Below are 573,852 nucleotides of genomic sequence, written 5' to 3'. Positions count from 1 at the left end.
GGCTGACACTGAGCGGCAGAACCTGGAGTACCGGCAGCTCATGGACATCAAGTCGCGGCTGGAGCAGGAGATCGCCACCTACCGCAGCCTGCTCGAGGGCCAGGAGGCCTATTACAACAACCTGCCCACCACCAAGACCGCCTGAATCCAGCAGCCTCCTGGGCTTCCTGCCGTTCAGCAGAGGGTTGCCCCTGGGTAGGGGCATGAGAGGGGAGGGACCCTTATCTCTGGCTCTTCCCCTAACCTGCCAATAAAACTTAGGCCCAAGGCACGAAGGACATCGAGTTTGTTATTTCAGCCCATGGAAATGGGCCAGGCCTTGGCCCTGTTTAGGTTTTATTTGGACCAGCGTCCACCCTGTCCTAGGAAAGTGAAGGGATGGTACCCACAAACTGTTACAGTAATTCCTCCTTGCAGAAGCCTTCATTTATCTAAATTGTTCCTTAAAACAAGTTTATGAAATAAGCATTGCTCCCATTTACATGGAGTAAACTAAAGCTTGGAAAGGTGAAGTGGTTTGTTGTATATATAACTGTTCTAATATGGTAGAGGTGGGATTTGAAACTGGTTTTTGCTTTCAGATTAGTTTTCTTTCCACTGTATTCCTGCAAGGGTTGGTGTTTGTTTGTATGAAATTAATGTTTACAGTGTATCTATTATGTGCCATTTAATCAAAACAACCTAACAGGTAGTTAAGTACGAGAGCAGGAAATAGGCTCAGAGAGGTTAAGTAATTGTCCAAGGCCACACAGCAACTACATGGCAGAGTCAGGACCAGAATCTAGCTTTCCTGATTCTTAGCCCACAGTGCCAATCCTGCACCCCATCTTCTAGGATTGACACCACGGTCACCTGCACCCCATCTCCTAGGATTGAGCACCACTGTGCTCAATACCTTTTAGTCTTGCTCCATGTGAAGACCTAGGACTGGGATCCCCTGACACATTTCTCCACTTGACAGAAGGAGAAACGGGAGCTCTGGGGTCAGAGCCTGAGTAATGGGGGCAGGCATCCTGCTCAAAGCAAGGCTGGAGAGGGTGCAGGCACTAACATGCAGGTACTAACACGTTCATCCATTCCACATAAATCCCTTATGCCCACCAGCCCATGTTTGGGCGCAGAGCCTGGAATAGGACCCAGGTGTGACCCAGACCTCCCGCACATCCCTCAACCTGGCTTGCCTGCGGCCGGTCTCCTGCCAGCTAAGGAAGCAAGTCCTAGCTTCCTGGTACAACTCTGCCCTTGGGGGGGTATGGTCCTGCCCCTGTGGTTTACAGCTTAGCTGCCAAGAACTGAAGCCAATTAAAGGTAAAAAAGTCCTACTTCATCCTGGCTGAGAGGTTCAGGCTGAGTGGATCTGGTCAGGCCCCAGGGATCTGTGACATCAGGCTGACTGTGAGGGAGAGGGTCAGGCAAGAGAGGAACATGACCCCATCCACCTCCAGAAGGTCTAGAGGGGAATGGAATGTTTGTCGCTGCTCTCAGGACCCAGCTAAGGAGGCTTGTGACCCTGTCATTCCTCTTAGTAATCCTGAGGAGGTGCTCTTCCCTCCATTTGCCCCTGCTCAGCCCTGGAGAGGTTCATTTTCTTGCTCCAAATCATGACTGGTGACCCCAGAGCCCCACTCTTCCCCCTCTCACCTGCTGTAGCCCTGGCCAGGAGCCTCTTCTGCCACCACCCCAGCTGTTCTCCTGTCTGTTCTCCAGCACCCCTGGTCTCCCTCCCAATTTTCATGAGGCCTTGGAACTACAGGCCAGAAACCTGGCTGCACCCCCAGACTGGGACTGCCCAGAGATATTTGTCCTGTGCTCATGAAAGCCTCTGTTGTCACAGCTGAAACCTTCCCCCATGCCCTAGAGGCCCTTGGAATGTGGCTGGGGGGTGGGGTCTGGGCCCACACAGGTGCAGCAGGTGACTGGGTCACAGGTCTGGGTGTCAGGAATGAAGCTGTCCTTTGTGTGCGCGGGGTGGATGGGGGAGGGCAAGGGCGGGGACAGTCTGGGAGCTGAAACTAGGGCTACTCTTGACTGAAGCAACTTTGATAGAGGAAAAGGAGGGTGGGGGTGGATTTGAGAGGGGCGAGGTCTTTCCATCCCTGCTGGTCAGATGACCACTTAAGTTTGCAAAAAGCATGTCCTGTTAGCCATATTGCTCCAACCCTGAGTAAGACTGGGCAGGGATTATTTCCATTTTCTGGATTGGTAGACTGAGGCTCAGAGAGAACAATTACCCAAAGCCACATACCCAATAAATGAGAAAGGAGGAATTTGAAGGTAGGTCTCTAGGTCCCAGGTCATGCACTCTGTCTCTAGCATCTCTCTGGGGCGGCGGTGGTGAGTGGATTCTAACATTTGTGGAGACCCCTCTCCCATGTGCCATCAAATGCTCACTGTGGTCTTGTAGCTGGGGAATGTGTAAAAGCCCAACTCTTTCTTTTTTTTTTTATTGTGGTAAAATACACATAACGTACATTTTACCATCTTAACAACTTCTAAGCGTACAGGTCTGTGGTATTAAATATATCGACATTGTGCAACCGTCACCACCATCCATCCTCATAACCCTTTCCTTGTAGTCCTGTAAAACTGAAACTCTACACCTGTTAAACAATAACTTCCCATTCTCCCCTCCCCGCCAGCCCCTGGCAACCACCATTACACTTTCTGTCTTCATGATTTTGACTACTCTGAGTACCTCACATAAATGGAAAAATGGCCCAAATTTAAGTCAGGAATCCAGCTCAGAGAGGCTGAGTCACACCCAGAGGTGGAGTCCAGCCCAGGCTCTTTCCACTGGGCTGCACCGCCTGATCCCAAGGAGGAAAGGCTGGCTCTAGGGACAGCCTGTCTGTCTGCAGTGGACAAAGTTCTGAAACTGGCACAGCATCCTGGGCAGGCTGCTTGGGGCAGGGCCCAGGGATGCAGCTGGGGCCGGGGCCAAACGAAGGCTAATCTCAGCCCTGGCCAGTCATCCCCACATGGTGCTAATATGCAGGCCCCAGAGCCCCACCTGGACCTTACGCTTATAGGAGCTGTTAGGACTGAACTAGGCATTTGCAACTGAAGCAGCTGCCGCCCCTTTGGGCCTGGAAGTGGAGGGAAAGCCACCTTGAGGGGCTGCTGGAGGGGAGTCAGGGTGCACAAGAGGGGCTGGCTCGGGTCCAGGCCTCCCTCGCCCCGGGGTGATGGTGCGTAATTTTTCCCCTGTTAATTGCTGGGGCCATAATGTCTGCAGAAGCTTTAATGAGCTACGGCTGATCTGACTTTGATTATTTTTCTTTTGGAGGAAGACAATATCCTCCCACCTATGAGACAATACCGCACTGTCTGGGACCAGCGCGGGGAGGCCCAGCTCACTGTGAAGCTGGGTGAGGAGGAGCCCACGCCCACCCACTCAGGCCTGCGGTCCCCCTCCCACCACCCCAACTCAGATGCAGGAATGTGTGGGAGGGACCCTCTTTTCCTGTCTCCTGTTTGATTGCTGGTGAGAGGGTTCAGAGGACCCTTCTGAGCCCCTTAATAGCTGCGCCACCTTGCATACCTCGCTTCCCCTCTCTGAGCCCCAATTTCATTCCTTCTGAAACAGGATCAGGGATCATCTATGAACTGAGGATTAGAGGAGGCGTTGGATACCAAGCATGTTATAAAGCATGATGTGTGCAGTACAAGTACAGGATTACTGTTACAACAGCAATAGTGACAGTGGCCAGCATCGTCCCACGGGCACTGGCTATGGAAGAACATGGAAGAGCACAGCTGCTCATAGGACATGATCTGATGTCTAAGGACAAAAGTCCCTCCTGGTGCGGGTATTCGTGAGTCCCAGGTGATGGACCTGTACCCCACTATCTAACCGTTCAGAAGATGGGGAGCCAGGAGCAGGCAGGAGGGAGGCTCTCGGGCCTCAGGGCTTCCCTGTAAGTGGGACTGAAAGTGCCCCTTGTCACAGGGAAACTGAGATTTAAAGATAACATGTCTAAGATTTCACAGGCGGTGATGGATAGAGGCAGGATATGAACTTTTGGTTTAGGGACCTCAGTGCCCTGTCTGCCACACTGTGCTGCAGCCCTGGGCCAGGGACCCTCCTGACTCTCCAGCTCAGTCTAGCTCACTTCCCCAACCCCTGTTCTCCCTAAGCCCGGGAGCCAAGGTCATGCCTCCAAGTGGCACTCCCCACAGGTATCCCTGGAAAGCCGAGCCCTGAGCTGGTGTCAGAGCAAAGGGCTCCTCTCTCTGGCCTCAGCATCTTGCTCTGTGAAGTGGTGCTTCTGCCACGAAGCACCTATCTCCCTATCTCCTCCCTCCCCCAGCTCAGGCACACAGAGCCCTCCGTGTACGGTCCTTCCCCAGCCTTGCAGCTTCACAGGACAAACAGGGTTAACCTGGCCCTGGTATGCAGGGACATGTCTCTCCCCGGAGAAGGCAGGGGCTTCCTGAAACTTGCCCCAGTTTTATCTGCAGAGGTTTGCCCCAACGTGTCCTAGGAGCAAGCAAAGTTTCAGTGACATGTTGGCAGGTGGTGGGATTATCAATCAGCCCCTTGTCAGCCCCAAGCCTGCTGGCTTTTGTGAGAGTGCCAGGGCAGTGGGGGTGGGGTGGGGGTGGGGTGGGGGAGGGGAGGGGTAGAGGAGGAAAGTCCATTTGTACCGTTAGGGAAGAGATAGATGCTGGCCCTCTGGTCACTTTCGCTGGAACTTGACTTGAGACCCGGGTCCCTGTCCTCAGCCTGTCCCCGTGGGCCCTTCATCCTTCCAGGTGCCATTGCCCACTGATCCCCAGAGGCCATGTTCTCACCCCTACCCCAGCCTTGTAGGCACACACGGGATCTGTGAGGGGGCCAACACAGAGCAGGATGGGAACTGGGAGCAGGTAGCTGGCTGCCTAGGGGTGAGGGTCCCGGCTGTCAGCAGCAGAGAAGTCTACCTGAGGGCAGAGCTGGCCTGAGCTGCTCTAACAGTGCTGTGGTGTGATGGGACTTTGCTCCCTGCCTGTTCTCCTGAGGTGCAGAGATGAACCTGAAATGCAAGCGTTAAAACCATGGCCCGGGGCAAAGCACCGTTCATTCTGAATCATCTCTTTTGTTGCATTAAAAAAAAAAAAGAAAGAAAAGAAAAACTCCACACCAGCCACACAGAGGTGTGCAGGCAACTCTGTCAGGAATGCAGGAGTTGGCCTCCGTTTGGGGGAGGAGACGCTAACCTACAACACCCTCCAAGGGGTATATAAGAAGCCCCAAGCTGGGGGGTGACAGGCGCAGTGCTCTGGTTTCAGGGTAGCCTGCACCTCTTCCCAGTGTCTCTTGTCCTTGCCGAGAACTCACCGGCTGCTGCCTGGCCATGAGCACTGCATTTCTGCAGACTTCTTCCTCCCCCTTTGGGGGTAGCTCTACCCGGGGGGGTTCCCTCTGGGCTGGGGGAGGTGGCTTTGGTGGGGGGAATTTCTATGGGGGAGGTGGAAACCGGAGTATCTCAGCTTCTTCTGCCAGGTTTGTCTCCTCTGGGTCGGGAGGGGGCTATGGGAGCGGCATAAGCTGTGGCTTTGGTGGAGGGGCTGGTAGTGGTTTCAGTGGAGGCTTTGGAGGTGGCTTTGGTGACTTCGGTGGTGGCGAGGGCGGCCTCCTCTCTGGCAATGAGAAGATCACCATGCAGAACCTCAACGACCGCCTGGCCTCCTACCTGGACAAGGTGCGTGCCCTGGAGGAGGCCAACACCGAGCTGGAGGTGAAGATCCGTGACTGGTACCAAAGGCAGAGCCCGGCCAGCCCGGAGCGCGATTACAGCCACTACTACAAGACCATCGAGGAGCTGCGGGACAAGGTGAGTCCTCAGGGATCAAAGAGAGGGGGGCAGGGGGCTGCTTCCCTGCTCTCCTCTCTAATGACAGTGTTCCTGCTGCCTCGAGGAAATCCTTTCCTGCCCAGGCAATGATTGTTGGTGTGTAACCTTGGCAAACTTGGAATGTGGGGAATACTTTCCAGGTGTGAATGTTGGCATATATCTGCTCAACCTGGCAGTGCAGGGCAGATCCTGGGAATCTGGTCAGGGCCAGCGGGGGCCCAGGTGGGTGCAATTAGCGAGCAACTGGGCTCTGCATATGTGTCCCTTTGCTTCTTTTGCAAGAATGATGAGTGTAGCTTCAGGAATCCTGAGTGCCAGGGCCTCCTGTCTCACCCGCTGAAGATGTCTTTGGTGCCAAAAGCACTACTGGGACTTAGGAGACCTGAAAATCATTATGGGCTCTGCCACCCACTCACTCTGTCACTCCCCTGGACCAGTTTCCTCAGCTGTAAGATGCCTTCCTCAGCTGTCCTCCAGGTTTTCACTGGCTGGCATGTTCTGTAGATATCTGGCTGTGTCAAGGTGTGCAGGAGGCCAGCAACCCCGAGCTGTCCAAGGCGAAGCTGGTGGAGTATTCCCCAGAGGGCTGTTGTCAGAGCCCCCACCCCACTCCGGGACATTTAATTCCTACAGGGGGTGCCAGGCAATTCTGGCTCCTTGGTCTTTCCTGCCCTGGAGAAAGGGGCAGACCAAGTAGTGGACACCCGAGATAAAGCTGGACTCTGCCCGGGAACCCTACAGGCTCTTGTTGGTGGTGGCAGAGGAGAGGTTGTTGGTGGGGAGCCAGCCTGGGGTGCAGGGTGGGGACAGCAGCAGGGAAGAGGGAGGGATTTTCTTGACACCAACTCCCTGTCTCCTGCAGATCCTGGCGGGCACCATTGACAACTCCCGGGTCATCCTGGAGATTGACAACGCCAGGCTGGCTGCGGACGACTTCAGACTCAAGTGCGCTCCTGGCTCCCTCTGCCTTTCTGCGTTGCCCCCTTTTTTTGACCTCTCTCCCTCCCCCAACTCAAGCAGCCCAGACCCCTCACCCTTCCTTACTTTGGGTTCCCTTTCTCTTCCCAGGTATGAGAACGAGCTGGCCCTGCGCCAGAGCATGGAGGCCGACATCAACGGCCTGCGCAGGGTGCTGGACGAGCTGACCCTGGCCAAGGCCGACCTGGAGATGCAGATCGAGAGCCTGAATGAGGAGCTGGCCTACCTGAAGAAGAACCACGAGGAGGTGGGGGTGGTGGGAGCAGAGTGGGGCCTCTAGTGCCCTCTCATAGTTGGCTGAAGGGCTTAGAGATTCAGAAATGCACCCCCCCACACACATACCAAAACAGGGGTCTCCCTGGAGAGGAGGGGGCACTGTTCTCTGGTGACCCAGACTCCTTCCCTTCTCTGGTCCTTAGCAGGCCAGGTGACCAGTGGGAACTGCTGTCCTGATTTGCTTCATGATTTCATGCAGGGCCTTTACTGTTTTGAGGTCCTCCCTTGGAAGCACCTAGAGAGGAAGGGAGACCCTCCGAGCTGAGGGGCCCATGCAATCAAACCTCTTCCTGAACAGTGGGAAACAGAGGCTGGGTGGGTACGGGGAGAGCCAAGGTCACCTAGTGAGTTAGGGACGCAGCCAGGATAGGCATGAGGGGACCCAGATTCTCCATCCTCTCTTCTGCCCTCCATCTCTAAATGGGCCCCACGCCTCCTGCAGGAGATGAGGGAGTTCGGTAGCCAGGTGGCCGGTCAGGTCAACGTGGAGATGGACGCAGCCCCAGGTGTGGACCTGACGCGTGTGCTGGCGGAGATGCGGGAACAGTACGAGGCCATTGCGGAGAAGAACCGCCGCGACGCCGAGGCCTGGTTCTTCAGCAAGGTGAGCCTGACGTGCCAGCCAGCCCCAGCTCCCCAGGTCTCCCAGGAGGCCCGTGGGCTCACTTCTTTGTGTGTGACCTGTAGACAGAGGAGCTGAACAAGGAGGTGGCCTCCAACACAGAGATGATTCAGACCAGCAAGACGGAGATCACAGACCTGAGGCGCACCTTGCAGGGGCTGGAGATCGAGCTGCAGTCCCAGCTCAGCATGGTAGGGCCACCCCACCCCACCCCAGTCTCTCCCATTCTTTGTGGCTGGTTAAGCCTTGGTGTTCCCAAGCCCCCAAAGAGGGAGTTCCCTGCGTCCATTCAACGCCTCTCCCCTGGCCCCCGGTGGCTTCCTTCTAGCCTGACATGGTGTCTGTTTATCTGTTGCCCCACCAGAAAGCCGGGCTGGAGAGCTCTCTGGCAGAGACGGAGTGCCGCTATGCCACGCAGCTGGCACAGATCCAGGGGCTCATCAGTGGCCTGGAGGCCCAGCTGAGTGAGCTTCGCTGCGAGATGGAGTCTCAGAACCAGGAGTACAAAATCCTGCTGGACATCAAGACGCGGCTGGAGCAGGAGATCGCCACTTACCGCAGCCTGCTGGAGGGCCAGGATGCCAGGTGCAGGGCGCAGAGGGAGGAACGAGGGAGGGGCCCTTTCCTTTGTGGTTGGGGTGGAGAGTATCTTAGGGGTCGGCACTGGTGCACTGAAAGAGAACTGGGTGAGGAGGAAGGGCTCTGGATTCTGCACTCAGCTCTTAGGTTGTTACCTTGGGCACCTCTCTGGACCTGTGTGTCTTCTGTAAATGACAGCCGTTGGGCTAATGCTGGTTCCATTCCATGCATGAAACAGATTGGGTGTTATTGTAGACCAGAGTCTGTCTGCTTGCGGGTGGCAGGTCTGGACAGGCTCTCAGCTTCTAGTGAAGTCAGATGTGGGGATGGTGATGGTATGGAGGCTGGGGAGGACCACTGGGCCGGCCACCAGGGCCTCCCTTAGGAAGATCTGAGCTGCCTTTGCTTACATCTGCTTCTCCCTCTTTCAGGATGGCTGGCATTGGCACCAGAGAAGGTAAGAAGGCTTAGAGCTTCTTGAGTGGGGAGCTGTTGAAGCCATCGTTCCCCTTGGAATGGGGGGGAAGGAGAAAGAGGGCAATCATCCTAGTAGGGCGAGGACACGCCAAATGGAAGGGGCGTGTCCTTCTGTCCAGTGGGACCTTCTGTCAGCCCCAGGAGAGTTGGGGTTGAAGATTTATTGAGAGCCTTCCAGGTTGAACAGCTCTGCCCAGGGCATAGCACCCCCAGGCCCCACCTTCATGGACTTGTGCCCATGAGGACTCCCTGTTCACGTGCAGTTAAAAACCCTGACATTCTTGCTCCCTGTGGGACATACCTGCCGCAGCCACCACCCACCTCTATGATGAGTAATTCAACACCAGCCCTTCTGGCAGCTCTGGAAGGATTGGCCAACAGACATTCTCAAGGGTGCTGTCCAATTCTCCCGGAGCTCAGCCAAGGTCCTGGCCCCTTTGGGAATGGGGGAAGGTCCCCGACTCTAAAGCTTGCTCCTTCTTCCTACAGCCTCCCTGGGAAGTGGTGGCAGCAGTGGCAAAGTCCGTATCAACGTCGAGGAGTCCGTGGATGGAAAGGTGGTGTCTTCCCACAAGAGAGAAATCTAAGAGCTCAGTGCTGGAGAGACGCCCCTCGCCACACCCACCCTCCCCAGGCTGAGCAGAAGACTAGCTAGAGGGGCCGGAAAAGCAAATTCGTTTCTGCCTTCAGAAGGTCCAGCTCAAGAGGGCCCCTTGTCTCTTAGTTTGGAGCTTTCCATGTTCTCCTTCGCACTGCCCTCTAGCTCTCCCTGCCTCCTTTAGAGCAAGAAGGTGCGAGAAGCAGCTGTATTGTACAAGTTCATTTGTACTGTATCTGCCCATGCAATAAAGAATCGCTTTTCCTTTTGCAAATATCTCTTGGTAGTGTGTCCAGTTTTTCTTGCTGGGGACTCCGAGGAGTCCCAGGGTCCACATGCTGATATCTCCCCTGACTTTGGCTTCTTCCCTGCATGCTCATAATTCATTCTTTGGGGTTCCCAGGGTGCCTGGGTTATACCCAGGCTGCTCAGGCGACTTGCTGTTATGGCTTACGCCATTTGGTGATCGTGGAAGCAGGAGATGGGGGTGGGGTGGTTCCTTAAAGCAGTTTTGTGCACTTAGCGCAGAACTTGACACATCAGCTAATAATTTACCGAATAACTGACTGCATGGATGGCATTGGTTCACCACCATATGGTCGGCACTGTGCTAGGTACACCCCCCACGGGTCTCATTTAATACTCTAACTGTGGGTGGTCAGGATTGATTACTCTCATCTTAGAGATGAGGAAACTTAGACATGAGATGAGATTGGAAACTTACAGATGAGGAAGGTGGGGAGATGTGTGACTTGCCCAGTGTCCTCATGGCCCGGTAAGCACCAGGGCTGGGAGTGGGCCCTGCATTTGTATGACTCCAAGACCAGGGCTTGTTCTGGGACCCTGGCTCCAGCCTTTTACAGCGCATTGCCAGGATACTACTCCTTGCTTCTGGCTCTAACCACATGTGTTATTTGAACCTCCCCTCCTTTCAAGCCAGGCACACCGGACCTCCAGGGTGGCCAAGCCAGTTCCCATCTCTGCTCCCCTGCAAAGTTGGCCCTTATCCCCCTGAAGCTGCCGTCTCCTCTGAACAAGACACTTAAAGTGCCCAGATGGAAAGACACCACCTCCAGGAAGCCTAAATCCAAAGCAACACCAATCCCTACTGCCCTCCTCAGTCCAAATATCACTCTTGTTTCCCTGTTCCCAGCGTCTTCACCCTCGAGCCCATCAGAGTAGCTGCATCCACATACCCTGATTTGTTGCCTCTGGTTTGGGCCTGACAGCTCTGGGATTTTTAGCCCTGGAGAGAGGGCAGGAATATAAGGAAGTGGAGAACTGCGGGTGTTGTGGCTGGGCTGGGCTTAGATTGACGGGAGAGGAAGAACTGGTTTCTTAGTCTTGCTGGGAAGAGCAGGTTGGGGGCACCTCTGTTATCCTGAGAATCAGATCATTTGGGAGGACAGCCAAGCCCTCCGGGTCTCTGGGTAGAACTTCTTGCCCAGCAACCCTGGTTGGAGAGAAGGTGGCACCTGTGCTTTCTGGGGGAGATTTAATCTAGAATGTGTCTCTTGAGTACACACTTTGAGGCCAGGCTTCCCTGGGGCTGGAGGAAGGAAACAGAATTTATTTTCTACATTGTTCCAGGCCCTGGGCAGGACATTCAATGGATGGCATCTCATTTACTCTCACACCAGTTTTGTGAAGGCGGGGTCAGCTTTTAGCGTCAGTTTTCAGAAGAAACTGAGGCACAGGGAAGTTAAGTAACTTGAATAAAGTCACAAATTGGGAAATAGTAAAACTATTGGGACTGATCTTTCTGCTTCTAGACCCTTGCTTTTTGCTTGACGGCATGAAGATGACAGAAGAAGGCCACACCTTTCTTACGAGGGTGTACTAACCTGAAACTCGCTTCTTAATCTCTGTGGGCAGCCTGTTCAAGTGCCATATAGCCATTATGGTCAGAAAGACTGTTCCCTCATCGAACCTTGGTCTCTCATGCTATGGTTTAAGCTCATGCATGTCCCTAGCTCACTGGGAACAGCCAGGCTGCTCCTGAGACTCTCAGACCCAAGGGCCTGGCTGCGGCCCCTGCCTCACAGACCTCTGGGCCTCTGTCGTGAGAAAGCTCAGGCCCTCTAAACAGCTAGCAAGGGTTTTCTCAGCCTTCCGTTTGCAAGAATAACCACCTCTGCAAAGGTGCAAACAGGCAAGGTGGGACTTGGCCCTTATCCAGCTGGTCTTCTCTCAGGGCCAGACCCTGAGATGGGGGAGAGGGCAGCTGTTTCTCCCTGGAGCGCCCGTTCCTGCTCTCCTGGGATTCTAGGAGGGCTGTCATTGAAGTCCTTGAACTTGCCAAGTCCCGTCCCCTCCCTGACCCCTGAGTAAGAGGTCCGCTCCCAGGGGTAGTTCATGGCCAGCCGAGCCCTTAAATAGTTTGCGGCAGAGACGGCCCGCCTTCTGCCTGCCCCAGGGCTGAGGTCGGGCTTGGATTCCAGCCAATCTGGGAAATAGGCAGCCAACTTCCCTTTTCCCTCAGAGAGAGAGGGAGGCTTTGAGACTAGGGATTAGGGGCTTGGGCGTGTCCTCTGTTCCAGCTGAGCTGCTAAGAGCAGGCATGGAGCATGGCCACCACTGCCTCCCTGAGGACTTTGGCTGGTCCCTGTCCCTCCCCGAGTCTCAGCTTCCCCATCTTAAAATTGAGGGGTCTGGCTGGACACAATGATCTCGAAGGTCTCTGTGAGTTGATCTGTATCCTGGGACCTCAGAGGGGAATCTGTACCGTGAGATCTGTGACTGCACGGCCATGTGCACTCTATGCACTGTTGTGCCCTCAGAGGGGGTGCCAAATAAATACTTGTGGAACTAATTCATGCACTTGCGTTTCCTTTGCTTTTTCTTACCTTAGACATGGCTCTGGATGTTCACTGTATCTTGGGCATGTGCCCATCTCGTGGTCACCTGTCCCTTCAGTTAGTGGTACAGGGAGAGATGAGACGCTGGCAGCTTTTCCCATGAGATTTGGAGCTGGAGCGACTCCACTGGATGCCACTCCTGTTTGCCATTCCTTCTCAGCCAAAGCCTGAAACAGCTTCTCAGGCATTTATGGACAGCTTCCTTTTTCCAAGAGCAGTATGTGGAGGTTTATTAGACAAAGACCTTGTCCTCAGGGAATGTAAGACTGAGTGGGGAAATAGGGTAGGGATGCCATCAACTGTCACTTGTCTGGTTGCTGTGGGTGCCATGCTGGTTGCAGGGACCAGTGAGGGAGGCAAAGCAATGTGTTGACACAGGATGGAGGCCCCAAAGAATTCTCAGACCCGTCATCCACCAACTATGAGCTGGCGTTTCCTCATTTATAAAAAGGAGGTAATAGCAGCCTTCTGCCTGATGAGCTTCCTATGTCAGGTGTTTCTCAAATACTAACTCAGATAATGCCTGTTTTTTAGGCATTTTCAATGCCACTGAGGCACTGAAAGGTTGAGTAACTTTTCCAAGGTCACATAGCTAGTCGATGGCAGATGGAGGGTTGAAACTCAGGCCCACCTAATTCGAAGCCATTGCCGACCTTGCTGGGTTTCTGGGAAGCCCTGGGGACGTAAAAAGGATATTAGAAAGCTAGGGACTATTGAAACATCGGGGTCTGAGGCATTGAGGCTAGTCTGGAGAAGGCTCCTGGGTACTGCTCTGCTAAGCAGGCATTTGTGAGGGCAGGGAGCTGCCCAGAGGGCCCGAGTCTGTTTTTTAGGAGAGGCCCTCCCCGCCCCTGGGGTGGAGCCTTGAGACGCTTTGGGAGGTGGGTCAGCTGTCCTGGGCTCCAGGCCCCTTGTTGTCCAGGGAGAGACTAAAGGAGGGAGAAACCTGATCTAAAGTGTAAGCAAGGAACCCTGGATTAGGAGGTTGGGGACAGGATATAAGCCTCCACTCTGCAGATGAACTATCTGGTGATTATGGACAAACTTTTGAGAACCGGACACTCAGAAAGGAAATTGCTGAAGCCAACTTCGAAGTCATTTCAATGGAATGAGTTGGTGGTAGAGCTGGAAATCCCGGCATTTCTCTTTATTTCCCACTGCCGTGGCCTTGGCATTCTGGACCTCAGCTTTCCCACATGTGAAACGAATGGGTTGGATGGGAAAGTTCCCTAGACAATTCTGGCTCTGAAATTCTGTGTTGAGTGAGTAACCTCACAAGTCCCGAGCTTTGGTGCTCATCCCAGGAACAGATAACAGACAGGCTGACCCATCTGGCCATCAGCTGCGCAGGCCCAGCCACTGTGGGAAGCAGGACCATTCACCAGCCAGGCCTGGAGTGACGGGGGTCTGAGAATGGAGAAGGCTTGGCTAAGATGACACTCATACTGGCCTGAAAGGGATTTACCAGGCAGTGGTGAAGGGCTCAGACCCTGAAACCAGAGGTTTAAATCTTGGCTCTGACACAGTCGAGTTTAGGCAATGTATTTAACCTCTCTGGGCCCGTTTCCTTCATCTGAAAAAGGGTACGATGAAAATAGTAGAGTTGTTTTGAGGACCAAATGAGATCATGCACGTAGAGTGTTTAACATAGTGTTCAAGAAAGGATAGCTAGTGCTATTTTATTATCTTTTAACACATGTAGAATGGAACACCCATACATCATACACTGAGTTCACAGCAAGGCTCCAAGACAACATCAAATGGGGTAGAGAGAGCCAGAGGCCAGGTTTAAATCTGGACTTTACGGTGCCCTTCGCCAAATGACTAGTTCTCCCTGGACCTCAGCTGCCTCATCTATAAAATGGGTCAATAATAAACCCTCTCCCATTGCTTTGTGGACTCAATGACCATGTGTTAAGCGAAGCATGGTTGCAGGGGGTGCTCAAGAATGCAACTTTCCTTCTCTTTTCCTGGAAACGTTACAGGGGAGGGCACTGAATTTGGTTTGATTTTGTCCGAAAGGAAAGAAGAAAGCTCCAGACAAGGGAGCATTGCTTTAGCCCAGCACTCTGTCCTGCCCCATGAGAACTGGAACTGGGAGAGGGGAAACTGGGTCCCAAGGATGAGCCTCTGCTCAACCTCCTCCAGGAGGGCCTGTCATGTGTCCCCCAGCCCCGTGGGCCCTGGGGTTCATCATAGGTCAGAGGAAGGCATTCCTGTGTCCATCCAGGCAGCACAAGTCCCTGCTGGGGAGGGGAAGGGAGGGGAAGGGAAGGGAGGGGAGGGACTGAACCCTGACCTTGTGAGGGGAAGCATGCCATGGCCACCCCATGTTTGTACTGCTGGGGTTTTGCAGGATCTGCGGTATTGTTCCTTTGAGAGGCGTTGGCTAGAACCTGCTCAGCAGCCCTGGGAGGATTGTCACTCTAGGCCTGGCAGGTTCCATTAATCACCTTCTTGTCAATTTTGATCCTCTACTGAAAGAGAGAGAGCTCCTGCTTTGGGCTGAATCACACCTTTTCAGAGAGAGAGCTGAGCCATCAGTTTGGGGCATAAGGGCCGGGCCAGGTCAGGGGTCAGCCCGAATCCCTGGGCTCATGTAGGTCCTTGAGTGCCCCACACACCCTGAGTCTCTCCCTGGTGCTGATACCCACTGGGTAAAGCACAGGCCCTCTTCTCTACCTGCAGAAAACCAAGGGCAAGAAAGCCCTGACTCAGAGCCCTCTTTCCTGGTCTTGCTGAGTCAGCCAAGGGGTTTCCAGGATAACCTCAAGCCTGTGCCACTTCACCCCAGCCCCTGGCCTTGTCCCACCAGACCTTCTGGCTGCTGTGGGTCAGAAGCCTCCCGAGAGGCCATTCACAGGAGCCCTGGCCCCCTGATGAATTGGGCTGGGAGCCCGAGACGAAGGTCCTTCAATCTCAGCCCTGGAAACTTCTCCTACCCTGGACTCAGAGGCCACCTCAAGGCCACTTTCTTGCGGAGTGGCAAGGCCCCCTCTGGCAGGGTTACTAAGCAGTGCCTCAATGTCAGCCACGTCCCAGGTTTCTGGGCAAAGACCCTGGCTCCAGGCCCTGGGTCACATCCTCCTCAGTGGCCTCTTGGTCAAACACTCACAAACTGAGGCAGGTGTCATGTGGTTGGGGGAGCTAGAAAGGTATGGTAAGACCTTCTTTCCTGGCTTGGCTGTGCCTCTAAGACAGCTGGTATGATGGAGTGATCAAACTCATAGACCTGGCGGATCCAGGCTTTCTCAACCTTGACAATATTGACCCTTCAAGTCAGAGGATTCTTTATTGTGGGGCTTTCCTGTGTGTGGTAGGATGTCTAGCAGAATCCCTAGTCTCTATCCTCCAGATTCTATGAGTAGCCCCCTGTTGTGACAACCAAAATATTTCCAGACATTGTCAAATGTCACCCAGGGAGCAAAACGGCCCTGGGCTGAGAACCTCTGACTTGATCTATGGTGACAGACGTTGGAATGTGGTTGTCTTATGGGTGTGGGGTGCGGGTAATTGATGGGGGAAAGGCACAAAGAGCACCCCTGCTAAAAATGTTCTGGGTGGTGGTTACACGGGCGAATACAGGCTGAAAACTTCATACATACGTAAAAGTGCCTTAAGCCGGACACGTGATCTGTACATTTTATTATACGAAAAATATTCCTAAAAAAATGAGCCTTAGTGTCAGACAGAACCAGACTCCTGGCTCTGCCCTTAAGGCTCAGTCTTCTCATGTATAAAATTGGGCTAAGAGTGGATGCACCTCACTGGGCTGCTGCAAAGATTAAATGAGACAGTGAATATAAAGTTCTTAGCCCAGTGCCTGCACGTGGTGAAGGACCTGAGAGTATAAGCTATTATAATATGTACAATTAGCTATTATAATGAGCTATTATAATAGTATTATTAGCTCTTTCTGTGCCTCAGTTTTCCCAGCCATGTTGGATAGTCCCTAAGGTCCCTTGTCACTGTGACTTTATCTGCTGGTCTTGGAGCCATTTTTTTTTCTCAGCTTAAACACTTTCAAGGTAGTTGATTTTACAGGACCAAGCAAAGTTTGCTATGAGAATTGCTGGGGGCACTGGAGTAGATGAAACACTAAGGAGGATGCAGAACATTCCAGGTAGAAGTTTTAGAAATAGAAAGAAGGGAGGCCAAGGGTTGCAGTGACCTTGCAAAAATACCAGGCCACTTTGCAGCCACCGCTCCCTTCACAGAGGCTCCCCGAGAAGCCGCCGTTGCAGCTCAGTCCCCATTCTAATATTGGGTGGGGCTGAGAGCCTATGGGAGTGAGTTCCTTAAGTGGAGAGGTGAAACAGAATTCAGTTGTCAAAAGGTAGTCTCAAGAAGAACAGAGTTCCCTCTGAATCATCCCTTTTGTTAAGGATTAAAAACAAAAGCTACCCCCCCCCCCCAATGGCACAACCCACCCTAGAGAGCAGAGGTAACTGGGTTTGTGGGAAACAGACATGCAGCTGGCACCAGTCAGAGGGTGGGGAAGGGAGGAGAGAATATGGGGCGATTGTCCAACCCCTATGGAGAGTGTATAAAAGGCGTCCACTGAAGGAAGAGCCACAGTCCTCGGCCCAGGCCAAGCCAAGCTCCTGTTCACACCTGCTCTCCATCTTGCTCTCACCATGAGTACTCGTTTGCAGACTTCCTCTGCCAGCTATGGAGGTGGCTTTGGGGGTGGCTCTTGTCAGCTGGGAGGAGGCCGCAATTTCTCTAACTGTTCAAGCCGGGTTGTCTCTGGTGGGTCAGCTGGGTGCTATGGGGGCGGCATGAGCAGCGGCTTTGGTGGAGGGGCCGGTAGTGGTTTTGGGGGTGGCTTCTGTGGTGGCTTTGGAGGTGGCTTTGGTGGGGGTTTTGGCAGTGGCTTTGGTGACTGCAGTGGCGAGGGTGGCCTCCTCTCTGGCAACGAGAAGATCACCATGCAGAACCTCAACGACCGCCTGGCCTCCTACCTGGAGAAGGTGCGCGCCCTGGAGACGGCCAACACTGACCTGGAAGTGAAAATCCGTGACTGGCACCTGAAGCAGAGCCCGGCCAGCCCGGAGCGCGACTACAGCCACTACTACAAGACCATCGAGGAGCTGCGGGACAAGGTGAGCCCCAGGATATTCCAGAGGGCACCTCTGTGAGGGCAGAGACTAGAAGGATAGGAAACGCAGTGCCCCAGGGGACCAGAAGATGCAGTGTGCATGGGGGGAGCTGGGGAAATGCCAGTCTTTTACTATCAAGTGTCTGCTCCTGATGGGCTTTCTCATGCCACAACTCTCCAAATGCATTTTCTCTCATTCATCATTTTTATTGTAGTTATTACTCGTGCCAACATTTTGACTGTTTTCCAAACAGTTATGTCGTTAGTGACTCAGTTCCTATAGTCCTAACTCACTGAGTTATTTGGAAACCCTGACAGTTTTAAAAGCCATGAAGAATGACTAAACTCAACAGAGAACGGCGTACAAGTTCATTCACAGGTCTGGGAATACTAGTTGATTTTATTAGGGGCCCGTTTAAACTCTTCTCAATTGGCTGAGACCAGGTGGGGGAGATGGAGGCAGAGGCTTAGGCAGTGCTAAGCCAAGATTCACTCCAAGGCTTGTTGTCATGTTGTGATGCCAGCTCGTTGGAACAGAAACCCACCTGCCTGGGCTGAGCCCCAGCCATGAGATGTGGATTTTGAGTGCTTTGGAATACAAAAGTTTAGACAACGAATTCAAAGGGTGGGTATGTTTGTTGGGTTTTTCCTCTGCGCAGCTGGGAGGCCAGCTCCGTTGCAGTTATTATGAACTGCGTGCAGCAGGTCGACTCCGTCCTGAACTTAAGGAGGGGGCTCTCAACACAGTGGCTTAGACAGGTTACTAGTCTGAGGCTGTGGACACGTGACCCACCAAAGATGTTCTTGGCTGGGTCGTTGCTGCGAAATGAACATTCTGGTCTTCTCCATCACGACCAGACAGAATGCTAGAGCGTCAGAACAAATTGAAGGGTCCCGGCCTGCCCCTCGCTTTACGGCACAGGAACTGAGGCCCAGTTCACATGGAAAAGTCTGATGACAACCAGTCCTGCCCATGTTTTCTTAGTCCTCCTTCCCAAGCTCGTGGAACCTCCAGGGGTTACCTTCTGTATTTTGCAGATCCTGGCGGCCACCATCGACAACAACCGGGTCATCCTGGAGATTGACAATGCCCGGCTGGCTGCGGATGACTTCAGGCTCAAGTGAGTTTATTTCTCTCACTCACCTTTCCCAGCAGTCTCTTGTTTTAGATAAATGCTCATCTGAACAATGAAATTGGAGCTTCCCAAGAGTGAAGGTCTGGCGAAAATATTAAGAGCAGAGCCCAGTGCAGGGGCAGGGGGAGTGTCTAATGTCACGTACGTATTGCTTTTTCAATGAAAAAAAATCACCCCTTAGGTATGAGAACGAGCTGGCCCTGCGCCAGAGCGTGGAGGCCGACATCAACGGCCTGCGCAGGGTGCTGGACGAGCTGACCCTGGCCAAGGCCGACCTGGAGATGCAGATCGAGAGCCTGAAGGAAGAGCTGGCCTACATGAAGAAGAACCATGAAGAGGTGAGAGGGGTCACGGGCCTGCCATCGCTGCGTCACCTCCACTGAGAAAGGGGAGCCCTCTGCTGCAGCCAGACTGAGCCTTCTACTGTGGGACCTGGAAGGACTTTCCAGAATACTCCAGTAGCATCCAGAGCCAAGGAGCGGGAAGATGAGGCGCTTCATACCGCTTCCTTTCCCATCCCCACAGGAGATGAAGGAGTTCAGCAACCAGGTGGTAGGCCAGGTCAACGTGGAGATGGACGCTACCCCGGGCATTGACCTGACCCGTGTGCTGGCAGAGATGAGGGAGCAGTACGAGGCCATGGCGGAAAAGAACCGCCGCGACGCTGAAGAATGGTTCCACAGCAAGGTGCCGGCCCTCTTACCCCATGGAGCCAGGGGGAGCCAGTGCCTTCCAGCGGGGCTCCTCCGTCACCTCCTTCCTACTTGCATTTCAGAGTGCAGAGCTGAATAAGGAGGTGTCTACCAGCACTGAAATGATCCAGACCAGCAAGACGGAGATCACGGAGCTCAGGCGGACGCTCCAGGGCCTGGAGATCGAGCTGCAGTCCCAGCTCAGCATGGTACACCTGCTGTCCCCTGCCCATTGGCCCCCACCTCCAGGCTTCCCTTGGGCCTGGCTCCCCTCATAACTTCTTTTCTGTTGCCCCTCCAGAAAGCTGGGCTGGAGAGCACCGTGGCGGAGACGGAGTGCCGCTATGCCACGCAGCTGGCACAGATCCAGGCTCTGATCAGCAGTATGGAGGCCCAGCTGAGTGATGTGAGGGCCGACACTGAGCGGCAGAACCTGGAGTACCGGCAGCTCATGGACATCAAGTCGCGGCTGGAGCAGGAGATCGCCACCTACCGCAGCCTGCTTGAGGGCCAGGATGCCAAGTAGGTCCTCGTTAGCCTGTCTCGTGGGAAGGTGACTGCAGGACCGTTGGATGTCAGAGGAGTCAGGGTGTTAGGGATCAGGCCCTCATGTCCTAGATGAGAAGGGACCTGTCTGAGTTTAAACAGCCAGGACAAAGATATAAGAGAAGAGCTCCCCTATCCTCTTGAATTGGACCGTGGGGGCATTCCCTCAGCAGGCTTTAGGGTCAATACCTTTAAACGTTCTAATGTGGGCCTCTGCATTAGACCAGCAGGAATAGGGACCATGGAGAGAATATCTCCTATTTGAAAAATATTAGCTTGGATTCAGGTCAGCCCCAAAACTATTAAAATGGCGATGTCACTGCCTTCAGACCATTTGCAGGGACCGGGCCATCCTTGTGGGCACAGAGAAGGAGTGGGGCTTGAGGGCTGAGTGAACCCTCAGGACAAAGCTTCCAGCAAATGCTCTGCGTCTTGGGGCCAGTAATATCTCCTCCTGAAGCTTCAGACAGACAGGTCTTGCAGGCCCCTGCGGCTGCTGCCCCCTGTGCTGGGGGCAAAGCAGGGTAACATATCCCAGTGATGGTCTGAGTTATCTCACCTGAAGACAGGAAGCATCTGTCTTCAGTTAACTTCTGCTCATGGATTCCTCTCTTCTCTCTCCCAGGATGTCTGGCTTCACCTCCACAGGAGGTAAGGAAATACTGGATGGGAGAGGCCCTGTTCATACCCTGGGGTGTGGGGAAGGAGGCAGTGCTGGGCTTCCCCGTGGAGGGAGGGAGGGAGCTGTGGTGGAAGCGGTCATTTGCTCATTTGTTTTCCTTTCAATATAGATAGCTCTGTCCCACAGAGCTACTGGGTTTTCTTGGAGGGAGCCAGCTTTGGGGACAATAATACAGTTCCCATCAACTAACCCCCCACCTGACCAATGAGGGCGTTTAGGGCCCTCTTGGGGGCCCTGATTTGGCCTGAGGTGTGCCTTCTCCAGTCTGAGTGTCTCTTGCCTCCTTGTGTCCTAGGAACCATCAGCAATAGCAGCACTGCTACTGCAGGCTCCAATTCCGGCCGCCGCGTTTCGGAAACCCGTAGGCCTTAAATCTGCCTGGCATCCCCTCCCTCTGCCTTCAGCACCCAGAGGGAGAGTGAGATGAAGGTTCCTGTAGGAGAGAGGGAGGGACTGGGGGACACTCAGTCACTCTGCTCCCAGGCTCCTGGCCCCCACTCTCCGAGGGTGGATGCTCTGTGCTCTTTTCTCTGGGTCGGCTTCCTTTTCTCCCTGACATGGCTAATCTGATTTCTCAGCTCCTCTACTGAAAAGAAAATTCAATAAAGTTTCCTGCCTTTTTGCAAATGTATATTTGATTCTGCCTGGTTTCTGAGAATGGCACCTGCCAAGACTCCGATTTGGGGCTACGAGAGAGTGGGTCACCCCGACAAGCCCGGGTCTGGGAACTCACAGTGGGGAAGGACACAGGCACCTGGGCCAGCCACCAGTCCACAGGTGCAACAGTGACAGACAGGGGGCACGGGTGAGGACGCCCAGCAGACGTGGTCACCTGTTGTAAGCTGGAGACATGTGGGGGCATGTGAACCCATTCAACACTCTACAGGGTGTCCAGTAAGAAGGCAGAATGGATTCTAGTCTAGTCAGGTGATAGGGAGCTGTTGGGGAGAGGTACGGAGCGAGGGCAGCTTTATCAGTCCTGCTGGGTGGATACTGCCCCTCCCAGGGGTAGCCAGGTGCCCATGGCCGCTGCAGGCTCATACCCCTGCTTCCTGGGGCTGCAGCTACGAGGAAGCAGCCCACCTTGTTGGTGTCTGACTAACCTGTATGCCAATGATTGTTTGTGAACGGGCACATTAACATTGTATGTTAATGCAAAGGATACAAACTGGAAGGCGATAAGGAAGGGAACAGAAATGAGCCTAGCACTCACTCTGTACGAGCTCCTTTCCTTCTTTATTTCGTCTTTACAACAATTCCATGAGTTGGTGCCGTCGTGCCCATTGTAGGCAAATGAAGGCTGAAGCTCCGACTGGGTAAATGACTTACCCACTGTGAGAGCTGAGGTCTGTGTCCCAATGTGTTTTCCAAGACGGTGGCCGGCCCTTTGTCAGAGTTGAGTGTTCAGCTCTGGGAATCTGGGGGAGAAATGAAGCTCTCTCCTATGCCACCAACGCTTACGGGACAAAGATATTAACCACAGAACGTACTCGTGGCGTCCCAGGGCCTCAGAGGTCCAGAGGGAAAAGCTTCCACATGGCAGGTGCGGCACAAAGGTGGCTAATTGCTGTGCTGCCTGTGTGACTCCTGGCTGCTTCAGTCACCCTCCTCCTCACCGTCAGCAAAAGGCGTCTCCCTCTCCCTAAGGCTCCGCCTGGATGGAGGGGCCAGTGTACTTCTGCCCTCCTCATGGGGTTGTGTGTCCTGCCTGGGTCCTGCAGGGGGCAGGCTCACTCCAGAAAGCAGGTAGTGTTTGTATAGGCCACCTGTTGATACACAAATTGAAGGGACAGGGCTCTAGACCTGGTCTTACCCTGGTCTGATCCCAACATGAGGCCTTGTCCAGTCCCCAGTCTGTGTTGGGCAGCTGGGCACTGGGGCCAGCAGGGCATGGCTGAGGACAGGGCTGCGGCCCAAGGACCCCTTGGATGCCTGTTGGCCCCCTGTTCGGGATGGCAGCCTTGGGGGTCCACAGAAGACCCAGAGTATGAGATAAGGGTGTTCAGGCCTGGCAAGGGGAATCTCGCTGTTCCTCCGCAAGGGAAGCCTGGGGAAGAGAAGGAAGAGATGGCACAGGAGGACTGGAGTCAGTGGAGTGTGTTGCCTCACTGCTCCAGCTTTCTCACGTCAGCTGCTGGTGTCTTCAGCCCTCCCTTCCCGAGTCAGTGCATCTCAGGGTCTGCTGGGGACTTGCTCCCTGTTGGATGGTGTTTCTGGGGCTTTTGGTGGCTGGAGTGGAGAAGTGTGTGTGGGTTGCTTCCCTTTCAGCTCCTCTGGGAGCTGCAGAGTTTGGGAGGAATCAGGTGGGTGGGCGGGTGCTGCTGTTGGGTGTGGAGATTTGGGGGAGTTGGCCCAGAGCTGGTATTCACTCTTCTGGCCCATTTTTATAGACAGCCATAATAACTGTGGCTTCTTTCATCCAAGGATCTCAGACCAGGTTGAAAGTAGAATCCACAGAGTAAAGCATGGTTAATTACAACTTGGAGCCCATAGTCTGGTTTGCAGACATGTTGTCATTAGTAGGAAGATTGTGAGATCCACTGCACCCCAGCCCCTGTAAATGCAGATAATGGGACCCAATCAAATGGGGAAATTTGCTTTGTGGTTCAGTTAAGTGGTACTTGAATCAAGGGGATGCAGGAGACTGAGGTACCAGCTTCTTTCTCCAAGTGGGTCTGGCTGTATGTCTCCCATAAACCACAGGTTCTCTAAGCATATTTGGGATTGCAGTGACAGCTCTGGAATTCTCTATAAAAGCTGGGTGGGAGAATTAGGGACTGAATGGATATGAGCAGGAGGCCCTGGACTCTTCCAGATGGGAGCTGCCAGCCAGCACAACTGTGAAGGAAGAGTTGTCCCATAGGTGAGATGGCAGAGCTTGGTGTCATTCAGTCACAGAGGTATGGCTTCCGGTTGGGATCTGGGTGGCTCTCTGGGCCTTCCGCACGGTAAGAGCAGTTTGGAGCAGAATCCAAAACCATACCCTGAGGGAGAGAAAATACTTTTGTATTTTGGGGGAGATGAGAGCTCCAGAGCAATTCTGGGCCTGGTAAAGGGAGAGTTTTGAGGCCTCATCAGGGCAAGGTCAAGGCCCAGTGGGGAGTCAGGACCATACATGGGGCTGCCTATTGGGAAGCTGGGTGCCAGGGAGCTTTGCAGACGCCTAGAGCCTCTGGAGGAGCCACTGCTTAGGGCCCTGTAGAGGGGCAGCCAGGGAACGGGGTCACTCTTTGGTCACTTAGTGTGTGTCCAGACTGTCCTGAGCCTGGTGAGGCCTGGTGTCAGCAGAGGTTAGGTGGAGGTTTGGGGCGCAGGCTGGGGGAGTAAGAAATGGAGCAGAGAGGGACTTGCCAAATCTTGCCTAGGAAGGTCTGAGTCACCCTGCTCAAGGCAGCTGCCATTAGGGTGGAATGTCACTGCGGTGGCCAGGGTGATACAGAGGACAACTCAGCACTGTACTTCCGAGTCCTGCTCACTGGGCCTGTGAGAGCAAAAATGGCAGCCACTGACAACAGGGCAGAAAGGACAGAAAGACATGATTTTCCAAGGGAAGCGGGATATACCTGTCCCTGAGACCAGCCAGTCATGGGGACAGGCCACAGAGGGAGGAGGCAAGGAACGGTTGTGTCTCGTTTGGCCAGGCCTCTCAGCCAGTGATACTTTCTTACCGAGGATTGCCTGATAAAATGCAAGACACCCAGTTAAATCGGAATTGCAGATAGACAAGGAATAAGTTTTGTATAAGTATGTCCCAGACATTGCCTGTATTTTGATTTGCTAAATCTGGCAACCCTAGCCTCTTAGTCTGTGAACAGCCCTTAGTCTTCCACCATCACAACTGAATAAGTGAGACCTTCCTCCACTTCACCGGACAAATTAAACTGCTGGCTAGAAATGTCTTAATTGAAAATGCTTTTTCCTTCCATAATGCTGCCTTCCACTTGGTGTACCTGTTACTGCATGCCTGTACTAGAACCTAACATCAAACTGGCAGCAGTTTTGGTACAAGCTTTTGATGTGTTTATTTGTGGTTGCTTCACCAGGAGGAGCCAGGAATCCCAGGTGCTTTGTCGCTCGAACAAATTTTTGTTACGAGGAAAACGCAGTTGTGTGGGGGGAATGACCTCAGTGTGGGTCGCACCGTTTCTGGGTGGGTGCTGGGTTGGGTTTAAACAGTTAAGACAGGGGATCAGCTTGTCTTAGCTACCTGTTATGGTGGGAAATTCTGCAGGACCTGTGTGTATGGACATTAAAGGTGGAACTGGCACAGGAGACAACTAGCAAGATGAAGAGCAAGACAGCAGGACTCTAAGAGAGGCAGCCATGGGCTTCTTGAATGGTCTTATTCTCTTGGTGCCCAGTTGTAGGTGACCTGGCTGCCTCATGGTCCACTGGCTGCTTCCTCCGATGCCTTTGGAACACGGTGGCGTGGTGGTGGCTGGCACACTCTGACCACAGCCCAGAGGAGCAGGGAAAGAGGGACCCTGCTTGGAGAATCCATTTCCTCATTGGCTGGTGCCTTCTGCACTGGAAGGGACTGCTCAGAGCTGGGCAGAAGGAGACTCAGGCTTGATTTCTTGGATCTATGCCCATGGAGAACCTTGGCTTTCAGATGGAAGCTCATTGGAGGGTGGAGACTTCTTTTTAGCAAAGAAGGAGCCACAAACTCAATGGTTGACTTTGAACTTGGTCAACTTCCACGATGAGCTTGGGAAAAGTGTTTTCTGTTCCTGCAGCAGCATCTCTCCTCCTCCCTCTGCCCTTGAAGCTGGGGCCATGGTAGGCAGAGAGCATCCTGTCAGTTGTGTAGCCCTAAAACCAGCACATGTGCCAAAATTGGGGAGGGGAGTTTTTGGAAGATTCTAGAATAAAGGCAGAGGCCAGACAGAGAGTCCTGGCTGATGGGGTCCCTACAGCTCTAGACACAGTCCCAGCCACCACCTCTTGGAGCAGCTGTATTTCCTTGAACAGCTTGGTCAGGCCTCTGAGTTAGTATCTCATGAAAACAGGTTGAGTGGTTTGTGTGCTGGAAATAGAATTGGGCTTAAACTACATGGGCTTTAAGAACAGTTTTGAATTCATAAATCTGTGAAATGAAGTTCCTGTTTATCAAATATGGTTCAATGCAGTTCCTACAATCCTGTGAATGTGGTGTTATGATCTCCTTTCACCTCTTGGGAAAACAGGCTCACAGGGACGGAGTAGCTTGAACTGAGGTCTGGCTGAGTCCAGGTCCTGGGCCCCTGCTGTCTGAGCTCCTTCTGCAAAGCCAAGTTGATGGCTTAGTTGGCCAGAGATGTTATTTCAACTTGGATATGCTGGGATGCCTGTTCAATGTCCTGGTAACACTGCACCTCCGATTGGGCCTTCTGGGGAACAGCCTTGGGAGGGGGGTTCATGTTTCCTTTGTAGGAAGAAGTCCAAGCCATTGCTTTCCCCTGGTGTGTAGGCCTGGAGGCCAAGGGAGACCTGAGATCCATGGGGGGTTTGCAAAGAACAGAAAACCCCTCATGTCATGGGCTGAAATCTGCATAATTCCTCTTTATTCTGGGGGTCAGGGCAGAGAAGGAACAGCAGCTGTGGGGGCTGGTGAGTGAGTCACAGACACGTCCAGGTGACTCCTGGCCATCTCCATGGGAAGTGCTTGGGCCTCAAATCCTATAATGTCTGACATGGAAGGAGCTCAAGCCCATCTTGTCTAGGCCCTTTCTGTTCAGATTGGGGCTCTGGGGCCCAGAGTGGACGGGGCTCACACAGGGAATTTGGGGCAGAGCTCGGCCTGGAGTTCAGCCCCCCTGAGCCTTAGCCCAGTGTATTTTTGATTAATGTTAGAAAAAATGGGATGCTATTTTGAAATAAAACCTGATGAATGGGCAGCCCTGATTTACTTAACATCGAACAGGTGGATTTTCTCTATGGCTGGGTCACCATGGGAGGGAAGATGGGTGGTTGCTTGGAGCTGCCCCAGAAGACGAGCATCTCTGTGGGTCTCTTCTCTTCTCTATACAGGCAGAGCATCTCTTCCCTCTGGGCTGCACACCATTCCATGATGGTCCAGGCTTCTGGGTAGAAGAGAACAGAGGAATTCCTCCCATGAGGCCCCCTCCACACTTGCCTCCAAGAGGTGGCCTGGAAGTCTACGACATGGAGAAAGGCAGGGGACGGAGGGTGGCTGACAGTCCTTCTCCTTTGGCCAGCTTGTGACCTGTTCCAGGAGAGGCTGAGGTGACTCCTCAGCCCTGAAGTCACCTGCCTGGACTCTGGCCCATGGTGACTCTCCTGAAGCACAGCCTGAGACCAGAGCAGCAGACACCTGCTTATTCAGTTGCCCTGAGACAAGCTTAGAATTGGCTTTGGGTATGGATTGCACAGGGGAGGGAGGAAAAAAAAAAAGAAAAAGAAAATGAGAACATAAACTTCAACAAGAGGCTCCAAACAAAGAAGAGCCATGCCAGGGGCTCAGTAATGGCTGCCCACAGGACGAGGACCCTGTGTCTCAAATGAGGTAAATTGAGGCATGTGTATATTGTGGACTTGCCTGAGTGGGCCCCCCAGTGACTGCCAGCCAGACTCTGCACTCGTTGTCTTAGAAAACAAAGGGGGTGCTTGTAGGAGATCTGGTCAGAGCTGCAGCCCCTGTCCTGATCGTCCAGTGGGTCTCACCTGGGGACGGTTTTGTTCCCCACGGGACACTTGGCAAGGTCTGACGACATTTTTGGTTGTTACAGCTTGGGGAGGGGATAGTTATTGGCACCTGGTGGTAGAATCCAGGGTTGCAGCTAACATTTTACAATGCCCAGAAAACTCCGACAATCAAGAATTTTGTAGTCTGCTATGTCAGCAGTGCTGAGGTTGAGAAAGGCTGCGACAGCCCCATCCTAAGCTTTGCCAGGAGAGCAGGGAAGATGGGCCACTGTAAGGAACCACTGCTGAGGCAGCCTGGGCTCTGGCGGCCTGCTGCCCACATTCTCCCTCCCAGGCTGGGCTGCACGGCCACGCGCCCCAGGGAGCCCAACAGGCTGTTCTCAGGCATCCTGTCGAGGTGTCCACTGTACTGGGCGAGGTGTTGTGCACCACAGCCAACCCTCCTGAGTAATTTCAGATAGAAGCTTATAAAGTGTTTTAAGAGGTTGGTAAATTACAACTCCAGAAGCACATAAATGCTTCCATAAATGCCGGCTTTGCAAACCAAGCCTGTGTGGCAGAAGAGCGAGCAGGTTGCCCACGCCTTGGGAAAGCCCACGTAGTGAGGCAGAAGACCTCATTTACCTTTATTCCTTAATTTTCAGGGTCTCCTCCTGGCTTGCTGAACTATCTGGCCGTGCTCTTCGTTTGTTCTTTTGATTCCTTCCCTGTAAAGAGTCTGCATTGACTATCTCTGTACCCGGTTTAGGTACCGGGGTGGGGTGGGGGTCAGAGCAGGCTGTCCCGGGGTTCTGAGTCTACCCCCTTAAATTTGGAGAACTGGGGGCCACCAAGCACACTGACCTCCAAAGCAGCCCCATTTGTGGGCTCATCCCATGATCCTTTGCTGGCTGCAGCCATAAACCACCATCAAAGACTGTCCTCTTAGCCTAACCAAAATCTCTACAGCACCGACGGTTTTCAAGACACTTTTACTTCTGACTTTTGATCTCCCTCATATCTGTGTGAAGCAGGCACGGCAGGCTGGTGATCTCTGCTGTCCTGATGGGGACACTGAGGACGCCAGAGAGGGGGGTGACGAGCTTAGCATCACAGGGCAGATCAGTGGCAGAGCCAGGTTTCCTTTTTGTTTTCTTTTTCCTTTTTTTCCCTTTTGTTTCCCTTTATTTGGTGATAGGTTTTTTTAAAATTATTTTTTAAATTTATTGGGGTGACAATTGTTAGTAGGGGGGTGGGGGGTGGGAGATGAGGGTAAGGGGGATCAAATATATGGTGATGGAAGGAGAACTGACTCTGGGTGGTGAACATACAATGGGATTTATAGATGATGTGATACAGAATTGTACTCCTTTTGGTTTTAAAGAATGAGTAGCTAGATGTGCATTTATTTTTGTGTTTAATTGATTGATGAAATTCCTGGGAAAGCATAGGATTATGAAAGAAAAAAAATTTTAAAGGCAAGCATAACATGATTTTTAGAAAGATAATGCTATGATAGATATAAATAGCTATTGCTGTACAAAGCAGTAAAGTTATAGTAGATACAACAAGAACTGATATACGTTAGAAATAGTGGCTATTTGGGTCAGAAATGATGAATGTCTAAAAGTATCCTACCTTGTATAGCTTTCATTTACTCACAGAACCTATTATTTTATGGATTATGATTAAAAAGCTACATTTCCAGAAAAGACTTTAAATTATAATTATATTCACATAATTGCTATAATTTGGAGCCTTAGTTCTGCCAGATTTTCATTAGCTGGCAGAGCAAGGATTTACATTTAGGTCTCCCATCCCTAAATTCTGGGTGCCTGCACTTGACCTTGGTTGTGTCGGGGAAGCAGTGGAACAAAGGCATGGAATTTGGGGGCCGAGAGTCCTGGTTTCAAATTTAAGCTCTTTACTCACTGCCTGTTCACCTTGAGCAAGCTTTTTAAAAATCATTTTGAGCCTCAGTTTCCACACTGGTAAAGTGCAGATAATATTGGCTACCTCCTAGGCCTACTGTGAGGTGTAAATGAAATAACTATACACTGGAAAATAATAGTTACCCCATGAGTTTTAGTTCTCTTTGCTCCCTTTTCACCATCCCAGTGGCCCAGGCACAGGGGAGCAGCTATGAGGGGTGGAGGTAGTGGATGGAGGTAGTGACAACTGGACAGACTTGGCTCCTCAGGGGAAGGCACTCAGACTGGGCAGGAACCAAATGTCATTTGTGAGGCCACTCCCGATTTATGGGATTTGGTACAAAGACTTTGAAGAGGCAATAAAATTCATATTCTGCTAGGAAGTCACAACAGCTGAGAGTCCTGCTTAGCAAACCAAATTCAAATTCAACTTTTTTTTTTTTTTTTTACAAGACAAGGAATTCTGGATGGGTGCAAATATCACAGTCTAATGAGATTAGCTTTCTGGAATAAGAGTAGGCTTTCCCAAGAGTAACACGCCAACACCCCATGAAGAGGGTATATAAAAGCCCCAGAGAGGCCTTGAGAGCCCAGAACCCCAGCTCCTTGCTGATCTGTGACCTTCCTCTGCTAGCATCATGACCACCCAATTCTGCTCCCCAATGTTCTCTTCTGGGTCTGTCAAGGGTCTCTGTGGCACCGCAGGTGGCATCTCTCGGATGTCCTCCATCCGCTCTGTGGGCTCCTGCAGGATCCCTACTCTTTCTGGTGCTATGGGGTCTGCCTCCTCCAGCAGGCTGGGCTTCTCTAGCCTTGGGAGCTGCTTGCCGGCCTCCTGCCTGTCCTCTGGCTGCCACCCCTCTGGCTTTGTTGGGAGCGGGGGTTGGTTCTGCGAGAGCTCCTTCAACGGCAGCGAGAAGGAGACCATGCAATTCCTGAACGACCGCCTGGCCAACTACCTGGAGAAGGTGCGCCAGCTGGAGCGGGACAACGCGGAGCTGGAGTGCCGCATCCGGGAGTGGTATGAGTCTCAGAGCCCGTACATCTGCCCAGATTACCAGTCCTACTTCAAGACCATCGAGGATCTTCAGCAGAAGGTAACGGGGACGTGGCCCCTGTCCTGCTGGGCAGAGCTGGCCTCTCTCCAGCTGGACAGCCCAGCCCCTGGTGGGGGGGGGGGTTCTGTGTCTCATACCAAGGAACTACAGATGGGACTGTAGCTCTGAGGGGTCCTCCTGTCAAGGCAAGCTTTCCTTTCTAGGGTCTTGGTTTCTTGGTGGACCCGGACACCTCTGCCACTTGTAACCTGTTGCCGGCCATTCCTGCCCTTCCTCGCTGTTGCTGCTATAGGAAGGGCAGTAACATGTGCCAAGGCGCTACTGGACACAGGCACCGTGCCTGACATGTTCCTCTCCATGGCTTACTTATTCCTCATCTTGGAGAGATGGGTATTATTGGACCCATTCAACAGATGTGGAAGTTGAATTTTAGGGAGGTTCTGAAACTTGCCCAAGATCACACAGCCTGTTAGTGTTGGATGCAGAGCCTGACTCCAGGTCAGCCTGGTTCTCTCCACTCACCGTAGTGCATCCTACTGTGCCACTGGGGGCTACAGACGCCAGGACTGACGGCCACTGACATTCTTATGATGTCCCTCCTAGGACTGACACTCCGTTCACACCTGGACCCAGGGCTCAGGGCTAGAAATACTGCAGGTGCTGGTGGCACTTAAAAGCATGGTCTCTGTGAGCTGGCTTTCCCCCTCCCACCTGCCCCCACCCTACTGGGCCTTCCCCAGCTCATGGTACGCCCCTTGTTCCCCAGATCCTGCTGACAAAGGCTGAGAATACCAGGCTGGTTCTGCAAATTGACAATGCCAAGTTGGCTGCCGATGACTTCCGGACCAAGTAAGCAGGCCTGATCAGGGGAGGTTTCTGTGCTGTTCCCTTTCCTCTGTCCCTTGCCTTTGGGAGCTGGTTAGGTGGGAGAGAGGCCAGATGGAGCTGTAAGTGGAAATGCAGCATTGGCCCTGGGATCCCTTCCGGGTCAAGGGAAAGGACCACCGTGCTGCTGACCCCAAATCAGCTACTGCAGTGGGACAGCAGAGCAGGGGCCCTCCCTGTGTGTGGCTCCTTTGCCACAGACTTGGCAGGGTTCCTTCTGTGCAGGTACGAGACGGAACTGGGCTTGAGGCAGCTGGTGGAGGCCGACACCAGCAGCCTGCGTAGGATGCTGGATGAGCTGACCCTGTGCAAGGCTGACCTGGAGATGCAGGTGGAGTCCCTGAAGGAGGAGCTGCTCTGTCTCAAGAAGAACCACGAGGAGGTGAGGCTGGTGCTACATGACCTCCTAATATTTCCCATCCAGCGGGCAGCCACTATCAACCCTTGGGTGTAGCAACTGTGACAACCACTTCTGCAGCAACACCAGCTGACATTTGTTGATGGCACACTTACTATGTACCAAGAACTATACAGAACAGTTTGCATTTCCTTTTCATTTCATTTCATCCTCACAATAATCTCAGGAGGGATATACTATTACAAGCTCCATTTTACAGATGAGAAAACTGAGGCACAGAGTGGTTAAGTCTCTTGCCTGAGGCCACACAGATCCTGCACTCCTGCCCGTGACTCCAAATCCCCCTTTGGACTGTAGTGCATGATAATTCTTTTTGCTTGGTGCTTGCATCATTTCACTTTACTCTCCCAAATCCCTTGAGGAGGTAAGTATAAGTCCATGAGGCGACAGAGGATCAGAGAGGTTAAGTATCTTGTTTAATGTCACATAGCTGGCAATTGAGAGAGGAGGTTTGAACCCAGGTCAGTTGAACCCCCTCATCCAGCATCCTTTTCACCACCTTATGCCGTTTTTCCTCCTCTGCAGGAAGTCAATGCTCTCCGTTGCCAGATCGGGGACCGATTGAATGTGGAAGTAGATGCTGCCCCACCAGTGGATCTCAACAAGATCCTGGATGATATGAGATGCCAGTATGAGGCCCTGGTGGAGAATAACCGTAGAGATGTGGAGACCTGGTTCAACACCCAGGTGGGGCTGGGGGCAGCCCAGGACCATCAGTTCCTGGGGTGGGGTTACCCTTGACAGTAACTTCACGTGGTCTAACCATACTCTGGGCTTCCTCATGTTTCTCAGACTGAGGAGTTGAACCAGCAAGTGGTGTCCAGCTCGGAGCAGCTGCAGTGCTGCCAGACGGAGATCATTGAGCTGAGACGCACAGTCAATGCCCTGGAGATCGAGCTGCAGGCCCAGCACAGCATGGTGAGTGACCCCTGCCTGAGACTCTCCACCCTCAGCATGTGAGTTATCATGGGGTGTGATCACAGGGACACGCAGAATCCCAGGGCTGTGGGTGTCTGGGTGGGATTCCCTTCTGTTAACAGTTCTCCCTCTCTCCTGCTGCAGCGGAACTCCCTGGAGTCCACCCTGGCAGAGACGGAGGCCCGCTACAGCTCCCAGCTGGCCCAGATGCAGTGCCTGATCAGCAACGTGGAGGCCCAGCTGGCCGAGATCCGCTGCGACCTGGAGCGGCAGAATCACGAGTACCAGGCCCTGCTGGACGTCAAGGCCCGGCTGGAGTCAGAGATTGCTACCTACCGCCGGCTGCTGGAGGGAGAAGACTGCAGGTGAATGGCTGTGGGCCCAGTGGAGCCAGGGCTGGGGAAAGGGCTCACCTCGACCCACCCTCGGTGACTGCATCTGTCCCAGAAGTGGTCATTGCGCAGATGAAGGGGGACTTCAAAAGCCTCTTGAAAGAGATTCCTTCCAGCCCCAGGCTTTGGTCATTCACTGGGGAACAAGCTGGCCCTATACGCAGCACTTCTCTAACCATTACTTTTGCCTGGGATTTTCTAGTCTCGATCCCTGCAGCCCTTGGGGATTTCAGAGGCATTGTCTGAAGCTGTCGTTGTTGTCACCCACCTATCTTACTTGATTCCCTAAATCTGTTTAACCTGGATGTCAGTGCAATGCCCTGATGCCACACGCTCCCTGATGTGATTTCATTTCCCCAGGCTGCCTGCTCACCCTTGTGCCACAGAATGCAAGCCCGCCACAAGAGTGCCTTACGGCTCGAGCATGCCCTGCACGCTGGCTCCCCAGGTCAGCACCCAGGTCCGCACCATCACCGAGGAGATCAGAGATAGGAAAGTCATTTCCTCCAGGGAGCACATGCAGCCTTGCCCGTTGTAACCGGCCACCCCGCCCACTGGGGCCAGCTCTGGCCCACAGGAAGGAGGACACCCCTGTGGCTCCCAGCTCTACATGACCCCCCTTCCCTAGACGGGCTCCCCGCTCAGCAGGTTTTTCTACCAAAATACTTCTTATATCATGTTCCTGGACTTAACTGCTTTTATGCGTGCAAAACTAGGTTTCCCTGGAAATTTACCCAATAAAGTGTGTTCTCTTGGCATAGCAAACTCGACTCTGTCTATTCTCATGTGGTTAGTTAGTGGGGGGGGTGTGATCAGGGGTTGCAATGAAGTTCTGGGTTTTGGCTTCAGGTCTGTCTTCTCTGGCTCTGAGTGGTAGGAAGTGACAGGGTGATGAAAAATATTTAATAACGGGGATACCTCAGGCTCTAGTCCACGAGAACAGACACTGACCCAGTTGGGATGGGTGCTGGTCATAACCCACAGAATTCTTGGCCCTGCCCATGGGTACCCCCCTGGGTTGACCCCAGAAGAGGCAAAGGCTCCTAGGCCAGTCCTCCTTATAGACCTGCCTAGATCTGGTTGTCCTCTCTTCCCTTCAGCTTCTCTCTTGTCGAGCTTCAATTAACCTGCTCACCTACCCCCAGGCCTGACACTGGAGACAGTCCAGGAGAATGGGTTCCAGGACCAACCAGCGAGAGGCAAACTCCAGGCCACCAGCCTGGGCTAACTACCCCAGGGAGAGGAATTGGGGTGAGCGGGGAGATGAAGGTGGGAGGTGAATCCGTGTCCCTGACACGGGATCCAGAGCTGAAGTGAAGGGCAGGGACCGTGAAGGGTGTGGAGAGATCAGACATGGAGCAGTGGGGAGAGGACCTTGAGGAGTGGCAGACTTCAGAGCGCCCCGGACGCTACCGGCTGAGCTGTGCCTACCTGGGCATTGAACCTGACTGTGCCAGGCCCTGCACCCCTCTGGTCAGAGGAGTATGGCCTGTGAGTATTCTGAGGGCCTCACACCTTTGTCTCTTGCCTCGTTCTTCAGTTGAGAACACAGGCCCAGAGAGGGCAGTGACTTGCCCCAGGCCACACAGTGGCGAGTGTTAGCGATAAGGCTGTTGCTCAGCTATTGGAACTCTGATTCTGGTGCTTCTCCCAGCACACAGGTTCTCACCTCTCTCTGTGTGTCTGTGTCTGTGTGTGTCTCTTCTTTTCTGCCTCTGGGCTCTTCCTTGAGCCCAAGACCTCCATGGGAAAGACCTGGCCCTGCTTTACGTCACCAGGAATGTGGTGCTTAACCAGAGGTGTAGCAAACACATCTCAGACCTCAGGGGAAGACGTGCGTGGGCAGACTTGGAGCATCCCGAGCTGAGCCTGGCTCTGCACTTGGCGGTGGGCAGCCAGTCACGTCATGTGACCTCTCTGGTCTTGGCTGGCTCATCTGTGAAATGGGGCTGCAGGAGGCTCAATGGGACAACATGTGTACAGTACTCAGGAGGTGGCAGGTACAAGTGTCGGTGTTAAATGAAGAGTCCCTGGGCTGAGAGTGGGGAATGGGAACCCCCGGGTGGGCCCGAGCTCTTTGCTTCTTTACATGGACACTGGCGGGGCCCATGCTTTTGGCCAGCGACACCCTGGGAGCTGTACAGTGAGCCTGGAGGCCCTGGCCTCAGAGGACCTGCTTGGCTTTTGGGCAAGAGGCCAGGCAGGAGGGCCCTTTCACATGGTCTCACCCTCACCCTGCCCTGCTGCTCTCTGTGCTCTGCTCTCCTGCTCTGGGGCTTGCAGTCTGCAATTCCTGGCTCATGTCTGAGGCTCAGGAGATGAGAGGTGGGCAGCCAGGAGTGCAGAGCGCAACACCCCAGTTTGCTGGTACATGGAAACAATCAGGGGTCGGGGAATGGACTGAGCCTTCCATTCTGGCCACAGCTGGAGCTGCCTGGCTACTGTGTCGGAGCAGGCAGACAGGCCACACAGGCTTGTGACCTGACAAATAGTCACACTGTGATCTCCTTGAACCACGCAGTACATTCCTTTTTTATGCACACTCTACAGTTTACAGAGTGCCTTCATAGGCTCATCGCATGTACTCACACAGCACCAGGCAAGTGTGGGTGTGGCTAGGCCGCCAGGTTCTTCCTGGGGTCACCAGGGAAGGCTTAGGGGAGATGAGAACTGATGGGTAGAAGCAGCAGGAGGGAGGGCAAAGGGTGCTTAAGCACATGGCCAGGTATAACCGGGTCTTGTTCTGGGACCAGCACAGACCCCACCTGAGCAGACTGCAAAGGTCCTGCAGGGAAAGTTATTAGGCTACTTGCTAAACAACAGCAGTTCTTGCTGACAAGCGTTTCTAGGTAATTATTTATTCTATTCAAAAGAATTCTTCTTAGAATGGAAATAGACCAGAACAATTTATATGCTACTTCATAGCTTTGAAACTACTTACATGTTTTATAAAATTATCTGAAAAAAAAATCTTATGAATGTTTAGCCACACCTTTCAGACCGAGTTGGTTTATGGGCCTGTCTCTCGTTGGGCAGAATGGCTTTTGGCCGAGAGAACACTTTGTTCTCTGCCAAAGGGGCCAGTTATTCTGGGCAGGTGCTGCTCACCTATACACAGGTGCCTAAGTCTTTCCATCGCTGAGCCTCAGTTTCCCCATCCGCAAGAGGAGGGATAGGAAGACTGACTTTGGAAGGATATTTTCCTCCCAGCTCCCTACATACAATTTCTGTCCTTCCTTCCTCACTCCCTCCCTTTCTGTGCTCCCTTTCTCTCAAAGTCCTTTCTTTCCTAGCACCATTCACCATGGGCAAAACATTCTTTCATTCATTCATTCACTCATTCACTCATTCCTTCATTCTGAGACATCTAGAAGCCCAGCTCTGTGCTTGACACTATTAGATTTCGAAAGAAGTACGAGGTTAGTCCTTGTTCCCAAGACTTTACAGTCTCCCTGGGAAGATAGGGCTGAAACACGAGATAATTTGAGGACATCAGTGAACGGAGGGCCAATGGGTCAACCATAAGTCACTGCCACAGGCGTTCAGAGCTGGGAGGGTACAGGAGGGCTGGAGCAGGGGACTGGCTCCTGAAACATTCCATGCCTCAGTTTACTCATCTACTTAATGGGGATATTAGCGATGCCAATCTCATGAGGTTGTTGTGAGGAGTAAATGAGAGAATGCCTGGAGAGAGCTCAGCATAGGGCCTGGCAGGTGCTAAGTGCTCAGTGAATGACGGCTCTTATCATTAGCCTCGTTATTAATAGGGCTGTGTAGGGGAGAGAAACCCCTTTCAGGTAGCACAGGTGTGGATCACTGCCTGGGAACACATGTGACCCCTGGGGCTGTATAAACAGCATGGGGCTTCCTGGCCTCCATTGCTGTGGCTTCTATGAGCTGCAGGGCGGCCCTTGTTGCGTGCAGAGCACATCCCAGGCCGCGGTTTAGCAGGGTTTCGGTTGAGCCCTGTACTCACCTGAGTGGGAAGAAGAAACACCTAAGGAGCTACAGCCAGGCTCTCAGTTCAGCTGTGTCCTTGCACCAGGGTATGGTTTTCCAGGAGGAGAAGCCGAGGCAGCTGATTGCACTGGGTGGGTGCCAGTCACACCAGGCCCACAGGGTGTGGGAAGGGCACAGTGACTCACAGGAGCTCTGCATCTGAGGGCCCCAAACACATGCACCTGGCCCGTGGGATGGTGGCCTGTGTGCTCAGAGCCCGTCCACACTGCCTAGTGACAGCTGCTAAGCATCGCCAGTGTGAGTACAATAAGATCCACCCACGTGGGGACTGGCAAGCATAGCAGTTGCTTTTACTGAGCACTCAGCATGAGCAGGTGCTATGCTAGAGGCTTCACACTCACATAGTCCTCAGAGCGGCCCTAGGAAGCAGGTACTGTTATCATCTTCCCAGTTTGCAGAGGAGGAAACTGATGGATGGAGAGAAGTTAAGTCACGTCGTCGGTGTGTGGCGAGGCTGGGATTTGAACCTACAAGTTCTTATGTAACCTCGATATTGTATTGTTTCTCTTGGGACATCAGAGGCTGTTGGCCATCCCCTTGTGGAGCCTACGTTATTTTGTCCTTTCCATTCTCCACAAAGCCCGAGCACATCCGGCAGCCCGGGGCAGGGTTCTGGAGCAGCAGTGGAGGCAGGTGGCGTAGTGGAGAGGGCCAGGCCAGATTCGGGTTGGCATCTTGGTTCTACTGGCAAGCTCTTATCATCCCGGAGTATTGGTTTCCTCAGCTTCTAGGTGGGGATAATGAGCTCGGGCTCAAAGGGCAACATGAGGATTAAGCGAGACCACGCTCTGGAAAGCACTGAGCGCCCTGCCTGGAAGGCTGCTCAGCTCACAGCTGTTCTCCTGACGGGAAGATACTATATGCCTCCTACAACAGTAAACATGACCCCAGACCGCAGGGCAGAGCAGAAGGCAAGTCGCACCTGCCCTCTCGCTCAGCTCCCAGCTTCACCTGCCCCTTTGCTCAGCCCCCAGCCCCTCTTGCAGGCCCACCTGCTTGGCAGATTGGGTTTGCTGGGGAAATAATCCACCCTTGTCAAATGGTCCAGACAATTCCTGTAGCAGAGGTAAAACTCTGAGGTCAGGTTCTTTGTGCTTTCTCAGGAGGCTTGTTAGTCAAGGCCACTCTCTCTGTCCCCAAGAGGTGTCATCACGGGCAGGGGCCCAGTTAGCTGACCTCTAGTTGTTTTGGTTTGAGCTGAGGCTGCACAACCAGAATAGACTTCCTGGCAAGGGAGGGAGTGGGGATGTGTCCACGGAGGCTCTGCTGTGTCTGGAATGACCAACTGAACTATTTTTCCTGGGACTGAGGGGTTCCCGGAGATATAAGGCTTTCAGCACTAAAACTGGAACAATCCTGGGGAAAATGTGATAGTTGGTTACCATGGCCATATTTCCTAGGTCGTTCTAGAGACTTCTGTGTCTCCTTGAACTTGAGGCTCCTGTCTTCTTACAGCAATCAGGCTTGTTTTCCCAATGCCGGGGAGCCAAACTGAGGCCTCCTCTGGTCCCATAGGCCCATAAAAGGAGACAATGCTGGAGAAAGTCAAGAATGTGGCTAGACTCCCACACTTCTTAACGAGGAGGCTGAAGTCTGGGCTCTGATGACGGGCCCCTTTGAAGAACTGACAAGACTTGGTCTCCCAGCGACATGGGCTGGTGGAGATGAGTCTCGACGTAGCCACCAGGCCAACGGGGCTCCTTTTTTACGAGGCAGGGGAATGTTCACGGGAAGCTAAATAACAGGTTAATGAGGGGTTCTGATAGAAAGTGGTATTAACTTTAACAAGGAGAGAATACTTTGTAAAGGCCAACGCCCACTGGGGCAGAGATATAAACCTGGGTGAGGAGCTGTGTCTCTGCATAGGGGGTGTCCGGCCTGGAAGATCCGTCACTTGTGCCCGGGCTGCTGAGGCTATGGCTTCCAAATGCCTCAAGGCCGGCTTCTCTTCAGGGTCTCTCAAGGGCCTGGGAGGTGCCCATGGGGGCTCTCCTCGCGTGTCCACAATGTACTCCAGCAGCTCTTGCAAGCTCCCAAGCCTTTCCCGAAGTTTCTCTTCATGCTCAGTTGGGCTGGGCAGGAACAGCTGCAGAGCCGCCAGCTGCCTCCCTGTTCTCTGCCTCCCGTCTGGAGGCTTTGCCACCAGCTACAACATGGGTGGGGGCTGGTTTGGGGAGGGCATCCTCACTGGCAGTGAGAAGGAGACCATGCAGTTCCTGAATGACCGCCTGGCCAGCTACCTGGAGAAGGTGCGCCAGCTGGAGCAGGAGAACGCCAGCCTGGAGAGCCGCATCCGCGAGTGGTGTGAACAACAGGTGCCCTACCTGTGTCCCAACTACCAGTCCTACTTCCAGACCATTGAGGAGCTCCAGAAGAAGGTAAGAGGTTCAGAGTGGCTTTGGCTGCTCAGGAGCCTCGTGCCACCAGCAGTGGACTGGGAGCCAGAACACCAGTGGTGGTAGCCCTGTTTCCATGGGGGCACTTCAGAGGTTACAGAGCATGTTCACACTGTGGCCTCATTTGCTCCTCCCAGTAATCTTATGGGAGGGATCATCAGCCCATTTAACAGATGAGAACACCGAGGTTCACGGTGGTTAGGTGACTTATTCAAAGTGGTCCAGTTGGCAGTTGATGGAACCAGAGCTTGAACACAGTTTGTGTGACTTTGGTACCACAGCTCTTTTCTCTGAGTTTTGATTTCTCCTTCTTCCCCTTCTCTTTCTCTTTCTTCATAAGGGGATTAAATTTGATGTGTTTAGTGCAGATCAGGTTTCCTATAACTAGGGGAAAGAAAAGCCTGTCAGAAGTTTCCTTCTTGCCCACATCCCCTGTAAGTCGCAGCTATTTCCTAAGGACAATTTATGACCAAGGAATCAGAGTAAGCTGTTGGTAATGACCTGCCCAGAGCCCCTAGTAGCCGGGGACATAGAAAGACAATAGGTAGCCACCATGCCAGGTCTTTCCTGAAGCATTTCCATGCCTCCCTCTCTCTATCCCAGGTCACAGACACACTGCATTGGAAGGGACCTTAGACGTTTCCTACTCTAATCCCTAGAGTATGCCCATAAGCCTTTATGGAGCCTCAGCCACCAACAGTCTGGATATGGGTGCCACCCTCCCTTCAAAGGCAGCTTGAGCCAGCTTTGGGGCCCTCCAGCTCGCAGAATGTCCTTTCTTGTACTGAAGTCACTAATTTATTTCCCCAGACCCTGTGCACCAAGGCGGAGAACGCCAGGCTGGTGGTGCAGATTGACAACGCCAAGCTGGCCGCGGACGACTTCAGGACCAAGTGAGTTGTCCTGCTTGCCCCTGGTTTGTGGGCTGGTAGAACTGGACATAGGTGACACCTGGACTCAGGGTTTTGGCCACAGTTAGTCACTAAGGTGGCATTAAGGTGGGCACACAGCATCAGGCCAGTCTGGGGTGGGATCTGACTTGGATATAAAACGGAAGTGCAGCTTCTGGTGCCCTGTCATGTGCCTGCCAGGTATGAGATGGAGGTGTCCATGCGGCAGCTGGTGGAGTCCGACATGAACGGTCTGCGCAGGATCCTGGACGACCTGACCCTGTGCAAGTCGGACCTGGAGGCCCAGGTGGAGTCCCTGAAGGAGGAGCTGCTCTGCCTCAGGAAGAACCATGAGGAGGTGAGCATGGGGAGCAGGAGAGCATGGGGAGCTGGTGGGCATGGGGAGCAGGTGGGCATGGAGGGAGCTGGTGGGCACGGAGGGAGAAGGTTAAGAGAGGCCACCAGCTGGGAAGGTTAGTGCTGATCCTGGTCTGTGCCACAGGAAGTGAACTCACTGCGCTGCCAGCTTGGTGACCGGCTCAACATTGAGGTGGATGCTGCCCCACCTGTTGACTTGAACCGTGTTCTGGATGAAATGAGGTGCCAGTATGAGACCCTGGTGGAAAACAACCGCCGGGATGCTGAAGACTGGTTCAACACTCAGGTAGGTACTTGGAAACAGTCAATGCAACAGAGACACACGGTGGGTTGCACAGAGGTGACCTTGGGGCTCTGAATCAAGAAACCCAAGTTTGAGTTCCTGCACTGTTTTGACTTCATTACGTATCTTGCGCAGGTTGCTGTCCTCTAAGCAAGAATGTCCTCAAGTGTGAAATAAATGGTTTGGGTTGGGTAATCTGGAAGGTCATTCTTGGCTCATGATTCGAAGTGGCCTCTGAGGACCTCTGTAGCTGAGTCCCCAGTGATGCTGACCAGGTTCTGCGTGTGCATGTTTCAGACTCAGGAGCTGAACCAGCAGGTGGTGTCCAGCTCGGAGCAGCTGCAGACCTGCCAGGCGGAGATCATCGAGCTGAGACGCACAGTCAACGCCCTGGAGATCGAGCTGCAGGCCCAGCACAGCATGGTGAGTCCTGAGGCTGCTGGGGACCAAGCTTAGCTGCGCACGCGCTCCCCTGACTCTCCTGCTCTGACCACACAGGCAGCCCCCGGGGCTTCAAGTTCTCAAGCATCAGAGATTTTCTGTGCAGGAAGAGGGAGTGAGGGCCCAGTCCCCAGTCACAAATGCCCCAGAGGTTAAAGACAGGAGGCCTGTGGTGCCTGAACATGTTCAGGCAGCAGCTCCTGTACTTGTGTAAGCAGATTCTTTCTGAGTAATTATCAGTTACTCAGAGATATCATTTATAGGGTTAAATGCTCTAGACCAAGCAGGCTACAGGGACTAATTGACTCATCTCAAGTGAGATGTCTGATTGTGGTTCATCCTGGCTCAAAGGGATTCTCTGAGTTTCCATTCTTGGATGCTGAGGCCTCACTGAGACCCAGATTGATTAAGTACTACTTCCTTGCTCCTTCTCTGACCTCCAATCTTCTTCCTCCCTATACAATCCTTGCTCCTACAGAGAGATGCTTTGGAGTCCACCCTGGCAGAGACGGAGGCCCGCTACAGCTCCCAGCTGGCCCAGATGCAGTGCCTGATCAGCAACGTGGAGGCCCAGCTGGCCGAGATCAGGGGCGACCTGGAGCGACAGAACCAGGAGTACCAGGTGCTGCTGGACGTGCGGGCGCGGCTGGAGGGCGAGATCAACACATACCGGGGCCTGCTGGAGAGCGAGGACTGCAAGTGAGTATCACTGCCTGCTCCCACATTTTCTGAATGCAGTCTACAAAGTTCTGGGGAGACAGCACAGTGTCTGGGAAGAGCCCAGCATTTGGAGTCAGGAGCCCTGGGTTTTAGTTTTGGTCTTATTACAAATTTATCACGTGACCCTGGCAAGTCCCTTTTCTCCCCGGGCCTGTTTCCCTTTTGGTAAAACGAGGGGGCAGGACTAGGTGATTTTTAAGGTGCTCTGAGTCATTGAAAACAGTAACTGGAAAATCATAGTAATCTGAACTTTTTCTTTTTCCTAGGCTCCCCCGTAACCCGTGTACCCCTGACCCCTCGCCCTCCAGATCATGCCTCCCCAGTCTTCCTGTGGCCTCCTGTGGTCCTGGCACAGCCCGTACAACCTGCAGCCCCCGCCCCATTTGTGTCCCCTGTCCGGGGGGCCGGTTCTGAGAGTGATCAGCCCAGGAAACCAAGGCCATTGTCTGCAGGGCTTGGACTTGGCCTCTACTCAATCTTACCCCTACAGCCGAGTTCCTTCTCTTCACGCAGACCCTCAGCCTGACTCTGAGAGGTCTCACTGCACATACGCACCATAAAGTTTCTCATAGCCTGTCACTAAGGCTGGCTGCTACTGAAAGACTCAATTCCTTATCATTTCAACGGCTGCCAGGGCCTCTCTTCTAAGGCTGCCTCCTGGGTCAGGATTTTCTTCTTGGGTGCTGTTTCAGTGGGTTCTGAAATGCAATCGAGGGCTTCTGTTGGTGGAAAAATAAAGCTCATTTGCTCTGGCTCTCGAGGCCTAAGGAGCACCATTCTGGATTGTTGGTTTGTGTCTCTGCTCATGAAGAAGGGTGGTTCTTGGGTAGATTAATGGGGGATGTTTGACCACATACGATGCTGGGGATGATGGGGTACCTGAGCCTCCATTTGGAGTGGGTAGAGGGCTCTAGTGGGGTTTTTGGTTCAGCTTTCCTGATGAAGACCTTTCTCCAAGAGTAGTGTGGTGGCAGGTGTTACCAGACCACTCCTACTACCCTCTTAGTACACACCGTCACTGTGGGATCCCAGAGAAGGATGGGCAGAGCTGGGACCTGTTCATGGGGAAGCATCTTAGGCCACTTTATGAGCTTCATGTCCGTGGTCCTCATGAGAACAGCAATACAAAGTCCCACTCCAGGGTGCTTTTAGCAGTGTTTACATCAAACCCTCTCTTTCCTTGCAGCCCTGTCATGCAGCCCTTCCAGTTCAGCAACCCCTCTAAAAACCCATACCCCACCAAAAGCAGATGATGAGAGAGTGAGCTGGCCATTGTGACTTAAATCCGTAAATTCAGAGATTCTCGTCTTTAAGAGACTCATCATGTTCTTGTGTGCCCTTGGCATCTGAGGAGGCACAAGTGACTTTGGGTACAAAAGCATGTCCGTGTGGAAGTAGGAGCTCCTAGCACCTTGACCCAAAGGCTCTCACTTGTGTCCAGAAGGTCCTCCCCCAACAGACAAGGCAAATACCAAGTTCCATCAATCCCACTGGGAAACGGAGAAGGACGAAGGCAAAATTTTGAGGTAGAAAGGAAGGCGGGTTGTCCCCAGATGGCCACGTGCTCTTTATAAGATGCCAAGAGCACATGCTGAGGAACTTCAGTGATATGAAGAGAGTTGTAATAACACCCAAGGTGGAGAACAGATGGGGGAAAGATGCTGACTAAAGAGGGCCTGAGACCCTCCACCTCTTACGGGTACCCAGGATAGTTCACCCTGATTCAGGTTAAGAATCCTCCCTTTTCCAGCCTCTGTAAAGGAAGGTATGGGGCTTGATTCATGCCAGCCAATCACTCAAGGCATCCTGTACCACCTCAGCTTTGGTTTTCTTAGAACACCTTGACTGGTTTTGCTGAGGAGGATGGTCTCAGGATCATTCAGTTCGTTCAACAAAGCCTTACTGAGCGCTTCCCTGGGCAAGGTAGTGTGCTGGGTGCCAGTGGCAGGACTGCCCTGCACTGGAGAGAGGCCTTGGGATAGGACAGGAAGGAACCCACTCACTGCCTCTTTTCCTACCTACCTCAGTGGTGGGAGGAGGCCAGCTAAAAGGGGCCATGGATTAGTGCGATGAACATGGGCTCCAAACATGAGTCAGACCGACCTGAGTTCAAATCTCAGCCCCGCCACTTACTGCCTGTGAGAGCTTTTAGCAGATGATAGTCCCTTCCTAAGTCTCAGTTTCATCATCAATAAAAGAACACATGACACTTACTGTGCTGTAAGGTCTTTAATGCTTTGCCGAGCATATGCCGAGCATCTGAAAACTGGTCAATATCGTGGATTCTATTCTAGCTGGATGCCTGGATTGTTCTGACAGTGGTCATCCACCTTTCCCCTGCCTGGGGTTTCATTTCTGAGGTTTTCTTCCAAGCAGCGATACCCAGGGTAAACCAGGCCAGCCAAAATGGATATGAAGTTACATGACTTACTAGCTAATTCTGACTCAGAGCAAAGTCAGTGGGGGAAGCCACAGTCAGTGAGAAGTAGATGCACGCTCTCTTGTACACATGGGCTCGTGTACAAGCCCCTGCCAAACCTACCCTAACTCCCTCCAAGACGGAGCTAACCCAATCCTGTGTAGCCCTGCCTGGAATCACTATTTACTTCATTTACTTGTGCTTTTAAATTATAACGCTGTTTCCATTTGGCCAGTTTCTCAGCCTTGGCTACACATTGGAATGACCTGGAGAGCTTTAAAAAATATGTATGCCTGGTCTGACCCCCAGAAATCCTGACTTCATTGGTCTGGGATATGGCCCGGTGTTGGGGTTTTCAAAAGCCCTCCAAGGAATCCCCACATGCAGCCAGGGTTGAGAGCTCGTTCACTAGGTGGAAGTCCTTTTGGCCAGGCAGCTGGGAGTTCAGGGGGCTCAGGCAGCTCTGATGTAGACCTTAGTGCTATCTGATCCCCAGGTTACCCTTTTGGCTTTTCCTTAGTTCTGGCTTTTTTCTCTCCTTAAATTTCAAACATCTGAACTAAATTTTTAATTTCAGTTATCATGTACTTAATTCCAAAGAGCAATTTTTTATTCTTTGTTCCTCTTTTATAACATCCAGCTCTTATTTCAAGGAGAAACTATCTCCGAGGTTATAAAAAATACACACAGGTATATATATATATATATATATATATATATATATATATATATATATATATATATATATATAAAATCTTAATAGATGGTTTTAGAGTCTGCGTTGTTTTTGTTTTTCCCCAACTTCCTCTCACTGTTTTGTTTGTTTGGTTGTGTAGTCTTTGTTTTTAATGTTGGAAAATTTTCTCAAATGTCTGGTGATCCTTCTGCTCATATTTAGTGATAAGACACTAAAGAACCGATAGAAGTTGCTATGTGTACAGGTAGGTTGGTACACTGGCTTTTTGGATGATAGAACTACCTAAACTCAGTTTTTGTAGGTCTTGTATCAGTTTCTCTGGGGTCGTCCTGTTTTTTCAAAGAGTGGAGGGAAGGAGACAGTCCTGGGCCAGGCCCCAACATGGATCCTATGTGCCCTTTATTTATTTAAATAGATCTCCATCCTTGACCTATTTAGCCCCAAACTCTCACCAGTATTTCTTCCTTGTTTTGTCTCACTTTCTTGGCTTTCCGTGCATTGCTTTCCCTGCTCTCCCTCCCTGTTTAATATTTGTCCAACAGGTTGCTTTAGCCTTAGAGAGCCAGGGTACAAGGAAAGGCTTTGGATTCAGAGAGACCTGGGTTTGAAAACCGACTGCATAGCCTCTCACGCTGGAGCTACCTTTCCCTGTCCCCGCTTCTTCACCTGTGAAGCGTACACCAGGTCTGGCACCTTGGCTGGAAACCTGGTCTGCTGTGGCTTTGAATACTCCGCTCTCCTTTATTACATCTATTGAATATAGTGGACTTTGCTGCAGATCTCCTGGGGACCATGGGGAGGGACAGCATCTAGTGCACAGCCTCTCACCACCCTCCTGGTGCCTCTCCCTCTAGCTCCTGCCTCTCTCTCCTCTCACCCTTTCCTGACATGAGTGTCCGGGGAACGTCAAATTCTTCTCCTCTTTCTCCCTCTGTTGCCTTGCCAGCGAACATCAAGGCACTTGGGATCCCACCTTTTACCCTAAGAACTTCTTAATAGATTTTTTCAAGTAAAGACAGTTATGTTTCTGCAAGAGGAATTGTGGTGGCAGGTTGTGGGGGCAGAGCCCCAGAAAGAAGTTTCCAGGCTCTCGGCCTCACATAGAAAGGTGTTGGCTCAGGTAGTAAATGGCCAACTGTGATTGCATGGCCATCAGCTGTGGCTAGTTGGCCGTCAGCTGTAACCAGTGAGCCATTGGCCACTAATATAACTGCTGTGGCTATGCTAGGAGAGAGGGAGAGGAGAAGAGAAGAGAAAATGGGGGCTAGCAAGAAGATGGCGGCTGGGCTGGCGAGTGTGGATGGCGGTTTGCGGACAGTGTGGATCCAGCCTCCAGTGAGAGTATAGTGCCGCCAGAGAGAATATAGTGGTATGACTCCCCTACCTATGGCTCCGTGGGTGTTCCTTTTTGGCCTCACCATGTCCTGCGTTATGTGGGGAGCGGGACCAGAGACCCCATAGGCCGTCCCGCACGACAAATGGTGCAGCAAGCAGGGTCTCCCGCACGACACATGGCGCAGCGAGCAGGGTATGGTGCCAGCCAAAGCTCTCCAAAGGACGGTGGAGCAGTCTGTGTGTATGAACACTGAGTCTCTGGAAGACCAGGAGGAGCAGCTGCCAGAGAGCTGGACCCCCGTGGAGGGGTGGGAGGACGTGGACAGTTCTCCCACCAGCACAGGAAAAGCCATGCAGCTGCTGGAGAGATGGAGCCCCGTGGAGAGGTGGAAAGATGTGGACGGTTCCCCAACCAGCACAGGCCGGAGAAAGCGAAGGTCGTTGCAGCCCTGTGGGCCGGGAAGTTCCTGCTCAGGCAGCCCGGATGCAGGACTTGTAGTCCCAGGAGGTAACGCTTGCTGAGTCCTCCGTGGGAGATGAGGGTGAGGTCAAGGTCGTCCCTCACCCCCAGGACAGCCCTGGTGAATGACTATGGACTATGGGGAATTGCCTTCCATCCCTAATTTAATGGACCGCTTGACTGTTTGTTTGGGAATTGTTGTTAGTGGAACTGGGGGATATTTGCTTTTGTCTCTTGACTGGCCGCCATTGAGAATATGTAAGCACCTTGATTGTGAGTCGCTGTTGTTCCAGCAGGGTACCCTGAGAGGCACAGAGAGAGTGGCAGTGCCCTGAGAGCCCTGGCTGTGTCCAGGAAGTCTGGCTGTGCCCTGAAGATGCCCTGGCTGTGCCCAGGAAGTCGGGCTGTATCCCAGAGAGAGTGGCAGTGCCCTGAGAGCCCTGGCTGAGTCCAGGAAGTCTGGCTGAGCCCTGAAGGTACCCTGGCTGTGCCCAGGAAGTCGGGCTGTTCCCAGAGAGAGTGGCAGTGCCCTGAGAGCCCTGGCTGTGTCCAGGAAGTGTGGCTGTGCCCACAGAGAGTGGCAGTGCCCTGAAAGCCCTGGCTGTGTCCAGGAAGTGTGGCTGTTCCCAGAGAAAGTGGCAGTGCCCTGAGAAATCCTAGCTGTGCCCGGGGAAACTAGTGGTACCCTAAGAAGTCCAGGAAGTCTGGCTGTGCCCAGGAGTACTGGTGGTGCCCTGAGAAACCCTGGCTGTGTCCGGGAAGACAGGTGGTACCCTAAGAAGTCCAGGAAGTCTGGCAGTGCCCAGGAGTACTGGTGGTGCCCTGAGAAACCCTGGCTGTGTCCGGGAAGACAGGTGGTACCCTAAGAAGTCCAGGAAGTCTGGCCGTGCCCAGAAGCACTGGTGGTGCCCTGAGAAACCCTGGCTGTGCCCAGAGAGCCTGGCTGTGTCCAGGATATTGCATTCACCCCCAGGCTCCTCGCACAGGTTCCCTCGCGGAAGACGCTTGTCGCGTAGATTGTGAGGCGAGAGCCTGTAGGGGTGGAGTGTGGGGGCAGAGCCCCAGAAAGAAGTTTCCAGGCTCTCGGCCTCACATAGAAAGGTGTTGGCTCAGGTAGTAAATGGCCAACTGTGATTGCATGGCCATCAGCTGTGGCTAGTTGGCCGTCAGCTGTAACCAGTGAGCCATTGGCCACTAATATAACTGCTGTGGCTACGCTAGCAGAGAAGAGAGAAAGTGTGGCCTAGCAAGAAGATGGCGGCTGGGCTGGCAAGCGTGGGTGGCGGTTTGTGGACAGTGTGGATCCAGCCTCCAGTGAGAGTATAGTGCCGCCAGAGAGAATATAGTGGTATGACTCCCCTACCTATGGCTCCGTGGGTGTTCCTTTTTGGCCTCACCATATCCTGCGTTATGTGGGGAGCGGGAGCAGAGACCCCGCAGGCCGTCCCGCACGACAAATGGTGCAGCAAGCAGGGTCTCCCGCACGACACAGGTGCTCTTATAACCTCAGGGGTTCTCAAACCTGCCTGGAGGACCTGTTACATACGGATGCCTGGACCCCGCCCTCAGAGCTCTGATTCAGTTGGTCAGGGGTACACCTGAGAAATTGCATTTCTAACACGTTCCTGAGCGATGCTGATGGTGCTGCTCTGGGGGCCATACTACGAGAACCACCGCCACACCTTGTTACAATACTAATTACCTCATAGTTTTCTAAAGTGAGGATAAGATGTGCAAATGAATGCCAAGGACTCAGCGTAGTGCCTGGCACTTGTATGCTTTCAATAAGTGCTGGTTATGATTTTGAAGAGTGGTCCAAAGAGTCTTATTGCATGTAGCTGGCATTGCCACCACACTTCTTTCCCTCTGATGCCACTGTCTTCTCTAAATAGTTAATCCAGACAAAGGAACTGGAATTTATGGTTGTTGTAGGAAATCAAACTGAGAGATGATTTAATCTAACCTTTTCAATTTGCATGAGGAAACGGAGGCCCAGAGAGGTCAAGTGACTTTCCCAAGGTCACACAACAAATTAGAAGGTAGCGCCTCTACCTTTGTTTAAACAGTGAAGTTCAGGGAGTAGGGCTGGGTAGGGCTTTCTCTTTCCTGCCCCTTCACCAACACTTCTAGAAATGTAGTCAAAAACAAGACAAGTGCTTATACGCCAATATTACGTTGAGAAGATGAGTGAATGAAGGGTGGCTATGTAACACACACGTATTAAACGTGAAGCACGTGAGCTGGCGAGTATTGCAGGCAAGACCTGAAAACCGCTGGTCTTGCCTGTTGCTTTCTTAAGGAATGCCCAAGGCTTCTCTAATTGGAGAGACCTGCTCCTAATCTCCTGGCTTATAGCTCATCCCAGGGTTGCAAAGTGTCACTTCTCAAGGAAGCTGATTCAAACCGCTTCCCAGCTCGGAGATCCTGAAATGAACCCTCCCTGTTCACCATTGCAGAAAGTGAAAGTAGAGCCTATTCCAGCTTGTCCAACCTCAGCCTATTCAACAAACAATAATCGAACTTGACAGCTCTGTACGTGGAACAGTGAGAACCGAAGGGGAGGATCCAGAAAGGGTCCCGATACAGCATCTGCCTCGTGGAGATGTTCATGACATTGATCTCCTTTTCCAAGAATGGGGTCCTTACATTTCTCTTTCGCAACAGTGTCCAGCTGCAAAGATGTCCCTGAGCTTGACGCTTTCGGTCTGTGTCTTGAGTTTGTTCTCTCTTCCCCGATATTATTTCTTCCCCTGAGTAGGAAGATGATTCATGCTTAGAAGCCTCAGAGGTTCTTCTTCCTATCTCCCTGGATTTATACCACAGCCAGTATCAGTGCAGCTTCTGTCACCCACACATTTTCTGCTTCAGGGGCCAGGCCTCTTCCCACATGGAATTGTCTCATTGAAAGGAGCGGCTAATAACCACAGAACTGCAGGCTTTCTCAGGGCTGGGGCAGGTGGGAGTGCAGTGGGCAAGGCCGCTGGTGGCATAGGGCCAGGAGGCTGATGTGGTCTCCTGGCAGCTCCGCCCTGGTAATGAGGGCCCAGGCATGGAGTTGATCCTTTGAAGATGTGTCCGGAAGCTCTCCCCTGGTGATCAATGACAGGAGCCCAGAGTCCTGCTTTAGCCAAATGACAAGCTTGGCCTCTTTTATGAGGAAAGGAACTCCTTATTGGATAGCAAATTACAAATTAATCAGCAGCTTCCTCTGAGGCTGAGGATAAACATCGTTACCACCCATGACGACTTTCAAGTGTGAGCCCCCTCACTCCAAGGGTATAAAAGGGCCTGCGCAGGATGGGGTCTGTAGAGGTTGGTGATCCAGGTAGCTTCACCTGGGGAGAAGGGGCTTCCCCAACATGACATCCAGCTGCTCACCGACCTCCATCAAGAGTTGCCCCCGGCCCTCCTCTGTCTGCTCCAGCAGCATGAGCTGCCGGCCTGAGCTGTGCCTGGGTTATGTCTGCCAGCCCATGACCTGCGTGCCTTCCATCTGCCTGCCCACTACCTGTCGGCCGGCCAGCTGCCTCTCCAAGACCTACCTATCCAGCTCCTGCCGGCCCAGCAGCTGCCGGCCTACCAGTGGCATCCCCAGTTCCATGGGTACCTGCGGCTGGTACTGTGAAGGAACCCTCAATGGCAGTGAGAAGGAGACCATGCAGTTCCTGAACGACCGGCTAGCCAACTACCTGGAGAAGGTGCGCCAGCTGGAGCGGGAGAATGCCAACCTGGAGAGCAAGATCCAAGAGGCCTGCCAGTCTCAAGGGCCCACCATGTGTCCTGACTACCAGTGTTATTTCAGGACCATTGAGGAACTCCAGCAGAAGGTGAGGGCAGGAGCTGAACAGTCTCCCTGGGAAGGTGACCGGAATGGCTGGCATTCCAGATTTGAATCTCATTAATTTATTAAGCTATGTTCAGGGAAAAGAGACTTCCCTAGGGCATAGAATTATCTCATAATTTGAGCACTCAGCTAGAGCCCTTAATGTGCAAAGAGGCCTGGGATAGAGTCTCAGCTCTACCATTGATTCATTGCATGCTTTTGGGAGATCCTTTCCCTTTCCTAGGCCTCAGTTTACTCATCTGTAGAATGGGGATAATAATGGTGCTTTCCTAATGGGGCAGTCAAGAGGATTCCATGAGTTGATATAGGTAAAGTACTGCCCCTGGAACATGGTGTGTTTTTAGTAAATGTTAGTGCTTATTTAGGACCCTTCTAACTGTCACACGAATGACTTCAGACTTAACGAGATTCTTTCCTTTCATACTGCTCACTGCATCCAAAATGGGGCATTTGGATTTATAAAAACCCAGGTGCTTAAAAAATAAGTCTCACATCTCCAAGGACTGGCAGTTCACTAAGTATCCCCAGCGCTCCAGGGAAGAGAGGCTTCTGCAGGGATGGCTGCGAGGCTGCTGAGCCCCGACAGGCACCTCACGTGGGGTCTTTATCCTTCTTGCCCTGGCCTGACCCTGCTCTGCGTGTCTTGGCCCCCAGGTCCTGTGCACCAAGGCAGAGAACGCCAGGATGGTCGTGCACATTGATAATGCCAAGCTGGCTGCCGATGACTTCCGGACCAAGTGAGTTTGGCCAGGCCATGGGGCGCCCCTCTTCCTGCACATACTTGGGCAGCTTTGCATTCATTTTAGAGAGAGTTAGAAAAGTGACAGCAGTTCAGAGTCTCCCCTGAGTTCTGTATTCAGTTTCACCCCTCATTGCTGTCCCTGTCCGTATGTGCAGGTACGAGACGGAGCTGGCTCTGCGGCAGCTGGTGGAGGCCGACACCAACAGCCTGCGCAGGATCCTGGACGAGCTGACCCTGTGCAAGGCTGACCTGGAGGCCCAGGTGGAGTCCCTGAAGGAGGAGCTGCTCTGCCTCAAGAAGAACCATGAGGAGGTGAGCCCCGAAGTCAAGCTGAGGTGACCCTGGGAAGCAGAGTGCAGAGAACGGGGTGGGGTGGGCGGGTTTGTGTTGGAGAGCCGTGGGTTGAGATTCCCAGGCCTGCCATGTATTGTTTCTGTGACTTCGCCCAATTTATTGAAGCTTTCTGAGCCTCCTCATTTGTAAGATGGGGACAACATTATCAGACGGGGTAGCTGTGAGAATTGAGTGAGCTCGGGGGTATGAAACACAGGGCCCTTGGTCGGTGCTCAGAAATGCTAGCAACCCTCCCTCTGCATTTCCTGGACTTTGCCACTGCATTTGTTTCTCTCAGGAAAGCCAAATTCCAGGGCTAGAGTGATGTGCTAGAGCCACAGGGAGCTTGTTCCGGAACTCGCATGGGACTGTCTGTCCATCTCTGCTGGGCTAGACTGCTGGGGTGACCTCCATGTCTTCTAAGGGAGAGTGCAACTACAGTGGTTTTCTTTTTTTCTGTCTCATCCTCGTTTCCCTTCATCTCTTCTGTTTGCATATAATACGCTTTAATCCAAAAGCCACAAGTCAACCCTTTACTTTTTGACTTTTCCTCCTCTCCTGCAGGTCCTTGGAGGGAAATCCCTCCACTCTACAGGTATCTGTGTGTTGCTACGTCCACCAGCGCTCTGGGTTTTTCCCCTCCTTCTCTGGGTTGACCCTCAGCCTCTTGACTTGGGATTTGAAAGAACAAGTGCCTCTGAATCCTGGCTGGGTTCCCTTAGGCTTAAGTGTAAAGTAACAATCAGTCGCCACATATTCGCCAAGCACCCTAAGGCACCTGACTCATCCCACTTAAACCAGAGAACTGGGAACCTCACCAAGAAGCCACTAATGAGGCGTTATCGCACACTCGGGGAGCCTCAGTGACAACTTTCTCTCTTTGGCAGCCACGCCTGTGGAGGCGCCTGCTCTGACTTGGGCCTTGAACGGAGTGAAGCCAGGCTCATACTGCCCTCCTTCCCAGATGAGCACAGGTGGGGAGGGGGGCAGGGGTCTCCCATCTTAGCCCAAACAGATCAAACGAACCCTGACTCTGTTCTTGGCTTCGCCAAAGTGACAGGAAGTGTTTACCTGGAGTGCATCTCCCATCATGGGGGTGTCCAGCTGGAACTGGAAAACAGTTGGGATACCACAGAGTGGTGTGCAGTCAAACGGCCCCTCTAACGCAGACATCTTTAGCGTCTTTTGTTCCATCTTTTCACGTCTCCCTGGGAGGTGAGTCCAGATTGTGCGACGTCACACTAGCCTAGGGCTCTTGTGCCTTTTCAGGAAGTCAGTGCCCTCCGGTGCCAGCTTGGGGACCGCCTTAACATTGAGGTGGACACCATGCCCCCCGTGGACCTGCACAGGATGCTGGAAGAGATGAGGTGTCAGTATGAGATGGTGGTGGAGACCAACCACAGAGACTTGGAGGAATGGTTCAACACGCAGGTGGGCCTCTCGCAGGTGGGCCGGCCTCCCAGTGTCCCTGAGAAGGTGCTCCCAGCCTCTCCTGTCTCTCCCACTGCAGATGGAGGAGCTCGACCAGCAGGTGGCCACGAGCTCTGAGCAGCTTCAGAACTACCAGTCGGATATCATTGATCTGAGACGAACAGTCAACACGCTGGAGATTGAGCTGCAGGCCCAGCACAGCCTGGTGAGTGCCACTGAGTGGGCACCTCTCCCCCAGTTCTGGCTCCCACATGGCACTGAGCGTAGGTTTAGGCATCCAGGAAAGAGGAGGAGGAGGTGGCCTGGATGCAGCCACCACAGATACGCTGCCAGTTGACCTCTCCTGGAGGGAGGTTTCTCCCACGACCCAGCTCAGAGATAAAATGGGCGTGTCTTAAATCTGACGTGGATTAGGTGCCACTATCAAACATGACTCCCCAAGAATGCTGGCTCTTTGCTTAGCCTTCCCTTCTAAACCGATGCTTCTCCTCCCCACCTGTGGAGATTTAAAAAACCCTAAGCCCAGGTTCCTCCCCAAAATAATGAAATCAGAGTCTCTGGAGGTGGGGCCTGGGCCTGCATGTGTTTTTAAAGGTTCCCCTGGGAGTCTAACGTGCAGCCTGGGTTGAAGACCCCTGTTCTAAATGATGCTGTAGGGAAGAGTCCTGGTTAATCTCAGATCCAAAGCCTGAAGCCAGACTCAGGTTGAAGAAGGAGTAATGGATTTAGGATCATATGGGTCTGTGTCCAAATCCTGGTCTGTCACTTACCAGCTGCTTAACCTTGAACAAGTCACTCGACTTTTCGGGGCTTTAGTTTCTGCAGTGACTTAGGTAGGGAGGGGTCATTCCCAACCCCAAAGACAGACTTGGCTCTTTCTGGGTCTTTCTGAACAAGGCCATGGAAAATAGATGTGTTCCTCATAGTTATTTTGTCTTTCCTTTTGTCTTAGAGAAACTCTCTGGAGAACACGCTGACGGAGACGGAGGCCCGTTACAGCTCCCAGCTGGCCCAGGTGCAGTGCATGATCACCAACGTGGAGGCCCAGCTGGCCGAGATCAGGGGCGACCTGGAGCGACAGAACCAGGAGTACCAGGTGCTGCTGGACGTGCGGGCGCGGCTGGAGTGTGAGATCAACACATACCGGAACCTTCTGGACAGCGAGGACTGCAAGTACGTGGGCCCAACTGAGGCTGTACAGGGAGCTGTGACAGCTGAGTTACTCTTTATCCTGAGTACAAATGGGAGCCGCTGAAGGCACAATTCCATTTGTGTTTGTAGAAAATCACCCTGGCTACCAAGTTGATGGTTAGGAGGGGCAAGAGTGGGGTGGGGAGACCAGTTAGGAGGCCACTGGGGTCGCACAGGTGAAGACGGTGGAGGTTGGGAGTAGGGGAGTGAGTGGAGAAGTTGCACAGTAGGTGAATTTGGGAGGTATCGGGGATAGAACTGGCTGAACTTGTCACCCGCTCAGGCATCTTTCTAATCCCCCCTCATGCCTTTCCTCTGCAGGTTGCCCTGTAACCCGTGTTCCACTCCCTCGTGTACCCCCTGTGCGCCCTCCCCCAGCGTGCCCCACACCGTCTGCGTGCCCCACACCGTCTGCGTGCCATGCATACCCTGTCCCCCAGGCCGCTACTGAAGTCCCTCAGCTCTGCTGGATCCTGAGAGACCGGAGCTGGGCAGCTGGTTCCTCCTCAAGCCGAGGGTGACCACAGTCCAGTGGCCACCAAGACAGTGGGACCAGCGGTGGCTAGCAAGGAAGACTGTGAGCAGTGCCAGGAGGTGAGCCATCTGTCCACAAGGTGCTCCGATATTGCCAGGGGCGCCCTAGCCCTCATCTCTGAGAAACGGCCTCTCTCACATCCCTGGGCTAATTGCTAATTGCTCTCTTTGCTGATGTTCCTCATTCTCTGCTGCCTCAAGAGCCTATGTTCTTAGTCCACTGGCAAATAAAGCCTCATTCAGTGGCCCTGCAAACATGTCTTTCTCTATTTGTCACTTACGATGTTGTATCCACCAGCCAATCCTACTACTCAGTTGGTGTCAAGAGGAATGTGGCTAAATTCTGTATTTGTTTTAATGCCCCTTCTGCTTCCATAGAGGCTTGAGAGGCATTCGCCAAAAAGGCCCACATGCCAGAAACCAGTTTAAACCAGGCAATCGGTTCAGAGCCAAGTAATAAAAGCATAAAGAGAGGAGGGAGATAATTATGCTGGAAACCTAGGCCAAATAACTGTAAATGAGAATAATACTGTGATAACCCCACCCCTAAACCTCATTACAGCTGGTACAATGGGATCATTCATTCATAAAGTCTTCACTGATTGCCTGGGAGGTGTAGGGTCTACCTCGTGGGCTGGTTAATTCAGGTGAGAGTCCCCCAGACCCCTTGTTACTGCCCCATTCAATCCTTGCAATGATTATGATAAAAGTACCATTGTTTTCTCTACTTTAAAAATGAGGAAACTGAGACCCAGAGAGGTTAAGAGACTTCTCAGGATCACACAGTTAGTAAGTGGTGGATCCAGGACTCAAATATAGGCTTTTGGGTTCCAGAAATCAATCAATTCATATTCTGAGTCTTCACTATTTGCAAACTACAGCTGGGTGCAGGGGATACCAAAAATGCAAGGGATTCCTGGCATCCAGACACTTCTAATTAGAGAGGGAGCTAAGACCAGCGTGTGTGTGTAAGGCCTCAGTGCTTCCTCAGTAAGCACCTAATAATAAAATAATAATAATAATAATAACCATGACGACCACTTACTGAGCACTTGTGATGCATATGGTACTGTGTTGAGCTCATGACATAAATTAAGTTACACAGTTTTCATGACCACCTTGTAAGGTAAGAATCATGCCCATCTTAGAGGTGGAAAACTGAGGTGCAGAGAATGGTTTAGTCAGTTGCCCAGTTACATGCCAGGACAAAGATTTGGACCCAAGTCTAGCTGCTTCCACTACAGAATTATTCTAACCACTGTGCTATACTGCCAAATTCCTACCTACAAAGAGTACACACCGACACAGATTGGGAGAAAGTACTAGCATGGGGACAGCAGAAAAGGTTTCATGTAGCCCCTGGCGTTTGAGATGGACCTGGAAGGTGGCATAGGATGTCTACAGAGCAAATGAGAGGTATAGGTGTGTGGGGTCTGCAAGAAGACAGAAGTCAGGTCTAGGGGACCTCGAGTGGCCCTGCTGGCTGGAGCAGCAGGTTCCTGTGAAAGACTGGTTGGTGGGAGTAAAGCTGAGATGGTAGGAAGGTGTCAGGTCATGGGGGGCCTTGTTTACCCCACGGAGAGCCTGGACTTCATCCTGAAGACAGTGGGAGGGCTGTTGCAGGATTTGAGCCAAGGGTGACACGACTGGGGTGGTATTTTAGAAAGTTTCACAAAGGAGTGTAAACAGGATGGCTGAGAGGCAGGGAGAAAGCTGACGAATAGTGTGTGGAAGAAGTGAAAGGGTCTCAACTAAGGTAATGACAGTAAGAATGGAAAACTAAGGGATCAATCTGAGGACACAGTGAAGGACCCAGCTTAGCAATGTTTGCCATGGCAACTGAAGAAGAGCGAGCTAGGAACAGGAATACACCTATTGAACATCTTTCTGAACCTCACCCTCCAAACATATAGTTCTGCCTTAATGAGCTGAGGTGATGTTTCTATTACGGATCTGCCCTCTGGACTTGCCAAGAAATGATGAGAAATGGATTGGATCCTGAAGCTGTTCTCTGGACATGATCCCACATGCCGGGCAGACAGGGTCAGGAGCCTGACGGGAGCTATAAACACTGCTTAGCCAGCTGTGGTTCCTGGTTGGGGGCGGGGGAGGGGGTATACAATTTCAATGAGCTGGAATGCAAAGATGGGGGTTGGGGGGGACCTCCGGCTAACTAGATGTTCTAGTAACTGAGTGCAAACTAGCAGACCGTCTTAATTTCAATCCCTGTGCAAGATTTGTCTGGAATGTGCTTAGCTCGATAAACACAATAGACTGAACAGAACGAAATCTTTGCTTGTGGAATCCTAGGCCTGTTCTGTCCAATATGGCAGCCACTAACTACATGGGGCTATTTAATTTGTAATTAAGTACAATGAGACAAAATAAAAATTCAGTTCCTCAGTTGCACTCACCACATTTCAAGTGCTCACTACTTACACGGGGTTAGTGCTACGATATGGACAGTGCACACGGGGAGTATTTCCATTATTGTAGAAAGTTCTATTGGATGGCATGGTCCTAAACTGTCAGCATCACAAGGAGCCTTACAGATGATCTGGCCCAGCCTTGTCCATTTACAGACGAGGCTGATGGAAAGATGTGCTCACAGACACACAACCAACAGGTGGGAACTGAAGCCAAGTGTTCTGACGCCAAGCCTAGCGGGTTTCTCTGAGCTTGTTATGCGTTCTCTTCGCACCAAGGTTTATTATTCTTTCAAGTTAATAAATATTTCCTCTTTCCCTTTCTCTCATGTCCCTTGGAGATATTTTTTTCTGAGATGCTGAAACTCTTCCCTGGGAATATAGTTCCCCTTTAAATAACAACTAGCCCCCAACGCAGAATCTCCTCATCCTTTGAGCATTTGGCTCAGTAAAAGCACAGACCTCAGGCTGTGGCCAGCGCTACAGTGGAAGAAATTACACAGGAGTTGCTGGCCAGGACTGCAGGCCCCTGCACCCTAGGGAGGCTTGTGCAGGCTCCTTTTCCCCAAGTACATATGGTCCAGTCCACCCTGCGTTCCCACACTGATGTGTCACTCCAACTTGCCAAGACCTGTCTCATCACTCAAATGCCCGTTAAAGCTTTTTATGTGAAACCAAGCCCCACAGCCCAGGGCCAGGAGTGTCGTCCCCTACTGGACACAGATGGCCACCATCTTCTGGTTTTGGGTGGTACTTCCAAGCTAGAGACCTTGCAAGCTGTCCTGCTCAGCCCATCTCTCTTACGTGATGAATGAGGAAGCTGTGGCTATAGACGTTGGGAAATATTTATGCCCACCAGCACCAGGCCCTCCTGGAAACTGGACCCAGTGCTACACAAATGGGGTTTCTCCGAGGAACTGTGTCCTCATATCAAAGCATTTGTCTTTAATTAACTCTGGTTTATAGGAAAATTGAGGCAGAGCTATGTGGTAAAGTAATAAAACCTCTGGAATATTTGATGCTTGAAAGAAACTCCCACAGGTAGCAGGATCCTTCCTGAGTGGGAAAGGGAGAGAAAAGACTTATGTTTCAAAGATGCAACTTTCCCTGAGGCCATTAAAGAGCCTGGGACTCGAGTTCACCCCTCACGGCTGGAGAATGAGGCCTCCTTCTGGCCAGGGAGTGAGGACCCACTGGGGCCTCCATGAAGCCGGGTCAGAAGGCAAAGGTTCCTGGAGAGAAACATCCAGGAGTCTGATACAGTGACTGGAGACAGGTGGATTGTGGACTGAATTACACTGAACGAATCTTTCCCTCCCAACTATATTGGGACCACTTTTACAATATGATCAAAAAAGGGTTATGGCAGGTGATAACTGGGGGAATCATTAACAATAAAACAATTCTCTTTTTGGGTTTCATAAATTTTAGCCCACGAGTGCCATGATCTCAATTTTGCTAAATAAAATTTCCTAAGATCATTTGATGTTTTGTCTGTTTGCACAATTGGTCAAGATAAGTTTATTGCTAAATAGTCCTCTCCCTTCACCATAAATAAGTAACCAAACGTACCAACGAGCATCTTGCCATAATGGAAACCATCAGTGGCGTTGGCTTTAAAAAAACCCGTGCTAGAATCCCAATTCTACTACAACATGCTGTGTGATTTTGGCAGATGCCCTAACCTCTGTGCATCTCAGTCTCCTTCTCCCCTTTGGAAATGGGGATAATTCTACCTCTTTCCTAGAGTCTTTGGGATAGAACACATCTAATATGCCTATCGTGCTGCCAGCATGTTGTAAGTGCTCAATTAATGTTGGTTAAGGAAAATCTGTTTTGGTAACAAGTCCTCACATCTTCTGATTTTCCCCAATGACTATGGCAGCTGATTCATTTTTCTGAGCCATTTGAAGCTCAACTTTCAGAGACAACAGCAGCAGCAGCAGCAACGACAACAATAACAACACAATATCGCATGAGCAGCTTTGCTTTGCTCCAAGGTTATAGAACATCTGGTCAGACTTCCGGTCTAAACGCCTCAGTAAAGTGGAGCATCCAGCGTCTGAGGCCCAAAGTCTGGCTCTGGAGTCTACCTGGGTGCTTCCCTTCCTCTGCCCCAGCCCTCTGGCTCCACAGCTGACTAAATCTCTCTTCTCGTGCTCTGGGGGATCCAATTTTTAGGTCTCATTCATCATGCTGCGTAGAGTGGCAGTCAGCAATCTACTGCTCCCGGGTCAAATCCAGCTGCTGCCTGTTTTGGTACATACATTTTATTGGAACACGGCCACATCCATTCCCTTCCATATTCCCTTCCTGCGCCACAAGGGCAGAGTGGGGCAACTGTAGAGCAGAGAGACTATGTGGTTTGCAGAGACTATGTGGTTTGCAGAGCCTACGATAGCTACCATTTGGCTTTTTAATAGAAAACGTTTAATGTAGAGGAAAGAGGACGTGCTGCAGTCAGGAGTGTGGGGTCCCAGTCCTGGCCATGTGGCTGACTTGCTCTGTGTCCCTGAGGAGCTCGCAGCCCCTCTCTTGTCTCCAACTGAAACAGGAAGGGGTTGACTTAGCTCTTTAAGTTTACTTCTAACACCTTAGCACCCCTTCATTCTATGCCCAGTCTCTGTGGGACTCCTTCCCTGAGACCTGCGGCCCCTACGCTCAGTGAATTCTACCTCTTGGAGAGGACTGCAGCATTTTAAAGACCATGCCACTCCAGAAAGACGCCATCGAGAAGAGGTGGTGTCTTTACCAAGATAACACGAAACATCCCTTTTAGAAAGAGAAGGTAGTAACGAGGAGTCCGAGGACAGTTACCTCTCTCTTTTATGAGGTGAGTAGCTACTAGTGGAGACTGAATAACTGACTACGGGTTGTTCTGAGGGCAGTGGGCATGAGGACGTGAAAATTCCCAGCCCAGCCTTGACATCGAGAAGAATCAAGGGTGACCTCAGAAATATCGTCACCACTGTTGGCAGCAATCGAAAAGGAGAATGGTGGAAACAACCACACAAGAGAGACTGGTGCATCCCAGCTAAATATCAGCACTGAATAGAAAATGCTCAATAAATATGATTAATTTTTTTCTCAAATGAAGCTAGGTATTTCACCCTGCTCACCACCTTGTACAGAATAGGGACTCCAAAGAACAGAAAGGTGAAAATGCCATAAGAGACGTCTAAATGTGGGGTTAGGGGCTGTTCAAAGGTGGATGAGACTCCCCCCCATGGGGTTAGCCTCTAGAAAGGCTTCCGGGAGGTGGTGGCTTCTCACCTGGGTTATGAAGCCCAGCTAGAATTTGGACATGCAAAGATGAGAAAGAAAACATTACACCTGTGAGCAAATGTTTTTGGGGTGGCAGAGCAGTTTGTCAGAAGCACAGGATGTGTGAATTAGATCAGAGAGAGGTGAATTACAAAAAGAAGCAAGGAACAGAACGTGGCAGTCTCGAATGCCAAGCTAGAGAGGTGTCAGTCGCTCTGCAGGCAGTATCGGCTCCACAGCATCTAGTGCCGTCAGCTGATGCTCACTCACCAGTGACTGAATGGAGGCCAGTCCTTCAATAGAGCAGATCTGGATTATGAAGAAGTAAAACCCCACTTGTGGCTCTAGGATTAGAACCTGTACTTTGCAGGATAGTGGGTTGATCTGGGTCTGAGAACCAGGCTGACTCTGTGGGATGTGGCCGAGTGACTCTGTGGGATATTTTTTTAAATACCTTTTTCTTTTTTTTCAAAGATTTTTTTTGGGGGTGGGGAAGGGGAACAGGACTTTATTGGGGAACAGTGTGCACTTCCAGGACTTTTTTTTTCCAAGTCAAGTTGTTGTCCTTTCAGTCTTAGTTGTGGAGGGCACAGCTCAGCTCCAGGTCCAGTTGCCATTGCTAGTTGCAGGGGGCACAACCCACCATCCCTTGCGGGAGTCGAGGAGTTGAACTGGCAACCTTGTGGTTGAGAGCCCACTGGCCCATGTGGGAATCGAACTGGCAGCCTTCGGAGTTAGGAACATGGAGCTCTAACTGCCTGAGCCACTGGGCTGGCCCCTCTTTCATGCACTTTTGATGCCAATGTTACAAGCACCTTTTGTTTTCTCTCTGCAGGCTTCCCTGCAACCTGTGCACAACCCCAGCCTCCAGCCCCTGAAGCCTCTGCCTCCTGCACTTCCTGCCTTTCCAGGCCTCTGTGGGCCTCCTATGGGCCCTGCTCATCACCTTGATGCTGACATATCCCTTGGCTGGAGATGCTGGAAGATGGGAAATGTCACGGCTCCTTTGACTCCACCAGACCTGCCATCTGAGACTTACTTCCTCAGCCAGCTCCGGGAGACTGACGCCAGGCGGTGCTTCTCTGCCGGTGGGCTTTCTGGTCCAGCAGTTCAGCTCTGGTCCCTCCTTTCCTCTCTTCTGTTTTCTCTCTTCCATTGCCTCCTGGTCTCTCTGAGATGTGGCAGGTAACCTTGTTTTTATTTTACTAATAAACTTCACTTCTGCAGCATAAGTTGCCCAATGCCTGCTGGTCTCAGTTTCTCCATCCTATGCTAAGAGCGTAGCTGGGAGCTCCTTGAGCCAGCCGTTCCATAGAAGCAGGGTTGTGGGTCACTCACCAGAGTGGTTCTGGGAGGTGGTAAAGCCAGTGACAACCAGGGTTAAAATGGGACTGCAGCAAATGGCACAGATGAGAGATATGTGGCTCTCGACCTGATGGAGCCTATTTAGAGCTAGATTCACAGAGCTTGTAAAATATAGACACTAAATAAATCCCCCTTTTATCTGGATAAAACCGCTTCCTAGAATACCCTACACAAAGTCAGCTTTTGTGATCCTTGCCCATTATGAGCAAGGCCCTGTGCTAGGCTTTGCCGACTTTGCGACCAGGGTCCCTCAGAAACCCCGCAAAGAGGGAGCGGTTGTTATTATTCTCAGCTGGTGGCTGAGTCAAGACTTCGACCTCAGTCTCATTGAGCTGGATCTAAAGCCCATACTTTGGAAGCTTTGAAGGGGGAAAAAATTAAACACGAGAAGGTTTAGGGTGGTGGTTCTTAAAGTGTGGCCCTCCAACCAGTAGCACAGGTAGTACCTGGGAATTTGTTGAAAAGTCAGATTCTTGGGCCCCACCTCAGACTTTCTGAATCAGTAGTCTGGTTTATCGAGCTTTCCAGATGATTCTATGCACTCTCAAGTGTGAGAACCCCTGGGTTACGGGGTTTATTTGGGGACTGAGTCCCTGACTGGCCAGACACTCTACAGAAGGGATTGGTTTTGCCTTCCTGATTGGTCCCATGGGTGAGGAATCATTCTCAGATCATCAGAAAAGCAACATTGCAACTGGCCCAAGACTAGAAGGAGTGAGTTCCCCATCACTGGAGACATTCAAGCAGGGCCTTTGTGGTGGAGGTGTTTGGGCACAGGTAACACACCCCTGAGGCACTTACCCAAAAGCAGGTCCGAATAAGAAAGAGCAATGTTGATTAGTCTTAATTTAGCACCTGACCCAAACACCTTCACCTCCTGCGTTGTACTTAAATAGACCCTTTCATTCAACAAGTTCCAAGTTGTCTAAAAAACTAAACCCACTTCTTCTTGCACTGTGACAGAGTAGGCAAGCATTGTTCTCATTTAAGGAGAGGGAGAGAAGGTGAGTCATTCAGCGGTTGAGGGATTCGTCTGGTGACATTAAATGAGTCAGTGGGGCCTCAGGGTGATTGACCTGTATTTCTTAAGTTCACATCCAATGCCCTGTCATTTCTAATTAAAAGATTAGCTTTGATGAGACATTGTTTGTGTATGTGTGTCTGTGTGTCTGTGTGTGTGTGAGGTGGTTTGGGTTCCTGAGAAGAAATGCTGGGTAGAGGGCATCATTATGCGGGGGGAGGTATGAAGAGCTTCCCTGGAAACCAAACAGCCCATCATCGCTGTCATTTCCACGGCCACAACCATTGTTTACATCATCATCACCATCATCATCATCACCACCACCACCACCATCACGTACCTTCATTATCATCATTGTAATGGAAGCTCACATTCACTGAGCTCACATAAGCCAGGCACAGGTCTAAATTATAGATAAGCTTATATACCTAATCTCATTTAATCCTTGCAGCAATTCTATGAAGCCAATGCTTCTGTTATGAGGGACCAAGGCTCAGAGAGGTGAAGAAACACACCCAAGATCACACAGCTACTAGGTAGCGAAGCCAGGATTCAGAGCCAGTCAGTTAGTCTGCCTCCAGCAAGTGTGCTCTTAACCTCTGCGCTTTCCAGAGGCCAAGTCTCAGATTGTATCAGCAAGATGACAGAACCTTAATTACCACAATATTTTGATTCTGTTTCCTTGAAGCAAATAAGAAAATGTTTATGCAAAAGGAACCATTTCTGAGACTATGCCACAAGGGAGTGCAAGGAATGAAAAGTTCTCAAAATAGCTTGAGGACTGTAGCAGTTTTAATGTCTGGGAATCACCAAAGAAGTACCCATTTCCTGCCGTTAAAACCACTTTGGCTATGGAGGGAGAGGAGGAGAGAGAAACAGTCAGAATTCCTTACATATATTCATCTTTTTACCATTTACAAAACACTTTCATATGTGCTATCTAATTGGAGCCCCCTACCTCCCCCCGCAAAAAAAAAACCAAAAACAAAAACACCAAGAGATACAGAACAGGTTTCACCACCCCCATTTTGCAATGCGAGAAGTGGAGGGTCAGGGAAGTGAAATGATCCCCCCGCCGCCCTACGCCAAGGTCTCACAGCTGGTCTCATTCAAGCCCTAGTCTTATTCCCGGTTCATGACCCTTTCCTTGCACGGAACCATTAAGGCTTTTGCTGGAGGTATGTCTGGATAACACTTCCCATTCAGACCCACTTTCAATACTGGGGAAGAGTGGCTGAGATGGATTTACATGGCAAGGGATATCAGGTCCTGCTACGTACCCCAAGGCTCATGCTCCGGGTGCTTTCTCCCACGCTGCAAGGTTCTCTCCACCCAACCACACTCCGACTGAGCTTCTGGCCTTTGATGGTCTCCTGGCCTCCCTCAGCTGAGGCTCTGCCTTTATGTTGTTTTTTGTCCCCAAATCTCCCTTGCCTCCCTCTTGCCTTCTTCCTCCCTGGTTGTCAGACATCCTCACACGTGCCTCAGGCATTCACATGGGCCTCCCAGGCCCTCCACCCTGCAGTAGGGCTGTGATCCTGAGGGTGGCAGAATTGTGTCTGCTCACCAGCGGGCGTCCCCTCCATTTCCCTCTACTGATCTCATTCCCTTTTATGTTTCCTCTCTCGCTTGATTGAGCAGCGCCTTCGTTCCTTCTTCTGCCCCACACCATGTCCCTGGGAGGCTCTCCCACCTGCGTGGAAGCTCATCTCAGTGCTCGCGGATCCTATAGGGAGGCCGCAGGCTTTAAGTGATGAGCAGTTACCACCACCACTGGGTCTCCCAAACAACAGGAACCAAATATCAAAATAACAAATTACGAGGCCTGGTTGAAGCAAAGATTCTTGAAGGATCAGGATTCTAATGAGATCAGTTGTTTAAATCCTACCTCTGAGTCACCTAGAAAGTGGGGTCACCAATAAATCTCCTTCAGGATACAGGTAAATCAGCTGAAACGACCTCATCCCTCATCCCCTGGCTGAGAATCATGAACTAGGTTGAAATGCCCTGACTGGGGTTTGGGGCAGGAATAGGCATGGGAAGAAGTGGGAGGGGGGAGGAAGAAACTTTTGGGGGGTGAAGGGCCCAATTATATGACCTTATGTTAGAGTTAGTTGTGGACCTGTCTGTCTGCTCAGCAGGACTGGAAGCTCATGGAGGGAGGGGAGTTTCATCTCCCCACCGTCCCGTCCCTACGTTCCCCCGTCCCCACCCTTGGGACTGTACCAGGCACTTGGTAAATGTTCTACAAATGACTGCTGCCCTTAATGTCATATATGCGGTCTTCTAATTACATTAAACACAAACATTTCCAAATATCCACCTCATGCCTTTTAAATATCTCACCTCCTAATCTTTTTGTTATTTCTCAAATATTTTAGGGACCCATATTAGCCTGAATTGCTCATAAAAAGGTAATTCTCTACCAGAACTATGATTCTTCTGTTTCATTTTCATTCCATGCTCAGCGTGGAGAAGCTGCTCAATAAATGGATTTTGAATAAAATTGAACTAAAAAAGAAAGTGGGTTTGTTAGTCCACAACCTGCTCAATTTCTCTCTGAATGAATAAAATTTGCAGCTATTTCCATTAGGGAAGCAGGAGTGTACATGCACTCTACTAACGTGTGAGAGGTCAGGGAGACCTTATAATGCCGAAGACTCATCTTTCCTATTAATTCAAGAAACAAATTCACTCAAGTCTATTGCTATTTTGAAAACCCTGCAAGAAAGAGGCTAGATTTACAAGGGATGGCAGCATCATTTTTACTCACCAGCCTGTCCACCTGCCGTCTCCATCCTGAATTCTTGTGGCCATTTTGCCATCTGCAGGGATAAAGGGAATCCCCAGGTAACAGAGGGAACCGATTTTTTCCTGCATCTTCTGTGTGGCTGTGATTGGCCGTGACCTGAAACCGGTGCAGGTCTGACTCCCTTTGCTCTTTTCTTCCTTTGTGCTCTCCACACTCCTTATTCGTTCAGGAACAGGCAGCCTTGCCCCCTTTTTTTTGACTTTACGCTGCCTGGATGTAGAGAACAGTGTATTTTTCCACCACAAACAAATCTCAGACTGGATCATGGAGGTGAAACTCCGGTCTGGACACCTTGGAACAATGCCACTTCTTTCAGGGGCCTCAGAAGCTGTGGTCCCAAGTCCGTAGATGTTTTCCGAGTCATCTCCACTCACAGCTCACAGGACGCTCTTCAGGGTGGGCCACCCTTCCATCCATCAGTTTACGTTGTCTTGGCTGCTTCTCAGCTTTGCATCCTCCAGGTTCACTCATGTGACGATGAGCTCGCTTTGTCTGGTCCGCGTGGCCCCGTGTGGTTCTGAGGATTCTTTCCAGGTTTCCTCCTCAGGTCTTCTTCACAGTCTTCTCTCTCTTATTAAACACACCTTTCCCTGTTTCCACCTCTCTCCATTTCTCTGATCTCTCTGCCTTGTGCACCATTTCTATTTTGGCTTATTGGTCAACCCAGGCGTTGAATCTTCTCATACTTAGAACCCGAACATTCTCCTGTAACTAAAACCTCCATGAGGCTACACTGGCCAGTCAGTAGATAAGACCAAAGAGCTTGAAGGATGCTGCTGGCATTTAGTCTGTGTTCAGGGGAAGACCTCCCTGAGTGGCGAGGAAGGCACGATTGAGGAAACAGCTGCTTGCTGGAAAGCCAATGCTTTGGAGCAGGCTGACAAGAGTCAGGAAGCAGGAGGCCCCTGCTGTTCCCTAAAAGCGAATGCTCATGAATCCGATTCACAGGACTTTCCATTCGTCCCAAGCCCAAATGAAGTGAGACAGAAGCTTCCTCTTGCCTGCCGTCTTCTAGCCTTGCATCTTTCCTCTGGAGAGTTTCTGTGATGCCTGCCTCAGGACCCACCTATTTCTCCCCTTTTAATTGCCTTGGAGGAAACAAAGAAATTTTGATTTTATAACTCTGGGGTTTCTTTGTAGCACAGTGGGACATCTACAAGGGGAGCGCCCCATGAATATTAAGAAAGCTTGATGGGGACTCCAGTAAGTTGTCAATGAAACTGCTGCTCTGGCTGGCAGCCAAAGCCACAGTAGAGGTTGGGGTGCCTCTACTAAAGATGTAAGTGGTACCCAGTGATGGCTGTAATTACACAACTTATATAAATAGTCAGAACTTTGGCCACTGCTTCCTCAGACCTTTCAGTGCCTTCCTCCATCTCTCAGATCAACCCCATATACTCCAAGCTTGCTTCGCTAAGTCTCCTGCGTATGCTGTATCTCAGCAGTTTCTTTCCCAGTGCCCAGGGCCTTGGATCTAGTTACGTGACTCCAGAACCCTCCGTTGTATCCTTTTACTTTCGGTTCTTAAACCAGGTTATGTGTAACCCAGTAAAGCTGGGAATGGGAAGCCAAGAATAGGACTGGTACACGGCCCTGGTGTATCAATTTCACTTTCAGAGTTGGGTAAAATGGTAGACAGTTCAACCGGAAATTTTGGAACCCTTTTTTATGTTTAAGTCAATATGGAACATTATGGAATACACAGTCAATTCACATGAAGCTTTAAGATCACCTTCAAAGGTTTTCATGCTTGTGGAGGCCCCTTTGGGCTATCTTCTGACTTTTTCAGTTACCTACTCACTCCATTCTAATGCTATGATACCCTTGTGGACAAGTCCCACAAGCACTTCCTTTTTTCTCTCTGTCTCACCTGCCTCCAGATCCTTTCTCTAGGTAATTTAAATGCATTTATATGGATCTCTCAGCTTTCCCTTTTTTTTTTTTTTTAACTCTTTTTCTAAGTGATCTCTTCCTCCAGAACCTTTCTTGTTCCCAAACTAATTATCAAAGCCTCTATCTTTAAAATCCCTCTACAATTCTTTTAAGTCATACAGAGGAGGTGTTACACAAACAGCTGTCCATCCTTCCAGTCATGGCCCAAACCAGTCCTGATTCACCTCAAGGTTCCCAGAGCTTGGGGTGCTACAGCAGTGAAGGATTCTCCTCTTAAAGCAGATAGAAAGGGAGTCCACTGCTGCCATTTCATACATCTTCCTTGACTCAGTCCCAGTCCCTCCCTGGAAATACCAGGTGAGCCAGGAGATGAGCCTGATTATGGGTTTACAGAATCACGTGACATAAAAGAATGTCATTGGATGGACCAACTCCCAATTAATAAGGGCATTTACTTGGGCTAGACTGTGTGGCCTCTTTGAAGGTCTACCACAAACTCTGATTTCATGGGTGTATTGCCTTAAGAGGAGTCCTGACTTAGCAGGAAGCCCAAGTAAAAAATTTTATGGGACAAGAGACTCTTCTGAGGAAGGCAAATAACAGACTGATGTGAAGGGCATTTGAAAAGCAGTGAAGATGTAAAAAGAAAAAAGACATTATATACTATGCCCACACCCTCTGCAGAGGGGATATAAATGCTCCCCAGAAGAAGGAGACCTACAAGGGAACTGGGACTCTGTCTTCAGCTGGCACCACGCTCCCTCCCAGCACCATGCCTTACAACTGCTGCCTGCCCAACCTGAGCTGCCGCTCCAGCTGCCCCTCCCGGCCCTGCGTGGCCCCCAGCTGCCATAACATCCCCCTGCCCGGGGCCTGTAACATCCCCGCCAATGTGGGCAACTGTGGCTGGTTCTGCGAGGGCTCCTTCAATGGCAGCGAGAAGGAGACCATGCAATTCCTGAATGAACGTCTGGCCAGCTACCTGGAGAAGGTGCGCCAGCTGGAGCGGGACAACGCGGAGCTGGAGTGCCGCATCCAGGAGCGGTGCCAGCAGCAGGAGCCCTTGATGTGCCCCAGTTACCAGTCCTACTTCCGGACCATCGAGGAGCTCCAGCAGAAGGTGAGGGGCCTTGACGTCATCTGGAAGCAAGGGAGTTTGCTCTGCTTCTCAGTCTGAGGTAGAGAAGTGTATTTCTTGCTTCTATGCCAGCATGACTCTTGCTTCCCCCTTTCACCTTCAGAATGGCTTTTTAAACCATTTTGAAGAAGTCGATGGTTTTATATTTATTTTCAATCTGCACTAAGCAACCTGTTATTCCCCAGACGCTGTGCACCAAGGCGGAGAACGCCAGGCTGGTGGTGCAGATTGACAACGCCAAGCTGGCCGCAGACGACTTCAGGACCAAGTGAGTTGGTCAGAACGTGCACTGATGTCCACGCCTTTTATTGAATCTCCAGTTAAAGAAAAGGGATTTCCAGAGCTTTCCTGAACAACAGTTTGATCCGCTGGTTGTAAAGGATTTGTCAGAGATGGAGGGGAACTCAGCAAAGGGATCACAAAAATAGATAAGGGCTCAAATCACTCTGTTTACTTTGGAATCAATAGTGGGTCTTGACTGAGCCCCCAGAACTCTCTGCTTCCTGGTTTTACTCATCATGGAAAGTGGGAAGAAAGGGGAATGGGGTATTCAAGATCATCCCTGTGAGTCTTGAAGGTCTCCAGGTACAGGTTTGACCCCATGCTTGTGCAGGTACGAGACGGAGCTGGGCTTGCGGCAGCTGGTGGAGTCGGACATGAACGGCCTGCGCAGGATCCTGGACGAGCTGACCCTGTGCAAGTCGGACCTGGAGGCCCAGGTGGAGTCCCTGAAGGAGGAGCTGCTCTGCCTCAAGAGCAATCACGAGCAGGTGAGACTGGAAAAGAGAACTAAAGAAACCTGATTCAGCCTCAGGCTGAGGGTAGCTTTGAGTGATTTGGAGTGGCTGAATCAGAACTACAAGGCTGAGGGTGACTATTTCCTTTAAAAACACCAACACTCAAAAAAACCAAAACAAAAACAAAAACAAACAAACAAACAAAAAAAACGAAAAAAACCCCACCAACACGTCATGATGAAAGTAAAAATGGAGAGATGAAACCGATTTATGTTCCCAGATAAGGTGTCTCTTTCACACAAAACTGGCGCATCATTTGGGTTTCCCAGCGCGCCCCCATCAGCTTGTGATTGGTTTCTGACGTGTAGAATGAGCCCCTGCATTGTTCTGTTTATGGTGTGCAAGGTCACTTCCTTCCTTCAAAGGCCAGAAAAAGCAATCTTGGTTAATCGGAGCCTCTACTCTTTCAAAGTTTCCGTGACAAATAACTTGGGACTTCTTCTATCTCCTGGGAGGGTCCACGGCATGATTTTCTTACTTGATGGCAAGAATTATTTGATATACAATCTAAAATTGTACAGCGAATTCTTTATACTATTAAGTCATCTGTAGCCAGTTTGCAAACTGGGAAAGTTGGGCGTTAGTTCGTCCTGCAATGGTACCCAAGCAAATCCTTGGGAATTTTTCCTGAACCCAAATGTGGTGGCACAGTCCTGGTGAGAAGGGAGCTGGTCTGCGTGGAGCACAGATCAATTTACCTTGAACGGTCACAGACGGCTCCACTGTAGTTTCTTTCCCAAGGGAATAGACTAACAGGGCTTCAACAAGCTATGTCATTTCTTAGAGTCCATCCCTCGTTGAGGATACTCACTCTTGCGTTTTCTGCATCCACAGGAAGTCAACACCCTGCGCTGCCAGATTGGGGACCGCCTCAATGTGGAGGTGGACGCTGCCCCCACAGTGGACCTGAACCGTGTGCTCAATGAGACCAGGTGTCAGTACGAGGCCCTGGTGGAGACCAACCGCAGGGACGTGGAGGAATGGTACAACACCCAGGTGGGCACCTCAGCACCTCAGCACACGGTCATTCAGGACCCAAGGCCACTCGGGGCCCCTAAGGCAGGGTCTGATCCTGTCTCTCCCCTTTGGTGTTTCAGACTCAGGAGCTGAACAAGCAGGTGGTGTCCAGCTCGGAGCAGCTGCAGACCTGCCAGGCAGAGATCATCGAGCTGAGACGCACGGTCAACGCCCTGGAGATTGAGCTGCAGGCCCAGCACAACCTGGTGGGTGTGGTTCAGACCTCCTGGTGAGAGATGTGAGGTCGGGGGATCCGAGTCCCTGGGATGCTCTGTGGGCCATGCTCTCCCTAACTCTTGAAGCTTGGACTTCTCTGGAACCCTATGGAGAATCCCGGTAAAGGAGCTGCCCTGACATCCTATATCTTCCCCACACAGAGGGACTCTCTGGAGAACACGCTGACAGAGACAGAGGCCCGCTACAGCTCCCAGCTGGCCCAGGTGCAGTGCATGATCACCAACGTGGAGTCCCAGCTGGCCGAGATCAGGGGCGACCTGGAGCGACAGAACCAGGAGTACCAGGTGCTGCTGGACGTGCGGGCGCGGCTGGAGTGTGAGATCAACACGTACCGGGGCCTGCTGGAGAGCGAGGACTGCAAGTGAGTATCTGGCTGGAGGTGTTTGGTGAAGCCATGCACACACAGAAGTGTATTTCTCAGCTGGACTCCACACAAAGATATTGCATACCTTGGAGAGGGAAATTATGCCTTCACAGCAGACATGCTCAAACAGAACTCAGAAGAACTCATATGGCCATCATTAAAAACATAAAATGACAAGGATTATTTGATGTACAAACTGAAATTGTACAGCCAATTTTTTGCATTCTACTATGGTAATATTGATATGCAATCAGTGATATTTCTCAAGTTTCATAACACTGTATTTTGTAGAGGGAGCATTTTCATACACTATCTCATTTGGCCTCACAGTTAAGACCAGGCAGGCTGGATCAGTATTCGCTCCACTCTGTAGGTGAAGTAACTAGGGCTTAGAGAAGTTAAGGGACTTTCTCGAGGTCACCAGCTAAGAATGGAGTGTTAGGAGTCAAAGCCAGAGTTTTAGAGTTTCTGTCTAGAACTTTTGGCGCTATATGACAGGAAGACCATGAGCAATTTCACCGTGAGCTTTGTAGCAGGTGAGCCTGTGACCTTCTTGGTTAAAGGTCAGGCCAAAGGACAGGCATTCCACTTTTGGGGTCTCTCTGGTACATATTACAAGCCTCCCTCAACTCACTTTTCCACATCATTCTTTTTCTTCAGGTTACCCTGCAACCCCTGCGCCACCACCAACGCATGCGGCAAGCCCATTGGGCCCTGCGTCACCAATCCCTGTGTCCCCTGCACACCCTGTGCTCCCCCTGCCCCCTGCACACCTTGTGCTCCCCGCCCCCGCTGTGGGCCCTGCTCCTTCGTGCGCTAGAGTCCAGGGGCTGCCAGAGGAACAGGAGGCAGGGCCCAGGGCTCTAGGGCTTTGACCTGGCCCTGGTTCATTTGACACAAGGGCCTGAACACACAATTTGCATGTCTGGAGTCGTCTCGGTGGGCCAGCCAAGAAACGCACCCACCCTTTGCTTCGTAGGGGTCTGTTCCTTCTTTGCTAATCCACAGAACCCTCCCAAGTGCCAGCAGCCTTCCCTTGGAACCCTCCTAATAAACTTGATTTTCCTGGTGAAGCAGATGTCTTTCTCATTGGTATTCATTTGTTTCGCCACGCCCATTACTTGAACACTCTATAAAAACCCACTTGAAAGTCAGGCTATATAATGCCTGACTCGGATACAGGAGCCATTCCATGCCTGGTGGACAGAGGGTTGGCCCGGCACCCTGGACCCATGGGTGAGGCAGAGTGGCTGGAGGGAGAGCAGGGCAGCTGCAGGGCTGTGGCCCCGCTCTCCCTTTGACCATTCCTGGGTTTTTCCCACTCTCCCCTCTTGGCCTGGACATCTGCTAGAGATGATTATATCCAAATCTGAAGGGAGGAGGCATGAGCTCGGGTCTGGAAAAGAGGCTCTGGAAAGCTCATTTTTTCTAAGCAGGAAGTTTTAGGTCCAGCACTATATTATCTGGGTTACCGGTGGTCCCAGCAGCCTCAGGAGCACCCAGCAAAGGGACCCTCTGGCTTGCCTGCTGTGGACCGTTATCAACCTGCGCTCCAGCGGCTTGCGTTCCTCCCAGCTCTGGGGCTTAGAGACCCTCTTGACTCTTCACCCGATACTCCTGCCTTTCTCAATTCAGTCCAACAAGTGCGTGTTGAATACCTACTCTGTGCAGACTCTGGAGGGTGGGGAGGAGAGAGACATAAAGACAGACACAGTCTTGGCTGCAAGTTACTTATAATTTATTAAAAGGAATAAAACTCGTCCCCAAATCGTGCTAATATAAGGCATAGTCCCTGCACTACAAACACAGGCTGGCGAGGCAAGCCAGTCTCTGAGGACTGAAAGGGACAGCAGCGTTCACCAGATTGGGTATATTTCTTTAACTGTAATGAAGAGCCATGGAAGTAATAAGTATTTTCTTGCTGAAACCTCAGAGGAGCATTTTGACAGAAAGGGGTCAGCGGCCACTCAGTTCTCTACTTTTCCCCACTAACCGACCCATCACACCAGGCTTCCCGAGGCTGGTGTTGGATCTCACTTTGGTGAAACACAGGCTCGTGTACTGAAATAATAAAATGAATTAAAATTATATATGGATATAATTATTTTTACATATATTATATATATGGTGCCAAAAAATGTACACACGTTTTAAGAAAGGGAAACTGCATTCAAATTGTAATACTCAATATATACCGATAACAAAAGATGAATACAAGTCACGTGTGACTTCTGCAATTACAAGAGGTGCTCAAAGTGGTTTCCATCAGCTTCCAGACAGTTCTGATTACAGTGAACTACTGCTTGAGCAACGTTGACCAGAGTGTCCACTTGTATACATTTTTTGGGCACCCTCTGTATATATATTTAATCATAGTTGACATTCAGTATTATTCTACTTTAGCTTCATGTGTATAGAGCAGTGGTCAGGCATTTATACAGTCTATGAAGTGATCCCCTGATATGTCCAGTGCCCATCTGACCCCTACATAATCTTTATAACATTATTGATTATATTCCCCATACTGTATTTGCTATCCCCGTGACTATATTGTGACTCTGAATTTGTACTTTTTAATCCCTTCACCTTCTCCCCCATCCCCACTCCCTCCCATCTAGAAACCATCAGGATTTTTTCCCCCAATGTCTCTGAGTCTATTTCTGTTTTGTTTGTTTGTTTATTCTGTTCTTTAGATTCCACATATAAGTGAGATCATATGGTATTTGTCTTTCTCAGTCTGACTTATTTCACTTAACATAATATTCTCTAGGTCCATCCATGTTGTTGCAAATAACTTCACTCTTTTCTATGGCTGAGCAATACTCCATTGTATAAATGTACCACAGTTTCTTCATCCAGTTGTCTATCAATGGGCATTTTGGTTGTTTCCATATCTTGGCTATTGTGAATAGTACTGCAATAAATATAGGAGTGGATATATTTTTTTGAATTAGTGTCTTGGATTTCTTTGCATAGATACCCCGGAGTAGAATTGCTGGGTCATAAGGTAGTTCCATTTTCAATTTTTTGAGGTAGCTCCATACTGTTTTCCATAGTGGCTGCACCAATTTGCTTCTCTCCACATCCTCACCAACACTTGTTGTTTGTCGATTTATTGATGATGCTATTCTGACAGGATTATTAACCATTTTGATTATTGCTGACTTCACACATAGTCTAGCTTCTTAAGAATAAAGAAGTATGGTCATCTCTAAAATTTCTTTTTGGTTTCATGCCCAATAGTAGAATTTATATATTGTCCTGCTGTTTTTCACGTCACCATTTCTCTCTTCTTTAAATCTCCAACTCAGCTCCATACCAGGTGTATATGTTCTATTCAGCATGATTTGATACTCTTGGCCCCAGGCCCATCTTCCTCATTATCTTCTCCTTCTCCTTCCTTTTCTTCTCTTCCTTCTTCTTCTCCTTCTTTTTCTCTTTCTCCTCCTCCTCCTTCTTCTTTTTAAAACTTTTATTTATTTAAGTGTGTTTTTCCAGGACCCATCAGCTCCAAGTCAAGTAGTTGTTTCAATACAGTTGTGGAGGGCGCAGCTCACAGTGGCCCATGTGGGGATCGAACCAGCAACCTTGTTGTTAAGGGCACCGCGCTCTAACCAACTGAGCCAACCGGCCGCCCTCCCAGGCCCATCTTCTGTAAAGAAAAACTAATGAGCATAACTTGGTCTTAGTTTAGAAAGGTACCAGAGACAGGCCCCAGGTCCCTTCTCAGTTGGCATGTCCAATGCTCTTTGGTGACCGGTTTTATTGAGTCCTGGGCTGTTCTGGTCTGAACTCTTAGCACATTGGGCATATCACTCTCAGATGTTTCATTTTCCCCCTGGGCTTACATCCTAACTATTTTTGCTGATTCTTTTCCTTTCTGTTTTCCTGCACTTTTTATATTTGGTGTGAGGTAGAGCTAAGGAACTTTTTTTCAGTGCTTATCTGGGGTCAAAGGCACTGTTTAAGTTTTTCTGAGTCCTGAGGCTGCTTTGAGCATCTACAGGAAGAGCAAGCCTGTCCAAGAGTCTCAACATTTTCCTCTATAAAAGCCCATTTCATTATTCCCAGGAGTCACGCCTCGTCACAAGCTTGTGGGATTTGTCACTGTAACCCTCATTTTACTGAGGAGCAAAGCAATATTCAGGAAACCTAGGGGTGTCTTTCTGTCTGTACTTATAGTTGGCATTGAAATTCATGATCTTGTTTCCATGTTTTCTCCCAGTTCCTTTGTTTCAACACGCACTGATCTAGGCAGTGTCTCATCTCTCCAATTCACAATGAGGTGTGATGGGCCAGGCAGACTTGAGTTTACTTACTTGTGTCATTTGGACAAGTTAAATTTCTTCCCAGTGTCTCACATTCTTCATCTCTGACACATGGTGACAATAATGGAATCCAAACACTTTGGAAAGAGAATGGAACACTATGTGTGAAGGGTCCTAGTAAGCTATCTGACTAGAAAAGGATCTATTGTTTTACATTTCCTGGGCCTCAGTTTTCTCTTCTGTAAATTCAAGTCCTTCTAACTATAGAGTTCTTTGATTCTTGGAAATAGAACTTACTTCTGAAGTGAACTTTTACAGGGCTAAAAGTTTAGGACTAGGCAGGTAGATTTTCTCCCAGATTCTAAATCACCCTAGGTCATGCCACTGTGCATTTTCATTTGCTTAGATGCTAAAAAATTGCAATCTAATTTCCGATCTGGACATATCAACCAATTAAGAAAAAGGATGGCTATGTCCCTGTAAAGAAAAACTAATGAGCATAACTTGGTCTTAGTTTAGAAAGGTACCAGAGACAGTAGCTAGTGAGAGGATTGATTGGGCAGAGAGGTCTTTGAAGGAATGATGGGGTAAGGAGGGGGTGGGGAACAGGGCCCCGGTGGGAACCAGAAGAAAAACTATAACAGGAGGGACAATGGGCAGAAATTAATCTAAGATCCTTCCCCTAACAAAATGATAGAAGCTTCTGTGCCAAATATTTTGCACTGTGTTTAGGTATTCAGGCTCAGGAGTTAGACACCTGAGTTATTTAAATCCTAGGTCTACCACTTATTGGCTGTGTTTTAGGAAGATTCTGAGCCTTTCTCAATCTGTGTCTTTACCGATAAAATGACAATTATTTTATAGGCCAAACTAACAAGGTTATTAGAAAGATGAGCTGAGAAATGTGCTATAGCACTCAGCACCTTGCTTAGCACATTATAAGTATTCATGAAGTGGTACCATCATCATCATCACCGCCATCATTATTATGAATGCTTGCTCATAAACGTAAGGCTGGAGGATTCCCAGAGGATGAGTAGAGCCCATTTCAATGCCAGGACAAGAGGAGGCTTTGGTGGCAATATAACCCCATCTAGAGAATTCATCCTTCTCAAGAACCACCCCAAATAAGACAACCAAACCCACAAGATCAGAAATTTAGCAGAGAAGGTAGGGACCATGGGCCATCTGCCAACTTCCTAGTCCAGTTACCAAGTTAACGTTAAACTTTTGCATTTTGTTTATTAATTCATAAATATAGTTTTGTGCCCCTAGTGCTTGCAAGTGAGGTTAAGTGAATGAGGTTTGATCACCACTGAGTAAGTTGGCATGGGCAGCGTGTCTGCTCCACAAAATTGAATTTTCACAAAATTCTTTACCTGCGCTATCTGGGCCAACAATAGGAAGAGGGAAGGTTATAGAAATAACCATCACCTCCCACCCCCACCCCCAGCCATACTCACACACAATACCTAACCTTACTTTCAAACAAAGCTCCGAGGTGGTCAGCATTATTATTATTACTTCCATTTAAGAGATGAAGAAAACAAAAGCCAAACAAGGAACTCACTTCTCTGAGCTCATATCATCAGTGAGGATGTGAACACAGGTCATTTAGCTTCAAATGTGTGCTTTTCTGTTCCTTCCACACTGCCTTTGAAATCTGGACACATCCTTCTTAAATGACTTAATTGTGTTCTACAAATAATCTTTTGGGACTTCTTCCTGAACCACGGATTTGTTTCTGTACAGAACAAAGGACAGAGAGAGTGACAGGGAATAGGAGGTGTGATGGGAAGGGCTACTTTGTTAAGACTCATTATTGGGCAAGAGGGAGACTCCCAAGTGTTTGGAGGTGTCAAAGGGTATCTGATTCCAGAGGTGATGGAAAGTAAGGGGGGAGGGGGTGGGAGATGAAGGTAAGGGGGATCAAATATATGGTCATGGAAGGAGAACTGACTCTGGGTGATGAACACACAATGGGATTTATAGATGATGTAATACAGAATTGTACACCTGAAATCTATGTAATTTTACTAACAATTGTCACCCCAATAAATTTAATAAAAAAAAAGTAAAAAAAAAAAAAAAGAAAGCTGCATATTCATCATAAATAGTATCCACTTCTCAGGACGACAGAGGCAAGCTGCATTCTCATGGGTGCTGTGACTTGTTCTGGGAGCATCTCACACTGCAGAGTCTTACTCTAGGGATGATCAGTGCTCTCAGAAAAAGGATCAATCTAGGAAAAAGGCAAGAGAAATTTCTAGGGACTTTGAGATAAGATCACCATGGACACAAAGGTAGGTCTGAGCACCTCATTCTGGTTTTGTTTTCTAGTTGAGTCTGAAGTATTATGCTTCACATTTATGTGTCAAAATTGCCACTTGAATTCTCACTCTGTGGACTATTCCCAGCATACGTTTCCTTCTGTATGTATCTTTTCTTTCTCGTCTTTGAGGAGATTATTGCTTCAATGAAGGTTGGTAAACTTTTTTTGTAAAGGGCAAGACAGTAAATATTTTAGGTTTTGCAGGCTATCTGGTCTTTGTTGTAGCTACTCAACTCTGCCATTGTAGAACATACGCAGCCATAGACAATACCTAAGTGAATGAACATGACTGTGAGCCAATAAAACTTTATTTATAAAAAAGAACAGCAGGCCGAACTTGGCCTATGGGCCATAGTTTGCCCATTTTGCTGGTTTCATTTCCCAACCATGAACACTCAGTTATTTTCAATCTCTCCATTACTGACAAATTCCCTAAGCCCCAACTAATACTCTCACTGAGTGAGGCTCCGGATCCTTGCAGCTAATACAAGGATGAGTTTCTGCTATAAAGACAAATTGAACTGAATGTTGAAATGTGGGTACATTTGGGAGAAAAAATCCACCAGAAGACTGTTCACTTCAAACTCTCTTTCTAGGGAGTCCAGGAACAGAACCCCACAGGTGAGAAGTCCCAAACAACCCCACCCCATGTCCCTGGCTGACTTCCCTTCTGAGTAATGGGGAGAGCCATTTGGGGCTCTGTGATGATTCTACCTCCTTTGAAGTCATCTGATGAAACTCTGATTTCACCAACCACCAGCACCCAGGAGGATCCTGGTGTGACACAAGCTGAATGGAATAATTTTATAGGATGAGGGAAGACTCTATGGAGGCATCTAACTAGCATATTTTGGTGAAAAAAAATTACCTGAAGCATTAGGAAAGGAAACTATGTTGTATGCCAAGCCCCCGCCCACAATTAAGGGTATAAAAGGATCACAGAGGAAAGAGAGACTTCAAACCTCACCCAAATCCACTACCATCAGCTTGTTTGCTCTTCCATCATCCCTCCCAGCACCATGCCTTACAACTGCTGCCTGTCCAACCTGAGCTGCCATTCCGGTTGCCCTTCCCGGCCCTGTGTGGCCCCCAGCTGCCATAACATCCCCCTGCCCGGCGCCTGCAACATCCCCGCCAATGTGGGCAACTGTGGCTGGTTCTGCGAGGGCTCCTTCAATGGCAGCGAGAAGGAGACCATGCAGTTCCTGAATGAACGTCTGGCCAGCTACCTGGAGAAGGTGCGCCAGCTGGAGCGGGACAACGCGGAGCTGGAGTGCCGCATCCAGGAGCGGTGCCAGCAGCAGGAGCCCTTGATGTGCCCCAGTTACCAGTCCTACTTCCGGACCATCGAGGAGCTCCAGCAGAAGGTGAGCGGGTGGGGCTTGTGGGGGCAGAACAACAGCTGGTTGTCTTTGAACAATAAGACATTCTCAAGTTAAAGTGGTCCTCACAGTGGAATTCTGTTTTCAGATTCTCTGTGCCAAGTCTGAGAACTCCAGGATGGTGGTGAAGATTGACAATGCCAAGCTGGCCTCTGATGACTTCAGAACCAAGTATGTGGAGAATTTTCAGCCAGGTGACCTCCATGGTCCTTACGGCTCTTTCATGTTCCTGTGGGCCTAACATGACCGGGGAGAGGAAGCTATTTCTCCCTTTTTATTTCTCCTCTATGGTTGATTATCTAAATTAGCTTCAAACAGAGATCCAGACTCAAAACCCTTATGCTGTCTGCTCTTCAGTCCATACTGGACTTTCTGGAATGCCTTCTTAAACACCCACATTCAGAGACTGAAATAAATTCTCGGAGAATGGACTGCTTTGGGGGAATATTAACCAACAACTTTGAGAGGAGAGAGAGACGCCATCTCAGGAGTCCCCATGGGCGCCTTCCGGTGTTAGCATGAGTCAGTTCCTCTCTAGCCTATCCACGCAGAGCTTGAGGGGAACATGAAGAGGAAGGGACAGAAAACTGTCAGTTCAAAGATAGGCTGATCCCATCGAAACAGGACATGGGGCAGGAAGATGGGCTTCCTTCCTGGTTCTCCCTCCCACTCCCATCTGTGTGCAGGTATGAGATGGAGCGGTCCTCACGGCAGCTGGTGGAGTCGGACATCAACAGTCTGCGCAGGATCCTGGACGAGCTGACCCTGTGCAAGGCCGACCTGGAGGCCCAGGTGGAGTCTCTGAGGGAGGAGCTGCTCTGCCTCAAGAAGAACCATGAGGAGGTGAGAGGAAAAGAAAAGAAAAAAAAGGCTTCAGCACTAAGCCTTTAGCATCAGGAATCAGGAGGCAATTGCCGTAGGATCCCTGGGCAGCACCCTTCTCTGAAGAACTCAAGGTCAGCTCAGGGAATGATGACGCTATAGCCATAACATGGAGGGAGGTGAGCTGGGAGGGTTGGCCAGGTGCTGGAAATGCTGAGGAAGGACATCTATGCTCTCTGCTGGTCGCTGTTAGGGCCTGAATTTAATGGTAGAGACAGAGGGAAAAAAAGAAATAAGACATGGCCCCTTTCTTCAAAGAGCTCACAGTCTAGTCTCTAGTCTGGAGAGACAGCCATGTAAAAACATGGTGCTATAATAGGGACAGAGGAAAACAGTAAGTACTATATGGGACGTAGGAACAGCCCACTCAGGGAACAACTTAGTCTGCCTGAAAGGAGATAAGGAGGAAACTCTTCTCAAGAGGTATGTCATGGGAAAGAGGAAGATTTTAATACTGGCTGTTGCCATCTGTGGGAAGAGACTGAGCAAAGACATAGAGGTGGCAGAGTGAGCAAGGTATATTTGGAATGGCCCATGGATGGGCATGTGGTACCTACAGGAATGTGATGGGAAATTTGCAGATACCAAGGAGCTGGGACTTAGTCTTATAGGAAAAGTGAACTTGTTTCAGTTTTCTGGGAAAACAATCAAAATGACCCCTCTTCAAGTATATTCCTACAAAACATCTGTGTCAGTCTTTGGGAATATTCAGGATAGTCTTTAACAGTGAATTTTCAGGTAGGCTTGTGTTCACTTTCCTACCGCAGGAAGATAGAAAGTCTATTTCTGTGTCTTCATTTCTTCCCCTTTCTCCACCAGGAAGTCAACACCCTGCGCTGCCAGATTGGGGACCGCCTCAACGTGGAGGTGGACGCTGCCCCCACAGTGGACCTGAACCGTGTGCTCAATGAGACCAGGTGTCAGTACGAGGCCCTGGTGGAGACCAACCGCAGGGACGTGGAGGAATGGTACAACAACCAGGTGGGAACCTCAGCACCTCAGCACACAGTCACTCAGGACCCAAGGCCACTCGGGGCCCCTAAGGCAGGGTCTGATCCTGTCTCTCCCCTTTGGTGTTTCAGACTCAGGAGCTGAACAAACAGGTGGTGTCCAGCTCGGAGCAGCTGCAGACCTGCCAGGCAGAGATCATCGAGCTGAGACGCACGGTCAACGCCCTGGAGATCGAGCTGCAGGCCCAGCACAACCTGGTGGGTGTGGTTCAGACCTCCGGGTGAGAGATGTGAGGTCGGTGGATCCGAGTCCCTGGGATGCTCTGTGGGCCATGCTCTCCTTAACTCTTGAAGCTTGGACTTCTCTGGAACCCTATGGAGAAACCTCCATAGGGTAAAGGAGCTGCCCTGACATCCTATATCTCCCCTACACAGAGGGACTCTCTGGAGAACACGCTGACAGAGACGGAGGCCCGCTACAGCTCCCAGCTGTCCCAGGTGCAGTGCATGATCACCAACGTGGAGTCCCAGCTGGCTGAGATCAGGGGTGACCTGGAGCGACAGAACCAGGAGTACCAGGTGCTGCTGGATGTGCGGGCGCGGCTGGAATGTGAGATCAACACGTACCGGAACCTTCTGGAGAGTGAGGACTGCAAGTGAGTATGAGGCGAAGGATTTCTGGGAAAACGAGTGTGGTGGGACTATGACATGGTATTCACACGTTGGCCATATTTTCAATTCACCAAATAACACACATTAGTCAAGTGTCTACTATGTGATAGTTAAATGTTTATGAAAGGTCAAAGGTGAAGGTCATACCATCCCTGCCTCAGGGGGCTAACAATGGAGAGGTGGTGATAGAGAGAGTTTTACTCACAACAATAACTATCGCACATGGCAGAGTGTGTTAAATTCCTGAGTGTCAAGAGCATGAAATAATTTTTTCAAAAGGACAATTTTCCACTTCTGCACATGGCATTCCGGGGAAGGGAGAAAGATTTAGTAACAATCACATTTGATTCCAACTAACTCTACCCACTGAGAATTCATAGATTGTTTCATTAAGCACCTTGGGGGTTTCTCTATCACTCTTCCCAAACTATTCTAAACCTCTGTGTTCTCCTAGGCTGCCCTGCAACCCATGCGCCACCACCAATGCTTGTGGAAAGTCCTGCGGGCCCTGTGGCAGCTGTTAATTTAAATACGCACATCTTCTTCGAAGACGACAATGAAGCCATTTAGATCAAGCATAGAAAAGGTCCCCAGGTCCTGACTTTGCTGGAGCTCAGTTGCCTTTAGAAATCTTGTCATACCAGCTATGATATTTCTAGACATGGAAATGCTTTCCAGATCCAACAAGCAAAGGCACACATCATCAAGTTCCAATGTCTGGTAAACTCCCTCCCATGGAAGATTAAGTCTCTCTGTGTCTGAAGAAGTCCAGCTCCTTGTAGTCTGAGCTCCAGGTATTAATTCAGGGCGTTTCCTACACGTATTGTGTTTCCTGCTTTCCTGGCTTCTTTGCTATTCTCTGGAATGCAAGGAGGCCACTTCATTTACTTCCCAATAAACTTTATTTCTCTGGCATTGTAAATGTGTTTCTAATTCATCGTCATGCATTGTAAAGTACTTCTCATGGCTGTTTCATAAAAACACCCCTTCATTAGGAGGATGAAATGGGTTGAATGAACACAGCCATCTTCTTCCACTGGTAAATGCTGATGGTGAGGGAGGGCTGTCCTCCTGGGAGGCTCCCACCAAGGGAAGACCATGCAGAAGACCTGGCCTTCAACACTCATGCCCATCTTGCCTTGGCTGCAGGGTCCTTGGCAATTCTGAGAATCCTCTCCCAACCTCACTGCTATCTCCCACTGTCACCCTCATCACTGTGCAATTCTTTGCTTCTTTTTCTCCTACACTGTGCAGACCAGCTTCTGTAGAAACCGCTCAAAGAGCAGCTACCCTCTCCTCTCAACAATTAGGCTGCATCTGCACCACCAATAGAGATATCTACCCTTCCCTCAAAATGTACCTCCGATGATTTCCATAGCCCTGCACACTCTGGGTCCTCTTTTTCCATCTCCGACCACCCATCCTCTGTTTCCTGATTAGCCTCTCTTCCCCTTTCTGTCCCAAATGGAGGAAATGCCTAGGTCCTTGACTCTTTGTTTTTTTCTTTCCACATCCCTGTTCAGGGAGAACTAGCACCTCTATGCTGATGACACCCAAATCTCACTCTTATCTCAGTTCAAGTTCCAGGTCTTTGTTTGCCCATAGGACAGTTTCATTTGGTATCAGGCCATCACAATTGATTGGACTAAAACTTATCTTTGCCAAACTGGTTCATCTTGTACCCACTTATTATGCCCAATACTTTGTAATGTAAAGACCCTTAAAATGCAGGCAGGCAGATCTCCTTACCGCCTTCTCTTCAAATTTACTCTTTCCTCTAGGCCTTTGTTCATATCTATAATGTTCTTCTATAACCTCTTTATCATTTTATTTCCTATAATTCCCAAAAAGGCCAATATTCATGATCTCATCCAACAAACATTGATCTTACCTTACCTCCCACTTGTCTTATCTCTGAATTATTAAATCTGTCAAGTCCAACAGCCACTACTTTAGTTCTCCTTTCAGTTTGGTGCGATCTGAGTGCCACAACCATAATCGATCATCTATTGTGTGTGCCAGTACTGTGTGCAGTGCTGAGAATACACAAATAGGTCAGCCCCAGTCCTGGCCCACAGCATGTTTACAGTCTAGAGTGGATAAGACAAAGAAATAACCACATACACACAAACATCAATGTAGCTCAAGAAAGGTACAAGTAAACAAAGGTGAATTTCCAAGATGCGAGAAAGTGATAAGAAAAGGCTCCAATTTTCTGGACAAGATGGTGAAGTAGGTAAATGCTGTGCTCAACTCCTCTCAGGACCACATCAATCACAACTTTAATCAACTATTAATATATAATATTAGCATAATTCTGAAATAAAGTTTGATGGGATATGTTTAGACAGAAGAATGTGTGAAGATTTGAGAAGAGGGAAATATGTTGCAAGCATGAACTTTACCTGGTAAGGAGATGAGGAAGCAGGAGGTGTATTTAGAGCCTGACAGACCAGTTTTTAGTGTGGAGCAGAGGATACATGTGGTAGTGGGAGCTGAAAGTGCCAAGGAGTGAGGTAGGACCATATCTGGCAGTGCTTTGAATCTGTGAGATTTGCTTGTAAGGAAGGATGGCATATGATATATCAGGCAGCTATGTATAAACTGGTTTGTGATAGGTCCTAGATGGGCCCAATTGGCCCCACAAGTGATGGATTGGGTGGGAAAGAAAAAAGATCAATCAGGAGGCTGGTGAGAGAAAACAAGGACTGAGATGGGTGGAGGTGGGGGAGTGGATGGGCAAAGGGTGAGGTGGATTTCAGAGGAACAGCCTGAGGTATGGAAGCTAATTGGAGATAGAACATTTTCTATGGTAAAAATCTAACACTCACTTTGGAAAAAAATTGGAAACTACCTAGGAAAGTTGAAGATATTCTTATCCTATGGCCAAAATTTCTACCTGTAGAGAAACTGCTTATGTGACCAAGATACAGATACCAGAATATTCATAGAAATATTGTTTGTTTCTGCCCAAAATGGAAAAATTCAAACTCCACCAGTGATCATTTAAACAGCTGAATTGTGTGGTGTACCTATACAATGAAATGCTCTAAGACAGGATTGACATTTCAGGCCAGAATTTTTAAAAATTTTCTTGCTATTCTTTGAACATGCAATTAAGTCTTGCCCAACCAAGGCCTTTGTACCTATTCTCTCTGACTGAGTGTTCTCTCTCACTTCCTTGAGGCATCTACTCACATGTCAAGTTTTCCAGACCACCCTGGGTGATACAGCAACCAACCCTCGCCTGGCATTTCCTATCCCCATCTTAGTTTGTATAATAGAATACCATTGACTGGGTGACTTATAAACAACAGACGTTTATTTCTCACTTCTGGAGGCTGGAAAGTCCAAGATGAAGGCCAACAAATTTGGTATCTGGTGAGAGCCTGCTTTCTGGTTCCTAGATGGCTAACTTCCTGTGTTCTCACATGGCAAAGAGGTGAGAGAGCTCTCTGGGATCTTTCATAAAGTCACTAATCCCATTCCCGCACCCCCTCCCCCCAAAGGCCTTGCCTGCAAAATGGAAAGAGAAGGAAGGAAACTAGTACTGGTTGAATACCTACTATGGGTCAATATGAGTGAAGTTTCTGGGCCTGAGAAAATAAAACAACAGTGTGTCTCCAATGGAAAAAGCTGAAAATAAATGACTAGATTTGGGAGAGATGTTGGCGAGTCACCTCATAAAGATCACAGAGCTGGAGAGATCCAAGATGGCTGAGTAGATAAACACTACGCCTGTGTTCCTTCCATGAACACATTGAAACTATGACTGAATTATAGAACAATCAACCTGGAAAACCATCTGAAGTCTAGCTAAACAGAAGTCTTATAACTAAAAATATAAAGAAGAAGCCACGTCAAAACTGGTAGGAGGGGCAGAGATGTGGAACAGGCCCCAAACCTCCCTTTGGCAGTTGAGATTCAAAAGGAACATCTCAGCCGTGGTGGTTTCCCCCATAAGAGCGAGAAACCCCAGCACCCCACACCAGGCTCCCCCGTCCGGAGTACTGATGCTGGGAAGAGGAGTCCCCACAACATTTTGCTGTGAACAACAGTGGCGATTCCGACCATTTGGGTGAGACAGAAGGCTGCAGGAAACCCAGACATCCTCTTAAACAGCCCACGCACAGATTCACTCGCTCGCAGGCACTCACCTGGGGCTCCAGCGGAGGTACGGTGGCTCACGGGGCCCCAGAGACATATGGGGGGCTGACTGAGCTGTGTGGCTGTGGAAGGAAGACTGGAGGACTGTCGGCACGTTCCTGGTGAGGGCTCCTCCTTTCGTGCAGCCGGGTGTGGACGCCATCTTTCCTACGTTGAGCCCGCCCCCCACAGGCCAAATCTGAAACTGATTGGCCTGGTGAGCTCTGAGCTCTGCCTGCTGCCTCAGCTGGGACCCCGCTCCACCCAACGCAAGCACAGCTGGAGGCACTTTCTCCCCGAGCAGCCATTCCCTTCCACATTGCACTCTTTCTTGAAAAACTATCAGAGCCCATGGGCCCCAAGCAAGTGATGACTGGACTTGGTGCGCTCTGAGCCTTTTGCTGAGTAGCTCCAGGCTCAGCTCTGGCACCAAACTACAGTCTACATTAACCTGGTGACCACAACACTGCCCACTATAGTGGGAAAGGGGAAGGGGAATAAGAGGTTCAAATTCCCAGGTATAAAACAAATAAGCCATGGGGATGTATTGTACAGCATGGGGAATATAGTCAATAATATTGTGATAACGTTGTAGTGTCAGGTGGTTGCTGGACTTTCCATGGTGATCACTTCTTTAAGTATATAAATATTGAATAACTATGGTGTACACCTAAAACTAATATAATAGTGTATGTCAGCTATATTTTAAATAAAAATCGTTTTAAAAAGATCATAGAATGATAGTTGTTAACACTGTGAAGGGGAAGATGTTAGAAGAACCTTGGGGACCACTGATAAAAATGACAGAGTGGGCCTGTGGCTCTCCAAAGTCCCTGACATGAGGTTCTGCCATGGTTTAGCCAGATCTCTGAAGATACAGATGACACCTGGTTAAAAACAGTTGGAAAGGGAAGTGGAGAATAGCTGCAGTGACACAGAAGTCAAAAGAATTCAGAGTTTCAACGAGAAGATGGTCAAAAGCATCCAGGTCAAAAAGATGAGAATTCAGACAAATCTAACTGGAAATAACAATGGGGAGATCCCTGGGAACTGTAAAGAGCAGGGTCTGTGGAGTACTAGGGGAAGAAGCCATATTTCAGTGGCTCTTTCAAATCTGTCTCAAAGCACCAACTTGACAGTGAACTTAATGCAAAAGTTCAACACAACGCATTCATACTAAACATGAAGTCTACTTTGCTTTTTCCTCTGTGTACTACAAAAATGTTTTAGCATTTGCTGTTCCCCTTGATCTGAAAAGCAGTCACCTAAACCAGTTCTCTTTCCATCTTTGAGTGGTTCCTGAATCCAGCTTTCCCAGAAGACTAGGACAATTAATTAAGGTAACATTGTTTTGGATCATTTCATGTTCTTCTTGGCTTCCTTATTCTAGACTGGGTAGAGTTAAAAATCATACTGATGAACTTTGCATTTTTCTGACTCGGTTTATAAGACCCCCACTGGGACGCCACTCCCATTGGGAGTCCAAGACTGAGTGTATGAGACACAATGGTGGCTCTGGAGAGGGTTTGTGGAATGGGCCCATGGGTTCCCATTTTGAGGTGTCTGTTCCTCTCTTTGCTTGGTCCATCTTACTACTGGCCTGGCTCATTCTCCAGGTCCTCTCCTGCTTGTCCCTCATTGGAAACCCTGTTTAAGCATCATCTCATATTTTAGTTCCTCAATTACCATCACAATTTCTCCCCTCAATGTAGTCAGGGTGGGCAACTGGTAAATTGGCAAAAGTCGCCTTTATGGAATAGTCTATGGAAGCCCTATACCCTAGTCTTATAAGCAGCTCTAACTGGGGTTGGCTCAACATCATGGGCTGGTGTTGGTACTGAACAGTGTTTCTGCTTTTCTAATTCCCCAATGGGTGACTTTTCATCTGTCTGGCATGTTAATCCTCTTGCTCTATGTGTGCCTATTGATTCTACTGCTGTCTTCTCCTTGCCATTTGTACACATTAAAACACAAGTGATTGACAAGTGATCCAATATATTACTTTTTATTTCCCAAAGAATACATTTTACATTTCTCCTTGTGAGAATTTTAAGTACCAGGTATCTGGCCATGAGAGAAGATAGTTTTGGGAGGAGAAGGGTGGCCTTCTAATGCCTTTAAAGTCTTGCCACAGGGAGGATGGGCTCAGCAGGAGATCTGCCCTGACTCCACTCCCTGGCTAACTACCACTGATGAGTTTATGTGTGATCTTTCCCACAAAAATAGTCTTGGCTTCTATAATAAATAGTATCCTTAAATCTTAACTGTAATTTGCTTACATCTGGAAACCAGAAGCCTTATGACAGCGTCTGCCACAATTACATGGGCAGGCATAAAACCTCTCTGTTTGTTAGGATTTGATTTGCTCATCATGTTTATTGAAGGGTCACTGATGAGAGACAATGTCATTGCTTATGTAAAGGCAAGAATTCGTAGTATGGAGTGGAATAAGTAAAAAGCAATTGCCTTCCAGAATTCCTGGAAAGCGAATTGAAACTTGGCTCTTTTCTCAATAGACCCAAGTCTTCTCAACCATCATTATCTAATGACCACATAGTGATGCAACAATCATGGTTACTTCTACTCAAGTTGTATTTCCTCTTGTTTAAAAAGTGCCATTGTCTAGATTTTTCTCTTGAAGCTTGGGCCACAGAAGAAGGGGAAAGACAGAGAAGAGCCTATGAATCCAGCTCAATGTTTGAAGGATATTGTTCATCCAATAGAGCTTCAATCAGTTTGGTACCAATTTTAAACCCACACGCCCATCCCACTTCTCTCTAAAGGTAGAGATTCAGGCAAGAGGAGCAAAGAGTTGTAGGTTGTAAATGTGTGTGAGGATGTTAGTAGCTTCAAATCCTGCACATTTTCTCCCAAACTGCTGTCTTTTATGAAAGTGTATTTGAAGCTCCACCTTGGAAATGACTTTTAGAATCACCCAAGAAAACATATATTGCTATTTTTATAGTCACAATGTGTTTCTGACCCGTTAAAGATACTGCTCAGTTTAGTTGTTTATCCAACTCCTCACTAGGCTTGGTTTAAAATGATATCTCACTAGTTTCAAAAATAAACACACCCTCAGAAGATGAAGATTTGCCTTCAATGAGGATAAACAAATGTCCCAGGCTATGAGGGCAAGTTGGAAGAAGGGCTGATCTGAGAAACGGCCATATGGGAGAAATTAGCATGGAGATTCCAAAAGGAATTACTTTAAGAAGTATCTTTCATATTTTAAGCATAGATAGTTGAAATATAAAATCTTCATAGTTCTTGATGATCACAAGATGCCATTAAACACATAACGAAGTGGTGGCTTTTCAGGGTCACATCCGTTGGAGAACTGGGCTCAGGTGTCTATGTCAAAGCAACCAATGGTTTCTTTCTTTCCAGCTTTCAGTGTTTGTTACACTTTCTTACTCAGTAGACCTCCTTCCCTCAGAATGGAAAATGACCTTTGCTTCTTTGATAGGGAACAAGCTTTCACTTCTTGGCCCGTTTTAATTTAGGAGGGTATGTGGTCTAGTAGTGGTCAAGTCCCATTGAATTCAATTCATTCGTGTATCACTGCTTTTCAGTAGTGAGAAGATTGGAAGAGAGAGACAGTGTAATGGAGAGAGCATGGTTGTTGGAATCAGAAATCTGGGTTTGGATTCCGGTTCCACCATGTAGGAGTTCTGAGGATGGTCAACCTCTCAGAGGCTTGGTGTGCTCATCTACAAACCCTGCAGGGTTTTGTGAGGACTGAAAGCGATAACGCACGTGAACTGCTTAGCACAGTGGGTGCTCAGCAAGCAGGAGCCATTCCAATAACAGTCATAGTGTGTAAGCACATGGTGCAGTCCTCACGCTGAGTAGGTGCTCCTAAGATGCTAGTTTTCTTACTGTGAACATTGAGTAGTAGCAGAGATGGAGCCTGAGGCGCTTCCTGAAGACCCCACTAGGAAGAGGCTGGAATTCCCTCAATCTGGTTTGGATGGAATGGCTAAGGGACACTGAACTGCATGGCCTCGTTAGTCCTTTTTAATCTCAGCTTCCAGGATTCCCTACCCAACAGTTTAGTTTCTAGGTGGGCTACTTTAGATGGTTTTTCTCACAGAGTCCTTACTGAGTACGAGCTGGATGAGGCATAGACCCTTCTTTGTTTAGGACAAAGAGGCACAGAAGGGCCCCCAACTTTGGAGGACAGGGTACAGTTGTCACTCTACCTCAACACCCTGTGAGTAAGCACTGCTCTTGGCAAGGTTAAGAGTTGGTCACTTTGAAGCTCTTACTTAACCAACCAGCATGATTGGTGAGGAGTCCCGACTGAGCAAGAAGCCAGAGTAAAACATTTATGAGGTAAAGGACTTGTGTGAGGTGGCTACAAAACAAATGGAAACATTGGTAAACAGAGTAAAAGGGGGTAATGCAGTCCGTGGTTGCCACACCCACCGCTGACAGAATATAAAGCCCTGGGAGAGGACCAATGCTCACACCACAGGAAAGGAATCAGCTTTGAAACTGACCTTCAGAGCTCCGCTCCCTCCCAGCACCATGCCTTACAACTGCTGCCTGTCCAACCTGAGCTGCCGCTCCAGCTGCCCTTCCCGGCCCTGTGTGGCCCCCAGCTGCCATAACATCCCCCTGCCCGGGGCCTGTAACATCCCCGCCAATGTGGGCAACTGTGGCTGGTTCTGCGAGGGCTCCTTCAATGGCAGCGAGAAGGAGACCATGCAGTTCTTGAACGACCGCCTGGCCAGCTACCTGGAGAAGGTGCGCCAGCTGGAGCGGGACAACGCGGAGCTGGAGTGCCTCATCCAGCAACGGTGCCAACAGCAGGAGCCCTTGATGTGCCCCAGTTACCAGTCCTACTTCCGGACCATCGAGGAGCTCCAGCAGAAGGTGAGTGGCGGGGGAGCACCACACTGCCGATTTAGTGAACTATTCACCGAAACTTAACATACCTACTTCTGAATGGATCTAAGACTGTTCAAGGCCAGTGTTGAGAATGATAAAGACATAGACTTCACCAGCTTCAGGACAAATCATCCAGTACTCTTAGAAAATCTATTTGGGAAGCCCCAAAAGGAAAGGATACAGACTGGTGAGAGGGCAAGCCATTAGGCCAAAATTTGTCAGAGCAATCTTATATTGCTTCTTACCTAAAGAAGGAGGCTTTAGAATATCTGATTCTTTAGTTCTCTTGTGATATCCTGGTCTTGTTTTCAGAGCCTACAGCATTAAACAACAACAACAAAAAAATGTATGCACCTGAATTGTTTCTCAGAGCAAGGAATTCCCTTAGTGAGTTCTCAAATATTTAAAGCCTTTCAAAGTTGTAGCAAGAGACTGTGTAAAAAAAAGCAAAAGAACCATTGACTCCAGAAGCCTCACTCTTAGGCACAGATACTATACTGTCCAGTAGAGCGTGAACACAACTGAGAATTCAGGGCCAGAAATATAGGAGTAGAAGCGGGGATAAGTAAAGAGTCAGCATAGAGGTGGGACTTAATACATGGTATAAATCAGGGAGGGCTTCCCAGAAGAGGCGCCATCTCTGCAGGATTTGAAGGATGAGCAGGAATTTATGTCAATTGCACAAGCCCTTGACTGCCAGAGGGAACTGTGTTCACTGTTCCATAGTTCTGGCAGAGTGAATGCCCAAAAAGGGCCACGTGATTTGAAGAGCATGTATTCATTTCCCCACACTCAGTGAGTACTAGGCACAATGTTGGAGCAAGGGATGAAATACTGAGTAAGACAGTCTCTTTCCTTCAGGAGGTCACAGTGTAATGGGGAGAGAGATGTGGAAATGAATGACCACGGGGAAGGTGATGAGAAGTAACTGTCTAAGGGCAAAGTACTATGAGCGTGCTTTGAAGAAGTGACCCCCTGCAGGAGCTGGGCTAAGCAAGGGGTCTTTCTAGGTGGGTGAGGGCATCCCAGGGCAATCCAGGCAGAGGGAGAAGCTTTGTGCAAAAGCCTTGTCTAGGGCAAAAGGCCGGAGAATGGAGTGAGGTCATCAGGGCTGGAATAAATGCATATGAGTATAGGATAACCAACTTGGCCTGGTTTGTCTGAGATTTTTCTGGGTTTAGTATTCTAGGAACCCCCTAGTCCTAAGCAAAGTGGGGCACTGGTCCCCCTAACTGAGGCTTGGCACCCAGTATACGCAGTTCCTGGGTGAAGCCAGAGACAGACCAAGAAGAGAAGAATTCATGACAGCGGGCACATTTCCCTTGACTGTTTTAGTTTTGAAACGATCAGTTCTATTAATCCTTTTTTTATCCCCAAACTAACATCTGAGAAGACTCAAAGCAATTGGGAAGAAATGTGGCTGAAAGAAAATAGCTTTCCACGGTAAGGCATAAGACACTCCATCTCATTTCACAATTAATCCTGGCTCCAGATCCTGTGCACCAAGGCGGAGAACGGCAGGCAGGTGGTGCAGATTGACAATGCCAAGCTGGCCGCGGATGACTTCAGAACCAAGTAAGACTTTTCTAACGATCAGAGCTCTCTAGTAAGGGACAGGCTGAATATGAAAGTGATGGGCCCTGTCCTGGGAGCTCGCAAGCAGAAGCTGCCTGGATGGTATTGGAAGGACTCTTGGCTTGAGTTAGTTAGGTTACTTGTCAGTTAAAGTCTCCTCACTCGATGTTAAGAGTCTACATTTTGGAGGAGTGCAAGAAACCACCCTTTCTTTCTCTTTTTCAACTTAATGTCTGGAGCAAGTTGAAAAGTAAATTTCACACCAGTTTCTTAGTAGAGATTAGTCACTATCAGCTCATCGGAAAAAAATGATTAAACCTCAAAAATAGGAGGCCAAATCCATTTCAGAGAATCAATCGATTTTTCTAGGTGTGACCATTACAATCATAAGAATCCTTGGCATTTTGATGGGACCTCACAGTTGACAGTGTAGTCTTACCTTTGCCATTTCTTCATCTTCAGTCCAAGCTGAGGAAGTGTTAGCGTGCTTCGCATGTTATAAATGAGGACATCAAGCCTCAGAGAGATTAAGGAACTTACCCAAGGTCACATTCGCAAGGCTGAATCTGACTTCTAAGTCAGTGCTTTTCTTACCACACTGGATCACCTCTCAGGGTGGCTGGAAAGAAGGGCAAGATAATACAAACAGCAGGCTTACGAAGTTTACTGACTCAGGAAGGCAAGATGACAGGACTCAGTTGACAGTAACCTGTGAATGGACTTCTTAGAACAAATGCATTACTATTAGATTAGAACTGGGCATAGACACCCCACCAAAACCTTCTCTGAGGGCTTCAGGGAAGAAAGTAGCTCTTTTTACTTAGCCTGGTGATACATTTCTTTCCCCTTTCATAAACTTTGAAAAAATTCAAAATATAATGAATCTGACTAGGTCAGCTAAGTAGAGCCTGGGAAAAATTCTTCCGCTTTGACCTCCTTTGACCTTTGGCTATGTGTGCAGGTACGAGACGGAGCTGGGCTTGCGGCAGCTGGTGGAGTCAGACATCAACAGCCTGCGCAGGATCCTGGACGAGCTGACCCTGTGCAAGTCCGACCTGGAGGCCCAGGTGGAGTCCCTGAAGGAGGAGCTGCTCTGCCTCAAGCAGAACCACGAACAGGTGAGGGAGTCCCAGCCCTCAACACCCCAATACTGAGAGCTCCATAACTCCCCTGATCAGGGTAAGGTAGGTCTTTGCTAAGCAACCTAGAACTAACACAACATTTTGCTCGTTGCTCAAAATACACTTGAGAATTGTTGGGGCATGAGTTACAGAACTCCATTTTTTTTTAAAACCTAAAAGAGTGTAGTCAGCTGACCTATTTCCATTTGGAGTCAGACCTGAGCTTAAAAGTCCACACAAAGATGTTTAAAGTACTTTCTACTGTTTGATAAGATCTGTTATTTTGTCAATAGATGCCAATTATAAATCAGTTATCATGCCAGGCTTACATTGAGCAAAGAGAAAGAAATGATAGAATCTTGGAGTGGAAAGAAGCATTAGTATCATTTAATTAAGCAGCCTCATGATACCGATGAGGAGAGACTCAGACAGGAGGCGTGAATCACAACAGTTAACTCAGCTGGGTTGTACATTAACTAGGTTTCAACTAATGAATCCTAAATTTCAGTGCAATCTTCTCACCACACTGGACTCATCCAAAGAGATCTTATTTACAGACTCTTTCTGTGTCTTCATTTCTTCCCCTTCCCCCATCAGGAAGTCAACACCCTGCGCTGCCAGATTGGGGACCGCCTCAACGTGGAGGTGGACGCTGCCCCCACAGTGGACCTGAACCGTGTGCTCAATGAGACCAGGTGTCAGTACGAGGCCCTGGTGGAGACCAACCGCAGGGACGTGGAGGAATGGTACAACAACCAGGTGGGAACCTCAGCACCTCAGCACACGGTCACTCAGGACCCAAGGCCACTCGGGGCCCCTAAGGCAGGGTCTGATCCTGTCTTTCCCCTTTGGTGCTTCAGACTCAGGAGCTGAACAAGCAGGTGGTGTCCAGCTCGGAGCAGCTGCAGACCTGCCAGGCAGAGATCATCGAGCTGAGACGCACGGTCAACGCCCTGGAGATCGAGCTGCAGGCCCAGCACAACCTGGTGGGTGTGGCTCAGACCTCCGGGTGAGAGATGTGAGGTCGGGGGATCCGAGTCCCTGGGATGCTCTGTGGGCCATGCTCTCCTTAACTCTTGAAGCTTGGACTTCTCTGGAACCCTATGGAGAAACCCGGTAAAGGAGCTGCTCTGACATCCTGTATCTTCCCCGCACAGAGGGACTCTCTGGAGAACACGCTGACGGAGACGGAGGCCCGCTACAGCTCCCAGCTGTCCCAGGTGCAGTGCATGATCACCAACGTGGAGTCCCAGCTGGCCGAGATCAGGGGTGACTTGGAGCGACAGAACCAGGAGTACCAGGTGCTGCTGGACGTGCGGGCGCGGCTGGAGTGTGAGATCAACACGTACCGGGGCCTGCTGGAGAGCGAGGACTGCAAGTGAGTACCCAGCAGGCGGCATTCCTGCAAAGCACATGCACTGAAGGATAAACAGGGACCTTGCAGGTCAAATTTCAGATGCCAATATGTCTGTAGAGACCGAAGTTTTATATTACAGCAGTGGGAAATGGAGGGTATTTGTTGCTACCATTGCCTGGCCTAAAGGTATTTTCTGGTCCAAAAGATACTTGAGAGACTTGACTATTTTCCCCACTGGTATGCTTTTGGATGCTGATGGGTAAATAAAGCTTTGTACCTTCAGGGTTGGCTGTCACAGCAAAAGTGAAAAGAAGACTGTAACGACCATCATATATATTGAATAGTGCGTTCGGATTTAACCTAAACACTCAAATCCACTGTTTCATGGATCTTAGTTGGACCCATATGAGGCAGGTAGAGTGGGGGTCAGTATAACCATCGTATAGATGAGCATTTGAACATCAAAAGGGAAGATGACGCAATAACTCACAGGGTCCAGCGTTTGCCACCTAACACAGTATTTTCATGAACAGTCTTGTGGACGTTCCACAGTTCTGCATGGTAGGACTTACTGATCCTGTCTTATGGGGCGAAGCCAAAGCTGAGAGGGATGAAGAGACTGCCCCAGGACGCCAGGGTTACAGAGTGAGGGCTGTGATTGCACCTCGAGTCATTGCTCTTTCCCTCCACTGTCTGACTTCGTAGGAGCGATCGGAACAGGCTTGGCTTCCTGACACATCTGAGAATGGATTCTGCTTGTTCCCACATCTCCTTGGGTTGAGTCCCCTCCTTTATTTTTTTATTATTCTTCTCATGCTGACAAGCTAATGATTCTGTGTCCTAGGCTGCCCTGCAACCCCTGTGCCACGACCAACGCATGTGACAAGCCCATTGGGCCCTGCGTCATCAATCCCTGTGCCCCTTGTGGGCCCCGTACCCGTTGTGGGCCCTGCAGCTCCTTTGGGTGCTAGACCTCCTGGGGCCAGCAAGAGGACAGCACGAAGACAGAAGGACCACTGATGGACCAGCCCTGCTTCTCTGACATCACCACGGGACCCTACCCCAGCATCACCATAAAACATGGTTTGGAAGAACAACAAACACTCAGGCTGGGCTCTAAGCCCAGGCCTGTCTGAACCTCTTCATTCAACGTCACTCTCCTGTACTTATTCTGTGACATGATGGTCTGACAGGTCTGGGCCATGAACGTGTCATCTGAGGTGTCTTGTGTTTCTCTCTGTTGCTTTGTTTGATTTTTCTTGCAGGTCCCCAAATCCCTTTGCGCATCTCCTAATAAACTTTCCTTTTGCAAAACAAAGATGATTTGTATTCATTCTTTTCCAAGTGTTTGCTCTATGTGTAGATGCTCCTTAAAAACCCACTTGAAAGCATAGGTGGACTGTGTAGTTTAATCTTCTAAAAGGTCTTTGTCACCATTAATTAACATTCATTAAGTACAATTAGCCCCAGCATCCACTCAGACCAGCAGGGAACCAATGGGACCACTAAAGGCAAGAGGTCTCATCTGAAAATGATAAACACATTTGTTATGGGAACTTAGTAAAATACAATGGTTACTACTTCTAGAAAGTTCCACTTTTTCTTTCCCAAGTGCCTACAAGAAGAGGGACAGGAGCTAACATTTCCTGAACAGCAACCAAGCCCAGGAACTGCATGATTAATTTTTTTCTTACTTGCATAAGTAGCAACCTTGGGACTGAATCCAGCACTCCCCGAATGTCAGTTCCATGTGAGATGTGACTTTGAGAGAATAAAACTGATTTCAAACACACACCCAGAGCTTATGTAGCCTTCAAAATTGTCACCTGGGGAGAGATGATGCCAATAGTACTCCAAATGTCTCTGAAATTTTCCTCTGGTAAATACTGAAGAACTCCTAAGAGTAGAAAGGACCATCACTTGCATTTGAGTAATATCCGACAGAGTTTTAAAGTGTTTCTCTCCTCATTTGAATTTTTTCACCACGGGGACTAAATTTGGATTTTGGGACCCCTCCCTCACCAGAAAGCTCTTTAGAATCAAACTAGAGTATTAAGGCTTTGCCAATGCTCAAAGCTACGCTGATGCCCTGCTCCAACTGGTGCCCACTGCTGTCGGGCCACGAATACTGGCTCCCACAGCTGTGCCTGCTGAGGTCGGTGCAGAGTCATTGCCCAAGTCTTTGGCCAAACTGCTGGCTATGTTTTCTTTCCTTGAGATGAAGGTGACACTATCTACCCCTGCTGTGACGATGCCTGCTCCAGTGCTGGTCTTAAACTGTTGTCTTCTTTGCATGTTTACTCCATTATTGTTGATGTCGTTGGAGCTCCCTTAGCCAGACCTCAGGCATGAGACCCTGGAAGTGACACTCCATGCTGTGCCCAGAATGTCCTAGACCCGGTTGGTGCAGTCCAGCCTCTCTTCCTTGAGGGCAAGTTCACCCCCAGGAACCACTTCCCTCCATGCCTTGTACAAACACCCTCATCCAATCCATCTCATCAGTTTTCCATATGCGTTGGGACCACTGTCCACTAATAGTTACCTGCAGCTGCCTTTATCAGGGACAGGTGCCTCCCAGACACCATTGCCTTTTGGGTGTTATTGTCAATGCTAAAGAGCCTATTGCCAGTCTAACTGTGGTTCATTCTACTGTTGGTGATCCTCCCCTCACCCCAACATTTGTTTCTAAGATGCTCTCTTTGTCTCTAGTGTTGTGTAGCTTCGCTGCATTATATATAGGGGTTGGGTCTGGTTTGCGTTTTCCTGTTTAGGACTGAGGTGCTTCTAGAACTGATTCATGGTTTTCAACACCTATAGAAAACTCTCATTGTATTTTTTGAATATTGCTTCTGTCCTATTTTCTCCTGATTTTTAAAAAATAGCTTTATCGAGGTATAATTCATACCATAATATATAATTTATATACCATAAAATTCACCTATGTGAAGCATATAGTTCAATGATTTTAAGTCTATTGATAGAGTTATGTAAACTTTACTGCAATTTTAGAACATTTCATCATCCTCAAAAAGAAATCTTGTACCCAGTTAGTAGTCACTCCCACTGCCTCCCACCTGCCAGGCGTAGGCAACCACTGTTGTCTCTTCTGGACGTTGCATATGAATGGAATCATACAGTACATGGTATTTTGTGACTGGCTTCTTTTACATAGTATAATGTTTTAAATTTAGAGCCCAGTAAAACACAGTTCAACTTTTTCTTTTTTTAAAAAAATCTTCCTGTGACAATGAGCATACATTTTTTTTCCAGTTCATCTTTTCATTAAAGGTACAGTGTTTTGAGAGATGTGGCTTTTTTTCAGGGATCCGAGTTCCCACTCTCTCATAAAGACCAAAGGCCTTACCCCGCGTCCCTCATTTCTCTAGTCTAATTTACTCTTTTCCAATTTAGACACTTTCACAAACACTCCGTGTGAGCTTGGGCAAGTCACTTCCCTCTGTCAACCTTTCTCCATTTGCAGAATAAAAGAATTGGGGGAGATGGCTGCCTAGATCATTGGGCGCTCCAATAGCCTAAGATTCTAGACTTCATCTGACTGAGACACTATTTCCAGGAAATAAATTTAATCACCGCCTATGTGTGTGAAGAATCCACCCTACGGATGTGGCTCAGTGAGGTGACCCTAACAGCCAGTCTCTGGGATGGTAAGCTGGCTATCACCTTGCAGAACATTCTCCGAGGCTTGCTTCCCTTGCCAGTCTCTTCACCTGAAGCTCAGACCCACACATCAGTCAATTCATGAGCTACAGGTTGTTTGATCCCTTAGGAAGCTTGGTTTTCCTTCATCACTTACTAATAGAGCCCCTCTGGAATGGGCAAACTCAGCAGTTATCAAAAGGGTGTGAATGCTAATTATCACAAAGGCAGAGTAACAAGTGCAATGTAATGATTATGTTGGAATAGGAATCTAACCTGAGTCCTTGTACAATTCTTTAAGTCTTTAGAAGACCTGTAAGAATTTCCTTTTGTAATTTTTAATGTCAATTTTATTCCTTTTTCTTGTGCAGAATATATATGTTTTCAAAAAATTGAGAGAAGACAAAAAAGTATACAGAAGTGAAAAAAAAAAAGCATTCATAATTCTACCATTTAAAAGCATCCAGTTGTACTGTGGTTGTTTCTTATCTCTCAATTGTCCTCATTATTAAAATCATATTACTTTTAATTCTGTTATGACTATATTTGTGTACTCTATTTTGGGTAAGTGTATTGCTCTTGAGTAGAGTGCCACCATTTGAACAGTGGTGGTTCTAAGATCTCCAACTCATGGGATACAATTCCATATTTGATGGTATAGAGTTGCATCTAAGCTGCTTCAAAGTGTTACGATATAACTGTATCATCAATGTAGAAACAGCAATTGAAATCAGGGAGTCCAAACGACCTCTGTATTGCTGAAATCTATCATTATTGCCACATGCACCCTTCATTCTCCTTCAACAGAGCGTATCTATGGATAATAACATTTTGTTTCTTTTTTTTTTTCTCATTGCCTTTGGTTTCTGCTCTTAGCTTGTGGCAGATCAGATGGGTTTTGAAATTATTCAACATTTCTGCCGCATGGTGAGGGGGGCTGGGACTGCAGTGGGAATCAGCAGATGTGGGTTCAAACTATGAGACCCTTAGCGAGCTGTTTCCCCATTCTGAGCCTCAGTTTCCCCAGGTGTAAAATGAGAGAGCTGGATGAGGTGACCATTAAGATTCCTGACATCACTCTTGTTCCAAGATCTTCCCTCTCTCTTTGGACTGCTTTGGCATTTGGGACCTACTGGAAGAGGTGGACGGGAGGAAAGGAAGGGCCCAGTGCAAAGCAGCCTGGTTTTCGATCTGCAGCTGTCGCCGAGGGCCTTGGACTCTGCTATGAGTCCTTCTCCGAGTTCTGCTCTGTCCTCTGCTAGGAAGACAGTAAGGAGCCCTTCCCTGTCCTGGGCAATGTATCTAGGCACCCAACTGAATTCTTTCTTCATTGCCGCTCTTTAGGACACCAAATAAGTCTCATCGTATGCCTTACGACAAAGCAGAAATAGAGTTGTATGTATCGACAGCCGAGTGTTTATGCTTCTTGGGTAATTGTTCCTAAGTCATCGACTATTAGGAATTGTCAGATCGAAACAAGCTTGACATCTTTAAACTGCTTAAAGCACACTCTAATCACTGCAAGAAAGTGTTGGTAAGCTCAAAGCTTCCAGGCTTTATAATCAGGTCTACAAATGGAGGGCGGCAGGAGTTCTCTAAACAGCAAACATCTCAGCTCGGTGTTTCAAGTCTCAGTTGACCAAAATGCAGTGTGTTACTTTAAGAGCACAGGTGCTGTATACAGCAGAAACACCTTTGTGATCCTGGAAGGGTCCTGGCAACTTCCTGGTCAATATATTCAACACCCTTTCTATGATTCTGACCTTACGGGGGCCCTTTGCCACACTTGACAGTTTTGACCTTCACATCTGCTTTGAAACTCTCCCCCCCTGATCTGTCATACCAGAACTGGCTCTCTTCATTTTCTCTCGCCATTTCTCCGTTTATCTCTGACTCCTTTTTCTTTCTCCTGCTCTATGGTTGGGGAATTTTCCAAAATTAGGTCCTCGGCCCCTTCTTGCTCTTCTCTTTGTGTACTCTCCCTTGGCTCATCTCTCCCACTCTCACATCTGCACTGGGATTATTTCTGTCATGAATTCTAGTCAACTCCAAGGACCTGCTGACCATGTCCCTGTTTCTTCAAACACAGCTTATCAAGAATGAAACTACGTCACCCCTTTTCTTAGAACTTTCAATGGCTCCTCATTCCCCTTAAGATAGAGCCTAAACTCAAGGAGATGTACCTGGTCCTTCATGCCTTCAGGGAACTCAACGAGAGAGAGATGGGCACATAAGTCATGACAATGCCATGATCAAGGTGAAACGAGAGCTCAGAGAGGAGGAAGAGATGATCTGTCAGAAGTTAGGAAAAGAGGTAGGTCATTTATATCTAAGCAGCATGGAATGATGGAAATAATCTGCTTCTCCTCCACCCTCATCTGTCACTCTCTGGCTCACACCGTCCTAACTGAGCTTCTTCCAATTCCTCTAATACAGAATTTCCCAACTTACTGAGGTCTGAAGAAGTTAGGGAATGAGGTATGATGGAAAGAACAGAGATCTGTGTTGGAATCCTGGCTTCACAACATATCATCTCCTAGCCTCTATGCCTCAGTTTGCCAATCTGTAAAATGGGAATAACACCATTTACCTTGAAGGGTCACGGTGAGGAGTGAAGGAGGTCATGTTCATGAAATGTGTATAGCACCACCTTGGGCCTGTGCAGGTGCTCAGCAAATGCCAGCTCCATCTGACCATAGCCCTGGTCCACCTTCCATTCCTCAGTGCCCTGTACAAACTGGAACCCTGATGACTATCTGTTATTTGGTTGATTGACATTATCATGGAGATCAATAGTGCTTGCCATATCAGGAAACAGGGCCACTGGGAACTAGGCTATTTTAATGGTTCTAGAAAGATCTATTGCTCTTTCTGAGAACCATGAGTTTGGAATTTGGAAACTTGACCTAGCAAAAGACACACAGGCAAAAGCTAAGCTTTGCTTTCTCAGCGAGAAGAGCCAGAGGTTTGCCAAGGAGTCAAGGCTGTTAAGCCAGGAAGCAACAGTATCCCCGGATCCGCCACACCCCACTAATAAAGCCCAGGGCGTTCATGAGGCCAGCTCTTTGAAGCCACACCATGAAGCTCTTACTTGACTGACACACAGCCTGGAAGAGGAGTCCCAAGTTAGGGAGAAGCCCGAGTAAAGTATTTTATGAGGTGAGGGACTCTTCTGAGGAAACACAACAAATGGAGGGGAAGGGCTTTTGACAATCACCAAATAAGAAAGAACAAAAGGGGTGCCTTCCATGTCCACACCCTCTGCAGAAGGGATATAAAAGCTCCCCAGAAGGAGACCTACAAGGTCCTTGGAGAACTGGGACTCTGTCTTCAGCTGGCACCACGCTCCCTCCCAGCACCATGCCTTACAACTGCTGCCTGCCCAACCTGAGCTGCCGCTCCAGCTGCCCCTCCCGGCCCTGTGTGGCCCCCAGCTGCCATAACATCCCCCTGCCCGGGGCCTGTAACATCCCCGCCAATGTGGGCAACTGTGGCTGGTTCTGCGAGGGCTCCTTCAATGGCAGCGAGAAGGAGACCATGCAGTTCCTGAACGACCGCCTGGCCAGCTACCTGGAGAAGGTGCGCCAGCTGGAGCGGGACAACGCGGAGCTGGAGTGCCGCATCCAGGAGCGGTGCCAGCAGCAGGAGCCCTTGATGTGCCCCAGCTACCAGTCCTACTTCCGGACCATCGAGGAGCTCCAGCAGAAGGTGAGTGGCGGGGGAGGACCACACTGCGTCCAGCAGGAAGTTGTAGGGAGGAAATCTTGAGATACGATTTAGAAACAAGATGAGCTCTTGGGGTGATTGAAATGCAGGGGTCGAAGTCTGGCTCTTTGTTTTCTTGAGTTTCCATCTTATTCTAGACCCAGGACTGTTAGGTGTGAGTGTTTGCATAACGTTAGTCTATGTGGAGGTAGCAGCACTTTGCACAAATAAGCTGTAATTAAAATCTGCCTCCAAATGTTTCCATGCATTTGCCAAGCTCCAGAATTATCACCCTGCGGTGAGAGAAAAGACTGAGCCCCAGGTGGGAGCTGAGGAAGTGGAACCTTTTGTAAAGATTGGACCATTTTCTCTCCCTCACCTGGACTTCTGACTGCTCTGAACTCTTGCTGCCGTCCTCTTGTGGGTACCTAATCATCCTGACTTTACTGTCCTGATCTAGATGCTTCTGGGCTTCCCCGGGTGTGCATTTGTCCAGCGAGGGCATAAAATGGTTGGTTGAAACCAGAAACAGTGGAAACTACCTACTGGGACATAGTGCGAAACCATCCTGGATGGCTGGGGTGATGTGGCTGCTTTCCTGGCCCAGCCCCCACCCCTCACAACTACTAGTTTATGTTTTGATTTTCCCCATTGGATTGGAAGTTTCTTGAGGACAGGATCCATTGCTCACTCATTTTTGTATCCTCAGCTCTTAGAACCATGCCAGGTATACAGTCAGTTTTTAAAAAATGAATGTTAGCTATCAGCTTCTCAGTATTGCTTATTAGGAAAGAAAAAGAAAGATTATTTAGTTACTGATATTTTGCTTCCATATTTTAGTGTTCTTTTTTTTCAAATTTAATTTCTCAAAATATTTAGTGAGCACATGGACTGTATTTAATAATCTTATATAAGAGCCACAGTATTTTTTTTCATTCTATTCTTTCCATATAAGTGAATCAGCAGGGATTACTGTTGGCTGAAAATAACTAAGCTCATTCTAGAATGTTTTGGGTCCTCTAGACCCTGTGCAGCAAGTCTGAGAACGCCAGGCTGGTGGTGCAGATTGACAACGCCAAGCTGGCCGCGGACGACTTCAGGACCAAGTGAGTGGGCAAGGGGGGTGTTGCCTTCTCTCTGTTCTCTCCTTCCCCTTGGCCTGTCTTCAGCACTGACAAACATCAACAGAGCTTTTCTCTAGATGTTTCCCCAAGATCCGCACAGCCATTGCTCATCAGAGCCCAGAGAGCCCTTTTCCAGAATCAGATTCTTCTACTCATGTTTAGTAAAATGACATCCCCCAATCTAATGCAGAAGTCGGGTCCCCGGATGCTCTGCTATGAACAGAATTCAATAAGGAGAATATGGGAAGTGTATTCATTTTGGAAACCTCACAGCTTATGGACTTTTATCCCCTTAAGTCCACTGGCTCTTTATTTATTATAATGCAAGTAGTTACCAGTGGATTTTCCTCTAGGAGCGACTGCTTGGTGTTGAAAACCTAAATGAAGGCGATGGCTGTAAAAAACACAAGCCCCAACTCCCAGATGTCTGACATGCAAACCAGAGTCAAGGCCAGGCCTGTCCCTGATGCTCCTGTCTGTATCCCAGGTACGAGACGGAGCTGGGCTTGCGGCAGCTGGTGGAGTCGGACATCAACGGCCTGCGCAGGATCCTGGACGAGCTGACCCTGTGCAAGGCCGACCTGGAGGCCCAGGTGGAGTCCCTGAAGGAGGAGCTGCTCTGCCTCAAGCAGAACCACGAACAGGTGAGGTCCCCAAGGAGCAATAGGATCAAACTTGCCAAGGCCTGTTTCCAACCCCACAGGGTGCGGGAGAGTGTTCTAGCTGGGGAATGTGTTCTCCAAACAAAAAAGGATTTGTTGAGAATGAGTCAGCTAAAAATCCCTGATAGGAGATTAGGACATTTCTGCCAGAGGCAGAAATGAGAGTGAAGGATGCTGGCGAGCCCAGTAACGAGGCAAGGTCAGCAACCAGGCAGCCTCTTCTCCATTTTCTCGTCCAGAGCTCTTCTTGCTATTCAGAGTTGCCTGAAGGAAACACTGAGAAAATGCTCACTATCAATTACACAATAAAGAAGACTGATATTTTGTATAAACCTTATACCCCAGAATAATGCAAATAGTTAATATTAATCAAGGGCATATTGTGTGTCAAACGTTGTGCTCCATACTTTAGAACACCAGAGGTAGTTATAGGTGTCATAGATGAAGACATTGAGGCTTCTAGAAACTTCTAGAAGCCATATTATAGGTGGTAGAGATGAGACCCAATTCGAATCTGTCTGACGTCCACGTAAGCCCGAGCACCACACTATGCTGGTGCTATGAAATTAGCAGTGAAATGAGCAGACAGTATTTCCTTCAGCAAAATCTACACTGGTGGAACCAACAAATCAATGGTTAAGTCTCTTCTATTCCAGGATGGTGGATTTTGAAGTAAGCATTCTTTAACTCCTCTTTAGCCAGACTTCATCCTTTTTTACGACCCATGGTTAAGAGTCAAACATGAGAGGTTACGTGATACACCAGCAAAAACACTGAACTTGGTGTTTGGGGCTCGCAGTGTAAATTGTGGTCAGTTAGTCTCCACTCTCTAAGTGAGGAGTGGCACAGGGCATACGAGGGCAGAAAGAGGTCATGGACTTCAAAGCTCTGTACGTGGACTCCACAGGTTAGTCATGCGCACAGAACACAGTTAATGAGATGATCGGAGGGACGTGAGCTGTTGTTGAAAGCTTCAGCATGATGACAAGTTGAATTGCATTCTTAGAGGAGAGCATGAGGAGCCTTTGTATTACTTTAAATTTTTAAATCTTTAAAATTTAAAAAACACAGTTGAAATATTTTAAATCTTCCATTAGGAAGTCAACACCCTGCGCTGCCAGATTGGGGACCGCCTCAACGTGGAGGTGGACGCTGCCCCCACAGTGGACCTGAACCGTGTACTCAATGAGACCAGGTGTCAGTACGAGGCCCTGGTGGAGACCAACCGCAGGGACGTGGAGGAATGGTACAACAACCAGGTGGGAACCTCAGCACCTCAGCACACAGTCACTCAGGACCCAAGGCCACTCGGGGCCCCTAAGGCAGGGTCTGATCCTGTCTCTCCCCTTTGGTGCTTCAGACTCAGGAGCTGAACAAGCAGGTGGTGTCCAGCTCGGAGCAGCTGCAGACCTGCCAGGCAGAGATCATCGAGCTGAGACGCACGGTCAACGCCTTGGAGATCGAGCTGCAGGCCCAGCACAACCTGGTGGGTGTGGTTCAGACCTCCTGGTGAGAGATGTGAGGTCGGGGGATCCGAGTCCCTGGGATGCTCTGTGGGCCATGCTCTCCTTAACTCTTGAAGCTTGGACTTCTCTGGAACCCTATGGAGAAACCCAGTAAAGGAGCTGCGCTGACATCCTGTATCTTCCCCACACAGAGGGACTCTCTGGAGAACACGTTGACAGAGACGGAGGCCCGCTACAGCTCCCAGCTGTCCCAGGTGCAGTGCATGATCACCAACGTGGAGTCCCAGCTGGCCGAGATCAGGGGTGACCTGGAGAGACAGAACCAGGAGTACCAGGTGTTGCTGGACGTGCGGGCGCGGCTGGAGTGTGAGATCAATACGTACCGGGGCCTGCTGGAGAGCGAGGACTGCAAGTGAGTGTGAAGCTGGTCATATTTTCTCTGGGGGCACATGAGGTTGTTGTGGGGGATGAAAAGTTTTCTTGATGAAAATAAATGTATAATTCAAGTGTTTGGTTGGCAGCAAAGGACGAGAGATATAAACAAAGTGTGTTTAGTGTCTTCCTATTTCTTCAGCTCATTTTACCCTAACTTGAGCCAATGGTTTTCTGTCTCCAGACTCCCCTGCAATCCATGTGCCACAACCAATGCATGTGACAAGCCCATCGGACCCTGCGTCTCCAATCCTTGTGCCCCACGTGCTCGGTGCGGGCCTTGCAATACCTTTGTGCACTAGAGGCCGTGGTGCCAGGAGGGGGAGAAGGGCTCCAAAGTCACATCTCAACTCTACTTCATCCAGATATCTCCAGCAGTGAGCACTCTGGACAAAGGAAGAAACTTCTAGCAGCACCCGCTTCCAGAAAGCACCTCTAGCCTTCCGCTGAATTCCCTAGCCTGATTGATCCTTTAGCACAAGAGATGGCAGTATCTCCTTACTGGCTCAGTCTGTTTTCTGAGTTACATAGGGAAACCTACAACCTGTGTCAACCTATATCAAATAGTATCTGTTAGAACAATGCCACATTTGCATAACGTATTATGCTTTAACAGGTACCTATCTAGATGTGATTTAAACACAATTACATTAAATGTGATATTACTGATGGGCACGCTATGGAAGTGAATGTAATTGGAAGAAAATCTTCCTTGTCACTCTTTTGGTCTTTGGAGATGCAATAAAAGATCCCTTGCTAGCCTCCTAATAAATTCTTATTCTGGCACAAAAGTGATAATTGTCCTTTTCATTCATTAGTTTCAAAATTGGGTGTCTTGTATAAACAAAAAGGGACCAGCGTTCTTCTATCAGATGAAGGGGTCATTCACCCCAATCTATGGTCTGTGAGTTCTCTGAAAGGAAGTCTCCACTACACAGCACCCACCTATTGAAGTGGATGTGGTGTTTGGGAAGAAGGTGGTGGGAAAGGAACAGCAAATTCACATGAGGGTCTCTGCAAACATTTTCTGTCAAGCTCTTCAGGGGGAGTACGAGAGAGAATCACAGGAGGAGGACAGCATCAGGAGGAAGTGAATCTCGAGAGAAAGGCTGTGCCTCTTGCCAACATGAAAATATTATAACCTAGGAAGAACTGGGAAAAATATACTTAGCCAACAATTATCTTCCTCCAACCTGATCTCTGCATATTGGATTTTCTTTTTCACAGCCATTTGTTGACCATTAGGTGGTCAACAAATAGTTAATACGCTACCTGCCTGAAATGAATAACCTATGTGGGGCAGATGAAGAAATGAATCCTAGAGAGGTTGCTGGCATAATGTCACAAAGCAAATACACTTTTGCTAAACAGAGGAGATGCACTTGGGTGACTATGAGAACAGGAAACATGTGGGCACACGATTGCCTTTTTCTAATGAGAACTGAGTATTTCTCCTTCTCTTAACCTTGGCATTGTGTTCTTTGAAGGCAATAAGTCATTCGGACATGAACAGCTATGAGACTCACAGGACGACACAAAACTTCACTGTGAAGGAATTTTGGGACAAGCACGGGATTTGAAGTGCAACTTTTGAATGAAGCCCAATTTAAAACAGAAAGTAAGTGAAGAACTAAAGTGGTGTGACTACACAAAGATTGAATTCATGCCGCCAGTTTTTCAGTTTTTCTTGGAGGCACTTAAGCATAGACCCAGAAAGGTGCCCGTCATGGCCACGTCCAAGTGCTGCCCAGGGGCCCAGCCCTTGTCGCTAGACATAAAGCCGACCAAAGGTGACACAGTAAGGTATGTATTCCAGAAAGTTTGGGGTTTTAACTGAGACTCGGAGTGTGTCTAAAAAATCTTTTTTCCCCCTCTCTAGTTAAGCTGTGACTGATAACAAATAAAGACCTGGTGAAAAAGGAGTTCTTTCAAACTCACAAATTGCATAGCCAATGAAATAGGTTGATTGAAAAATGTTAGTTAATGTGTATGCCTATATTTGAAAAAATCGTGGATTTGTATATACATTTATAAATACATAAAATGCTAGGAAGATATACATATTAAATTCATGATTGTGTTTGTCCCTGGGAAGAAGGGATGGGAATGTAAACATGAATGAAAGTCAAAGAAGTTCTCTATCTTATCATAAATGCTTTTTTTAAAAACCAAAAAAAAACATTTACTTGATTTTTAACACATTTAGAGCAAAGATGAAAAAATATTGACAGCCACTAATCCTGAGTATGGTAGCACAGGTTTTAAAATATATTTTTTCTGTTCTTTGGTTGCTTTGTTTTAATGCCTGTTTTTTGTTTCAAGAAAGTATTTTATCGCTATCAAAACAAAATACAACAAAAGGATTGGGTGGAAAAGCAAGCTAATCTGTTTATTTCAGCCATTGATGGCTGTGGTAATCCTGGGTATGAGACGTTGGAATCTTAATGGCATAGCTGTTTACCTGACGGAAACTATGGTGCTTAGAATAGGCTGAGTAACCAGAAGGACAGACAACCAGGACAGCCACAGACAGCCACAAAGTGACGGCAAATGACATCTGTCCAGATCCTTGCAATAAGGTAGTCACGAAAAGGGATTTGTGATTTTCATACTTATTATGATAAGGAGAAAGGAAGACAAGTGCATCAAAGGGCACTTTATAAAAAAATCTAACTGCTTTATTACAAGCAGTCTGGGGTTCTCTTGGAAGCACCGTATAAGATTTACACAAAATAAGTATTTCCCTCTTTATGACGGGTTGGGAAGCACCATGTCCAAAGACAAATATGAAAATGCTCTCAACCAGAGAAGAATCAATAAAATAAGTGTATGGTTATCACGGGTGCCTACCTGTGGGTATGCAAGTTTCTGACATCTGTTTAGTAGATTCATGGTCTTAGGAAACTTTCCTGCTCAGGACGGAGTTTCCTTTTTCAAATACAAATCCTTGACTTTTATTAAGAATATCTTTCTGTGGCATCCTTCTTGGTCAGAAATTTTACAATAGAAGTAGACAGAAAAACAGGGGTTTTGGAGGTGATTAATTTTATCTGTCGACCCAGCTAAGGGATGCCCAGATAGCTGGTAGACATTATTTCTGGGTGTATCTGTGGGGATGTTTCTGGAAGAGATTAGCATTTGAATCAGTAGACTAAGAAGTTCAATAGCCTTTACCAGTGGGTGGGGGGCATCATCCAATCACTGAGGGCCTGGACAGAACAAAAAAGCAGTGAATTTGCTCCCTTTGTTGGAGCCGAGACATTCATCCTCTCCTGCCCTTGGACACCGAGGCTCCTGGTTCTCTGGCCTTCAGACTCAGAATGAGTGCAGTTGTCTGTCTTGTAGGTGGCAGATCGTGGAACTTCTTAGCCTCCATAATCACATGAGCCAATTCCCATAATAAATGTATATATCTATATATGTCCTATTAGTTCCGTGTCTCTGGAAAACCCTGACTAATACAAGGAAAGAGAGTGCCAAGATGGCAGGCAATGCAGTTTGTGGTGGCATGTGTGTCCTGAACATAAAATACAGGCCTGGGAAGAGTCCTATGGGGACAGGAGACTGGGGAATGGAGAGGAGTGTGCATTCAACATGGACCATCTTTTCTGGTTCTCACACTTCCCTGAGTTCAATGAACCTGGAGGTATTAAATTAAATTTGCCTTCAGGGTCAAGTGAGAGGGCTTCTTTCCTTCATTCAGCTTCCTTCAACTAATCCCCCTAGTTTCTTGTTTATGGGGGGGGGGGGGAGAGAGAGAGAGAGAGAGAGAGAGAGAGAGAGAGAGAGAGAGAGAGAGCGCAAAACATAGAGTGAGCATGTAATGTATGGTTCAGTTAAAGGGTTATTAGCAAACCTCGGGAAATGGTTGATACCAGACACTTTTTGTTGTTGGGGGAAAGGACAGGGAAGAGGCAGAGGACAGTGACTATAGGCCATCAGCATCCCACAGGTTAGGGAAAGGATTACCTGGGAGAAGAGAGAGACTGTATGAAAAAAGGACTGCACAACAATGTCTCCTATGCCAATGTTGTTCTTACAAAAGCTAGCCCTCTGGTTGACATAGACCCTCCCCTCAATTTGTGACTGCAGTGGAAGGAACCTTATGGGGTTTCTGAAGATAGTTCATAAAAGGAATGGCAGCTTCCACCTAGGTTCCCCGGGTGGCTTGGAACCCAGGCACTGGGCTATGAGGAAGCCCAAGTAGCCTTCAAGTAGCCCCCAGCCTACAAGTCTTTCCCGATGATGTTCCAGGCATCACAGAGCAGAGATCAGCTATCCTGCTGTGCCTTTTCTGAATTCCTGACACAGAATCCATGAGCATAAGAAAGTGTTTGTTGATTTACAGCATTATATTTGGGGCATTTGTTATGCAGCTGTAGGAACCAGAACAAGGATTTTCTCTGGGGCCTCTGGTTTGTCTTTACCTTGGGAACCAAATGAAAGTATCAGACAATTACATCTTGACTTCCCAGCATCCATAAAATTCTAAGGGGGTCTAAAGAGGGCTGACTTTCTTTTGTCAACTGTATTTCCAAAGACCACACCTGCAGATACTTCTAGGTTGTCTTTTATTCCTTTAAAGATAGCAACATAGCTCATGATACTGGGTGTTGGATAATTCCAGTATCGGGAGTCTTTGTGGTCTGCTTATGCTTTGCTGTTTCTACAGGTTCTCTCTCATGGTGCCTCGCTTCCTTGTGGGCTTAGTGTGAGTTGTTCATTGTATCAGCCAGAGGAGGCTAAGTTACAGTTACTGTAGTAACAATCAACTCCCACATTTCCCAAATCTGATCACAAGAGCGTATGTCTTGCTTATGCGCTAAGTCTAGCATAAGCCATTAGGAGGCTCCACTCATCATATCTATTAAAAACCAGGCCTGACAGTGGCATCAGCTCTAGATATACTTCCACAGATCTGCTTGGGAGGGTGAAGAAAAAGTGGCAAATTCTGCAATGATACACAAAGCTTCAGTCTAGAAGTGATGTGTGACACACATCACTTCCATTCATATGTTATTAGCCAAGGCAAGTCACTTGGCCATAGCCAACTTCAAAGGAGGCAGAGACGTGCACTCCTGACATATTTCTGAAAGGCAGAGAGACAGAAATATTTGGTGAATAATGCACTAATGATTACCACCCTCATTTTCCTTTGGATATTATATGTGAGACTTTGTTGAGGTAGGATGTTGGTGTGTTCCTCCAGAAAGGACTGCCATTTGTTCCTGCCAGTGCACTGGGGCGCTACCAGTCTGAGGCCACTTTAAATCCATAGCCTGAAGTTTTTGGAATCACCCAGGTAATGTGCAAGACCAGTGCCCTGGTGGTAGGTGTGGGTGGGCTGAAATAACGTCTGGGCCACCATCACACCAAGCATGTGGTCCTTTGGGGTCCCAGCTTTATGGAGGGGTGGATCTGCTAGAGGATGGATCCTGGTGGTGGGTCCTGGACTTTATTTTCTGTTTTTATCTCCCTGAGAGGTCACAAAAACTACAATTTAAGTTTGCCAAATTCAACAGATCCCTTTGAAGGAAAAGCAGTTTCAGTGCTCAGTTCACCTTTCTGAATACCTGCCAATTACTCAGTTCTTTGATAATTTTTTGGCAATTTGTGTGATTTGTCAGCTCTTCAATGCTTTTAAGATGATTCAAATTTTTAAAAAGGAAAACCAGCATACTTAGTTGTTTTTATGATGCAGGTTAATCCAAATAACCTGGCCTGCCATACCATCTGACACAGAATCTCTGCAGCTGTACTGTCCTATACAGAAGCCACTGGCCACATGAGGCTAATTCAATATAAATGTATTAACATTAAGCAAAATTATAATTTCTGTTTCTCCATCACGTTAGCTACATTTCAACACTGCTTCCAGACCTGATTGGGTAAAGCAGTTACTGATAACAATGAAGGATGAGTGAGGAACAGCAGCAGAAACTCCATTCTCTTCTAGTTGATACTTTTGACTGTATTGCACTATATGGGGTCATCTCATCCATTTATGATTTTATTTATTCATTTATTTAACAAGTATTTGTTGAATACCTACCATACAATAGCCACTGGATGTAAATTGGTGAATAAAACAGCTATGGTCATAGCTGTGAAACTTACTACTTGAAGATATTCTTACCCTAAGATTTACATTAAGAGAAAGAGGCAATTTTCTGTGGTTTCCTCAAGAAAACCTGACATAGAGGATGGAGGATGGGCTTCAGAAGCAGACAGATACGGGTTCAAATCCAATCCCCACATATTCTAGTTAAAGTAATTGACCTCCATGAGCCTCAGTTTCCTCATGTACAAAATTAAAAAAAAAATACTGCATATAGTTATCTTGGGTACTAACCAAGAAAACATGTAAAGTGCTTAGTGCAGTAGCTGGCACAATTGGAGGGGCTGATAATGTATTCCCTTTGCCAAGAGATGGTTAATTGGACACACGATTTAAATCAGTACCATGTAATATAATAAGCTTCTCACATCAAACCTAGTTTTTGTTGAGTTGCTTCTGGTGAAGCCAGAATCAGGGCTTATTTTGTGATTGTCTCTAAAAGAAACACCAGAAGCTGCATGTGTAATGTCAACTGATGAACACTAGAGGCCGCCAGAACAGATGCCATGCCTTGATTTTTATTTTTTTAATGACTCCTGCTCTACCTCCCCATCTTGTTCTTTCTTGCACATTGAGCATACATTTAATATGCACTCAAGTCCCCCAGTTAGGAAAACCAGGACATTTTTGTAAAGCAGTATCTGCCACACCTCAAAATACATTCCTGATGGATAACAGCAGTAAATGTAAAAAATGCAACTATATAAACTAAATTAAAGTTAATAGTTGTCTTTTTGGGGATGGTGAATAAGTTTCAAAGCATAAAAGCAGCAGCAAGAAAAATATAGGTAGGATTTCCTATATAAAAAGAAAATTATATGCATAAAAATACCATAGACAAATTAAAGGGGAATGATACACTGGGACACATTTTGCAACATGCGTGATTGACAGAAAGGAAAGTTAATATGCTTAGCATAAAATAAGCTCTTATAAATAAATTAGGAAAGATGAGTAGCTTAACCAAAAAATTGGCACAAGCAGATAATTCCCAAAGAAGAAATAAAGTGGCCTATAAAAAATGCACTACTAATGAAATAAATACAAATAAATACTACAATGAGATTTCATGATTGGACTATCAATTATGACAAATCTCTTGACAAAGAGATTAAAAAAAAACTGGTATTGGTGAAGGCACTGTGAAATGGGTGCAAATGGGAACAATTTTTCTGGAGGATGATTTTTTTCAACATTTATTCATAACCTTAAAATTATTAACATGCTGAAGATTCAGTAATTACATTTCTAGGAATTTACTTTAGGGCAATAAGAAAGATGCATAAAGATTCACATTTAAGGAAGTTCATATTAGAAAACTGGAAACAACTTAGATACCCAATAAAAGGGGAGATTTACATCAATTTGAAAACACAAATTCTCAAATTTTCATAATATTTAATAGTCAACATATTCACGAGCATATTCTCAGGTTAAGCACAATATTCAGTGTATAAACCAATTTACAAGTATGATTTTTAAAAAACTTTTATTTTATTTTAAGTGTGTTTTTCCAGGACCCATCAGTTCCAAGTCAAGTAGTTCTTTCAATCTAGCTTGGAGGGTGCAGCTCACAGTGGCCCATGTGGAGAATTGAACCAGCCCCACTCTAACCAACTGAGCTAACCGGCTGCCCCCTGCACAGTATGATTTTGATTTTGTCAAACTACGTGTCAGGATGAAACCTTGAAATATGCACTGGTCTTGTCTTATTTTCTGCAACTTTTTTTTTTTTTTTTTTTAACCACAGCTCTTTCCTCATGACTCAGACATCAGTGGGGTCTTTCTATATTCACTTCATCTAGGGTAGGGTTATGACTGTAGAAATGCAGAGAGAATGACTCAAATCAATGCTTAGCTTATGTAATTCAAAATAGACTTTTGTGGTGGAGGAAAGTGGCAGAGAAGACCTTGGGCCTCCTAGATGGGGTGATGGAAGGATGCAGAAATTGTGGAGAGTAAAGAGAACTCAGATATCTCAGCTGGTGCCATAAGAGAGAGCATCGTGGTCAGGAATAAGACAGGACCATGTACATTTCAGTGAATGCCCACCATGAACCAGTGGCCACTCACTTTAATACTATGATACTATCTAAGTTCCCCCCACCCATCCCAAAACAGATGAAGGATGGGAGGGAGAAATCCTGAATGATTTCTGAGTTTCTACAAAACTGACTTTTCTTCCCCCACAATCTCAAATGAACATTTGAAATAGGGTTAAGCAGACTTAGAGAAAAATAGTTATATATTTTTAACATACCTTGGAACACAGATTTAGAATTTTGTACCTGATATATATATTTACATACGTATCAATATTTATATGCAAATCTTTAGAAAAAAACACTAAAAGGGAAACCAGAATATTAGAAGCAAATATCATTGTTGTGGGATTTCTGGTTGAGATGGTAAACACCGTGATCACCTCCTCTCAGGACCACATCAATTATAACTAAACCACAGAAAAACCATCACTGAGAATTGCCTGAAGTCTAGCTGAGCAAAAGCCCTACAACTATGGACATACAGAAGAAGCCACCTCCAGACTAGTAGGAGGGGCTGAGACACAAACAGGCTGGTCCCACACCTATGTGTGACCATTAAAAATCGGGAGAAATATCTTGGCTGTGGAGGTCCTCCCCAAGGACTGAGAGGTCCTAACCCCTCCCCAGCCCAAGAGTTTCAGTGCTGGGGACAGAAGTCCCCATAATTTCTGACTGTGAAAACCAGCAGAGATTGTGGACGAGTGAGACCCACGGCAGCTACACTCCCAAGCACTCCTTTTAAAGGGACCACACACAGCTTTATTTGCTGATGGACTCACCTGCTATGAGCTCCAGCACTGGGGCAGCAGCTTGAAAAGTGCAAGGGGACATATGGGGAAGAACTAAATAGTCTAGCCTCAAGGTGAGGGCTGGAGGGGCAGCTATCTCCGAGATGGAGGAGCAGGTGGAAGGCATTGTTTCTTTGTTGAACCCTACCCCTCCCAGCATGCAGACTTAGGCAGACGTCATATCTGAGTATCCATCAAACTGGCTATCACCTTTCATCTGCCTGGCCCTAGCGATTCCCTGAGACCACACCCCACCCAACTTGCCAGCACACCCATACCACTTCTAATAGCTTTTCCATATAAGTGGTCTGCCTTGGCTCATGCTGCAGACATTCCTAAAATTTCTCAAAGGTTCACAAAACCCAAACAAGCAGCATCTGGCATCAACACGTCCTGTACCTCTGGCTGAACAGCCCTAAGGCTGACCTAGCAATAGCCAGGCTTGATTCATGGCTTGGCCTCTCAAGGCACCTCCAAGCACAGCACAAGTAGCGGCCATTTCTGGATTGCTTTGTGGCTCATGCCAGATGGCCCCAGGCAGAGCACAGACTGCAGTTGAACTTGGCCTGCAGTGGGTCTCCTCCCAGGAGGCCCCAGGGTTGGCAGGCCAAGCAGCCAGATTTGGACTGGGTTGGAGCATCACCCGGCCACCTCCAAGGACGACACACCCAAATGGCAGACTGTGCAGGCACCAGAGCCCTGCTAAAGCAAACCCTGCTCTGTAGGGTCAGCCCCTGCACAACAGCTCCTCCACTGTATTCACAGCTAGTCCTCACAACCAATCAGTCTGAGGGTTAATCTGCCCACTGACATGCAAACAACAATCAATCTCAACTACAACAAGAGGGCACATACAACACACACAAGGGAAACATTTGGAGCACCCAGCTCTGGTGATCAGGGAGACTGCACCCCTGGACCCATAGGACACCTACTACATAATGCAACTTACTAAGATCAGGAAGCATAGTAGTCCTACAAAGAAATAAACACAGGGATGCAGCCAAAATGGGGAAACAAAGAAACATTTCCCAAATAAAAGAACAGAACAAAGCTCCAGAAAAAAAAAAAAAAAAAGGTTAAACAAAACGGAGACAAGCAATCTACTAGATGCAGAATTCCAAACACTGCTTATAAGGATGCTCAATAATCTCAGGGAGAACTTCAACAAAGAGACAGAGAACATAAAAATAAAGATAGAAAACATAAGAAAGAACCATTCAGAAATAAAGACACAACAACTGAAATGAAGAATACATTAGAGGGAATTGAGAGTAGATTAGCTGAAGCAGAGGATCGAATCAGTGATTTAGAAGATAAGGTAGCAGAACACACCCAATCAGAACAGCAAAAAGAAAAAAGAATAAAAAAAAAATGAGGACAATTTCAGGGGCCTCTAGGACATCAAGCGTACCAACATTTGTGTCATAGGGATACTAGAAGAAAAAGAGAGACAGCAAGGTATTGAAAACCTATTTGAGGAAATAATGACTGAAAACTTCCCTAACCTGATGAAGGAAATAGAAATACATGCCCAGGAAAGTGCAGAGATTCTCAAACAAGATGAACCCAAAGAGGCCAATACCAAAACACATCATAATTAAAGTGCCAAAGGTTAAAGACACAGAGAGAATCTTAAAAGCAGCAAGAGAAAAGCAGTTAGTTACCTACAAGGGAGCTCCCGTAAGACTGTCAGCTGATTTTTCAACATAAACTTTGCAGGCCAGAAAGGATTGGCACAAAATATTCAAAGTGATGAAAAGCAAGGACCTACAACCAAGATTACTCTGCCCAGCAAAGCTATCATTTAGAATTGAAGGACAGATAAAGAGCTTTTCAAACAGGAAAAAGCTAAACCTCCACCACCAAACCAGTATTATAAGGAGTGTTATTAGAGGAAATTCTTTAAGACAAAAAAATAAAAGGTCAAAAATATGAATAATAAAATGGCAATGACTAACATGCATCAATAATTACTTTAAATGTAAATGGATTAATTGCTGCAATCAAAAGATAGGGTGGCTGAATGGATAAGACAACAAGACCCTTACATATGCTGCCTACAAGAGACTCACTTCAGATCAAAGGATACACACAGACTGAGATCAAAGGATACACACAGACTGAAAGTAAAGGGATGGGGAAAAGATATTTCGTGAAAAATGGAAACAAACAAAAAAAGCCGTGATAGCAATACTTATACCAGACAAAATAGACAAAGGCTATAACAAAGGCTAGAACAAGTGACAAAGAAGGACCCAGTAATCCCACCTCTGGGTAATTATCCTAAGAAACCCAAAATGCTACTTTGAGGAGACATGTGCATCTATATGTTCATTACAGCATTTTTTACAATGGCCAAGATGTGGAGGCAGCCTAGTGTCCGATGATGGACGAATGGATAAAGAGTAGGTGGTGCACACATACAATGGCATATTGCTCAGCCATGGAAGGGAATGGATTCTCACCACCTGTGGTGGCACGGATGGACCTGAAGGGTATTGTGCTGAGTGGAGTCTGTCAGACAAAGAAAGACAGATGCAATGTGATTTTGCTTATATGTGGAATTTAAAGAATAAAATAAACAAACAAACAAAACAGTAACAAACTCATAGACACAGAGAAGATTTTGATGGTGGCCAGACAGGATGGGGGCTGAGAATGGGTGAAAAAGCAGAAGGGATTAAAGTACAAATTGGTTGTTACCCAGTAGTCACGTGGGTGTAAAGTGGAATGCCAGGTGGGTACTAGACTAGTCAGGGGGATCACTTCTTAAATTATACAAATGTCTAATCACTATGCTGTACACCTGAAATTAATATAAAATAATACTGAATGCCAACTGTAATTGAAAAATTAAAAAAGTGTGTGTGTGTGTGTGTGTGGGGAAAGGTGAAGGGGAATAGGAAGTTTAAATTTCCAGGTAAAAAACAAATAAGTCATGGGAATGTAATGTACAGCATGGGGAATATAGTCAATAATATTGTGATAGCGTGGTACAGTGTCAGATGGTTGCATGGTGATCACTTCTTTAGATATAAAAATGTTGAATAACTATGGTGTATACCTGAAACTAATATAATATTGTATGCTACCTATATTTTAATAAAAATCTTTAAAAAAAAGGGAAGAGGCTCCAAGAAGGAGGTAGCACTTGATCAGAGCTTTGAAAACCCAAATATTTTGTTCATATAAAATTTGTCTGCCTGTCTTGTTAACTATAAGCCCTTCAGGAGAGACAGTATCTTTACCTCATCAAAACCTAGCGCAAACCATAACATACTGTAAGTGGAATAAATCGGGAACAGTAACACTAATGAGGATTCATGAGAAGGATATTGAAACTTTATGTACTTCTAATAGCTCCAACTTTAATCAACTATTAATGTGTAATATTAGCATAATTCTGAAATAAAAGTTTGATGGGATATGTTTGGACAGAAGAGTGTGTACAGGTCTGAGAAGAGGGAAAGTTTTTCCAAGCATGACCTTTACCTGGTGAGGAGATGAGGAAGCAGGAGGTGTGTTTAGAGCCTGACAGACCAGCTTTTGGTGTGGAGCAGAGGATAAATGTGGTAGTGGGAGCTGAAAGTGCCAAGGAGTGAGGTAGGACCATATCTGGCAGTGCTTTGAATGGTTATCTGTGAGATTTGCTTGTAAGGAAGGATGGCATGTGATGTATCAGGCAGCTACCATGTTTCCCCGAAAATAAGACCTAGCCGGACAATCAGCTCTAATGTGTCTTTTGGAGCAAAAACTAATATAAGACCAGGTATAATATAATATAATATAATATAATATAATATAATATAATATAATAAATATAATATACCGGGTCTTATATTAATTTTTGCTCCAAAAGACACATTAAAGGTGATTGTCTGGCTAGGTCTTATTTTCGAGGAAACAGGGTATGTATAGGCTGGTTTGTGATAGGTCCTAGATGGGCCCAATTGGCCCCACAAGTGGTGGATTGGGTGGGAAAGAAGAAAGATCAATCAGGAGGCTGGTGAGAGAAAACAAGGACTGAGATGGGTGGAGGTGGGGGAGTGGACGGGCAAAGGGTGGGGTGGATTTCAGAGGAACAGCCTGAGGTATGGAAGCTAATTGGAGGTAGAAGAACAATGGAAAGAGAAGGAAGGAAACTAGTACTGGTTGAATACCTACTATGGTTTAACATGAGTGAAGTTTCTGGGCCTGAGGAAACAAAACAACAGTTGGTCTGCAATGGAAAGAGCTGAAAATAGATGACTAGATTTGGGAGAGATGTTGGAAAGTCACCTAATAAAGATCACAGAGCTGGCGAGATCCAAGATGGCTGAGTAGATAAACACTACGCCTGTGTTCCTTCCATGAACACATTGAAACTACGACTGAATTATAGAACAATCAACCTGGAAAACCATCTGAAGTCTAGCTAAACAGAAGTCTTATAACTAAAAATATAAAGAAGAAGCCATGTCAAGACTGGTAAGAGGGGCGGAGACGCAGAACAGGCCGTAAACCTTCCTGTGGCGGTTGAGAATCAGGAGGAGTATGTTGGCCGCAGGGGTTCCCCCCAAAAGCTGTGAGGGACCCTAGCCCTCCACACCAGGCTCCCCAGTCCAGAGTCTTTGTGCCGGGAAGAGGAGCCCCCACAACATCTGGCTGTGAACAACAGTGGCGATTCCGACCATTTGGGTAGGACAGAAGGCTGCTGGGAAACCCAGACATCCTCTTAAACGGCCCGTGCACAGACTCACTCGCTCGCAGGCACTCACCTGGGGCTCCAGCGGAGGTATGGTGACTCAGGGGGCCTCAGAGACATATGGGGGGCTGACTGAGCTGTGTGGCGATGGGAGGCAGACTGCAGGACAGTCAGCATTTTCCCAGTGAGAGGTCTTCCTTCCATGCAGCCTTTCCTATGTTGAGCCCGCCCCCACAGGCCAAATCTGAATCTGATTGGCCTGGTGAGCTCAGATGCTCTACCCTTCTGACTCACTGAGACCCTGCCCCATTCAACTTGCACACAGCTGGAGGCGCTTTCTCCTTGAGCAGCCAGCCCCTTCTGCATTGCACTCTTTTTCGAAAAACTTATCAGAGACCACAGGACCCAGGCAGGCGGCAGCTGGCCTCAGTTTGCTCTGAGACTTTTGCTGAGTCACTCTAGGCTCAGCATTGGCACAAAACCAGAGTCTACATTAACCTGTTGACCACAATTCTTCCTATTCTAGTGACTACTTGAGACCCTGTCTCACAAAACTCCTGTACTCCACGAGGCTTTATCAGGGGCTGAATCTCTTAGGAGCTGGCATGTGGCAGCAGGCCCTGGGGTGTCCTGGTCTTTTGTGGAGCTACCCCAGGCCCAGCACTGGTAGCAGCGGTCCTCAGTTCACAGCAAGGCATCTCCCACACACCTCCTGGGTTAGCACAGGCAGTGAGCAACCGTGAATTGCTTTGTAGCTCCTACCAGGTAGCCCCTGACTGGTCACAGGCACAGGCACCAGAGGGCTCAACAGGCACCAGAGCCCACTGGGGCGAATCCCACTTAGTGGGGTAAGCTCCCTCCCCTCACCCCGCACAGTAGCCTATAAGCTGTGGACGTGGCCAAAGGCTACTTGGCCACGTTGAGAAACCCAAAGCTACTTCGAGGGGCCATGTTCATCCATATGTTCATTGCAGCATTGTTTACAATGGCCAAGATGTCGAGGCAGCCTGGGTGTCTGTCTATAGAAGAATAAAGAGGAGGTGGTATATATACAATGAAAGATTGCTCGGCCAGGGAAGGGAATGGTTTCTTCCCATCTGCGGCGGCATGGATGGGCCTGGAGGATGCTGTGCTGAGTGGAGTATAAGATGGAGAAAGATGATGCAATGTGATTTTACTCATAGGTGGAATCTAAAGAACAAAATAAACAAACAAAACAGAAACAAACTCATAGACACAGAGAACATATTGATGGTTGCCAGATGGAAGGGGGTTTGGGGGAGAGTGAAAAAGGGGAAAGGATTAAGAAGTACAAATTTGTTGTTAAACAGTAGTCATGAGGATGTAGGGTATAGCATAAGGAATATAGTCAATAATATTGCAATAACTATGTATGGTGTCAGATGGGTACCAGATTTGTTGGGGTGATAGTTGGTAGGGCATTGGAGGCAGGGTGATAAAGTAAAGGGATTAAGAAGTACAAACCGGTAGTTACATAATTTACATGGGAGTGTAAAGCAAAGAATAGGGAATATAGTCAATAATATGGTAATAACTATGTATAGTGCCAGGTGGGTACTAGACTAGTCAGGGGAATAATTTCTTAAATTATATAAATGTCTAACCACTATGCTGTACTCCTGAAATTAATACAAAATAATATTGAATGTCAACAGTAATTGAAAAATTTTAAAAGGGGAGGAAAAGGTGAAGGGGAATAAGAGATCCAAATTTCCAGGTATAAAACAATTAAGTCATGGGGATGTAATATACAGCACAGGGAAAATAGTGAATAATATTCTGATAGCGTGGTACAGTGTCAGATGGTTGCTGGACTTATCATGGTGATCACTTCTTTAGGTCTATAAATGTTGAATAACTATGGTGTACACCTGAAACTAATATAATATTGTATGTTAGCTATATATTTATTTATTTATTTATTTATTTATTTTATTAAATTTATTGGGGTGACAATTGTTAGTAAAATTACATAGATTTCAGGTGTACAATTCTGTATTACATCATCTATAAATCCCATTGTGTGTTCATCACCCAGAGTCAGTTCTCCTTCCATCACCATATATTCGATCCCCCTTACCCTCATCTCCCACCCCCCACCCCCCATGTTAGCTATATTTTAATAAAAATCTTAAAAAATAAAGTGACTGTTCCTAGATTTTTATTATTAGGTATCATATTGAGAGAAAAAATTTGTATCAGTTTAAGAAAGAAGGTACCATTTATATTCTGGTGCTACTTATCAGGTGCTTTTTTTTTTCAAAATGGATGTTGCATTTTTTCAAAATAATTTTGGCGTACTTTGGGATAATCACTTTATTTTTCTTCTACAACATATTGATGTGCAAACCTATATTAATGAATTCCCAGTATTGAATTATCTTTTCACTCTTGAAAGAAAATCTGCTGTTTTCACTATTTCATAAACAGCTGGATACATTTAGTATTGCATTTTAGATTTTGCCATCTAAATGTAAATATTTGAGATTATTTTGTGTTCTCTTTTGTGTTAGTTTTATATGTTTTCGATAGAATTTGGCAAGTATTTGCATTGGGATATTTTTCCATATATTTTAATGTCCCTGAAGAGTTAAGGAGTCAGAAAATTATTTGTTCTTTGAAATTTGAAATAACTTTTCTTTAAATCCTCTGATCAGGTAAGTGTTTACATTGTTTTTCAAGTACTTCTTAAGAATTTTTCTGTTTCTTCAGCAGTTAATATTCAGATATTTGATATGAATGATTCACTATATGAAGATTGTCAAATATTTTTGTGTCTAAGATGACACCTCCTTTCTTATCCCTCATTTTTTTCTTGTCTCTTATTTTTTCCTTGATTAGAATAGAGGTTTGTATATTTTTAAAAAATGAATGAAAAGAATGTATGTGTCGTGAACTTTGCTGTCTTATACTTACCCACAGGTGTCCATCCGTGGACGTGGAGTGGTGGGAGGACACTGGACCAGGAAAAGAGAACATTCACGGTCCAGTCTATCATGAGTGTGTCCTCTCTGGGTCTTGCTATCATCTGTATTAAAAAAAAGTGCTTGTGGTTGATGGTCATGCAGCGTTAAATTGTATCAGTGTTTCTCCTAACCTATTTGATAGCCTGAGTCACCTGGAAAACTTTCAAATATGATACAGCTTCTCAAGCTCCCATGAGTGCACATTCTGATTTAATAGGACTGGGGTGCAAGTTGGAGATCTGTGTTTTTCAAAAGCTCCCACCCTAGACAATTCTGACGTAAAATCGGGTTAAGAAATCCTGGACCACATGATCTTTGGGGGGTCACTCCCGGTTCTACAATTCCACCTTCTGTGAAGCGCTGAGCGTCATATCAGATCCAAGTCACCCATTCCTTCTCCCTGTCTCCGCTCCCCTCAACGTCTGGTTCTCCATCCTTCTAGCCCTTCCTAGAGGCTGCTTTACCTCCAGGCCCATCTAAAACGGAAAGGGAAATTGAAAAGGATGTACTGTGTCCCTTGATCCAGATGTCTACATCTTGCCACCCGCCATCCTCACCTCCCACTCTCGGTACTGCTCCCCAGAGGGCTGAGCCTGTAGCCTTCAAAGGTGCCATTATCATTCCAAGAGGATGACCAGGTACTAAAGCCCAAAACGGAGACAGGAAACTTGACCCACCTCAGAATTTACACATGGACCAGAATCCTCTGGGGATTCTTGTCTTCTTCCAGAGGCATTTTATTGCCCAGATGATACTCTGGGTATATTGTACGCTTCTCCCTCATTGTGCCAGATGGTGTTTTAAAAAAGGTGCAGAACATTCCCATTTTGATGCAGTGTTTGGATGTTCAATGATCTCCCTCCCTTCCTTCTTCCTTTCTGTTCTTCATCTCCTCCTCTCCCTCCTCTATAAAGAAAAGGCCTGGGGCTGGGTGTTGCACATTCTAACCACTGCTGTTCCGGCCCATTTAGAGAGAGGGGTGTGTGTCCAGTTCACCATGCAGCCCAGGGAAACGTGGTTCCCCCGCCTCTTGCAGTTTTATGATGAGTCGCTCCATTTCTCAGGGCAGTTATTACTCATGATTGATGCTCATTGACCAACCCCAAACAAATGTGCGGCACACTCTGCATACCACACATACACACAAATATTTGCCTTGCTCACATGGGCCGAATAAAGATGCTACTTCCACCTGGGAGGAACCACACGACCAGCCCTCCTACAGCTGCAGCCGCCTTGCCTTCCGTGGAAGGCTCAGATCATGCAGCTTTTACCATTCTGGTTTTCCAGCACTAGCATCCATGACAAAAGGGCTCGGCTGCCCACTCGCCATCGGAGATGTGGAAGAGGAGCAGCCATGCCAGAGCCGGAATCTGTGGCTGGCTTGTCCTTCCTCTTTCCCACTGGGGCTAATGATGGTTGGTCCATGTTTGGCCATGATGACAGGTCTTTCGGAAGGTGTATTTTTACCCTCTGGACAAATAGCAGTTGGGAGGAGTGGGGCTTTTTTTTATGAGTTGAGGTACTCAGGGCTGGAAAATAAACAGGCAGCTAATGAGACGTTCTATGGAAATTGGCATAAATAATAACAAAGAAAACACTTGTCCCTTGTGCCAACACCCTTTGGGGAGGGGATATAAAAGCTGCTGTCCAGCCGGTGACTGTCACATTTGGGGAACTCCGGCTGCGCTCCTGACCTGCACCCTGACCAGCCGGGATCATGGGGTGCTGCCCAGGAGGGGACTGCTTCACCTGCTGCCCTCAAGACCAAGACTGCTGTGAAATGTGCTGCTGCCAACCCTCCTGCTGCGGCTGCTGCGGGTCTTGCTGCGGGTCTTGCTGCGGCTGCGGAGGCTCAGGCTGCGGAGGCTCGGGCTGTGGGGGCAGCTGCTGCGGGTCTTCCTGTTGTGGATCTGGTTGTGGGGGCGGTGGATCCGGCTGCGGGGGCGGTGGATCCGGCTGCGGGGGCGGCTGCTGTGGGAGCTGCTGTGGATCCGGCTGCTGTGGCTCCAGCGGGTGCTGCGGCCCTGTTTGCTGCCAGCCCTCGCCTGTCTGCGACTCCAAGTGAAGAGCTTGCCCCTCTACTGAGGCAGTCACAGGGAAAGCCTCCATCTGCTCCAGGGGGAGACCCCTGGTCTCCAGGACCCGCCGCACCCCCCAAGACAGTGTCCTGCCTCTCGTGTTATTTGCAGAGGAGGGTTGTTCTCCAACGCCTGCCTGCCCTGGAGTTTTAAGGCCTTGAGAACGAGAGCCATGTGCTGGTGAGGAATTAAAACTGGGTGCTACCCAAAGTGATCCCGGAAACTCAAACGGTGACTCTCCATGGCTTGATTTTCATGAAGTTACATGTCTTGGCACTATAAGGCATTCTCTTACTCAAGATGTCTTTGGGACTGACCCCTCTTCCTCAGTTTTCTGCTGCTTTTGAGATGCAAAAGTTCCTCTTTGTTAACTTCTTAATAAATTCGAGCACGCTGGCATAACCAAATTAGTTCTGCGGCCTCTTCCTTTGCCCCCTCTTGGGCACTGGGCCAGGAAAACTGCCATCTGCCATCCAGGACAGGGGTTTTGAAATGTAGTTTGTGGATCAGCTGCATGAGACTCATCTGAGGGTGGTTAAAATTGGGGTCCTGGAGGCCTCCCTGAGACAGGCAGAGTCAGAACCCACAGGGGCAGCCTGGCAATCTGTTTCTAACAAGAACCCCAGATAACTCTTAGGCACTGACGTTTGAGAACCATACATGTAGACTGAAGCGTCCACACACTGCACGAGATTCACTTGGGGAAGCTTTTGAAAATACAGGTCCTGGGGCTTTGCTGCTAGCGATTCCATCCAGGAGTTCCCTGGGACGTGCATTGTGAAAAAGTCCTGGGTAAATGCTGATGTTGCCCAAGTTTAACTTTGAGCAAGGGCACGGCTTCCTCCTGCACATAGGTCTAGAATGGTTCTGCTGGAGGGCTGCAGGGGTAGTCAGAACTTTCCGGCAAAATTACAGGAGAAGGCTTTGGTATAACAAGCTTGGTTCTGAATGGAAGGGGTTCTGGAAGCAAAACTTTGAGAACACACCGGTTCTAAGGATGTTCTGGGAAGTCCAGGTCCTTCCTCCAGCTTCATGCTTTGGTGAAATCTCCCTTTTCTGGGTTAGGTTTTCTTCTCCTGGAACCAGCTGTGTTTCTTCTGCTTGAGGCCCAGTGATGAGAAAGGTGAGTGTCCATATGCCAGGTGGGGCCTGATGCAGGTATGTATGGATCCAGCTGGAAGGTTAAAATTCAAGAGATAGTTGATTCAACCTCTTGCTGAATGTGACCTTGAGTTACATGTGGAATACAACTAATTCTGCTCTTGCCCTGGGAGAACAATATTTATTTTTTATTCCTACAAAGCAATGTTTTATTCAACAAACAAATAAAAAATATTTTTCTGATTATAAGCATAGCAATGATCCCTAAAAATATGGAAAAAAAATATAGGAAAATACAAAGAAGACATAATAGCCACCTGAATTTTCACCACTTGGGGTTTATTACTGACATATATCTTTCCAGGGTCCTTTCTAAGCATATTTATGCTGCTTTTACTTTTTTGCCTTTTCAAAATTTTCTGTTTCATTTTTTTGTAAGCTAACTTTATTGAGACATAATTTAGATATAATAAAGTATTCCCATTTTTAGTGTATAGTCTGAAGAGATTTGACAATTATATACCATGTTTCCCCGAAAATAAGACCTAGCCGGACAATCAGCTCTAAGGCATCTTTTAGAGCAAAAATTAATATAAGACCCGGTCTTATTTTATTATAATATAAGACCAGGTCATATATAACATAATATAAGATCCGGTCTTATATTAATTTTTGCTCCAAAAGACGCATTAGAGCTGATTATCTGGCTAGGTCTTATTTTGGGGGAAACAAGGTATATTTAACCACTACTGCACTCAAGATATAGAACTTCACCCCCCCCTCCCCCCGCCGCGTCAACTCCCTGGGGCCTTTTGCAGGCAATCCCCCCATCTGACCTGCCTCAGAAAACCACTGGTCTGCTTTGTGTCACTATAAATCTCACCATTTCTAGAATTTCATATACATGAAATAACACAGCGTGACCTTCTAAAATAGTCATTCATGTTGTTGCAGTTATCAACAGTTCATTCCTTTTTATTGAATAGTATTATTGTATGAATAAACTACATTAAAATATTCATCTACTGATGGACATTTGGGTTGTTTCCAGTTTTTTGCTATTATGAATAAAGCTGTTGTGAATATTTATGTACAAATTTTTGTGTGGACATTATGTTTTCATTTCTTTTGGATAAATAACTAGGTGTCGGATTGCTGGGTAAATAGTAAGTGGATAATGGTTCACTTTATAAGAACCTAACCAACTGTTTTGCAAAGTGGCTGTACCATTTTGTATTCCCACCAGCAACATCTAGGAGTTCCAGTTGCTCCGTGTCCTTGCTAACACTTGATATTGTCAGTCTTTTTATTTTCAGCCATTCTAGCAAGCTGTCTAGTGACAGCTCATTGTGTTTTCATTTTTTTGTTGCATTAAGAATCCCAGCAGTATTAGAGGGTCTTGCTTTGGGAGAGAATTCGAGATTTGACTCTGCTCTGGTTCAGTTTTAGACTCTACTATTTAGGTCATTTTTACTCTGGCTGGAATTGGCCCATTAAGAACTGGCTCTTTAACCCCCAGGTCAAAGCTACAGTCAGAGCAGGAGCATGCCAAGGGGACAAAGTTGCCAAGAGGTCAGTTGGTCTTCACTGAGTAGTTGTGATTCAGAGCAGTTCATTCTTCAATTACTCATGACCATGATCTCCTGGATGGGTGAGCGGAAGGTAGCAATTTCTTTGACCTACTGACAGAGAATTGCCCTTCTTAGCTGTCCACAGAGGTCCTCATTCATTCACTCAACAAATATTAACAGTGAACTCCCTAGGTATCAAACACTGCTCTGGGTGCTGGGTATACATCAGTGAATAAACAAAATCCTTGTCCTCCTGGTGCTTATATAATGTCAAGGGGGACAAGAACTACAGAAAAAGAATAAAGTGGGAACGGGCTAGTCATTTAAAAGAGCAGCTTATTCCACTTAGTAGGGAAGGATTCTTTGAGGAGATGACATTCTAGCATAAGAGATGGTGCTATGTAAGTTTCTCAGCTGAGAGCGTTTATGAGGGACTTTCTGGGAGGAGGGTCATCTCCATCTGGAATTTCATTGCTGGTTTAGTCAGGAAGAGAAGGTGGATAGAGATGAGAGGAACTGGAAAGTTGGGGATCAGGGTCTTGGGAGCTTCTTCCCTGCCTTACCTTCTGCAAAGCTGTCTAAAAGTCCTCTGTCTCCATTGCTGAGTCACGTCTCAAAGGATGGCACTTCCTGTTCCTAATCTTCCACTTTGAACCACTAAGTCCTATAGATTTTGCCTCTTTACAACATCTCAGATCACTCCAGTCCCAAGGCACTGCCCAGTTCAGGTTGTCACCATGAAGTTTTTGGGTAATTGCCCCAGACCCCTAATGGTCTGCCCACCTCTAGACTTGCCTTCCTTCTCCAATCCCTCCTCTATAGCCAGAGAGACAGCGCAAAACTTATTATGTTACTCCCCTGCTTAACACTCCCAGGTGTCAGTATAAAAATCCAAATTATCATGGCCGATGGGCCTTTCATGATTGAGTGCCTAACAACCCCTCTAGTCTCATCACTGTCCCTTCTCGTCCCCTTGCACTTTTCATCCAGGCTATAGGACCATTTGCTGCTCCCTAAATGTATTATGCTTTTGAGAAGCCTTCCCTAACTTCCCAAAACCATAGTGATGTTTTTCCTGGGTGCCCCCAAAGCATGCTGCTCATCCATGAGCACTTGTGTGTGTACTGTACCACAATTGCTTATATTTGTATCTGTCTCTCTTCTAAACTTGGGCTCTTGATGGCTGGAGTGGCAACTCATTCATTTTGTAGCCATCACACAGAACCCAATGTTGGCTGGGCTGAATGGATGAAGAGAAAAGAGTGAATGATTATACAAATTAATGAAGAGAAGGATGGTGAATAGATGACAAAATAGATCAGCTTTTCCAAGGGACAGCTTGCCTTTTACATTGATGTTGAAAGTACATAGTTGAGGTAAGGTAAGGCCTTGGTGAACAAGGATGTCAGGGCTTGGTGTATAGAAGCCTAGGGTTCGTGTCTCATTTCATGTCTGTCTCAAGCAATAGCATTGACATAATGCTTTGAGAAAGTATTTGTGTTCTTTGCTTTGTTCCCAATGTCTTTGTGAAAGACCGCTTGTCTTTCCTTTTTACCCTTTGGGTCTTGGATGTATCTTTCTTTTAGGAGCTGTTAAAATCATCAAAGGATGATAGAGTATACAGATGTCATATTATAAAGTTGTACACCTGAAATTTTTATGTCATTAACCAATGTTATCCCAATAAATTGAATTTAAAAAGATCGTCAAAGGTAAGAAGGACTTTGGAGGTCTACTGAATGCTTGAGGTGGGGGTGAGTGGAAAGAGGGAAGAGAAGCAGAAAGGCAGGTCAAGTGTTTTCCAGGCACAGGTAGAGCCAACGGTCTGGGGCAGGGTCGATCACAGAACAGAATGGAGGACAGCATTGTGGGCTGAGCCTGTGGTATGTGGCTTTGACAAGGGCCTCTGAGAAAGGTCTGTCCAGACAAGATGGTGAGAAGGAAGAAAAGCAGTCCTAGATTAGGGGGAGAGCTGTGTGGGATCTTTAGCAAGTAACAAGCTTTTCGATTCTAACCCCCTTTTCCTTTCTTTACCTGAATGGGGTAAGGGGAATCCTATCTCATGGGATTGCTGATGGTTTTAAATAAGATCACTGTGGTAAGTGGAGTCATTTACAATCTAACCCAGATGCCCCCTCTTCCACCGAGCTCATCACTGCTCCCCTTACTAATCCCTGCATGTCTAGTGTTGAGTTTATCATTGCAGTGCAATGAGTTTGCCTGCGTGCTTGTCTGCCCACCAGAGAGTGACATCCATGAGAACGAGTGAGTAGGTCTTACTCATGGGCATCCCCTGAGCCCAGCCCAGGGCCTGCTGCAGAGGCCTAGAAGATGGATAAATTATAAGTTCCTTTCTTCTTCTCCTGTTCGTGATGCTTAGAAACACAGGTCATTTAGCTTGGAGGTGATGATGCTTATTGCAAGATGACCTATAGCTTGAAGGGGTCCAAATTTAGCAAGTCAATAAACAAACATCTTCTTTATGGGTAGGTAAACAACTTCAGGTCAACAGACCTGGGCATAATAAGATGTTCCTCTGAAAACTGGCCCAAACAGCAATGAGGAAAAGACGCAGGAGCTCAAAACAGCATGTTCCAGTGACGGGGTATAAAAGTGAAGGCCTCCGAGAGCTGTCCCAGTCAGGTAGCAACCTCGTAGCACTTACAAGGGAGCAGAGACATCTCCATCATGTCTGGAAACTGCTGTTCTAGGAAATGCCCCTCCGTGCCAGCCATCTCTCTCTGCTCCACTGAGGTGAGCTGCGGAGGGCCTGTCTGCTTGCCCAGTTCCTGCCGGAGCCAGACGTGGCAACTGGTGACTTGTCAAGATAGCTGCAGATCATCGAGCTGTGGCTCACAATGCTGTCAGCCCTCCTGTCCCGTGAGCAGCTGTACCCAACCTGTGTGCTGCCAGGCCACCATTTGTCAGCCCTCCTGTCCTGTGAGCAGCTGTGCCCAACCTGTGTGCTGCCAGGCCACCATTTGTGAGCCCTCCTGTCCCGTGAGCAGCTGTGCCCAACCTGTGTGCTGTGAGACCACCATTTGTGAGCCCTCCTGTCCCGTGAGCAGCTGTGCCGAACCTGTGTGCTGTGAGGCTACCATTTGTCAGCCTTCTGGCTCCGTGAGCAGTTGCTGCCAACCTGTGTGCTGCGAGGCTGCTTCCTGCCAACCAGTCCTCTGTGTGCCCACTTCATGTCAGCCCATCGTCTGTGAACCCAGCTGCTGCCAGCCAGTCATCTGTGAGCCCAGCTGCTGTCCAGCTGTCTGCACTGTGCCGAGTTCCTGCCAACCAGTGGTCTGTGAGCCCACCTGCTGTCAGCCGGCGTGCCCCACGCCGAGCTGCTGTCCCTCCGTCTGCTCTGTGGCTGACAGCTGTCAGGCTGTTTGCTGTGATCCCAGCCCTTGTGAGCCATCTTGCCCAGGGCCCAGCCTCTGCCAGCCTACCTGTGTGACTCTGGTCTGCCAGCCTGTCTGCTTTCGCCCTGTCTGCTGCCTTCCGAGCCCTTGTGAACCACCCTGTGTCTCCAGCACTTGCCAGGAGCCCTCTTGTTGTGTCTCCAGCATCTACCAACCCATCTGCTCAGAGCCCAGACCCTGCTCACCAAGTGTCTGTGTGCCCCGTCCATGCCAACCTTCCTGCTACCTACTCAAGCGCTGTCGATCTGTCTGCTGTGAGCCTGTTTCCTGCCCATCTGCCTCCTGCCAACCTCTCTGCTACCGCCCGGGGTCTTCTGCATCTGCTGTCTGCCAACCAATTTGCTCTCGGACTTTCTACATACCCAGCTCCTGCAAACAGCCTTGCGCGACTTCGGTTTCCTACCGCCCCATTTGCCGCCCAATCTACTCTGGACCCCTCACCTACAGGCAGCCATACGTGACGTCCATCTCCTACCGTCCTCCCTGCTACCGCCCCTGTTACTCCATCCTGCGCCGGCCGGGCTGTCTCACTTCTGTCTCCTTCCGCCCGGCGTGCACCCGCTTGTCTTGTTCTGACTCCTGTAAACAGGATTGCAAAAAGTCCACTTCCAGCCAACCGGACTGTGCTGACTCCACGCCCTGCGTGGTGGAAGTTTCAAAGGCCAGTTCCTGCCAGCCCACTGAGGCCAAAGCCACCACATCAACTACCTGTGAGGCCAGAGCCAGCCAGCCTGATGCCACCAAGACTGCCAACCGCTGAACGACCTCAGCCCACCAATTCCTGCAAAGCAAACCTCCGACGAGAGATAAAATTGGATTGTGCCCCCCAAAGCTCATCATGACTTAGCTGCAATCTTTTTCTTTCTGTACCATCACTTGCCATCTGTTTATGCTTCAGAGAACTTACCAGAAATGTCAGTATCCTAATGGCCCAATGGGAGACCTCCTGGGCACCGAGAGGGGGACATTCTGAGTCCCTGTCTGCTGCTGCCATCAAGCTGAGAAGAGCTGCTTTGCCACATCATCTCAAACCCCTTTCCTGGCATAAATGTTTTCTGCCCTCATACATCTGCTCCCTTGCTGTGTGCTCGTGTCCCTTGGGGATGTCTTTCATGAGATAAAGATATTTAACTGTCCAATAAACGTGGCTAGGTTGAAGTGACACACTGTTTTCATTGCTCTCTCATTAGTGCCATATTCTCATCAGCGGACTTGCTTTATCTTTGAAAGCAGCTTCTTTCATCCATCCATCCATCCAACAAGCTTTTTAGGTAGCTGTTCGGTGCCAGGGACTGCTCTGGGCAATAGGAATGAGAAGCTGAAAGTCTCAGTCCCTATTCTCAAAGGAGCTCCCTTTCCGGTGGGGAGACAGACAGACAGAGAGACAATTAACTATACATTCCATTGTGCTAAGTACTGAGAATGAGGTAAGCACACAGCATGGTGAACTCCACAGGGCATGGGGGCAACCAGGGAAGGATGCCTGGGGGCTGTGATACTGAAGCCTTGTCTTTTAGCAAAAGTGGAAATTAAACAGTTAGAAACTGGGAAGGAAGAGCTTTCCAAGCAGAGGCAACATGTACAAATGAATGGAGCTTGTGAGCACACTGTTCACTAGGTGAAGCCTGGGCAGAGGGCTGCTTAGGGAGGTGAGCTCCGAGGTCAGATAAGCAGACAGTGACCTGCCCTTGTCAGGCCTTATATGCTGGACAGAGGCATTTGGCTTTGGTGCAGGGCTGACAGGAAGCCATTGAAGGGCTATATGCGGGGCAGGGGTGTGAAGAGCACTGAGTTTTGGAACGTCCCTCTGGCCTTGGTGTGGAGAACTGCATGGAGGAGCATGCTCTTGGATATATGCAGACTGGAGAGGAAGCCAGTGGCTTTGAGGTCCACAGTGGGATGAAAACAAGTGTGTGGGGGTCATAGTTACAATAAGAGAGGTGACCTGGATTTCTTGTGCAAGAGCTTTGTTTATGTTCTCCTAGTCCATAGAAGATACATTCTTTGTATACACTCCATACACATCCTCTTATAATCTCTAAGGATGGAGTCTCTTCAAAGTGGTCCCTGCTTACACTTAGTGCACAGAATGAAGGGCTATCCCTTGTCCTCAAGGTGCAGACAGGGCTATCCAGCACAGGAGAGGGTAGACCAGAGTTTCTCAACTTTGGCATACGGACATTTTGGGCTGGCTCATTCTTTGTTGTGGGGCCATCCTGTACATTATAGGATGCTAAGAAGCATCCCTGGCTTCTACGCACTAGAAGCCAGTAGCATCCCTTGATTGTGACAAAAAATGTCTCCAGACATTGCCAAACATCCCGTGTGTGTGTGTATGTGTATGTGCAAAACCCACCCCTGTTTGAGAACCACTGGGTTAGACAACGGCAGAGGGAGAAAATTAAAATTGAAACTTATCCTGCCACTAGTACTGGAGTTACTGTCTCATCAGGCTATTGGGGTTTAGCTCCGTCTCCTTCCAGAGTCAAGAGAGGCATTGGCCAGGGTCATAAATCTCTATGCCAAGCATGGACTCAGTCTTTCATGTAAATCACAGCAATCTGTGAGGTAAGATTTCTTTCCTTCTATTTATAGATGAAGAATATGAAGGCCAAACAATCCAAGTGCTCATTAACAGAGATAAGAAAACTGTGGCATGTTCATGCAATAAGATACTATGCTGCAGTGAAAAACTGCTGGACAGTGGCTATACTCAACAGGAGTGAACCTTACCAGTGTAATGTGGATTGATATAAACAAGCTTCAGAGAACACATATGTATCTAAAGTTCAAAACAACATACATACACATACATTCACATATGTATCAGTATATATGTATGTATGCATAATACAAACATACACATTACATTATATATACTACATATAGTTTATACACATATTCACAACGAAATGATAAACACAAAATTCAGATAGTCACAGCTGGTGTGACTATCATACAAATGACTAAAACCCAGTTCTGTCCAAAGCCTGTGTTTTTTACGTTATCACCATATTTCTTGCTATGATCACAACAGCACTTGGTGACACACAAGATGTTCTTAGTGCCTTGAACCACAGAAAAATGAAAGTTCTCTCTATTGAGGTTTCCTTTTTTTCAGCTTTATTGAGGTATAACTGACAAATAAAATTGTAAGATATTAAAAGTGTACATTGTGATGATTTGATACACATATATATTATGAAAGGATTTCTCCCATCTAATTAATCAACACATCCATCACCTCATATATTTATCTTTTTTTTTTGGTGAGAACATTTAAGTTCTTTTAGCAAATTTCAATGATACAATACAGTATAATCAACTATAGTCACCATGTTATCCATTAGCTCTTTGGACCTTATTCATCTTATAGCTGAAAGTTTGTGCCCTTTTACCAACCTCTTGAGAAGTTTCTTTAAGAGGAAGGGAGGCAAGAGAAGAATTAGGAAAAAAATGGATTGCTTTGAAACAATAAAGGTGGTACCTATGGGTTTCGGATATTGGTATCCTTTTCAGATTGAAGTTGACATGGTTTTTCAAATATAACCAAGTTCCATTTTGATTGACCTATTTGGTAAGACCAGAATTATTTCCTCTTGGAGATGAAAGCTTTGGGGTGTAGATGTTCAGGAAGAAAACACAGTGCATAGGTTCCTGTAGTTTGCAAGATGCCGAAATGAATAGTGATGAGATGAAGGGCAAAAGAACTTACTGATGCTGTGACATGAAAAGCAACGGTACAGGAAAGCCATTTTAAGTATAAGGGGGATGGCTTTCCAGGCACCATTCAATCAGAAAAATTTCTCTTGTCTTTAAAATGAGGGCGAGGAGGATATAAGGAAATGGCATTTTGTAGCTGGTACTTTGAAATGTACCTTCTGGAATTTCCAGCATTTTCAGTAATTATGAGGCAGACAGCAAGAATAACCCGAGCAACATCAATGCAGTGATGAATTCTGGGTACTCTGAACACCTGGGTCATGAGCTAAGAGGGCCCACAGAGTGAGTTAGTAGCAGATCCAGAAATCGAGACCAGCCCTATTGTGGTCTTTGCTCCATCGTGTACCTCTAGCGTAAACCAGGCCAGGACGTGGACTGGTGTGGGAGGCGGAAGTTTGCTGGCGAGGCAGAACCAGGACAAGCCCAGGGGAAGAGCAGAGGAATCAGGAGAGCCCCTCACAAATTCCTCCTGGAAGAGGTTGATTTAACACTAAAACCACTTTGCAATGATGTCCTCCCATCACTTCTGGTTGTTGCATTTTTGTATTTACAGAATTCACATGTTGTTGGCATCATAGTGTGAGTTTCATCTTTCTTGACGAAACATCTGGCAGTTTTTAATTTCCAGATTAAAAGATCGTCTTGGGTGCATTGGTAAGTGTATCGATCACATCAGTTTGAGCTAGCTGAAGATTACCATCACTGGACTGGGCAGATGACCCCCCGTGAGCCAGAGTGCTGCTGTACAAATGTCAGCCTTCAGTCACTATATTAGAATCTCCCCCGACCTCCTCTAAAGTCGGGAGGTCTAATAGGTGGTTAATTTCAGAGGTTTCTGGGTCACCCCAACCTAGGTTTGAATCTTATTTCTACCCTTTATTACTTGCAAAATTTTGGGAACATGATTCAAATTCTCTGAGCTAGTTATATTACCTCTAACATGGTGACAATTACTCTTATTAACCAGGGTCATTGCAAAGATTCCATGAAAAATGCAGTCAAAAGCTTGGTATGTAGTAAGTAGGTGAAAAATAGCAGCCATTAGTAGTGTTATTAGTACTAGCAAAGTTGAGCCTCAGGAAAGCCAGACGGGAAGGTTCGAGAAAGGGGTGAAGACACTGAATGGCCTTGGGATGCACAGCCTGGTTTTTTGTTCACCGTCTCGGATGTTGGCCTCCCTTAACTGGGTCAAGGCTTCATTTCCTGATTGAATGGTGTGGAGCTGCATTCCTGGTAGAAGAATGGGCTGCTTTGGCGAGGCTGTGGCCTCCTGATGAGAGGTTAATGCTGGGAAAGGCCTGCTTCAGGGAGGCTGGAGAACAACCTGTAAAAGAGACAGCTCATCCCAGAGCAGGAGATGCATCAAGGAACCCAAACTTAGCAAAGGAAACTCCCAACTCAACAGATGAGTTTTAAAAGTGGGGACAACGTCTTCCAGGCTCCTGAAGCCTGCTAATCAGATGTTTGTATGCAAATGAGTAGAAACAATAACAAGGAAAGATGCTCTCTGTCATGCTAACACCCCCAGTGAAGGACTATAAAAGCCCCTGTGCATTAGTTGTCTTTCAAACTCAGGGGTACCGAGTTTGCAACTTTCCAGCAAAGGTAGCACCAGCACCATGGTGGACAGCTGTTGTCCTGGAAACGCCATAGCCATTCCAGCTGTGCCCGCCATCTCCATATGCCCAAATGGTGGCAACTTCCGAAATGGTGTCTGTTTGCCTAATTCCTGGCGGAGTAGAATGTGGCAACTTGTCACATGCCAAGAAAACTGTCAGTCAGCCGGCAGTGGCCCCCATGGCTGTGAACCTGCTCCTTGCCAATCTACCTGCCTTCCAGCAACTTCCTGCATGGGTTTTGTTTGTCAACCCACTTGCTCCTGTATAGCCTGCTATGAATCGGGCACCGGTCAGTCTCCTTGTCTGGTTAGCTCTTGCCAGCCCTCCTGCTTGGAATCCACTGGTGGTCAGGCAAAGTGCTGTGATGCCAGCCACTGTCAACAAAGCTCCCGCTGGGAACCTGTGTTCGTGTCCAGACCGTGCCAGGCAGCTTGTGGCCAATCAGTCTGCTGTGATACTAGGTCCTGCCAGCCATCCTGCTCTGAGGTAACTTCCTGTCTTGAAACATCTTGCCCACCAACCGTCTGTGCAGCTAGGCCGTGCCAGTCAACTCGCTGCCAAGCAGGGTCATGTCAACCCATTAGTGGTGAAGACCAGCCCTGTAAATCAACTTATTACCAACCCATCTGCTACATTTTCAAGACTTGCCAATCATTTCCCCACGTGCCTGTTCCCTGCCAGCCGCCAACTTGTGCATTCAGCTCTTGCAATCCTACTTGCTGTGTGTCCTCCCCTTGCCAGGCACTGCACTGCCAACCAGCTTCTTCCATGTCCTTCACCTGCCAACCAGTGGCTAACTGCCAGCCCTCTTGTTCTGTAAAGAACCCTTGCAAACCAGCTTCCTGTGGCACCGTGCTTTCTGGCCAACCAACTTGTGGCGGACCCACTTCCTGCAACCAAAGTGGCTGCAAATCCCCTTCCTACCAACCAGCCTGCTGTGTGACAGGTTTAGGCAGATCGTCCGGTGGTGGCTCTGACTGCTTGCGAGCCACGCCCCCGCAGCTCTGCAAAGTCAGCACCTACTTGCCGACTTCCTGCCAACCCAGCTGCGCACCAGTTGTCCAGATTCTGTAAGGCAACATGTGGTGGATGGAGCACTTGTCACACCTCCTCTGAGATCTGCGGTGTCTGCAAGTGCAGAGCCGCCTGGGGACATGCCTCTGGCCAAGCACAGATGCTGTGTGCCTGCTAACATTACTGAGCCTGGCCCCATATGCTGTCCGGGTGCTGACGAGGAAACCTGTCGGGCCACTGGGAGATGCTTCTTAACTGAGGAGAACCTCTCAGCATGATCCACACGATAGCTTGCATTTCCTGATGTCCATTCATTTCACTTTAGCAAAGCCTTCTTCCCAGTTTTTCTTTTCATGCTGCCCAGTCTTTAAAAAGACTCCTTTGCTGGCAACTGCTAATTAAAATGTGACTGGTTAAGCATGATGAGTGTTTTCCTTCCTTTCAATACACCCCTTCGTAGATTTCCTTCAGGTCACATTTGAACATGAGGACCTTGGGTCTGCATTTGTCTGCAAGAGCAGCTCGTGTCTAGGATTATAGGTGCTCAAGCTGGCTTCCAACTTTTATGCCACCAAGAATTCTTCTGAGTTGAGTGGCCTCAGTTTCCCCACAGTGAATAGACTTAAGAAATCAAAGGCACAAATGGTCCAAGGAAGCCATAGGTTAAAACAAACATGAGCTTTCAGCCATGGAAAATACTTCAGGATTAATCCACTTAAAACTGGTTTAAATGATCAATTCACCTAATGGCCAATTGAAATAAAATTAAAAACTCTTTAGGAAAATTTGGCAGTTGTTTGTTTACTATGTTTTTGACTTTTTAGGAAACAGTTTTAAAAGCAATTAGTCTAAGGGACTTCTGATCAAGTTCTATATTTCTAGTGTGTAACTACCGAATCTAAACATTTCAAAAATGACTGGGTTGGTGGAAGATTGACAGTGTGTACTTGTAGCAATGTTGCACAGCCCTTCTTCAAGAGGCTCTGGAATCCCCCTGTATCAAGGGTCTCTGGGTCTGTAAAATGATGTAGGTCTGAAACCCCAACAATTCTCACACAGGTTAATAGGGGGACACATATGAAGATGTTTACGGTGGCATTTCTGTGATGACAAAGCTTTAAAGGAAGTCTGTTGTCCACTACTAGGAGAACAGGTGGGTAACAAGTGGTGATTCCTTCCATGAGGTATTATACGAAGATCGGACAATTAAGTTTGTGAACTTGTTGCAACAATGTTGCTAACCCTTTTTTGATATCAGAGGGATTACTCATTATGAATTTGTACCAAATGCACAGTTAACCAAGTTTACTATTTGGAAGTGCTGAAAAGGCTGCGTGAAAAAGTTAGACGACCTGAACTTTTCGCCAACAATTCATGGCTCTTGCATCACGACAACGCACCAGCTCACTGGTCTATGGCACTGTCTGTGAGGGAGTTTTTAGCCAGTAAACAAATAACTGTATTAGAATACCCTCCCTACTCACCTGATCTGGTCCCCAATGACTCTTTCTTTACCCGAAGATAAAGGAAATATTGAAAGGAAGACATTTTGATGACATTCAGGACATCAAGTGTCATACAACGACAGCTCTGATGGCTATTCCAGAAAGAGTTCCAAAATTGCTTTGAAGGGTGGACTAGGCACTGGTGTTGGTGTATAGCTTCCTAAGGGGAGTCCTTCAAAGGTGACCATAGTGATATTCAGCAATGAGGTATGTAGCACTTTTTCTAGGATGAGTTTGGGAACTTAATTGTCTGACCTTGTATTTGTCTGGTTCTCCAGAGAAACAGAGCAAACAGAATGTGTTTGTATGTATATGTGTGTGTATCTATATCTATACCTATAACTATACCTTGCAGATGAAGTCTGCAGGCTCTTTGCTGGAGAATGTGCATTAAACGAAATAAAAACAGCTTCCTGTAAGAGGAGAATGGGACAGAAGGAAAACAGGAATTAAATCAATTCATACGTAAGTACATAAATAAAAAAAATAAAAAATATAAGAGAGGGAACTTTCAAGGACCAAAAATGATGTGTCACCTAAGGAATATAATTGACTCAATTAATTACAACTGAAGTCTAAAGTCCAAAAAGAAAATTAAAAAGAGAAGGAAAGGGAAAGAGGGACTTTGGTATCACAAAAGAATTTCCATGGATGAAATGTCTTCCAGAAGTGACATTTTGATGGGTACCCTATTAAAATTCTCGCTCCTACGTCTTACATGGACATTTCAGTCATGTTAGAGGAAGGATGAGGCTTTGGGAAGTGGGATGCATCTTACCTCAGGCCTGAACAGAATTTCCAGCAACGTTCCTTACATTATACGTTTAAGGAGTTATCTTTCCTTAAGTAATTCGCTTATTGATACCAGAATTCTTGACATACTTTGCAATAGTTTTTCGACCCACCTAAGTCTATCCTATTCTTTTTATTGTTCCAATTATGGATTTCTCTGTTGTACTGGCAAATGCTGTCACTGGCCATCTGCCAACATGCAAGCTGCACATTTTAAACACATTAGGTGTAAAAGGTGTGTTAGGAAGCCTTGTATCTTTCCTATGCTTGGCAACAGTTTAAATAAGAGAGCATTTATTGGCTGATTTTAGGTTTGCTAGGACTTGTCCATAAAACATCTGAACCTCCCATTATAAACAATGTTCTGCCGAGCCCGAACATGCTCATAATTAAATCTCTATTTACACTTATGTCTTGCAAATCTTTACTTACACTTATGTCTTGCAAATCAGTTGGTCAAATGACCCAATTTATTTGCATCCTCATTCTGTGACATCCTTATTATTTTTATTTGAGCCTATGCTTGACCATCTCCAGAGAAGGAGCCACTCCACCTCCACAGGAAACACTGCTTCTCTGGATAGCTCCAGAGAAGAGTTTGCACTTATTTTTGCCAAAATTACTATCTACAGCTCCCATGACTGGTCTTGTTTCTTGACCCTATAAGACCACACAAGATACATCTACTCAACCTTCTGCAGACAGATATTCCCATATTTTGAGACATTGGGGCATTTCCTTCCCACAAAGGTTTTCTTTTCTCTTGGATAATTACTACCAGATACCTCCATTCTTCATTATGTGATTTGAATTCCAATTCCACTCTCAGGAGTATTGCTCTCTTCAAAGCACTTTCCAGTTATTCAATATTCCTTTAAAAGGAACATGATCAGAGGTTAACTCAAGATCTAGCTATTTTCCAAGCAGCCCAGGACATGGAGTAGTCATCCTTTTCTTATGAGTATAGCCCATATTTCTCCCGGTCATGTCTGCCTGATGATGTAATTAAGTACTATTCTTTAAGTTAGATATCGCAGCCCTACTAGGAGATTTGCTGGGATTTGAATGATTAGGTCCCTATTTAGTGAGGTGGCATCTGTCCTCCAATAGGGAACACTTGTGTCATTCTTCAAATGGTTTTCTGGTTCCTGTGTTGATATTCTCTGCTCCTGCCTTTGCACGCCTGTTAAGTTCACGTCCCTACGCCAGTCATACTGATGTCCTTACTGTCATCGTATGGAAGAAAGAGTTCTTCAGGTTTAGATTTAACATCAAGTATATGGTTCTTTAATTTGAGTTCAAGTTAGCCATAGAGCTTCTTTCCTAGCAAACTCCAGATGCTTTGAGTATCTGCAGAAAAGACTATCCAGTGTCTCTGCCTCAAGCTGTCTAAATTTCTCTATCTGCAGATTACCCTTCATTTTCCTTGAATAATGTCTATATTTGTTTATCGAAGTGGGAATCATTATAATTATATTTCTATTTTTTTTAGCTTTTTTTAAATTTAAATTTAAATTTAAATTTTTTAAATTTATTGGGGTGACAATTGTTAGCTTTCTTTAAAATTAAAGTTCATTGGGATAACAATGGTGAGGGTAAATGGGATCAAATATACGGTGACAGAAGAACTGACTCTGGGTGGTGAACACACAATGTAGTGTATAGATGATGTATTACAGAATTGTACACTTGAAACCTACTGTGTTTTCTTGAAAATAAGACCTCGCTGGACATCAGCTCTAATGCGTCTTTTGGAGCAAAAATTAATATAAGACCCGGTATTATATTATATTATATTATATTATATTATATTATATTATATTATATTATACCGGGTCTTATATTAATATAAGACCGGGTCTTATATTAATTTTTGCTCCAAAAGACACATTAGAGCTTATGATTCGGCTAGGTCTTATTTTCGGGGAAACACGGTATGTAACTTTACTAACCATCTTATTTCTGATTCTGAATCCTGTATTTTCTACATAAGTTAGTTCAGAGCCTGTAAGATTCCTATTTCTTTTGTGACTAATTTGACTTTGAAATTGCTTCTTTTGTTGTCATTTCTAAAAGTTCTCTCTCCTTAGTTAAATGAAATCTATTTCAGAGTTTGGGCTTGGAATCTAACATTCTTTCTTGTTTCAAGCATATACATAAGAAAAATCCCAAGGTGCAATTTCTGAACCACGAACTATGGGAGACATTCCAAGAAGCTTTCCAGTGATGAAAGAGCTGAGCTTTCTCCAGTTTGAATGGACAAAACGAAGACCAAGACTGGTTTTCCGACATGAACCCCTATTCTTTCCCTAACAGTATTACATTCACTGAAGTGCCTAACCTAGAGATTGACATTCATGTTTGATCCAAATCATAAGAAAAATATAACTCATGGGAGGGAGGGAAGGAATATGATGAGTGTGAACAAAAACAACAACCAAAAAATAAGAGTCCATGCAACATTCTCATGACACTACATCACTGAGGATTCTTTTTTTGGGGGGGCTGGGGGGAAGAGAAGAGAAAGGTAAATAAATCCAGTCATCCCAAAATACAGTTATGGTAGAGATGAACTAAAATGCAAATTTCCTCATGGATGTTCACGTACAGTCATACAAGGGAGGATGCACGACAAGTGGGGGCTCCAGGAAGATACCACCCAACACTCGGACTATACATTAAAAAGGGCCAAAACCAAATCATGTGAAGTCACCTTAAAAAGAAGGATATCTTCAAAGTCTGAGGAATTGATTCAGATCTGATTGAAGACATAAGCAATGTGCAACTTAGCTGAGGGTGTTGGTGTCACAGAAAGTCAGAGTTAAGACAGCACTGAAAGAAATGCTGGCACTGCCCAGCCACGCACTGCTTGGGGGAGAGGGAGACTTAGTTGCAGGACTGCTGTCAAGTTCCACGGGCGAGAACTACTGTGAAATAAATGCATCCAATGCCATTTAGTGTCTTTAACTTCCTGTACTGTTTCCTTGCTCATGTGGTCGCTGAGAAGTTCCTGTTAGAGTTAATTCTCCTGTAAGGAAGTTCGTAAGTAGGCGTCCTCGTTTTATGGGCTTGGCTAACTCATGGTGAGTCTGCTCCAAGAAGAGGCTTCACCCTCGGTGTGTGAACAAAATCAGGTCCAGAGTCTGCCAAGCTCAGGGCAGATCCTTGATAACTTAATGGAGGCTGTGAATTCCGCCCCGAATGCCTTTTGGAAGACAGCTTTTCTTTTTTCCTCTTCAAGGGAATGCCTATTATGGCAATGTGTATGTTTTCTTTAAAGCATTGTGTATTTGGATGCTTATGAACTTCAGAGAATGATAACATGTCAGTAAGCAATCAATTAAATAATGATGGGGCCAGGCAGAGTGTTTAGGGATCTCAAAGACTCTCAGGCATGGAAGGAATCCTGACACACTTCCTGCCTCTGGTCGTCAGTTCCAATGCTTGGATGTCCAGTAATAAAAAATTCCTACATCCAGGTCCACTCCATCCTTGGGTAGCTCTTTTAAAGAGTTTCTCCACATTTCAGGTTATACTCATTCTAGGTGCCCTGAACTTTTTCTCCATCAGAAGCATCTGTGTCTGTACAATCAGAATGGCATTTCTGAGCACTTCTCTACCCATATTAGCTCTGCTCTCTATTTCACTGCCCTTTGCCAGGGAGTCACATTCCTTTTCCTCTAGATGTGGCAATTATCTTCCTGCTCTGTAGAACGCAGCTCCAGTCAAGAAAGCATTTCCCTGACTGGTTAGCACACATCTTAAGAGAGTTGCAGAGACTTAAGAGAACAGTCCGAAGAATCTGCTTTTTAAGATTCTTAGAGGGAAAAGGGGAACACTTTTCCAAGGCTGAGATCGTGATTTTATTGCCAGAGAGAGGCAGCAGAGCAGCAGCTGGTACACTGATCTACAGGAAATAAGGAAGAAAAAAAAAATCAAAGTGAAGCAGGCTCCACTCCACTGAGAAGCCTCACAATAATTAACAGGATGTTTGGTTGTGAACAAAGCTGGCGGAGTAAGATTATTGTCACGTCTATCATTGACAGGTCTATCATTTAGGAGAAAATTCCAGTTTGTTTCCCAACATGGCTGTACAAATTTATACCACCCTCCACCCGCTTCCAACATGCAAGAGATTCTGTGGATTCACATCTTACCTAAATTATTAATATTGTCAGACTTTTAAATTGTTTTTCAACATGGTGGTGTAAGTTGGACTCTTGTTGAGGTTTTGATTTGTATTTTCTTCATTACTTCCCATTTTGAGTATTTTTTCACATGTGTATGGGCTATATGTTTCCTCTAATGTAAAATTCCTAACCATATCTTTTACCCAATTTTCTATTGAGTTGTTCATGATTACTGGTTTGTGGGAGTTGTTTCCTTGTTCTGGAGACCAATCCTTCACCTCTGTGTATATTGTGTGGGACAAAAGAACTGGGCAGTCAGCTCATGAAAAATAGTAAATACCTGTTCTTTAGTAATAAATAGTTACAGCAACAAATAATTAATATAATTTAAAAATCTGTTTTATCCATATTTCATACCCAACTTTTATTTCATGATATTATTGAATTTTGTCTTGTATCATTTTAGCTGATCAAACTTCCCAGAGTTTTACCTATTTTGTTCACTTCTTTAAAGACAAAACTTTTGGCTTTGTTGAAATCACTACTTCTTCTTTGTTTTCTGTTTTATTAATTTCCACCTTTTTTTTTAAGTATTCATTTTCTTCTATGTTGGGGCCAATGCTATACTTTTCACCTAATTTCTTAAGTGAAGCATTTAATTCATTAATTTTGAGATTTTCTTCTCTCCTAATATAAAGAGAGAAACATATAAATTATCCTCAAAACATTGCTTGGTCTGCATCCCATGAGTTTTGATGTCACATTTTATTATCCAATTCTATACATTTAGACAATTCCTCTATTGATTTTATTCTTGTGTTTTTAACATTTATCCATTTTCCGCACCTATCTTGGTTCTGTATGACACAAGTAGGAAGGGGTGCTACTGGCATCTAGTGGGTGGAAGCCAGGATGCTGCTAAACATCCCTTGACGGTCATGACAGGGCACGTCTACCCCATCAACAAAGCAGTATCTGGCCCAAAATGTCAATAATGCCAAGGCTGAGGAACACTGATTTAGACCAATATCTAAATAAAATCAACAAATATTACTACCTCAACTTATCTTCTTCCCCTGTTATGAACTAGGCAGTCTCCTCAGAGAATACCAGGTACGTCTGGGCTTGATGCGTGCTTCAGCTTCTGAGCTCACAAAACTCAGAATGGTGTTTTGTAGAGTCTGTGGAATGGCTCAAAGGTAAAGCTTTCATGATGTGCTTAGCTCAGATTCCCAGGACCGTGTCCATACTTCATTTCCGTGACAATGTTCTGGTTAAGAGAAAAAAATGGACTGAAAATTTAGGGTTACATGAAATACGGCCGAGGGCATGTGTTTTACTCGATCCCTTTTTTATACTCCACACTCTATGTGGTGCAATGAAAGAGACCATCCCAGAATGCCAACCCCTGTCATCAAAGAACAGGTGTCTTTAGCTAAGCCTCTGGCTTATGTGCTAGCACAGCACCAGGAATACAACGGATCTTAAACATGGAGGGTGGCTCTTAAAGCCAACCTACTGGGCTACACATGCGTGGTCACACTGTTAACTGGAGGGCTGACTTGAGGTTTTGGGACTAGGTGGAAGAACTCACGTGTAAGAGAAAAATGATCTGCATATGGAAAGGTTTACTTTCAAAGGTACACAGACAACGAAAGCCCACATCTCCCCAGTATTCAGACCTCTGTTTTCTTTGTGCTTGTAGTAAGCTGTAAATGTAAGATCTCAGAGCTAGAATCAGAGACCCTAGCCCTTGACCAAACTCTGTCCATAACTAGCCAAGTGACCTTTATTCATCTGTAAGAGGGAGGTGATCATCTTGGCTCTGCTCATTTAGGGGTCACTGTCAGGCTCAGAATAGATAATCCTTGTGAAATGAAATAGGAGTGTAAGGCCTTGAAAGTAAATGCTGTACAAAAAGCAAACTTACAGCATAGGCTGGAAGATAGCAAAGACTTTATAGGGAAGGAACCAGAGAAGCTTCCCACAGCTGGGAAGACAATGCAAAGGGATCATAGAAAGAGTGAAATAAGACAGAAGAATAATGAGTGCATTAGAAAAAAAATGACTATAAAAAACTAGTACATATGGAAGAAACCTAAGAAGCCTACATAATGATTTGTGCTTTAGGTTACTTAGAGGGAAAGCGGTGATCATGCTTGCAAAGCAGACACAATGCCTGTAGGCCAAGGAGACCTGAGACCTGCAGCTATCACAGACATCAGGCGCAAGTAAAGACGAACAAACTCAGACAGAAGTGGACTGCATCTTACCACACTTACTCACAGAACCTTTTAAATAAGCATATGACTGACAGAAAGATGGTGGCTGCATGCTGGATTTTGGTAAAGCCTGGGGATGGAGCTTGTGGCAGTAACTCAAGAGGGGACAGGCTGTTTGTCAGGTTAGTCTGTGTCACAAGATTCCCTGGTGGAAGGATCCTTAGCAGGAAGGCTGGCAGCAGCTGGACACACAACAGCTGGATCCACAGCAGGTGGGCTGGCGGCAAGGGGAGCAGCACGAGTCATGGTACCAGGGATGGAACCTGGACTCCTGTTCAGTGGTGAGCTTTTCAGAACCTGATGATTCCTTCTGTTCTGGGACTTTTATACATGGTACCTCCCAAAGTCTGGACCAATAAGCAGGACTTTCCCTGTTGTTTTTTATATTGTTTTCCGTATTCATTGGGGGAGTTAGGAAGCTGGTCCCTAAGTGCTATGAATCTTCAGAAAACAAGTATTTAATGTGTTTTGTAATTGAGAATAATTCATAGAAACGTTTTCAGATAAAAGGAAGGTGCTCACGTCCTCTGCAATGTTCTCCTTTGCTCACACTCTGGTCGTATGAGATGGTCCCTGATGCCTCATGAGGGTCAGTGCACGTGTCCTCCCCAGTTTCATTTCTCCAGCTGGCTTAGATGGGAAGTGTCCCCGTGGTGACGGGCATGGTGCTGATATGTTCACGGTGACAGCTGAATCCATGCTGAGTCCAAGTCTGTTTCCCCACAAAAGCCTGACTGACTCTCGACCTCTACAGGGATCTCTCTGGGGGAACCTGCCCCACCTGTGTGGCCCAGTTCTGTCACGGGCACCTGGGTAGAGGATGTTTAGCACAATCTCTTCCATATTTAGCACAGCAGAACTGACGCAGGGGGGTAGAGGCAGAAGCAGTACCCTGAGACTCTTTTTCTTTTTCTTTCTTTCCTTCCTTTCTTCCTTTTTCTTCCTTCCTCTCTCCTTCCCTGCTTCCCTCCTCTTCTTGCTCCTCTCCTCCCTCCTCCTCTGCGGCCACTTTCTTGTTCTTCTTCCTTTCCTCTTCCTCCCTTTCTTTCCTCTTCTTCTAGCAGCTGTGTTTGTCCACCACACTGAAGAACCCAATAATGGATTTGAGTGGAGAACATCATAGGAGGTAAATGAGGTTTTGAACACCCCATCCACATATGTTGAATCCTAGTGTGTTCAGGCCAATTTCTAGCAGCCAGATCTGCATCTTTATGCCTAAGGGCTCTTTTCTTGCAACAGCAGAAAGTCATGGTACCTGTGCTGTCACACTGAGTAAAACACTCAACCAGTGCGTCCGGAGGGTTGCTTTATACGGACTCAGCTTCCTCCCTGCTCAATGAGGGTAATCCTAAAGGGTGTGTTTTACAGCGTTTCTAATATGTTCCCGTAGGTATACGCTTCAGCTGTCCATTGTGATACTGGCTTAACAGTGTCTCTTTCCTGTATCACCTCCACACTCTCCAACCAGTGCGACCTGCATGCTCCAGATAAACTACATTCACTTGAATCTTTCCTTCAAAGTAACTTCTGGGAGAAACCACACTGTGACATTACTTTACTGCCTTAGTATGACATTACTTACTTCCCATCTCTAACATGGGAACATTCATGCCAGCCTTGAACATTTCTTCAAGAGTGAAAGATATGTACATAAAGCATTTAGTGAATACCTAACAAATAGTAGGCCACCCCAAGCACATTTGTTAGTCACCCAGCAAGGAACAGTAGTCAGCAGAGTTGGTCTTGGCGACCTCTTAGCGCATCCCAGATACACGGTCTCAGGAGGTGGTGCGTTAGTTCATCAGAGGTACCGCTACCACTTCCAAGGAGGTGACTCCAGTCCCAAACTCTTCTATTTCTCTCAAAGCCTGTATCAAGCCTTACCTCAATGAATGCCTGGGCAGCACTGTTAGTTCTGGACCCAAATCACCAGCCTGCTGTTTACCGTGACCACTATGAATGCACAAGCTCTTCCACTTTTCTTCTTTCTCACATTCTTCCGATTTCCCCTGAAACACAAATTTTTATTTCTCTCAAATGCTTCATAGTGGACTCACAAAAACACAGGAGATTGTTCTGTTTCCTTGGAAGGTTGAGATATTATGGATTACCAAAGTCATACATACCCATGCAGAGTTTTTCAGTTCTTACTAAATTTTCTTAATACTATTTTGATCAGAGTGACAAACTGCCTCAAAGTTGGGGAACATAGAATGTTTTGCAGGAAATTACTTAATCCCTTTGTAGTCTAGTCAATAGGTACTCAGGAGAAGGAGGCCGCACAAGAACTTGATTTGCATGATAGCAGAGAACAGATCTCTTTCGCGGAGGCTCTTCCTTGTGAGGACACACTGGATGCTCACAAATCTAGGACGCAGATGAAAGCAAGCATGAGTGGCTGGACAGCGCCTGAGACAGGAGAGGATCCTGTACCCACGAGAACTCCACAACGCAGTCCCTGCTGCCCTAACATGTCGCTGAAGGTGCTGAGGTGTGGGACACGGACTTTGGGGGAACATTGTAAACAGGCGTTACCTGCTTACACATACAAGAGAATATCACTTCCATTGTTAAAGAAGAAACACAAATGAACATCTTTTTTTTTTTTTTTTTTTTTTTTTTTTTTAAGATTTTATTGGGGAAGGGGAATGGACTTTATTGGGGAACAGTGTGTACTTCCAGGACTTTTTTTTTCCAAGTCAAGTTGTCCTTTCAGTCTTAGCTGTGGAGGGCACAGCTCAGCTCAAGGTCCAGTTGCCATTTCTAGTTGCAGGGGGCACAGCCCACCACCCCTTGCAGGAGTCGAGGAATCAAACTGGCAACCTTGTGGTTGAGAGGACATGCTCCAACCAACTGAGCCATCCGGGAGCTCAGCGGCAGCTCAGCTCAAGGTGCCGTGTTCAATCTTAGTTGCAGGGGGCGCAGCCCACCATCCCTTGTGGGACTTGGAGGAGTTCAACTGGCAACCTTGAGGTTGAGAGCCCACTGGCCCATGTGGGAATGGAACCGGCAGCCTTCAGAGTTAGAAACATGGAGCTCTAACCGCCTGAGCCACGGGGCCAGCCCTCAAATGAACATCTTGCTGGTTTTCAGCCGCAGGGTTCTTCTAACTGTTTTGAGATAGGAATGTAAGTGCCATTGAGCAGGAACAGAAGACACAGCCTTGGGTGTGAGTCTGTCCGTCAGCTGTGTGACATTACCCCGTGAAATGTTCTCGTAGGAAGAATGGAGAAGATTATTTGTGGGAGACTGTATGAGGCTCAGAACGCGTAACGCATGAGCCACGCAACATGTGCATGAACGCTTACATCGGGAATGCTGTACAATGAAACAACACAACAGGGATGCATGACGGTACAGGATTTACTGAGAAATATAGATAAGACTCCTGCATCTAGGGAACCGATGCAAGGTGATCATGAAAAGAAGACAGCAGGATACGAGAATCATGAGTACCTTGAAAAAGAAAAATGATTGTGAAGATTATCAACAGTTGCAGAAAACCTATGGAACAGTTACAAAGATTTGTTTTTCTAAGTTACATTGTGAGAAACGGTAAAGATCCTGACTTCAGAGTCAAAGCCAGACCGTAACTCCGTACTGAGGATGCACGAAGCTGGCACATGACCACATACACGGGACGAAGAGAAGTGGGGAGTCCTCTGCTCTCAGCAAGCCGATTCAGAGGCTTCTATCAGGCAGATGAGTCACAGAAATTGTGGCAGAGAAGCTAGTTTTCAACGAAGTCTTGGAAGTGAATTTGTTTCCAAAATGGCAAGTCAGTTAACAGAAGGAGTTGTGTGCAGTGGTTGTTCTTCGGTGAGGTTATCAGCAGGAACAAGGCTGGCAGCAGCTGGACACACAGCAAGGGCGACAGCAGGTGGTCCTGCAGCAGGTGGTCTGGCAGCAGCTGGGGCGGCAGCAGGGCTGGCAGCAGCTGCTCACACAACAAGGCTGGCAGCAGCTGCTCACACAACAAGGGCGGCAGCAAGGCTGACAGCAGCTGGACCCACAGCAGCTGGGCTGGCAGCAGCTGCTCACACAGCAGGGACGGCAGCAGGTGGTCCTACAGCAGGTGGTCTGGCAGCAGGTGGGGCGGCAGCAGGGCTGGCAGCAGCTGCTCACACAGCAGGGACGGCAGCAGGGCTGACAGCAGCTGCTCACACAGCAGGGACGGCAGCAGGGCTGGCAGCAGCTGCTCACACAGCAGGGACGGCAGCAGGGACGGCAGCAGGTGGTCCTACAGCAGGTGGTCTGGCAGCAGGTGGGGCTGCAGCAGGGCTGGCAGCAGCCTGACCCACAACAGCTGGACTCACAGCAGGTGGGCTGGCAGCAAGGGGAGCAGCACATGGTGTCAGGGGTGGAGGGTGAGTTTCTGTTCAGAGGTGAGTTTCTCAGATTCTGATGAGCCCTTCTGTTCTGGGGCTTTTATACCCTGGACCCCAATGTTGGGACCAATAAGCAGGACTTTCCTTGTTGTTTATGTTGTTTTTGTGTCACTGGGAAATTATCACGGAGGAAGTTGTTCCCTTTGTGTTTTGAGGCTTCTGTAAATTTCTGTTTGATCTTCTTCTTAATTGGGAATACTACTTAAGGACCGTTTCCAGAAATGAGACAGTGAGGAATCATCCCCAGCAACATTTCTGGTCATGTGACGCCATCTGGTCATGTGATAGTGCCCGCTGGTTGGAGGAAGGTCAGGAGAGTTGTTCTTTCTCAGCTTTGCTCCTTTGGCCGTGTTTAGATTGGGAAGTGCCCTGAGAGGTCAGCACCTGACGGGTCTGTGGGAATGAAGCCCTGCGTGAGTCCAAGTCTGATACCTCCGAAAGTCTGGTTCAAGGCTCTAGCATGTGTCTCTCTGTGGTGATCTGCTCAAAATGTGTTTCCCAGGTCTATCAGAGACCTTGGGCAGAGGACAGTTGGCAAATCAGCACCAAAACAGGAGGATGGAGGCAGAAGCCGTACACTGGGTTTCAGAGCATCAGTCCATTAATGTTCCGTCTCTAGTTCTAGGTGGGTCAGTATCTCAGGTGAGACATTCCAACTTGCACATAACTTGGTTTTATAAATTGTGGCAAACAGATGCGATGAGATGACAGCCAAGGTATATTTGAATTTGTGAATCGATACGAGAATATTTCAACAAATGTGGAAAATTGTCAAGCATAAATTCTTAAATGTTTATTCTTCCTAAGTCTCTCTCTTTTCTGGCTACATATGTAGGAGTGAGATTGCTGTATGACAGGGAAAGCATATAGTCAATAGTGGTAGAAAGAAGGAACAGTGTTTCAGGCTCCACTTCCAGTAGTGTCACCTGCTCTTTCTGGTATTCTGAGCCTCCTGAATTCTGCTGGTGTATATCGTTGCTGGTTTGTTTTTTTAATTGAGGTGTAATTGACATATAAAGTTATATTAGTTTCAGTTGTAGAACATAATGATTTGATATTTGTATAATTTTCAAAATGATCACCACAGTAAGTCTAGTTAACATCTGTCATTATCTATAATTGTAATTTTTTTCTAGTGATGAGAACTTTTAAGATCTACTGTCTTAGCAACTTTCACTATGCAACACAGTATTATTAATCATAGTCCCCTTTTGTACATTACATTCTCATGATTAATTTATTGCATCACTGGAAGTTTGTATCTTTTGGCCCCCTTTACCCATTTTGCCCACCCCCACACACTCCACCACTGGCTACCACCAGTGTGTTCTCTGTATTGATAAAATCAGTATTTTTGTTTACATTCCAGAGATAAGTGAGGTCATTTAATATTTGTCTTTCTCTGTCTGGCTTATTTCACTAAGCGTAATGCCCTCTAGGTCCATGTTGTAGTAGATGAAAAGATGTTTGTTTTTGGTTTTTTTCATGGCTGAATAATATTCCTGTGTGTGTGTGTGTGTGTGTGTGTGTGTGTGTGTGTGTGTGTACAGAGACACGGGTACAGGGTGGTTGGTGCATATATATCCATTGATGTATGCGTACAGAGAAAAGGGATCTTGTGGGTCCATACAAATTTTAAGATTTTTTCTATTTCTATTTGTGCTTCTGACTGTGCACAGCATTTCCCTATTGACTGCATGAATTTTGTGAGGCTCATTTTTCTTCAAGGACCCTGTCACTGGCCTTGGAAACTGTACCTTTATTTTTAAGATGAAGCTCAGAGTCAAAATATTGTAGATGTTACCAGATTCTGGTTTAATGGAATGAAATATCCTTGAAATATGCGGCCATATTTTATCATTCTTATTATTTGTGTCTGTGCCGATTTGTAAGATGCTTCTAGTTTGCGTCATCCATTAACTGTACTAGGTTTCAACAAAGATTGTGCAGCTGTTTATCTCTGATTTTATGTTCAGCCATAAGTTTTCTGTTGTGAAAGCAGAAGACATTATATTTTTGCGACGAGAGTTAAAATATTATGGAATTGTACTCAAATCCCTGTTGTGGCCCTCATCAGCTGTGTGTGTGGGAAAATGTAGACTATACTTACACCAACTATGAATTCATTTCTCACATACGCTGTGTTATCATCCCTTACAATTAAGTATTTATCCGCTATCATCTTATGTATTATGTCCACTTAGGATTCCTCTGGAAGTGTTTTCTTTCCCTTTCTTTCCTTCTTTTACTGGTCTACAGCCAGTCCACAGTCAGATACTTTGTTAAGAGACCACAATTCTTATTTTTTCAATGATGTGCCAGAAACAATATACTCATCACTCTTGTTAATTAATAGAGAAGAGTTTCTTTTCCTTTTCTTTTCATCGATAATCCAAGATACTGTCTTTCATTTATCTTCAGATCCCAGGTTTAATACAAACTAACCTCAATTTATAAATTGTAAACATCAAAACCAAGGTATTCACGAGAGTCACAGCACTTCTAGAATCACGGACATGGAGCTGGTGTGTGGGCAGAAAGTGCTTCCTCTTTGCCCCACATCATGCCCCCCAGAGAGGATCCACCCCGTAGGACGCACTAGCAGCCAGGAGTTCGGGATAACTCGTCCCGTCTCCCTTCTCAGGTGCCCCGGGCCTGCACAGAGAGTGTGAACAAAGTGGCCACGGTGGCAGGGAACAGGCTGTGTGTGCACCCACAGCACCGGCTCCCTCCCCACAGCGGCCTCTGCTGCATGTGCTCTTGTCAGAATCTGAGAATGGTGTCGAGCCCTAGTCGGTAATATCACTCATGACAATCTACCACCCCACGTGGTGCCAAGTGTCCTCCAAGGGGCCACTTCCACGTGGAAGACAGCAGTTCTCCTTACTAGGATGGCTCGTGCGGCGAGTGGCAGCGGCGTCCCTGTCTGCAGTACTATCCACAGCTTGCAGTGTCATTGCCATCAGGTCCTGGGGACCATCACTTCGGACCAAGGGGCCCATCTCTGATGAGCAAGGTCAGCAATAGGCACGTGACCGTGGGTCTACTTCTCCTGCCATACATCACACGACAGAGAAATTGGTGGCCAGATAAAACATGGGAATGGTCTGTTAGAGGTGCTGCAAAGACACCAACATAGAGGTGACAATAGTGACTGATTATGCTCTTCTGCATGTGGACCACACCTTAATCCAATGGCCACTATATATGGTGGACTCACATGTAGGACCCCATCTATCCACATGGGTTCAGAAAGGGATGTGTAGAAGTAGGAGGGACTCTCACGTTAACCCCCAGTGACATACGTGGGTCTCTGTGCTTCCTGTCCCACCGAGTCTGTAGGTCTCCTGGATTGAAGCTTTTACTCCTATGAAAGGCACACTTTTGTCAGGAGACATAATCCATTTTACAACTACCATGGGGCCAGTTGGGACTCCTCACATCAGTAGACGAGCAGGCAGAGGAAACAGTTACTATTTGGTGAGGGGTGATTATCATGAGGAGGGAGAGAGCAGGGAGAATGACCCTGGGTTGTAGGACGTCACTGGAGTGTCCCCTGGTGTGTCCATGCCCAGTGACAGCCTGACCTGAGAGTGACAGCACCACAGCTCACCAAGGGCCTCGTTACCCGAAGCTCAGGCCTCTACTTCTTTGGGATGGAAATGTCAGTGCCTGGAACAGGAACAGAAGACCGCGTCCTGGGTCTGAGTCTGTTCGTTGTTCGCTAGGTGACATTGCACAGGAAATGGATTTCTTTCTGGAAAATGGAGATAGTAATTGTGGGGGCTCTTCTGCTGCTCAGCATGGATGGTACGTATAGTGTGTAATATGTATGTAAATCCCTGTATCGGGAATGCTGTACAATAACTCAAACACAATCTGGATGAATTATGATGTAGAATTTATTAAGAAACACATAGGGGAGACTCCTGCATCTACAAAGACAATTCAAAGTGATCCTAAAAGAAGAAAGCCTGAAACAAGGACCATGAGTACGTTGATGAAGAAAATATGATGATGAAGATTATTGATCAGTTATGCACCTTTCAAAAAGTTATGAGAATTGTTTTCCCAAGTGACTTAGAGGAATCCAGTGACCCTGGCTCAGAGTCAAAGCCAGACCGTAACTCCATACTGAGGATGCACGAAGCTGGCACGTGACCCACATACACGGGAGGAAGAGAATGGGGAGTCCTCTGCACTCCAGCAAGCCGATTCAGAAGCTTCTATCAGGCAGATGAGTCACAGAAATTGTGGCAGAGGAAGCTAGTTTTCAACGAAATCTAGGAAGTGAATTTGTTTCCAAAATGGCAAGTCAGTTAACAGAAGGAGTTGTGTGCAGTGGTTGTTCTTCGGTGAGGTTATCAGCAGGAACAAGGCTGGCAGCAGCTGGACACACAGCAAGGGCGACAGCAGGTGGTCCTGCAGCAGGTGGTCTGGCAGCAGGTGGGGTGGCAGCAGGGCTGGCAGCAGCTGCTCACACAGCAGGGACGGCAGCAGGGCTGGCAGCAGCTGGACACACAGCAGGGACGGCAGCAGGGCTGGCAGCAGCTGGACACACAGCAGGGACGGCAGCAGGGCTGGCAGCAGCTGGACACACAGCAGGGACGGCAGCAGGGCTGGCAGCAGCTGGACACACAGCAGGGCTGGCAGCAGCTACTCACACAGCAGGGGCGGCAGCAGGGCTGGCAGCAGCTGGACCCACAGCAGCTGGGCTGGCAGCAGCTGCTCACACAGCAGGGACGGCAGCAGGGACGGCAGCAGGTGGTCCTACAGCAGGTGGTCTGGCAGCAGGTGGGGCGGCAGCAGGGCTGGCAGCAGCCTGACCCACAACAGCTGGACCCACAGCAGGTGGGCTGGCAGCAAGGGGAGCAGCACATGGTGTCAGGGGTGGAGGGTGAGTGTCTGTTCAGAGTAAGTTTCTTAGATTCTGATGTCTCCTTCTGTTCTGGGGCTTTTATACCCTGGACCGCAATGTTGGGACCAATAAGCAGGACTTTCCTTGTTGTTTATGTTGTTTTCCATAGCCACTGGGGTGTTGCCAAGGAGGAAGTTTCTCTCTCTTTAAATATTATGAATCTTTAGAAAATAAGTGTTGAATGTGTTTCTTAATTGAATAACTCATAGGAACTTTTCAGACATAAGGAAGAGGGTCACACTGACAGCATCGTTCCTGCTTTGTGCAGAATCTGGTCACATGATGGAGCTCCTCATTGGGGTCCGTACACTCTCACTCTTCAGTGTTGTTTCTTTGGCTATTCTTTGATTGGGACTTATTTCTGGGGTGATGGGCATGATACTGGTATGTTTAGAGCAACAAATTGAATCCATGCCTGAGTCCAAGTCGTGTCAGGGAGGAAACACTGCACCTCTACCCTTCTAGGTTCTTCAGGCTGGTCTAAGAATTAACTTGACAACAATTATTAACAGGGGGAAACTAAACAACAGTTTAATAACGTGTATAGCTGCTGTACACACGGGAGAGACTCAGGCACTGAGTTACTCCCCGAGACGGCAGATACTATAAGGGGGAAATTCAGTAAATCAGTAACGCAGTTAGACTTAGCTAGTTTGCAGTTTGACTCAATGCATAGACCCCTATCTCGCCACCTGTAATTAAACCTAGCTAGTTCGCAGTTAGATCCACCCTGATATTCAGCTATTTTCTCTTTGTTTCTCCCCTTACTGATTAACTGAAGAACTCTGTTTTGTTCCCTTTCTCAAGACTACCCATACCTGGTCAGTCCATTTAATTAACAACATCCTAACCTGGAAAGAGCAATTTCTTAATCCTCAGACTCCCGGACACCGGAACACACATAAAGCCTCAAGCTGCAGTGGTCCAATCGTCTGGAGTCCAGAGATAACAGACCCCAGGAAGGATGTCAGCCCTTAGACCTGCCTGCCTGACTCCCTGTTTCCTTTGTTCTTCTTGTGTATCTATAAAACCATCTGCCTGTTCTAGAAATGGAGAGACGGTCTTTGGACGGGACTCCGCCATCCTCCTGGGATGCCGGCATTGGGAATAAACCTGCTTTTCTTTCCACCAACCATGTCTCTTGATTTTTAACCTTTGCAAGCGGCAGGCAGCCAGACCTTAGCACAGTATCAATACCTTCACCTTAAATGCCATCTTTAGCTAAAGTCAAAAGATGTTGGGGGTGGGGAGTCAGTTAGGGGAGGTTGCCAGGAAAAGCACAATAAACAAGGGTAAGGCTGGTGTGCGGAGTTAAGTCCCACCTTTTCCTTTGATAAGAGTGTCTAGAAATTGAATCATCTCCATCTTCTTGGGACAGAGAGGGAGATACATTTACAAATGGAGGTTTTTCTTATACATGGAAATGTCTCTTACAAAAGGGTAACTTCTACTTGGTTTTCAGAGCTTCTCCTTTGTCCACTGTATCCTAAAATATGCCTTACACCAAAGAGAAATATTTTGGGGTGGCAAATTCTGTTCCCCTACAGTCCTGCCTTTGAAAGTTCCCCAAGGAGTTTCACAATCCAGAAGCTAATTTGATCGATTCCTTTATATCTCATTGAACCAGTCTCTCAGTCCTGAGAATAGGTCGGTTCAGTTAAACAGTTGTGTCTTATTTCAGGAGGTGGGTGATGCAGCTGGGCTTCCTAAGTTAGGCCTACATCATGTGAGAAATCAGGTATATGATAAAGCATTTCTATGGAAAGAAAAGAAAAATGAAGTTTAATGTCTAGAGCGGACTATAAACCCATCCTGAGTCCGGAGGGCAGCCTTTTGAGGGAAGAGATTTCTAGATGAAGCCGTCAAAGTATCTTTTGCTGTTTGAATGTCTCAGATGGTGTCATCAGGTGTTCGGGTAAACTTTCTGAGTGGCCCACGTAGCAAATGGCACGAAGAAAATTGTCTAAACATGAGCTTTCATGGCAATTTCTCTGAAGTTTATATCAAGTGCAGGGCTTTGGGGGAAAGGAAAGTTTTAGTTTTCAATGATTACAAATCATAAATGATTGGAGAAAATTGGGAACATTAGTTCAGAGTGTCGCAGCCAGACATGGGGAAACTAGAATAATTTTGGAAAACAAAATCTGAAAAGACAATGAATAGCACTAGAAGGTAATCTCTACAAGTGTGTATTATAGTTTCTACTGAAACATAATTTTTCTCTTTACATTCACTTCCATTTTTACCAAAAATAATTATAGTAAAACTAATTTATTCTCATAACAAGTCTAGTCTTATTAAATTTGGCCTGCTTATTTATATAAGAGAGGCAAGAATAGCAATGGATCATATGTGTTCTTTTTAAATCTGTGTTACTGAAACTTTTCATAAGGAATCTTCAGCTTGAACTTCTAACAGCCTTTCAAGGGTAAGAAGCAAGCCAGATACTTGCCATTAGGCTTTGCCTGCAATACCTATAGATTTGGGGAAATTTCTCTCTTCTTGGGGTCCTCAAAATATCCTGAGGTTCTCCTTATAGCAAACTAGGACAAATTTCTTTCTCCTTCTTCACCTTTTCATGAATAGAAGATCCATTCGTACTGCAGATCTTAGCAACCTGAGCATACATTTTTTTCTTTTCTTCTTAAGTCAAGAACTTCCGCTTTTTCATGTAAAGGAACCACTTTACAGCTTCTCTTTGTCATATCTGAGTTGCCCGCATCACTGCTCTTCCACTTGGAGGCCATTATTACACTTAAGAGTGCCTTGAACACAGTCAATGCCACAACAGCTGATCTGAGAACTGAGATGCCTGCTAAGTGACTAACTGGCCAGTAGTGTACACAGCATGGATACTCTGGACAAAGGTATGATTTACATCCCCGGCAGGATGGAGTGAGAAGACGCGAGATTCATCACGCTACTCAAAATGGAGTGCAATTTTAAAACTTATGAATTGTTTATTTCTGGAACTTTCCATTTACTATTTTTGGACCATGGTGGACCACAGGGAACTGAAACCACAGAAAGCAAAACAGCAGATATAGGGGGACTACTGAAAAGTATATAAAATACACATGAATAATATAATAAATAATTACGAAGCAAATATCAATATACCCAACGCCCAAGTCAAGAAATAGAGCGTTGCTGTCACCAAGAGGGCCCTTGATGTGTCCTCTCTTGACCACATCTCCCTCCTCCCACCCTACAGATAACCACTATCCTGATTTTTAAAGTAATCTTTTCATTGATTTTCTTTATAGTTTTATCACCTAGGTACGCATCCTAAGCAATATAGTTTAGTTTTACATGTTTTGAATTTTGTATAAATGAGTCTTCCTATTTATATTATGTGTTTTATTCTTTCACTCAGTATTATGTAAGGGGGTGGTAGGCAGCCTCTAAGATGGCCCAGTGATTTCTACCTCTCGGTTTCATGGTTTTACAGAATTCTCTCCCCATGAGTAACTTGCTTCTCACCAACAGTATATGGCAGCCTCAAGTGATTAAGTTACAAAAGATTGTAACTTCCATCTTGCTAGCCAACTTTCTCTCTCACCGGCTTTGATGAAGAGAGCTGCTGTGTGGGAGAGATCTGTGCTGGAAAGCACTGAGCACAGTCTCCATTCAACAACCAGCAAGGAACTGAGGCTCTCACTCCGATGGCCCTCGAGGAATTGAATCCTGTAACAACCATGTAGTAGTTTGGAAGTGGATTTTTCCCAAGTCAAGACTTTAGATAAGACACTAGCTAACACCTTGACTGCAGCTTTATAAAATATTACAAAATAGAGGGCCAGATGAGCTGTACTTGGATTCCTGATCGACAAAAACTGTGAGACAGTAAATATGTGCCATTTTAAGCTGCTAGATTTTGAGGTGATATTACACAACACTAGATAACTGGTACAGATTGATCTAGTACCACACAGCACAGAGATGAGGATGAAGGGATCAAAGGGTCCAGAGAAGTGGATATGATAGAATAGTTCTAGTCATAAGACCAGAAAACCCAGCCGGCGATGTTCCCTAGGAGCGGTCAGGGGGTACAGTATGTACTAAGGTAATAAGGAATGAACAGGAGGTCAGCAGCATCATTCAGCAATACAGTCGTGTCTGTTCTCTAAAGTCAGAGCTTGCGGTAGGGAGTGCTGCACAGAACCGAGCTCCCTAGCAGTAATGGGGATGGTAAAATCCCTGACTAGCAGAGGCCTGATGGCAGCATTGAACTATAAGAAGTGGGTATAATTATGTGATGGGCAGCAAGTCTGGAAAGACAACTGGGCAGAATGATGTGTGACTTACGGGGATCTATCAACATGGACAATAGAGCACAGTGTCCCTCAGAATAGGATATGTGGGTGACCAGTAAGACAGCCGTGTGTGTGTGTGTGTGTGTGTGTGTGTGTGTGTGTGTGACAATGCTTGAGAATAAATGAGCAAAAGACTGAGGTGAGTGATCCTAATGGAAAATCATGACCCCTCACCCAGTTTTCAGAACTAGGCTGGTTCTCTGACTTACAACACATTGATCCATGGAAGGAGAGGCCAGTCGTCATCCAGGACAAGGAACCACAGCAAGTATATATACTAGTGATTGCTCCAGTCCTGTCCCAAAGGCATCTACAGCCATTTCCTCAGGGGAAACTGGGATACCCCTATATTTGGATGATGTTTGTTACTGGATCTGAGTTGACACGGACAGTTGGCTACCATTCATAATATATGAAAAATGTTTTGAAGGGCACTGGTGATGAGAGTTGGAACACTGGTGTCTGAGATAGGGTGCCCTCAGGAACAGACCCTAAAACAGGGGCTTGAGATCAAGTAGTTTACTTGCGAGAGGATTCGAAGAATGCTGTTGGTAACCCTGAAAGTGATCTGGGCAAGGGATAGAAGCCAGTATTGAATGGTTTGATGAGCAGGTTCCTCTTATAAGCAGATGGGGTTCAATCCACTGAGGAGCTCTGGAGACTGGTACAACTCGCCCCTGCTTGAGAGGAAAGAAGCTAGAGCATTCACCACCAACTCCCAACTATTGCCCCTAGTGATGTTAACTCTCGACTACTGGCCGGAACGTGCTCCTTCATCGGGAGAAAGACCTCAGGCAGAGTTCCAGATGCTCGTTGTACAAACTATCTTTCTATATTACCATAGCATAAGGATGCAGAGGAAATAGAGGTGGAAATCCTGAAATCACCTGCTATACTCTGATCTCCGCAGAGAACAAAGGAACATTTGACAGCTAAGGATGGCAAGTCAAGAAGGAAAAATAATAAGACATGATGCTCTCATATTTGTGTGCCTGGAAAATTAAGATTTATTCAAGATTTGGGAACATCTCTATGTGAGAAAATCTGGCAGAGAACAAATGCATCAATTGGGGTGATGTGTTGGGTGACAGATTTCAGAGAAAATTCATGCTTTCTATCCATTTGGGAGATTGATAGTAACATGGGGGGGGGGGACAGTAAATTTAAAGGCCAAAGTCAGTTGAAAAATCAGTTGGAAGTGAAGTGTTACAGTCGGCCTCTCCTGACTCAGTTCACTGGGACCACATCAGGGAGGTGGGTTGACGAAAACCAGGTGAGTGCAGGTCAGGGCCATCAGCAGCAAGAACCACTAGAGCAGACTGGGCGGCAGCAGGTGGTCTGGCAGCAGCTGGGGCGACAGCAGCTGGAGATGCAGCAGGTGGGCCTGCAGCAGCTGGAGCCATAGCAGGAGGGGCGGCAGCAACTAGAAATGCAGCAGGTGGGGCGACAGCAGGTCTGGCAGCAGCTGGGGCGGCAGCAGCTAGAAATGCAGCAGGTGGGGCGACAGCAGCTGGAGATGCAGCAGGTGGGGCGGCAACAGCTGGACACACAGCAGCTGGGGCGGCAGCAGCTAGAGCCACAGCAGCTGGGGCGGCAGCAGCTGGACACACAGCAGCTGGGGCGGCAGCAGCTGGAGCCACAGCAACTAGGACGGCAGCAGGTGGTCTGGCAGCAGCTGGGGCGGCAGCAGCTAGAGATGCAGCAGGTGGGCCTACAGCAGGTGGTCTGGCAGCAGCTGGGGCGGCAGCAGGTCTCCTGGCAGCAGCCTTGGCCACAGCCCTGGTCAGAGCAGACGGAGCCACAACAGGAGTTGACCATGGTGTCAGAGGGTGGAGGGTCTGGGTGGGTTTTCAGGAAGGTGGGTTTGGAAGGTTTGGAGGTTTGCTTGCCCCCGGTCCCCTTTTATACCCTGCTGAGGGGCTGCTGTCATCAGATGCAGTGCTCTTTCCTTGTTACTGTTTGTCCTAATAAACTGGTGATTATCAAATTAGTCAAGTTTGTTTTCCTTGTTAACCCTTTCAAGATGAATGGAAAACAGTTTCCTTGTCCTGCGGTGTTAGGATTCATCCCTTCAGCTCTTCCTGAATCACTCCTTCTGGGTCTCTCTTGAGTTAGCTTCCTCAAAGGAAGCAGTCACGTGATTTCTGCCTCGAGATGGTGTATGTGTTTGCACAGCACAGCATGTGTCCCCTTGGGTGATAAAGATTCTAATAGACACACATTCCTTTTGGTGATTTGGGAGGATAAAACTGATGGTTCATTCATTGTGGGTCAGGTGAGCAGAGAAGTTTTGAGTGTGAAACAGGGCATCACTGGCATGAGAATAAGAAGACTTTTAGGACCTTTCCCCCTCTTTCCTCTGAGTCATGACCCATCTAGACTTCCTGATGGTAAACCAATAACTATCCTAAGGAGGAAAACCAAGTCATGAAATTTTGATGTTTCTTCTTTGCCCTCGACTTTACTGAGGTATACTTAATACACACACAAAAATAACTCATGTCTAATGTATACATGTTGATGAAATTGGACTTATGCATACACCGTATAACCATCACACCACAATTAAGGCAATAAACATATCCATCACCTACAAAAGATTTTTGTGTGACCGCCTTTTTTGTGGTAAGAACATTCACATAAGACTTACCTTCGTAAGTTTTTAAGTCCACTATATCGTCTTGTAAATTATAGGTACAATGTTGTATAGCAGACCTGGGAACTTACTCATCTGCTATGATTGTAACTTTATACCCATTGAACAACAACTACCCGTTTCCTACTCCCCACAGTCCCTGGAAACCAACATTTTATTATATGCCTGCTGAGTTTATTGAATAGCTTGTGTAAGTGGAATCATGCAGTATTTGTCCTTTTGTGACTGACTTATTTCACTCAGCATAATGTCTTCCAGGTCCATTCATGTTGTTGGCATGGGCCAGATTTCCTGTTCTTTTTTTTAAAAATGCTCAATAATATTCACTTTCATTAAGGTATTAGTGTTGGCATTCAGGGTGTAATTCAGGGTTTAATAGCAGGAACTGGTTGGCAGTAAGTGTGGACTTATACTGAGGTTAATATGTGAAACACCTGTCTTTTTCATTACAAATGTCTTCAACCTTTGTTACAGATACGCAGTGCATAACTATAGACCAGCAGTTCTCAGTCTCTTCTACCTGATACCAGGAGTCACATGGCTCATTTTAATGATGTTATACCTGGGGAAGAGGTGCTAAGAGGGAATGCAACTTTGGGGTATGTGGGTGGCTCAAATCAGTTCTCCCACGAAGTTTAGATATAATCACTCCTCGCCAGTGCCTGCGTCATGTTGCATTAATAACTACTTGTCTAGATCTAAGAAAGACTGACATTTCATCTTGTTAGATTTAGTCTCTTGTGTAAGGATGTCTAAAGTATTTAAACCATGATTCTCTCATTCAACATATTCAATTTTTCCTAACTTCATGGCCTCCAAATATTTTGATGAAAAGACTCATATTTTATTACTCACTTTCATATTTTATGACAAGACTCTCAACCAAATTGGGATGTCCTTGGTGCTTTTCTCAGGATGACTAGTCCGAGACAGGAATGGCTACTATACCCGAACCATCCTACAGTTGAAACTGATACCTATTTGGAATAACAGTACAAAAACAGAATTTTACAGGAAGTGTCCTTTTTTTCTCCCAGGTTGTCTTGACTTCCAAGCAGAAAAATGTATACAAACATTTCAGCTAGTGGTGCCCCTCATTTTTTGAAACACTAGTCAGCTAGTCATATGGTTGCTGCATGTGAGAGATTGACTTGCCCCAAATTACTATAATGGATGATAATTGATAAGTGGGTATCTCCTAAAGAGAAAAAAAAATTAACCAACCATGGTGAGGGTGTTTAATGGAATGGCTGTCTCTATAGATAGTCATGGAGGGTTTAGTGTCAGCTTGTTGTAGAGGAAGCATCAAGAACCAGATGGAGGAGATTGGATGAAATGGGTTGGTGGATACCTTTCTACCTTAAGTGACTTATAAGTCTAATAAACCAAACTCCTTATGATGCTTTTTTATTCCTGGTCATTTTCTATTTCTGCGCTGGCCCTGGTTTCCGGGCTGACATAACCAGGAGGATAACAGCCTATACTCCTGATTGAAGCTCTACTTCCCAGCAGGTCTGGCTGGTTCTGAGTCTACAGCTCTGGGCTGAGCCCACATACGGCATTTTATTAGAAAGGTCCTGAGCTGCTTCTTTTGTCACAGTAAGATGAGGGAACAAAAGCAGATTTCAAGTTGTTGTGGGGTCAAGGCCCTAGAAAGAGCCATTATGAAGTCTGAAAACAACTTTAAGAATTTCATAAGCCCTTATATTTTAGTAAAAGAATGTCCCCTAGGAGCCCTTATGATGGGGGTCTGCCTATGATAGGGGACTCTATAGAGATAATTTTTATTTATATTAATTGTCTATATATCTTTTCTTCATGGTGTGTGTGTGTGTGTGTGTGTGTGTGTGTGTGTGTGTATTTCTGTGTGTTACTTAGGGTGAGCTTAAGATTATGTTTGAAAATTTCTCGTAATTTCTTCTAGTACTTTAACAGCTTTATGTTTATCTTGACTTTCATACAAATGAAATTTACTATGGTTAAATGAATGAAGTAGTATGTCTCTTTCTTTTCCTTTCCTTTCCTTCTTTCTTTATCCAGAAGTTAACTAGCTGTCCTATACCATTTTTATAATAGTCCCTATTTTCATAGTGATTAAACTGCCGCCTTTATTCGGCACTTAATTCCTATAGGTTTTTAGGTCTATTTCTGGACTCCATTCAGTGGTACATCTTACTGAAAATCATTGGGTTGGAGGGTCTCTAATGTGACTTTCAGTTCTACAAATCCATGGATGTAGGACTATTTAAAAAATTCCGTTTTACTTGACTACTCATTGTTTTCCTATCTATGTTTCTTTTTATATTTTAAAATTTATAACTGTTCTCAGATTTTGTCATGTAAAAACACAATGTTAACAGTACTTACTCTTATAGGATATAGTCAATGTTCCATTGTGCTCACTCAAAACAAAATACCCTGCCATACATGCCCTAGTGAGAATCTTGCTGAGATACATTATGACTTAGGAAAGAGATATAGAACTTTGGGAAAATTATTTTCCTTTACAGCTCTATTTCTTGGTTAGTGTTGAATCCACCAACGTCCCCTAAAAGTTGAGCATAACTAAGTAGGCCACAGAGATAAAATATGACCTGTATTTCTACTCTTCTAGCAACATATTTTACCTGCTTCATGCCTGTCTGCCTTTCAAAATTTAACTGAGACATAAACTGCATGATTATCAAAAAAAGTGACACTTGGATTCCCAGAAGGAGAGAGTAATTTTCTTGTAGGTAAGACTAAATATTGGAACCCTTTAGTCCAAAAAGAAAATAGATGGGTTTATGATGCAACTTTAAAAAGCCATAAGGAATAAGGGATGAAGAAAATAGATACAAACTTACTAAACTGAAGAGTATTCAAGTTAGACAGTATGTCTTGCAACTACAAAGTGTTCCCCTCAAGTAGCAAACCTCAATAATTATTTCAAAATACTAACTACTCACTCACTCACTCACTCCCTCTGAACTTGAAATAACCCAGACGTCCTTCACAGGTGAATGGCTGAACACATCAAACTGTAATACATTCATGCTGTGGAATACTGCTCAGCAATGAAAAGGAAGCGCTATTGATATACTGAACAACTTGCAGGATCTCAAGGGAATGATGCCAAGTGTAAAAAGCCAATGGCCAAAGGTTACACACTGTAAGACTCCATTTGTAGAACATACTTGAAAGAAAACTACAGAGATGGAGAACAGAGCAGTGGTGGCCAGCGGTAATGGATGAGTGGGAGGGAGTGGACGTGGCTACAAAGGAGGACCCTTAGGGAGACTGAACAGTTTTGTATCTTGATTGCCAAGGTGGTTACAGAAATCTATAGAGAACACATGATAATACTGCATAGAACTACACACACACACACACACACACACACACACACACACACACACGAGTACATGTAATACTGGTAAAATCTGACCCAGTCCTGTGGATTGCACTAATGTCAGTTTTTGAGTTTTGATATGTACTATAATTACATACGATGTGACAATTGAAGGAAATGGGATGTAGTATACATGGGACTTTGCTGTAGTTTTTTTCCCCCAAGTTACTGTGTATATATAGTTATTTCAAGATAAAATGTAAAATGAGGCTAATTGGAGGTTAAAAGGGAGCAAGGCCTTATTTGTCGACCAGGTACCTTCATCTCATTGTGTCTTTATGACAACTTTATCTTATCTAGCATCACACCACACACAGATGAAGAGAGATCAAAAGAGCAGAGAAGTGGATATGCCATAATAGTTCTAATCATAAGGAGAGAAAACCCAAGTGATTGCCACTGTTCCCTAGGAGGGCTCAGGGGGTACAGCATGTACTAAGGTAATAAGGAATGAACAGGAGGTCAGCAGCATCATTCAGCAATACAGTCGTGTCTGTTCTCTAAAGTCAGAGCTTGCGGTAGGGAGTGCTGCACAGAACCGAGCTCCCTAGCAGCAATGGGGATGGTAAAATCCCTGACTAGCAGAGGCCTGATGGCAGCATTGAACTATAAGAGGTGGGTATAATTATGTGATGGGCAGCAAGTTTGGAAAGACAACTGGGCAGAATGATGTGTGACCCACGGGGATCTATCAACATGGACAATAGAGCACGGTGTCCCTCAGAATAGGATATGTGGGTGACCAGTAAGACAGCTGTGTGTGTCTGTGACCACACACACACACTCACATGCACTTGTATTTAAAAAAACTTAAGAATAAGTGAGCTAAAGGCTGAGGTCAATGATCCCAATGAAAAGTCATGACCCCCTCACCCAGTTCCAGACATGAGCTAATTCTCAGACCTATAACCTATTGAAGGAAAGGCCAGTCGTCCAGGACAAAGGGCCACAGAAGGGTATGTGTTACTGATCTCTCCAGCCCTTTCCCAAAGGAATCTTCAGCCATATCCTTGGGTGAAACTGGAATACCCCTATATTTGGATGTTGTCTATTACTGGATCTGAGTTGACACTGACAGTTGGATACCCAAAATGCCAACATGGTCCCTCCTTAAACTACGTTAATCCAGAAACCTAGGGTTGAAGGAGGAATTGCCCCATTCACCTTCATGCCCAGTGATCTATTTGAGGGAATTGATGCCTCCCTCCTTCATAACTGTAGGCTCTGTGCATCTAGAGGTTCCAGTTCTAAGAAGGGAAACTTACCTTCAAGAGGACATGGTAAGGGTCTGATTAGAACTAAAGCTACGGTTGTCACCTTATCATTTTGAGCTTCTAGTGCCAGGCGATCCGTAGGCAAAGAAAGGAGTGATGGGGACAGGGCGGATGTGTTTAGCACGTAGGTGAACTTGTGGGGGCTTTCTTGGCACACCTATTTCCAGTTAACTGCAAATGGAGCAGCTGTACAACAGCTGTCGCCCAATGAGGACACGGTGAGCAAGGTTTCAGAACTCTCAGGGAGGAGGATCTCAGTTCCTCCACCAGGCAAATCACCTAGGCCAGCAGAGGTGCTACCACCTCCTCTTGTTAGTTCCTCCAGAAAGTGGACCAATCAGTTGGAGTCAGCTTACGTAGAGTAATCTAAGGACCTGCACAGTGCCAGGCATAGACTATGACATTCTATCCAGCTCATTCTTGGACCAGTGAGCCAGACTTTTCTTGTTGTTGTTGATACTTTTCTATAGTCCCTGGGGGAGTTGTAAAAGGGAAGTTGTTCCCTAAATGTTACGCAGCTTTAGAAAATAAGTGTTTAATGTGTTTTGTAATTGAGAATAATTCATAGAAACGTTTTCAGGTAAAAGAAAGGTGTTCACGTCATCAACAATGGTCTCCTCTGCTCACACTCTGGTCGTATGAGGTGGTCCCTGATGCCTCATGAGGGTCAGTGCACGTGTCCTCCCCAGTTTTATTTCTCCAGCTGACTTAGATGGGAAATGTCCCCGTGGTGACGGGCATGGTGCTGATATGTTCACGGTGACAGCTGAATCCATGCTGAGTCCAAGTCTGTTTCCCCACAAAAGCCTGACTGACTCTCGACCTCTACAGGGATCTCTCTGGGGGAACCTGCCCCACCTGTGTGGCCCAGTTCTATCACGGGCACCTGCGTACAGGATGTTTAGCACAATCTCTTCCATATTTAGCACAGCAGAACCGACGCAGAGGGGTAGAGGCAGAAGCTGAGACTGAGAAAGCATCAGTCATTTTACTTCCTGGGTGACCAATGGATTAAATACTTGAATGTAAGATATGACACCATAAAACTCCTAGAAGAACACACAGACACTGACACTGGTCTTGGCAATGATTTTTTAGAGTTGGCACCAATGCAAAGGCAAGAAAATAAACGAGTGGAACTATATCAAACTAAAAAGCTCTACACAGCAAAGGAAAGCATCAACAAAATAAAAAGGCACCCTCTTGAATGGCAGAAAATATTTGCAAATCATATATCTGATAAAGGTTTAATATCCAAAATATTTATATAAAGAGCTCATACAACTCCATAGCAAAATACCAAACAATCTGATTACACAATGAGCAGAGGATCTGAACAGTCATTTTGCCGAAGGAGACATAGATGACCAACAGGTACATGGACAGGTGCCAAAGAACACTAAGCATCAGGGAAATGCAAACCAAACCACAATGAGCTATCACCTCACACCTGTCACAATGATAATAAACAAAAAGACAAAAGATAACAAATGTTGATGATGTGGAGAAAAAAGAACCCTTGTGCACTGTTGGTGGGAATGTAGATGGCTGCAGCAAGTATGGAAACCAGAATGGAGGTTCCTCAGAAGTCCTGCCAGCTGCAACAACATGGATGAGCCTAGAGGGAATTGTACTAAGTGAAATAAGCCAGACAAACACAAATACCATATGATTTCACTTATGTGGAATCTAAGGAACAAAATAAATGAATAAACTAAACAGAAACAAACTCATAGATACAGAGAACATTTTGAAAGTTGCCAGATGGGAGGGGGATGGGGAGACAGGTGAAAAAAGGGGAATATGTGTAAATTGCCAGTTATAAAAATAGTCACAGGGATGTAAAGTACAGCATAGGGAATATAGTCAATAATATTGTAATAACTATGTAGCGTATCAGATGGGTACTGGACTTTATTGGGGTGGTTGCTTTGTGAGTTATGTAGATGTGTAATCGCTGTGTTGTAAACCTGAAACTAATGTCATGTTGTATGTCACAGTGAAAAATAAAAACGTTACTTAAAAATATTAAAAATAGAACTACCTTATGATCCAGCAATTCCACTTCTGAGTAATTATCTGAAGAAAAATAAACCACTAACACAAAACGATATATACACCTACATGTTCACTGCTGCAGTATTTATAATAGACAAGACATGGAAGCAACGTACGTATCCACTGATGTAAGAATGGATGAAAAAAAAAATGAGGCATATAATATATATACAATAAAATATTATTCTACCATTAAAAGAAGGAAATCTTCCCATTTGTAGCAACATGGATGGACCTTGAGGGCTTTACGCTAAGAGAATTAACTCAGACAGAGAAAGACAAATACTATATGATCTCACTTATATGTAGAATGTAAAAAAGAAAAAGTGACCTCATAGAGACAAAGGACGTGTTGTTGGGAGCCTGCGGTGGGTGGCTGGGGGTAGGAGACACGGGTCAAGTAGGTGCAAGACACAAACTCCCAGGTATGAAATAAATTAGTCGTGGGCATGTGATGTACAGCATGGAGACAATAGTTACTATTAATGTATTGGAGACTATCGTTACTAATAACGTAATGTATTGAAAGTTGCTGAGAGAGTAGATCTTAAAAGTCCTCATCGCAAGAAAAAGTTTGTATCTATGGATGGTGACAGACGTTAACTAGACTTACTTTTGTAGTGATTATTTTGTAATAGATATAAATATTGAATCATTATGTTCTACAGCTGAAACTAATATAATGTTATACGTATGGCAATTGTACCTCCATAAAAAAATTACTGATATATATATATATATATATATATATATATATATATATATATACCGGTAGATTCAGAAAATTCACAGTATCAGGAAGAGCAGGTGACACTGTTGGTAGTAAAATGTTAGAAAACTATTCTATTCTTTCTACCACTGTTGACTATATGCTTTCCCTATGACATGACAACTTCGCTCCTACATATTTAACTAGAAAACCGAGAAAAGGGGGCAGAAAAGTTTATAGGAGATTATGGCTGACAATGTTCCACAATAGTTGAAATATATAAATGTACACAAATATATCTTGGCTATCATCTTAGGTCACCTGTTTGCATCATTTTAAAAAAAAAAGTAAGTGCAAGTTGGGATGTCTCACCTGAGATACTGACCCACCTAGAATGAGAGACGGAACATTACTGGACTGATGCTCTGAAACCCAGTGTATGGTTTCTGCCTCCATCCTCCTGTTTTGGTGCTGATTTGCCAACTGTCCTCTGCCCAAGGTCTCTGATAGACCTGGGAAACACATTTTGAGCACATTGCCACAGAGAGACACATGCTAGAGCCTTGAACCAGACTTTCGGAGGTATCAGACTTGGACTCACGCAGGGCTTCATTCCCACAGACCGTCAAGTGCTGACCTCTCAGGGCACTTCCCAATCTAAACACGGCCAAAGGAGCAAAGCTGAGAAAGGACAACTCTCCTGACCTCCTACAACCAGCGGGCACTATCACATGACCAGATGACGTCACATGACCAGAAATGTTGCTGGGGATGATTCCTCACTGTCTCATTTCTGGAAACGGTCCTTAAGTAGTATTCCCAATTAAGAAAAAGATCAAACAGAAATTTACAGAAGCCTCAAAACACAAAGGGAACAACTTCCTCCGTGATAATTTCCCAATGACAAAAAACAACATAAACAACAAGGAAAGTCCTGCTTATTGGTCTCAACATTGGGGTCCAGGGTATAAAAGCCCCAGAACAGAAGGAGACATCAGAATCCGAGAAACTCACCTCTGAACAGAAACTCACCTCTGAACAGAAATTCACCCTCCACCCCTGACACCATGTGTTGCTCCCCTTGTTGCCAGCCCACCTGCTGTGGGTCCAGCTGTTGTGGGTCAGGCTGCTGCCAGCCCTGCTGCCGCCCTACCTGTTGCCAGACCACCTGCTGTAGGACCACCTGCTGCCGTCCCTGCTGCCGTCCCTGCTGTGTGAGCAGCTGCTGCCAGCCCTGCTGCCGTCCCTGCTGTGTGAGCAGCTGCTGCCAGCCCTGCTGCCGCCCAACCTGCTGCCAGACCACCTGCTGTAGGACCACCTGCTGCCGTCCCTGCTGTGTGAGCAGCTGCTGCCAGCCCTGCTGCCGTCCCTGCTGTGTGAGCAGCTGCTGCCAGCCCTGCTGCCGCCCAACCTGCTGCCAGACCACCTGCTGTAGGACCACCTGCTGCCGTCCCTGCTGTGTGAGCAGCTGCTGCCAGCCCTGCTGCAAACCCTGCTGTGTAAGTAGCTGCTGCCAGCCCTGCTGCCAACCCTGCTGTGTGAGTAGCTGCTGCCGTCCCTGTTCTGTGAGCAGCTGCTGCCGTCCCTGCTGTGTGAGCAGCTGCTGCCAGCCCTGCTGCCGCCCAACCTGCTGCCAGACCACCTGCTGTAGGACCACCTGCTGCCAACCCTGCTGTGTGAGTAGCTGCTGCCGTCCCTGCTGTGTGAGCAGCTGCTGCCAGCCCTGCTGCCGTCCCTGCTGTGTAAGTAGCTGCTGCCGTCCCTGCTGTGTGAGCAGCTGCTGCCAGCCCTGCTGCCGTCCCTGTTGTGTGAGCAGCTGCTGCCGTCCCTGCTGTGTGAGCAGCTGCTGCCAGCCCTGCTGCCGCCCAACCTGCTGCCAGACCACCTGCTGTAGGACCACCTGCTGCCAACCCTGCTGCCAACCCTGCTGTGTGAGTAGCTGCTGCCGTCCCTGCTGTGTGAGCAGCTGCTGCCAGCCCTGCTGCCGTCCCTGCTGTGTAAGTAGCTGCTGCCAACCCTGCTGTGTGAGCAGCTGCTGCCAGCCCTGCTGCCGTCCCTGCTGTGTGTCCAGCTGCTGCCAGCCCAGCTGCTGTGGGTCCAGCTGCTGCCAGCCCTGCTGCCGCCCCACTTGCTGCTGCCAGCCCTGCTGCCAGCCAGTGTGCAGTTGTCCCGTGTACGTGCAGAGAACCTGCTACCTCCCCACCTGCTGCTGCGTGCCTGGGTGCATTCGCTATGGCGGGTGCAGCTGCTGCCAGCCTTGCTGCTGCTGATCTCCTCGCCAGAGCACCGCTGTCTGCACAAACGCCTCCTGCTAACTGCCTTGCCATTATGGAAACAAATTCACCTTCTAGGCTTTGCTGACAACCAGCACGCTGCAGCATAATTCCGTGTCTTCTCGAAAATAAGATTTAGCCAGACCATCAGCTCTAATGCGTCTTTTGGAGCAAAAATTAATATAAGACCCAGTACATTATATTATATTATATTATATTATATTATATTATATTATATTATATTATATTATATTATATTATATTATTATATTATTATATTACGTTATATTATATGGGTCTTATAATAATTTTAGCTCCAAAAGACGCATTAGAACTGATGGTCTGGCTAGGTCTTATTTTGGGCTAACAAGGTTTCTGTGACTCTTTGGCCTATTTAAAAGTTGTGAATCAGCTTGCTGGAGTGCAGAGGACTCCCCACTTCTTTTCCTCCCGTGTATGTGGGTCATGTGCCAGCTTCGTGCATCCTCAGTACGGAGTTACGGTCTGGCTTTGACTCTGAGGTCAGGGTCACTGGATTCTTCTAAGTAACTTAGGAAAACAAATTTTCATAACTTTTTCATAGGTTTCTATAATTGATCAATAATCTTCATAACCACACTTCTTTATTAATGTACTCATAGTTCTTGTGTCAGGCTTTCTTCTTTTAGGATCACTTTGAATCGTCTTTGTAGATGCAGGAGTCTTCCCTATGTGTTTCTTAATAAATTCTACATCATAATTCATCCAGATTGTGTTTGATTTATTGTACAGCATTCCCGATACAGGGATTTACATACATATTCCACACTATACGTACCACAATTACTATCTCCATTTTCCAGAAAGAAAACCATTTCCTGTGCAATGTCACCTAGCGAACAACGAACAGACTCAGACCCAGGACGCGGTCTTCTGTTCCTGTTCCAGGCACTGACATTTCCATCCCAAAGAAGTAGAGGCCTGAGCTTCGGGTAACGAGGCCCATGGTGAGCTGTGGTGCTGTCACTCTCAGCTCAGGCTGTCACTGGGCATGGACACACCAGGGGACACTCCAGTGACGTCCTACAACCCAGGGTCCTTCTCCCTGCTCTCTCCCTCCTCATGATAATCACCCCTCACCGAATAGTAACTGTTTCCTCTGCCTGCTCGTCTACTGATGTGAGGAGTCCCAACTGGCCCCATGGTAGTTGCAAAATGGATTATGTCTCCTGACAAAAATGTGCCTTTCATAGGAGTAAAAGCTTCAATCCTGGAGAACGACCGACACAGCGGGACAGGAAGCACAGAGACCTACATATGTCACTGGGGGTTAACGTGACAGTCCCTCCTACTTCTACACACCCCTTTCTGAACCCATGTGGATAGATGGGGTCCTACATGTGAGTCCACCATATATAATGGCCAGTGGATTAAGGTGTGGTCCACATGCAGAAGAGCATATATCGGTCACTATTGTCACCTCTATGTTGGTGTCTTTGCAGCACCTCTAACAGACCATTCCCATGTTTTATCTGGCCACCAATTTCTCTGCCGTGTGATGTACGGCAGGACAAGTAGATCCACAGTCATGTACCTATTGCTGACCTTGCTCATCAGAGATGGGCCCCTTGGTCTGAAGTGACACTCCCCAGGACCCGATGGCAATGACACTGCGAGCTGTGGATAGTACTGCAGACAGGGACGCCGCTGCCACTCGCCGCACGAGCCATCCTAGTAAGGAGAACTGCTGTCTTCCACGTGGAAGTGGCCCCTTGGAGGACACTTGGCACCACGTGGGGTGGTAGATTGTCATGAGTGATATTACTGACTAGGGCTCGACACCATTCTCAGATTCTGACAAGAGCACATGCAGCAGAGGCCGCTGTGGGGAGGGAGCCGGTGCTGTGGGTGCACACACAGCCTGTTCCCTGCCACCGTGGCCACTTTGTTCACACTCTCTGTGCAGGCCCGGGGCACCTGAGGAGGGAGACGGGACGAGTTATCCCCAACTCCTCGCTGCTAGTGCCTCCTACGGGGTGGATCCTCTCTGGGGGGCATGACGTGGGGCAAAGAGGAAGCACTTTCTGCCCACACACCATCTCCATGTCCGTGATTCTAGAAGTGCTGTGACTCTCGTGAATACCTTGGTTTTGATGTTTACAATTTATAAATTGAGGTTAGTTTGTATTAAACCTGGGATCTGAAGATAAATGGAAGATAGTATCTTGGATTATCGATGAAAAGAAACGGAAAAGAAACTCTTCTCTATTAATTAACAAGAGTGATGAGCATATTGTTTCCGGGACATCGTTGAAAACATAAGAGACCTTTTGGTCTCTTAACAAGGTATCTGACTGTAGACTGGCTGTAGACCAGTAAAAGAGGGAAAAAAAAGGGAAAGAAAACACTTCCAGAGGAATCCTAAGTGGACATAATACATAAGATGATAGTGGATAAACACTTAATTGTAAGGGATGATAACACAGCGTATGTGAGAAATGAATTCATAATTGGTGTAAGTATAGTCTACATTTGCCCACACACACAGCTGATGAGGGCCACAACAGGGATTTGAGTACAATTCCATAATATTTTAACTCCCATAGCAAAAGTATATTGTCTTCTACTTTCACAACAGAAAACTTATGGCTGAACATAAAATCAGAGATAAACAGCTGCACAATCTTTGTTGAAACCTAGTACAGTTAATGGATGACGCAAACTAGAAGCATCTTACAAATTGGCACAGACACAAATGATAAGAATGATAAAATATGGCCGCAGATTTCAAGGATAATTCATTCCATTAAACCAGAATCTGGTAACATCTACAATATTTTGACTCTGAACTTCATCTTAAAAATAAAGGTACAGTTTCCAAGGTTAGTGACAGGGTCCTTGAAGAAAAATGAGCCTCATAAAATTCATGCAGTCAATAGGGAAATGCTGTGCACAGTCACAAGCACAAATAGAAATAGAAAAAAAATCTTAAAATTTGTGTGGAACCACAAGATCCCTTTTCTCTGTCCACGCATACATCAATGGATATATATGCACCAACCACCCTGTACCCGTGTCTCTGTACACACACACACACACACACACACACACACACACACACACACAAGAATATTTCTCAGCCATGAAAAAAACCCATAAAACAAACATCTTTTCATTTGTGACAACATGGATGGACCTTGAGAGTATAATGCTAAGCAACATAAATCAGACAGAAAAAGCTGAGAACCATGTGATTTCACTGATATGTGGTATATAAACCAAAAACAACAAAAGAACAAGACAAACAAATGAGAAACAGAAACTCATAGACACAGACAATAGTTTAGTGGTTACCAGAGGGTAAAGGGGGTGTAGGGTGGGAGATGAGGGTAAGGGGATCAAACATATGGTGATGGAAGGAGAACTGACTCTGGGTGGTGAACACACAATGGGATTTATAGATGATGCAATACAGAATTGTACACCTGAAATCTATGTAATTTTACTAACAATTGTCACCCCAATAAATTTGAAAAATAAATTAAAAACAAACAAACAAACAAACAAACATCTTTTCATCTACTACAACATGGACCTAGAGGGCATTACACTTAGTGAAATAAGTCAGATAGAGAAAGACAAGTATTAAATGACCTCACTTATCTGTGGAATGTAACAAAAATACTGATTTTATCAATACAGAGAACACACTGGTGTAGCCAGTGGTGGAGTGTGTGGGGGGGCAAAATGGGTAAAGGGGCCAAAAGATACAAACTCCCAGTGATGCAATAAATTAGTCATGAGAATGTAATGTACAAAAGGGGACTATGATTAATAATACTGTGTTGCATAGTGAAAGTTGCTAAGACAGTAGATCTTAAAAGTTCTCATCACTAGAAAAAAATTATAATTATGGATAATGACAGATGTTAACTAGACTTACTGTGGTGATCATTTTGCAATATATACAAATATCAAATCATTATGTTCTACAACTGAAACTAATATAACTTTATATGTCAATTACACCTCAATTAAAAAAAAACAAACCAGCAACGATATATACCAGCAGAATTCAGAAGGCTCAGAACACCAGAAAGAGCAGGTGACACTGCTGGAAGTGGAGCCTAAAACACTGTTCTTTCTTTCTACCACAATTGACCATATGCTTTCCCTGTCACACAGCAATCTCACTCCTACATATGTAGCCAGAAAAGAGAGAGACTTAGGAAGAATAAACATTTAAGAATTTATGCTTGACAATGTTCCACATTTGTTGAAATATTCTCGTATCGATTCACAAATTCAAATATACCTTGGCTGTCATCTCATCGCATCTGTTTGCCACAATGTATAAAACCAAGTTATGTGCAAGTTGGGATGTCTCACCTGAGATACTGACCCACCTAGAACTAGAGACGGAACATTAATGGACTGATGCTCTGAAACCCAGTGTACGGCTTCTGCCTCCATCCTCCTGTTTTGGTGCTGATTTGCCAACTGTCCTCTACCCAAGGTCTCTGAAAGACCTGGGAAACACATTTTGAGCAGATCGCCACAGAGAGACACATGCTAGAGCCTTGAACCAGACTTTCGGAGGTATCAGACTTGGACTCACGCAGGGCTTCATTCCCACAGACCATCAGGTGCTGACCTCTCAGGGCACTTCCCAGTCTAAACACGGCCAAAGGAGCAAAGCTGAGAAAGGACAACTCTCCTGACCTTCCTCCAACCAGCGGGCACTATCACATGACCAGATGACGTCACATGACCAGAAATGTTGCTGGGGATGATTCCTCACTGTCTCATTTCTGGAAACGGTCCTTAAGTAGTATTCCCAATTAAGAAAAAGATCAAACAGAAATTTACAGAAGCCTCAAAACACAAAGGGAACAACTTCCTCCTTGAAAATTTCCCAGTGACACAAAAACAACATAAACAACAAGGAAAGTCCTGCTTATTGGTCCCAATATTGGGGTCCAGGGTATAAAAGCCCCAGAACAGAAGGGCTCATCAGAATCTGAGAAACTCACCTCTGAACAGAAACTCACCCTCCACCCCTGACACCATGTGCTGCTCCCCTTGCTGCCAGCCCACCTGCTGTGGGTCCAGCTGTTGTGGGTCAGGCTGCTGCCAGCCCTGCTGCCGCCCCACCTGCTGCCAGACCACCTGCTGTAGGACCACCTGCTGCCGTCCCTGCTGCCGTCCCTGCTGTGTGAGCAGCTGCTGCCAGCCCAGCTGCTGTGGGTCCAGCTGCTGCCAGCCCTGCTGCCGCCCCACTTGCTGCTGCCAGCCCTGCTGCCAGCCAGTGTGCAGTTGTCCCGTGTACGTGCAGAGAACCTGCTACCTCCCCACCTGCTGCTGCGTGCCTGGGTGCATTCGCTACGGCGGGTGCAGCTGCTGCCAGCCTTGCTGCTGCTGATCTCCTCGCCAGAGCACCGCTGTCTGCACAAACGCCTCCTGCTAACTGCCTTGCCATTATGGAAACAAATTCACCTTCTAGGCTTTGCTGACAACCAGCACGCTGCAGCATAATTCCGTGTCTTCTCAAAATAAGATTTAGCCAGACCATCAGCTCTAATGCGTCTTTTGGAGCAAAAATTAGTATAAGACCCAGTACATTATATTATATTATATTATATTATATTATATTATATTATATTATATTATATTATATTATATTATATTATATTATATTATATTATATTATATGGGTCTTATAATAATTTTAGCTCCAAAAGACGCATTAGAACTGATGGTCTGGCTAGGTCTTATTTTGGGCTAACAAGGTTTCTGTGACTCTTTGGCCTATTTAAAAGTTGTGAATCAGCTTGCTGGAGTGCAGAGGACTCCCCACTTCTTTTCCTCCCGTGTATGTGGGTCATGTGCCAGCTTCGTGCGTCCTCAGTACGGAGTTACGGTCTGGCTTTGACTCTGAGGTCAGGGTCACTGGATTCTTCTAAGTAACTTAGGAAAACAAATTTTCATAACTTTTTCATAGGTTTCTATAATTGATCAATAATCTTCATAACCACACTTCTTTATTAATGTACTCATAGTTCTTGTGACAGACTTTATTCTTTTAGGATCACTTTGAATCGTCTTTGTAGATGCAGAAGTCTTCCCTATGTGTTTCTTAATAAATTCTACATCATAATTCATCCAGATTGTGTTTGATTTATTGTACAGCATTCCCGATACAGGGATTTAAATACATATTCCACACTATACGTACCATCCATGCTGAGCAGCAGAAGAGCCACCACAATTACTATCTCCATTTTCCAGAAAGAAAACCATTTCCTGTGCAATGTCACCTAGCGAACAACGAACAGACTCAGACCCAGGACGCGGTCTTCTGTTCCTGTTCCAGGCACTGACATTTCCATCCCAAAGAAGTAGAGGCCTGAGCTTCGGGTAACGAGGCCCTTGGTGAGCTGTGGCGCTGTCACTCTCAGGTCAGGCTGTCACTGGGCATGGACACACCAGGGGACACTCCAGTGACGTCCTACAATCCAGGGTCCTTCTCCCTGCTCTCTCCCTCCTCATGATAATCACCCCTCACCGAATAGTAACTGTTTCCTCTGCCTGCTCGTCTACTGATGTGAGGAGTCCCAACTGGCCCCATGGTAGTTGCAAAATGGATTATGTCTCCTGACAAAAATGTGCCTTTCATAGGAGTAAAAGCTTCAATCCAGGAGACCGACAGACACAGCGGGACAGGAAGCACAGAGACCTACATATGTCACTGGGGGTTAACGTGACAGTCCCTCCTACTTCTACACATCCCTTTCTGAACCTACGTTTTCTACTATTTATGGATATATGTGGTCCTATGTATATTTCAACCGTATGATGGCCATTGGATTAAGGTGTAGTCCACATGCAGAAGAGCATATATCAGTCACTATTGTCACCTTTATGTTGGTGTCTTTGCAGCACCTCTAACAGACCATTCCAATTGTTTTATCTGGCCACCAATTTCTCTGCTGTGTGATGTACGGCAGGACAAGTAGACCCACGGTCACGTGCCTATTGCTGACCTTGCTTATCAGAGATGGGCCCCTTGGTCCAAAGTGATGGTCCCCAGGACCCTATGGCAATGACACTGCGAGCTGTGGATACTAGTGCAGACGGGGACACCGCTGCCATTTGCCACACGGCCGTCCTAGTAAGGAGAACTGCTGTCTTCCACGTGGAAGTGGCCCCTTGGAGGACACTTGGCGCCACGTGGGGTGGTAGATTGTCATGAGTGATATTACCGACTAGGGCTCAACACCATTCTCAGATTCTGACAAGAGCACATGCAGCAGAGGCCGCTGTGGGGAGGGAGCCGGTGCTGTGGGTGCACACACAGCCTGTTCCCTGCCACCGTGGCCACTTTGTTCACGCTCTCTGTGCAGCCCGGGGGCACCTGAGGAGGGAGATGGGACGAGTTATCCCGAACTCCTGGCTGCTAGTGCCTCCTACGGGGTGGATCCTCTCTGGGGGGCATGATGTGGGGCAAAGAGGAAGCACTTTCTGCCCACACACCATCTCCGTCTCCATGATTCTTCAAATCTCTTCATCTTCCAACCTTGCCCTTTGCAGGGCTGAGATCAAAGTCTCAGGCCTTTAGCCATTTGCAAAATCTAACAGACATCATTTCTTTAGGCAACTTCTTCTCCAAATATATATCTATTGTACTTCTTACTGTTCTTTTCATTGGGACTATTTCCCTTTTTCACTGCCTTTGCAGGTCAGAAGTTGATCTGTTGTAGTAAAATTTCTCCATCAGGCATAACAGCTCCCATTGGGGCTATCAATTGATAAAGTTTAAGTTATTGCAAGTTCATGTATCACAATAACTTCAGTGTTTGCAGAAAGCAAGTGGAATTGTGCCAAGTATCATCACCCACATGTTCTTTAGTCACTGAGTCAGTGCTAAACTGTGCTCTTCTCCCTGGATGTGATATGGCTTCTCATTAATACCTTGCTTTGGATGTTTGTAATTTGTAAAGTGAGGTTAGTTTGTGTTATGTCAGGTATACAAGATAAACAAAAGAGAATACCTTGGATTATCGAGGAAAAAGAAACAAGAAACTATGATCTACTAAAAAGAAGTATGGTGAATAGATTTATTTCTGTGCTATCCCTTGAAAATATAAGACGTGGTTTTTCCAAGAAGGTATCTGACTGAAGATTGGCTAACCCAGTAAAAAAGGGGTAAATAGAGAAAAAAAAACACACTTCCAGATTAATCCATGGGTGGACATAATATGTAAGATGGTAGTGGAAAAACAAGGAAATATTTGTAAGGGACAATGACAGAGTATATGTGAGAAACAACTCAGGACTTGGCATAAGTACACACTATATTTTCCCCTAAATATAGAGCTAGTGCGTCGCAGAACAGGAATTCGAGCACTCTTCCATATGTTTTAAATCCCATAACGAAAATCTATTGTCCTCTACTTCCACAATAGAGAACTTTTGGTTGTAGATAAAATCAGAGATAAAAAGATGAACAATCTTTCTGGGCACTTATTATGGGAAATGGATGATTCATACTAGAAGCATCTTACAAAATCGAAATTGGCACAGACACAAGTAATTAAGAATGATAACAAATGTCCATACATTTCAAGGATATTATATTCCACTAAACTTGAATCTAGTAAATCTAGAATATTTAGAGGAACTACTCTGAACTTCATCTAACAATAGAGATCTAATTGGCAAGGTCAGTGAGAGGGGCCTTGGGGAAAAATAAGAATCATAAAATTCATGCAGCCACCAGGGAAATGCCGTGCAGAGTTAGAAGTGCATTCCATGAGGTGGGGAAATATCCACCAGAGATGATAGTGAATATGATTTTGCAGCACCGAGTATCAGGAGACAGGTGTCTAACAACAAGGGGAAATGCTCGGCACTGCCATTCTGACTGTCTGACCACATGAGACCCCAATGAGCAAAAGATGCAGGAGCCCAGAGGAGGTTGACACTCCCATAGGAAATCCTGTTTACAGATGTTTGCTAATGGTGTGGGCTGCCATGCGCGTAGGAAATCACATCACTGGATGTAGCGAGACATCAATCAAACAACCAGTTGGCAGGTATTGGGATACTGTATCTATGATTCACAGCCTCTGAGAGTGAATTCAATCAGAATCCTCCCATTACTGAGTCTCTATGAGGTTCCTAAATTCTCTGTCTCATTCAAACACTACAACTGATTGATTGATGACATTGTGCTGTCATTCTCTGAAGTCCACAGGCATTCAAAGGTGTAACAGTAAAACAAAATAATACGGGGTGCCACCAAATTACATTATCTATTCACCTAGGAAAACAAGGAGCTGTCTCTCAAAATCCTTTCAAGTTGATTCTTATAATTTTGATACATCTACGAGGGTCTGGATTTCATTCTTGCAGACTCAGATATCTGATCTCATTTATATACAAAGGATGAGCCCTCCTCTAGGGGCATAACAACTTTATCCATCCCCGTAAACGAATATGCCAGTTTGTTAGTCACAAGTATAACTATAATAACTGTAGTTTTTATAGTCTATTTGAGCAGTTGTTTCTGTGTGCATGAATGTCGAAAAGGGAAGTTAAATAATAGCGGAAGGTTGTTTTCTGAGCAAAGACTCAGATGTAATGTGACACTCCCCTGTGCAGCGCTAGTTGTTCGGCCCACCCTGGTCTGTGCGGCTCTCCTGGCCTTGAATTTCCATCATTGACTATGACACGCCCATTTAAGAAACACTCATTTCTACAAGTCCTCAACCAGGCTAGCGAACATTCTAGTCTGATACCATTCCTTTTCTTTAAAGTGCCTCGCGTAAATTGGTTCTGCTTCTGTTTATGTCTTTTAGTACAGCTTTGGAAAAGCAACCCTGTCATCTGCTGATGATATCACTGTGCACGTAAAATTTCCAAAAAAATCTATTGATGAGCTATTAGAATTAATAAGAGAGTTTGATTACAAGACCAACATATAACTATGAATTATTTTTTTATATGTAAGAAACTGTTAAAAATTAAACTGTTCATGGATAGGAAGAATTAATATAGTTAAAATGTCCATACTGCCTAAGGCAATATACATATTCAACACAATTCCTATCAAACTACCAAGGACGTTTTTCACAGAAATAGAACATATAATACTAAAATTTATATGGAACCATAAAAGACCCCAGATAGCCTCAGCAATCTTGAGAAATAAGAACAAAGTGGGAGGTATCATGATACCTGACATCAAATTATACTACAAGGCTACAGTAATAAAAACAGCATGGTACTGGCATAAAAAGAGACATATAGATCAATGGAACAGAATAGAGAGCCCAGAAATAAATCCATGCTTATATGGACATTTAATCTACGACAATGGAAGCAAGAATTTACGGTGGGGTAACGACAGTCTATTCAATAAATGGTGCTGGGAAACCTGGACAGACACATGCAAAAAAATGAAGCTGGACCACCTCCTTACACCATGTACAAAAATAAATTCAAAATGGCTTAAAGACTTAAATGTAAGATCTGAAACCATAAAGTTCCTAGAAGAAAATATAGGAAGAAACTTTACAGACATTACCTGGAGAAAGATTTTTACTGATCTATCCCCTTGGGCAAGGGAAGTAAGAGAAAAAATAAACATGTGGGATTACATCAAACTAAAAAGTTTTTTCACAGCAAAGGAAACCATCAATAAAACCAAAAGGGATCCTACTGAATGGGAAAAGATATTTGCCAATGATATATCCGATAAAGGGTTAATATCCCAAATTTATAAAAAACTCACTCAACTCCAAAAAAACAAACAACCCAATTAAAAAATGGGCGGAGGACATGAAGAGACATTTTTCTAAAAAGGATATACAGATGGCAAACAGACATATGAAAAAATGCTCAACCTCACTAACCATCAGAGAATTGCAAATAAAAAACACAATGAGATACCACCTCACCCCAGTCAGAATGGCTGTCATCAATAAATCAAAAAACAAGTGCTGGTGAGGATGTGGAGAAAAGGGAACCCTTGTGCACTGCTGGTGGGATTACAGATTGGTGCAGCCACTATGGAAAACAGTATGGAGGCATCTCAAAAATCTGAAAATTAAATTACCTTATTATCCAGCAATTCCACTCCTAGGTATTTATCCGGAGAAATCCAAAACTCTAATTCAAAAAAATTTATGCACCCCTATGTTTATTGCAGCACTATACACAATAGCCAAGACATGGAAACAACCAAAATGCCCATCAGTAGACGACTGGATTAAGAAACTGTGGTACCTTTATACAAGGGAGGATTACACAGCCATAAAGAAGAAAGAAATCTTACCATTTGCAACAACATGGATGGACCTAGAGAACATTATGTTTAGTGAAATAAGTCAGACAGAGAAAGACATATACCATATGATCTCACTTATATGTGGAATCTAAAGAAAAGAATAAATGAACTAATCAGAAACAGTTTCACAGACATAGAGGAAAAACTGAGGGTTGCTAGATTGGGGGGTGGGGATAAGGGGGAAGGTGAGGGGATTAGAAAGCACAATCGGTAACCACAAGATTGCCACGGGGATACAAAAGGTAATTTGGGGAATGTAATCAATAATGTTGTAAAGATTTTATAGGGTATCTGATGGACACTTGTCTCATTAGGGAGACCATCTCAGGGAAGATGTAGATGCCTGATCACTACACTCTACACCTGAAGCTGAAGTTGAACAGTAATGAATGCCAAGTACAAGTTTATATACACCCGTACACATATAGTTACAAGAAGCAGAGTACAGCATTAGGAATAGAGACAGTGGAAATGTAATGGCTGTGTGTGACATCAGCGGGATAGTGGATGGGGGGAGGGGGGTTGACACTGTGTGAGGGATATAAATGATAAATGTCAAACTATTACATTGTTTTGCGCACCTGAAACTAATAAAAAAACAAATAATTAAAAAAAGATAAAAAAAATTAAACTATTAAATTGTAGCTAAAATAATAGCATAAAAAATAAAATACCCAGGGAAACATCTAACGAAAAGTGAGAAAGACCTTTCTTTACAGGGAATGGTATAAACACTGTGACTCACCAATACTATGCACAATTTCACTAGTAGATGTTTATCCAGCAGAAATGTTTATCTGTTTCTCAGAGGGCCTTACTAGAACATTCGCAGCAGCACTGTTTTCACTAGTCCCAAACTGCAAACAATCCACGTGTATACCAACAATAAAGGGAACAAAGGAATTGTGTCATATTCATTCAGTGGAAGATTATACAGCAAGGACAATGAATGAACCCCAGATAATAACATGGATGAGTCTCACGATCATCCTGTAACGAGAAGTATCTAATCCTATACTATTTCATTCAGACAAAGTTTAAAAACAATCTCAATTTATACCTTCGGGAATGAGTGAGTGATAAACTCGAAGGGGATGGGGTTAAATTCTATTTCTTAACCTGGTAATAGTGACAAGGATGTGTTCACTTTGAGATAACCTATCAAGATGGAAATTAATAACAATTTACCAGGTTGGAAATCGCAAACCTGAGGACTTTGTAAAATGGATGTTAAACCACAAAAGCGTTTTGAACATGCTAGAACTCAAAGATACTTCAGGTATCATCTCACCTAAACTAAATACTTCATTAAAAACAGAAAGAGAAAGAAAGAAGGAAAAGTAATGTACAATCAGTGACCTAAATGACTCTGGCAGTAAACAGGTTAGGCAGAGATTCACCAACGGCTCTGAGCGGCCCAGGCCAGCAGAAACTATACGGTCACAGGACCAGATTACAACTGAAGGAGGAACGTGCTATAATGTGACTATTTCTTTTTATCTAAAAAAAGAGGGGGGGGGGTTTTCTAAGAGTTATTATCAATTAAGAAACACATTAAGCACTTATTTTCAAAAGATTTCTAACATTTAAGGAACAACTTCCTGTTTACGATTCCCCAACTGACTATGGAAAACAACATAAACAAGAACAAGGAAAACTCTGCTCATTGGTGCCAACTTTTGGGGCTCCAGGTATAAAAGCTCTAGAAGCGAAAAACTTGTCAGAATCTGAGAAACTCACCTCTGAACAGAAACTCACCCTCCACCCCTGACACCATGTGCTGCTCCCCTTGCTGTCAGCCCACCTGCTGCGGGTCCAGCTGTTGTGGGTCAGGCTGCTGCCAGCCCTGCTGCCGCCCTACCTGCTGCCAGACCACCTGCTGTAGGACCACCTGCTGCCGTCCCTGCTGTGTGAGCAGCTGCTGCCAGCCCTGCTGCAAACCCTGCTGTGTGAGCAGCTGCTGCCAGCCCTGCTGCCGCCCCTGCTGTGTGAGCAGCTGCTGCCAGCCCTGCTGCCATCCCTGCTGTGTGAGCAGCTGCTGCCAGCCTTGCTGCCGCCCAACCTGCTGCCAGACCACCTGCTGTAGGACCACCTGCTGCCAACTCTGCTGCAAACCCTGCTGTGTGAGCAGCTGCTGCCAGCCCTGCTGCCGCCCCTGCTGTGTGAGCAGCTGCTGCCAGCCCTGCTGCCGTCCCTGCTGTGTGAGCAGCTGCTGCCAGCCTTGCTGCCGCCCAACCTGCTGCCAGACCACCTGCTGTAGGACCACTTGCTGCCAACCCTGCTGCAAACCCTGCTGTGTGAGCAGCTGCTGCCAGCCCTGCTGCAAACCCTGCTGTGTGAGCAGCTGCTGCCAGCCCTGCTGCCGCCCCTGCTGTGTGAGCAGCTGCTGCCAGCCCTGCTGCCGTCCCTGCTGTGTGAGCAGCTGCTGCCAGCCTTGCTGCCGCCCAACCTGCTGCCAGACCACCTGCTGTAGGACCACCTGCTGCCAACCCTGCTGCCAACCCTGCTGTGTGAGCAGCTGCTGCCAGCCCTGCTGCAAACCCTGCTGTGTGAGCAGCTGCTGCCAGCCTTGCTGCCGCCCAACCTGCTGCCAGACCACCTGCTGTAGGACCACCTGCTGCCAACCCTGCTGCAAACCCTGCTGTGTGAGCAGCTGCTGCCAGCCCTGCTGCAAACCCTGCTGTGTGAGCAGCTGCTGCCAGCCCTGCTGCAAACCCTGCTGTGTGAGCAGCTGCTGCCATCCCTGCTGTGTGAGCAGCTGCTGCCGTCCCTGCTGTGTGAGCAGCTGCTGCTGTCCCTGCTGTGTCAGCAGCTGCTGCCAGCCTTGCTGCCGCCCAACCTGCTGCCAGACCACCTGCTGTAGGACCACCTGCTGCCAGCCCTGCTGCCACCCCTGCTGTGTGAGCAGCTGCTGCCAGCCTTGTTCCTGCTGATGACCATTTTGCCGAAGAATCACCAACTGAACTGAATGCTGCCTATTAAATAATTTGCTATGTGGACAAATCCACTTCCTTGACTTTGATGAGAACCAGCATGTCGTCACCAAAATTTCTGTTTACAGCTTGTGAAGCAGCTCGATGGAGTGCAGAGGACTTCCCTCAGTTCTCTTCCTCCCGTGGATGTGGTCGTGCGTCAGTTTCCTGCATCCTCGGTGTGGAGCTATGCTCTTGGCTTTGACTCTGAGGCCAGGATGGCTTGCTCCCTCTAAGCACCTCATCTTCATTGCCCTTTAATAGGTTCCTGCAATTGGTCAGGATCTTCACAATCATATTTTCTTTTCCGTATACCCATAGTTCTTTTTCCTATTTCTTGTTTGCATGATTGCTTTGACACCTCTCCCTAGATGCAGTGATCTTACCTATATTCTTTAAAATAAATTCTGTACCATTTTAATTCCACATTGTGTTTTCTTTTACTGCACAGTATTACTCATGTAGGAACTCATACACCTGTTGCATACGATCCATATGTAGTATCCAACAGAACTCCATGAATTATTACCCGCATTTTCAGATGAGAAAATATCCTTGTGCAATGCCATGTAGCTGATGGACGGACTCATACCCAGGACTGGGTCTTCTGCTTAAGGGCACCTACGTTTACAAGTCAATACAAGTAGCAATGATACTGAGTACTGAGGTCTAGTAAGATGTGCAGTTGATGTTCTACTTTGAGAATGTAAGGAATAATCTCTTGTGTACACAGACAACGTGTGACGATAACGTTTCATCCACGTCAGTGTCCCACACGCCAGCACCTGCAGCTCCATGTTATGACAGTGGGGGTTGCGTTTTAGAGGTCTCACGCAGGCAGGGAGCCAGCAGCCTTTCCTGTCTCAGGTGCTGTCAGCTACTCACACAATTCTTCTGCATCCAATAATTTTTGGCATCCTTCTGTCCTCATGAAAGTCTCACTTAAAGGGACTTGTTCATTAGTCTCATGCAAATCAAATTCTGAATTGCCTCCTTCTGAGTGTCTATCAAGACAGCAAGGAAATAAGTCATTTTCTGCCCTCCAAATGAACCGTATGTGGTATTCCTCAAATTTATCGCCACGTGTCCTTCTGAACTCAATGATTTTTTTAAAAAAATTAAGTAAGGACAAAGTCAGGGCATGAGAAACAATGCAATGGGCATTTATGACTTTGAGTAATCCATAGCCTCGGAACCATCTAAGGGAACACAATAACCTCTTGTGTTTTGTGAGGCAAATATGAGACACCCGAGGGAAAAGAAAACTTCTGATTCTATGGGAATCTGAAGAATTTGAGAAAGAAAAGTAGAAGAACTTGTGTGCTCATAGGAGTTATGCTAGAAAGAAGGCTGGCGTTTTCTGTCCTGAACAATGATGCTGCCTGACCCTTCAGTGAGTTAAGGCTTGATTCGGGCTCTGAAAGGAATATAAGAGTTGGGATTGGGGTACCCCCCTGAGAGTAGTAGAGGTATCTTTGATGAATCAAAAGGCCAATGTCCAGGACACATGCCAACTTCTGAGCCAGTGTGTCTGGGATGTTCTGAAGAGACTGCCAAGTCCAAACTTGCTGACTGCTGTCTTTTGCTGTGTTTCTGGGTGAACCAGATGAAGACGCAACATGTGCTTGATTGCCTACTGTTTCCTAGATGTTCATTAAACGCTTTATGTACGTATCTTTAATTCTTGAAAAAGATTTCAAGGTGGGTAAATATATGTTCCTGTTTTAGAGAAGAAGAAATGAAGCCTGAGAGAGGTAAGTGAAAGTCATAGTTTGCTTTCTCAGAAAAAATATCCGAGAAAAAGGTTCACGTGGACATAGTTTATTGAGGATACGCAGATCACATTGGCAGCTCATCGAGGAAATGATGTAGGCAAAGGTGCCTAGGAAGCCAGTATCAAAGTTTGCAACTGAAGCTTAAACTTGAGAGGAAACATTCAGAAATGATTTAAACATGCACTTTAGAATTCTCCTACTTGACGAACAAAGGAGCTGGAGTCCTTATAAACAGGTCTCCAGAATCACTGGCTGAATGTGTTTTGTAGTGAGGCACTCACAGACAGCGTGGCTTTCTGCTGCTGCATGAAGAGAGCCCTAAGACATAAAAGTGCACGTCTGGCGGAAGGAAATTGGTCTGAGCAAATGAAGGATAAAAGTCATACGATCACCTCAATAGATACAGAAAAAGGACTGGACAAAATTCAACATCCATTTATGCTAAAAAGTCTCAAAAAATGAGGATAGAGGGAACGCATCTCAACATAATCAAGTCTATACATGACAAGCCCACAGCTAATATCATACTCAGTGGTGAAAATCTGAGAACTTTTTCTCTAAGATCAGGAACAAGACAAGAATGCTCCCTCTCCCTACTTTTATTCAACATAGTATTGGAAGTCTTAGCCAGAGCAATTAGTCATAAAACATAATAAAAAACAAAGCAAAACAAAAACACAAAGGCATCCAAATCAGAAAGGAAGACGTAAAACTGACTCTATTTGCAGATGTCATAATATTATATGTAGAAAAATCTAGACGCTACATAAAAAAAAGAACTTAGAAATGTTGATATAAGACTTTCCAAACCCGTAGAGAATTTTTATAAGAGGTCATTTGAGCCAAACTGATGACCATGCTGTGAAGCCAGATCTCGACCACACTGAAGCATGACAGTTTTGCAGGTCTTTATATACACTTGGAATTAAGGAGGGCATGTACGGAAGATTCCCTGAAGGTAGAAGAAAGCAGGGCAGAGAAATCTGTATGATTGGATTACAGGATCTTTAACAAGATTATATGCTTCAAGGGGTCTGGAAAACAGGATTACTCTGGCATTTCAAAGGTGTGTTAACCTAGTTGCACAAGAAAAGTGGGTATGGCTGATTTAAGGCAAAGATATACCTTTCACTAAGAAATTATAGGCCTGGGGTGTGACTATCCATCATTACCTGCCCAGTTAGGAATTTATTACCAGATCACTGTATGAGGTTGCTTTCGGTCACGCATTTATTACAGAGCCCCCTTTTCATTCATAGAACTAATCAACAAATTAACAAGTTGCAGTCTATAAAATCAATATACAGAAATCTGTTGCATTCTTTGTTTTTAAAATTTTATTGGAGAATCTTGGGGAACAGTGTGTTTCTCCAGGGCCCATCAGCTCCAAGTCATTGTCCTTTAATCTAGTGGGGGAGGGCACAACTCAGTTCCAAGTCCAGTTGCTGTTTTCAATCTTTAGTTGCAGGGGGCGCAGCCCACCATCCCATGCAGGAATTGAACCAGCAACTTTATTGTTGAGAGCTCGCACTCTAACCAACTGAGCCATCCGGCTGCCCCTCTGTTGCTTATACACTAATAATCAACTATCAGAAAGAGAAATTAAGATGATAATTGTATCAAAAAAATACCTAGGAATAAATATAACCAAGAAGATGACAGACCTGCACACTGAAAACTAGAAGATACATATGAAAGAAATTAAAGAAGATGTACATAATTCCATGCTCATGGATTGGAAGAATTAATATTGTTAAAATGGCCACACTACTGAAAGCAATCAACAGATTCAATGTCATCCCTATTAAAATTCCAATGGTATTTTTCACAGAAATAGAAAAAAAAATGCTAAACTTTACATGGAACCTCAGAAATCCCCAAAGCAATCTTGAGAAACAAGAGCTAAGCTACAGGCATCATGCTCCCTGATTTCAAACTATATTACAGTCCTCTAGTAATCAAAACAGTATGGTATTAGTATAAAAACAGACACATAGAACATGGGAACAGACTACAGAGCTGAGAAATAAACCCACACATTTATGGTCAAAATATTTATGACAAAGGAGCCTAGAATACACAATGGGAAAAGGACAGTCTTTTCAATAAATGGTTTTGGACAAACATGCAAAAGAATGTAATGGGACACTATTATACATCATACAAAAAATGAACTCAAAATGGATTAAAGACTTGAACAAAAGACTGGAAATGCAACACGGAGCATTATCATGATAGAAGATGAAACCATTTGCCCATTTCATGTTAATGCATTGTTTGTGATCCATGATTTATGGCATACTTTAAAATATACCTTCTCTCAACCATAGTGCAACTGACTCACCGAACAAGTTGAAACTTGTCACACACTGTTACTAAGGCTCAATGTGCTGCTTCCCGTATTGAAAATCCCTGCCTTTCTGTTGGATGGCACTCAGCAGCAGCATTCACCGTATTTTATGATCACAATGGAAAGGCTCTGTGTCACATATCACTTCTGGTATGGCAATTTCTGTCAAATAAAAATATTATGGTGTGTCCTCACCCACTTTATTCACTGGATCGGGCATCATGCGACTTTTGGCTCTTCCCCAAAGTTAAAATGACCATGAAAGGTAAACGTTTTAAAATGATTCAGGACATCAAGGCAGCCACAACAGCACAACCAAAGACACTCACAAAAGAGGACTTCCAGAACTGATTCAGAAAGCGGCAAGAACGATGGGATAAGTGTGTTTGAAGCAAGGGAGAGTATTTTAGGGGGGGATTAATGGCAGTGTGACTTCTACTGTAATAAAAATCTTAAACATTCACCGTATGTTTTGATCACACCTCATACGTATCTAGAAGACAGAGAATGGGGCAGAAAAACGTTTTAGATTATGGCTGACAATTTTCCATGTTTGTGAAATATATAAATTTACACAGTAAAATACACCTAGGCTATCACCTTATCTCACCTGTTTGCCTCAATTAATAAAACAAAGTATGTGCAAATTGGGATGTCTCACCTTAGATACTGACTCACCTAGAACTAGAGACGGGACATTAATGGACTGATGCTCTGAAACCCAGGGTACGGCTTCTGCCTCCATCCTCCTGTTTTGCTGCTGATTTGCCAACTGTCCTCTACCCAAGGTCTCTGATAGACCTGGGAAACACATTTTGAGCAGATCGCCACAGAGAGACACATGCTAGAGCCTTGAACCAGACTTTCAGAAGTATCAGACTTGGACTCACGCAGGGCTTCATTCCCACAGACCCGTCAGGTGCTGACCTCTCAGGGCACTTCCCAATCTAAACACGGCCAAAGGAGCAAAGCTGAGAAAGGACAACTCTCCTGACCTTCCTCAAACCTGCGGGAACTAGCACATGACCAAATGACATCACATGACCAGAAATGTTGCTGAGGATGATTCCTCACTGTCTCATTTCTGGAAACGGTCCTTAAGTAGTATTCCCAATTAAGAAAAAGATCAAACAGAAATTTACAGAAGCCTCAAAACACAAACGGAACAACTTCCTCCTTGAAAATTTCCCAGTGACACAAAAACAACATAAACAACAAGGAAAGTCCTGCTTATTGGTCCCAATATTGGGGTCCAGGGTATAAAAGCCCCAGAAAAGAAGGGCTCATCAGAATCTGAGAAACTCACCTCTGAACAGAAACTCACCCTCCACCCCTGACACCATGTGCTGCTCCCCTTGCTGCCAGCCCACCTGCTGTGGGTCCAGCTGTTGTGGGTCAGGCTGCTGCCAGCCCTGCTGCCGCCCCACCTGCTGCCAGACCACCTGCTGTAGGACCACCTGCTGCCGTCCCTGCTGCCGTCCCTGCTGTGTGAGCAGCTGCTGCCAGCCCAGCTGCTGTGGGTCCAGCTGCTGCCAGCCCTGCTGCCGCCCCACTTGCTGCTGCCAGCCCTGCTGCCAGCCAGTGTGCAGTTGTCCCGTGTACGTGCAGAGAACCTGCTACCTCCCCACCTGCTGCTGCGTGCCTGGGTGCATTCGCTACGGCGGGTGCAGCTGCTGCCAGCCTTGCTGCTGCTGATCTCCTCGCCAGAGCACCGCTGTCTGCACAAACGCCTCCTGCTAACTGCCTTGCCATTATGGAAACAAATTCACCTTCTAGGCTTTGCTGACAACCAGCACGCTGCAGCATAATTCCGTGTTTTCTCGAAAATAAGATTTAGCCAGACCATCAGCTCTAATGCGTCTTTTGGAGCAAAAATTAATATAAGACCCAGTACATTATATTATACTATATTATATTATATTATATTATATTATATTATATTATATTATATTATATTATATTATAATATTATATTATTATATTACGTTATATTATATGGGTCTTATAATAATTTTAGCTCCAAAAGACGCATTAGAACTGATGGTCTGGCTAGGTCTTATTTTGGGCTAACAAGGTTTCTGTGACTCTTTGGCCTATTTAAAAGTTGTGAATCAGCTTGCTGGAGTGCAGAGGACTCCCCACTTCTTTTCCTCCCGTGTATGTGGGTCATGTGCCAGCTTCGTGCGTCCTCAGTACGGAGTTACGGTCTGGCTTTGACTCTGAGGTCAGGGTCACTGGATTCTTCTAAGTAACTTAGGAAAACAAATTTTCATAACTTTTTCATAGGTTTCTATAATTGATCAATAATCTTCATAACCGTACTTCTTTATTAATGTACTCATAGTTCTTGTGTCAGGCTTTCTTCTTTTAGGATCACTTTGAATCGTCTTTGTAGATGCAGAAGTCTTCCCTATGTGTTTCTTAATAAATTCTACATCATAATTCATCCAGATTGTGTTTGATTTATTGTACAGCATTCCCAATACAGGGATTTAAATACATATTCCACACTATACGTACCATCCATGCTGAGCAGCATAAGAGCCCCCACAATTACTATCTCCATTTTCCAGAAAGAAAACCATTTCCTGTGCAATGTCACCTAGCGAACAACGAACAGACTCAGACCCAGGACGCGGTCTTCTGTTCCTGTTCCAGGCACTGACATTTCCATCCCAAAGAAGTAGAGGCCTGAGCTTCGGGTAACGAGGCCCTTGGTGAGCTGTGGTGCTGTCACTCTCAGTTCAGGCTGTCACTGGGCATGGACACACCAGGGGACACTCCAGTGACGTCCTACAATCCAGGGTCCTTCTCCCTGCTCTCTCCCTCCTCATGATAATCACCCCTCACCAAATAGTAACTGTTTCCTCTGCCTGCACGTCTACCGATGTGAGGAGTCCCAACTGGCCCCATGGTAGTTGCAAAATGGATTATGTCTCCTGACAAAAGTGTGCCTTTCATAGGAGTAAAGCTTCAATCCAGGAGACCTACAGAAACAGTGGGACAGGAAGCCCAGAGACCCACATATGTCACTGGGGGTTAACGTGAGAGTCCCTCCTACTTCTACACACCCCTTTCTGAACCTACGTTTTCTACTATTTATGGATATATGTGGTCCTATGTATATTTCAACCGTATGATGGCCATTGGATTAAGGTGTAGTCCACATGCAGAAGAGCATATATCAGTCACTATTGTCACCTTTATGTTGGTGTCTTTGCAGCACCTCTAACAGATCATTCCAATTGTTTTATCTGGCCACCAATTTCTCTGCCGTGTGATGTACGGCAGGACAAGTAGACCCACGGTCACGTGCCTATTGCTGACCTTGCTCATCAGAGATGGGCCCCTTGGTCCAAAGTGATGGTCCCCAGGACCCTATGGCAATGACACTGCGAGCTGTGGATACTAGTGCAGACGGGGACACCGCTGCCACTCGCCGCACGAGCCATCCTAGTAAGGAGAACTGCTGTCTTCTACGTGGAAGTGGCCCCTTGGAGGACACTTGGCACCACGTGGGGTGGTAGATTGTCATGAGTGATATTACCGACTAGGGCTCGACACCATTCTCAGATTCTGACAAGAGCACATGCAGCAGAGGCCGCTGTGGGGAGGGAGCCGGTGCTATGGGTGCACACACAGCCTGTTCCCTGCCACCGTGGCCACTTTGTTCACGTTCTCTGTGCAGGCCCGGGGCACCTGAGGAGGGAGACGGGACGAGTTATCCCAAACTCATGGCTGCTAGTGCCTCCTACGGGGTGGATCCTCTCTGGGGGGCATGATGTGGGGCAAAGAGGAAGCACTTTCTGCCCACACACCATCTCCGTCTCCATGAGTCTTCAAATCTCTTCATCTTCCAACCTTGCCCTTTGCAGGGCTGAGATCAAAGTCTCAGGCCTTTAGCCATTTGCAAAATCTAACAGACATCATTTCTTTAGGCAACTTCTTCTCCAAATATATATCTATTGTACTTCTTACTGTTCTTTTCATTGGGACTATTTCCCTTTTTCACTGCCTTTGCAGGCCAGAAGTTGATCTGTTGTGGTAAAATTTCTCCATCAGGCATAACAGCTCCCCTTGGGGCTATCAATTGATAAAGTTTAAGTTATTGCAAGTTCATGTATCACAATAACTTCAGTGTTTGCAGAAAGCAAGTGGAATTGTGCCAAGTATCATCACCCACATGTTGTTTAGTCACTGAGTCAGTGCTAAACTGTGCTCTTCTCCCTGGATGTGATATGGCTTCTCATTAATACCTTGCTTTGGATGTTTGTAATTTGTAAAGTGAGGTTAGTTTGTGTTATGTCAGGTATACAAGATAAACAAAAGAGAATACCTTGGATTATCGAGGAAAAAGAAACAAGAAACTATGATCTACTAAAAAGAAGTATGGTGAATAGATTTATTTCTGTGTTATCCCTTGAAAATATAAGACGTGGTTTTTCCAAGAAGGTATCTGACTGAAGATTGGCTAACCCAGTAAAAAAGGGGGAAATAGAGAAAAAAAAACACTTCCAGATTAATCCATGGGTGGACATAATATGTAAGATGGTAGTGGAAAAACAAGGAAATATTTGTAAGGGACAATGACAGAGTATATGTGAGAAACAACTCAGGACTTGGCATAAGTACACACGATATTTTCCCCTAAATATAGAGCTAGTGCGTCGCAGAACAGGAATTTGAGCACTCTTCCATATGTTTTAAATCACATAACGAAAATCTATTGTCCTCTACTTCCACAATAGAAAACTTTTGGTTGTAGATAAAATCAGAGATAAATAGACGAACAATCTTTCTGGGAACTTATTATGGGAAATGGATGATGCATACTAGAAGCATCTTACAAAATCGAAATTGGCACAGACACAAGTAATTAAGAATGATAACAAAGGTCCATACATTTCAAGGATATTATATTCCACTAAACTTGAATCTAGTAAATCTAGAATATTTAGAGGAACTACTCTGAACTTCATCTAACATTAAAGATCTAATTGGCAAGGTCAGTGAGAGGGACCTTGGGGAAAAATAAGAATCATAAAATTCATGCAGCCACCAGGAAAATGCTGTGCAGAGTTAGAAGTGCATTCCACGAAGTGGGGAAATATACACCAGAGATGATAGTGAATATGATTTTGCAGCACCGAGTATCAGGAGACAGGTGTCTAACAACAAGGGGAAATGCTCGGCACTGCCATTCTGACTGTCTGACCACATGAGACCCCAATGAGCAAAAGATGCAGGAGCCCAGAGGAGGTTGACGCTCCCATAGGAAATCCTGTTTACAGATGTTTGCTAATGGTGTGGGCTGCCATGCGCATAGGAAATCACATCACTGGATGTAGCGAGACATCAATCAAACAACCAGTTGGCAGTATCGGGATACTGTATCTATGATTCACAGCCTCTGTGAGTGAATTCAATCAGAATCCTCCCATTACTGAGTCTCTATGAGGTTCCTAAATTCTCTGTCTCATTCAAACACTACAACTGATTGACTGATGACATTGTTCTGTCATTCTCTGAAGTCCACAGGCATTCAAAGGTGTAACAGTAAAACAAAATAATACGGGTTGCCACCAAATTACATTATCTACTCACCTAGGAAAACAAGGAGCTGTCTCTCAAAATCCTTTCAAGTTGATTCTTATAATTTTGATACATCTACGAGGGTCTTGCAGACTCAGATATCTGATCTCATTTATATACAAAGGATGAGCCCACCTCTAGGGGCATAACAACTTTATCCATCCCCGTAAACGAATATGCCAGTTTGTTAGTCACAAGTATAACTGTAATAACTGTAGTTTTTATAGTCTATTTGAGCAGTTGTTTCTGTGTGCATGAATGTCGAAAAGGGAAGTTAATAATAGCGGAAGGTTGTTTTCTGAGCGAAGACTCAGATGTAATGTGACACTCCCCTGTGCAGTGCTAGTTGTTCGGCCCACCCTGGTCTGTGCGGCTCTCCTGGCCCTGAATTTCCATCATTGACTATCACACGCCCATTTAAGAAACACTCATTTCTACAAGTCCTCAACCAGGCTAGCGAACATTCTAGTCTGATACCATTCCTTTTCTTTAAAGTGCCTCGCGTAAATTGGTTCTGCTTCTGTTTATGTCTTTTAGTACAACTTTGGAAAAGCAACCCTGTCATCTGCTGATGATATCACTGTGCACGTAAAATTTCCAAAAAAATCTATTGATGAGCTATTAGAATTAATAAGAGAGTTTGATTACAAGACCAACATATAACTATGAATTATTTTTTTATATGTAAGAAACTGTTAAAAATTAAACTGTTCATGGATAGGAAGAATTAATATAGTTAAAATGTCCATACTGCCTAAGGCAATATACATATTCAACACAATTCCTATCAAACTATCAAGGACGTTTTTCACAGAAATAGAACATATAATACTAAAATTTATATGGAACCATAAAAGACCCCAGATAGCCTCAGCAATCTTGAGAAATAAGAACAAAGTGGGAGGTATCATGATACCTGACATCAAATTATACTACAAGGCTACAGTAATAAAAACAGCATGGTACTGGCATAAAAAGAGACATATAGATCAATGGAACAGAATAGAGAGCCCAGAAATAAACCCATGCTTATATGGTCATTTAATCTACGACAATGGAAGCAAGAATTTACGGTGGGGTAACGACAGTCTATTCAATAAATGGTGCTGGGAAACCTGGACAGACACATGCAAAAAAATGAAGCTGGACCACCTCCTTACACCATGTACAAAAATAAATTCAAAATGGCTTAAAGACTTAAATGTAAGATCTGAAACCATAAAGTTCCTAGAAGAAAATATAGGAAGAAACTTTACAGACATTACCTGGAGAAAGATTTTTACTGATCTATCCCCTTGGGCAAGGGAAGTAAGAGAAAAAATAAACATGTGGGATTACATCAAACTAAAAAGTTTTTTCACAGCAAAGGAAACCATCAATAAAACCAAAAGGGATCCTACTGAATGGGAAAAGATATTTGCCAATGATATATCCGATAAAGGGTTAATATCCCAAATTTATAAAAAACTCACTCAACTCCAAAAAAACAAACAACCCAATTAAAAAATGGGCGGAGGACATGAAGAGACATTTTTCTAAAAAGGATATACAGATGGCAAACAGACATATGAAAAAATGCTCAACCTCACTAACCATCAGAGAATTGCAAATAAAAAACACAATGAGATACCACCTCACCCCAGTCAGAATGGCTGTCATCAATAAATCAAAAAACAAGTGCTGGTGAGGATGTGGAGAAAAGGGAACCCTTGTGCACTGCTGGTGGGATTACAGATTGGTGCAGCCACTATGGAAAACAGTATGGAGGCATCTCAAAAATCTGAAAATTAAATTACCTTATTATCCAGCAATTCCACTCCTAGGTATTTATCCGGAGAAATCCAAAACTCTAATTCAAAAAGATTTATGCACCCCTATATTTATTGCAGCACTATACACAATAGCCAAGACATGGAAACAACCAAAATGCCCATCAGTAGACGACTGGATTAAGAAACTGTGGTACCTTTATACAAGGGAGGATTACACAGCCATAAAGAAGAAAGAAATCTTACCATTTGCAACAACATGGATGGACCTAGAGAACATTATGTTTAGTGAAATAAGTCAGACAGAGAAAGACATATACCATATGATCTCACTTATATGTGGAATCTAAAGAAAAGAATAAATGAACTAATCAGAAACAGTTTCACAGACATAGAGGAAAAACTGAGCGTTGCTAGATGGGGTGGGGTGGGGATAAGCGGGAAGGTGAGGGGATTAGAAAGCACAATCGGTAACCACAAGATTGCCACGGGGATACAAAAGGTAATTTGGGGAATGTAATCAATAATGTTGTAAAGATTTTATAGGGTATCTGATGGACACTTGTCTCATTAGGGAGACCACCTCAGGGAAGATGTAGATGCCTGATCACTACACTCTACACCTGAAGCTGAAGCTGAACAGTAATGAATGTCAAGTACAAGTTTATATACACCCATACATATATAGTTACAAGAAGCAGAGTACAGCATTAGGAATAGAGACAGTGGAAATGTAATGGCTGTGTGTGACATCAGCGGGATAGTGGATGGGGGGAGGGGGTTGACACTGTGTGAGGGATATAAATGATGAATGTCAAACTATTACATTGTTTTGCGCACCTGAAACTAATAAAAAAACAAATAATTAAAAAAAGATAAAAAAAAATAAACTATTAAATTGTAGCTAAAATAATAGCATAAAAAATAAAATACCCAGGGAAACATCTAACGAAAAGTGAGAAAAACCTTTCTTTACAGGGAACGGTATAAACACTGTGACTCACCAATACTATGCACAATTTCACTAGTAGATGTTTATCCAGCAGAAATGTTTATCTGTTTCTCAGAGGGCCTTACTAGAACATTCGCAGCAGCACTGTTTTCACTAGTCCCAAACTGCCAACCATCCACTTGTATACCAACAATAAAGGGAACAAAGGAATTGTGTCATATTCATTCAGTGGAAGATTATACAGCAAGGACAATGAATGAACCCCAGATAATAACATGGATGAGTCTCACGATCATCCTGTAACGAGAAGTATCTAATCCTATACTATTTCATTCAGACAAAGTTTAAAAACAATCTCAACTTATACCTTCGGGAATGAGTGAGTGATAAACTCGAAGGGGATGGGGTTAAATTCTATTTCTTAACCTGGTAATAGTGACAAGGATGTGTTCACTTTGAGATAACCTATCAAGATGGAAATTAATAACAATTTACCAGGTTGGAAATCGCAAACCTGAGGACTTTGTAAAATGGATGTTAAACCACAAAAGCGTTTTGAACATGCTAGAACTCAAAGATACTTCAGGTATCATCTCACCTAAACTAAATACTTCATTAAAAACAGAAAAAGAAAGAAAGAAGGAAAAGTAATGTACAATCAGTGACCTAAATGACTCTGGCAGTAAACAGGTTAGGCAGAGATTCACCAACGGCTCTGAGCGGCCCAGGCCAGCAGAAACTATACGGTCACAGGACCAGATTACAACTGAAGGAGGAACGTGCTGTAATGTGACTATTTCTTTTTATCTAAAAAAAGAGGGGGGGGGGTGGGTTTCTAAGAGTTATTATCAATTAAGAAACACATTAAGCACTTATTTTCAAAAGATTTCTAACATTTAAGGAACAACTTCCTGTTTACGATTCCCCAACTGACTATGGAAAACAACATAAACAAGAACAAGGAAAACTCTGCTCATTGGTGCCAACTTTTCGGGCTCCAGGTATAAAAGCTCTAGAAGCGAAAAACTTGTCAGAATCTGAGAAACTCACCTTTGAACAGAAACTCACCCTCCACCCCTGACACCATGTGCTGCTCCCCTTGCTGCCAGCCCACCTGCTGCGGGTCCAGCTGTTGTGGGTCAGGCTGCTGCCAGCCCTGCTGCCGCCCTACCTGCTGCCAGACCACCTGCTGTAGGACCACCTGCTGCCGTCCCTGCTGTGTGAGCAGCTGCTGCCAGCCCTGCTGCCGCCCCTGCTGTGTGAGCAGCTGCTGCCAGCCCTGCTGCCGTCCCTGCTGTGTGAGCAGCTGCTGCCAGCCTTGCTGCCGCCCAACCTGCTGCCAGACCACCTGCTGTAGGACCACCTGCTGCCAACCCTGCTGCAAACCCTGCTGTGTGAGCAGCTGCTGCCAGCCCTGCTGCAAACCCTGCTGTGTGAGCAGCTGCTGCCAGCCCTGCTGCAAACCCTGCTGTGTGAGCAGCTGCTGCCAGCCCTGCTGCCGTCCCTGCTGTGTGAGCAGCTGCTGCCAGCCTTGCTGCCGCCCAACCTGCTGCCAGACCACCTGCTGTAGGACCACCTGCTGCCAACCCTGCTGCAAACCCTGCTGTGTGAGCAGCTGCTGCCAGCCCTGCTGCAAACCCTGCTGTGTGAGCAGCTGCTGCCAGCCCTGCTGCAAACCCTGCTGTGTGAGCAGCTGCTGCCAGCCCTGCTGCCGCCCCTGCTGTGTGAGCAGCTGCTGCCAGCCCTGCTGCCGTCCCTGCTGTGTGAGCAGCTGCTGCCAGCCTTGCTGCTGCCCAACCTGCTGCCAGACCACCTGCTATAGGACCACCTGCTGCCAGCCCTGCTGCAAACCCTGCTGTGTGAGCAGCTGCTGCCAGCCCTGCTGCAAACCCTGCTGTGTGAGCAGCTGCTGCCAGCCCTGCTGCAAACCCTGCTGTGTGAGCAGCTGCTGCCAGCCCTGCTGCAAACCCTGCTGTGTGAGCAGCTGCTGCCAGCCCTGCTGCCGCCCCTGCTGTGTGAGCAGCTGCTGCCAGCCCTGCTGCCGTCCCTGCTGTGTGAGCAGCTGCTGCCAGCCTTGCTGCCGCCCAACCTGCTGCCAGACCACCTGCTATAGGACCACCTGCTGCCAGCCCTGCTGCAAACCCTGCTGTGTGAGCAGCTGCTGCCAGCCCTGCTGCAAACCCTGCTGTGTGAGCAGCTGCTGCCAGCCCTGCTGCAACCCTGCTGTGTGAGCAGCTGCTGCCAGCCCTGCTGCCGTCTCTGCTGTGTGAGCAGCTGCTGCCAGCCTTGCTGCCGCCCAACCTGCTGCCAGACCACCTGCTGTAGGACCACCTGCTGCCAACCCTGCTGCAAACCCTGCTGTGTGAGCAGCTGCTGCCAGCCCTGCTGCAAACCCTGCTGTGTGAGCAGCTGCTGCCAGCCCTGCTGCCGTCCCTGCTGTGTGAGCAGCTGCTGCCAGCCCTGCTGCCATCCCTGCTGTGTGAGCAGCTGCTGCCGTCCCTGCTGTGTGAGCAGCTGCTGCCAGCCTTGCTGTGTCAGCAGCTGCTGCCAGCCTTGCTGCCGCCCAACCTGCTGCCAGACCACCTGCTGTAGGACCACCTGCTGCCAGCCCTGCTGCCACCCCTGCTGTGTGAGCAGCTGCTGCCAGCCTTGTTCCTGCTGATGACCATTTTGCCGAAGAATTACCAACTGAACTAAATACTGCCTAGTAAATCATTTGCTATGTGGACAAATCCACTTCCTTGACTTTGATGAGAACCAGCATGTCATCACCAAAATTTCTGTTTACAGCTTGTGAAGCAGCTCAATGGAGTGCAGAGGACTTCCCTCAGTTCTCTTCCTCCCGTGGATGTGGTCGTGCGTCAGTTTCCTGCATCCTCGATGTGGAGCTATGCTCTTGGCTTTGACTCTGAGGCCAGGATGTCTTGCTCCCTCTAAGCACCTCATCTTCATTGCCCTTTAATAGGTTCCTGCAATTGGTCAGGATCTTCACAATCATATTTTCTTTTCCGTATACCCATAGTTCTTTTTCCTATTTCTTGTTTGCATGATTGCTTTGACACCTCTCCCTAGATGCAGTGATCTTACCTATATTCTTTAAAATAAATTCCGTACCATTTGAATTCCACATTGTGTTTTCTTTTACTGCACAGTATTACTCATGTAGGAACTCATACACCTGTTGCATACGATCCATATGTAGTATCCAACAGACCTCCATGAATTATTATCCGCATTTTCAGATGAGAAAATATCCTTGTGTAATGCCATGTAGCTGACGGACGGACTCATACCCAGGACTGGGTCTTCTGCTTAAGGGCACCTACGTTTACAAGTCAATACAAGTAGCAACGATACTGAGTACTGAGGTCTAGTAAGATGTGCAGTTGATGTTCTACTTTGAGAATGGAAGGAATAATCTCTTGTCTACACAGACAACGTGTGACGATAACGTTTCATCCACGTCAGCGTCCCACACGCCAGCACCTGCAGCTCCATGTTACGACAGCAGGGGTTGCGTTTTAGAGGTCTCACGCAGGCAGGGAGCCAGCAGCCTTTCCTGTCTCAGGTGCTGTCAGCTACTCACACAATTCTTCTGCATCCAATAATTTTTGGCATCCTTCTGTCCTCATGAAAGTCTCATTTAAAGGGGCTTGTTCATTAGTCTCATGCAAATCAAATTCTGAATTGCCTCCTTCTGAGTGTCTATCAAGACAGCAAGGAAATAAGTCATTTTCTGCCCTCCAAATGAACCGTATGTGGTATTCCTCAAATTTATCGCCACGTGTCCTTCTGAACTCAATGATTTTTTTAAAAAATTAAGTAAGGACAAAGTCAGGGCATGAGAAACAATGCAATGGGCATTTATGACTTTGAGTAATCCATAGCCTCGGAACCATCTAAGGGAACACAATAACCTTTTGTGTTTTGTGAGGCAAATATGAGACACCCGAGGGAAAAGAAAACTTCTGATTCTATGGGAATCTGAAGAATTTGAGAAAGAAAAGTAGAAGAACTTGTGTGCTCATAGGAGTTATGCTAGAAAGAAGGCTGGCATTTTCTGTCCTGAACAATGATGCTGCCTGACCCTTCAGTGAGTTAAGGCTTGATTCGGGCTCTGAAAGGAATATAAGAGTTGGGATTGGGGTACCCCCCTGAGAGTAGTAGAGGTATCTTTGATGAATCAAAAGGCCAATGTCCAGGACACATGCCAACTTCTGAGCCAGTGTGTCTGGGATGTTCTGAAGAGACTGCCAAGTCCAAACTTGCTGACTGCTGTCTTTTGCTGTGTTTCTGGGTGAACCAGATGAAGACGCAACATGTGCTTGATTGCCTACTGTTTCCTAGATGTTCATTAAACGCTTTATGTACGTATCTTTAATTCTTGAAAAAGATTTCAAGGTGGGTAAATATATGTTCCTGTTTTAGAGAAGAAGAAATGAAGCCTGAGAGAGGTAAGTGAAAGTCATAGTTTGCTTTCTCAGAAAAAATATCCGAGAAAAAGGTTCACGAGGACATAGTTTATTGAGGATGCGCAGATCACATTGGCAGCTCATCGAGGAAATGATGTAGGCAAAGGTGCCTAGGAAGCCAGTATCAAAGTTTGCAACTGAAGCTTAAACTTGAGAGGAAACATTCAGAAATGATTTAAACATGCACTTTAGAATTCTCCTACTTGACGAACAAAGGAGCTGGAGTCCTTATAAACAGGTCTCCAGAATCACTGGCTGAATGTGTTTTGTAGTGAGGCACTCACAGACAGCGTGGCTTTCTGCTGCTGCATGAAGAGAGCCCTAAGACATAAAAGTGCACGTCTGGCGGAAGGAAATTGGTCTGAGCAAATGAAGGATAAAAGTCATACGATCACCTCAATAGATACAGAAAAAGGACTGGACAAAATTCAACATCCATTTATGCTAAAAAGTCTCAAAAAATGAGGATAGAGGGAACGCATCTCAACATAATCAAGTCTATACATGACAAGCCCACAGCTAATATCATACTCAGTGGTGAAAATCTGAGAACTTTTTCTCTAAGATCAGGAACAAGACAAGAATGCTCCCTCTCCCTACTTTTATTCAACATAGTATTGGAAGTCTTAGCCAGAGCAATTAGTCATAAAACATAATAAAAAACAAAGCAAAACAAAAACACAAAGGCATCCAAATCAGAAAGGAAGACGTAAAACTGACTCTATTTGCAGATGTCATAATATTATATGTAGAAAAATCTAGACGCTACATAAAAAAAAGAACTTAGAAATGTTGATATAAGACTTTCCAAACCCGTAGAGAATTTTTATAAGAGGTCATTTGAGCCAAACTGATGACCATGCTGTGAAGCCAGATCTCGACCACACTGAAGCATGACAGTTTTGCAGGTCTTTATATACACTTGGAATTAAGGAGGGCATGTACGGAAGATTCCCTGAAGGTAGAAGAAAGCAGGGCAGAGAAATCTGTATGATTGGATTACAGGATCTTTAACAAGATTATATGCTTCAAGGGGTCTGGAAAACAGGATTACTCTGGCATTTCAAAGGTGTGTTAACCTAGTTGCACAAGAAAAGTGGGTATGGCTGATTTAAGGCAAAGATATACCTTTCACTAAGAAATTATAGGCCTGGGGTGTGACTATCCATCATTACCTGCCCAGTTAGGAATTTATTACCAGATCACTGTATGAGGTTGCTTTCGGTCACGCATTTATTACAGAGCCCCCTTTTCATTCATAGAACTAATCAACAAATTAACAAGTTGCAGTCTATAAAATCAATATACAGAAATCTGTTGCATTCTTTGTTTTTAAAATTTTATTGGAGAATCTTGGGGAACAGTGTGTTTCTCCAGGGCCCATCAGCTCCAAGTCATTGTCCTTTAATCTAGTGGGGGAGGGCACAACTCAGTTCCAAGTCCAGTTGCTGTTTTCAATCTTTAGTTGCAGGGGGCGCAGCCCACCATCCCATGCAGGAATTGAACCAGCAACTTTATTGTTGAGAGCTCGCACTCTAACCAACTGAGCCATCCGGCTGCCCCTCTGTTGCTTATACACTAATAATCAACTATCAGAAAGAGAAATTAAGATGATAATTGTATCAAAAAAATACCTAGGAATAAATATAACCAAGAAGATGACAGACCTGCACACTGAAAACTAGAAGATACATATGAAAGAAATTAAAGAAGATGTACATAATTCCATGCTCATGGATTGGAAGAATTAATATTGTTAAAATGGCCACACTACTGAAAGCAATCAACAGATTCAATGTCATCCCTATTAAAATTCCAATGGTATTTTTCACAGAAATAGAAAAAAAAATGCTAAACTTTACATGGAACCTCAGAAATCCCCAAAGCAATCTTGAGAAACAAGAGCTAAGCTACAGGCATCATGCTCCCTGATTTCAAACTATATTACAGTCCTCTAGTAATCAAAACAGTATGGTATTAGTATAAAAACAGACACATAGAACATGGGAACAGACTACAGAGCTGAGAAATAAACCCACACATTTATGGTCAAAATATTTATGACAAAGGAGCCTAGAATACACAATGGGAAAAGGACAGTCTTTTCAATAAATGGTTTTGGACAAACATGCAAAAGAATGTAATGGGACACTATTATACATCATACAAAAAATGAACTCAAAATGGATTAAAGACTTGAACAAAAGACTGGAAATGCAACACGGAGCATTATCATGATAGAAGATGAAACCATTTGCCCATTTCATGTTAATGCATTGTTTGTGATCCATGATTTATGGCATACTTTAAAATATACCTTCTCTCAACCATAGTGCAACTGACTCACCGAACAAGTTGAAACTTGTCACACACTGTTACTAAGGCTCAATGTGCTGCTTCCCGTATTGAAAATCCCTGCCTTTCTGTTGGATGGCACTCAGCAGCAGCATTCACCGTATTTTATGATCACAATGGAAAGGCTCTGTGTCACATATCACTTCTGGTATGGCAATTTCTGTCAAATAAAAATATTATGGTGTGTCCTCACCCACTTTATTCACTGGATCGGGCATCATGCGACTTTTGGCTCTTCCCCAAAGTTAAAATGACCATGAAAGGTAAACGTTTTAAAATGATTCAGGACATCAAGGCAGCCACAACAGCACAACCAAAGACACTCACAAAAGAGGACTTCCAGAACTGATTCAGAAAGCGGCAAGAACGATGGGATAAGTGTGTTTGAAGCAAGGGAGAGTATTTTAGGGGGGGATTAATGGCAGTGTGACTTCTACTGTAATAAAAATCTTAAACATTCACCGTATGTTTTGATCACACCTCATACGTATCTAGAAGACAGAGAATGGGGCAGAAAAACGTTTTAGATTATGGCTGACAATTTTCCATGTTTGTGAAATATATAAATTTACACAGTAAAATACACCTAGGCTATCACCTTATCTCACCTGTTTGCCTCAATTAATAAAACAAAGTATGTGCAAATTGGGATGTCTCACCTTAGATACTGACTCACCTAGAACTAGAGACGGGACATTAATGGACTGATGCTCTGAAACCCAGGGTACGGCTTCTGCCTCCATCCTCCTGTTTTGCTGCTGATTTGCCAACTGTCCTCTACCCAAGGTCTCTGATAGACCTGGGAAACACATTTTGAGCAGATCGCCACAGAGAGACACATGCTAGAGCCTTGAACCAGACTTTCAGAAGTATCAGACTTGGACTCACGCAGGGCTTCATTCCCACAGACCCGTCAGGTGCTGACCTCTCAGGGCACTTCCCAATCTAAACACGGCCAAAGGAGCAAAGCTGAGAAAGGACAACTCTCCTGACCTTCCTCAAACCTGCGGGAACTAGCACATGACCAAATGACATCACATGACCAGAAATGTTGCTGAGGATGATTCCTCACTGTCTCATTTCTGGAAACGGTCCTTAAGTAGTATTCCCAATTAAGAAAAAGATCAAACAGAAATTTACAGAAGCCTCAAAACACAAGCGGAACAACTTCCTCCTTGAAAATTTCCCAGTGACACAAAAACAACATAAACAACCACAAAGAAAGTCTTGCTTATTGGTCCCAATATTGGGGTCCAGGGTATAAAAGCCCCAGAACAGAAGGGCTCATCAGAATCAGAGAAACTCACTCTGAACAGAAACTCACCCTCCACCCCTGACACCATGTGCTGCTCCCCTTGCTGCCAGCCCACCTGCTGTGGGTCCAGCTGTTGTGGGTCAGGCTGCTGCCAGCCCTGCTGCCGCCCCACCTGCTGCCAGACCACCTGCTGTAGGACCACCTGCTGCCGTCCCTGCTGCCGTCCCTGCTGTGTGAGCAGCTGCTGCCAGCCCAGCTGCTGTGGGTCCAGCTGCTGCCAGCCCTGCTGCCGCCCCACTTGCTGCTGCCAGCCCTGCTGCCAGCCAGTGTGCAGTTGTCCCGTGTACGTGCAGAGAACCTGCTACCTCCCCACCTGCTGCTGCGTGCCTGGGTGCATTCGCTACGGCGGGTGCAGCTGCTGCCAGCCTTGCTGCTGCTGATCTCCTCGCCAGAGCACCGCTGTCTGCACAAACGCCTCCTGCTAACTGCCTTGCCATTATGGAAACAAATTCACCTTCTAGGCTTTGCTGACAACCAGCATGCTGGAGTATAATTTGTGTGACTCATCGGCCTGTTTAAAAGAATCAACTTGCTGGAGTGCGGAGTGCGTAGGACTGCCCCACCTCTCCTTCTCTTGTGTGTGTGGATCATATGCCAGTTCATGCAACCTTGATATGGAATTATGTTCTTGGCTTTGACTCTGAAGCCAGAATTACCAAATCCTTCTAAATAACTTAGGAAAATAAATCTTCATAACTTTTTCATAAGTTTCTGTAACTGATCAATAATCTTCATAACCACACTTCTTTATTAATGTACTCATAGTTCTTGTTTCAGGCTTTCTTCTTTTAGGATCACTTTGAATTGTCTTTGTAGATGCAGGAGTCTTACCTGTATGTTTCTTAATAAATTCTATATCATAATTCATCCAGATTGTGTTTGATTTATTGTACAGCATTCCCAATACAGGGATTTAAATACATATTACACACTATACGTACCATCCATGCTGAGCAGCATAAGAGCCCCCACAATTACTATCTCCATTTTCCAGAAAGAAAACCATTTCCTGTGCAATGTCACCTAGCGAACAACGAACAGACTCAGACCCAGGACGTGGTCTTCTGTTCCTGTTCCAGGCACTGACATTTCCATCCCAAAGAAGTAGAGGCCTGAGCTTCGGGTAACGAGGCCCTTGGTGAGCTGTGGTGCTGTCACTCTCAGGTCAGGCTGTCACTTGGCATGGACACACCAGGGGACACTCCAGTGACGTCCTACAATCCAGGGTCCTTCTCCCTGCTCTCTCCCTCCTCATGATAATCACCCCTCACCAAATAGTAACTGTTTCCTCTGCCTGCTCGTCTACTGATGTGAGGAGTCCCAACTGGCCCCATGATAGTTGTAAAATGGATTATGTCTCCTGACAAAAATGTGCCTTTCACAGGAGTAAAAGCTTCAATCCAGGAGACCGACAGACACGGCGGGACGGGAAGCCCAGACCCCCACGTACGTCACTGGGGGTTAACGTGAGAGTCCCTCCTACTTCTACACACCCCTTTCTGAACCCATGTGGATAGATGGGGTCCTACATGTGAGTCCACCATATATAGTGGCCAGTGGATTGAGGTGTGGTCCACATGCAGAAGAGCATATATCAGTCACTATTGTTACCTCTATGTTGGTGTCTTTGCAGCACCTCTAACAGACCATTCCCATGTTTTATCTGGCCACCAATTTCTCTGCCGTGTGATGTACGGCAGGACAAGTAGACCCACGGTCACATGCCTATTGCTGACCTTGCTCATCAGAGATGGGCCCCTTGGTCCGAAGTGACGCTCCCGAGGACCCTATGGCAGTGACACTGCGAGCTGTGGATACTAGTGCAGACGGGGACGCCGCTGCCATTTGCCACACGGCTGTCCTAGTAAGGAGAACTGCTGTCTTCCACATGGAAGTGGCCCCTTGGAGGACACTTGGCGCCACGTGGGGTGGTAGATTGTCATGAGTGATATTACCGATTAGGGCTCGACACCATTCTCAGATTCTGACAAGAGCACATGCAGCAGAGGCCGCTGTGGGGAGGGAGCCGGTGCTGTGGGTGCACACACAGCCTGTTCCCTGCCACCGTGGCCACTTTGTTCACGCTCTCTGTGCAGGCCCGGGGGCACCTGAGGAGGGAGACGGGACGAGTTATCCCGAACTCCTGGCTGCTAGTGCCTCCTACGGGGTGGATCCTCTCTGGGGGGCATGATGTGGGGCAAAGAGGAAGCACTTTCTGCCCACACACCAGCTCCGTCTCCGTGATTCTAGAAGTGCTGTGACTCTCATGAATACCTTGGTTTTGATGTTTACAATTTATAAATTGAGGTTAGTTTGTATTAAACCTGGGATCTGAAGATAAATGAAAGATAGTATCTTGGATTATCGATGAAAAGAAACGGAAAAGAAACTAGTCTCTATTAATTAACAAGAGTGATGAGTATATTGTTTCTGGCACATCATTGAAAAAATAAGAATTGTGGTCTCTTAACAAAGTATCTGACTGTAGACTGGCTGTAGACCAGTAAAAGAGGGAAAAAAAGGGAAAGAAAACACTTCCAGATGAATCCTAAGTGGACATAATACATAAGATGATAGCGGATAAACACTTAATTGTAAGGGATGATAACACAGCGTATGTGAGAAATGAATTCATAATTGGTGTAAGTATAGTCTACATTTGCCCACACACAGCTGATGAGGGCCACAACAGGGATTTGAGTACAATTCCATAATATTTTAACTCTCGTCGCAAAAATATAATGTCTTCTACTTTCACAACAGAAAAATTATGGCTGAACATAAAATCAGAGATAAACAGCTGCACAATCTTTGTTGAAACCTAGTACAGTTAATGGATGACGCAAACTAGAAGCATCTTACAACTTGGCACAGACACAAATGATAAGAATGATAAAATATGGCCGCAGATTTCAAGGATATTTCATTCCATTAAACCAGAATCTGGTAACATCTACAATATTTTGACTCTGAGCTTCATCTTAAAAATAAAGGTACAGTTTCCAAGGCCAGTGACAGGGTCCTTGAAGAAAAATGAGCCTCATAAAATTTATGCAGTCAATAGGGAAATGCTGTGCACAGTCACAAGCACAAATCGAAATAGAAAAAAATCTTAAAATTTGTATGGAACTACAAGATCCCTTTTCTCTGTCCACACATACATCAATGGATATATATGCACCAACCACCCTGTACCCGTGTCTCTGTACACACACACACACACACACACACACACACACACACAGGAATATTACTCAGCCATGAAAAAAACCCATAAAACAAACATCTTTTCATCTACTACAATATGGACCTAGAGGGCATTACGCTTAGTGAAATAAGTCAGACAGAGAAAGACAAACATTAAATGACCTCACTTATCTGTGGAATGTAACAAAAATACTGATTTTATCAATACAGAGAACACATTGGTGTAGCCAGTGGTGGAGTGTGTGTGTGGGGGTGGGCAAAATGGGTAAAGGGGGCCAAAAGATACAAACTTCCAGTGATGCGATAAATTAATCATGAGAATGCAATGTACAAAAGGGGACTATAATTAATAATACTGTATTGCATAGTGAAAGTTGCTAAGACAGTAGATCTTAAAAGTTCTCATCACTAGAAAAAAATTATAATTATGGATAATGACAGATGTTAACTAGACTTACTGTGGTGATCATTTTGAAAATTATACAAATATCAAATCATTATGTTCTACAACTGAAACTAATATAACTTTATATGTCAATTACACCTCAATTAAAAAAACAAACCAGCAACGATATATACCAGCAGAATTCAGGAGGCTCAGAACACCAGAAAGAGCAGGTGACACTACTGGAAGTGGAGCCTGAAACACTGTTCCTTCTTTCTACCACTATTGACTATATGCTTTCCCTGTCACACAGCAATCTCACTCCTACATGTGTAGCCAGAAAAGAGAGAGACTTAGGAAGAATAAACATTTAAGAATTTATGGTTGACAATTTTCCACATTTGTTGAAATATTCTCGTATCGATTCACAAATTCAAATATACCTTGGCTGTCATCTCATCGCATCTGTTTGCCACAATTTATAAAACCAAGTTATGTGCAAGTTGGGATGTCTCACCTGAGATACTGACCCACCTAGAACTAGAGACGGAACATTAATGGACTGATGCTCTGAAACCCAGTGTACGGCTTCTGCCTCCATCCTCCTGTTTTGCTGCTGATTTGCCAACTGTCCTCTACCCAAGGTCTCTGATAGACCTGGGAAACACATTTTGAGCAGATTGCCACAGGGAGACACATGCTAGAGCCTTGAACCAGACTTTCGGAGGTATCAGACTTGGACTCACGCAGGGCTTCATTCCCACAGACCCGTCAGGTGCTGACCTCTCAGGGCACTTCCCAATCTAAACACGGCCAAAGGAGCAAAGCTGAGTCTCCTGACCTTCCTCAAACCTGCGGGAACTAGCACATGACCAGATGACGTCACATGACCAGAAATGTTGCTGGGGATGATTCCTCACTGTCTCATTTCTGGAAACGGTCCTTAAGTAGTATTCCCAATTAAGAAAAAGATCAAACAGAAATTTACAGAAGCCTCAAAACACAAACGGAACAACTTCCTCCTTGAAAATTTCCCAGTGACACAAAAACAACATAAACAACCACAAGGAAAGTCCTGCTTATTGGTCCCAATATTGGGGTCCAGGGTATAAAAGCCCCAGAAAAGAAGGGCTCATCAGAATCCGAGAAACTCACCTCTGAACAGAAACTCACCCTCCACCCCTGACACCATGTGCTGCTCCCCTTGCTGCCAGCCCACCTGCTGTGGGTCCAGCTGTTGTGGGTCAGGCTGCTGCCAGCCCTGCTGCCGCCCCACCTGCTGCCAGACCACCTGCTGTAGGACCACCTGCTGCCGTCCCTGCTGCCGTCCCTGCTGTGTGAGCAGCTGCTGCCAGCCCAGCTGCTGTGGGTCCAGCTGCTGCCAGCCCTGCTGCCGCCCCACTTGCTGCTGCCAGCCCTGCTGCCAGCCAGTGTGCAGTTGTCCCGTGTACGTGCAGAGAACCTGCTACCTCCCCACCTGCTGCTGCGTGCCTGGGTGCATTCGCTATGGCGGGTGCAGCTGCTGCCAGCCTTGCTGCTGCTGATCTCCTCGCCAGAGCACCGCTGTCTGCACAAACGCCTCCTGCTAACTGCCTTGCCATTATGGAAACAAATTCACCTTCTAGGCTTTGCTGACAACCAGCACGCTGGAGCGTAATTTGTGTGACTCATCGGCCTGTTTCAAAGCTTGTGCATCTGCTCGACTAGGGCGCAGGACATCATCCTGATTCTTGTCTTCCTTGTGTCTCATGGATCAGGTGTCAGCTTCGTGCGTCCTCAATATGGAGCATTGGTCTCTGCTTTCACTCTGAAATCAACACCTTCACCTGCTCCCTCTGAATAACGTCGGAAAACAAATTCTCATAACTCTTGGGTTTCTGCTACTGGTCTTGATAGTAGTCTTCATAAACATGTTCTTTTCAATGTACTCACGGTCTCGTATCCTGTGTTCTAATTTTCATGATCACTTTTGCATTGTCTCTATACATGCAAGAAATGTTACCTACATTTCATAATAAATCTTGTACTATTATTCATCTCAAGTTGTGTTCTGTTTTATTGTACAGCATTCCTGACACAGGGACGTTTCACATACTACATACATTCCCATTCTGAGCCTCATGAAAATACCCCTCAAGCTGTTTTCTCCCATTTTTCAGAAGAGAAAATATTTCACTGTGTAATGTAGGTAAACATGGTCTGAGATGGGAGACCAGGTCTCCTGCTCCTCTCAAGGACACTGCAATCTACATATCAAGACAAGTAGAGATGAACCTGGGACTAAGCACCAGCCAGACATGCACTTGAGCTTTTCTCTTGACAATGGGAAGAACAGCCTCTTGCGTACGTAGATAACATTTGTGTTCACACAGTGCTTCCCTAAGCAGGGTCCCACATCCACCAGCCCCAGCTGTTTCAGTGAGGAGAGCAGTGAGCTTCTGTTAGGGGAGCAGCAAATGCATTTAAGAGTGCTCGTGAAAGCCAGGAAACTTCCTTTGTCTTGGGCTGTGACCAGCCCTGCATGCAATTCACCTGGGCCCAATAATTTTGAGCACCGCTTGTGTCCTCTGGGTTCTGACCTGCGACTGGTACACTCTGTCATCAAAAAGTAACGTGAGTGTGGCTGGTGTTCCCGGCCCTCCCCCTGCCTAGACGTTCTTTGATGTCATAGAATTGGTATCTTGGTGTCACTTCATTCATCTCAACAGAAACTGGGATTAAGAATCACCCTTATAAAACATACAAGCTCGGGCCATGTTTCCCAGGCTCCCAAACTTCGAGGCAATTTGATATCCTGACCTGGATGTTGTCATGGGGAAGTGAATTTCTAGAGTCCTGAGCATTGAGAGATCCGTGCAATGAACATATAACCCTGGGATCCCGTCATAATTTCTAGGCTGTAAAAGGCGACAGTACAACTTCCTGTGTTCTATGAGATAAGGACACAGAAGCTAAAGGAAACCAAAATGAGAGTTTCCAGGAGAAAGGAGAAAAAAGGTAAGAAGAAGAAAACAAAAAGGAAGGCTGCACTATTCAAAGTCAAGGGCATTCGGTTGGTTCCCAAGTGGGGGAAACCTGGATCTTTGGATGTAAAACTGAATAGTAAAAGGAATCACTAGAGCAACCAGTAGTCCAAGGCTAACGCAGCTCTGGGAGGAAAACAGGAAGTTTTGATTACGGCCACCTTATTAAGAGATGTAAACATGTTTTGGGTTACTTAGCACACTAGATGTGACAGAAAGTGTGATCTTTCTAGAGGATGTATCTGGAATTCTCTGCCAGGTTACGAAACTTTCCACCATGGAGAATAGATGGGAAGAATGACTAACATTTATTGAGGTCCTACTATACACTGGGTATTGAGTAGACGCCTTATCTACATTCCCTCTCATTCTCCTACAATCCTCAAAGGTGGGTTAAAGCTGAGGAAATCAGTGCTGATGGAGGCAAAGTAACTTGCATGAAATTGGCACCAGCTGCTTTCCCCGCTTCGTGCTACTTATACTGGAATGCATCTCTGAAGGTAGAGCATTTTGTTGATGAAACGAAAGTGATGAATTCAAACCACATTTTAACACATTTTGAATTAAAACCACATTTTAACAAGGTTTTCATCTGTGTCACACAAAATTCATTAATAGATGATTCTATTAGCAGCAAGCCAGTCCACTTGGGTACTCATTTTCTGCAGCATGGGCTGAGTTCAACTGTAACTGACACAATTCTTTCCACACTGAGCTCCCATGGGGACACCTTATAGCACACCTGTCCTGGAGACACTATATTTACCTTTACTGGTGAAGAAAAATCAGTTAGTCTGTCGGACAACCAAAATATTTTGCTCTGAACTGCAGTTTAAAATTACAAATGTCTCAAGATCCATCCATGTTGTCACAAACGTCACCTGAAATCTATGTAATTTTACTAACAATTGTCACCCCAATAAATTTAATAAAATAAAATTTAAAAAAATTACAAATGTCAAGGAGTGTATTAAATGGAGGAACAAAAGGGACAATGAGACTCCATCGTGTGTATCAATGGAGCAAAGCAGAATAAGGTGCATAATATTTCGGATACTTAGCGATCTCCATATTTGGTTAACCTTTTAAAAGAAAGCGCCTCTTTCTTTCACTGGCAACAGTGTGGCTCCTGATACCGCTCCATGTGCACTGAATTAAGGATTTCTGGGGCTTCTGCTGCTGAGGTGTCCTGACCTTGGCTGCAAAGGTGGAGAAACCCCGTTTGTAGGTCCAGCACATGGGTATTAGTGTTTTTCACTCAACATAATTTTCTGTTGCGTCATCCAGGGTGTTAGGTTATCAATAGTTTATTCTCTCTGGTTGCTGAGAAGCGAATACATAGTATGAATGTACCACTGTTTGCTTAACCACTCAATCCACTAAAGGACATGTGGGTTGTTTCATTCTTTGGCTATGGTATTATGAATAGAATTGCTATAAACATTCATGAACAGGTTACTGTGTGAACAAAGTCTTCATTTCTCTGGTAGAAATGCCCAAGAATGCCATTTCCAGATTATATGGTAGCTGAATATTTCCTTTTTAAAGTAACTGTCTGTTTTCTAGAATGGCTCGATCATTTTACATTCACACCAGCGTTACACAGTGATAGAGTTTCTCAACATCCTCACCAGCATTTGGTGTTATCTACTTTTTATTTTAGCCACTGAGATAGGTGTGTAGTGATATCTCATCATGGCTTTAATGTTCATGTTCCCGATGGCTAATGGTATTGACCATCTTTCTAAGTGCTTACTTGCCACCTATATGTCTTCTTCAGTGAAATGTCCCTTGTTTCTTTGCCCAGGCTCTAACTGGACTGTTGCTTTTTATTTTTATTTTTCTGTTGAGTTGGAGAGTTCTTTATATATTTTAGATACTAGTGCTCTGTCAGATATGTGGTTTATAAGTTTTTCTCCCAACCTGAAGCTTGTATTCGCATCCTTTTAACAGCGTATCTTGCGGAGCAAAAGGTTTTCATGTCGATGAAGTTCAATTTATCAATTTTTCTTTTTATGGATTGTACTTTTGGTGTCAATAGTAAGAACTCTTTGCCTTGTCCAAGATCCCAAAGACCTTTCCCTATGTTTTCTTGTAAAAAATTTAGTTTTATGTCTTCCACTTAAGTTTGTGATACATTTGAGTTAATTTTTTTTACAGTGTGAGACTTGAGATTGAGGTTTTGATTGTTCGTTCTTTTTTTGCTTATAGACGTCCAATTTGCTCCTTTGTCAAAAAAGTAGATGAGGAGCGGGGGGGTTATCACTGTGTGAGGGATATAAATGATAATTGTCTATTACATTGCTTTGTACACCTGAAACTAATTTTTAAAAAGGATTATTGAATAAATCTTATTATTAATATTTTAAAAAGTCATTTGGCATATTTGTGTGGTTCTGAGTCATCAATGTCTTTTAATTGGAGATTTTATTCCCTTCATATTTATTCTGATAACTAATGTATTTATCCTTAATTTGTAAATAGCTTTGTTGAGATGTAATTCAAAAACCACTGAGTTCACCCATTAAAAGTATACAGTTCAATGTTCTTAGAATCTAAACAGGGCTGTGCAACTATCACAACTAATTTTAGAACATCTTCCTCTCCCTGAAAAGAAACTTTGTATCCCGTTAGCAGTCATTCCCCATTCCCCCAATTTCCACCCCAGCTGTAGGGAACCACTGATGTACTTTCTGTCTCTACAGATTTGCCTCTCTGGATATTCCATATATATGGGATTGTACAACATGTAGTCTTCCGTGACTGACTTCTTCCACTTAGTGTATTGTTGTCAAGGTTCATCCACATTGTAGCATGTGCCAATACTTCATTACTTTTTATTGGCAAATAATTCCCATTGTATAGATACACTGTTTTCTGTTTATCCAGTCATCAGCTAATGGACACTGGGTTGTTTTCACTTTTTGGTTATTATAAATGATGCTGCTTTGAATACTTGTGCACAACTTTGTACGTAGACAAATATTTTTGTTTCTCTTCAGGGTATCTCCCTGAGTGGAATAGTCTGTATGCATAACTCTATGGTTAATTTCTGAGAAATCACCAAACTATTTTCCAAAGCAGTGCACCATTTTATAATACCATCAGCAAGGTATAAAGGTGCCAACTTCTGCACATTCTCACCAACACTTATTATCTGTCTCTTAAGTCCTAGTGGAAATACAGTGGTATATTGTGGTTTTGATTTGCATTTCCCTAACAACTAATGATGTTGAGCATCTTTCCATGGGCTTATAAGCCGTTTGTGTATCATCTTTGTACACATGTCTATTCAAATTCTTTGTCCGTATTTAATTGCGTTATTTTTGTTTTTATTATTGAGTTGTAAGAATTTTTCATATATCTTGGATACAAGTTCATTTTTCCTATATCCTTTATTTAGTTACTTCTATTGTATTAAATGGATATTTTCTAGTGTAACATTTAAGTTCCTTTAGTAAGTATGTGTGTGTGTGTGTGTGTGTGTGTGTGTAAACTCTATACATATTATATAGATGTTTAAGCTCTAAGGCTTAAAATATATACCTTGATTTATCTTAATGTACTTAAAATTTATACTGATTTAATTTCAGTGAAACATAGAAACTTTATTTTTATACAACACCACTCTGTCTCCTTTTCTTGTGCTAATATTGTTATACATATTCTGTATATATGTTACAAACTCAATAATGCACTGTTACAATTATTACTTTATATATTTTTATGTCTTTTAAACAAGCTGAGCGAAGAAAGGAGAGCAAGTATATATCTGTAGAGTTATATTAACCCTCTCATGTAACCTTTCTGATTCTCATTTCTTCCCGTAGATTCAAGTTACCTCTGATGTCATTACCCTGCTCCAATACAGCTTTGCTCCCACCTGTTTCTTTCCTGCCGTTGTTGTCAAATATGTTACATATCCAGCTGTTATAAGCCCGACAGTATAATTATTTGCATATTGTTTATGTAATTACTTTTAAATCAGTTAAGAGAAGAAAGGAGGAAAATATGCAATTATATCCAATTGTACTACATAGCCTTCCAGACCTTCTGAGTTGACTGTGCTCTACTTGTAATGGAGGAGCTACCAGCCTCATTGTAATTATTCTCCACTGAGATTGCCACTGTTTCCATGCCTGTAGGCATGGAATTCTCCAAGCTCCATTCCCAATAAAGTCAGTTTCCCCAGGGAGAGCTACAAAACTCTTAGTCCTTAAGACTTGCCTTCCCTCTGGTCAGAATCTCTGTTCGGGGCACCAGGATTAGAGAACAGATGCACTTTTCCTAATGTGACACCCCCACACTACACAAGGTGGGTCCCCACTCGTCTCAGGTTGCTCCTCCCCACATGAAACTCTTCTGTATAAGCAAAATGGGGTGTGGGCAATGAGACTTGGCTTCATTGAAAGCAAGTAGGCTTGACTGAGTGTGATCAGGGAGGCCTGGTCTTTCTCTAACTGGATGGAAGAGGAACAGTTGTATCCATCAGTGCACCTCCTTTCCAGGGCACTCCAAATCTCTGAACTTCCCAAGAACTGCAGGAAACAAGCAAACAGAGGGCTTTCTCTCTGTATGCTGAGTTTCCATATGGCTGAGGAAAGTAGCCACCCTTCACACGGATCAAGGTAAATGAGCTTTGATCCACATTTGCTCCCAAGTCACTAGGCCCTTGGTCTTTCCCACCTTGCTGTACAAACCTTGGCTTACTATGCCACAGAGCCCGACTCCTGTTCCATCTTCTTGAGAAGATAAAGTCTCAGTGTAGTGAACTTCACGCCTTATTCTGATTGGTGGAATTGCACAAGTAAGGAGTTGGGAGAGAAGGTCATGGCCCTGGGCTCTCTTGGGCACTTTCCGAGAATATCCTAGGCAGCTTCCGAAAAATACAGATTTTCAGGCTTCACTACTGGGGGTCTGTGTCACTTGGTTCTTTCATAAAGAAGAGGTATGATAATTTCACATGCAATTCTGATTTCTAAACAGAGCAATACTGCCAATAAGAATCAGTAATGATGAGGAAACATACCAAAATGTATTGCTTGGATTCCTTTCCTGCCTCACGCATTACCAGCCTGCACCTGGAGCCATACCCTTTCTTATTGCTCAAGAATCACTCACACTGGGGCGTCTTCTCCTGTCCAGGATCCCTCAGTACATCATTCTGAGTGGGCGTTATTTCATTCCCGTTGACTTTTCCCAGCTTTGGCCCCATCTGCTCTGTGTCCTGAACTCATGACTCACAGCTTAGGCCTAGGTTGAGTCATGGAAAAGAGAAACATAGGGACATTAGTGACAAATGGTCAGTCCCATCACAGCCAATTGGAAGAGAGAGCTGCAGTCTTGAAACTTAGATGATACACACAAGGAAGAAACACAAGAGTTGGTTTGAAGGCAAGATCAGAGTGAAGATACATCACAGACAGGAAAAATGCATTCTATCTAACTTTGCAAGAAAAAATGCTTACAATTACCTAATTAAACAATTGCTTATCTATTAAGATAAACAACAACAAGGAAGAAGCTCCCCCAACAGGGTATAAAAGGGGATCTGAGCAAGAAGTCAGTAAACTCACTCTCCTGGAAACCCACCCAGACCCTCCACCCTCTGACACCATGGTCAACTCCCGTTGTGGCTCCGTCTGCTCTGACCAGGGCTGTGGCCAAGGCTGCTGCCAGGAGACCTGCTGCCGCCCCACCTGCTGCCAGACCACCTGCTGCAGGACCACCTGCTGCCGCCCTTGCTGTGTGTCCAGCTGCTGCCGCCCCAGCTGCTGTGTGTCCAGCTGCTGCCGCCCCAGCTGCTGTGTGTCCAGCTGCTGCCGCCCCAGCTGCTGTGTGTCCAGCTGCTGCCGCCCCAGCTGCTGTGTGTCCAGCTGCTGCCGCCCCAGCTGCTGTGTGTCCAGCTGCTGCCGCCCCAGCTGCTGTGGTTCCTGCTGCTGCCGCCCCACCTGCTGCATTTCTAGCTGCTGCCGCCCCTCCTGCTGCATTTCTAGCTGCTGTCGCCCCTCCTGCTGTGGCTCCAGCTGCTGCCGCCCCACCTGCTGTGGTTCCTGCTGCTGCCGCCCCTCCTGCTGCATTTCTAGCTGCTGTCGCCCCTCCTGCTGTGGCTCCAGCTGCTGCCGCCCCACCTGCTGTGGCTCCAGCTGCTGCCGCCCCAGCTGCTGTGTGTACACCTGCTGCCGTCCAGTCTGCTGCCAGACCACCTGCTGCCGTACCACCTGCTGTCGCCCCAGCTGCTGTGGATCCTCTTGTTGTTGAACCCCTTTTCTCACCACCAGCCCTGAGTCAACTATCAGTGTATCAATCTTGTTCTCATTTCCTTTGTCCACAGTACCTGGCCCTGTTCTGAAATGTTACTATGTTTATTCATCCCTACATCATGCCACCAAGCAACTATTTAAGAGCAACAATTTAAATACCCCGCAAAACCCCTGTGCCTAGTGTTCTATGCCTATTGCCGTGGCATTCAGTCAGATGCCCACCTGTCTACACTACTGCATGGGATAGGCTCCTAATCCTGTGATTGCTGTGCATGGTTTGGCCTGCGCAATGAACTGTGTGTGGTGGTAGAGTAACTATGTCTCAATAAATACTACTCCCTTGGTATCAGACATGTTTGTGACCCTTAATTATTTTTCAGTGTTGATTATGAATTGGGGATAAGTTTGAATATGTTATGGGAACAAAGAAACTGATTTGGCATATATCAATCAAAGCCTATATTAGAGAAAATGCCAAATAGTTACGTTTTTCCCCAAACCAGATTGCCTACCTTGTCTGCCTTCAAGCTTATTGAGAGAAAACAAGAACAATCTTTTTACTATAACTGAATTACAAACCGTCTGTTGTGGGAAGTTCATAAGTTGAATGAGACCCAGGTCCGACCCCTCGGATAACTCATAATGAAATCCTGGATGTAATAAAAGACAGATGTCAGGTAGAGTTTGTTGGTAATATTGGTGAAAAAGAGGAGTCTATTCTATTGGAGAAGAGTAATATATAAGAATTGATTCCTGGGAATAAAATGTGTCAAGTGTGAAAATTCAGGGGAATGAGCACAGCTTACAAACACATAAGATGAGACAAAGCGAAGGGGAGGACTGGATGAAAGCCCCTGGATGAAAGAGTGCTTACATTCTTATGAAGATAATCTTATTTTAAAAGTACCAAAAGACACTGTCTCATATGCTGACAGACAGTGCACTAGGAGCTGGGCCATCTCCCTCCAACGGAGTGGCTCCATTTTATCTCATTTGGACATCTACAGTGAGCTTCCAGGTGCGAAGGCATTTTTTAAAAGCTTTAAAGGTTTGGAAATCATTAAGTTAAAACAAGAAAACCACACCAATATGAATAATGTGAATAAAATACCAAGAAGGTAGCATAAGTGGGAAAATACAGATGACACATGTTATATTTAAAGCACGAGTACAAAACAAAACAAAACGCACTGAACTGGCAAAATTCTCCCATGCTTCCCTGGTCTATCTATGGGTTTCATCTAATCCTACTGAAGTGAATAGTAAATCTCATGCAATCTGATCTTTCTGATACCACTTCTCCATCCAAATCCTGAACAATATCCAGGGAACACCTGTATCAAAATCATTTGATACATTATTATTATGATGTAAAAATGCAAATTCTGTAGCGTAAGATTTTCTATATCAGAATCTTTGGGGAACAGGCTAGGAATTTAGCTTTATTATCAAGTTCCCAAGACAATTCTTAAGCCCACTAGTGCTTCAGAGCTGCTACAAAGTCTAGCTCTCCAAAGGCACTGACCACGGTGTGCACACACCACGCTCTCCCACGTCTCTGTGCCTTTGTATGTGTTGGCATCACTGGCTCAAGTGCACTCTCCATCTGTCCCCTTCTTCTTTAAGGTCCATGTCTTACGGTCCTTTCTGCATCACTTTTAGGCGGTTAGTTACTCCTCCTATCATGAGGGGGTCCATAGCACTCGGTTCTCTGGATAGAATTATTCTTTGGACTGTCATTATTTATTTACTTATCGCTCTTCCTATCTACACTGAGTTTATCAAAGGCGGGGGTTATATGTTTTATTCAATAGCCACGTGTATAGAGCCAGCTCCTGGTCATGCTGGGAGCCAGGCATGGAAGCTATAAAAAGGACCCATTAGTACCTTTTCTGAGGAAGCTCAGGAAAAGTGGTGGTAAGAAATTGCGAAACACACAAGGAGCATGCTCCCGGAATACTGGAAGAGGGCTACCTAAAGGAGGGGTAGTTTGGTGGAGAGTATCATGGGGGGTTTGATGGAGGAGGTAACGACCCCTAAATCTTAGAGAACAAGTAATATGGAGGTTCATGCATGCACAGAATAGGGGGGCTCTCCACCACCGTTTGCTGAATCGATCAGTAAGTGACAATCTACAGCTCCACAGGACTCCAGTTTTATGATTCTTCAAACCCAAAGACCCTTTAAGATGCACCTTTCTGACCGACACGCACCTGGTCTGCAAACATGGGCCAGCTATTGGATACCAATTATGAGTCACTTGGAGCTCTTGCAGGCCCCAGCCCAATCCCTACACGAGCCTGGGCACGTTCGGACACTGAAGACCATGGGATCGGTGACTCACTTTCACTCTCAGGACAGTAATTCTAGTTTAAGGGCATTATACATTCCTGGGAATGTTATGTATTGGGGCAAAAATCCATCATTTGGCTGACACATCACCTGAACCATCGGAAAAGGACTAGGACAATGCCCTGAATGTCTCCTATACCCTTTAAACCTCTTGCTATGACTATCACACAATAAAATCTCATTAATTTGCACACATCCCATTTGGGACACGTGCAGGCTAATCTCCCCTGGCCTGCACCCCTATGAAATTCGGCATCTTCCATAAAATGATTGCATGTCAGGTAAATTGAGAAGGTAAATATAATTCGGGAAGATATATTTAACTGAATGTGGACCTACTTAATGCTAAATACAAGGGACTCATGTTTCTGTACCTAAGCCTTGAACTTATCACTTAGAAACAATCTCTAGCTATGATTCCTAATTATGCTTTAATGTATTGCAGGGAAGCTAAAAGGCTTTATTTTTAAAAGTTCCAGCTAATCAAAGTTACCAGTCTGCCTTCTTAGGTTTTGAATTGGTGAAATTTCCTTATACTGCTTCTGTGGAGTCATTTTATACCTTAGTATTTTATTATATTTTAAAAGATCTTTAACATTATTTAAATGTTTCTCAAGCTCCAAAAACGTTTCTTGAGTAGTTACTGTATGCCAAGGACTTTGCTAGATGCTGGGGATTCAAAGGAAAATAACACGTTGCAGAGTCATAGCCAAGACGGAACGAGCTCTGTGGGAATAGCAAGGGAATGACACCGAATAACTGCTTGAAAGAATAAGAGACGATATCAGAGGGTCACTGGGCTAGGTTCTTGCTAGGCGGAAGATGAGGAGTAGACTTTCCGGGGAGCTGGACAGAATTACAAAGGGCAAGGTCTGGAAAATATGGCTTCCACTTAGGACAGTGAGGAAGATGGGAGAGCGATGGAGACATGCCTGGAGTGGTAGGTGTGTGAAGGGTATTGACGCCACGCTAAGGAATCTGGGATACGTCCTAAGGGCACCAGGGAGTCCGCAGCCTTTCATCTTAAGCCTTCAAGTCTGGCAGTGTCACACAAAGACTGGTAAAGAGGTCTCAGCAAGAAACCACAGTGCACAAGATGTGTTTCTTAGCTAAGCCAAGTCTTCTTTTTGTTTTAAAATCTGACTTTATTTGAAAAAAATACTGAAAAGAAGGCAAAGTGTCTGCAACAATCACAACATTTAAAAAAAATCATATAAAATGAGAAGTAAAAGTCTCCCTAAGGACTTTCTTCCCGTCCCTAGATTAGATAGATGGATATCGTTACTAACTTTTTCCCATGTTTATACAAATACGTGTATGTGTCAATATGTATACACACATATCACACTCCCTCCTATGGCCTCCTGTGGTACATTTATCCATTCATTCAACAAATATTTATTGAATACCTACTATATACCATGCACTGTTCACGCGACTGAGCCTACAACACCAGACAAGAGCATTCATTCTAGGAGGACAGCGTGAAACTCGGGAAATTTATAACTTAGTTAGGCTTAGTTTAGTCACCTCATAGCTCGCTGTTCAGCTGTCTTCTCTGTTTTTCCCTTTCACTGCTTGATTTAATAACTCTGTGTGGTTCCCTTTCTTAAGACTATACATGCCTTATTGATCTAATTAATCAGCAGAGCACTAGCCTGGGAAGAACAATTTCTCAATTCTCAGGCGCCCGGACACCGGGATCCATGGTTGCAACTCCCCTGCAGCTTTTGCTGATGACGCGTGACACACTCCAGCCACGGCTGCTGAGCTCGAGATAAGCTTATGAAGCAGACCAGGCCACGGGAGGAGATTTCTCAGACGGGGCCCTGGGAGGCAATTTCTCAACTGTCAGCTCTGAAACTTACATGACCAACTCCTGCTTTTCTTTGTGCTTCCCCACGACCCGCCTGCCTGACTACAAAGCCTTTCGATTATCCTCAGTTCGGGGAAGGTGGTTTTCTTCTTTTTTTCTTTTTTTTTTCCTGGACATTAGTCTGCCATCTTCCCTAGCTGCTGGCATCAAGAATAAAGTATGCTTTTCTCCTAACCAACCTTGTCACTCAAGTTTTTGGGCCATGGCCAACAAGAGGCTCCAGACCTGAGTCCCGGAACAACAACACAGACAATAAGCACAAGAATGAACAAGGTAATTTCAAATAAAGGTAGGTACTAGGAAGACAGTTAAAAAAAACAAAGAGTGCAGTTGTGATGGGAGAGACATGGGAGTTTCTTGAGATTAGGTGGTTGGAGCTGGTTTCTGTTGGGAAGGGAATGATTTGAGTTGACACTTGAGTGATGGTGAGAAGCTAGAGGTTGTGATCTGAAGGTCAGGCCTTTCAGGCAGAGAGAACAGTAAACGGTAAGACCGTAACCACTAGTGCGGCTGGAGATCAGTGCGGGGGTGGCAGATGGGGAGGAGGTTTCTAAGGGAGGAGCCTGGAGAGGTGAGTAGAGACCAGTTTAGGAAGAGAATCATAGGTCAAGAACTTGAGATTTTTTTTCTAAGTTCAAAGAAAGGTAAGTCATTGAAGGCTTTCTAAGAATGGATTGTATGATGAACAAAGGAGCAAGCAGAGAGTCTAGTTAAGAGATTATTACATGAGTACATGTGACAGAAGACAGGTGCTTGGAAAAATATAGTGCCAAGGGAAACAGAGAAGAGTGAGTGCATTGGCGAAGGTTCTGGAGACATAGTGGGGACTAACTGAGGGCCTAGACCTGAAGGGCAAGAGAAGGGATTAATCATGGGTCAGCTAGAATTTTAACAACTGAGCCTACAACGGTGCCATTTACTGATATGAAGACTGAGGGAGGACTAAACCTGGGGGAAGAGGGGGATCAAGAGTTCTGTTTCGACCATGTCAACTTTGACATGAAAATATCAGGTAGGAAGTTTGCAGTTCTGTGGAAACGTCAGGGGTGGAAATAAAAATGTAGTGTTCTTGGTCATTATGGAGTTGGGTGAAATCACACAGGGAGAGTGTGCACGTAAATAAGGCATAAATGAAATGGAGGTATCTCAACATTTAAAGGTCAAGAGAGGAGAAGCTGCAGTACAGGAAGATTAAGAAGTTGTGGGATTATTGGATCAGAGGTTTGTCTTACAATTTTAATAACTATCGCAAACTCTTCCTCCAAAGAGTGGCATCAATTTGCACTTTCACCACACATTTATAAACCTTCTGGTTTATACACAATGCCACCAGCCCTGGCTATGATCAATCTTACTATTATTATTATTTTGCTAATCTGAACAGAAAAAAATAGTATTTTGTTGTTTTAAATTGTATGTTCTTAATTACAAGTTGATTTAAACATCTTTTCTTATGTCTTTTAGCTATTGCATTTGCATCTATTACCCTGAGGGGAAGTAGAGGGCGCTACCCCAAAATATGCCTTTTAGGCCTAAGGATTATTTTAGGATGATTATTTTTAAGAAACAGCAGACATAGAAGAAGCTCTGAAAATGGAGTAGAAGTTACCCTTTTGTAAGAGTTATTTACATTTATAAGGGAACTCTCTATTTTGTTAGGGTGTCTCCCCTCTGTACCTGGAAGAGAAAGATAACTCCAAATCTCTAGAAACACTTACCAATGGAGAAGGTGATTTAAATCTGCATAACAACCTTTCCCTTGTTTACTGTGCTTTTCCTGGTCACCTCCCATAACTGACGTCCTCACCCCCTGCCTCTCCCTAACATCTTTTGTCTTTAGCTAGAGATGATATTTAAGGTGGTGGGTTAGTTTTCCTGGGTATTTCCCATGTATACGAGAGGTATACATGTTATTAAACTTCTGTTTGTTTTTCTCCTGTCAATCTGTCTTTTATTATGGGGAGGGAAGGTGTGTCTCAGCCAAGAACCTAGAAAGGTAGAGGTAAAATTATTCTTCCTCCCCACAATCCTCTCTAGAGCCCCCCGTCCACCCACAACATGCTCCATTTCTGCCAGTTCCACATGAGCCTCTGCTTCATTCTTTAAATTACCCAGCTGCCGTAGCTCCGCCTCCAATGTTGGCATCTCATTTTGGGGGTTTGAAACTCTAGCTATGCATCAGCATTACCTTGGAAACTATAAAGAACAAAGAGGGGGATGTGTAGGCTCCTCCCCAGACCTTCTGAGTCACACTTTCTGAAGTGTACTGAGAACCAAGCCTAGTAATATGCTTTCTGCCTAGGACTCTGTTACTTCCTCTTCCAGTTCACAGCAACCCCTTCCATCCAGGGAGGCATCACCTTCTTTCCTACTAAGCAATTTAAAGGAATATTTATTTGCCAAATGCTCTGCTGTAAAATGTACTACTGGGAAGCCTCTGGTTTGTGAATCACCATTCCAGGGCAGGAGTGAGATTCAAAATATTTAAAAACCAGTAGTTCAAAGTCACCAACTAATCAGAATGAACATCGGGCTTAGCCCTAGAGAAAGAGCTGGAAGCCCTCTCTCAGATTCTTGGCTTTAACTTTTTCTTCTGGATCACAGGGATGTAGCATTAGGGGGGCACCCAGGGAGCTCAGGGCAGTGGTTGTTTATCAACAGAACTTTAATATCTTAACAACCAGTAAAGCTGAAGTGGTGCTACTGTGTGAGCATCATGCTGGCCTGGGGTCTGCCCCACACCTGCAGGCTGAGAGGGTCACAGTAGAGATTGTAGGGGTTCAGAATAACTCACCCCAAGATGTGCCTCTATGGTATGCAGATTATTTTGAGCTAAAGGCAACCAAGACCTTGTGGGCTCAAGAGAAATGTCAGCCTTCCTTAATTACCTAGAAGAATTTAAATTAGGGGACTTGCCCATAATATGAGTTATTAACAGAAATAACTTTTTATGATCTACCTATAGGATATGGCAAACTTCTAATAACTGAACACCTGCTCTTCTTGTCATCCTGCAAATGACCATCCTCCCCTCTGAAGTCACAAGGCATCTTACCTCATCTTTACCTCAAAATGCCATATATATTCCTCATTTTAAATTTCTGTCCCTGAACCTTTCATGTATGTGGGGTTGCCATACATACATATGTAATTAAATTTGGTTATTTTCTCTTGTTAATCTGTCTCATTTAAATTTCATTACTAGACCAGCCAAAAGAACTGAAGAGGGTAGAGGAAAGTTTCTTCCTCCCCTAGATCTCTAAATAGTGCAGTAGCATGACAAAGATTTTTAAAATTTTTTTTCTGTTTACAAAAGAAAAACAAGTCATTAAAGAAAGCTAGAAGATAAAAGTGTCTAGAAGAAAACTGAGTTTCCATAAGCCCATCAACCAGAGATAATTACTACTATTTATGATAATTAAGTCAATAGTTTTCTACATATTTTTTACATAATTGAGGTTACATTGTATATTCCATTTTGTGTATGAATGTAAGTATTTTCAGTAATATAAGCACTGTTATTAATTCAAGTGGTGATTCCTGAAGGGCTATATCCATGCAGATACATTTGTTCTTTATAAAGAAGAAATCTACCAATATTTTCAAGGAAATGGGACCAGAACACAGTCTGGGTGTCCTGGTTATTCTCCTAAACCCTGACTGACCATTTTTTGCTTACAACTGACCACACTGATGGATTTTACCATGTTTCCCCCATTAAAATTCCATCCTTCTGAGATTTCCTTCTACATGGATTGGACATGTGACTAAATCTTTTTTTCCACAAGGAATACTGCAAAAATTGTGAGCATGGTTAAGACCCAAAGATGGGGAAGAGTGATATGTGTACTACTTCACGTCAAAGCCCACATGACAACTGCTCTGTGGAAGGAGCTGCAATATCTGTAAACAGAGATGATGCCTACAAGGAAGGAATGACAGATGATACAGGAAGAAAGAGCACATTAAGTGACAGTTAACACATTCAGCTTAGACTATTTTACCAGCATCTGAACTAAGATGATGCATACAAAGGAAAACAACCAAGATATGATTCAGAAAGAGTCAATGTGGTAAATCCTAACCCATCAGGAAAAGGAAAAAATGTTTTCCATCCAATTTGGAAAACATAATTGCCTAATTGAACAATTACTTACTAGGGTAAACAATAACAAGGAAAGAGCTCCCTCAGCAGGGTATAAAAGGGAACCAGATGCAAGAAGACTTACAGATTCAAGAAATACCTTCTTCTGGAAACCCACCCAAACCCTCCACCCTCTCACACCATGGTCAACTCTTGTTGTGGTTCTGTCTGCTCTGACCAGGGCTGTGGCCAAGGCTGCTGCCAGGAGACCTGCTGCCGTCCCACCAGCTGTCAGACCACCTGCTGCAGGACCACCTGCTGCCGCCCTAGTTGCTGTGTGTCCAGCTGCTGCAGGCCTCAGTGTTGCCAGTCTGTGTGCTGTCAACCTACTTGCTGTCGTCCCACCTGCTGCCGCCCCAGCTGCTGTGTGTCCAGCTGCTGCCGTCCCACCTGCTGTCAGACCACCTGCTGCCGCCCCAGCTGCTGTGTGTCCAGCTGCTGCCGTCCCACCTGCTGTCAGACCACCTGCTGCAGGACCACCTGCTGCCGCCCCAGCTGCTGTGTGTCCAGCTGCTGCCGTCCCACCTGCTGTCAGACCACCTGCTGCCGCCCCAGCTGCTGTGTGTCCAGCTGCTGCCGTCCCACTTGCTGTCAGACCACCTGCTGCCGTCCCACCTGCTGCCGTCCAGTCTGCTGCCAGACCACCTGCTGTAGAACCACCTGCTGCCGCCCCAGCAGCTGTGGCGGTTCTTGCTGCTAAGTGTCCTGTTTTGAACTTGAACCTCCTTGACCCAATCCGTTAGTCCAGGCAGAGAGCATCCCATTCAACAAAACATGTGGCACTTCCTGTGACGAACTTACAAACAGACCCATGGACTGATATGGAAACCTCTGGACTCTATGTTATTATTTACCTTTTTTTGTAGAAACATCTTACTAATAGTGAATCAGAATTTATAGTCAGATTCTGCATCAAATTCTTTTAGAATTCTGATTGAAAATGTAGAAGTTTTCAAATGTTCCTCTTCTAGATTTTTTTCTTTAGAATGTTTTTCTATGGAATCCATTTTCATGTAGAATTGCTTGATATTCCCCAATAAAACTTTTTGGCATTAAAGGCACTAAAATTGCTCATCTCTCATTATTTCTTATTAATGAAATGTTCAATACACATTGCTGTCTCTTTTCTGCACAACACACATGACCTCAGGGGACCCTACAATAGAAGAATTAAGTTGGCACTCATCAATGAGATTTATATCCAGACCAGAATTCAGTTTTACAGCAGAAATAAGAAAAGGTTTAAAGAGAGGCATCTTGAACTTAATACAGATAACATGAGAGAGCTATAGATTACAACTGCTTCCAAAAAAAAAAAAAAAAAAAAAAAAAGTCTCCGGTAATGTATAATCCATGCATTCAATGCTTTAGATCAATTTAAATAGAGGCAGCTCAGTATAGAGGATGATTGCCCATGCACTTGGGAATTAGAGTTAGGTCTGAATTCTGACTACCACATACCAATGGTGATCTCCAACATGTTACTTAAACTCTCTCTCAACCCAAGACTGCTTTTTCTCTGAAGAAAAGATAACAATACCTACCTATCAAGGTTGTCATACATCATTAATCAGCAGGGGATACAATCAAAACCACAAGAAGGTATCACCTCACACCAGTTAGGATGGTTATCATTTAAAAAACAAAAATCCCCAAAAGAGGGCCAGCCTGGTGGCTCAGGCGGTTAGAGCTCCATGCTCCTAACTCCGAAGGCTGCCGGTTCGATTCCCACATGGGCCAGTGGGCTCTCAACCACAAGGTTGCCAGTTCGATTCCTTGAGTCCCACAAGGGATGGTGGGCAGCGCCCCCTGCAACTAAGATTGAACACGGCACCTTGAGCTGAGCGGCTGCTGAGCTCCCCGATGGCTCAGTTGGTTGGAGCGTGTCCTCTCAACCACAAGGTTGCCAGTTTCAACTCCCGCAAGGGATGGTGGGCTGTGCTCCCTGCAACTAGCAATGGCAACTGGACCTGGAGCTGAGCTGCGCCCTCCACAACTAAGATTGAAAGGACAACAACTTGACTTGGAAAAAAGTCCTGGAAGTACACACTGTTCCCCAATAAAGTCCTGTTCCCCTTGCCCAATAAAATCTTTTTTAAAAAATCCCCAAAAGATAGCAACTGTTGACAAGGATGTGGGGAAAGGGAACCCTGGCACACTGTTGGTAAGAATGTAAACTGGTACAGCTCTTATGGAGAATAGTGTGGAGGTTCCTCAGCAAACTAAAAATAGAACTACCCCTGAATCCAGCAATGCCATTTCTGGGTATTTATCCAAAGGAATTGAAATCAGGATCTCAAAGGGATACTAGCACTCCCATGTTTATGGCAACATTATTCATCTTACTATCATTCATCTTATCATTCACAATAGCCAAGATAGAAAAACAACCTAAGTGTCCATCAACAGATGGACACAAGAAAAGTTGATACACATATATACACATAAGGCGTATTATTCAGCAATAAAAAAAAGAAGCAAATCCTGCCATTTGCAACAACATGGATGGACCTGGGGGACATTATACTCAGTGAAATAAACCAGACACAAAGACAAATACAGTACAATCTCCTTATATGTGGAATCTAAAATAGTCAAACTCATAGAAGCAGAGAGTACAATGGTGATTGCCAGGGGCTGAAAGAAGGAAGAAATGGAGATGTTGGTCAAAGGATACAAAGTTTCTGTTATGCGAGATAAATAAGTTCTAGAGATCTATTATATAGCATAATGCTTATAGCTACTGTTTGTATACTTAAAATGTTCTAAAGGGTATGTCTTATGTTGTATTCTTATGCTTAACAAAAATAATACTTAAAAAAATACTTAAAAAAACTCTCTGTTTCTGACTTCAAGGCAGCAGACTAGAATTTTCAGATTTTATCTCATACCTATAAGAATTTCTTCATTTCTCAAATAAAAAAGATTGAAAGGACAAAATTAAAGTTGTCATAAAGATTCAATGACATAAAGGAACATGGTAGACAAAGTCATGCTCCCTTTTATATACAATTAGCCTCATTTTACATTTTATTTTGAGATAAGCATAGATTCACAAGAAGTTAAAAAAAACGGTACAGCAAAGTCCCGTGTACCCTGTACCCAATTTCCCCCAATAGTCACATATATACAGTACATATCAAATTTAGAAATTGACATTGGTGCGATCCACAGAACTTGTTCAAATTTTACCAGTATTACATGCACTTTTGTGTGTGTGTGTGTGTGTGTGTGTAGTTCTATGCAATTTTATCACACGTATAGATTTGTATAACCACCATTGCAATCATGATACAGAGCTGTTCTGTCTCCATAAAGCTCGCTCATTTTATCCCTTTACAGCCATACCCACTCCTTCCCACTCATGCCTCATAGCCACTGGCTACCACTATTCTGTTCTCTATCTCTATAATTTTATTTAAATTATGTTCTACAAATGGAATCTTAAAGTGTGTAACCTTTAGTGATTGGCTTTTAACACGCAGCATCCTTCCCTTGAGATCATGCAAGTTGTTCAGTATATCAATAGCTTTTACCGTTGAGTAGTATTCCATGGTATGAATGTATTACAGCTTCATGTGTTCAATCATTCACCTGCAAAGGACCTCTGGGCTATTTCAAATTAAGAGTCCCAACTGATTGATTGATTTATTATTTGGAAATATTTTTTGAGGCTTCCAACTTGTAGGCAAACACTTCCACTTTTCAGGTGCAAGACATACTGTCTAGTTTTAATACTCTTGAATTTAGTAAATTTGTCTTTTTTCTTTACCTCTTGTTCTTTGTGGCTTTTACAACTTTCATCATAAACCTAATTATTTTCTTCTTCAACTAAAGGGTTCTTATATTTTTGTCTTCCTTGCAAGAGAATCATTCTTTTCTTCTGAGAATCTAAATATCACTTTTTTGGATAATCATACAGTTTATGTCTCAGTAAATTTTAAAAGGCAGACAGAAATGAAGCAGGCAAAATATGTTGCTAGAAGAATAAAAATACAGGTTCAACATAAATACTTAGCTATGATCAACATTTAGGTGGCATTGGTAGATTTATCAGTAACCAAGAAATATACCTATAGAGAAAAATAATTTTCTAATAGTTCTGTATCACTTTCCTAAGTCATAATTTATCTCAGCAAGATTATCATTAGGTCATGTATGTCGGGGTATTTTGTTTTGAATTCTATCCTTCTTCGGATGAGCACAAAGGGACATCCTATGACAGTGAATATTCTTAAAAATATGATTTTATGTGACTAAAGCTGAGAACAATTATAAATTCTAAAATAAAAACATAAACATATATAGGTAAAGGAAAGGAAAACATGAGTATTCAAGTAAAACAGAATTTTTACATTTATGGATTTTAGAACTGAAAGCCATATTAGAGAGCCTCCTACCCAGTGATTTGCAAACAGTGAGGTGTGCCCTTGAATGGAGTCCAGAAATAGACTCAAAAGCTTATAGGAATTAAGTATAACAAAAAGTGGTATTCTATAATCACCATGGAAGGAAAGGATTGTCTTTAAAATGGTACAGACAGCTAATTAACTTCTGGATAAAGAAAGAAGGAACGGAAGGAGTGATACTACTTCATGCATTAAAACCAAAACAAGGGTAAAAGGGGTCAAATATATGATGATGGAAAGAGAACTGACTCTGGGTGGTGAGTACACAATGTGATATACAGATGATATACTATAGAATTGCATACTTGAAACCTATGTAATTTTACCATTGTCACTACAATAAATTTAATTTTAAAAATTTCATTTAGATGAAAAACTCAATATAAAAATGAAACTGTTAAAGTTCTAAAAGAAATCGTGAGATTTCCAGTCTTAATCTTATCCTAAGCAACACACACACACACACACACACACACACACACAACATGAAGAAAACATATATCGCCAATTAATATAAACAAATATTATATCTACTGAGTCATCAGTAGGCCTGTCATTAGGACTCCTAGGGGACATCCGTTTCCCCAAATACAAAGACATAGGGAAATCTAGGAGTTTTTTTTTCAGACTCCATAATAGGGCTCTATGTAGCCTTTACTCCCACAACAACTTGAAATCTGATTTTTGTTTCCTCATCTTACTGTGACAGAAGAAGCAGGACCTTTCTAACAAAATGCTATATCTGGGCTCACCAGGGTTATAGACAATCTCCATTGTCTATAACCATTCAGAACACCAGCCAGATCTCCCAGCAGAGGTCCAATCAGGAGCCCAGGTTGGTATTGTCCTAGATAAAGCAACCTGGAAACCAGGGCCAGGACAGAAGTAGAAACTAGCCAGGAATGAAAAAAGCATCATAAGGAGTTTGGTTTATTAGACTTATAAGTCAATTAAGGTAGAAAGGGATCGTCAAACCCATTTGATCCAATCTCCTCCATCTGGTTTTTGATGCTTCCTCTGGAACAAGCTGACACTAAACCCCTCCATGACTATCTACGGAGGAAGCTATTCCATTAAACACCCTCACCATGGTTGGTCAATTTTTTTTCTCTCTATGAGATACCCACTTATCAATTATCATCCATTATAGTAATTTGGGGCAAGTCAATCTCTCACATGCAGCAACCATATGACTAGCTGATTAGTGTTTCAAAAAATGAGGGGTTCTGACAGTTCATTGGTTGGTTCTTTCTATGCATTTTTTTCTCCTTGGGGGTTAAGTAAATTCTGACAGAGAGAAGAACACTTCCAGGACACTTCCTGCAAAATTCTGTTTTTGTACTATGTTATTCCAAATAGGTATCAGTTTCAACCATAGGATGGTTTGGGGTAATAGCCATTCCTGTCTCGGACTAGTCATCCTGAGAAGCACCAAGGACATCCCAACTTGGTTGAGAGTCTTGTCATAAAATATGAAAATGAGTAATAAAATATGAGTCTTTTCATCAAAATATTTGGAAGCTATGAAATGGGGAAAGATTGAATATTTTGAATGACAGAATCATAGTTTTAAATGCTTTAGACATCCTTATACGAGACTAAATCTAACGAGATGAAAAGTCAGAGCCTTTCTTAGATCTAGAGGAATAGTTTAATGCAACATGGCGCAGGCACTGGAGAGGAGTGACTATATCTAAACTTCGTGGGAGAACTGATGTGAGCCACCCACATACCCTGAAGTTGCATTCCCTCTCAGCACCTCTTCCCCAGGTATAACATCATTAAAATGAGCCATGTGACTCCTGGTATCAGGTAGAAGAGACTGAGAACTGCTGGTCTATAGCTATGCACTACGTATCTATAACAAAGGTTGAAGACATTTGTAATGAAAAAGACAGGTGTTTCACATATTAACCTCAGTATAAGTCCACACTTACTGCCAACCAGTAATGGTAGGAACCATTAAACCCTGAATTACATCCTGAATGCCAACACTAATACCTTAATGGAAGTGAATATTATTCAGCATTTAAAAAAAAAAAAAAAAAGAAGAAAGGAAAGAGGGAAGGAAGAGAGAGAGAGAGAGAGAGAGAGAGAGAGAGAGAGAGAGAGAGAGAGAGAGAGAGAGAGAGAGAGGGGAAGGAAGGAAGGAAGGAAGGAAGGAAGGAAGGAAGGAAGGAAGGAAGGAAGGAAGGAAGGAAGGAAGAAAGGGTAATCTGGCCAATTCCAACAACATGGATGGACCTGCAAGACATTGTGCTAAGTGAAATAAGTTAGTCACTGAAGTACAAATACTGCGTGATTCCACCTACACGAGATACCTAAAAGGGTCAAACTCATAGAAGCAGAGAATAAAATGGTGGGTTTTAGGGACGGTGAGTGTGGGAGGAGGAAATGGGTAGTTGTTCAATGGGTATAAAGTTAATATTATACAAGATGAACAAGTTTTAACAATATGTTATGATGAACTTACAACTTGTTAAGAGGATAGATCTCATGCTGCTTCCCATGAGAAAGTCTAGATGGGTCATGACTCAGAGGAAAGAGGGGAAAAGGTCCTAAGAGTCTTCTTATTCTCATGCCAGTGATGCCCTGTTTCACACTCAAAACTTCTCTGCTCACCTGACCCACAATGAATGAACCATCAGTTTTATCCTCCCAAATCACCAAAAGGAATGTGGGACTATCAGAATCTTTATCACCCAAGGGGACACATGCTGTGCTGTGCAAACACATACACCATCTCGAGGCAGAAATCAGGTGACTGCTTCCTTTGAGGAAGCTAACTCAAGAGAGACCCAGAAGGAGTGATTCAGGAAGAGCTGAAGGGATGAATCCTAACACCGCAGGACAAGGAAACTGTTTTCCATTCATCTTGAAAGGGTTAACAAGGAAAACAAACTTGGCTAATTTGATAATCACCAGTTTATTAGGACAAACAGTGACAAGGAAAGAGCACTGCATCTGATGACAGCAGCCCCTCAGCAGGGTATAAAAGGGGACCGGGGGCAAGCAGACCTCCAAACCTTCCAAACCCACCTTCCTGAAAACCCACCCAGACCCTCCACCCTCTGACACCATGGTCAACTCCTGTTGTGGCTCCGTCTGCTCTGACCAGGGCTGTGGCCAAGGCTGCTGCCAGGAGACCTGCTGCCGCCCCAGCTGCTGCCAGACCACCTGCTGTAGGCCCACCTGCTGCATCTCCAGCTGCTGTCGCCCCAGCTGCTGCCAGACCACCTGTTGCAGGCCCAGCTGCTGGGGCTCCACAGGCTGTGGCCCCTCCTGCTGTGGCTCCAGCTGCTGCCGCCCCACCTGCTGCCAGACCACCTGCTGCAGGACCACCTGCTGCCGCCCCTCCTGCTGTGGTTCCTGCTGCTGCCGCCCCACCTGCTGCATCTCCAGCTGCTGTCGCCCCAGCTGCTGCCAGACCACCTGCTGCCGCCCCACCTGCTGCATTTCTAGTTGCTGCCGCCCCTCCTGCTATGGCTCCAGCTGCTGCAGGCCCACCTGCTGCATCTCCAGCTGCTGTCGCCCCAGCTGCTGCCAGACCACCTGCTGCCGCCCAGTCTGCTCTAGTGGCTCTTGCTGCTGATGGCCCTGACCTGCACTCACCTGATTTTCGTCAACCCACCTTCTTGATGTGGTTCCAGTGAACTGAGTCAGGAGAGGCCGACTGTAAAACTTCACTTCCAACTGATTCTTCAACTTATTTTGACCTCCAAATATACTATCCCTCACACCCAATGAACACTATCAATGAACACACAGTGCAAATTTTCTCTACAATCTGTTAACCAACATGTCACCCTGGTTGATACATTTGTTCCCTGCCAGCTTTTCTTATATGGAATTTCCCCAAATCTTAAATAAATCTTAATTTTCCAGGCATACAAATACAAGAGCATTGTGTCTCATTATTTTTTCTCCTTGACTTGTCAATTCTTCCATTGTTCGTCTCTGCAGAGATCAGACTACATGGCATGTGATTTCTGGATTTCCACTTCTATTCCCTTAGCATCCTGATTTTACTATAGAAAGATGCTTTCTTACAGCCAGGTCCTAGAACTTTGCCGTGTTCCTTCTCCTGGTGAGGGAGCCAGCTCTGGGAAGGCTAGGGGAGTTAATATCTGTAGAAACAGTGCTCAACCAGTGGATGGGAGTGGTAAATGCTCCAGCTTCTTTCCTCTCTTGTGGGGGCATATTGTACCATCTCCAGAGGTCCTCAGTTGCATTGAAGCCCAAATGTCTATAGGAGTAATCTGCTCATTAAATCATTCTGTATTGTGGATTAAAAATCCAGGTACAGCTTACCTGAGCTCACTATTTCAGTCTTTTACAACACTGCAGTCAAGGTGTTAGCTGCCACTGGCGTCTCATCTAATGTCTTGACTGGGGAAAGATCCACTTCCAAGTTCACTTACATGGTTGTTACAGGATTCAATTCCTCGAGGGCCATCGGAGTGACAGCCTCAGTTCCTTGCTGGTTGTTGAATGGAGACTGTGCTCAGTGCTTTCCAGCACAGATCTCTCCCACACAGCAGCTCTCTTCATCAAAGCTGGTGAGAGAGAAAGCTGGCTAGCAAGATGGAAGTTACAATCTTTTGTAACTTAATCACTTGAGGCTGCCATATGCTGTTGGTGAGAAGCAAGTTACTCATGGGGAGAGAATTCTGTAAAACCATGAAACCGAGAGGTAGAAATTACTGGGCCATCTTAGAGGCTGCCTACCACACCCTTACATAATACTGAGTGAAAGAATAAAACACATAATATAAATAGGAAGACTCATTTATACAAAAATTCAAAACATGCAAAACTAAACTATATTGCTTAGGATGCGTACCTAGGTGGTAAAACTATAAAGAAAATCAATGAAAAGATTACTTTAAAAATCAGGATAGTGGTTATCTGTAGGGTGGGAGGAGGGAGATGTGGTCAAGAGATGACACATCAAGGGCCCTCTTGGTGATAGCAACGCTCTATTTCTTGACTTGGGCGTTGGGTATATCGATGTCTGCTTCGTAATTATTTGTTATATTAATCATGTATATTCTATAGATTTTTCAGTGTACAGTAGTCTCCTCCACCCCAAATCTGGTTTCACTTTCCATAGTTCCAGTTACACATAGTCAACCATGGTCTGCAAGTAGTAAATGGAAGATTCCAGAAATAAATAGTTCATGAGTTTTAAACTGCACGCCATTCTGAGCAGTGTGAGGAAACCTCGTGCCATCCTGCCCCGGCCCACCTGGGCTGTGAATCATCCCCGTGTCCAGCACATCCACGCTGTACGTACTCCCCGCCTATCAGTCATTTTAGTAGCCCTCTCGGTTATCAGGTTGCAGTACTTGTGTTCAAGTAACCCTTATTTCACTTAACAATGACCCCCAAATGCAAGAGTAGTGATGCTGGCAATTCGGATATGCCAGAGAGAAGCTGTAAAGTGCTTCCCTTAAGTGAAAAAGTGAAAGTTCTTGACTTAATAAAAAAAGATTAAAAATCGTATGCTGAGGTTGCTAAGATCTACAATAAAAATGGATCTTCTATCTGTGAAATTGTCATGAAGGAAAAAGAAATTTGTGCTAGTTTGCTGAGAGACCCCATTCACATAACTTTTTTTGTTCTATTTTGTTCTATTAGTTATGTTCTATTTTGTTATCAGTTATGTTTGTTTATCTATTACTGTGCGTGATTTATAAATTAAACTTTATCATAGATATATATCTACAGGAAAAAACATAGTATATACAGGGTTCATTACTATATGCAGTTTCAGGCATCCTCTGGGAGTCTTGGAATATATCCCCCATAGATACAGGGGGACTATTAGGTGTGCTTTTCATAATAAGAAAGAATTTTTTTTAAAAATCAGGGTGAACTGAAATGCTTGCTGTATTTAATATCAAAAAACAAAGATTAAATTAAGCACTGATTGAAGACAAAGAACAAAGAAAAATTCAATCAATGGTATATGAGCATTTATATTATTTTAAATATTGTTCTAATTACATATATTATACTACTTAATAGCAAGACTAGTAATATTGTTTAATGTTTCTCCCTATCATTTAGCCATACCTATTATAAGTGCTTCTATTTAGATCATATTATCACTACGTCACTGTAATTTAGTTAGTGGTAGTACATAGCTACAGACAAAATACATACCAAGTATTTATAAAAAATAATGAGTACTAATGTACTGTATGTCAAACCTGATAAGAAAAACCTTTTTTGCATGCCAGTCTTTTTTATTATTATTTAAATTTATTGGGGTGACAATTGTTAGTAAAATTACATAGATTTCAGGTGTACAATTCTGTATTACATTATCTATAAATCCCATTGTGTGTTCACCACCCAGAGTCAGTTCTCCTTCCATCACCATATATTTGATCCCCCTTACCCTCATCTCCTACCCCCCACCCTAAACTCTTTTATTATGGAATTCTACAAAGATAATAAAGCAATTAGTTTAAAAAGGAAAACAAAAGGGCACAAAAGAAAAATATTACACTTCATCTACTCTATGTAACAAAAGAGGGACAGTTTTAGGTAAACAGTACATAATTTGTGTGTATGCCCCTGATGTTAATTATCAATTACATTTCGCCAGACTATGGGTAGAATTTTTAGCAAGGAGTACATAGAGTGATATCTCTCCTGGTTTTGATTTCCATTTTTTAAAAACATCCAGTGTGCTGTCTATAGTAATTTCCCACTGTGGTTCATGCCCCATCGTTCCAATCTCATCCGGGTAGGTATTATATATATAATACCAGGTTTTGGTATTAGAATGATCAAAAAGAGTAAAGAGAATTATCAGTGTTTCAGTCTGAAATTTCTCAAAGTTCAGTGTTTCAAATTCAGGATCGTTTAGATGCTACCAATTATACTTTAATATTTTAGTTACTTCCATTCCCAATTTAATATTATACAAATATATGTAATATAGAGAGTTTAAGGAGGTGGGTCTCAAACTTGGCTGCACATTAAGATTACGTGAGGGGCTTAAAAACTTCTGACCCAGGCCAAACACCAGGCCAGTTAAATTAGAATATTTCTGGGCAAGACCCAGGCATCGGTACTTTTGATCACTCCCCATGTGATTCCAGTGTGCAGCCAGCTTTGCAAACTACTGGTCGAGGGGCTGATTTTCTGCACACTTCTCTAGAAGAGAATGTACTTTGCCTTTGCAGCTGTTGTAAAAGGGTTTTCTTAATCTACCTGAATTTATATAGGAAACTCCCCTAGTAATCAAAAACTCTTTTTTAAATATTTTTTTTTTCTTTTTTCTTTTCCCTCAGCATCTCATAGCGAATCAAGTGACCATCTCTCCCCTCGGGACACCATGTTGCCTCACAATATAACTATTTCAACATCTCCTGTCCTCTAGCTCTACAAACACAGACCTATAAAATTGAAACATGTAAATCAAGCGTTTGCTAAGTAAGTTGTTGTGATAAAGATATTGCAAGGGGCTTGGTCTTTAAATGTCCCAATTAAGACATTTAAAGATGTCATTAAAGGGTGACTAACTTGTTTTTGTTCACCTGGGACTTTCCTAATTTTAACACTGAGGGTCCTGAGTTCTCAGACACCCCTCAGTCCCAAGCAAACAGAAACAGCTGGTCACCCTACCATGAAACAGCTGGTAACAGCATTAAACCTTCGTACTATTAGAACAGTTCTGAATGCCCTAGTGATTCATGCATCAACATTAGCAATTCTCACGGCCATATACCAAGCTCAAGGTGTCAGACAAAAAAGAAATTATACTATATTATAATTTACTATCTTTTGTTTGAAGTTCGAGATCGTAACTAATCCAAGGTGAAAAATATTAAAACAGTGGGTGCCTCTATGGTATTGGGGAGTTTACTGAAGTCACATGTGGGAACTTTCCAGTATAATGGTATACTTGCTAGGTGTGGGGTTACATGGATGTGTCTATTTATCAACATTCATTACATTGTACACTTAGGATTCATGCAGTTCAATGTATGCAAATTTTATCTAAAATGTAAAATAAATCATGGAAAACAAATTTAAAACAGTGACTAGAAATATGTATTTATGAATAAATCTGTCTTTCCCAAATTGTTAGGTTGGCTAATTTGCCTTAAGTACAAGTCTTTTAGTTAAATTACACTACTGTCATTTGATGTTGCTTTTCCATGTTGTATTATAGTTGTGTGTGTGTGTGTGTGTGTGTGTGTGTGTGTATGTGTGGTCTTCTCAGCAAACTGTAAATTCCCTGGGAGGAGACTCTAAATCACATGTGTAATCGCAACTAAATCACATGCAACCGCAATGACTGGCAACTTGTGTCTCTCAGATTATCCACTTGACAGATCTGCTTTATAAACAGGGCAGGAATTGGATACAGGCACTTCTGAAAAGTTTGAGTGAACAGAATACAGCAGGCAGTCTCTAAGTGTGGTTCTTGGACCTTCAGCATCAGTCTCGTCTGGATACTTGTTAGAAGAGCTGGACCGTAAGCTCTGCCCTGCAATCAGAAACTCTGAGAGGAGTGTCCCCTTTTTAATAAGCCCTCAGAGGATTCTGATGCACGCTCAAGTTGGACGATCACCAAATAGAGGATAAGTGCAAATAGTAATTAAATAAGGTAGAATTGACTAAAATACAAGCACGTTTCAAATTAATCCAAAAATCTTGTGCTGTAGATTTCCCAGCTCTGGAGATAAGTTCTGAGGAGAGGGACATTCTGATTCAACATTTTAATTTTCTTTTGTCCACTGAAGAAATATTTTTAATTAAGAATGAGACGAGGAGTGAAACATGAGGCTCTGTCGTCCAGAACCTAAGAGACCAGCTGGAGAGAAGTGAACAAACATGTATGACAGCAAAGTAACTCCTTAGTGAGCGATGGACTGTTGTAGGAACAGGAATCATAGCGATAAATTGCCTGCCGGGATTTTTAGGGTAAGAACTTGATCCAAGGTTTGAAACATCTAAGGGAGCCCATTCCAGTGGGGTAGAGGTCCCCAATATCACACACATGTAGCGCTGTCCCCTTCCTCATTGCTCAAAAAGGACCCACAGGGGTCATTTTTCTCTTGTCCCATGCCAGATGCCACACTATGGAGATGGGATTTCTTCTCCATTAGTCATTGGAAGAAATGCACAACCAGAAATGCATCTGCCCAAATCCCACCTTGATAACGGATACGCGGGGGTGGGGGGACAAGTAGGAAACGTAACTCTGAATGCCAAATGTCACATGACAGCCCTCTGTGGAGGAAGACGAGGAGAGTGTGGTCCAGAAGATGCCAGCAGGTGTGAATCAGAGGAAGAGCAAATCAGATAGACTTTATCATACCTGGAAAGGAAAATGTTATTTCCAACAAGTTTAAACCATTAAATGGATAAACATTATTGTGTAATCTGATCTTACTGAAACATTACGTAAACAAAAACAAGGAAAACGTGCTGACAACTCACCCTGTTCGGGCAGTATATAAGAGGATGTGGCATGAGGAGACTCCCAAACTCGAGAAACTCACTCTCCTGAAAACCCACCCAGACCCTCCACCCTCTGACACCATGGTCAACTCCCGTTGTGGCTCCGTCTGTTCTGACCAGGGCTGTGGCCAAGGCTGCTGCCAGGAGACCTGCTGCCGCCCCAGCTGCTGCCAGACCACCTGCTGCAGGACCACCTGCTGCCGCCCCAGCTGCTGTGGTTCCACCTGCTGCCGCCCCAGCTGCTGCATCTCCAGCTGCTGCCGCCCCAGCTGCTGTGTGTCCAGCTGCTGCCGCCCCAGCTGCTGTGGCTCCAGCTGCTGTGGCTCCAGCTGCTGCCGCCCCTCCTGCTGTGGCTCCTGCTGCTGCAGGCCCACCTGCTGCATCTCTAGCTGCTGCCGCCCCAGCTGCTGCAGGCCCAGCTGCTGCATTTCTAGCTGCTGTCGCCCCTCCTGCTGTGGTTCCAGCTGCTGTGGTTCTAGCTGCTGTCGCCCCTGCTGCTGCCCCTGCTGCTGCCTCCGCCCAGTCTGTGGCCAGGTCTCCTGCCACACCAACTGCTATCGCCCCACCTGTGTCATCGCCACCTGCCCCCGCCCCATGTGCTGTGCTTCTTCCTGCTGCTGAATCTCTGCCTGTAATCTTTGTCACACCATGGATGTCCTCATGAGTCATATAAAATGTGTTGGAGCCAGTCAGTGACAGGGGAATGAACTTTTAGCTGCCAACTCTTCTTCTGATTTCGCATTCAGAGTTGGTGTTCAGTTCTAGGAAATGACAGATGAAAACACACTTGTCCAATGATTTTAACCCAGGCCCAGATGCATCTATTTTTATACCAGCAATGTTTCATCTAAGTATAAGCTGAATGTGATGATCTCACATAACACTGTTTCCATATGTTCTTAATAAACAGCCATTTCCCCAATATTGAAATCTCCTGATTTGTTAATGATTTGATGTGTGTGTGCATGTGTGTATGTGTGCCCTTCCCTAGCACTTCGCATCAAGGAATCTTGCTTCAAATGCAGGAGAGCAAATTCAAGAGTAGTTAACTATGCTGGAACTGAGACTCCGCCGGACATTTGTTGTATGACATGGGCAAAGTTATTTAACCTCTTCAAGCCTCAGTTTTTTTCTCTGTGAAATGGTAATAATACATTATAGTCTTCAAAGGCTCAAAGACATAATCCATGTAATACACTTAGCATAGACTGGGGCACATAATGGAAGCTCTCAAAAATATCATTTTTATTGTTACTGCTATTGAAACGCTACCTAGGCTAGAACACTATCTTAGCATAGTGTTCTCTTTGACAAAAGAGCAAAGAAAGTTTGTATAATTGTTTCACTGTCCTCTATAACTTTGATATACTCGTACGTCTCAAATGTCCCTTAAAATCTTCAATGCATAGATCATAGAGACATCTAAATTTCACTTGACTATAGTTCTACTTCCAGTATGCCCCATTATTGGGTTGTGTGAATTGTGGGGGTTCTGTCCAGCTCAAGTACTTTCTCCTTTCTTTCTCCCTCTCCTTTCTCCCTTGTTTCCTTCCTCCTTCCCTCCTTCCCTCCCTCCCTTTCTCCTTTTTTCCTCTTTAAACAATAAACTTTCTCTCAGAATACTACGTGAACCATCTAAATTCAGGTATCTGGATGTTTATAAAGTCCATAGCAACTTTTCCATCACAATTCTAGAACTTTTTATAAAGAGATGCTCAAATTTTTAGTATTTCAAGACTGAAACTCCTTCCTAATTTTAACCTCTCATGATATTGAAGTTTCCCATCTTGTTGATGGTTTCACCTTCTCATTTTAGGCTTTTATCGCCTTGCTTGCTGTTACTTAAGAGAATGTGCAGGCTATTTCTTTGAGACTCAGTTTTCTCATCACCAAAACTGAGGTAAGAATGATCCTCCTTAGGATCATACATGTGTCACAATATATACAATAATATTTTTATACAAATATAAGGGTCTATAAGTTTTGGTTCATAATCTGAAGTATATTAAAAACATTTTAAACTCAAATTTTCATATATCAGAGTTCTACATATTTGCTATATTTTCAAATAACTTAACAAGTGTAACTAAGAGTAGATTGTTATTTCGGAAAACTTTTTTTAAAAAATTTAAGGTTTCAAGAGACAAACTGGACAGAGGATGATATCAAGTGGGTTTCACCCCAACACAAGTTGAGTGTTACAGGCTTAGTAAATCATAGAAGAGTCTCACAGACATTTTTCAGCTTCACCTTTTCAGCTTACTCTATAAATGTTCTACAGCTCTGTATTGCCATATACTGGAATTAACAAATCTTTTATCCTCCCATATGTTCTTCCTTAATAACTGATAATTACAGGATGCAGGTTCTGGTTTTAACATTATATTTTATTAGCTAGGCCTAAATCAAAGAACGTAGGTTTTAATACTCCCTTTTTCAGTATTAAAGTATATGAGGCTTATAATTTCCTGTTTTTACCAGAACTACATCACAGTGGGAACAAGATGGCACACTGAGTCTGGGTAATAAAAGGGCGATTTACAAAAGTGTGGCTAGAGTATAAAGAAAGCAACAAGAAAAGCTCCGTACCCAGGGCTCATTCCAGCAAGGCACAGTTACCCCATAGGTCTCAAGGCCTGTGCAAGGATTTGGGTGAAGTAGCCAAAAAGGTGGCATGCATACTTCTTAGGAGTGCTGTCTGCAGGCACTCAGCATACAGTAATTCCCATCAGGGAGAGTTATGGTGCTCTGGATGCTCCAAAAGTGAGACTGGAGATATTGTGGTAGAGAAAACCAAGGTAGAAATGGTTATGAATGTCAAAGTGTGACTGGAGTAATTATTTTGTGGTCCCATCAAGTTTACCTGAATGCACAGTGAGATGGATTTTAAGTAAATTAAAATTTGGCCATGTTAAATATGTACCTTTGGAATTGCCCATCTGTGGGGACAGAACCCCAAAAAGCAGTTTCCAGGCTCTCGGCCTCACATAGACAGGTGCCTGGCTCAGGTAGTAAATGGCCATCAACTGTGATTGCACGGCCATCAGCTGTGGCTAGTTGGCCGTCAGCTGTAACCAGTGAGCCATTGGCCACTAATATAACTGCTGTGGCTACGCTAGCAGAGGAGAAGGGAGAAGAAAGAATGGGGGCTAGCAGGAAGATGGCGGCTGAGCTGGCAAGCGTGGATGGCGGTTTGCGGACAGTGTGGATCCAGCCTCCATTGAGAGTATAGTGCCGCCAGAGAGAATATAGTGGTATGACTCCCCCATCTATGGTTCCATGGGTGTTCCTTTTTGGCCTCACCATATCCTGCGTTCTTGTGTGGGGAGTGGGAGCAGAGACTCCGCCTGATGCCCGGCACGACACCATCCCTTCTAGGTAGCAAATACTAAGCAATATAAATTCCAGAAGAGCAACAAGAGATGACTATTCTGATTAAGGAAATAGCTGAAGTAAGAGTTTTAAGCCCTTGAACTCCCTTTAACAGTCCTGTCTGGCCAGTACAGTTCCTAGAGGTTAACAGTGGAATCTTGGTGATTAAACAAGATCATTTCCCTGATTGCGTCAGCTGTAACTAATATGTAAGAACTTTACAGGAAGCACAACAAGGCTGTCAAGACTGGTATGCAATTACAGGCTCAATTAATGCATTCTTTACAACGCCAGTGTCAGAGTCCAGCCAGGTGCAATTTACTTTCTCATGGCAGGGAACCCAGTATACATTTAGTGCTTGGCCACACAGACATTTGAGTTCACTGGCATATTGCCTTAATCTAGTGAGGTGTGCTTGGACTTGATAACCATTAAGAGTAAGTTAATCCTATAATTGATGCTTGTGGTACTAGTGCGTGAAAAACCATTAAAGAAATTGAAAAAGCAAGTCCAGAAATAGAAAATACATGAGGGAATACTGTATATGAAAAGGTGGCATTTCAAATCAGTAGGGGAAAAATGTATTGTTTAAAAAACGGTGTTGGGCTATGGTCATAACAAATTTGAAAAACATCTAAAACTCATTATCTCATAACAGTATAAATTCCTAATGGATTAATATTTGAAACTAGTAAACATGAAACTTTGAACATAACAGAAAAAACTATGAGACCATGTTTATGCAAATTTGCAACAGGAAAAGCCTTTCTAAGTATGACACCAATCCCAAAAGCCATAAAAGAAAAAATTAATAAATTTGACTGTATCAAAAGTAAACATCTATGTGGCAAAAACCACATAAGCAAAGTAAAAAAGACAAACTAGTAAAAAGATTTGAAATTCACATGACATAAAATGGCTAATTTTTATGTACGATTTCCTGCAAAAATCAGTGTATGAAGACTAAACCCAGTAGAAAAACAAAAACATAAATTACAAATATAGAAGGTTTTCTACAATTTTCCTTATACAAAAGGAAATACAAATAGCTCTTAAACATTTGAAGAGCTGCTCAATCTCACAATAAGAGAAATGCAAATTCTAATCACATGGAGAAACGTTTACACCTATCTATCATGTTGAGATAGATAGATAGATAGATAGATAGATAGATAGATAGATAGATAGATAGATAGGCATAAAGAAAGACAGACAGAAAGAAAGGCAGACAGATGTCTGTATACAGAGGGTGCCAAAAAGTCTATACACATTTTAGGAAAGAAAAACTGTATTAAAATTGTAATACTCAATATATACCGATAACAAAAGATGAACACAAGTCATATTTGACTCCTGCAATTACAAGAGGTGCTCAAAGTGGTTCCCATCAGCGTCCAGACACTTCTGATTATGGCGAACTACTGCTTGAGCAATGTTGACCAAAGTGTCCACTTGTATACATTTTTTTGGCACCCCCGGTATGTATTGATAGATGACTATATGTATCTGTGTATCACGTGTATCACTGTGTTAATAAAAATGGAGAAAAACAAGCACTCACACAGCGCTAGAAGAGTAAACCGGCACAATCTCTATGGAAGGTGAAGTTGGCATTGTCTAACAAACACTATAAATGAAATACTCTTTGATCCTGTAATTCTATTTCTTTAGGAATTTATCTTACAGAAAATACTCACATGTGAAATTATGCATGAACAAGCTTATTCACTGCAGCGCTGTATATACTATCAAAAGACTGGAAACAAACTAAATGTCCAACAATGCAGATTGCCTCAATAAATTATGTTACATTCATTACATGGAATACTATGCTACTGTAAAAGAAAAAGAATGGCAAAGCTGTGTAAATGCTATCTGAATGCTTCAAGGGAAACCAGCAAAGCAGGAAGAGCTGATATGCTACCATTTGTACAAGTGAAGGAAATGAATAAATATTCCTATTGGTTTCTTATGGATTAAGTATCTCCAGATACTTAACTCTGCCTGCCTTCAAGAAGGGGACCTGGGAAGAAAGGTGGGAGGGATACGTCTCACTATGTGTCTTCCTTTTTAAACACATATGTACACGCACACACAGGATATTCAAAAGGTTTAAATTAAAATTTAAAATATAAAAGATGCAAAGTATAAAAACTTTTCTCCAGAGACTACTTTGTTTTGGTTTTTATTTTTCACTTCTTCCCATCCGAGATGATGCAAAGCAACATTGAAGTGTTCCTGTACTCCTGCCAAAGGGATGATTTTCTTTTCATGTCTCAGCCATGCTGGGATACAGAGGGAGTGATGCAACCCACAGCCCAGCTCAGTGGGCCTGATCAGAGGGTTAATTCAAAGAGTAGAGAGAGTTGGGGATGGGGAAAAAGTTTCTAGCCCCTTGGGAAAATGGGCTACGGTGGCATCAAATCATAATTCAATTACCTAGCTTGAGGCAACTTTACTGGGTATGTACAGTCCCTATTCTCTAAAAGAAAAATTAAACAGTGAGCAAGCATGTTGGGGGCATACAGGTAAATTCTAAGGGAATTGTTTAAATGTTATATATTCTTTTCCTTTATTGCAATATAAGTAATATGTGGAAGGGACTACAGATCTTAGTTTGAACTATTTAGGAAAATATACATGGTCACAGCCAATTAAAAAAAAAAGGAAAATATTATATGAATAGTGAATTTCAAGAGGTCCTTAGGCCCATAAAAGGGAATTTGATGGAAGCTCCGCAGAATATATGTCCATACATGTTTACCGACAATGGGATTTTTAATGACTTCATAGAAGTGTCATGTACCATTTTTATATGTAAATTAGGTTCTGGACCCAGCTCCACTGATTTCCCCACACCTCCCACAAGCAATGCTCCAGACACCACCTGGGTGACCTACAATTCAACTAAATTCTGACAACGTCTACCCAGAGATAGCATCAGATTCTACAGGTTAAGGCTTTAGTCCCACGAGACTGCCACCCCCACTTCAGAAGCCAGTCGCCATCCCATGTTGTCACCTATACTTGTGACTGACTGGATATAAATCAGAGATTCCCACAATGCCCTCCTCAGGTTAGACTAATTTGCTCAAGTGGCTCACAAAACTCAGAGAAGCATTTTACTTACCAGAGCATAGGTTTTTCATAAAAAGATAACTCAGGAATAGCTGGATGAAAGAGATGCATAGGGCAGGTACGGGGAAAAGGGCACAGCTTCCATGCCCTCTCCAAGTGCATTCCCTTCCCTTCCCCTCTACATGTTCCCCAACCCATATGCTCTGTGAACCTCATCCTTCTGGGTTCTTATGGAGGCTTCATTACATAGTCACAATTGATTAAATCATTGACCACTGGTGATTAATTTGACATTCAACCCCTATCCCCTCCACAGAGGTTTAGTGTGGCTGGCACTGAAAGTTCCAATCCTCCAATCACAAGGTTGGTTTCCAAAATCACTTCATTGATATTACAAAAGACACCTTCCTCGCTCCTATTCCAAGGTTTTTAGGAGGAAATTCCAAGGGTTTTAGGAGCCCTGTGCCAGGAACTGGGTCAAACACCAAACAGATATTTCTTGTTATCAATCACAATATCACAGTATGTTAATCACACACTCTGCTCCATTAAGTTGGAGCAGCATGAAGGTTAAGACATGTGGGTTCTTCCTTTGAATGTTTTTTTCCCTGAATGCCTGTGGCACTGAAGAAGACCTCTTATTTTAGAGTATAATCATCTGAGGCTTTGATTACAAAACTTTATGGATGCAATTTTCTGTGTAAATACATGTAGGATGATGAATATGCCATTTATATCCCCTTAATTCATCTAAGAAAATCTTACAGAGAAGTGATACTACAAAAACTACTAGACTTTTTAGCTTAGGATATTTGAAAAAAATGTTAATGAAACCTCCAAAAAGTATAACCATGACCTATTTTGATATTTCAAAAGGCAGATCAAAAACTGTCATCCCAATTACTCTACCCCAGCAGAAAGATTTCTAAAAATCAACACTGATCTATCCTAGATGAGTCTTTGCTAACTGTTTCAAAGTGCATCAGGCTGATGAAAAATAACACAGCTTGGAATATCCTAGTAACTTCACTAGCACAATGGACACCCAGAATACAAACAACGAATCATATGTTTCCTCATTTCTCACACTCAGAAAGATGCGCTTACTTCCTTCTTTCCTACCAGCATTCCATCTGATTGATACACAAATTTTTCCACCAGAGATCCTAGCCCCAACAGAAGCTCTCCCAAAAATCACACAAAGATGAGAAACAGACAAGGGATAGTGACCTGCCTGAGTCACATAATATTCAGGGACTGAAATCTTGTGACACTGCAAGCAAAGGAGAAACATAAATGGTGATTCATGTGAGAACTTGAGAAAAGGGAAATAACTACTTCTTAGAAAAATACCATAATATAATTTACTAATTTCATTTAGTAATTAACATAAAAACAAGGAAATAGTTTTTTCATAATCATGGAAGTCCCTCAGCTGGGTATAAAAGGGGACATGTGGCAAGGAGACTCCCAAACTTGAGAACCGCACTCTCCTGGAAACCCACCCAGACCCTCCATCCTCTGACACCATGGTCAACTCTTGTTGTGGCTCTGTCTGCTCTGACCAGGGCTGTGGCCAAGGCTGCTGCCAGGAGACCTGCTGCCGCCCCACCTGCTGCCAGACCACCTGCTGCAGGACCACCTGCTGCCGCCCCAGCTGCTGTGGTTCCACCTGCTGCCGCCCCAGCTGCTGTGGTTCCACCTGCTGCCGCCCCAGCTGCTGCATCTCCAGCTGCTGCCGCCCCTCCTGCTGTGGTTCCACCTGCTGCCGCCCCAGCTGCTGTGGTTCCACCTGCTGCCGCCCCAGCTGCTGCATCTCCAGCTGCTGTCGTCCCTCCTGCTGTGGTTCTAGCTGCTGTGGTTCCTCCTGCTGCCGCCCCACCTGCTGCATCTCCAGCTGCTGTCGTCCCTCCTGCTGTGGTTCCAGCTGCTGTGGTAGCAGCTGCTGCCGCCCCTCCTGTTGCATTTCTAGCTGCTGTCGTCCCTCCTGCTGTGGTTCCAGCTGCTGTGGTTCTAGCTGCTGTCGCCCCTGCTGCTGCCCCTGCTGCTGCCTCCGCCCAGTCTGTGGCCAGGTCTCCTGTCACACCAACTGCTATCGCCCCACCTGTGTCATCGCCACCTGCCCCCGCCCCATGTGCTGTGCCTCCTCTTGCTGCTGAGCCCGCGGCCCTGTAACCACTACCTCCATTTACCTCTGTCCTCACAGATGTAGACCCTCCTTTTGTGCTGACACATGGAGTAAGGTTGATATTGTTCAACTGAACTGGGCCTCGTAATGCCAATGAGGTACCAGTTCATGCTACTGAAGATGGATACGGCCTGGAGCACGTACACAGTCACAGATTTTACCCTTCAACCTGACAACTGGTGAAATCATTCTCCTAAATTTCTTATTCTAGTACTTTTCTGTAACTTGATATATTTCTGTACCAAAATAAAGTTACACTTCCCTGCACTAAAAAGCAGTGTGATTGTTGCTCCCTTAAGATTCTGTCTTCAGTTTCTAGACAAGTATATTTGTAGGACACACAATATGGTCTTGTCGCTTCTCAGTAAAAGTCAGTTTCCATTATTCACTGCCTGATTTTTTCTAGGTGCCTCTTTATTTCATGGGCAAATCACCCAGCACTATGCATCTGTCTTAGGTAAAAAATTAACAAACGAGAACTAGAAGTTTGGAGGACTCTATGTATATGAATGCAAAGAGAACACGATACATGCTTCCTGCGTCACATCAGGTATCACGTCTGTGCAATGTGCGGCTTAGCACAGGTTACAGGTGTCTATTCAGCCTTGCACTCAGTGATGTCACCCACACAGCAATACAAGTGTGCACTGATTCCGCCCCCATTTACAACAGGACCTCAGCCACGTCTCACTCTTTCTTTGGATAGGAAAGGTTCAAATGCACACGCATCAAGGGGACAGGCAGATAACCCAGATGAGTGAGGTAGGTCCTTGATAGGACAATGGGTTTGGTGGAAACTGGCAAATGGCAGACAGCCTGGCCACATCAGAGAGTACTATGGAGCGCCTGTCAATTGTTTCCATGCAGAAATGAGGGCCCAATGTTTTCGCTGAAAAGTAAGTCTGCTTCCATCGATCCTTCCAAATGCTAATTTCTTCACTCGTTTATTCAAAAAGTATTTGTTAGACATTTATTATGTGGGAGACACTAATGAATGTACTGAGGTAACAACAGGGACCAACACACACAAAACTCTGCATCCATGGAGCTGACATTTTATATACATCCTGTAGAACTAAGAATGAATGATGAACATGAGCGGGGCAGTGTGGTGTGTAATGGCTACGTACTGACACATAGATACAGTACAATGATCAGAAAATGGAGAAAAGGAAAGAGAATACATGAAGTAGAAAAATTTTGCCAATTGCCTATGGGTCTTAACTGTGAGTTCATATCTGATGCTGAAGGAACAGGTGATAAAATAAGTCGGTAATTTCAATATTTCTAAAAGTAGAGAATCAATTGATAGTAACCAAAAATTTGGGTTCATCTGGCATTATATAAAGATATGTATATAGAGGTAACCATTAGCACAAAATACAAACCTTCCTAAATATCAAAAGGCGTACTGAGAGAGAGAATAAAACAAATAGTGAAAGATTAGATCTGGAGATACAGAGATGTATGTATTTAACATACATTGTATATCATTTACTACTATGTTACACATCACTATTTACTATATATTATACGTCACTCTTCACTATATATGTGTATATCACTTTATATGTAAAAAATCAGTCTCTACATTGTACACAGTAACCCCAACAATGAGTCTTTCCTCCTATTTCCTTATCAGCCCTTCACCTGACAGGAGCATGCATTTTTCCACTTTAACATAGACTTTGCACTGTAATAGCCATCCTCAGAGTATTATCATGGAGTCATACACAAAAAAGGAAAAAAGGTGGCAGGAGTAAAAACTCAATCATAGGATACCATGTAAATTTCTAATTTAGGAGACACATTAGACAGAGGGAGAAACACAAAAGTGGTTTCACGTGACTTGATGAGATTCAATGAATCGTAATCCTGTAAAAAGGAATCGGTGCTTTCCCTAGATTTTGGCATTCTTAACCTGATAAACACAATTATTAATAATACTAACTGATGTCCCAGTAGGAAAAACAACAAGGAAAGAGTATTGCTCATTGTAAAACCATCTAAGGACATATTCAAACTCAAGAAACCACCCCCATGGAGCCCTACTCATACCCACCCATGGAACCCCAATCCTTTCATTGACACCATGGTCAGCTCCTGCTGTGACTCCGTCTGCTCTGACCAGGGCTGTGGCCACGGCTGCTGCCAGGAGACCTGCTGCCGCTGCAGGTGCTATGTGTCAAGTTGCTGCATTTCCAGCTGCTGCCAATCTGTGTGTTGCTGGTCCACCTGCTGTTGCCCCAGTTGTTGCATCGCTAGCTGTCGTTGCCACCTCTTTTGTTGTAGCCACTGCTGCCAACCCTGTTGCTGTCCCCACCCAGTCTGTGGCCAGGTGTCCTGCCACACCACTTGCTATCACCTCACCTGTGTCATTGCCACCTGCCCCGCCCCATGTGTTGCACCCCCTCTTGCTGCTGAGCCCCCAGCCCTGTGTCCACCCTCTCCGCGTACCTCGGTCCTCACAGGTGTAGACCCTCCTTTTGTGCCGACCATTAGGACAGGCTCATGTTTCTCACCTTAGTTGGGTCTCACGATTTTAATGAGCCCACAACAGGCCCTCTGACTGTGAGCACATTTTGGCCTCAGTCCAAAGTCTACTCTCTCTGGCTGTCTCCCTCTCATCCCAGTGTGAATTTGCTGTAACATACCGACGGTTGTACTGACCAATTCTCCCAAATTCTCCTTCTTAATTTTTGGGCACCAGATCATCAAGCTCAAGAAAATGAACTTGGATTTCAGTATTTATACATTACAGGTTTTTATAGTCTCTCTCTAAATTGTCCAAAGAAGATTCTCCTGCAGAATTCTTATTCCCCATATTTTCCTATGTTATAACTCTATGCCAAAATAAACCAGCACTTCCCTGTATGGAAAATTCAGCACAATGGTACTCTTCTTTATGATTTTCTATGCAGTTGGGACAATTGCTTTTTCACCTACACCTGTAGGACAGACAGCACGGCTCTGTCAATTTTACAGCAGAAGTTGAGCTCTCAGTCACAGCTTCGCTTTCATTGGCAGTCTCTTCAGTAATTGGAAAAAATAGATATTCTTAGGAATCCATGGATAAAAATCAAAGAAAAACTTTTTGGAAAACCTGTTCTAGGAGGCAATTAAGTTACTTAGGAATTTGATCCTTTCGAGACTTGCGTACTAGAAGCTGTGTGAGGTGGGACTGGACCAGCCTTTACTCTAGGAAACAATCTGCCCCACTCCCAATTCAATACTCTTTACAGTAATCATGAATTTCAAGATTTTTTATTCCAGCTCATGAGAATATGAATGTCAGCTCCAAGGATTGTTCCTCCTGCCTTTTATGGGGTTGGGGGAGGGTCTTTACCTGTCCTGGATAGCTTCCTCTCACGCACGCACTGGTCAGTTCTCAGGCAGAGCTTGTGCAGCTCTTTGGGGTTCTCGGTGCAACTCTCGTCTCTCCGGTACTCTGCCCTGTGGGTTCTAGCTGTCGGCCTCCTGCATCCCAGCTCCATCGCCTCAAGGCAGGACAATTACCAAGCTCTACCTGGTTCTCCCTGCCAGCTGTACCCTGGAACACTCTTCAAGAAATAAGCTGAGGCAATCCTACGGATCACCTCATTTGTTTCCCCGCTAAGGCACCAGTGTTCTCTGTCTAACAGTCTCTGCCTAAAACCAGTTTCATTGATTTTACCAGTTTTTTAAGTTGTTTCAGGCAGGAGGGTAAATCCAGTCCCTGTTACTCCAGCTTGGCTGGATGTGTAAGCCCCCCTTTTCTGTTTTCTCATCTCCTCTTTCTCTATTCTTCCATTATTTAAAAAAGCGATGTAATATAAGCAAACATATTTTCTGTATTTGTTTCTTCGGTCTTTTAGACACATTGTAGAACGCTATACTTACTTTTTCTCTACCTGCTTTATCATCTCTTAATAATATATCCTGGAGATTACCTCGTAGTAGCATGTAGAGATACTCCTTAGTCCTTTTCACAGCTGAATATTACTCCATTACATGATACACTGTAGTTTATTCACCAGCACCCCACTGAAGGACACTCTGATTGTGTCCAGCTTTTGTTTTGTTTTGTTTTTACAAATAGCACTGCGATGAATAATCTTGTGCAACGTTTTTTTGTATTTGTTTGCCTGAGTAGCTTTTGGATAATTTATAGAATTGGGATAGTTGAACCAAAGAATTATGCTGCCAGTTATTGTCATATCTTCACGGGAAATGTGTGAGCAGGCCTGTTCCTACATAGTCTCACTATCAGGGAATGTTTTCAAATTGTGAATTTTTCATAATCTTACAGGTGAGAAGTGGTATCCCAAATTATTTCATTTCTACTCTTATGAATGAGATTGGGTATCTTTATATGGTGAAGAAAGATTTGCGTTATTTTTCCGTCAGAGCTTTGGCCTTCATTCTAATCTAACTTTCGAAGTGCTTCATATATTAAGGCCATGAACCCTTTGTCTTTGGTATAAATTTCAAGTCTTTTTTTCATCTAGCCATTTGTCTTTTTACTTTGTTTATGGTGGGGTTTTTTGTTTTATTTTTACTATATATTTTTTAAATTATAAATGATTATCTTTTCACTTTTAGAGTCTAATTGTAAATTGTCTATGTTGCAACTGAAAAATTGAATTGAAAAAATATTAAGTTATGAGTCCCCTATTATGATGAGGCCTCTTATATCTCTACTGCCCATTTTGTAAGTGGTCCTGGCTGACTCTTTGAAATGTCTGTTGCATCAATGTCTTGGTTACCACACGTGTCGTCACACCAAACTAGACAGGCATTCATCTCTCACCCTAGACTTTAACCCCACCTACATTTTCTTTCCTCTTCCTATCACACCATCCACCCCCAGCCAAATAATATTTAAAAATCCTAGATATTTGTTCACACCTTTGTCTCAACTTTGTGATGATATGATACGCACTCTTTGTATAAATTCAAAAATATCCTTAAATTGTCCTCATTCAATCAGTGAAGTGTTATTTTTCTCTACTCTCCTACACATACCACTCAGATGAGTCATTTATTCCATCAAAAGCCAAAATATACCCCTATCCAATCATGCCTCCATTACTGAGTGCTATTTCTTCTCTTCTCCTTCCATCTAGACTATCTATAGTATGTTAAAGAGTGAGTAAATGCCCCGTGTTTTCAATGAATCACACCTTCACTCAACTAACATTCATTTAGGGCAATTGCTAAGCACCATGTTTATGAATAAGACAGTCTCTAACCACATGGGGGTATATAGAAGGACTGGAAAAAGACATTAACCAATTATGGTTAATATCCTAGATCACAGGCATATCTTGGAGCAAAAAGGAGGGAAGAATTTGTTTGAATGTGATAGATGTCAAGGCAGATATTAGAGATGAGTTGGTATCTGGACCGGGCATGTAAGTATGAGCAAGCGTTGGCCGAGTTGACAAGGGAGAAAGCACATTTACACAAACGAAGCAGCATGAGAAATAACATGGGATTATTATTATTCATCCCTTCTGGAAGAGAAGGAGAAAACCACCTTCCCTACTGATTGTGTGACTTCAGTCTGTCTGAACTTCAATTACTTCATGTCTAAGAAAATTAAGAAAAATTGTTTCTACCTCACAGAGTTCTGGTGAAGTATAAACAAGATAACAATTATAGAAGACTCAAAAGATACCTGACATACAGGAGGCACCTAAAAATAGTAACTATTAGTATTATCTCATATTTCATCAGAAGTTTATGGATTTAAATACATAGCTGTTATTTTGCTTACTAATCACACAATGCTCTAAGTAGTTACCGATGTATGGGTCTTGTTTGTCTTATTTAAGGGCCTATGGGACAGAGATGAAATCTTAACCCTTATATCTCAAACTTAACTTGCTGAGAGATAATAGCTCAGAATATAAGAAAATATATTTCAATAACACTTCCATTACACATATTCCATTGGGTATGTTGACCAAAATAAGATAAAAAAAAAAAAATACTCCCTTATGATATCCTATCTCTGAAGACCATGTCAATAATAATTTTAAAAGGGACCCATCATGCCAATGTGTTTTCGCTATTTAAGAGCTGTGAATAATTACATTATAACAGTTTCAAATTGGATAAATTCCACAAGAAAAAACAGACAGGAACTTTGTTAGGATCCTTTATATCTCACTGACAATCCAGGAAATCCAAAGGAATCTCAGTATTCCTTACTGCACACAAGTGACCCCCCACTTCCGAGATGGGTATTTCATCCTATTTTACTAGATTTAGTTATCATAAAATCCATTCCCAACATATTATCCTGGAGTCAAATACATAAATGAAAAATTAACACTTGTGAAATCCAATGAAACAGTGCCACGTAATGGGTCTACTTGAGAAGACATATCAAACAAAGGAACACATTATGGGCGCTGATTCACTTGGTTTTAATGAAATTGGATAGCTCATCATACACCAGGAAAAGGAAATGGTACCTTTCCTATAAATAGGAACATTTACCAGAAAAACACAATTATCTAATTTACTAAAATGAACTGATTTTCAATTAGGATAAACAACAACAAAAAGAGCACTGCACATGGTCATCGTAGCCCTGAGCAGGGTATAAAAGCAACAGGGGGCAAGGAGAGATCACACTCAAGAAACTCACTCTCCTGGAAACCCACCCAGACCCTCCATCCTCTGACACCATGGTCAACTCCCGTTGTGGCTCCGTCTGCTCTGACCAGGGCTGTGGCCAAGGCTGCTGCCAGGAGACCTGCTGCCGCCCCAGCTGCTGCCAGACCACCTGCTGCAGGACCACCTGCTGCCGCCCCAGCTGCTGTGGTTCCACCTGCTGCCGCCCCAGCTGCTGTGGTTCCACCTGCTGCCGCCCCAGCTGCTGTGTGTCCAGCTGCTGCCGCCCCTCCTGCTGTGGTTCCTGCTGCTGCAGGCCCACCTGCTGCATCTCCAGCTGCTGCCGTCCCACCTGCTGCCAGAGCACCTGCTGCCGCCCCAGCTGCTGCATCTCCAGCTGCTGCCGCCCCTCTTGCTGTGGTTCCAGCTGCTGTGGTAGCAGCTGCTGCCGCCCCAGCTGCTGCATCTCCAGCTGCTGCCGCCCCTCCTGCTGTGGTTCCAGCTGCTGTGGCTCTAGCTGCTGCCGCCCCTGCTGCTGCCCCTGCTGCTGCCTCCGCCCAGTCTGTGGCCAGGTCTCCTGCCACACCAACTGCTATCGCCCCACCTGTGTCATCGCCACCTGCCCCCGCCCCATGTGCTGTGCCTCCTCTTGCTGCTGAATCTGTGCTTTGAACTCACCCCCCCCCTCCTCCCTCCCCAGAGATGCAGACCCACCTTTTCAAAAATGTGGAGTGCTCAAGAGAATTGATTTCTTGGATCCCATAAGCAAACCCTAGTTCCACAAATCATGGGTCCACATTCTAACTTCTGGCCAAATTAAACTCCCTTCCTTCCAAATGAATTCATTTAGAATCTCCTAATAAATTGCATCCCCCCAACATCCCTCCCTTTGTCTCCAGGACACCCATTCTTCATGCTTAAGAAACCTGAAGATTGTCTCCATCACTTGTGGGGCCACAGATTTTAACCTCTCAAGACATCAAAGTCCAATGAAATCTTTCTCTTGTACTCCTTTGCAAAGATTTCTTGTACCTTGTTATTTCCATGTACCAAAATAAACCTCTTTCTACTGGCATTGAAAATTGAATGTGATTGTTACTCTCTTTTTTCTAAAGGTTTTATATGTGGGTCCTGGGTAATTGTATTTTGCCTACATTTGTTGGACATACAGCACGGATTAGTCACTCTCCAACAGAGGTCAAATGACACTGGTCACTAGGATTCTCTATAAAGTCGTTTTGGTCATTACCAACTCAACTAATCATTTTCTAGTCTTTAGAAAAAAAGAGTGAAACTGGAGTCACGATGCATCCATGAATATGATAACAGGGGGAAGTTTTATAAAGATTGAACATAATTCATGATCTTTTAAAACACTTTCTTTCTTTTTTTTTCTTCACCAAAATGAATAATAGATAGATAGAGATTTCTGCAAGTGTAACTATGGTGCCTTTGGAATATTTCTTCTTTTTGACTCCATCAGCCAAAGGTATCTATTTTTAAAGGACCATTATATGTCCCTATATCATCAAAAAGCCTTCATTCACTCAACAAACATTTATCACTAGTGTCCTCTGTCCCAGTGTTGTGCTGAGGACCACAGTAACAAAATAAACATCATTCCTTCAGGGCATCTGCATTGCAACTGGGGGATGACAGAATAAATACCTAGAAGTGTGTTAAATTAGGAGCACAACGCAGGGAAGAATTATGTATGAATGTGGTGGTTTTTCAGAAATGAAATCTCTGAGGAAGAAGCATTTCAGCTGGGCTTTTGACAGATGAATAGGAGTTTGCAGAGCTGACGAGCAAGAAGAAACATTCTGGGAAGATGGAATTGCTTCAGCAAAGTCTTCAAGTTTTATTCTTCACACCTTCCTCAGCTGCTCTAAGATTAGGACAAGATTACTTTCTGTTTAATCTTGCACATTTTTTTCTCTTAACTTCTCAATGCTCATTTTGTCTATTCCACTAAAAGAGTAACAAGAATACACAGTACTTTACAGGGTTGCATTAAAGATTAAAAACAAATATAAGATATTCAGCATAACGCCTGGGACATAGTGAGTACTTCACATATGATAGGTGTATTTCCTCACCTTTCGTGGAGGGTACATAGAACTTATTCACATACTGCTATTTTTATTATAATTATTTAATTCAAATAAGTTGAAATCAACAAGCAAAAATTGTTGGTGAGGATGTAGAGAAAAGGGAACCCTCATGTACTATTAGTGGGACTGTAAATTGGAGCAGCCACTATGGAAAACAGTATGGAGGCTCCTCAAAAAATTAAAAAAACAAACTATCACATGACCCAGCAATTCCACTTCTGGGTATTTATGCAAAGAAATCCAAAACTAATTCAGAAAGACATATGCACCCCTTTGTTCATTGCAACATTACTTACGATAGCTAAGATACGGAAGCAACTTAGGTGCCCATTGATAGATGAATGGATAAAGAGGACGTGATACATACTATACACAATGGAATATTACTCAGCCATAAAAAGAATGAAATCTTGACATTTGTGACAACATGGATGGATCTAGACAGTATTTTGCTAAGTGAAATAAGTCAGACAGAGAAAGACAAATTCCATATGATTTCACTTACATGTGGAATCTAACAAACAAAATAAATGAACAAACAAAACAGAAACAATTCGTAGATACAGAAACAAATTGATGGGAGCGGGGGTGGGGGGATGAGTGAAAAAGGGGAACATATTAAGATGTACAACAGTCACAGGGATGTAAAGTACAGCACAGGGGATATAGTCAATAATATTACAGTAATTATGTATGGTGTCAGAGGGGTACTAGACTTACCAGGGGGATCACTTTGTAAGTTATAGAAACATCTAATCACTATGTTGTACACCTGAAACTAATATACTATGCCAATTGTAATTGAAAAATTAAAAAGTTTTTAAAAATTTGTCATTCTTTTAATTGTTGCCAAACTCTGTTTCCTATTTATGTCTTATTCAACTACCTACAGGAAAGAGATAAGGAGTTATCCGTTATGCCCCATAGTATCCAGAATGTCTTAGCTACATATTGTGTGTGTTATACGCCGTTGAGTTGCCTCTGACTCCTGGAGACCCTATAAATGAGTAATGTCCACCATGGCCCGTCCTCACCAGCTTTGCGTAGCTCCCGTAATCTCATGCCTATGGCTTCCTTTATGGACTCAATCCATCTCCTATTTGGTCTTCCTCTTTTGTTGATGCCTCCTAGTTTTCCCAGCATTATTGTCTTTTCCAGAGAACCCTGCCTTCTCATGGTGTGCCTGACGTACACAGCTTCAGTTTTTGTCATGGAAACGTGGTATTGAAGGCCTAATAATTTTAAATATTGTTTGTATATAACAAATGCTTCCGTAATGAAATATCCATTTTGTAAGTTTAACAATCAAAAGATAAATCAAAATTTCCCACTCTTAATGCCTATCCTGGAAGATACACAGCAAAAATGTATTTTTGCTATTTAAAAGCAGTGAGCCCTTGCTAAGTACCTCAGCTTGAGACAGTGAAATAAGATGTGACAGAGTCTGAAACTTCCTTGGGGTCCACGTATCTCCCTGACCACTCAAGATGATGCCCACACAGCATCAGTCATCCCCAGTATAGATGGGACACCCTCCTCCCCAATAGGTCACTCTTATTTCTTCCCAGCATTTCACCTGACCAGCACATGAGCCCTTTATCTTTGACAACAAAAGGTACATTAGCATTGTAAGAACCATTCCTCCTGATTTGCATGGAGCAGTGTACAGATAGGAGGGAATGTCACATTCCCAAACAAACTGTCAGAGTCAAGTGACCACTGCTATGGAAAAGACACTGCATCTGCCAGGAAAAAAGGTGACACCTACTAAGGAAGAAATGTGACAAGTCTTTCAATTGGAACCACAGGAGTTCACCAGGAAAAGGAAAAGTGTTATTTTCTCCGTTTTGGAGTACTTAACTAGAAACACACAATTATGTAATTAAATGATTAAGTTTCCTAGTCGGGTAAATACTAACAAGGAAATAATGACATAGTGATGACCTTCAGCAGAGTATAAAGGGGGGTATGGACTGAGGAGACTCCCAAACTCAAGAACCTCACTCTCCTGGAAACCCACCCAGACCCTCCACCCTCTGACACCATGGTCAACTCCCGTTGTGGCTCCGTCTGCTCTGACCAGGGCTGTGGCCAAGGCTGCTGCCAGGAGACCTGCTGCCGTCCCACCTGCTGTCAGACCACCTGCTGCAGGACCACCTGCTGCCGCCCCAGCTGCTGTGTGTCCAGCTGCTGCCGCCCCTCCTGCTGTGGTTCTAGCTGCTGCCGCCCCAGCTGCTGTGGTTCCTGCTGCTGCCGCCCCAGCTGCTGCATCTCCAGCTGCTGCCGCCCCTCCTGCTGTGGTTCCAGCTGCTGTGGCTCCAGCTGCTGTCGCCCCTGCTGCTGCCCTTGCTGCTGCCTCCGCCCAGTCTGTGGCCAGGTCTCCTGCCACACCAACTGCTATCGCCCCACCTGTGTCATCGCCACCTGCCCCCGCCCCATGTGCTGTGCCTCCTCTTGCTGCTGAGCCCCCGGCCCCGTGCCCATCCTCTCCCTTTACATCTGTCCTCACAGGTGTAAACTCTGCCTGTGCTGACCCTTAGGACACATGGAGTATGACTGACATCATTCAGTAGGTTGGGCCTCATGATTGCAATGAGCCCACCACTGTCCCACTGACTGTGAACATAATCTGGTTCATTTTAAACTCTCTCCCTTGATATATTTTCCTTTCAGTAGTGACCAAGTATGCATACATTTGCAATCCACCAGCTAAGGAAGTATCCCAATGCTCTAAATTTCTCATTCTTCCTTATCACTTTGGGGTTCTAGATTATCCTTTCAACAAGGTGGACATTATCTGCAGCCCCTTGGGGGCACTGATTGACTCTCTGAGACCTGGGGGTCCAATTATACCCTGTGTTTTCTCCTAGAGAGAATTTCTTATGTTTTGTTGCTTCTCTGCTTTCTAATAAACTTTTCTGCACACAAAAATTCATGGACGTCATTCCCTATTGTTTTTATGATCATTTTACTCAGTAACCAGGCGACTGTATTTTACATGAAGATATGGGAAGAACAACCCATGCTGAAATCACTTTGAAAATAAGTGCTATATCAAATAGGTATAGATAATTTAAGATATTAGATCAAAAGTGGCAAGTATGTGCTTGTTTACATGACATGCACATAACTTAAGATCTTAAATGAGGACAGATTTGATTCATTTCTTTAGCTCTTAATTAAAACACATTACACCCCTTAATACCATTGGCCTTATTTTGTAGAAAAGGGTAAAACCAAATTTTTGAGTGCAGGCCAATGAAAGAAGAAAAATCTGTAAAGAATTTAAATGTACTCAATTCCTTTCATTAAATAAACATTTCAGAATTTATAATCACAAAGTGGGTTATATTTGTCATTGAGTTCTGCTGACTAGAAGTGCCTATTTCATTGTATTTTTTTTAAATCACTTTATTGAGGTATGATTGACATGTAAAAGCTATACATATTTAATGAATACGACTGGATGAGTTATATTTCATTGCATTTTTAAGTAAACACATCTCATCTGGATAGTGTGGTACACGCATATGTTTCTGAGTGTGATCTCTCAGCGTTTTCCTCATAATTCAAACGCCTCCTCAACTGACATTCTGGCACATGTATATTGACCCTGGGAGGCTGGAATTTCAGAACTCGTGCTCTTTTTAAGGATTTTTTTTTAAAAATGGGAATTAACTTGTAATTTTGCGTAGCTCTCAGCTGGGGTTCGCGCTGACTCTGTGAGCACGTTAGTATTGAAGTGAGAATTCCACACTGGAGATTGAAAGCGACACAGTGAACAAGCAATGTCAAGAGTTCCTAACCCCTCACTTGGAATTTGACATTCCAACAGCTTTAGAAAGTATCAGAAACTAGTTTCCAAAGTAATGTTCTGTCACTGCCTATAAAAATATTCAAACAAAAGATTTAAAAGTTAAAGCAATATCACAGCATCACCCATTTAAATACTTCCTATTGTGGCTGCTTCCACGATGGGGAGCTTAACTAGTGGGAGTTCACGTGAAGGGGAAGCCAGATCACATTCTCCACAAGGGCAACTGCTCACGTGTATAAATAAATTGAATATATAAAGTTTGTCTCAGTTCTCTATTGCCGCATAATAACTACCTCACAACTTAATAGCTTCAAATAACGATTTGTTATTTCTCACAATTCTGTGCATTGACTGGACATCTTTCTGATGACCTTGCCTGGTCTCATTGATGCTACTGCATTCGTCTCAAAGTTGAACTGGGGCTGAAAGGTTCAAGATGGCCTCATTTACTTGTCTGGTAGTTGGCACTGCTTGTCACCTGGAATGCCTTAGTTCTTTTCTGCATGGCCTCTCATTCTCTGGGAGGTTCCACTGGGCTTTTTTGTATGATAGTGATATTGCTCCAACAGGCAAAGGTGAAGCTTTGAGGCTCCTTGAAGCTTAGAGTCCAGAACTCATACAGCAACTCATCCACCATGTTCTACGGGTCAAATTATGTCATAAGACCAAACCAGACACGAAGCGTATAGAAATAAAATCTACCTCTTGATAGGAAGAGCTACAAGTTACTGCTGGCCAGTGTGGGCTAAGGCAGAATGGGGAAGCTCTGGTAAGCCATGCCAGTCCTGAGGTTACCTACCTTCCTGCCTTGCACTTCTCTGAATACTACGCAAAAGCATTTATTCATGCAGCTGAGTTGGACCTCAGTTCTGTGAATTATGATCAGCAAATTTTGGCTACAATTATTGGCAGAGGTGGGACTGCAGGTAATGACAGATCTTTGTATTATATTTAAGACAAAGGAAATAGGGAAAATGAGAACTACCAGATTCCAAAATGGCCCCAGGTGAGCACCTGGCATCAGCTGTACATGGGTTGTGAGAATTTCTTACCAGCTCATAACAAAAGAAATGGTATAATCCCTACACCTGAGATTTGATAAAGTGCAAAAAGCAAAAAGGATTTTTTTATTTAAAAATAAAAGTAAAAATGTCAAAAGGCAGGTGGTGCCATCTTTCTTGTTTCTTTTTTTATCAACAAACTAAAACTATTGAAACTTTGCAGGTGAAACTGAAAGAGACTCAGAAGCTAAAAATTTGAGGGTGACTGACTTGGTCTCAAAAGACAGAGTCTAGAACATCTCTTTAATTTAGGAGGAAGTACTGCTATTGGACAAATTCTCCATTCATCTCCTCCCAAAGATGACCTTTTACTATGAATTAAATGCCATAATTACTATCCAGTGCCCTCCACCCTCTCCCCCAGTCAAAAAAATGTGATTATACTAAGGAATGTCCATGCAAAGGCTTTAGCAGCCACCATTTTCACTGTCATCCGATGAACCATGGGATTTCTGGTGGTAGGTAATCACATGGATGAAGAAATGGAGGAAAGTCATTTGTCACCATAACACCAAACAAACTAACAAGACATAACTGAGACCAATAATTGGTTAGTAAGGAATAAAATCATAAGGATACATCCACATCCAAGGAAAATGAAAGTTCTACAGTAAAAAAAATTCCTGAGGAATATTAACTCGTGATAAATAATGACACATCATATGAGAAAATAGACCTCTACTGGTTCCCTCTTTGTGATGGTTTTGAGTTTGCTACTGTTGGGAGTCCCAGGGGTTTCTTTGGCCTGAAACAAATGATTCCTTAGCTTGGGATTCCCACACCACAGGGAAGTCTAAAATTGAGCATAAGCTTCCAGTAGGAGCCTCACTAGAAAAGAAAATAAGATTTTTTGTAAAACCATCATATATTAGTTCAAAGGACTGTGTGGCCAAAAGTGTCCACAGAATATTAGTCATAGATAAAAAGGCTATTTGTAAACAAATTAGAAAATATTATCCTTATCTCAAATTATAATATGACTTTGCCTAGAATATTGCATGTAATTCTAGCCACACCATCTCAGAGAATTATTTAGTCTGTACAGTAAAAATCAACTAATAATACCAAAGAGGCCAAGAGGGAATCTTGGCATGAGGAATACAGAGAATGAATTTGGTATAATTCACGTCTGTGATATCTTCCATGGTATCATCAAAGCAAAAATAGAACTAATTCCCCCATGACAACAACAAAAAGCCTCCCCCTTGAAGCTGAGGAGGCAATTTTAGGACAAAAAACTATTAAAAAGCATTTGATTGGTGTTTTGCAAGCTCTTGGCCCTTCTTTTTTCATTTAGTGCTCAAAGAAAGTAAGTGGGATTGACTGGACAGGTTTCTTTTTTTTTTTTTTTCAAGTCCAAAGAAAAGTGTCAATCTAATTCACTAGTAAGAAGTAAATCTATGGAATTCATCATACAGGTAAGGTATATGGTGAAGGTACAAATACATAACGATAAAAAGAACTAGACAAGCATGTGTATCTCACAGTGCCTGAACTACTACACTTAGAGACCGACACCCAGGAAATAAGTGGCCCCACCCCACCAATTATTCTACCTCTGTTGATCCTCAGAGAGAAACCTCTGGCTCGAGCACAAATTTGACCCAGCACAGAAGTCCTGAGGCCTTTTCAGATTATCTGTCATGGGGTAAAACATTTCCTTAATTCTCTTCCTTTATCACTTTTCATGACACTACTTACTTCAAGGCTTGAGACATTCTCTCTCCTGTCTGAAGACTCTAGTCTACTGAGCCTGATAAACATAAAACTCATAGAAGCTGCTTGCTGAAGAATGAGGAGATCTGGACCCCAGGTCTCATTGTGTGACCATACTGAGTGACCGTGGTGAACACACATGACCCTGCCCGTAAAATGAGGGGAGAGGCCTACATACCTTCTACCGTCCATTCCTGGGTTCCACACATGCAATGACTAACCCCAAATGAATTACAAAGATAAAAACTGCACCAGATCAGTGAGGGTTTTACAATCAAGCTAGAAGTTGAGTTTGGCTTGGAAGGATGAAGAAAGCATTCCAGGTGAATGGGGAGACATTACCACCAGGACAGCCACGCCCTAGTGGGGGGAGAGTGACTAAACCAGGTCAGGGATCCAGGGTGCCTCTCAATAGGTCGTGAAAGCAGACTTCCGGGAAGCAGATGACTGTTGGTCTGCCCTCCAGGCTGCTATTAACCTGCTCCTGTCACGTGCACGGGTGTAAATAAGGCAAGTCACTGTTGGGGTAGTAATTATGGAGTCTTTGAAGTCCAGGGATAAAATGCTAACTTCGGGGCCAAATGGCAGAGTGACTACATACTATTCTAGTTTAGAAAACACATTCTTTTCACTTTTCTGAGTTAGGAATATTTTCAAGGGACAGTCATCAGAATCTAATCCAATGTCTAGATTTGGTGAGAATAAACAGTACAAGAAAAGGAAAAACATTTTTGGTGCATGTGTGTGCATGGATATGTATGAGGTGAGGGGTTACCAAAATCCCCATTAGTCAATGCTAAATCCTCACTTAATTGGCCAGGAAATAAACAGGGAAGTGACCGTGTGTCCCCGGGGGTCATCAGCACCAGGCCAGGGTATATAAGGGCCAGAAGGGAGGGAGACAGTCACACCTGAGAACACCCATCTCCTCTCGCCAGCCCAACCCAACCCAGCCCCAGACACCACCATGACCGGCTCCTGCTGCGGCTCTACCTGCTCCTCAGGCTGTGGGGGTGGCTGCTGCCAGCCCTGCTGCTGCCAGCCCTGCTGCTGCCGCGACCCCTGCTGCTGCCGCCCCTGCACCTGCCAGACCACCGTGTGCCGCCCTGTGACCTGCGTGCCCCGCTGCACGCGCCCCATCTGCGAGCCCTGCCGCAGGCCCATCTGCTGTGACCCGTGCGGGCTGCAGGAGGGCTGCTGCCGCCCCATCGCCTGCTGCCCCACGTCCTGCACGGCCGTGGTCTGCCGCCCCTGCTGCTGGGCCTCCACCTGCTGCCAGCCCATCTGTGTGCAGGCCCCCTGCTGCCGGCCCCCCTGCTGCCAGCCGGCCCCCTGCCGCAGCACCTGCAGGACCTACCCTTCCTGCTGCTGCTGAAACCCCACTGTCCTCACAGAGCAACACGCTGGTGCCATAGCACCTATTCTGCATTTTAATCAAGTTGAAAGAAAAATAAGATTTTTTTTCAGAAGGTGACAATAGTCATTTTTACATCCTCCCAACCAGGGACACAAGCAGATGTCCATCACCACCCCCAGCCAAATTCCCAGGTGTCTCCGTCAGTAGAAGTCACCACGGATGGGAAGCCCACATTTCCAAGTCCCTGGAGTGAACTTGGCAAACCCATCCTGAACTCCGGAGGCTGCTCAAACCCTTTTCCTCGTCACGTGTAATGTGCTGCTCGCTTGTGTTCAATAAACTTATTTTCTGGTAAACCTCCCTGCTACCTGATTCATTGATTTTTGTGCATGTATATTAGTGTACACAGAGGAGCAGATGATGAATAGGAAGGAGAGTGAAAAGGCAGAAGGAAAAAGAGATGGAGAGGATTTGGAAGACAGGAGAGGGAAAGAGGTGCAAGGAGTTCGGGGGAGTGTGGAATGCGGTACAGGACGGCCGGGCCACTCCTGGGGCTGCTCACACGGGTAGAAAACCATGCACACCAGGAATACTCATCCATGCAGATTGCTGGTGAAGATAAGTGATGTGATGTACGTAACGTGCCTGGCACACAGTAAGCGCCCGGTATTACTCATTCACATTCCTTGTGGACGTTTGTGCATCACTGTATCTGTCAAACAGGCTTAAAAGATGTGCTATGTATTATATAACATGTCACTGAGAGTGGGAAAGGATTCAGGGAAGGCTTTTTTTTTTTTTTTTCTGGGGCAGTTCACATCCACTGGCAGAAACAAATTCCTGATAAATATAAAGAAGGCCAAAAAAATCATCACCAGATGGAGGCTGTCTTAGAATGAAAGGGCTCTTTAAAAGCTGATATACAAGTCTACAGGAAAGAGTCCTGGATTGCAGGATCCATGCACAGGGGTTTAGCATCAGGAGACCAAGGGAGCTGGGGAGAACACATGCATCTGATAGACTTTTCCTTTCACCCTGAACCACCCAAAGGAATTAAACAACTCAAAACTGTAAGAAACCCAAAGAATGACCTGGTATAGTCTTCCCTGGCTTTAGGCAGATGAATATCTAAACCACTTAGAAGAGATGTTTCTTTTTTAAAATTCCAAAAATAAATCCCACCAGTTCCCTGATCATTGAGAGTTTTCTGTTTTTTCCTCTTTTCAATTAACGATATCCATCTCTTCTGCCTTTCACATGTGTATAGATTTTATGATAAGCCTGTCCTATGAAGAGCGCCAGAGACAGAAGACTCTTCCCATTTAACAGATGAGGAAAGTGGGGCTGGCAGGGTATAGGTATTGCTCTGAGTCACACAATTGCTAGGTGGTGGAGGAAGGATTTGAATCCTTCTTTGTCTTCCCCATCCTCCTCTTGCCCCTTCTCTGTCAATCGTCCCCATCCCCAACTCTGACTCTTATGATTGGAGGATATTTTAAAGATCATTTTGGAGAACAGGGATTGCATATTCTGTTTGCAGGATTTTAAGAATTTCCTAACATCCAGTGGCTCCCAAACTAGTTCCTAACAAAACACAACTCATGAAACTATTAAGATGAGGGCATGGTTCACCATCACAAAAAAATTCATAAACATTATACTCTTTTTCGATTCAACCACAAAACCCCACAATTTGTCACCACCACATTGACTTGCTCCCACTCTGATAATCATGCTCCTGTAAAACGTTTGGGATTTGAACGATATGACAAAAAAAGCCCCTGTGATGAAGATGAGGGATACATGTCTTGTCCCAGAAGCTTAGGTCCGTTCATGCGCTATAGCAGCAAGGGAGCCCACACATCCCACATGGGACCACGGGCATCCCGCCAAACGAAGGAAGAAAAAAGGTTTCTGTAGGGTTTTGAGGAACAGCGGACTTAGGTAAAATGACATGAAATGGTGTTTTGATAGGCTCAAAGCAAAACAGGACTTTGTGCAAAAGAATTAATATCAGGACTGGCCTGTAAAACGTAACGTTCCTCTTTCTTTGGAAACGACACAGTTAAGATAAATGGGGAAAGTCGTGTGACAATCTCTTACCGGAAACTCTGCGTCTCAGTTGGATATCGAGGCTGCTTCCCTGTGTTAAGGTGACTAAGATCCTGGCCAGGCAAGGGAGGGATGTTCCTTTCTTACTGACATGACTTCAGACAGCAGTTTCTGACACTCTGCAAATTTAAAACATGAGGTTTCTTAGTACCTTGTCCTTTTGTTAGTTAACAAAAGCAGTAAATTTACAGACATATTCCTAGTCCTAATATTGGGCTCTCTGTATACACTCTAAGCCAAATAACAATATGCTAGACCATTAATCAAGCAAGTTCTTATTTTATTTCACTAGATGGGATAGAAGTTTTGATAACTACATGTTCACGACTTCAAAGTGACTCAGAGTTGGAGAAAGAGTAGGAGCCAATCACCAGGGTTTATACTCAACAGAAGACCTGTGGTGTGGTTAAGGCTTTGCCACTCCTTCATCTGTATGACTCTGAGAAATCATGTCACAAATCTGGCCTTCCCAAAGCCGTTCTGGACCAGGATGGGTCACAAAGTCAAAGGCCCTCAAGGACCAGGGCTATGGGAAACCAAAGAGTGTATAAAAAATGATCACACCAAGCAAAACAAACTTTGGAGACAAACTTGGTCTGACAGCCATCAGCCACCTTTGGACAATGTTATCTTTAACCTACCTTCCAATTGCTTATTTTCTATACTCCTATTTTTCTTAGCTATGGCTAAAAAAGACAAAGCTATTTTATCAGTCATCAGGTCACTTAATTCCCTTTGTCTTTTTCAGAGGCCCAACTTCATAAACAATGAAAACCCTCAGCCAGCAAACCAAAGCATCTACGACAGAAATATAATCAATTCTTTTATCGATATTTTCAATATATTTTGAAGAACTGGATTCAAGTGCTTATGTCACACATAGAAAGCAAGAAATACCCCAATTTCAATTTTATTTCTAAGATCATTCTCTGAGAAGGACATTCAAAGAGGCACAATATCAAGAAAATCCTCATTTAGTTTGACCTTATGGTCCCATGAAAAGTTCTTCTCCTCTGATTGTTTTATCTACCTTTGTCTTGACTTTCTAAAATTTGTAATTACTGTGTGATCAGAAACAATGCAGAACGTAGTTTCCTTTCCTTTCCCTCTCCACCCCTAAATACTACAACACTGTTTCCATAGTAAGTGTCTCATAAGTCACTGAGTCACAGGCCAACTCTAACGGCCTATAACAACATCTCTCTAGTGGTTTGGGTGATTATTTCCATATAAAGAAGGTGAAGCCATATGTTCTTTTTCAGGAGCACTGCACCCTTCTTTCCACAGCAGAATCAGTACACATCTGCTTTTATGAGTCACTTTAGATTTTTTAGGAATTCTTGCTTCACCACAATGTCAGTCACAAACCAGGCTTGTGCGGATTATAGCCTCAAGCTTAGTCATGGGTGACGAACACGAGGGAAGCATAATAGTGGCAACACTGGAGTCTTCAAACTTTCAACTTGTCACATGGTCTGGAAGGCTTGGCTAGTCAATGAGTAATTTTTCTGATGATATAAACCATCAAGTATTCATTTCAAGGGAAAAGGCAGGAAAAAAGGAAAACATCCTTCAGTGACATTGGAATTGCTGCCTTAGCAACCGAATCCACCAATCTGGACTTCTCATTTTGATGAGCAACAACAATTCTACGAAATGGCTTTGTATCTGGACAGTTATCACTTCCTGGCCAGAGTATATAAAGGGACCCAATGGGAGGACAACAGTCACACCTGAGAATACCCATCTCCTCTCGCCAGCCCAACCCAGCCCAGCCCCAGACACCACCATGACCGGCTCCTGCTGCGGCTCTACCTGCTCCTCAGGCTGTGGGGGTGGCTGCTGCCAGCCCTGCTGCTGCCAGCCCTGTTGCTGCCGCGACCCCTGCTGCTGCCGCCCCTGCACCTGCCAGACCACCGTGTGTCGCCCTGTGACCTGCGTGCCCCGCTGCACGCGCCCCATCTGCGAGCCCTGCCGCAGGCCCATCTGTTGTGACCCGTGCGGCCTGCAGGAGGGCTGCTGCCGCCCCATCGCCTGCTGCCCCACGTCCTGCATGGCTGTGTTCTGCCGCCACCGTATTTGCTGTGAACCCTGCGGCCTGCAGGAGGGCTGCTGCTGCCCCATCACCTGCTGCCCCACGTCCTGCACGGCCGTGGTCTGCCGCCCCTGCTGCTGGGCCTCCACCTGCTGCCAGCCCATCTCTGTGCAGGCCCCCTGCTGTCGCCCCCCCTGCTGCCAGCCGGCCCCCTGCCGCAGCACTTGCAGGACGTACCCTTCCTGTTCCTGCTGAGCCCAGCAGGAAACATTCCCAGGTGTTCACAAACGTGTGCAAACTCTTCCCATCCCTGATGGATCAGATGAGAGATACCACCTTTGCAACTTACATCAACTAACTTAACAGTAACTGTCTAACCATTTTCCGGCATGATTATACAGCTCATTCTGGCCTCTTGGACAATCTTTGGAAAAATTCCAACTTTCACCATTTGAGTTCCTGGCCTGAAAAAAATGAATAAACAAAGATCAAAGTTCCTCTTGAATGGAATTCTATCCCATTGTCTCATCATCGCTCCTTCACTATTTCAAGAGGGGGTGTTTTTCCAGGATAAGATTACATTTGTGCTGGGGTTTTGCGTGGTAAAATAATAAAATTTTATTTTGGCAAAGCAAATGTGTTTCTCTTTATTGTTTAGGAATCTTCAAAAACTTGTTTTTAGCTTAAGTTATGGTATGCAGAATCAGAAGAACCAAAAGAAGAAGGATTTTCCATGAGCCATATTTTAGCTTTAGGAACAATCCCAGTGCAAGGTCTGTAATTTTAATGGCGATACAAATAAGTCAGAACGTCTTATATTAAGGACCTTCATATTTCAAGCCACAGATTTTTGTGGTGATACTGAGGAAATGGAGACTCCATCAGGTTTTCCTGATCATGAACTTGACGCATGTATCACCTACACACATGATAAGGGGGAGGAAGCCTCCATCAAAACCCCATTTGTTCCGATTTAGAACCTGCAGTGACTAATGTCAGTCAGTACCTGGGAAGCCCTAACCACTGAATGCCTATGCTGCAAGATGCCTCTGCTTTTTCCATGGCTCCCTCCAGCAACCACTATGGCCGATTTGGATTTCAGTGGAGTCACTGCTCCTGAGCAGAGAGAGAGAAAAATGTCACTTGCTTGGATCCATTCTAATTTAGAACTCCAAACAATTTTTCCATTAAAACAATGCCAATGCAGTTGAAATAGTGATAACATTAATCCACACTGGCTTTGCTTTTGTTGTTGTTAAACACTTTTAGGCTGGTCAGGAAACTAGCCACTATTGTTTTCCTGAGAACTAGCTATCAAGTTCCCCACATCTGATCTAAAAAAGTGTTTTGGAATGTGCTACTTGTACGCTTGGGCATATCTACCTGTGCAATGAGAGGAGTCAGGCAAGATACTCTTTGTGAAAAAGTCTGGATCTTAACTGACTTTGCTCACTACTGGATTCCCACCGCCCTGCACAGTGTTTGGCACACAGCACGTAATCAGACATTATTTGTTGAATCGTTGGATAAGTTCCCAGTGATTGGAAGAGAGACGTCACCCCACTCCAGCTGTCTCCTGTACATCTGCATTCTTACAATAAAACAACAAGCTGCCTCGTGACAAAAAGTACTTTTCTGGAAATATGGAAAAGTTTCTCAATAAGTATCCCATTATATTAAAAACGTTGTCACAGTGTGTGCACAGTGGAGTTTTCTCTTTATTGAGGGTTTAGTAGTTTACCAGTGGATAGGGACACAAGTCCATTTTCTTTCTACATATTCTTGACCAGCATTTTTTTCCATTCTCTAACTACATGTTTTCCTTAATCCCAGAATTTTCCTTGTTAGCTTTCTAGATACTTCCTCATCTTGAAATATTTTCTCAGATGTAGACTGTTTTGCTTTCTCCCAAGCTCATCACTGTTATTGGATTGTGTTTGCTACCACAGTAACTCCACGCCTTGGTTGGCCACAGTGGCTAGTACAGGTCTGGGTAAGCGGCCAGGGACTGTGCAAGCAGAATGATCAAGAAGACTTAACCTGGAGCCTTCAACCACAGACCTAGAACAGACTTCTTTGTAAAGCAAAAGGTCTGAACCAAGCAGATCCAGAGGCAGAAGCTACAAAATGGCTGAGTGACAGGATTTTCCGACAGGCCCTGACAGTGTGAAACAACTGAGTATCACAGGTAGTTCTCCCGGCAGGAATAAACCCAAGCAGAGTACAGGGGGAAACAGTGGAACAAGAGGCACTGGGGTATGGACTAGGCAGACCTGAAGGCCCCCTCTGGCTGGCATCACTACCTGGGGGTTTCGCATGCTGCTGGACTGCAATCTGCATCTAGATCGTGGCTTTGTCCACAGTGCCCCATGACCACTCCGTGATGTCCAGCTTGGTTACTATCTCCTTGTGGAATGTTTTGGAATTCTGAGAAGGCTGTGTGGTGGACAATTCTTCCAATTCCTGAGCATATTGGTAAGATGAAGAGTCCTTTCGGGTGACTCTAAAAATTAGCCATTTCCCAAATAACAACTATTTTAAAAATAAATTTGTTGTTAAAATGCCTAAATAAAGGAATTTTGCTTAATGACTAGGAATGTGCTTAATGAGATGTTGCTTAATGACTAGGAATGTGATACCCACAATTCCATTCTTCAGCTTCCTGAGCTTACCAATAATGTTCCCACAGATGTTATTGGAATAAGTATTGGCTCCAACGCTACAAAGTGTATGACCTTAGGCAAGTCACGTATCTGGTTCCTCACGTGTAAAATGAGGACTATCTTAATAACTACCTTATAGTACTGTTAGAAAGAATAAAGTACTACATTTATTTCTTTTGCATAATGCTTTGAACAGAGTTAGAACTCAATGATACTGGCTATCAGGAAGATTATAAAAAAATGAAATTCACCTTGGTTTGGAAAGATACAACAACAGAAATCAATGAGCACGTACTTGAGACTAAAAACAAATAAACAAACAACAAAAAATCCTGAATGGCAGTTACCATAGGCTGGGTGTGGTGGTAAAGAGGACATCATTTTTTAAAAAAGAAAGTACAATTGTGGTTGCCAGAGACTAGAGCGAGGAGTTCGTGGAGAGTTAGTGTTTAATGGATATCGAGTTTTACTTTTGCAAGATGAAAGAGTTTTGGAGATGGATGGTGCTTATGATTGCACAATAATATGAATGTATTTAAACCACTGAATTGTATATACAAAAATGGTTAAGATACTAAATTTTGTGCCATGTGTATTTTGTTAAAAAAAAAAATTGGGGAAAAAAAGAAACCACTGATGACACAGGCCTACTAAGATGCATTCCTGTAGTGAACTGGCAAACCATGACTTTTAAAATGTTGCTGTAGTATTTTCCTGAACTTGCTTTGCCCAGGAGGCTTAGCTGTGGAATAGGACAGTCACAATTTGGGGAATTCACTTCCACTATTAGTAAGTAACCCTAAGAGCATGACAGCTAGTTTGTGCTATCAAAATACCAACTGGCAAACGCATCACTAAATTATAAAGATAATTGGAGACTTTGAAGTTAGGGTCATTAAGTTCATATTTGAGCTATAAATAGAAAAACAGAATGAGTCTCCATTAAGGTAAACAAATAGTCTTTTGTGAGTACCTGAGCACCTACAAAATATGTCTACAGAACTTACCAACCTGTCAGTGACATTTCAAAAAGAATAAACAAAAACAAGCAAGTGACCATGTGTCTCCGGGGGTCATCAGCACCAGGCCAGGGTATATAAGGGCCGGAAGGGAGGGAGACAGTCACACCTGAGAACACCCATCTCCTCTCGCCAGCCCAACCCAACCCAGCCCCAGACACCACCATGACCGGCTCCTGCTGCGGCTCTACCTGCTCCTCAGGCTGTGGGGGAGGCTGCTGCCAGCCCTGCTGCTGCCAGCCCTGCTGCTGCCGCGACCCCTGCTGCTGCCGCCCCTGCACCTGCCAGACCACCGTGTGCCGCCCCGTGACCTGCGTGCCCCGCTGCACGCGCCCCATCTGCGAGCCCTGCCGCAGGCCCATCTGCTGTGACCCATGCGGCCTGCAGGAGGGCTGCTGCCGCCCCATCGCCTGCTGCCCCACGTCCTGCACGGCCGTGGTCTGCCGCCCCTGCTGCTGGGCCTCCACCTGCTGCCAGCCCATCTGTGTGCAGGCCCCCTGCTGCCGCCCCCCCTGCTGCCAGCCGGCCCCCTGCCGCAGCACCTGCAGGACCTACCCTTCCTGCTGCTGCTGAGCTGTGCATCATCACTAAGGGTCTCCCAGTAGATGGCAGGGTCAATTCTGCTGTCCCTTAGCTTCACTGTAGAACAACGTGCCTTTTCTTGAGAAGCCCATTTCTAGGCTCTTTAGCTGAGAGTAGGCACTGAAGACACCTTTTCAGACCAACTACTGATGAAGGATATCATCTTCTCAAGACCCCAGTCTAACTCCTATATTATGTTGTCTGTTTTCTAATAAACTTTGTACTCTCTGCATAGAAATCATGGTCTTTGTGATAGTTCGTTTCAGTAGATTCTGTCTCTCTGTTTTGTCCAAAGATTTTCAAAACAAGATGCCGAATAATCCTCTTAAATTGTTTTTCTGCAATAACCTAAGTCTGATTATCTCCTTATTGTCCTTGGAAATGGCATTTATAGGGCAAAGTAGCTGAGTGAGGAAGATGGCCATGGCTATATCCTGATCACATAACACAGAGTCACTTGTGGTCACAATTCCAGGCACGCCAAACACCTGAGAAATGTCCTTCCACAGTGACCAGTAAGGAGGCTGCACCTGGGCTGACATGTACATTCCCAGTCAAAGGGTTCTTTCACTGACCTGACACCTGTTAGCCCAGCATAGAAAACCCAGCATATCAGAAGTGGCAGGAACCTTAGGCGACATCTTGCCAATCACCTGATTTTGAAGCTGAGGAGCAATGAGTAATGAATGATTAAATAAGTTCTTACTAATATAATTATAGTCACCAGTGTTCTGAGAAAAACCCAGGAGAATGCAAGGCCCCTGACATTAAGCCTCTAAGTCCAACACTTCCTCTTATGTGGTACGAGACAGGTTCTTCTGCCCAAAGGAACTCTTTGTCTTCTATGGCCAAGAGTAACTGCTTCTCGGATGATGCACTCCCTTCTATGTGTTATAGATCCGATTGTTACCTAGCATGTTATTCACAATGTTGATTCTTGTGGATATTAAATCTACACTGACTCTTGAGGGCTACTTATCTATGTGCTCAGGAATTGGGCATTAATGGCATTTTCCAAGGAAATTAATCAATTGCTGTCACTCTACACGTGTTTATTGAATATCTACTATGAATAAGGCACTGGGTTGACCACCCTGAGAGAATATAAATGGATAAAAGAGGGTTCCTGCTTCAAAGAGGTTATAATTTATGTAGGGAGGTGAAGTATAAATAAGAAAAAAGTCAAACACTACATACATAAGAAATACAAATATAGAAAAAATGCCAAAACTAGTTAAAAATAGTTGAAGACTGTAAACCTATTAGGAAACATTATGCAATTGTGCTGACACATATTCAAGTAAAAATTAAGTAAGCCATAAAATATTAAACTACTTTGTGAGGAAAAATGCTTTAGGTGTGTTTTATGCACAAAAAATAATAATAACAATAATAATAAAAAATATATATATAATATTATACAACAAAATCTAAGAGTAACTGGGAATAATATTCATTTTCTTCTTTATATTTTTCTTAATGACAATTTTTTGAATGAACATATATTTTATTTTTCATGAAATGTACTGTCTAAAATCTATATCTACTTTGGGAAAAATATTTAAATCTTTCTCACGGTTATGCTCTGCTTTTAAAAACCTACCTATGAAAGTCTAAATGGATTTAAACAGATAAATTAGACAGCAGCTGTTGCATTCATAAAGAAGCCTTTTATTATAAATAGGAGAGAATACCACTGGACTCTCTCCTAATGGACTGGACTCCTAATGTAATGGACTTCTCTGATATCTTTAAAATGTGATTATTAAACATTGAATTAATTTTTTAAATATTTTAGGATCATCTCAACTGCATACAATAAGAGCTGTTTTGGACTATATGTACAATTGTTTTTCTCCATCTATAGACAATTAAGAATTAAAAACACGAGGCAGTATTTTTCATGTTAAAATTTGTTCAGAATATGGTTGTTGAACAATACTGTTAAACAAAGCCCTAGCATTTGTTACTCAAAATAGGTTGCCCATCACCACTAGGAATCTGTCTAAATTAGTTTGAAGGATTTTTAAAGGATGGTTTCTAAGACCTCACTCACTCTGCGTTTGATGGTGGTGGGGTTCGCAATAGGGTTCGTGCCACTACCCACAATTCTGACACATATTCTCCTTGTCAGTTCTACAGCAATAGCCTGACTCCCCTTTATAGAGATTGGTGTTCAAAAAAGAGGGAGTTCTATATTTTCCTTCCTGGTATTTTTATTTTATTTCATGCTATTAATAAAACTCCCTACTGAATAAACTTATTTAATATGTATTCTGTGGTGACTGATCAGAGACCTGGCCATTTGCCATATCAAATACATGAATCTTTGTTCTAAATTCAAAATGTAGAGTTTATAAGGCACCAATATAACATGACCTCTTAAAAATATATGTTATTCACTTAACAAATACAAGACACTAAGTGCCAGGCACCGTTCTTAGTGTTTGACAAATATTAGTTCATTTAATGCTCACAACCCTGGTATGTACTGTTATTATCCACCATGGCCCAAGACACTCAGCCAGTAAGTGGTAAAGTTTTCAATGAGTGCTGTCTGATTTCAGGGTAAGTGGCATCAAAGCATAGCATGTGACTTGCCTCCAGTGTCAAATTCCAGAGCTCTGGCATGAATTACTGAAACACAATTCTATTTTCTCTGCCTGGAATGAAGTTTGGCTACGGGATGGGGATAGTGTCTTAGACTTAATGAACACTAAAACAGCTTACTGAGGGACTCATGGACTCTACCTGTGTGGATCTTTATAAAGTGGAGGGGAAATCTCTTTGGAATGACTTTGGACAGAAGTGTTTGAAGTAGAGAAATTGGTCTTGTTAACATGTTATCTTCCAAAGGGGCTCCCTTTGCACAAAATGTGATCATCATGAAGACCCCCCAACCAACATGAAAAATTGATTATGATAAAATGTGCCTTGCAAAGTGCAAAGCAAAAGCAAAAATCATGAAACTAAAAAGTTTCTGCACATTAAAAGAAACAATCAACAAAATGAAGAGGCAACTTACTGAATGGGAGAAAATATTTGCAAACCATATGTTTGCTAAGGGGTTAATACCCAAAATAAATAAGGAACTGCTGCAACTCAACAGCAAAAAATAAACCAATCCAATTAAAAAATAAGCAGAGGACTTGAATAGACATTTTTCCAAAGAAGAGATACAAATGGTCAACAGGTACATGAAAAGGTGCTCAACATCACTAACCATCGGGGAAATGAAAATCAAAACCACAAAGTGATACCATCTCACACCTATTATAAGAAAGATAAGAAATAACAAATGCTGGTGAGGACGTGGAGAAAAGGAAACCTTGCTGCGTTGTTGGTGAGAGTGTAAATTAGCACAGCCACTATGGAAAACATCATGGAGACTCCTCAAAAAATTAAAAATAGAATTACCATATGATCCAATAATCCCACTTCTGGGTATATCTCCGAAGGGCATGAAATTACCATCTCAAAGAGCTATCTGTACTCACATGTTCTGGCAGCATTATTCATAACAGTCAAGACATTGAGACAACCTAAATGTCCAATGACAGATGAATGGCTGAAGAAAATGTGGGATCTATATCTATCTATACATATATACGATGAAATATTCAGCCATAAAAAGGAAGGAAATTCTGCCATTTGTGACAACATCGATGGACCTTGAGGGCATTATGCTAAGGGAAATAAGTGAGACAGAGAAAAACAAATATTGTATAATCTCATTTATATGTGGAATCAAAAATTTCCAACTCATAGACACAGAGAATAGAAAGGTGGTTGACAGCAGCTGATGGGTAGGGGAAATGGGGAGATATTAGTCAAAGGACACAAGCTTATGAGATGAATAAATTCCAGTATCTAATGTACAACATGATAACTAGAGCTAAAAATACTATATTGTATACTTAAAAGTTGCTATGAAAGTATAGCTTTGATGTTCTCATCACAACAGCAACAACAACAAAATAATTATGTGAGGAGAAGCATACGTTGACTAACTTTGTTGTGATGAACATTTGCAATATATGCAGGTGTCAAATGATCACAATGTACATCTTACCTAGACAATGCTGTGCATCAATTATATCTCAATCAAGTTAAGGGGAGAAAAGAAAAAGCAGAATATACAAGTTTTTATCGAGGCTCTGGTTACTGCTTTGAAAGGATCACGTGTGTACATGACGAGAGGAAAAAAACGTGAAATACGAGTTGAAGGTCTTCATCAATGAGACTGATTTCTCCCTCCTCGATTTCCCCAGCTGGGACTATATGTCCAGTCGATTTACAGTCCTTTTAAAGTTTTGAAATCATGTTTGAAATTCCATTTAGAGAGTTCTAGCTGCTCGGGCCTAAGACACTGTCTTTGAATCGATGGGAATCACCCGAAAGCGACCCCCAGTCCTGTCTGGTGAACAATAGGAGGGGTGAAGCTGAACACTAATCAGACCGTCTCCCCTGCAATTCCTCAACTGCCTCTGGATGCTTCCCGAGGAAGCATCCCCGTCACACGGCTAGCCGTGCCACCCAGAACAGCTGTGTGGTCTCCCAACGCACCTCCTCTGAACAATGCACTGAGTATGTTTGCAGTGTCTTGGGCAAAAACCTCCATCTTGTTACTTCTTAGTCATAGAACCACGTCAAGGTAAATCAAGAAAGAACTTCTCATTATGTGATTATTTATCACATACACAAGAAAGGCAAGTATAAAAAATGTCTCAGAGAAAAGATCAACATTCTGTGACCAGAAGGACCTGATATAGGCACAACCTGAACTGGAATAAAGGAAAAAACAATGGTGGCAGGCTCGGATGTTGTATTCCAATACTTACCTTGATTTACAAAAATAACCTTTTTGTCTTTCCCATATAGGAGCTGCAGTTCTACACAAGGCATACACATTTCATTAGATCAAGTGACGTGTAGTCCCAAAGAATCCACACCAAAGGCTGTCTGATTGCCAAGTAGGCTTTTCAGAGGATCTCTTGGGGGTCAAAGATAGGATTAGTCATTGCTCTAGAACCCCTATATTACATTTAATTTCTTTTAAAAATTACAGTTGCTTTAGAACCATGTTTCCCAGTGTTGATCAGGTGCTATCTACTCAAAATAAGTATCAAGAAGTGCTGTCACTTAAATGCCCGTGAGGGCTTAGATTTTGAGGATGAACAGCACAAACACATTCATATGTAGGGATGCAGCAAGAGTTCCTTAATGAGCCCATGAGTATGTCAGGAGCTATGCAACCATTAGTGAAAACATAATTCTACTTAATTGGCCAAAAGACAAACAAGAGGGATTATCAGCACCAGGCCAGGGTATATAAGGGCGGGAAGGGAGGGAGACAGTCACACCTGAGAACACCCATCTCCTCTCGCCAGCCTAACCCAACCCAGCCCCAGACACCACCATGACCGGCTCCTGCTGCGGCTCTACCTGCTCCTCAGGCTGTGGGGGAGGCTGCTGCCAGCCCTGCTGCTGCCAGCCCTGCTGCTGCCGCGACCCCTGCTGCTGCCGCCCCTGCACCTGCCAGACCACCGTGTGCCGCCCCGTGACCTGCGTGCCCCGCTGCACGCGCCCCATCTGCGAGCCCTGCCGCAGGCCCATCTGCTGTGACCCGTGCGGCCTGCAGGAGGGCTGCTGCCGCCCCATCGCCTGCTGCCCCACGTCCTGCACGGCCGTGGTCTGCCGCCCCTGCTGCTGGGCCTCCACCTGCTGCCAGCCCATCTGTGTGCAGGCCCCCTGCTGCCGGCCCCCCTGCTGCCAGCCGGCCCCCTGCCGCAGCACCTGTAGGACCTACCCTTCCTGCTGCTGCAGCTGCTGAGCCGTGTACTAACTGCTGAGGGCAAATAATCAACCTTCTGAAAAATTCATACTCCCATTTCTCTACCCAAGAAACCTCCTGCCCTGAGCCATGAAGACCGCGAGTCAACCAGGGGTTGCATGGAGATCCAGGGCCACGTATTAAGACTTGGGCTCTTCTCAAGTCTTTGTAATGGTAGCAAATCTTAGATCTTAGGTCTTCTGGCATGTTTGTTTTCTAATAAACTTCTCTTCTTTGGCCTAGCAAACACAGCTTTGGTTTTATTTGTTCATTCTAATTATTTTCATTAAATTTTAATACAACCAAAATATGCTGATTGCCTACCATCTGCAAGTTACTGACAGTCTGGTATACACTAAAAATTTTAATTGAGTTAAAAATGTTTCCCTCTTCAAGAAACTTCCAGGGAATTGAATCAAATTCACAATCACTCAACCAACAATCGGAATATAGAAAAATAAAAGTACAACACCCTGTGTGGTATCAACAGAGACGTCATTGATTGGGGGGAACAAGACAGGTGGAAAGGAGAAGCTAGCATTTTATAAAGATTAAGATTTCGGGGTACAGATCTGAAAGAAGATGGCATTCTCAACAATGGAAACAGTATGCACAAAAGTATAGAGAGAGGTTGTTCAGAGGACAATCACTGGAGATATGTAGAGCAATAGTGGAAGGTAAATTTGGGAAATGTCTGTGCTTTGAATATTAACCAAATGAGTATGCCCTTAAAGCAATAAGCACTAAGAATCCATTGAAAGCCTTTGGGCAGGGGAATGGCAGGACACGAGTTGGGCATTGGGGTGATTCCTATGGTCGCTGCTTATAAAAACAGAAGGCCAAAGCTAGACATATAATGACTATACAGAAACAAATCAAGAGGTCATTGCCCTGGTCCAAGTGCTACATGGTAAGATCTGAACTAAGATGATGGCCATGGCATAAAGACGACACAAAGAGTATGGCAGACATAGACATTCAGAAGGGATTTTAACCAATCTGAATGGGAAGAACCAGTAGGAAACAAATGTAACTTATTGAAGGTCCAGGGGAAACTCATCTGGTCAGAAGACACTTGAAAGAATTTTAACATATTTATGCTTATTTACTAGATGTTTAAAATCACTACTCCATAATGTATTCAGCCTGCCACTAATATTTCTATTCTTTAGCTACTATAAAATACTTTTTAAAAATAGGAGGCAAAGAATTTTACGACCGCTAATTGATCTTGGAAAGCAGCATGGGATAAAAATAAAATGAACTGATCTAGGAATAAAGGATAGGAGTTTGATACCCAGCTTTACTGGCTGTGTACTGGCTGTACGAATAGATCAAGTCACTAACCTCTCCAAAATGCAGCCATTCTTAGTTAGACTCAATAGTATTCTAACATCAACTGATGCTAAGAGGAAATGAAAAGTAGTTCAAACAACATCAATGTTCCCGTTTAGAACTTTGAGGTGGAATGGGTCTATTTTTGACTCTTTTCCTTGACGAATCCCTCCTATCAATACTACACTGATTTGTCCACTAGAGCAAGCTATGAGGCAGGCAAATTGGGTTTTGCTTTCTGCATAACCCTTTAGTGCTTCATGCATAATAGAATTGAATAAACATGTGCTGTTTATAAAAAGAATGATGTCAGTTTCTACACCTATAAAATTAAGTGGTCGGACAAGATGAGTTCTTAAGTCTTTGAAATCCAATATGTGATGATTCCATCTATCCATTTTTCAACTGCAGTCATGGTGACCATACGACATGAACGTCTTTGCTGACACTGTCACGACTCCATTTTAATTCTATTACTGTATGAACCAACACTTCTAACTCATAAAAGCTCACTATGTGCTTCATGATCAGAAGTGAGGAATCAGTCTACAACAAGTAGCAATAGTATTCTTTTGGCCACGACTATTTTTTTCATTTCCCTCCATGTAACCATAAACTTCCAATGAAAAATCACATGCTTTCTTTTAGCAACCACCAGGAATTATTTCCATTTTTATTGTGCTGAAATTGATTTTAATCTTTTTGCATGTATACTTATTGAACAATATTTGATCACCCATTTCCTAACCTGCCTGCTAAGCACTGTGACCAGAAAAAGTATTTCCAAATCCCTGCTTTTGCTTTTATTGGTTCCCCTTTATAAATTCAATGGTTGTGCTCTTTGGTCTGATATCTTTTCATAAGATATAAGGTGTAGTTACATAAAATGATGTAAATTGAAATGAATCCCACCTTTGAGAAATAAATACTGTCCAGACAATCCATATAGTAGTGATTTTCATGTGTCATAGAGATAAATTACAGTTAAATTTTTTTGTGATCATCTCCCTAATTACTGGATATAGATTTTAGCCCTTATTTTAAATTTGTGCTAACAAAATATCCACAGTAAATTGGAATGGAACAGGTTTTGTTCCATATATCCATCTGCGTGATAAATGTTTCCTCAAGGCTGAGTATGTGAAGCTCAGGAGAAAAGTATAGAAATTGGCGATATCCAATTTCTGGAAAGATCTATGAATTTCTATGAATGTGAACTTTATCAGAGATTTTATCTGGGATTACAGAGACTATATTCTTATTTATCTAAAAAAGATAAAGATAACCTTACATGAAGGACAGTGAATGGTTAATAATTTTTTCTTTTTTTTTTGAGACTTGAGTTTTGGTAAATATGACCCTAAAATCACATCATCTCATGAGTGAGAGTCACTTTGTCGGGTGAAAATTACAACATTGTTTGGAAACTACATTAACAACTCTACCAAGGGCTATGAAACACACTTGGTGAGTCCTAGCTGAGCAATAAGGAAAAATCATTTGGAGATGCAGTATTTAAAATAACTCAGTATTTGAACAATCAGAGGGCCCTGGGAAGGCTTGTTTAAAGTGTAACAATATAAAAATGCTGTTCGTCACAAACACAGGAACTGCCCAAGGCCTATAAAAGGCCCGAGTGGAACAAGCAGCCCTAACTCAGAAACTCCTCCAAGCAACCCAACTCTCAACCCAACTCCTGACACCATGGCCTGCTGCACCACTAGCTTCTGTGGATTTCCCAGCTGCTCCACTGGAGGGACCTGTGGCTCCAGCTGCTGCCAGCCAAGCTGCTGCCAGACCAGCTGCTGCCAGCCAAGCTGCTGCCAGACCAGCTGCTGTGGGACCAGCTGCGGGACCGGCTGTGGCACCGGCTGTGGCACCGGCTGTGGCCAGGAGGGTGGCTGTGGAGCTGTGAGCTGCCGAACCAGGTGGTGCCGCCCTGACTGCCGCGTGGAGGACACCTGCCTGCCCCCCTGCTGTGTGGTGAGCTGCATCCCCCCCACCTGCTGCCAGCTGCACCATGCCCAGGCCTCCTGCTGCCGCCCATCCTACTGTGGACAGTCCTGCTGCCGCCCAGCCTGCTGCTGCTACTGCTGCCAGCCCACCTGCTGTGAGCCCACCTGCTGCGAGCCCACCTGTTGAAAACTTCCTTCTGAAGGGAATCCTGAGAAAATGGCACATCCAAACTCACCAATATAGAGTCCCAACAAACTTCTGAGTTCCTATACAACCATAACCCAGCTTGCAACCTTTTGTCACATGGCTACATAATGTCTCTAATATGTCAATTTATAATAGAAGACCAAGAATATTTCATAGACCGGGACATCAACAGAAGTCCTACAATGTGAAAATGGTGTGTAGAATACATTACCATAAATATCATCTGAAATATTTCAACAGCTCATCGAGTTTGGGATTTAATTAAATGTTTCACCCTTCACTGATGAAATCATTGTTGGAAATAGCTTTTCTTTGGAACTTGTTATTGATATTGGGGTACTGGGATTTTTCAAAATCTCAATAAATGTGGCATGGCACTATGGTTTTTCTTTATTACTGTGCCTTCCATAATGGCCTTTAAAAGGTGTTTTTCCTTTGTTTTATCATTAAATGGTCCAATATTCTACAGCCAAAATGTATGATTCAAAGAATACATCAATATTTATGAACTATTTCCCGAGATCCTCAAATATGCAATTGATGGGCTGGGTGTTCCAGAAGGTCAGTTTTACAAAAAGGAATTTTATGGCATTTAGCTTCTTGAGAATGTTGCCAAATCCATTCATTTCATTCACATATGATTCATTCACATGCAATTCTTTCAATCATCAAGGGTATAAAAAGGGTAATGCATAATTGGAAAAGCAGTAAACACAGATTTTACAATAATACATCAGATGTAAAGGCATCCTGAGTTCCAGACCCTGCCTCATAACTAACAATCCACGAATTCTTAAGCAATCTCTTCACCTGCCTGGGCACCTATTTCTAACCTGGAAAATGAGAGAATAGAGTTTTACTACTTATAATATCCCTTCCAGGCATAGGGTAGTTGGTCATTTCCTAAATAGGTGACACACTGACAATTAGTCCCTTCAGATGTCCAAAGAACAAAAAATATTCAGTCATCAAATATCATTCCATGTGCTATCACCATCTTGCAGGTTTATACAAAAAGCACATTAGAATATTAAAGGGACCAAGATGTCCGATAAAAAAGAACCTCCATAACCATCACTCCCAAACTGATTTAATCAGGGAATCCTCTATTCACTTATCACCAACTAACATCCTTTAACATTAGTGTTTCTCAAAATATACTTTAGAAAATTACTAAAGGGAATTTCAACGATAGTGTTATAATACCTATATGACTCTCTCATGTATTGTGAAGTAAAAAATAAATGTCTGTTACAGGGATGGATTTAAGTGAACATGACGTTGGCATGCACTCTCCCCATTCTTATTCTACTCTCCAGATAGTTCTAGAATGAAGCAAGGATGAGATAAAAGACACGCAATGGAGCTTCCATTCTAATGGATAAAATCTCTGGGGTCTTAAAATCAAAGCGGTGAGCTGACAGCTGGAGGTAGAGGGGAAAGGGAAGTGGTTCCTCTGGGAGGATGAGAAAGTTTTGAAACTGGAGAAAAGTGTGGTGGTTGCACTGATCACAACTAATCATAACTTCTTACTCCGTTTGTATGAGAACCAATCAAGAAGACATGGAATTAAGTGATGGGGGGAAAGAACTTGATTTTTAAAATTTATTTGGAGAAGTTGAGGGGATGTTCAGATTAGTCTTAATTCTGTGGCAGAGGAGTAGAATTCTCCAATTTTAAGCCCCATACCTTATGTGCTGATAATTTCATGTGTCAACTTGATTGGCTAAGAGATACTCAGAGAGCTGGTAAAACATTATTCCTAGGTGTGCCGGTGAGGGTGTATCCAGAGGAGATTAGCATGTGATCTGTAGACTCAGTAAGAAGCTGGAGCACCCTCAGCAATGAGGCCAGGCACCAGTCAATCCTTTGAGAGGCTGAATACTCGTAAAACAAAGCAAGGCAGAGGGAAGGCAAATCTGCCCTTTGCTCAAGCTGAGACATCCATCTTCTCCTGCCCTCAGACTTCAGTGCCCTGGTGGGACTTCTCAGCCTCGGTAACTGTGTGAGCCAATCCCTCATAATAAATAGCTTTATATGTTTCTATTTTTACATATTTCTATACCCTATTGGTTCTATTTCTCTGGAGAACACTGACTAAACATCTTATTCTTAATAATTCTCTAAGGGCACTAATGATCAGAAACATGAAAACTGAGTGAAAGTCTGCACGGAGGGAGATGTTGAACACAGTGCTGCAGTAGAAAAGCACAGGAATAAGAATCTGATATACAACACTACCTCCAGTGCCGTTATCAATAGGGAGCTCAACTCCTCAAACATCTGAACTTTGTGCAAGGGGAGATAAATAATTTTAGCATCAACAATTCTGCTGAATTCAGACATGAATTAGCTCCTGAGAGTGTAGTAATGACAAACCCATAATTTCAAACATCCAAGGTGGAAAAACTTGCCAATCAATGATGTAGATTTGCTGAGGGAGAAGCAGCAAAATATCACAAAGAACCAAACCTTTTCATTCACATTTAATGTGGGATTTGAAAATGTCTTAATTCTGACTTGGGAAGAGTTATGCTCTGATCTCAAAGCTGTCGTTTCTGGAGAAGCAGAACTAACACCTGGGGTTCGGTTCATACTCTGTGAGAGGCATTTTAACTTCCATTTCCCTGTAACAGAGTCCATACCCCGTGTAGGCCAGGTCACCTTTCATTGCACCTAAACAAAACCTTCAAATTCACCCTCATTTGCCTCAATCAAAACGTATAAAATTTCCAGCTCATTGGATTAGTCTCTGACATCTACAGTAAACTGGAGACTGCAGACCTAACATATTACAGTATGCCACATACTCCATATTAATATATTAAGAGTGTGATTTTTTGTGTAGTTAAGAACATTTACTCTCATCACAAGAAAAAAAGAGTAACTATGTGAGGTAATGGATGTTAACTAAGTTTACTGTGGTTATCATTTCACAATATATACATATATCAAATCATTACATTGTATCCCTAAAACTAATACAATGTTATGTGTCAATTACACCTCAATTTTAAGCAAACAACATTTAAATCTATTTAAATCTATAGAATATCCTAAAAAATCAAAGATTAAATGAAGTCACAAGTCAAGTAGGTTAATTCTTTTAGTACTTAAGATATTCTTGAAGTATGTTTATTAGGCAGTTAAAAATAAAATAAAATAAAACCTCCAGAGAAATCTCTAGTAAACAGTGATATTACTCACCCTAAGCTCTGCCCTCCTTCCCTTTGCTCTCAGAAAGTCTGTAAGAAAGGGGGCAAATTTTCACATCTTGCTTTCCCCTTTTAATTTTCCTAGAACACCTGCCTTAGGGAATTGACTGCAGTGGTTTAAAGAGGTTAGTCTGGAGTCAGGTGGCAGGGCTCAATTTCAGATTCATCTTTTGTTAGTGTGAATTTGTGTGAATTACTTAAATCTGTTTGTGGCTCAGTTTCCTTTCATGGATGATGGAGTAGCAATGATACCTACCCCGTAGGATTGCTGTGAAAATTAAATGAATTGATGCAAGCAAAGTAATAAGAACTATTTGGACACTCAGAACTATTTGGACACGTAATAAGTGCTCCAAAAATGTTATCAGTAACAATTCATACATATTTCCCAGCCTTCGATGAAAGCATCCCTTTCCGGGCAGTTGAATCACTTTGCTTTTCTGGCAAAGTAAAGGTGAGAAAGGCAGAGAACGGGCAGCAGTCAACACTGCAGGCCCAATTGCTGAGAATTTACCTGTCATATGAGACCCAAGAGCTCAATTATTAGGGTCAGCATTGAGTAATATTGACACTCCTTACAGGTGAGGCATCAGTCAATTATCCTTTGAGCAATGAGAAAATTTTAACAAATATGAAAAATTAGGGGTTATGTACTCAATGAATGCTAATGACTACTTGATTGTGGTAAAGAATCCTATTGAGGACCAAATAAAATGAACTTTTAAAGGCTTTCAGAATGTTGAACAAATAACTCAGGGACAGGGCAATTATCACTCAGAAATAAGTTAAACACAAACAAGGAAGACACTTTGGGAATTACGTAAATAACAACTGGCCAAGGCTTATAAAAGGCCCAATGTGGAAGTCATAGCCAAAACTAAAAAGCTTCTCTTAACAACATAACTCTCAACCCAACTCCTGACACCATGGCCTGCTGCACTACCAGCTTCTGTGGATTTCCCAGCTGCTCCACTGGAGGGACCTGTGGCTCCAGTTGCTGCCAGCCAAGCTGCTGCCAGCCCAGCTGCTGCCAGCCCAGCTGCTGCCAGCCAAGCTGCTGCGGGACCAGCTGCTGTGGGACTGGCTGCGGGACTGGCTGTGGCATCGGTTGTGGCACCGGCTGTGGCCAGGAGGGTGGCTGTGGAGCTGTGAGCTGCCGAACCAGGTGGTGCCGCCCTGACTGCCGCGTGGAGGACACCTGCCTGCCCCCCTGCTGTGTGGTGAGCTGCATCCCCCCAACCTGCTGCCAGCTGCACCATGCCCAGGCCTCCTGTTGCCGCCCATCCTACTGTGGACAGTCCTGCTGCCGCCCAGCCTGCTGCTGCTACTGCTGCCAGCCCACCTGCTGTGAGCCCACCTGCTAAAAAGCCAGCTTGCTGAATTTCAACTTCAAGTTTCAAATTCCAGCTCAATCTATGAACTAATTATCTTCAACCACCCCTGGACCACTAACAAATTCTTGAACTTTTATTTGGCTTTTGTTGTGTGGGTTACCAAATATTTGTGCCTCACAGACTTTGATTTCCCCACTGAGGCTGCCAAAATACAAACTTGACTCAAGAAATGGGAAAACCAATTTGCCTTGGGATTGACCTTCAGCAAGTATTTGATCTTATTCTGCATGGCTCAGTGCTGCCAAGGCCATGGAAAAACAGTCTGTCCTCAAATATATTCTTCTCCGATACTCTACCATCCTGCAGATTGCACTTCCTATGAAAGGGGAATGATATATCATGGTCTAATAAATTATATCTATTTGGTACAGCAAACATATCTCTTTTTTTTTCATTGAGTGGGCTCATGATGTATATTTCATAGACAGTCATACAAAATATTTTAATCTGGTTTTGCTACCCCACACTCCTCTTCTTATGCCATGTTAGGAAATTTGATCAGATCCAGTTGAAGTTTATCCCCATGAAAGGATATAGTAAAGGCAGTTCTAGAGCCTCAGAAATGGCACAACTTTATTACCATATCCCGACCTCACATAGTACTTTCACAACAAGAAAGCTAGGACCTCTGATTCTAGAGCCAGAATATGACTTATTTTTTTCATGTCTGTTAGAGGAATGCTCTTTCAGGCACTCTTCAAACAATGGTAATGAATGCTAGTAAATCACTCTTCCCTTTACATGTAGTCTTGCAGAGTAAAGCAAGATACTATAAGTTGGGGAAGCCTCGCTGAGGAAATATGCTTTCAATTAGATGGAGATTTTTTACTCCAAAAACATTGTTTTCCCGTTTTTAAACTGAAAGTGAGGATAATAAAGATTTTGCTCTATTTTTAGAATCAACATATCCACTTTGGTTTAAAATGTTTACTTAGAAATGCACACATATTTGTTATACATATATATGCATTTATATGTAATACACATATACAATGAATCTATACATATTTAAACACAGTATCACAGAACACTTCACAAATTTGGGTCGTTTGGAGGAAAAGATCAGGATTCATTCATGGTTCCTTGGAATTAGAACTGGAGGAGACCAAAGGTAATCTTTTTAATTAAGAATATTACTTTGGTTAAAATTACAATGCTTTATTCATTCAAGGGTTAATGAAAATCAAGTAATCAGAAAGTGGGAATAAAGGATAACATGTAAGTAAAGAATCAATTTCCCTGACATAGAACCTAGAGACGTGATCCAATTCAGAAAACACCTCTTGAACAACAGAACAGAAGTGAAGACGTTTAGTCCTCTTGCCTCTTTGATTCTGACTACTGACTACTTTCAGCTCCTGCTGAGAAAAAAAATATAAAATAAAATGACAAGTGACTGGTAAAAATCAAATTTGGCCATTTATCATTACCACACACTGCTAATCATTCATTCCCTCTTTCATTCCATAAGCATTGACTGAACATCTACCTGTAAGACAGTGCAGAATATGCTGTGTAGGATACCACGGTGCACCAGACCTGGGTCGATCACGCCCTTAAGGGATGAATGATCTGGTAGAGCAATTACACACTCTCAGCCCTGGAGGTGTCTGAGAGATCATCTCATTTTACAGATGATTTAGCCAGTGTTTAGAGGGATTAAGCAACTCTTCTGAGGTTCACAGTCAGAAAATGGTAGAACCAGTTTGAGAAGCCTATTTAGTTTAATTAATGTAATTTAATTCTCAGTTAAGAGTGCAGTCCCCTACATCACGTGACCACCTCTAACTACCTAACTCTGGATCTGTTTAAAGTCACTTTCAGCTTAAAATTCTATATATATTTTTTTAATTCAAAAGCACAAACTGAAAACAATTGAGAATTTATCAATAGGAGATGATTAAATAATGTGTGGTGAGATGATTAAATAAACTTGATTTTCATTAACTCTGGAATACAGCATAGCTGTTTAAAAGAATGAGCAATATGTATAGGATAGGCCAACAAGTTGTATAACTTGGATGAAATGGATAATTCCTATCAAAACTGAATCATGAAGAAATAGAAAATTTGAACAGATCTATAACTAACAAGGAGATTGAATCAGTAATAAAAAAACCTCCCAACAAAGAAAATCCCAGTATTAGAAGGCTTCACTGATGAATTCTACCAAACATTTAAAGAAAAACTAGCACCAATTCTCCTCAACATCTTCCAAAAAACTGAAGAGGAGGGAACACTTCAGAATTCATCTTATGAAGCCAGCATTACCCTGACACCAAAACCAGATAAAGACATTACAAGAAAAGATAATTATATGTCAACATCCCTGATGAATATTGATGCAAAATTCCTCAACAAAATACTATCAAACAGAATTCAGAAGCACATTAAAAAGATTAGACACCACGACCAAGTAAGATTTTATCCTGGAATGCAAGGATGGTTCAACACATGAAAATCAATAAATGCAATATATAATATAGCAGAATAAATGGGGGGTGGGAAACACATAGTTATCTCAATAGATACAGAGAAAACATTTGATGAAATTAAACACTCATGATTAAAAAACAAAACAAAAAAAAACCTCAACAAACTAGGAATAAAAGGAAACTACCTCAGCATAATAAAAGCCATACATGGAAAAGCCCACACGACATAATACTCAATGATGAAAGACTGAAAGCTTCTCCTCTAAGTTCAAGAACAGAAGAAGGATACCCACTTTCACCTTTTCTATGTATGATAGTACTGGAAGTCCTAGTCATCACAATTAGGAAAGAAAAATAAAAGGCATCCAAATCAGAAAAAAAATGAGGTAAAATTGTATTTGCAGTTGACATAATGGTACATATATAAAACCCTAAAGACACCACCAAAAAAACTGTTAGAACTAATTGATGTATTCAGTAAAGTTGCAGGATACAGTCAATATACAAAATCAGTTGTATTTCTATACACTATCAAAAATCTATCAGAAAGAAATTAAGAAAATAATACCATTTACAGTGATATCAAAAAGAATAGAATACTTAGGAATAAATTTAACCATGGAAGTGAAAGACTTGTACACTGAAAACTATGACACTGATGAAATAAATTGAAGACATAAATGGAAAGGTTTCATACTACTCATGGATTGGAAGAATTAATATTGTTAAAATGTCCATACTACCTAAAACGATCTAAAGAGTCAATGCAATCCCTATCTAAATTCCAATGGCATTTTTCACAGAAATGAAAAAAAAATCCTAAAATTTGCATGGAGCCACAAAAGACCCCAAATAGCCAAAGCAATCTTTAGAAGGAAGAACAAAGCTGGAGGCATCACATTTCCTGATTAAAAACTATATTACAAAGCTATTGTAATCAAAACAGTATGTTACTGACATAAAGGCAGACACACAGACAAATAGAATAGGCTTGAAAGCCCAGAAATAAACCCTCATATATATGGTCAAATGATTTTCAATAAGGGTGCCAAGGTCATTCAAGGGGAAAGGACATTCTGTTCAACAAATGGTGCTGGGAAAACTGGATTTCCACATGCAAAAATTACATATATTAATATAAAAAAGCAGGAAGAAAGATATTGAAGAATAGGCACCAAACTTAACATTGATTGTCTCTGGAATCCTAGTTTTGGAAGGAATGTGTGTGTTTTGGGGAAGAGAGGGAAAATATATTTTTAATTTATTAGAGTCAGAAAACAACCTACAAGCTAAAGTCATCAAGGGTCTCAGTTGGGAATATGTACATGGATGACTGAAGGCAGAAATGCCCGTTAGAGCTCTGAGGACCCTATAACTTGTACACTCTGATCTTACCAAAGCATCCTTCTTTTGGGTGTTGATGAATCAGGTAATAGCTCATGCTTTGATGACACTAATGTTAATTCTTCCAAGTCTGAACAACTTGTTTATGAAATCATGAACCTTAATTGAGTGACCACCTAGGGAGAAAGGTTATCAAAGGACAGGTAAAGCAAAGCAAGCCAGGGCAGTGGTTGGCCCAAGTCTTGTCTGTCACATGACTGGCATAAAGAGGTGCTTCCATAATGAGCCTTCACTTGATCCAGAGGGCAAAGAAGAAACATAATGAGACTTAATTGAGTAATGACCAAAGCAGGCTATTGAAATGCTATTTATAACTTTCTAAACAACTCGGTGTTAGCCAATCAGAGACTAACTTTGCAAATAGTATCAAGGAAAGATGCTAAATGTTAGGAAAATAGGTAGCTCTGGGGACTATATAAAAGGCCAGATATAGAAGGTACAGCCAAAACTCAGAAAATTCTCTTAACATAACTCTCAACCCAACTCCTGACACCATGGCCTGCTGCACTACCAGCTTCTGTGGATTTCCCAGCTGCTCCACTGGAGGGACCTGTGGCTCCAGTTGCTGCCAGCCAAGCTGCTGCCAGCCCAGCTGCTGCCAGCCAAGCTGCTGCCAGCCAAGCTGCTGCGGGACCAGCTGCTGTGGGACCGGCTGTGGGACTGGCTGTGGCATCGGCTGTGGCACCGGCTGTGGCCAGGAGGGTGGCTGTGGAGCTGTGAGCTGCCGAACCAGGTGGTGCCGCCCTGACTGCCGTGTGGAGGACACCTGCCTGCCCCCCTGCTGTGTGGTGAGCTGCATCCCCCCCACCTGCTGCCAGCTGCACCATGCCCAGGCCTCCTGCTGCCGCCCATCCTACTGTGGACAGTCCTGCTGCCGCCCAGCCTGCTGCTGCTACTGCTGCCAGCCCACCTGCTGTGAGCCCACCTGCTAAAAAGCCAGCTTACTGATTTGCGGTTGCCCGGGACACAGTGTCTATGAACAGTATATCTCCTCAACCACTTGCTGCTAGCCCGCCTGTTAAAAGCAAGGTGCTGATTACTTAAGAATGAAAGGAGAAGCATAGCAAAACTGCCTTGATCTTTGAAGAAGTGTTCAATTTTACTTGGACACTAAGTATCAAGATGTTTCTACGCCCCTCAGAAATAAAAGACGTAGGACCCTCTTGTGTGTGCTGAATTAGCCCAGTGAAAACGTGTATCAATCACTGTCATCAGTGATATCTCTGTTCTCCTTTTCTCTTGATCCCGCAATTTTCAGACCTGATTTCTCCTTGACTATCCCCTGTTAACTTCAAATAAAATGTTTAAATGTGCAAAGCAAACTGAGTTACTTTCTTTCTTCTATCTTTAAGCTTGTCCACCTTTAGCTGAAATTCAAGAAGGTGGATCGGCACTTTGATAATAATCCTAAGGCATAAATATAAAGTCTAAACCAGAAAGATTAAATGTCAATTACAGTGTGCTTCCATCCATCAGTTAATAAAATGCTCCATGCATTAAACAATGTTTGTAGTTATTCAAATAATTACATGCTCTAATATTATGGTTAGGTTTAGACCAATAATGACACTTTTAGCTAAAATATTCAGGTTGACCAAATCTGTGGGATTTTTACCTAGATGTACTTGTACCACTTTTAATTTCCTTCCATTTACTGTACTAAATGTTCTTCTTCATGCATGCCCAGTATCTAAAGAAATTGTGTTACCTACTAAATGGATTTTAAAATATCTACCAGATACTATATATCAGATACTATCTGTTTTCCAAGAGCAATTAGGTTTAACTCCTATGCTTTAGCCTATTACATTCTTCCCACTGATCCCCAAACTACACTCTAAGCTTCAAATACCAGCACTGCCCTCCATTGATCATAAGCATGGATAAGGTGTACCACTGGTGTCAATGAGAGCAGAATCAATAGCTATTTAGATACCCAGTGAGTTCCACTGTCACCATTTGTCAGGCTCATGCATTAGAAATCTGAAACAATTGTATATTTTGCACTTTGTAACCCCATGTGAAAGATGGTCCCTTAAGAAGTTAACACAAATCTAGACCAAAATGCCTTTTACCAATTAATTTTCAATTCTTCATTAAGTATTTGAGTGCAACATACAAAAGACAACAAGACAAAATATAGGACACTTTAAGAAAAATATTTTGCTAGTTATTTATAAGCTCCCAGCACTTACCTCTCAGATTTAATTGGCAGCAATGACAGATCGCGCGCGCACACACACACACACACACACACACACACACACACACGATTATACGTTTCAGAGAAGAATAAAGTAGATGGCAGTGCACTCTTCAAAATGTCCTAACTCACCGATGTTTTTTTCCTGAGCCTTGGTTCAAGTGTAGAAAAAAATTCAGCATTTCCTAGTCTCTTTTGACAGCAACAAAGAGTCCTTCATGAGAGGTACTACAGCTTGAAAGTTCTGTTTATTCATTTATAAGTGGAACAGGAATCCATGAATCATGCATTTTACTCCACCCCTTCAAAATCATATTCAACAAACATTTATTAAGGTACTACCAGAAGTTAAGCACTCTGCTAGATAGGACATTTAGTTAGGACATTTAGTTAGGACATTTTGACGAGTGCGCTGCCATCTACTTTATTCTTCTCTGAAATGTATAATTTTATATAAACTATGCCATTTGGTTCACAAGAAAAGACTTCTGGCCTAGAACATGAATAATATTGGCACATTTCAAGTTGGTTGAATCAAAGGAACTAGAATAGTCATTTGATTTGATGTTGGAGTAAAGGAGTTGGAAACTAAATTATGCATAACCAAAGGTACTCTTTCAATTCAGTGGATGTCCTGATGTCCTAAATTCTTCAAGATAATTTAATTTAGTCTGTATATCCAGAAGGAAAAACATAATAGTTAAAAATAGAGCACAATTACCCTTAGCCTTAAAGATCTGGACAGAGTCATGTGAAATAAACACCAACACCTGTACAAAGCAAGGGTGTGACGTGGACTAAAGTGGGAGGACTCTGAACACGGGAAACCACAAACATAGTCCAAGGAGCCACCAACATGATGAGTCCAGATGAAACCATAAAACAAAGTAATTTCTAAACTGTTGCTCATAATGTGTCATTAGTACTTAAACGTAAGCCAATCAGAGGACCACTGAGGAACAAATTTAAACAAAAACAAGGAAGATATGTTAAGAATTGTATAAATAGCAGCTGGCCAGGATATATAAAAGGCCCAACATAGAAGTCAGAAGCCACCACCAAAACTCCTCCAAGCAACCCAACTCTCAACCCAACTCCTGACACCATGGCCTGCTGCACCACCAGCTTCTGTGGATTTCCCAGCTGCTCCACTGGAGGGACCTGTGGCTCCAGTTGCTGCCAGCCAAGCTGCTGCCAGCCAAGCTGCTGCCAGCCCAGCTGCTGCCAGCCAATCTGCTGTGGGACCGGCTGTGGCATCGGCTGTGGCACCGGCTGTGGCCAGGAGGGTGGCTGTGGAGCTGTGAGCTGCCGAACCAGGTGGTGCCGCCCTGACTGCCGCGTGGAGGACACCTGCCTGCCCCCCTGCTGTGTGGTGAGCTGTATCCCCCCCACCTGCTGCCAGCTGCACCATGCCCAGGCCTCCTGCTGCCGCCCATCCTACTGTGGACAGTCCTGCTGCCGCCCAGCCTGCTGCTGCTACTGCTGCCAGCCCACCTGCTGTGAGCCCACCTGCTAAAAAGCCAGCTTGCTGAATTTCAGTTGCCCGGGACACAGTATCAATGGACGGTATATCTCCTCGACCACCCCTGGACCACTAACAAGTTCTTAGACTTCTACTTGGGTTTCTGTTATAGGGGCTACGAGTATATGAATTCTACCTGATTCCATTTCACAATGAACATCTTGACTCTCCACTGCGGACACAGAAGTTCTGTGAACCCATCTGCTGATCGTCAAATTCCTTTGGAGATACAATTTCTGGTTCTCCTGCAGGGTTGAAAATTACTGCCATACCATGGATTTTACCCTTGAGAACTGTCCACAAGTCTAATTTCCCCCTGCTTTCTGATCTATTTTTAGCTTCTGTTTACCTCAAAATTTTTCCAACATTAAAGGCACCAGAGTATCGCCAAGTGACATTCCTCAGATGTCACCAGAGAGAATGAAGCTCTTCACTCAATATTCAGCCTCTAAGAAGTAGGCTAGTCTTTTCCATATTTCAACATGTGATTCCATCCCTTTTGCGGTGGGAGGATCATAACGATCTTGCCTATTGGCTATTTCAATTGTATTTGTGATACAGTGTCTTCTGTCCTTTCTTAATAAATGCTACACGCTGGGCAAAGAAACCATGGTCAGTGTTTCTACTTGTACATAAAATGGGTTGATTGCTTGTAATTCAAGAATGCCTACTTGGAAGAAATACACTTGTTTCTGTTTAAAAGAGACTGAAACCATATATAGTGCATTCATTCATTCAATAAAAGTTAGTGACTACTACTTCTAAAGCAGGGACTATGGAAATCAGAAAGGTAAAGAATTAATTTTTATCCTTGAGGACCTTGCTATCCACAGAGAAAACATATACCACGGGTGCCAAAAAAAAAATGTATAGACATGATTTGTACTCATCTTTCGTTATCAGTATATATTGAGTATTATAATTTTAATACAGTATTTTCCTTTCTTAAAATGTGTATACATTTTTTGGCAGCCTCTTTATGTGTGAAAATAGCTACAAACAATGTGATGAGATAAATTGCATTCTCTTAACAGTTGGTACAAGAAACCTCCCTTTAGCCATGCTTTTGTAACCAATATGCCTTGACAATCCAACTTACAATAGGTTCACTCACACGGGATATGCATGTTGGCAACCCCAAAAGCTTAAGAGAAGGATGTTAAATAATTATACATGAGACAAAAAGAAGACTATTTCTTACTCCAGAAATGGAGTAAGGAGAAAAAAGAAGAAAAGAGATCTATTCAGGAGGTCATGAATATTAATCTATGATCCCGCCATATTAAGCTGTCACACTTACACAATCCTTGGAGTGGGTCAACTTTCCTGTGAAAACCAGTGAAGGAGCTGTTTCATGTCTGGGTTGCTTGAAGGGAAGATGCAGACAGCCCAGGAGCCACACAGAGCATGGGGAACCACAAGAAAGTAATGCCTCAGGAACTCTCAGAAATTGTGGAGATGCTTTGGATGGACATTGCTGTGGAAAGTAATATCTTGGTTATGTGGACTGCAAAGAAGAAGACAGAAGGATGTGAAACAGGATTTCAGAAAGAAAGAGATCACGTCAGGACCAGTAGGGGCTATGTTGGGGGCAGCATCGTGGAAGACTTCACAAGGAAGGTAATCTTTGAAGTGGGTCTTGAAAGTCATTCTAAATGGAAGAAAAAGTGAGTGGGAAAAAAAAAACACCCAATCTACACACCAATTAGAATGGCTAATATCCAAAGCCATGACAACACCAAATGCTGGCAAAATGTTGGGGGAGCAACAGGAACTCTCACTAATTGCTAGTCAGAAAGCAAAACAGTGCAGCCACTTTGGAATACAGTTGGGCTTTTTCTTACAAAGCTAAACATAGGCTTACCATACAATGCAGCAATTGCGTTCCTTAGTATTTACTCAAATAAGCTGAAAATCTATGTCCATGCGAAAACCTGCACATAAATGTTTATAGCAGCTTTATTCATAACTGCCAAAAATCGACAGCAACCAAGATGTCCTTCAGTAGGTGAATGGATAAACAGACTGTGGTCCATCTATACAACTGTGGTCCATCTATACAACTGTGGTACATCTATGCTGTGATAAAGAGAAATGGTTTATCAAGCCACAAAAAGACATGGAAGAATCTCAAATGCATATTGTTTAATGTAAGAAGCCAATCTGAATAGGGTACATATGATATGATTCCAACTATATGACATTCTGAAAAAGGCAAAAAACAATGGTGACAATAAAATAATTGCCAGAGAGATCCAAGATGGCGAAGTAAATAAACACTGTGCCTGCTTCCTTCTGTGAACACATTAAAATTACAACTAAATTACAGAACAGTCAACCTGGAGAATTATCTGACTTCTAGCTGAACAGAAGTTTTATAAACAAGGATATTAAGAAAGCCGCATAGAGACTTGTAGGAGGGGCAGAGAGGAAAAACAGGCTGGCACCAAACCTCTATGTGGTGGTTGAGAATCAGGAGGGCTATCTCAGCCAAGGAGGGTCCCCCCTGAGGGAACGAGGTACCCCAGCTCCACCCCAGGCTCCCCAGCCTGCAGTACTGATGCTGGGAAGAGGAGCCCCCACAACATCTGGCTGTGAGAAACAGTGGGGATTCTTACCCTCTGGGTGGGACGGAAGGTTGGGGGAAACCTAGATGTCCTCTTAAGGGACCCACACGCAGACTCACTCACCCTGGGCTCTAGCAGAGGGATGATGACTCGGGGGCCATCGGGGGCCATCAGACACTAATTCATACAGGGGGTTGGGGAAGACTGAGGTGTGTGGCTTCAAGGCAAAGGCTGGAGGATAGTTGCTATTTTCCCTGTGAGGGTTCCTCCTTCCATGCAGCCAGCAGGCAGCAGCCATCTTTAATGTGTTGAGCCCACCCCCCAATGCTTATAGCCAAATCTGAATTCGATTGGTCTGATGAGCTCTACTGCTCCACCCTGCTGACTCACTGGGAACTAGCCCTGCCCAACTCCCCTAATACCTGAGGTACTTTCTCCTTGAGCAGCCAGCTCTGCCCGCATTGCACTTTTTCTTGGAAAACTATCGGAATCCACGGGCCCCAGGCGGGCAGTGACTGGCCTTGGTGTGCTCTGAGACTTTTTCTGAGTAGCTACCAGCTCAGCACTGGCACCAAAGCAGAATTCACATTAACCTGATGACCACAACGCTAGTGACTCCCTGACACTCTGCCTCACCCAACTTGCATACCGCATGAGGCTTTATCAGTGGCTGAAGATTAAGGAAGCAGGCAGGTGGGCAGCAGGCCTCAGGGTGTCCTGGATTTTTGGGGAGCTACCCCAGGCCTGGTACTGGTGGCAGACATCCTTGGTTCATAGTGTGGCCTCTCCCATGTGCCTATAGGTTTAGCACAGGCAGTGAACAACTGCGGATCACTTTGTAGCTCCTACCAGGTAGTCCCAGGCTGGTCAGAGGCAGTAGGTGATCTGAGCCTGCACCAGAGCCCCTCTCAGGAGGCCCCAGAACCAACATACTTGGAGGTTGGCTTCAGACCACGGCAGAGCACCATCCAATTAGCCCTACAAGTGGCACACCCCAAGGGAAGTTTCAACAGGCACCAGAGCCCACTGGGGCAAATCCCATTCAGTGGGGTAAGCCTCCCTCACAGCAGTCTGTAATCTGTGGACATGGCCCAACCCCACAGCCAATCAGCCTGAGGGTCAATCCCACCCACTAATGTGCCAATAGCAATCAAAGCTCAACTATAACAGGAGGGCACACACAACCCACACAAGGGACACTCCTGGAGCACCCAGAGCAGGTGACCAGGGAGACTATGCCAGGGCCCCACAGGGCATCTACTACATAAGGCCACCCGGCCAAGACTGGGAGACATAGCAGATCTACCTCATATGCAGAAACAAACACAGGGAGGCAGCCAAAATGAGAAAACAAAGAAATATGTCCCAAATGAGAGAAGAGGAGAAAACTCAGAAAAAGAACTAAACAAAATGGAAGCAACCAACCTACCAGAGACAGATTTCAAAACAATGGTTATAAGGATGCTCAAGGAACTTAATGAGAACTTCAACAAAGAGATGGCAAGCATAAAAAAAGACATAGAAACCATAAAAAAGAACCAGTCAGAAGTGCAGAATACAATAACTGAAATGAAGAATGCGCTAGAAGGAATCACCAGCTGACTAGATGAAGCAGAGGATCGAATCAGCGACTTGGAAGATAAGATAGCAGAAAACACCCAAGCAGAACAGCGAAAGAAAAAAAATTCCAAAAAAATAAGGACAGTTTACGAGACCTCTGGGACAACATCAAACATAACAACATTCACTTCAAAGATTTACCAGAAGGAGAGGGAGAAAGCAAGGGATTAAGAAACTATTTGAAGAAATAATGACTAGGGACAAGAGGCAGAACAGAAAAGGCGGAAGAATGATGGGGAAGACGGACATGAAGGAGAAAGGAGAAAGATGGGGACCTCCATGACCTTGTTTAATACCGTAGGATGTGCTACATGTTAAATACACGTCATGTGAAGTCTAGTTCATTGAACACATATATCTGTCCTGTGAAATAGATATTGTTATCCTGGCTTGTAGATGAGGAAAGTAAGTCTAAATGAAGCTTAAAAAAAACCCCTGAATTCTGAACTCAATTCTGACTCCAAAACTCATAGAAAAAGAAATTAAGGAACTAGATGTAAAGAAACGTGAGGGGAAGTTCAGCAGATTTAAAGAGGGCTTTTTTGGAAGTTGTGGGCTTCAGAATAAATTTCTCTTTGTGCCTGTTGTTAAGTTATTGTCTCTGAGCCCTGGATAACCCAGGATTATCGCCATATTTTCAAGTCAACTGATTAGTAACCTAATTACATCTGCAAAGTCCCTTTTGCTCTGTAATGTATTCGTGGGCATGAAAACAGGGATCAGAGTTCATGGGGGCCAAAATTTTGCCTACCTTAGGGATTATTAGACAATGAGTTGACACTAATTCCTAGAGACCCAAAATGTCACTCTGGTCCACCAATGAAAGTGGTAGCTTATGGCGGCCAGGTGATAGTTGCAGTCTTAGCCCACACTTCAATCACAGTGGACCCAGTAGGTCCAGAGGTCCATTTCCCAGCTTGTGAATGTACGAGTATAATTGGAATAACCATGCTTGACAATCAGTGGAATCCCTATAATTAGCCCCCTGGCTTGAGGAATAAAGCTCATACGGTAGGAAGGGCCAAGTAGAAGTCTCTGGAAGTTACCCTCATTACACGAGTAGTAAACCAAAAATGATACTATATCCATGGGGGAACTGTGAAGATGAGTGCCATTATCAGACTTGAATAAAACCAGGGTGGAGATACCTACCTTCTCCCCACGTACGCACTTGTTTGTCCTATAGAAAAAGGTAGACAAATCTTATGGACTAACAGAACACTTATTTATTATTATTTTAACCTAATTTAGGTAGTGGTTCCAATTGAAGCTGATGATCCAGATGGAGTGTCTTTAATGAAATAAATCCGCATAGCCCTGGGCACCTGGTATGCAACTCTGGGATGAAAAATGCCTTCTTCTCTATATCTATTTGCAAGGACAATCAGAAGTCATTTGCTTTTACCTGGTACAACTAACAGAGACTTTCCAAGTAATGCCTCGGGGCTATGTCAACTCTTCTGCTCATAATATACTCAGGAGAGATCTTAATCATCTTGCCATTCCACACAACATCGTACCAATCCACTACATTAAGGACATCATGCTAAATGTTTCTGACGAGCAGGAAGTTTCAAGTCCTTGAGATGTCTTAGTAAAACATGTGTGAACTCCAGGTTAGGAGACTAAACCCCACAAAACTCAAGGAGTTTACAACCTCAGTGAAGTTTCTTGGAGTCAAATTGCCTACATGTTGAACTTTCCTTTCCAAGGTGAAAGACAAATTGCTGCTGCACCTTGAACTATCTTCAGCTAGAAAAGCACAGCTCTTTGGGGCTTTTGGGGTTTTGAAGTAAACATATATTATATCTGAGTGAGCTTCTTTAACCCACTTACTGATAATCTGAAAAAGACAGGACCACTGTGGATTCGGACCTTTTGGGAAAGATTTGCATTATCCCCACCAGGTAAAGAACCCTAACCAGCGGAGGTCCTGGCTAAGGGTAAAGAAAAATGAAATGGGTAGTGGAAGAAGAGTTATAAATATCAACTATAGCCTTGCAACCAATTAGAAGGATTATAGAAATTATGTATATTTTCTTCCTTGCTTATTTTTCTTCTCTTTTTCCCGTCCCTTGTATAGTATCATATGCTGTACCACAAGCTAAGTAAACTTCATATGAACCTAATTTCATTTAATACTTAACACCAGTCCTGTGAAATAGATATTTTTGTCTTCGTTTTGTAGATGAATAAATTAAGTCTAAAAGAGGTTAAATGAATTGAAATCAGGATCTCAAAGAGATATCTGTACTCGCATGTTCACTGCAGTATTATTCCCAATATCCAAGACATGGAAGCAACCTAAACATCCATCAACAGATGATGGATAAAGAAAATGCAGTATTTACATACAATAGAAAATCAGTCAGCCTTAAGATAGGAGTCAATCATGCCATGCCATTTGCAGCATCATGAATGAACCTGGAGGACATTATACTAACTTAAAAGAGCCAAACACAGAAGAATATGATCGCACTTATATGTGGAATCTAAAATAGTCAAACACATAGAAACAGAGAGTACAATGGTAGTTACCAGAGGCTTGAGGGTGGGGAACATGGGGAGGTGATGATGGTCAAAGGATACAAAGTTTCAGTTATGCAAGATGAATAAGCCTTAGAGATCTACTATATACCATAGTGTCTATATAACAATACTGTGTTATACACTTAAAGATTGCTAAAAGGATATTAATGTTCTTATCACAATAAAAAGGACAGGAGGAAACTATTGGAAGTGATGAATATATTTATGGCATTAATTGTGGTAATGGTTTCATGCGTGTATACACATCTCCAAACTCATCTAGTTATATATATTAAATATGTACAACTTTTTGTATGTCAGTTATATCTCAATAAGGTATTTATTAGATAGATAGATAGATAGATAGATAGATAGATAGATAGATAGATAGATGAGGTTAAATAGCTTGCTTATAATCATACAGCTCATAATTAAAAACTGAAATATGAACCCAACTCTGACTCCAAAACTCATGAAAAAACAATGAAACTAAGGGACTGGAAGTGAAGAATGGTGTGGGAAGAGTCAGCTGATTTAAAGATGGCTATTTTGGAAGCTGTGGGCTTTGGAATAAGTTCCTATTTGTGCCAGTTGTTAAGTTACTGTCTCCGTTCACACCCTCCCTTCCGTACTCAGCTTTGTGTTGCCGTCACGGTGCTCAGCAAACCACGTCATGGCTTTGCCAGAGGCTCCGTGTGAGGCTCTGCCACTAGGGGGTGACAGAGGAAAACTACAAAGCTGGAAGAGGAAGAAGGCCCTAATTCCCCTTTGCTTCCGTCTGCTGACCTGGGGCTCCCTGTATGCTGGTGGTTCCCGGGATTAACTCCTTCAGCTGCAGATGCTTTCCATAGCAGCACCTAACTTTACTTTGTCGTCTTCTCAACACTTGTACAACCAGCTTCGCTGCGCCCCTCGGAGTCACCTGCACCAGCCAACCAGTTCTCCTGAGTTTCAGCTCCACAGGGCACCCCCTCTCTAAATGTCTAAGTTTTAGTTCCTTCCCTTTTCCCATTAAAGAAACTATCACTCTTAGGGCTTTCTGCATTTCCTCCATTTGTGATATCTCAGGGTTCTCTTTTTATCCTTTTAGTTACCTAGCTAACAACTTAATTTAAAGTTCTTCCTATAAAATTCACTTGATTCAAATAATGGGTATGGTGCTGGTCTCTGGACTGGACCCTAACTGGTAAACTCTAATTGCCTTTTTAAATTCAGATTATTTAGTGAACCATTTGTTCAGACTTTTCCCTTATTCCCTTTGGTTAATCATAGTAGCTGATTGGGGGTGGGGGTGGGGAATTCGTTTCTGAGCTTTGGGGGTGGCAGCCAGAGAATGACAACATTTTAGGGCTGAGAGAATGTGGTTGAGGAACTAGAAATGTTACTTAGCACCATTTGGCTCTGTAGTTAAGAAAGCTCCCCCATTTAAAGTGGGCGGTGCCAGGGAGACCTGCCAGCAGACAGCCCCTTGTTCATTACTGACTTATTCCCCAAACCGTAACTCTGGCTTAAGAAACCCACTTTCCATCACGATTATCCAGATTTTACTGGACATCCATTTTCCCAATCGGGTTCATTTTAGTGAACACATATATTTGTACCTCACTTAACTGGGCATAATTCTCTGCTTCTACTGGCAGATTCTATAGCTTATAATAAATAATACAAGAGAATTAAACTGAAAGCCTAAGATCCCCAAGAAAATAGGCAACACTTTGAGCCAGCAGGAACTAGGTGAAGCTTCGCGAGCCGTGTGACTGGGTGCTGAGGTCCGCATGGTGCAATGGAAACACGTGTGTCTACGTGAGACAGGGCAGAGGAGTCTCCCCTTTTAGGTCATAGACACCTACACAACTATAGCCAATATCAGCTGCCCTCAAGGGGCAAAACAACATTACTTCCGTTTGAAAGAAATCCACTTTGAGAGTGATTTTCAGTGCCGGCCAATGTGCTGGGAAGAGTTCTATCCGCCTTATTTACACACCAGAAAAAATGTCCTGATGAAACTGGAAAGGGCCCCCTAAGTCTGCCATTCAACCCAAACCCAGACTCCTCAGCCCACATGCTCAGCAAAGTGGGCATTCTGTACTGAAAGGACTGGAGTTAAGGGCAGTCCTGACACCAGCCATTCTTTCTTCCAATCTGTACTGTAAAGGAGTTCACCAGAAATGTAAATGCAACTCAGGAAATAAAGACCAAATGTTTTTATTTACAGGCATTTTTATTAGCATGACAGCTCCCTATTGAGAAGGTCCCTATATCCTGCTGTTGTGAAGGGATGAACTGCTCCAGCTGACAGAAAGCTGAGTTGTCTTGAAGTGTGAAACCTCCCAGCACCTACATTCCTGCTGACGAGGGCGGTGCTGTCATGGGAGGGTTTTCCTAACAGCAACCCGGAAATCCACCGAGTTGTTGGGAGACGGACGTTGGTAAGTCACATAGAGGCTCACAACAACCTGTGACTAACACACATAAAAGGGATCTTTTGCTTCAGTCCAGGATCTTGGTAGTAAGCAGTTTTCCTCTCTGTATTGGAGCATCCCCAATCTTCAGCCTGTACCCTCTCATGGGCTTCAGGCGGCTCACTCTCTGCAAGTCCCACACTGAACTCACCTTTGACCCCTTCCCTACCACCCTGGATGGCAGCTTTTGGGCTCAGTTGCCCTCTCACCTATGAGTAAATCTGAAACCTAAAAGTGGTGCTTGGCCACTAATAGCTAGCATCACCACGACCTACCATCTCTACTTACAAAAATACCTTCCAAATTCTACCACCTGTCACCAGTTCACCAACCACCGGCATCCCTGTGCATCCTCTCTCCTGGACCACTTACTTGTTCTCCCTATTTCCACTTTGGCCCTGCTGCAGTTCATTTTCCATGGGACATAGCTCCCATTTTATCACTCACTGCCATAAATCATCCAGTGGATTCTCAAGGCCCTTAGAACACAATCTAAACTCTGTGGAATTACCTACACATTCCCACGTGGCCGGGTACCCGCCTACCTCCCTGACCTCATTTCCTATCACACTCATTCGCTTTCATTAGACTCCCACCACCTGGCAAAAATTGCCCCGACCACCTTAACCAAAGCAGTCATGTTCCCTGCACTAGTTCCCAGTCTTTCTGTCACACTACTCTGTTTTATTTTCTTCTGGCCCTTGTCACTGTCTGAAGTTCTTATTTATTCGTTTGTTTGCTTTCGTCTGTCTCCCCCACTAGAATGAACACCGTGACAATAAGGCCCTTATCTGACCTGTTTATTTACATATGCTTAGCACCTAGCATGGTGCCAGGCATTTTACTGAATGAATTGATACGTGGGGAAATAAATGAGTGAACATAATTTAAATTATGTAAAGTTTAATTCCACAAAATATGATTTTTATTAATAAGTGTGAGGTATTGCCATTAGATGAGCCATCATTCACTAACTGTGTGACTTTAAATCATTATTTAATATCCTTACTCAGTTTCATCATCTGGGAAATGGGTATAGTGATCTCATAAGGGTGTAAGAAATAAGAAAGAAGATGTGCATAAAATACTTAGCACTATCCCTGGCACATGATATACATTTAATAAATGTTAGCTATTAGTGGAGGATAAGATTAGGATATTCTAGTTAAAGAATTTTTTTTTATTGTGGAAACTGATAACTACCCAGATAGTGGTCCTCAGAAAACTGAATGATGTGATGAGAAATCCCAAATATGCCTCTCTTCTTTATTCCCACCCGATTATGATACCCTCTAAGACAGAAATCATGCTTTCCTCTTCACTCCCACAGAATACCCACGGAGCTTTCCTACCACTGTCCCTGCCTTCAAATGATCTCCTTTCTACAGAACAGTATTTTGGTTAAGAAAGAGGCTCTAAGCTCAACTCCTCTTATGGTCTCAAGACCTACCATAAGTTGGTCCCATCCTTCCTACCAATCTTACGTACAACTGATCTTGAGGGCCATTTTCATTCTAGTCAGAACAACACCCCCCCAGTGAGAGGGAAGATGGCACAGTGGCTAAGAGCGTGGAATCTGGAGCCAGATTGCTTGGCTCCAAATACCAGTTCCATCACTTAATCACTTACTAGTTACTTCGCCTCTCTGCGCCTCAGATGCCTCATCTGTGAAACGGCAAGGAGAGCAGCACTGCATACAGCTTAAGCTTGTGGTGAGAAACGTATAAGACGTACAAAGCACTCAGCACAAGACATGATGATGATGATGATGACGATGATGATGGGGCTCCATTCAAAAACTACAGTCATCTTTCTAAAATACAGATCTAATCACATGACATTCATGTGCAAAAACCTTCAATGAATGTCCATTGCCAATAGGATGCAGTTCAAAATCCTGGGCGTAGGATACTAAGCACAGTACATATCCTTCCTACAGTGGCGCTAACCCACCTTTCCAATGTCATCTCTCATTATTCTCCTCTGACACCTCCCTACGGGAGATCCAGAATCTGTGCTTTAACCAGTCAACACTTTTGCCATCCCAGGAACACACCATGGCATTTTGCTTCTGTTTCACTTGCTGAAATTCCCTTCCTATTCCCATTTACCTGCTAGCTAAGCTCCTGTTCAATCTTCAAGACCCACACTAATGTTCCCTTTTCATAAAGTTCTCCCCAAATCTTCCAGTCTGTGACTCCTACCTCTAAACTCCCACGTGTTACCTAGAAAACCTGAATGTACAACCCTGTACTATCATTTTCCAGTTGACTTCTCTGTGTCTCTTTTTCCCTGTGACCTCCTCAAGGGCAGGAACCTATTTGCTTCTTTTTTGCATGATGTCTGAGTTAGAGCAGGTGCCCAATCAAAGAGTGTGTGACTGAACAAAGAGGTATCTACTGAAGCAATGTGCACAAGCTCATTTCTAGCAGAGGGAATCCAAAACCGCAAAATCATTCTAGTAAGAAGATGACTAAAAATGAAAGCAGTTTTCAGGTTAAGCATCTTTTGGATCCATGATCTTCTTGATTTGCATGTCTTTTGACTGCGGACACCTCTATCTTGTGCAATTTTCTACTTATTTTTAGGGCCTGAGCCATTTTATTAGAAGATGGGTCAAGAAAATATACATGTTTTTGAAGACTTCCAAAGTAAGGTATATCTGAAGGTTTACCAGTTAATATTTCTCCCACTTTAAAGTAATTCTAAAACATCCTACTAAGTTTTTTTTTTTTTTACATATATGTGCTCAATGATTTATTTAAAATATTATTTATGTATTACGTCTCTATCCCCCCCAATACGACGTAAGTCCTGGACAACAAATCTCAGGCCTTCATCAAGAAGGAAGAGGAGGGAAGGCACACTAAGCTTTATGTCCTTATTTGTTTAAATAATTTTATCATAATGGTTTTATTGGTTTAGATGTAATTTGGGGATCTCCTCAAGTGTGTTCCGTAGAACACTAACCTATTACACTAACCTATGAAAACTAACACACAAAAATTATTCCATGGTCAAGTAAGTTTGGAGAAAAATATGTGCTATATCTCTTTAGTGAAAAGTCACAGAGCACTTTGGCATATTAAAAGCTCTGAGAGGTCAACCAGTGAAGAACTCAGTATTTAGCAAACTTATTTACCAGAGGAGCCTTTCATCTTCCTTGGAACAGGTGCTGGTGGGACTCATTTTGGGAAATACTGCACCGTTTACTATCTAAATGGCCCACTACGACTAGCCTTTGGGTCATAAATAATCTTAATTCATAACATGGTTCAATGGAATTTTAAAGGGCCTCCGTCACTATCACCCACATGGGTCTTAAGCCCCATATATGTGCTTCTGACAAGTTATCATTCAAAGCACATATGAAGGGAATGGAGACCAAATGAATTGTTACAGCTCTGTAAGAAAGTTTTTCTTTACATAGAACCAGAATCTCTTTCTCTATAGATCCTATCCATTCATTTTAATTCAGCTTCTGGGAGCCACAAAGAATAAATCTAAAAATGTTATCACTTTTTCAGTCAGAAAGCCAAAATTATCAAATAGAATCTTTGGTTGCTGGTAGAAGAGCCATCAAAAAGCCTACTTATCTCTTTCTCTGAAAAGAAGACAAAAAACCTGGTGACGATCGGTAGATACCTAGCATACCAGGCCATCATTAATGATGAGTAATGATTAGAAGATAATGACTTTGAAGACTGAAATGAAATGGCCGTGAGTGACAAACAACCAATGTGAAGAGTCCTAATATGACAGCAAAACAAACTAAACCCCTTTTATGAGATGAGGAGTATGTCTTAGGTAATAAACACTTAAGTAATTAGATGGTTTTTATGGAGATAGCTATAAACTGAAACATGGGGAAAAAGATCTTGCTAATAGGCTGACGCCCAGGGAGGTGGGTATATAAAGGCCAGGGCAGAAGAGAGAAGCACTGAAACACCAAGAAACTCCTCTTCTCAACCCAACAAAACCCAACTTTTGCTACCATGGCTTGCTGTTCTCCCTGCTGCTGCAGCGTCCCCACCGGCCCTGCCACCACCATCTGCTCCTCTGACAAATGCTGCCGGTGTGGAGTCTGCCTGCCCAGCACCTGCCCACATGACATCAGCCTCCTTCAGCCCATCTGCTGCGACACCTGCCCTCCACCCTGCTGTGAGCCTGACACCTACGTGCCAACTTGCTGGTTGCTCAACTCTTGTCACCCAACTCCTGGGCTGTGTGGAATCAACCTGACGACCTACGTTCAGCCTTGCTGTGAAAGTCCCTGTGAGCCCTGCTGTTAAGCAGCCATGATTCTGTACAGGTTCACTCATGTGCTTCTCAACATCCCACCAGCACCCGGCCTTCAAAACCTGCTACTACCTACAGCAAGCTAAATCGATCCCCAGTCCCTGGGCCATGTTTTCATGAATTAGCCCAACTTCTTAAATCTTCCTGCTTTGGGAGAGTTGGAGATCTTTCCATTAGGCTATTTCATTGCTCTTTGAGAAATAACCACTTTGACTATTGATTAATAAACTTCATTCTGGCTTAGCAAATATGGCCTTGTGATTATTTACTCCAGGTTCCCTCTTAGGGAACGCGGATGCCTAGCTAAACCTGCACAGCAAGTCATCCTACCCAAGATCTACCCGAGCAGAAGGAGAGCTCTCGTGGTGGAATCACTGAAAAATTAAATACTGGCTCTTTGTGAGAGGTTAAAAGGTGAAAATTTTCAGTAGGTCATTTTGTAGGATCTTTTTATTCAACAGATATTTTTTTGAAGACAACCATTGTGCCACGCAATATGCTAGAGTCTAGAGATTAATATGATGTTTTTAAAATATTTTATTTATTTTCATTTCTATTGCTCCTGAAATTGATTTTTCTTTCTTCTTTAATTGACTAAATAAATCGATCACTTAGCTAGGGTGTGGAAATAATTTTGACTCCCATTCATTGTCATCAATAAAATTCTAAGCTCAATGTCATTTTAAGGAGTCTATACAGAGAGTGCCAAAAAACATACACCCATTTTAAGAAAGAAAAACTGTATTAAAATTGTAATTCTCAATATATACCGATAACAAAAGATGAATTCAAGTCACATTTGACTTCTGCAATGACAAGTGGTGCTCAAAGTGGTTACCATCAGTGTCCAGACACTTCTGATTACGGCAAACTACTGCTTGGGCAACGTTGACCAGTGTCGACTTGTATACATTTTTTTTGGCACCCTGGTGTATATGCATTTCTTGATATATGCTGTCTTCTAGGAAAATCGATTTTGAATGAATATTAGCATTTATTGAGTATCCTTTGCTTCCTCAAATTAGGCTTGGCTTACATTAGTCATAACTATTTTTAGAAGTTTACTAGTCCAAATGACATATAATATCAAGTCATTGACATAAACTAAAAATATCAGGCTATAGTACAGTCTTCTTTATACACCAGAAATAGTCACACAATTATGGGAGCAAAAACATACACTTCTTTCTACAACAAAACTTTTATGATGACCATTAGTTCATCTCCTTAGTTGTCCTGGAAAAACCCAAGAGCAGTAAGGATTTAGCATTAAGTACCCAGGGTGCAGTCTAGTTGTGTATTTTCTTGCACTTGCCTTAGGACTTGGGGCCATTTGCTTCTCTCTCAGCCTCTGTTTCCTCCTTGTTACAGCAGAAATACTACTCTCTTCCCTGCTTATGTCTCAGGATTGTTGTGAGGCTCAAATGACCTACCTAAAGGACCCACAGCAGCACTCGGGACACAGGTGAGGGACTCTCAGCGTCACACAGGTTCCCAGCTTTCTCACCAAAAGGATCCTTCTAGTTCTTGAAAACTGTGTTTTTCCCAAACGGCTTTTTAAAAGAATAATTTAGTCCTTTCATTTTTGTTCATAAATACATTTATAAGTATCAGTGAGAGTTTTAGGGCTCATATAATGATGGTTACTCTGCCAAGTTACCTCTTTTTCAGTCAAAAGCAAAGTAGTTTGATGTTTTCATACATGTTTGTAAGGAATAAATATTTAGACTTTATTTTTAATACTGAAAATAACTCTTAAGTCCTATTACTACTAGGTTGGCCCTTTGGGCATTCAAAGACCCTTGGTTAGTTAAAAAGCCCCGCCTGGAAACCAGATGTGTGTCCTAGTTCCGGCTCTGCCTCGGGCCGTCTCTATGATCCTGAGCAAATCACTTGAGTTCTTTGGGTTTCAGATCCTAAGTCAGTAAAGTGGGTTGGTCGACCAAGTCCTCTCTAAAGTCACTTATAGTTTTGGCATTCGATGGTCCTAGGTTATCCAGAAACATTGTAAATAACCAGTACTCGATGCCACTAACCAAGCCCACCCCACCCTATTCCTCTTACTGCCTTCCTCTGTGATAGCTGACATTTGGTGAATCCACGGGACACTCAAATAGGGGCTTCATGCACATTATCTCATTTATTTCTAACAAAAACACTAGGAGGTACCTACCATTATTCTCCCCACTTTATCAGTGAGGAAACTAAGGCTGAGGAAGTTACTTGCAAAAGTTACACAAACAGTGACAGAGGAGGGATTAAACCTGAAACTGCCTGAATCCAAAGTCTCTTCTCTTTCCACTTCACCAAAGCACTTGCCTCCTCTGCAGACAGAAATATGATAACATTGCTCTTTTTATCCAGGAGAAAGTATATGCCACTTGGCAATACATTCTCTACTATTCCCTGAATCGTATATGTGGTTGTATATAGTAACTCAGCTTTCTCTGTGATTCAAAACAAAATGAGAGTATACAATGAGTCTAGAAAAAACTTTACATTTCTAAAGTGAAAACAAATCATCTTTTCTTTTACAAATATATATGTATATATTTTATTAGTTTCAGGTATACAAAGCAATGTAATAGCTAGACATTTACACCCCTCACAAAGTGATAACCCCCCCAATCTACTACCCCTCTGACGTTGTATATACAGTACCATTGACTATATTCCCTATGCTGTACTTTACATCCCGTGTGTGTGTGGGGAATATATATATATATATATATATATATATATATATATATAGCATGTATATTTAATTATAGTTGACATTCAATACTATCCTACTTCAGCCTCAGGTGTACAGTGCCGTGTTCAGGCACCCACACCGTCCATGAAGTGATCCCGTGATAAGTTCAGTACCCATCTTACTTACCCTACATAATCTAAAGAATAAAATAAACGAGCAAACAAAACAGAAAGAGACTCAGAGATATAGAGAAAAAATATGATGGCTGTTAGATGGGGGTGGGCTGGGGGATGGGAGAGGAGGTGAAGGGATTAGAAAGTACAAATTGGTAGTCACCATATAGTCACAGGGGTATGAAATACAGTTTGGGGAATATAATCAATAATGTTGTAAGTCATCTATTTTGGCTGGGTGTTTAGTCTTGCACTGAAATGCAGAATGTTTGGCAACTCAAACATATTTTCAATTTTCTGATGAGTTTTGATAATCTAGTTCAAGGTGAAAGCAAACTACCCTTAAAGTTAATAATTGTTTATCTTTGATAACAGAATAAAAAACCAGGTCATTTCATTTTTCTTTCAAATTGTTCCTGGCATCTCTCCTTCCACTTTCACTAACTCTAGCCTAATCTAAACCCTGATCACCACACCCCTGATTATAACGACAATCTCCTAGTTGACCTTGAGTCAAGTATTCCCTGCCCCTTCCTCCACCGAAACTATACCTCTGCCAGATCAGGCTTCTCTCCCTCTATACATTCATATTAGTTAAATTGAATTGCTCAAAACTCTAAGATGACTCAAGATTTTTTTATTTTTTTTTTTAGATATTTTTTTTATTGGGGAAGGGGAACAGGACTTTATGGGGGAACAGTGTGTACTTCCAGGACTTTTTTTCCAAGTCAAGTTGTTGTCCTTTCAGTCTTAGTTGTGGAGGGCGCAGCTCAGCTCCAGGTCCAGCTGCCATTGCTAGTTGCAGGGGGTGCAGCCCACCATCCCTTGTGGGAGTTGAACTGGCAACCTTGTGGTTGAGAGCCCACTGGCCCATGTGGGAATAGAACCAGCAGCCTTTGTAGTTAGGAACATAGAGCTCTAACTGCCTGAGCCACCGGGCCGGCACTCAAGATTTTTGTTTTTACTGAATCAAGACTAAATTCTTCAGGGTGGTTCTCCAGACCCTCAATAGCCTGGTACAGTCATTTTCACAAAATTTTACTTCCAACTAATCGTGGGACAGCAGCCTCCACTTTATAATCAGGGCAATGCTCCCTATACAACAGTCAAGAGAGTGGCCTCTGAAACATGGCTGTCGTACCCTGCCACTTACTAATTATGTGTCCTTGGTTACATCATTTAACTTCTCGATGCCTCAGAGTCCTCAACTGTTAAATAAGATTAAAAAATAGTATGTACCCTACAGAATCCCTGATGATTTAGGCCTTCTTTCTTTTTTGTTCATAAATCTGCCCAGCAGGTGAAAAACAAGCAAAGTCTGAGAAACTGTCACAAACCAGAGGAGACCAAGGAGATGTGATGACACAATGTAAAGTGGAGCCTCAGGTTGGATCCTGGAACAGAAAAGGGACAACAGTGGAAAAACTAGTGATAGTTGAATAAAGTCAAGTAATAGTTATGTACCAATGTTGGCTTCTTAGTTTTGACAAACGCACAACGGTATTGTAAGATATTATCATTAAGGGAAATTGAGAGAGATATACAGGAATGCTGTACTATCTAATTAAAACATGTACAGGTCTTAGGGCAGTATGCGTGGATTGTCGACTCCTAGTCCACCTTTTTATACTCTGTGATGCTTCGCTAAGGACCCCCTTCTCCTTTGGCTGGTTTTCTATTAGATTCCACCAATAGAGGGCTCTACAAGGAGACTATAAGGCCTGTGGAAGGAAATAGGGTCTTGTTACCCTAGCAACAGTCCTTCATCTGGCAGAGCAATAGGTTCTAGTGTCCAGCTTCTGTCCACACTCAAAAAAAAAAAAAAACAGCATCACTGCACCTCCTCATAAACACTAGCATCAGCAAGGAAGTGACTCCTCTCTTCCTCCCACAAAGGTCCAAACCCTGACCCCACAGGACCTCCCCTCTGAGCATCTGAGCTGAAAGCACTGTCTGGAAAGCACTGGAGGTCTGAGCCCCGCTCAGCAGGACGACTCTTCCATGCTTCTAGATCCGGTTCACCACCACCTCTTCTTCACTCCCAGCCCTGGTGCTGGTAGCTGTTTCATGAGTATGTTACCTCGGTTTTCCTTTTCTGTTTTTTTTTCAGTTCTCTAACACCTATTTAACCAATTCCCTATCTTCAAATTCTCTCTGTTGAAATACCTTGTGCGACAGTTTTCTTATTTTCCTGATAAACTTGATAAGCATTCCATAAATGCTGGTTATCATTATTTTCCAACCTTTCTTCTTTAAATATTTATTCCACGTGTTCTAGCCTCCAGACTCCACCTTGTGACCCAGGCTCTATGCTAGGAACTGCAGAAACCAAGAAAACCAAGACATAGTCCCTGCTTTGAAGGGGAGATTACATTCTAGTAAAGAGAATCAACATGTGTACAAAAATTGCAGCAAAGTTTTATGGGAGGATGTGGGGTACAATAAACAAACAAAGGAGGGTGTGGCCAAGTGTGCTAGGGGCAGGGGCTGAGAGTAACGACAGAACAATGTCATAGAAAAAGTCACCGCTTTCCTTGCCTGAAATGCACCTACCTCTTTCCTAAGCATTTCTGATGGAAACTACTTAATCTTAATCTTCCGTGAAGGCTTTTTGATCATTTTAGCCCTCTCTCATTGTATTTCCTCTTGTGGGAATTCTCACAGTACCCAGAGGAGAAACTGCCATTGATTAGATAACTCTACTGTGCCACACGCAATGCGAAATAATTTGCTAAAGTAATTCTCATTTAATCTTTATTTAATTCTTGCAATAAAACTATAGTAGATGATTATTTTCCCCAAATTTGTAGTTGAAAAAACTGAAGCCCCAAAAGCTTAAATAACTTGATCTAGGTCTCACAACATGTAAGTTGCAATCGGCATTCAAACCTAGCTCTGACACTCCTTCCATTACCCCATCATGTACTTAATTATACGTTGCTTGAATCATATACAAAGGGATTTCTAGCCTGTTCCATCAGATCACATACTCCTAGGGGACAGGGACTGTGTCTTCTATTTTCTATTTCTACCACACTCTTCAGCATATAGTAGCAATTCAATAAATACTTCACTTATAATGAATGGATTTGCTGATCAGTCTCCTTTACTATAGTTACATACTAGCTTTAGCCATGACTTGTTAACACTACAACTAATTTAAAGTGGAAGGACTTTTAAAAATGTAACTGTCTGTTTGATAGGAGGTGAGTATCAGTTTTGAGAGTGGTTTTGAAAATTAGAATCAGCAGGTCAGCAGTTTGGTCTTTCTGAAAAGAAAGAACTTTTTCATGCTGTTTTGCAAAGAGATGCAAGCTCATTTCTCAGACCATATATAGTCTCATGGACCTATGTTTTAATATGTTCTGATTTGTGGTCAAAAAAAATTAACCAAGGTCATCCCAATAAATGTAATTAAAAAATCAACATCCTTTGTAAAATTGGGAGCTTATGTATCTTTATATATAATAGTACATAGCAATACTGTAGTGGATCGGTATAAAAACTCACCTAGCAGGCTTGGAACTTCCCAACCCGGATTATGTCGCATATGTTTGAAATTCATTTATTCCCTCAAATCCATGAAAAGATAGCAATTGAATCTCGTAGGAAAAAAGTCCCCCAGGTTTCACTCCCCAAATACATCCAGGGTACACATTTTGGGGGCAGGGGGATCATTTCTTACTTCACAGGGAATTTACTCTTGATGTTTACCCTCAGCAGTGACCACTTGCAAGAACAAATTCTGGTTCATAAAAAGAGAAAAGTCAGAGTAATATTGATTTATTTACTTGTGATTGAGTAAGTGGAGAACATACGCTGACACCATTTTGAAACGGCAACAGGAAGCAAGTTTGAATGTAACAACACAGCAAAACACAACCAAAGGAGAGCTCATCGCGTGGCTGATAAATAACAAGTTAACGAGTTATTTGTATGGGATTATACAAACAACAAGAAGCATTCTGATGGACAGAAGCCATGTTCCCTGAGACAAGTGGATATAAAAGACTCACAGCAGACAGCTTTGTAGAATCAAACCTTCCTTTGCAACACAAATCTACCCAATCCACTGTCGCCATGTCTTGCTGTGAGTCTTGTCTCCAAGGATGCTGCAGCACCCCCACTGGCCAGGCTACCACCATCTGCTCCCCTGATGTGTGCTGACAATTTGGTGTCTACCTGCCCAGCAGCTGTCCACAGGAGACCAGCCTCCATTAGCCCACCTGCTGTGCCTGACTCCTACCTACCATCATGTTGGAGGCTCAACAGCTCCCACCCTGCTCCTGAGTGAAATCTCTGCCACAACCTGCATCCAGCCCTGTGAGTGTGAAGCACCTTGCTACTAGCCAAACATGTTTCAAAGAGCTTGCCCACATTGTCCTAAGGGACTGTCATTAGGGCTGCTCAGCAAATGGTCTTTAAGTAGAAGCTCTGGCAGAAAATGTTCTGACCCTATGCCTTCAGTTTTGCAGAAGTGTTCCTTCTGTTTTAAACGATGATTTCAAATGAAAAGTGGGGAAAAAAGCTATCATGGACCTCCTCACTTTAAAGGAAAATAACCACCACTGCTCCCCAAACCATGCACTGTCTCAGTATTTAATGCTATAATTACCCAACAACTGTTGACACATGCCTGCATCATGAACCTATAAATATGTCCAGCAAAATTACACTTTCTGATGACATCAACATAAAATCTCATAGCCAAAAGGAGGCCTCCCAGGGATATGTAAGTATCTGAAGAAAACTGTCTAGATAATAAAATATATTAAGCTCTAGTCTTGAATCACTTTAAATTCCAAGGTTAGCACCTACTTTTAATTTTAATTTTTCCCTGCCTTTTTAAGTAATTCCCATATGTCCTTAAAGAGACTGAGAAACTGGCATTCGAGATCAACATACTCACAGAAGGGGCCCAAAGATTGAGCTGAGCCATGTTTTTTCATTGTCTCATTTAGGTGAAGGTTTGAATGTAAAACTGTTTTGACAATGGTAAAGCACTTCACAAGTGAAATGAATCATTTTGCCTATGTAAAGTATTATTATTATAAAGGGCTATTCTAAAAACAAATACATACCTTTTTAATTCTAATATAGAATTTAATCCAATTCAACAAACATTTATCAAATGCGTGCTATGTTCCAGGCACTGCCCTAGGTGCTTGACAGAGACAAAGAAGATTAAGACAAGATTCCCACTTTCAAGGAGTCTGCATTGGAGGGAGCAGACAAGTACAAATGATAAACTATAACATAGCAGAATGAAACGAGGTCTAAATGAAAAGACAGGCAGCATCCTTTGTGGGAGCAGAGAAAAGAAGGAAAACATAGACAAGAACCACCTAAAGTTTCCTTAGGAGATATCTGAGCTGCTGATTGAGGGATGGGTAAGATTTGAGAAGTAGAGAACCAGGGAAGGACATTTTAAGACACAATGTGTTCATGGTCACAGAGGTATAAATTACCTAGGAGACTCTAACCTTCATTTTTATCTGATGTGCTTTGTGATAAATATTAATATATAAGCAAAAATCAAACCAACTTCAGCAACAAGTCCTTTTGCTCATAAAATGTCTGAGGCTTATTTGCCAATGACATTTAGTATTTTCTACTGATACATTTTAGCCAGCTTTCTTCTCTTTTAAATGGGCCATGTTGGATTTCATTAATGTGCCCTCAGAAGCAACCCACCATGGAATCTGTATTTTGTGTTTATTCAACAACCATTTGCCATCCAACAAATTATATAATTTATACTCTACTATCTGAATAGTTTTGTGCCTATCCTGGGGAAATATGTGAAGATGGTGGAATCATAGCATTTACCCATTGGAGATGATGTGGTTCAATGTCACCTGTCACCCTACAGTGAGGCAAACGAAGGCCATCTGAGGTGAACAATGTTGTAGAAGGCATTCCTCAAAGGAATTTACAACCTAATTGAAGACCCAAGACACAAAATGAAATAAACACACAAAGTAGGGAGTAAGTCATTGGAAAAAAGATTTCTATGAATGCTAAAGTTCTAAATCACATTGGACAGATCCCTTTCCAAAACTCGCTATGGTTCTGCGAATCTTATGATTTCTCCTTTTGGTATCCATTTCATCTTATTTCAAAGTAAGTATATTATTGTATGAAAAATGAATGAAGGCTGAGATGATTTTATTTTAATGGTACATTTAACGAAAGACAGAAAGTGGGTGGATCTTTCCTTCCAGAGATTTATATTTTGACTCACTACAAGACTGACATAGTATTAGAAATTGTTTTTTTTTAGAGAGAGAGTATTGTAATATTTGGAAACTCACTATAGCTTTACTAAAAATAATAAAAAAAGGGGTTTTATCTTATTCCATTCTCCTCTTGCTCAAAAGAACCTGAATTATATCATTAATAAATAAGGCAAACATGTCTGAGATGCAACATTCATCTATAAGTAGCCATGTTCTTGTTGATTTTTATTGAGTAGAAAACTGAGTTGCATGATCTAAAATTAGTAATGAAAAATCACATCATGTCATGCATCTTCTTTTCAACTAAGGGAGAAAAAGCAAGGAGAAGAATTTTGCCTCTGAACCTATAACCAAATTATCACTTAGACTGATTATCCATAATTCGTGTAAGGTTTGACATACCAGGACCCTGTGATGAAAAAATGTGACCATCTAATGACAAAAATGACAAGTCAATGAGTCAAAAACATGATTACTTTAATAAGGGCAGGAACTCTTAGTGGACAAGTAAATACCAAACTGATTAGAGAATCTTGGTGGAAAACAGTGGTACAACAAAAATAAAGAGGAAGTCTTCTGGTTAGACCAGCACCCATTAGGGAGAGTATATAAGAGCCCCAAAGCAAGAGGAGACATTTGCATCTCAGAAACCTCATCTTTATTTCTGAGAAACCAGAAGCACACCACACTCCCACCGCCATGGCTTGCCGTGCTCCCTGCTGCTGCAGCATCCCCACCGGTCCCGCCTCCACCATCTGCTCCTCTGACAAATGCTGCCGGTGTGGAGTCTGCCTGCCCAGCACCTGCCCACACACCACTTGGTTGCTGGAGCCAACCTGCTGTGACAACTGCCCCCCACCCTGCCACATTCCTCAAACCTGTGTGCCCACCTGCTTCCTGCTCAACTCCTGCCTGCCCACCCCAGGCCTGGAGACCATCAACCTCACAACCTACACTCAGCCCTGCTGTGAGCCCTGCCTCCCCAGCTGCTGCTGACCGATGGCTGCTTCGCCCAGTGCCTGACAATGAAGAACCCAGAAGTTGGCTGTTCAGTATTCACTTGCCTCAGTAGTTTATCAGATATTGGGGTAGACCAGATGGCCCAGATACGGGAAACCTACCTTTCATGTTAATGGAAAAAACTTTTAATTATTATGGTTATTTGGCTGAATAATCACTGGGTTCATTTGGGCAGGTGAATGTCGTCTATTATCAAAACACTACTGAAATCTGTAAGACCTCAGACTATATTTTCTTGGTCGTGTTGCTTCTTGGATCCCATTTCTTATATTGGGTATTTTCACAAAGGGGAAAAAAATTATTGATGGGTTTTCCAATAAACTTTATTTCTCTGGCAAGATGTGTTCTTGTTTATGTTAGAGTTTTTAGTATATTTCTTTCATTTTAAAAAAGGTAAATATAAGATTTATTTTTAAAGAATCTATTAGAGGAATGACTAGAACTATCTTACTAAAATGACTTGCTACCTGTAAATTGGTTTTCTTTTATGTTCATCTTCTTCTCTCTCCTCTTCCTCAAACAAGTATGATTTTGGGGTGAGACAACATTTATTTCCCTATACTTTGCTAGGTAAATCACATGTATTAACTCATGTAATCCTTAAAACAGCACTAATAGATGAGAAAAATGAAGATTTAACAGATAGCCAACATTCTCAAAGTCACAAAGCTACTAAGAAAACCGGAATTCAGTTCTTGTATGTCTGACTTGAAAGCCCAGTTCTTTCTACCACATCACTGAGCCTCCAGTACTAACAGAGCCAGAAGCTGAATGAACACAGTTTATGATTTTAACTTAAAATATGCAAGAGAAATACAAAGTATAAGAATCTTTAACAAAATCATCACATTCAATTGTAATAGAAAAAGATTAAAAGTGGCAGGTATTCAATTCCAAGATTTGGGTCATTTAATGCATCTACCAATTTAGACTTCATTTTTCCTTAGAGAGAACTTCAAGTGGTCAACTCTCATACCAGGGCACTAGGACTGTATCTCTACCTGCCACCAGACTCAGCCCAGAATTCCACCCCAGTAAGCAACAGAAGGCCAGTACTTTTCAGGTGATAAACTAAGAACTAGAACTAAAACCCTGATTAAACATGATTTAATCTACTATTTAACTTTATTTCATTTTACCAACCTACTTAATTTTTTCTTATGCTGATTATCCTTTTCCAAGTCATCCATATATATAATATATAATATGATTAAATCCATATATATATTATATATACATATATATCATATTATATAATATATAATATTACTTATATAATATACAACACATGTACATACTATAGTATATATGTATAACACATATAGAAAGGCAAAAGTCAAAATCTGAAAAAGCATTGAGCTGAAACCAAGAGTGCACATGAAATAGAAAAAGTTAGGGCAAGGAAGGGGAGAAGCAAATGCCTTTGAACAAACATGTTTCTAAATGTCTTCTGTGTGCCTGTCAGTCTCTCCAGAGAAGGATTTCTCAGAGAACCCCACAAGTTCATTAACAGCTCAGCTGTAAATGAACAGAACCTAGAAGACATAGGTTAGATGAGACACAACCTAGGATACAGTCAACAAGGAATGGAGTCCACTGACTCATTCATTTGGCCAATATTTCTTGAGTGCTTCCCCTGTGCCAACCACCATATCCATGCTAGGAGGATAAAGATAAAAGAGTTGTTATTAGCTAAGGTGCCCTCCAGTTTCTCTCAGATCTGGTGAAGGAGACAGACAAGATATTACAATCACAATATATGTTGTGTGAATATAATTATAATGCTGTGTGATTTCTGCTGTGACTGAGACGTGAGCTCACAGCATGCTGGGCAAGCACGCACAAAGAGTAACAAAAGCCCAGATTTGGTGATTCAGTATCAGGGTACGAAACAGTTATGCTATCCAGGCTAAGCATTAAAAGACCATGAGGCAGAAGGGGTGGGGACCAGCTGTTCCAGACAGAACAGCAGCTTACTAACTCATGGATGGATTGACGATGGGGAGAAGCAGATGAGGCAAGCAGGAGAGAAGAAATGCCAAGAGTCTGGGTGGGGCAGTCAAATGGGGTTTAGACTAAAACCTCAAAGCAACGAGAGATTTGAAGCAAGAGACTAACAATCATATTTTATTTCTGTTTCCTTTTATTATCCATCTTAAATTTACGCCTTTACTGTCACAGATACCCCATTGCCTATAGAATGGCATAATTTTAAAAGCCGGGCATGTTCTTGAGTGTGTAGATTTTCAGCACTTTGAAATCTGCCATCTAATCAAGAATCAATGTGATCTTCCTCCATTCACTTACAGGAAAAAAGATACCCTTTGTTTCTAAAAATAAAGTATGTTTAGCATCTGCAATACATACTTTAAACTTAATTTTAAACCACATAAAAAGGTAGCTTAATCCCAACAGGTCATATACTTAGTTTTTACCAAGTTACTCACCAGGCCAGCTAAGGCGAATGATCTCACCTCTCTTAGACTCACTATCCTTATTTATAAACAAAAGAGAGTGATTCTCAGGTCTCCTGACCAATGCAGACAAAATACATTTTAGCAAACTACTACCAGTCTTTTCAATAAGAGATGAGTTTATTATCATAAACTTACTTTACAACTGTTTCTAATCTGTAACCTTAAGTCTTATTCATAATTATGGAAACATACACTTTACACAGAACAGCAACAATTCCTTTATCCTTATAAGATGGACTGGAAGTCATATTGCACTCTGAGGAAGAGAGTGATATCTTTCTGTCATGAAATTCTGATTGTGAAAGTCTGCAAACCCCTTTGTAATATTTTTCTTAGAATGTCAAAATAACTTCCTTTTGCTTATTGTTTTTCTGCTCTTAGAATCAAGTCTTTTTCCTTCCTATCATAATGTACAGTAACAGTGATTTATAATAATATATTATGTGTGTGATAAACCTTTCAGCAGAGTCCAAGTTCCATGCGAGCATGTTACCTGGCACATGGTAACTGCTTGGTAAATGTCTATCAAGTTATGTTTTAAATACTGAAAAATTGTAATCAGTCGTAAATAAAAGGGTGAGCAATTTGGCAGGTTTTCACTCAAAGGTAAATCTGGGTGAGGTCCAGGGACACAAGCAGAGATCATGCATCTTTTCTTCCAAGAGGGGTCATAGAGAATTTTTTTTAATTTGAAATTTATTAATTTCTGTGCCAACTATTTCCTCTACTTATAGTGTGGACATTTATATAAGTTTTCCTATTTCCTATAATGTTGTTCTTTCAACTGCCTTCAGCTATATTTTTCTTCCTTGGATTATGTTTCTTCCCCCCTCCCTTACCTTGAGTTTGATCTGCAACTTATTTAGATAATGACGGTAATAATTTATTTTTGTATAGCATTTCACGGTCGTCTATGGACTTTATCCCATTTTATGTCATGGAAGCCTCACAATAACCTTCTGAGGAGAAGAATGTAGGTATTATTACCCTTATTTTGCAGAAAAGATAAATGAGGTTCCAAAAAGTGAATTACTTGCCACAGCAAGAAAGGTAACGAGCAGTACTGAGACCATAAATAACTCTTCTGACTCCTAATACGGTCCTCTCGAATCCACACTCCTCCAATACAAACCACACAGACATCCCACCATCAAGCACTGAGCCACAGACACACTTGAAGGAGGAGGTGGGAAATGTGGGAAGAACCCTGGCTTGAAGGATAAGTGAGTCAACGCTGAGTGGAAATGGTTGGATCAGGATGATCCCGGACACGAGCCCCCTCTGTGTTTCCTCTTACATCCTGAACTGTGCCTGAATTCAAATAGTGTCCTGGAACTGGAGATCAGGCCTTCCCTAACACAGCCCTATTCAATCTGGAGAGAAAATGCACTGCATTGGAAAACAAAACAAAACAGCGAACAAAATCAAATGTGAACATATTAGCTTAGGGCCCATAACCACTTTCCAGTCGTAGCAATTCCATTTAAATAGTAGCATAATGGTCTTAAACTATACGACATAAGCCAAAAATTCAATTTTTCCACACTTAACAGTGAAGGAAACAAAGCGAGACAGTTCTCAATAGAAAGATAAATGACAACGCACATACGAAAGAATGTTATAGCCTAACTTGTTAAAAGAGAAAAATACACTAACAAAATTTCATTTTTCACCCACCAACTGGCAAACACTTTTAAAATAAATATCCATCAAAAGAATATAGAAACAGGAATTCTCAAACATAGCTGGTGGGAATGCATAAATAGAAACAGGTAAATAGAACCATTCTGGGGGGGAGGGGAAATGGGGTAACGACTATCAAAGACCTTAAAATATTGTTAATTAACATTTGTTCCAATAATTCTACCCAATAATCATTTCTGCTCTGAAATAATCAGAAATGTGCATAAAGATTTATTACACCGTTGTTTACTATTGCCAAAATTATCGTAAAGTTGAAAATAACATAAACGATTAATAATGTGAAAATTTTAAGTAACTTAGAAGTACAACTATATGATGAATGCTAGGCAACATTAAAAATAACATTATCAAATATACTTAAGAATATAAGATAATGAAACCATATGTTTAAACAAAAAGGAAAGTTACAGAACAGTATGTACAATATGATTCCAATAATGAAATAAAATGACAAACAAAGGTATAGAAAAATGACTAGAGAGAGATATATACATAAATATTAATGGAGAATTTCTCTTGATAAAATTATGGATGAGTTGTTTTCTTTATACTTTACTATATTGTGTAAATTTTTTAATATGTAATATTCTATAGGAAAAAATGGAATAGGTATTTTTTTTAAGTCTGCTTATATTTCTCAATAGTATTTCTTCACATTAATGTAAGTTTGAGCATCAAAAGTCCCAAAAGCAAACTAATACAATGTGATAGGTCAATTATATATCATTAAAAAAGTAATTTTAAACAGGTCCCAAAGCTAAAAGAAAGTTAGCTAAAATTATGTTTAGCTCTTTAAAACAAGAATACCTCATCAGATCAACTGATACAGATCAAGGTAAACAGAATAAAAACTGACCAGCACTAGAGATAAGACCGACAAACTACAGGTGTGCTGACATGACATACAATATTAACCAGCAGGGCTGGTGTTGGAATTCTAATAGCAGAAGCCTTTGGTAATACCTCATAAAGCTCCTGTTCCAGTGACAAATAGCAAGAATAATAGGCTCAAATTTAGCAAGGAACTCAAATAAAGGTTAATTGGGAGAATACAGACTGTTTACAAGCATCTAAATGTCAAACCAATTAAAGGATAATGGATACACTAACATAAACAAGAACCAGGAAAGAAGCCTTCTGGTTGGACCAACACCCATTAGGGAGGGTATATAAGAACCCCAGAGCAAGGAGAGACAGGATCACCTCAGAAAGCTCATCTGTCTGGAAACAAAACCAATAAAAACCAGATTCCCACCACCATGGCTTGCCGTGCTCCCTGCTGCTGCAGCGTCCCCACCGGTCCCGCCTCCACCATCTGCTCCTCCGACAAATGCTGCCGGTGCGGAGTCTGCCTGCCCAGCACCTGCCCACACACCACTTGGTTACTGGAGCCAACCTGCTGTGACAACTGCCCCCCACCCTGCCACATTCCTCAGCCCTGTGTGCCCACCTGCTTCCTGCTCAACTCCTGCCTGCCCACCCCAGGCCTGGAGACCATCAACGTCACAACCTACACTCAGCCCTGCTGTGAGCCCTGCCTCCCCAGCTGCTGCTGACCGATGGCTGCTTCGCCCAGTGCCTGACATTGAAAGAGTCAACCCAGAAGCTTTAGTGATCACCTGTCTCAGTACTGCAACTCACTGACTTTGCTTCCGAAATAGAATCAAGGATGGCACTGTCACTGACAATCCCCTACCCCCCAAAAAAACCAAGAGACTTTCGATGGCCACGTAGCGGATATCAGCAACCAAGGGCAATTTGAGCAGGTGGATGCCTATGGGTTTCCCCAAGTTGTTCAAGTCCTTCATATTAAAGTGTATCTTTCTTTGGGTATTTGGGAATTCTGTTTTTAGTCTTGGGTGGTATCTTCCTGGAAATTAAGGAGCTTTTTCATGATCATCCTAATAAATTTTACATCTCTGGCATAGCACAAATGTCTACAATTACTTTGTTTTCTGTTAATTCATTAAATGTATTTTCTTAACTCCAAAAGTCAGCATTTTAAGAACAGCATTTTAAGAGGGCATCTGCAAAACTGAGAATGGTGGCAGTACAGATAAATATTTCTTGCTTGTAATAAAATTAAATGGACTTGCATAAAAGATGGTTTAATATATCAGCATACTTTGAAAATAAACTTTCATTGACTTGCCCTCCCAAAAAAAAATGGTTTAAGATAGATTGGAAATTACTGAACATGATCTGAAAAGTAAATATGATATGACATATTAACTAATCCAGGTGACTTAATCTATTTATGCAAAAAATAATAATATAATATTCATTCAATAAACATTTATTGAATATCTATTATATGTCCTGCATTTTACTGTCCCTGATCAAAATGAGCTGACAGTCTGGAAGGTGAGGCAGAAACATATACAATACCCATTCATTCCTTTATACAATTAACAATGATTTATGAATGCCAGGCATTCTAGTATAATTTTTTTAAAAAAGTGTTTTATCAGTAGAATTATTAAAGTGCTGTGGTACCATAAAATTCAGAACAATTAACAAGTTACGATTGCTACCATGGTGATAAAGAGAAGAAAGACATAGTCAAAGACAAGCTGACTGGAGTTGGTGGTCAAAGGGATATGGAAGAGAAGAGGGTGTCAAAGAAAGATTAGACAGTGGAGTTAGGTCACCAACTGAGTATGGTAACAGAGGAGGAAACTAAAAAGGGAACTACTGTGCTCTACTCTAGACATGACAAGTTTGAGGCACATGTGGCATATTTAAATAGAGTTTAGGCAGCTGGAATTTGCACAACAGTGTTCTAGAGAGGACGAAGATGCGTGCGGGAAGATGCAGAAATCTGTGTAAAAGTTCTTATCAAGTATTTGCAGAGGACTGGGCTGCATTCACACAGGATGAAATTCCATAAGGCTAGCAGAGAGTGGCTGCTGGGGGATAAAGAGTTGAACGGAGATACCAGAAGTCATTCAACACTAACAGATATTGAAGTGCCAGCCCATCCAGAGGGGACAAAGCTCTGGGAGTACCTCAGATATTTAATCAATGTTCCAGAAGGACATACTAAAAGAGTAAGGACCACAACCTTGATAAAGAATACAGCAAATTATACCTCATCTAGAAAAGTCTAAGAAAACCAAGCCTGAGAGTATCAAAAGGATCTTCCAGTGATTTAACTTCTTGTCAGAATAAAACTCAACACCCAAAACTTTGCAACATAATCAAGACTTCCTAAAATACATCATCCAGAATGACAGCATATAATTAAAAATTGCCAGATGTGAAGGAACAGGAAAATGTCATCCATAATCAAGAGAAAAAGCAGCCAATAAAAGTAGGTCCACAGATACATAGATGTTATGATTAGCAGGCAAGAATTATCAGTTATTACAAATATTTTCATAGATTTAAAGGAAAAGATGAAAAGATGTGAAAAGAATAGACAAGATAAGGATCTAAAGTAAAATTTTACGTTTTTATTTAACAAATTAAATTTAATTATTTAAATTAAATAAGAAAGAAGCAAATGAAAATTCTAGAACTAAAGAATACAATCTTAAATAAACAATTCAATAGGTGACCTTAAGAGCAGATTGGAAACTGCCAATTAGGGGTGAAGTCAATGAATTAAGATAGATCAAAATTATCAAAACTAAAAGGTAGAGAAAAAAAGATTTAAAAAAAATTAACAGAACCTGAGCAGCCTGTAGGAAAGTGTTGTGGCTCAAGATACATGAAGTCATTGTTCCAAAATAATACGAGAAAGTAGCGCAGAAAAATTTGGGTTTGGAAAAAGGTTGAAATTTTTCCAAATTTAGTGACATATTTTATTATATAATTTTATTTCCTAGTTCCAGCATTTTTAATTTCCATGAAATTGGGGACTTCAAAAATACATACATACATACGAGATTCCATATCTCAGAAGAAAAGCTTTCTGTAGCTTCATTGCCCCTACTCTGAAGTGTAATCACTGAGGGTTTCCCAAGAGACTCAAAGATTAACCTTAGAATTTATATTTCACTCTTATTAGAGATACAGGTGAAAATTAGTATCTCTGATCTAAAAATGAGGAATAAGAAATATGGGAAAGGTAAGTTTCAGGAAATCAAAGATCACTGCTCCAGGTCTTGATAACCCAAAAAGGTCTGGTGTCCCATTTGTATTTTGGCCTGGAGGGCACAAATTATGACCATCAGTCATGTAGAGTGACTTTTCAACTTCCCCACAGGCAGATATAATTTATATACACACACACACACACACACACACACACACACACACACACACACTTTAAAGCCAGCATACACCTGCCTCCTCTACCATGTGAGCACAGCAAGACCAGAAAAAGCACTGCAAAGCTTGCTAATCACGTGGAACATTTTATGGTGGTGGCACAAACAAATAAATAGCATTCAATGTGTTGTAATATTAATTATAAAAGGGGTCATAAACAATTCTCAATGCTAGCATCAAAATCTGTGCGAATATTATTTTCCTTATTTGTAATCAGTTGTAGCTATAATTACTGATTGGCCAAATTTTCTCCTTCTTTCCTTATTCTGTCAAAACGACAATGCTTCCTATGAAGATTTTCTGAAACAAGTATTTTATCCTACTGGCACATGGGAATGGGTCCTTATTTAGTAACCTGAAGTTATGCTTCTTTTATGAGGCATAAAACTCTTCCTCAGCAAATAAACAACACTAATGAATGAGCATATGAAAACTGGCACCTACAGCGAGAAGGAAAACATCCGGTACATTCTGTAAATACCCATGTGGGGGGCTATATAAAAGTCCAAGCAGGGGAGGAGACTTTTGGAGTCAGGCGACTTGAGTTTTGTCACTGATCTTCGTTCCTCACTTCTAAAAGGATGCCTTCGGACTCTTCCACCACGTGCTGCTCTTCTGAGTCCTGTGCCAGGGTTTGTGATGGTGCAACTGCTTTAACCTGCCCCGTGGAAACCACTTGTCTCCCCAGCAGTGCCTGTGCTACATCCAGATGCCAGACCCCTTGCTTCCTATCCAGGTCTCATTTGCCGACAGGTTGCCTCGCTCCATGCTACCTCTCTGGGAGTTGTAATATTCCGTGCTTGGTGGGGCACTGTGCTTGGTGTGAGGATGGGGTGTTCAACAGCAGTGAGAAGGAGACGATGCAGTTCCTGAATGACAGGCTCGCCAGCTACCTGGAGAAGGTGCGTGGCCTGGAGGAGATGAATGCAGCACTGGAATGCCAGATCCGGGAACAGTATGAAGGGGACATCCCACTGGTGTGCCCCGATTACCAGTGTTACTTCGACACCATTGAAGATCTCCAGCAAAAGGTCTGGTGTCTCACTGCCCTAATGCTCCACCTTCCCAAACTGTGATTTGTTTGATCTTTATACTAGAAAAGGCTGTCCTGCAGAAGGAAGCCTGGGAAAAGGGACTTGTGAGTGGTGATGCGATTAGAGGAAAGGGCACTGGACTGAAAGTCAGGAAATGCCACTAAGCGCCAGTGCTGCCACTGATTACTGAGTGACCACAGTAAACTCACCTCTAGACTCTACCTTTCACACCTACAGAGTAAGGAAAAACGGAGTTATATCTAAAATTACTTATGTATGTAGGTAACACTGTACATCTGTATTATTTTTATCATAAGATGAAACGTCATCTTTTTAATCATATAATTTTACCTAGTAATAATTTTCTTTTCTTACTGATGGATTTTTATGATCATATATGGGGATACAGTCATAATACAAACTGCTTATGGAGAAAAGTTTGAGTTCACCTGCCAAGAAATACTGCAAAATGTCTCAGGTCATTAAAAAACTAAACCTTTTTATTTCTCTATTTCATTTATAAACTGGCACTCCTTTTTTTTTTTCATGAAGTGACATGGTTAACAAGAAAAGCAGGCTAAAAGCTATCTTATACTTTCTTACAAAGACTTTTAAAAGATAAGTAATGGCATAGCTGTTGAAAGAACAGATATTTAGATTTTTCTCAAAGAACCATTTATTACTTAACAACTTACTTCCCAGATCTTGTGCACGAAGGCAGAGAATTCTAGACTCGCTATACAGCTTGACAACTGCAAACTGGCTGCCGATGACTTTAGAGCAAAGTAAGTTGAATGTAAATCTGAAAATAATTTATGGTTACCTCTCTCTCTCTCTCTCTCCTCTCTCTCTCTCTCTCTCTCTCTCTCTCGCTGTCTCTCTCTCACACACACACACACACACTCACACACATACACACACATGCGCATGCCACAAATATTCTCTGTATAATATTTTTTAAGCTAAGAATGCTCACAAAGCTCAAATTGATTATTATTCAGATGTAGAAGAAATTACAGCACGTGGCTTCCTTGAGTCCATGTGTCCCAGCGCCTTGCACAGTGTCTAGCAAAGTAAGCACATGCCTCTCTTGCTGTGAAAGGTACGAGTCTGAACTGTCCCTTCACCAGCTGGTAGAGACCGACATCAGTGGCCTGCGCAGGATCCTGGACGAGCTGACGCTGTGCAAGTCTGACCTGGAGGCCCACGTGGAATTTCTGAAGGAGGAGCTGCTCTGCCTTAAGAAAAACCATGAGGAGGTGAGGAACATGGAAGTTGCCAAAAGAATGTAAGACTGACAAATTAAACTGACAGATTTCATATGTGTATATAAATTGAACGTGGGTAGATGCTGCTAAAGCTGGAACAAAATTACTGAAGGCACTATTACTATTCAGCCTGCTCGTTCCCGTGTGTCTCTGAGTGTAGCCATGAACTGGCCCCTAGCCAGTGCCAGATGAAAGAACCAAACTCTTCACCGGCCATTGCTTTTATGGAGGTGGTAACGCCACAAATGGCTTTCCCTGGAGGCTTTATCCCATGCTTAACTCTAATCCATAAGGTCAGAAAATCAGCCTGATAAACACAGACTGTGAAACCATTTCAAAAAGGGCATAAAAAGTCTAACAATATTTGGACCAGTATTTTTTAAATATTCTGCATCAATAAACTTTTTAAAATCACATAATATGAAGTATGTGATTATCCTATATTGATGAATCTAAAATGTGAAAAACTGAATGATGTAACAAAGTACATTTTCCCGTTGAACATCTGTTGATGAGAATTGCAGCTAGCATTTACTGAGACCTTACTATGAGCCAAGGACTTTTATAGGTGCTTTGTGTGCGTATTAACTCATATATCGGTCACTAACTCTGTGGAAAAGATAAAATCATTATACCTATTTTGTAGATGAAGAAACTGAGTGATGGAAAGAGATTCAACCTAGGCAATCTGAATCTAAATCCCATATTTGTACTCACTACTCTGAAAAACAAAAAAGGGATCTTACTAGGATGTCAACGTGATTTTTTTCCTCCACCACTCTGTGACATTCTTTACTTCATTGCCACTTTCAGGAGGTCAACGTGCTTCGTGGACAGCTTGGTGACCGACTCAGTGTGGAGCTAGACAGTGGCCCCACCATCGACCTCCACAGGGTCCTGGATGAGATGCGCTGTCAGTACGAAACGGTGCTCGCCAACAACCGCAGAGAAGCGGAAGAGTGGTTCGCTGTTCAGGTCAGTACCTGGAGCAGCGCAAAGACAGGCTTCCAGACCGCTGCCCTCTTTGCGTTCTCTCATCATGCCTGTGTTTCAGATGGAGGAGCTGACTCAACAGCAGCTGTCCAGCGCAGAGCAGCTGCAGGGCTGCCAGACAGAGATCTTGGAACTGAAACGCACAGCCAACACTCTGGAAATCGAGCTCCAAGCACAGCAAAGCCTGGTGTGTCAGGCAAAGAAGGCTCTGATTTGTCACTGAAGAATCAGGCCCTAAGATAGTATCCCCTCTTCCATAACTCATAGGAGAGACCCACACAGCTCATGCGGCAGGAAGTCTGAATCTCCAATTTGCAAGGATTATATGTCCTTGCCTTTCCCAAGTACCAGCTAGGAGCAGACGTCCACAGCTTGTATTGTCCTGATAGGATGCCCTGACCTTCCTCTTGGGCTTGAGCAGGATGCTGTGGCAACCTCCAGAGACAGGGAGAGAGGGGAAAGAGCAAGGGCAGAACGAGAGAGGAACCTCTGAGTCAAAGGCACTCAAGCACTGCAGTGGGTGTAACTCTCTTTTGATCCAGGCCAGTTTTCCAAGCTTACCATCATATCACAGACACAAAGAATGGTATTCACACTTTGCACTCTACCACTATCCCAAACTTTCCCAGGATCCATGCTTCCACCTGACCCTTCCCTGCACCCCACTCTACTCAAGCAACAAGAATATTATGCGTTCAAGATTACATTAACCAGTTCTAGTCAAATACCACCGTGTTTGTGCCATGTTAGGTCCTATAAAGAATATCTCAGTGAGCGTTCATCTTGTAAGAGGCACCATTAAGCCTCACAATAACTTTATGGGGTAAGTCCCTTTACTAACCCCATTATACAGATGAGGAAAACTGAGACTCAGCTAAGTAACAAGGGGTCATGCAATTTTTAAGAAGCAAAAGTGGAAGCTGAGTCCCGGTGGTTCAAGTCCAGAGCCTTTTCTCTTAACCACACTCGACCACATCCTCCTGCCACAAGTCCATATTCAGCATTTCCTCTCAAATGCTGTTGGTCCTCCTCCCTAAGCTACATAAGTAAGTTGTGATGGCAGGTTGTGAAGGCCCAAGTGGTGGTAGTAATAACGAACACTTACACAGCCCTTAAAGTTTTTACAAGCATAGTTCTAAGTGCTTTACACATATTAATTCACTCCTCACTGTCCTGTGGGATAGGTACTTTGCAACGTCCACTTTTTATAGAATAAAACTGAGGCTCAGAGAAGCTAAGCACTTTTCCCAAAGTCACATAGCTGGAAATGGGTAGGTAGAGGTTTTGGAAACAGGCCATCTGGCCCCGAGACTATGCTGCACAGCCCTTTTTGCGCTCTTTCTGCAGACAGAATCTCTGGAGTGCACTGTGGCAGAAACCGAGGCCCAGTACAGCTCCCAGCTGGCCCAGATGCAGTGCCTGATCGACAACGTGGAGTCCCAGCTGGCTGAGATCCGCTGTGACCTGGAGCGGCAGAACCAGGAGTACCAGGTGCTGCTGGACACAAAGGCCCGGCTGGAGGGCGAGATCGCCACGTACCGGGGCCTGCTGGAGACCGAGGACAGCAGGCAAGTGCCACACAATTACTCTCAAAGTCACCCTGAGTCACAAAGAGGCTCATGGACTAGGATCCTGTTTCCCCAAAATCTGGCCAAGGTCACACCTCCCCAAGGTGTTAAAAGATCTTAAAAGAGTAACAAACAGCAGCTGAGGCTAATCACATGACAATAGAAATGTTCAAAAATATTCTAAAGTTCTGAAGCAGTATAAGTATCACATATAACATTTCATGGTGGGGGTCTGTCTCCCTTTGCTCTTGTCTCCCCTTAAAGGGAAATCGGGAACATGCCTAAGTAAAGAAAATATATACAATGTTATTCAACTGCCACTGCTGCAGTGAACGTGAAGTGACAATGCTAGGTCTGGGGATGAAACAGGCTTCGGTCAAATGTTATTCCGCAAAGAGTGTTGTTCTTCAGAACATAATTTGCAGGGTAACTTCCAGCATGATTTTTTCTGAGTTGACATTTTATCCAGCTTTCTCTTGTTCAAAATGGATTTTCCACAGGCTTCCCTGTAACCCATGTTCTACAACGAGCGTGTCAAGCAACACTTGTGAGCCGTGCTCAGCGTATGTACTTTGTACAGTTGAAGACTGCTGTGCCTGAGTGTTCAACGGCCAGCACAGTGGCTGGAGGGAGTGAAGCCAGCAGTGCCCTGAACAGGAGAGGGTGCGTCCTCCAGGGACATCCAAACTTGAAACTTGAAACTCAAAGTCAAGGAGGCTTTCATATCCTAAAGCTGTCTTTGACACGTCCTCGGTATATTTATGCTTTATCATTTCCTCACCCGCCTGCTTATTTGTGATATTCTAGAAACCTATAAAGCTTTCTTGCTAATCTCCAAATAAAATGTGTTTCATTCCTGTAGCATGACAAATGTAGCTTTGTGTCTTATTACTGTTGATATAATAACCATATGATGCCAAGATAATTACTTAAACCCATGCTGATAGTTTGCTTTTGCATAAATCCAGGCTGAAAATATTTTTTTTTAACCCTCGAATACAAATAGATTAATCCGTGCAAACTGTCAATGTCTTAGAAGATAGTTGTATGTATCTTTGTGAAAGTAAACTTAGAAATAAAATATGATAAATTTTATTTTACTTTATTTTTAATTATAAAAAAGTTGTATTATATTTTATTTTTAATTATAAAAATACTAGAGTCCTTCAAATTTTTTCAATTTGCCACATGAAGGGAGGAGAAAGCACTTATAATTCCATACCCTTTACATCTAGAGTTAGTATTTTAGGAAATTCCAGTTTTCTTTCTTATAATAGGTTTTTCCATATAGTGGTAATCATAGTTACATATGCATATAGTTGTGTAACCTATTTTTTCACTATGTCATCCAAGCATTTTCAATACTAATAAACATATAAGAGTGTCTTGTGACCATTATTTTAGTGGCTGCATGAAACCCCACATGTTACATTGGTCTGTCACGGGACATTTAGGATATAAGAATAAACATTCTCGCACATTTAAAAAACAGAGTGGAGAATTTCCACTTCCAGAAAGATGAAGTAGAGGTACATTTCCCATTCCTCTTCCTAAGTATGACTCAAACTCCTAGAAATTACATATAAGGCAAATATAAGAAGACTTCAAAAAGTGGAAGAAGAAGCCAAACCGACTAGAGTCCTCGGTATCCAGGGAGCAACACAGTTGTGAGTTCCCTGGGCTTTCTTTCTGTCTCCTATATCTCATATTGGGAGCTGGAGAAACCAACAACCCAAAACACCAGCAGGTACAGACAGGAAACACAGAAAGCTACAAGAAGAACAGCGTCCAGGGATATAAGGGGAGGTAAGGTTTCTATACTTCACTTGAGGTGATGAAATGTCAGCACCAACAGACTATGATTAGTTGTACATATATAATATAATACCTACAGCAACTACTGAAAAAGCTATGCAAAGAAATACTTTACAAGGCTACAGATCGGGGCCGGCCTGGTGGCTCAGGCGGTTAGAGCTCCGTGCTCCTAACTCTGAAGGCTGCCGGTTCGATTCCCACATGGGCCAGTGGGTTCGCAACCACAAGGCAGTTCAATTCCTCGAGTCCCATAAGGGATGGTGGGCAGCGCCCCCTGCAACTAAGATTGAACACGGCACCTTGAGCTGAGCGGCTGCTGAGCTCCCGGATGGCTCAGTTGCTTGGAGCGCATCCTCTCAACCACAAGGTTGCCGGTTTCCACTCCTGCAAGGGATGGTGGGCTGTGCCCCCTGCAACTAGCAACGGCAACTGGACCTGGAGCTGAGCTGCGCCCTCCACAACTAAGATTGAAAGGACAACAACTTGACTTGGAAAAAACTCCTGGAAGTACACACTGTTCCCTAATAAAGTCCTGTTCCCCTTCCCCAATAAAATCTAAAAAAAAAAAAGGCTACAGATCAATCAAAGTAGAATTTTAAAACATACTCAAGTATCCCACAGAAAGGCAGGAAAAAGAAAACAGAGACATGAAAAAAAACAGAGGGAACAAACAGAAAACAAAAAATAAAATGGAGACTTGAGCCCTACTGTGTCAGTAATTACAGCAACAAGAAATCATCTCAATATCCCAATTAAAGGACAGAGATTGGCAGAGTAAATAAAAAATCATTACCCAACTATAAGCTTTCTACAAAAAGCTCACTTCAAATATAATGATATGTGTAGGTTGAAAGGAAAGGATTTGGAAAAACAACAACACACGATTATTTGCAGTGGCTTTATTTGTAATAGCCGAAAACTGGAAACAACCAAAATGTCCTCAAGATCTCAAGACCATTATGCTGAGTAAAAAAAGGCAATCTTGAAGGGTCTGTATGATTCTATTTACATGACATTCTTGAAATGACAAAATTACAGAGATAAGGAACAAATTAGCTACTGCATAAAGGAGATCTTTGTGATTACTGGGTCACAGAGGACGTCCTTTGTCAGATATGTCGAGAATATTTTCACCCAGCATGTGGCTTGCCTTTTCACTTTCTTGGTGGTATATCTTGATCAGCGCAAGATTTTAATTATGATGAAGTCTAACGTATTTTTTTATGATCATGTTCTCCGTGTGTTAGCAATCTTCACTTAGCACAAGACTATGAGATAGTCTTCCTTGCTTTCTTCTAAGAACTCTATATGTGTAACCTTAGCATTTAAGTCTTTCTAATCCATCTTGAATTACATTATATTTATTCCTAAATTTATTCCTTCATATTTTACATTTGTCAGTGCTATTGTAAATTACGTTTTTTAAAATTTTTTATTTATGTATTTTTATTATGTGTGATATAAATAACAATGCATCCCCCAAAATATTCATATCTTAATTCCAGAATCTTTTAATATGTTAGGCTACATGGCAAAGGGGAAATAAGGTTGCTAACCAGTTGACTTTAAAATAGAAAGACTATCCTAGGTGATATAAGTGGGACCAATACAATCACAAGCGTTCTTAAATATGGAGGAGAGAAGCAGAAGAGTCAGTGTCAGAGCGATGCATGTGAGGAAGACTTGACTGGCCATTGCTAGCTTTGAAGATGGAAGGGAGCCATGAGCCAAGGAATGTGGGCAGCCTCTAGAAGCTGAAAAAGGCAAGGCAGTTATCCTCTCTTAGAGCCCCTATAAAGGATCAAGAGCAAATAACTTTCTTAAGAAAATGCTGAGTAAGTATTCCTGAAAAGAACACACATACCTTTCAATAGATCATATTTAAACAGCAAATATAAACCAACACCATCACAAATGTTTAGGTAATGCCATACCACAAGCAAACACTGAGCACTAAACATTTTAAGAAATGTGGGCCTTGGAAAATCCAAAAGGTGACTTACCTCTGTAAGAACTTTCTTGTTGCCAATCAAACCCTACCTAGAAAGCTAAACTAAGAATTCAGCAATTACTTTAAAAAAGAGCCTTCTTTAAGACTGACATTGTAATCCAGACTCCCAATGAAAATGGGAAAACAATTGGGCAGAACACCACCAACCAAAAAACAAGGGGAGGGGGGTGGAAATCAATCAGGCAGAACAAAGTAAAATACTGACTTCCAAGTTCACACCACTAATGATTAGATATTAATAGTTTCCCTTTTCTAGAGAAGAAAGGAAAAAAAGAATGGCTCCATCCTAGTCGCGCTCCGTGCTGGGGAGGAGGTCAAGAAGGACTTAATGAACTCAATACACTCACACCTACGTAATAATGGATGCTTAGAACTGTGACTGCACTTCCTTTTGAAGACATAATGCGAAGCTCTGAATCCAAGGACAAGTAGTAGTTGTGATGGGTAATAACTTAGTAACAGCCTAAATGCACATTTTTATGACACAGGTAACTCTTCTCAGGCAAGTAAAAAGCAGACTAATGAGATGTTCGGATGGGATTTGATATAAACATTAGAAAGGAAAACATCCTGCCTGCTCTGACACCACTTACAGGAAAGGCTATATAAGCAGTTCAAAGAGGAAAACACCACAAAAGGCTTGGAATTGAGACTCAGTCTCAGTAGCATGAGCTTTGGATCAGGGGCACCGCAGACTCTGAAATAAACCAAAGCTGGGCACACACTATGGATACCACGGGCTGTACCCCAACTATTTCTTCTTCAATGCCATGCCAAAGCTGCTCTAGGATTACAAATTTTAGGATCATCTCTTCTAACACCAGCTGCCAACGTGGTGATCTTGAAGCCAACAGCTGCCAATCAACTGGCCATGTTGTGAGAACTCTCCAGTCCCAGAGCTGCCAGCCCCCTCTTTGCTTTCATCCTATGCCCATCTGCTTAATATACAACTTCAATGCCTGTCCTTCTCTGGATGTGTGTGGCTGGTGTGGTGAAGGCATCAATAGTAACGAGAAAGGGACCATGCAAATCTTGAATGACCGCCTTGCTAGCTACCTGGAAAAGGTGCGGAGGCTGGAACGAGAGAACACTGAACTGGAGTGTAAAATCCAGGAAGCGTGTAACAAAGACCTCCCTGTCATATGTCCTGATTACCTGTCCTACTATTCTACCATTGAGGAGCTCCAGCAGAAGGTAAGATTCTTGGGAAACTGTATAATCAAGTTGTGAATTGACATTCTCTAAGCAATAGGCACTTGCTAGACTTTAATATTTTTAGTTCCTTTAATGCTGAAAAATTATTTTGTAGAATAAGAAAATCTCTTGAAAGAAACTGTCACCTTAATGCAATAGGCAGAGTTTTATAGTTTTTCATTTTCCAGAGATATACTCTGCTATTATTGTAACCAAAAACCCAGGACCGAAACGCATTAACAACCCATTGCTATCATTTCTTTAACAAAAATAAGAAAACAGGGATCTGAGAAAACAAATTTTGTCTTAATAAGTTTCTAAATAGTTTAATTTTTAATCCATGTTTTCAAACATCACCACTTTTCCCCTTTTATACTCATTTCATCATCTCCAAATTGTTTAAATAGTTTCTTCCCACACCAAACCTAAATTTCCCACTCAGAGTAATATGCTGCCACTACATGTGTTGGAATTATTTTGTTTTAGTTGTTCAACAAATATTTACTGAGCACCAACAACACTGCACCAGACATTATTCTAGGTTCTGAGAACATACTGGTGAACTAAAAACATACCTGCCCTCATGGCATTTACATTCTAGTGGATCGTGATACGTTAGGCAAATTTAGGGAGGGTTTTATATTTTAATGGTAAAACATCTACAAAAGTTTTTATTGATATAATTTTTGCTGAACTTTTAGGATAATAACAAAAACTGACTTTCCAATGTTTCCCAAGCTTTCTAAGCATAGCTATGAAAAGCCTGACTTATTTCACTTAGCATAATAATCTCCAGATCCATCCATGTTGTTGCAAATGGCAGTTATTTCATCTTTTCTTATGGCCGAGTACTATTCCATTGTGTATATATGTACCACACCTTCTTTATCCAATCATGAGTTCACTCATATGTGGCATATAAAACTGAAGGCAAAAAAGGAACAAGACAAACAAATAAAGAAACAAAAATGCACAGACACAGACAACAGTTTAGTGGTTACCAGAGGGTAAGGGGAGAGGGTGGTGATAGAAGAGGGTAAAGGGGATCAAACGGAGGGTGATGGAAGAAGAACTGACTCTGGGTAGTGAACACATGACGCAATATATAGATGATGTGTCAGAATTGTACACTTGAAACCTGTGTAGTTTTCTTGACCATTGTCACCCCAATACATTTTAATTAAAAAAAAAAAAAAAAAGGAAGAAAAGAAAAGCCTAACTAGCCTTCCATTGTTAACTGAAACACACAAGCAAGCCCCTTGGTTTTTGAGGAAGGAGATTGGTGTTTGTCTCATTAGTGTCTCCAACTTCTTAATTCTAGATCTTGTGTACCAAGGCTGAGAATTCCAGACTGGTCTCACAAATTGACAACACCAAACTGGCTGCTGATGACTTGAGAGCCAAGTAAGCCCCACCACACTGTCATTCGTGACAGAATTCACCCGGCATCTGATGCCACCCATTCCCAATATGATTGTCCCCAAGTCCACCAACCCTTCTGCCCCATACCATGTTGGCGCTAACCCAAAAAAGACCCTCAAAATCAATAAAGGATTAAGATTAATAACCGCTCACATGTATGTATACAGTACCTGTAGTTCCTAACATATAAACCCATCTGATTACGCGCCCCATAGTTCAGTAAAATACGCAGGGCAAATATACTGTTACCCTACTTAAGGTAAGAAAACTGTGGTTTAATGGGGTTCCGTTACTTATGCAAAGACATACAACTAGTACAAGACAAAGCTGAAATTTGGACGCCAGCTTTCTAAATCCTAATCCATTTCTCTCTGCACTTACACGGCATCGCCTCTTCGGGCAGGGGAACGAGGATAAACGTCCTCATCTCAAGAACAGCAATGTAGCATCATTCAGGCAAACTAATATAGGAATAATAATTAAGTGGTGATATTTATTAAATAGTTTCACCTCTAAGGAGAATAAAACCCACAAGAGAAATGAAAGGCCCAGAGGAAAATGCAGCAGGGAGTTCTGCTTGGCTTGATTTCTACCATCTACATTGTAATGTCTTTCATTTCATGCCTCATTTTGAAAGGTATGAAGCTGAGATGTCCCTGCGCCAGTTAGTGGAGGCAGATGCCAACGGCCTACAGAAGATCCTGAACGCACTGACCCTGGGCAAAGCGGACCTGGAGGCGAGAGTCCAGTCTCTGAAGGAGGAGCTCCTTTGCCTCAGAAACAACCATGGAGAGGTTAGAAAAAGCCCCAGAGTCATTACAAGTAACATCAATTCCTTTGAGTTGAACTTGACAAAAGGTGTCCCTACTAAATACTACTCTGTTTTTCAACCCCAATAATACCTACTGCTACTACCACTGGTGCAATGTGTTTCAAATCCATTGCCTACGATCCAATCTCTGAAGCCTCCATTGTCCTCTCCAGCTTTTCCAGGAGAAGGAAGCAACCCAACTTTATTGTCCTCACAGGTTTCCCATCTTTCTATAGGCATCCCTACACAGATTTCTACCCTATGGGTATAAGTCAATCTTGGCATAAACCCGTATTGGTGTCACAGAGACCAAGGCCTGTCATAAATGCCACCTCTATGCTGCTTCACCCATGACCCATCTTTGGAAATGACCTAAATTCTTTAAACCTCTGATCTTGCTAGTAAATTCCTTTTAATGATGCACATATTTGAACACATATCTGAAATAGCTTTAAGTCATTTTAAAGCATCTCAATAGCACCTATGAATCATATATCCCTTTATTGTGGGGTATATTTCAGACACAATTAAACTGAATTATTACTGCCGGACAGAAACAAGAACACAAGAGGGTCATGTGTTCACCAAGTGACTTCACCCTCTTTTTCTATAGGAAATCAGTTCCTTACAGAGCCAGCTTGGAGACAGACTCAACATTGAAGTGACTGCTGCCCCGTCTGTTGACCTAAACCGGGTTCTACAAGACATGAGATGTCGATATGAATCCATCATGGAGACAAACCGCAGAGATGTGGAACAATGGTTCAATACGCAGGTGGGGAAGGTAGAAAAGTCAAAACCCCCAAAGCTGACATTGCATTTCCAGGGACCCTTTATTCAAAGTTATGTTTTCCTTCATAATATCCATGGCCCTTCACTGTGTTTCAGATGGAGGAGCTGAACCAGCAGGTTGTGACCAGCTCTCAACAGCAGCAGTGCTGCCAGACGGAGATCATCGAGCTGAGACGCACTGTGAATGCTCTGGAGGTCGAACGACAGGCCCAGCACCGAATGGTACCCAGCAAACTGACCAAGCCTAGCACACTAGTGATGGCAAGAGGCCCCAACACTTATGTGTTGCAGTGATTCCCAAATTGCACTCCTCTGTTTGTTAAAGGGGCTATGGCCAAAAAAGGATTCTGTAGTCAAGTAAGCCTGGGAAATGCTGCACTAAACCAAGGCAAAACACGGAAACTTCTGGTGGGACTTTAATAAGCTGATATACACCATGAGTCTCCAAGAAGGGGATACATGATAGTCAGCATTCCAAAACTCGCTTGACTGTAGAGTCCTTTTTTTAAAGACTATCTCATGGCAATCATGATCCGTGGAGTACACTTTGGAAACACCAAGAGAGCATTTTATTTTATGCAAAGCATTTTTACAAACTATCAAATTTATAAAATAATCTTCTGAGGTAGGTGGAATAATTATTAAGCCAATTTTACAGATGAGACGCAGAGAGCTAAGGGGATTTTTCCCAAGCCAAATCCAAGATTAAATTTCACGTCACCTGTTTTATAAATGGAGACACTGAGATCCTAAGGCATTATAAGTCACAAAAGAAATAACTCTGAGCCAGAACTGAGGTTCCAAAACTAGAACCGATTCTGCCTCATTGTACAGTCACTCTGAAGAGTTTTGTCACCAGCTAGTCATGTGACTGTGGGCAGCCCATTTAACCTTCTGAACCTCGGTTTTCTCATCTATAAAAATTGGGGACAATCATGCAAATAGCAGGTTATTGAAAACTAAAATTCCATTACCCATAAACTTACAGAATGATAGAGCAGGAAAGAATTTTAATCATCAAAGTTTCAACTCTCATATCTTATGTATAAAGGAATTGATATAGTGAAGGAATTGTTTATGGCTAAAAGTCACTCATTTGTTTTTTAAGGTACAAACACTCAAGTAAGTTGGAATATCTTTTTCTCTCATAGGTAGGAAAGTGTGGTAGGAGATTATCAAGTGATTAACAAAGAGGAAGATAAGTAAGCAGTTAACAGGAGGCAAAAAATACAGGCTAGAGGGAAGCAAGCTTTAGCATAGTGAATACTTTTGATTTGGGATTCGCTTGGTGAGGTGGTAACAAGAGGGCGTGGAGACCCATCAGTACCTGTCCCAAGGACACTGCGGTTGAAAATGATACAGCTCACAAGGGACCTGGGCTTAAAGGAGTCATCATGATAAATCCTCCTTTCCTCCTCCATGGTAGAGGGACTCCCAGGAATGCATGCTGACGGAGACGGAGGCCCGCTACACAGCCCTGGTGGCCCAGATCCAGTGTCTGATCGATAACCTAGAGGCTCAGCTGGCGGAGATCCGCTGTGCTCTGGAAAGGCAGAACCAAGAATACGAGATTCTGCTGGACGTCCGGTCCCGGCTGGAGTGTGAGATTGCCACATACCGCAGCCTGCTGGAGAGCTCGGATGGCAAGTACGTAAAATAAAAGCAGCTTTATGAGAAAGAGGCTCACACATACACATATGTACACTACCATTGGCAGCATGGGGACAAGTGCTGTGTGTGATTTTCCCAGTGACGGGAGCTTCAGATGGCAGGGTCTGTACGATCTCTCAAGCTGTGCCGTCCGGAGACCTACAGCTGTAACCTAGTCCAGCTGAACTCAGTTGTTCTGAAGAGCCAATGCACCAGCTCAGTTCCTTATAGGTTGGTGTGTTTTTTTTAGCTTCTTAGAGTTTTAAAAATTACTAGGGATAAAAATGGTTTCCCCAAAGCAGAACCTTCCTGGTGACTTACAGATTTTCCCCACTGAGATGGACGTCTGAATTTTGTGAGACTGAACAGGCAACCCTGCTTCCTTTGGAGGAATATTCTGCTCAGGCTGAAACCCCGAACTCTGTCCAGCCACTTGTTCTTGCTGCCAACAGCGTCATATACAAATGCGTGCTTCAGCCTCTTTTTTTAATAGAAGGTGTAATGTTTTTACATGATAAGCTAACCAACCCATAAGGAACTGACCCAGAACAAGGGTTCTTGGAAGCAACCCAGTCCAAACGAACACTCCAAAAGCAGACTGAGTTACAACTGTTGAGGAGACCTCCACCCCACCCCCCCTTCAAATAATCAGGGAACTCTGGTCACAGCATTCCTTCAGCTGATTGTTCACATTATTCTAGCACAGTGTGAACCCACGCTACCACTTTGAGGAGCTACAATATACCAAAGGGCCTGGAGTCATCAATGAAAGAGTTCTTACTATTAATTGCTTGCAGCTCCAGTTCTCTAAAGACTGTTCATTTGTAGACACCCAGAAGGCACTGTGGTGCTTCCTGACGAAGCGTTGAGAACTCTTCCATAGATGGGGCTCAGGCCATCCGTCGGGTTGTGACTAACTCTCTGACAAGACAAATATCTGATTAACTTCCTTTCCTCAGATAATCAGCCCCTCCATTTGTCCCTTGTCACGGTTGACCCTGTGAGTTTAGTTCTATGCTGCAGATGAAAAAGTAAAGTCAGGAGGGCTAGCTGACTTATCCGAGGTCACCATATAAATAACGGAGCTGGGCTCCACCACCACCTTTGACTCCTGGCCTGCTGTTATAGCTTCCATACGCTGTGGCGTGGACTGTAACAGTGGCAGACATAATCGAACACTTCTAAATCTAGGATGCTGCTTTCCCATGGATCTGGTCGGATTCTTTTGCTTCCACCAACGACAGTACAAAGTGAATGAATAAGCATTTGGAAATACTGGTTTTGAGTGACCCGTGTTAAAAAATTAACCCCCACCATTTTTCTCCATAGTCATTGTTGCCTTCCCTCAGTCACAGGTAAAATTCTGCTTTTTTCCAGGCTTCCCTGTAACCCGTGTGCCACCAAATGCGAGCCTCCCACGTGCACATCCAGTAAGGCCAGAGCCATGGAAGGCACAGCCCCAGCACACACATCCTCTTCAGACCCCCGAGGGCTACCCGAGCCCTCCAGCGCCTGCAGAGCCCTGCCCCTACTACTGGTCAAAATCTGCACCATCACCAAGGAGATTAAGGATGGGAAAGTCATTCGTTCTCACGAGCACGTGCAGCCTTGCTTCATCATCAGAGCTGCCAGAACCTAACATGCCAAGGGGATGAAAATGACCCTCATGCATGAGAAAGAGGCCAATGCTTGCTCCTGCCAGAAAGGTTTAAGCACTCCTCGGTCCCCTCAGGTACCTAGTTTCTTCCTACTACAGGGGGTCTCCACTGACAGACAGAGTATCTTTCCTTCTGTTCCTTTCCCAAGTCTCTGCTGCCAACGTGATAATCACTGACATTCTCTGGAAGCACATTTCACATTTATCTGCAGGACAAACACTGATATGTAAGTGCCCAGGAAGGCAACTTACATTACTGCCCACAGGCGAAGGGCAGGCTTCTCTTTTGTTTATTCAGGTCTTATTTACTTATGTTCCTCATTAGAGCCAGTCAGACAAGTTCTAGGATTGGTTTTGGCCATGGCACATGAAGGTGAAAAGCTACAACCTTCCCTTCTTAACTCCTTCTTTGGAATTAGGAAGAAGCTTATGTGGGAACAGCATGAATAGAGAAAAAGATCTTTTTAAGATTTCATTTCCTTGAGAGTCAAGAGTCTGAATCCTGTTGAACTCTGTTTACCCATTCTTACATATTTGACCTTCTTCAAGATATTTTTAAAGATGTCTGTGTTTTCCAAAACTTTGGGAACTATTAGGTCTCCAAATATTTTCACTGAGAACCAAGAATAGTTATGGTGAGTGAATCTAGAGCATTGTGAAGAAATAGCATGGATCCTCTCATTAAACATTTGCTATTTCTCTTTCTGTTCTTTAGGGAATGGGATTTGGTTCTGATTGTTTTACAAGGGACATGTAGCTGGAACTCTCAAGACATAACCCTGCTCTTCTATCTCCCTGTGATGGGTGACCATGAAAAACATAACTAAGATGCCTGATTCAATCTATCCACCAGACAGAAATGGACTTAATATTCACAGACTTTGCAGAAAAGTAATCATGAATAATTACTACTTGCAAGCATAAGGCAGGCCCACTGTGAGAAGGCATCATTTCCGTCCCAGCCATTATCAAAGCTTCTTACCGTAGGGGCAGAGGGTTTCAGTCATTCCCTACAAAATTATTTGACATTTCCAGAGATTTTAGTAAATAATTCCAAATCAAACACAGAATGTGGAGCCAGAAAGCCTGAAGTCTTGAACTTGTCACTTCCCAACTGTGCCCCTGGGCAAACATTTAGCCTTCATTACATTTAATTTCCTCGTTGGTTAAATGCGGATAATGCCTACTTCATAGGGACATGGTGAAAATCAAATGAAATTATTTATGTAATGCTGCTTTGTATGCTGAGAAGTACTACACAAATGTTATTTTTATATAAGCTTGATTTTTAGCCACAGCTCTAGACCGAACTGTGTTATTATCATTTCATGTTAAAATTCTTTCTCCATGAATTTAGTTATCCAGTCATGATTTTGGAGTTTTAATAGTGTTTGGCTTTGCGGGGCCGGGGGGCGGGGGGGGGGGGGGGTGGAGGGGAAGACTAGAACAAACTGCCCTGTGAACCAGCCTACTCAATAAAGCATTTTTGAAGTCTTAGGGTATATATCAGATATCAGTTGATGACTGATGGCCACATCAAAGACAAAAGCATTATTTAACTCACAGCTCAGCAATCCACTTCCTTCAGACAAGTAGCAACTTACATTAAGCAAGTGGAATGCAGAACTCCCAGGGTGATCTCTATGAATAATTTCTCTCTCATCTGAATACCCACGTTACCCCTGATAGCACCTCTTTGCATACTATCTCAGACTGAAGGATGGAAATGGGGAAAAAGCTTGGGGCTTGGACTCAGAAACCCTAGGACAGAGTTTCAACCTGGTTTGGGTGTGTGACCTTGAATAAAAGGGACATAACTTAGGCCCTGCCTCCAGTACAGCTGAAAGAATTAAATGGGATAATGAAAGGTGAAAGGGTCTTACAAGCTGTAAAGTGCTCTGCAGAAGGAAGTTTACGCCCTAAATTGAAAATCAGGCATATGTCATTTCTTTTCATACCCCCTCCTGTGTCTGGTTCAGTGCTGGTCCCTGGTGAACCCCGTATATACTATACAACATCAACACAGACTGGGAAACCAACTGGGGAGAGGTCAGAGCTGCTCGGTCTGCTCTGAGTTGTGATTCCAACAGGATTCAGGGTTCAGGAACCTCGATGGACTCAGGGTAACCTCAGGCTGATACAGCTGTGCCATTGTCAATTTATCCCCCAAATAGGACATGTTCCTCCCACTCAGAACAAAGTATCCCACATGCTTTCTATGATACAAATAAATTATAAACTGCATGGTGAAGAGGGGGGTTGATCCCTCGGGCATATAGATTCTGTAAGTGTCTTCTCTGTATGAGGGAATGTAAAACCATCTGCTGGACCTTGTACATGAGAGGTCAAACCTTTTAAGGGCAATACGGAGTCTGGATTTTTACCAGGAAGCTAAATCAGTATCCTATGCAGCCACAGGAGGAAGTTAAAGGTTTTTTGGTTTTGATTTTGTTTTTTCTACATAGGTCAGCATAGATCAGCAGCTAGAGTAAAAAAGAGGCTACTGGAGAGGGGAGGGGGCAGATTCGATACAAGCGTAATTTGAGCACAGCTCAAAACATAACCATGAATCAGGAAACAGCATGGTCTCTGGAGCCTGAGATCAAATCCCACCATTGCTCCTTCACTGTGAGACCTCAAGCAGGTTATTGAACCTTTCTGAACATCACTTTCCGCATCTGTGAAATGGGTGTATTTATAATACCTACCAGCAGATTCTTGTGAGAATTAACTAAACTAAAGCATGTAAAGTACTTAGAGGAGTATCTGGAAAACAGCACGTAGTCAATAAATGTTAATTATTTTTATTAATATTGTCATGATTAATGTAGATGTAGCACCCATATGGGTCTCTTTGGGAGACAGTCCTGTAGAGTAATAATGCCATTACTGCCATGATTTCTATTACTACTACTAATAATAATGACAGCTGCAGTGTACAATAATAATAATAACGGGGGTACACTGAGCACTTCCCAGGCATCAGGCCCTGTGCCGAGCCTGTCACATGCATAGCCTCTAATCCTCCGCCCCACGAGGCAGCTCTTGTTACTCTCCTTCCAAATCTCAGACAGCGTAAGTGACTTTCCCAGACCTAGACAGTGACAGAGTCAGGACTCTGACTCCACATTCACGCTCCTAACCACTGGGCTAAATTACAGACACTTGACACCCAGAAGTCTGTGAGTCCCCGTCCTGGCAGACACAATCATACAAAGCACTGACTGCATGGAGCAAGATGGCTTTATGTTTGCTAGAGCCTGTCTCAGAAGGGGTAGGGATATCAGAACCCATTTTGTGGTCCAGAATTGTATTTCTAAACAAGGGAGGTTTGGGGAAATATTTTCTCTACATTTTGTCTTTTTTCAGGTTGACTCCACTTTAATAAGCTAGCTGGTTCAAACTCTTCCAAACATGCTTCGCTCTTCCCCTTTGTCTCTTGCCCATTAACCGCCCCCCCCCACCCCTATACCTGGCCCACGACCTCTCCCTCCTCATCCTCTAGGATCAATTCCATCCATTTCTCCAAGTCCCAAAAGAGGCTGCCCACACATTTTCCCTCAACAGTTCGATTAGTGGTAACGCTTGACATTATTTCCCACCAGGATTGCTCTAGTTGACCCCAAAACCACCAACATCTAAATCCCCTGGGAAACTTGTAAAATTCAGATTCTTGGATCTTATCCCAGAACAAAATTCGCAGTTGAAGCATGTGTGCTGAATTAAAAGCCAATGCTTTCTAACTGACAAGTGAAGTGCCACTTAGTTGAAAGATACGGATGATTTGATGCGTTTATGAGGTTCTTTTAGGTTCTGACGCTCGCTTGATAGATGACCACACTTGCAAACAGTTCCTCTTCTACATGTCTCTCCACTTGTTTATAAAGCGGGGCTAACCATAAGGTAATAAGTACGACTCATTTAATCCTCACAACGTTACCATGAAGCAGCTACTGTCAATATTCCCGTTTAAAAGCTGAGGAAGCTAACAGAGAAGTTGAATGACTTGCCCAATGCCACACAAAAATAAAAAGGAATTGTAAGCACTTTGGTTTCTTTAGTAAGGTCAAAAAAAGTACGTGATACATTATATAATCAGCCTCGAAGAATAGAAACTGTTTTTCTCTCCAGTGTGGTACAGCAGATCTCTAGAACTTATTCATCTTGCATAACTGAAACTTTAGACCCTTTGATTAGCAACACTTCCTTTCCCCTCCCCCAAGCCCCTGGCAACCACCGCTCTATTCTCTACTTCTGAGTTTGACTATTTTAGAGTCCTCCTATAAGCTAGAATCATGCACTATTGTCCTTCTGCGACTGGCTCATTGCACTTAGCAGAAGGTCCCCAAGTTTCATCCAGGTCATTGTTTATTGCAAGATTTCCTACTTTTTTAAGGCTGAATAATAGTCCATTGAGTGTGTGCGTCAATATCAGATTCTTTTATAGTGCAAATCAACGTTCCACAAGGAGTGGAAGTAAAGAAGCCTCTATTTTTTTAATTAAAAAAATATGCTTTTACCTTTTGACCCCTTCACCCATTATCACTCACATCACATTCCTTTTTATCCATTCATCCGACAGTAGGCACTTAGGCAGTTTCTGCCCCTTGGCTACTGTGAATAGTGCCACACTGAACATGGGAGTGCGATTATCTCTTTGAAAATTAGAAAGGTATTTTGATGGCATCTAATAGCCCTTTTCATAGCAGAGATGAAGAACTGGGGCCCAGAGAGAAAGGGGACTGGTCCATGACTACAGACAGTGACAGAATCCAGCACTCTCTTCTACTTCTCATTCCCCATCACAGTAGACAGCGGTAGACTTGGGTCTGATGGAAACAACCCAGGACCATATGGCAGTGACCTTGGGTTCTAGTTCTTAGCAGCAGCATTCGACTTCCCAGTGTTTGGGCTCTAGGTACTAACTAGGGATCTTTCTTTTACAATCCTGATGTTAGTCTGTAAATAGGAAATGACCCCAGAAATCACATTCTTCAACTCCCCCACCCCATGTCTTTTAAAGGCAATTAGATGCTATCAATAAGATCTTTAAGTTCTTTAAAAGTTAATGGCTGTATGTTGTTATAATCACTAATTTGCATAATTTCCATTTATATCAAACAATGGAGAAAAGCATGTCACTCATTGCCTGTGTAGGTTTATCCTGATTCTGTTCATTTTGATTTAAAATAAAAGTTTTCATAATAAAAAGCATTTTGAAAGCAAATGCCCAAATGAGAGGGAGGGAGAAAGAGATTGAAATTCGGGAGAGAAGGAAAGTGTCCCAGAGGAGACAGGAAGAGCGCCATCTGTGCGAGGGAGAATTTCTAGGCTGAGGCAACCAGCACCCATGACACAGTGCCGCATTTTAGTATCAGTGCAAGCAAGCCCGGAATGCATTGTTTCAACATTGTAATTAAGTGTCTTCTATAGGAAATGAATCCTTTGGCTATTTGGCTGGCTGGAAATAGCTGGTCAGTGTGTTCATGCATGATTCACAAGCTTCATGGGAACAACACACGCATCCAGTTCAAATGGGAACCTTATTTGGCAACACTGAAAAGGTTTATTTAATTGAATTAGCATTTCTGGTTAAGCTGAAATGATATTTGGAGAGTTTTCTTAGGTGATGCTTTTGAGCCACAGGCCACCACTTACATGCACATAAGAAAATCCTGTAACTTGAGTGAGATAAGAAGACTAGGATGAAAATTCAGAACAAGGGGCCTCTACTGAGGCATTAGAAAAAAACCAGAAGACACCATTGGCCAGCTCTGGTCAAGAAGCAAAATCACATGCTGATTAAAAACCGATGCTTGAAGCTAGGTCAGCTGGGTCTGGTTCCCAGCTCTTCCACCTCTTGGTGAGAGACCCTGGGCAAGTCATTTAACCTCTCTATCTCCACTTCATCTTTAAAATACAGGAGCTATTAATAGCATCTACTACACAAGGTTGAGATGATGGCATTAATTAATGCATATAAAGCTCTTAGAGAGTGCCTGGCACCCAGTAACATTGTTAAGTATGATTTCATTGTGCTGCTCTGAGAGGCTTACATTCCATTGGCCAAACAATCACACTCAAGCTAACTAAGTATTTCACTTGAGGTGACAATGGCACAGTCATGCAAAGCCATTGCGATACCTAACTGAAAGCACTAGATTAAGGATAGACCGTTTCTTTTTTATTATTTATTTTTTAAATAAAAATTGTATATACTTAAGGTGTTTCGATGCACATACACATAGTGAAATGATAACCACACAGAAGTCCAACACTTCTATTTTCCAGAATGTTATAGAACTCAGTTGGAAAGGACCGCCCCATAATATAGCAACCTTTATACTCTGGCAGCCAATAGGAAGAAGATGGCCCAGGAGGAGGCGTGAGGACAGTGTGAAGCCAGCACTGTAAAGTGGACCACTTCTGTGGAGAACAGAAAAGACTGGGGAGTTCAGATAGGGTTGGTGGCCCTTCTTCTAGTGCAATACCTGTTGCCCTTGTCTCTCGTGGCCCCAACATTCCCTGGAGTCAAGTGATGGGCTCAGTAGAGAAAACAGCAGAAAGGCTCCCGCAAAGCTCTCAGAGTTAACACAGTCCAGCCAATACATAATCGAAGTGACCCGATATATGCAGGCGCTCCATTGCCTCCTAGGGCCAACAAGTAGAAGAGTAATGCTTCTCCTACTCAATTAAAAATCGATTGCATATTATGCCTCAGACACTGTGCTAAGTGCTTTACATGACTTACCTCACTCGATCCTCAGAACAACCCTACAATACTATTATTCTTCCCACTTTACTAATCAGTGAGCCAAAGCTTACAGAGGCTAACTGCCTTGCTCAGGGTCACACAGTTAGAACATAGTCAAGTTCAAATGTGAACAAATCCATGCCTTCTGTACTCCAGATGCCCAGGCCTTAATCAAACTCAAGTTGGACAATATAATAGCTGTAGCCCAATCAAAGGCATAAATAAAGAAATAAATTTTTTGTCACGGAGTTCTGAAGAAGGTGAGCCCTAAAAGCAACAAGCCAGTGTCCATATCCAGCCCAACCCAGGAAGGAACAAGGCTGAACACAGTCACATTAGCACATGGAGAGTCGGGGCAGCTCCTCAGGGGACAGCCTCCTTCTCCTCCGGTTCCATTTGTGCCAAACAACCGTCCTATCATAATCTGGGTTCTCTAATACTCAGCTACAACAAAGAAGGTATTCCAATTTGCATATGGAAACTTCACAGTTGCAGAATGGACCATCTCTCAACGTTCAGTTAGTGAAATCTGCATTCTGGCTCGTTCGTCTGGTATTTAAGAGTTAGGTTCCTGAGAGTTGGCTCCTGAGACTCCCTTTGATTCTGGTGCACTAATAACAATGATTCTTCTGAACCCACCAGCCTGAGAACAGACACGGACCACTGTGACTGCACAGAGGAGTGTCACCTTGTGCAGCTCTGCCTGGGAGGCCAGATGACCTAACTAGATGGCGTCTCCACCTCATCTCATTCTAATTGCGGCAGTTGGGTTGCTGGGTTCACATGAAGTTTACGGTTTGAGGCCTGGCATGGGATGGCTCTGTGCCACTCGAAGTAAAACCAAGAGGTCTTGATTAGAGACACATCAGGAAAGCACAGATCTCGTTTCTAATCCTCTTCACACTCATGGTGAGCACAGGGTTGACACAATGGCTGCCAGACACCCATGTTGCCAACAGACGATGCATGGCTTCATCAGCAATCACGGGTTGCTGAAGCTGCAGGGGACGTTCTGGTTTTGAGCCATCATAAGGTTAAGAGGAGAAGGGTGATAGGATAGGATATGGGAAGCACCCCGCCCCAAGGTCCCTCTGCGTACAGGCTACAGATTGTTGGGGAATAATAATCAGAAGTGCAATCAGATGTATTCGGTTTACATAGCAAAAGTAGAACATGTTATGTCTGCAAATTCAGGGGAAACAGGCAAAATAAGGAAGAAAGCATGTATACTCTTGTGGCCACCCACTGAGATAAGCCAAGAGGCCATTTGGAGCGCACCCAAAGAGAGCAGAATCGATGTCAGTGGAACCAGATTTCCGGCCTCATGTCCGCCGTCCCAGTTATAGCACCGCCTCTTCACATGGATGATAAGAAGCCTACATGGTAAACAGCAATTAGTGACAGAGAAACCACCGTTCAGGTAGCTCTCTACCTGAGAGGAATCCTGGTCCACAGAGGAGTTCAGAGCTGCAGGCAGACGATGTGATCAGGAGGGAGACAGGCTTGGCTTGTAAATACAAGACGAATATTCACACCTTCCCTGATGATGGTAACTGTCTGCCCCCGATCTTCAGGACAAGGCTTGATTTTATGTAATTTTATACTTTTCAATACAAATCATTTGTGAAATGTTTTGTTAAATGTGATTTAAAGTCTATAATTTAAGAGACACCTCATGTTCTATCTCCATAAAACATCAAGACCCAAACTGGAGATTGATACATACAGTAATAAAGTCATGAGTGTTTAACTCCACCAACCAATCAAGTTTCCAGGTTGTACGTCCAGCCTCAAGGGACACAACTGCTGTAAAGATAGTGCATATTAAGGTTCATCGCTTAACTAATAGTTTGAAGATATAAACAAACTCCATAACCTTATGGGGTCATCTTTTTATAGCAACAATAACAATTCACTGTGGAGTTCCAATGGACAGACTACGTGTTCACCGCTCTCTATGTGCATTTTCTGCACAACTGCTCATTTTACAAACATGGAACCTGAGGTATGAGCTGTTCATTACTTACCAGAGTCACATGGATAGTTGGTGTCAGAGACAAGATTCAAACCCAGGACTGTGTGGGTCGAGACACTGCACTTTTAACCATCATGCAAAACTGCCTTTTCCTTTTTTTAACCAATATACACTTTGCAAGAATTTATTCCCTGATTGACATTTTATGTTCTCAATATTAAAAAAACAGCTACCGGGAATGATTCTGTCCCTCCAGACAATTCTGGCCACTCTTCCCTGACCTCTCCTCTGATTCTGGGAGAGAAAGGAGAGGACAAAGAGGGAGAGAAAGAGAATCATAATACATGTGGGAAATGAGGCAGACAGAGAGATGGGAGGGAAAGAATGAGCGTGAGATCTAACAGAAGGCACCTGGTAAGTGCTTTCACCTGCTCGAAAGAAACAGGACAAATTCCAGCCTTCCTCAGGGAGAACTGTAAGCCTGGTTCACTGTGCTCCACCCACATAAACCCCAATTATTATAATACCACATCACATACGGAATATTCTGGTAACTTCCTCAGAGTGGAAATAGTAATCTTAAAATACAAGTAACTTTAAACAGGTAACATAGTAGGAGTATGGTAGGAATATACCAAACAAAGAAATTGGAAATTATATTTGGGATATAATTTATATAGAATTTAAAAGGTACCAAGGATATTGAAATACATTCTGTAAGTTTAGAGCATTCTATAAAAAATGCGTAACTTTGGAACAAACTTGATCCAGAGTCAGAACATAGAGTGAAATAGGCTTATTTTACCTGACCAAAATAGAGTATTCTAACACACACACATGCACACACACATGTACACACACACACACACACACACACACACACACAAATGTATTTTAATGACAGCACCATTGAGCACTTTATGCGTAAGCCTGGATTACCTAATTCCCACAATACCCCTGGCAATCAGGGGTGAGTATTATGAATCTCAGGGTACATTTGTAGAAATTGAGGCCTGAGGTGCTGGCAGCAGGTGGCAGAATCAGAATTTGAACTGATAACCAGCACTGGCATCAGAATATTCACAAGCATACATTTAGGCTGACCTTTACATGAACTGTATTTATAAAATATCAACTCTTACAACTAATGTTTATTTTTAATTCATATAGAGACAGAAGAATGTCTTTGAGGCTAGAATGTTTCATTTAGCCCTTATCAAATGATACCTTCATTGGTCTCCTCTGTCTCCAGACCTGTGGGGTCATGGCTGCCGCAGAGACCAGGGTGATTACAATTGTCACCATCCTCTGGCCTATTTGCACCCTGCAGTTTACAGATCACAGAGCTCTCGTGTGCACATTGGTTACTGATTATATAACTCTTGCTTGTACGTTGCGTATCGATCCCATAGTTTGTGTATGTACATGACACACAGATTACATACCTCATGCATGTACATTACATACAAGTTACACAGTTCATGCATGTACAGGAACTCATCTGCTCCCCCCAACAGCCCTATTAATTACAGAGAAGATGATTATTAGTCCCATTTTAATGATAAAGAAGTTAAGATTACCCAGTGGGTTAATACTGTTACAGGAATCTTGATTTCTTCTTGCCCACGCAGTGAAAAATCAAAGGTCAGCAAGCTGCTTAGTATGCAAGCAGGGTTTATTAATGATACTTCTCAGAGAAGAGAATGGGCCTACCCCAGGTGGGAGAGAGGGAGAGAGGGAGAGTGAGAGGGAGGGGGAGGGAGAGAGGGCGAGGGGGAGACCAGCCCCTTGACTTACAGTTTGCTAGGTGGGGTGAGGGAGTTACACATTGATTTGGCATGAAAAGGGGGTGCGTGCTCTTCCATGGAAGGGCTTGACTGCCTAAGACGGATGGAGGTGTGTTGACCCAGATTCTTATCTTGCTCCAGACCACCTCTCATCATCTGTTGTTGTGAAAACAGATACGTGGTTGGGGGCAGTTAATCAGAGCTAGTCATGTGCTTTTTTTATAGGCACTGTGGACCCCCTCCCACCCCCTCCTCCCATATTTTCTGACTTCTATCTAACAATACCAGGGCAAAGACTTTACCGCCCAGGCCTTTCCACTAATCAGTCCTTTCCACTAATCCACATTGCGACAAAGACACGGAAATGTACAGCATCAACAGGGCAATTTTTTTTTTAAAGGGGCAGTGAATTCTTTGAAACTAAAAGTACAGAAAAAGTGATGATTCCTAACTACAAGAAAAGAGAGAATGGGGAAGGAATAAATCTAATTTTCCCAAGCTAAAAATCAAACCATGGCAAGTGACAAGCAGAAAAATAGGTAAGGAGAAGAACATCACCACAAATATAGAAAGGAGCAACCCAGAAATAAACTGGCAAAGATACTATAAAGCACATTAAGTCGCCATAAACACATGAAAGAAAAAGAACTATGAAGTCAGGGGTTCCGTAGGGGCTGGGCTCCAGGCACCTCTGCCACTGACTCACTGGACAACCTAAGGCAAGTCTTTCTCCTTTCACTGCTTTAATTCTTTCATCTATAAAAGAATTAGTAGTTACTTGTCCATAAAACAAGTTTAGAGTCTTGAACAAAAGAATATTTTAGCAAAATATATTACTTCCTGTCTAAAAGCATACTGACTAAGACAGGTATCAAACATGCACAGTTTAAGATAGCATAGTAAACACTGTGTTTATTCTATCATCCTGCAGAGACAAATGCAGCACACACATACTGCAGATGCCATAAGAATCAATAATAAATTTTATTTGATTACAATGTCTTTTCTTTATGGCAGAAAACTGATGCTGTGCTATTCCTCTAATATCCCTGCACATTTTACTAAATCATTCTTCTACAGAAAATATAAAATAAACCATCGTCCTCTCTTCTCTGGACAAGTGCAACGGCCTCCCAGCTAATCCCCACACATTTACTCTTGCTCTCATGTATTCTCCACAAGGCAGCCAGGGTTATTTTTTAAAAAACACAAATATAATTGCGGCACAGCACTCTTGTTCTTCAAATACTTCTGTGGTTTTCCACGGCTCATGTGTTGAAGATCAAAATACTTAGCAGAGTTGAGAAAGCCCAGCATCTAAGTGCATCGCCAAGTTCCATCTCATCCTACTTCCCTCCTTGTTCTCTATGCTCCAGTCACTTAGACTAGGTATTCAATTAATATTTGTTGAATAAATAGATGAATCAATGAACGAACGGACAAATACATTGTATTTCTTTTTGTTACTAGGAAGCAATATTTTGGTGAACCAAACAAATAGATCGTTGAATTTCAGGCACCGACAACTGTCAAGTGGGGAAGACTCCCGGGGTGCCAGCACCTTCCCACAGCCCTCCACACACTGGCGTTGCCACCCCATGCAGCTCAATGGGCTAAAGGTGAAACCTGCCAGGATTTCAGCAGATTGCATGAGGTGATGTCTCAGCAAACCCACACCAATTACTCAAAATGTCTCCTTAAATGGCAAAAAAAAAAAAAAGCAACGCCCAGTGAGCACTGAAGCTACCGTGTGGATTAATTCAAGGATTATCAGCGACAACAGTCTTTGCATAAGGGATTTATTTGATTACCTATCATGTTCTGCAGATTAAGATGATGATAAAAAGAAAAAGAAAGAGTGAAATCACTTCGGTCCTTCGCTAGCACTCCCCACCCACTAGTGGGGATCTGCTTTTCTTCTGTAGCCTTAAATGAACAAAATCATCCCAACAGACCTGGTGGTATGCCAAGTGCCAAAGGTAGCACAAAAGGACATTAAAGGCTTAACCCAGATTGTCTTGGCGCTCCTTTCAAAGTTATCTGGCTAGAACATCTCCCACTACCTTCTCAGAAGGGTTTGGTGTCAGCTGGAAAACAAAGTGAAAAAGGGAGGAGATACAGCTCCTTTTATTGAAGGTGATGGTGATAAATGAGATTCAACTCCCAGTATCATGGGCTAGGCCAACCCCTCCTTCCCAAGCTTCACACCACAGCACTGAGTGACAAGTATGTCACTGAAATGATGATTTCATCACCACCAGGTGACAAGATCCTGACAACCAGGCAATATGGTTCATTTCCATCAATATGGTTCATTTCAAGTACTGTACACAACACTCCCTATGAAATATTCTTGCCAAAATGAGCCTTTCTCTGTTGGTGATAATGCTAAACTGCCATGTCTCCCTGAGAACTGGCATCTCTAAATTCAAGGTATAAATGTGTATAGATCAGAAACTGCTCCTAAGCACCCCAGAACAGACCCTCACATAAAAGGTTGTGTCATCTGGCAGAGTATTGAATTTGAAAATATATATGTATATCCATTGACTGAAGGATACTTACAGGCAGGAACTGCCTCTCTAGTCACAGAATCAGAGCACCTCTAAAGTAGACTCTCAATAAAATAATTAATTACGTGAATGAAATTAGAGGATTTTAACCCTAATTATCTGTGGCTAGGGACTTTAACCAGCAATGGAATCAGAGACAAAATGCATAGTTTGGGGGTAGGAGAAAAAAGTCATAGAAACATTTTAAACATGGCTGGCCATTTGTAAATGTGTGTGAATCAACATCCCACAACTGCAAAAACTTTAGTGAACCTAAAGTATCATCTCTATGGCTTTAAAAATAATAATAAAGTACACAGAACAAGGAGCTGTACAATAATATAATAATATAACGGAATACAATAATATTCCATTCCAAATATATTCCGTACAATAATATAACGGAATCCCGCTGCCAGTCCTAGCTCTGCCACTTACCTGGCCATCGGCCCTTGCAGAAAGTACTTCCCTCCTTTTGTTCCCTGTCCATAAAATGATGAGTACCAAACAGATGTTAAGTATGGTTCATTCCAAAGTCTAATATTACGTTCCTATAAAATATGAAAATCCTAAACATTCTATTGGTAACTAGAGGCCAACAGAGAAAAGGAACCTTTAAAGTTTTATAACAATGGATCCCAACTTTTTCAATTTGTATTCTCCTTTGCAAAGTTAATGAAAGCTGTAACCGCCCCCCTCAGAAGAGTGAACATATAAACATGCATAGAATTTCTGCAAACAGTTTTAGAGATTTTACTAACTGTCTGAAGTCTATCCACTGAATTCCAAGTTAAAAAACCTCAGCGTAAGTTGAATCACTGTCTTGGTTTTTCAGTTGGGAGATTTTCGCAATGGACGCAGAAGCTACAAGAGCTTAAGCCTCAATGGTCAAGTAAGGCAGACGTGAGACATGTTGTTATGGCATGAACAACACAAGTAGTGTACACAACACTCCCTGCGAAGTATTCTTGCCAAAAACGTCAAACCTGAATCTAATAAAGCCTTTAGATCTAACTTACAAGAAACACACGGGTGAGAGGCATGTGTTAAAAATACCACAGGGATTCGATCAGCAAAATCCAGAATTTGGGAAATTCTATAGGATTTGTCTTTCCTTTCCAGCCGATCTTTCTGGCTCTATTAACTGGAACCTCTTGCTCCTTCCCAACCACAAAAGCAGTTGAATCCCCTTGGTTGGAGAGGTTATCTTTTTAAACTACACTTGCCCACAAGCATCTTTCTTTTTCATCTCATTTCTATCGCATTTAGTCTCTTGTACAAAATCCACTACTGCCTTGTATTTTTCTCATGACCAAAGTTAACAAACATTTATGGAGGGTCTACCACATCCCTCCATGAACTGGAAATATTGAGGAATTAAGGACAAATTGGCCATAGCCTGGGCCTTTAACCTTCCTTACAGTTAATACTGGGATAACTAAGGAGGCAGTGGCCTGATGTACAGTCTGCACAGCAAACATCTTCCACGTTTTCTGTGTCCCAAATTGCTCAGAAATATGCTAATACAGATTAGGACCTTAATAAACACAGACTGACTTGGATTTCTGTCAATACAGATCTCATTCAATTGAAATCTTTCGCTTTCTTTATTCTGATACCTTCTGTTGTTCCAATTTCCTAACTCTTCTCTAAAGGCCCCAAATGCTACTCATTTGTGGTCACTTACAATGTTTTGTCTGCCTCACCCTTATCTAATTCTTTCCTGCTTTTCAAAATGAGATTAAGAAGAGTTTCCAACACAGTTGTCTCATGATCTACCATTTGAGAAAACTTCCTTCTGTGATCTTGAAACTCTTCTTGCCTGTGTGCTGTGTTTGTCATTATTTTTCCATGCGTATTAGTTAATATATACAAATATTATTTGGAAGCAACCTTAAGCGGTCTTGCCTTCCCCTCCTGGTCTGAAATGATATACTGAATACTTTTTAACGTGAACCTCCCATCTATTGGCCCCTTTTTCCTAGAGAAAAATAGAAATATGAGAAAATTTTATTTTTGACAGTTTGATAAACTGAGGCACTTATAAAATGTTGGACATGGTGTCACTGCAGAAGCTGTTTTATTTCTATAAATGTCTAATCTTTTATGTAACCCTCCAAATCACAGGATAAGGACATAGCAATCTTGCCTAAAGATCTCCTACTCATCTGTCCTGAAATGTCACGCATAGTAAAAATCTACTTGGGGGTTGTTTGGGCCATTCTTCTCTCACTATAAAGGAGAGGGTGCCTATGGGACATTTCAGTGATGGGACGATTGTCTTTAAAAGGCACAAACACACTGCTCCCAGTTAATGACAGCTAACTGTTGACAGGGCTCCCTTCTGATCCCTGATACACCCACATGCAATCCCATTCATTCAATCCCCACCCAACCTCTGCTGCAAAACAGCCATTCCCTTTTAATGATGAAGTCTTGGTTTATCAGAAAGATGATAAACCAAGTGCACCTGGCTCTTGTGCACCCTACAGACGGATGTTCTCATCTGGGAGGCTGAGCCCACGTGAACACAAACCGACCCTAACCTCGAGCCAAAACAAGTAATCAGGAACCATCCACCCTGCTTGCCACCGCACATCTAAACACGTCTCTGTTTCCCTCGTTTGCTCTTTTTATCATGGCTCCCTTTTGTTTTATTCCTCCTGTCCAAAGATGGAAGGGACCATAGAACACATTAAAAGGGCACTCCCTCTGAGCAGCCCCAAGGCTTTCTTTAGTCTTGACTAAATTTTCCGTCTTGCACACAGTGAGATGAGGAAAGACCAAGGGACTTTTGCAAGGCTTCGTCGCCAGGGCGGACAAGCAGAGCTGAGTGTGCTTTAATGATTTTATTTGTCATTAGGGACGAGTTTGCCTTTGTGGTTGGCTAGTTCACCCCGGGAGAAGCTTTTTTCTATGCTCTGATTTTACAACTCACATGCTAAAGGGGGCAGGAACTTATGGTGCCAGAGGACCTGAGTTAAAATCCTGACTCTAAAAAGTTCATTATTGAGTTACCACATTTATGAAATGCCTATAAGAAGTCAGACTTTGGTGCTTGAAAGATAAAAGACATAATCCCTACTTTCAAGAAGCCTGCAGTCCCAGAGGAGTGTAGCAAACGCAGTATAAGGTGGTGTGGGGTCAGGATACCAAGCTGTCTGCCCCGCTGGAAGATCTTGGGATCCAGAAGAGGTGGTTTCCTCATAGAAGGGGCACCCAACTCATGCAGGAAAATTTAGAAAACGAATGTTGAAGGAAATAACCTTTGAAATACATCTTGAAGGCAGGGAAGCAGGCCTGGCAGCAGGCAGTGACTTTCCACGCAGTGAAAACACAGAGACCCAGGCCAGTGACATCTAAAAATTCACACTTTGAATTACATTGCGCATGCAAATCAGCTCTGACTCATTCACCTCCATGAGTCCCTGATTCTTTATCTGTAAAATGGGAACAATAACCCTTTCTGGCTACATCAAGAGTTGTGCGAATGAAATAAAGGATATCAAAGGGCTATGGAAACTGGGAAGTCGCATGGTCACCATTATGAAGAAGTGTTGTACTGCACTCTGTCAAGATTCAACTCAGTGATAACAATGCCACGTGGCCGAAAGAATCCCATCCTGGCTTGGCCACTAATCCTCTGACTGTCCTCTGCCACACTCCCACTATAGGCCTAAGTTTTTCTCCACTGTAAAATGAGTGGCTTGGAACAAAGAATGGAAGTCCCTTCCACTGCAGCCAGTTTATTTCTGAGTCCCCTTTAAATCTAATTACCAGTAGCCAGCACGTGGCTCCCCACCCCAGACTATGTCTTTATTCATTCCTAACCTTTACCTTGGCAGCCGAAGCATAAAATTCATCAAGCACATTGGACGACCCATGGCACATTTCCTGTTTTCCTCCGTGCCCTCTGCAGGTCACTGACCCACAGAACCCAGCCTTTCCAGGGTTCAGGCGGGACAGGCGGCTGGACAGTTAACAAAGGCCGCACTTCTCCCGGGGGCCAAGGGAAGTCCTGAGCGCAGGTCAGGGTTGTTTGCTTTTGAGGTGTGCTGGGATGAAAGGCACCTTGGAGGTGGAAGGCTCAGCCATTTATTAATTAATTATAATTGAGGGTTTGTTCTTAAGAATGATTCCTTTGAAATTACTTTCCATCAAACAGTGACAGCCACAAAGACATCAGATGCTCAGAACATTCTCCCTTTCCTCAGCATGAATGTTTTTATTCTGGGACCTAAGATTCTGTTCTGATCTGGCTCATCCCTTGGGAGTCTCTCCCACCATCGCTTTAGAGCTGGGATTTGTTTATTTGAGGGGAGCGGGGAATGTGTGTCTGTGTGTTTAATGTCTACTTTTTAAAAGGAAATCTATGCTACACCAAATAACATTTTTGTGGACTTTAATCTGACCCTTTTCGGCTCAATGGAAAAACTCCCTGGAAAGATTAGACAGACACCTGAGATTAATACCCACCTAATGTCGTGGGCCACACCTCCGGGTTACAACTGGAAGGGAGAAACAAACTGGTCTATCGACGTGGCTCTAAACAACAACAACGTGTGTGAAGGCCCGGGGCACTTCAAGATTGACCAAGAGGAAACACATGTTGCACAATGATACGATCTTGTTGGTACAGTTGTCAGAGAAGGAAACTCCCACAGCGAAGGGCATAAAACCATCCAGGGCAGTCTGGGGCGGCTTAGTTCTGCGGTGACAGGGAGCAGAGCAGAGCCGGCCCTGCCCTGCACACAGATGGGACCATGAACTCCAGACAGAGCTTCAGCCAGACCCCCTCCGGCTCCCTCCTTGGCACAGGAGGCAGCTGGCGCCAGCCAGGGAGCTTCCCCCGGGCTCCTAGCGTCCATGGGGGTGCAGAGGGTGTCCACATCTCCCTTTCTGTCACCTCACCAAGCTGCCTGTCCCCTGGAGGGTCTTGGGGGTCTGGAAGAGGCAGTTCCCTCCTAGGGGGAAATGGGAAGGTGACCATGCAGAACCTCAACGACCGCCTGGCCTCCTACCTGGAGAAGGTGCGCGCCCTGGAGGAGGCCAATACGAAGCTTGAAAGTCGCATCTTAAAATGGCATCAGCAGCGAGATCTCGGCAGCAAGCGAGATTACTCCCAATACGAGGAAAACATCAGAAGCCTGCAGGAGCAGGTAAGATCTTGGGTGACCCTGGAACTCAAGAGGGGGCTGCATTTCCAGGGAACCCTTGGGAGGAGAACTTAGTACGAAAGACAGTTTCCAGGAAAATGGCAAAAGAGCTTAAAGTAACTGTGAACAAAGGTATTTGAGGACATTTTCTCATTATACCTTAAATTTGGACTTGGGAAAGTCTGGTTTGCTTATTCAATCTTCTGTACATAAATGATGCGGAAAATCTAAAAAATCTAAGACAACCAGCTGCTGTTCAGTGTCACTTATGACCCAACGATGTCACAGTAATGACAAGGTCTGGTATGCATTCCTCACATTCAGTATACAAGGCACAAGAGCATTTAGTTACTTTCTCGTTACATCAGTTCTGCTCCACCTTAAAGAACTGGCAACAGTGTGATTATCCAGCAAAGAAAGGCTGAGTTATACTATGTTGGAGATCACACCTAAAAGCTGTCACTCCACTAGCAGATAAATCATTGTGACATCCCTGGATATTTCCTCTTGGGGGCTACTTGAAGTTCTGCGTTCTAGATGTTCACAGTTCTGAAAATGGCATATTGCTAGAAAAACATAATAAAATGAACACAATTTTTGGAGTCTTAGAGTTAGGATGAGTTATGGAGATTTCTTTAAAAATAAAGAACTTTCCAACCAAATATTTAAAAAGCTAAGCTTATATACCTTCTGGGACATCTCATAACATTGGCTAGAAGCAGGGGAATCCAGTAATCTCATAGGTTGTTTTTTAATGCTATATAACTTCCCTTTTATGTAAAGCAGTCCCAGAAAATGTCCTGCAAGATCTTGATTTAACCTCTCGTAGAAAGGGCATCACAGGTTTCCAATATTCCTACTTCTCACCACCTAGTCATCCTCACTTAAATGTAGGAAGGACCAATCAAGATAATATAAATCTGTCTTCATAATAAACCCTAATTATTGAATAATCAACCTAATAACTGACTGTGTAATTACCTTAACTATATAGTACATGGTTGTCTTTACAAAAAAAAACAAGGTGACTCAACAATCCTCACCATATTTTTTCATTAATAAAGTTGCTTTGCTTTTAGAATAGAGAGAATAGAAGATTTTTGCAAATGGACAACTGAGACCATAACTCCCAAAAGAAATATGGGAGTTAGACCTGGTCAAATAATGTATTATCTGACAGCAGAGAGAAGGCGACAAAGAAAGGAGGGAAACATTTATTGAGCACTTGTTGTATGCCAGGCATCATGCTAGGTATTTAATACACTTATCAGTGTTATCCCAAAGCTTTCTGCAATGATGGGAATGTTCTATATCATCTGATTTAATTCTCACGACAACCCTGGGAAAAAACTGAAGCTCATGAAAGTGAAATAGACATCCAAAGGTACCACAAGAGGCAGAGGTGGAATTCTAAGCCAGGTCTGTTTCCGATGGCCTCGATTTCCATGTGGTGTGGTGCTGACTAGCCTACCTCGTACGGCCATGATAGTGTTTATTGATAAAGCTAATGTATTACATTTGCATTGTTAATTAAACAACAAACCTTTCATACACATTACTCATTCTGTGAAGCAAGTATTTTTACCCCTAATATATACATAGATGAGCAGACTGAGACCAAGTGGTTGCCTAAAATCTCCAGAGCAGAGTTGAGAAAAGTGAGTGGGGCCAACGATGAGGGCCTATAAACAACCTGTAAACTTGCCCATGCTCCAGGTGGCCACAGATTCTGGGTTCAGACATTAAATAGGGAGCTTCCTCAGCTTCGAATGCGGCCCTTTTCTGGATTTCTTACCTCAGTTGTTACAGTTTCTCTATAGTAAACAACTCTTGGAAGTTGAGGATGTCTATCTATCCCAGTCTCCCCCATTTGCAGGTGAGAAAACAGAGGCCAAAAGACAACCCACAACTACTTGCGGCTGAGCCGTTCCCGGGCCTTGAGGAAATATTCTGAATAAATACAAGCACTCTCCCACTCTTCTTTAGGGATATTAAATGCTCCTCAAAAAGTCTATAAGAAACTGAGTTCGAAAGTTCATCCAGTCTTTTTGAAACACAGAGGTGGACATAGACGGATATTAGTATAGCTGATAATAGAACTATATTTGGCATTTTGGTTTACATTAAAAAAAAAATCTCTTTTCCTCTCTCTGGTAGGAGATTACACAGCCTGGAGCAATGACGCTGCACTAATACACCAACTAGATTTTTTAAAAAGAATTAACTCAGGGCCCTGGGGAGAATCCAAATGATTAATCATAACACACAATGTAAAACCTATGCCTCATACCTTATTTCTCAATCCATCTTCATCCATTCGTTACTGGATGTCTCAGAAATAGTGGCTGTATCATAATATTCTATCAGGTAACCCAAACAGGGGGAAATAGTTTGGGTGTCTAAATGTGCTCTATGTCAAGTGCATTTCAGAACTTAACACACACGTACTATGAGAATGCTGGCTGGGAAATCAGAGTTTTGACATGGGCTTTGCAATGGGTAAGTTATCAGTTCAACTCAGGAAAGCCCAATTAGCCCATGGGTGACATTTTTGATGTTTTCATTCTGTGGAGTATATAGTTCATGGTTTCTTTGGGTGTCATTCCACACCTCAGTGCACAACTAAGGCTAACCCTAGGGGTCCCCAGGCCTTTCTGGATGGAGCTACTTTTATTTCCCATGAGCTTAGAAATGCAAAGGATAAAGAGCCTGGAGGGAAAAGCATTTGGTAACAAAGTCCCTAAGAAGCACCATAGAGGGAAGACAGGAAAATACCTACAGAATCCTATTTTAGAACAAGGGAAGTATCCATAGTACCATTCGGAATCCACCAAAGGAAGGGTCAGCCAGCTCAACTATCTCCACCACAAACAAAGCGGTTGCATCTCAACATATAAATCCTGGGATTTGTCCAATGTAGACATTGGCTCTAGCGACAAAAGTGCAAGATTTCAAAGAACTTTTTTCTGAACTAATTTAGTTTCAACTAATTTTTCAGAGTGTCTAAAGTATGCCCAGAATATACTATGTTACACCATTATTTTATTTAATCTCTTCTAATTCTCATAACTCTTTGAGAAGAGGCTATAATTATTATGAGTACTATTATTGCCATTTTATGGATGGAGAAACTGACACTCAGCAATCTCACTCAACTAGTGAATGTTGGGCAAGATCCCAGGCCTGCTCTTTGAGCCCAAGACCCAGTATTGTTAGCTCTTCTGAGTTGTGCCATTGTGCGTTCATGATACCGAATTCCATGTAATCAACGGAGCTATAAATAGGAACAGGTTTTTTAAAGGTGCCTTTGTATTGAGGTATAGCTTTGTCCTATGAAAATGCTTTCTAAATAAAGGAATTATCCGTATAAATACAAGGGAATGTCACAGGAGTCTCTGGTTCCAACTAAGTTGCAGAAGTTCGGAGCTAGGACCTCTCGGGCCACCTGTTTTTAGTACAAACTCCTTATTTAACGGATAAAGAAATTGAAGCCCAGGTGGTAGAGAGACTGACCCAAGTTCACACCCAAGGTCACAACAGGAAGTTAAAGGAAAATCTTCCAGTTCCTAGTTCAGCACAGTATTTGGCACAAAACTATTATTATACCTTTGACACTAAGACATCTTCCACCCAATTTTTCTGAAGACAGTGACATACATCAAATGTGCACTATTTCTCTGATTACAACCACCAGGAAGTATTTACAAATCACATGTAAACACAATTGCTCAGCTAGACATTTTCAATAATATTTTTCTTTTAAAAGACATCTAGTGAAAGTCTTTAACTAGAGGTTTTAACATAGTTAAAGTTTATTAAGCTGCTTCATTCGATGGTAAAGAATTAATTCAGTTAATATTTTAATAGCTGTAATTGGGGCATTCTCCTCATGGAATAATTAACAAACAAATACACATCCCTATAAGTTATGTATATGACTACAGTCTCTTTGGACAAAAATATGTATGGTATGTGATGACTATTACAAAATACATTTCAAATTAGTTTAAATGTACTGTAAAATACATTGAAAATGAGTTTGATAAACTAACGTCAGTAATACTTTGTATCAGTGATACTGATCAGAAACACGAACGCTATCGCAGGAAGAATCTAAAATAATTATTGCATTTTAGGGGCACCAAACTAATATGCATGATAAGAAAAGGATCAGAACCTAAACCACTTTTAACATCTCAAGATGTGGATGCGCTTAAGCAAAACACTAAGCTACATTCATAGTACTCGAGGGTTGAAGGCATTTTGAACAATTACCCTCTTTCCCTTTCCTGTATCATGCTTTCAGCATTTGCATCAGCCCTGGCCTGTCAAAACTCCATGTAAAAAAAGACAGTGCAGGCCATATCCTTACGACAAATACAGTCTTCTGCTTTGCACCTAGTAGGTGCTCAGTAAATGTTGATTGATTTGATTATTCATTGTTCCGCTGCCAGAAGAAGTTATACAAGTCATACACCCAGGTGACTAGAGGGCAGAAACGAAGCTTTCCTGTGCAGTGTGTCCCACTGAAATGACTCTTCACATGTTTTACAGGTAATGAATGGTAAGCTGAGCAATGCCCAGGTCATTCTTCTCATTGACAATGCCAGGATGGCGGTGGATGACTTCAACCTCAAGTAAGTTCCTTCTTCACAGTGTGTGTGTGTGGGTGGGGGAGGGGGTGGTTTTGTTTTATTTGGGTTGCTTTTGTTTTTGTTTTGCAGAAGGAAAATTTATCTCACCATTACCCACATATAAAGTCTTACAAAAATATACTTAAACCGGATATAAAACACTCTCTTTGGTGTAATGAACTTTGAATATGAACCAAGAATTACATGTTAAAAAATTATTGTTCATTTTGGGGGTATGATAATGTTACTAGGCTTATTTTTTTTAATATATATTTGTTTCTTTTTTTTATTTTTATTTTTTTTATTGGGGAAGGGGAGCAGGACTTCGTTTGGGGAACAGTGTGTACTTCCAGGACTTTTTTTCCAAGTCAAGTTGTTGTCCTTTCAATCTTAGTTGTGGAGGGTGCAGTTCAGTTTCAAGTTGTTGTCCTTTCAGTCTTAGTTGTGGAGGGCGCAGCTCAGCTCCAGGTCCAGTTGCCGTTGCTAGTTGCAGGGGGCACAGCCCACCATCCCTTGCGGGAGTTGAACCAGCAACCTTGTTGTTGAGAGGACGCACTCCAACCAACTGAGCCATCGGGAGCTCAGCTCAAGGTGCCGTGTTTAATCTTAGTTGCAGGGGGCAGAGCCCACCATCCCTTGCGGGACTCGAGGAGTTGAACCAGCAACCTTGTGGTTGAGAGCCCACTGGCCCATGTGGGAATTGAACCGGCAGCCTTCGGAGTTAGGAGCATGGAGCTCCAACTGCCTGAGCCACCGGGCCGGCCCTAAATATCTTTTTCTTAAAAGATGCATTCTGAAGTAGTTAGGCATGAAATGTCACAATGTGTGTAATTTACTTTAAAATACAAAATGGAATACAGATGAGGTAAATACGGCAAAATGGTAATGCTTGCCAAATCTAGGTGATGGGCATGTGGTTGTTTAGGATTTTATTCTCTCTAACTGTAAAAAAAAAATAACATTGAGTCATCATCCCAGAAAGACATGCATGAAACAGACATACAAAGAACATACAGCATGGATTAATTTGCTCCCATTAAACCTAAGAAGAGATCCACCTCTAAACCAAGGTGAGTCCTTACAAAGATCACGCCTTCCAACAACAGGTGTACTTTTCCCTCCTTCTAACCAAAGGTATGAAAATGAGCACTCTTTCAAGAGAGACTTGGAAATTGAAGTTGAGCGTCTCCGAAAGACCTTGGATGATCTGACCATTATCACAACAGACCTGGAACAGGATGTCGAGGGGATGAGGAAAGAGCTCATCCTCATGAAAAAGCGCCATGAGAAGGTAGGACTCCCCAGGAGTCACCAGCACAGCTCTTAATTTAGACATTTCAATAGCTACAGAAGAAACCACCTCTATGCCAGTGCTATTGTCCTTCAACCTAAATCATCATCAGGAACCATATAAACATCGAATCTTTCCAATTTCAAGGTTATCTACTCAAATGTCAAATACAACAGCCAAAACACAATCACAATTAACAATGGACTGGTCAACAATTTTAATACACAGTGCTTACCTAGAGTTGTTTGTTAACATGATACTGGAAGAATAAATGTGTGAGAATGAACTTCCTTCTTTGACCCAAGGTGCAGCAAATTGAGGGACAATAGAGTAAAGAGAATCTGCCACTGACCAAAGTAAATTTGACTATGTAGGGGCAAAAATGAAGAATCCTAATTTCCGGAAACATTTATCCAACTTTCAAAACTTTACCATCTATCTAAAGTCCCTGAGACTTGAGAAAATGATAGAAAAATGATCCTTATTTTAGGCAAAAAAATTGCTTATGAACATCGAAGAGCCTCGGTTTCTGAACCGCTGGTTAGACAATGACTGTTAATTAACCCTCTCCTTTGGTCTCTTGGTTTTCGTGATATCCTATGGGCGTCAGTCCTACAGAGCCCATTATAACGCACGGAAGAGATTTTAAAAGCTTCTACACCTTTTGGCTTTGGGTTATTAAAGCTTTGGTCTGAAACCTGAAATGCTCAACTGCTTACTTATGTCATTGCTTCCCCCATGACAATTTACTGACGAGTACTCTACACGCTACGCAAACATAATTCTTGCTGAAACATTTTCACCAGGGATTAAGTCCGTAATCATAAACGCCATTTTATTACCTGCCTGGTGCTATTCTTTATTTTGTAAAAGTATAAGAGGGAAAAAAATCACATAATGTTTTGTCGTCAACAAGTAATAACCGAGAAGCCAAACCAAACCAGTGAACGAGCAGCAACCACATAAGCTGGATTTTTAAAAGATCCATTCACTGTTGCCAATCAACACACTCCTTTCTGATTGTCTCAGCCAATTCATTTTCTTTCTTTGTGATTAAACAGGAAATGGAGGGACATCATGTGCCAACGGACTTCAAGGTCAACGTGAAGGTGGACACAACCCCGGGGGAAGATCTGATTAAGGCCCTGGAGGATATGAGGCAGGAATACGAGTTTATGATAAAGAAGAAGCACCAAGACTTGGATGCTTGGTATAAAGAGAAGGTAAAAGAAAGGTGCCCAAACTTCCCGAAGGTTCCATTTCCACGTGGTCTAATGCCAACGCCTCTGCTCTTTGCTTGCTCTCACAGTCAATGGCCACGGCCCAGGAGGGGGCCAGTCCAACAGTTGTTCAGAGCAGCCAAACTAACATCCATGAGTTGAAGCGCACTTTCCAGGCCCTGGAGATTGACCTTCAGACACAGTACAACAGGGTGAGTCTGAGCGAGGAGAACCTGAGTCAGGTGTCACCTCCTCCACAAAGCCTTCCTGTTCTTTCTTGGGCCCAATACCCCAGCTCCCCTGGGACATCTCTCACTTCTCACTTTCCATCCAAATTGTTCATCACGAGAATGATAATACGAGCTATCATGTGTTGCATGTCCACATTGTACCGACAGTGTGCTAGGGAGTCCATTACGTTCAACGTCATTAACCCTCACAGGAACCTTTCCGGGTAGATCTTAGTGTCCCCACTTTAGAGATGAGGAAACCAAAGTTCCAAACAATTAAGTAAATTGGCCACAGTCCCACAGCTAAGTGGTCGGTGATGGAGCCACATGGTATGTGGGGGGCCGGGCAGCTCTAAACTCCCATAATCTCTATCAGGGCTCTCCCCACTTACAACCAGGCTGTTCCCCAAAACCTCATAGAGAAAAATTCTGGCGCCCACATGAATTGGTGGCAAATCCAGGCCTGTCTGACTCCAAAGTACTCACGAATGTCTTATCACCCAACAAACTAAGTTCTTATGTCTCAGTCATTTCTATAATCTCCAAGGCTTTTAGTGAAGTGATATGCGTGAGTGTCATAAGCACTCAAAATTCATTAAGCAAAGTCTATCTGAATCTTCTAATTCACCAATATCATTCCTGAATGCTCCTCTACCCTTGGTTTTGGGGAGAAATTATTAGTTCATTTTGTTGCAGGCACACATGGTAAATTACTGTTAGGTTTTAGGAATCGGTGATGGTGAGCAGATATTTAAAATCTGCACTGTCAAGGTGATAATGCATGCAGAAATAATTGCAGTGTTTTACAGCTTTCGAAACATTTTAATATACAGTACTTCACAACAATCCTGCAAGGTCAGCAAGGCATTCGTACCCGTTTTCATGCATTCTACTATCTGACACTATTCTAAGCATGAAGGACTCAATAATAAATGACTTTATATTCTACCGAGGATGATAGACAATGAATGCACAAATCATCAAAATATACTTTAGATGGAGAAAAGTGATCAAAAAAAAAAAAAATGAAGCATGGGAGAGAGGTAAGCCACACCAGGGTGAAATGCTGCCATTTTAAAAGATGGTCAGGAAAGGCTTTACTGTTAAGGTGATAGCTGAGCAAAAACCAAAATGTGGTAAGGAGGTGCATTCTGTGGCTATGGGGAGGGGGCCCCAGGTGGAGGGAACAGCAAATGCAAAAGCTCTGAGGCACAGGTGTGTCCACTGGGTTAGAGGAACAAAGGGAAGCCAATGTGACTTCAGTGAGTGAACAAAAGGGAGAGAAGAAGGGAGGAAAGGGGAGAGGAGGGGAAGGGAGGGGAGGGGAGGGGAGGGGAGAGAAGAGCAGAGTAGGAAAGGGAGGGGGGAGGGGAGGAAAGGAGAAGAGGAAAGGGAGGGGGAAAGGGAGGGGAGAGGAGAGGAGGCCATGGGGTAACAATGGAGCCAGATTGTGTAGCCTTGACCCTTGGAGGGAGGTCAAGAGGAATTTGAAACAGCAGGTATAGACCACTCTTTGAGGAGTTTTACTGCAAATGAAGGAGAGCAGAGAAGTTGGATGATAGCTGAAGGTAGATGCGGGTTTAAGAGAGAAAAATTTTAAGGTGGGAGAAATTATTCTACAGAGGGTGCCAGAAAAATGTATACACATTCTAAGAAAGGAAAAAACTGTATTAAAATTATGCTGATGGTAACCACTTTGAGCATCTCTTGTAATTGCAGAAGTCAAACGTGACTTGTATTCTTTTGTTATCGGTATATATTGAGTATTACAATATTAATACAGATGTTTCCTTTCTTAAAATGTGTGTACATTTTTCGGGCACCGTCTGTATTTGAAATCTGGTGGGAATAACCTAGTAAAGAGAACAGTGATGACACAAGAGCCGGGCAATGTGGAGATGACAGGAGCACAGACACTCATGTATAATAACAGGAGGGAAATGAGCACCCGGACACAGAGCCACGGATGCGGATGGAAGTGATGGTGGGGTCTCCTAATTGCTTTCATTTCCTCAGTGGCATATGAAGCAAGGCTGAGAGAAAGGATGGGGAGAAGGGAGGTTTGAGGACAGAGGAAAGGAACGAAACAGCCCTGGGGAGAACCGGAGTGGTTAGACCCGGGACACGTGGTTTAACGACCGAGCAGCATTAAATGAGCACCCGCAGTCATGACAAAGCGAGGGGATCCAGCACAGTTATGAGTTCCTCTTTGAGGTTCAAGTTATGTGCTCCCCAAAAGCAGGTGGGTGGTAAATCCAAACACAACAGGGATTTGAACTCAGTTCTCTGTATCCTAGGCCAACAACTTCATTTTGCAGCTTTTAGAATTTCCTCAGTAATGACAATTTGTTACCATTGTCATAATCAAAAAGTATTGCTTGTGAGAAGGGTTGCCAGATTTACCAAATTAAAACAGACACTCAGTTAAACTTGAATTTCAGATAAACAACAGAGCGTTCTTGGTATACGTATGTCCCATGCAATACTGGAGCAATACTTGGGACATACTTGTACTAAAAAATTACTCATTGCACATTTGAAATTTGAATTTAATAGGCGCCTCTATTTTATTTGGCATCCCTACTTAAGACCCTTCTCTGAAGACACAGAGAGACGGCAGTCCCAGCTGCTGTTTCTCTCTAGGAGTCTTCAACCTGGCCAGAGACAGAGGTCAGCATAAGGAGGTAAGAAGCAGGCTAGGGCGGGCGCCATGTGCCCAATCCAGAATAAGTAGCGTAAACAATAAAGACGACAGGAGTGCAGCAGACTTGCCAAGAGAACCCTGACACGAAGGTTTTATGCCCAGAAAAATGCACTTCAAGAGTCCAGCCCCTGCTCAACTCCTGACCACCCGAACCCCAAACCTGTAAGTCTGCCCACCTCTCATCCTCGCATCCCCAGCAGCCACCAGGACACCTAGCAGAGTGGTCAGCATATTCTAACTACTCCACAAACACACATTATTGAATCAATCAAGCCATCAGTCAATTCATGTTAGACATAGCGTTTCCTCTTTCAGAAATCTGCTTTAGAAAACATGCTATCAGAGACGCAGTCCCGGAACTCCTGCCGGCTCCAGGACATGCAACAGACCATCTCCCACTACGAGGAGGAACTGAGACAGCTCCGCCATGACCTGGAGCGTCAGAACAACGAATACAAGGTCCTTCTGGGCATCAAAGTCCACCTAGAGAAGGAAATCGCCACCTACCGCCAGCTCCTGGAGGGAGAGAGCCAGGGGTAAGGCAGAGGCGGTGAGGGGAGGGAAGATGAAAAGGGCATGACACTCCCACGTTTGCGTTCATGGACCGTAAGGTTCTGTTAGCAAGCATCACTCGAGAGCAAAAAGTTTCTGTTGAATTTCTCCCAAAGATACTTAGATCAGGTTGTAGTTCATGAAGCAGCAAGTGTGAATTAATCAGGTATTACTTCCAGGACACAGAGATTTGAGGTCAACAGCTAAAATTAATATATTAAACTCTCTAGAAAGAAACACTAAGAAGGTTTAGCGCTAGTATTTCCCAGGGGCAATGCACTCCATTTTGGCTCCAAAGAAAGGATGGCTGAGGGAATATTTCAGCCTAACAGCAGATTCATAAGAGATTGAAGTATCTAGATTTTCAGTCTGTTAGTTCTGATCACCTCGGGAAATAGCAATAACCGGCTACGAAAAGGGACCCTACATTTTATGACCTAAGAGAAAGGGTTAGAAGTGGTTTTTTTTTAACCCATAAATAGTTATAGGACAAAACTGTAAATAGTCTGGGGTGGGGGTAGGGGGGGCAGTTACTGACTTCAGATCCACACACTAGAAAGGACCCTGCTGGGGGGCAAAACCTGCAGGCTGCTGAAAGGATGGGGGTGGTTCCGAGACTTCGCCTGACCCCAGGGTTAGTAAGAGGCCTATTCACTGCCTTCTGGACCCAGGAGGGTTCTCTCCTGAACTCCTGACCTTGAGACTACAAAGCTCAGACAATTATCCTCATTAAAGAGCTATGAATTTACAAGCAGGCAAAGGAAGTAAGGTCATCTTGGGAAGTTTTTTTTTTATTGTTGCCAAAACTAAAATGAGCTTTAACTTTTTATCACTTTTATAGGACAATGGAAGAATCTAAGCTGAGCGTGAAAGGTAAAAAACTGTCTTTCATTGTTTCAATCTATTTTTTTTAAATCAGCATATTTATCCATTCTGCAGTACTCATAACCTTAGTGTACTCCCAAATGGCCAGTGTTTAATTTTTCTTTTACTCCCAAATGGCCAGGAATTTTGAAAAACAAATTGGATAATACAGAACAAAGTGAGCCCTCAATGTTGTCCTCAACAATATATATGAAAGCGCTTTGCAAGCAATAGATAAAAATAATCACTAAAACTCATAGACACAGACAATAGTTTAGTGGTTGCCAGAGGGTAAGCGGGGTGGGGGGTGGGGGGTGGGAGATGAGGGTAAGGGGGATCGAATATATGGTGATGGAAGGAGAACTGACTCTGGGTGATGAACACACAATGGGATTTATAGATGATGTAATACAGAATTGTACACCTGAAATCTATGTAATTTTACTAACAACTGTCACCCCAATAAATTTAATAAAATAAAATTTAAAAAAAAAAGAAAGGCAAGTTCAAGAAATTGGCTCTGTTACAACACAGCTTTCTGCCCCATAAAAAAAAATAATAATAATCACTAATATTATTATTATATCTCTGTTACAGTAAACAGAATCTGTTTACTAAACAAGGAAACTGGTTTTTCTTGGAAATTACAAGGAAATGGTTTCACATAAGTTCCCAAACTATATTCTGTTGAGCACTGCTGTCCCATGAGATTTAAATTGTCTATTATTAGGTTGGTGCAAAAGTAATTGGGGTTTAAAAGGTTAAAAAATTGCAAAAACCGCAATTAATCTTTTGCACCAACCTAATATGAACAATGTGTTCTATGGCCAGATACAGCTGGGAAGACTGTACCCGTCTCCTCTTGGCGAAGAGCCATGTTGTGTTTCAGTCCATTAAAGATGCAACAAGTGCTGGATGGGGAAGAAAAGGAACAAGAAATAGAAAGAAACAACAGAAGTTCAACTTTGTTAAACCCAGTGTCCCCAAATATCTTTGATCTGGGAACTCTATTTTCTCAAATTACTATCTCACAAAAGTTCCAAGAAACCAGTCTGGGACAAGGGGCACTTTCTGATTTGTTTGTGGTAAAAATGTCCTAAGGCATTAGGGGTTCAGAGAATCAGAGTTCCAGTAACCATCACAGAACAGCTGTCTAACAGCTACCCCTCTGCCAGGTCCCGACAGACGGTCCTTCCCCCTCTCCTCACCCATGTCCAGGGGTGGGGAACCCATTACTTGATGGGGTGGCCCAACCTACTGTTGGAGAGGTTTAATTTTAACAAAGTTCTCCCTGCATCTCTGTTAATGGTTTCAATTCTTCCCTCTCGTTTAGAATCAGTTGATTGATGTCAACAAAACACTATTCAAATAAATCATATCTTTGAAAAGTGTGACCGTAATAAACATCACTGGCTTCTCGTCCATCCCTCACATGGCATGCTTTCTAGATCTTAAAATGAGGTGCCCAGAATGGCATTCAGTGCCCTGCAAGCTCAAAGAATCTGTGATGCAAGTGCCACAAAGCCCACATAAGCAGAAAGGACTCCTCGAGTGCTTGTGGTCAGAGACTAGATGCTGCTTCAGGCATGCCTGGGACGACCTCTAGAAGATGACACTGTTCAGACACCCTCATTTCCTGGAGGGTAGGCGAGCAAAACTTTCCTTGGTGAGATCCCCTTTCATTCTAGCAGAGAGAGCCATATTGCCTAGTGATCACTGTGGAAGGCAAAAAAGAGCCTTCTGGTGCTCAGAGCAGGGAACTGAAAATAGCACATACAGTTCAGATGGTGGAGGGACCATGGCAGTGACCTCTTTATTGCTCTTTCTTTCAGCGTCTGCAGCTCCAAAGATCAAGGCCATCACACAGGAGAGCATCAATGGAAGAATAATTTATTCTCAAGTGAATGAGATCCAAAAGTGTGCGTGATGCCAATAAAAGTTTCTGCCTGTTGTAAAAATTACTTTTTCGCAATGGAAAGTCCTTGCCCAGACACAAATGGGTGAGTCCAAAGAGGTATCCTTGGAGTTATCAAACTTGGGAACTTTTTTTTTTCCTCTGTAACTGTTGGGACGGCTTTTCCTGCAGGCCCCCCCTAAGAGCTCAATCCCCCTCCTCCTCCCTCCTTATCGGAGCTGTCTCCCACGGGCACCATAGTTAGAGGCCTCCCTGTTAAAACAAAGTTGAGGGATCACAGCTGCTAGGGACGGATCTCCCTGGCACCCCGGCCAGATTCCCCCACCCCCCAACCCGGAGGCCTAAACATACAAAACAAAGCGCCTGACCCCAGTCAGTGCTCAGTTCTTTGGGAACAATCCCACTGGGCCCACGGGCGTCATAAAGCTGTGTTCTCCCTGACCTCTGGGAGCCGCTTGGGTTTCTCGGTCCTCGCCGCTTTTCCGCAACATAACAATCTCACCAGACATTCCATAATGATCTTAGTATACTGCTGCACTTTCTGAATCAAAGTATGAGTCCAGGAGCTTAACGCTCTATTTTCCTGCTACAGTCTTTCAATTCCCATCATTGTATACCTGTTCTGTAGCCAATAAAACTCCACACCAGCTGCATCAATGTCTTTTTTATACCATAAGGCAAGATAAGACCTCAAGGTCTCCTCCTGATAAGAGCACTATCCACGAAAGATCCAGAGGGACCTTAGCGTCCACAGCATCCAAACACTGGGCAGAATTCCTACCCCGCAGCCATGCAGCCTGGGGACAACATGTGGCTCACAAGTCTCTCTAGACTTCTGCCAGCAGGAAGGGAAAGAAATAGAGAAAGGGAGGCCCAGAAAAACTCACTGAGAATGTGAGATGACCAAACCTTATTCTAAGAAAGAGAGAGAGGGGAAAGAAGGAAGGAAGGAAGGAAAAAAAGGAAAAAAGAAAGAAAGAAAGAAGCAAGTGACCAACAAACCTTAAGGGCCTAAAAGAGACTTAAAGCTAGAAGTGGAAATTCATTTTAAAAAATCCTCATTATAAATAGATACAAAGACCATAAAAGGGGAAGTGACCCATCCAAAATAGGAACTGCAAATATTAGGATCCAGAATATTATGTTGAGGTATAGTAGGGGCTAAAACACAGATACTATGCAGCTCTGTCTTCTAAAGAAGACGCCATTTTCTCAAAGTGTAGCAGTGCGAGCCATTGTCCACGGTTGGTACAGAGGAGCAATGCTGGAGAAAAGGAAGATAGAAACCCACATACCTACTAAGACATCATCAGAATGTTGTAAGTGGAATTATAGAATATTAACAATTTAAGGGACTGTAGGCACAGGCTAGTCAAACTCTCCCATTTTACAGACAAATAAACTGAGGCCCAAAGCAATAAACACATTTACCCAAACAGTCACTGGATTGTTGCAGCTGGGCCTAGATCCAGCCCTCTTGACTCTATAACAGTTCTTAAACTAAAAGTGGTGTAATTTAGTTCCATTGGCATCTAACTGACAATGTCCCGTGCATTTTTGGTCTCTATGTTTTAACACTCTCTTGGAAAGTATCCCTTTTGATATTTTCTGAACTGGGCATCTGTGAAAACTGGATTAGTCTTCCCTTTAAGGCAATAATTGGTGTTTCTGATTCTTAGTGCCCAAAGAATCTGAGATTAGGCAAAAGGAACCCTGGAGAATCACATCATTGCAAAATGTGTTACTGATATAACTGAAATACATTAATTCTCTGGGGTAAAATTATAACTTTTATCTTTGCTGTGATTACCTCAAAGAATCTCAAAAATAACTACGACCCCAACATCTTCAACGAGTTTTCTTTGTGCAGTATTTGTCTGTGGAAACGTCCGATGTTTAGAGGGGGCAAGAATGGCTCCATAACACACTTCAGTAGTTCTCTTTTTCTATTTCATTTTACTATGAGAACTTCTTTATGTTAATAAGGTACTATTGTCTAAAATCAGATCTAAAAATGAATTTTTTCCCTCTATGTTAGCACCAATTCACTCTGCTATTTTAGACATTACCTCTTTCTTGAAATTTAGAAATTATGTATAAAATATACGTGCTTTCTCAAGGTAAAGTGAGTATTGCTAGCAAAATCTTTCGAAGATTATTCAAAAAGAATATGACAAGCTAAAGAGAAAGTTATAATACTTGACCCAGAAAGTAACCACTAACTTTCCATTTACCATCATAGTTTATATCTGATTTGGTAACAGCAAATTGTAATATATGAATAATTTTTCATTTAAGGAGCTAAAATATCCTTACAGTCTTATTAATTTTCACTGTAGCAATGAAGGTGAGTGACTCATCCCAGTTTGCCCAGGAAACCCCTCAGTCCCAGGCAAAGTGGGGTGGTTGGCCAACCTATCAATAAAGAATTACTCTTGTCTCAGTCCATTTGGGCTGCTATCACAGAATCCCGCAGACTGGGGAGCTTATAAACAATACAAACTTATTTCTCATGGTCTGGAGGCTGAAAAGTCCAAGATCAAGATACTAGCACAGTTGCATTCTGGTGAAGACCTACTTCTTGGTTCACGGCCTGTGTCCTCACATGATGGAAGAGGCTAGGGGAGCTCTGTGGGGGCTCTTCTGTAACAGCATTAACTCCATTCGTAAGGGCTCTACCCTCATCACCTAAGCATCACCCAAAGGCTTCCCTTAAAACCAGCACCTTTGGAGTTTAGAATTTCAACATAGGAATGTTTCAGACCATAACATCTCTATTTCATGAAGGAGAGACAAGTAGAGAGAAATTAAACCACTTGCCTTAATAAAGAGACAATTGCACGAGGTTAGCCTCTAGGTAACCTAAAATAACCTCTTTCCCACATCGAAATCAGCCCCCAAATCTTTTTTAATACCCATTACAAATCAATTAGTGCCTATATGTTCAGATGAGTTGCCAGCCAAATAGGTTTTCATTTATATTTGGTTTTGACCAACGCACACCCAACCCACATAAAGGAGTTGGTAATACATTGAATTGTTTTTATTACTGACATACTTTCGATAAATAGCAGCTGTTCAATTACCCAAAACCCAGTTGAACAAATAGTTGGCTAACCCAGAGAGGATAAAGTATTACTTTGGAATTATGTATTTATGTTGACATATTTTCCAAAAGTACCATAATATGGCTGGGTGGATAGATCCATTTAACATTTTTCAAACCAATCAAATAGATGCCTTTACTAAATGTTCATTTTTACATTACTGTTTTTATGTACATATGCTGTTAATGATATGTGAAACTGGGAATGAAAGTAAAAATTTATTATTAAGGAACATAGAATTTGTATGTTGGATGGAGAGGTCATAGGCCTGAGAAGGGAGCAAAGACTCGAATTATGGTGAGAAAGGTGTGTAAGAGGAAGGAGAATCTGAGAAAGGTCCTTGGGCACAGGGGTTCTCAAACTTGGCTGCACCTCACGGTCACCTGGGGAATTTAAAAATTCCAATTCCCAGGCCACGTGACAGATCAATTACATTAAGGTTTTTGAAGGCTGGGACCCAGGCATCAACATATTTTAAAGATTCCCAAAGTAATTACAATGTACAGCCAAGTTTGATAACCTACTGTTTAACTTCAGGCGAGTGCTTTTGTATTTGTATGTTCCCTGTATTACTAATTTGCTAATACTCCCATAAGAATTAGTGACAGCTAATAGAAAAGTAAGAATCTCCTTTGTGTCAGTCCCAATGGCTTGTGAGTCGAGTTTCATTTTACAGAACTGTGGAGTACTGCTTCCAGGAAGAACAGCTGAATAAAAATGTAGTAGTAAGACTAATGTATTAAAAATCATTTCACAAAACTGCAAACTTACTTCCACATAACTATAGTAAAATCTCTTTCAAGTGCTTAATCAAATATTTTCCCAAAGTGTTAGGTTCCTGTAATGAACGTCTATGACGAAAATTTGCTGTGTTATTTAAGCCTCTTCATTTCTTTTACATCTTAGATTGTTTTTCACAGGAAAGTAAAACAGTCCCATGTGCTGGTAAGAGACTCTTAGGGAAAACATTCTAAGCCAAAGGACTTATTTAAATTTAATTTGGGGAACACGCAAAGTCATTCTTTTCTTAAAGAAATATCAGATTGCTTTATATTTATTTCCCAAATGCATATTTTATATTTCTCTAATAATTAAGCAAGCATCACATGTAGTTCAAATTCTTTAAAATGCCAGCATTAGAAAGAAACATAGCAATCAACTGATTGAACCCTCTTATTTAAGAGATGAGGAAGCTAAAGTATAGAGAGCTTAGCCACGCCCTCCAGGGACTCAAAGCTTGTTCCTACCTCTATGTAACCTACATGGAGCATCTCTGACATATGGAAACAACAGAATTGAAGAAAGCATCACATAATTTTTAAAACTCATAGCAAATTAAAAATAACAATTCTAAATGTGTGAACTATTGAAAGGTCAAAATAATTAAGGTATGAGTTTTTAAACTGGAACCAATTTGTAAAACATCCCAAAAATTGCAAGAAAAAAGTAAGTCTGGGATAGGTACAAGAGGTTAGATGTTTTTCTTTCCTTTACAGATGGTCTTAAATAGTTTAACACAGACTATACATAGCATGGAGATTTTTGAAAGTTTAGATTGTGTCAAATAGCATACCATTTCTTTGGGATAAAGATAACAATTTCAGAAGTACCTTTTATGGATATTAGCAACATTGTACCATTGTTACATTATACCTATTTAGCCTTTCACAACAGAAAATGCATATTAAAAAATGGTATTATTTTCTGAGTATTTGGTAGTTACTGGTGGCCCCAATGAATCGATACCACCAGCACTCATGCCTTTCTGTATTCTCTCCCACATTTACTCTGGTCTTGGCCATGTGACTTGATTTGGCCAATGGAGTATCAGCAAACATGACACAAACAGAGGTTTAATAAATTCTTACACATTGGGGCTTATCCTCTTGGAATGCTCTCTCTAGGAAGCTAGCTACTATGTAAGAAGTTCATTTACCATGAGACTACCATGCCATGCAGAAATCTAAGCTAGCCACATGGAGAGGCCACATGAAGGAAAACTGAGGAACTCAGCCAATAGCCATAACTGAAGCAACAAACTTGACTCTGACTAAGCCATTCCAGCTACTTCCCAGCCAGTTGAGCCAACCCAGCTGAGGCCCTAGACATCATGGAGCAGAGATAAGCCATCCCCAGTCTTCTGAATCTGAAATTCTGACCCTCAAAATTATGAACAAATAAAACGCACTGTTTTAAGCCAGTAAGTTTTCATGCGGCAATGGATAACCAAAAAAAAAAAAAAAAGTATTAAAAATAGGAGAGTTTATTATTTGCTCAGTGACAATAGCTAATTTAAGACTAGTCCATTAGCATCCCACCAAACTTTTGACTAGGATTTTAGTCATTTTAACACCGAAATGGATCTCTACAGAAGTCCTGGTCCAATAACCATAGATGAAACACCAAAGTTCCAAGAGAAAAACAGTCTTCCTTCTTCAAAGATGGCAGAGAGTAGCGTTCCAGTCAAGATGGCAGAGTAAGTAAATGCTGTGCTCACCTACTCCCATGACCACATCAAAATTACAACTAAACTACAGAACAACAATCATTGAGAATCACCTGAAATCTGGCTGAACAGAAGTTTTGTAATTAAGGATGTACAGAAGAAACCATGTTGAGACTGGTAGGAGGGGCAGAGACACAGAACAGGCTGGTCCGACACCCACATGTGGCAGTTAAAAATTGTGAGGGATATCTCAGCTGCAAAGGTCCCCCCCTGAGATGTGAGGGGTCCCACCCCCACACCAGGCTCCCAGCCCAGGGTTCCAGTACTGGAAAGAGAAGTCCCCAAAACTTCTGGCTGTGAAAACCAGTGGAGATTTTGGCTGAGTGAGACAGAGGACTGCTGGAGTCCCAGGCATTCCTCTTAAAGGTCTTACTTGCTGACAGACTAACTCACTCTGAGCTCCAATGCTGGGGCAACAGCTCCAAAGGTGCCAGGGACATACGAGGAGGAAATGAATTGTCTGATTTCAGTCAAGGGCTGGAGAAGCAGCTTTCTCCCAGACAGAAGTGCTGGCAGAGGCTATTGCTCCATTGTTGAGCCTTCCCCCCATCCTGCCTGTACATACAGGTATGTGCTCTATCTGAGTCTCCATCAATCTGGCTAACACTGTTTACCCCGCCCTGGTGATTCTCTGAGACCCTGCCCCAACCCAACTTTCGGAGCCACCCAAGCCACTTCCAGTGACTTTTCCATACAAATAGCTTGTCTTGGCTCATGCTGAGGACTTTCCTAAAATCTCTCAAACGTTCACAAACTCCAAACAAGCAGCATCTGGCCTTGGCATGTCCTATACCTCTGGCTGAGCACTCCAAACCTGGAATTAGCAGCAGCCAGACTCAATTTGCAGCTTAACCTCTTCCCAGGCACCTCCAAGTCCAACACAAGTGACAATGATCTGCAGGTTACTTTGTAGCTCATACCAAGTGGCTCCAGGCAGGGCACAGGCAGCAGCTGACCCTGGCCTGCACCAGAACCCCTCTCAAAAGCCCTCAGAACCAACACACACAATGGCCAGCTTCAGACCACACTAGAGCACTACCAAACCACCTCCACAAAGACACATCAAAAGGGCAGACTCAGCAGGCACCAGGGCCCCACTAAAGCAAATCATGCTCTGTAGGGTTAGCCCCTATACAACAGCTCCTCCACTGTAGTCACAGGGTCATTCCCTCACAACCAATCAGCCTGAGAGCCATTCCCTTCCACTGCTGTGCAAACAGCAACCGAGGTTCAACTACAATAGGAGGGCACACACAACCCACACAAGGGACACACCTGGAGCACCCAGTTCAGGTGACGAGGGGGACTATGCCACTGGGCCCCACAGGACTCCTACTACATAAGGCCACTCTGTTAAGACTGGAAGACACAGCAACTTTACTCAATACATAGAAACAAACACAAGGAGGCAACTAAAATGAGGAAACAAAGAAACATGTTCCAATGAAACAACAGAACAAAGCCCCAGAAAAAGAACTAAAAATGGAGACATGCAATCTACCAGGTGCAGAGTTCAAAACAAGTTATAAGGATGTTCAATGATCTCAGTGAGAACTTCAACAAAGAGATAGGAAATATAAAAATGGAGATTAAAAAAAATTTTTTTTTAATCTAGTCAGAAATGAAGACTACAATAACTGAAATGAAGAATTCATTAGAGGGAATCAGCAGTAGATTAGACTAAGCAGAGGATCAAACCAGTGATTTGAAAGATAAGGTAGCAGAAAACACCCAATCAGAACAGCAAAAAGAAAAAAGAATCCAAAAAAGATGAGGGTTTAAGGGGCCTCTGGGACATCATCAAGCATACCAACATTTGCATCATAGGGTTACCAGAAGGAGAAGCAAGAGAGCAAGGAACTAAAAGCCTATTTAAGAATTAATGATGGAAAATTTCCCTAACCTGGCGAAGGAAATAGATATACAAGCCCAGGTAGCACAGAGAGTGCTAAACAAGATGAACCCAAAGAGGCCCACATCAAGACACATCACAATTAAAATGCCAAAGGTTAAAGACAAAGAGAGAATCTTAAAAGCAGCAAGAGAATAGGAGTTATCTACAAGAGCGCTCCCATAAGACTGCCTGATGATTTATCAACAGGAACTGTGTACGCCAGAAGGGATTGGCAGGAAATATTCAAAGTGATGAAAAGCAAGGACCTACAAGATTACTCTACCAGCAAGGCTATCATTTAGAATTGAAGGACAGATAAAGAGCTGCTCAGACAAGAAAAAGCTAAAGAAGCTCATCACCACCAAACCAGTATTACAAGAAATGTTAGAGGGACTTCTTGAAGGAGGAGGAGGAGGAGGATAAAAAATATGAATAATAAAATGGTAATAACTACATATCTATCAACAATTATTCTAAATGTAAATGGATTAAATGCTCCAACCAAAAGATATAGGGTAGCTGAATGGATAAGAAAACAAACCCTTAAATATGCTGCCTACAAGAGACTCATTTTAGATCGAAAGACACACATAGACTGAAAGTAAAGAGGTGGAAAAAAATATTTCATGGAAATGGAAATTTAAAGAAAAAGAAAAATCTGGGGTAGCAATACTTATACCAGACAAAACAGACTTTAAAACAATGGGTATAACAAGGGACAAAGAAGGGCCCAGTTAATTCTACTTCTGGGTATTTATCTGAAGAAACCTAAAACATCAATTCAAAAAGACATATGTATCCATATGTTCACTACAGCATTATTTACAACAATCAAGACATGGAAGCAACCTAAGTGATTGCCAATAGATGAATGGATAAAGAAGAAGTAGTACATGTATATAATGGAATATTACTCAGCCATAAAAAAAGAAAGAAACCTTGCCATCTGCAGCAACATGGATGGACCTAGAGGGTATCATACTAAGTGAAATAGGTCAGACAGAGAAAGACAAATACCATAAGATTTCACTTATACATGGAATCTAAAAAACAAAATAAATGAACAAACAAAATGAAAACAAACTCATAGATACAGAGAACATTTTGATGGTTGCCAGATGGGAGGGGCATTGAAGGGATGGGCAAAAAGGGGGAAAGGATTGAGAAGTACAAATTGGTAGTTACAAAACACTCATGGGGATGGAGGATATAGCACAGGGAATGTAGTCAATAATCTTGTAATAACTATGTATGGTGTCAGGTGGGTACTAGATTTATTGGGGTGATCACTTCATAAGTTATATAAATGTCTAATCACTATGTTGTTCACCTAAAACAGATATGATACTGCATGTCAACTATAATGGAAAAACAAAAAATTATTTTAAAAAGTAAATGGCAGAGAGTAAAGTCATTACCCATGTATGTTCATAGCTTCTCTCTCTGCCGCTTCACAAACGGGGATGAAGCAGTATGACTGCACCCAGGACAGGAGGGACAGCCCCTGCTCTTCTCTAAAGTTGCTGGATGCCCAGGTAAATGCCTCTCCTTCTTATCTTGGAGTTTCGATTCCCTTTGGCTCTCTTTAAGTTCTTCATTCCAGGGACATTAACATCTTCTCTATAAATATTTACATTTACAGTAAGTATCACAGAGATGAAAAGTTTCACTGAAGGGGATCTGTTTCCAATGTAGATAAGCAATGTTCTCCTCCACCAAGAAACTATAAAGCTTTTACAGATTAAGATGATCGTGAGTATTAGGTAGCTCTTAGTTAGAATGTTTAAGTTTTTAAGTCATTAAGATTCTTGAATATTGTCCACTCATTCTAGGTACGTTTCTTCACAATGTGATACATTAAATGTTATACTCTTATATGGTCTTTAATCAGTAAGTACTTTTAAGATTTTTGGTGTTTTTATATATCCCCTAAGTGTGTTGTCAGTTATTTGTGTATCGTAACAATGTTGGTTTCTCCGACTTACTACATTCCTGACATCATTCCCACGTGTGTGACTCATTCCCCTTCACATTTATTCTATTACAACATCTACATGTTACTACCTTTCTGAAGAGGATTAAAGAGTTTCTAAAATATATTTGCAATGAGGTCATGCAAAAAGCAAAAGAAGACAATGTCTCTGACATACTTCCTGATCTGATGACCTAACCAGGAGTTTTACTGAAGAAGGGTGTGTGTTTGTGTGTGTGTGTGTGTGTGTGTGTGTGTGTGTGTGTGTGTTAGTCATACCAGTACATGGATTGTCCTACTCAAAAATACTCTTTGAAATTTAAATTAGAAGCCATGTAATAAAATTATGAGTCATCTAACAAAAACTACAAGTCAAACTATGCTAATTTTTAAAGTATACATACACAACATAATACTCATGCATGTGATACACATGCACACAAATACTAGAAGAAATTTTAACAATAACAACTATTCTTGACTGGACTTTGTATTCCTAATCTCATTTAACATTTGTCACAACACTGCAAGGTATTCTCGTTTTACAATTGAGGAAACGGGGGCTCAAATAGAGTCAATTAATTGACCTCTGGTCATCTAGCTTAAAAATGGTGGAACCAGAATTTGTACCCAATGGACTTGCTCTTTCTACTGTGTCACACAAAGTCAAAAATGGTTGCTTAAGAGTTATTCAAAACATGAACACAGGCAACATGTCTTGATGAACTCTTCCTGATGGTTTTTATCTTAGGTGAGAGTCCAGGGATGAGAAATCTGAATGTACACGGTACTAGAATAATACACAGGAGTCAGAAATACACTCTCAGGACTAGGGAGGAACAGAATTTTATGACCGAGAGCCACCTTCCCATTACCCAAACCCAACAATTCAATCCTCTGTGAACAGAAGTATTCTCTTAACTTGCTACTGTCTTAGCCTAAAACTCTACAGTCAACACTAGGAAAGAGCTTAGCAAGTTCCAAAACCAGAGGACCTCGCCCCTTAGTCTGTCCAGTTAGACCTTACACTCACTCCTAGTTTCTATCAAAATTACCTCTCACTTAGAGAATAAGAAAGGAAGAGAAGAATAAAGAAAAGATGGTAATGATGGTGGCTTCTACTTTACATCCTCAGTTATAAACTTCTGTTCACTAATCTTCAGATGGTTCTCCAGGTTGATTGTTCTATAATTTAGTTGCAACTTTAATGTGGTCATGGGTGGAGGCAAGCACAGAGTTCACCTACTCTGCCATTTTGACCTGAACTCATCAGAAGATGGTAATGATGGATGGGTCACAGTTACATGAAATATATTCAAGAGTCATCAATTGGAAATATTTTATCCATACTCTCATCACAAAGACATACTGTGAAGATTTCCATTCATCATTTCCAACACTCTAAGAAGCAGTAGTTTGGGGTCAACAGCTAAGCCTGTCTTATAAATATATCAGTGCTTCTTAATTTTTAATGTGCATTACATATAACCTGGGGATCTTGTCAAAAATGCAGATTCTGGGTTTCTAGGAGAGCTGGGTTGGGGACCGCAGATTGGGGGCATTTCTAACGAGCACGCAGACGATGCTGACGCTGCTGATCCGCGGACCACACTGAGTGTCAAGATCATCGATGAGTTCAGTCCATCTGCCATTTGATAGATCCCCTAGACTGAATGTCTCATCTATAAGCCAGTCTCAATAGATTTAATAGAGATTGAACTGGATGAAAAATACAGCAGGAGAGGTGGCATCATTAGAATCCCATTAGAACAGCCTTGCTCAAAGCAAGTGAAGCTTGCAAGAAAATTGATGGAGTAAGACCTTGAAAGAAGGTGTTTCTTGGTTCTGGTCAGGAGTGGGAAACAGAGTGAAGCTTGGAAACTAAGGAGATCAATCACATTGTCCCAAATTATCCCTGGCCTCAACGCATTCGTGTGAGCCCAAAAAGCTCACCACTAACTGGAGAGAATGAAAAACGTCTGTCCAATGTTATCTATTACGTAGCTAACACAGCACTAGAAAATCTGCCACTATTTACATATGAGTATTAGTAACTTATAAAATTCTCCCTAAATTCACTTCAAGGTCCATTTCTTTACTCTCTGAACCAAACAATGGCTGAAGTTTTAAGGAAAAAACAGCAATATTCTGTCCTATTACACACTAAGCTAAACCAGTATGAACTGGTTGCTTTCATTATTGTTCTTGATGTTATTATTCTTTCTTTTCAAGAAATTCACATATGAGTTGGTATTAAGAAGCAATCAAGGAGTATTTATTAAGCTCCTGACATGTGTCTACTATAGAGCCAGTCACTATTAGGAAGACAAAATAAGGAAGTCATAAAGTCAGAACTTCAGAGAAGGAAATTAAAATACACAAAACAGTCCCTTGGCCCAACTGTAATTCCTGTCACCCATAATCATCGTAAGTAGCCATAATAATTATTACCTTTGCTGGTGTTATGATAAGGAAATTGATTTGAGCTGAGAGACAAAAAGAAAGCATGTGTGTTCAGTAAAGCCCTTCCACCTTCTTGAAATGTTCTCCCACACCCAACAAAAATTTCGTAAAGCCATCGTGACCCTCTTACCCATTTCCACCAATTCACTCCTATGAGTGGCCTCACACCCTTCTCAAATATCCAGGCCTTACCACACCGCCTTCTCCTTGTGAGGCCCCAGCTTGTTTTTCCAGAGGGCGGCAGTCATTACCTGAATGGCAGGTTTGCTATACAAGCTGCCTTAATGTGGGGCTTTGTAGACATCATGCCTAGGTTGTCATTAGTGGCCTCTGAAAATAATAATCAGCTGGCAGACCAGAAAGAGCATTCCAAGAAAACTCATTAACTCCGTGTTTGGGGAAGCCACGGAAAATCTAAATTTCTTTATTGTTTAGTTATTCAAAGAAAGGTCTAACAAACACACAAGGATAAGCACCTAAAAGTTGAGGAACTACGCTCGCTACAGAACTGAGTTGGAAGAGATCACACGTCTGTGGGTTGGCAGCTCTGGAGAGGGAGGTAGCATCTTTAATCAGGGGGCTGAGTCTTACTTATTGTAGGGACAAGGGTGATTCCATTTCTCACGCTGTACCTTCTTCCTCCTACAATATTACGTGGTTCGAAGGTTCTAGAAGGTTCTCTGCAGGAGACAAGGCATCACTTGTCTTCCTCTTCTGCCCCCACCTCTAGTGTGGCTGCACCTAAGGTCAATATGGCCCAAGGGAGAAGACAGCACTCAAGTCTCCTGTCTTCCACCCCAGCCACACTGTCCCTGGACTCTGTTTCAGACCACACTGGGGCTGCCTTTGAACACCAGATGTCCAGAGTCAGGTCCCTCCCCCATCATTGGAAACAGAAAGAAGAAATAAGCCCCCCCAATGACACGCACAGCCCTGCTAACGATTTTTACAGCAGGCAAAGTGTTAAAACCACAGTCTCCAGAAAGTCTCCGGCAGAATCTTCAGGCAAGTAGCAGAAGGAAGCTGGGAGCCTGCACCTCTGGACAAGCCAGAGACCCCATCTAGGGGCCCAGACAGTGGGCAGGCTGGGTCAGAGGGACCCACAGACACCTGAAGGGGGCAACAATGGAGGGTGCAGTCTGGGGCAGGCAGTTCAAGGCTTAGATACACAAATATACTCTTCCAGGATCTTCCTGGTAGTGACTGGAATCTGATCCCCCCCTCCTCACCCCCTGACCCCAGGAGTGTGTAAGCAGGGGAAATCAGCTGACTCCCACCATCCTTTGGAAATAAAATTCTCTAAGGGGCCTCTGCTACACTTAAAGGATCCAAATGGTGTCTGGAAGGTGCTCCTGTGCTTGTTTGGGTCCCAAAGCAGGGGAAACGTTGGGGGTTGCTAAGAAATTTGCATCCTGACCACTTCCCTCCCCCCACCTGTATTCTGGTGCCTCCAAGTAACTAACATTTAAATATTTATATAGAATTGCCCCAATATAAAAGCACCTCCAGGGATTCTCTTTCTCTTAGTCACTTCTTGTTTCCTCTCCCCTATAGTCAGCCCCGCTAAATGTTTCTTGGAGGGGAGGGAAAGGGGCATGTCACCTGTTGCTAGCAGAAGTGGAGAGGGGAAGGGGAAATTAAGAGGAGGTGAAGAGGGACTAAAACTGTAGGCAGCAATCCTGTTACCTCAGCTTCCCCCAAACCCACTCAAACTTGGAAGAAACAGAATCCATGGAAGAAAAAGTACCAAGGTGGGTTTGCGGTCAGGTAGTAGACACAAAAGTTCTAGTTCCTGCCCTTACAATTCTCCCTTCCCTAAGTGCTGGCTCCCTTTACAAGACAACGTGTCGGAGTTTATTTCCATATTGGCATCTATGTCTCCAAGGCATCCAAGAAGCTGACGTATTTGTCAAAAGATCAAAGAGCAGAAAGAAAAATGTTCTTGGATCAACTCCTACAAAAATCTTAAACCAGATTATCCTGAGGATATTTCAGGCTAGTCGATGCCTGTTATTTTATATACTGCAGCATCTTTCTTTTAAAATATGGATTAAGTGAAATGATAAATGAAAAGATTAAATGTTCACATTTCCAGCAGCACTGGTTTCTAAACTGCTATGTTATCTACTTAAAAACTTCCGTGGCCTTTTATCATCCGCTCTGCTCTTGGGGCCACTGCCTTTCTTACAGGAAAACCAGAAAGTCCGAGCTTTCAAAGCCGAAGGCAATGTTGCTAGTCAGAAATGTTGTAAGAGAGACCAGGCATCAATTCTAAATACAAGTGAAACCAGACGGACATTCAGGTTTGAATCTTGTTGTTGTTGTTAATTAGAAAAAAGAGTTTGTGCTTATAAAGAATATAAAATAACAGATATAGGAATATATTAACTGATTTTTCAATATCTATAGATAGCTACAGGTTAGCCAAACTATAAATGAAGTTTCATTAGGACACAGCCATCCCATTTATATACATGTTTTCTGCAGCTGTTTTGGGGGTTACAACAGCAAAGTTGAGTAGTTGCAACAGAATCCCTCTGGCCCATGAAGACTAAATATTTACCATCTGGCCTTTGCAGAAAAAATTTGCCAACCCCTGCTATACATACCAATGTGGGAGAAAATGAGTTGAAATTACAGCAAGAAGAGTAAGGCCCATCTACCGAGGGTGCCAAAAAATGTATACACATTTTAAGCGATGTTAGCCAAGCTCAAGCAGTAGTTCACTATAATCAGAAGTGTCTGGATGCTGATGGTAACCACTTTGAGCACCTCTCGTAATTGCAGAAGTCAAACATGACTTGTGTTCATCTTTTGTTATTAGCATACATTGAGTATTACAATTTTACTACATTTGTCCTTTCTTAAAATGTGTGTACTTTTTGGAGGTATCTCAAAAAACTGGAAATGGAACTACTTTATGACCCAGCAATTCCACTCTTAGGTATCTATCCAGAGAAATCCAAGACGCTAATTCAAAAAAATATATGCACCCCTATGCTTACTACAGCACATTTACAATAGCCAAGACTTGGAAACAACCGAAATGCCCATCAGTTGATGACTGGATTAAGAAACTGGTACATTTATACAATGGAGTATTTACTCGGCTATACAGAAGAATGAAATCTTACTATTTGTAACAATATGGAAGGACCTAGAGAACATTATGCTAAGTGAAATAAGTCAGTTGGAGAAAGACAAATACCATATGATCTCACTTATGTGTAGAATCTAAAGAACTGAATAAATGAGCAAAGTAAACAGAAACAGTCTCAGAGATATAGAGGAAAAACTCATGATTGTTAGATGGGAGGGGGTTGGGGATGATGGAGAAGGGGAAGGGATTAGACAGCATAAATTGGTAACCACAATATTGCCACGGGGCTATAAGACAGTTTGGGGGGATATAATCAATAATGTTGTAAAGATTTTGCAGGGGGTCAAATGGGTGCATGTCTTATTAGGGAGACTACTTCATGGACGATGTAGGTGTCTGACCACTGCACTGTACACCTGAAGCTGAAGCTGAATGATATTGTATGTCAACTATAATTTAATATATACAGTCACGGGATATGGAGTACAGCACAGAGAATGGTGTCAATGGAATTGTAATAGGTATATACGATGTCAGAGGGGCAATAGATTGTGGGACTTTGTGACCGGTGAAATAGCTAACTATTACATTGCTTTATACACCTGAAACTAATAATAAAAAAAATGTGTATACATTTTTTTTATTTTTGTTTTTGCATCCTCTGTATATCACCATCTCTGCCCAAGAAAGGGGACCGGCTATTACACCTTTCCTACAATTGAGAGAGCCTCTGACCCCTTGCACACTAAACATGAACATGGCTAACGTGAAGAACATTTGGATAGTTTAGCGCTGGTGTGATAATTCCAAACATTTAAAAGTATCTGCTTCTCCCCAGGTAACTCATGTTTATGGCAAAAAGTAAAATTAAGATAAAGGATATATTTTGCTTTCTATTTTTAAAATTGTAGGGTTTCCCAAATGCTTTTCAAGATGATTGGTTAACTGTTGCTCACCAAGAAGCAATGCTGTTCTTTGTAAAATGCCAATTTGAAGAATAAGAAGGATGGGAACGGTGACTCACAAACTTTGGTTTCACTGGGAGTTCTGCAGGGGTTGCGTGGCCTTTTTTGGATATGAAGAGCAAGAGCGCCCCCTGCTGCCCAGAAAGGCCGCATAAGCCCGACCTCACTCTTTTCTGATCAGGGCTCTCAGACTGGACAAGGACCAACACAGGCTCATGAAGAAATAACCGAATACTACACAGTCACAATTCATGCACAAGGTATGGTGGCAACTTTAAATCTTAGTACACAGTTTGTATAACATATGTGTTAGCAAAAAATGACCATCAAAACAGAATCACCAGGTTTTCGCTTCTCTCCCTTAAGCCCGCCTCCTCGCTAAAAATAAAAATTACGTACAGCCTTCTACAACCACTCACTGAACACAAATTCCTTTAAAAATTAACAAAGAACTTAATTCCTCATTTTAGAAAAACTACTGGCCAACGGTTTTTCAAAATAGGTCGAACCACAGGAGATTGCCAATATTCCACTAATTTGACCCACAGAAACGGTAATTTCATGTGTTTCTATCTGAATATTATGAGCCCATTGACAGTTGACAAAGACCTACAGTAGAGCACGAAGGTGTGAAGTTGGGGACAAGCTTCCCTTCTTGACCAGCGGTCACTGTGACTGGAGGCTGAGGATACGGACTATAAGCCCTTTGGCCTCACGATTTTCCCCAGGGCCCCTTCTGATTCCTCTGGCCAATAAAAGTAGAGGCTGGATTTTAAAGTATCTTCTTGTCATTTAGCTAACTCTGCTCCATGTAAAATAAATAAACAAACATTTTTTAAATTAGTTTTTTTCTTTCTAACACAACTGTCCTAATAAAGCAGCTTCAGGAAAGAGGAGATGTTTTTTCATCATGACCTCACCACTGCCTTACTCTCTGACGTTCTACACAACAGGGATGCTTGTAAAAACCCCCACGGACTGTAAGTGAGGGACTGCAGTACTGACCATGCCATGCAGACCAGTGACAGTCGAGGACTAGGGCCAGGACAGGCACAGCCCTTGTCAAAGGCCCAGGATTAGGAGGGCAGGGGCTTCTGATTTGGACGTGGCAGAATCTGGGAAGCAAGATATTTAGAAGGTCTGAATATGAAGCAAATTAACATGTAGACTCATTAATGCACCTGAGTTTTTCGGTAAGATTGATGTGAATCTGGATTTCATGACCACAGAGGCCTAAGTAATACGCACTCCTGTGGGCCCAGTTTTTAGGAGTGTCAGCTATGAGAGTCACAAAAACCCTAAGAGTTAGAAGGAAGACTGAAGAAAAATAATGAAAGAAGGGCAGGACAGCAGCTCAATCGTGCAATAGTCTTAGAAGAACGTGGCAGGGCCTGGAAGGCAAGTTCTAAGTAGACTTATTTGGAGGGTTGAGTTGGGAGAATGTATGGGTGTCTACACCCTGAGCTAGTCCAACACTTTGATGCATCCTGTTAAATGCACATATGATTTAAGGCAATAGTGCCTACCTTAAAAACACAAAGAATAATAGCCTCTGATTTCTCACGCTGGAAAACACTGTGCCCAAATGCCATCCTCTAGGACATACGAGTAAACAGTGAACACAGCGAAAGCCTGAATTACATACTTCGCCTATAACATCAAGCCCCCAGGAGATGCCAATGTGGAATTTTAGGAGGGAACCACCAGGTTGAAGGGTTTTTAAAAGCAAAGCAGAAAAAACCAATCATCCAGCAGAGGGAGCAAGAGGTAAATAAATACTTTTTTAAGTCAAAACATGGAACCTTAAGAATTGAGAACGCAAATGATTCATTTTATCTTCAAAAACGTTATTTCCTGAAAAGTAAAGAAATTTGGTCACAGGGACCCAGAGAGTAAACTCCAGGTCCCGTGTGTTCTCTCCCAGGAGGATGCTGATATTGAAATGACCTTTTTATGTCCATTGCGCTACAGAAGCATGCAGGCATATTCCTTATTTAGAGTAAGAAACATGGCAAAACATATTTGAATTGGCAGTAGACACCATAATCACGGGAAGGGTTTTTACGGAAAATACAAAGACTCCTCCTCCTCCAAAACAGCTTAGTTGGATTTCTCGTGTTCATTCATTCATTTACTTACTTACTAACCATCAACTGTGTACTTACTATGTCAGACACTGTCTCACTCAAGATCCCTTTATGGCCCTGTACTGAAATCTGGGCTATTTTAGCCCCTTTCGGAGCCCAGTTTGTGGCATACACTACTGGGCATTATTGTGCTGTGTTTCCTAAGTGCTTGTGTTAACTGGTATTTACAGGGGGTAAGACAGGGTATTTCCAAATAAGCCTTCCCAAGTCACTGAACTTTATACGCTTACTCACTGAGCACATATTTGTTGGCGAAGGTCCAGTCCTCAGACATCAAGGTTCAGAAATGTGTTTTTATCAGTTCGCTCAAGGTTGATCAAGAGCTAAGGGAGTGAAATCATATAAAGCCCATTAACAAGAGGCCCGTCTTCATGTATAATGGAAGTGTCGTTGGTGGTGGTGTTTTCCCATCATCTGGTGCATCTTTGTCTTGTGATCGACGTGCCTACAGACTAAATTGCAAATCAGAAATTGTTCAGTGATCATGAACTAAAAACAAAGGCTGGGAACAGCCCTGGAAGGACTGGGAAAGCAGCTTCAGTGCCACATAACCATCTTCTGTGATGAGAACACCATCTCTGCAGGTGGCGTCTGCTGCACAATGTTCACATGGCCTGTTCCAGTCGCCACCTAGTCCCTACTTTCACCAGGTGCCATGTACCTCCACCTGCAAGGTCTAAGCCAGCCTATCTGCCGGGACTGTGAATCCTTGAGGGGAGAACAGGCTTCCTCATATTTGTACCCAGGTGACACGAGGCTCTCAGAATTTCTAATGAGCAGATGGCTGGATGGAAGGATGGATGGATTGAGTGGGTGCATGAATGAAGGCAATTCCAGTTGCTCAGACTCTACCTGGGTTACCAGAGTCCTAAACTTCTGACCCCTCCTGGGAGATCTCACTCTGAGTCATTACTAGTTCATTCTTTAGCTTTTATTTTCATTTCTTTGCATTCAAACTCTGTGTGTTTGATACATTGATACTACTCTACCCTCTCACATAATAAGGGTAAAGAAAAATATACATTTGAAAAAGTGTGTATCATCCATTCCATTAATTGAAAAATCAGTATTTATAAAGTGTGGTCTATATGTCTCTTTGTAAAGATATAGGGGATTACTTCACAGACAAAGTTCAGCGACTTCCCATATAATACAGAGGAAAAGCCAAAGCCCTCACAGGACAATGCTGCCTGCACACCACCCCCATTTGCCTCTGACCTCCTTTCCTACCATTTCCCTTCCGTCTCTGGGCCCCCACTGCTCCACCCACACTCATACCTCCGGACCTTTGCCCCTAGAAGGTTCTGCACCCCAGATTTCTACATGGCTCTTCCCTCCCCACCAACTTCTGATTATCATTCAAATATGACTCAGAATGAGACCAATCCTAGTCACTGGACATAAAGTGCACCCCTCCCAACCCAACCCAACCCCTGGCCTCTTCATCTGTCTCCATAGCATGAATCACTCTCTAACATACTCTCTACACCTCTAGTCCCCTCCACTGAATCTAAATTCCATGAGGGCAGAAACTTTGGTGTTTTTTTCACTACTGTATCCCCAGTGCCTACAGCAGGGCCTATAGTACACACTTAAAATATTTATAAATAGTTGTGAATGAATGAATGAATGAATGAATGAATGAACGAATTGACCGTCAAATATTCTAGAAGACTCATACTGAACAATAGCAGTCCGCAGTCTCCCCAACCCTGAATCTTCCTCTCCAAAATATTTTTAAACTATTTCTTTGGGTATTAACCTGCATATTTCTAAAGAACATGCTTATACTTGACTATTCCATTTAAGACATTAAAGACCTAAATTCCTATTGTGGAAGATAACAATACAGGATTCTTATACTGCCTCACACCCCTAGTTCTCATTTCTCTACCTTTCTAGTATAACTATAGCACATTACCTTATAATTTACTTACGTTGCTTTTGTCTATATCCCTCCAGATACAATGATACAATTGAATGTATCAGTACAGTTTACTCATACAAAACAATCCCTCTAGATACAATTCTAGCCAGACTAAAGCTCCATAAACAGAAATTTGTGTCTGTTTTGCTTACTGTGGCTGAGAACCATGTTATATACATGGGAGGCACTGAATAAATATTTATGGGATGAGCGAATTCATTCTCAGATTTAAAGCATATGACAACCACAAATCCTTCATTATTGCATTCTCAGGTCGCATTGGCCATCCCCTATGTCCCCTCTTCTGGTCACCTGGCTGGCTGAATGCTTCGCTGTCACGTGACCATCTCCAGCTAACCTTCAATGACTCCCTTTCACCCACGTTTACTTGGGAGACCCGCCTCTACGTCTCCAAACTTTTCTTTAACACACTGATTTATAATCACTGCTTTGTCAATCATCTTCTCCAAGTCGGCTGCGGCCTCCTGGGCATCGTGGAGTATCTCGGTCATCTCTGAACCCCACCGTCTATCATAGCATCAGACCAATTGTCATCGATTCTCAAGAAGTTCTCAATGAAGAGCATGGCCCTGCTTGTCCCTTTGAGGCAACAGCAATGATTCTTCCCGTCCTAGTGGAGCCCTTATAACAAGGCACTGTCCCTATACGAGGACCCAGAGATAAAGTGGGGAGCAACTCTTCTCCTTTCACTCTTCACTTCCCTGGGTTAATTAATCCCAGGTCATTTCTTCACTTTATATTTTCAACCATTTAGTTTCTTTCTATCCATTTCCTTTGGTCAAATCACCCTCAAAAATAAAAAATAAATTTGAACCGAGTTAAGCATAATGGCTGCTTTCAAAGTAGAATTGTTGTCTTATGAAAAGTCTAATTTGATACTGGGCTCCACTGGACAAAATAAAGCCTCCAAAACTAACATGGACCACCAGGTGAAACATCTCCCTACATCACTACCACTGTTACTTTCTAGAAGTGGTTCTCAAACTTTGCCACTTATCAGAATCATCTGGAGGATTTGAGACAGACTGCTGGGCCCCCATCCCCAGGGGCTCAAATTCAGAGGATCGGGTAGGGCCTGAGAACCTGGATGTGTAACAAGTGCCCAGGTGATGTTGATCCTGCCCACCTGGGGACCACACCTGGGGAACCCTGGCTTTCTCATAATTCTCCAGGAGGTTTCAGGCACTAAGTTGATGCACCTATGAATGGGTTTGATTTCCCACCACCACACCCCCCAACCAAACTAACCAGCTGTTGAGTACATGATTACAGCACTTCTCAAACTTCAATGGGCACACAAATCACCAACGATCTTTTGAAAATACAGATTCTTATTCAGCAGTTCTGAGGTGGGGCCCAAGATCTGCATTCCTAACCCGTTTCTAGGTGATGTCACAGCTGCTGGTCCACAGACCAAACGTCGAGTGTACGGCATTACAAATTGTTCCAAGTAGATGACTATTAAACTTAAATGACTTTCTTAGGTCTCAAAGCTTTGAGTTGGTTTCGACGCATTTGATTTCAGGTCTGAGCACTAAAACTACCAATACACTTTTTACACTTTATTAAAAATCTTGACAAAATAGAAGCAAGTTAACATTTTAACTTTCACCCACATAAAAGCTTTCAACACGAAGGGGCCCAGCTGACTTGTTGGCACTGCCCAGATGTACCTGAGCTCTTTTCAAACAGTGCAGATAATAGTAAACCTGGCGGAGACGGTTGGGAGGGCCTAGCACTGGGTTTAATGTTCTGCTGTCACAGTGTGGAAATTCTTAATACTTTGGAATAAAAGGTCCCACGTTTTCATTGTGCACTGGGCCCTGCAAATTGTGCGTGTGTCGCTGGCCCTGCCCTCCGCTAAGTCTTAGCTGCACTGGGCCACGTACCATGCTGATTTAGAGACCTCCTCTTTGCCTGATGGTGAGTGGTGTTTTGTTTCAGTTACAGCATTTAGCCTGCATTGACATCTGGCTTTAGAACACCATTATCTAATGCACTATGGGGCCCAATTCCCCCACACACACCCACCCAAGGCCTGGGTTATCTCTTTTTTATTTCTTAGGCTATAAAGAGACTGTGGTGATAAGGAAGTCAAAAAGAGCATTAGTTCCTCCCAAAACCTGCCTAATCCACCTACTCTCTTATAGCTGAGATGAAAATTAAGTAGGAGCTTAGAGGAGGGCAGGGCCGGCTCCATACGCACAATTTGCAGGGCCCAGTGCAAATGAAAATGTGGGACCTTTTATTCCAAATTATTAAGAATTTCCACACTGTGACAGCAGAGCATTAAACCGAGCGCTAGGCCTGCCTACGCTCAGGCCCGTGCAGCTAGCCCTGGGGGAGGGACTCTGACACAATGAAAACCCCACGAATTAGGCAACTCAACAGACCCCGTCACTCTCTTCCCTTCTTTCTCCCTCTCGAAACATAGGTCAGAAAAGAATAGCTATGAGAATGGTGGTGTCATTCAGTACAGCATTGAATTATTGTCTCATCTTGGGCCTGCCTTTCCTTCATTTTTTGCTAAAATATCTCAACCTTCTGATCAAGGAAAATGTAACTAGATGCCACTGATTCCAACAAGGGCTAAACTGAACTCTACCTTTGGTCGGATTGTGATAAGATGGTTTACCTAATCTAGGATAAGAGAATAAATGTCCAGCCCAAACATGATTAGAGGACAGGGTGTGTCATTGCAAAATACCAAGCTTTCCAAGTCAACAGGCAGCACATTTCAAACTTCAATGATTCACCAGGGATCTTGTTAAAATGCAGACCCTGACTCGGGAGGTGGGTACGGGGTCAGAGAACACCTCCACTGAGACTGGGGACCACACTCTGAGTAGCTGTGCACTAGCATTGCCCAGTCCGTACGGCAGCCACTAACCTTGTGGACCTACTGAGCACTTGAAATATCTCATTAATAATATTGATTATAGGTTTTGGATATATCGGCTTAAGTAAAATACATCATTAAAATTAATTTCACCTTTATTTATTTTTTTTAATGTGGCTCCTAGACAATCTTAAATCACATGCGGCTCACCAGGACAGCTCTGTTCTAGGAGATCAGTTGCAGCTCCCTTATTCATCCTCCCCGCTCCATTATAAACTCCTTGCAGTGGGAGCAGGAGACCCAGGGAAGAAACAACTTGACAGCTGAGTCCCTCGCTTGAGGTCTCGCCACACCAAGTGTGCTCCTCTGGCTCTGCGCACCCCAGAATACACACACGCACACGGACACACGCACATGGGCGTGGAATAAACTTGAGGACAGACAGGACATTGTCTTATGCATCTTTCTATCCTCGGTCCCCAGCGCAGAGCCTATTATCTAAGTAGTCGATGAATATCTCCTCCCACTTATAATACTTCTGGGTCACAGTGTATATATTTCGAAGTTATCTCATGCTTTCTCGGTTCTATTGTCATCCACGAGGTTGTCCCTCGGCTTATCTAGTACTAGCTATACGGGCTCAATCACCATCAATGACACTGCCACTAGCCTGGTGCATACTGAATAGTAATGTTAGTGACCCTTTCCTCGTCACCATCGCCGCGTTTACAACGATCGCACTTCTAGGTAGGACCACGGCTGCTACGAGTAGCTACAACTCACTGTGCTTTCTACAGGTCAGGGGCTGTGCTAAGCGCTTCAAAAACATCGTTTAATTCCCACAACAGTGCTATGCTGGGCTACATTACCATCCTCCACTGTACACACGAGTGAGGCTCAGAGACGTTAAGAACCTTGCCCACGTTCACACAGCAAGCAAGTGGCGGAGACAGAATTCAAATCCAGATCTCCAAAATCTGCGCTTTTGATCCTTCGTATCTGTTATACTAGCGGCATGTTCAGAATCATCAGTGAAGCAAAGACACAAACGTGACGTTGGATGGTTTTTAGTGCTTTTTAATACCCACACCAGGACAAAAGTATTCTTTTTCTGAGTCTATTTTTCTAAATATACATATTTCTCAATAAATAAGAAAACTGAAAAATAACATCAACAATTTTTCCTCCAAATCAAGGGACAGGTAAATTTGACATTTCCTTTATACCAGAATGCTGTGAACACATGTATATACGAGTATATATGTATGGCTTATATACGAATATGTGTGTATATACATACACTGCATTTCGTTATTAATATGGGGCATATCAGAGTAACACATTGGGTAAATAGGCTTATAAGGAAAAATGGAAGAATAATTCAAAATCAGTTACCAGTGAATTGTTTTATGATGAAAACACAAGTACTAAAACGATCTTTGAAAGAAGGATTTAAAATTTTTGAGTCAGTTTCAGGATTGAAGTCTTTTTTTTTTTTTTTTTTTTCTAGTGACTTTATTCTTTCCTCATCAAAAGAGCTGATTTCTCCCAAAAGAAAGATTTCATGATGGCTTTTAATTTGGGGATCATCACCTGTGTATATAAATATCTTAGTATAATTTTAAAATACCAAAGCTTTGAAATAATATGCAAACCACTTGCTAAATCCATTTCGACAGAACTGTGAAAAGAACAAAGTCCTTAAAAGATTTTCTTGTAGTTCTACCAAAAGAGACTTCATTCAAGTTTCCACATGTAAAATGTTAGCTGAAGTTCCCAGAACACTAAGATATACAACGATGGAGACAGAATGATCACAGTCCTAGAGACAAAGCAGATTAAGGATCATGGTTTTAACACGAGAGTGTGACAGGCCAGAAAAATCGGTTCCCATTTTTACTCAACTAATTGATCATTGCGTCTAGGGCCAATTTTGCTGAATAGTTTTTCCATTTTGACAATGCTAAGGCACTATGTCAGTGGAACGAGGGGGAGAAAATGATCTGAATTCGAGATGAAAAACCTGAACTCTGGTTGACAGTCATACTTATTATGTTCCATAAGCATAACTGTGACTGAACATACACTGCAGTCAAAACTGTGCTCTTAAAAAGCCACCAGGTAAAGCTTCAATAAAGCCTCAAATGGCTTAGGAACAAAATGAATTCTGCAGTAGGGAACAAAATGAATTATTGATACAGATCAAATTGCCCAGAAACATCATGCGTCAACATTAATGTCAGTTCCTCAGAACCAATATATTGCTCCTTAATTACTCCAGGCTTCCAAAACCTGCAGTCTGCCCGACAGCTCATTTCGCAGAGATGTATTTATTTTGAAAAAGTATATGTACCTACCAGCCTGTCCACTCTATCAACATGAGACTTGCCCATAAAAACCTGTTATATTTTGCCCTGGGCAGCAATTATTAAGTATCCCTCAACATATGTGTCAACACATAAGAAACTGCTCCAGGCTTTTCCTACCTTTTCATTGCTTAAAACAGTAGGAAACACCAAACCAACGGGGCCTTTGTGGAACATGAGGCATCCAAAGTATTAGTCGTGTTGTGAGAGTCAAAGAGTAGCAATTCATTCTTGAAAAATATTCATAAACCAAGTTTCCACTGACACCTAATAAGTCCCCAGAAAGGTGTAAAGCCCCTGGTTATGAGGCCAGGAAACATCACAGGAACAAAACGCAAAACCACAAAAAGCTGTACTATCAGCAATGGTTATTGTCACTAGTGAATCTTGTGGCAATGACAGTGGTTGTCGGCCTTCACCTTTCTAAATCAGGTTAAATGGGGCTTTTCACTGTGGGGTTGTTTCCTCCTGACCCTCTGATGCTCAAGCAGAATTATCTAAGGATTTATTGCCTTATGATATGCTAGCATCCCGACTCTATGATTAATGAATAATCTGGATCCCAGACAGACTTAATTGCTCTATTCTTGATCTTCAGGGACCCTTGGATCTCAGTGTTCTGCTCTCACACCCCACACTTCCTTGTCTTTCTCACCTACTTACATGAAAACAGAAATTGAAATCCATGTCTGTATTTCCTCTGCTAGGCCACAAGCTCCTTGCGAGCAGAGTCTGACCACCCAGTAAGCATTCAACAAACACTTGTTGAAGAATAAATTATTTGCTTCATTTGCCTGGTTATTTTTCTCCTTTTAAAAGCTAGTTGTCAAAACTTCATTTCATGCTTTGCCAACTGCCTGGGTTAGAAACTGTTGATCTTTAGAAGCAGTGTTACTAAAACCTGTTCATGACGCCTCCTTTCAAAATTAGATGTTAGAAAAACCTTCCTCTCTCTCACTCTCTTCCTCTCTCTCTCGCCCTCATTTCAAGTTCTATCATGTACCTTGTAACAAATTTTCAATATAATCACTAGAAGTTCTCTTTTAATCAATATTCTGCGTTGTATACTTTTTTAACTTAAATATGTGCACATTAAAAGTAATGACATAATACCCAACCAAGCTGAAATGTGAACACACCTGCCGTTTGTGTTCTGAGAGACTAATTAATACATCTCTTCATCTAGTCTGATGTATCCGAATACACGGGGCCTTGCTCTAGCCGTACTCGGGGGCCAGTGAGCACTGCTCCATCTTACAGCACCCACTTCAATTTTGTGTTATCAGGAGCAAATGAAAGCAGATACTGAAAGAGTAGGTCTTTAGCCCCAGGGTAGAAACTAGAAGGTGTGGGGCATATGCTTTATATTAGCCTGTTCAGTAGTAATTTAATTGGTGAGAATTTTGTTTATACGTCAGGGTGGTGTTCACAGGACAGCTTTCCTGGGTCAGGCAAACTCACTGAAAATCAATTTAGAAAGCAAGCACCATGTTGATCAATCTCAAGTTTCTGCATTTGTATTGTTGCTACAGGCAAGTCATTCAATCTATGACCACTTCCGCTTTCTTGTCTGGAAAATGAGAAGGATGGCCTGCATGGTTTTCAAGGTCTCTTCCAGCCAGGATTTGGGTTGTTCAAATAACATAAAAGTACATCATAAACCAGAATCACTAATCACTTCCATTAAATTATAGTCCCAAAAGTTCAATGCTAATTGGTTATTACCATTTAGTTAGCTAAATCTAGGCAATGTTTTCTGCATCTTTCACAAATTGCACTCGAGCACCATAAATACTACATTTTTAGGTTGTTGCGGTGAGTGAAATGCTCGATTATGTGGTAATGCAGTGGAGTAGTCTGGAGAAAGAGAAAACCTGTAGGCAACAATGAGGGCTATGCTTCTCCCAGCCACTTGTGGTCTGTCCGTGCAGAGGTTTGACTCTGGAGTTTTGAAGACCCAGCGAACTAGAATTACAGTGGTAACTTATATACAAGGGATAACGTGAAAACCAGTGAGGTCAGAGGCAACCTTATTACAGTTCTCTCCAGACCAGAATATTCAACAGCCATCTTCATACAGCCTTCTCCACTTGATCTAGTAACACAGGTACCACAAACTCAGCGTGTCCACAAACGAGCATGTACCCCTTGGCGACAACCCCTCCCCAGACCCTCTCCCGGTGCCCCCTTCAATAAAGGGCGTCACCATTGCTACCCAGTGACCCGTGTCAGAACCCTGGGCGTGCATGCTTATCTCATCCTATTCCTCACGCCCCACACCCAGCCATGCAGCAGAGGAATTGGGCCCCAAGAGCATGCACGTGCTGTACCGAGAAAGAGAAGCGCACAGGAGAGGTGAATAGGGTCACCAGCTGTCCAGTTGGCCTGGGCATGTCCTGGTTTGAACACTGACGTCTCATATCCCAGAAAGCTTCTCAGTCTCGGGCAACTGATCACTTTGAAAAGGAGGGAATTTGGGTGCAGAGATGGCTTCCTGGAAGAAAGGACACCCCAAAGAAGAGAAGGGGACAGCAGGTGCAAAGGCACAGAATGGAGGAACATCAGTGGCACGTTACTGAAGTGTAGAGACTGAGGCATGGTGGGTGAGAGGGGGACTCTGGAAAGACGGGCAGGGGCGAGGACGTGGAGAGCTATGTATTTGACTTGGACCACATAAGTGTCACAAGTTTCTCACAGAGGTGAAATAGTCAGATCTGTATTTGTAGGCAGGTGTTTTGAGACTGGACCTTAACATGTATGAGTCGTTAATAGTTAGAAGCAGGAGCTAGGCTGTTATAAAACTTTCAACAATTTCTTCACTGTGATTTTAAGGATAGAAGCTGGAATTCGTCTCAGGGACAAATTATTCCTCTGTTTTGGGGGGATGGTGGTCAGGCTCTTAGTCAAGCTGATATAAAGTAAGTACCCACTTGTTGTCCTTGGTGTAACCTCAAACTTCCGTGAAATAATCCAGACACAAGGCCAATCAATCCCAAGGATGAGGAGAGCCAATCAGCCCTCCGGCTTCCCAGTCCGAGACTTGGGACATTGAATTCACATGTGGTAAGATCTGCTTTCAGGGGTCACTTCTAGGATTGAAAGTAGATGAATCCCAGGGATTCATCCCACCAGTCAAAACTGTACCCCAGCACTGGACCACACAGCCCAGAGCGCACTAACGTAAGTTAGTATATTTTATAAATCTTGTGACTGGTATAAATATATTGTATTATGATACTTTTTGTTGAATATGGTAATGTGTAGATAATAAAAACACTTTGAACATGATAACTTTTGTTATTCCATTTGGGGTTATTTTCATTTGTTTAATATATATCATGAGCTTCAAAAAACGGCAATGATCCAGACGCCCCTCAGACTCTGAGAGGACTTGCAAAGGGGTGTGCCTACAGCTAAAGTAGGCGTCTACATCCACTGTTTACAACCTACCACACTGTCTTATGTGTATCCCTTAGTCATACATTACTTAGTTTTGTCTGGTTTTGTACTTTGTAGTGGTTGACATGTCCCAGATACATTCTTTTGAGTCTTGTTTCTTTCGCCCAACATTACGCTTTTTAAGCAGCAATTTTAAGTAATTCATCCATGCCATGAATGTAGTTTATCCATTTTAAACTGTTGCCAAGTATTCCATTATATGAACATACCTCAACATATTTATTCATTCTACTGTTGGTGAACATTTGGGTTGCTGTGTGTGTGTGTGTGTGTGTGTGTGTGTGTGTGTGTGTTCATATTATGAAAAAATGCTACCGTGAATATTCTTGTACATGTATTCAGATAAATATGTACCAGATTTCTCTGGAATACATATCTAGGAATGAAAATACTAGATGATAGGTATGTGTATGCTCATAATATAAATCCCCACGTACCCATTTCTTAGTTTCAACAAATAACTCACGGCCAAACTTCCTTCATCTGTACTTCCATCCTCCTTCTCCCTCCCATATTATTTTGAAGCCAATCAAAGACATCATATCAGGTCACTTGCAACTATTTCACTAAGTACACCAGTTTTTAAAGCATAGAGGCCCTGATTTTTTTCTGATTTAACTTTGTGTTTGGTCCGGTACCTAGAACCACAATGCCTACAAACACCCACAGTTCCTACAGGGAAGACAACCCCTCCCCCCACAAGAGATTACAGATTCTAATATGTATCACATCTGGGCCACAATAGCTCATCCATCCAATGAGGAAAAACAAAAGTTGAAAGTCCTCTGAGAACTACAGTGTTTATGATAACTCTCTAAAACACTGGCCATACTTAACGTTAATCATTAATGCCCTCAGCGGAGTCTCAGAGGTAAAAATCCACTTCCTATTAGTTATAAGGAAGTTGGGATCTAATAAATATTTATTTACGGATGCATCCATCCAACAGCCTGGAATATCAGGGGTTGTAAATTCCTGACTTATGTATGAACAAGAGTCAACAGGATCTATATCTAGTCATCAGGTATAATTCAGAGAAATTACCTTCTGTGAAATATTACCCTCATTTCCTGTTGGTCATATTATAAGATATACTGTTCTACCAAAGTATAAAACTCAGTGTGATAGAGGAGCTGTCAAATTATCCTGTCCTTACATAAACATGTGGAAGTCTTCACAACAGGAATTTTTCTACTCCAACAAATGAGAAAGTTGGATGACTGAAACCCATAAAATAGTTTACATTTGAAATCTCAAAATCCTACAAGGACTAGCCAAAAATTGGTGGAATAACACAATGACAAAGTTATTTCTCCAAAATATTTAAAAACAATTTTAATCATTCTAATGAAATGTTAACTGTTTTGCTTAAATGTAATTGGGGCCAGCCATAAGGAAGAAAGGTGCTAAAGACAAGAACTTCAAAAATTGTCATGTTTAATCACTGCACTTATATTCCTTTCTAGTTATAAAGCTAACTCTTCATTTAAATAATGCTTCTACATACCTTGATCATATGTGTTAGTGTATGAAACTCTTGGCTGAAACTAAATCACTATAAAATGTAATTCAAACAGTACAATTTTCTGGTGACTTTAATCAAACAAACTTCTCGCCCATTAAGCAATAACAAAAAAAAAACACATGAATTTTACGAATACACATATAAAGAACACAATTCATGTGTTCGTAAAAAGTTCTTCCCTGCAGATTTTAGCTGTGACATCTATTTGCAAAGTAATTTACAGCTCTTTAATAAATAGTAAGATCTGCTTATGACATGTCCAGTCATTGATGACGGTAAACACTCGGTGAGCGTTGGCTGACGCACACATGTATAGATAAAAAGATAATAAAGAGCTGTCCACACACACACTGTAAGTTTCATGAAGTAGATTTAGCTCTCGCAATTTTTACTTTCAGAATATAACTGAAGCAAATTTTAATACAAAGCATTATTTTAAGCCATACTGTTTATAAGGGAGAAACAATATAGTCTTACCTTATTTTGGAAGAAGGAAGTTTGTAAAAAAAAAAAAAAAAAAACAACAACAACAACAAAAAACCTACAAAAGTGAAAAAGCCATTGGTTTTTAGTGGAAGAACCACAACAACAAAAATGGACCACTAAACCAAGTTCCAAATTCTTCAGAAAGAATGTGCAAGGATTTGGGCTGTGCCTTTTTTTAGGTTATTTTCATTTTTTGTTTTTGTATTTTTTGTTGTTTGTTTACTTGCCGTAATCATATACAACTTCAATTCAATTAAAATATCAGGATGATAATCAATGAAGTGTTTTCTGTGACTTTTCCAATCCCTTCGATTTAATTTAAGGAAACAATTTAAGTGTTTCAGGGGAGGTGTGAATTTTTCAGCCAGGGGAGTTGAATGGGGGGAGCAAATAAATAAATTTTGTTCAGTTCAACAATGTGTTTCCAATCCCCACTGGTGAGAGCACACCCACAGCTCCCAATGTGTCTGGAGGCTGACACACCTGCAGTGGCTTCCAGCCCAACCCAGGAGGCAGGGGGTAGCCCTAAGGCACTGCACACACCCGCTTCCGATACATGCACTTGCTCTACTCGAGCTGTGAGTATGAGGACCTGTGAGGAAGATCCGGCTTCTGAGGAAGCTTCTACCAGTGAAATCCATTGGGGATTCCAGGAGGAAGCAGCTGGAGCTTCAGGATGGGTGGGGCAGGGTCTGTCTCAGGGTGGGTGTTGAGGGGACCTTATCCAGGGAGAGAGACTTCTCCATGCACCAGGCCAGGTGCAAAGTCTATGCTCTTTATTCTAAGTTTCTAGGGAACGAGACCCAAAGCCAAGCAGTGATTAAGAAATTTCAATAAATTACCTAGTCTTACAACATTAGAATTAGTGGGAGAAAAAACTTCAAAATCATCTATCCACCACTTACCTAAAGTCATTTAATTCACTTTCTCAAAACTACATCTCCAAATGTATACATGTTTCGTTCTTGTTTTAAACATTCAAGGTGTATGTTTGTACAAAACATTTTAATAGTCATATAAAATGATTTCTAAACAAGGATAAGACTAGAAACAACCAAAAAAAGCATACAACAGAGATTCTGAGGAGTGATGTATTTGTACATATAAACCACTATTCTTACGCAAATCAAAAGCACAATGGTCTATCACCTCACACCTGTTAGATTAGCTGTCATCAACAAGACACGAGATGCCCAATGCTGGTGAAGATGTGAACACAGGGAACCCTGAGGCACTGCTGGTGGGAATGCAAACTGGTGCAACCACTATGTGAAACAGTGTGAAGTTGCCTCAGAAACTTAAAAATGGAACTACCATATGATCCAGCAATCCCACTTCTGGGTATTTATTCAAAAGAAATGAAATCACCATCTCAAAGAGATACTTGCACCCTCATGTTCATTGCAGCATTATTCACAATAGGCAAGATACGGAAATAACCTAAGTGTGTCCATCAACCATCAACAGATGAATGGAGATAAAGATATTCTCAGGCATTATAGCTGAGACTATTATATATACAGAGGGTGCCCCCCAAAAAATGTATACACATTTTAAGAAAGGAAAACTATAGTAAAATTGTAATACTCAATATATACCGACAACAAAAGATGAATGCAAGTCACGTTTGACTTCTGCGATTACAAGAGGTGTTCAAAGTGGTTACCATCAGCATCCAGACACTTGATTATGGGGAACTACTGCTTGAGCAACGTTGACTAAAGTGTCCACTTGTATACATTTTTTGGCACCCCCAGTTTATATATATATATATATATATATATATATATATATATATATATATATATATATATAAAACATGCCACATATGTATAATGGAATATTATTCACCCATCAAAAAGAAAGAAATCCTGCCATTGCAACAACAGGGGTGGACCTAGAGGGCATTAAGCTAAGTGAAATAAGCCAAACAGAGAAAGACAAATACTGCATTGTATCCCTTATATGTAGAATCTTAAAAAAAAGAAGAAGAGAGGGGAGAGAGGGGGGCGGAGGAGGAGGAAGAAGTCGAGCTCATGGAAACAGAGAGCAGAAAAGTCACTGCCAGGGCCTGGGAGTAGGTGATACAGGGAGAGGTTGGTAAGAGCACAAACTTTCAGAATGTCTGAGGATCTAATGTAAAAACATAATGACTATAGTTGATAACACTGTATTGTATAATTAAGATTTACTAAGAGACTAGAACTTAAATGTTTTCACCAAAAAGAAAAAGAGATAAATTATAATAAAATTGTGTGACATTGTTCTCTATTGCCAGTGTGACTTACTATTATGTATCCACATCTGTCATGGAGATTGCAAATATTCTTCACGTGTATTAGGATGAAAAAAAATCCGCCAAAACAGGTGCAAGGGCTAAGAGAATACCCCTTCCTATTGCCTTTTGTTACCTCTGTTTATAAAAATAAATCACCCCTGAGAAAAGCCTCTAGGAAATGCCTCTAGTGGTAATTTCTGGAATGGGATTAAAGAGATTGCTGTACAAAGGCCGAGGAGGCGGGGGACCAAAGTGGACTGTGCTGTCAATCCTAAAGTGAGATGTCAGCAGACGTGGAGTTTCTTTACTGTGAACTCTATAAAAGCTCAGTTCCTCTATCACCAAGAGACAGACTCTGCTCCATCTGGGTGGAAGCTACAGGTGCTCCCTCCTAGAATCCCCAAGGGATTTCACTCAAAGAAGCCTCAGAAGCCCGGTTCCTCCTCGCAAAGCCCTCCAGTCAGCATGAACGGTCAGGTATATAGGAAGAAAGCCGTACAGTACCGGGGGATGGCACCGAGCGTCTATGGGGGGGCTGGAGGCCACGGCACCCGCATCTCGGTCTCCAGTGACATGGTGAACTATGGGAATGACATCGCCAAAGGGAACCTGCTTTTTGGCAATGAGAAGGTGGCCATGCAAAACCTGAATGATCGCCTAGCAAGCTACCTGGAGAAGGTGCGGTCTCTGGAGCAGGCCAACGTGACACTTGAAGTGCAGATCAAGAAGTGGTACGAAACCAATGCACCCAGCATCAGTCGAGACTACAGCGCCTATTACAAACAAATCCAAGAGCTGCAAAATCAGGTGAGGGCTGACGCCTGGGTTTTCTACTCCTCTGTCTAGCTGTGTGGTGTGTCAAGAGGGTATATACATTAGGTGGGTCTAAATGGATGCTGTAAAGCAAATGAGGCTGAAATGCTACCTCTATACAAGTGGTATATTCTGTCATCTACTCTTAGTGCTGGAGCCCCTGACTACACAGTAGGATGACTATAAATCATACTTTTTAAAGTTTTTACATCTAATTATATAGAAAATAGGACAATTTTGTCCTCCCGTCTTATAAACTGTTTTTCTGTCATAGTTTTACCAGATCAGGGCTAAGTGAACAGCAAACATTTTTTTTTCTGAAAAGAGCTAAATTTTTTAAGTGATAATAAGTCTTTCTTAGTTTTTCACCTAGTTCCTATCAACTTTTGAAACCCCAGGCAATTTAGCGTTTCCTCCTTCGTTTATGTAAAGGGTGTAAGACAAGTATTAGAATCCTGTATCGTAGATTCCAATGGTGAAGGGAGTCAGGGTAGAAATGGGGAAGGGGTGTAGGTCTTCATGTTACCTGGATTTTACAGTGTCCTGCTCAATCATCTGATCGTCATCACCACGCAGTGCAGAAAACACTGGTACCGTAATATGACGTTCTATTGCCCCCGGTTCAAATGTATTGCAATCATATCCGAACCTGCTCCCACATCATCCAAGAAAGGTGCAGTTCTCTGTTTTATCAATTGTGTGGAACAAAAGAAGACTTTGCTCCTAATTGAACATTTCAGACACAGCACAGACTATTTGCACTGCTTTAATATTCTTATCTGATCAAAATAAGTGCCCCTTTCGTTTCCCTTTCTATTTTCACATTTGCTTTCCTTTAGAGAAAAGGCTACTTACGTACCAGCAAGTCTCTTTTTCCTGTGTTGTGTTAGACGTCTGTACGATTTGATTCAGACTCTACGGGGAGTTACTTTGGGGTTCCAGGAACTATGCGGATGTAGGAGGCAAAGGTGTTGAAATTGCCCTTTCTGGAGACAGGTCATTCTCGGGCCCGCGAAAAACATACAAAATCAGCCAACCATTCTCCCCTACCTGTCTCATGGCTCTTGTTTCTGAATCTACTTCGGATCATCCCAAATACACAGGCACAGCCAATTCTTCCCTTTAGCTGGGCAGACTCAGTGTTTGAAGGAAGGCAGCTCGCTGCAGGACTGGAGCTGCTGAAAGAAACATGTCATTATAGCATCTTCCACAAGCAGACTTCTGACCCATACGCATCTTACAGAATTCACCCACTAGATCACGGCTTAAGCTCAGGGGCTTATCCTGACAGCCCCAGTGCCTGGCTCAATCCCCACCACAGAACGAGTGTCCATTCATCAGCCAATAGTTAGCAGACGCTAACGAGGTGCTGGGACCACGCCGGGCACTGGGAAATAGGATGGTGAGCATGTTGTAACTTACGGGAAACAGGCATGGACGAAGGCAACATTTATCCCACACAGAGGGGGAAGTGCTAGCACGCAGGGCTGTGTAGGGCAACGAGAGCACTGGCAGTGCACCCCGCTCTGTTTTGAGGAAATCAGTGAAGGCCTGAAGGAATGATAAACTGAGCGGTGGAGGAAGAGTTCACCAAGTGAGAGAAGCTAAGAGGAACATTCTAGGCAGGAACAACATCAAAGGCAAGACACTCGATAAGGTGTGGTGGTTCAAGGTGAACTAAATTCTCTTTTTGTGAAAAAACGAGAAAGTGGACCAAACCCTGGGACTAGAGTTGCATTTTACAAGTCTATTATGTTAAATATCCATACCGTTATTCTTCCTGCTTTCAGGTGGCAATTATCGCAATATAAACATCGTCTTTGATTGAATAGTAGGTGCCTGAGGATCAACTCCTATCCAGTTGAAAATGTCATTCTTTCTCATGTGTTTTCCAGATTAAAGAAGCTCAACAGGAAAAAGCTAAACGTATCCTGCTAATTGATAATGCTAAACTGGCTGCTGAGGACTTCAGGCTAAAGTAGGTCCTCTAACGCCACGGCGAAACTTCCTGGAAAGGAATACCTTTTAGTAGTCCTTCAGACATTCAGCCTTCTGTATCACTGTTGGTAGAGGAGCTACCACTAAATAGTTTCAGAACCCTAGAAGCTATCTGGTCTAGCCCAGCACTCACAGCTGGACTTCTCTCTCCCACAGTCTTAAGATTTGGTCACCCAGTGCATAACTAAACATCTCCAGTAACTACTACTGTTCTCCTCGGTTAGCTCTAGTTGCTAGAACATTCTTTTTTAGTAACCTGGCACCTACTTTCTCACATACCAAGCCTAATGCTGCCCTCTAGAATAATAACAAAGCAATTTAAAACGCCCCTTCTGCGTAAGTGCCCTTCTGTTATCTAAAGAGACTCATTTGTCTCCCTCAGTGATTCTGCATGTGAGTCACCCATGTTCCTTCAAGCGCAGACAGGTGTCTGACCAAAGTTCCCGGATGACTCTTAATGCTTTCTAGTTTGCCAGTGCTTTACAGTACAGTCTGACCAAGCAAAGAACTAGGACTATGATTAAAGCAGTTCAAATCGCGTTCACTCGCGTAGTCATATCGTACTAAAATGATCAGAGTTGTTCCTCAGAAACTGCTTCTACATTTAGGTTTCTTCACCTGAATTTGTACAATGCATCTGCACTAACAAGTCCTTTGTGGTTTAAAAGGGTGGCATATTAATGCTACAGGGGTCAAAAAGAAAGAAATGAGAAAGCAGATCTGAAGATTAAAGCAGTAAAAGTTCATTAATTCCAGTCAATATCTGGGTGTCCCACTGCATTAGCCTTTTTTTAAAGTTTGTTACTTTAATAAAAATGGGAGTATATAAAAGTGTAGAGGAGAATACATGACTTTTTAAGATAATTCACTTTGGATGCATCTGCTGACAAAGCAATAAAAATAAATTGATCGTGAACATTCATTAAGTAAATCTAACTAACGATTATTTAACATCAGTAATGAGAACCCTTTGCTAGCACAGTGATTAAAGCAAACTTTTCAAATATATCCTAGAATTTAGGAACTTTTCAAAGTAATTTCAGATTTTTTTTTTTAACCAATCATTCCAAATCATAGAGATAATATTATGGGGCAAATTACCTGATTCTTAGGTTCCCATGAACATTTTTGAAATGTCTAAAGAGGGACACAAGAATGTATTGAAACTGATCTTCTCCTATACCACATACAAATCTATCTTATTATATTAAGATGATCTCTTCTATAGTAGCTTCAGAAGGACTCAGGGATCTCTGCTTGTTACTGAATCCACAGGTATGAGACTGAGAGAGGATTGCGCCTCACGGTGGAGGCTGATCTTCAGAGCCTGAGTAAGGTCACTGATGACCTCACCCTAAGTAAAACAGACTTGGAGATTCAAATTGAAGAACTGAATAAAGACCTGGTTCTCCTCAAAAAAGAACATCAGGAGGTAAGAAAATATTCAGAAGTATTGGTACTGGGAATGATGGAATGGCGATCATAATGATGAGGAGGAGGAGGAGAGAGAGGAAGAGGAGGGCGATTTGGTGATGGTGATGGTGAAGGTGACGACCATAATGATGCAAGCCCCAACTTCTTTGCATAAGGTTTCGGTTGGGCTGAAATAGCTTAGAGCAATACCTGGACCATAAAAAGCCCTTCCTTTTTCACCCGTTCCCAATGAAAAGAAGATGTATTGCCTTTTCTGCCCAGCCTCTTCTGAGAATATGCTTCAGACGATAACCAATCAGGATTTTCACCCTCGTAGGAAGTGGACTGCCTGCGCAAACAGCTGGGCAATACTGTCAACGTGGAGTTGAAGGCCGCTCCAGGCCTGAACCTCAGTGCCATTATCGATGAGATGAGGCAGAAATATGAAGTCTTGGCCACAGAAAACCTTCGGAAGGCCAAAGAAGAGTTTGAGCTACAGGTAATAGCATCATTCTGAAGGCTAAGCAAAGGTGTGGGAGTTGTCCTCCGAAAAGAGATAACTCTTTTCCTTCCTTCCTTCCTTCCTTCCTTCTTCTCTTTCTCTCTCTCTCCTCTCTTCTCTCTTTCTCTCTGTCTTCCCTTATTTACTTATTTTTTGATTTTCGGAATTTTAGACGGAAAATCTGCAGCAACAAGTCACAATAAACACTGAAGAGTTAAAAGAATCTGAGGTCCAACTGAAGTCGCTGAGCCGGACCTACCAGACGGTGGACATAGACCTCAAGTCTCAGCTCAGTCTGGTAAAGCACAGCTAACTTCCTGCTCTCAATGCAGCATGTGTTTACTATGTGCCTGTGTCAGGAACTCCAGAAATGCAAAGACCTATAAGAAATAAGCCCTCCCCTTGCAGAGCTGGCAGTGAGACAGGCCAGACAACTGATTATAATTGAGGGACAGAAAGACATCAAGGAAAAAGGGCATTGTATTGCAAGGATGCAGAGGGAAAAGTACATCTGGAAGGCTTCACAGGGGAAGTGGCACTTAAACTAGGTCTGAAAACTTGAGATAAATTTTGAAGCTGGAGAATAGAGGTAAAGACATTTCTAGGCTAAGCAAATCAGTCAGCTCATGGTAAAGCATGCTGGGGTAACAACCCCCAAATCATGGTGGCTTACAACAATACTGCATCCATTATGGCTTGGCTGCAGCTCTGCTCCATGACATTTCCACTCCAGAGGTACGGCTGAAGGAGTAGACCCTAGCTGGGGCATGCCAGTGTTGTGGCACAAAATAAAAAAGCAATGGTCAGACCACGTGATCGCTTTTAAAGCTTCTCCTCAGAAAAGGCACTTGTCAGTTTCACTTGCATTTCTTTAGCCATAGAAGTCACAGGACCAAGCCTGGTGTCAACAGGATAAGAAAGTCTAATCCTCCACATGGATGGGCACCACGAATAACAGGGAGGGGAGGCAAACAGAGAGAACAGTGAGTGCAAAGCTGAAAACAAACAAAAACTCCAAGAGCTAGGGATCCTAGCTGCCTGGCTGAGGTTGCCCAGATGGAAAGAGTGGGAGATAAAACTAGAAATATGCCCGATGCCCACAATAACCAGCTGCAGAAATTTTTCTCAAAAGAAATTAAAATTGAGCCACTTCTTACATCAAGTCCTCAAGTAAGAAATTTTCACTTTCTCTTGTGCTCGTAGAAAGACTCTTTGGAGAGTACACTGCAGGCTACCAAAGCTCGTTATAGTAGCCAGTTGGCCGAGAAACAGGCAATATTGAACACCCTAGAGGCCCAGCTGATGCAGATTCGGACAGACGCAGAGCACCAGAACGGAAAATACAATGATCTCCTCGACATAAAGACCCGGCTTGAGCAGGAAATTGCTACTTACCGTCGCCTTCTGGAAGGAGGAGATATAACGTAAGGCTCTTAGAACCAAGGGATATGTGTCAGTGTCTATTTTAATGTCCACACATTAAAACCTGTCACTCATTCCCCAGCACCAATGCAATTCCTAGCACAAAAGCAATTACACACACACACACACCAACAGTAACAACAAAACAAAAATATATCCAAAAGTACACACATCCCCAAAAACATCAAGTACAGCCTTTGTACTTGAGGTCGTGTTGTAGGACAGTTGGAAGATGGTTGTTATATAGATGATACGGATTTTCACTAACACTAATTTTTATGATTAACACATAATTGCCAGCACAATAACTTTTTAAAATTGTCATTGAGAGGTCATGAATTGAACAACAGGCCACATAGGTCTGTGGGAACCAGCTTGAGAATCACCAGCGTTGCAGCTCAACTGTCTTCAGATACCACTCCATAAAGTCATCAAGAGCACACAAGATTTCAACTTCCATTGTAGTTTTGTTATTTTAATTAGAAAAACTAGCCTATATTAAATGTGTCGGTTTTGAAGGTAAGCATTTTTCAAGTTAAAAAGTAAGACACTCAAGTTAGAAGAAACAAGCATAGTAAAAGGGAAAAAAATACAAACACAGGATTAAAACACACATCACTCAGATTTTATTTGGAAACAAAAAAGGAGGACAGTGCTTCATTTTCAAAATGACAATAACACTTTTTTCTGTTTCTTTTTCTTCTCTTAAAAAAAAAAACAGAACTACAGAATTTCAGTTAAGCTCGGTGGGGGAGAAAGGTAAGTGTTCTAATGTTCACATATTTCCTATAAGACTGAATTCTCAATAGCTTTCCACTTATCATCTGCCACTGGTGAAAAGTAAAGAGAGATCAGTTCTCAAGTGAGCAGATAGTACCCTAGGGATTCTGAAAATCAGGGCCATCACATAAATAAACCCTCCATATGGGAAATTTGTCACACTCCCCACGACAGGGTGATTTTCTTGGCCCCATGCTATTGTTGTCCTGAGACAACGTGAGATCCTGAAAATGAAAAATAAGATGAAAATATGCATTGTTGCTTGATTCAATACTGTATGTTTCTCTTTGAGGGTGGGGAGAATAGAAAATTTATAAATTTGTGGCGAGTGGAACATTTTCTGCATTTATTTATAAAATGGACTTAAGATCATTTAAGAAAGAAAATGGGTTAGCCTTTTTTTTTAAGAAGGAAGTACGTGCAAAAGGATAATAATTAAAAGTTGAATATTATAAACCAGCAGTCATGTGTCTAAATTAACATTTTGTATTTAAATCTAAATTCAGAGATAAAGAAAACCAGGGTGATTAAGACAGTCATACAAGAAACAGTGGATGGCAAGGTTGTGTCATCTGAAGTCCAAGAGACGAAAGAAGATTTTTGAACACGTGCCAGAAGGAGATGCTGCTGAGGTTTTGAAAGAAATGGAGCTATAATTTCTGCTCCCTGCAAGAAAGCGTCCATCAGACAGCACCATTAATACTTTCTAATGATTAGAGGAGGAAAAAAAAGAGTCCATTTATCAGTCTCTGTAATTGAATATAAATGTTTTACTCAAAGGAGTTTCAAACTGCCTGCAAAAATGAAATCCAATGAGCGTTAGGATATTTAAAATATCATTACTGCCATCTTTACCATGAAACACATTAATTACAAGCTATAGACCACTTAATATCAATTCGCTAATGTTCCTGAAAATTACAGCACATTTCAATTATACTTAATAAACCTCGTGGAACAGAGTCTATGCAAATAAAACTCTCTAATTTTTCCTATTTCTGAATTGCAAAATCTCCTTTCAGAGGCCCCTGGATTCTTGATTAAGTTAAATTCTTGGTTAATTTCATAGAATTTTCAGTATCAGTAAAATTCTGCTAGCTTCCAATTATATCTGCTGTTTTTCCATTTTCTCTACTGCCTTTTAAAACTCAGCTCAGCTCTTTGAATAATTTGAGAGTCAGAAGCCAATCACAAATGCTGAGTAGAATAATGAAGCACATTATGCTTGACATGGGAGTAGATTAAAAGCAAAATTAGTGAAACTCTTCTCAAGGCAGAATGCTTCTCCTTATGATAATAAACTGCATAAATCATCGGGCGTTCTCTTTCTTTATGTGGCGAACATATATTATGAAACGTTTGTCACCGTTTTTTATTACAGCTTTAATGAGATATAATTCACACCATACAATTCACCTTTGTAAAGTGCACACGTTCACAGGATTGTACAACCATCACCACTATCTAATTTTAGAGGCTGCTCATCACCCTCCCAAAACACCCATCAGCAGTCACCCCCATTCCCCGTCCTCCTAGCCCCTGACAACCACTAAGCCACTTCTTCTCTCTACAGATTTGCCTAATCTGGACATTTCATATAAATTGAATCATGCAATGTGTTCTTTTATACACAATGTTTATAGAAGCATTATTCATAATAGCCCAGAAATGGAAACAAATGCCCATCAACTAATGAATGGATAAGCAAAATATGGTATATTCATACAATGGAATATTATTTGGCAAGAAAAAGGAGTGAAGTACTGACACATGCTACCACCTGGATGAATCTTGAAAACATTATGCTAAGTTAAAGAAGCCAATACAGAAACGCACACTGTATCCTCAGCCTTTTAGCATTTTAGTGAGCAATAACTGCCATGCAAATGTTTACAAGAAAAATAAACTTGCCCTCTATCATTGTATCCTAGTAAATAAATAGTTCGGATTTAAATTTTGATATACGTTTGTAAATAAATAGGATTTTGAGTGTGATTATTATATTAAAAATGTGGTTCACTTAAACTAATAGCTACCATTTATTGAGCACTTACTATGAACTAAACAGTGTGCAATTTCTCATTTAATCTTCACAATAATGCTATAAGGTAGAAGCTATCAGGTTGAATCACATGAACTTACCAATATGTGATCATTTTTGACCTTCAAAAAACAGCAATTTCATATGGTTTGACCTTATTATGAGGACAATTATATATGAAGACATGACCATATGAACTCACTTATATGTGGAATCTAAAGAACAGAATAAACAAACAAACAAAACAGAAATCGACTCAGAGATATAGGGGGAAAAAATTGAGGGTTGCTAGATGGGAGAGGGGTGGGGATGGGGGAGAAGGTAAAGGGATTAGAAAGTACAAAGTAGTCACAGTATAGCCACAGGGATATGAAATACAGTTTGGGGAATATAATCAATAACGTAAAGATTTTGTAGGGGGACACTTGTCTTATTAGGGGATCACTTCATAGACTGTGTAGATGTCTGACCACTGCACTGTACACCTGAAGCTGAAGCTGAATAATATTGAATGTCAACAATAGTTAAATACAGAGAGAGAGAGAGAGAGAGAGAGAGAGAGAGAGAGAGAGAGAGAGAGAGAGAGAGAGAGAGAGAAAGGGAGGGAGGGAGGGAGGGAGGGAGGGAGGGAGGGAGGGAGGGAGGGAGGGAGGGAGGGAGGGAAGAAAGAGAGTCACGGAATGTGGAGCACACATAGGGAATATAGTAAGTGGAATTGTTAACAGCTACATATGATATCAGAGGGGTAGTAGATTGGGGGAGAGGGGTTATCACTTTGTGAGGGTGTAAATGCCTAACTATTGCATTGTTTTGTATACCTGAAACTAATAAAAAAATGAAAACAAATAAAAAAATTCACAGGACAAGAAAAAAAAAGACACGAAATAAGCACTGTTGCAAAGTCACAGTTACCTAGTAATGGAGCAAGACTGAACCTCAGGGCTATTTGTCTTAAGTCTTGACACCCTGTTAACCAACAAATTTACATGACAATTATTGAGTTCCACGTGAAATGAGCATTTGCCTGTCCTTAGTTGTTTTGTTGTTTTCTAATTGTCATTTTCACTAGCCAGATACTTATAACACCCAATTGTCACAAATGTCCAGCTAACATCACACACAAGGCTTGATTCTGTACAACCATTTGTCAGAAAAAAAATTCTTTTCAGCCACTCTCATTCCTTTGCTTTTCAAAGTGAAGAGGTTTCACTCTCATCATTTTTTTCTTAATTTCCTTCCAAGTCACTCTACTTTGTAAATTGCTTTTAAAGATGTTAAGAACTTTTAGAAATGATTTCTTCACCTACCAGGACGCATTCCAGAATAGCCTGGAACCTTGACATGCAAATACCAGAGACTGTGAGTCTGGCTAATAAAAAATCTATGGAAGATGAGTTTGAAATTCACTAGGCATGGCCATTGTCATATGGCAATAACAATACTTTGTTAAAACAGGTAGAATTATTATTTTTAACTCAATTTCCTGTCATAAAAATGAAGATTAATCCTTGCCTTTTGGTCTATCTCTAGTTTCTTCCAAGTAATATTTCAATGAAAGTAGGTGAGACAATGCATACATGTGGAACCAGATGGTTCTACCTCTGGTTCTACCAGTAGTTACTGTATGAAAGTGAAGCATTAATCTCTGTATGTATCTATATTTCTTACACGAACTAAGAAAAAGAACAGCACGATCCTATTACCGCCAGGCATACAGATCCAGAGATTGGTCATCCTGAAATATAGGTCTCTTTATCACCCATTAGAATCATCATCAATATTCTTCATGACTTTATATGAAATCATCACCACGGAAATGGAGCTATCACACTCAGAACCCTAGAGGTGAAGACAGGACGGACAGAACGATGTTTTCTGGGCTTTAGGAATTACGTCCACACAGAGTCTTACAACATCTTAAAAGAAGAATGACATGGAATAATATAAAATCAAACCTTGGCCAGTGGACACCCCCTGTTCTCACCCTTATTCTTTTGAGGGTAATCTGAGGTACCTGATTACACCCTCAACTAATATTTCCAAGTTAAAGCATTAACTAGTGATTTTTATTTTTAAATTTCCCTTCAAACATCTGTTTTCTCTTCGCTAGACTCATTCCAAGATTCCGCTTACCAGCATGTTATTTATCTTCCTCTGCCTCACTCTCACCCTGCTTTTGAGAACCCTTGAACTCTGAAGTCCAGAACACATACATCCTTGTTCATCGTCATCTCAAAAGCACCCGTGAAACGTCAGTCACCCATTCTTGTTTCACTCACAGGATCTTAAAATGTTACTCAAAGCAAAAGCGAAAGGTGTTATAGACCAATGATCAGTGAATTGAAGAGTGGAACGTCTGTCTGTCTTGAACTCAGGCGGAAAATCCTGCAAAGACCAGAAAACTAACCAATATGACAAGAAGATGAGCACACATTTTACTTAATAAAAATCTAAAGACTTACAAATGCCACATAAACAATGATCTCCATTCCCTAAACTCTACAAAAATGTAAGACCCCATTCTTTTGAACAGTTCACCCTGGTCCTAGCCATTTTCCTCTGTGCCTCAGCTTATGTAACCCCTTTGCCAACAAGCCCAAGATGTTTCCATTGTTTCCATTCCCACCTTCCTACATTTTTACAGTTGTCAAAGAAAATTGCTTTCACTTCTAAAAACTCTAAAGTAGAGGCTTGATTATTCAGCTGAGCTCTCCCTCCACCCCAAAAAAATAGCCACTGAAGAAGAAACATTTCTCTTTTTAACTTCTGAAGTTGCTCCCCACTCATAATTGGATTCAAAATAAATCTTGGTCCAAGCACACCGGTAAATTAGAGCAAAGTCCTTTTCAAATGAAATGAATTTTAAGTGACACATTCAAGCATATTAAGGATTAAGTTCTTTCAAGTGAAACAACTCCATGAGTGCAAGAATGAAGTTTGGTCAAACACTAGGTTAAGCCTCGGGATAAAAAAATGAATCAGACATAAGCCCTACCTGAGAAACTTACACACTAGGATACTATACAGTATGTATAGAAACATAAAGGTATAGTGTGTAAACACAATGTATAGATATTGAGCAAAATGATTTAAAATTTACATGTATGCCTTAGAGTTGGAAAGTATACATTTCAGCACAAAATTGGCTCCAAGTTCAAAAATTCCAGTTATTCATATTCCCATGTAATGTGACCATATCAGTAAGTAACAATTCTTAATTGGGCACATTTCCTCTGACTCTGTGAGTATGGCCTGTTTTCATTTCTATGACAATAAAATGGAATCACTCTGTCTGGGGGGATGCTGCTCGTGAGTGACGAATAATTAACAACCATAGTGTCAAGTTCCTGTGGGAGAAGTGCAAGTTTAACTAGTACTTTGTAAGGTCTCTGGACATACGGTTACATGTCAAAAGTATAACTAAAAGCACATCTGCCTCTGTGTTTGCAGGATTTCATGTGTGGTGTCATTTCTTATAAACCATGAAGGCTTATCTCTGCATATCAGCCTGTACACTTGAGAAATGAAATTCAAGGAGAAAGCGTTTTTGAAAAGGAAAGAACTAAAGCTCCTGGTTGACGTGCAGGGCAGAAACCCAGTCTCACAAAATGGGGAATCAGTGACCCTCTCTCCTTTGTGTTTTCACTGTAAGTAGCAGGGTTGTGTCATCCACAGAAGGCACTACAGACCTGAATTCTATCTTTGCCACCTCCTGGCTGTGTGGCCTTGAATTAGTCATTTAACGTTCTGACCCTCAGATTGCTCATCTGTAAAATGGGATGAAAGTATCCACCTTAAGAGGTTGCCACCAAGGTCTAGAGCAGTTAGTACACAATAACAATTAACAATTCAAACAAGGACTACTAGTCCAGCCGAAACGCTTGTAATACAGATTAAAGGAATCCTTGGTAAAAATTCCATATGAGGCCAGCATTTCCACTTAATAGGTTTCCATTCTCTCAAGAAATGAAATAGATTATGGCCTCTCTCATCAGGCTGAGTGCATTAGATTGCTGCATGCCTTCTGTATCTATCGTGAATGAGAATATGCAATTTCTACCAATATCTTGCTTAAAACCCCTTTATTTGGAAATCACACTTGCTTGCTCCTTGTGACGTGTATAGGTTGGGGGAAAATATGTCCCTTCTCTAGGAAGGTAAAAGGAAGCTGTCATTGGATTTCACCACGGATTCTTCCTTCCTGCCCCTGGGAAAGGGATAAACGGGGTGGGGGTGGAGGAAGTGTCACACAGCCCTTCCATTTGCCAGAACTGATCGTGGGTACTCCCTACAGAGGTTTGCCATGGGCCACTGGGACCCCTCTGCATTTGCCCCAGATCACCGGTGGGCACTGCGGGCTCTGGCTCAGGACTGCGCACAGGACCGGAGCGCCTCATACTCAGGGAGGCCGGAGTCAGGGAGGATCAGAGCCGGCTATCTGGAGGGGCGGCGGGGGTTGAGGGTGCGAGCACTGATACAATTTCAATATATAAAAAATCAAGTGTATTTTCAGAAACTAGCAATGCTCGGGGGTAGAGTGGTGAACAATGAGACAAGATTCCTGATTTCATGGAACTTACCAAAAGGTCAGCTCTTAGGTAAAGGAAGATCTGCTGAAAACACTTTAATATTCTACTCAAAAATAGCGTTATTCAATGTGTAAGAGGTCTTCTTTCTGAATCAGAAAAAAACTAGGCAACATCCTAATGACAAAGTTTTCAAATCCTTGAAAATTCAAATTCCAATATCAATCTGGAAGATGCATTTATTGCCCACTTCCAGCAGTACGTTTCACAACTGCTTCTGAAACTATATTCCACCAGAAAATAGACTAGATCAGGAGTGGATGGCTTACATTGAGTTTTCCAAAAGAAACAAATAGGAAACATGAGTGAAGAACTTCAAAAAGCTTAAGGTTGGGAAAGTATTCATTAATGTATCCATTCCAAAATCACTCGCTGCTTTCCTACTGTGCATAAGACACTGGGCAGTGCCGAGAATACAAGCAATAGAATAATTGGGAGAAGAAAAATTCCTATGACAACCTATCTCTACTCCACCCACATTTCTTTTTTGTGTAACAAATATGTCATGGACACAATTATTCAACTATTTCTGTGCCAAAGAATTTTCAATATGCATTAACCATTTACTTGTTGAGCTGGTCCAGAAAAGCAGGGGACACTACATTTTGAATGGAGAGAGTGAACTTTTCAACTGCAACACCCATTTCATGACCTATAAATTGTTAACCTTTCTGCCTTACTGACACTGCTTCCTGTCAGGTTGTGGCCACCTTCCCCAGGTGTGGAGCACCACCACGTCACTTTCAGTGCAGACCTCTGGGGCTGTCCAGGTGACTGTCTTCCCAGAGTGGGACACTGGGCAGAGCCAGGGGCACGTCTGCTTCCAGTGTTGGAAGTGGCTATTGGGGGAAGCGCACTTGGCTTTGGAGGCAGCTATTGGGTAGGCTTTTCTGCTGCTTCCATGTTTGGTTCTAGTTCTGGCTTAGGTAGTGGCTTTGGAAGTTCTTTTGCAGGAGGACTGGGCCCTGCTTATGGGGGAGGCCTGCGCAGTGGCTCTGGAGGCCTGGGGATTGGATTGGGGGGAAGCTCAGGAGGTGGCTCTCTAGGTATTCTCTCTGGCAATGATGGAGGCCTTCTTTCCAGATCAGAAAAGGAAACCATGCAAAATCTTAATGCCAGATTGGCTTCCTACCTGGATAAGGTCCGAGCTCTAGAAGAATCTAATACTGGGCTAGAAAACAAAATTCGAGAATGGTATAAAACACAAGGATCTGGGACTGAAGACCCAGGGTCACAGAGTGATGACAGTAAATATTATCCATTGATTGAAGACCTCAAGAATAAGGCAAGAATATGGTTTTTGGGGGAACTTTGGGAACTATTTTTTATTTTTATTTTTTGCAATAACAATGTTTTACAGTGATAATCTTAGATATTTTTTCGATTCAACTATATTTGGAGCAATTTCTCATATATCAAGATACTTAGTTTCATTTTATCGTTTACCATGAAGTGACTCTATTTCCACTCTCTGTAGGAAATATATGTTGCTTAATTTTTAAATATTCTATAAATATATTTTCTTTTAAAAAGTTAAACTGCTTTAAACTCTTAATAAAGCAGCATTTTAACTTCATCTAAAAATTTTCTGTCAAAAATATACTTGTCTAATACTGATATTTTGGGGCCTCATTTTGTTTGTCTTCCCCTATTTTGCCAGATCATGTCTGCCAGCGTTGGAAACACCCAGCTCATCTTGCAGATCGACAGTGCAAGACTGGCTGCCGAAGAGTTCAGAATGAAGAGACTAGAATAAAAGAAAGGCTAATAATAATTGACATGTCCCACCATGTCTTCTTATTCCGTTTTCCTGCCTTCGCTGACAGCAAATATTTCAAAACTTCTGCAGTTCACATGCTCCACACACTTGGTGTTTTGGTAAATTTACGTTGAGCATTCTAGAAAGTAACTAGATTCAAACACAATTCGCATGTCTTTAAGTAAGAGTCGCTTCCACTTAGGGCTATGGATCACCATAGTCATATCGCTGCTCAGCCTTTTGGCTAAGAGCAAGTGTGGATCACCACATTTGTAATTTGCTATTGTCTCATGATGTGACATGATAATTCCACCAATGTCCTAGACCTCAACCTTCCATGTATCCAAATGAATTAAAAATGGGTTTTGCCTGGGAGTTAAATGAAATCAGCTCTTTTCCCTGATGACACATACACCTAAAATATTAACGATGCACTTATTTTTATATACGCTCCTCCTTTCCCATACTCCACCCTCCAAACATAAGGAAGAAATCCTAACGTCCTTTTGCCCCACAAAATTTCCACACAGGATGTGGCAGTGGTGATGATCCTGAACCTGGAAAATCTTGGTAAAAGCTGTGTTGCCAGATTCAAAACTGTAAAAGGAAAACAAGAGCAGGATTTAATGACTAAGAGCTGGGGCTCTGAAGCCCGATTGGGTTCAAATTCTGGTTCTGCTACATAATAGCAAGTAACTTAATCTCTGCGTGCCTCGGTTTCCTGATCTTTCAAGTGGGATGGGTTTTGTGAAGATTCAATGAGGTAACATACATAAAACACTAGGAACAGTCCCTGGTACCTAGAAAATACTCAATATTTGTGTCCTGTTGTTATTGACTGTATGGAACCAAAATGGTGTGGAGAAATCAGGGGAATTGATGAGCAAGGGGTGTCCCAGGGAGCAGAGCGCAGAGGGAGGATTCATGGCAAGCCTGGAGGAATTCCAGAGCTGAGTGCAAAATTGCATGGGAGGTTATTATGCCATTTTAAGATGCTTGCTCCAGTACGCAGCTTTCTGAAGTCATACTTTCTTTTACTATTTGCTAGTGGTTTCCGGTGCTCCATTCATCTCACTAGACTATGCATAGCAATTCAACTCTTGGGCTAGCCCTCGCCTCCAGCACGTGTCTAGAAGAACCTTACTTTCAGACCCAAAGAGATTATCAAGGTCCTTTCCTGAATAACGTCCATAGTCCCAAGTAAATAATATCATTTTCCTGGTACTTAGAAGTTGCTGCAAATAGTTATTGTTTAAAATAACATCTGTTTTCCTTACAACTACAACTGAATTGTGTGAGGTTCAAAGGAGAAATGGGTTTTGCACAAGTATATAGCCAGTAGTCATTTCTTAGCTATGATCTTAGCTTTTCCTGCATTCCCTTCTTTTGGAAATATAATCTCCACTGAGCTCCTAGAGACATCACCCCACTGGAAGCTTTTTCTCTGACTCTTCTTTGTGACCTCTGCATGTTGGCTCAGTCCTCTGTCTTCTTTCTCTACACTCTCTCCCTAGATAACATCAGCTAACACTTGGCTTTCAGGTAACCATCTATAGATGAATGTGTTAGCTAGACTTATTGTGGTGATCATTTCGCAATATATATCAATGTTGAATCATTATGTTGTACACCTGAAACTAACATAATGTTGTATGTCAATCATACCTCAGTTAAAAAAATAAAGTAACCATCTATGCATTGATTCCTTCTTGTGGTGGCCTCCAAGATGGCTCCAATGATCCTCACCTCTTGATACACCTGACCCTGTGTATAGTCCTCTCCCACAGTGAACAGAGTAGACCCATTGAACTAGTGACCTTCGACATTGGGTCACAAAAGCATTTCAGTCTGGCTTGGTCTCTTAGACTGCTCGCTCTAGGGGCAGTCAGCTGCCCTTAAGGTTATACTATGGGGTTGGGGGTGGGGGGAACGACCTGAAAACAAATCAGTGATTTCACAAAATTTCCCATTCAAAATCAGTCTTATTCTGATAATATCTCAGTGAAAATATTCTGTAGTCTACAGTTGGCAAAGGAAGCATTGTACTTCTTATTAAATGTACTTTGCCCAACTCTCACTGCCAAGAAATACAATTAGCACAGTATCCTTATCATGAGATTCCAGACTTCATTCACTAGACCATAAGCCCTAATTCAATACACACATGAAAGGTCCTTTTGGAATCAGCCATTAATGAACCACAGAAGTGAGAGGTCTGTCGAAAAATAAAAACAACTTGTAAGGAAAAACCCAAGTACAGGATCAGACAACAAAAGACAAGCACGTATTTTATGATTATTTTAAAATCTAAAATTTTACTAATTTAAATTTTTACTTTTATATACATTTGTTGTATGTATAGGCTAGAAAAACGTCTGGAAAATATTTATATTTTTTTCTATTGTACAATTTTAAATTCTTAACAAACTGCATGCATAACTTTGATAAGGGGGGAAACGAATTTTAGTTATCTATAACAAATGGGCTTGCAAGTATGTCACAGTAGGAAGAGAACCATCTAGAAAACAATGGGTTGCCAAAGTAGGCAATTCTTTAGGCTTTGTAAGAGTGCCACCTACTGGAATCTCAGAAAATAAACTTTTAAAAAGCCCTGCTTTGCATACTTTTGATACTAGAAAGTTTGGGCTTTTTTTAAAGAAAAAAGATACTTTTGATACCAGAAAGTTTGGGCTTTTTTTTTTTTTTCCAAAGAAACAGGAACGAAAGAAGGAGGAAGGGAAAGAAGGAGGGAGGGAGGGAGAGAGGGAGGGAAGGAAAAAGGGAAAGAGGGAGGGAAAAATCAAATCTTTTTAAAAGCATAAACATAAATTAAAACTTTCTTATTTAAATAAGTGGTATTAGTTTCCAAAAAGTCCACCAGTAGAGAGATGAGTTCTATAAGGCATAAAGAAGAAAACCAGTAATTATTTAGAGTTTAAAGAACTAGATAGCCAATCTGAACTACTCAAGCTTTCAAAAAGCATCAAATGAAAAATGTATTCATATAGCTGAGTATATAACTTTTTATTGGGTGGTAAATGTTTCTTAAATCTTGGAACTGGATCTAGGATTTAAATGTCATTATTTAATATTAGTATCAAAAACTCAAACTAAAGAACATTACTGTCTTAATTGTGTCCTCTTCATCACTACAGCTTCTTAATAAAAGCCACGGTTGCAATATTCAGCAACATATTTAAAAAAGGATTTATGATGATCAGAATTCACAGTTGAAAAATAATCACCTGGTGAATAAATAAATTATGGTACATTCATACAATAGGGAAAAAAAAAAAGAACGGAGCTATTGACACAAAAACACATTCATGGCTGAATTTCAAGATCATTATGCCGAACTTAAAAGAAGCCAGACTCAAAAGAATAGATACTGTCTGATTCCATTTATATGAAACTCAAGTTAAAACAAATCTACTCTATAATGACAGAAAGGAAATCAGTGGTTGTCTGGGCTGAAATGGGTGGAAGATTGGAGATTAGCTGGTTAACTGGGAAGGATCATAAGAGAACCTTCCCGGCTGATGAAAATGTCCTGTGCCTTGATATGGTGATGGTTACCTGGGTATATCCATTTGTCAAAACTCTTCAAACTGTACACTTAACATGGGTACAATTTATTGTATGTAAATCATACCTCAATAAAGTTAATTTTAAAGTAATAATAATAGTAACAGCCTGTCTTCATGACAACACTGTGTTGGAAGCATGAAGAGACCAGGTAGGATGATAATCTATGACGTGCGAGGACAGGCTCGCATCTGCTCTTAAGCGCTGATTGACAAATTATTCAGGAATGTTTCAAGCTGGCTAGCTTGAAATTGGCCATGATGGGAATATTTCCCCTGGAATTTGGGCTGTATTTGTGTGTTTCCTTGGAGAGCTGGTTCACATCAGCACACGACTGAGCCCAATAAGAACACAGATGCAGAGGCTGATTGCCTGGGTTTGGGGTCCAGCTCTGCCACTTTCTAGTGGCTTTATTAACCCTTCAGTTCAAATTAAATTGACTGTGAATTTTAGTTGCTAAAAGATGTCATTGTCAAAGTTTCCCTATGCATATACGCTTAAAGAAATGCAAGTTTTCTTCAAAATCATGGCAGCAGACCTTTAAATAAACCACGCCAATAAAACAGCCCACAGAGAGGCAGTACAATGCAACTAGATGGCATTTCAGGCTTCCCTGAGTGAGTCATTATTCTACTGAGAACAAGTTACTACTCAACTTGACCTGATTCATCTTTTACAAAAAGCCAATCATATCACATATGATCACATTAGCCCTGCATTTTGAAACCCCCGTAGAAAAACACCATAAACACAGGGCACCATGAACTTAGATGTTCAGAATATGTTCCTGGGAATTGGAACATATTGGAACCCCCCTCCTAAAGTTATCTACACATGCAGTTGCTGCTGAGAAAAGTACGTCCATTTTGAAATATTTTATTTATTTGCAAAAACCATGGAATTTTAATTTTAATCACTAAAGCTGCAATTTCACATTTCAAATGAACAGAGCTGCAAATACAACCTTTTTTAAACCAGCTGAAGTATAATTTTTATTCTTTAAAAAAAATCATTCAGTTGGTATATTTCTGTACACATGTGGAACATCACATATTCATTTATTTGTGCATTCATTCATTCATTCATTCAACAAGTATTTATTTTGATGGAGAAACTGACCTAAAATGGTGGCCCGAGGGGAGAGAGAAGTCCCCAGCCTAAGCCCCAGCCCACTTCCGGATAACCCCCTCCAAGCCACACCCTGAGCCAATCACCAGAGGACACCTGCCCCTTCCCCAACTCAAGGAAGTCCCTAACTCATAAAAACCTGCTCAAAACCTTGCTGGGGGCTCAGTCTTTTGGAAAGGATCCCGCTGAGCCCACTGGCGTAATAAAGCTGACTCTCCTAACTCTCTGAGTGCCGCTTGGATTCTTCCCGGTCCTGATATTCGTAACATTCTAGCACCAACTACATGTAAGTCTTTACACAGTCTATTGAAAATAACATAGGTATTTATGAATTACAGGTAAATGCATGATAAAGTTTCATACATCTTTGTTGCACATGGAATAAGGTCATCATCATTTTTAAGCAGCAAAAGTGTCACTGCTCCAATGTGGTTTGTGCTGATTGTTTAACAAAGGTGTGACCACTCAGCCTTCCTCAACTCTTTTTGGAAGATACGGCACCTCGTCTTTCACTTTTATGTTTTATACGTTTTAAAAAGGAGCAACCCATACTGTGAAACAGATGTTTCCAGGGCATATCTTTTCATGATGATACTCTTAAACACTGAATTACATTTTGTATTACATTTCTCATTATATAAAAGTACCTTCAAAGCACTTTAACCTGCTTTCCCTGGACACCCATTTTAAACAACTTTATGTGCTAATTTTGAATGACAGAGTAATTTTAATATTAAAATTCCTATCTTATCTACTAAGTGACTGAGTAGGCTGATATATAGCAAGATAAATTTTCAACATTGTTTAAAAAAAAAAACCATAGAGGCAGTATCTGATCAAGTTAGATAATCATAGAACATAAACTGCAGAATCAGATCCAGGCTGACACAGAACTCATTCCTCAGTGGTGTTACAAAATAAAGCAGAACAATGAAGTCTAGTTTCCCTGTCTCGTTAATCAGAGGTTGGGGGGTAAGGAAAAGTCCTCCAGGGGATGATGTGAAGATGGGAGAATTTGACTCAGTTCCCCACTGGAGTCAATGGAAGATCTCCCTCCGCTTTGTGATTCTAGGAGGTGTTTTTACAGCTTGTGGAGCACGAAGGAGCAGGGAGAACTGAATGCTAATCGTAGAAAGATGCGAATCGCTCCAGGGGAAGGTAGGTCTCAGTAGGGAGGAGAACCCAATGAACATTTCAGTCATCATTGTCATCATTATCTGGATAAATCAGCACATAATTGGGTAACCAGCCGCTGTAGTTTTGTATCTTGGGCCTTACAATATTATTATGTTGGCCTTTACCTCCTCAGAAATCATCTCGTCTGTCTTGAAAGTGTTGGCTGTGTACCGTGGTGGTGACAGGTAATGATCCAGATTTTTTAACTGCTTTTTCTGAAGTACTGGCCTTCTGAAAACCTAATCATATAAAGCTACATTCCAAAAATGTGTACTATGCATCATAAAACACTTGTTATATATACATATATCCAAACATACTATATCAGCCTCATAATTTATCTCTGTTTAGGATGCTTATGGGTCATTTAACTTATGTTTGGTTTGGTCAGAAAAATCACCAAATAAGAAAGCATTCTTTTAGCAAATTTATACATTTCAGTCAAACTGAACTTTAGCTAAACAATCCAAGCAAAGTTATTCCACCACCAATGTTGGTCTAAAAATCCTTCAATTGTAACTTTTCAACTAGGTCAAGATCCACATCTCCTGACTCCACCAATTTATTTATCCATTCATTCAACAAATATTCTAGGCACATCCTGTCCATATCAGGCCTTCTGCCTCCTACATATCTGTGATCTAATTACTTTTCTCCATTTCCACTTCCACCACCCTGGTCCGGGCCACCATTCATCATCTCTCACTTGGAGGACCATCCCCTCCCTCCCCTCCATCCACCACAGCCAGGGAAAGACTGTGTGGAGAACACAAACCTCTCCTGGCACCTCATTGCTTAAAACCCTTCAAAGGCTTCCCCGGCCCTTGGGAGAAAGACCCAAATCTAGCAAGGTCTGGCCTGGCCTCGCTTCTCTCCATATTTCACCAACCCTATGACCTGGGTCTGCTTTTCTACACCCGGCTCCTTCCCACAGGCTTTTCCCCTTTGCCTAGAATGTGCTCCGTCTCCATTCTGGTCTAGCTAACTCCTACTCATCGGTCAGGTTTGAATTCAAATGTCACCTCCCCTGAAAAGCCTTGCCTAGCCTCTGTGCCTCCTTCCCCCACCACCGGTAACCAAGTCAGGTTCTATTACACACTGTCACAGTACACTGTCGTCTTCTTTCATAGCTCTTAGCAAATTGGCAATTGTGTGTTTATTTGCATGACAGTTGGGTTAATGTCTGCTTCTCCCACTGTAAAAATCTCTACGGTCCCGACTGTGTTGTCTTCCACTGTAGCTCTGGTGTCTAGGACAGCGCACAAAATGGCACACACAGTCCACTGCACAGGAGACAAGCAATATCTGTGGAATATGTGTGCATGGAATTGCGTACAAGCGCTAGACTATTCACAGGATAAAAGCTGAAACAACAGCGCTGTGGTACCCCCAGTACTTCGCATAGGGTGACCACAGAAAAGACACTCAATAAACATTTGCTGTGCCAATATTGAAGGGGGGTGATAGAGTTTTCTATTATTTTCTTGAAACAGCCATAAGGTTTTTATCTATTTATTTATTAACTAAAAGTTTCCACCACTCATCTTTGATAAGACTGTATGAAAGAACCAACCTCAGCTTATCAACACACAGCAGCTAAGCAGCGTCCCTCACAGAGGAGGCACTAGATGATGCTCTGAAAGTACTTAACGTGAATCTATTTATTTTGGTTTCTTTATTTTTTTAAAATGCACGAGTCACATGGAAATGAATTCCATTTACTTTATTCTCCTTAAATATTAATATAAGAATGATACTGTCAGGGACCAAAACACCAGCAAGAAGTTGTTTGCATTTTACTGAGAAATTTATTGAATTCAATTAATATGTTCAGAAAACCCTCAAGATACTTGACACTCTATGGAGACCTAATACACAAATCCTAACTTGGACATTTCACATGTGATATAAATTGTATTGCTCAATATACTGTATCTAATGACTCAGTAAAAAGTGATCGTCAGTTTCAATAAGCAGTCACTTTTTTTTTTATGACACTTTTTTTTTTTTTTTTTTTTTTTTTTTAGGAAATTAACCTGAGGACTTTTTCCCATACAGCTAAAGAGTACTGGGAGTTGTTTTCGAAAATGGAGTAACTTGGTTTCTATGTAGTCTTTATAAGGAGAAGAAAAAAAGTGTTCATTACTGTTCACTTACAAAAGCAACCCCAGAATCCTCTCGTTCAGCATGAGAGTGTGCTCTGTGAACAGGCGATTAAGTAACGATGAATACGAAACAGAGTTCTCTTAAAGCAACTGACAGAAGACTGACTTCCCATGAACAAAAATTGAGTTTGAAAGCTTAATACTATTCCTGGCACCCTAGACCAAGATAGAACTTGTCCCCCCCTTAGTTAACCAAGGTGTCCTATCTAAGATAGACTTTTCTTTCGAGCCAACTTTTATTTACTGTACATTACAGAAGCAACTGTGAGCAAACATAGACATACACGCATATAACCGCACCTTGAGGTATAAAGAGATTTGCCTATGAGAGAAAGTGAAGATGACGTGCTATGGAAGTTTAGAAGAGGGAGAGAACAGACAGGAATGGGGCGTGAAGACCATGCTTGATGAGTATATAAAATCCCCATGTATGGTGTTAAATGGGACCGGGTGGGCAGGAAGAGGACCAAAGAGCATCTCCCCTGGAATGCTTTCCCACAAGACTAAGTGACCTTCTTCTGAGAACCCTGTTCTTCGACCATGGTGGTCTGACCTTTCTTTTTAGAAGACATGTTTGTGTGTATTTTTGTGATTCCTCTTCAAAGGCAGAGCCACGTATTGTTGGCCATCCGGAAATAAATACCCAGCGCTCAGTGCAGCGTCTGGCAGAATGTAGGTATGCCAAATACACGTTGGTCGGAGTGATATTTAGAAATATCACGCTCATTTAACACATTGTCAAAATGATTGAAAAATTGAGGGGAAAGGATTGGCTGCAATCCAATGAAAACTATTAATCAAACCTGTCATTTGGCACAATTAAAAATAAAAGCATATGTTGATTGAATTTTTCACCTTAGCATCAATTATGCTGTCACGTAGGTATTGCCCTAGTTTATGAGTCACTCAAAATTCTATAATCTGGGAATAATAGTGTATTTTAATCACTATATTACAGCAAGTGAGGACATGAGAAAACAGAACCGATCATATTGCAAAGTGCCCACTGATCAATCTTTGTTAGGAGCAATGTCCTACTCAGCAGTGGTATGATAGCAACACCTGCCATCTGAACAACCAGAAGAAAAATGTGAATTGTCATGGAAAGTTTGCTTAGAGGGAAATAAAAACCCAATGTGTATTGTTAGATTTTGCAATAGCTCATGTTGTAATACAGAAATGTGATTTTAATTGAAGGAGGAAGATAATCATAGCTTTGGAGCCAACCAGTTAATCAACACTCACAATCAGAAATGTCTGAGTGACAAGCTTTGGTCCCACACCCAAGAAAAGAGGGTGAACCCAAACAGTGAGCAAAACAAGTTTCCATTAAAATGTGTTCAAGACATCTGAGCCATTCTGAAACCAAGCCCTGAAACCAAAGAGGAGGGGAATTGTATATAACTAATGATTATTAAATTAAAATAATGTCTACACATTTAATAGGAAAACAAGAAATTCTGTGCTATAGCCCATCTCTGGAAGTGATATTATGCTGGAGGTTGATACAATGGAATAAAACACAGTTAGCATGCATTCCTCAAAAAAATATTCCTTGAACCAATACTAGTGACAGAAGAAAGAGATTAGGTAAATCCTGCAGATTTAGAAGTGACCCAACTAATGGGAACCTAGATGATAATGGAAGTGAAAACCATCTCGTCTAAGGAAGAACTGAATGAACTGATAACCCCTTGGCTTAGAAAACAAAAGATTTAGGAGGGTGAAGTAACTCCCACATCCAAAAGATTCCAAAGCTAAGTTCTATGCAGCAGAACGCAAGCTATATTCTGTGTGGCAGGTTTCAGTTCAATACAAAGACAAACTTTTTCGTAATTAGAGCAGCTCAAAAATGGAACACCCTGTGAGACGATAGACTTCCCTAGAAATATTCAAGTAGAGGCTAGAGATATTTGATAATGGAGTTCTGCTTGGTGCTGAATACTATTAACAAGAGAAGAAAGAAGGGAACTAACATTTGTTAGTACCTACAATTTGCCAACACTTTATATGTGCTACATAACCTGGAAGTCTCGAACTTACGAATTGGACATTATTTCTCATATGAAGATACTAAGGCTCTGAGAGGTTAAGTAATTTACCACACACCCAATAAGAGGCAGACTTAGGATTTAAAACCTGGTATTGACCTTTAAGTTCTCTTGCAAATTCTGTCCTGGTTGACACCATGACAGTGAATGTGATGGTGGTCTAATTTCATTGATCATTTCTGTCAATTTATCTAGTCTGGTATTATTTATGTCAGAATATCCAGAGATTTTTGGTCCAAGAGCATATTAGCTTTCCCCATGACATCAAACTCAAAAGATACATCACCTTTTAGGTCTTCCCAGCTGAATTCTGTAATTTTGATGACCAGAATCCCCCAAAACCCAACTAAATTAGAAAGGGCAGAGAGTTATAGCTTACATGGATCCAATCTAGGCAACTGGTTATGACTTCCTGAATTAATGTTATTCATAAGAGTTCTACAGCCAGTCTAGGTTCAGCAGGAAAGAGTATCATTATCAATTAGTAATGTCTGTACAGGAGGTAAGAGTGGCAGCAAGAATGCTTTGAGTTTGTCGTCTTTAATTTATACATTTCCTAAAACTACTTTTCTATTTTTCATCATCAGCTCTTGAGCAGAAACAAGCTCCATGTTTTTTTAACCAACTAACTGCTGATGGAGGGTATGGGAATACATAACGAGGCAGACAGAAGGTGGACCACGAGACTGGTTATCAATATAAATAGATAATATTTTTAATATAAATTAGCATTACTGTGGAAAAACTTACCTAGGGACAGAATTTGTTCCTCTCAGCCTTTCATGTCCAGAAACTGGACTTTACCAGTGTACCTAGACAGTTGATGGCAGACTTACAGTAATTGTATTCATATAATACTAATGTACAGATTAGAATGCCAATTTATTAGTTAGCAATAAGGGACATTTCTTTCCAGATGTTCAAGACCTGTTTCCTGATCAATCACTTGCCTGCTATTGGTGTACTGGGTAGGATGAATTAGGAATCAAAAGGTTGCTGCATAAGCACAGAATTTGAGCAGAGGTTAATAGAGTTGAGGGACATTTCCTCCAGATCCTTCTGAGGCCAGGGAAAACATCTTTGTCCCACACTAGGCATCTCCTCCCTGGTGGCTAGACTGTCCATGTGCCCAAATTCAGCATCTCTGTCCCTAAGATGAAGCCAAAAGCAGCTTCCCTGAATCCCCTTTTTGATATACACCCTGCTGACCCGCTCATTACTTACCCAGTTGTTGGCCCTGGGAGATAGGTTATGTTTTGGTTTTACTGGTTTAGTTAGGGAGGCAACTATATTTCTTTTTCTCTCAAATTCATGGGGATACCTCACTGTCACATCCATATTTATAGCTGTAACTACTACTTTCAAGTATCAGAGGGCAGCCCCTGGGTTCACTATATATAAGAATAAAGTCTATTATTGTAAAAGGACAAAGGAAAGTGACACACACGTTCCAGGCTCAATGCACAACACCACAGTGACTCTTCTAAAATGTAGAATATTTTTCTGTCATTTTTTAATTATACCATGTGTCTGCTCTTTATGATAAGTTCCCTATGATGAAGTTTAAATTAAACATCCAACAGGTGGTTTCCTGTATCACTGAGGCTTCAGTGATTCTTCTTGGATCACTAGTATCTCCTTTGATTACTGTGATTATTCTTTCCTTCCAGGTACCTAAGTGCTATCTCACTTCTTGGTTCCCTACGTGTTCTTTTGTTTCCCAGAAGCTCTAAAGAGTTTGCTTCTATTCTCAAGTGCATTCTACACCTAACAATCTTGTCTTCGCTCCTCCCTTACCATTCTTGTCTTTTACGCCTACTCAGGAGGCTGTAGCAATACAGACACAGATGGCTTCACCCAGAAGGTGAGAGAAAAAGGCCTAGAGACAAAAACCCTCGTTATCCTCTTTCCCAGCTCAGCTCATCTAATAGTCAAGTTGTACTAATGAAAAGAATACAAAAAAATCCTTTCTCCAAAAATTTGATTACCATGGTGGCTGAAATTCCACTTAGGTAAAAGGTACACTTTTTTTTTTAATGTAAATAGTTTTAGTGAATACCTCTCCACCCATAACCACCTTTGTCAGTAAGTCACACCTTAGTCTGAATTAGACTAACCAGATGGTTATCCTCCTAAAACCTGTTCCCACACAGGCTGAAAAGTTTCAGAAGGGAAGGAGAAATTAGGGAAATGCAGCCCCTCAGCAGAGGACAAACTAAACTGGAATGAGACTTTAGGGTACTAAAGAACAATTCAGAGCACAGGATAACTGGGGGGTGAGGGATGGGGCCGCGGAGAACGTTGCAAAGAGGAAGAGGGCAGCAAAACAAAGATCCAAATTCAATGATGGAAACTCTGATACGTACTGGTTCTTCTACTCCTTCCCAGCGGTGGGGAAACACCCTTCTCTCACACTCAGTGAAAGCAGCCCCACCTCTGCACACAGGCTTGGCTCTTCAGGGGAAGAACTCATTTTCCATTGTTACTTAACTCCTGCTAACTCTTGTAACCTAAGTATTCTTCCCACCCCCTGCCCCCATTATCCTGCCTTCCATCTAGTGAGGAGGTGAGAAAGAGAGGGGTGCGCCGGCTTCTGTAGTCCAGACACAGGCTGCCACCGAGGACTGGATCTCCTGATCCTACCACCCAGGCCCACCTGAGGCCGTCTCTGTCCTCCTACCTCACCTGCAGGGGTGAGCAGGGTTTCTGAGAGGACAACTGGGAGAAGGAAGCCCATACAGTGACTATAACATGGATGCAGGGATGTTTTCTGTCCTGTGAAACTTGTGTCAATACACCTTAAAGAGACTGAAGCCTAGGGCTATCTCTGAGGATGCCCCACTCATACTGGATGTGTGACTGGTGCTGTGCTTTCTGCAAACGAGCCCTCCAGAGCACGCCAGCTCCCGTCCATCTTCTAAGCCCTGCTCCCCTGCCTTCCTTTAATTCTAGAGCCATTATTTAATGCAACCAGTCTGTTTCTGACTGCTTAGTTAGCCACACTGTGAAGCCTACCTGGGTCCTCCTGGAACAGTCGCCCAACTCCATCCTCTGTTTCTCCCACATCACTCTCCCGTTTCACACCGATAGGCAGGCACCTGCTCTATACCTAACACTAAGTGTCAAGAATGAAACGTGTTCTCCACCCTCAATGAGCTTACATTTTGATAAGCATTGATTAACCTTTATTTCACGGCACTGCAATTATTCATTCATTTTTCCTACTGAGCTGGAGGATAAGGACTTTGTAGAAGTCCTACCATACAACAGAGTCTGAGCAGGAAACAACTGGCACATTCAAATTAGGAAAAATGAAGCAGAGTTTAATAAAAGGGCTATTTACAAAGATGGGGGCAGGGTGTAGGGAAACCACCAGGGGTAGCTTTTATTACCCCCATGCCCAAAGGGACAAAGGAAGGTGACTCAGAAAGGGAAAGTCATATATATAGAAGGCCACTGTGAGGGGAGCTGTGGCTTTCGATGAAAGGCCACAGCCAGCTTGTAGAGGAAGCCAGGGGAATAACACCTCAAATTCATCCCCCCCTCCTCCTCTAATTTGATTGGGTGCCCACTGCGCAAACATAATGAAAGACAGAGGGGGAGGTGATCCTCCTGAAGCAGGAAACAGGATGGAGACAGCAGAAAGTAGATGTGGAGAGGCAAATGGCCTTGTAGGGTCAGCACTTAATACCTATTTGTTGATTAGATTACTAGTTTTTCTTTTCTCCTTTTATTAGCTCTCAAGTTGCTACATTAGTGTTTTTGTTGACAGCCTTCCTGATCCATGCAAGTTTAATTCTCTTCTTCCTCTCTGCTACAGAAATATATACAGAGGGTGCCCAAAAAATGTATACACATTTTAAGAAAGGAAAACTGTATTAAAATTGTAATACTCAATATACTATACCTATAACAAAAGAGGAATACAAGTCACGTTTGACTTCTGCAACTACAAGAGGTGCTCAAAGTGGTTACCATCAGCATCCAGACACTTCTGATGACAGCGAACTACTGCTTGACCAACGCTGACCAAAGTGTCCACTTGTATACATGTTTTGGCATCCCCGGTATTTATGAACATAAATAAATAAATATTTGTATATACTAACATTAAAAAGACAATTGTCCTGAATCTAACTTCCCAATAATCAGTGTCTACTCTTCAAACCCTGATGAAAGTTTAGACTTTTCTGTCTTTCCATGCATTTTCACCCTCTCCATCCTGTGCACCTAAGTGTAACAAATCACAGGCCCATGGAGCCATGGAGGCTGACATAGAAAAGGCAGAACAAGCCCCATGCTGTGGTGGCAGGGGTGAGTTAGTCTGAGGTGGAGACCATGGCACAAGGGAACGGGGTGGCACAGAGCTTGCATTTGCAGGCGTTTTGGACTCTTAGCACAGTCCGGCAGACAAGAAAGGAAGATGAAGGAGAGAAAAAGTCTAAAGAGGCGGCTTCCTAAAATTCAGGGTAGGCTCCAGGAACAGAACTCTAAGAAATGGGCACAGGAATGGGAAGATATCTGTGTATAGAATAACAAATAAGAAAATTTGTGCCTTCCTGTCGGTCTATTCCGCCACGTGCATTCTAGAAGATTATATTACATTTTAGTTTAAGGCTGCCCTTTTAAGTGGGCAACTGTGATTTCAACAGGCTTCTGCCCAAACTAATGTTTCTTCTCCTCACCAAGAAGTCAAATTCCTATCACAAGGAACAATCTCTCATTTCACAACTGAAGAAAAAGTTCAAAATACAAATGTTTGAGTGCCTGGAACAACACACAGTGAATAGGGCTGTATTTCTATTAGTGTAAGTAAACAATATTGCGTTGTTTCCTTGGACAGAAAAAAAGGAGCTGAAACACAAGAAAGCCCACGGCTTCAGATGAAGAGCAGAGAGAGATTTCAACCCTAGAAAAGTAAGGGTGAAGAGAGCAGAGATGCCAATGAGAAACTTTAACAATTCCACGATTTTGTCCAAAGGCATCTCTGTCCTGTTTGAAATACGCATGGATATCGAGAATCAATGCATGCTCAGATGTTGAGCTTAGGAGGAACTCTGACCAAGAGGCATGCATGACAACTGCCAAAAATCTAGGGTTGTGAGTTTTAGAGATCACTATAGACTAAAGTGGGGCGATAGATGGGAGAAGAGGGAAAAGGAGAAACTGAGCATTTAGTGAGTGCCTACTATGTGCCAGGTACTATGACGTGTTTCTCAGTCATTTTCCCAACATCTTTTGGAAGTTCTACAGATGAGAAAACTGAGACTCAGAGAAGGTAAGTAACTTTTATCCAAACTGGAAAACATGAAGCCAGGACTCACACACATCTGTTTAACTCCAAAGTGTACACACTACTCCACACAGACCCAGTGTTTCAAAAAATGATCATTCTTCATGGTTCAAAAGACAAAGTCATAAATAAAAACTGGTCTAGTCTGTTTTTCCTTGCTCACACATAGTTTTCTATCATAGATAACCAGCAGGTATCACTTGAGCTTATGTGGCTCATCAATCACTCAATTAAGTTGACCAAAATATATTTATACTTTTTTTAATAAAAACTGCTCATTAAAGATGACGTAATGTTACAGTGGTACATACTCGCATATCTAAAGCTCTGTAATGGTCTCCATAGCACACTGACTTTGAGACTATGCTTTGGACCTTAGATGTCTGTTACCACTTGTGCACAATGGCTTGTTCCTCTGGGTTTTGGTAGCACAGCCGTGCTAGGAGTGGCTGTGGGTCTGTGAAGGCCTCAGGGGGAAGCTATGGTATCGTAGGAGAGTATAGGGGCCTTCCGGTAGAGGTTATGGTGTTGGGTTGGGTTGAGTGCTGGCACAGGGTAGAGTAGCATGAGCGCTGGAGCAAAGGGTAGCCTTGTAAATGCTGATGGCTCTGATGATGGTGGCCCTCTTTCAAGTAATGAGAGAACAAACATGCAGAATTGAAATAACTGCATAGCATCCTACCTTGACAAGATGCATCGCCTGGAGAAAGCCAACGCCGACCTTGAATTCAAAATAAAAAGATGGCATGAGAATTTTGGAAAAGGAAACACTGACAGTCAACCTCTAGACTATACAAATATTACACTATTACCAATGACCTTAAAACTCTAGTAAGTCATCTTACATAGAAAACACACCAAAAAAAAGAAAAAAGAAAACACTTGTTTTCCTGACCAACATACATTATATTACATAAATTAATCAGAAAAGGAAAATATTTAATGTGCATAAAAAATTAACGTAAAATGGCTTGACATTCATTTGAAAGAGGAGCATTTAACTTATTTTTCTTATTTCAGAGATTCTAAAAGAAAATCATTTAGCTGAAGAGTTCCATAGCAATCACAAAAAGATTTGAATTTCCTGTTTATTTAGTTTATACAAATATAGTTATGATTGCATACACTTATAATTATTGGACTCTATATAGTATACAATCTGGACCTAAGAGCACCTAACATATTTTGTTAAATGATACAGCTCTTTTCCTCTCCCAAAGGTTAACACAAACGTTATTTTGAAACACGTCAACACTCTGCTTTAGATCAACAGTTCCAAGATGACTTCAAGCTAAGTCACAAAACATGTAAAGGATTGATTGTCAAGAAAATATTTTCCCCTTTCACATTAATTAAATTTAACAAGCAATTACCACAAAATTTACAATATCATTCTTCCATATTACTAAACAGTCCAACATATAACAATCTCTTTTAAAACACTTAAATTATAATAAATAGCAGTCATAGGCTAGCTATCTGAAAACTCCCAACTCTTTGACATATGGCAAATGACTCTTAAATCATAGGTCAGTGACTCCTTTTTTAGAATTGCAGGTCTCCAGCACTGTTCTTGAAAACAAAAGAATTTGGTTCCTTTCCTGGTCAAAGAGCAGAGGATAGATTTTTCATTCTTTTATAACTTTAATAATACTACTATACAGACCATTTACTGAACATTGATGAGGTGCTGGGTACTGTGCTAAGCACTTCTGCACATATTAACTCATTTAATCCTCACAATATTCCCATTTTAATGCTCAGAAAACTAAGGTTTAGGGAAGAAATTTGCCCAAGTTGACAGTTGAAAGTAGAAGCAGTGCAATTCGAACCCAGGTCTTTACAGTCCACGCTGTGGGACGTTTTATTACACTGGATGAGGAGAGTCCCACTACTATCTGAGTGGTATTTGTTCTGTTAACTGGGCTTAGTTCAGATACCACAGTGGAGTTGGCCTTTAGCAGAGAGCTAAGGTTGATAGCATTGGCCTCAGAAGTCTTGGATGAGTTGATGCTGAACAAGACTGACCTAGCATTGCAGATGGAAAGCTTTGTGAAGGAGTTGATTTATTTCTAAAAGAATCATGAAGAGTTAGGAATTGCATGAAATGTTAATCAAAAGTTTCAGTAGTCAGCATTTGTGAAGCTATGGTAGTAGTAGATGTCATAATGAAATACTTGTTTCTTAAAATACAGGTAAAATAATGTAGATTATAAAGTCAACATGTCCATTAGGTTTTTCACACCTCTCTCCCTCTGCCTAGTCTTCTGATCTCAGTAATGGCCCACGGGCCCGGGTATTGAGAGAGGGTCTGCTAATTTGCTAAGAGCTGCATCGTAATACACTGTGCTGGAAAGGACACTCAACCGGAAGCAAGTAAGAAATGTAAGGGTCGTGAATGCTGGGTGGTAGGGATATAGCATTTCTGACATTATTATTTGCATCTTTTTGAATCTTAATTCTTGGTGCTTTTTCATACTTTGCAAATGTCTCGAAATTTTAAGAACGAGTGCTGGACTGAGTCAAAAGCCTTGGATTCAGGTTCATGCTTTGATGAGTCGCTACTCTGAGTCTCAATATTTTGCTAATTAAAGAATAACAACACCCCTTTCTCCACCTCCCAGCAAAGCTTACCTCTCAGGGTGACAGTAAAAATCGAATGAATCACTTATATTAAAATATTTTGTAAAATACAAAAAAATTATATTTTATTGGTCCTATATATTTTTATAATAGATTTTCCAGATAAAATATGACACTCAGTTAAATTGAAATTTCAGATAAACAGTTTAAGTACAAATATATCCCAAATATTGCATGGGACATACTAAAAAAGTATTAATTGCTTATCTGAAATTCAAATTTAATTAGTCATCCTGTGTTTTTATTTGTTAAATCTAGTAACACTAGTTTGTAACCTAGAAATTTTTTAAAACATTAAAAATGATTTCTGAAATCTGTATTTCCGGTTTTAGCTTTTTAAATCTTTTTAAATTATCATATTCCAGATGCAACAACCAAGTAACCTGCAGCATTTTCAATTACTTTATTTTAGATCAGGAAATGCAGGGCGACAATAAGGTACCTCATACTGAAGTTAATGTAGAAAGCAGATGGCCTGGGAATGGACCTGACTGCCCCGCTGAACCAGATGAGGGGCTATCTGGGACCTTGGCAAAACAAAGCCACACAAAGTCTGAGACCTGATTTAATGAAAAGGTAAACCTATCACCACCAAAAAAAATTACCCAATATTAAGCAGAGCTCATGAAAGCTGGTAGAAAGTGTTTATGTGTCACTCTAATACTTCAGAGTAAAGAACTGAATAGGCAAGTATTGGCTTCTGCTGACTAGTACCAACAGGAGAAAGATGGCTGAGTTGCAGGAAAGTCTCCAGACACTGGAATTAAAGCTTCAGGCCCAATGATCTCTGCTAAGCATGTTGCAATGTATTGTTTTCAAAGTCCAAATGATTATCCACCTATGACAGTTACATCACTGATCCCAGATTTTTAAAGCAGTTTTGCGTCTCCAGAGAATAATGTCTGCACTGTTAAAATCAAAAGCAACTCTTTTTCAGGTTAAACAATGGACGGACTGTAAATTGGAATAAGAGAGAAAGACACATGCCAATAATAAACTTAGAATTTTTTTAAATGACAAATTAAGTTCTATCTGGTAGTTTAGATTATGTCATTCTGTTCCATTTTTCTACATTGCCATTTTTAATGACTCATTTGTTCACTTTTACTTTCCATCCCTTCAGAAGCAATGCTTTGAATCTAGTTTGACAGAAACCTAAAGTTTCACAAATGAAAGAAATTATCAGCAATCTGGATGCCCAACAAAGCAGGTCTCAAGTAGAGAGCCGGGATACTGAACAGCAACAACTCAGGCGACTAGTGAATGAGATGGAAGAATACCATAAACGAATGACCGGGAAGTCTGCATAAATGAGAAAATAAATAATCCACTAAAACACTGGCTCTTTTATTAAATACTCACTTCTTAGATTGTGTATACTTACTTAAACTTAGAATACCAAGCCAAATAGCACTTGCCATAAAATAATTTACTGGTGTGACTGACCCACCTCTAACCTAGTCCAATCCATTACCCTCAAAATATATCCACATCAGAAAGTATTTGCAGAACACCTTTGAAGAAGATAACATTTTAAAACCAGCTAAACAAAAAAGGAACGTTCTTCAAATCCGCTTACCTTAAAAATCCCATTTACCATATTTTGCCATGTATACTGCACACTTTTTTTGCCCAAATTTGTAAGGGAAAAATAAGTATGCTCATTATACACGAGTAGTACTAATTCCATATCTATATAAATGTTTTTAATTCTTTTATTTATGCTTAGGAGTTAAACGTGTAACTCTAGAAATCAATAACAATATCTATATGCAAGATAATACCCTGGAATATGATAGTTTTGTTGAACTTACGATGAACTTGCAACAACGAAGAGGTCTTGGCCTTCTATGATGTGCAAATATCTTAATTTTGTTACCTGTACATAAAATTTCTTGTACCGTAATAAGTTAAAAACTAAATGCTGGGCTGGCCCGGTGGCTCAGGCGGTTGGAGTTCCGTGTTCCTAACGTCACAGGCTGCTGGTTTGATTCCCACATGGGCCAGTGGGCTCTCAACCACAAGGCTGCCGGTTGGACTCCTGGAGTCCTGCAAGGGATGGTGGGCTGCGCCCCCTGCAACTAAACATGACAACTGGATCTGGAGCTGAGCTGCACCCTCCACAACTAAGACTGAAAGGACAACTACTTGGGGAAGAAAAAAGAAAAGCCCCGGAAGTACACACTGTTCCCCAATAAAGTCCTGTTCCCCTTCCCCAATAAAATCCTAAAAAAAAAAAAAAAACCCTAAATGCTAAAATTCCTTTATAATACCAAAAAACAAGTACCTAAATGTAAACAAGTAAAAATTTGAATTAAACAATTAAAATGAATGACTTTTTTTCCCCTGCAAGTTTGGGCCAAAAACATGGATGTGCACTATACACAGCAAAATAGAGTTAAGTTCATTTATAAGCAGGAAATGTAAGCTTATCCTAAAACAAGCCTGCCATAATAAAAAGGTTCCATCCTCACCACTGTAATTTCTGGGACAGTCTCTGAAATCACAAAGCAAAGTTTAATTAAATGTTTGGCAGTGAAAGGTAATGGTTAAGAGTGTGGGATCTAGAGAAGACGAACCTGGTTTCAGTCCTGGCTCAGCTACTAATTTATTAGCTGTATTATCCTGAGCAGATATAGGAGTAACCACTCTAAGCTTCAGTTTCCCCCTTTGTAAAAACAGCCTAACAATAGTATCTGCCTTGTAGTGTGTTAAGTAAATTGCATGAGAAAAAAATGTACATAAAGCCCTTCACACAGTATCTGGCAGTTATTATTCTTAATATTCTTAAAGTTAGAGCAACTTGATGGCTATCTGTGTGATGAATTGTTACAACAGTTATCTCAGTATAATCTGTGGGGGCCTTATTCTTGGATAATTGGTTAAAAAAAAGCATTTCTACTAGATTATATTTAGATTGTAGCATTTATATTCTAGATGTCAAGAAAAAGAAAACATACATCTCAAGATTCTGTAAATAAACATTCATTTTTAGCTTTAGGACTGGAAAATTCTAACCTTAGCTCTACATTTTAACCAAAATGATCAATATGGAAAATATTTTTGAGACACCAAAGTTTGATAGCTTTTCAATTATGGAAATTGGAAAATCCCAAGCACCAGAACCCTTTCATGTCATAGTTCACTATTGAATCAATTAAGAGATACACCATGTGTTCAAGCATAAAAAGCTGATAAAAAGCAGTTAATCTCCATAATGGGTGTTAGCTTGGAAAAGCCAGCATTTTAAAAGGATTAGCATTGCAATTATGCATGGTAGTTAATTGCTCTCATTTTAATGACTGGTCTGGAGCTGAGGACAGCCCTGTGAAAGAGTTAGTAATCTCCAGAAACCCAAGCAGGAGGGATGAAGGGTTAGGGCAGAGTCTAGCCTGGGTACAGATAAGACCTAAAAGTCTGACCTCTTCAAGAGCAAGAGTTCTTGCCTCATTAATTCTTTTTCTTTTCATTAGTCTGTTTTTTTCGTTTGTCACAAATGTAATGATAATAAGGAATACTAGTCCAATCTGAGAAAGAAAATAAAATCTTTTTATGTTCTTGTTAATTTTCTAAGTCACAAGACTGGAAAATATAATTCCAGGTCACTTCAGGAGAGTTTTAAGAGTTTCTCATTGTATTAAAGCAAAAGCTCTGAAGATAAATAGATCTGTGTTCAAATCCCAGCTGAGCCCCTGTATTGAATAATTTGGGACAAGCTACTTAATTGTTTAGTTAAAATAAAAGTTACCTCATACAGTTGCTTTCAGGATTTAAGTGCATAGCACAGGCCTGGTACATAGAAAAGTCACAATAAGCGCTATGAACTAATTATATGAGGATTGCTTTGAAAATGTTACTTGCGTATTTATCTAATAGGTTTACTCCAAGAAATTAGAAGTTCTTTGCGTGTTATCAATCTTCAGTCTTGTGGAGGGAATCCACAGAATGGTTTTGGTAAATTTTCTCTGTTGCTATGGTATTACATTTAAATACTTATTTAAATCTATTCCTTAACCATTCTCATCCCACCCTCTTCACCCCCCTTCTATCCGGCAAAAAGAGGTGATTCTGACAAAGAGCTATTCTCAATTTGTTATGAAACTGACAAATTGTTTGATTTTTTTAAAGTGTTTTTTTTAAATCTCTAAACAATAGAATTAATTGATTAACCCCATAAGATTTTTTGCTTTTAAAGTTAAGCACATTACATATATTCACTTAAAATCACTAGAGTGGGGGATTACTGCTTTCATTATATTCTTTAACCTCTGTGTGTACCATTTCTAATCCAAAATTTTCTCTCTTCTTTTTAGATCTGCCCAGACTCCCTAAATAAAAATTAACAAGACCTGGTAATAATGTTATTTTCTCTCATTACCAGCCATCTTTGATTTGATCAATTTCGATAGACAACCACAACTGGACCTAAACCAATTTTCTTGGATTTATGAATGGGGGGGAAGGGGGAAAAGCCACTGAATTTTTGATAATGTCCAGTTTCAATATCTTGGAGTCTATAGAAGGTAGTTGGTTGGTTGGTTGGTTTGGTATTTTCAGCTTTACTACTTTTTATGAAAGTCCAGAAGGCATATTGTGTTTCTATTTTCTCTTCTGTATGAGTAAATGCTCCTCCGAAGGCAGGTAATTCATGGTGAGCAACTGTCTTTCACAAAATGAAGTTAACTCAATGAAAAGAAAAAAACAATCATATGCTAATGAAACTTAAGAGCTAAGTTGTGTTATAGTTAATCCTTAAATTACACCATACTAATGGGCTAGCTAACCAGAAAACCAACTAAAAGTCAATTCTCCCATTAAAAAATTGCAATTTTAGAAGTACGTATATATTTTAGCAGTTTACTAGTATCAAGATCATTCTCAATAAAAGACAAGACCAAAAAAGAGATCTTTAATGAAGAGGAAAAACTGAGGGCCAAAATGTTTTCTGAATATATATACATAAATAAATAAATATATATATAGTATTATATATGTAATATATATATATTTCATATATTTTTATATATAATATCTATTTTAAGGTATAAATCTTTATGTATTTTAATATATCTTAAATAACCTATGCAGAATCTTGATTTCTTATCATTCTTACACAACATTCTCATATCTAAAAAGTACATGGTACAATTTGCTTTAAAACAAAATTAAACTGTCTTCAATTAGCCTTTATTTAAATTTTGAACTAACACCACTGCCAAAACACAGAAGAATTTAGGGAACAAAATAAAGGCAAAGAAAAGAAAGTGGGAAAAGGCACTGAGGTGATATGAAAACATTCAGAGAACAGTTAAGTACCTACCAACTACAGCAAGAGTGTAAGGTACCCTCCCTTCTCTAAAGGAACTTCAACATCTTATTGCATTGGGAATAACAATCAATCGTGTATTCTAAAATACTAGCTTGGACACAGGAAATGAAAAGACGAGACAGCCATGACCAGACTAATGGTGAGAAACCTCATTTAAGCCAGAGCTTGGAGTTGAGGTAGAATGATTTGAATAAGCAACAAAGTAGAAGAAGGACGTTCCAAACCAGGAGCAACAAAGGCCTTAAAATAGGATAAGGCACAGTGTCTCCGCCAAGATTTAAGAGAGGCTTGCTTATTTAGGGTTTTTTAAAGGCAATGCTAACACATGTTTTCATTGGATTGTGTATTATTATTATTATCATTATTACTATTACACATATTTTAATATTTACTATTATTATTATTATCCATACTTTATAGGGTAGTAAAGTGAGACACAGAAAGGCTGAGTGTCTTGCCCCAGGTCACATAATTACTTTATGTGGAGAACACATTGCTGTTTCCACTCCAACACCCTTACTCACCGCAGGGAACACAGGTTGGAAAGATGGAATAGGGCAAAGTTATTGAAAAGATTTAATCCACCCACAAGAGAAATCCATTGTAGGTGCTTGAGTATGTTGATGAAGTGACAATGACACTTTGTCAAGAACATTCGTCTTGCATCAGTGAACAGAATAGATCTCAAGTGACACCGCACAGAGCCAAGAAAACCCTTGGGAAGCGGGTGATGCAATCCATGAGAGAAGTGGTGAAAGCCTGGATTAGGGTAGTTGCAGTGGGACGAGACAAAGAGAAGCAAAGGCATCAGATATGACAAAAGAAATGGTGACAAAATTGGTAAATATAAGAGATAAAGAAAAGAATGAAATTAAAAACGAAACCAGGTATCATTCAGAGAAAAAGAGACGGCTGGTTTATCACAAAGTTATCAATCAAACACCACTCCCCTGCCCTACTCTCCTCTCTGGCCATTCTCCTCCTCACTAGCCATTTTCCAACATCTAACCTTATCCTTTCATTCATTCATATTTTGCTGCCCACTGTGGGTGAGACAGTGGGTTAGGCTCTGAGAAACAGAGATCACAGTAATAGTAATAACAATAACAGAAAACATTTATTAAGCCTTTATTCTATGTATTCCAGGGACTATTCTAAATGCTGTATATTTACTAACTCATTTATCTCCCACGACCACTCTATAGGGTAGGCAAAATTATTATTCCTACTTTAGAGATGAGACAAAGCCACACAGGAAGTGATGGGGCCTGGATTGTAACACGAGCTGACTCCAGAGCCCCCGCACTTAACCACCTGCTACACTACACTGAAAAGCCTTCATGTGGCTTCCATCACAGTGAAGTCCCAAGAAGTTTTAGAAAAATTGTGTAATATGGGAGTATCTTCAGATTTTAGAGACTCGAATCTTAGAAATTTGCCAATGAGAAGGTATGGGCCTTATCTTGGTTGTTCTAATTACTCATCTATCTGGGAGGAGGGTAGCAAATCTTTCAAACAGTTGTACAACTTTCCAGTTGGCTTTCACTCCATGGGTGGTAATCACAAAGGCACATTCAGCAATTTGCCATTACAGAACATTCAGGCAAAAAATGTCTAATGCTAAAATTTTATGTGATAAATAAAAAATGTTAAACATTTAGCTCATCAACCTTGTCATCATGAGATATAACCTGCATTACCAGATTCATCTTTTTGCAACTACCTAAATTATTCATTATATCTCAATTACTCAATCAGAGAAAGAAACTTACAAATAGAATTTTCAACTAGAACCTTCAAAACAGAATTTTACTTGAAGCAAAATAATTTCCTCGTAATAGGGAAGATCCACATCCCAACAGTGAGGCAAGTCAAGATGATAACATGCTTCAAGAGTCCCAGCCAAATTAACCCCATGAGAATAGCACCTATACCCATCCTAGCCTTGACCCAAAATCCAGAAGCAATTAAAGAAGAAATTGATAAACTGAATACAGGAAAATAAAATACAATAAGCAAAGTCATCAATTCCAACATTGGGTATACATTGTGGATTGCCCCACCACAACTCCACTAAACCTACCCTCTGGAAAGATGCCAAAGGTTCCTAATTGCAAACCAACAGTCTTTCTTCAATCTCCTTTCTCCTTCACCAGTCTCTCTGGAGCCCACTCCACCGTATCTGGGTTCTTTCCTCCCTGGGCTTCCATGATCCTTCTTCCCTGTTTCCCAAGTCCTAAGTGCCCTCCTTCTCGGTGTTATTCTCTAGCTCTTCCCAGACCCTAACGTGACTGTCCCCAAAAGCTCAGGCTTAGACTTTCTGCTCATTTCTTTCTAAATCCCTTCCCTTAGGGATCCTAACTATCCTGAGGGCTGCCCTCTAATCTCTCTCCTGAACTGTAATCCTATTTATGACTAACTGCTGGAAGTTACTTTTACAAGAATATCCTGGTATTAGTACTTCAAATTCACATCTTAAACCACCCTCATCTTCTCCAAACTCTTCTTTCATTGTCACACACACACACACACACACACACACACACACACACACACACACACACCAGACTGTTAGAACGCCTCTCTGCACTCTCTCAACATGCTGTCCACACCTCAAATAGCCCAGATTACCCTAGTACATAATCTCTGATTCATGGGTATGTTTGTTTGCCTCTCCAAGTAGATTGTAAAGTCCTTGGGGGCAGGACTTGTATCTTAGTTGCCTATGTATCCCTATGGATTTTGCAGGTCCTTGATAAAATCTGTTAAGAGAAATTAATATGGGTCATTTGTTCCAGCCAAACCAGTCCATTTAGTCTCCACCTGTTGGCATTTTCACTTCACAGAAGAGTCCTCTCTCTGCTCCTGCACACGTGAAAAAAATCCTACTCATCCTTCACAAGACTCAACTTGCATTCCTCCTGTACCATGAAACTTTGTCTGTGACCCCATTCCAACAAGACTCCTCACTCATCACACTTACGATGGCAGTGCCTGATTCAAAACCAGGCTCTAGCATAAACTAGCTGTGTTACTCTGGACAAGTTCCTAAAGCTTTCTAAAGCTTCGGGGTTTTTTTTCAGCTATAAGATGAGGTAAAAAAATACCTGTCATAGAGAATTTGGGGGAGGAGTTCAGGAGAGTAAATGATCTAGAACAGAGTAGAAGTTCAGGAAATGTTAACTCCTCCCCACCCCCCGCCCTCCCACTTCATTTACCATTTACCCTGTGCTTAAGTGTTAGGTCTCCTCCACCACATTGTGATAACAACTGTTAAGATTCTTAAGGGCAGAAACTGAATCTCATTCATCTTCCTATCAATGTGCCCTGCATAGAAACACAATGAAAATTGAGAACAATGATATTATAGTTACAATAGATTATGCCAATCAAGGGTAAATGGTGCCAAGACTAGGACAATCGTACATTTTCATCCAGTTTAGCTGTAGAATTATTACAATTTCACTCACGCCAAAGGCTGATTTCAACAAATGAAAGTACAAATAAAGATGAACCAATTTGTAGAGTGTACAATAAGTAATCTTTGATAATAACATTAAATATGGCTTAAATTAAATGTTACAGTCTGTATCAGATACTCTCTATACATGTATTTGTTCCCATATGTTTTTATGCAACGGTTTCGTTTCACATATTCTTTGATTTAATATGATTGTAACAGATCTCTTCATATCACCTATTTACTAATTGAAAATAGACTGAGATGTTTATATTTTCCCACCAGGGGAAAAAAATTAAAGGCTAATACTAAAGCAAAACTGGTAAGATCAAGATCCAAAATTTGTGATAATTACAGGTAAAATCTTTCAAAAACTCTCTAATTGAAAATGTTTTCCTTTCAAGTTATTTTCATTAGTATCAAGGCTTCAACATCCTTTTGGAACTGACTGGAATCTTTTTTTTTATCCTGATTTATCATAACCTTCCTTTACTACATGTTATCACCAGTGATCAATTCCCAGGGCTCGGTTTCACTTTTCTCTAACTACTGCCCCACTTGCAGGTGCTGACAAGTTGGAGGAGCTGCAGTGTGTTGGGCAGTAACCTCCACTCTGACAATCAGCTCTTCACTCTGCTCCCAACCACACTCCTTCTCCCTGCAGAAACTATTTCTACACTATTTCTAGAGTTCTCACAAACTGGAAAGTGCAGCTATAAATTTCATTTGTAAAAGCAATTAGTAATAGAAGAGTATGTGCCAAATAGTCTACCCTTTCAATATTGTCATGCTTCCAAGGTCATTTTGTTTTGGTTTGGTTTTGAATAGAGAAACACACCCACACACACACACACACACACACACAGTAGGAAAGAGCCAAAACCAGGCATCAAAAGATGACGATTTTAATCTCAGTTCAACCACCTATTATATATCTTTAGGCAAAATCATAACTTTTCTCAGCTTTGACTTCTTTTGTAAACTAGATAATAACCACCATCCCTATCTCAGGAGCTTATTTCAGAGATTATAAAAGTACAGCAGCACAAATAGCATGGTATAATTGGAAAATGTATATGAATGAACGAACACACACACACACACACACACACTTCCTAAACTGTGCTTTTATAGCTTTAACATTTTATATGTGGCAACTTTTGAACACCTAATGAGCCCACGAAGCAGCCTTCACCAGAGCGCCCATGGCTAAGAGCCACCACTGAACCCACCCTCTAAGCTAAATCCTCCACCGAGGGAGCCTTCGCTGCTCGAAATTCTGAGAGATGACCCTTTGTTTAGCATATGTGTTGTGTTTTCTTGCTTACACTTTTCAACAAGATCTGTCGTATAGCATGATTCTGGCAGATTTTATGCTATTTGTTGTTCCAATTAATCAAAACTATTTAAAACATGAATTTGAAAAATTTTATTTTAACCATAATTTTGTAGCTAAAATTCTTTTTCCAAATTTTGCAAACCTTCTGTGCAACCTACATGAGTGCTGACATCAAACTGGATTTTAATAGTTGCTCAATGTTCTTCAAAAGGTGAAAAGGCACAATGAAACGTATGCTCATCAGAACTACACCCATTTTTAATTTCAACACAGCAAACCTCCTGTTTAATCGTAAAGGAAATTGAAACCCATACATATTGGGATTGATTATTACGGAACATAATTTATGCAACCAGGAGCCAAAGATGCTAAGTTGGCAGAAAGAAACCATGCAAGTAAGCAGACTCGAGCACATGTGGGACACACCTTCTCAGTATATAAAGGCTTGCCACTGTCCTTGGTAGCAGCAGGCGCTCCCAGGGCTAAAGAGCATCACCATGTCTGTTAAATACAGCTCGAGCAAGCAATACTCTTCCTCCCGCAGTGGAGGAGGAAAAGGGTCATCCCACAGAATTTCGAGCAGCAGAGGCTCCCAAGGGGGAGGATTTAGCTCAGGGGGCGGCGGGTTCAGTGGTGGCTCTTTTAGCCGTGGGAGCTCTGGAGGAGGCTGCTTTGGGGGCTCCTCAGGAGGCTATGGAGGAGGGCAAGGAGGTTTTGGTGGGGGCAGTTTTGGTGGGGGCAGTTTTGGTGGGGGCAGTTTTGGTGGGGGCTACGGAGGAGGTAGCTCAGGTTGGGGCTGGGGCTCAAACAGCTATGGCGGAGGCGGCTTCGGTGGGGGCTACGGCGGAGGCAGCTTCGGCGGGGGAGGCTTCGGAGGAGATGGTGGCCTTCTCTCTGGAAATGAAAAAGTAACCATGCAGAATCTGAACGACCGCCTGGCTTCCTACTTGGATAAAGTTCGGGCTCTGGAAGAATCAAACTATGAGCTAGAAGGCAAGATCAAAGAATGGTATGAAAAGAATAACAAATCAGGCCAGCGAGACCCTCGTGACTACAGCAAATACTACGACACCATCGAAGATCTTAAAAATCAGGTAAGGGGCATTTTAAACATCCACCTTTAAGCCTGTTTTTCATCCATGTAATTCAGATAGATCAATCTTAACTTAACCATGACGTCCCTGTTCACTGTGTTTGTCTATGTTCCTTTCTTGCTTCCAAAAGCAATCCAGTCTCATGAAAGGTATTTGTAAGGATACGGTCATTGCAATCTTCGTCCAACATGTGTGTTGTGTGTCTTATAGGATGGCGGATTACTGAGAATTTTTTTGGTTTTAATTAGTGTATAATGAGTCCATAGTGAAAATATACTAGATCATTTACAAATATAAAAACTGAAAAAATTGTTAAATGAGTCAGAACAAAATATTATTCAGATTGATGACCAAAAAAAAAAAGCAAGTACTCATTACCAACATGGCAAGAAACATGAACTCCGCGTTATGGAAATGGGATATGGCTTGACTCTAGGGATTTGTGAATTGTAACTATTGTATGCCAGCTTGGAGTGTATTAACTTAGAATATGTATTTATAACAAATTAAACCAAACACAGGTATGGGTCAGTCAAAAGTTGGCTGAAAAACATGGAAATCACACAATATAAAAGAAAGGGATGCACATGCAGGAACACAGCTATATAATTCCAGTTAGTTTTCAGAAAGGGATGACATAGAAATAGAAGAGTATAGAATCTTCAAGAGAACAAATGACTCAAATTTATGTATAAAGGTAAGTGTGCACTATTTCACATTTAAAATAAAAAATTCCCTCAAGATTTTATAAGAGAACGACATGAAAATGCAGTTCACCTATGCCACTGTGAAAGCCGTATCGGTATCTGATTTCTTTGCTTTTTCCTCCAGATCCTTAATCTAACAACTGATAATGCCAATGTCCTGCTTCAGATCGATAATGCCAGGCTGGCAGCTGATGACTTCAGGCTGAAGTAAGCCACGTGAATGGGATACAATACTGTCACCAAAAAATACACAAGTTGTTTTTAACAATGACCTGGAATGCCCAAAATAGCATGTGCATTTTCCTGAATTCATTCAAGGTTACAGTATTGGAATTGTCAGGGAAATTTTCAATTTCCATATTACCTTTTGGGGCAATCAATATTAAAAGAAGAAAATGTATTTTAAAGGAACTGCTATGCTTCTTTGCATTAAATCACTAATATCCCTCTGTGAATTAGTATATGATCAATTTTGCCATGATATGAACTCTATGTTTGCTTTTTAAATAGCCTGTGCCCAGGTGCACCTCCCTTGTATAAGTTATAGCCAGCAATTGTATCATGCTTCTTTCAGGTATGAGAATGAGGTAGCCCTGCGCCAGAGCGTGGATGCCGACATCAACGGCCTGCGCAGGGTCCTGGACGAGCTGACCCTGGCCAAGGCCGACCTGGAGATGCAGATCGAGAGCCTGACTGAGGAGCTGGCCTACCTGAAGAAGAACCATGAAGAGGTGAGGCAAAAAGTTGTATGTACTTCCCCCAGCCAAAAGAGGGTTTATCGCGGTCACCGTGCAGGCATTCAACTTCTCTGTTCCTCAAACAGGAAATGAAAGACCTTCAAAATGTGTCCACTGGTGATGTGAATGTGGAAATGAATGCTGCCCCAGGTGTTGATCTGACCCAACTTCTGAATAACATGAGAAGCCAGTATGAACAACTTGCTGAACAGAACCGCAAAGATGCTGAAGCCTGGTTCAATGAAAAGGTAATTCACCGTCCTTCATAGTGAAGCCAAGGGAAGTTTGTTATCCTTTCAAATGTTCTCATCTTTTCCTTTTTATTTTACTACTCTAGAGCAAGGAACTGAATACGGAAATTGATAGTAACATTGAACAAATGTCCAGCCACAAGAGTGAGATTACTGAATTGAGACGCACTGTTCAAGGTCTGGAGATCGAACTCCAGTCCCAGATAGCCCTGGTATGTTAATTCTCTTGTGAAATGACTTCAACTGTATCACACGAAGTTTTCGTGTTCATGTAAGAATATGCAACGCAACAGAAATGGAGAGTAGGGGGAAAAAAGAAAAATAAAATGGGAGCTCTTTGTTGATGGGGAAAAAAAGTATGATTGGCATTAATCTAAAAGTACTGAAACTGAAAAGCTGCCATTAAATGTAAAACACAAATTCTGTTCATTTTCTTTATGCTTCTATATGTCTTATTAAATTATCAAATGAGCTTCACTGTCCTCAGTTGAACCACAGTGTTGTTAAGCCACAGTATATTCTCTCCTCTTTTCAGAAACAATCCCTGGAAGCCTCCTTGGCAGAAACAGAAGGTCGCTACTGCGTGCAGCTCTCCCAGATTCAGGTCCAGATCTCCTCTCTGGAAGAACAATTACAACAGATTCGAGGCGAAACCGAGTGCCAGAACACCGAGTACCAACAACTCCTGGATATCAAGATCCGACTGGAGAATGAAATTCAAACCTACCGCAGCCTGCTAGAAGGAGAGGGAGGGTAACTATACAATTTTTTTTAAATTATCCCAATTGCTTTTATTCAGCATTCCAAGTCTCAAGGCTTTCTCCAAATCCAAGGAAATGCAGGAGAATGGGACACATGGGGGAGAAGGGAGGAGGCAGGTACAGAAAAAGGCGGAGGCAACCAGTCTCCATTTCCCCTGAATTTGGGAAATCGGGGGAATAAGGCTTAGGGTTGTGTGTATGTAAAACTGTTTTTAAAGAACGGATTTTAAAATACACACTTGGCAGGGGAGGGGTTCGCCGACACACGTTTGATTTATTTTCTAAAGTAACAATGATCTGGAAAGCGACCCACCGTTTTGCAATTGACAGAGTTAACTGTGTGACGTTTACGCCCAATAGTTCCGGCGGCGGCTCCTACCGCGGCGGCGGCGGCGGGCGAGGCGGCGGAAGTTCCGGCGGCTACGGCGGCGGAAGTTCCGGCGGCGGCGGCGGCGGCTACGGCGGCGGAAGTTCCAGCGGCGGCGGCGGCGGCGGCTACGGCGGCGGAAGCTCCGGCGGCGGCGGCGGCGGCTACGGCGGCGGAAGCTCCGGTGGCGGCGGCGGCCACAAGTCCTCTTCCGGGTCCGCTGGAGAGTCCTCATCTAAGGGACCAAGGTCAGCCGAAACTACCTGGGGTAATAAGAATTCGTTTTAACTTTTGTTGCTTTTTAAGCTCTGGAAGCTGTTTAAAAAATTTTAAATCTTAGACAAGGTTACCACTTGCATTTTTTAACAAACGATACTCTTGATGCCAATCTTGAAGGGAAAAATGGCATGATCTAAAATGCTATCACTTAAACATTGCTCAGATTTTTTTTAAAGCAATGTAAGAAAGTTGATTTTTTTTTAATTTGGTGTATATTTCTTTTAACATTTTTGCTTGCTAATGAGTGGGGGCCCCACAAATTGCTTAGTCGAAATTCTATTTGTTTTTTCTTTTTGTGATTGACATACAGATACTAACAAAACCAGAGTGATCAAGACAATTATTGAAGAGGTGGCACCTGATGGTAGAGTCCTTTCATCTATGGTGGAATCAGAAACCAAGCGACAGTACTATTAAGCCACATCAAGAAAAAAGTCTCCCTGCGTACAGGCCATTTTATACAGATGCATGAAAAACAAAATCTCCAAGAAAGCACGTCAGTCTTAATGGTCTGTGGAAACAGGTTCACTCCTTCAATAAGGTGTCTAAAAGGTGTTTTGTGATTTCTGTATTTCTTTTCACTTTACCACAATATGTTAATGGCAAAAAAAGAAAAACTTTCTATTCTCATTTACTAATGAATTTCAATAAACTTTCTAACTGATGCAAACTATCCAATTTGGTCAGAATTGTCTTTATTTAAATTAGATAATGTTTTTAACTTTAAAGACTAGTAAACTATAGCATTTGAAGATTGATTTATCCAGAAATTCTGAAGATAGAATTATTGTCATTATGATTTCTCCGAGTACATTTTTTAATCTTGTGGGTATGTTGAACCAATGTCAAGTAACCATGAGTCCCCAATCTTACTCTTTCTTAAAGATATGCAATATGTGGGAAACTCCCAGCTTCAAATTATTGCAAGTCTGGAAATTCTGAAATATCTCAAATAAGACCCCCAAAATAAAGTTAATTGGAAATTTCACATTTTCTGATTACTTCTTACATTTACCTGTCCGTATTTTCTTCCCATTACTATATTACTTCTGCTTAAGAGATATCTTCAACACTTCCTAGCCCAGTAAAATCATATCACCCCCCATAATTATTAGGTGTCTATCAAATGAATAGGGGAAGTACTTTCAAGACATGGTGATGCCAGTTCGACCAAAAGGACACCTCTAGGTTTCTGTCTTTGCCATCCCTGCCCAGTGAGCAGTACTAAAGATCTGGTACTTGTAGGGTCAACCCCAGCACAACCTTCAGCCAATGAGAACCTGACTGACATTACTTTGTACTCTGCCGGGTATATGGGATAGGTAAGGGCTGGAGTTATTCTGTGCCCCTAAGACAACCTTGTGTTCCCTGGTGGGTTCCTGGATTACCCATATCCACCAAGAAGCATTCCTCAATATCCTTCTTGATTGGAGTTCCAGTTTTCCCCAGGACCTGAGTCCTGGTCCCCAGGCCATTTGCTTGGGACTCCTGCTATGTAAACCCTATGGTCTATACCGCAAATTGGTGACTGAAGCTCGATTTCAATGTGAATGGATTTCCCTGTAGTCAAATTTCCATGAACTACCTGGCACCAAATATTACCATAGTTCAGACTCTTCACTTTAGTTCCTATGTCCTTTTTTATATGTACCAGCCATTCCTTTGGTGGGTCAGTCTTCTAAGTCTCACTGTTGAAGTCTCATCATGCTACATTGTAAAACCCTGCTGGGTTAGGACACTTGGAGCACCTACTGTGTGTATACTGACTGCTGTTCAAAAACACTATCTTTTAAAATATTATCTAACAAAGTTAACCAAGTCTCTGGGACCTAGAGTATTGTTCCACAATCTGAGATGCCCATTCTCCTTATTCTGAAGAAATAAATGTTTTCATATTCAGTAACACTGATTTGATACAAATATAAATGTTTTATAGATAGTTCTGTTTGTTATTAAGCTTTGTCTCTTCTACCCATTCGTAAGCCAGGTTCTCAGCTAGTCAGAGTTCTTTATCTGGTTGGGTGGTGAGCCAAACCTTCATTCCTGAAAGGTCAATCATGGTGGTCCTGTCTTCTTACCTTTTCAATCTTCTAATATCTCCTTAAACAAGTATTTATATTAAATCCTCTCTGACAAAGAACTACTTTCTTGATGGATGTTAACTTATTATAATCGTTTTTGCAACATATGTGTGTCAAATCATACTGTACACCTTAAATTTGTACAATGCTTTATATCAGTATATCTCAATAAAACTGACAAAAAGAACTACTTTTTTTTTTTACTGGACTCTGAAACTGTGGTTTAATAAATACTGTGTCTAAACAAACGATTTTAACAAGAACTTTAGTATTTACAGTAAAAAATTGTTAATTGTACAGGTCACTATTTCTAATACATAGATTTATCATGTAGCCATTAATAAAAAAAATTTGTACATATTCTTCAGATTCTAAACTTGTCACTGAGTCCTGCTATTTAAGCAGGACAGTGTCCAAAGACACTAGGGGCAATTTTGTGCACTCATGTGGAATCCTACTAAACAGCTAAAGCTTGTTTCTCCAGAGATTTTGCCTTACACTGCTATAGGATTTAAAACGTTGCACCCTGACCTCGATGTTCATGGTGGCTTAATATTTTGCTTGGGCATGGAGAAATAACTGTTATAGTCAGCTTTATACGGGAAATAGCTTGAGTGAGGTTAATTAAGGTCCAAACAGTATTTGCCACCCAGATTGCATCTTGAGAGTGGGAATTAGGGAAAGAGCTCATTTGTAGTTAAAAGCATGCATTTCAACATCATGATTCCTGGACTTCGTATCCTGGCACTAGCATTTACAAATCATGTAACTTCTGGATGAGTTACTTTAACCCTTCTGAGTCTGTCTTCTATACAGTAGAGATAACTATCTCATACGAGATTTTTGTGGGGATAAAATGAGTTAATCCCCACAAAAAGCCCTTAGAAAAATGCCTACCATTGAGTAGATACTAAAGGAATAGTATTCTGTTCATCTTCAAAGAAATGTGCTTATTGGTTAAAGAACTAAGTTTCCCCAAAGATGAATATGAACATCACAATAACTTGTTAGAGTAGGTGATCAGTAACATCCTCTGATAATGGGGGAGAGGACAGGCCAGGTTGCTGTCCTAGGGCTGCAAAACTAAATTCCAGACAGCAGGAAAAACAGTGGAAGTGTCACAAAGGATTATGACTAATCTAATCCTGTGAAACTGAGTTCCAATAATACAGAGCGAAAGGTTTGTGAAAATTAATGAGAAGGACCAGATGATTGCCCCAAAGTTTTGAGATAGTTGACCATCCCTAAAACCTATAGCTGTGGTCACCTGATCATGGTGCAAACTATCCAAGCTGTGTCACTGTGTGACAAAGAGAGACAAGTTACTACAAAAGAGATCCAGTCTTGAAAACAGGTATAAAGAATATATCTTTTTTGAAGGATACTTCTTGAACCAAGTTGTCCCACAGAAAGCCATGCCAAAGGAGGAAGGACTCTGAGTTGTCACATTCATCCTCAGTGTCTTTAGATAAAAACAACACCATCACATCCCAACACTGAATAAGAGATCTTTCCAGCCTACTACCCCTTAGAAAAGAATGGAATTCTTGTTAATTGGTATAAACATTGGATATGACCTTGGGGAAGGATTTGGGTAGTGTTCTGAAAAATTTGTCCTTCAGGATTTTAGCAAAAACAAACTCACATACTTAAGCTTTTTTTTTTTTTTTTTCATTGGGGAAGGGGAACAGGACTTTATTGGAGAACAGTGTGTACTTCCAGGCCTTTTTTCCAAGTCAAGTTGTTGTCCTTTCAATCTTAGTTGTGGAGGGTGCCGTTCAGCTTCAAGTTGTTGTCTTTTCAGTCTTAGTTGTGGAGGGCGCAGCTCAGCTCCAGGTCCAGTTGCCGTTTTCTAGTTGCAGGGGGCACAGCCCACCATCCCTTGCGGGAGTCGAACTGGCAAACTTTGTGGTTGAGAGGATGCACTCCAACCAACAGAACCATCCAGGAGCTCAGTGGCAGCTCAGCTCAAGGTGCTGTGTTCAATCTTAGTTGCAGGGGGCGCTGCCCACCATCCCTTGCGGGGGGTCGAGGAATTGAACTGGCAACCTTGTGGTTGAGAGCCCACTGGCCCATGTGGGAATCGAACCGGCAGCCTTCGGAGTTAGGAGCATGGAGCTCTAACTGCCTGAGTCACCGGCCGGCCCTACTTACGCTTTTAATTAGCCTTTCCTACTCAGAATAAGCTATCTTAGGAGAAATGCTTGGAAAATCTGAATAAATAGATTCAAAGGCTACCTGAATTGTGACCAAGCTAATGACCCCCTCATTAAAAGTTTTGATCTATAGAGAGAGCTTTTGTAAGGTTTTATAAAGTAGGAAATTTTAAGGGAAAACTAGAAAACAAAATGGCATTAAAATGCATCTTGATAGATTGAACAACAGTTGTTGTAAAGATAAAAGCAAGTGTGGTATTGACAATGAGCACATGAAAAGATGCTCAAAGTCACTAACCATTCGGGAAATGCAAATCAAAACTACAATGAGATACCACCTCACACCCATTAAGCTAATTACTATCAAAAAATATAAAATGGCCTCTGTGTGATGTCAGAGAGATAGTGGATGGGGGGCGGGGGGCTCACACAGTGTGAGGGATATAAATGATAAACGTCTAAGTATTACTTTGTCCTGTGCACCTGAAACTAATTAAAAAAAAAAAGAAGCCAGACAGAAAAGGATACAAAAAAAATGAGATCCAAGAGATCTAAGATGGTAATGTAGATAAATTGCCTGCATCCTTCCGTAAACACATTAAAATTACAACTAAATTATAAAAACTCAAAAAAAAAAAAAATATATATATATATATATATATATATATATATATATATATATATATATAATGGAAAGTGTTAGCAAGGATATGGAAAAATTGGAAGCCTTGTACCCTGTTGGTGGGAATGCAAAATGGCACAGCTGCTGTGGAACACAGTATATGGTTCCTCAAAAAACTTAAAAATAGAATTACCATATGATCCAGCAATAGCATGTCTGGGTCCAAAAGTATTGAAATCAGGGGCCATGTTTACAGCAGAATTATTCACAATGAAAGCTTTGGAGGCATATATTTTCTTCCCCTCTGTATCCCCTGCTACTAGTACACTGCCTGGTGTATAGTAGGTGCTCATTAAAGTTTCCTTTATGTTATTGTAAGTTTTATAAGAAACATAAGTTGTTAGAAGAAACATAAATTTCCTCATCTTAAATCAGAGGAAAGTAGCCTTTCCTCACAATTCCCAGATTCATTGTAAGGTTCAGATGAAATACAAGAAATCCCTTTGGAAGCTGTAAAGTATCACATAAATGTAAGGAAGTCTTGTCTTTCTATTCACTGCGCTCTGGCACTTTGGAAAGATCAATATTGAGATTACTTCTTATCAGGAGTTGAATAATTTCCAGTTGAAGGCATGTGGGACCAAGGGTGAAGTGGAGGTTCAGACCTAAGCAGCATCCATTTGAAGGTGAGCACTGCCCCCTGGTGGAAGTAGAGGGCAGGGGCAAGTGTGGGTAACAAAAGGGGATTGCCAGGGGTCAGGCGGACTGAAAAGGAAAAACCACTTATTGACACGTAGGCTTTTTAAAAAAAAAAAGCTTCTCTCCTTTTTAGTCACAAAATGTTCTTTTGGAAACATTTTCTTTATATATGCAGGATATAGACACATTACACCAACAACTTGTCTAATTATTATTTACAGTTAATCAGGCACTGAAGAGATTTTACAATTCCTTACATGTTAATATTCTAATTTTCATATTTTAATTCAATAATTCAATAAATTAATTAAAAGAATAATCTTATAATTTATATGACATGTTAAGACCATTGATGGCAACATATAACGTAGGTATTCATGTTAGCACATATGTCTAAAATATGCTCATGATACCAGAATGTCAAGGCCATCTTGAACATATGCCGAGTCTTCACCTGGCATGTGCCTGGTGACTCTAAGCAAATTGTTTAATGTTTCTGGGTCTCAGTTGCCTCACATGCCAAATAAAGGGGCTGAGTTAGGTGATGTCTAAGGCTCTTTGCAACTCTAAAAAGATTTTATAACTGTGCCTAGAAGATGCATTTAAAAGCTATGCTGGTGCTGGTCACAGCACCAGCTCACCAGGATTCACTCTGCTCGTGCCAACATGGTTCCAAGAGACACTTTGACTGTCCTGGTAGCAAAACAACTTTATACCTGTCTTCACCACAGAACCTGAAACCAGTCAAGTCCAAGTTCCTCCTCCACCTCCACCTCCACCTTCTTCACCCCCGCTCCTTGCCACTGCCTCAGAAGGAGGCTTCTCAGGTCACTTCTCCTTGCTCACCTCACCTTCCTTCTCAGCTTGACCTCCCAGGCCCCTACACACACACACACACACACACACACACACACACACACACAGTGTGTAACACAATAATAATAACAGCTGACAGTTTTTCATTTGCCAGGCAAATTGCTAAACGTGATCTCTTTTAATGTCTCAACAAACTTATGAGATGGAAACCCTTTTTATCCACATTTTGACAATTATCCTAACCCTTTCTGCAGGACTCCCTGCAAAACGAGCTCAATTGAAAAGATTTTTGTCTTTTAATCCTTAACCATTCAATGTACTTTTCGCCTAAATTGGCCTAGGAACTTTTTCTATCAGAAACTGATTGTTGTACACCTGAAATCTATGTAATTTTACTAACAATTGTCACCCCAATAAATTTAATTAAAAAAAAAAAAAAAGAAAAGAAACTGATCGTTCATCCCCTATATCCATTCTCATCTTTCTCTCCACCCTTAAATTCCCGCCCGCATCCCTTCCCGCTCCCATTTCCTCTCTTTTTCTCTCTTCACCCTTTATCTCCCCTCTTCCATCTCCCCTTCCACTTCTCTCCCCATTCCCTCATCTCCACTCCCACTCCACTTCCTCATACCTAATATACGGAGTTCAAGGCAGGCTCTGTATTCTTTTGATCCCCAGTGCCACCTCCAGCTTCATGTCATTTAATTCTTAAGTTAAAACTCTTCTTTTGAAGCTAATGACATCCAATTGCCTCTCACCACACTCTCATTACCCAATAATTTTGGCGCCTGGCACACAGTCCACTTCTTTTCCATTTCGTGCCATCATTTAACACCATAATCTAATAGTTCCTAACCTCCTAGTCCAGGGACTTTCAGGTCAGTCCACTTCTGACCTTTTATTCCAGTGACTGTTGGATCCACTCCCTATGGCTATTGACGGAACTTTGTCAAGATCTGGGGTTGTGCCTCCTTTAAAATTCTAAACTCTGGCTTCCATTATCCAACGTTAACCCATCTTCCTTCACGTCTGTCAATCTCCTGCTCGTACTCTGACTGCTCCATGACCACATGAACATGCCAATGACTCAACCGTTGTCTTTTTCCTCAGTGACTCTGTGCCTCTGGTCCTATTACCTTCCTTGTATATGACCATATGGTCCATCATCTCAACTGTATCTCAAGAACACCGGAAACTTCTTTGGTACTTTTTCCTTTTTCTGAACCTGTCTTCAAATCCCAAAACATACATCAGTCTGATCACATCTCCTCTATTCCTACACCAGGATAACTTTCAAATAGAATTTTGAATGTCATTGCAAATGAGAGTTGGGCCCTCAGTTATTTCTGACAATCCCTTCCCTCACTGCTAGTCAGGTATTTTTCCCAGTTCCACGCACTTATGTTACACATTCACACTTCCTATTTAGTCAACTTCATCTGAGACATTCCATCAGTCCCTCAAAGCCAACTGGTCCAAAACTGAAGTCAGTCTTATCCTCCTCCTATAGTCCCTATCTCGGCTAACCTTATGGGATCCCAGAATATTACCTAATCAATTACCTAAGAGTCATCCCCAACTCTCTTTATTCTCCAAATTCAATCAATAATCATATCCTCCCAACTTCTTTTTTCCATCCCTCCCTTTATCTTTCCCAACAGGACCCTTGTCCTAACCGTGTAATTGACCTCTTTTTTCATTTCAGTCTGATATGTTGTCCTCTGCTTTTCACTTAGGATTCATTCCAAATTCCTTAGACTAGCACAGAAGGCTGAAGATGATCCAGCCCCTATCTAGTCTGGACCACACATTTCTTAAAGATTGTAACCATATCTCTTTCATCTCTGCATTTATTTAGCATCATGTCTTCATTTTTGTATTTAACATTGAACACTAGACGTACTAGTTATACATGTTAAATAAAAACATCAGTCAATGTTTATGTCACTGTTCAAGGTAATTAATAGATGTCATAATCATGGTAAGACCAGAGAAGTTACCGGGATCATATATCTTTTTAAATAACACTTTTGTCCTGCTCTGGTGGTATAAAATATGTGTTTCTGTTCTTAATGGTTCTTTATATACCTCTCTGGTAATTAAGGCCCAACTGTAGCTGATAGTACCCTACTACAGTCTTACTTAACTTTTAAAACTTTATAATATCCTATGTCAGATAATGATGGTATATTCTTCGGGTCTAGATGAAAGTAAAGGATTACTCACTCAAAATTAGAAGTCAAAATAATGAACTTAATATAGAATGAGCCCTATTATATTCAAGATAACAAACACCCTGAAGCAACAGCTAGGGATGTTAGACATTAATTTTTGTAAATCATCCAATTATGCATAATTTCATGCTAATCTCAATGATGCCATTTTTATTTTGGCATGTATTACTCAAATAGAAACACCCCAATCATTGGGTATAAAAGCCCAAAGAGACCATCAGTGCACAATATTCTGTTCTCCTTTGAAGTTACAGCTGTCCACAGACAAGGCGAACGTTTCTCATACTACTATGTCTCTCCGATTTTCTAGTGGGTCCAGGCGTATTTGCTTATGGTCTGGAACTGGATCTGTCAGACCCCCCAGTGGAAGTGCAGGTTTTGCAGGTAGCAATGCATGTGGCAGCTCTGTTGCTGGAAGTGGATTTTCCTGTGCTTTGGGAGGGAGCTTGGGCAGTGTTTCTGGTGGGAACCATGCTGGTAGTGCCCTTGGAAATGCTGCGTGTGCCGGCTTTGCTGGAAGTGAAGGGGGACTCCTCTCTGGGAATGAGAAGGTGACCATGCAAAATCTTAATGACCGCCTGGCATCCTACCTGGATAACGTGCGTGCTCTGGAGGAGGCAAATGCTGAACTAGAGAGAAAAATCAAGGGTTGGTATGAAAAATATGGTCCTGGATCATGCCGTGGACTTGATCATGACTACAGCAGATATCACTTAACTATCGAAGATCTTAAAAATAAGGTGAGAAATCACAATTTTAGTACTAGTCAGAGTATTTACAACTAAAAATCGCCTAACAAGAAGCATAGAATTACAATAGGAAATGCTTCATAACTGTTACCTGTAATTTATATTGTATTTACTAATTATTTATTTTGATAAATTATTCTTCTTAGTAGTCAAAAATAGGCACTTTAATTCATGAATTTCAATGTAGCTTAAATGTTACTAATCCCATTACTGTTTATTTAGAAATATATTCATTGATAAGAAAGTATCATATTCTAAGTTATATGAGAATAGAGAAGAAACAAAACCATATCTGTAATTTTTATAAGTTAAATTTTAAGCATTTTGGTTGTTACTTAAGGAAGTCAGATTTTTATGCAAAAACTTAATTGTGTAACACTTTTAATTTCCTGAATAATAAATAATAAAAGCAGACTTATTTGCTGTGTTCTCCCTTTTGATTTCTTCCAGATTATCTCTTCCACTACTGCTAATGCTAACGTCATTCTGCAGATTGATAACGCTAGACTGGCTGCTGATGATTTCCGGCTAAAGTAAGTGATAGAAAATAATCGTGCTCTAGAAAAAGTTTCCTATCTATTTTATTTGTTAAATAAAATTTTCAATTTCATGCCAAGTAGAATAAACTATAGGCTAAGAGATTGAAGGAAGTCACACATGTTATAATACTATAATACGATACAAAGCACGTTATAATATTTCCATCCGCTATACTCAGAATTTCTACATATTCATTATGTTGTTGGGACAAAATATCAGTGTATTTCTATGCCTGCCTAGCACAGTGCTGAGAATAAAGTAGATATTTGTAAATATTTGTTAACTAAGTAAAAATATTAAGATAAAATTCTAAATAGATATATTATGATTTAATTGGGATAGGCCATTGGAATTTGTGTGACTAAATATCTACAGATTATCCTGCACAGAATTGGGTGAGTGGAGTGGAGAAGGGCTTTCTTTTGTATGTTTTTATGATATTTAGACTCCGAATTCAATTTTTAACTTTCTGTTGAGGTTTTATTTTTCCATCTCTTGAGGTAGTCTCACTTGTGCTGATATTCATTTAATGCCTCCCAAGGTATGAAAATGAGCTCGCCCTTCACCAAAACACAGAGGCCGACATCAATGGGCTACGGCGAGTCCTGGATGAACTGACGCTCTGCAGGACCGACCAGGAGCTACAGTATGAATCCCTGAGTGAAGAGCTGACGTATCTCAAGAAGAACCATGAAGAGGTAGGAGAAGCTTTACTTCTAGTCACATCACAATGCTGTACATTTTAAATACGTTGAGGGGAGCCATTAAATTACAATAGGAATTCATGCTCATTATAATAACTCAAACAATGCCATGGCATGTAAAGAAAGAATTTCATTTCTCCCACTCTGCCCTTCTAATCTCATCCCCCAAGCTAATAAATGTTAACAATTTGATCTGTAGCCTTCCAGTTTTTAGACTGATATAATAGTCTATCCTTCTGAATAATAATACATTCATTTTGTATTAATGCAACCATTTTTCTTTTCACTATATTATTTCTTCTATTCACATAGGCTTATCTTGAGGTCAATTTTCTCACAAAAGAGCTCTCTGACCAGGAAGATGTTAATGTTTTCTCTACTTAGTGAGTCTGGGTTTACTTTAATGTGGAACCCTGCACAATAATACCCCATTATTTGTCATATAACAGCAGGGAATTTCCCTAAGAAAATTATTATCCCAAAAGTAATTGCAAAGTCTCCAAAACCATGGATGACAAATTTTCAGAAAACAAGATAGGATGCGTGTGCCCCATCATTGGTTAAAAATGGCTAAAACACCAAATCTACTTGCCCCAAAGGAGAAAATTATGGGAGAGGGAAAGAGAAGGGAAAATTTCAAAAGGAAAAATGAAAATAAAAGAGAAACGGGAAAGGAAAGAGTGTCCCAGAGCAGAGGCCTGGAAAAGTCAGGCCACCCAAAAATATTAGCAGAAGAGTGAAAAAGTAACCCATGCATTGCAGAGGAAAAGAAACAGTCCCAGAAAAGAAGACGTAGCAACCACAGGTGTCTGGCCAGGGTGGGGTCAGGATCACAGCAGGATTCATTTTGCCCCTTAAAGACACACTAACCAAAAGGTGCCTCTGAATGTACTGAGGGTAAGAGTAAGAGCCACTCAAATCTCAACTCCTGAGAGTGTCATATCTACCACACTCACCAGTGACCGGTGTCCCTAGGATAACTTCAAGCAATTCAATTTTCAAATTTTTATAACACCAGGAATTTTTTTCACATGAACTCTTACACAAAACGCCCAAAATATGGAAATAAAGTAATCAGTGTTCTCCTTGGACGATGTAAATCTTGTGCTCTTGGTGGACACTGGAAAGCCACTGATCTAAGGTCATAAAAATATGGTTCAAGAAAGCAGAAATACCAACCCATCAAAAGCAGGTACAAATGAAAAAGGTCAACTACCTAAAGAACTAAGTGCAAATCACTGATAGGTTGATTTGTCCAGAAATCCTTTCTTTGATTGGGTCAGACTACTTAATGATTCCATTTGGGACATATCCTAGCACACAGGGGCCAGAGAGTGTAGTTGCTAAGAGCAGACACTCTGGAACTAGAGTACCTATCGTGTTCAAATCGCAGAGTGTTTGAATCCCAGCCTTTTAAAGTACTAAGAATCTTGGGTGATTACTTTAACCTCTCTGTGCCTCAGTTTCCTAATCTGTAAAATAAAATAGGTCTAATAATAGTACCTACCACATAGAGATGTTAAAAGAAGTGAATGAGTCAGTGCACGTAAACTGCTTAGAACAACGTCTGGTATTAACAAGCACTCCATAAATGTTAGCTGTTGTCCCTCAGATGAGAGTTCCATGAGGGCAGGGATTTTTATTCGTTTTTTCCACTGCTCCCATCCACATCAGCGCTCCCTGACATTGAGTCAATGGCTATGTGCTTAATAACTCTCTGGTCTTTGTATCCCCTTCTCATCTAAAAGAACAGAACACTTCTTTGGAGATGTTGTGACTGTTTTTAGTTGTGGTGTTGGTTGTGGTCGTTTTGATTAACCGATAACTAATTAAACAGATGACTGGCATGACTATGGATCGCATAAATCCGTTAAAAAAAAATCTTGTGCCTTGAATTATACACTGGAAATTAAAGCACAGACTTTGAGATGTAAATAACACTTCAGGAAATTTCTCAGACGGCAGGTGAACACAAACGGCCCCTAAAGTCATGCTCATCTTTCCCTTCAGGAAATGAAGGCTCTGCAGTGCGCCGCGGGGGGCAACGTGAACGTGGAGATGAACGCGGCGCCCGGGGTGGACCTCACCGTCCTGCTGAACAACATGCGGGCCGAGTACGAAGCCCTCGCGGAGCAGAACCGCCGGGACGCGGAGGCCTGGTTCAACGAGAAGGTGAGGGCCGCGCACCCAGCCCTGCCCACACCTCCCGGTGGGAACAGACCCGGTTAACCCCACTGCGCCTGGCCTTCCAGAGCGCCACCCTGCAGCAGCAGATCTCCGACGACGCGGGCGCGGCCACCTCGGCCAGGACCGAGCTGACAGACATGAAGCGCAGCCTGCAGACCCTGGAGATCGAGCTGCAGTCCCTTCTGGCAACGGTAGGTGAGACAGCAGGTCAGCCTGGATTTCGTGATTCTAAAAAGTCAAACTGAAACTCTTCCCTTTTTCCCTGTTACAGCTTTACCTACAAACACTTAACAGAGAGAGCAAGAAAGACAGGGAGACACTCAGAAAGAGAGACAGACAGAGCTTTCTTCCTCCCTGAGGTCGCGGAGGATTTCGTTCCTGGCAGGTGCCCCGTGTCCATTTCACGAACTAGTTCCTTCCCCCAGGTAATTCATCTCAGCCCTGAGCAGCAAGCAGGTGCAGTATTGCCCCATCCGAAAATTAAGTGGCAGGCCTACAGTGTCAGGCGGCCATGCAAGGCCAAGCTAGTGTCACCAGCATTTCCTACTAGTGATGAAAGCCTATTAAAAGCCACTTGGGGCTTTTCATCGGGCAGAGGAAAAGAGGGTACGTATCTGATCGATAGAAGCACCATCCGTCAGCCTCTTCACCCCGTGTCCAGGGCAGAAGGCCCATCCTCATACACCCCCCAGAGCCATGCCAGTTACTTCAGAGGTTACCATGGAAACAGCCCAGGACGAAAGCCAGCTTCCCTTCTGGAGTGTGAGAGGGCAGCACCCAAAAGGCTTGATTTTGAAAATTACCAGCATAGATGTGGCCCAAGGATTCCCGTCAGCATCAAAGGTTTCCTACTCCCTGAGGACACCAGGTTGTAACACACAGCAAGAGCCACTATTATACAAATGACTATAGTGATCCAAGAAAGAAAACATGACTCAAAACAAAAGGAAGATTATTTTGGTTTAGCCACCCTAAAAAGGCACGGTCCTTTCTTACCATATGGTGTTTAGATTGGAGACCTGTTTCACCACTGGTTAACCCCCAGTTAACTAGTGTGCCCCTCTTTTCCTCACTCTTGCCACCACTGCTGGCTGGTACGGGAGACCTTCCCTGCCACTTGGAGCTCCTGGAACCCTTCTCTCTTCCCCATTCCCTTCTTTCCTACAACTAGAGCCCTGAGGACCAGTTCCTAATGCTCTACCCTGAGCACCAATCCTTCTCATTTCATTAAAGGAAATAAATTCCTGAGTTCTCAGATCAATCAGAATTTAAGCATTTTCACATAGAAACAATGGTGTTAGAAAGTAGTTAGGTTTTCTCGGCAGCCAGTAGGACTATAGTTTGAGTCATGAGATAATCCACAATCAAAAGCCCATTTTAACACACAACGTCATGAATTATAGAATAATGGTGGCATAGAACTTAACTTCCATACCTGACACACTTTTGTCATACGATGAATTCTAAACACAATCTCCTATAGTTTAGGACACAAATCATGTGTAAGTTGGGAGTTGTCTAAATGTAGAAAGGTTTCATATGCTTCCCGTAGCATTCAAACTCCCAGGTTCACCCTGTCCTCCTTCCTCATCTATTAGGTTGGTGCAAAAGTAATTGTGGTTTAAAAGGTTAAAAATAATTGCAGAAACTACAATATAATGTAAGCCAACATAATATAACCAATATAACATAACCAACATAATATAAGCCAAGCTTTACAGCAGAAGGCTGTGAGCTAGAGATGCTGTCCCTTCTGCTTTAATAAGACCGGGTCTTATATTAGGTTTTGCTCCAAAAGACACATTAAGGCTTATGTTCAGGGGATATCCTCCTGAAAAAAATCATGCGAGGGCTTGTTTTCCGGTTAGGTCTTATTTGGGGGAAAACATGGTATAACCTTTAAAAGGAATAACACATGAAGACACCTCATCAGGAAAATTAAAGGTTAAACAGCCAAGCACACAGCTCACTGACATCCTGCCACTTGCTGCCTCACCCTTCACATTACCATCCTGCTCACCTTCCACTCCGTTGTCCCCAGAGAACCCAGCACCACCCATGTAATGTACTGGTCAGCCTGCTGGACCCAAGGTTTGCCTGTTGTGACGAATATTTTATAACTCCCTCTTTACAATCCTAGAATGAAGTCAATAGATAATTAGCAATACACACACCAAAAAATTTAAAACCAGTGTAATGGCATAACTGCAATAAAAAGGAAAAATAAAAGTATTTTTAAATAAATATATTTTCTATGTAAATACTGGGCCCAACTACCCTAGCACATATAGTGAAAGAGACAGAGGCTTACACATTCCTTTGATAAGTAGGTTTTATTTTAAACAATGTAAGATCAGGAGCTGCTCCACACAAGAAGCAAAGGAAAATGAAAGAGTGGAGTGGGGGTGGATACTCGGATAATAACCAATATCAGGAGAAGTAATAACCACCCAGATGTGTTTATATATGATAAAGGGAAAAAGGAAAATGACTGTAATTGAAGTAGGGAATCACATGACAAGACAAATTACAGACTATGGAAGTAGAAATGAGGAGGTACAATATTCATGAGTAGTGTTGAAATAATGAGTTGTACTATGTTGTGAAATATATCTCTTGTCTTGAAATCCCGCCCCTTTTAAGGCATTCATTCAATCTCCAGTGCTTAAGAAAAGGCCTTTGATTGACAATTAAAAATTGAGGACGGATTAGAAAAAGAAACAGCAGCACAAAAGTTCTTGGAACAGTGGTGGGGATAGTAGCAGAATAAGATCGAAAAAAAACAAGCAACCCAAAAATAAATATGTAATTTTATAATTTTGCTACCCCCAAAAAGTATTTTCTTTTGATTTCTTATTGTGTTACTCCAAAAAAAAGTGTTTTATTGTATAGGTTGGTCAAAATATGAAATTTTACCTAAATATCATGAATGTCCATTGGAACATTGAAAAGTCTTGTGGGAAGAGGGTTATTATCCCATGTCAGGTCATTCCGTATGCCTGGCCCCCACCTAGTAAATGTCAGTCACTTCCCCTTCCTCTCCACTTTCCATTTTTATGGTGATGAGCACCACCCATTTCCAAAACTTGTCCAGGGAGCAGTACTGCCTTTTGCTTGGAAACACTGGTCTACATAGTTTTCAAAGTGGCATCATCCCTTGCTCTAACATCTTTTATGTCCTCAGAAACAATCCCTGGAGTGCTCTTTGACCGAGACCGAAGGCAACTACTGTGCGCAGCTGGCCCAGATCCAGGCTCAGATCGGGGCCCTGGAGGAGCAGCTACACCAGGTCAGAACCGAGACCGAGGGTCAGAAACTGGAGTACGAGCAGCTCCTGGACATCAAGGTCCATTTGGAAAAAGAAATTGACACCTACTGCCACCTGATAGATGGAGATGGAAAGTAAGTAACACTATTTGAAAATCCAGTTCTACCGGTACCTGTCTTAAACCACAACCATCCACTCACTGCCCACTCCCCTTCCATGCCTTCCAAGCCTTTTCTTATTCCTACAGCAGAAAAGCATGTCCACCTCTTGCCCCTGCAGTCATCTCTTCCATACTTTGTACATCACTGCCTCTCTCTCATCTGCCTTGGATGACCCCAGTCAACCCTGCAGAAACCCCCATTTATCATCCATGTCAATCACTGTGGGTATCAAAATTCTCCCCACCCCACCTCCCAGGTTTTATCCATCTTTCAGTTCATTCCTAATATCACTGCTGCCCTGAAATAAACGTACTCTGCACAAACCCTCAGGATCTACATGTAAATATATAAATATATATAAATATATATAAATATATATATATATATATATATCCACCTTAACTTTTAAATTCTTGGGTTTAAAAAGTCAAATGGAAACAAGATTGTTTCATATCCTCTTTTTCCATAACATGTAATTACTTTTAGCTCCTGCACACACAAAAAATTTAATATCTTTCTTTATAAAAAAACTGTCATAAAATCTGTTTTTGGCATATAAAGTTCACCTTGAATTCATGTTCACCTATTGATTCAGTGAATATTTCTCAACTGATAAAAAGAAATGTTAAAAAAATAAACTATTTTTGTTTGTTTGTTTGTTTACAGCTCATGCTCCAAATCAAAGGGCTTTGGATTAGCAAGCTCAGGGAATTCAACTAAAGGTAATAAAACCTAGTTCTATTTCTATTGCAGCAAATACTTTTACATTAATGGTAATCATGCACCATGGTAACAGTCTATATTCAAGCAATTTTAAGTAAAGTGTTTGGAACTTATAGTATTATTTTGAATGGATGAAACTATCCCAAAATATTATTATAAATCTATACTTACTCCCTCATCAAAAATGCAAATAATAAATTACAACCAGCAGTGGAACTCCTTGTCATGTAATCTTTTAGGTTGAATGTGTATATTCACATATGTTTTGTTTCTAGATTTACCCAAAACCACACTGGTAAAGACGGTGGTTGAAGAGATAGATCAACGTGGTAAAGTCCTTTCATCGAGGATTCACTCCATTGAAGAAAAGACATCTAAAATGACCAATGGCAAGACAGAACAAAGGGTTCCTTTCTAGCTGTCATGTTAGAGAAAGGAATAATGTGGGAAAATATCCTGTGCAACTGCATTATTCTAAATATCAAGGAGATAATAAAAATACTTCCTACCCTTAAAGACAAGTTACTTAGCAAAAATACCTGTTTTCTTCGTTAACTTTTACAGGAAGTTGGGTGTTTGTTTTCAAATAAACAAAAAAGTTGATGTGTACTCATTTCCATTCATTCATGACTAATAATAATTATTTGTGATTTTTTTTCTATGTCTGATAGAAATATATTATGAAATATATTTTAATTGCCTTTCACTGTAGTTTTGAATAATAACCAATACCACATGGCATTTAAATATTAAGCATTACTAGGCATAATCTTTAAATCTCACTATTTAAAATTTTTTTACTTAAGTATAGTTGGTATACAATATTATATTGGTTGCTACGTTAGCTTCAGGTGTAAAATATAGTGATTTGGCATTTTTATACCTTACTATGTGATCACCCACTGATTCTAGTACTCATCTGTCACCATGCAAACTTATCACAATATTATTAACTATATTCCCCTTCCCCTTTTCACCCACCTCCCCACCTCTCCCTTTTGACAACTCTCCCTTTGGTCTCTGTTTCTATGAGTCTGTTTTTGCACGGGCAAATCTTGAATATTTCAGAAATTCTCCTGTGATTGAGAAGTCTCGCCCCTAGATGGCACATTCCTAGTATGTTACCCTTGATCCTATCTCAAGCTCTTCTAGAGATCTAGATACTTCCCAGGATACCATTCCCCTTATAATCAGGATTATCTCTGGAAAGATCCACAGCAATAAGCCTCGTGTTAATGACTAGTTTTCTAAAGCAAAGATCGGCAAACTTTCTGCCAAGGCCCAGATAGTAAATATTTCAGACTATGGAGGCCATAAGTTCTCTATTTCAACTACTCAACTCTACCATTGTAGCAGAAAGCAGCCGTAGACAATAGATAAATGAATGAGCTTGACTGGGTTCCAATAAAACTTTATTTATGGACAAAAATTTGGAATGCAAATAATTTTGACATGTCACGAAACATTCTTCTTTTGATTTTTCAATCATTTAAAAATGTAAAAACCATTCTTAGCTCATGGACTGTAGAAAAACAGGTGGCAGACCAAATTCAACCTACCAATACCTTTTCTAGAGCTTAAAATCTCATGAGGTTGATGAACACTATAGTTATTGTGTCTTTCTATGTTCTGTATCAAATATGTGGTAGGGATTTCCAACAAACATGAAATACCCTACCTACAGGGAGAGCAGTTTTCCTATTTCTCTAATCTATGGGAATTCTAATGAGAAGCCCCAATGAGGACAGGAATTCGACTCAATAACTCAACAGTTACATGGGAGTTGTAATAAATGGTGAAGTATAGAATATTTACAAAATCTTGAGCCAAAAGTCATCAATTGAAGCAAATACTAGAAATTCATGGGGAAATAACTTCCCAAATATACAATGTATGAAGCCAGATACATAATTTGCAGGGCTCAATACTAATTGAAAATGTAGAGTCCCTTGTTCAAAAATCAGGAAAAAGGTGTCATTAATGACATTAAAATATAAAGTTTTTTTCTTTCTTCTGCAGTTATATTCTCAAATTGTCATGGTTCTAAGTAAATAAAAATTAAAAATTTAAGTTATTGGCATACATTTTACCATTCATTCTTACATTGTACAATGCCTATTTTAAATCCAAATATACAACCATTTAACTTGCATACAGAATCACCAAAATTACAGAATTCATATTTTGTAGCTCAAACATGCATACCCAGTTCAACAATTAAGTTCGCGAACTTAATTGTCAGACTGATGTATTTTGTTCTTACCAAAACAGTGAGAACACTGCACCAAACGAATTGTTCTTTTACTTCTTTATATGCTCACAGTCTACCAACACTCTCCACTGTTGACCTACTGGTAAGTAAGAAAAGACAAGAAAAGGAACTGTGGGTTGCCCTATCTTTCTATGTCATTTTCAGAAGTGGTCGGCTAATACAGGAATGTAACACAAGAAAGTATATGACAAGGTTTCTCGATCATTCATGTTTCTTAGAATATCATTGCCTTTTTTCTATATTCGAAACAAGTTCCATTTGAATGGAGCACCTGGCCCTCTTTGGGTTGTCAGAGACCCTGTTTACCGGTCATAGACATATTTACCTTGTACTCGCGTTGAGGGTCACTGAATGCCTGCACATCATGGGTCCACCAGAATGCTGTGCCCGTGGACATTGCATATGTTGCATGCACTTAGGCAGTCAGAGACAACTGCAGACAAACATTTGTCATATAGACTCCTCTGCTCACTGACCTGCCCCATTGCACCATTGGACTTCACTTACAAGACACAAGTTTAGAGATAAAATTATTAAGAACATCAAAATGGCAACAGAAAAGCATTAAACCAAGTACGAGGACCTTCTGAACATGACAACTTTGAAGGCGCTATTTACTGGAATCATGGCTTCCACGGCTGTTGAGAAATCCAGAGCCATCCTAATTTTCCTGTCGTTGGATATGTCCATTCCAATTTTCCTGTTATTGGATATGTGCTGTTTTTCCTTCTGACACTTCAAGTGTCCTCTTTTTCTCCTTGTGTTTCTGACATATCTTGTACATGTGACTTGTTGTCAGGTTTTTTTCTTTTTTTTTTCATTTATTATGCTTGGTTCTTGGTGATCTCTTTCGATTTAGAAGCTCAGTCCTTTAGTCCTGAGTAATACTATAGACTATGTTTATAAAATAATTTCTTCATCATTTTTCCCTTTTCTCTTTTTGAAAAATGCACTAATGGTTGTTCTTCTTGGACCCAGTCTCTAATTTTCTAATCTTTTCTTGTATCCATCTTTTTATCCTTTGTTCTGCTCTTGGGGAGATTTTTTAAAGTTTATTTTCCAATCCCTCTATTGACGGTTTATTCTGAAAATTGATTTTTAATTCTAAGAGCTTTCTCGTGTTCTTCTGTTCAATTTTAATGATATTCTATTCATGTTTCAAATATGCAGTGTTTTGTTACTTCTAGGAATATTAATTATAGGTATTAATAGTTTTTTGTTTAAAGTTTTCTTGAACTTTCTTTATTGTCCCTGAGTGTTATTTTTCACTTCTTTCTTTGAGTCATGTTTTCAGTCTATGGTGATATTTGAAATTCTGTTTAAGAATAAGGCTTTAGGTAGTACCCTCAGTGGTCCCCCAGATTTTCTCTGCTTCATCAGTGTTTGGACAGAGCAGACACAGGGATGCCCCTTCTTTCACCTTCCAACCACCCTTCAACCTCTTTTCCAGTCGCAACCCTCGGAGCCATCTCAGCCATCCTCGGCCTCCAAGACCAGTCAACACCATTTTTTTTTAGCTTAACTCCTTATTGCTGAGCAACCATGAGCTCCAAAGTTGGTCAGAATTATTCCACCAAAGTGGAGGCCACTGTCAACCACCTGGTCAACCTGCACCTCCTACATTTACCTCTCTCTGGGCTTCTATTTTGACCACAATGATATGGCTCTGGAGGTGTGGGCCACTTAGTCTGCAAGTTGGCCAAGGAGAAGTGCAAGGGTGCTGACCATCTCTTGAAGATGCAAAACCAGCATGGTGGCCGTTCCCTCTTCCAGGACCTGCAGAAGGCTTCTCAAGATGAGTGGGGTAAAACTCAGGATGCCATGGAAACCGTCATGGTCATGAAGAAGAACCTGAATGAGGCCCTTTTGGATCTGCATGCCCTGGCTTCTGGCAGCACAGATCCCCATCTCTGTGACTTCCTGGAGAGCCACTTCCTAGGTAAGGAGGCACAACTCATCAAGAAGATAAGCAACCATCTGACTAACCTCCGCAGGCTGGCTGGCCCCCAGGCTGGGCTGGGCGAGTATCTCTTTGAAAGGCTCACCCTCAAGCACAACTAGGAGCCTTTGGAGTCCAGAGGCCTTTAAGGGAACCCTCTGCATCCCCCTGGTGTTGAGCTTCTGCCAGAGCCTCTCCCTGAAACCACTAGGCAGCCTTCTAACCAGACTGGAGCTCTCTCCCATGCCATGGACCAAATTGAAATAACAAAGCTTTTTGCAGGAAAAAAAAGAAAAGTGAGGCTTTAAATATTTGGAAGCTCTGTGTGTGCACGTATTTCACTCCAGGGTGGTTATGTGGTGAGATTTCTTTTGTGGGAAACACTCAAATACCTGTATCTGAAGATCTTTTTTTATTTAGGATTCTACAGCTTCCCTAGAGAAGAACCCAACCACCAGAGCTGGCTACATAACTTGCAAGGCCTAGTATATAATGAAAACCCTGGACCCCTTGTTCAGAAGTCAGGAAAAAGTTCAGTTAGATGTACTAAAACAAATAGTGTTTCTTTAGAAATATTCTAGTACTTAGAACACAGAGGTAATATTGATATATATATATATATATATATATATATATATATTTAAACTTATTAACCTACAAGTTGCAAAAAATAACATTTTTGATATCATTTTATACAATACAATAAATTATAATGCTTTATTAATGTGACCTCTTGAATAACCAACAGATTTTTCTGGCTCGCTTTTCTGCAAATTCACTTACTAGGTCATGAAAATTTATATTTTCAGCAACTTCATTTCAATCCATATAATTGAAAGTGATCAGTCATTCTTGGCAAAGATTTCAAATAATCTCAAATGGAAAGAACAACATGAACAAAGACCAAAAGGGAGTGAAAGGAGACTAATAAAATAAAAGAATGGACAAGTACGTTAGGTAGAAACTACATCAAGAAGAGTCTTAAATGTCAGGCAAGGAGGCTTCATCTAGCTTATAGTTGATGGATTTTGAACTAGAGGAGAGAAAGGGAAGAAATATTTACTACATATTATTGACAACCATAATTGCTTTACATATTTAACTACCCTTTAATAGCCTCACAACACAAGGACTAATGTCTCCATCTTAGAAATGAAAACCAAGCCTCAGAGAGAATGAACTTTGCATTGGTCCCACAACTAGAAAGTGGCAGAACTGGGATATGAATGCTGATATAAATGATTCAAGAGTCCACGTTCTTTCATAAATGGTGTTGTATTTCAGGAATGATAGTTTGGCAGCCACCTGCCTACTGACCATAATGGAAAGAAAAAAGACATGAAACCAGAAATCCAATTAAGGTTCTAATAATTGAGATGAAAGAAAATGATAGTGTCAAGGAAACTAGAAAAGAGAAAAATGCTGCAAGAGACACTGCAGAAGTAGATTCAATAGGACCTACTGACTTGTTTGATGTGGGTTATAGAAAAATGACACTAGTAATCTTAAGCATGACTCAAGGTAATTCCACAAAGTAACGAAGAAAGATGCAAAAGATCAAATTTTGATGCAAATGTAATTGCATGTTGAGTTGGAAGTCATGACTGAACATCCAAGTAGAAATGTCTGGAAGGCATAGTAAGGTGTGGGTCTAGAAAGGGGAAGAGGCCAGTGCTGAAGATGTATATTTAGAAACAATTCACATTGAGCCAGAGCCACAAGAAAGAATGAGATCACCAAGGGAGAGTGTGTAGAAAACAAGCGCACCAAGCACAAAACTGTAAGGAATGGCAAATTTTAGAGCATAGAGAAAGAAAGAAAAGGAGCAAACGGAGATACAGAAGTATTCTCAGAGAGGAATTGTTTAAAACTCAGTAAAATTGGGGTGGTCAGTATCAAAAGTGTCTAAAAGGATGTAGGAGAATAAATATGAGAAATAATGACTGAATTAGAGATGTGTGGTAACCAGCAATCTTTGAGAGCTTATTTTCATAAAGTGGTGGAACCAAAAGTCAGTAGTGAGTAGGAACTAAAAAATGAAGGAAGTGAATGCAGCAAATTTTTCTAGAAATAATGAAAGGAAGAAATGTAAAAATACAAGAAATCTAGAAATAGAATGGGAACATACAGGCCATAGTCTAGTCCCTTCGTTTTACAGATGTGGAAGGTGAGGCCTCAAGAGTTTAACCAATACCTTTACTTAGCCTGGTTAGCAGCAGAGGTTAGACAGAAAACTAGCAAAGATAAAATGGTAACTCAGTAGGAATGAGGATCAAGGAAAGACTTTCTGTCTCCAAACAAGAGTCCATTTAGCTCCTCAGTTTTCCTTTAGGACCTGCTCCTTCTTCTCCTACCACAAGCCCATTGTCTCAAAATGATTTTCAATCTGTCTGAATGAAAGATCATATTATTCATAGAAAACTATAACTATGATACCTCACTTGCTGGGGGAAAAAAATACTGTTGGCTCTGATCAAAGGGAAGAGAAATTTGTCTACCACACTTTTTCCCCGCCACACTTTTTTATTCTTATAGGAATTGTATAGTCCTGAAGCCTGGAAGACAGGAAGGCTTACTCATACTAAATTTGAAATGCATCACTATAATAATCTTGATAATACTCCTCCCTGTCCCATTTCGGAGATAACAAATAACCCCAAGGTAACTATCCACCTACGGAAATGGACACATTAGGTAAAGACATTCATTTAAAAAAAAAAAAAAGTCACCCAATTATGAATAATTCATGATGAGCTGGCAAACACCATTTTGCTATGGGTAGCAAAGTTCATCAAGAAACACCCCGATAACGAGTATATAAAGACTACCTAGACTGTTTGAGCAGGACATTCGCCATCAGAGCTTTACTCCAGGCACAAGCACTCCAGTCTGGACACTATGTCTGTGCGCTTTTCTTCTGCATCCAGACGCCTTGGTTCTTGCCAGGGCGTGGGCTCCGTGCGGCTGTCCAGTGCGGGAGCCGGAAACACAAGCGGTGTGCCAGGCTTTGGAAGCGGCTTCTCTTGCGCCTTTGGGGGGAGCTCATCTGCAGGCGGCTATGGCGCGGGGCTGGGCGGGGGAAGTGCTTCCTGTGCTGCCTTCCTTGGGAACGAACATGGCCTCCTCTCCGGCAATGAGAAGGTGACTATGCAGAACCTCAACGACCGCTTGGCCTCCTACCTGGAGAATGTGAGAGCACTGGAGGAGGCCAACGCCGACTTGGAGCAAAAGATCAAAGGGTGGTATGAGAAATTTGGGCCTGGTTCTTGCCGCGGTCTTGAGCATGATTACAGCAGATACCTCCCGATAATTGACGACCTTAGGAGCCAGGTAAGAAACACGATGTCCTAGGGTGATACCTGTAAGAGTGTTTAGCCGCGCACACAAATGTATAAGATTTCACACCCAGCAGAGCTTTGTTCTACCTTCTAATTTTCAGTAGCTCATTATTAACATTAAAATTCTAATCTTTGAACATTCCTCGCCTAGCATCTGGCATGAGGTGTGCATATTTATGCTTTTAATAATATTAAAATATCAAAAACTTCCCAGTGTCTCCAGCTACATATTTATGAGCTTTTCCATAGAAAGAATTTTTTATGGGTGGGGTGAGGAATAAAAGAGGCTGGAATTAAATTTCCCATTTTCAAAATAATCATCTTATGATCAGAGACAGAGTGCTAGAAATAATTATCATTTCATAGGTGACTTTTTTCAAGGAAATTTGAAATTTAAAAAAATATTTCCTCACTCTCAACTAACTCTCCAATTATCAGATAATTTCTGCAACTACAAGTAATGCCAGTGTTATCCTACAAAATGATAATGCAAGACTAACAGCTGATGACTTCAGACTAAAGTAAGTAGAGCTGAAGAGAAACCCCAAAATTTATCTAAACATTTCACTCCTTTATTTAGGCTATTTGAGGTTGGCTCAATTCTTTGTTTTTATTTGCTTGCTTTACACTAAATGCCTATTAGAACAACTAGCTGAATTATATATTTTACTTTGGAAATTTGGGGGCTGACATGGATGAGTGCCAAGAACACATGAAAGAGAATTTTGAGTATCGACCATTCTCTTGCTTCAAAGCAATTACTTTACTGCATTATTGGCGATCTAACTGAAGTTTTTAGTATATTTTAGCAGTTTGAACCTCAAAATTTAATTCGCGTTTTATGATAACCCTTAAAAGTAACGTGACTAATGAAACTTTCAAATATTTTCTAAGGTTCGAAAATGAACAGGCCCTTCACCAGAGTGTGGACGCGGATGTCAGCGGTTTGCGCAGGGTCCTAGATGAGCTCACTCTGTGCAGAACCGACCTAGGGATCCAGCTAGAAACTCTGAGCGAGGAGCTGGCTTACCTCAAGAAGAATCACGAGGAGGTAGATGCTCTGTCTCCCCCAATTTCACAATCTGCCTTCCTCTCAAATTTAAAAAATGAACTTCAGGTGACAAATACAATGCTTTACATCACTATTCAGGAAAGAACTGTCAGTTTCTCCACGTGGCTTAGATTGTTTGAACATGTGTCTATTCATCCCCCCTAAAAGAAATCAACGCTTTAAAAAAAGTTTCTAACTATCTGGATCATGTCTGTCTGGCTCCTTTAAAAATATTCAGATCCTAACATGGTTAAACAAAATTTTTCCAGGAAATGAAGGCTCTACAGTGCGCCGCTGGGGGCAACGTGAATGTGGAGATGAACGCGGCGCCCGGGGTGGACCTCACCGTCCTGCTGAACAACATGCGGGCCGAGTACGAAGCCCTCGCGGAGCAGAACCGCCAGGATGCAGAGGCCTGGTTCAACGAGAAGGTGAAACCACGCTAGGGCGAGCTTACATGGTCCTGGTGCTGAAGCAAGCGTCACCCTAACAGTCACCCTAACACAACTCCTAACGTTTCAGAGCGCCTCGCTGCAGCAACAGATTTCTGACGATGCCGGCGCCACCACCTCAGCTCGGAATGAACTTACTGAGATGAAACGTACTCTTCAAACCCTGGAGATTGAACTTCAGTCCCTCTTAGCAATGGTAAGTAAAAATTACAAAATGAAACAAAAAACGATTTGCTTTAGAAGTTGAGAAAACAAATGTAAAGAGTTTTCTTCCACATGATAGTACTTATTTTCGTTTTTATCCACTAATTACTATGCTTGAAACAAGACATTTGCATTTTACACAGTCGAATCCTCTGTGCCTGAAAAGTATACCTAGCTGCTAATAAGTATTAAACATTAGAAATTGTCAAATACAATTTTTTTTGAGGTACTCGAAAAAGAAAATAGATTTTACCGCAAATCCTCTGTCTCAAAAGATCAAAAACCACGGTCCATGGAGTACAAAATTATGTTTGTTCCCCTCCTATTTTCTTCACCTAGCATTCCTTTTGGCCACTTAATTAAGAGCTCTTACAATATCCTTTTAAGTGGCATAAACAAGAAGCAAAGTAGAGGCATGAAGGTTGCCTACACAGCTAAACATGAATGATAATAATAATAATAATAACCTTTTTTATTAAGGGTTTGCCCAGCACTTTCACCCACATGAGTCCACAAGAACCCTGGGGCTTGGGAAGGGCAGACTTTATACTTCATATCATTATTTCCGAAAGAAGAATCTGAAATTCAAAGAAGTTAAGCAGTTGGATACAAAGGAACCAGAACTTCTCCAAATTTTCTAACTCCCAAGTCTATACTTTTTCCACTATGGCTAGTAAACCTCCAGAGTTTATTTACAAAAGAGGCTATGAACATATATAAAATTAGGACTTCATATTAAAATTCTTACAGATGAAAGAATAAGACACTCCCATCTTTATTCCACGTAAAATTACAGCCAGCATCGCTCTGGGGGATAAACCCTATATAAACCCATGTGGATTCACAAGCCAATGAATCAAACTATTTAATGCTGAAAAAGGCCACTCTTTTCTTTGGGTCATTCTAATTTCTGGAAAGTATATGCACTCAACTACAGAGTTATTTTTTAAAGAAGAGCTATGATCCTCACGAGAAAAGGATGTAACATGATTAGAAATGAGTTAACAAAGTATAGGGGGACTTTTATTCCTGGGGAAAGTGGCAAATTGTGTCTGACTCTACAAACACAGGCCATATCGGTGGACGGGAGGGAGGAGGGTCTTTAGACTGTGCCCTGTAAGGAAACCACTTCATCTTTGCTAACACTCCTGGGTCTATGAGTAACATTCACCACCAACTGTGTTGTTCTCAAATAGAAAATTAGTATGACATCTAATAATGGCAATAATTAATATTGAACAAGTGGAATCTTTCAGATAAGTGTGGTTATTTGTGTTATGCAAGGATAACTCTCCTAAGTATCTCTCAAGTGCTTTGCCTTATTTTAAAACACTACTGGGACATTATTTTATACTAAACTATGTCTTACTGATCCACAGAAACAATCCCTGGAGTGCTCCTTGACAGAGACCGAAGGCAACTACTGTGCGCAGCTGGCCAAGATCCAGGCTCAGATCGGGGCCCTGGAGGAGCAGCTGCACCAGGTCAGAACCGAGACTGAGGGGCAGAAACTGGAGTACGAGCAGCTCCTGGACATCAAGGTCCACTTGGAAAAAGAAATCGAGACCTACTGCCGCCTGATAGATGGAGAGGATGGGTAAGTACTGCTTCCATTGAGAAAACAATTTATTTTAAGGTTATTGAAGATTTTTTGAAATCACGTACAAAGTATTTATGGTCTGCGTCATGTGTACATAAACCTTCCTAGTGTTACTTAAGAATCCAATGATCTTCCATCTTAAATCATTATTTTTAGTTTCCTCAGCAAAACACAGAGTGAAATCATAAATACAAGCTCTCCATATTTTTACAGCTCTTGTGTTAAAGCAAAAGGCTACAAAGGACCAGGAAATCAGATTAAAGGTAAACAAAAGCTGTGTTGAGCATTCAATGTTTATTTGTATATGTTTCAAATGTTGAGTTAATTTAATAAATTGTGAACTTGATAAATTCTAACAATTCATCTGTGTCATTTTAGATTCATCAAAAACCACTCTGGTTAAAACAGTTGTTGAAGAAATAGATCCTCATGGTAAAGTTCTCTCGTCCAGAGTTCACACCATGGAAGAGAAATCCACCAAAGTCAACAACATGAAGAGTGAACAGAGGGTGCCTTCCTGAACCCCAAAAAAGGATCCCTAAATTAAAATACCAAGTTGAAGCTAGATTACTAAATAAGGGACCACTTATTTTTCTGCTTTTCTCCCAATAAATTAAGACAAACTATTTAGAATAGTAACATTTCTTTGGCTTTCTCTGTGGTGGTGTTTCAATAAAAGTTCTTCCTGTTGCAAATCATCTTCACTAGTTCTGGTCAATCTTTGCATTTTAAACATAACCCCCAATTGAAGCTGAATTTTGTTTTTAATTTCTTCTGTTTAATTCAATGGTGTTCACAAGTTAGGAGTAAGTTTAACAGGTAAACTAATTGGAGTCTTTTTCACATTTCTGTAAAATTTACAATTTTCCTTCCTTCTATAAATACTTACTAAGCACACACTAAGTGCCAGTAATGAGAATAAAATAGTAAACAAAATCTAATCCCTGAGTCCAACATGCTTATAGAAGTGGAAATAAGGAGTTGAAGAATCAGAAACATCCTAAAAATAAAGAAAAAAAATCAGATGATGCTATCCGAAGGAAAAGAAAGAGACGTGGAGAGTAAGTAGTGCAAGTGGGGAATTCCACAATGTTAGGCCACAAAACAAATCTTAACAAATTTAAGAAGATTGATATCATATCAAGTATCTATTTCAGCTACAATAGTAAGAAACTAGAAATCAATGACAGGATGAAAATGGAAAATTCAAAAATATGTAGAAATTAAATAACACACTCCTGAACAAATCAGTAAGTCAAAGAAGAAATCAAAAAGGAAATTTAAAAAATCTTAAGACAAATGAAAATGAAAATACAATATACCACAACTTACAGGATGCAGCAAAAGCAGTTCTAAGAGGAAACATAGTGATAACTGCCTACATTAAGAAAGAAGAAAGATTGCAAATAAACTATCTAACTTTACACATTAAGGAACTAGAAAAAGAAAAAACTTTTTAAAAAGCCCAAGGTTAGCAGAAGGAAGGAAATGATAAAGACTAGAGCAGAAATAAATAAAGACTAGAAAAATGATAGAAAAGACCAACAAAACTAAGAGTTGGTTTTTTTGAAAAGATAAAATTGACAAATCTTTAGTTAAACTACCAAGAAAAAAAGGGAGAGAAGACTCAAATAAATAAAATTATAAATGACAGAGGAGACATTACAACTGATGCCAGAAATACAAAGAATTATAAGAGAATACTAGAACATTTATATGCAAACAAATTGCAAAATCTAGAAGAACTCAATGAATTACCAGAAACATGCAACCTACCAAGACTAAAGCAGGAAAAAATAGAAAATCCGAACAGACCAATAATAAGTAAGGAGATTGAATTAGATCAAAACTCTCTCAACAAAGAAAAGCCCAGGACCATGTGGTTTCACTGGTGAATTCTACCACTCAAAGGAGAATTAACGTCAATCCTTCTCAAACTCTTCCAAAAAATTGAAGAGGGAACATTTCCAAACTCATTATACAAGGCCAGTATTACTCTAATACCTAAACCAGACAAAGAGACTATAAGAAAAAGAAAATTATAGGCAAATATTCCTTATGAACATGGATGCAAAAATCCTCAACAAAATTCTAGCAAACCAAATTCAATAGCATGTTAAAAGGATCATATACCATGATCAAATAGGATTTATCTCTGGGACACAAAAATAGTTCAACATATAAATAAAAAATGTGATATACCATATAAACAAAAGGAAACATAAAAATCATATGATCATCTCAACAGATACAGAAAAAGCATTTGACAAAATTCAACATCCTTTCATGATAAAACTGATCAAAATATTAGGTACAGAAGAAATATGCCTCAATATAATAAAGGTCATATATTACAATCTCACAGCCAATATCACACTTGATGATAAAAAAACTGAAAGCTTTTCCTCTGTATCAGGAATAAGACAAGGCTATCCCCTCCTGCCACTTTTATTCAATACAGCCTTGGAAGTCCTGACCAGAGCAATTAGGCAAGAAAATAAATAAATAAAAGGCACCCAAATTAGAAAAGAAGACATAAAATTGTCTCTGTTTGCCAATGAGATGATCTTATATATAGAAAACCCTAAAGACTTTACCAAGAAAACTATTAAAACTAATAAAGAAATTCAGTAAAGTTGCAGGACGCAAAATCAACATTAAAATATCAGTTGCATTTCTATATACTTATAACAAATTATCCAAAAAGGAAATTAAGAAAGCAATCCCATTTATGATAGCATCAAAAAAATAAAGTACTTAAGAATAAACTTAACCAAGGAGATGAGAGGCTTGTACACTGAAAACTATAAAACATTGATGAAAGAAATTAAAGCAGACACAAATAAATGGAAAGATATCTCATGTTCATGAATTGGAAGAATTAATATTGTTAAATTGTCCATACCACCAAAGTGAACTATAGATTCAATGCAACCCTTATCAAAATCCCAATGACATTTGGAAATACAAAAAAAAAAAAAAAAAAAAAAAAATCCCTAAGCTTCATATGGAAAAACAAAAGTCTCTGAATAGCCAAAGCAATTTTGAGACAGCACAAATCACACTTCCTGGTTTTAAAATACATTATAAAGCTCTAGTAATTAAAGCATATGGAAGATATACAAATGGCCAATAAACACATGAAAAGATGCTCAACATCACTAATCATTAGGGAAATGCAAATCAAAACCACAATGAGATACCATCTTATACCCATAAGGATGGCCACAATGAAAATAATAGAAAATAACAAGTGTTGGTGAGGATGTGGAGAAATTATTAGGTTGGTGCAAAAGTAATTGCGGTTTAAAAGGTTAAAAATAATTGCAAAAACCGCAATTACTTTCCCAACAACCTAATATAACTCTTGTGCATTCTTCATGGGAATGTAAAAATGAAATAGTCGCTGCAGAAAACAGTATGGCAGTTCCTGAAAAAAGAGAGAGAAAGTAAAATGGTGGTTGCCAGAAGATGGGGGAGGAAGGGATGGGGACTTATTGTTTAATGGGTATAGAGTTTCAGTTTTGCAACATGAAAAAGAATCATGGAGATGGATGGTAGTTGCACATTATGAATGTATTTAATACCACTGAATTGTACACATAAAAATGGTTTAGGTGGTAATTTTATGTTCTGTGTATTTTACCACAATAAAAAAAATTGGGGGGAAAAACAACATGATACTGGTATAAAGACATAGTCCAATGGAACAGAATAGAGAGCCCAGAAATAAATCCATGCATATATAGTCAATTGATCTTCAACAAGGGAGCCAAGAATATATAATGGGGATAGGATAGTCTCTTCAACAAATAGTGTTGGGAAAACTGGATATCAACGTGTAAAAAGAATGAAATAGGATTCCTGTCATACACTGTACACAAAAATCAACTCAAAATGAATTAAAAACCTGAACATAAGACCTGGAACTGTAAAACTCCTCAAAGAAAACCTAGGGGAAATCTTGACATTGGTCTTGACAATGATTTCTTAGATTTAACACCAAAAGCAACAGGCAAGAAAATCGAAAATATATTAAGGGCTTTTTAATATAGCTCCCAGGAAAGAATCAATAATAGTGATACCCAGCACTTTCCACGTGCTAGCCTCTATTTTAAGCATAATTTAATCCTCACAACAACCCTCTGAGGTAGGTACTATTATTATCATCCATTTTTACAGGTAAGGAAACTGAGGCAGAAAGTGTTTGAGTAATTTGCCCAAGGTCACACAGCTAATAACTGGAGTTGCTGGAATGCTAATCCAGGCAGTCTGGTCCAGAGCCTGTGTGCTAAACCACAACATAATACCATGCTAGTGAGAACCTCATGATTCCACCTTCCTTTTAGCGAGAGAAGGAATAAAAACAACTAAGTACATTCTAACTCGAATCAGTCTGAGATTAGGCTAAGTCATCAGAGTCTCCTTTCCAGACAAACCAGGGAAGCCATTTCGTGGGAGGAATTAGCATACCAAAATCTGATTCTCAGAAAAAAAAGAAAAACTAGGAATCTAGTGACAAAACAAGCCTCATTCATGGTCCAGAAAAAAACATTTCTAAACCTGGCTAACAGAAATGTAGAATGTGAATTGTAAACAATGGCAAAAGGTATTGAAGCATGTTTGAAACTAAACACTGTATTTATCAGGGGAAAATTAGTGTATGATCATTAGAATAATGTAATGAAAAACTTCATCCTGAGATAAGCAGACAATAACCCTACATAACTTAAAAATTCAATTCAATTATTTCTGAGCACCTAAATATGCACATTATATGATGAATGTTCTAATACCAAATAGATTCTGAAGAAATCATAGTTATGTGGCTGAATACCTGTTTCTTACCATGAATAAAACAATCATTCTCAGGGAAGAAATATATAGATAGAAACGGACTAGAGAATTTAAGTCTATTCCTCACTTCCAGAAAAGACTAAAACAGACCTAAACTTTTGGAGTAACTACTAACTTAGAGGAAATCTATGATTAAGAAAATTCAAGAGATTTACCATTATGAGTAAATAGATGACAACGTTTTGAGCAGTTAAGCATCATATATTCCAGTCCTGCTTTGACATAAAAAATGCTTTGTGATCTGTGTTGCCACTTAGCTTCAGAGCCAACTCATCTCCAAAATGTTTCTAATAATATATGCTTAACTTATTTTACAAAAGATTACAAGTTAATTACTATTTATAAAATATCCAGAGATCAGTAGATTATGTTAATAATACTTTGTAGTCTCATAATACCTCTTATTCAAGAATCTCAAGACTTATAAACTATTATACTGACAACACATTCTGTTTTTCTTGTTTTATTCATGGGAAACATGGGCAAAAGATTAAAATTTTGACCAGATCACAACAAAATCAGTAACAAGTCTCTGAATATGAGCTGCATCTCTTAACTTCTCAGACATTGTTCTAAACATGTGCCAATGGTCTGAATTACAGTTTTATATTAATTATCTTAAAATATTTTTGGTCAAAAAAATCCATGCATTCTCATCCACCAAATATTCACTATCTTTTAGGGACAATAATGCTGAATGTTTTTCAAAGTATTCAATATCCACAACATTGAAAAATCTCACACAGAAAAAATGACTGTTTCAAAACTACCCAAACCCATAATCAGTTAACCAATCAATTTGTATCTTTATAAGTGATAGAGACCTGACCCTGTCTGACATAGCCACTTTATTATAATAATTTAAGTAATTAACACTTACACAATGTTTGTGCCCTTCAGACTGTTTTATAGTCATTAATTATTGGAACTGCTCAACATTCATTTAAGACTGTTCAATGTTATTATTTTCATTTGGCCAATAAGGAAAGGAAACACAACTAGACAGGACAACTTCCCATGGGCATCAAGGCAAGAGAAGGAAAAATCTGCTTCCTTATGACAACTAATCTTCTATGTAGAATACCAAATGATTGGCTTTTTAGGCAGCACTAAAAACACCTCTCTCCATACATTTTACTCCCCACTCATCAGTATGACGCTCACTTCTCAAAATAATTCATAATGTGTTAAATACATAAATTTAAACTAAAAGGCAGTAAACAATACTTTTGAGATAGAGAAATGAACAATTTGGAGTCTCAGAAGTTAGATGAATGGACATTCTATTCTTGGACTCAACCAAGAAATCACAATACAAATAATTTTGTCAAGGGTACATATTCATTAATTTTAGTTAAATTAATAAGCAAAGTACTATAGTACTTCTATTATTCCAGTTTTCAATTTTAAAAAAATCAATTCAAGAATTCCCACCACCAAACGATTACTACATATTGAGAGTCTCTGATTTAAATAAGAAAGAAAATACTCAGTAAAGCAGGAATAATAGAGACCCTCCACAGCATTTGCAGGAGAAAAGCAGTAGACATTTCTTGTTTGACTTGTTAAGTCTTTGTTATACAGGCAAAAAACTGTAATCTATTCCAGAGGTCAAAAAGATGTACATTTACTCATATTTAATTTTGACCTTTGAAAACTATGATTCAATGTTACCCACTGGGCACCTTTTCATATACAAAGATATCCTTGGGCACCTTTCCACCTACAGACTGGACAGTATTGAAAATCACCCAATTATGAAACACAACAATTAGGGAGTAGGTAATATTTTACTATAAATCGGCATACTTCAGACTGACATGATCTACTGAATCCTATAAAAGGCCAATGGAAGTACTACGGATGGTGTACTTTAGCTTTGCTCCTCTCTTAGGAAGTGTCACTCAGCTGTGCTGTCGCCATGTCCTTTCGACTTTCTAGTGGCTCCAGGCAGGCCTGCTCACGAGCTGGCTCTGGTCGGCTGTCTGGTGGAGGAACAGGCTTCGGGGCTGGGAATGCTTGCAGTGGGTTGGGGGCAGGAAGCAGCTTTTCTTGTCCTCTTGGGAGCGTTTCTTCTGCAGGAGGTTTCTATAATGGCGGTGGAGGGTTGGGAAGTGGCATCTGTGCTGGTTTTCTTGGAAATGAGCATGGCCTCCTCTCTGGGAATGAGAAGTTGACCATGCAGAACCTCAACGACCGTCTGGCATCCTACCTGGACCATGTGCGAGCTCTGGAGGAAGCCAACACAGACCTTGAGCAGAAAATCAAGGCCTGGTATGAGAAATATGGGCCTGGTTCTTGCCGGGGACTCGATCATGACTATAGTAGCTATTTCTCAGTCATTGAAGATCTTAAAAGGGAGGTAAGAAATATGAATTTGCATACTTTTACTACTTTGGGTGTGCATGACCTAAACAGGACAAAATACTAAATGTGTTTAGCAAATATGTGTTGTAGGATTTGCTTACTCTATATTCATAGTGCTTAGGGCAGTGCCTGGCAATAAAAATTTGTCTAATTAATTAATGAAAGAGAAAGTTTCAAAATAGATACAATCACAACAACATGGATGGACCTAGAGAATATTATGTAAAGTGAAGTAAGTCAGACTGAAAAAGACGAATACCATATGATCTCACTTATGTGTGGAATCTAAAGAACAGAATAAATGAGCAAACAAAACAGAAATAGACTCAGAGATACAGAGAAAAAACTGATGGTTGCTAGATGGGAGGAGGGTGGGGATGGGGGAGAAGGTGAAGGGATTAGAAAGTACAAATTGGTAGTCACAATATAGTCATGGGGATATGGAATACAGTATGGGGAATATAATCAATAATGTTGTAAAGATCATATAGGGTGCTAGATGGGCACTGGACTTATCAGGGGGGTCACTTCATAGATTGTGTAGATGCCTGACCACTGCGCTATACACCTGAAGCTGAAGTAGAATAAAACTGAATGTCAACTATAATCAAATACGCGTATACGGTCACGGGACACAAAGTACAGCATCAGGAATATAGTCAATGGTACTATAACAGCTATATATGACATCAGAGGGGTAGTAGATTGGGAGGGTTATCACTTTGGGAGGGGTGTAAATGTCTAACTATTACGTTGCTTTGTATACCTGAAACTAACAAAAAAAATAGATATAATCACTCTGTTGATCTTATATTTAATTCATCCTTTTTAATCAAGAGTAATAAAAGTATCCATTATTGTAAAAGCTTACACTTTGTCTCTTAAGCCCTGGACATTTATTATATGAAGAAAATCCGGATTCCTTTAATGTACCAAAATGATACTAAAATAGATGCTTGATAGGTTAAGAAGAATCACACTTAACTCTGGAGTCTCCCTTGACTTTTGGAATTTAACATTTTGCACAATCTACCCTATTTAGATTATTTCTGCGACCATCTGTAATGCCAGCATTGTTCTACAAAATGACAATGCCAGACTGACTGCTGACGACTTCAAGCTGAAGTAAGTAAAACTAATTAATTATCATGCAGGTAAAAATCCTACATTTGGAGTAAAGAACATATCTTTTACTTTAAAAATCAGTATGTTTTTATAAAGTCAGTCTAGATCACTGAAGAAATTAAATTAAATGTGTCCTTATCAACTTCAAACAATATTTTTATCCAACTGTTAAGCACATTGGATGACAAAATTCAACTCCGAATAAACAACTCCTCCAAAATAATATTCATAAACCAGTAGGCATTACAGAGTGTTTCACCACTTTGCCATCGCAATGAGCTTCAGAAGTGTGGACAGATATATCTCTCAGTATATGAAATGTCTGGAAGTTACCCTCTGCACCTGCCTACGATTACAGTTCTCAAGTTCTTTAATAACCTTTCAGGTATGAAAACGAGCTCGCTCTGCACCAGAGCGCTGAGGCAGACACCAACGGTCTGCACAGAGTAATGGAGGAGCTGACCCTTCGTACAACCGACCTGGAGATACAGCGTGAAACCCTCAGTGAGGAATTGACATACCTCAAAAAAAATCACGAGGAGGTAAGGAACTGGCAGGGTGGCTTCCTATGGTGTCGGGTTTCCTTCCTCAAGTCCACTGACCATTGCACAGCGGCGTGTGACTCTCAATCAAAATTCAACCTTGAGTTTTAATACTGATCCCTTTTCCAGGAAATGGCGGTCCTGCAGTGTACAGCAGGGGGGAACGTGAACGTGGAGATGAATGCAGCCCCGGGAGTGGACCTCACTGTGCTGTTGAACAACATGAGGGCCGAATACGAGGGCTTGGCCGAGCAGAACCGCAAAGACGCCGAGGCCTGGTTTCACGAGAAGGTACAGCTGGGGCAAGTCACACACCAAGGGCTTGGGTGTTCAGTAGACCACCAGGCTGGTCACTAACCTTCCTGACCAATTATGCTTCAGAGTGCTTCTCTGCAAGAGCAGATTTCTGACGATGAGGGAGCAGCCACAGTCGCCAGAAATGAGCTGATGGAACTGAAGCGCAATCTGCAAACCTTGGAAATAGAACTTCATTCCCTCGTGGCCACGGTTGGTAGGACTCACCACGGATTTGAAGTGTGTTTGTGTGTGCGTGTGTGTGTGTGTAAGTACTAAATATATAACTAAGTGTATATAACTAAAAATATAAAATATATTAAATATCAAGAATTTTGTCCATAAGCATTACTTCTGACTCATCAGTTCCAAAAGTTTTTTGTAAAAAACAAACTTTTTTCAATGGAAGGAAAAACATTTTTTTAACTTTGCTAATACTGATTTTAACTGAAAAGATTTAGGCCTCAAACAAATGTGTCTTTCCACCTTGAGAATGTTTAAAATATGAACGTGTCATTTATCAGTTCCACAGACAAGCCTAGCTTTGTTCTCCTTTCAGAAACATTCCTATGAATGCTCCTTGGCCGAGACGGAGGACTACTACCACCGTCAGCTCCAGCAAATCCAGAATCAAATTGGGGCAATGGAGGAAGAAATGCAGCAGATCCGAACAGAAACAGAAGGCCAGAAGCTGGAGTACGACCAGCTTCTAGATATCAAAATATTTTTAGAAAAAGAAATTGAAACTTATTGCACGTTAATCGATGGAGAAGACGGGTAAATATTAACTAGTGAAAAAAATTAATCTGATCATTAAAAAGTTAGCCTCACATCAACTAGGTTTTCTCAGTATACATGTATCCCAATACTGTATCCTAAAATATCCTGCTCTAAAGATCATACTCATAGATGGCCTCAGACATTTATTATTGCATCCAAGTGAAGTGAAAACAGGCAGTAAAATCAAATTTCTAAATATGTAAAGTATTTGTATCTATAATAATATATAGAACATTTAAATATGGAATGTTAAACAATTCCTGTACTCTAATCCAGGGGGAAAGTTGCTTTCTGTGACTTAGTGTTGAATTACATTCCTTATAATAACACACTCTATTTTATTACTACTTCACTAGTTACCATGCATGTACCCTGTATGAAGTGGGTGTCTACATTTTCATTTGAAAGATGAGCAGTGAAGATACAAGAAGATTTAATTGAAGAAGGCACCAGTAGCTTGATAGCCAAAAACAACAGCTCTAAAATTGCAAACCTGGATGCAAATGACACCATTGGGTGAATCTGAGCACACTGCTTAAGCTCTTTAAAGCCCAGTTTCCTTACTGGTAAAATAGTGATAGCACCAAAATCATACTCTTAATGACTTTTAACAATGGTGACTCACTATGTAGGTAAACGCTCATGACAGTGGCTCGCGCACAAAAGGCATTCGGTAATCTGGCTATTACTGAAGGCTTGCCCACAGTCACACCATGAGTCAGTAACATCTTACACATCTCCCAAGGTCAGTGTCAGCCCTCTATGGCATTTTCTCATAAGATCCCAATGGTGATTGCTCCCTCCTTCTAACAAAGTGCTCTTCACACCATTCGTTGTTCACTTTTCTTACAGCACCTTCCATGCCGTGTTATAGATAACTTTTTAGATGCACATATTTCCTTTTATTTTCAACAGTGTAAACTGCTTGTATCTTGGCTCTATGTTTTCTTCACACCTAGCCTAGCACCTTCTGTACAGTAGGCACGCCAAACATGTTCATTGGCCAGGTGATTGAAAAGTCAGAATGAGAACTTGGAGTCCCCATAGGACTAGATGAAAGAGATAATACCTGGTTACAAGGGAATTTCTGATCATCAACACCCATTTAATCTCTTCTTTCAATATATTGAAGTCATGAAAAACTTACTAATATCTCTTAAACATAAAAAGAATTGGAATCTCATTGAAACTAGAACTCCAAAACATTTATTCCCAATTCACAGTTATTTATGAGCTCCCTAATGAAAGAAAAAAATGCAATAATTTACTCTTCTCTTCACAGAAAAAGGAAGTCCACATGTTGCAAAGCAAAAGTGTGTGGGCCCGTAAATTCCGAAAAGCAAATCAAAGGTATAAAAGGTTTTTTTACCTTGTATTAAGTCACTTATTTGTAAACTAAATAAGATTGTTTCTAAATTTAGTTCTAATGAATGAAGGGATAAAGGTAAGTCATTATGACAGCTCTTAATATCTGTATTTCATATTCCTGTGCACAGATGTGGTCAAATTATGAAATTACTGAAATGGGGAACCAATATCCCAATATCTTTCTTACTTAGAACCTATTATTTTCATAGTTTCAATGCTTTGATAGAAGAGCAACTTTATTTTAAACTACAAAAAGAGGGCAAATTCATGTTTAAAAGAAGACGTTACTTGTTCCGGGCCTATACTTGCTGGACACTTACGTATTTTGATCCATGTTTCATATATGCTTGGAAACACCCATTGCTCTAAAAAAGTGGTAAATGCGAGGAAGATGGTCTGGGCCTTGCTGAGCACAGACTTCAAACACAAATAGAGACTTATATCTCCATTTACTGCAAACTTGCAAACACCATTTTTGAAAAATTTCCTCATCATGACTACATACCTTTCAACCCGTTAAGAATGAGTACTAAACTTTCATTTATCTTATTTTAGATTCAAAAGAAGAAACTGTCGTCAAAACAGTGGGTGAGGAGCTGGATCAACTGGACAACGTCCTTTCACTGAGGGTCCACTCAGTTGAAGAAAAATCCTCTAAAATAAGCAATATTACAATGGAACAACATGTACCTTTGAAAGGACCATGATGAAGGGAAAAGGGGTTATTATTTTTTTCTAAACCTACCTTTGCAAAATTTCATTGGCTAGATAACCCAAGGAAATCATCCCTTTTGGTTCTTAAAAATAAAAAAGCTGGAATTTGTTTTTCTTCTCTGCTTTTTCTCATGTTTGTTGCATGTAATCCTTCTCAGGGGTACATATTGTATGATTCCATTTATATGACATTCTGTAACAGACAAAATTATAGGTAGAAAACTGATTAGGGTTTGCCTGGAGCTGGCAGTGTGAGGAGAGGTTGACTTCAAAGGGGTACAGGGAATTTGGGGTCGGAGAGAATAACAACGGCTGTATATCTTGATTGTGGTGGAGGTTTCATGACTATGCATTTGTCAAAACTCATAGAACTGCATGTTTAAGATGAATTTTACTATACATATATTAAATCTCAATAAATCTGACTAAAAAGAACTGAAAAAATAATTTAAGGAATCTATCCTTTAAAAAAGGCGTTATTAATAATAGCCAAAAATGGGAAATAATTGGAAGTCCTTTAATAAAATAGTGGTTAAACAAATTACGTAATGTTTGGTTTGGCCCTGAGTAAAATAACAAAATAATGGGACTTTACACAGATAGCAGTTTGTGTCTCTCACACACAAAAATCGTACTCAAGGCCGGGATGGTTGCTTTGCAGCAGGGCATTCAAGGACCCAGGTTCCTGTCAGCCTTCAGTTCTGCCGTTCCCCAGACGTGGCCCTGGCTCATGGTCCAGTATGAAGCTCCACCCATCACATCCAGCCATCCCACCCATTTCAGCAGAGTGGAGGGAAAAAGGAGGAGATGAGCCAAAGACTTGTGTCAGATTCCTCTCAGATAAAGTTTCTAGAACACGCCACATATACTTCTGCTTATATCACATTGGCTGGGTTAATCACCCAACCAGCTCACTGCAACAAATGCTGGAGAAAGTAGTCTTTATTGTGGGCAGCTATTGCCTAGTTATAAATTGGGGATCAACCAACAGTTTCTGCCACATTAGGGACCTATTCATGCTTATGATATAAGGTGAACAAAACAAGTTACACAACAATGCATACAACACAGATGATTCAAATATGGCATATGTGTGTTTGCATGCCATGCATGTATGCAAATGCATAGAAAACCACCTGGAAGTGTGCAAACGTCTAGAAGGGTAAACTATAGTTACTTGACAGAGTAAGGAGGATAGAAGAGAGGGAAAGGTGAGGAAGGACTTTAACATTTTACTCTATGCTCTTAGATATTGCTTGATTTGTTTACATCAAGAATCTATTCATGCAGAGAATAGAATGGTGGTTGCCATGTTTGTATCAGCATCATTCATAATAGCCAAAAGGTGGAGGAAACCCAAGTGTCCACCTACTGATGAATGGCTAAACAAAATATGGTATATATATGCAATGGAACATTATTCTGCCTTTTAAAAAAAAGAAAATTCTGACACATGCTACAATATGGATGAATTCTGAAGACATTATATGAAGTGAAATAAGCCAGACACAAAAAGAGAAATAATGTATGATTCTACTTATCCCAAGTGCCCAGAACCATGACTGGCACATAGTAGGTATTTTATAAATATTTGTTAAATAAATATGAATGACTGAATCCATATGTTCACAACAGCTTCACATAATAAATGCTCATGTAAATTTTGTCCATAAGCCCATTTCCAGATTTTCCCAAAATTTCCATAATAGTTAGGGTTTTCAATAAATATATAGAAATTCACAGCCAGTAAATAATTAGCTTACTGATGACTTTCACTTAAGCTAAACCACAATGAAGTAAAAACAGATGAAACATTTCCTTCCGGGTTTGCTTCAAATTTTGCTGGGTCAGGAAACAAGTTAATATCCTTCTAAACTCCCACAACCCAGAATAGCAATTAGGGGTGTGTTCTTAATTACCAAAATGGATAAGAGAAGGCAGCTATCCCTAGACATAAACGAGTGTCAACAAAATATGATGCATGTCAGCCAAAATGAAGTTACTTCCCATCAGAAACAGTGGCAAGAGGGGTGGGGGTGGGAGATGGGGGTGCGTGGACTGGTGATTGAAGGACCAGATTGGGGAAATAACGATTCCAGTTCTGTTCTCTACGTATGCAGATAGAATTGTGAAAATGAAAGCAGAAAAAGTCTCAAAAGCATCAAAATCTGCCTTGGCATAATAGCCCAAAACCATGACGCCAGATTTTTATGGTGTGGTGGACTGATGGGTTTTATCTTCTAACGAGGGAAGTGAAGAGTGACTCACTCACAATTTAAAAATGTAATAAGGAACCTGAAATTGCTCCACCCAGACCCATTTCTCAGATAACCACCAACCTGAGGGCAACTGCCCTCCTACAGAAATAAGCCCAGCAAAGTTAGTTACTAATTAGGAAAAATCATCCAATTATGCTAACTTGCTGAGGCTGGCAAGCCACATTTTCCTCTGTGTAGGCAGAATTTCATCCAGAACACACTTGAGAATCGTCTATAAAAAGGCAAACCAAACAGCTGAGACGAGAAGGCACCCCATGCTGGCTTTCACAAGCACAGCTCTGTGACCCGCTTGCCCTGCCTCATACCATGTCTCTTCGACTTTCCGGTGGATCCAGGAGGGCCTGTCCCCGTCCCACCACAGGATCGCTCAGACTCTCTGGTGGAGGAGCCAGCTTTGGGGCTGGAAATGTCAGCACCATGCCCGGAATTGGAAGTAGCTTCTCATGTGCCTTTGGGGGCAGCGCATCTGGAGGAAATGCAAGCGGAAGCAATTCCTGTGCTGGCTTTACTGTGAATGAGGGCGGTCTCCTCTCTGGCAACGAAAAGGTGACCATGCAGAACCTCAACGACCGCCTGGCATCCTACCTGGACAATGTGCGTGCCCTGGAGGAGGCCAATGCAGAACTAGAACAGAAGATCAAGGGCTGGTATGAGAAATTTGGGCCTGGTTCTTGCCGGGGTCTTGATCACGACTACAGCAGATATTTCCCCATAATCAGTGATCTCAAAAATCAGGTAAGAAATTACACTTTGCCATTAGTTTTTTGTACTGTTTTTTCTAAATGTTCTTTTCCTCTCTTCACTGAATACTGAAAACATGTATCATCGCCACTTATAAAGTCTTAAAGGGAATTTCAATTTAGCATTGGGAAAATAAGCACTAAGTGGATTTGGTTGGTTAATCTCATGACTTAAAATGTCACTGAGTATCTAGTAACTATATTAATTTTGATTATTTCCACTTCCTAATCTAAAAAAACCTCTACTTCTTGCTTTTTTAATTAGTTGTGATAAAATTGCCTTTAAAAAGCCAAATTTCCCATTTCTAGATCATTGCTTCCACCACGAGCAACGCTAATGCTGTTCTACAGATCGATAATGCCAGGCTGACAGCTGATGATTTCAGACTCAAGTAAGTAGACTCACACAGCGAAAAAAATCGTGGCGATGAATGCAAAGCATTAAATTGAATTTATTTTTTGACCCTTCCATTAACTATCACCAACTGTTATTCCAACACTGTAAAATACTTGGCTTTAAAATAAACAGACTGTTATTGCTTTTTGTAATACTTGGGCTATGAAATATACAGTGTGAACTGCTATAAAAGTAGTGTTTGATACCCTAGTTCTTTGTCTGCCAAAGACATGCCTCAAACTAAAGAAAAATAATAATTATTAGACACTAAACTTTGAAAATGTCTCTTGTGGCCAAATCTGCCACTTCACTTCAAAATTCCAGAACTTCAGCATTTGATTATTGATTGGTGACTATTTCTCCAATCTTGTAACAAATTATAAAATCATTAATACTCTTTCAGGTATGAGAACGAGCTGGCTCTTCACCAGGGTGTGGAGTCTGATGTCAATGGGTTACGCAGAGTTCTGGATGAAATAACCTTGTGCAGAACAGACCTCGAGATTCAGTACGAAACCCTGAGTGAGGAGATGACTTACCTCAAAAAGAACCATAAAGAGGTAAGAGCTGAATGTCTACATTTTGCCATCCCTCTGCAGACACTATCCACTTGCCTGCCAGGAGATAGTGTATCTGACTTCTTAAATAAGAAATTGGTCCTAACGATCCATCATTGTCAGACAGATATGAGGCCTGAGATGTCTTTAGAAGTAGAGAAGTATTTGTACAGATTTGCCGTTGCTCTCTCATTGTTTCCCATGGGAAAAAAAAAAAAGAATCATGTTTTCCAGACCAATCAGGGTTACAAGAGCAGTGTTTGGCTAGGTAATTATAGCTAAACCGACACACTTCAAAGATGCCACCTATTAGCTAAAGTACATATACTTTAAAGATAGCCTAAATTTCTTTATAACAGTGGCAGATTAAAATCACTTAAACATTTACTCCATACACACATTAAGTATATATGCTTAATAGTAATACGTACTCTTAATAGATATGCTATAAAAATGAGACCGAAATGAAACTGTTACATCGAAATTTATACTTCCAAATAGATAGTACACATCCAAAGTGGTCACCGTGGCAAGGTAGAGTCAAAATCAAATCATACAGCCACTGCTGCAGGCACATCTTAGGGATTACTTTCAGACCCACTGTTTCCTGAGAAAACCTTTATTCTTTGAAAATGAATTTAATATTTTTAAACAGCCAAAAGACTTTTACAGTCAAGTCAAATGCTTAAAGCAGAAAATCAAGCTAGGAAAGCTGCTTGGTTAGTCAAGAGGCTGTCTTATAAATATAACTACTTGAAGAACACATTTATATGGATATATGGGTTCAAGTGTGGTTCTAGCCTCTGGTAGTTACTCAACAAAGTTTCGATGAATTGAATGCAATTGATTTTTTTAATGACTCACAAACAAACTCATGTGTATCTTTTTATCTTTTTGTTTATCTGCTTGAAGCAGAGGAGTTTTCCCTAAATCCTCAGAAATAAAAACCCCACCTGGAGACAGAGAAGGTATAGGGACCATCAGGGAGGAAAGAATGCTGGAAACGTCTGAGGGACTTGGTACACGGAGGAAAGAAAGCCTCATTATTGTCCTTACGACCAATCCAGGGCCTGGGGTGTGGGTGGGCAGGAGGGTTCCTGCAGCAAAGACATAAGCTGATCCATGCGATTTCAGTGTATACAGTCTTAGCAGTGATGTCTGCCATCCACAATCTTAGAACTGACGCACTGCGTCCCAACAGCACCCACCTCAGATGGGATAATACGTCGACTTTGACCGCAAAAGTGATTCCTGTCTCTATGATGATGATAATGATCATAATAATTAGCATCTTTTTAGCATTTATATGCCCGGTAGTACTGTTGGTCCTATTACGAATAGTTCTTTCACCACTTTCAACAACCCAGAGAATATTTTTTTTTAATCCTCAATTTTCAGTTCAGAAAACAGACTTAAAGAAGTTAAGCCACGTTCCCAAGCTCCCCTAGCCACTCAGAGCAGAACCCAAATTCGCAAAGCGATTTGTATGACACCAAAGTCCATCATGACACTATCATGTCCTGTGTAAGCTTAATGCACATCTTTAGACAATGATGTTCTTCCTTTACTAATTATAAAAAATATGTTTATAATTATAAATAAGTATATAAACATGATTTATTTATAATTATTTCAATTATTCAGAATTATTCAGACTCAGCCCTTCAACCAAGCTGATGCTGTTTTCAAGGTATAGCTGGTGGAGAAAACACCAAAGCTGGTCTCCAAGTGGAATAGTGACCAGTCCCCCAAGGTAGAGAGACATTTAAGCTATAAATGAATAGAATAAGAGGTGACAGATAACTCATTTTTGAAATGTTGAGGACTTTCATTTGGAAAAGGAATTAAGACTTTTTCTGTGCAGCAGAAGGAACCCATGAATGGGGAGCTATAGGAGCTGGGACTGGCTTCGCTATAAGGAGGTCCTCTGGAGCAATTAAAACTCTTCAGCAATGAAACAGGCTGCTACACGAGGTAGTGAGCTCACCACCACTGAAAGTTATATCAACTGGTCAGGAAATATAAAATGCAGACGGGGCTCGTTGCACAGACTTTCTATAAGATCCCTGCATCGCTGAGCTGAAGGCTTTTTTCCCTCCAGGAAATGCAAGTTCTGCAGTGCGCCGCGGGGGGCAACGTGAACGTGGAGATGAACGCGGCGCCCGGGGTGGACCTCACCGTCCTGCTGAACAACATGCGGGCCGAGTACGAAGCCCTCGCGGAGCAGAACCGCCGGGATGCGGAGGCCTGGTTCAACGAGAAGGTGAGCTTTGACCAGAAAACGAGCGCTCTGCATGTTGGCGATGTTCACACAACTAAGATTTGCTCTGTCACTCACACCTTGCAGAGCGCTTCGCTGCAGCAGCAGATCTCTGAGGACGTGGGAGCCACGACCTCCGCCCGGAACGAGCTGACGGAGATGAAGCGCAATCTCCAAACCCTGGAAATCGAACTTCAGTCTCTCTTAGCGACGGTAGGAAAGGACAATTTCTCACCATCTCCTAGGTTATCGTTTTAAATATGTGCCAGTTGGTTTTAAAACCCTGAACTGTGTTGAGACTATATCCATATTATGTTATGCAATTAAGTTAAACGTAAGGCAAGAGTAGGGTTGTAGATAAAGAACAGCTGACACATCAACGTGTGTACCTTCAGGTGTGTTCTACCAAAAAGGAAAACGTGCTCATTTTAGGAGCGTCACAATCTTCTTAACTATGTGTCGATGTGAAATCCGAAACAATCACAGGCAAAGTTAACAAAAGGAGAAAGTCAGAGGTCAAAGCGAGCTTGTATATGTGGGTATCTGTCTCAGGTTCTTCACTGTTTCCTTCAGAAACAATCCCTGGAGTGCTCCTTGACAGAGACCGAAGGCAACTACTGTGCGCAGCTGGCCCAGATCCAGGCTCAGATCGGGGCCCTGGAGGAGCAGCTGCACCAGGTCAGAACCGAGACCGAGGGGCAGAAACTGGAGTACGAGCAGCTCCTGGACATCAAGGTCCATCTGGAAAAAGAAATCGAGACCTACTGCCTCCTCATCGGTGGAGATGATGGGTAGGTAAAATAATGTACAGAGAAGATGTAACATACCGAAATCTGCATAAAACTTAGATATCTGGAAAGTGAACGTAAACTGCTATGATCACATTGATTATCAAAGACACTAAATATTCAACATGGTACTCTACTGCCAAAATACAAATTAGCAACATCTTACAAAACCAAAATGCAACAAGCCCTCTATTTAAGGTATGAAAATTTTTAAATCACTTATTGATGCTAAAGCAGATGCAACCCAATGAAATGTTCTCACCAAACAGTTAAAGAAAACACAATAATGAATCTAGAATTGGAGGGTTTCCCTCTAAATTACTCTCTTTTGTGATGTTTTCAACAATGTGTGTTCACAGGGCTTGTAAGTCTGGAAGTTACAAGTCTAAAGATTATGGATCTGGAAACATGGGAAATCAACTCAAAGGTAATTGAAATGAAATTCTGTTTTTACGCTATACTACTTTTCAATTTCAATGTATAGCTTCATTGTTTTTATATTCCCAGGAGATTATATATATATATATATATATATATATATATATATATATATATATATATATACACATATATATGCATATGTGTATATATATACATATATATAATAGCATATATAAGAATAGATATAATAAAGATTGTAGTAGATATCAGTATGCACTAGATATCTAACTTTAGTAATGTGTGCTAACTTTAAGTAACATGTCACCATGTTTTTGGCTAATCAGGAAATCAAAATTCACCAAAACTGCATCTAAGTATTTGCTCTTATTGCATAGTTCATCCTATGTAAAAATCCTACTATTCCTTTAATTTATATAATTTTGTATTCATCTTTTTAAATTATTTTCATTGTGATAAAATACACAGAACATAAAATGTAATATCTTAACTATTTTTTAGCATACAGTTCAGTGGCATTAAGTACATTCATAGTCTTATCACCTCCATCTCTAGAACTTTTTTCTTCTTCTAAAACTGAAACTCTATATCCATTAAACAATAACTCCCGTTCCCTCCTCCTCCCCACCCCTGGCAATCACCATTCTACTTTTTGTATGAATTTCCTAACTCGAGGTACCTCATATAAGTAAAATCATAAAGTATTTGTCTTTTTGTGACTGACTTATTTCACTTAGCATCATACCCTCAAGATTCTTCCATGTTGTAGCATGTATCAGAATTTCCTTCCATTTTAAAACTGAATATTCCATTGTACGTATATACCACATTTTGTTTGTCTATGCATCCACTGATGGACATTTGGATTGATTCTACATTTTAGCCATTATGATCTTATTCATCTTTTTTCAACTCTCTAAAATCTTCATTTAAATTTTAATTTTTAGATCCAGCCAAAGCCATAGTGGTTAAGAAAGTTCTTGAGGAGGTAGACCAACGCAGCAAAATACTCACTACCAGGCTCCACTCCCTGGAAGAGAAATCTCAAAGCAATTAATTTGAGACACAAGAGCTAGCATATGCCAAATACTCTTTGAGAAGAGAAGGCATTATATATCTGTCCAGAAAAATGAGCAAGTTCAAGAAAAATGTCTGTCCTATTGTCTTTCTGTTACTGAAATATAATCTCTATCTGGCAATCAATAGTTGTATCTCCCCATTCATCTGAAAGAATGTCACATACTAATATGATGACTCATTTGATCATATAGAAAATGCTGTCAATTCTTTACATTCAATAAATCTTCTTCCTTCAGCAAGTTATCACTGGTGGTATTGTCTTACATTTAAAATGTGTGATCTAAAACTGAAAACAAAAAGGAACAAGACAAACAAAAAAACAAAAACTCATAGACACAGACAATAGTTTAGTGCTTACCAGAGGGTAAGGGGGTGGGGGGTGGTAGATGGGCGTAAATGGGGTCAAATATATGGTGATGGAAAGAGAACTGACTCTGGGTGGTGAACACAATGTGATATATAGATGATGTGTTACAGAATTGTACACTTGAAACATGTGTAACTTTACTAACCATTGTCACCCCAATAATTTTAATTCAAGAAAATGTCTGTGGTACAGATATATGAACACCTAACAGCTTTTAATTTATAGGACAACTTTTTAAAAATTAACAGATTTCCCTCTAAATTTTCAGGAAGATTTCCCAATAATTCAAAATGAGACAAATTCAGAATGAATAAAAATGCTTTCACTTAAATCCCCAAGCTGCCATACTTAGACAAAGTAATAACAAGCCTATCCCCTTTCGTGATAGCTAAAATGTATACATTTCAGGTTCATATGTAAAATGGGGATAATAATAGTACTTCTCTCAAAAGGTTATTGTAAATATTAAACAAATTATTATAAAGTGCACTTATGGAGTAGACACTCAACAAATGCTTATTTTTTAATACTCAATATTTATAATGATTAATTTTCAAATATCATTTTCTTTTTGAATACGTATTTTTAAAATATTCCAAATGTAAGGGAGGTTAAAGCAAAAGTTCTGGTTTAGAATTCAAGCTCTATTAATGGAGTCATTTACTTGTATTACAAAGTATACCTGATGTTTATCACGCTCTTGACTACCATTCATCCCTAATAAAGGGGAAAAAATTAAATGAGCTGAAAACATGATTTCCTCAGATTAAATATTACCCCTAGAGACTTAGTTGACCCTCAGTCATCTATGGATGGATTATCTATATTGTAATCCATTCATGGAAATTTGATTTCAGGCTCCATCTGAAAATACTAAGCAGAAAAGATGATGGAGTTCTTTAAGGGTATTTTAATTATCCTTGAATTATTTTTATTGTCTTTTTCTAATGCAATCTTTGCCAGAGGCCACTAGAGTCCAAATGCATAATTATGCCCCCCCCCCCCAGATTATGTGAAACAAAAGCGTTACAATTTTAGAGAAAATTCATAAGTTCTCAGAAATGCAGCATTCTCAATAAATGTGAGCATAAAGGACATTTCCCTACCAAATAGAAAATACTTTCTGATTTTATGCCACTTGGGTTCTGTGCCACTGTTCCCATTCATTTAATAACAATAATCAATTTTATCAGTAATAAGACTCTTATTTAGTACTAATACGACTTCATTTTGAAAGCATTTTTGAAATTGAATGATAATTATGTTATAGAAAGAAGACAACTTTTGGGGGGACATTTTCAGAGCTTCGGTTTATACACTGTAGCCAGTATGTCAACACTGCGCCCTAATGAAATGTCCTTCTTCCTTCCGCCACTGTTGCTGCCATCACCATCTCATTCCTGGTTCACTGGAGAGTTTACTCACAGCAACAATGGGAATTTTCAGGTGTTTACATGGATGTCTTACCAGATAAGGTCTTACTTCATGAGGAAATCAAATCTTATAAAATGTATCTGTCCTTTCTTAGGCTTAAAGTTATATTCACACAGATCTATATAAGCAATAAAAATGCCCAAGGATGGATTTATATTGTCAACTGGAATACAATATCGACTAGGCATTTTGCCACCAAAAAGGATTTAGTCACACAAAGGGTTACAACCCATGCAGACATGGCAAGCCACCTACACACACTGCCCGGCATGCCAAGATGAAGAAGGAAGAAGGAAGTTAAGGGGAGGGGTAGTTACAACCATAGAGCTTTATTCTAAGCATAGAGGTCTTCTTGTAGGGGTCTCGAAATGAGATATACCTAGTGTGAGAACTCCTCCCATAAGCCCTAGCTTCTCCCATATAGACCCTCCCAACTGATGATGTTCATTTAAAGTCCCAGTCAATCTTTATCAATATTCAGTTATAGGAATAATCTAAGAGGAAGGAGACAGACGGTGTTGAAACTGACATTTGATAGTCTTAACCTTATCTCTGCAAACATCTTTGATTTATTCTTTTAAAACACGTATCACCATGCCACTTAGAGAGTGCTCACAAATATTTACCGCACCTTTATAACTGGTACTTTCACATTTTTTGTGTGAAAGAATTCCAACTCAGTCCCATTCCTCTTCTAATCTTTGTAAAGACTGCAGATAGGTTCATGTGATCAAAGGCCAATACTAGTGTCTATTATTCATAGATTGTCAAAAAAATATCAATTAAGTGCCCACTACAATCCTAGGGATTGAGGATCTATGGGAATCCAGACAAATCTCACTCCTGCTTTCGGGGAGCTTACATACTAACTAAGGCACACAGAACACAGGCAACTGAACAACCAAGAGGACATCAGATGCTGCTAAGTGTCTTCAAGACAATACACGGAGGGGTAGTTTGGGGGTTGTATTGAAATTATACCCAGGATTTAATTTAGAGGTACGGCTGAGCGATGACATGGAAAAACCAATGCCACTGAAAGAAGATTTTTATTACCTATATTTCCCAAGAGGAGGGGGGCATGTCATAGCATAACATGGAGAACACCAACATTGGTCAAGAGGCAAAAAGGAGTGAGGCGAAACCTGAGGCCAAAGCCTTTATCGGGAGTTCTGTAGGAAAGGAAAGGAGGGGCAGAATGAACAGTTTAGAACTGGCTAATGTGAATAATTTCCTGGGGCTTTGGGCTGTAGGGTCAGTCTCCAGTTGTCCAGTACCTCGACCTGGGATGGTTTAGGGCAAGGGAAATATTGGCTTGATGTGTGAGAGTTAGATGAGGAGATGGTTGGGGCTATAGACTCAGGACTGGGTGGTTTGCATATAAAGACGTGCTTCCAGCAGAGCCTTTTGCTATCTCCAAGAATTGGCTAGCCCTGGGCCAGCAAGCTGTTTAAGATATCAAAACATCATTTAAAAAAAAAAAAAAACAGGAAATAAAAAGCATGAGTAATACAGGGACCAAGTGGCTCCTTTAGATGGGCGGTCACTGGAGACTTTTCAAAGGGGATGACATTTGAGCTGAAGCCCAAATGAATGAGAAGCAGCCAATCATGAGCTCTACAGACAACTAATGCAAAGGCCCTAAGGCTGGCAGGAAAAAAGGTTGGCAAGTTCCAGAAAGAGACGTACAGCTGGTGTGGCTGAAGCAGTGAGCAAAGAGTGGAGAGGTTCAAATGAGGCCATGGAGGAAGCTGGACTTTTTTCAAAGTTCAGTTGGAAGCCATGGGAGGTTCCAACCAGAGAGTGCCATGAATCTAGAAAAACCGCTCTGGTTGCTGTGTGGAGAATGGATCGTAGGCAGGCAGAGTGTGAGCAGGGAGCCTTTTCCAGTAAAGATACGTGAGACATGGTGGAGGTGTGGCCTGGCCATGAAGACTCCTACTTACTCTCCTATGGGAAGTCCTCCCATATCATCCATTCCATAGCACCTCGGTCCATATCCTCACTCTGTGCTGTCATTGCCTATTTCCCATCTATCTCATGATGTGGCCACCTGTAGGCTCTTAAGAGCAGGGACTTTTTCTATCATCTCTGAAATTTTAGCCCCTACCGTGTTTCCCCGAAAATAAAATTAATATAAGGTATTATATTACATTATATTATATTATATTATATTATATTATATTATATTATATCATATTATTAGACCTGGTCTTTAATTGCAATAAAATAAGACCGAGTCTTATGTTAATTTTTGCTCCAAAAGACACATTAGAGCTGATTGTCCGGCTAGATCTTCTTCTTGGGGAAACACGGTAGCACAGGACCAGACTCAGAACTGAATGAACGAATAATGTGACTCAAGCTTGTACCAAACAATTCGAAGCTGCACCTAAGGCCTAAAAGGAATTTTAAAAATTAGTCATTGAGACTTCCAAAAGGCATCTATTGAAATGAATGCAAGAAAATCAGATCAATCATCAGTTTTGGGGGGAAATTACACATTCGGTTTCCTGAGATGATTTAGGCAAAAATTTTACCCCTAACAATTGTAACAAGAAACTATTCTATAGTAGCAAAGCCATGCTGCAAAAAAAAACGATTGCCTTGGTAATGTCAGAAAGCAGAAATTCGCAGCTCTGTTCAATGGATGTTCCCTGTGGGATAAACATGAAAACACTATGCCAATCCCAGCAGGAATTGTGATATGTACGCCCCTCCCCACTCCCAGGTGAGAATTGTTATTACAAAAGGTTGCCTATAAGGCTTTGGGCAAGTTATGCCCTGTGCTTGGATGCTCAGCCCACACTCCACTCCTCAAGCTGAGTGCCCAAGAGAGAGAATATTTGTACAAATTTACAGAAAGGACTATGGCAGTGCTGGTGCATGTCATTAAAATACCACCGCCCAGAGCCCCCCAGAATGCCCTCAACTATGACCCCAGGCTTGCCTCCATGACCCCCTCCCCACCACCAAGTAATGAAATGTACAAAGCACAACAGAGGCCTCCAGAACCCCACTCCAGACTAGCCACAATGCTGGTTGTTTGCTCTGATTCATCAGAAACCATACCATATGGTTTGTAAATAATTTGAATATCACACCTAGTTTTATCCATTTTCCTTTTTTTGTTCCTTACCTACATTCCTGGAAAACTCTTAAGGAGCCATTTGTAGGCTCAGGAATGGTCTGATGTATAGAACTATGTTCTAGATGGTCAGTTTCAAGGTCATGAGAAAGTGATCAGAGCAGGAGCCCTGTGACAATTCAGGCTGGAGCTGAGTGTTCCCGGCCTCAGCTGGCAGGTCCGGGCACCACAGTTTAGACCTTCTCCTCTAAGTCATCTCATTGATGACTCAAACTAACAAAGAAAAATGTATTGTCTAACTTACTTGCTAGAGAAGACAGCATTGAAAAGTGGTTCAAGCATCAGGTTCTGAACTGCCTGAGTTTCTACTTCTTTCTAGCTATATGTTCTTGGGCAAGTTATCTAACTGCTCTGTGTCTTTATTTCCTTACCTGTGAAATGGGGATAATAATGATCATACCTATTTCAGGGCATTATGAGGATTATATATCCAATCTATGTACTTGGGGAAAGTGCCTGGTTCATATTAAGTCCTCAATAAATGTAGTTAGTATGATGAAGAAACAAAAATGTAAAAATTAAGTTCATGATATCAGAGAACTTGAAAAACATATGGGAGCTTAGAGATGAACAAATCCAGGCCAAGTTTCCCCAGCGAGGAATGAGGGATATAATCTTATCAGTCCTTTGAAAGGTGAATGATAATTCTCCCTACTTTACCACAAGGCTCAGGCAATGAATTGCATAAATCAGTCACCTAATACAAAAGCATTCGGGAGAAAAATGAGCTAATTCCGATGCATGCGCTGCCAAAATGGCAAGTCTACAAAGCAAACAGAGAGAGTTCAGCTCCTGATCCTATCCCTTGCGAGGCTTGTGCCTACAGGAACTCGGTCCGGAGTATAGCCTAGATGTTCCTGCTCAGGTGGGAGGTCGGCAAGGTGGTTAATGTGCTTGAACTAGTGTCTAAAGCAGGAAGTAGCTGAAGGCTTTCCAGAAAGGGAAGCAGAACAGGCCTGCCTTGGTTCAGCAGGGCCTTTTACCTGCTCGGTGTAAAAAAGGGGTATATTTATACAAGGTACTGAGAGAACAGGGCTATAGTTTTTAAATTATCTAGAGGATTTAGTAACTTTCAAATATAACCCAAAATATACAGGTTTCAGTGAAGTCTTAACATTTACACACTCATTTAATTTTTATAATTCTTTAATCCCAGGCTTTAAAACTACATACAGAACCTTGAGCAACTAGCCTTTCCCACTATAATTTAATGCTCTGCACCAAGCCATTCATAGTCGCAGGTCTCGTGATGCTACAATGACTTGGAAGTTGTCATCTGAAAGTGAGAAAGGAAACACACTTCCCTCTCTTCTCCTAGCTCTGCTCTGCAGAGGTGTGTTGGAGGCCCCAGGCCATCCTCAGATTCAATGACTTACTAGAAGGACTCACAGAGCCGAGAAAAACTGTTATACTCATGGTTATGGTTTATTACAGTGAAATGATGAAGATTAAAATCACCAAAGGCAAAAGGGGCATAGGGCCAGGTACAGGAACCACCAGGCATAAGCTTCCAGCTGTCCTCTCACATTGGAATCATACAAAATAGCATGCATTTACCCCAGAAATGATGTGTGAGGACACATATGTAGTATTGCCAACCAGGGAAGCAAACCGTGTTGTCCAGGGTTTTCACTGGGGGTTGGTCACATAGGCACAAGTACCCATATGACTCACCTTAGTTGCTCCATCTCCAGTCCCTTCAGACGCCAAACTGACACAGTGTAGCCAAAGACCCCTCCATAAATCACATTGTTAGCATAAACTCTCTGCATCTACAAAGACACTCTCATCAGGCAGGATGTTCCGAGGCTTGGAGGTTATCTCCTAGGAGCTGGGTAATGGCCAGGGCTTTCTTTGGGATATGCAGGATGTGTGCCTCCCAAGCCTGACGAGTTAAGCCTTCACTACACAAGGGACCTCACAGCAGGTCCCCAAGACCATGCAGAGTTCCGCTTCCGCACATTCGTCCTCTAAAGCTTACCCCTGAACTGCCAGGATGGATGGGCACTCTACACTTAAGACCTCCACACCTCTTGGATGCTCGGGCTCTGTGGACAAGGGTAGCTCATGGTGGATTCCATCTTTCTTTAAAGGGAGTTGCACCAACAAATTGTATTACATAAAAGAAGACATAACTTTTGAGCTTCAGTTTCCTCCTCTATAAAATCCCAACTGCCTCTCGCAACTCCGATAATTACTTAATTACGTTGACATGTACAATTGTAGTTAAAAACTGCAAATGTGATATAGAAATGCAAGCATGAATAGCAGAAGAGATTAGACCCAAAAATGTCTTATGTAAAGAAGCAAAATGCCTTGAATCTGATGAATCATGATAACAAACTTTTGAAAAATGACGCTTGATGCAGATTAGAGACAGTGGTGTAGGTGTAAGTGTCGGTTTCCATGGTGATAAACATGCCTACAGTTAAGGCAGTGTCATGATGTAAAGACTGGAATCTACAACGGTGGGCTTTTCCCACATGGAAAGCATACCATCTGGAACCTCAGTAACAAGGATACAGTATGAACAAGCTGCTGATTTGAAAATCAAAATCAATAGTTTTGGTTTAGCCAGAGATTACAGCAATTACCCAGTAATTGAAGAATTGATGAGTCAAGCAAGAAACCCACACTCTTCGACCTCTTTCTTAAAGGTAAAGTTTTCTGGGATTTTAAAAATGAAAAATGATGCATTGCAACGTATACATAATCTTGTTTTCTATTGTGTAAGTAACTGTTGCTAGTGATTAAAATCTCAGACCTATTTTGAAATGGGCAAAGACATAATAGTTATTGATTACATCAATTTGTCATTAAAAACAAAAGCAGTCTTCAATTTAAAAGGGAGTGTGTTTCAAGAAGTGTTTATAAATTTTTCTATTTAACTAACATATTTCACACTTGCCATCTGCCAAGTATTACTCGTCAACCTTTACAAATATATCTTGTTTAATCCTATAACCCTATGAGATAGGAACTTCATTTTACAGATGAAGAAACCAAGGTACAGAGATGTTAAGTAACTTTCTCAATGTCACGCAGCTGGTAAATAGCCAGATAATAACTAGGTAGCTGGAAGTGCAAAAATGTGGCTTCCAGGGATCTTTAGGCACTATGCCATGGTGACCTTTTGGAACTTAAATAGATTTTCTTATACAATGTTACAGTTATAAAATTCCACAACAGCCTATTTTAACTACGTCTAGCTGAGCTGAAATTCTGTATCTCTATCAGCATGCTATCCCTGGTGCCCAGCACAGTATCTGTCACAGAGTAAGTGCTCAATAAACGTTTATTGACTATAATATAGAATGGACACCCTACCTATGACATTAACACTCTAGAATGACTTGGAACATAGATACTCTCCTCTCCAGCATCTCCTACATTGATCCCAACAGCTTGGTGGTGGAAAGGAATTGGGGCAGTGGGGTCTTATGGAGGTGGCACAAGCCTTTAGAAGCAGACAACAGATGGGGTCTGGGTTTTAGCAGCAGGGCAGCAGCACAAAACCGGGGGGAAAATCTGAGTTTCTATTGCTGGGTAGTAGGATCAGGTTGCACGTCTGTGACAGAAGGTAGTGTGAAGTACGCAGTGGGATGATAGCAAGGTGAGCCACTAGGACCAAGCTACATGGAAACTGGGTCTCTAACTAGGGCAGCTAAGCAAGGGAAGATGCTAAACTAGCCCTCGGCAACCAAGAGTCTACAACTAGGTCAACCATTGGGACAATAAATAATCTCTATTGGTTCTCATTAGGAAAAAAAGTATTTTTCTGACACTTTCTCAATTTGTGAAAATTACGTAAGAGAAGACTTGCTGTGATTATATCAAATACAACAAAAATTATATGTAAGTTCTTTAACATCAAAGACTGTGACATGTCAGTTTTATTCCCAAGATCTAGCAGAATGTTTTTGTAAGATGCTCAATTAATAATTGATAAAAGTTGACTTATTACTGGCGTGTAAAATATAAACTAATAAGGTGATAATAAAATGATAAGTTATGATAAACTAGAATAATAAAATAAGATAAAAATAGAATGGTAAATTATGGAATTATAAGTAGAAAATAGGTAATAGAATAAACAAGTAGAATAATTGAGATAAGAACATAATAATAAATAAGAACAAATAATAGAATTATAAATGACTAGAATCATAACTGAATCGAGTAACAGGTGAATGGCAAATGAATGAAGCAATAGCACCAGCTATTAACGACTATGCTCACCATAATCCACTTAATTAGAAATAATCATATTACCTTTTTATACAATATATATAATACAAGCAATAAAAAAATAGACAATCAAATTTATCCTTTCCCAAAATAAATTACTCTGAAGCTATCAAAATTCCCATCTCTAATTTTTAAAATCCTAGGGTATAGCAGGAAGATGTGATTCTAGTTTATTCAAAGAGACATTTGTTCCAACTTCTTTGGATACAACACGAAAATCTACAATGTAATGTAAGGGAGTATATTCTTTATCTTATCAATAAATAAACCAATAAAAATGCAGGTATCTTGGAGCTTTGCTTAAGCAATACCATTAACTACTTTAAGATCTTAAAGAAATTATCACCCTGAGTCTTAAATTTCTAATTTTAAAAGAAATGAATTGGTCTAAATTATTTTAATTTTTTCATCCCTTTCTAAGTGGTAGAGAATTATTCAAAATTCGCCACGTCTTTAGAATTGCAGAAAAATACATATCATTTAACAGGACATATTTTAGAAACATCCTTATTTGAACCAATTTTTAACCACTTTCCAAAAGCATTGGTATCAAAATGGGGTTTAGCTACAGAAAACAAAATGGAGCTCAATTGCACAATTGGCGTCTTGAAAACTTTGACAAATTCTGACCTATAAATCAATATGAAAAATAAATTGAATAAAGAGACTTATCACAAAATAAAATCATGTCCCAATGCTTTTCTACCTCATCTTCAAAATAATCATTTTCTTCGAGGTTCATTTTAACAAAAAGAATCAGAAAAGTTAGAAGTATAGTTTTTTTCTGTTTTAATTTAGTTTAATTTTTTTCTATTCTTTTTAAATTAGGCAATGAGATGGAGCAATATTCTAGTAGTAGTGTAATTACTAAAAGAAATGCTGCCCCAGCTATAGACCTGTCTCGACATTTGAATGTTGATAAATATAACATGAAATTATTGTCAAGTAAGACTGTAAGGAAGCCAAAGAACAGTTCAGTTATTACAATGGCTAGTGAAATATACATTATATATATTTGTACATATACACAAATACGTACAAATATACATATGTAAATAAAGTGGCAGTATATTTCAGAGCCCTGTGCCACCATGATGCTACAGACTAAAGTGAGTCTTGGCCAGCTCAGTTCTCCATGGAAGCAACTGACCAACACAGTGATGAGATCATGAAACTGAAACACCTTCTTTACTCCCATGATACTGAACTACAATTCTTAATAGCTAAGGTTATTAAAGCAGATAATTATAGTCTTAAACTTAAATACAAAAGAACTCATAAGTTTACATAAATAATTATCCACGAAAATTTCCAAAATAAAATTCCTTAGAAAAGGTACCAAGAACACCAGATATACATTGTGAAGACACAAAGCACTTGAATCGGATGAAGTTAGGCTGATTTTGTTACACACTGACTTTTTTACAACAGTTTTATTGAGATACAATTCGTATACCATATAATTCACCCTTTTAAATGTTCAATGATTCTTAGTATATTCAGAGTTGTACAACCCTCACCACAATCAATTCTAGACCATTTTATCCCCTCAAAAAGAAACCCTGTTACCCATTAGCAGTCACTCCTCATTCCCTAAGCTCTAGGCAACCACTTACCTACTTTATGTTCTATAAATTTACCTACTCTAAATTATGCACATAAATGGAATCATATCATATGTGGTCTTCTGTATCTGGCTTCTTTCACTTAGCATGTTTTTAATATTCATCCATGTTGTAGCATTTATCAGTACTTCATTATTTTTGTTGTTGAATAATACTCTATTGCATCAACATACCACATTTGATTTATCTATTCATCAAATGATCAATATTTGTTTGCTGTGAACACTCATGTACAAGTTTTTGTGTGAAAATGTTTTAATTTGTTTCATTTCATATGTTTTTATTTCTCTTGGGGTGGAATCGTGGGTTATATGTTAACTCTATGTTTAAGCTGTTGAGGAACTGCCAGAGTGTTTTCCATAACAGCTGCACCATTTTACATTCCCATCAGCAGTGTATGAGGGTACCAATTTCTTCACATCCTTGTCAACATTTGTTATTGTCTTTTTTACTATTATTATAGAAATCCTAGTGGGTATTGTGTTATCTCATTATAGTCCCACAGTGACTTAAAATCTATTGTTTTATAGTAGTCCAGAACTATGCCCAAAAAATGATTATGACATAAAATATTTGATAGGCCTGCAGTTTTCCAGCTTTCTTATGGTGTCAAAAATGCATACATGTTAGTTAAGATGGCACCTGCTCTTTAGGAACTTACTCTTTACCTGAAAAGATAGCACTAATACGGATGAAAATAAGGAAATCAAGTGTTTTTTAAAAGGTACTATGAGAAATGACTTAAACTTCCAGATATCAAAACACTGGTATAGCGGATACTGCCCAGGGCTGACGTATCCAGCCTCTACCACGCTGGGAGTATGGGCTGCTAGCAGCTGTGCCCCTCATTGGGCATTGCCCTCGGCAGCAGGGGCCTCCCTTGCTCAAGACTATTCCCCCTTCCCCAGGAAAATGCCCATGGGCCAGTAACTGGCTGATGGGCAGGATACAAAGTCTCAGCCCTTTTGCCTCAAGTTGGACAACTCTGAAGGTCCAGTTCAATAGGTCTCAAAGGATCAGCTGAAGCCTCCATTAAAACAGCATTGTAGTCGGCCTGTCCCTGGGCCCTGCCCTGCTTTCCTCACTTTTTTACAGATATTAGCTCCCAAGAGAAACTCCTTGATGAACCTTTGTAACCATTTTTCCATCTTGGAGCTTGTTTCCAGTGAACAAGAATTAAGAAAATAGGATAAAGTTCCAACAATAAAAACAAAGTGTCACTGACACAGAAATCAAAACCCCATAAAAAGACACACCTATATATAAGAATGACACTTTCAAATCAGTTCTGCAAAAGGAGATTATTCAATAAAGACTACTGGAATAATTAGTTAATGGAGGTGTGGGGTGGGTGAGGGGAGGGTGTAAAATAGTTACCTATCACACACCAAAATAAATTCCACCAAAAATTACAGAAATATAATAAAGTAAACCTTTGAAGACTTCAATTTAAAAAAAAGAAAAAGAAAGAATATTTAGTTATTTAGGGAATAGTAGAGTTTTCTTAAATCAAAAAACCAAAAGCTGAAAGCATGAAGGTAAACATAAAGATGTATCTGTATCAAGAAAATAATATTCAGTAAGAACCACAACAAAATTGAAAGAAAACATTTTAAACCTTAATAAAATATGGTGAAAATCCATTCCAACACCAAAGGGCATGTGTTCAGCTAGCCGGTCTACCTACTTCAGATTTGGGCGGCACAATCTCAATCTAGTCCTACCTGCAGTTTGGCGCCACCTGCTGGCAGCTGTCTTCTCTGTCTAAAATCAAGAGAGGATTCTGGGATTCTGGGACCAGCGACTTTCGAGAAAGCAGCAGTTGCAAGAATCTTCAGCCGGTTTAGTTGGCTAGACTCATCCTCAGCCTCCCATTTCCCAAACTCCCCTTTCCTAACCACTGCCTCCCAGCTCTGCCTGTCCACCTGCCATATCTCCCCTCCTCACCCCAGAAAATAGGAACATTAGTCCACCTTCCTGGGGTCTAGATGCAGAATGAGAGCCAACAACCAATCTCTTTAAGTCTAAATTTTCAGCAATGCCACCTGGTACCAGGGGTTTTCACTATGCTTGTCATATATGGCTGTCCATATATGACTGGTCTCAGATTGGAGAACATTGCCCTGAAAGAATTCCTAGGCAAGCACCCTCTTCCTCAATCTCCCACCTTTATTAGGCTTTTCCTCTGAGTGGACACCTAGAATCCAATTAAGGAGGATCTCTAACTCCTAACCTCTATTTTGGCACAATTTCTACCAAATAAGCAGTACTCTCTATCCACTTCTCAAGTACAAGTGTGAACTTTTGCAGCTTACACTTTAGTGTAAGCTCTTTCTACTTTAGCTCGGAAATTTCTAAGTTTCATCAGATTTCTTTCACTTAGCTGTTATTCCTTTCTTTAAACATTCTTTTAGCCAACTACCAGCCTTTATGAAAGTGCAAAGATTCCATTTCGTAATCTTAAAAGGGAAGAAAATTCCAATGATGGTTCCTCCCATCACCAGCATTCACATACCATTAAATCATTAGCATTTAGAATGCTTTGGTTTCATAGCTTTAGGGAAGGGTGAAGCAAGATGACCAATGGACTGTGACGGTTGGTGCATTTTTTACCTACCTGAGAAGGGTGTAATGAGAATTACACCCAGCTTAAGGATTTAAAGTTTATAAAACACCTTATAGCCCTTGGAGAGATGGCACCCTGAATGTAAGACTGGTAACACACCACTACTGTGAAAACAATGCAGGTAGAACAGAAAGCTAAAGCTAATACCCTACAGAGCTACACAGCAAAGGGAATTATCACCTACTTAACGTGTTGCAATCAAAGGCAACCTAAAGAAAAATTAAAAGAAAGCAGAATGTTGGGGGGTGGGGGGAATGATCAAATATAAAGATTAAAGCATGCGCATAGAACAGAGACTATACAGATAAAGAAGAAAGTTTAAAAAAAAAAGTTCGCTACTTGAGCATAAAGCTAAGAAGGCCAAGAAATATTTTTGAAAGCATCTACACTTTTTTTTAAAAGACCCTTTTTTAAAAAACTGTGGTAAAATACACATAACATAAATTTTACCATCTTACCTTAACCATTTTTAAATTCAGTAGTGTTAAGTACATTCACATGAATGTGTAACCAACCTCCAGAACACTTTATCCTGCGGAACTAAAACTCTACACCCATTAAACAACTCCCCATTTCCTCTCCCCCCAACCCCTGGCAACCACCGTTCTATTTGTTTGTCTCTGAATTTGACTACACCAGGTACTTCATGTAAGTGGAATCATATAGTATTTGTCTTGAAAAAAAGAACGAAAAAGAAAAAAAACTACTAGCGGAGGTGAATGGAAATAATTTCAAGTACAAAGGGAGTAAAAAACAGGAAACAAAAAGTGAACTGGAGAGGATTCTAGATTTCAGTATCTATAAAATGACCTCAGTCATAACATTAGTTATCAGAGGTGGATACAAATTCTCTTTTCTAAAATCTTTTAAACAACAACAGAAAAAGACATGAGCAGAGAGTAGACTGGGGAAACTCCAGATTTCAGTGTCTGCAAAACAACTCTGTTACATATCTTTAAAACAACTCCTCCAGATATCTTTAAAACACACGTGAAATCAATATCATCTCTTAGTTTCTTAAGATTTGATTCTAAAGAAGGAAGGTAGTATCATTATATCAGATACAAATTCAATCAAAAAGATAACAATCTTTGTAGCATCACACCAGTCACAATGCACTCTGAGCTGATGCTAAAACAATCTGCCTAAAAACTTTTCAGTCTTCCTAGGCATTCTTTGCTCGAATAAACGTGTCGCTGAGATCTAATCATATGTACATGGAATACTATTATTTATTTACATTGTTCTTATTAACAATAAAAAATATCTAAAATGATCTCAAAATACAAAGAAGACAATAAGCTAAAAATCACAGACTTCAACAACCTTAAAAATATGCTGATTGAGATAATCATAGAGAAGGGTAATTAAGAAACTGATGCTAAAACTAATGTCAACTTTAAGCGAACAATACAAACAAAAAGTTACAACTTTGATGGGAAATTTCCACTTGTATCATATTATTTTAATGATACTTGTTAATCTGGAAATAAGCCCTGCAATTGAGAAATCATGAAGTAAATTTCACAGAATTACTTCCTCATAAAAGAATTAATCAGTCATCCAAACCTCTGAAAGATTAAAACTGTAATTCTGAGGAAAAAAAAAAAAAGGAAAAAAAAACAACTTTGTTTGCTTTGCTCCACCTTATTATTTTTTGTCTTGATATGGTTAATGCCCCAAAGCTCTGACCCAGCTTCGGAAAAACAGCCAATAGAGTGGGTTCATGGAAAAGAAATTATCCAATTGCGGATTAGCAAAACTGAAACAGGGATTAAGAAGTGACACAGAAAAGGAACACCCTAAAAGTGTGTACATAAGGGCCAAAAAGGCAGCCGGCGAATACTCTCTTCACTGTCACCTCTCCTATTCACCTGGACAAGCTAAACATTTGGGAGCATCATGTCTTGCTCATCTCGGATCTCCTCCTCCCGGGCTGGCAGCAGCAGCTGGGTCAGGGCATCTGCTGGAGGCAGCAGCTTCAGCAGTGGAAGCAGATGCCGTCTGGGGGGCAGCTCCACCCAGGGCTTCCAAGGAGGAGCTGGCAGCTGTGGCCTAAGTGGGGGTGGCTTTGGAGGCAATTTCGGAGGGGGTTTTGGTAGCTGCTCAGTAGCGGGCAGTTTGGGAACTTTGGGCTCCGGGGCTGGCTTTGGCGGGGGTTCTGGATTCTGCGGGGGGTCTGGATTCGGTGGCGGTGCTAGTGGAGGCTTCTACAGCTACAGTGGTGGTGTTGGCAATGGGGGGCTTTTGTCTGGAGGTGGAAAGCAAACCATGCAGAATCTCAATGACCGCCTGGCCGATTACCTAGACAAGGTCAAAGCCCTGGAGGAGACCAATGCTGATCTAGAGCACAAAATCAAGGAGTGGTATGACCGATATGGGCCTGGGTTAGGAGAAGGTGGACCCGGCCGAGATTACAGCAAATACTACCCAATAATTGAAGGTCTCAGGAATCAGGTTAGAGGCTATCCGTTTCTATTATTTCTGTATCTTTCACTTTTATTCATATCATGTATTGTAATGAAGATTTTAAGTCAAGGAATTATTTGAAAAGATTATTTGCTTGTTGTATATGTAAAATGAGACTTGCTATATTTTAACTATGGCAGTACTGCATACGACATCCAACCACATTAATTTCCTCTTTGCATTTCAAATTTGAGTATTTCTACATAAGAGTAAAATTTTTACAATGGCAGGCAGCTAATTAACATGTATGTATAACAGCGCCAGTCATGAGTCAATACTAGCTTAATCTATTTCATGATTAATTCCGGCAGGTTGATATATTTTAATGTCTTCCATATTTAAATAGTCTTTACAACTATTTTTATTCCTAGAAAATCTGGTACAAATTTATGTAAGAATGTGGTAGAATCTAAAAGTTTCAGCCACTGTTGTGTGGAAAATACGTTTTTTAAAAATTAGTCTCAGGTGTATAATACAATGTAATAGTTAGACATTTATCATTTATACCCCTCACAAAGTGATAACTTCCCTCCCCCAATCTACTACCCCTCTGACATCGCATACAGCCGTTACGTTTCCACTGTTTCTATTCTTATTTTTAAAGACTTTTTTGGATGTGAAATTCATTTTTCACACTATTTTCTGAAAGCGCTCATAGAATAACCGATCTCCCAAAGCAGCAGAAACATGCAGAGGGCTATGTTCTGTAAAATAATGTTCTGTGCCTATCCCAGTAGCTGTGCAAACTGCTACCTTTTAGCAGAAAGATATAGTCCAAACACACCAGGGTTATCAATACTTAGTAATGACACAAGGTGTCATTACTAAGCAAGTTTTCAAAGCCATTCACCTTTAAAAGCTACCTGAGGGGACATCTAACCTAACAAGTGGGCATGCAGACACAAGGTAAAAAGCACCCATGATTCATTCACTATTTTTGTCTTTTCTAGATCATTACTGCCACTGTCGAAAACGCTGGGATTGTGTTGCAGATTGACAATGCCAGGTTGGCTGCTGATGACTTCAGACTGAAGTAAGAAAAGTAAAGACCCGGAAACAAATGTTGTAGGAAAAGTAAAATTCAATCTTTTTGCCTAATCTATTCTAAATTTAAAAAATATATATATAATGACTCAAGACCCTAACTTCACAAATATCCCACGAGTATAGTTTAAAAACCATCATTCCACCAAGAAAAAGAGGCAAATTAAGAATGAAATTTGTGTTATAAAAGAATATTAGCCATCCATAGAATTAACATTAGGCTCATAGTTTTCTTTAAAAAGGAAAAAATTCCTAAGAAAAAACTAGGAACCTTAAGTGTTTATCGACTAGCTCAAAGGAGAAAACTTTTTCTTGAATACGGAGAAATGCATGTACTCTTTGAAGTGTACTGTACTGTCTTACTGCTGCCCCTTCCAGGTATGAGAATGAGCTGCATCTGCGGCAGACCGTGGAGGCCGACACCAACGGCCTGAGGAAAGTCCTGGATGAGCTGACCGTGACTCGCTCTGACCTGGAGATGCAGATTGAGAGCCTCACCGAGGAGCTGGCCTACCTGAAGAAGAACCACGAGGAGGTAGGAGCATGTTCCATTGTTAAACAACTCTGGCGTACACATGTTCCCCACGTCCATTCTGTAAAAATAAAATAAATTCTGTCTGAATGGATTTCCAATTCCTATGACCAGGAAAAAAAGTAATAATGACCAAATTTTATCTGAATTTGGTGGCTTTTCCCCCCGTCAGTGATCTAGTTCAACTTTTTGTTGGCTATGCATTTTAGGAAGTCATCGTGTTTGTTTTCACCACTAGTCTTTTTTTTTTTTCTTCATGCTAGGAAATGAAGAGTATGCAAGGAAGCTCTGGAGGGGGCGTGACGGTAGAAATGAATGCTGCCCCAGGAACCGACCTAACCAAGTTACTGAATGACATGAGGGCACAGTATGAGTCGCTGGCTGAGCAAAACCGCAGGGAGGCTGAGGAACAGTTCAACAAACAGGTAAGATTATCACCGCTGAGTCGCTAAGCCTGTGGCCACACACAAACCACTTCTGCTCATTTCAGCAGCCCACAGTGACTGCATTTTGTTTTTATTCAGAGTGCATCACTACAAGCACAAATCTCTACTGATGCTGGGGCAGCCAGTTCCGCCAAGAATGAGATAACAGAACTGAAACGTACTCTGAAGGCCCTGGAAATTGAGCTTCAGTCCCAATTGGCCATGGTATGAGCAAAGAGCTTTCCAAAATCTCCCACAGGGAGCTACACGATTCAGTTTTCTTTCTTTGCCAAGATGTTCCACTTGGCACATAATAAAAGCAGTACTAAGGAGGGCTGCATTGTGGTTGGAGAAAGCGTGAAGCATTCCAGTTCAAGATAAGGCACTCTATTTCCATAAAAGAGTTAGTTTAAAAAAGTAATGCCAAGAAAAATTAAGAAAGCAATGATAGATCAATACAGCTTATGATTTGGTAAAGGTGTAATTACTTCTCCTAGTACTTTATAAAATTTTGTAATTTTTAAAAATCATCAATGACTTATTTTTAGCATGCACGTTTTGGGTTTTTTTATTTTGTTTTGTTTTGTTTCCTCTTAGAAAAGCTCCCTGGAAGGGACCCTGGCTGACACGGAAGCCGGCTACATGGCTCAGCTGTCAGAAATTCAGATGCAGATTAGTAATCTGGAGGAGCAGATCTGCAAGATCCGGGGAGAGACCGAATGCCAGAACGCAGAATATGAGCAACTGCTGAACATCAAGACCCGCCTGGAGATGGAGATCGAGACCTACCGCCGCCTGCTTGATGGAGAGGGAGGGTAAGTAAGCGTAAAAGTCATGAATGTGCTAGAAGGCATACCTTGGTGTATTTATGTTATGAAACCAAAAAGGGGGTTGACAGCTAGACTTGGATTTATAAAGTTACAGTGACCCAGTCCAGTCAAAGGACATCTACCTTCATCACAGATAGCCCCCTCTATGGAGGCTTTCTCCTGCCTTTGCAAAATGCAAGGGAATACAATTCTCTTTTTCTCCAGTGGTTCTGGTTTTGGAGGATCAGATTTTAGAAACTCGGGATCCAGAAACATGGGATCCAGGGATTCGATCTCTGGTGACTCAAGATCTGGAAGCTGCTCTGACCAAGGAAGAGGTAGACGTTTTTTTTAATGTGCATAATTTTATAATTTAAAAATAAACAACAGGTTTTGCTTGTCATGTTAAAAGTATATACTGTCGTTTACTTAATCTTACCCAGAGAGAACATACTTAATGAACTCACATGAATTTCTCTTGAGCTGTGTTCCTGTGATCCTTTCCAGACTGACATTGTGATTCTATGATTTTCAGATCCAAGCAAGACTAGAGTGACTAAGACCATCGTAGAGGAAGTGGTGGATGGCAAAGTCGTCTCATCTCACGTCAGCAGTGTTTCTGAGGTGAAAGTCAAATGAGCAATTTCCAGATAAACAAGAGTGGCTTTCAAGAGAAAACAATCTCAAGGACACAAATGAAGACATCGCAACCACCTAGCTCTCTTTCTGCATAATTTCAGGGAAAAGTTTCCATCCAGAAATAGATGACTAACCAATTTTTCTGCATCCTTTTTTCCTTACTGGAATGCTCTTTAAAAAGTTGCTGGAATAAACTTACTTTTTTTGCAAGTTAACTGAAGTATTCCTAAATTTTTTAAAGCAATTCAATATTTTACCTAGAAATGAAGTGATCAGTTATGATCTAGCTGCCATATTATGTTACTCATATTAATTAATTATTTATACAGCACTTTTCTTCATAAAAATCAAGATTATAGCCATTTCGTATGTGGGCATTTTTGACAACATCACATTTGAACTCAGTAGTAACTGAAATCAAATCTCAGTGTCCCTTAAACTATAGCCAACAGCTGAGCCCACACAAAAGGATGTAGTTCTTAGAATCATCAATCTATAATTAATTAATGCCTAGTTTCTTTATGTCTGTCACTGAACTGGGTAATTCATAAGATAAAAAGAAACAAAAGATGTGCCTCCTACTTCAAGAAGATTACATTTTTAGATGGAGAGGAAAGCTAAAACATGAAGAACACAGCAAACACTAAAGAGTATCTATCGATAGTGAAGGGCTTGATTCCACAATATTCACCAGAAGTGCCACAGGAATCTGCCATTGCATGTTTGCAGGACATTTAGGAAACTGATCCAAATAAAAGTCTTGGGAAGTAAGGTGATATGTGATATGGTGCCAGATTTCGAAAAACTTGAAAGCCCCAGAGAAGAGATGCTCAGGTATTTATTCCTGTGCCAAATCTAGCCACACCACTAGCCAAAAATTGTCACTTAGCCTTACTGGTGTTTCCTTTTCCCACCCGTCATTGCTGAGGTCCACATGACATTTCCAAGACAGGTACTGTCTGCCAACCCACCAACTTTTCCAAAATTCTGGAAACTGTTTTCAAGAAACTGCAACCGCCAAAGAGAATAAGTTAAAATGTTATGATATAGAGTTATAACATGGAGTAGTCTAAGAAATTAAGAAAACAAGTCCACTTTGTTTGGGAAGCTAATAAATATTCATCACAATCACAGTGATAGGAATTATCTCACCGACTGACCATTTCTCATAATTTGACAACTAAGCTCTATCAGATCCTTTGTACCCTTAGACATTCTGGTATTCCCAAGGTGTTTGTGGCAGTGTTTTCTAAGAGAGCAAAAGCTTGGAAGGAGCTTGAATTTTCGTCAATAAAGAAATGATTGAAGAAACCATGTGCATCCAGACAACGGAATATAATGTAGCCATAAAAAAAGAATGTATTCAATCTTTGTGTATTAACCTGGTAAGATATCCAGGATATGCTGTTAAGTGGGGGACAAAAAAAAAAAGGCCAAGTGAGTACATATAATATATGTACATGCATTTGTTTACACAAATGTAAACAAAAATGTTGAAGAGAGGCGAAAACCCATATATATTTGTATGTGTTTGTACAAACACAGAAATGTGTGCCCACACCAAAAGGTTAGCAGTGATAACCTGGTGGGGCCTGGTGAGGACCTGGTATGCAGAGGAAGAAGAATGTTCACTTTTTCTTAATACACTTGTCAAGTGCTTGACTTGGTCTATGGAGTAGGGATTGCTTTGTATTTGAAACTAACTTAGAAAAACTGTAGCTGTACGTGAAAGCATCATAATAAATTAATGTCTATTATTAGTCAAAATTTGTGTTTTTATAAGTGAAGCATAATAATTAAGCATAATAATTTTTTGATCCAACCAAAAAAGAGGGGAAGAGATGAGTTATGAGGAGAAAACAAATGTACATCTCATAAGCACTTATTATGTATATGCTTTTTATTTCATTTAATCCTCAAGCCCTATGGTATAGATATTAGTGTTCCTGTTTTACAGATGAAGAAAACTTGACCTTGGAGAATTTGCCCTTGGAGAGGTCAAATCATGTATTCAAAGCCACAGGGCAAGTAAGGGAATGAATTAGTAGTTGAAGCCCTGTCCACTCTACCAACATAACTGAAGGTCTACAGTTTCATACATTAAACTCACAAGGTAGCCGCGTTCTGCAAACGTTCTGCATATATTTCCATTTTTCCAAAACAGCTTCTCTTTGACCTAAAGAAACCTAGCAGGCTTTAAAATTCCCAGAACAATTCTCTATCTACATAGAGAGGAGAAAGTTGTTGAAGTTGGAAACAAGAAATGCTAACGGAGATGCTCCTTGGCCTGAGTTCAGCATGGAAAGCAGGACACTAAATGCCCCTTAGGCCATTAAACCCGAGGCCGGGTTTTGAGAAGAGAACAAAACCAGGGGAAGACCGGCTTTCTAAGTAGGACAGAAGCTGTGTTCTGGCAAAGTCAAGTATGACACCTTGAAGTGAGTCTCATAATCTCACAGTGGCAGTAAAGGTGAGGAGTGAAATAGGCGAGGCAAATATTTCATTGAAAATGAAATTTTTATGCACAAAAAGTACATACGATATGTAATCTAAGTAAGAGCTCTTCTAAAATTTTTATAAGATGATGAAGAGATCTTCTGCAAAGGACTTTGTAAAAAAAAAAAAAAAAAAAGAAAGAGAGAGAGAGATACATGTATTTTGAGAAATGTAATCATGGTTTCCAAGCATCCTTACCTATCCTTGAAAAAACTCTAATGGTGCAATTCATAACTGAGATTATTAATGCTGGGAATTTATTGACCTTATGAAAAGAGCTTTTCATACTACCATACCTCTGTCGATTAATTCTACCACCCTGATCTGTAGAAACTCAGTCCACCACTGATCTGGAAATGCAGACTGAAACTCTGGCAAAGGAGCTAGCTTATCTCAAGAACCATGAAGATGTGTGTGCCCATGCACAGATTTACAGCTTGCCTCTTTCTTACTTAATTCTTGTCTTCAATTCCAATCTAATGATGAGGTGAGGAAAACTCTAAAAAATGAAGCAAACTCTACTGCTGTTATGGTTGAATTCCTTCATGGTTGTTTCCTGTTCAGGAAAGTAAAAGCCTACTGGCTGTTGCAGGCTCTGATGGGCATGCGGAGGTGGACACTGCACTTTGATCTGATCTAACCGAGCTCCTCAAGGCCATAAGAATTCACTGTGAAACCATGACCGAGCAGAATGACCGGGATGCTAAGATGAGGTTCAACAATAAGGTGAAGTACACAGTCAAGGTCGGGAAATCTAGGACAGTGTCCCTTCACTGATAAAAGACTCTGTTTTGTAACAGTATTTCAGAGCAGAGTGCTACAACAGCGGATTGCCACGACTGCTGATGCATCTGATTCTTTCAAGACTGAAATGAACGAAAATGGACTTTCCAGGGGTGAATACGGCAAAATCTCCCCACTGGTGAATACGCCACAAACCAATTTATACAGAGATAATTTCATGATTTCTCCTCAGCAATGTTTCCAAAATATTATATTCTCTAATGAAGTTTATTTTTTAAAGCACAGAAGAAAAATCCAAAGTCCTGGGCTTCTTCAGTTAGTAACTTGGACAGGAAAGTTTCCATTTAATGTATGAAAGACATCTGGAAACAAAATTATTATCTGCACATATCAACCCCTATTGTATAAATACTACAGACCCCAAAATAGTTGAGACCCTGCAAATGTCAACAGAAGATCGCTGTTGGGGAAATTGTGGGCTGGCTTGAATTCAGAATGAGATCCCTTCTTTCTCCTTCTTTCTCCAGGTAGGTGGTAAGGCAGAGCTCCTGTCTGAAGGCTTAAAAGAATTAATGGAGATAAAATGCCTGTATTAGGTCAGCTGGGGTCTTGTTCAGTATCACGGAGTATAGATGCTATTTTAATTAAGGGGATTTAATACATTAAACTTGAATATCAATGTTTCACTTTTTGAATCAGTTTTTACTTCCACTCCAAAAGACGAGATTGTTCATGACAAGCCTTTTTTAAGTGTCCAAAATTTCAGAAGCAGTGAGATAGGAACCAGGGCAGCAGTGGCATTTCTGTCTTCTGGGACGCACACAACTTGCATTAGCAAGTTGCTGTGTTCTACACTGGCCTGGTAGACCTGAGCCCCAGTCCCAGGCTGTCTCTAAACTCGGTGCGTAACCTTGGATAAGTCACTCTTCTAAAAGTATCCATCTCCAGGCTTCATTTTTCATTTATCTGTGAAACAAGGGAGTTTCTGAGCCCTAGGTACCTTCTAGTTCTAAACTCTATGACTCTATGCAACTATAGTTTTTTAAATCAGAAAAATGTCAAGGCGGCAAAATGAATCTTACAGGGAATTAAAATGAGATCAGATTTACTCTAATTCAAAGACTTTCCCAAAAATTTTGCAATGCATTACATCCAATGTCACGTTCTAAGGTAGGGTGTATCAACCTTGGCACTATAGACGTTTGGAGCTGGATAATTCTTTGGGGAGGAGGAAGCTATCACGTGGGTTGTAGGACATTTGAGCATCCTTGGTCTTTACCCACTAGATGCCAGTAGCATGCTCCCCACCAGATGTGACGACCAAAATGTCTCCAAACATTGCTATATGGAGGGATGGGGTCCCCTGTGCTATATTTTCCTACTCTATGAAAACAAATGCTGACACAAGACCCAAGATGGTGGAGTAGACAAACACTGCACCTGAGTCCTTCCGTGAACACATTAAAATTACAACTAAATTATAGAACAATCAACCTGGAGAACCACCTGAAGTCTAGCCAAACAGAAGTCCTATTAACTAAAAATATAACTATATACACGTTGAGACTGGTATGAGGGGTGGAGACATGGAACAGGCCTCAAACTCTGTGTGGTGGTTAAGAATCAGAAGGGAGGGGTGGACGGTGGCTCAGTTGGTTAGAGCATGAGCTCTGGGCAACAGGACTGCCGGTTTGATTCCACATGGGCCAGCGAGCTGTGCCCTCCGCAACTAGAATGAAATCAATGAGCTGCCACTGAGCTCCTGGGTGGCCAGATGGCTCAGTTGGTTGGAGCACAGGCTCTCAACCACAAGGGTGCTGGTTTGACTCCCGCAAGGGATGGTAGGCTCCACCCTACGCAACTAAGATTGAACACAGCACCTTGAGCTGAGCTGCTGGATGGCTCAGTTGGTTGGAGCACATCCTCTTAACCACAAGGTTGCCGGTTCAACTCCCGCAAGGGATGATGGACTGCGCCCCCTGCAACTAACAAGGGCGACTGGACCTGGAACTGAGCTGTGGCCTCCACAACTAAGACTGAAAGGACAACTTGACTTGGATGGAGCTGATGAGTCCTGGGGAAAAAACACACTACTGCTCCCCAATAAAAAGTACTAGAAATACACACTGTTCCCCAAAAAAAGTCCTGTTCCCCTTTCCCAATAAAATTTAAGAAAAGAAAAAAAAGAACCAGGAGGGATATCTCGGCCACAGAGGTTCACCCTGGAGGAGCAAGCCACCAGGCTCCCCAGCCCAGAATACTGGTGCCAGGAAGAGGACCCATCTGGCTGCGAAAAACAGTGGTATTTTGACCATCCAGGTGAGACGGAAGGCTGCGGGAAACCCAGACATCTTCTTAAACGGCCATACACAGACTCACTCACTCGCAGGCACTCATCTTGGGCTCCTGCAGAGGGACGGTGACTAGAGGGGTGTTGGAGGCATACGGGGTGCAGACTGAGGTGTATGACTTCTCAAAGAGAAATGAAAATGTTTCCCTAATTTGCAAGCAGTGCTGACTTCAATGCCCATTTCTTTCAAGGTATGTATCAGTCACTAGTTTTTGGGCTAATTGGAGAAGTTTCAAAGATAGTGATTTTTGAGGGTAACTGAACTTGTGGTACCTGTATGTCAACATATCACCAAATTTCATTTCTGGAGTCAGCAATGATAGATTGACTAAGCCGTTGATGAGATGAGACATTTGAAAAAAGTGATTAAGAAGGACTTGAAGCTTAATGGATTAGCATACTGAATTTTTCTGAAGGCAACAGTGTGAAAATATTTGTTAAGGGTGTGACAGAATGTGGAATCACTACAGGGCAACCAAGTTGTCCTACCAACAGTTTTGTTTTCCATATAGACTGGACTAAATTTTAGAAAGTTTATTAATTTCCAAATGTAATTGTTTGTAATTTAGGCCAAAGGACATTTTTAAATGTATTAAACTTAAAAAGAATTTTTTTTTGTTTTTTTTTACTGACTGGACCAGTGGTGTAAGCAGCCAAAAAGAAACAAAAGTCAAATTGAGGTAGCCAAAAAAATTAAAAGACATTTTAAAACATTCACAAATTTTAGAACACTTTGTACCACAGTGAGCATAGTATTGCAGACCACAGTCTTAAAGAAATCAGCAACTGTGTTAAGCACTAATTCAGAAAATGAATCATGCACACTTATATCTTATTACCAGATTATTTTTCATACATAGCTCAAAACTTATTGATTGCTAACTATATACAGTTATAGTTAAGAGTTAAAAGGTAATGTAGCTAAACTATCAAAAGCGTCATAGAGTTGAAAAAATAGGTTCTGTTTTATTCAATCTTTAAGAGTAACACTGAAAATTTATCAAAGAGAGTAGAAAATGTTTCCCTAATTCTCAAACAGTGCTGACTTCAGTGAACATCTCCTTTAAAGCGTGAGTACCTAGTCTTGTGGCTGCTAGGGGAGGTTTCCAAGATAATGATTTTTAAGGGTAAAAACTACAGACCCCAAATGCTCTAAATTATTCACAGAAGTATTTACATTATTCATGTAACATGATATGATCTATAGCTGTAATTAAGTTGTATTAAACTTAATAATTGCTGGTTTGCCATGCTAGTGTCTTTAAGTTGAACACAGCCCCACGCCCAAAAGGCAAAGATTATCATCCTGCCCTAAATATACAACAGTAATCCCTAAGAGAGCAACTCCTCTCCTGGTTATACAATGAAAAAGTCAAAACAAACCTGAGCCTTGCAACGAACATTTCCAGAACTCAAAACATATTTTTTAAGAGAAGTTTCACAATAATCAGTTTATTTTCAAGACAAGATATAAAGTCAATAAAAGATTGTCTACACTGATATTCATTCATTTGTTCAAAAACATTAAATAAGCATTAAGTCTAAGGGATTAGTGGGAGTTGGGGCAGGTTCCAAAGAAATGTAACACATGCACTCTGCCCTTGAGACATTCACAGTCTAGTTAAGAAAACAATTACCAAGCTTAAATGTTATGGAGAAATAGAATTTTTGTTAATCTGTATATTTTACAGGTCATTGGTTTAATAGCCAAGATTGATACCATCTCTTCCTAGACTGTGGGAAAATACAATTCAAAACACACAAAAAAAATTTGTACAGCTAAAATGTATCTTGTAAAATGCAAAATGTCTTTTTGTGAAAAGCCTCACTATGCCACTTCTGAGATTCCAGGTTTTATATACCAAGCTTACATAGAAAGGGATCCACGTGTATATACAAGTGTACTATCAGCTATGCACATTGTATTCTCCAAAGCTATCCAACAATCCTGAGCAGCTCAGACACTTAGAGACTGACTGGGAAGTTAAAAGCAAGGGAAGAAGAGAAAGATGGGGAGACAGAGCTGATAGCAGCTGTCAGGGAGCAGAGTCCCAGAGAAAGCTCTGCACTGGCAGTGAAAAACTAAGCAGGCAGCGGGCACTATGGAGAAGTAAGAGGGCAGAAAGGGGTACCGGATGTGAGCATTTGCTTCTGGAATAGGCACACAGATCTAGCCAGTGTGGGCCAGGGGAGGGCATTTGAGCTGAAAATAGAACTCAGTGATGCAAGACATTATGTGAAAACCAATAAGCAAAAATCATATCGAAAGATATGTGAACTTTGGTTACAGATAAGACGTCATCTATGATCCACACAGGTCTCCTCATGAAGAATCTATTGGAGAGGACAAAAGAGGAAAACCAAAGCTGACTCCTGCATCCAAGGCATTTGAAACACAAAAATGCTTGATTCTGAGGACTAGACTATCACTGCTACAATAGTTGTTCAGGACCAGGAAGAGCCCAGCCCTATTGTCAGAGAAGGTTCATACCAAGACACAAGTTTGCCTTGGGGGGCAGGGGATCTTGAAAGCCAAGCAAAGGAATTTCTGTAAACTCTTGCCTCCTCCATCATCGGCCACCCTCTCCACCTCTCCCCTCTACCTCTTCCACTTTACTATTTCTCTTTACCAGAAAACACTCCACATCATGACCATACCATCTCTAATAAAGGTTCCAAATCTGGCACAGAATGTCTTCCCATCCATGCGAAAATCTTCCCTCAAAAACCCATTTTTTTTTAACCACATCTGGATATTTCATATAATTAGAAGCACGCAATATGTGTCCTTTTGCGTCTGACTTTTTTCACTTAGTGTAATGTTTTCAAGGCTCATCCATGTTGTGGCCCATATCAGTACTTCATTCCTTATTATGGCTGAGTAATATGATATTATGTGGATATGCCACAATGTGTGTATTCATTCATCTTTTGAAACTTGTATTAGCTCCACCTTTCAGCTATTTTGACTAATGCTGCTATCTATAGAAACAGAAAGCAAATTGGTGGTTACATAGGCTGAGGGGACAGTGAAATGGGGAGTGATTGCTTAATGAATATTTTCTTTTGAGAATGGATGGAGGCTTTCTTTTGAGTTGATGAAAATGGTTTGGAACTAAGAGTTGTGTTGGTTATAAGACACTGTGAATGTACCTTTTTAAATGGTACACTTTATGTTATATAAATTTCACCTCCTTTAAATTTCAAGGCAAAGCTTCCACCTGCCTCAAATGTGGGTTTAACTACAAATAGAAAATGTTACATATTTTTAAATATATTGACTGTAACATGTAGGCTTATCCCTCATAGCCAAGGTCAAATACTACCTCCTCTGTGAAGTCTGCTGGGGAAATATAATTAAAAACAAAATCTTCTCCCCATCCAGAAATCCTCCCCACAAAGTTAGGAGAGAAAGAAAACACTTGAATAAATATTAAGCCAGAATGCAATACACAGCACAGGCAACCCACTAAGGAATTGCAAAGACAGAAAAGAATCTCACTCCATTTTATAGCCAAACAGATAGAACCCATTACACACATGTTCTCAACATAAATGATAACTAGCCTCAAGTAAGTGGACCTGATGGCATCGTTTGTCACACGTAGTTCGTCCTAACTTCACCTGGTAATTGGAGCCACCATCTGTGTTTAATAGGCTTTATATAAAGGAAAAACAAGTTCTTCATATCTTTCCAACAGGAGGTAGTTTTGGAGCAAGGCACCCACTCAAGTGAAGCTCCTACCTCCCTACAAAAACTGGGAGACAGGGGTGCCGTTTTCCTTGGATGTTTACATCCCCAAGATATGAGTCCCAGGTCCTTGAGAAAGACATTCCTGGGTCATAACGCTGACCAGAAGCTTATTTAGCTTTTAAAAAGAATCACCTACATTTCAAAGTAACAGATAAAGAATTTACAATTGCAAGGTTTCTAAAGTAAATGTTCTAAAGAAAAGGGAGAGGGGGTGTCTCTTCCCTTATTTTCAACAGGGAGAATTAAGCTTCTTATTTTTCACTTGTATTTGCCTTTATAAGCCTTCTCTGACCCATTCAGCAAAAAGTAATTACGAACTCCCTCCTCGAAGGTGTCTTTCTTGTGGCACATCCCATTTTCTACCTTGAAGTGAAGGAATTTTGACAGGATTCCTTCTGCATCTGGTTCCTTTCTGCATTTTTCATGGTGCCCAGAACACCATCCAGAGCTAACACTTAAAAAAAACCTTAGACAACAGGTGAGATCTTTGTGGCGATGGAAATGTTCTGTATCTGGACTGATCAATGTCAGTGTCCTGGCTGTAATATTGTCCTATAATTTTATAAGATGTTACTGTTGAGGTAACTCAGTAAAGGATATGTGGGATTTCTCTGGACTATTTCTTACAACTGAATCTACAATTACCTCAAAATAAAAAGTTTAATTAAAAATAAAAAAGGCCCTTGAATGAATAAACACATGTGTATCATTAACCATCCAATTGTAGTTACAGAAAAACACAGACCAAGCCGAAGAAAAGAAAATTCACAGCTGCATTCAGGGGAAGAATGGAGCAGAATTAAGGGATGCCTTTAGGAAACCCTCAGGAAGACCTGTTAGGATGCTAAAAACTGTGAGGGAGAAAACCTGTGACAAAAGCCTAAGGAAAAACATTTAAACAAAATTGAAAAAATTTAAAGAGAGAAAAAGAAGACAACAGAGGTAAAATCCAAGAAAGGACGAATGTTAATACAAGGGATTAAATTGTCTAGAATAAAGTAACAGAGGGGGAAATGACTAAGACTAGACTATCTAAGACACTGAATAGAAGATAGCAGGGACAATGTCATCATTTAGAGAAAGGAGGTTTAGAAAAATCACTATTTTAAAAACCGTAAGGGAAGCTAAAGGAACACCTGTCAAATTGGTGAGAGAGATGTACTTTCAGGGATCAGAAAACAAAGGCAATACCAAAAAAAAAAAAAAAAAAAAAAAAGGCAAGGATCCAAGATGATGGAGTAGATAAACACTGTGCCTACATCCTTCCTTGAACACATTAAAATTACAACTGAATTACAGAACAGTGAACCTGGAGAACGATCTGAACTCTAGCCAACCAAAAGTCCTATAACTAAAAATATAAAAAAAAGAAACCACCTTGAGACTGGTAGGAGGGAAGGAGATGTAAAACGGGCCCCAAGCCTCCCTGTGGTGGTTGAGAATCAGGAGGGATATCTCAGCTGTGGAGGTTCCCCCCAGAGGAGAAAGGGACCCCAAGCCCCTACACCAAGCTCCCCAGCCTGGAGTACTGGTGCTGGGAAGAGGAGCCCCCACAACATCTGGATGTGAAAAACAGTGGCGATTCCAACCATTCAGGTAGGACAGAAGGCTGTGGGAAACACAGGCATCCTCTTAAATGGCCCACACACAGACTCACTCGCTCACAGTCACTCACCGTGGGCTCCAGCGGAGGGACGGTGACTCCAGGGGGGTCTCGGAGACATATGGGCGGCAGACTGAAGTGTGTGGCTGCAGGAGGAGGACTGGAGGACAGTTGGCATTTTCCTGGTGAGGTTTGCTTCTGTGCAGCCGGCAGGCAGTAACCATCTTTCCTACGTTGAGCCCGCCCCCAGGCCAAATCTGAATCTGATTGGTCTGGTGAGCTCTGCTGCTCCATCCTTTGGACTCAGCTGGGACTCCATCCACTACATCCAACTTTCGAACAGCTGGAGGCACTTTCTCCACTGATTTCATGCATGTTCCCCCTACTCTATGTCCATTACTCAAATTCAGTTTCCTATGCTCTCTCACCCTGAACTTCAAAAATAGCTTTATGTTTCTGTTCATGAACATGGGTTGCCTAATTGGTGTCCTTTCTCTGAAATCTTTTTCACTACTCCCAAATGAATATAACCATGTGACTCCCCATTTCAGAAACCAGCAAGGACTCTCCATTATCTACCAAATGAAATCCAGCCTTCTTAGCTTGCCTTTCCATGATCTGGCCCTGAACCACTTTTTTTCCTGCTGTTTCCTATATAATGCCTTCTCCATCTTTTCTCCCCACCACATGCCCCAAGTGGTCACCTTTCCCCTTCAGAACTCCTCTAGTACTTTATCTGCACCCAACACACTTCTGTGCAAACAGTAGATATCCAGTAACCAAATGAATGAATGAATATGCCTTCAGTCTTGAATTCTAACTGGCAAGGGTCTGGGGCTCACTCTCACGAATGTCTGTCTCTAGAACCAGTCCTCAAACACAACAGTTTGGCAGTTGTGAAGTGTGTTATAACTAATGTGTCCCTATTAACAAAGTACAACATTTTCAAATGATTTCCTTTTCTAATAACTAGAGTAGATTTAAGATAATCCCTATAAGAATGACACTATTCTATATTTGCATTCTGCTAGGATTTCTGAAGCATAAGAGAACAGGGTGTAACTATAATTAAAGCACTGAGAATTGCGTGGACACCACAATTTTATACATGCCATGGCATTTAATGAGCTATTGTTACCAATGTTTTTAATAAAGAGTGCTATTTTTGAAAAGTAAATTAGCACTATTTCTTCCTTGAAAAATGACATTTGAGATCTTGAAATAGTTAACTTCATTACTCATATGCTTGTAGAATACCTTTATAAATACTACTCCTTGCCCCATCCATAAAATAATCTAGCACTATGTTCTTTGATCTAGTATGCATGTGGAGTGTTCCAGGCATGGAGCTCTCATTTGTGTGAGCCAGTAGGGCCCAAATATTAGAGCTGCATGGCTCAACACAGTATCCAGGAGCCACATGGTTATTGAACACTTTAAATGTGGCTTGTCCAAATTGGGAGAGCTATAAAAATACACATTGGATTTCAAAGGCAGTATCAAAAGTGAAGAATGTAAAATATCTCGTGAATATTTTATATTGACTACAATTTGAAATAATTATATCTTGGCTATATCAGGTTAAGTAAAATATATTAAGATTCATGTCATTTGTTTCTGTTTATATCTGTTGATATGGTTACTAGAAAGTTTAAAGCTACATATGTGGTTTGCATTTGTGGCTTGCATGATATTTCTATTGGAAATTGCTACGTTAGGGTACTTAGAAATACCTGGGAAGCTTGTTTAAAATGCAGATTGCCAGGACCAGCCTGCTATGGAATCTAGTTCCCTTCTCTGTATTTTAGGCAGAGATTAACAGGGGCTACATAAAATAACAAGAGTGTAACTCTTTACTTTCCTCCTTCTCCTCCCACTACCAAGTGGCTGATTTTTTTATATTTCACCATCGCAATTATCAAGAAAGAGAATCCGTTTGGCCTAGTCATAAGTGACCCTCTCAAGTCAGATCTCTTGTATCAGACTAACTCATAGGTCTCTGGCCTATGGATTAAGTGTCCTTTAGTCAAGTGTCCATCCTTGGACCAATCCATCATGACTGATGAGGGGGTAGGAGGAAGGGTGGGTCAGCTTAAACAGAGTACAGGAATGACCTGGAACCTCCTCTCTGCAGGGGCTTTGCTTGGAGGGCACTGTGGGGATACCCAGCATAGCCTGGGTGGGCCAGCAGTGAGTTAACTCAGAAATTAAGAAAGCATGATGCGCATTCGAAGGTCCTATGAGTGCTGGAGCCAAGCACTGATTATTTCCTGGACTTTGCTCTAGATACAATTTCCACCAAGCCACCCTACAAATAACAGTCATGATAGGTCTATTCTCAAAAATATTTCAGTCACATCTAGCAACTAGCTGGGCAGATTAAACAAGGAATTTAGGTGGAGAGAGGGAGAATGCAGAGACAGAAGAAGCAATACATGAAACAGAACCAAGCAATCAAAGTTCCAATCTCAATGATGTCATTACATCACCATATGACCTTGGCCAAGACACCTTAACCCCTCCTGCCTCGGGCTTGTCATCTTTACCAGTTACACAAGGACAGGGATGTGAAGATTGGAAGGAACGATAGATGTAAAGGTGCTTTTTAAAGTTAGAAGAGTTGCACAATGTTACATTTACAAGAATGAGTTGTCATTAACTGTATGTTGACTAATGAAGGAGCAAGCCCACCATAAATCTTACCTCAGTGAATATACCCTGCACAGAGACCATCTGGTTGCATTTTTTTCACCTTGTTAAAACACTGGAAATGTTACCTCTCAGCTCTCATACTCTGTTAGCGTTTATCTCTAGCTATAGCTTCATCTGTAATATGCCTCAGGAATTCACCTCCATACATCAAACCCTGCTGTCAGGCCAGCAGCCTGCCATTGGCCACACAGTATGCATTTGAGAGAAATATAATCCATCAGTCCTGTGGCTAATGACAATTGTCAACTTAATCTGATGGCAGCTTTTTTCAATAACTGTCAGAATATCCAAGATTTACAACATATCCTAATGCCCTACCACACAGCATTTCTGTTTAAATAACCCAAATGGTGGGGGGTGGGGGGAAACCCTGTCAAAGAAAAGTTCAGCTACCATGTTTTTGGTTCAGATTTATTTCCATGTAATATCTTGGGAAAACAAAATATAATTGTCTTCATGTGTGCCCCATTTCCTTCCCACAAGACAAAGTACCTCCCCCCACCACCACAAAGTGTTCATGTTTACGGAGGACCAATCCAGGAATACTGCGGATGTTTTCATTTTTTCTGTTCCTTTATGGAGAGTCTGACACTTCTCCTATGCAAACAACAGCAGGAGAAAAACGTTTACCAAGTACTAGCATAATTGATTAGAACCAGGGTGGCTTCTAAAAAAGGAGCTCTGCGTCTTTAAGGCTACACAGGGGCTCTCCGCTCAGAAGCAGACAGAGCGGCTCTGCAGCAGCGACTCATCCTATCGATAAGGTCCAGTTAGCCAAGGTGGAGGATGGGAAAAGAATGGAGCTGTCCCAGCTACTCAATGAGATCAGGGCAAACTATGAAAAGCTCCTCACCAGAAATCAGATAGAGACCGTGCTCTCAGCAAGGATCCAGGTAATGATTTCATACAGACAGGCACCTTCCAGGAGAAGGAGACAATCCATGTCTATCCAATTCCTCTCCCGGCCTCTCTGAGGTACAGTATTTCCTTTTCAATGCAGCATATTCTGGGGAAGGAATTTAGGTTTTACTGCACTGAGACGGGGACTACAGGGGGAAATGCTGTGATTATACTGTTAAATGACCATTGAATAAATGTTGATTGATGCATTTGATTTTTATATAAATTAGGAGGTTCCTATCATTAAAACATGGGGTCAACATACAGTAAAATGGTGCACTCTAACCTCCTTTAGACATCCTCCAAAGGAGGCGGCATTTCAAATACCCTTCAAAGATATTACGGAGTTATTTATAGAGATGATTCAAATAACAGCTTTTAAATGACAAGCTTTACAGTAAGATTTATTAGTTTGCACACTTTGTAGAGAAAAACTGAAATATTTCTAAACCTTTTTAATGAGTTCGGTTTTATACCAGATGGTTATAAATAGAAATCATCTGAGTATGTGAACATGGCATTCAGAACAATTGAGACATAAATTGGGGCAATCAGAATTCCCCAAATTGATAGACGCTCCACATAGATTATAGATTTTTGCTTTTGTGCTATAAGGAAAAATGTTTATTTCTAGGCATGCAATATTTAAGTATTAAAGAAAAAGAGAGAACCAAGTTAAATAAGGGCTAAATCTTAATTTCATAGACTCACTTTGACAATTATCTTTAGCAATTAATTATGGTATAAACTATTTAAACAAATGTACAAACAAATATTTTAGAAACAAAGATTCAGAAATTCAGGGATTTAGTTAGTTAGTTAGTTAGTTAGTTCACCTACCATGTCTGAGTTCAACTTCTATTCCAAGCACCCAGGTATAGCAAAGAGTTTAACTTAAGAACATCCAAAGGGGAAAATGTTGCTGGGAAATCATAGGACTTTGTTTCATTAGTAATTCCAATTCATTTTTAGTAACATTATAAATTTCACCTCTGATAACATTTTCAGTCTTCATAAAGAATGATCAGTGTCCTAGATTGAGAAAAGTCACTGGGATATATGATTTAAGTGTTGGAATAGTTCATTCACTTTTTACAAAGAGGGAAGGGGGGGAATTAATAGATGACAATTTCTGAAAATCATAAATCAAATAAACATTTTATTTTTGCAATAACAAAAATACAAGTTATTTAGTTTACAAGTCACAATGCTGAAATGCATAAAGTGAAAAAGCAAAACTACTCTAGAGCAAGTTTTGTTTTGAGTCTTTTTAACATAAATCTACATTAGAGGATTAGTTTCAAAGAATGCAGAAAGTCAGCTGGAATAAATTCAAGAGAGCCTGATCAATTATTATAAAATAAGGCAACACAAGCTATATTAATTAGTTAGTTATTGCTGTATGATAAACCACCCCAAAACTTTGTGGATGAAAACAACCACTGTGTTCTCTGTCATGATTCTGTGGGTTGATTGGGTTTTGTGGGGTGAGTCTTTTGCTGCACATGACCTTGGCTGGAACTGCAGTCATCTTGGGGCACAACTGGGCTGGGACATCCAAGGTGGCTCATTCATGTGTCTGGCACCTTGATGGGATTTTTGGAAGGCTAGCTCAGCTGAGACAACTGGGCCTGTTTCTCTCTCTCCAGGTAGCTTCAGGGTCTCCCTCCATCTGGCTTCCCTACACAATCTCTCCAACAGAGTATCCAGACTTCTTACACGTTGGCCCAGGGCTCCAAAAAGCACAGAAGTTGTCAGGACTTCTTAAGGCTTAGGCCTAGAACTGTCACTTCTGCCACATTCTACTGGATAAAGCAAGACATGGGTCAGCCCAGATTCGGTGTGGAAGGCCACCACCCAAGAATATGAATTTGGGGAAGTGTGGTTCATTGGAAGCCATTTTCAGAATCTAGTTACCACACAAGCCTAGCTGCCGGTTCCACGCTCAAAATCTAAAACACCAGTAAATAGCAGCATTTTTATGCTCTATTTCTTAAATTCTCGACGTTCTCTTTTGTAGTTCCTCTGATATGTGTTGCTGCTTGCTTTTGCCAACTTAACACTAAGAACAAGTGATACAACAAACAAAAAGAAATGTATGAAGAATTTTGTTCTCTAATACTTTGCTTTAAGCTTCATTCATAGACTTCATTTGCTCCACTGTTTCCTTTCAAAAAAAAATCTGTTGTACCATCATATTCAATTTTCTTAATTTTAAAATGCATTTTTATAAGAACATAATAAGTGATTTTTTTGCTTCAAAATGTTACAATCAATTCCATACATTGCTCCTACTGCTCTTGGGTCCAAATGTTAAGAATTCTGTCAAAGGATACTTTTATTTAATTTCAATATCAGCATAAGAACATTTAAAGCTGACTAGAAAATAATCCCCTTATTTAATAAGAGGACATTTAGAAAACAATCTTTAAAGAAGTCATTTTTGCTATTATCCGAAATACTCAAAATTAGCATGCCTTCTAAAAAGTTCATATTGAAAAAGATAAATCAACAGGGGTTCTCTTGATACAGAAGTCTGTTTTAGAATCTCTAATGCCTATGATAACTTAATTCTCTAAATTATTCATAACATACTTTCCATCAGGATTTACTCTCTGTCTATATACCCAGTCCAATAATTGATTAATTTAGGGATACACAGCTGTTTTTCTGCTTTTATAAAGCAGCCTACAAGAGAACTACAGGGGAAACACACACACACACACACACACACAAAGAAAAAAAACCAGAAAAGAAAATTTGGGGGGAAATAGTAGCCAATTTTCAATCTTTCGTCCTTATAAATGCCATAAATAATGGAAAATTAAGAATCAGAGGTCTCAAACTTAGGTCCCGCAAACTGTTACTTTTCATTAAAATAGGTGTATTTTTCTGCATTTCATAGACTGTCACAATAGGAAGGGACTTTTAAGGGTCATTGCACATCTGAGAAAACTGAGGCAGAGAGTGCAATGGACTTGTTCACATATATAATTAATTAGTAACTAAGCACTAGAACATACGTTTGTAATCTAACAACTTAAAAAAATGATTCGATTCCTATGCTATTTTTCTATAATTGCCTTTAAATGTCTCCTTTTCAGGAGGGCTCTTTCTTTTTTCTGTTACTGTTATTGTTGGCTTTCTTCTAGCTAGAAGAAGATATAAGCAAAAAAATGGACAAAGATGAAGAGGCTTTAAAGGCAGCTCAAGCAGAACTCAAGGAAGCCCGACGCCAGTGGCACCACCTGCAAGTGGAAATTGAATCTCTCCATGCTGTGGTGAGAATGATCTCCAAAGCGACTGGTCCATTGAATCCCCAGATGTTACCTGATTAAGAGAGGGAAAGGAATTATCCCATTACCTTACAGTGAGAAACTCGCTGGAAGGGAAAAGTCACGGCCACTGAATTCTATCCTTGGTCATAGTTCAACTATCCGCTTCCTTCCTTCATGGTAACGGTTGTTATCAATTCACTCAACATTTAGTTCCCACCTATAAAAATGGAGTGATCCTTGCTTATCACCCTGGGGTTCTCTAATTGTTGGAGTGGGGAAGTAGAGCCTTTGTCATTATTCAGTCATAACAGTGGGGAGTCTCTTATCCATACCATTGAGACATCTAAGAGGAAAATATTTACACATTGTCCTAAAGTGACTTTTATAAGTAGTCTGCTCTGGCTTTGTTATTCAATATTACATTTTTCAATATTTAAAAAAATCAAATAAATCAGAGTGTAAGTTAATCACACTGAAGATTTTTTTTTTGGCTCTAACAATTATTAACATCACAGGATTCCTTTGAAACATATATATATATATATATATATATATATATATATATATAAATTTTTAAAAATTTGGTCATACATAAAGCTGTAAGGAAACACTTCTTGCTTAAGTAATAAAAATTATTGCAACTTTTTAAAGAAAGAACACAATAGAATGAAGACATTACAAATCAGATTTCAGAAACATATTTTGTTTCACTGATTCACTGATAAAGGTCTGTATAAAACAGGAAAGGGGCCTTGAAAACTCTCTACACGCCAGTGAGCAACATCACCAGATGCAGCTACAAGGCCTGGAGGCCGTGATTGAAGGACTAGAAAAAGAGCTACAAGAAGTAAGGCGCGGCATCGAAAAGCAGCTTCAAGAGCATGAGATACTTCTCAACACGAAGATGAGGCTAGAACAAGAAATAGCAACTTACCGCCGCCTCCTAGAAAAGGAAGAAATCAGGTACCTAATTCCATATAGTTAATGACAAGTGGCCAGAAATGTGGAGCCACTTACATCATTGTTGATGTAATCACAGAAATTAAATCTGAAAAAACCATCATCACCAAGGCTTGCTCAATAAAATATGATTAGTGCGCATTGAAAAGATTATGAGAAGAACTATTTCCAGCCTCCCCAAATTAGGAAAAACATAGCCAAAGTCGGGGACATTGGCTACCACAAAGAGCACATCAAGCCTAGAATGAAATGTGAACAATTCCCAAAAGCTACAAAAATAACCTTTCTTAACTTTCTCTTTCCACGCTATGCAGCCCTTTTAGAATTAGTCATTGCCTTTTACGGGCCACCCACAAAAAAAGGTTGGAAAACTTACATATTATTACCACATTCCCCCCCACCCCAAAGGCCCACTCCCACCACACATCAAAAACCAAAATAATAATAATAATAATAACAATAACGATGGTGTTATTGTTATATTACAACCTACAACCATGGAAAGCAATGGTGTCCATAGTGCACAATTTAGAAGGCTTCCAGATGACCTGATAACAAAAGGTATCAAAAAGGAATTCTTATTAATTCACACAATTTCATAATCTGCAATCACTTACAAGGTCATATGGCTTTGAGCACAGCACAACCTCCAATTGTCCATGTTCCCATAAAAAGAAAGCTTTATCCTTGCTTGCTTCAGAATTCTGAGTCCTCTATAAAACTAGATGAAACTGCTTGAACCTCTAATGAGTCTTGACATTTACTAAATCTTTGAAAAACATAAATTGAATTCAGAATGTACCACTTACTAGCCGAGTGATGCCAGGCAAGCTATTAAACCTCTCTGTGCCTGTTTTCTAATCTACAAAATGGGAATAATATTACCTACCTCATAGAATTGCTGAGGGTTAAATGAATTAATGTTTGTAAAGTGCTTAAAACAGTGTTATGTAAATATACATATATCATTTATTTATTATTAAATAAGATAAACGGTTGTGAAATTTATTTAATTCCTAATTCTTCAAGAAATGATAACTTGGTCTTTAATATTCCTAAAATTTTTAAAAATTGTATTATGCTACATTTAAGATATACAAGACAGTATCAAGAAAAATATAATGAAAACCCACGTATGCATTTCCCCTAGTTCAGGCAGTGAAACAAAAAATGCTGTTGAAGTCTATCAACACCCCCTTTTGCCCCCAACCCCAACCCACCCCCACATCTACTCACATCTCATCCTCCTTCCGCAATCTAACCTGGCTCCTGAATTTGATGCTTATTCGTCTCAGACATTCCTTTATAGCAATATGTATGTATCCCTAAACAAAATATGAAATTGTTTCGCATATTATTTTAATCTTTATAAAATTAGCTACAACTCACCCATTTTTTTCACTCACAGTTACACTTGGGAGATTTATTCATAAAGATACAGTGTACTCTTAGTGCATTTATTTTCACTGCTAAATAATATTTCCATTGTATGAATCCACTACAATTTATCCATTCTCTTATTGGTGACCATTTGTTTCAATTATATGCTAATACAATGTTGCTCCTATAATATAATTCTTTCCAATTTCAGATATTATGGTTGTATCCAAGGTGGGAAAAAAGAACAAAAACCTACAACTAGAGTTGGTTTTGTTTTACCTTCAGGTGAGTTTCTGATATAAGCAAACTAACTTGAAAAGTGAAGTGCCATTTATAGGGACTGGAAGTAAATTAAATACTCTAACATAGCAAAAGAAAAAAAAGCAATATTTGAATGAACTTTGACCTACTATAAATTGACTGAATGGTACTTCAACATTTTAATTTAATATTTCATAAATAAAATTTTCACAGCCATTATCAATGAAATATCTTTTTCAACGAAAGTCCCACAAAAGTGTGAGAACGAAAAAGTGGAAACAGTGACCAAACAGGCAATATTAAATGGAAATATCGTGAAGGAAAGCACTGAAGCTCATGGTACTATTCAGTAAGTAAATTAAATTAACTAAGAAATAATAATAAACATATGTAAAGAAATTAATCTCAATTGAGTAATCTTAGTAATCTTTGTTTGAATGTTTCCAAACATAATTTTAATATGCTGTGATATTTAATCTGATACGAATATATTTAATCAAAAACTTAGATGAAGGAGTACTCAATCCTCAATTCACCATTTTTCTAAAGCTATAACAAAACATCAGAATTCCATAGAATTCCCTAGAAATTATGGTCATTTGATTTTTAAAGCACATAAATTATAAATTCTATAATGTAAATTGCAAATTATAATTGTAAATGTACATTATGACTTATACAAACTTCTTGATTTCTTTTTCATATGAAATGCGTGTTACATACTTTTAATATACCCATACTTCATTTAGAAAGGTTTATTTTATCATTGCAGGACAGAGAAAGTGGATGAAGTTATTAAAGAATGGGAAGGTTCCTTCTTTAAAGATAACCCTCGATTAAGGAAAAAATCTGTTTCTCTTCGATTTGATCTTCATTTAGCAGCCACTGATGAAGGGTGTTTACAGACTAAACAGGATAATCTACCAGATATAGAAGTCAGGCTTATCATGAGGAGATCATGCAGCATCCCCTCTATCAAAACTCCATCAGCAGCTAATTAATCCAAAGACAGTATTTGCTTGACTTGAAAATGATATTAGAATGGACCAAGGTGGGTCATGCTGACCCCCTTCTGTCCCAAAATGTAAGTTATTAAGTATGTATGTTATGATCAATGTGTGATTCTCTTTAGGGAATAAAACATGGCATGGGACAACATTTCTCTGAATCTAATTATGGATGTATTTCTTGGAGAGGGGGAACTTAATAAAATCAGAAATTCAGTACAGTTTCTATTTTATTTATTCTCCAAATACTCTTTTTTTTCCCTTGAAATTTTATCAGAGACTAAGCATTAGCTAGCTGGCTTAGTTAAGTCTTTGAAATTTCACTCAATGGCTGAATACGCAAAAGAAAAGGGAATCATTTATTTAAATACGATTATATTATGTTAAGCATCACAGAGTTATTCATCACTATTCTATGACTGATTGTATCTAAAGATATTTTTCTAGTTAAAAAAGAAAGCAATTATAAACAAACTTTTAAAGAGGACTCACTATTCACTTAACCAAAAATTTTCCTTTTGAGACAATCACTTGCACACTTAGTTTTATTTTCCATGAGCAGTTTTGAGCAAACTGTCGAAACACAACCCAGTGCTAATTTGATGATTTAATAAAATTGATCTTCATCTAAAAGTGTTTTGTAGTCATTACCTGATTTCCAGAAGAGTTACTTTATTCAAAGAACTTTAAAGGATATGTCCTCTTCCACAAAAATTGAGGCCAGCTGTGCAACATATGAAAAGCTGGTTACTACAGTTACTGGAACAGGGTTGTCCAACCTCTCACCATCCCAACTTTTCCGTTTGTAAAGTTAAATGTGATTAATTGGAGTATTTGATGTGAGCTTTAGGTAAGAGACTATATGAACTATTATAACTATTTCCTGCAATCATTTATGTGAATTATGATAACAGTATTATTATCTAAGCTAAGAGTATTTGAAGGATTTATGTTTTTAAATTGTTCAAACTGTAATAAATATGGATAGAAAATATATTTGTGAATCAGTCAAGTTTTGTTGCAAAGTTTTTTAAACAACCTAATTTGTTTAATATAGGTATATTTATTTTATAACTTTAAATAATAAGTACCTGTTTTCAAACATTAGAAATTTATAGGCTAGTAATTATTTTCTAAACAGAAAAAAACATTGAGTACCACTCATCATACTTTTTTCCCAGCTAACGTATCATCCAAGGGCTATAGCTATGTTAGCATTTCAGTACAGCCTTTGCAATAGCAATTTCTCTCTCTTTCTCTCTCCCCCCCACACTTTATTTCAACTTTAAAAAGTATATTTTAACCAGAAGAAAATGATGCTAAATAATCTTTAACATAATACAGGGATATAAAGTTAACTTTTTTTTTTTTTCAATTACTTCAGATTTCTTTTGGCCTGGCTTATTCTATTTAGTGAAAGGGATGATTTTGTTGTCAAGGATACAACAGCATGTAAAGTGCTTATTCTTGCATAAGCATCTTACCTAAAATACATCCTACACATAAAAATGTTTTCATTCAATACTAGTTAAATGTTGCTAACTTGATTAAAGCTTTGACAAATGCAATCATACAGCTATTGTAGTAAAGTTACTGTACTTAGCAACAGTAATCATAACAATGTAATATATCTCATGATATGCAGTGTTAACTTGGTCCTGGGCATCATGAATGTAACTGCTTATTATAGTAATTCCACTGTGCAGCTAGTGTATGTAACATGTACATTTTGAAATATAGTACTTGAATTTATAACAGTTTTATTTGCTTTGGGGCATTTTAAATTGGGATATGAATTTACCAGAGTAAATGATACCACTACAATAAAAAAAAAAAAATTGAAACATGAACTCTAAAGCTGCATTGTATTTGAGTTTGAGACACTGTGTTGAGTTAAATTGTTCCAATATGGTTAGCTCACGTGGGGAATGTAACCACGGTGGAAAGACAATGTTTTTATACCTGTTCTAACAAAAGAAAAATTAAGAATGGTATATTCTAATAACTAATATATTCTAATAAAAAAATCAAAATAATCCCATCATCCTGGGAAAAGTATGACAGTAGCCACTATTTGCAGAGTGCTTACACTATTGTACTCAGCATACTGGTACATAATCACTAATCGTCATAACAATCCTACAAATGCTCAATATTGTCATTTTATGGATGAATACAAATTAATATTCTTCCATCTCTCTGGAAGAGTGAAACTGCATGCTTCTGTAACAAAATACAAAAATAAAGAGTAATTCCAATTACTAACAATTGTAGGATCCCAGCCCCGGTTCTGTCACTAATTATCCATGGAACCAGGAAGGAATCATTGAAATTCCCTAGGCCTCAATTTTCACACTTGAAAACATAGGGAAAGGTGGTGCTTGGTAATAATCTTACTCTGCCTGCTTCGCAGAGTTGTTTGAACTAATACGTAAGTGAAAATATTTGGCAAAGCACTACTCAAATATACAGTATTATCTGAATAAAAATTATCATTGGGAGAGAAGAATTTGTGAGAACAATTATATATAATACTGACAATGATTAAGTAGTAGTTTAAAACACAACAGGTAATGAGAATATTTTAATTCTTCATTTGCTGCCAGAAAGGTTATTCTTTCCCAGTGAGTTACCCAATTTGAACAGTTCTACCATGATAGCTTTTAAAGTACAAAAATGTTCTCTAGAGTCAAAAAATGCTTAAATTAATTTGAAAGTTTCAAATGGAAACATATTATGGTACACGGGTCAAAATTAAACTTTAGTTAAATATAAATAATATTCATACACGTTACTCAGATTATCAACATGTGAAATCAAAGGAAAGTTTGTGCACAGGGCAGAAATTGTTTCTGTGTTTACAAGTAATGGCCAGCATGTACACACAGATTGCCATATTCATGGGCATACTACAAATAAACATTTTGAAATAAGATATATGTGCAAATCGATACAAGCCTTTCCCCAGGTTCCCTTACACACATAGACCCTAGACCAGGGTAGGCAAACTTTGGGCAGTACCATCCCTGTACCAACTATACTACTCCGCCCTTGTAGCTGAAAGCAGCTATAAGTAATATGTAAATAAATGGGCATGGCTATGTTCTAATAAAATTCCAAAAACAGAAGGCAGCTCGGCTCTGGCCTGCAGTTTGCCCACACCAGCCTGCCCTAGACCTTCAAATAAGGCCTGTGGGTGATAGATTATACCCCATATTCTGCAGGACCATCCTGTTTCCAAACACTTTCATTCTTTTCCACACCACGTGTCAAAGCCCACATCCTAGATCCTTAAGATATTTTTAAGGCAATGCAGAAGATTGTAAAAGCAAACCCTATTTTGTCCAATTCTAAAAAACACTGTGAATCACTCTGTCCTGGAAATCTGCTGGCCTTCAATATTTCACAACATGTATAGCAATAGAAACTGAATACCCTGTTTTCATAGAAACCGCTGAGAAAATTAGCCTATTTCACCATTTTGCCTATAACCAAACTTTTATAAGCTATTTGGCTCAGACAGAGCCAAATTTTAAGGGGAAAAAATCCATTTAAATAAGCTTTGTTGGAACATACTACAGACAAAATGCATGATTCAGTGGTTGGTTCAAAATCTTTCTCAACTCACAGACCTCTTTGAGAATCTGTTCAATTACTAACTATCTGGGGGAAAAAAGCATATAAAAAATGTGCTTCATTTTAAAAGTTCATAGATTTCATAAAGCCTCTTCATGGACTGCAGGTTTTTCCTTGTTCTCTCCCATTTTTTCCTTTTTCTTTCTTCCTTCCCAGTCATGGTTCTCTACCGAGCTCCAAGTCTGTCCCCCTCCCCAGCTTATTCCCAGTCCTATGGAAAGAAATTGAAGACCTGGGCCTGAATCCCAGCTAATCACTTACTAGTTTTGGCTTCCCTGTTTTGGGGGAAGAACCTCAAGAAAGTATGAGTAGTGTCAGAAAGGAAAGGAGGCCGAGTTCCTGGGTCTTGTTGCCAGAAACAAAACTAAACTACTTGGGCCTAAGACTATCTATGGGGTTTACCACTAGGCCCCTGTGAGGGCTCCTAACAACCTTTGTAGTTACAATAGTTTAAAGTCATATTAATGATGCATCCCACATTTTCCAGGATTAATCATGATTCCAAGTCTGTCTTGTGGTCCCCATAAATATTCTTGTACATGCAATATCGTATGTCCTGTGTTTGCTTTGGGGGGGGGAGAAACTCAGTGTAAGTAGAGTCTACCTTGGATTATTTCACTCTTCAGTCTTAATTTCTTCAGGACTAGGGAAGAGATTTCTTTTTTCTATTGTATTTTGCCTATATTCTTCCTTTCTAAATTTTGCCCATCTTCAGGAGTGGAGAAAGGATCAAACGGAGAAAATGAGATGATCATTTATTTATTCCACAAATACTGAGCACTGAAATGTGCCATGCACTGTTCTAGATGTCGAAAGTCCCCACCCTCAAGCTTTCATTTTGATGGGGGGGAAAAAGACAACAAAATAAATGCATAACGAATATAGTATGTTTGTGCTATACAAAAAACAAAGCACAGACCATGAACACAGTGGAGGTTGAGGGAATGAACTACAATTTTAAATAGATCAGGAAAGACCTACTGAGGAGGTGATATATGAGTAAAGGCCAGGAGGTGAGAAAGTGTATCAACATCACTGCTCCACTCAGATCTCCTGCTTTCCTTTTCCACCATTTTTGTGCCACCCCTTTCCCACTGCACTGTGCTTTGTTCCCAACATCCAATACCTGCAGCTCTTCTTCAGAGGATGCCTAGAGATAACACAACATAGCACCAGGCCTAGCAGGGCCCTTACCCAATCCTTCTGCCATAACCCCAAAGGCAGGAAGAAACCAGCTGGAGTTGCTGGATGAGGCCAGAGAAAGAAAGTACTGGGGTCCCTGCTGAGGCCTTCCTGTATCTTATATTAATCTTTTACATGTCTCTGATGCTTTTATATTAAAAAAGCAACTTCATGTAATCTCAAGCACCAGACTGCCTGTTATCCTTTGATGATCTCTTGCAGTCTTTCCCTTCCATACGCTCTTTAATTTCACTAATTTCTGTGTATGCATATAAAAGTATTGGACGTGGAAGACTCAGACAGGGTTTCACTTGTCCCAGGCCTTACAAACTCCTAGACATGCCCTGGTCATTGCTGGCACACCCCAGATGGTGGCAAAGGGCAGCCCAAGAATTCACTAAGTCACTCAAAATGTCAACACTGTTTTCAAATAATTGCAGGTCAGGGAGCCCATCTGTTCCTTCTTCCTCCACAGTGGCCCACAGTGGCCAGGTGTATATACATCCAAGGAAGGGGCTAATTGGCAAACCAACGTACTCATGATTTAGTGGAAAAGAGCCCTGGACTACACCAGAAGGCTGCCTCAATACACTTTTATTGAGCATCTAATAATGGGTCAAGCCCTTAGTAAGCACTGGTAATAGCAAGATGACCGATGCAGATGGCTGTACCTTTGCTTTCAAGACACTCAGAATGCACTGGAGATGACAAACACACTCCGCTACAGCGGATCAGGCACAGACTACAATAAATTGTAGAAGAATCATGGTGGTGGAGAGAAAGGATTATGGGGGGCCCGGGGGGTGGGGCAGGGGGGCATCACAACGAGGCATATGAACTGGATTCAGAAAGACAGATGAGTTTAAGCTGAAAGTGGGGGACAGTCTTTCCTGGCGGAGGGAACGGAATGAGCCAAGACAGCGATGGACACAGACTAGTGGCACCGAGGGCGCTCCGAGGGCACCCAACCTGGAGCAAGAGTGGATCAGCATCTCTGGGCTTTGGCTCAGAAACCCGAGGCAATTGCACCAGCCAGACTCGCATTTGGAAAAACTGAAAAGCCCGTGTTGCTTTTCGCCGAAGCTAATGCCCGGCCGTTCAAGTAGGACGCCCTACGAGAAGCCCGTGGGGACGGAAATTCCGCGAACCGAGGGCCCCGCGCCTCCATCCTCGGCTCGCTTAGGTATACACTCTCGCTCATAGACACAGAGGCAAGAAAAAGACCGGAAAACAAAACGCGTGGAGGCGGGCGCGGCCAGCGCGGACACAGTGGTTCCGGGGCCTCGCTCCCGGGCGACTCCCGCGGTCTTCCGGCCCCGCGCGCGCGGAGCCCAGGCCGTGGCTCCCACCAACCCGGCGCAGCCCCGCACCTCCCACCGCGTCGCCCGCTGCCGCCGTCGCTGCAGCTCCTCGCGGCCGCGGAAGCCAGGCCTCTCCGGCCGTCGGGCCCCCTCCGCCCTCTCCGCCGTGACGAATCGGCGTCCAGCTGGGAAAAATACCCAAATTCGGGGTTTTAAGGAAAGCCTCAAAAAAATCTTTGACTGTACGAAGCATCACCACGTCCTCAGTAGAAGGGTTATTTTTGTAAAGAGAGTCGCGTGGGGCCTGAACAGACATTACGGAGAGTGTTGAAAGTGCGAGTGCGGAAGCTCGGGACGCGAGGGGCGGGGCGTGCGCGGGACAAAGGGAAGCGAGGCCGGAGCTGCCGGCGCTTTTTCTGCCCGCGGGTGAGTGTTTCCGACTGGGCTCAAGTGGATCTGGAGGGTGGCAAGTCGTGGTGTCCGGGCTTGGCTGGACTCCGAGTCCCCGGGGGTTGCTGGGGCTCAGGCTTGGCCGCTGGGCCAGAGCTGGGGGCCGGTTGCGGCCTCCCTGAGGCCTAGCGGAGCGAGGGTTGGGAGGGAGCCCCATCTGGGTTCCCTCCTCCGCGGCAAGATTTGCCCCTTCTACTAACCCCGCGAAATTGGTCAAAGCAGCTATGTATACCCCGCTTTAATGGAATTGCTAGTAACGTGCATCCTCCACAACAAATCCAAAGATCCTCAGGAAGCCCTTGGGACGAGCCAAGCCCGTGGTCCTCACCCCCAGAACGTGGTTTCCCTTTGGTTCAGGCAGCGACCTGAGGACTCACGGTCCTAGAGTGGCGTAGAGTGAAGAGCGAAAGCTCTGGAACGGTTTGGCCTCGGTTTGAAACCCAACCCTGTCTCTTCCTGGCTGTGTTTTTTGAGAAGTCACTTAAATTCGCGGAGACTCCCTCTTCCCATCTGTAAAATGGGAATAACAGTGCATATCTTGTTGGTAGTTGTACTTATTAAACGAGATAGTGTAAGTAATTAGCCTGTCCCGTATAAAGTATTCAACAACTACTTATCTCGTGTATTTTATGCCAGGCACTGGGGACGAATCCAGTGGTAGACAAGCCTGCTCTTAGAATTTATGATATAGCAAAGGAGAATAATAATTTTAAAGAATTAACAATGAGTGATGTACCAGGGAGCTTGTGGAGGTTACTGTCAGGGCAAGGCCTGCTGGATATTGACAGCTCCCTGAATGTGAGCAGGAAGGAAATCTGCACCAGAGTCAATGGTTTCTGTTTCTCCCTGTTCCTTAAGGAAAGAGGGAGAGACCCAGGTTAGGCTATTGAGAAAATAAACTACAGTGTTTCTTTCCACCCCAGGCCTCTTTTATTCCTTATGCTCCAGGGAATTCCCTTAAAATGCAAAATAGAAGCAAAATCGTGTTTGGTTCACATAATGTTGGATGAAAGTACTCTGGTAGTCATGGAAGTTATTTGCCTTTTTTCTAAAAATGAATGTGTGTGCCTGTTCGCACTGTGTGTGATGTATATTGACAGCAGGAACAAGCTCACATGTGTATGGTAATACTAGGACAAAATTTATTAAGAATTGAGCTAGGTACTGGGACTATAATAATCAATTAGATGGTCCCTAATCCTGGCAGCACACAATCTAGCCATATTAACAGGTATTATGTGATATAATAATATCATAGATGTATATAAATTGAGCAGGAGTACGGATTAGGACACAGTTCTGCCCAGGTAATTAATCAAGAAAGCTCCACCGAGGAGATATGTTTTGAAATGGGATGTGAAGGGTTAATAAGAGTTTGTCAAGTAGATTCTCAGAATTTATTCCCAGCAATTATAAAGCTGTTTACCACTATAAGAAAATGTAAAGTCCATTAGCATACCATTACATTACCTTTTGCACTGCCTGCAGGAATAAAACACTGTGCCATTTTAATAGTTGTTATCCTTAAAGGAGGGGAGAGCAGCTACTGATCAGGGAGCTGTCAGTATCTGATAGGCCTTGTTGGGGTGGGCCCTGATGATACATCACATTCTACTATCATTATATTTTTATCAGTCTGATTAATGTGTACATGGCATCCACAAAATGTTTTCCCATACAAGAGGTGGCTCAGTAGCATAAGAAAAATCTTGAACGTACATGTCTAATACTACTTTTAATATCCCTATCGTAATTTGTTTTAGTAGTTTAATTCTGATCATGCAAATGAACTAAAGAACTAGTAAAATATGCAAAAGGCTTGGTTACTAGAAGATAATGTAATTTTACTAAGAAATACCAATTAAATTACCCTATTCTTTAGGAAAACATTCTCTTATGCTTGCTGAGTTTTGATTCTCTTTTTTTTTCTTTTTTTTCCTTTTTTTTTATTTTAGTGTCTCAGATTCATTCTTAAGGAACTGAGAACTTAATCTTCCAAAATGTCAAGTAAGTTTCATTTTTTATATTTATCAATCTATATTAATAAGAGACTAATGCCCTAGCAAATGGGAATTCCAAAATACTCTCATTTTTTTTCTTCAAAACAGGACCATTGGTAGTTTTGTTGCATAGTATTATATCTCAGTTGTTTACAAGAAGTTATTTATTTTCTTTCAAACAGAAAGACCATCTTATGCCCCACCTCCCACCCCAGCTCCTGCAACAGTAAGTTTTAATTTTCTTGTTAATGTAATAGCCAAGTCTGGCCTTGATACAAAAACCCAAATGTCTTCCAGGAACAAGTCACTCAATCATCACAGCAACAGGTTGAAAAATTCAGCTAAATAACAGCACTTCCTACTAAATAAAATAACTCTTTGCATCTTACCTTGAACCAACCCCAACATTTAAAGAAACATACTACTGAAATGCCAACCTCCTATGCTCAGTTCTTTTTTTTAATAGGAAATAAGTAACAAGTTTAACACTTCTTTCTTGTTGATCTCTATTAAAAGTCTTTAAAGTTGACACCGAATGAATGATCATTCTGGCATTTATTATTTTCAAACCTAACCTTCAACTGGTTACATTTTTCTCTCCTTGTTTACATATAATTTTCGTATTAAACAGTAAAGCTTCCAGTTCTATAATAACACTCACTGTAAATCTTGATTTTCAGGCTGTTCAAGTAAGAATTTTATCTGTGGGTCAGATCCTGCTATTGAATTTTATTCCACTCCATAAATAATATTTTATTGGTTTGGGAATTGATGTTTCAAAGTGTCTAAATAATAGTTGTGAACTAGTTTTCACCCAGCAAGCTCTGACCCAGCTTGGTCAGCATGTCAAATAATTGTCCAAACTGCAAAACAAACTTAACAGTAACTCTTTACACCTTGCTGAAATGGATTCCTTGTTTATTATTTAAAAAAAAACAAAAAAAAAAAACACTTAACATGGATCATATCCTACAAAAGCAGTTCTTTTAACACCTGTTAACCCTCCTTCCATACCCCCATCCCCTGAATTTCAAGCTAGTTTACTAATTAGGTCCTTGTGTAATTTTGTTTTCTCCACTAGATAACTAGTCTTAATTACTAACCCTAAGATAAATGTTTTAGTTATGTTTATCAACAAGTTGTTTTTCTTTAGTAAGATGCTTTTACAAAGAGATACTGTATCACATGTTCTCAGTTCAGTTTATATAATGTACAGTCATTAAGGTTACTTCCAGTAGATCTTAAAAGTCCTGTGTTTGCTTTGTTTTCTTAAATCAAAGAACATTTCTTATGAACATCTCCTTGGCACTCTGCTAGTGGCTGTACAGGTGGAGTTGAACAATTGAGATTCCTGACCTCAGAGAGCTAACCATGTACTTCATTTTTGGAAATGGTATACTTGTAATGTTTTAGTTTCAATTTTTTTTTTTAGCTCCCCTTCTTAATTTTCTTACATTATTCTCCTTATAATGTTGAACAGTGATTCTCAGTTTATGCAACCTTTGAAGGTGTCATTTTGCCGTAAATACTGCCTCAGACAATGTATAGTATCTTGAAGACACACTTGGTTCTTTGAGGTAATAAAAATAGCTCAAAAACCAAGTGTCCCCTTACGACTTCTCAAATGTAGAAAGGTATTTTTTTTCTTTTTGCCTTTAGTCATATCTCTGTACCATTATAATTTCACACTGACACATAAATTACAGAAGACTAGGGATTAGAACATCCAGCAGAGAGGATATTAAATGTGTTATCCTCCTTACTTTTTCTTTTCCATTCTTCCACCACCACCACCATCACAACCACCATCACCACCACCTCTGCCACTCAAATGTACCACTCCAAGTAACATACACTTCTTTTGTGCCTTTAATACTTCATCTGTGTTTTGCCTACTTACATAAGCTTAATTTGCGTCTTCTATAACAATATAGACTAGAAATTGATCAGTTCTCTTTTAAAGAGTATCACATGTAATATCTACTTGAATATCTTTTTTTCAGACACTAAGGATATGTGCAGCCGAATGTTATAGAAAATATGTTTATTTTATAACAGCTACAGCTTGTCTGGGATGTGTTAAGTGTATTTTACATTATACAATTCAGGACTGATATTGTTAATTGCATGTTAAAATGAAATTACTGTCACTTGTTTTGATTGAATTTCATTAGGTGAAATACCCTACTTTTGGTCTCTCTTTGCTACATTCTTTTTAAGCATTAGGCCTTTATTCTCATAAACATTGGATGTCATAGTATTAAGTTGGTGCAAAAGTAATTGGGGTTTTGGCAATTATTTTTAACCTTTTATACCGTAATTACTTTTGCACCAACCTAATATTAACCACAAGGGCACTGCTATATAAGAGTCCATTTGTGATCACATCAACACATAATTCACAAAAGCCAGCAATTCTGTTGCTACAATGAGTACTTGTGTTTTGAAAGGGTTTAGAGCGATCAGGAAGTTAGATGAGAGTTCGAGTTGGTCAACTAGAAAAGCAATTCACATTAACACTAAATGCAGAAATTGTTCATGATTGACCTATGGAAGATGGACCAAAGAAGAGATGGAAGAGAAAGCCTATAAAAGAATGACTGGGTTAAAAAGATCAGACAATATCCCAGAATGAAATCCATGCATTTCTTACAAGTCTTTGTTTTGAAATCATGTATGTGACATCCATTGAATTCCACATATGTTCTTTTCTATCGACAACTTCTGGTTTCCTGATTTGAGTCTCTTCTCATTTCTCACATTATATAAAATTATGTAAAACTGTCTTTGAAAGCAATTCGTTTCTTTTTGTTTTTGGTAGATAAATACATTGGCGGCATCCATATAACTGTCAAACAAATCATGTTTTGTTTTGCATGTAAAGTGTTTTCAGAGTTCTAGTTTATCACATTTCAAGCTTTCCTATCGCAGACATTTATTGATAAGTTGTTATATCATACTGTTGACCATAAAGTAATCCTGAATGTTTGAGACACTTCACTGTATTGCTTATGCCAAAAAACAAGCACACACATTCACACTCACACAAACACCACTGGCCCCTACAAAGAGAAAACAAAAAAACACTTGTAGACTGGTTTCTCAATGAAATAAAACGAACAACTACAACACATCATTGCTTGTTTAAATTCAGGTTGCTTTTGCATGCCATATGCAGATCATTTTTCATTTCTGTGTTTTCCTCGTTTGAGCTCATTTCTCATTCGTGTTTTTGTCTCATTTGTTTCCATCAGCAAATGCCCAGCACACCAGGGTTTGTGGGATACAATCCATACAGTCATCTCGCCTACAACAACTACAGGCTGGGAGGGAACCCGGGCACCAACAGCCGGGTCACGGTAGGAGAATCAACTATTACAGCATCCGGCAAACAACTGGAATTGACCAGAAATGCCTTCAGAGTTAGGTCCTTTTGAATCACCAGCACAGCCATTAAAAAAAATTTTTTTAACCTGGCTTTTTGACTAGTTTAAATGTTCATTGTACGATCTTACACTGAAAAAAAAAAAATAGTGAGATCTGGATATGTATATAGAAGAAAATAATTCATTCTGTTTGGTGGTTGGTAGAGATAAAACCTTGGGCACTTAATGTGTATACTATGTGTAGACAAACCTAGAATTTCTTATGGTTAAAATAACGCTTTTTGAGAAGAAGAGTTATCTTTCATTTAAGGTACCGTAATTGGCTTAGCATTAGGCTCAAGAACTCATTTTCTTAGTAAAGGCTGGGCTTACAGAGCTGGCTTTTTTTTGGCTGGCATACCAATTTGAACTGCTACACAAAATTATTTGTCTTTTGGATTTAATAGTTGCCCTTCCAACTGAGATTCATTTCTCTCCAGTTAAAAAGAGAAAAAGAATTTTGTGTCACTTCAAAGAATTACAGAATGAAATTTGAAGTACCAGATTAGATAGATATCTACAACTAGAAGTGCATTTATAATTCTTAGGATAAGGGATATGATTTCTGAAACGGAAGCTGTTTTATTTAACTGATCAACCTAAGAAAAATAAATAAGTGATCAACCTAAGATAATCAAAATTGGGTGATATACTTTGGACTTCTTATTTTAAAATCATCTTAAACTTCATTCAAGGAAGTTTAGGTACCAAAGAAACAAATAACTGTAAAAATGATTTATTAAAAATAAATAAATCCAAAAGCCAAATACCAGCATACATTGGAATGTGGTATTGGTGAGAATTTATGCAAGAATGGCTATAACTTTTCAATACCTGGTTTTTGTCTGCTGTATTCACAAATAATTCAATTAATGTGATTTCAAGAAAGCCCTCTCACCCTGTAGTCAAGCTAGAGCAGAAAGCTTGGAACTATCAAACTGTATGTCTATCTTGGTAAGCATATTGCTTAACTTGATAGGTTTTGTTTGTCTAAATTTTTCATTGTTTCTGCATAATTTGTACTTCATAAGCATATCAAATTTTATGTGCCATGCATATTTCATGGTATCTGAAAAGAATTCTGACAGTGTGTGTGTGTATGCATTTCACAATGCATACAATTTTTATGTGCATCGGTACGTGTTTTTCCCTGGCGTGTGTTGTTGCACAAGTGTAATGGGTGGCAAGGTTATCAAATGATAAAGAACATTTTAATTTAAACAAGGAGCAGAATCAGTTCTGCATCATTCATGTTAATGCAGAAAATCACTCATGAGCAGTAAATGAGAATTATTACATTTTAATAGCTCTATACAGTCAGCTCTTGATTATCTATGTTAATGGAATAGAAATAAATGGTGGTAATATTAGAATCATTTGTATTTTGGTTTGTGTAAACATTTCATTCTTAACTTGGATGTATCTGTGGGAATTCTGTTAAAGTGAGATCATTCAATGGAGACTTACTAGGAAAAGGGAAGTGCAAAGTGCACTCTGTCTTGGAGCCTGGGTCAATTATCTGTTTCTCCCTCTTCGTGGAGATGTTGGAACCCAACAGTTGGAATGGGCACTAGCTTCAGCGTAGATTAGGATAAAAGTGTGGTTGGGCATGGAAAATATTGTTTTGTTCTTTGTGGTTCTTTTCTTTGTGTTATTGTCCTCTCAATACCAGATTGAAGTATAATCAAACTGCTGTTTACATGTAATAACCTGAAAGGCCTAGAAACTATGGAAACTTCGCCCATGCTAATCCCAGCCCCTTCAACTTTTTGTGACCTCTGTCTTAGGTCATTGAATCATTCTGTAAAGTTTTACACTACCTTTTTTATATATCTAATTTAAGCCACGTTAGGACTCAGTGGAACTGATTTTCACCATTATGAAAGTGTTTTATTTTAAGATGACCCCAATTATGTGTTACTTTAGGGGAATGGGTGGCACTCCTATTTGGTATTATTGTCTGCAAATTGCCTTAAGTGGGTGATTTAAAGGAATGATTCTGTGAAGCCCTTTGAAGTAGCTTCCTGTAGGCTCCACAGAACATCTGGTTTTCCTGTAGTTTCCAAACAATAACTTTATATCGCATGTTGAAACCTTTTGGAGTGCTTCTGATAGCTATGAGATAAAAATCATTCCTAGTCCATTCTTCATTTCTATGATGATTAACATTCTCTTCAGTATAAGTGTGAAAACAGATTGAGACAAAATACTAAAAAAAGCTTATTTCTATACTTTAGTAGACATTCCATCCCAGAAGAAAACCCTTAAATGAGATTCTACCAGAGAAACAGCTGAGAATTAGGGAAGAAACAACAACAAAAAACTCTTAAGTAGCCAAAATAAATTTCACAAAATCATGAACGTATTCCTTGGGAGAGTCCTAGGACCTTATGCAAGCACAGTTTAACAAGCATAATTACTTATTTACCCCCAACTTATTGCCAGTTAGAAGCAGAAAATTGGAAAGAGGGACAATTTTTTGCCAGAGGTAGATTTCCTGATAACCACAAGGAAAGAAATAGCTTAAAAAGGGAATGTGCCCTCCAGAAGCATAACCACTGGGCCATTTTATAAAGGGGCCAATAGTTTTTCATACTTCAAACTAAAGATTACAGCAAAGCAGTGGTTGTGTGTTGAGTGCAAACTGCTTTAAAAAAAAAAAGTAGAGAAATGTTTAATTTAAGACATTATAGAGAGATGTCTGTCTGAGATGGTAAATAATTAGGGGTGTTTAATGATACAAATCTTTAGTATCCTGAAAATAAGGTAGAATTTAACTTTGTTGTTATTGTTTGGGTTTTGTTTTCTTTGTATTTGTAAATTGGTCAAATGTAATGAAAATATGAGCCAAATATGTAGGTGACATGGGTTCCTTTCTTTGGGAGAAAGGAAGAGAAATAAGCAAATCTATTAATGTTATAAAATGCAGTTCTTTGAAAAATATCAAAGAGCACATATTACTATAATTTGTCTTTTAAGTATTTAAATTCAACATATTCAAGCCTAGACATTTTAGAATTCTTTGTTAACAGTGGTCTACCAACTTCAATAATTGGCACAATTCCCACTTTATTTGTAACTCACTTCATGATATTCTGAAGGTTTGTGTTAGATATGAATTGGAAATGCTTTCTAATAACTTCACGTATGAAGAATCAGACTTGTATGTGTCTTGCTCCGAATCCATGACATAAGGTTAGCCTCGTAGGAATCTCCGACCCTCACCTCCTGAAGGAACGCCTGCAGACCCTGAGATAGATATTCTCTTACTATTCACACCACCACTGTTGACAGTTTCCATGCCCCATTACTCACCTCCCTCCATTGCCCACTGCTGGCTGAAAATGGGGTCTGTCTGTATGGGCACCAGCATGAAGTGTGATCAGAATGTATGGGAGGAGTGGGAATCGAGGAAACACTGTTTCAGGGGTAAAATACTTTCTAATAATTGTGTGTGTGAAGAAGCACAGTTATTGACAAGTATATAGGGATGGAGGGAGACCCTCGTCACAGGAAGAGGAAGCATTGTTTAGCAATGGAATGGAGTGCAAGCATGCTAAATTTCTGAGCCCTTGGATGAAAACTAAGGTTATGACTCTGGGGTCCCTGTCCAGAATGGAGGAGTTTCCCTGGGGTTTTATCACAGCAGCTACAGAAGAGCAAGGGAACAAGACGTCACTCAAGTTTTCTTCTAAGGCTTTGCATGTCTTCCCCCCTGCCTGGCAAGGAGAATCAATACAGGGGTCTCCCAGAAATTGGAGGAAAATGAAAGTAATTCAGCCATTTTATTCTGCGAATGTAATCATTTATGTTAAGATACAGTCAGAAATAGGCTAAGTTCAGAAACAGGCATTCTTGGATAGGAGTTATGTGGGGTGCCCACTAGAAGCTATCTGGTATCTCCTGCCTGAGTATTAGCCCTTAGAAAGAAATGATCTCTTATCTTTCTGTTCCTTTTTTGTTTTTCTGCTCTAACCCACTTTTTTCTTTGCCTTTATAAAAAATAGTTTTCAGTCTCCCCTCCTCCTCTTCTCTGTTTTCCTTTTCCTTTGTATGTATTCCCCAAATATTTATAATTGAGTGGAGTACCATAAGGTCTCAAAAATAACTTAACCAGGCCTCATGTCTGCCACTTCTCTTTTCCTGGTGAACTTGTTCAGTCCTACGCTATTATTAGGACTAAGGACCAGAAAAGGCATGACTTCTGTTCACACTTCTTGATCCCCTTTATAGAAAACCACTAGATACGGACATAGAACCTTAAGAAAAATAAAAGCTCTTGTCATGATAAAGGAGCAAAGGGTTTTTGTTACCTGTTTTTGAACCTAGGAAGTAGTTTTTGTGGTGGTGATGTTGTTTGCGTGGGGGGGTGTATTCCTAAATAGTACAAAGGGATACAAAGACCCCTGTACACAGTGTGTGGTAAGTGATAAAGGAGTTTAGATTCTGGGGCAGATAATCAAGTGTTGACTGTATGCGTTAGGACAAATTCGGCAAAATAAAAGGTGCCAGGTAATGTCCTAAATGTGGGACATGTGATAATATAACCGTATACTTTCGATGTATGGATTATTATGTAATAATTTATTTGTTCTTACAGCCAGCTTGTCAAAGCAATAGCTATAAACTGCTAAGTAAAATATTTAAAAATTATGTGCTTAAAGTCATTTTCTTTATTTTCTTTTGATGTGAACATTTCTGAATTTGCAGTGATAGCTATTTTCAGTGGAGAAAATGTAAGAATCTTGTATCCATGGACGAGTAGAAGAAAGGCGCATTAGAATTTTTTAAGGCACTCTCTTTTCACCCTTGCTCGTGAACTTCTTGCCATTGAGTAATGAATGTATTTAACTCTTTTGTAGGCCTCCTCTGGTATTACGATTCCAAAACCCCCAAAGCCACCAGATAAGCCGCTGATGCCCTACATGAGGTACAGCAGAAAGGTAGGTGCCCAGCAGCCGGAAAGGAGTAAGGACTGCTGCCTTTGCTGCTTTGCTTTCTGTCAGTTTTCAGATTGGCTTAGCCAGCTTTTCTGTGCATAGTCCGAGAAAAGGATAAAGAACTGCAGTTTTTAATGACATTAGTTCTCATTCTAAAATTCCAGGACTAAAAGCCAACAAGAACATGATTAAACAAACTGTTAAAACCCTTAAGAGGATGTTATATAGCCAATGTTATGTAGTCTTTGGAGAATATTTAATGACGTGTGAAGACTGCTAAGTGAAAAAAGGAATATAAGATTATATGTATTAGTGTCTAATTTTTATAAAAATAATAGCAACTACGTGTTAGTTTGAAGGGGAAAAAAGCCTAGAAGACAATGGTTATCTCTAAATAGTAAGCTTATGGTAATTTTTGTTCTCTTTATACTCCTTTGAATTTTTCCTTTTTTTTTTTTTTTTTTTTTTTTGGTGATGAAACTACATAACTCTTAAAATAAATACAGCCAATATCTTTATTAAAGACAAGAGCATTTAGCTATTTTCACCACTATTTAGAAATTTTTTAATTTTTGGTCATAATTACTATATGTATATCTGATGATACGTTATATTGTGCAGATTAACCACTTTCCTTCTAAATTTTTGTAAACTTTTAGAGAGACACAAGACTGTTACTGAGTTATTTCATCCTAAGTGTCTACAGTGATTGGCGATGTCTGTCTGAGATCTGCCTTACAATCATTCAGCAGACTAGATGAAGTGCAGTTGGCTGACTGTTATCTGCAGCAGGCTAATGACAGCGTAGAGATTTGATACTACTCCCTCTGCTCCTGTTTATGTTTTAAAATTTCCATATTAAAAAGTATTTTTAAAGGTCTGTATTTTTTAGGCATCAATACTAAAATTTTAACTGTTTCCTTTTTAAGGTCTGGGACCAAGTAAAGGCTTCCAACCCTGACCTAAAGTTGTGGGAGATTGGCAAGATTATTGGTGGCATGTGGCGAGATCTCACCGATGAAGAAAAACAAGAATATTTAAACGAATACGAAGCAGAAAAGGTAGAATGGGGACTGCGGTGGGATGGATCCAGTGTAAAAGACATAAAGATCTGCTTGTTACTTATAAAAGGAGCGTAAGATCTAATCCAACAGCTGAGGCTGCACTGAGGCTTTGCATGGAGCAAGTCACTTAATTTTCTCTAGGCTTCAGATTCCTCCCCTGTGAAAAGTAGCTAATAATCTTTTGATATTCAAATGAGATGACATAGGTATTCATTATAATCTGCAAAATGTTAATTATAAAACTGAAAAACATTTGAATTTCAGATAGAGTACAATGAATCTATGAAGGCCTACCATAATTCCCCCGCATACCTTGCTTACATAAATGCAAAAAGTCGTGCAGAAGCCGCTTTAGAGGAAGAAAGTCGACAGAGACAGTCTCGCATGGAGAAAGGGGAACCTTACATGAGCATTCAGCCTGCTGAAGATCCAGATGGTAAAAAAAAAAAAAGTGGGGTTTGGTTTATGCTTCCTGTGAGAATTAAAATATGAGAAATCTCTTTAATTTTTTACTTCCTATCCTAAATACAAAACACAACATAATTTTAGTGACATTTCAATATTTTGGTTATTATTAGTAAGATTTATATGTGAATTTCCCACAAGAAAAAGAAATATCCTTTTTAGTGCAGAAATGAGCAAAAACTCTTTATTGTTTATCAAAATCTCTGTACTTGAAAAGCATGAATGGTTTTTGAGTCATAATCAGAATTTTGCCTCTGCTGCTTTTTAAAAGCTAAATGCTTTCTAGTTACATCCTGTTATTGGTTCCCTAAATTCTGAATTAAAGGCTCTTAAGAGAGAAAGTTGATGAGTGGGAGGAAGCATTATGAAATTTCTTTTCCAGTTAATTGAGAAATCCAACTAGAATTTATAAATGTAGCTCATGATAACGCTCGTGCGGGTACGCACACACAAATTTTATATACGCACACAGCAGAGCTTCCTCATTGGCACTTCATAAATAGTTTGCAGATGTGCAGATTGTCCCCCTGGTCCCGTGCAGCCAGGCAGGATCTGAAGCTGCAAGGAGCCCCAGAACTAGCCACCTCCAGCGGTGAACATACTCATCCACATATCAAGCATGCTGTACAAATATTTTCTGTGTGTGCCACTATGATATGGAAAAGGTTGGAAGCTGTAGCTACAAGCAAAAAAAAAAAAAAAATCAAAATAATTTAAGATCCCATTTTAAAGTAGCGGTAACAAAGAGGAAGCTTGTAAGAACTTGATACCATTGAGAGAGGAAACAATAATACTACCTAAAGGCATGAATAAACTGGTAATACTTAAAAGGAGAGAAAAACAAAAATGATATTTTAAAAGGATGGACTGGGATACTGATCAATAATTCTCAGAAATGCAGACCAGAATATAATAATAAGTATAGTGACTAGCTACAGAATAGAAACAACATTGTTAAGCAGAATCAACCGTCCTAAAGACACACTAGCATAGTCAGACCTTAATTGCTCAGATTGGATGATTAATGCAAGAAAAACATACAGAACTAAAGATGAGAAAAAGATCCAGTCTACAGATAATTGGAACGATGGGGCTCAGTATAAGGAAACAAAGGCTAGCAACATAGAAGCCATAAGTAGAAAATAGTTTTCATTAGATGAAAGATAAGAGCATGAACATTGAGAAACACTGAAGAGATGCACTCAGGAACAACCTTCAAAAAATGTTCCTTTTCTCTATTTTTCAAACTTCTGCCCATTACTTTTTTGAAGTTTAAGATCGGATCTTAAAGCTGCTAGTAAGAGGGACAGGTAATAATTAAGATGCTAGGATAAGAGTGACTTCAGACCTGGGATTTTATCCCTCAGAACTGAGTAGAAACCAGACTTGGGAGGTGGAAATGTATATAAACCAAGAGAGGCAGCATGTCCATGAGTATGACAGCTGCTAACTTCCTTAACAAAGACTATTAAATCACCTACAAGACATACGCAATTATCCACACAAGACAGGGAAAGCTTTTTAAAATGACATTTTAGAATATTCATGAGATAAAGTAAATAACTGGTGAATTAGAAAATAACTAGAAATAGAAACCCCCCAGCCCCCCCAAAAAATCAGATAACTGAAGTGTAAAGAAAGACAAGCACAAATTGCTAAGACTATTTTCCCTACTGTTGGTCAACATTGGGACCATATAAATGAAAGAAAGCAAAAAAAAAAACCAAAAAAAAACTTAGATGGAAGTACCACAAATGTACCATATATAATCAAGTGTGACTATGAAAACCTCTTTAAAAAGTTCAGAATTTTTTTAAATGGTACTGTGTTTCCCCGAAAATAAGACCTAGCCGGACAATCAGCTCTAATGTGTCTTTTGGAGCAAAAAATATAAGACCTGGTCTTACTTGACTATAATATAAGACCGGGTTTAATATAATATTAATATAATACCGGGTCTTATATTAATTTTTGTTCCAAAAGACACAGCTTACTATCTGGCTAGGTCTTATTTTTGGGGAAACATGGTATGCATATAAACCAGGTTTATACCCTATGTATATGAATTCGAGTGGATGCAAACAATGTAATGCCTTTACACTCTGACAACTATATACGTGTATAAATTGCTACAAATTAAAAGTAAAATTTGTTTTTCTCTTGTAAAATTACTTTAGGGTTTTAGTAGTCTTATAATCTAATAAAATTTATATGATGGTCTGGGAAACTGAATATTGCTAGAGAATGTTTTTCTGCAGTGGGTATTTTCACTACTTGAATATTATAGTGCTGTGGTGACAAAGACACCACCCAATTCATATGTTATCATCAGTTATAAATGCCTTAAATTACTACCAAGAGAGGGAAACATTTGGCAGAATTTCAGTTTTGGTATCATATGCAGCCTTCACATTGATTTCCAGGCCAAAAAACACGTGGTTATATCTCATTTGTGTTTCAGCCAAATCCTTCTCAAACACGTTATCTCTTAAAGATTTTGTGAGAAAAACCAATACTTTGGCCAATGAAGACAGTATGTCCTGTGTGGTTTTTATCCAGTGACTGCCCCAGTGTTCCCATGATGCCCTTTAGACCTACGTATAGACCAGTGAGAGCCATGGCTCCTTGGTGATTAAGTATTACCCTTGTTACACTCTCCTATTTATGGTTATTGGTGACCTAACTTCCAGAACATCTTGTTAATTCCAGATTATGATGATGGCTTTTCAATGAAGCATACAGCCACCGCCCGTTTCCAGAGAAACCACCGCCTCATCAGTGAAATCCTTAGTGAGAGTGTGGTGCCAGACGTTCGCTCCGTTGTCACAACAGCTAGAATGCAGGTCCTCAAACGACAGGTCCAGTCCTTAATGGTTCATCAGGTAAAGTGACAAAACATTTGTTAAAATTAAATGGGCTTATGCCAGAGATGCCAGGTGACCTGACTCTATATAATGCGTCTGTGTGCCTGTTAAATATTTTTGTATTCATTCTAACCTGTTCCTGATTCAGGGAAGAGGCTTGACCTTTCCTAGAGATTTAATAAGTTTGTCATTAAAACTGTAACATAGAGCCTTGTAATGGAAAGTACATCCGTTAGAATTTTGAGACATCCTATCAACCTTTACTGCTTTACTCAATATTTAATTCCAAAGAAATTGCTCAGGCCTGAAACACTATTCTTTAATATCATATACTTATTAATCACAGTGATTCCTCTATGCTAAATTTTACTTTTCTAAAATCTTAGCTAGACACATTATGTAATAAATGATTTAAATTAAAAATTCAAAACATTTGTTACAGTATAAGGAAATGTGAACTATTAAAAAATGAGACATGTTTTCTGTGTTTGACACTTGCTTTAGAGAAAACAATTCAGTAATTATAAAGGCTGATCATATGTCTTACAGCGAAAATTAGAAGCTGAACTGCTTCAAATAGAGGAGCGACACCAGGAAAAGAAGAGGAAATTCCTGGAAAGCACAGATTCATTTAACAATGAACTTAAAAGGGTATCAATTTAATGTGTTAACTATACTTTTATCACTGTGTCTGTTACTTTTTTTCCTCATTCTTTTTTCCAAAATAAGCTTTCGTTGAATGTTGTGCACTTTGAAACAGAGGTAACTTTGCTATAACTGGTAGATATTTTTAAAGTCATTCCCATTTTCTGGCAAAATTGTAACAGGTTTGAAATATATAGTACCGTGTTTCCCAAAAATAAGACCTAGCCGGACCATCAGCATTAATGCGTCTTTTGGAGCAAAAATTAATACAAGATCCGATCTTATTTGAATATAAGACCCAGTCTAATATAATATATAATATAATATAAGACCGGGTCTTATATTAATCTTTTGCTCCAAAAGACACATTAGAGCTGATTATCTGGCTAGGTCTTATTTTGGGGGAAACACGGTACTAAGAGGTTTTTTTTCTTCTGACCATTAGTTGTGCGGTTTGAAAGTAGAAGTGGATATGGAAAAAATTGCAGCTGAAATTGCACAGGCAGAGGAACAGGCTCGCAAAAGGCAGGAGGAAAGGGAAAAAGAGGCAGCAGAACAAGCTGAACGCAGTCAGAGCAGTATTGTTCCTGAGGAAGAGCAAGCCGCTAATAAGACCGAAGAAAAGAAAGAAGATGAGAACATTCCAGTGGAGACAGGTAACCTCTCCATTGACACCAAAATAAATGTCACGGGTTTTTACAGCTGTCTTTAATTTTGATTTCTTTCTCAATACTTTACAGAAGTCACTCCATTAATCTTGCCTGTTGAGTTATTCTCTATGTGACCTACCCATTTCTTTCCAAATCTTAATCTCTTATAGTAGAATCACTTCAAATGTTGGTATCAGTACAAAACAGCAGTGGTGTGTTATCTTTAGTCTTGCTATTCGAGGTCTTGGTTATTTGCCCAAATTGAGTCGTGTCATTTTCTGGCTTGGGAATATAAAGCTCAATGGCATAATGGGTGAGGATACTGGACCTGAAGTCAGATCTGGATCTAACACTGCTTCACCACTTGCTGGCACTGTGACTTTGGAGACGTTACTTAAGCTCAGTCCCTCGCTTGTAAGTATTCTAGTACCTGCCTCTGAGAGTGAGTTTCAAAGGATAAATAAGAAAATGTACATATAATCATTCAGTTTTGGATTTCACATGGCATTGGCATTCAGTGTTTTAACCTTTGTTGCTAAAAGTTGTTTAAATAAGATGTGGACATTACTTTTAAGATCAATTATCTTTAGTATCCTAGGACAGGGTTGGCCCTGTGAAATCCACCAGCCAAATCCTACCTGCCACCTTCTTTTGTAAATAAAGTTTTATTGGAACACAGTCACACCCATTTGTTTACATACTCTCTGTGGCTGCTTTGTGGCCACAACAGTATAGTTGAGTGGTTGCAACAGAGACTGCCTGGACCACAAAACCTGACATATTTCCTATCTGCCGTATTTCCCCGAAAATAAGACCTAACCGAAAAATAAGCCCTAGCATGATTTTTTAGGATGCTCATAATATAAGCCCTACCCCAAAAATAAGCCCATTAAGATCGTCAGCCAGACGGACGCATTTAGTACATCCATTGCAACACATGACGGACATATTGAATTATAAAATAATAATATTCATATATAATTAAATATAAAATAATATTGACATTAATACTTAAGTGATAATATAAATTAAGTATTTGTAAATACCCAAGCGGGTGCCTTTCGACGAGATGTAAACTCCTATGTAAACAGATTAACTGCAGACTTACTGCCGAATGACCAATCTTAGTACAGGCACAACGCATGAATAACGTGCGCACTTGATAATGAATGAACGTGGTTGTGTCTAATTAATCTTCATAATTCAGTACATCATGTGTTGTAATGGACGTACTTAATGCACTTAATGTGAAATAAATGTTTTTTGAATTTTGGTGCCTGCAATTTTTCGTCGCTTTTGTGTGGACCATCATTCTTAACTGTCATCATTTTTGTTGCCACTCCTGTCTCGTAAGTCTTCAGTTAACACTTGATTTAATGGTATATTTAAAGGGAATAATATTTTGACCCCCAGACAAGATGAGTGCAAAAAGAAAGAGCTATTCTGTCGAGTGCAAGAAAGGAATTGTGGAGGACTCCCGGGGCAAGAATATTACGGCTTTCTGCAAAGAGAAGAAGTTGGATCTCCGAATGGTCCAAAAATGGCGAGCAGAGTACAATAACTTCAGTCAACAGGTGGATGAGGGAAATTCTAAGAAGCACAAGTGTGGATCAGGTTGACAACCATTATTTCCTGAGCTAAAAGACATCATCTGTGAATGGATTGCTGACAGGAGAGCAAAGGCTTTGGTTGTGCGCAGGGCTGATACTCAAGCATTTGCCCTTGCAATGGCACCACAGTTAGAAATATCCCCAGAAGAATTCAAAGCATCACAACACTGGCTGGATGGCTTCCTTCAGCAATATGAACTGTCTCTAAGATCAACAACACTGTTCAAGCTGGAAGATACTGAAGTTATTAAACGTGCACTTGCATTCAAGTCTTGTTGATGGCATTGACTTTTCTAAATACCAACTCTCCAACATGATTGCTATGGATGAAACTGCAATGTTTATGGGCCAAGGATCTCAAACGACAATTGATCAGAGGGGTGTCTCGTCAGTCTACATTCCCTCCACTGGTTACAAAAGTGCACGTGTTACCTGTATTTTGGCAATTCGTCTGGATGGAAAGAAAGCACCTCTAATCATCACTAATGGCAAGAAAGATAAGGTTGAATGTGTTTCGGGCATTTATGTTCTTGAAACCAAAAAAGCGTGGTGCAAACGCAGTTATAAGGAAGTGGGTCAATTTAATGCTGCCACTTGTTTTGCAAGGTGGCCAAAGAGGTCTGCTAGTCTGGGATTCAGCCAGCACTCACCACACTAAAGACATGAAGAACTTCCTTGCAGAGAGAAGAATAGATCAAATAATGATTCCCGCAGGAATGACTAACTATCTCCACAGTCTTGATATTGCAATAAACAAGCCATTCAAGGACCATTTGTGCATGGAAATCAATGACTACATTGAAAATAGAATGGAGGGAAATCAGCGTGGAAACTCTTTGAAGCCTAGCCTGCAAGATGTCGTGACTTGGGTGAAGAATTCATGGGATGAAGTCACTGACAGCTGTGTTGCCAATGCACTACGAGCAGGCTACATGGACAAGAAGCGCTCATTTAAGGAGAGCTCTGTTGCTGAATATGAGAGATTGGGGCCGATGATTCTACAGGAAATGGAGTTGCAAGAAATTCAAGCCAGAATTCGGGGTTTGCAGAGTTATGACAATGTTCCAGAAGAAAATGACATGACTGTATTTGAATACATGTAGTTTTTGTACATGAATAAATGTAGATTGTTGTACATGGAAAAAAATAAGACATCCCCTGAAAATAAGCCCTAATTTTTGCTCTTTTGGAGCAAAAATTAATATAAGACCCGGTCTTATTTTGGGGGAAATACAGTACAAGTAGCCTTTACAGAAAAGTTTGTTGACCCCATCCTAGAAAAATTCTTATTTCCAGGTATACTCATCTTCCTGATTAAAAGCATTCCTCAAAGCAAAAAATAATAACATGAAAACTTACATAAAGTACTGATTAAATCAACCTGCTGGCACAATTTCGTCTCTGCCCGATGTACTATGTAAACAGGACTAAGCTAAAGTATTATGGGGAACAGCCAAAGGCTTCCTGGACCATCATTGCAAGAAGTGGAAGGAACACTACTGGTCATGCTTAGTGTTCAGCTGACAACTTCTGAATTGACAGCTGGAAAACATCTCATGGAATATAGATACCGTTACCAAACATTTCTACAAAATTTAATTCAGATTAACATTTCAGATAGTCAAATTCTAAGTTTCATTATCTGAGCCTTTTTCTGTTTGGTGTGAACATGTTTTTTATCTTACCAAAATTTGAAGCATGAGCACATTTTGTGATTAAATCAAGGTTCTTTGCTCATTTTGCAACTAAACGGAACACTGTCCTCCTTTGCCTCTGTTTTGTCATCTATGAATAGAGCACAGCTATAGGTCTTTACTCAGTCTAACCTTCTAGCTCAAGAAAAAAACAACTGAAGAAAATTTTTTGAAACTATTAGCGCAAAAACCTCATGCTCTTGATTTCTTACAGGAAACAACCGAGCATGACTTTTAACAATGCACTTAATATATCGAGTTTATATCATTTCCACACCTGCTTTCTCACTGATTAAATCCAAAGCTCTCCACAACATCATTGTCCGATAGAAATAAATGTAAACCAGTGTAATTAACAAATTTTCTACTAAGACATTGATTTTAAAATAAAGCAAAAAAGAAATTAATTTTAATATATTTAATTAACCCAGTATATCCTAAAAAATCAACATGTAATCAACATTTTGTAAAGTATTAATTCTTTACATTCTTTTTTCATACTAAGTCTTCAAAATCCGATGTGTATCATACCTACAGCACATCTAAATTTGGAAACCAAATTTTCATCATGAATACTCGATCTGTATTTAGATTTCATAAGTTTACAGTTAAAAATTAGATTTTTAAACCCCCAGTTGTCTCAAACATACTAAAAGTTTCTCAGTCACACTAGCTCACTTTAGGTGTTTAATAGCCACATGTGGTGAGTGGCTGCAGTGCAGCTCTAGATTGTCAGCATAATTAGAAGAGTATGTTTTTGTCTGGGAACTAACAGTGACAAATGTGTGATTACAGAGGAGACACACCTGGAAGAAACGACAGAAAGCCAGCAGAATGGGGAAGAAGGCACATCGACTCCTGAGGACAAGGAGAGCGGGCAGGAAGGGGTGGACAGTATGGCAGAGGAAGGGACCAGTGACAGCAACACTGGCTCTGAGAGCAACAGTGCAACGGTGGAGGAGCCACCGACAGATCCCATACCAGAAGACGAGAAAAAAGAATAAATGTTGCCTTGTTTTATGTGTTCTAAATACTTTTTTAAATGAAAAAAAAAATTTTTTTTGAGTTTTAATGGTGTTATGTGGTTTGTGTATGAATATTTTTCTTGTCCATATCACACCACCAAAGGCTTTTGGACCATTTAGCATCATGAGCTGAATGGCATAGTCACCTTACGTGGTTGTGAAGATGGCTCTTTTCTTTAGATCTTGTTTCTAGTCTTCAACTGTTGAAAGCCTCAGAATTTAAATTGAGAAAATGCCCACCTCTTGTAGAGAATTATCCTTCGATGCTGCAAAATACACTCTTACAAATGCCTTCCTACAGCTCACTGGGGTGCTTACCAAAGCCATAGCTT

The 573,852-nt window shown here is 42.4% G+C and overlaps 38 protein-coding genes, 2 long non-coding RNA genes and 2 pseudogenes across 47 annotated transcripts in view; 40 read left to right on the top strand and 2 right to left on the bottom strand.

Moving 5' to 3' along the window:
• The window catches only part of KRT19 (keratin 19), a 3,868-nt gene extending 3,593 nt beyond the window's left edge, over positions 1-275 (top strand). The window contains exon 6 of the mRNA XM_074319928.2: positions 1-275. This exon is cut by the window's left edge and continues 110 nt beyond it. Coding sequence (XP_074176029.2) covers positions 1-145 — 145 coding nt within the window. The 3' untranslated portion in view covers positions 146-275.
• Positions 276-5,321: 5,046 nt separating this feature from the next.
• LOC109455869 (keratin, type I cytoskeletal 15) lies at positions 5,322-9,643 on the top strand. The gene is made up of 8 exons (XM_019747765.3): positions 5,322-5,816; positions 6,700-6,782; positions 6,906-7,062; positions 7,534-7,695; positions 7,779-7,904; positions 8,078-8,298; positions 8,724-8,749; positions 9,259-9,643. Exons 1-8 carry the CDS (start codon positions 5,337-5,339, stop codon positions 9,354-9,356), a joined length of 1,353 nt encoding a protein of 450 aa, XP_019603324.2. The 5' UTR covers positions 5,322-5,336; the 3' UTR covers positions 9,357-9,643.
• Positions 9,644-16,791: 7,148 nt separating this feature from the next.
• Positions 16,792-21,007, top strand: LOC109455872 (keratin, type I cytoskeletal 13-like). Its single transcript, XM_019747770.3, has 8 exons — positions 16,792-17,330; positions 18,365-18,447; positions 18,644-18,800; positions 18,988-19,149; positions 19,238-19,363; positions 19,456-19,676; positions 20,326-20,351; positions 20,678-21,007. Exons 1-8 carry the CDS (start codon positions 16,863-16,865, stop codon positions 20,752-20,754), a joined length of 1,320 nt encoding a protein of 439 aa, XP_019603329.3. The 5' UTR covers positions 16,792-16,862; the 3' UTR covers positions 20,755-21,007.
• Positions 21,008-23,197: 2,190 nt separating this feature from the next.
• On the top strand, positions 23,198-28,209 carry LOC148756555 (uncharacterized). Its single transcript, XR_016018079.1, has 3 exons — positions 23,198-23,245; positions 26,392-26,887; positions 27,672-28,209. It is a non-coding gene; the product is annotated as an uncharacterized LOC148756555 (long non-coding RNA).
• Positions 28,210-28,314: 105 nt separating this feature from the next.
• On the top strand, positions 28,315-33,366 carry KRT36 (keratin 36). The gene is made up of 7 exons (XM_019747542.3): positions 28,315-30,034; positions 30,762-30,844; positions 31,106-31,262; positions 31,824-31,985; positions 32,091-32,216; positions 32,361-32,581; positions 32,969-33,366. The coding sequence occupies exons 1-7, from the start codon at positions 29,576-29,578 to the stop codon at positions 33,144-33,146; spliced, it is 1,386 nt and encodes a 461-aa protein (XP_019603101.3). The 5' UTR covers positions 28,315-29,575; the 3' UTR covers positions 33,147-33,366.
• Positions 33,367-38,483: 5,117 nt separating this feature from the next.
• KRT35 (keratin 35) lies at positions 38,484-42,511 on the top strand. The gene is made up of 7 exons (XM_019747540.3): positions 38,484-39,006; positions 39,835-39,917; positions 40,116-40,272; positions 40,417-40,578; positions 40,873-40,998; positions 41,495-41,715; positions 42,003-42,511. Exons 1-7 carry the CDS (start codon positions 38,545-38,547, stop codon positions 42,148-42,150), a joined length of 1,359 nt encoding a protein of 452 aa, XP_019603099.1. The 5' UTR covers positions 38,484-38,544; the 3' UTR covers positions 42,151-42,511.
• Positions 42,512-49,459: 6,948 nt separating this feature from the next.
• Positions 49,460-54,894, top strand: KRT32 (keratin 32). Its single transcript, XM_019747547.3, has 7 exons — positions 49,460-50,474; positions 51,146-51,228; positions 51,389-51,545; positions 52,836-52,997; positions 53,077-53,202; positions 53,950-54,170; positions 54,510-54,894. The coding sequence occupies exons 1-7, from the start codon at positions 50,007-50,009 to the stop codon at positions 54,637-54,639; spliced, it is 1,347 nt and encodes a 448-aa protein (XP_019603106.2). The 5' UTR covers positions 49,460-50,006; the 3' UTR covers positions 54,640-54,894.
• Positions 54,895-68,219: 13,325 nt separating this feature from the next.
• LOC141568819 (keratin, type I cuticular Ha3-I-like) lies at positions 68,220-72,128 on the top strand. Its single transcript, XM_074319552.2, has 7 exons — positions 68,220-68,623; positions 68,827-68,909; positions 69,255-69,411; positions 70,273-70,434; positions 70,536-70,661; positions 70,833-71,053; positions 71,717-72,128. The coding sequence occupies exons 1-7, from the start codon at positions 68,276-68,278 to the stop codon at positions 71,874-71,876; spliced, it is 1,257 nt and encodes a 418-aa protein (XP_074175653.1). The 5' UTR covers positions 68,220-68,275; the 3' UTR covers positions 71,877-72,128.
• Positions 72,129-78,660: 6,532 nt separating this feature from the next.
• On the top strand, positions 78,661-81,530 carry LOC109455750 (keratin, type I cuticular Ha3-I-like). Its single transcript, XM_074319374.2, has 6 exons — positions 78,661-79,023; positions 79,127-79,209; positions 79,725-79,881; positions 80,740-80,901; positions 81,003-81,128; positions 81,306-81,530. Exons 1-6 carry the CDS (start codon positions 78,676-78,678, stop codon positions 81,528-81,530), a joined length of 1,101 nt encoding a protein of 366 aa, XP_074175475.2. The 5' UTR covers positions 78,661-78,675.
• Positions 81,531-90,162: 8,632 nt separating this feature from the next.
• On the top strand, positions 90,163-95,949 carry LOC109455765 (keratin, type I cuticular Ha3-II). The gene is made up of 7 exons (XM_074320098.2): positions 90,163-90,569; positions 92,077-92,159; positions 93,121-93,277; positions 93,878-94,039; positions 94,141-94,266; positions 94,438-94,658; positions 95,482-95,949. The coding sequence occupies exons 1-7, from the start codon at positions 90,222-90,224 to the stop codon at positions 95,606-95,608; spliced, it is 1,224 nt and encodes a 407-aa protein (XP_074176199.1). The 5' UTR covers positions 90,163-90,221; the 3' UTR covers positions 95,609-95,949.
• A 5,639-nt stretch (positions 95,950-101,588) lies between these two features.
• On the top strand, positions 101,589-106,472 carry KRT33A (keratin 33A). Its single transcript, XM_074319505.2, has 7 exons — positions 101,589-102,002; positions 103,023-103,105; positions 103,611-103,767; positions 104,883-105,044; positions 105,146-105,271; positions 105,443-105,663; positions 105,868-106,472. Exons 1-7 carry the CDS (start codon positions 101,655-101,657, stop codon positions 105,983-105,985), a joined length of 1,215 nt encoding a protein of 404 aa, XP_074175606.2. The 5' UTR covers positions 101,589-101,654; the 3' UTR covers positions 105,986-106,472.
• Positions 106,473-123,977: 17,505 nt separating this feature from the next.
• KRTAP17-1 (keratin associated protein 17-1) lies at positions 123,978-124,468 on the top strand. The gene has a single exon (XM_019747560.3). The coding sequence runs from the start codon at positions 124,029-124,031 to the stop codon at positions 124,374-124,376; it is 348 nt and encodes a 115-aa protein (XP_019603119.1). The 5' UTR covers positions 123,978-124,028; the 3' UTR covers positions 124,377-124,468.
• Positions 124,469-129,749: 5,281 nt separating this feature from the next.
• On the top strand, positions 129,750-131,314 carry KRTAP16-1 (keratin associated protein 16-1). The gene has a single exon (XM_019747740.3). It carries the CDS (start codon positions 129,750-129,752, stop codon positions 131,235-131,237), a length of 1,488 nt encoding a protein of 495 aa, XP_019603299.2. The 3' UTR covers positions 131,238-131,314.
• A 2,263-nt stretch (positions 131,315-133,577) lies between these two features.
• On the bottom strand, positions 133,578-457,209 carry LOC141568817 (uncharacterized). The gene is made up of 6 exons (XR_012492030.2): positions 457,083-457,209; positions 441,131-441,169; positions 411,600-411,724; positions 268,961-269,088; positions 147,427-147,551; positions 133,578-135,524 (listed from the first exon to the last, which is right to left on the bottom strand). It is a non-coding gene; the product is annotated as an uncharacterized LOC141568817 (long non-coding RNA).
• On the top strand, positions 135,548-136,893 carry KRTAP29-1 (keratin associated like protein 29-1). Its single transcript, XM_019747742.3, has one exon. It carries the CDS (start codon positions 135,820-135,822, stop codon positions 136,891-136,893), a length of 1,074 nt encoding a protein of 357 aa, XP_019603301.3. The 5' UTR covers positions 135,548-135,819.
• On the bottom strand, positions 153,752-160,982 carry LOC109455751 (uncharacterized). Of its 2 annotated transcripts, none has more exons than XM_088802251.1 (2): positions 154,773-156,720; positions 153,752-154,700 (listed from the first exon to the last, which is right to left on the bottom strand). In XM_088802251.1, exons 1-2 carry the CDS (start codon positions 154,808-154,810, stop codon positions 154,295-154,297), a joined length of 444 nt encoding a protein of 147 aa, XP_088658377.1. In that variant the 5' UTR covers positions 154,811-156,720; the 3' UTR covers positions 153,752-154,294. The 2 variants fall into 2 exon arrangements, with proteins under 2 accessions (XP_088658377.1, XP_088658378.1); XM_088802252.1 differs by lacking the exon at positions 154,773-156,720 and adding an exon at positions 160,485-160,982 and having other exon boundaries at positions 153,838-154,510.
• Positions 170,298-171,641, top strand: LOC148756554 (uncharacterized). The gene is made up of 2 exons (XM_088802248.1): positions 170,298-171,347; positions 171,417-171,641. Exons 1-2 carry the CDS (start codon positions 170,320-170,322, stop codon positions 171,520-171,522), a joined length of 1,134 nt encoding a protein of 377 aa, XP_088658374.1. The 5' UTR covers positions 170,298-170,319; the 3' UTR covers positions 171,523-171,641.
• Positions 184,630-191,819, top strand: LOC141568956 (uncharacterized). The gene is made up of 2 exons (XM_088788959.1): positions 184,630-185,717; positions 191,316-191,819. The coding sequence occupies exons 1-2, from the start codon at positions 184,630-184,632 to the stop codon at positions 191,644-191,646; spliced, it is 1,419 nt and encodes a 472-aa protein (XP_088645085.1). The 3' UTR covers positions 191,647-191,819.
• Positions 199,328-200,926, top strand: LOC148756553 (uncharacterized). Its single transcript, XM_088802247.1, is given in 2 exon segments — positions 199,328-200,477; positions 200,480-200,926. Coding segments are annotated over 2 exon segments (1,575 nt in total). The 5' UTR covers positions 199,328-199,349.
• On the top strand, positions 218,635-219,635 carry LOC148756552 (uncharacterized). 2 transcript variants are annotated; one of them, XM_088802250.1, is made up of 2 exons: positions 218,635-218,801; positions 218,898-219,635. In XM_088802250.1, the coding sequence occupies exons 1-2, from the start codon at positions 218,638-218,640 to the stop codon at positions 219,280-219,282; spliced, it is 549 nt and encodes a 182-aa protein (XP_088658376.1). In that variant the 5' UTR covers positions 218,635-218,637; the 3' UTR covers positions 219,283-219,635. The 2 variants fall into 2 exon arrangements, with proteins under 2 accessions (XP_088658376.1, XP_088658375.1); XM_088802249.1 differs by having other exon boundaries at positions 218,635-219,635.
• On the top strand, positions 249,502-250,656 carry LOC141568830 (uncharacterized). The gene has a single exon (XM_074319608.2). The coding sequence runs from the start codon at positions 249,531-249,533 to the stop codon at positions 250,158-250,160; it is 630 nt and encodes a 209-aa protein (XP_074175709.2). The 5' UTR covers positions 249,502-249,530; the 3' UTR covers positions 250,161-250,656.
• On the top strand, positions 270,731-271,611 carry LOC109455752 (uncharacterized). The gene has a single exon (XM_088788996.1). It carries the CDS (start codon positions 270,759-270,761, stop codon positions 271,257-271,259), a length of 501 nt encoding a protein of 166 aa, XP_088645122.1. The 5' UTR covers positions 270,731-270,758; the 3' UTR covers positions 271,260-271,611.
• LOC109455861 (keratin-associated protein 9-3-like) lies at positions 284,113-284,981 on the top strand. Its single transcript, XM_019747755.3, has one exon. The coding sequence runs from the start codon at positions 284,141-284,143 to the stop codon at positions 284,576-284,578; it is 438 nt and encodes a 145-aa protein (XP_019603314.3). The 5' UTR covers positions 284,113-284,140; the 3' UTR covers positions 284,579-284,981.
• LOC141568816 (keratin-associated protein 9-3-like) lies at positions 288,707-289,576 on the top strand. Its single transcript, XM_074319527.2, has one exon. It carries the CDS (start codon positions 288,741-288,743, stop codon positions 289,176-289,178), a length of 438 nt encoding a protein of 145 aa, XP_074175628.2. The 5' UTR covers positions 288,707-288,740; the 3' UTR covers positions 289,179-289,576.
• Positions 293,518-294,394, top strand: LOC141568815 (keratin-associated protein 9-3-like). Its single transcript, XM_074319526.2, has one exon. It carries the CDS (start codon positions 293,542-293,544, stop codon positions 293,977-293,979), a length of 438 nt encoding a protein of 145 aa, XP_074175627.2. The 5' UTR covers positions 293,518-293,541; the 3' UTR covers positions 293,980-294,394.
• Positions 309,901-310,513, top strand: KRTAP3-1 (keratin associated protein 3-1). Its single transcript, XM_019747759.3, has one exon. It carries the CDS (start codon positions 309,946-309,948, stop codon positions 310,240-310,242), a length of 297 nt encoding a protein of 98 aa, XP_019603318.1. The 5' UTR covers positions 309,901-309,945; the 3' UTR covers positions 310,243-310,513.
• Positions 317,198-317,642, top strand: LOC148756551 (keratin-associated protein 3-1-like; annotated as a pseudogene).
• On the top strand, positions 320,014-320,736 carry LOC148756550 (keratin-associated protein 3-3-like). Its single transcript, XM_088788995.1, has one exon. The coding sequence runs from the start codon at positions 320,056-320,058 to the stop codon at positions 320,350-320,352; it is 297 nt and encodes a 98-aa protein (XP_088645121.1). The 5' UTR covers positions 320,014-320,055; the 3' UTR covers positions 320,353-320,736.
• On the top strand, positions 325,770-326,785 carry LOC109455865 (keratin-associated protein 3-3). The gene has a single exon (XM_088788994.1). The coding sequence runs from the start codon at positions 325,817-325,819 to the stop codon at positions 326,111-326,113; it is 297 nt and encodes a 98-aa protein (XP_088645120.1). The 5' UTR covers positions 325,770-325,816; the 3' UTR covers positions 326,114-326,785.
• KRT40 (keratin 40) lies at positions 329,413-334,295 on the top strand. Its single transcript, XM_019747535.3, has 7 exons — positions 329,413-329,863; positions 330,569-330,651; positions 330,969-331,125; positions 331,948-332,109; positions 332,189-332,314; positions 333,475-333,695; positions 334,196-334,295. The coding sequence occupies exons 1-7, from the start codon at positions 329,414-329,416 to the stop codon at positions 334,293-334,295; spliced, it is 1,299 nt and encodes a 432-aa protein (XP_019603094.3). The 5' UTR covers position 329,413.
• Positions 338,248-346,420, top strand: KRT39 (keratin 39). Its single transcript, XM_019747536.3, has 7 exons — positions 338,248-338,715; positions 340,037-340,119; positions 340,775-340,931; positions 341,562-341,723; positions 341,837-341,962; positions 343,167-343,387; positions 344,768-346,420. Exons 1-7 carry the CDS (start codon positions 338,248-338,250, stop codon positions 345,027-345,029), a joined length of 1,479 nt encoding a protein of 492 aa, XP_019603095.3. The 3' UTR covers positions 345,030-346,420.
• KRT23 (keratin 23) lies at positions 362,809-376,727 on the top strand. Its single transcript, XM_019747741.3, has 8 exons — positions 362,809-363,274; positions 367,826-367,908; positions 369,040-369,196; positions 370,258-370,419; positions 370,506-370,628; positions 373,666-373,886; positions 374,744-374,775; positions 376,599-376,727. The coding sequence occupies exons 1-8, from the start codon at positions 362,879-362,881 to the stop codon at positions 376,691-376,693; spliced, it is 1,269 nt and encodes a 422-aa protein (XP_019603300.3). The 5' UTR covers positions 362,809-362,878; the 3' UTR covers positions 376,694-376,727.
• Positions 410,164-417,978, top strand: KRT20 (keratin 20). The gene is made up of 8 exons (XM_019747537.3): positions 410,164-410,543; positions 412,445-412,527; positions 413,823-413,979; positions 414,298-414,459; positions 414,635-414,760; positions 415,666-415,886; positions 416,606-416,643; positions 417,171-417,978. Exons 1-8 carry the CDS (start codon positions 410,202-410,204, stop codon positions 417,266-417,268), a joined length of 1,227 nt encoding a protein of 408 aa, XP_019603096.2. The 5' UTR covers positions 410,164-410,201; the 3' UTR covers positions 417,269-417,978.
• Positions 453,469-458,088, top strand: KRT10 (keratin 10). Of its 2 annotated transcripts, none has more exons than XM_019747739.3 (8): positions 453,469-454,313; positions 455,145-455,227; positions 455,595-455,751; positions 455,844-456,005; positions 456,095-456,220; positions 456,544-456,761; positions 457,130-457,384; positions 457,726-458,088. In XM_019747739.3, exons 1-8 carry the CDS (start codon positions 453,717-453,719, stop codon positions 457,730-457,732), a joined length of 1,605 nt encoding a protein of 534 aa, XP_019603298.1. In that variant the 5' UTR covers positions 453,469-453,716; the 3' UTR covers positions 457,733-458,088. The 2 variants fall into 2 exon arrangements, with proteins under 2 accessions (XP_019603298.1, XP_019603297.1); XM_019747738.3 differs by having other exon boundaries at positions 453,487-454,313; positions 457,130-457,404.
• A 7,820-nt stretch (positions 458,089-465,908) lies between these two features.
• On the top strand, positions 465,909-474,956 carry KRT28 (keratin 28). The gene is made up of 8 exons (XM_019747551.3): positions 465,909-466,763; positions 467,223-467,305; positions 467,854-468,010; positions 470,027-470,188; positions 470,269-470,394; positions 473,388-473,605; positions 474,299-474,354; positions 474,631-474,956. The coding sequence occupies exons 1-8, from the start codon at positions 466,314-466,316 to the stop codon at positions 474,771-474,773; spliced, it is 1,395 nt and encodes a 464-aa protein (XP_019603110.3). The 5' UTR covers positions 465,909-466,313; the 3' UTR covers positions 474,774-474,956.
• Positions 474,957-478,169: 3,213 nt separating this feature from the next.
• On the top strand, positions 478,170-478,688 carry LOC109455756 (ferritin light chain-like; annotated as a pseudogene).
• Positions 478,689-481,464: 2,776 nt separating this feature from the next.
• On the top strand, positions 481,465-485,732 carry KRT27 (keratin 27). Its single transcript, XM_019747552.3, has 8 exons — positions 481,465-481,896; positions 482,343-482,425; positions 482,799-482,955; positions 483,225-483,386; positions 483,478-483,603; positions 484,991-485,208; positions 485,425-485,474; positions 485,590-485,732. The coding sequence occupies exons 1-8, from the start codon at positions 481,465-481,467 to the stop codon at positions 485,730-485,732; spliced, it is 1,371 nt and encodes a 456-aa protein (XP_019603111.2).
• Positions 485,733-491,989: 6,257 nt separating this feature from the next.
• Positions 491,990-497,251, top strand: KRT26 (keratin 26). Its single transcript, XM_019747538.3, has 8 exons — positions 491,990-492,430; positions 493,478-493,560; positions 493,946-494,102; positions 494,232-494,393; positions 494,484-494,609; positions 494,956-495,173; positions 496,459-496,526; positions 497,100-497,251. The coding sequence occupies exons 1-8, from the start codon at positions 491,990-491,992 to the stop codon at positions 497,249-497,251; spliced, it is 1,407 nt and encodes a 468-aa protein (XP_019603097.3).
• A 2,579-nt stretch (positions 497,252-499,830) lies between these two features.
• KRT25 (keratin 25) lies at positions 499,831-505,971 on the top strand. Its single transcript, XM_074319533.2, has 8 exons — positions 499,831-500,272; positions 500,587-500,669; positions 501,078-501,234; positions 503,333-503,494; positions 503,579-503,704; positions 504,065-504,282; positions 504,639-504,706; positions 505,626-505,971. Exons 1-8 carry the CDS (start codon positions 499,844-499,846, stop codon positions 505,733-505,735), a joined length of 1,353 nt encoding a protein of 450 aa, XP_074175634.2. The 5' UTR covers positions 499,831-499,843; the 3' UTR covers positions 505,736-505,971.
• A 15,011-nt stretch (positions 505,972-520,982) lies between these two features.
• On the top strand, positions 520,983-525,339 carry KRT24 (keratin 24). Of its 2 annotated transcripts, XM_019747549.3 has the most exons (8): positions 520,984-521,663; positions 522,626-522,708; positions 523,098-523,254; positions 523,515-523,676; positions 523,776-523,901; positions 524,274-524,491; positions 524,711-524,823; positions 525,021-525,339. In XM_019747549.3, exons 1-8 carry the CDS (start codon positions 521,109-521,111, stop codon positions 525,122-525,124), a joined length of 1,518 nt encoding a protein of 505 aa, XP_019603108.3. In that variant the 5' UTR covers positions 520,984-521,108; the 3' UTR covers positions 525,125-525,339. The 2 variants fall into 2 exon arrangements, with proteins under 2 accessions (XP_019603109.3, XP_019603108.3); XM_019747550.3 differs by lacking the exon at positions 524,711-524,823 and having other exon boundaries at positions 520,983-521,663.
• A 14,148-nt stretch (positions 525,340-539,487) lies between these two features.
• On the top strand, positions 539,488-547,112 carry KRT222 (keratin 222). 2 transcript variants are annotated; one of them, XM_019747730.3, is made up of 6 exons: positions 539,488-539,676; positions 542,836-542,964; positions 543,704-543,924; positions 545,513-545,586; positions 545,776-545,911; positions 546,335-547,112. In XM_019747730.3, the coding sequence occupies exons 1-6, from the start codon at positions 539,581-539,583 to the stop codon at positions 546,561-546,563; spliced, it is 885 nt and encodes a 294-aa protein (XP_019603289.1). In that variant the 5' UTR covers positions 539,488-539,580; the 3' UTR covers positions 546,564-547,112. The 2 variants fall into 2 exon arrangements, with proteins under 2 accessions (XP_019603289.1, XP_019603290.1); XM_019747731.3 differs by having other exon boundaries at positions 539,527-539,758.
• Positions 547,113-552,654: 5,542 nt separating this feature from the next.
• On the top strand, positions 552,655-573,567 carry SMARCE1 (SWI/SNF related BAF chromatin remodeling complex subunit E1). 3 transcript variants are annotated; one of them, XM_019747726.3, is made up of 11 exons: positions 552,655-553,114; positions 555,094-555,145; positions 555,321-555,364; positions 558,393-558,497; positions 563,426-563,506; positions 564,433-564,564; positions 564,832-565,003; positions 567,742-567,914; positions 568,446-568,547; positions 568,987-569,197; positions 573,291-573,567. In XM_019747726.3, exons 2-11 carry the CDS (start codon positions 555,139-555,141, stop codon positions 573,497-573,499), a joined length of 1,236 nt encoding a protein of 411 aa, XP_019603285.1. In that variant the 5' UTR covers positions 552,655-553,114; positions 555,094-555,138; the 3' UTR covers positions 573,500-573,567. The 3 variants fall into 3 exon arrangements, with proteins under 3 accessions (XP_019603285.1, XP_019603287.1, XP_019603288.1); XM_019747728.3 differs by lacking the exon at positions 558,393-558,497 and having other exon boundaries at positions 552,669-553,114; XM_019747729.3 differs by lacking the exons at positions 555,321-555,364; positions 558,393-558,497 and having other exon boundaries at positions 552,669-553,114.
• Positions 573,568-573,852: the final 285 nt, after the last annotated feature.

The sequence above is a fragment of the Rhinolophus sinicus genome, chromosome 12, assembly GCF_057876585.1.
Source record: "Rhinolophus sinicus isolate RSI-liver-muscle chromosome 12, RSI-T2T, whole genome shotgun sequence".
Taxonomy (NCBI): domain Eukaryota; kingdom Metazoa; phylum Chordata; class Mammalia; order Chiroptera; family Rhinolophidae; genus Rhinolophus; species Rhinolophus sinicus.
This window is presented reverse-complemented; position numbering and strand designations above follow the sequence as displayed.

Coding starts and splice junctions, on each gene's coding strand:
- LOC109455869 (XM_019747765.3), top strand. CDS start 5,337: ATGAGCACTGCATTTCTGCAGACTTCTTCCTCCCCCTTTGGGGGTAGC. Junction 6,783..6,905: donor GCGGACGACTTCAGACTCAA/GTGCGCTCCTGG, acceptor TTCTCTTCCCAG/GTATGAGAACGAGCTGGCCC. Junction 8,750..9,258: donor TGGCATTGGCACCAGAGAAG/GTAAGAAGGCTT, acceptor TTCTTCCTACAG/CCTCCCTGGGAAGTGGTGGC.
- LOC109455872 (XM_019747770.3), top strand. CDS start 16,863: ATGAGTACTCGTTTGCAGACTTCCTCTGCCAGCTATGGAGGTGGCTTT. Junction 17,331..18,364: donor TCGAGGAGCTGCGGGACAAG/GTGAGCCCCAGG, acceptor TGTATTTTGCAG/ATCCTGGCGGCCACCATCGA. Junction 19,150..19,237: donor AAGAATGGTTCCACAGCAAG/GTGCCGGCCCTC, acceptor CTTGCATTTCAG/AGTGCAGAGCTGAATAAGGA.
- KRT36 (XM_019747542.3), top strand. CDS start 29,576: ATGACCACCCAATTCTGCTCCCCAATGTTCTCTTCTGGGTCTGTCAAG. Junction 31,263..31,823: donor TCAAGAAGAACCACGAGGAG/GTGAGGCTGGTG, acceptor CCTCCTCTGCAG/GAAGTCAATGCTCTCCGTTG. Junction 32,582..32,968: donor CTGGAGGGAGAAGACTGCAG/GTGAATGGCTGT, acceptor TCATTTCCCCAG/GCTGCCTGCTCACCCTTGTG.
- KRT35 (XM_019747540.3), top strand. CDS start 38,545: ATGGCTTCCAAATGCCTCAAGGCCGGCTTCTCTTCAGGGTCTCTCAAG. Junction 39,007..39,834: donor TTGAGGAGCTCCAGAAGAAG/GTAAGAGGTTCA, acceptor TTATTTCCCCAG/ACCCTGTGCACCAAGGCGGA. Junction 41,716..42,002: donor CTGGAGAGCGAGGACTGCAA/GTGAGTATCACT, acceptor TCTTTTTCCTAG/GCTCCCCCGTAACCCGTGTA.
- KRT32 (XM_019747547.3), top strand. CDS start 50,007: ATGACATCCAGCTGCTCACCGACCTCCATCAAGAGTTGCCCCCGGCCC. Junction 51,546..52,835: donor TCAAGAAGAACCATGAGGAG/GTGAGCCCCGAA, acceptor GTGCCTTTTCAG/GAAGTCAGTGCCCTCCGGTG. Junction 54,171..54,509: donor CTGGACAGCGAGGACTGCAA/GTACGTGGGCCC, acceptor TTTCCTCTGCAG/GTTGCCCTGTAACCCGTGTT.
- LOC141568819 (XM_074319552.2), top strand. CDS start 68,276: ATGCCTTACAACTGCTGCCTGCCCAACCTGAGCTGCCGCTCCAGCTGC. Junction 68,624..68,826: donor TCGAGGAGCTCCAGCAGAAG/GTGAGGGGCCTT, acceptor GTTATTCCCCAG/ACGCTGTGCACCAAGGCGGA. Junction 70,435..70,535: donor AGGAATGGTACAACACCCAG/GTGGGCACCTCA, acceptor TTGGTGTTTCAG/ACTCAGGAGCTGAACAAGCA.
- LOC109455750 (XM_074319374.2), top strand. CDS start 78,676: ATGCCTTACAACTGCTGCCTGTCCAACCTGAGCTGCCATTCCGGTTGC. Junction 79,882..80,739: donor TCAAGAAGAACCATGAGGAG/GTGAGAGGAAAA, acceptor TTTCTCCACCAG/GAAGTCAACACCCTGCGCTG. Junction 81,129..81,305: donor TGCAGGCCCAGCACAACCTG/GTGGGTGTGGTT, acceptor TCCCCTACACAG/AGGGACTCTCTGGAGAACAC.
- LOC109455765 (XM_074320098.2), top strand. CDS start 90,222: ATGCCTTACAACTGCTGCCTGTCCAACCTGAGCTGCCGCTCCAGCTGC. Junction 90,570..92,076: donor TCGAGGAGCTCCAGCAGAAG/GTGAGTGGCGGG, acceptor TCCTGGCTCCAG/ATCCTGTGCACCAAGGCGGA. Junction 94,267..94,437: donor TGCAGGCCCAGCACAACCTG/GTGGGTGTGGCT, acceptor TTCCCCGCACAG/AGGGACTCTCTGGAGAACAC.
- KRT33A (XM_074319505.2), top strand. CDS start 101,655: ATGCCTTACAACTGCTGCCTGCCCAACCTGAGCTGCCGCTCCAGCTGC. Junction 103,106..103,610: donor GCGGACGACTTCAGGACCAA/GTGAGTGGGCAA, acceptor TCTGTATCCCAG/GTACGAGACGGAGCTGGGCT. Junction 105,664..105,867: donor CTGGAGAGCGAGGACTGCAA/GTGAGTGTGAAG, acceptor TTCTGTCTCCAG/ACTCCCCTGCAATCCATGTG.
- KRTAP17-1 (XM_019747560.3), top strand. CDS start 124,029: ATGGGGTGCTGCCCAGGAGGGGACTGCTTCACCTGCTGCCCTCAAGAC.
- KRTAP16-1 (XM_019747740.3), top strand. CDS start 129,750: ATGTCTGGAAACTGCTGTTCTAGGAAATGCCCCTCCGTGCCAGCCATC.
- KRTAP29-1 (XM_019747742.3), top strand. CDS start 135,820: ATGGTGGACAGCTGTTGTCCTGGAAACGCCATAGCCATTCCAGCTGTG.
- LOC109455751 (XM_088802252.1), bottom strand. CDS start 160,982: ATGGTCAACTCCTGTTGTGGCTCCGTCTGCTCTGACCAGGGCTGTGGC. Junction 154,511..160,484: donor AGACCACCTGCTGCCGCCCA/GTCTGCTCTAGT, acceptor AGCTGCTGCCAG/CCCTGCTGCCGTCCCTGCTG.
- LOC148756554 (XM_088802248.1), top strand. CDS start 170,320: ATGTGTTGCTCCCCTTGTTGCCAGCCCACCTGCTGTGGGTCCAGCTGT. Junction 171,348..171,416: donor TGCCAGCCCAGCTGCTGTGG/GTCCAGCTGCTG, acceptor GCCAGTGTGCAG/TTGTCCCGTGTACGTGCAGA.
- LOC141568956 (XM_088788959.1), top strand. CDS start 184,630: ATGTGCTGCTCCCCTTGCTGTCAGCCCACCTGCTGCGGGTCCAGCTGT. Junction 185,718..191,315: donor TGCCAGACCACCTGCTGTAG/GACCACCTGCTG, acceptor CCCTTGCTGCCA/GCCCACCTGCTGTGGGTCCA.
- LOC148756552 (XM_088802249.1), top strand. CDS start 218,638: ATGGTCAACTCCCGTTGTGGCTCCGTCTGCTCTGACCAGGGCTGTGGC.
- LOC141568830 (XM_074319608.2), top strand. CDS start 249,531: ATGGTCAACTCTTGTTGTGGCTCTGTCTGCTCTGACCAGGGCTGTGGC.
- LOC109455752 (XM_088788996.1), top strand. CDS start 270,759: ATGACCGGCTCCTGCTGCGGCTCTACCTGCTCCTCAGGCTGTGGGGGT.
- LOC109455861 (XM_019747755.3), top strand. CDS start 284,141: ATGGCCTGCTGCACCACTAGCTTCTGTGGATTTCCCAGCTGCTCCACT.
- LOC141568816 (XM_074319527.2), top strand. CDS start 288,741: ATGGCCTGCTGCACTACCAGCTTCTGTGGATTTCCCAGCTGCTCCACT.
- LOC141568815 (XM_074319526.2), top strand. CDS start 293,542: ATGGCCTGCTGCACTACCAGCTTCTGTGGATTTCCCAGCTGCTCCACT.
- KRTAP3-1 (XM_019747759.3), top strand. CDS start 309,946: ATGGCTTGCTGTTCTCCCTGCTGCTGCAGCGTCCCCACCGGCCCTGCC.
- LOC148756550 (XM_088788995.1), top strand. CDS start 320,056: ATGGCTTGCCGTGCTCCCTGCTGCTGCAGCATCCCCACCGGTCCCGCC.
- LOC109455865 (XM_088788994.1), top strand. CDS start 325,817: ATGGCTTGCCGTGCTCCCTGCTGCTGCAGCGTCCCCACCGGTCCCGCC.
- KRT40 (XM_019747535.3), top strand. CDS start 329,414: ATGCCTTCGGACTCTTCCACCACGTGCTGCTCTTCTGAGTCCTGTGCC. Junction 330,652..330,968: donor GCCGATGACTTTAGAGCAAA/GTAAGTTGAATG, acceptor TTGCTGTGAAAG/GTACGAGTCTGAACTGTCCC. Junction 332,110..332,188: donor AAGAGTGGTTCGCTGTTCAG/GTCAGTACCTGG, acceptor CCTGTGTTTCAG/ATGGAGGAGCTGACTCAACA.
- KRT39 (XM_019747536.3), top strand. CDS start 338,248: ATGGATACCACGGGCTGTACCCCAACTATTTCTTCTTCAATGCCATGC. Junction 340,120..340,774: donor GCTGATGACTTGAGAGCCAA/GTAAGCCCCACC, acceptor TCATTTTGAAAG/GTATGAAGCTGAGATGTCCC. Junction 341,963..343,166: donor GACAGGCCCAGCACCGAATG/GTACCCAGCAAA, acceptor CCTCCATGGTAG/AGGGACTCCCAGGAATGCAT.
- KRT23 (XM_019747741.3), top strand. CDS start 362,879: ATGAACTCCAGACAGAGCTTCAGCCAGACCCCCTCCGGCTCCCTCCTT. Junction 373,887..374,743: donor CTGGAGGGAGAGAGCCAGGG/GTAAGGCAGAGG, acceptor TCACTTTTATAG/GACAATGGAAGAATCTAAGC. Junction 374,776..376,598: donor ATCTAAGCTGAGCGTGAAAG/GTAAAAAACTGT, acceptor TCTTTCTTTCAG/CGTCTGCAGCTCCAAAGATC.
- KRT20 (XM_019747537.3), top strand. CDS start 410,202: ATGAACGGTCAGGTATATAGGAAGAAAGCCGTACAGTACCGGGGGATG. Junction 413,980..414,297: donor TCAAAAAAGAACATCAGGAG/GTAAGAAAATAT, acceptor TCACCCTCGTAG/GAAGTGGACTGCCTGCGCAA. Junction 414,761..415,665: donor TCAAGTCTCAGCTCAGTCTG/GTAAAGCACAGC, acceptor TTGTGCTCGTAG/AAAGACTCTTTGGAGAGTAC.
- KRT10 (XM_019747738.3), top strand. CDS start 453,717: ATGTCTGTTAAATACAGCTCGAGCAAGCAATACTCTTCCTCCCGCAGT. Junction 455,228..455,594: donor GCTGATGACTTCAGGCTGAA/GTAAGCCACGTG, acceptor TGCTTCTTTCAG/GTATGAGAATGAGGTAGCCC. Junction 457,405..457,725: donor GTCAGCCGAAACTACCTGGG/GTAATAAGAATT, acceptor ATTGACATACAG/ATACTAACAAAACCAGAGTG.
- KRT28 (XM_019747551.3), top strand. CDS start 466,314: ATGTCTCTCCGATTTTCTAGTGGGTCCAGGCGTATTTGCTTATGGTCT. Junction 466,764..467,222: donor TCGAAGATCTTAAAAATAAG/GTGAGAAATCAC, acceptor GATTTCTTCCAG/ATTATCTCTTCCACTACTGC. Junction 474,355..474,630: donor CTCAGGGAATTCAACTAAAG/GTAATAAAACCT, acceptor TTTTGTTTCTAG/ATTTACCCAAAACCACACTG.
- KRT27 (XM_019747552.3), top strand. CDS start 481,465: ATGTCTGTGCGCTTTTCTTCTGCATCCAGACGCCTTGGTTCTTGCCAG. Junction 481,897..482,342: donor TTGACGACCTTAGGAGCCAG/GTAAGAAACACG, acceptor TCCAATTATCAG/ATAATTTCTGCAACTACAAG. Junction 485,209..485,424: donor CTGATAGATGGAGAGGATGG/GTAAGTACTGCT, acceptor ATATTTTTACAG/CTCTTGTGTTAAAGCAAAAG.
- KRT26 (XM_019747538.3), top strand. CDS start 491,990: ATGTCCTTTCGACTTTCTAGTGGCTCCAGGCAGGCCTGCTCACGAGCT. Junction 492,431..493,477: donor TTGAAGATCTTAAAAGGGAG/GTAAGAAATATG, acceptor TACCCTATTTAG/ATTATTTCTGCGACCATCTG. Junction 493,561..493,945: donor GCTGACGACTTCAAGCTGAA/GTAAGTAAAACT, acceptor ATAACCTTTCAG/GTATGAAAACGAGCTCGCTC.
- KRT25 (XM_074319533.2), top strand. CDS start 499,844: ATGTCTCTTCGACTTTCCGGTGGATCCAGGAGGGCCTGTCCCCGTCCC. Junction 500,273..500,586: donor TCAGTGATCTCAAAAATCAG/GTAAGAAATTAC, acceptor TCCCATTTCTAG/ATCATTGCTTCCACCACGAG. Junction 501,235..503,332: donor TCAAAAAGAACCATAAAGAG/GTAAGAGCTGAA, acceptor TTTTCCCTCCAG/GAAATGCAAGTTCTGCAGTG.
- KRT24 (XM_019747549.3), top strand. CDS start 521,109: ATGTCTTGCTCATCTCGGATCTCCTCCTCCCGGGCTGGCAGCAGCAGC. Junction 521,664..522,625: donor TTGAAGGTCTCAGGAATCAG/GTTAGAGGCTAT, acceptor TGTCTTTTCTAG/ATCATTACTGCCACTGTCGA. Junction 523,255..523,514: donor TGAAGAAGAACCACGAGGAG/GTAGGAGCATGT, acceptor TCTTCATGCTAG/GAAATGAAGAGTATGCAAGG.
- KRT222 (XM_019747730.3), top strand. CDS start 539,581: ATGGAGCTGTCCCAGCTACTCAATGAGATCAGGGCAAACTATGAAAAG. Junction 542,965..543,703: donor TTGAATCTCTCCATGCTGTG/GTGAGAATGATC, acceptor TGTATAAAACAG/GAAAGGGGCCTTGAAAACTC. Junction 543,925..545,512: donor CTAGAAAAGGAAGAAATCAG/GTACCTAATTCC, acceptor TTCCAATTTCAG/ATATTATGGTTGTATCCAAG.
- SMARCE1 (XM_019747726.3), top strand. Junction 558,498..563,425: donor GCACCAACAGCCGGGTCACG/GTAGGAGAATCA, acceptor ACTCTTTTGTAG/GCCTCCTCTGGTATTACGAT. Junction 565,004..567,741: donor GCCTGCTGAAGATCCAGATG/GTAAAAAAAAAA, acceptor TGTTAATTCCAG/ATTATGATGATGGCTTTTCA.